Source organism: Astyanax mexicanus, chromosome 8 (assembly GCF_023375975.1).
Source record: "Astyanax mexicanus isolate ESR-SI-001 chromosome 8, AstMex3_surface, whole genome shotgun sequence".
Taxonomy (NCBI): domain Eukaryota; kingdom Metazoa; phylum Chordata; class Actinopteri; order Characiformes; family Acestrorhamphidae; genus Astyanax; species Astyanax mexicanus.
In genome coordinates, this window is record NC_064415.1 from 15,312,501 (window position 1) to 15,846,544 (window position 534,044).

A 534,044-nucleotide genomic window follows, 5' to 3' on the forward strand; every position below is an offset into this window, starting at 1 on the left:
GCAGTATGGTATCTTAGTTTTAAACCAGGCAAAAACAGCAGGAACTCGTCATTTTAAACCAGAATATGCTTCAAGACAAAGCATTATAGCCTAGTAGTTTTGAAAGGCACAGTGTTTCAAATCCAAAACAGTAGGAACTAGTCACTTTAAACAATGCCAATCCTATCCAGTACCAATCCAAAACCAGGCTGAGTTCCAATCCAGAGAAACAATGGCTTAGCAGTACACTTCATGCAAAAACACTTGACAGATGCTGTGAAGAGCAGAGTTCTTAGAGCTACTTAAGCGGCACAGACTGCTTCCCAGTAATGCTTTTTTAATAGCACTTAATGTGCCTTCAATTACACTTTAGCCAGTTTAAAAAAGAGCAATTGATAACATTGTCAGGAAACAGGGCTGTCAAAAAATAAAACTGAGCTCCCGTACGCACTCAAAAGAATGAGGGAGTGTGTGCTCTGTCTTTAGACTGGAACACAGTCCTAGACTTGTCAGCATTATTGTGAGCATTTCCAACTGTTTCCAACTCTCTTTAAAAGGGAAGTGTGTGTGTGTGTGTGTGTGTGTGTGTGTGTGTGTGTGTGTGTGTGTGGCAGGAAGTTTTCAGGGTCGTGATCCATTGACCATCCTTCATGCTCTGTAAGTGGGTCATGTCAGATTCCAGCCCCCCTAACTGACAATTACAAACTAGCTCTTACAGACATGCATACACACTCACACAGACACATCGCTGCTCCCACTTGATTCCTCAGTCAGGAGGGCTTGTTACAAAGACGAGATTAGGCTGTATGTGCTGGCAACACACACACACACACCCACACACAACTCCCCGTCAGAGTATTTTTAGTCTTACCATTAACAATCCTTCATACTGAGCTGCAGTCAAAAGCAGGCGACACTTATCACTGTAACAGCACAGACAGACGCCACAGAGTTTGGGACAGGAAGAAGAAGTGAGGGAGTTTTGAATAGACACCCCTGATACTCCGATTCGGTTGATAACCGTTTTCCTTTTGTCTAAGATTTGTATGTTTTATGGTCTTTTCCATATAAGTGTAACAGGCAGATGCAAATGATGTCTGGCTCCCTGTTCCACCAGCCTGAGGAGACGGAGTGCTGCCATACCGCCTACACACCACAAATCGGCTGCGCTCAGCACAGCTTTAGATGTGTGACCCCACCCAGCTGGAGGGCTGAGGAACCCCAGCTGTACCTGCCTCAGCAAACACAAATCACCACACCTGGGTCATTTCAAACGTCTGGGGTTGAGAGTGGGGGAGGTCTGCTGATATAAATCCAAACCCAAACATTACTCCTGTTCACGATACGGGTTTTACTCAATCACACACCGAAACACAGCCTCATTAACATGTAGCTTATTAGCATGTAGCCAGGCTGTGTTCCAAGTCTAAAGGCAGTGGCTTAGTGGCTCCAAGCTCAAACGAGTTCCAACTGACACAACATTGGCTTGGTAGTTCTTAACCAGGCTGCGTTCCAACTTTGAAAGACAATGGCTTAGTACTTTTAAACCAGGCTGTGTTCCAAGTTATAGGGTAACGGCTTAGTAATTCTAACCCATGATGTGTTCCAAACTTCAGGACAAAGTCTTAGTAGGTCTAAACCTGACCCATGTTCCAAATTTGAAGGGAATGGCTTAAAAGATCTAAACCAGGCTGTGTTCCAAGTTGGAAAACAATAGCCAAGTAGTTCTAAACCACACACACTCCATTTTAGAAGGCAATGGCTTAGTAGTTCTAAACTGGAGATTCAATTTAGAAGGAACTGAATTTGTGGTCTTAAGCCCAGCTGAGTTTCAAGTTAGAAGGAGACATCTTAGTTGTTCTAAACTAGGCTATGTTCCACTCTATACAACAATGCTTTAATACTCAAAAAAAAAAAAAAAAAAGATCTAATGTCAAGTACAGGGATTCTATTCTATACTTGCTATCAGTATCAAAATCCAAATTCTACTATGGCAGCAAGCACAGTTTTAAATCAGCAAGTCACCTAGGCTGGCGCTGATACGGATATTTATGATGAAGATATCTGCACTGATCTCAGCAGAGGACACAGCACCACTGTCTCACTATTGTCTGCCTGTACGCAGCCCTGCTAATGACTTTTATCAGCAGGTCGGGTCCTCCAAATGGAGCCCAATAGATCAGAGATACAGTGCTACAGTGGGGCAGATGCAATTAACACCAGTCTCTCCCGCTGCCATCCACCTCAACCTACACGTCTGGAACCAGCCATAACCACGAGAGCCCTGATAATGAGCCTTCAGAGGTAGCCATCCAAACTGATAAGAGAGCAGTGAATAAAGGCCTGGAGTCTGAATGAGTTTTTACGACCTTGGGGGTGGGGAGGCAGGGGGGGGCTGGTGCTACCACACCCATTTCTTTAGCATGAGAGTCCATGAAACCCATTTATGTCTCTTTATCTACAGGCCAGCAATTCCCACTACAGTCAATAGCCACAAACTGACCACAGCTGACAATAGGTGAGAGACAGATGGAGGGGAAGCACGGGGCGGTGCGAGTGACGGGTCAATAAAGGAAGGTCTGGGTGGACCATATTAATCCATAGTAATATGGCCTGTGTGCATGAGGGGAGACGTTAGCCTCCGGCTAATCGACTGACACCAGCTATCTTGTGGGCCGAGAAAGTGCAGAGTTTGTGAAGTGCTGGTGGAACTGATCAGCAGGGGGTGGGAGGGGTGAGGAGGAAGAAATGCGGATGACAAGAAGAAAGGGGAAAAGATGAAGAGAAAATGAGAAGAAGAAAAAAAAGTAAAAGAGTCGGGAGAGCTCATTCTAAGCAAAAGTTTAGTTTTATATCAATATTTATAAAGGGTTCCAAAGGGTTCCAACTCTTTTGGTAATGCATTATATATCAAATTTTATAAGTTACTGTAAATTATATTATTTGTCTTGCAAATGTAAACCATTTAACCAGGCAAAGAACCATTCAAGTCTTCAAAGAGTGGTCATGGTTCTACACAGAACCATAAAGCCCTGATTAAAGAACTTATAAGCAACTGTTTTTAAAGAGGACAGAGGCTTCCAGATTAGATGTTTGCCTGCACCATTCACCCTTCCTCTCCCTCATTCCACTCCTCCCCCTCTTTGCCCTCCTTTCCACAAGACCAGTTATGTAGTGCGTGTGTGTGTGTGTGTGTGTGTGTGTGTGTGTGTGTGTGACCTGAACTGGACCCAGTGGCGGCAACAGAGGATGATCCTGATTAGTGGAGGGGTCTGTGTGAACTAACCTAATGAAGGGAGGTGCAAGTACACAGAGAAAAAAAGAGTGAAAGAGAGAGAGAGAGAGAGGGAGAGAAGGAGAGAGATGTACAAGGCACTGCTGGGTCATGCCAAACAAACATGTGACCTTACACACCTGTGGATGAGATTAGAGAGAGAGAGAGAGAGGCAGAGAGAGAGAGAGGCAGAGAGCGAGAAAGGGAGAGAGAGACAGGGAGCGAAAAATAGAGATGAATAAGTAGAAAAAGATGCATGAAAAAATATATACAGAAAGAGAGATAAAGAGAGATAAACGAAAGAGTAAAGGGTAAGAATCAGAGGAGTAAGAGCTAAATATAAACGGGTGAAAGACAGGGTAGAGAGAGAGAGAGAGAGAGCGACAGAGAAAGAAAGAGAGAGAGAAAACTAGAAAAAATAAACTGGAAACAAAATAAGAGAAAGGAAAAAAATATTAATGCAAAAATAATGAGCAAGAAGAAATAGAGAAAGAGAAATACATAGACTGAGAAATGCAGAGAGAAAAAGAGAGAGAGAGAGAGAGAAAGAAAGAGAGAGAAAGCTATACTGCATTAGCGTGTGCAGCAGCAGGTGGTTGAGATGGTGTTTATGGTCAGTGTTATTGCTGTACTGTACAGCCACAGAGCAACAGAGGGAAAAGGCCGTCTGCAGAGTTCAGCTTCTCCTGATCTGCTGTGTTTTATACGACTCCCGTCCATCTGCTGTCCGACGCTCAGGTCGGAGAAGCCGGCTCTCTGGGGGCTGACGGCTGATGGCTGCTGCACACACGCTCAGCCTCGAACGACAAACAGCGAGCCGATGAGAGATATTTGGAGGGACCACACACACGCACTGCAGAGTGCCACACGGTGAAGGTACAAGAGGCCGTGCCTCAGGGGGTGTTCTTACATCTACAGCTTTACCCAGCACAACACTCGCGTCAGAACGGCTTTGAATCTGCGTCAGTGTGTCTGCTCCTTCTGCTTTGACTGCTTCAGAAAACTCAATCTCAAATCAATCTGCTTGTATATTATGGATTTATGTATCACAAAGCAAATATGATTTTTTGGGATAGATTTTAAGTAACAATTTAGCTTTATGGTTGGGGAGTCCCACAGGGTTCAATTTGAGGTCCTATGAAATTATATGAAGTTCACACCTGTTTAGAATGTCAAAGCTGTGTATAGCTGCCTATTTAGCCTATATACAGCTCTGGATATCAGTTTCTCTGATTCTTTGATTTATAGGTTTATGTTTGAGTAAAATAAACATGGTTGTTTTATTCTATAAACTACGGACAACATTTCTCCCAAATTCCAAATAAAAATTTATTTGCAGAAAATGGGAAATGGCTGAAACTACAAAAAAGAAGCAGAGCTGTCAGACCTTAAAAATAAGCAAGGAAAACAAATTCATATTTATAAAGTTTTAAGAGTAAATAAATCAAAAGTATGGTGGAAAAACCCTGATTTTTAATCATTTTTTAATTCATATATCTTGGCATGTTCTTCTCCACCAGTCTTAAACACTGCTTTTGGATAAATGTATTCCACCCCTCGTGCAATAATTCAAGCAGTTCAGCTTGTTCAGCTTGGTTTGGTCTTGATTTTACTCCAGAGGTTTTCAATTAGGTAAAATTCATCATTTTAAGTGGCCTCTTATTTTTTCCAAAGCTGTATATTGAAGTTAAAGTTAAAACTCCCCCTAGATACTGTCTTAAATAGCTTTTTTAAATAAATTAACAGTAACATAAAAGAAAGAGTAAAAGGAATAAGGGTTGGGCAATCAAACAAAAATGAATCGAACCAGACATTCACAACATCTAACCATTGAAATAAAACTATTTTAAGTAACTATATAGTGTTTAACTAGATTACAGTTAGAAAATTGTTCTTGTGACATGATTTTAGAATGTCAAAACTTCAACATGGAAACAACACTGGCCAACTGAGCAGCTTGTACAGAATTATATTATTATTATGGTACATTATAGTTCATTTTAGTGAATATACACAGTTTATAAACCCTCAAAAGAACCAAAATCAAATGCAGCATAAGGTGCTTTTAATAATTTGGGCTATCATAAGATTAGTGTTCTTTAAATAGTAATCATGCTGGTAGTAAATGGTGTACACAGCTACAGCGTCCTTTCACAGATCATAACAGCAAAGTTCCAGTTCATTCCATCACTAATGTGTGTGTGTGTGTTTGTGCTGTATTTTTTCCTGTTACACACACTTTACAAGCATATAAAAGAGCCTATGAATGCACTTCTAGTCTCTGCATGGTACTGTTTTCTACCCAGTTACTTCAGCTGTGCGTGTGTGTGTGTGTGTGTGTGTGTGTGTGTGTGTGTGTGTGTGTGTGTGTGAGTGAGTGACTGGGCTGCAGGCACAATGCAGTTATTCTGCCACATCAGCTGAGAGCCATTTTCACAGCTCCTGTTGCTTAGGCCTCGTAAAGCCTCCAGCATATCCTAAACACACACACACACACACACACACACACACACACACACACACACACACACACACACACACATCATTATTATTACTACTACTACTACTACTGCGGGGGCCACAGACAGACAGCAAACAATAGAAAAGCTGAGGCTTCACTATTTTACATACACATGCACACATGACCACAAGCACATCTACCCACACACTCATTTATCCACATACCACACACACACACACACACACACACACACACCTTTTTTCACCACTGCAGATTTAGATGATGCTACACACCGCTGAGCTCTTTGGCTTTTCCATAATAAAAACTAATTTGCCTTGACCAAAGTGCTTAGAAACAACCCAGCCTCAGTCAGGATCTATCTAGCCATGATAGATCTAATTTATTTACTGCAAAAAAACTCCCTAAAAATTGATCTAAACCCTGACATGAGCTTTGTTCTCATAATCAAAATCACAGACTTTTATTGGTCCTAAAAACACACAGTTTTATTGGTCCTATGGGACTCCAATAATTCAGCTGTGAACGAATTAAACTATAAATGAAACGGTACAAAGTAATCTCTGCATTGGGATTAATAACAGAATAAAAAATCTAGTATTTAAACGTTTAAAGAAGCTTTACAAACATATTCATGCCTTTCAAGGACACTCTTTTCACAGCTTTACAGATGCCTTCACAGACTCATACAAGCATTAGACTGAGAGTTTCTGTCTGACAGGAACTGATAGAAAATGACTGGCCTGAATTTCAGATCTGTCCCTTTAACTCTGTTCCTTCATTACACTCGCTCCCTTTCGCCCTCCCACAGTGAACTCCCAACATTTGTTCCTCTCTCTCTCTCTCTCTCTCTCTGTGTCTTATCCTCCCTATTCCGCCTCGTCTTGATACACTTATGCTAGTTAACCAGCCTTTTATCCAGCGCTAATTAGCTAGCTATTAATTAATTATTGAAAATCTGGAGGGGATTAAATTTTAATGTGTGTTTGAGAGGAAATAGTTGTAATACAAGTCACCGCCAGCATTAAGAGGATGAGGACACACATTCTCCCCAACAGCGTTTATCACAGTACACAAACGCTTACAGTAATACACAACTGCTTATCTAACTCTTTAATTAGACACACACACACACAATTACTTCATTTATTCATTTAACTCTGAGTGCAGAAAAGCAGCTTATCGAGGAGGAGAGGACAGCGATCGAATCTTCTGATTGGTTTCTCACTGTAACAGCAGCTCTGAAACCAGTTGCGACCACAGTCAATTTGACCACCAACTTGAACTGAACAAATACACAATGATTTCAAATCTAGGTGTGGCTTAAATCCATTTAAATAGCATACTGTATATGAGAGCAACACAAATGTTCCTTTGCTTACTTACTTTTGATAATACTTTTAAAAAGCATGTATGTATGTTTTTGACAACACTAATATGTATCTTCAAATTACAAGTCAACAGGTGAAAATTTCTGCTCTTTCAATAAAAAAAAAATAAAAATAAATTTTCAAACCATTTTGAAGCATTTCTTTTTACAAAACATAAAGAACAACGGAAAGGGTGGACATTTGTTAATAACAAACAAAAACTACCTTTAAAGATTGAGGGGAAAAAACTCTTCTAAAATCCTATCATTTGTCTGTTTGCACTGAGGGTGGAAGTATACACACAAAAATATAGTTAGAGGAATGTTAAATGCTTCAAACATAGAATGTCCCATCCATGTGGCACCCAATATCAGACCTCACTCACTCTGATTATTCACCTTGCTCTGCTATGAGTACAATGGCCAGTGTTCAACCTTACTCACAAGATAACACCTCACAACTTTTTCCAAAGCCGTCCCTCATGTTAACAATTATTGCTCAATGCATATACTGCTGCTATTCTTACCTACCTACAGCATACACAATACAAGTCAGCAGGCCAAGATAGCAAAGTGCAGATACACACTTTCATGCTTGAGTCACTAAAATCATATTAGAGCAAAAACAAAGGCCTACAGAACTGCCTGTTCAGAGTCCTACGCAAATGTCTTCTCCAGAACCGTGGCCATAGTGACCTAGTGGAATATCAATCCCGGCGTTTCATTAAATTACAGTGTCTAGAGAGTAGCTGCTAACACTGCATCAGGTCTGTATGGATTTTTTTTTGGTCGTCTTCAAGGTGATCTTGGTGCTGCACTTGCATTTTCTTAAGCCTAACTCATGCTGACATTCATGGCTTAGGATATCGATTTCTGTACATTTAAGGATGCACCCCGCTGCTTTCCTCCCCTGTCTTCTCTTCTCTCCTCTTTCTCTTTCTTCTCTCTCTCTCTCTATCGCTCTCTCTTGCTCACACTCTCTCACTCTGTCTAGTACTGCTTGCTAGCTGAGCGCCATCATTAGCTGCTACATGCTACATGTGGTTTCCATTCGGTGCGCAGAGTGGAGGCGCCATCATGAGAGAGAAGGAATGAAAGGAGAGAGATGGAGGGGTGGGGAGGGGGAGGAAATGAAGGAGTTAGTGAGTTAGTGAGGAAGAGAGAGAGAGAAGAAAGCAAGAGAGAGAGAAGGAGAGAGAGAAGGGCAGAGGGAGAGCGATGGAGAGAAGGAGAGAAAGAGCGAAAGAGAGAGAGCGAGATGCTGCAGCTGAGACTGTGAACATCAAAGCAGTGGAAGGTGAAGTGGGGTGAAGGTCACAGTAAATCCAACGTGATGTTTAATCAAAGAGCGAGTTTAATGCAAGGTCATATTAAATAGGCACCACAGCCCACAATAAGCTGCATATGGTTGTTTTTTCCTCGGAGTGCTGCAGATTGCTTTAGCCCAGAGCAACCACGGCGCAGGACAGTGCAGATGTCCTCTACACGGGTGAACACAAACTTCAGCACTGCCGCTGGTTAAGACGCAACAACAAGTGCCTGTTCGTTTTGCGTGCTGGGCTGTGTGCCTCCAGGCTATGCAGTGTGTGTGTGTGTGTGTGTGTGTGTGCGCACATATGCTGCGAGGTTTAGGTAGGGGTGGGTGGAAGGAGGGTGGGTATGAAAGTGAATAAAAACCTCTTTGTCCCAGGATAGTCATTATATCATATTATGGATACTGCAATCAACCTAATTAGGGCTATTATATAAACCATAGCAATATATACAGACAATACGTATGATAATAATAAGAAAAGGAGTGATGATTCGTTTTGCACCAGTATATAAAAATAAATGACATGTCACTGACGCAGGAATGGGGGGTTTACAACATCCACAACAGACTATGGATGTTGTAATAAAGCCAATTAAATCTCTTATACAAAGCATTAGTAAAATATTAGTAAAATTAATTGAGACAATTATGATAAATTATTATTATTATTATTATTATTATTATTATTATTATTATTATTATTATTATTATTATGAAGAAGAAGAAGAAGAAGAAGAAGAACCAGCATAAAAGTGAACATGGTTATTTCCTTGAGCCATGATAAAGATTTTATCATATTGTGGATACTGCAATAATCTCTTTCAGGTAATACTACATTGTGATAAATCCAACTAGACCTAAAACTGTTAATAAATAATGAAACATTTGTATTATTGATACCTGATTTTGACACAATAAACACAATACCATCCAGATAATAATAACAACAACAGTAAAAACATCCCGATATACATTTTAATCCATACTGCTCCATTCCTAGTGGGAGAAAAGTGAGAAAAACAGCTTTAGCTACACTCATGTTTCAATCCCATGGTGTGAAACCAAACCAACTCGAAACACTGGGAGTGTGAAAGAGAGTGTGAAACTCAGCGCTTTCCCTAATCTCGTCTAATGACCGCACGCTTTCAGCCGAGGTCATTTCACCTCCAAAAAGAAAGCTCAAAACACATCACCAAACAGGCTCACACAAGGATTCAGACCCCCCACCCCCAGCCAACCCAGCAAAAAAAACAGAAACCCTTTAGTGCTTAACACAACCAACTCTACCCCTACCACCACCAGCACCACCCCCCACTTCTCTCATTAGTAGCATCTGCCCACGGCCATGGCGCTGCCCCTCAGCATCTGCCACATGGAGGCATTAAAAGGCTCTTTGGTGTTCGAGGGGCTCGTGGCATCTCTAATAGCCCCTCATAACCTACATAGCACTGGGAGGACACCAGTTAAACAGGGGATTCAGGAATGAGGGTTGGTGGGGGGAGAAGCCCCCTGCTGCTTTCTCGCTGCACTAAGACACTAATATAGCTCATTCCTTGGTGGTCAGAGTCATAGAGGGGAGAAATATTAACATGAGAAATGCGCTGTGAAGATGTGAAGGACTTTGGGCACATTTGACAACAAGTAGGACACCCACACCATCACCAGCACCAGAACCAGAACCCCCACCTTCCTAAAAACAAAAACATGCTTTTAAGCAGCTAAGAATGTGTAAGGAGGTGCTAACATATGACAACATCACCTTATTCTGTGTTGCAGTACTGTATTAATGATGTTCAAAAACACTGTATTGATTTTAGATGATTAGTATACATGTAACGATTATAAAGCTTGAAAAGTAGCTCTTCCCTAAGACTATAGATGGAAGCATGTGTGTGAGTGTGTGTGTGGTGTGTACGAAGGTGCAGTATCGTTTCCTGTAAGCTGAGCAGCATGTGAGTGTGTGTGTGTGTATGTGTTTGTGTGTTAGGGAAGCAAGTGTTTAGGCAGCATTCTGTAATGAGAAAAGAAAGGAACCTCGTGCAGAATCACTCTCAGAGGAAATGCACTGTGGCATTTATTAGGCTTCACAGACGCCCATAGAACTTCTGCAGGTACCTTCATTACCCAATAAAGCGAGCACTCGTCTCCGTGCTCGAGCCTCTGCTGTAGCCGCAATTTACACCCTCACTGAAACGTCTGAAACGTTGTCAGTGAACGTTTCTCACGAGCCAGATCATTAGTAGCAACCTAACACGAGGTAAGAGGACAATCAAAGCCGTTTAGACAGTAGCAGCCCTTAACGAACTAACATAGAACGTCCACGTACTGCTGCGTTTATTGTTGGAGAAACATATTATTAATTAATGTTATGTCAACGTTTTATTCTCGTTAAAAAAAAGTAATGGATGTTCACGGAACGTTCTAGGAACTGTGCATCCGTTCCATTTTGATTGGGATACGTTGACGTTAGATTTCTCTTTGAATCCTTAATCCAACATCGCGTTTACGTTCTCTAAAAGGTTTTCTCCAGGTCATGTGAGATCCCGTGTGAGAGAAAAGCGGAGAGGTTCGGAGAAAAACCTTCTCGGGACGTTTATAGTCCTTAGAGTTATAGTCCCCAATAACTCTAAGAAAACGTTCCCGGGATGTTACTCCAAATGTTCACCACATCAGTTTCTAATGTAAAGGTTAAGGCAATATTACTGCATTAAGGTTCAGTAAACATTTCTATCCGTTGAAGCTTACTAAAATATTCCCCTACAGGTTTTTTAATAACCATATTACGGATAGGAAAATGTTAGGCGGACGTTCCTAAAATCCCAGGAACTGGGGTTGTCTTCAGATCTTCCTAAATATAATAAAACGTTCCTAAAGGGGTTCCCTAAATGTTTATAATGTAAAGAGAATGTTACGAGAATTTTACTGCAATGTTGACTAAACATTTACATCAGTTAAAGGTGTGAAAGTTTTAATAATTATGTTACGGATACCAAAACGTTAGTGGACGTTCTTAGAACTACAATGCACAATGTTCTATTGCCATAAAGTATATGAAAAGAAAACTTTCTTGAGAAACTAAACGTCCGTTAAAAAATGATCCCACGTTCCCAGAACGTTTCAGAAAAAAAAGATAGCTTACCTTTTGTTGAGAGAATTCCAGTAGATGGGCTCCATGTTGGTCGCTGCCACTCCAACTAAATCCAGCAGGAACATGAGGAGAACCCCCCAGCTCCATCTCGCCATGTCCATGCTTGAACCCATCATAGCCAGGCTGGTATCGCTGAGGCGCCGCAAGTCAGTGTGTAGTAGTAGTAACGTTAGATGGACGGCGAGCGTGGGGAGCCCGCATGGAGGAAGGAGATCACACCACAGTTTAACCAACACACACTGAACATACACAGCACTGCGCTGCGCTGGCCGCACAAGGCTTTCACTTTCTTCACTTGTGAGAAGAAGCAACAACCTCCAGAAACAGCCTGAACACAAAACACTAGTATAAAGCTAGTGTTTATGCAATGTTTAAGGGTTTATAGCTCAAGAGAAAAAAACTCCCAACAATAGAAAGAAATCCTGCTTGGATGTGCTTTTTTGTTTTTTTGTGTTAAAAGAGTATAATAAAGTCTCAATTCAATTCAGATCTTATTGTTTTGATGATGATCTTCTCATCTCCACTGTTTATCTTCACTCCAATCCTTCTCTGATTAAGGTTTTCCTCCTTTTTTTCCCTCCCTAGTTAAGTTTTTCTCCCCAGAGATGAGAGAATGTGAGAAAGCAGCAAGGCTCGAGCTGAGAGACCCTGAGGACAGATGGGCGACTGTTTAAGACGGAGCGTGTTTCTCGAGCTGGCCAAGTCCCATCCTCACAGTTCCACACTGCTGCTCTTTTTTCTTTTCTCCCCTTCTTATATTTGTTTTTTGTTGGTCTTTTTCTCTACACTCTCTCTTGATGCTCAATCTCCTCCGTGACTCAACTTGTAACTCCGCAGTGCTCCTTAATTCACGGGAGCTTTTTTCTTTCTCTCCTTTCTTTTTCTTTTCCTCCTTTTTTCTCCTCTCTTTGGAGCTTTGGAACAAAACTGAGCGTGCCACAATCCAGATCAATGAGACAAACAAAAGTGCGTGAAGAAGTGCGAGGATAGTTCAATCCAGCGTTCTAGAACGTCGGTGGATCTTCCGCGTGCTTGCTGATTGATCTTGTTCTTGAGGTGTAAACAGAAGGAAATACAGCTACTATCAAACGATGCATGAATGCATCCAAAAAAAAGAGAAAAAGACAAATCCCACTCCTGCGCTTGTTGTCCTGGAGATGGATGCTTGAAATGAAAAGATATGGATCAGATCATTTAAAAAATAATAATAATAATCCCATTAATGTCATTAATTCAAGCAGTAAGCAAGCGCAACTAGTACATCCTCCAGCTTGGCTGCTTCTGCTGCTTGTTCCTCTCCTTTTCTGAAGAACACAACCAAAAAAAAGAGAGAAAGAGAGAAACCCTTCTGCTGAGACCCGTCCAGCCGCTCGCGCTGTACTCTGCTCACACTGACACACTGACTCGTTTGAGAGCGAGCGAGCGCGCGCGCGAGGGAGAGAGAGGGAGGGGAAAGAGGAGAAAGGGAGGGAGGAGAGGAGGGAGGTGTGGGCTGGGTAAAAAAAAAAAACACATCTTCCGGCTGGTCTGGTGGGTGCAGCATCAACGGAGCGTTTTTTTTTTCCTCTTTAGGTTTTTTTTCTCTCTCTCTTCGTAAAAAAGGCGTGTCAGGCGTCCCCAATTCAATCAGGCCTTATTTATTATACCACTCTTTCTTTCTCCAGGGTGGGTGTTTGTTAGGTTTGTTAGGGAGGGGGAGAAATGGTGGTGGTGTTTTTTTTTTTTTTTAGGGGGAGGGGGTGTCTATAGCCTATGTTCCTTAGGACCCTTAATGGACAGACCCTTGATTTAGGTCCCTCATATCCATCCATAGCCACACTCACTCACACCCACCCTCTCTCTGAAAGCCTGCAGAGTTACAGCGCCCCCAGTGTATTCGCTGGTAACAGCCCGTGTAATAGCATTTCACGCTCGTGGAAACGACACTAATAACAAGTTTACTACTACTTCTTCTCGGATGGAACCTCCAACAGAGACATCACACATGCTTCCACCATTACTCAATAACTCTATTACTCCATATGGCTTCATTTCATTTAAAGTTTTTTTTAAGTAAAGAAAAAAAATATTATAAAGTAATACCAAAACCACTTGAATGTTTCTACCTCACCTAGTACCTACAAATAGGCATTAAAACAAGAACAACAGCTGACTGAGAAAACCTGGGCTATTGCAATACATCTGTAAGAGCAAAGCACTTGTGGTGATGATAATAGGCAGAACGTGTAACTGTAAAACTTTGCCTGCAGTGACACCTAGTGGCCTCCAGGAACAGTACAGCAGCACTCCATCAAATATCTAACGTACACATGACATATATACAGCTCTGGAAGGAAAAAAAATAAGAGACCACTTAAAATTATGAGTTTATTTGATTTTCTAAAATTGAAAAACTATATAATCAAGAGAAAGATGGATGATCACAAGCCATTGAACCAAGCTGAACTGCTTGAATTGTTGCACCAGGAGTGGCATAAAGTTATCCAAAAGCATTGTGTAAGACTGGTGGAGGAGAAAATGCCAAGATGCATTAAAAAACGACGATAATTAAAATCCAGGGTTATCCCACCAAATACTAAAAAAAAAAAAACTATATGAATATGAATTTGTTTTCTTTGCATTATTTGAGGTCTGAAGGCTCTGCATCTTTTATTTCAGACATTCCTCATTTTCTGCAAATAAATGCTCTAAATGACAATATTTTTTATTTGGAATTTGGGAGAAATGTTGTCTGTAGTTTATAGAATAAAACAACAATGTTCATTTTACTCAAACATAAACCTATAAATCGCAAAATCTGAGAAACTGATTCAGAAACTGAAGACACTTTCTTAATTTTATCCAGAGGTGTATATATATATATATATATATATATATATATATATATATATATATATATATATATATGTGTATATATCCACATCATGTGGGAGACCGCTGTTCAATTTCCACTCTGAGTGAATAAATGCTGTGCTACACCAGAGTCCTTGGGCAAGACTCCTAACACTACTTTGGTCCACCTTTGTAAGAGGTACAATAACCTCAGTCATGTTTTTGACAAAAAAAAAAAAATACCGGTAAATGTAAATGCTGCAGCATCTGCTGTCTGTTGCACTGTTTAAGGTGAAATGGGAAAGTTAGCTGTCTTACTACTGAGACAAACTACTACTACTTTTTTAATGATTTGTTATGAAGAAAATGACCATAAAACATTGAAACTATCCATTAAATGATTGTTATATAGTGGTTATCATAATTTTTAATAATAACTTTTTTTTTTTTTATGTGTATGTTACCTGGCTGGTGGGACAAGGGGGAGAAGAAGCCTGTCTGTTGCCGTGCGTGCTGTGCTGAAGACTCGCTGAACTGAAGTGCATCTATTGTGCCTTGCGCGTGACCGCGTGGGGTCACGTGACAGAGGAAGAGAGAGGTCGGGTGTGTGCGAGCTGATTTCAAGGCATTCTGTTTTCACTCTTTTTTAATCGCTCAGGTTTTCAAAAGATTTTTCAGGTTTTCATTTCCAACCGGCGTCAGTAAAATCTTAATAATAATAATAATAAAAAAAAAAAAAAAAAAAAAAAAACGAAGTTTCAAAAGGGCACTTTGGTTGATAAAGGGCAGAGTATGTCTGCACGCCTCTGAAGGGGTGAAATGGGATTGGGCCATAGTCATTCAAAAAGCTGTTGAAAATGTGTCATATGCATATAATGTAAAATAAATAAATTGATAAATAATACATTGCATTACATTGTGTTACAAAATATAACTATATACACACACTAAAATCGAATGTATTTCAGCATCTTTTATTCTGTATGAGACAGTACAGTTAACCGTCTGTAGCAAGGCATTTCAGCTTCTTCGTAGCACACAACATAATATACAGCATAATAAAGCTACTATATGAGTTCAAAGTGGCAATAAAAATATATAGAGAGGTGAAGTCAGGCCATGGAGGATTTGTCAGTGACCTCATCAGTCTGCGTGGCGGTCTCCATGAGGCCAGGCTCCCTGCCCAGCCGTCTGAGCTTCAACAAGTAATCAGAGTGGAGGGAGGAGTCCGTCAGATCAATAAACTGTCTGTAACTGGCCTGCACCTTCTGTGTGTGTACAAGAGAGAACGAGAGAAAGAAGAGAGAAACTACTGAACATGTATACATGCATACAACCTGTGCCCTAAAACTATTTGTATTGCAAACCAATAAAAAACATAATGCTACTATTTAGTTTGTAAATAAAATGATGTTAGTACATACAATAAAGGAAAAGAGAGCAATCTTTTCACTTATTGCCCATGATTACAATAACAGTTATTTTCAGTCACACAAGACCAGGCTCCAATCTCTTTGAATGGGGAGAGAGCACAATACCTAAGGGCAAATTACTGGTTCAAATATGTATTTTCAAAATCACAGACAAAATGCATTAAAGACCCCTTAAATGAATGAATAGTCTGTAGTATTTGGCTCAGTGATGCAAAAACAATGATGCAAAAGCAGAGCCTTAATATAACTTAATATAAATGGAGGACACCATCCAGCATGTCAACACAATCTCCAACTAGCTGGTTTCTTCAGTTATATCATGAGGACTAAAGTCACACAGATGGTTCTAGATGGTCCCTGTGGTATGCCAGGTGGTTGCTTTGGTTCTCCTAAGTTATTTACTGGTGTTTGCTAGGTTGTTACTAATTATGTTTATACTCTATCCTAGGTGGTTCCTATGGTATTGCTAAGTGGTTATTAGGTGGTTGCTATGATAAACAATGTCAGCTATCGTGACATAGGTTGTGATGAAGCAAAAAAAAGTGGTTTCTAGGGTATACCAGATGGTTTCTGTGCTGTTTCTGGTGGGTGCTCAGGTGTTGCTAAATTGATTGTTGGGTGTTTTGAGTGCTGTATAAGTTTTACCCTTGAAGGCTGTCAAAAGTTTTGAATCTTATTCAATGTTATGGGAAAAAAAAAAATACTGTGTCTAATCAAAAAAGCTGTATACAAACATACAATACACAACAGAGCAAACAATCTCGAATTGGTTTCAATATCAAAAACTGAGAGGAAGGATATTTGACGGAAATCTGGCAGAAAATAATACGGAAAAAAATGGAAGAATGATACTATAAATTGGCAACAATATGCATTAAATAACAATATAGTTGCATTTTGCTTTACTTTAACTACGTAAGAATGATCATTAGTCTTTTTACGCAGATTTGCAATCCAACCTATGGTACTTGACTACAGTGGGGAAAGCAGTCAGTGTAAAGACCTGAAGTGCCTTTAACAAGGACCACATGACTGGGCTGGAGAATCTCCAAAAGACTTGGGGGGATGGTCCTGGTCTGCAGTGATGAGTACATTCTGACAGTGGTCTGGGCAGGGCCCAAGAATAAGCAACAGGGTATTAGGAGCACAAAGCTCATTATATCGTTAGAATAACTAAGGTTATCCATAGATGGAGACCAGTCAGTCTGATCGGAGTGGCTCATGCTAACACTTGTGCACCATACCATTAAAACCACTAAAAGAACCTACAGTGGGCTTTAGAGCAATGGAACAAAGTTGCATGGTCCAGTGAGTCTATAGGCTTTTCTATAAGACTCTTGTACTGGAGGGATGGAAAAGATATTCCAATTCCAAGATATTGCGTCAAATGGGAATTTACGTTCATTATACTCAAAAATGTGTTCGAATGGTCTAGATGGAAAGGGAGATAAAGGCTGAAAGAAAAAAAAGAAAAGAGAAAGAGTAGCAGAGAGTGTGAAATAATGAAGACGCAGAGATGCAGATAGAGTTGGACAGGCGGAAAACTACAACAAGCACAAGCTGGAAACATTGGTGCAGTGGAGGAAGTGGCTGGAAGAGGGAAGCTGCGTTTTGTTGGCCTGATCAGGAGCGAGAAGAGGAGCAGGTCGAAAGGGTAAAGTCAACACAATGACATCAGCAAGTTTAACAGAAAGCAAAAGTCGAAGAGAGAGAAAGAGAGAGGTAGAGAGTGCTGTGTTTGCGCTGGTTATCTTAGTGAGGTGCAGATGCCGTCCTGGACTTGGGCCCGTTTTGGATCTGTTCATTTATTCATGATGACCTCATTACGAGCGCTGACCTTAAGCTCCGTCTCGTACTGCATCCGCTCCCCGCAGACCCGCACCAGACTGTCCTGCAGCTGCTGCAGCCTACAGCACACACACACATACACACACACACACGTACAAACCAGCTGAGTTAACACACCAGAGAAAGTTGGATGAGGAAGCAAGTTACAGAAATAGTAACGAGGAGGAAGAGTTTTGAGGAGCGGCGAGGAAAAAGAATGAGAGAATAAGAGAATGAAACACAGAAAATGAGAGCGAGAGAGGGAGTGCCAAGAGAAACAGACTAATGAAGAAATACTGCTGCAGTAAAGTGTTATATGGGGCAGAGCGAAAAGAATGTGTGCGAGTGTGTGCGCTCTTGCCTGTTGTGGAGCTGGGATATTTCCTCAGTATGTATGTCTTGCAGGGCCCGTCTCTCTCTCAGAGCCTCCTTCTTGCACTCCTCCCTCACACACTGCACTGCTGTCGACACACACTCCCTCACACGCTCCTGTGTGTGTTTTTGTGAGACAGAGATTGTATAAATGACAGATGCACAGAAATATAAGCAGTATTTATATAACGACTTTCTCAGACCCAAGGGTGCTGTACAGTACGTGGCATGGAGTGCGTAAACAGGCGTGTATGTGTGTGTGAGTGAGTGTGTAAAAGTGTAGATGCAGGGTGTTGGAGTTTAGGGCCTGTAGCAGTACTGTATATGATCTAGTACCTTCTGAAAAAAGATGTGTGAGAGCAGAGAAAAGAGCAGGTCTGTCAACTGAAAAGGTAGTAAAAGAAAGAAAGAAATGGAGAGGGTGTAAAAGAAAGAAAAAATAGAGAAAATGGGGTAAAGAGAAAAAAATAAATAAAGCAAAAAAAAAAGCAAGTAAGAGAGATTGAATGCATATGGAGTCAAAGAAAGAAAAGAGCAATAAAGTATATAAAGCAAAGGGTGGGAATAGAGAGTGAGAGAGAGTGAGAGAGAAAAACAGATGAGAAAAGAGACAGGAAAGAGTGAGTAAAAATATTTAAGACAGAATAGGAAGAAAGAATTAGTTCAGAACGTAAGAGATAGAAAAGAGAGAAGAAAAGATGAACTTGAAAAGAGAGAAGGAATAAAGTGTAAAAGACAGAGAGAGAGTAGAGAGATTCAAAAATAAAGAAAGTAAAAAAAGAACAAGGGAGTGAAGGAATAAGAACAAGGGAGTAAATGTGACATAGGATGACATGAAGGAAAAAAAAAAGCTTTACTCAAATTCTGATTATTCTTTTTGCCTTGCCATGAGCAAGTGGCCAGTGTTCAGCTACACCCACAGTGTGATTTAAAGTGTGGGTGTTCCCAAGCCATCTCCTAAGGAAACACTTTGTGTTTGATTTACATCATGGTATTCCATGACTTTTGGCATGTCTGTGTAAAACTGAAACGTTGTAAAGCAACATTATACCGTATGAACATGCAGTATTATAATACATCTAATACATTTGAATAAAGGCATTTTTAGGAGGAGAAAAAAGAACAGTAAACCTTCACTACAGACACAGAGCAGAGGCTACTAACAGACTGACAGCCTGATGTTAGACACTCCATCTGCTGATGCTCAACTTGTGTTAGTCACCCTTTAGCTCAAGGCTATTCACTCCCAGTCCGGGATGGCCACTGTCCAGCACAGTTAGCTAATTCCTTCTCCTCAGAAACACCTACTAAATCTGTTTATTAAGAAAAGTCTTAAACCAGGTGTGTGGCAGTTTGTATTATTTTGTTTCTAAACTGAAGGCAGAAGCATTTCTGAGTGGAAAAAGGATAAAAAAAATTGTGTTTAATGGTACCAGTGTGCTGGAACGATCATCCCTGCTAAGCCTAATATTTTCATTCTAAAAATTGGGGTGTCGGGTCGTTTTTCGTGGGAGTTCTTCTGGCCACGTCACATGTTTTTAGGTACTTACATCACATGTACAGCCTTTAAAAGAGAATCCGGCTCAGTTTTACTGAATGCGAGCGGCTGGTGAAGCAATGGAGACTTCAGAAGAGGAAACTCAGAGCTCAATAGCTCATTCACCCATAGTAAAACAAAGAAACGAAGAAGTGAAGCAAGCTCCGAAGCAAAAAAAAAAAAAAACGTGATAGAGTCTGTGATAAAACCAGGATTAATATTGGCATTGCGTTTGAATGATGGAGAGAACTCCATGAGTGATGCTGAGTCTGTCTTAGCACTCTCTCGCTCTCTGACTGAACATAACCTGGAATTGGATTCATCCGCTCTGAAAGGAGACCGCATCACACCAGCCCAGTTAAAAATGATTCTTTCGCATGCTTGGTGCAATTCTCCCATTCTCACCAGAGAGGGCACTAAATCCCCCAAATCCCAGAACTTAAAGACAAAAGCTTTAAGTAGAGAAAATCCCAACACTGTGTGAATACTCCTCCAGTATCTGACCACAGAGCCAGTCTCAACGGGATATTATTTTGGGTGGCGGACAATACTCTTCCCAACAGTTGACAGCAGTGCCACTGTTGTTTGTTAAAAATGAGCTAATATACGCTACTCCAAGCGATACACTCGTATTTCTAAGGACGATAAGGACACCACCATGTCAGTGTGACCGCTGTGTTAAAAATGACCCATCACCTGTTAGTATCTGCTGGACAGAGATTATTCTTTAGTCTTCCATCACTGTCAGGTTCTGACCACAGGACCACCTTTGGATAGATCATTTTTTTTGGATGCTGGCCCATTCTCATCAGTGTGAGACTGACAGGAGAGAAACTGATCAATGATGATAGAGCGTCAATGGCAAATTGAGAGGCAACACAGACAGGCTACAGTGTGTAACTGTAGATCTACACTGCAAAAAAATAAAAAATAAAAATAAATCATCATTATTGCTAACATTTCTAATTTTTACTTGCTGTGGGTCATTTTGATCAATTCATTGCTTGTTTATAAAACTTGCTCATCTTAACATTTTTAAATATTACAGAAAACTAGCTTATTTTATTTTACACAATAGATAAATACATTTGATACCATATATATAAACAATAGTATTTTTACTAAATTGCTGTGCATAAACAGATGTAATTTGATGTCAGTCAAATTACTTTAACTTTTTCTTATGATGTAAATATGGCGGTTGTTCTTTATATTGTGTCAAAATGTTGTGTTGATGAATGAACAAATGGAAATACAGATTCAGATTTCAGATTTTTTACAAAAAAAATCATATGTTGCACATACGCTGCCTGTAAATGACTGTATGTTAATAAATCTATACTTAAATATTAATGTTTTTTTTGGTCAATTATTTAGTTTATTTTTGTGTCATTGTTGGCTGACACACAATATTCTCATATCTAAAAAATGGAAAATTAGGCCATGTTTATATTACCAGGCTGATGTGACTCAAATATGATTTTTTGCCTTAGGCAACATTTACATAACCATCATTACTCAAATCTTAATTTCTGAAGAATACAGGAATAAATATATCAAATCTGATTTGACTATATACATTTACATCACATGCCCATAAAATCAGATTTGTATCCAATCTAGGAGTTCTAATAAAAGGGACTTAAATCTGATTTGAAAAGATTGTATTTGATTGGATGTGTCCACATAACCCTGAAAAAAAATCTGATCTGTGTCACATTTTGGGAAGAATCTGATTTGAGTCATTTAAGTCTGCTAATGCAATTTTTTTAGGGCTGTGTGGGCAAATCATGACATATCAGAAACGTGAATGTGAATGTCAAGACTAGATTGTTTGCTTTTTTTTTGCCTGTATGCATTTGCTTAGTGCTACAAAAACTGGCAACAAAAAAAGCAAGCTGGCTTTTTCCACATTCTGGCCATGCAATGCATTTTAACTTGTAATGAAACCATTTCGCCAGTTTTACTACAATGAGATGTCTCGCAAATAGAATCCACCTAAACAACCAAGAAGCAGAAGCTTCTTAATGAAAAAGGTGCAATATTTGAAGAGGTGAGGTCATTATAAGCTTTAAAACAAATGAAAGAATGAAATAAAACAAAACAGGAGTCCAGGATTCTTAGCGTGTAGCGAGAGTGCTCCTTGGTGTTTTAATAAGCTTGATGTTTATTCAGACGAAGAACAAAGACCATCCATTTTCTCTTCTATTGTAAAAGGTTGTCGGTCACCCAACTCTTAATATCCTCTAGACACTCATTAAGACACTGTGAGGGAGATGGAGTTGATAAGATAGCATCATTTTCTGCGGTGTATCTAGTGAAGCTTTAAGGTAAATAGACTCTAAAGTGATTTAGGCATTTCCAATAAGTTGACATCACCTCTGTTTGTTCCTGTATGACTCTCATTTCCTTCTCTTTCTCCATCTTAGCCTCTCTCCTCATCTCCTCCCTCAGTCTCCTGCAGGCCTCCTGCACCTCCACCCTCTTCTCCTCCTCCATCTGCTCTCTCAGGCCAGCGCAACGAGCCTTCAGCTGGACTTCCACGTTCATCTGCTCATCCTGAATGGCCTCAGCCTCCAGTCTCTCCCTGGCCTGCAGAGCTTCCAGGAACTGGGCTCGTAGACACTACACAGATATAGAGATGGAGAAAAGAAAAAAGAGAGAAAGGGGGAGCAGGAACAGGGCGAGATGAATGGATGAAGAAAAAGATAGAAGGTGAAAGGGAGGCGGAGACAAATGAGTTAGAGGGGATGATTGAGGACGACAGTAAGGCAAAAAGGAATTAACAGAAAGAGAAACAGAGACGGAGAGGTGGGGGAAAACGTGAAGAGACAGAGTGAGGGAGGGATAGAAAGGGAAGGCAAGAGAAGGATGGATGATCAGGGCTGGCAGGGTTGACTGTACTGAGCTTTTGAAGATGAGAGCAGTCTCGGGCTTTGGCTGACGTACACTCTCCCCAGTGAGCAATTACACAAGCAATTACAGCCCATTACACAAGGTCTCCTCACTGCTCTACACACACAATGGCAGCTGCCTAACTGCTGATGCCGCATTCACTCCATCTCCCTGTAGGAGGCAACAGAGACGAGGGTTCGTAAACTGCCCACAATTAGCTAACGCTGGAGCGAAATAATTGAGTATGTAAAAGCAATTCTAAAATTAGGGAAATGCATGCTTTGCATGCTGATGTGGTGTGACTTCTTAAAAAAGAAATCTGGTTCCAATGGTTTTATAAATGATGCCAACGAAGAAACAAGGTTGGTTTCATTGTAAACTATGTTTTTTGTTGTGTAATGTGTGTGTTTGCAATAGAAATGTATTACAAAGGATCAGTGTTATCTTTTATCCATTAAAAATAAAAATCCTCCTGAACATTATACATAGGTATTTATTAAAACAAAAGTAGTTATTCTAAGGAGGTACACTAAAATGGAGGGTTTTTTTCAGGAGTTGATAAAATGAACATTTTTTAAAAAATATATGTTTAAACCATAGTCCATCAATATGTGCCTGTAGATGAACTCATGACCATATAACCAGAAGCTTAGGGGGATGCCCATATTTGGAATAGTTATGTAAGGTTACATCTATACTAGTATCTAAACTACTTGATTCCCTTTCAGCATTCATGGATTTTCCTGTTGTGTAGATTGATGAATCTCCTTGGCCCATCAGTTCTCTGCTTTTGTTTCTAACTTGCCTGTTTGAAACCACAACCTACCTGATTCCATGTACCAGGTACTAAATTTGCCTAATGGAAATGCAGAAAAGCCGAGTACAGTCGAGTCGAGTAGCACAGATACCATGCACTGGACAGTGAAAAATAGAGATAAATTATGAAGCGCAGTGTGAAAAAAGTGAAATCTTAAAAATAATTGTATGCATGACTGCTACAAATGATTTCATGGGACATCTGTAAAACACCTTAAACCATATCTTTCAGCAAATTTATAAATTTGGCTACATTTACATAACCAACATTATTCAAATCTTATTTTCTAATGAGTACAGAAAAACAAAAATACATAAATCTGACCATTCACATTCACATTTACATCACATACCCACAAATCAGATATGTAGAACTTCTCTGTAAGGATTAGATAAGAGTGTATGTATTTGTACATCTGTGTCAGCAATAGGTGCAACATAGGCTACTTTCATATTCCAGGCCACATTGCTCAAATCCAATTTGGATATCTTGACGGTTCATATTCACAAATGTAAGTAATCTGTATCTGTGTGTAATGTGAACGAATCTGTCCCTTAAACGCATATGAACGTCTCCTTCTTCACCAACAACAAAAAAAACATCATATTTAAAAGACGACTCGTAGGAAAATGGATGTGTTAGCAGCTCATTTGTGGAGCATCTTTTGCTGGAGTGGAGAATAAACAGCTGGTCTGAGGTACATGCTCAGGTCGAGGACATAAAAATTAAAGGCCAGGTTGCTTGCTTTTGCTGTTTTTGCAGTCATAGTGGTGTCCAGTGGTGGTTGGAGCAATCCTATTCTGTGCATTTTGGATCAGGAATGTTAGAGCTGGGAAACCAACAAATGCTATGTAACAGAAATGCAATTGATTGATTCCATTCCATGGCTTTATTTTCTACTTCCCAGCACTGTTTTAACTTTTCTCTGCCTCAAAATATCTTACCCATCTTCTGAAAAATGTTAAAATGATCTGATAAGCTCAATCTAGGGTAAGAGGGCAAGAAATATTTAATACTGAGTAAGACTCAACAGTGGATCCTCAATAGCATGCTGCTCAGGATTAACAATTTAGATACCTCTTCTTGAAGCTTTAGGGCCTTCTCTTTCTCCTCTTCAGCCCACTGCTGGAACTCTTCCATCCACTGGTGGTCAGGTTGTGCCATTCCTCCCAAAGGCAGCTGCACTGTAGGAGAGTCTGGAGCTGATGAGAGGGGAACATCCATGGTGGAGGAGGAAGAGGAGGAGGAGGAGAACTGTGAGCAAAGCTTTTCACCTAGCTCTGAAAAAAACACCCATCTTTTCCTTTTACTTTACAAGAGCCACAATTATGTCAGGTCAGAAAAAAAGACAGGTCGAAAGGAGCGGGAGCTCTCAGGGAGTTAGCTGAGCTACAGGCCGCAGCTGAGATAAGGGTGTACATGCCGTGCTTGAAAATGCCACAGTCATTTGTCTAGCTTTGGAGAGGGAGACTAGCAATTAGGGGACTGTCATTGCAGGGCTGTGTTCAGGTTGTTATGAGCGAGAGAATGCTCCGCACTGCTCTCCAGTCAGAAACATGCTATTCTGGAACAGCTCAGACACACGGCTCTGAGTGCTGAGGAGCGAAGAAAGTTTCATAAAGAGAGTGGGAGAAACATTAACAATGAAAACGAGAGAGTGAGAGGATACAAGAGAAAGAATAGCAAAAGTAAAAATAAGATAGTAGAGAACAACAAATGAGAGAGAAGAGGAAATGTCGGGAGAAAGAGAGTAAACAGAAAAGAAGGTGGCAGAAAGACGTGGTGAAAAGATAGCGTTTCAAAAAGATATATATACAGAAAGACAGAAAAAAAAGAAAGAAAGTATGGAAGAAATAAATAGTGAGAAAGGTAGAAAAGGTTGGAGATAAAAACAGGAAAAAAATGAATCAAGGAGTTTCAGAAATAAAGACAGAATCAGAAGGAGAGGAGTGTGTGGAAGGAAGAAAAGAAAGCAAATGAGGATTTTCAAAGAAAAAAGAGGCAGTGAGAAGAGAAAAAAAGGTGGTAAGAAGGTGGCAGAAGGAAATAAACTAAGAAAGAATGACAAACAAGAGAGGGAGGCATGAAGAAAGAATGCAAAAGAAGAGAAGGTGATGTAAGGAAATAAGGAGAGGCACACTCAGATGAGAGGTGGAAGAAAAAGAGTCAGTGACAGTGAAAGAAAGAAGAGAGGGATCAAAGAAAAGTGGCAGGAGGACATAAGAGACAGTGAAAGAAAGAAGAGCAGGAGGTAAGAAGAGATCATTATAAACGAAGAGAGGGAGGCAGGAATAAATAAAGCAAAAAAAATGGGGTGGTGGAAGAAACGCTAAAGAGGTTGAAATAAAGAGAAGAGACAGAAAGAAAGAAAGCAAAAGAAGAAAGTGTGGCAGATGGAAAAAAAGAAGAGAAGGTAAAAGAAGGAAGAAGGTGGCAAAGAGGAGAGGAGAGGGTTGCAGAAGGGAAGAAAGGTGATGAAAAGAAAAGAGGGTGATGGGAAGAGAAGAAGAAAACGTAAAGGGGTGTTTCAGAATGAAAGAAAGAGTGAGGGGGGGTGGAAGGAGGAAAGGAGGAGTGAGGATTGAAGGTCAGAGCAGGTTTGAGACTCAGAGAGCTGCTCTCAGGAAGATCAAAGCCTGGTTTAATATGTATGCAATGAAGTCACAAATCTACCTTTACATTTAAAGCCACTCTTATCCAGAGCGTTTACACTTTAATCAGGTTACAGAGCAGCAGAATGGAGCCTCAGTACGGCCCTGTGCTTTCCCAGGTGGGGGATTAGACTCCGGTCCGGCGTGTGGAGGGCAGACCTATTAACCACTAAGCTTGTTACTGACTGCACTTACCCATGATGTGTGTATGGAGGACTCTCTGGGTGGTCAGAGTTGTCTTGTTGACCATTTTCTCCAGGGAGTTCAGGTCTGACCTTCTGGTTCTTGCTGGGGCAGACATTCTCCTGTGCTGCCCTGGGTCTTCAGGAGCACCAGAATTGGGTACTTAAAGACACACAGAACCTTCCTCTACTTTGCGCTCAGTGTCTTTCACTGCTTTCCCCTCTGCTGCTCTCTGAAGTTGGTCTCTAGGCAACTTGGACAACACAACAGAAGAGCGCTCCAGCTTGGCACTCAAGAATTGAGTACATTGAAGTAACGGATGTGAGACGAGACATTTGTGTGTTTCCTAAACTCTGTGTGCGTGTTCGAGAATGTTTAATGGCAGACTTCCCACAGTGCTGGTAGAAGTAGCTCAACTTGTTTTGCTTCAGTGTATCTACAAGTTCTCTGGACCATTCTTAATGAAATCCCAAAATCCCAAAGATAGAATTTCATTGTACGAGGAAACTTGTTTTTTACTGTCCACGCGACAATAAACTCTTTAAATCTTTGAATCTTGAAATAATAAAATCAACTTCATTTTTTCACTGTATTTGTTAATATACATCAGTTCCTTCATTTCTGGCCTGTAAAACATTCCCCAAAAAAGTTCAGTACATTATGCATTTATCGTGCTGTAGTAGGGGTGTGACGAGACGAGACGAGTCCACGAGAACAAGACGAGACGAGATTTAAAAATAACATTTTAAAGAAAACGTCAAAAATGAAAAATGGCTTATTTGACAAAATCATATAACGCAAACTTAACAGACTGGTTTCTTTCGCACATTGATTTTACAAGAAATAGAAATAAGAATAAGAATAAAAAATAAAAATAAAACTTTTCTAGGTCTTATATAGTGCAAACAATAAGTGCAAACCACAACCAGTCATATTAAGTCTATGGTTTGTGTTTTTTTCTCCTAAATCTCTTGTAATTTAACTGTGCATAACCATAACCAGTCATATTAAGACTATGCTTGAAGTGCAAACAGAGACAGAACATGTTTTTAAATACAGTACAGAGCTAAGGGATTAGTACACCTGCCTATAAAACAGTCACGTGTAGGATTTACTTACAGTATTTATATATGGTTTGTGTCTTGTTGATCACTCTGTTACTGTTTATTGTTTCCACTGGAGCCAAAATGCAGCCAGATATACAACCTAAAAGTAGCAGAAGCATCTTCTGTGCAAATGCCTGAATTTTCCTCTTCTGCTGAGAGCTGCTCTCACTGCTCAGCCACCACACTCCCTGCTAGCTAGTGTGTTGCCAGATCCCTCTTAAAAAGTCCACACTAAACTTTTTTTCTCATCAAACCCCTATGCTGTAGTGTTGCCATTAATTTGTACTGAACACTGAAAAAATATTTAGACACTTGAGACAGCAAGCAATGAAGTCTCTACTCTTATTTTGTCTCATTCTTCCCGCAAACAGGTATTTTTTCACTTCATAATTCTCAATGAATTTCTTTGTTAGGGACATATCAGTACATGTAGCCTCTTATTCTGCCATACATTCTAATGTGTGCAGCATGAGGTCCTAGATTGTGTTATTGAAGAGTGAAGGACAGATGCATATGTTGCTCTAAAATCTCTAGGTACATTTATTTGTTAATGCTGGCCTAATAGTGTAAATAGTGTCCTATTCCCATCACACAACGCCCTACCCTGAAAGACCATGGCTTTTGGACTTGTTGCTGCTAAAAGTCTGGAGGGATTTCTGGAATTTTTCAAACCATAATACGTGTATTTTTTTTTTTTTTTACTGCAACACAAATTGACAACCATTTTGTAGCGCTTGCTTATGGTTTACCAAAGTAATTCCTTGGATCTATGAGAAACCCTTGCACTGCAACCCCTGATTTTTGCTTACTCCACCCTCAACTAAATTGTAAAAGAGGTTAAAAAAAAAATAGTAGTTTGGAAGAGGCGCTGGGTGATGTATGGGTTTAGAAGCAGGGCATGAGGGAGAGCTGATTGGCTGAGCTGAGCAGCAGCAGCGTGCCTCTGATAACGGTGAGACGCAGTTGGTTGGACCTCAGCAGGGGGGCAGTATTATTATTTGACTGATCTGCATATTGTGATGTATCTGCATATTAAAGTACGCAGACACATCATCCTCGCCTATAGCACTGCAGAGACAAATATTACCACAATAAAAGTGTTTTTAAAGGTTAGGAAATGTTTAAAAATTATAAGCAAGGCTGGTATGTTTCATTACTTCAAAGACAAGATATTTCAGCTATTAATGGAAAAATATGGTTCAGGGTTTAGTGGCTCTTTAACTTTTTCAAGGATATTAGGCACTGTAGAGATAGACAAATTACTTGTAATTTGTCTTTGAGAAATATTGTTTTTTTAAGCATTTCAGTAATTTCCACAGGCATTTCATGGACACTGCTGTTGTACCAGACCGTGATTAGAGTTGCCTACCGACACTGTCAGTTTTTACATACAGCCATATGAAAAAGTTTGGGCACCCCTATTAATCTTAATCATTTTTAGTTCTAAATATTTGAACATGATGCCACTCTTCAGAGGAGATTCAAATAGGAGAACAACTTGCAATTGGCCACCTTAAATACCTTTTCTCATGATTGGATACACCTGGCTATGAAGTTCAAAGCTCAATGAGGTTACCAAACCAATTTTGTGCTTCAGTAAGTCAGTAAAAAGTAGCTAGCAGAATTCAAAATCAATAAAATGATAAGGGTGCCCATACTTTTGCACCGGTCAAATTTTGGTTTAATGCATATTGCAGATTTTCCGTTAGTACAATAAACCTCATTTCAATCCTGAAATATTACTGTGTCCATCAGTTATTAGATATATCAAACTGAAATGGCTGTTGCAAACACCCAAATATTTAGAACTAAAAATGATTAAGATTAATAGCGGTGCCCAAACTTTTTCCATATGACTGTATATATTTTTGTACTAGCCCTGAAATGTTTTTTTTTTTTTGCAACATACAGCAGGAATGAATGTATATTAAAAAAGAATAAATTAAAGCAGACACAAATTATGGATTTATACTGTCTGCAATGAAATCATTGTCAAAGTTAACATAGAAAACTTTGTCCTATACCATCTTTTTCCTGATTGGGTGATATAATCGCCCCCCAATATCTTCTCAAACATCAGTGCTATTTTTGAAACGCAACATATTCTTACTGTAAATTACCTCATAAACAAACACAACACTGCAGTGTGAGAAAATAAACTGTGAGAAGTTTATTGAATGTTTCCAACTGAAGTTTACTTGGTAGGGGTAAAGCCTCCCACCTAGTGGACAGAGTTTTGAACTGCACTCAGGTTGACGTGGGATCAACAATGCTTTCAACTTGAGATGTTGCCAAAATAAAACAGTTTTAAAATCAGTAAATGCTCTGCACAGAAATGCACAGCAACAGATCAATACAAAATGTTCACACAACAAATCTTTAATAATCGGAAATCTCACAACTAATCTCAAATCAACCAATTGGTCAACGTGCGTCAGAAAAGGAGAAGAGCTGCACACACACACAGGTGTCATTAAAGCACTTGAATAGATAGCGAGAGATGCCACATTACAAAATCAATGACAATCTACTAACCACAGTGAACATCCTGCAAAAAGCATTGTTTGGCAAGGGTGAGATATTCAGTTCCACTGCTTTTCTGCATATTAAAAAATACAGACAGACACTCACACGCACACATGACGCCATATTACAACAAGTACACAATCAGGTGTACACCCTCCTTTCCACCCACACATGCATGCATTCATACACCCCACTCAGTTCTAAAACTCCTGTAAACATGAGACTCAATAGACTTGATGGTTTTTTTTTTAGTAAACTGTAAGATTGTAAAGGTATTAGCAGAAGCTCATTGTTACATTCACGCACACAACACAGTTATCACTGAACTCCAAAAAAAAAAAGCATTTTACTGGCACACAAAGCAGCACTATGGCACACAATAGATGTGTAAGGAATCTTTCACTGCTTTCACTGGAGAAGCAGAAGGGTAGAGTAGAGCAGTGGAGGAGAACAGTAAACAGACAGAATGAACTCTGCTGCCTCTGTGTTTTTGTGTTTTATCATCTGTGGACCTGAGAGTGTAAATATAGATGGGCTCATTCCACTGCTTCCTTTCTTATCTCCAAAATAATCACTTAAGGACGGAGACTAGCTGTGTTTTATATTCGTGTTTCCATTTCTCAAAGAGAGGAAAAGCTATTGTGTTTCACAGTTTGGGCCAAATCATACATTACTGCTGCGTCAAAACTATTTTTAATTTTTTTTAAAACAGACAAAAACACTAAAGAAGTAATGGGCCCAGTCTCCAAAGCATTTCACATCAATTGTGTTCTTTTAAGGCTCATTTATACTATATTATAATATTATAATATTAAGCAAAACATCCACTAGAGTCAAGCTGTTCTGACAACCACGAGCAGAACAAGTATTTTGTGATAACTGCTGATCATAGAGTCCCACAGGTTAGGCTGCAGCCGTCATATAAAACTTTTCAAACGTTTCAAATTAAAGAAATCTTTGTATTCAGTAATATAAAGCAGCCACTGCAACATTCAGAGCGATTTTAAGGACATAACTGATGCATCCTATCCTATCCTAGGTTACAATCTCTGCCAATGAAATATAGAGGAAAAAAAAGTAAAACAATCATAAAAATTGACACTTCTTCCGCAGCCATGCTTTTCTAATGTGTGCAGCATGAGGTCTTGCTGAAACGTGCACAGGTGTCCCTGAAATACAGCTGCACATGTTGCTTTAAAACCTCTAGGTACTTTCTGCATTAATGCTGCCATCATAGAGGTGTCCCATCCCAACCCCAGGGAAGCAACTGATGTATCCCATCCTCTTTCATCATCAGTTACACACAATCTCTGCAGGTGAAGAGGGAGGGGTAAAACAGCATTATGAGAAAAAAATCATGAAAAAGCCCCAAAAAATTCAAGCCTCCAGAGCAGAGATTGTTTTAACATTATTTTAGAATACAGATTTGGAACACAGCTGCTTTACTTAATCAAAAAACAAAATGTCAGAGGCAGCGGCAGTATAAAGTCTTCACAATTTACGATAGACGTTTTGTCATTTCTGTATGGCAGTGGTCATGTTTTGCTTGAACTTTTGGCTGTACTGCCCCCATGATTTTCAGTGAAATTGCTTTAGAGAATGTGCAAAAATGCATAAATAAACAGCTTAGAACACAGAGTACAGACGAAAAGCTTTGCCTGCATCCATATCCAATTTGTAGCTGAGCATAAATGAGCCTTAAGACGATTTTTAAGAATCTAAAAGAAAAATTGATTTCTGGCTGGTTTGGATCATGATTTGGTGTTTGAAAATTCAATGTGTTGGACTGATCTTCTACATTCCAGGTTTAAATTAATTATACACAATCTTTCGCTATTGGAAGCTATAGCAGGTCTGAAAGCTTACCCATAATCAGTAAAAAATAAAATTATCTTATGTTGGTCCTAAATTGTGTCAATCAAAAAGATGACATTGGGCAGTACTATAAACCCTGGACTTTACCTTAACAACCAATTTATTCAATTATCTGAAACGGAGGCAGTTTGTAGAGAAGGTTTAGTAGTTGTAGCTCATTAGTTTTAGTTTTCAATCACAGCCGGCTCATCCTGCTGTCTCTCTTCACTGGTCGAGCCCAGTGGTCCAGCCCACCACAGCGTGAGTGCATTGTCCTCTCTGATGCCGTTTGAGGACATCACCCTGTCCTGGTCTGAGCCAGAGTCTGAACCGTCACTGTCGTCAGGCGAGGGGAACTGGCGCTGACCGCTGCAAGACGCGACTAACGGCATAAAGGGGTGGATGCTGGAGGAATGCACAAAAAAAAAACATCAGAATACAAACATTGAGATCCATGACAACTTAATGTTAACGTTAATGCTTACAATACTGTTCAGAGAAATCATCTAAACGGGCCACAAAAACACCATAAACATTCCAAATATGCAATATTCATTCAAAACAGACTGTTTTCGCAACTTAGTTTCCAACACAAATCTGGGACTCTTTTTCTTTTAAACATGACAGCTGTTTCTCATGGAAAGTCTTATTAAAATGACTTGCATCCTCCAACATTCTCAGCAATAAATAAGCAAAATAGGCTTACTCATCCTTAGAGACAGACCAGTGTAGGTCTATGGGTTAATTAAAAGGGTAATTAAAGTTTGAATTAAATCAACCTCTGATCTTTACTGCAAGCATTGTGAGTCAGTACAATACACTTACATCCCAATTGTCATGGGACAAAACTGGCCATCATGTCCCATGACTTTTGCTATTTCCTAAAGAACAGAAGCTGTGGGATAGGCATGTGGGGTCTCCTGCATTGAATGTGAATGTTAATTCTGCAATTTCTACACCGCTATTTACAATTATTATCTGTGGGCAGTGCAGTGGGTGGTAATGACCTTTATAATGTATTCTCTGTACACAAAACATCTTACAAAATGATCACAAAGCAAAGTGTAATCAGCTTTCAATTCATAAAAAATATTGCATCACTTAAAGTAGACAATAAATTTACAGCTCTGGAAAAAATAAGAGACCACTTAAAAATAATGAGTTTCTTTGATTTTACCAAATTGAAAACCTCTGGAATATAATCAAGAGGAAGATTGATGATCACCATCCATTAAACCAAGCTGAACTGCTTGAATTTTTGCACCAGGAGTAAAGGCATAAAGTTATCCAAAAGCAGTGTGTAAGACTGGTGGAGGAGAACAAACTGATTAAAAACCAATCAGGGTTATTCCACCAAATATTGATTTTTGAACTCTTTAGACTTTATGAATATTGTTTTCTTAGCATTATTTGAGGTCTGAAAGCTCTGCATCTTTTTTTGTTATTTCAGCCATTTTCTGTAAGTAAATGCTCTAAATGGCAATATTTTTATTTGGAATTTGGGAAAAATGTTGTCTGTAGTTTATAGAATAAAACAACAATGTTCATTTAACTCAAACATAAACCTATAAATAGCAAAATCAAAGAAACTGATTCAGAAACTGAAGTGGTCTTAATTTTTTTCCAGAGCTGTATGTTTACATGTCCTACATTAAAAAATAAAAAATAAAACCTCTGTTGATCACAAGCTTGTTTATCTTAACAGGCTCTAGTCTCTGAATAAACAAAATTATTAAAGTCATGTCCATACACTAAATGATGAATTGATATATATGTCATGACAGGCCTACATTTACTTAAAAAATAAAACTGTTTTTCTATAACAAGCCTTTTTTTTTTCAACCTAATTAGGAAAACAGAAAAGGTCATCACTGCTATGGTTGGTCATAGTTTGTACTGATGTTACCTGATGCCATTTGTACAGTCTCTGTGAGCTTGGAACTTCAGGAAAGGCTGCAGCACGTCTTCATTACCATCAGAAGGGGCGGTCAAAATGTCCCACACGGACATCACCCCTTCTGTGTCACCACTCATCAGGTATCGTCCAGACCTGTGCACAATACACACACACACACACAAACATCTGACAAATTTGAAAAGGCAAAAAAAAATGTGAGGGGTAGTTTGGGAAGGGTAGTGCAGGAGGGGCACTGGGTGATGTATGGGTTTAGAGACAGGGCTGCAGCAGCAGCAGTGTGCCTCTGAGAGCAGTGAGACGCAGATGGTTGGAGGTCAGCAGGGGGGCAGGGATATTATTGATAGAATGATCTACGTATTGTGAGTGTCTGCGTACCAATGTACACAAACACATCATATATAGCACAGCTATACATGAGAAGGCGCTGCCAAGGTTGAAATTACCACAATAACAGCATTTTTTTAAAGGTTGGAAATGTTTATAAAAATTTTAAACAGGATTGGTGTATTTCATTACTTCAAAAGAAACACATTTCAGCTATGAATGGACAAATATGGTTTAAGGTTTTATTGGCTATTTAAATGTTATAAAATAACATTATGAAACACTAATTAAAAATGCTGTGTGCCCAGAAATCACACAATGCTGTCACTTACGGGTCCAGGTCAAAGTAGATTCGCTGGTTGGTGCTTACAGTCCTGGGCAATGAGAACAGAACTCGGCCTGGATCTCTGAGGTCCCAGCAGAGAATCTCTGGGTCCTACAAGCACAAATAGAGCATCTCTGGTTGAGCAAAACTCAGCTAAAATTATTCTTAGAAAAAAAAAAAGATTATGTATTACTGTACCAGAAATGTCCACATTTTTGCATACCTTGCGGCCTCCTGTGTAAAGATGATAGCCGTCAGGGGAGAAGAGAAGATGGGTGACTCCTCCATTGTGGCGCTGAGGCAGCAAGGCCAGCAGAGAACCGTCCTCACACGAGTAAAGCCCCACAGTGCGGGAATATGAGCCACACGCATACACTGGCTGAGATGGACTGAACGCCAGACATGAGATTATCCCACTCTGACCCTGCTTCTTAACTAGTGATGAGAAGGACAGACAAAAAAAAAAAAAAAAAAAAAAAAATAGAGCGCAAGAAGAAAGAAAGCCCATAGGGAGCAACAGGAGGATGATGGGTACGGAGAAACAAGAAAAGAAAGAAATTTAATTGGTAAGAACATTTCAAGAGTACTTCGGATTTCTATCATGTCTCTTGTTCATAACGAGCACACCTGGACCATTTAATTAAAGAAAGAAAGAAAGAAAGAAAGAAATAACTTTATATTATCTGTTCAGACTGCACACTAGAATAATAATTTGGCTCTAGAGCAAAATAATTACAAGCGAATAATTAGTTCATTCCATCTCTGGCACAGCAGGGGAGTTTTATGCTTATTTGTGAGGAACTGGAAGCTTTACAGCACTGGGAGAAAAGCAAGAGGGCATAAAGACTCTTAAAATATACAGATTTGAATTTTGAAGAACTGCACAAAACTGAAGCTGCACAATATAAACAACATTCTAGGTCTAAAAAAATATTTCTACATAAATTGCAATAAAGCTTAACAAATTTATTTAAAAACATAATAAAAAAAAAAACAATTAACAATTGTTATTTAAAAGTAATAGTAGTAGCAGTCTGCCTTGAACTGCCCATGTAAACAGACAAGAAAAATCACATCCACATTCAATACATTAGGGTTCCACATGCATATCCTGCAGGTAAATGCAGCATTCTCTAGCTCAAATTGGACATAAAATAGAACACAATATTAGTTCCTGTTCCATGGCATTTGACATATCAGTATAGTGAAGCTTTATTAGGAATTCCTCACCAACTGTAGGTCTCTCCTCACAGTCCCTGCCCGGACGCTCTGTGTAGAACACCCTGACAGTCTTCTCAAAGCCGCAGTAGAGCTGTGAACCGTCCGGAGAGAAGCGCAGAGAGTGAGCCGCCGTCAGCTCGTCCAGATGGTTGTAGGGTCGAAAGGTCGCACGGAGGTCACCGTAGAACGCATCCCATATGTGGACTGGATTGTCACGGCTACTGCTGGCAATACTGGAAGAGGGAAGGAGATGGAGGGAGAGGAGAAAAGTGGATATGGAGAGAGAGAGAGAGAAAGTGAACTGACGAGGGCAGGTCATGCATAGAAAGAGAAAAGGCGTTCTCAGCTCAGTCTAGTCATACACGGAAAGATTAAAGCACGAGCCGTTATCATAAGCCTATTAGTTTAAGGCCAGTTGAATTCAGCATGGACAATTAAGTCTATTCTACCCCACTCCATTCCATTACATTCGATACCAGCTACTTAAGATGCAGAGCCATAACAGTTAGAAATGTGGAAACTTTAAATATGGACAGATTTTACTAGAGCATAATTACACTCTCGGCCATGTGAGAAATCAGTCCTATTCTTCTTTCATTCACCGCTCGTTCGAGCTTTGGGAAAAAGAAAACAATTACAGCACTACGATTTCACAGTTTAGGCTGGACCGTTTCCCAGAAAGGAAAACAAAAGGCTCTCCACAGCAGATCCGCTTGGCCATCGCTCCAGGAGAGTTACACTGTTTGCCTTCTGACTATGAGAAACTGAGATCGCACTCTTGAAGCCAAAATGAAAAAAAAAAAGAGAGAGAAAAAAATACCCATGGTGCTTTCCTGCGATGGAGCAGTCAATTGTAGCAGCCTATATTCAATACAAAGCCCACTGGGCCTACTACTTTTCGATTACAACCCTCAAAATATTAAAAAAATTAAGTGTTAAGAGTGGCTAGAGAGCATGCACACACTAGGTGACCACTTCATCATGGTCTGCAAAATGTTTCCAATTGTTTTGCTCCCTCTCGTTCCTGTTGGCAGGCAGTAGAAGCTTCAAAATCTTTTGTTTTCAAGAGTGCCTTTCAGCGCATCCAATTTCCACTGGGCTTGTCCTCTCACTCTTCATCATTATCTTCCTCCTCCTCCACCTCCTCCTCCTCTTTCTCCTTTCTGCCTGCGATTCCATCCTTGACCTCTTCTCCCCCCGTTTTCCTTCGCTGCAGGCTGATGGCAGATCTCCCAAGCAGTGTGTTTGATCAGCACGATGTGCGTGTATGTGTGTGTGCATGCATGTGGAGGGGGAACATGGTTAACAAGCCCTCCTCAGTGGCCTACAGCCACCGCCTGTGACAAAAGAAGTCTCCTTGGAGACGGCTGCACGGCACTGATGTCGGCATGCGTCTGGTTTCGAATAAACGATGAAGCCGCTGGGACGTATATTCGTCCACAATAACACAGCTCAACAAAGAGGAATATGCAGTCGGAGTCCATGGGTGATGAAAATGGCTGAAGAGGGAAGATTGGGGACCATTTAGACTGTCCCTAAACACCTCAAGCAGCATTGTTGCTCCATCCACACACACACGCACACATACACACTCACACAGCGAGGCAAACAGATGTTGTATTAGTGATGGATTTCTCATGGGGTGTTTCATTTCAAAGGAAGCAGTAAAATCATCCAAGGGACAGCTGATTTGGCAGACTGGCAGGCCGGCATCATGAATTCTGCACAAGTAACAAGACATCTGGAATAAAACTGTACACAAGGCTGATTTGTGGTTGCAATATGAAACACCCCTCAGAGACATATATCAGGGAAGTGCTGCAACAATAGTGTAATGTTCAAGAAGAATATAGCGATTTTCTTCGGTAAAATCTCAACTGAGAATAAACATTTTTTTCTGAGCACTAGCTGACTAGCACTAAACATTAAAATAGCGGATGCCCACAATGCAGGGTAAGGTTGTATGAAAACTGTGTGTTTTGGAAGGTGTAGTCACAGTTTTAACATCTTCTTAATTACATTATGAACTTTCAGTTTGATTAAAGCAAACACACCAATTTAGGCTATTGCATCAAATCTACATGGTACCTGCATACCCTCAGCTATAGCCTAGTGCACACCTCCCCTAAAATATAACTGTGCACAGCAGGGTCACAAACAACTGCTTTAACTCTTCCATATAACACCTTAGCGGGTGTGTCCCAAACCACATTCTACCACACTACATCTCACTGTGGGAGGGAACAATAGATTTAAATAAATGTCAGCAAATTCTGGAAGCAAACAAACATCACACCATCTGAATGTTGTGTTTACATGTGAATCTGCAGGAACAATGTACACCTGCAACATCTGGTAGTGCCTGCCAGACATCTTCACAGACTTTCACAAAAGAAGCAGACAATTTGTTTCCACACAAACCTTTTCGGGGGTGTCAGCTGGCTGGAAACTGGCTGGAAAATTAAAAACTACATCAAACTGATCCAATAAAAATATATATATTTTGGAAGATTTGTTTTCTTAAACACATTAAATGATGTCGAGGTCTGGACTATGGGCAGTCAGCCCACTGTCCTGAGAACACAAGCTTCAGTCCTGAGGGAGACACCTTTAAATGATCTATCAGGTACTGACCAGCGGTTTTCTTGTTTTTTTGACTGATTTAAGAGGCACTTTCAAAATATCCCATCTAAAGGTCTACTTAAAATTGATAGCTTGTCATTTTTCACCAATTCTTCACTGATTTTTAACTGGTTTCTGATGTTTAATAGGACAGTGCAGCATACTCTTATGCATTGTATAACAATAATATTTGTTAGATTTAACTGTTCACCCCTTTCCAAGCGTTGACGTAAAAATTGGCTACTTTCCATTATTACTGTCCAATACTACTTCATCATCAGCTACATTAGCAAGACTGAGGTCACTGTTCTACAGCCTCAGGTCCCACAGTAACATTTTTGTCGATTTCTAAAGCCTGACAAACAGAACTGTGTCATTTATACACAGAACAAAAACAAACAGTTATATATTAAGTCAGACCCTGTGTCTGTGAACTGACAGTATTTGTTGAACAAGAACCGAGTGAGATCAATTCTAGATTACTCAGTCCATTTTCTTTGGGTTCAGATAACACTACACATACAGTCCTTCAAAGTGTCTCACTGCAGAGCTGATACAGGAAAACACACTCACAAACAGGTATCCGGGTCCAAAGAACTCATCTTAGGAAACCAACAGTAGTCATAGATGGTGTCTCCTTCGGTCATCCTCAGCACTGGACTCTAGAAACAGACAAACAAAAAAAAACAAAAACAAATGATGACTTCTAAGAGATTTCATCAGTTCTTCAATCAGCCGGTGCAGCAGAGCAGACAGGCGGCCAAGACTAACTACACTTTTCTGCAGAGATTGTTTCCTTTAACAAGCTAGGCTGTGAAAGAAAATCCATATCCTCTTTAAACGGAGCATGTGCTACATGAAAAAGAAGCTGGGGCTCCTCAAATTACCTTTTTCCAAAAGCAAGGGAGTAAATCACATCTTTAGAAATATAAAGCGCTTCAGATAAAGTGCACTGAGGGAACACTTTCAGTTCATTCTTTTTTGTATCAGACAGTTATGCACAAATTCAGGAAATTACTGTCTTGAACCGAGTGGGGCTGAATCACAAAGAGAAAAAAAATACAGAACATTACCACCATTTTAATGGCTGACAAAAGAAACTATGTGGACGTCAGATATCCCCTCATGTTCATTAACTTGTCAAACTAATCAAAAACAGGAGCAAAGTTAGAGCTGTACCATAAATCATATTTCTAAGCATCGCAATTGATGAGTTGATGAGTTTATAATGAAATAAGGACTGGGAAAATGCAATGGCTTGAATTCTAACAGCAAACTCTAATTGCATTACCCATGTACAGCAATGAAGAGAACCCTTTACATAGCAGACTGTGAGGTAGTGAGTAGACTACTTTTTAGACTTACAGCCTGAAAGTGCTGAAAAACCTTCAAGCAGCTTAAATAAACGGACATTGAGACAGTTTATTTGGTACAACACATATTTTGTCACAACTGTGCAGCCTTAATTGTGGTTTCCTGCTCTTTTTTGCATTTAATGAGTTTATTAGTCAAATATTTCTTCATAAGATTCCAATCCCTTTAAAAAAACACTTTTGCTTTTCACTAGTTTTAGAACTGAACTACCCTTGTAGACTTGAAATAGACTAATATTAATCTTTAAAAACAGAATTAAAAATTGCTATACTATAAATACAAGCTGTATGAACTCTAGTTTACATACATTGAAGAAGCAAAAAGTATCGAGACACCTGTTTATTTACTGTTTCTTCCAAAAACAAGGGTATTAAATCAAGAATATCTGACACATTCAGCAACAAGAGAGTTAGTGAGGTCACCCAAAACATATTGGATAGAAAACCAATCATTCCTCACCTTCCACAACACAGTTCCACACCTTAATGCTGGAGAGCTTTATCTTTTCGTACCCACAACTTGAATTAGACATGGTGCCAACAAATCCATGTTTATATGCTTCAGAGAGTCCAGTTTTTTTGGTAATGTTTCTCTACAGGGACTGTATGTAGCTATGCACAGCTATGTCACAAATAGTGCAGCTTAAACTTGTAGTCCTAGTTATAATTAGATTTTAAGATAACAGCGTTTACAGCCCACTCCATTAACAATCACCACTGCATTTAGACAATAAGAAAGCACAATATAGCTCTATGTTCTGAATCATACGAACGAATGTTTCCTGCCAAATGCTTTGCTTCATTTAAACTCTTTCAATAGTCTCCCCTTCATTTTAAAAATGCTTTTTTTTAAACCTTAAAAACACAGCAGCAGGAGGTCATGCCACATTATTGGTGCATTTCACGACCTAGAATGCAGTAAAGGCAGGACAGGACCCCTGTTATGCTGTCCATCAAAGAATCCTTTTCTACTGTGGCCTGCTGGTCACAAAAAGGAAATGGTCCAAGGCTACGTTCACATTACAAGCCACATTGTTTAAATAAGTCCTTGAAATGTTGCCTTTTTTAACAACAAAAAAACATCATATTTGAGAGACGACTTGTAGCTTTATAAAGGGAAATTAATGTGTTATCAGCTCATATGTGGAGAATCTTTTGCTCGAGTGTAGAGCAAACAGCTCGTTGCAAGTAAAGTGAAAAAAAAAAAAACTGATTTGACACATTCACACAGCCATGAAAAAATCTGATCTGAGCCACATTGAGCAAAAGATCAGATTTGAGTCCATGTTTTACATTTTTTACATTATAAATAAACTGTGGAGGCTTCATTTTCAGTGACTTTTGATACATTTTTGTGGTGATGTTTTTCTTTTTTTCATTTGCATTGTACAGCAACAAAGCACTGTAAGTAATTAAGGGCTGTGACAAATACATGAGTTGCATCCTAGAATTCACATTTCGCCAAAAAGTAGGCTGCATTTCTTGGGTGTGTAGCGGGCTCAGTGGTTTAATACCTGGTGCTAATTGAGATGTTGAAATATTTTTTAATTGGGCGCCAGTTATTAAATTAATTTAATTAGATTAATTAATTAATTAATTAATCAAATTAATTAATAACACAAGACATCTCAGGGTGTGGTTTCTACAGGTGACAGAAATTTTCATAACCAAGTTATCCAGAAAAACACACTGAAATGACAGGTTTTGTAAAATAAAAGTATTTATTAAATCACACAGATATGAGTAAATAATTCATTAAAAAGTCATAAATGTAGCCATTAGCTATCAAATCATAGTGTAGAATGATAAATGAGAAATAAAAGAACAAACACGTTATAATGCTGATATGAAAGGAATAAAGATTAATATAACTATTAAGTGAGTATTTCTAAATAAGGGTCTAAGGCATTTTAAGTCTACGAAACCAATTCTTATTTCCAACCAAGCCACTCAAAATGAGTCATCTATACTAAAGACGCTCTATTAAAGACCCGACCAAACCATGACCAACAGACACCATCTGCCGAAAGATTAAACCCAGCTCTGCCTTACTCTGAGTTGTTGAAGTGGGCCTTGGTGACGTCCGCCTGGGTTGGTCGTCTGCTGCTTCACCCCGAAAAAGGATCACGTGAGCCTGTCTGCAGGGTGGTTTGACTTCCTGTGTCAGCACGGAGCCCCATGAGAACCCACAGGGAAATCCCTTCGCTCTCAGGTGGCTTGCTGGTGGCCTCCGGACCGCAGATTTCTGGGTTGGATCTGGCGGATCTCTTTTTCAGCTGTACTTTAGCTAAACTTAGATGGAATAATGCTTGGCTTCGTAGATTGTAAAATAACCTTAGATATTTTAACTAGGATAGCTAATATTAATATACTTGAAGATTAAATGCACTAGTCTAAGAAAACTAACTTAAGATGACTAAACTAACAGTCTATCCTTCCTCCATCTCTGGGCTCCCTAACCTCTCTCCTCTAACTGTTTTCCTCAACTCATCTTCTCCAACTCCTTCTCCCACTCCTCCTCCAACTGCTCTGACCTGAACTCCCAAAACTCAACTGGCAACTCTAAACTGGAAAACTGAACTGTGTCTGCCCAGTTTACTATTAGTCTCTGTGGCCTGTTTGGCCCCTGAGCTATGATTGGCCCTGTGGCCCAAATGTCTGTGTTTTGATTGGTCTAGGAGCAATTTCAAACTTTGGTGGGGATTCACAAAGGGCCATAAACCCCCCCCTCCTCACATGGTCAACATGCTTCAGCATTTTTCTAATAGATCAAACCAAAAGAAAACTCAATTAAACAGTGGATCAAAATACCTTTTTCAGCATATCAGTTTGTGAGGATAAATTCAGGAAACAAACAATCTTACAATTGAATCACAATAAATGTAATATATATATATTTTGCCCACAAACAGTTTTGTAATACTCAAGATAATCTTAGGAATACAATGATGGATGGTACTCTGTCAGAAAGAGATCAAGAGTCATGTTATTATTTAAACCCAATTAAATCACTTAAAAGATAATACATGGTTAAACCACTGATAACCAAATAAAGCTAAATTATCAAATGCTAATTAAACCTTGTTGATTCAGACTTGAATGTGTAGGAGAATTCAATCAGGACACATCCAAACACATATACCATATACCAGACACATATACCATTATTTAGTAAACATTCTATAAAACACCTTTTTTATATAGTCAATATATATGTATTTTAAGCAAAATCTTCTGAGTGAGGAATTCCTCCCCTTTGCTGAATGCTTAGATAAGCGGCTGGCATCGGAATTTACGACGGTGGGGGAGGTTGGTGAACAGAGAGCAGAGAGTCTCACTTACAAACGGTCAATGGAATTTCCAAGCTTAGAACATTTCTCTTAATTTCATTAATCTTATTTCTAAGTGATTGCAGAAGTAACTAGGCACAAACCCCTAAATTGGTACAACATTTGGTGAATTAACAATTTCCAAGGCATTAATTAAGTTTTGACACTCTCTTAAGTCCGCAGTCCCGTCCTAGTGATGCAAATGTTGCAAATGTGTTGCAAATGTTCCAAATGTTTACATTAACTCCGAGGTTTATGACTTGGAGGAATGTAAACAGAATTTTACCCTAAACTCGCATTTAGGGCTCTCGGGCGAGGCTGAGTGAAGAAATAGTCAGTAAATGTCATTTTGAAATTTAAGGTTGTTTGAAAAAAAAGATTACTCCAAGGTTTTTTTAGAGTGTTCTGGGTTCGAAGTTTCCTTATAGGCCGTAAAGTGGGGGTAGTGTGTGTTTGTGTCCAAGCAATGAAGAAATCCTCTGGTTAATCCACTACATTCCCCCCCCATCGATCGATGGGCCACTGGACGTTGGGTCATCGGTCGATGTCAACGTGGATTTCTGTAGACAGAGCATGTTAGGGTACATCTTTCATGCAATTGGTGTCTTGTTGGTCATGCTTTCTTAAGACAATCTACTACAAGGTCGCTGACAGAGTTTTTGGTCTAATGGATATACAATTTCTCTGATGATCAGTTTTTTTTTGTTGTAGCTATTGGCTTTTGGTTCTGAATAAAATAGTTAATTTAATGTGATAGTGTGGCAACAAGCATAGGAAAGGGTCACAAATAGTTTGCTAGCTATTTGTTCCTTTATAACTTTATCAAGACAACCTACCCATAAGGTATGCTTCAATAATTAGCCACTACTTAGTCAACAATTGAGAACAATATAGCGGAGCAAACGTAGTCAGAAGGGAAACAAAATATGTTTTGGGCACCTGAAGAGAGGAGAAAGAAAGAAAAAAAAAAATTGGCACCCCCCCTTCTCCACGTATTTATTATACTGTTATGCTAATGGTTTGAAATGGTGATTCAAACACTAGGTTTAACAAAATATCCAATTTGTTGTGAGTTATGCTACTTGGATAGGTGAGTTCCAGACAGTGAATGTGTGGTACTTTCTCAATTTAACAATTGCGTCAGGTCAGAATATGGTGGACAATGAACACTCAGTGTGTCTAAGTATTTGGCCCAGTATTATGATTTAACCTAGGGCATTATTGGTCCCGACTTGTCCCATGGGGCTTTTGCATAGTTTAATTGGGTTACAGTGAACTTGTTTGAGAATCGGTTTAATAAAACACTGACGATGCGGGATTTGGTTCCAGATGCGAGGCAGTTTGTCTGCCCCTGCATGAGGACCAAACCAATGAGACCTGAGCTCGCGAATTGTTTTGCCAGTGCTGTGCTGGGACCTCACCAGTAGCTTGTCAGCAGTGTAGCACAATGGTTGGTATCCAAGCGTGCTTTTTCCCAGTTTTGGGTGTTTCCGCAGTTCTCCGCTAGAACGGTGAGATATACCAACACCTGAGAAAGTGTGGTTCAGCGAAAAAGTTGTGGCCTGAGCCATTTCAATAGGGTCTGGGGGACGTCCCCTCCATCTGGCAAATGCACCTGCCACAGTGATGAGATGTTTGTTCCTTCGAACAAATTTCATGAGTCTTTCGACCCAATCCATTTGTGGAATTGGCCATACACCACACAGATCTTCTGAAGATTGGGGCTGAAAACACACTAGCCTTTTTCCAACAAGTGGCAGATATGTCAATTGTGGGAGTGCTCTGTGTGTTTTCCCCATCATTTTGTGGTCCACCCATGGGTGATCGAGGGCCTGGGCTAGGCTCTCCCCCCCATGGCACTGAGGCACCACGAATGAAGATGAAGCGTGTGTATCTGGGGCATAAACAAACAGGCCCTTGAGCATCCTGAAAGACGCACAGTAAGTGGCAAGTGGATCAAGTTGAAATGCCCGTGTTCTGAAAGAAGTGTTGTCACATGCACCAATTGTCATGTTAACTTTCCATTTGATTTGAGCATTCTGAAAAGCACATCCATCTGTGTAGATGGTGGGAATGTTTTTACATTCATAAGAATCCAAGGGACTGTGTTTGTCTGGAACCACTGGTGCAGGAACAAGAAGAGAACAATCCTTTTGGTGCACGAACAGAGGATCACAGTTAGTCCGTGGCAAGGAACCTGCAGGTGGTCTGTGAACAGCTGACTTGTCAGCCCATGGAACAAAGATTTCACCGTTGACCGTTGTGTTAAGAGTGAATGACTTTCCAGCTTTTGGGTTGTACTCATCTACAGCCGTAGAGGGAGTCAATGCCCATGAACAGGTGTTTTGTTTTAGAGTCATGCTAGGGGACTCTGAAGATGGTGGTTTCAGAATCCTGACTGTGAGCTTCTCATTGATTCCCGTGGAATTTGAAGGTTCAATGAGCTTGTGTGGCTCAATGTTGCTAGCAACATGATAGCATTGAACTCTATCCTGTGCCTTAGGACAGGGCAGGGGTTCGCAAACCTGTGCCCAGATTCTACGATGCTGAAAGTCAATCAATGGTTTGAACCGGTCAAGGAGGTCTTTGCCAAAGAGCAATGGGACGTTCTCCAATGGAGAAATGTGAATTGGATGGGTGAGGCTCATTGGACCGATGGCAACGTGCACCAGGGCTGCAGAATGCAGAGTGATACCAGTGTGCGAATATGGTTGAAGGTGAGGAGCACACTTTTTCAGAGGTATCTCTTTGTTGTTTCGGCGGGCTGTCGCCCTCACCTGGTCGACAAGTGAATTTGACATCAAAGAAATGTCTGACCCCGTGTCCAAAAGAGCTTCATACCCGAACACATCTTCCAGCCAGGTGGCTAGGTAGAATTTTGGTGTTGAACCTTTCTTGGTTAAGAAACCCAAGAATTGTTTAGGTGGTGGATCCTCCAGGCTGAGGGAAGAAGCTTCCTCAGTGTGGTTGTTTTCAGCGTCTGGCTGTACAATCAAGGCTGCATTGGAGTGGATGGATTTCGCACCCCCCCAAGCAGGTTGATCTGGAGCATGGACAATTGGCAAGAATTCAGATTCAGCATTGTCCTGCTTGCGTATTTCGTTACGAAATTGTCTGAGCAGACTGTCGTCTTTAGTGCTCAGGTTAGTTGGATATGTCTCATCCTTGTGCCCTTTAGGTGGACACCAACGTTTGTGGTGCTTTGGGCTCTTTCTCCTGAGCGGAGATTGAAGTTTGCTGGAGCTCTGTGCTCGAGCATGGTGCTGTGAGTGTTTGCCATTCCAACTGCGTTTTATCCTACCTTTCCTTCGATAGGAGGGCTTTTGGTCACTTTGCTTGGCCCAATGTAGGGACGAGCGACGCCAAGAGTGGAACACTCTCTGGTTTTTGTGGTTTAACTGGGTCTTAGGTGGCATTGGAGCCTTGTGTGCCCCTTTTTGCTTGACGTGGGAGGACTGCTCATTAATTATCAGGACGTCATTTGACTCTGATTTTTTATTAATGTTTTGTTGGAACTTAGCAAATCCTCTGAGAGCCAAATCACGCAGCTGCCGGCTTGTTAGCGTACGAGGGCAGGCTGCGACTCCAAAAGAGTGACTGGTGGAGGGATGGAGGTTTCTCACGAACAATGTTTTGAGAACTTCCTCTTCCTCCATTCCAGGCTCATTTCTATAGCCGAAATAAGCGTGCCTGAGGCGGTGATAGTACTGTAGGGGTGTTTCCTGGCGACTCTGCTTTATTGCAAGAGCTGCAGCAAGGCCGGTTTGAACAAGGTTGTTGGAGAACTCATTCTCCAAAGCCTCGCAAAGAGCAGGATAGTCTCTCTTAACCTGGGGTGGTTGGCGCTCAATGAAACGTCCAACTTCCCGACTAGAGGACACCTTAATGAGGTAGATTTTATCATCTACCGTGGCCTTGGGGAAACGGCGTAAGAAGAAGTCAATGTCGCGAAGATACTGGTGGACATCATTAGAACCGTCCGGTTCTGGTTCAAAGCGTGGGATGTTACGCGCAATTTTGTCCAAATCTCTATCAGAGGGTGCTTGAGGATGCACAGAGGTCCCATGTGGCTGGGAACGCTGAGTGAACCTTGGTTCTACTGGCGCTTCAGCACCTTTAAGGGAGACTAGAGGGATTGTATTTGTGGATGGTTGTTGCCTAGGATCCGGAACCCCAGGGGTTCCTGATTTACCAGCTGGATTGATGGGGGAGTCTCCCTCCATCATCAGCTCAAATGTTAACTCTGTTTGGTCTCGAGTTAATTTGACTGCATTGTTAGCATGTGCTAATTCAGTTTGTAGCTCAACCTGTCTTGCAATAGCATGTTTTAGTTTTTCCTGTGACTGAGCTGCAAGTTGGGTAGCTATGTTGGCTTCCTTTTGAAGCAGCTGCACTTCGGTTTTGAGGTCTCTTTGGTTCATTTCAGACTGTACAGTTTTGTTCTCTAGGTCTGCAACTCTATCATTTAAAGTCACAATCTCTGCTTGGAGATTTTGAATGGTTTTGGAGGAAGCAGCAAGTTGATCCTGTGACAACAGCAGTTGTTTCCACAGTATTAGAGAAATCGGATCCACTTGTTGCTTGCCCTCAAGGATTTTAGATACACACTCATTGAGGCTTTTGGCAATTAGTGCATGGAGACCCCCACTGTCCGTTTGTTGGACTGGGACAGTAAGTCCTGGGGGTAAACCAGCTGTAAGCTCTAAAAGAGCTTTTTCGGTGGCACACATTTTGATTTACGTAAAGCACGTGGAATCAAACAATTTTGATGACAAACAAGTTTATTTTATGTTCGAGTCAATTAGCATTGTGCCTTTTCTAAGAAGAAAATCTGTTAAAAGTGGGCGACCTAAGGTTACAATTAGTAGATTAATTTTAAAAGAATAGTTAGATTTGTTGTCAGTGATGCTAGTGAACAGTTTAATAACTGTAGGGCACTATACACAATGTCTAAATCTAAATATGGGTAGAGTTATTAACTATGTACAGGATGGGAGAATTTAACTATGTATTAAGCACAGGTGTGCTGGGTATATGGTTGAGTAACTGATAACTGGATAGGTTTTTTTTTTTTTTTTTTTTTTTTTTTTTTTTTTTTTAATGGTTAATTAATTAATTAATTTCAATCAGTTATTAATAATTGATCTTAATCGATCAATAATTAAGCTTAATTTATTTGAAGATGGTTGAATTAAATTGAAAATAATTAATTAACAAAAATTTAATTAACTTTACTTAATCAAATTGATTAAAATGACCAGTTAATTATTTTATGTTGTGATTAGTTACTCAATGGAGATAGCTATTTAGCTTGGTTCAATGTAACATAAAGAGTAATGTTTGAGAGAGCAGACCTGAAACTTAAATTTAACTATTTAATATTAACCGATTAAATGAATGCAGTTATTTGTTTACTTATTTACAAACCATTTAACCCCACCACAATGCAAATTCCCTTTATTAACTTAACAAAAAGTTTGTTTGAAATTGGCACCCTCTGGCGACAGAAACTCTAAATGCACTCTACAGGATGATAGCAATTACACAAGTACAACACCAGGTGGCGACACAGCTATATGGCTAAGTGGCTCCCTCTGGTGGTCAAACAAATGAAATGCACCTTTCTGCACTGTATGCAGTTAACCAAATCAAACACCAGATGGCGATGTGGCAGTGTACCCCCCCTAGTGGTGAGGGGTAGTAAAACACCCTTTGAGTTTGAGTGTAAATAGTCAGGCTGTCCACCAGATGGTGGCAGAGGCCGACTGGTGGGAGTGGTCACGCCCACTGATGATGCCACGTTAAGGACCGCCCCTTGGGTCTGGGACCTGGTCAGCAGATTTGACTGACTCAGTCGACTGTGAATAGCAGAGGAGAAGGACTCGGCTGTCCTAAAGTTTAACACAGCAGCAACACACTTCACAAGATGAGCAAAGAGGATTTACATCCTGGCGTGGTTAGTTTAATCACGCACACAATAGACTTCCTGCCACTCAGGGTGGTGTTACGTAAAAGTTAGCTACTCTTTTACGCACGTGGAAGTGTCCAGTACTGCAGGATTTTACGGATTTCGCGCAAAAACCGGCAGTTTTAACTGGAGCGCGGAGTCAGTGAGCCGGAAATCCGCGGCTCAGAGCTGCGCGAAGGCCTTATCAGATCAACACTGGCAAAATATGTCTATTTTACCGGAAACAGTTCGAACTTTATGTAAGTACACACGTATATACACGTATATACACCCGGGTTTAAGGTTACCCACACACGGCGGTGTGTCAACCAAGCTTATCTTACAAATAAGCGTAATATTTTCAAGAGCGCTCGCATACCACACACACACAACTGTACACGTTATTTAGACACATAGGGGAGCGTGCGCGTGACACGCACACACACAGGGGACTGGCCAGTCCTGAATTGTAAACAAAAACACGTGTAGAACATGTGCGTGTGTTTCTAACACGCTGGGTTTATGCAGTTAACTCCAACTAGGCCAGCTAGCCAGCAGCTAACGCATTTAATAATAACAACAAAATACACTTTATTCTGCAACTTACAGCGCTATTTTCTGGAACTGGTTATGAAATGTGTATATATTCTGGTCTCGCGGCGGAGAACCAATAAGAATATAATCCTGCCCCACGTTGGCGAGCCAATTATGTAGCGGGCTCAGTGGTTTAATACCTGGTGCTAATTGAGATGTTGAAATATTTTTTAATTGGGCGCCAGTTATTAAATTAATTTAATTAGATTAATTAATTAATTAATTAATCAAATTAATTAATAACACAAGACATCTCAGGGTGTGGTTTCTACAGGTGACAGAAATTTTCATAACCAAGTTATCCAGAAAAACACACTGAAATGACAGGTTTTGTAAAATAAAAGTATTTATTAAATCACACAGATATGAGTAAATAATTCATTAAAAAGTCATAAATGTAGCCATTAGCTATCAAATCATAGTGTAGAATGATAAATGAGAAATAAAAGAACAAACACGTTATAATGCTGATATGAAAGGAATAAAGATTAATATAACTATTAAGTGAGTATTTCTAAATAAGGGTCTAAGGCATTTTAAGTCTACGAAACCAATTCTTATTTCCAACCAAGCCACTCAAAATGAGTCATCTATACTAAAGACGCTCTATTAAAGACCCGACCAAACCATGACCAACAGACACCATCTGCCGAAAGATTAAACCCAGCTCTGCCTTACTCTGAGTTGTTGAAGTGGGCCTTGGTGACGTCCGCCTGGGTTGGTCGTCTGCTGCTTCACCCCGAAAAAGGATCACGTGAGCCTGTCTGCAGGGTGGTTTGACTTCCTGTGTCAGCACGGAGCCCCATGAGAACCCACAGGGAAATCCCTTCGCTCTCAGGTGGCTTGCTGGTGGCCTCCGGACCGCAGATTTCTGGGTTGGATCTGGCGGATCTCTTTTTCAGCTGTACTTTAGCTAAACTTAGATGGAATAATGCTTGGCTTCGTAGATTGTAAAATAACCTTAGATATTTTAACTAGGATAGCTAATATTAATATACTTGAAGATTAAATGCACTAGTCTAAGAAAACTAACTTAAGATGACTAAACTAACAGTCTATCCTTCCTCCATCTCTGGGCTCCCTAACCTCTCTCCTCTAACTGTTTTCCTCAACTCATCTTCTCCAACTCCTTCTCCCACTCCTCCTCCAACTGCTCTGACCTGAACTCCCAAAACTCAACTGGCAACTCTAAACTGGAAAACTGAACTGTGTCTGCCCAGTTTACTATTAGTCTCTGTGGCCTGTTTGGCCCCTGAGCTATGATTGGCCCTGTGGCCCAAATGTCTGTGTTTTGATTGGTCTAGGAGCAATTTCAAACTTTGGTGGGGATTCACAAAGGGCCATAAACCCCCCCCTCCTCACATGGTCAACATGCTTCAGCATTTTTCTAATAGATCAAACCAAAAGAAAACTCAATTAAACAGTGGATCAAAATACCTTTTTCAGCATATCAGTTTGTGAGGATAAATTCAGGAAACAAACAATCTTACAATTGAATCACAATAAATGTAATATATATATATTTTGCCCACAAACAGTTTTGTAATACTCAAGATAATCTTAGGAATACAATGATGGATGGTACTCTGTCAGAAAGAGATCAAGAGTCATGTTATTATTTAAACCCAATTAAATCACTTAAAAGATAATACATGGTTAAACCACTGATAACCAAATAAAGCTAAATTATCAAATGCTAATTAAACCTTGTTGATTCAGACTTGAATGTGTAGGAGAATTCAATCAGGACACATCCAAACACATATACCATATACCAGACACATATACCATTATTTAGTAAACATTCTATAAAACACCTTTTTTATATAGTCAATATATATGTATTTTAAGCAAAATCTTCTGAGTGAGGAATTCCTCCCCTTTGCTGAATGCTTAGATAAGCGGCTGGCATCGGAATTTACGACGGTGGGGGAGGTTGGTGAACAGAGAGCAGAGAGTCTCACTTACAAACGGTCAATGGAATTTCCAAGCTTAGAACATTTCTCTTAATTTCATTAATCTTATTTCTAAGTGATTGCAGAAGTAACTAGGCACAAACCCCTAAATTGGTACAACATTTGGTGAATTAACAATTTCCAAGGCATTAATTAAGTTTTGACACTCTCTTAAGTCCGCAGTCCCGTCCTAGTGATGCAAATGTTGCAAATGTGTTGCAAATGTTCCAAATGTTTACATTAACTCCGAGGTTTATGACTTGGAGGAATGTAAACAGAATTTTACCCTAAACTCGCATTTAGGGCTCTCGGGCGAGGCTGAGTGAAGAAATAGTCAGTAAATGTCATTTTGAAATTTAAGGTTGTTTGAAAAAAAAGATTACTCCAAGGTTTTTTTAGAGTGTTCTGGGTTCGAAGTTTCCTTATAGGCCGTAAAGTGGGGGTAGTGTGTGTTTGTGTCCAAGCAATGAAGAAATCCTCTGGTTAATCCACTACAGGTGTATACAAAAGGGTCTTTAACACTAGAACAGTCTTCTGTGATGTAGCACCCAAGAAAAGCAACCATGCAGCCTATGCTATGGGTGTGGCTTACAGGTGTGCGAGATGAACAGATACTTCATTTAGAGTGACGTTATCAGAGTATTGAAATATATGGTTTAATATACTGACATTGATGCACAATAATTATAGTATTTCTAAGTTAGCAACAAGAATAAAGCAGCTAACCATTTCTGACAACAAGTCCCAGCTGCCACTGTAGATCTCTGGCGGGAGATTATAAACACGTAGCACGTTATCTGCACTATTTGAGAGGATACAGGATCCGTCTGGAGCCCTGAAAGAGAGAAAAAAAAAAAGATAATGGTTTACTTAATATGCACCGTTTCCATTGACACGTATCACTTTTCAATGTTTGCTCACCACTTGCAGCCTTTGAGGTAGTTCTCAGGAGTGTGGGTGTATTCTGCCCAGGACCCGGTCAACATCTGGGGGTTCTGGCTGAAATCTAGCCCAAGACTGTAAAACAAATGACAAAGTCAGATTTCATTTAAAAAACATACCCAAAACATCTTAAACAAGGCTAACTGTACTTACTACTGACGCTGGCAGGATGTGTCCTGTGGACTGGTGTCATCCAACTGATCTCCTCTTTCAGCTTCTTCAACTGCATCCTTGTTTTCTGCTCCATTCTGGTGCCACTCTTTCTCTCCTCCTTGTGAGTCTCCTGCTGTTTTTCCATCCTCCTCTGACTTACTGAGGTCTGAGACACCAACGGAACATTGACTTTCAATTGGATATATTACTTTAGGACGTAATAGGGCTAGTCAACTACACTGCAAAAAATCCATTGGCAAAAACTAGACAAAATATATGCAAATTATGTAATGGGGTAAGCAAAATGTTCTTAGTAAGATTTCTTACAAAAAGCAATGGCAAAAATCTCAAAATGAGTGAAGTAACACCTAAATCAAGCAAAAGTCACTGTTTTGGACACAAGAATCAGAATAACTTGATTGTGCTTATTTTGAGTTCAAATTACTTAAAGTAAGGTATAAATTAAGAAATGATTAAGAAATGATAAGTAAGAATGATTAAGATAAGTATCCCTAAAATAAGCAAAATAATCTAACACTTACAATGCTTAGTAAGACAAAAAGTCTTATCAGAGAAGAAAATAAGATTTATTGCCTTAAATTTAGAAGATTTCACTTGCTAAGATTTAGATTTTTGCAGTGTAAACATGGTTTTATGGTTTCAAACCCACCACTGAATAAAAACACTAGCTCAGAGATTCTCTAAAATACAATGTTTCACTAGGATTAGTGCACAAAACTTTTTGGCAACCAAAATTACTCTGCAAAATATGTATAAAAAATAAATAATTAATAAATTAATAAATGTGTTCCATCAAAATTTAAGTGAAGAGACGAAATACTTTATACCAAACTTTTTTTTTATAAAATGAAAAATCTATTTAGGTCATTTAATATATTTAACAAGAAACAAAGTCAAAATTAATTAAAAAATCTGGCCTAGTGCTTCATTTTGTTTGGTTTCTGTCAAAAATAAATAAATAAATAAAAATAATCAGTGCATCCCTAATTATAAGACCACACAGCAGAAGAAGCTCACCTTTGTCTGTGATCAGAACAATGCCTTGATTCCCACCATCATCAAATGTGGTATCTACACCTGTATCAGTTGGACAAATGTCCAACCCTACTCCTTCAGCAAGACGTGGCTGCTTGGCAGCAGGCGGTACCGCCTCCTCCTCTGCCTCCTCCTGAGCTCCACTGATGGGCAGATTCTGTGAACCTTCTTGAGGAGGCTCTCCATCAGCTTCTGCTTCCTGCCCTGCTGCTCCCAAACCCCCACCTTCACTACTCTGCCCTGGTTCCGACATATCAAGAACTTTCTTTTATTTAAAAAATATGTGCTGCTTTTCTTCAATACGGCTCGTGTGCAAAAGATTTTCAAGACGAGTGGTTTAATTCTCCGTCCCGTCTGTCAAATTGAAATCAAGTAGGTGCTACTGGGGTAATGTTTCTTGCGACGGTGGTTTGATCGTACTCTTAATGGCACTGGGAACATCACAGCAAAAGCAAGACCCTGGCGACACAAGAAGGAAAGAAAATCACAGCATTATTAAAAAAGTAGAAATGGAAAAAAATACATCTAAAACTATAAACAATGATGTTCAAACTATTTGAAAATTTTAAACATAACTGTATCAAGACTAGATACCAGTAGATACCAGTTTTAAATTAAACAACAACTCTGGTAAGTACTGGTAAGATGTTGCCATTCTTTACTTTAGTTAGTTTCTTTTTCAATGCAAGTGGTAGAGCTAAGCTACTGTTTGATTGGCTAATAAATGTATATTCTGACGGACAGACAATAGATCTCAGTCTTGGTTAAGTGCAAGAATACACAAGAAAGAAGGAAAAACAATGTCCACTGCAAAGGACAGAGGGTCTGAAAGTGAGGGGACAACTTATAAAGCATTAATTTACAAAAAAAACAAGCTGTACTATTCTTTGGCTATGATTAATTATCTCGTTCCCACACCTTAATAAATCGTGGTCATGCCTTAATTATTTAGTTTTAACATGATGTCACCTTATGCTGACCTTTTTGGACAATTTTTAAGCGATGTCACTTTCACAGACGAATTTCCAGAGTCTGGACAAAATCATGAGTCTTGCTAGAGTGGAGTTGCGGTCACGTCATCTCAATGGTTCAGTGTAAGGTGGTTAGGGATGAAAGTGTTAGTCAGTCTTTTTCTCTTCCTGATGTTAAGATAAAATCAACCATGTTTAATATTATCGTAAGCCTTGAGACTCGGCTCACAAAAATAGTGATGTCAACAATCAATAGGAGAGCTACAGGAAGCCGCAGGGCAAGAATATTTTATGTGACTGTTTACAAACGATTTGAAAAAGAACACATTTTGCAGTTAATTTGCCTTACTTTAATATGTACATTATTTTAAACACAGGTGGCACTTTTTGCACAGTTATTTTATTTGTGCAGTGATATTTGTGATACAAACAAGTTCAATAAATACAATTTTTGCAAGGATGGTGTTCTTTAGGATGGTATTTGCATTAATTCTACCTAAAACAAAGACGTATAGCAGTGAAAGTGTGATTCTTTGCTAGACAAGGTTGAAGCATAAAAGGGGAAAAGAAGGGGCAGAGGCATGTTCTCCTCCACCAGTCTTACACACTGCTTGTGATTATCAATCTTCCTCTTGATTATATTCCAGAGATTTATATATATATATATATATATATATATATATATATATATATATATATTCCAGACAATTTGGTAAATTCAAGAAATCATTAAGTGTTCTCTTTTTTTTTCTCCCCAGAGCTGTGCATACAAAATTTTACACTCATTACTAGGCATTATAGTCGGCTATGCACTTAAATTAGTTAATAAAATAGTTGAATTAGTTGCAAATATCAATAATTTATCCCTGAGGTACAGGATGAAGCTCTTAAAAAAATGAATGATTAAGAAAATTATCCCTAAACTAAGCAAAATAATCTAACACTTAAGCATAAAATGGGAACAGAAGTTCATAGGCAGAGTTGAACACAAAATGCATTATATTAAAACAATTAAGAACCAACAGTGTGACAGAAAAATAAACTGTTGATGGGGACAAAAGTTGTGAGTCTATATTTAATATATATTATGTGTATATAAAACTCCACCAGAAGCATGATGGGAAATAATCTTAGAAAGAGAATCTGTGCAAAATCGTAGCCTGTAAGTAAAAAGTCTGTGTCTTGTCTTTAGATGTGAGAGAATTTCAGACTTTAGCCTAAAGTCTTTTCAGAGTCTTTTTTAAAGTCGTGTAGTGTATGGACAGCATAAGGGGCTTCATAACTTGCTGTATAGGATTTACGACAAAACTGTAAATAACCCAGATAATCAGATTAATGCACAAATACAGTATTATAGCTGTTAGCTTAAGTCAAATTGGTAGCTGAACAGTGAATATTAGCCTAGCTAATGTTTACAGGCCATTTAACATTAGCTTGCTAGCGTTAGGTTAACTAGTTAGCTAAGGTTAGCTAGTTAACTGTCACAGCAGTACTAGCAGCTCAGACTATCCTCTCAGCAGCTGTATTTATTTATCTATCTATCGGCGGGTGTGGGTATAAATGTATCAGCACGCTGTACAGAGTAAAATACTGCAGCAGTTTAATGTTTTTAATCAGAGTTTAGCTCCAGCCTGGCTGTTACCTGTAGTTCTGCTCCGCTGCTTCCTCCAGCCGTGACTTTCTGAGGATAGCTCTGCTGCCAGCAGTTAAACTCGCTCCCACAGCTGAACCTGTCCCTATAACAACACGAACAGCAGAGAGTCCCGGGTTTAAATCACACACTACGGCCTGAATCCAGCAGACACTCGTGCTGCGTGTTTACACACGAACAGACCCGCCATATCAGCAATATAAACACCGCCAGATATCGCGAGATCTGTGAGTATTTAACAGCGCTGTAATATCAGACTCAACCACCAGAGGTCACTCGCGGACCATCGCTCACAATCAGGCAAATCGTGGGTCCAAATCTGAATATTATTGAAAAGTTACGTTATTTTAGTAATTCTATTAAAAATGTGAAACTCATTTGTTATATAGATATATTACACACAACAGAGTGATCTATTCTAACCATTTATTTATTTTATTGTTGATGATTATTACAGAAAATAGAAGGTTTCAGTGTAACAATGTAACATATTTTTTCATTACCCCTAAACAACTTAAAAGTTCTTTACTTTTAATTATTTATATTGTATATATTGTAGTGTTTATTTTATCTATTTTTATCTATTTATTTTTGCATCTCATCTCATCATTTACAGCTAATGAAAATCCAAAAGTAAGTATCTCATATTATACAGTTCTGGAAAAAAAATTAAAAGAAAACAATGTTTATTTTCCCCAAACATATACCTAAAAATAGCAACATCAGAAAAACTGATTCAGAAACTGAAATGGTTCAGATTTTGCCATCTATAGGTATATAGTAAATAAACATTGTTGTTTTAATTTATAAACTATGGACAAAAATTTTTCATTCCAAATAAAAATACTGTTAAGAGCATTTATTTTCAGAAAATGAGAAATGGCTAAAATAACAAAAAGATGCAGAGCTTTCAGATCTCAAATAATTTTATATTATAAAGTTTTAAGAAAGTTTTTTTTAGAAATCAATATTTGGTGGAATAACCTGTTTTTTAATCACAGTTTTCATTCATCTTGGCATGTATTCCTCCACCAGTCTTACACACTACTTGTGATCATCAATCTTCCTCTTAATTATACTCCAGATTTATATATTTTATATATATTCCAGACAATTTGGTAAATTCAAGAAATCATTTTTAAGTGGTCTTATATTTTTTTTTTCCAGAGCTGTGCACACAAAATTGTACACTCATTACTAGGCAATATTTTTTAGTCGCACTTTAATTTGTTTAATTAGTTGCAAATATCAATAATTCATCCTTGAGGTACAGGATGAAGGTCTTAAAAAAAGGCTCTTTAGTGAAGGTGATTTTTTTAACATAATCAATCAATCAAGTCTTTTTTAAAAAGGTTTACAAAATGTAAATGATAAAACAACAAGGCAACACAAGTCTGTATCCTTAATAATAAGCATTTATTTAGTATTCGTCTTCTTTTTCAAACAAACAAAACCCCAAACTATTTACACGCTGATTAATCAGGACATTACTACTTTGTTGCTAACATTTTCAGTATTGACTTCAGAAAAGTTTTATCTGACTCGTTTAAAAGTTTAGCTACAGGGCTAAGCTGACAGGTAAGAACGAAAAGGCAAATGAACATTTTCTTATCTCCGTTACTGTTAATGTCTTGACATGAGCGGCATGAAAGGAGATTCAGATTCAATACTGATTTTGTCATCGCCCTTTGCATAAAACCAAAATATGGGAAAGAAAATCATCCATAACATGAAATGTTTTTGGGAAAATGTAAGATGTTTCTACAGTCACTACCATTATGTGTTTGGAGTAGCATTAGCTTAGATAACAGATTTTGTTCACATTCTAATAAAGCCCACAGTCAACAAATATACCATACAGTCCAGATTTTAGACCTGTGTCTAAGCCTTTTTCTTGCAAATACATGTAATGGTAATGATGACTCACCCCAGTTAACCTATTGTCATTATCAAGTCTTAAACTGCCTGGTTTGAAACTTTTGCCACAATAAAAATATGGGACTGCATTTCTACGAGCCCTGTAGTCACATCTACGACCTGCTGACTTGGAGAGAGTTGGAGAGAATCTAAAATGTAGAGATAGTCCAGGTAACGTTAGAAAGACAATGCACTTCTTATTAAGAGCACTGCCACACTGTAAAACCTGCATGCAGTGCAAAACCTCGTTACACAACCTGCACTTACCTACAGAGCAGCGCAAATGTACAAGCAGACTAGGGTCTCCAAATAAAGTCAGACTCCAGGGTTAATTACACTGCATTATCTAATTAATTCTAGTACAGAATAAAAAAAGGATATAGGGCTTTGCAACTGTGCAATGCAATGTCCCATACTATTCAGTCAGATTTTGTCTGAACAGGTTACAGTAAGTCACGTCTTTGCATGTGTTTAATTTAGGGCTCAAATGGTTCATTTTTTTTAATCTTCTCGATTAGAAGCAAAGCTTTGATTTTTCTCATTAGAAGATTTTTTAAAGAGCTGTTTAGGCAGCACTGAAGTAAAAGAATGTTGAGCTAAGCCTGGTCAACACATAATTTTTCAATCTTTAAGTAGAGGCTTGTCTGTACAGTTAAGGCATGTCTGAGGAAAGAAAAAAAGAATAATTATCACCACACCCAACAGAAAAAAGCAAAAGTCATGTATACACAGTTTACAGGGCAGCAACTTGCCATGAGTATGTAGTCTTTGTATACATCTGTATTTTTGTGTACGAGTTGGTGTTTGAATACAGTTCAAACCAATCAAGACAGCAGTTGATGCAAGTAGGGTTGTGTGAGATTTGAGTATCTGATGATCATGCAGCGTGTGTGCTGAACATGCCCGGCCATGTATGCAGCAGGGCCGGGGCATACAGCTGCATTACTAGTCTGTACAGGTTTTAACTGCCATAGTTCTGTAGTTCCAGTATCCAGAGGCTCCACTCTTCCACTTATCCACTCCCACTTTCAGTCACCTGGAGCTAAAGCTACCTTTAGAGAGACTCATCTGTCGGTTTTCATTTAATAGCTGTTCTTGAAACGTAGTTTCATGGATAAAAGAGACGAGGGGTCCCCGCTTCTTTCCTGTACTGTCGTTTCGCTCTGTTCTGGAAAGGAGATGATCTCTAGGGTCAGCCTCCTCCAGCTTCACGTGTGTTAAGTGAGAGAGGGGTAAACAGCTGGTCAACATCCTGCTCTGGATCTCTGGAATACTGGTGTAGAAAGAAGAAAAGAGAGCAAGTAATCAGTTAAAACGAAAGAGGATCATCACAAATCAATATCAGACTGGAATTCCAAAAATGTTTTAGCATCATTTCAGCATCATAAAAAGGTTAAGAAGGAGGATCACAGTGGTTTATGTGGTTTAAGAAACTCCTCTAAAATGCATTAAAAATTAAAAGTGCTAATATACGCGAACAGTGAACGGTGCTGTAAAGCAAAGCATACCTTAGGAAATCTTCACTTGCAGATATTATTTATAGTGTAGACAATACACCAATAGTAAAACTAAAAAGTGTAAAATTGAATTGTTGACATAATATGAATATGTTGTTCTGAATCTGGAACTTGGTCTGGTCTGCATACTGTGTGAAAAAAAATTATACACATACCAATAGAAGTTCTCCAAAATGGCTATCAAGCATTTTTTTTATTTCCCAAATGTCTACTTAACAGGAATTAAAAACCTTCTTTTAGTATTTCAATTAAAGTCAATGTAAATAATGTAATTCCAAGTCATTTCAGAGCATTTCCATTGGTTCAAGTCATCAAATTTCTGTATAAAAAAAAAACGACCAAATTATAGTGATATGCAAAAAATTAATGAACGTAAAATTTCTCTCTAATCTAATTAATCCGAATCTTGCAACTGTTTTGTATGTTGTGTGAAAAATATGAAAATAAATATGCCTTAAAATGCCATAAAAACCTAAACTATGAATAGAAGTCAATATAAACAGTATATAACTTAGGAAAATTTATAATGGCCCATTTATTTAAAAAAAAAAAAAAAAAAAAAAAAAAAAAAAAAAAAAAAAACAGACCCTGCATTTTTATTTCAAAAGAAATGTAAGACATTAGCTTTTACTACTTGTTTTGGAATTTAAATAAAATGGCTCTGTGTATTCTTACTATTTTCATAACTAAGCAATAATCAACAACACGATGAAGGTGCAGCAGACAGAGATTAGCTTACAGAAAGTTAGAATTTTCCTTTAAAAGTCTACATGACATGCAAAACAAGTGAGAAAAATGCATTTATTACCAGACAGGCAGTTCTGCTGCACAGGCGACTCCATGCTGACAGTAATCCGCAGCAGTGTAGCAGGCAGTCTATAGAACCAGTTTCACCAGCTCAACCATCCTTCCTCTGGTCCTCCTCCAAGGCCACTTCTCCATCCTTTAATGGAACCATGCGCAGAATTCCACTTTGAACTCCAGCCTCTGATGAAAGCTTTTTTTGTTTGTTTGTTTGTCATCTAGCACCCAGAATCGATCAGTTCATAAACCTTCAGACAGCGGTGTGTCTTTAAGCGTGAAATCTCTGAACGGCTGGAGTTCCATCGTGAAGTTCACAATTCCAAACGAGGAGCAGAGCTGAAGCTGGTGTTCCTCATTACGACATTCAGAGTATCGGATGTCTCATTAGCCTCCTTCATTGGTGTGGAATCAAGCTTAGGGTCAGTCCTAAGAATGGCTGAGAGTTAGTGGAAGGGGGTGTATGATCTATGTACATGTACACAGGGAGTGAAGAGGAGATATACTGCTGTTTGTTTCTGTCTTGCTAATTTATACGCTAACAGAAAGGGTCTGGCTTCAGCAGGATTTTAATTGTCCAAACGTGCCATGTCTCCAAAGTGCCCCTTTCATCTTATTGTCCCCACAGGGTCCTCACAGTTTTGAAAGTGTGTGAAAAGTGCATAGCGAGAGTATCCAGGCAGTGCTTGTTCTTTTTTTCTTTTATTTTCCTCTTTACGAACTGCAAAAAGTCAACTGCCGTGATACTCCCTTATCGCCCATGTGGAAACAGAAAGGCTACTAACGGTCCACAGACTGTGATGGCAGGTCTGAGGTCATACATATATACATCCCTCATGTTTTTCCGGTCATATCCACAATGTTCCAGCATGTTGTAGACACGTCCATCTTTCCATCAACAGAAAACAAAAATTCTAGAGGCAATTTCTAGATGGGGAAGAAAACTGTTAAAGCGTCAAGAGTTGCCTTCGTGCATTTCAAAGTACCCAAAAAAATGGTTTGTGCTGTTTGCTGTTTTTTTTTTTTTTGTTAGTTTTTATGATTTTTGCTTTCTTTTCCAGAAACACGAACCATTTCTTTGCTCTGGATCAACATAAAGTATCTTAAATCCACTGTGATGGAAAAATAGGCCAAAAAAGTACAACAAAAAACAAAACAAATTCAGTAAACAAAACTGGGTCAGCTTTGTAATAACTCCTCATCTCGATGCTAGTTTGATGCTCAAAGCACGGAGAAACCATCATTCTTTTTGCCACACCCATTTCACTACAAGAGGGAGGGGTATTATCATGTGATTACCACAACCCCACCTCCAAACGTTTTTGAATTGAGTCACATTTCCACACCATCACCCTACCCCCACCCACCCCACTAAAGAAGAAAAGAAAGAAATGCACCCACAAATGTCCAAGTGTTTTTTTTTTGTAAACAACCAAAACTCCAGTATGGAATAGATTTTTTTTTTCTTTTTCATTTTCATAGTCATATTGTCTATGAACAGGATTGTAGAGGCAGTGTGTTCTAGCGGTAGTCATCTCGACTTTGTCCATCTGCTTGCTGAACAGGTTTTCCGAAGGAAAAAATATATAAATCAATAGATTCTCCATCCAAACGTCCGACTACTCTTCCATTTTTGCGCTGAATAAAAAGAGGGAAAAAAATCCGGCTTCTGTTTTCTTTTTTTTTTCACCTTTTTTTGGAATACATTCAATGTTTTTTTTAAGAAAGAAATAACACACTTCACATGGTGGCAATGAAATTAAAAACTAAAGGAAAATCACTTAAAAAAGACAAAAAATTAGCAGCCCCAAGTGCTCTTTTGTAGTCCAAATACTTTTTTTTTTAACTTTGTGTGTATATGTGTATTATATTATAGATTCATATATGCAATAACAACAAAAAAAGTCATCATCAACAACAATAACATTAACAACAACAACGACAACAAACAAGTAACATTATATGAACATTTTGTGCGCGGTTATGCGCACTTGCACAGTTTGATGGGATCTTTTTTTTTTCAGTTTTTTTTTTTTTTTTTTTTAAGCCAGTCAGTCACTCGCTCAGGAGTAAGAGAGTGGACAACAAGGCAATGCGAGCCACATCCCCGAAAAGACTGGACAATCCTCTCAATGGACCATCCCCAGGCTACACTAGAATAACTAGAGAGAATGAAGTGCGCAATGCACAAAGCTCTTTGTTTATAAGCACAGGAGGCGTGTTCACATGTCTTCACCGAAACACACTCCTAAAAAAATAATGTCTCAATGGCAGCAATGAACTCCAACCATTCGCCCTTTTAAAAGGTCTTAGGCACATTGTGTGTGGACAGAAACGCACACGCGAAATCACATTCACACGCACTCAGACAAATGCAGATATACAAATAACCCTCAGTACGTGACCCATGCGTGCTAGAGGCACATGTATGGGGGTTGGTGGTGAGGAGAAATATAGAAATAAAAAACAGGGTGCGTGCAGAGTGCTGTGAAGTGTAAAAGAAGCTAAAGCTTTTCTGGTTGCATCTAGAGCTTTAATGTCTATCTGGGGATGAGGAAGTGAAGAAAGAAAGGATGAGTTGTGCCATTGCCCACTGTCCCCCTCAGTCAAATAAACAATTATGCTGCAGAGCTACAACACACACACACACACACACACATTCTCTCACTCTCACAAAGTCTTGCGCACCTCACATGTTCCGTTACTGAAATACAAACTTCTCGTTCACTTGAAAAATCACAAAATGGCCTCTTGTGTCGTTTCATACATCTTGGTATCTTGGTAAGCAAAGCCCACCCCCCCAAAAAAGAAGAAAGAAAAAAAAGAAAGGAAAAAAAATTGTGCAGACTGGTATGCTTTGTACAAACACTCACTTTCAGGTTTTAATACACGCGCTCACGCTCACGCACTCGCACAAAAATATTAATCTCTATAACATATATCTATCCCCTTTTTTTGTTGCTTTTCTCATATTTTTCTTATACAAGTGCAAATCTTCAAGTTTTATGATCTAAAAATCTTATTATTTTATATAGCTTTACTTTTTTTATAGAAATTTTGAATAGAAAACAAAAACAAAAAAAACTAAACAAAAACAGTGTTTGTCTTTGAAGAGAGATTTGTTTCTTTTTTTTTCTGATACGGTTTGAACAAACAGGACGGTCCCCCGTGATCTCTACCACCTCTGCCTACATGTCCAGTTCTAATTCAACACACACACACACACACGTATATATTTATGTGGAATATTTTTGTATCCATACCACACATCTATACATGTAAAACCTTCTTTAAAAAAAAAAAAAAAGAAAGAAAATAAACAAACTCTGTCCGCATCCTGCCTTCATAAAGTGCATTAGTTTGAGTAAGGTGCTTATTGTTATAAGTGCCAGAAGTTTAACCACCCCCGAAAAACACAAATGCCTCGTTTCCCATACCACATCACCTCATGCCTGGGGGCTTTGCTGGGGGAGTCTGAAGCTGTGTAATAGTGGAGACGGGAGCACCATTGCTCACTTCACCCCCATTATAACAAAATTACATTCTTCCTCCATTCTCCCCTCAACCCCCAGAACACACCCTCTCCAATAAACCTGGCTCTTCCTCTCCCCATCCTCCCAACCAACCACCCCCACCCCCCACCCAATCCCGCCCAATCCCCAGCAGTGCACATTGGACTTGCGGAGTCTGATTAGTTGGACCCGCGGATAAAAGGCCTCAGGTAGCTATTGCTGTGGACTCAGTAATCCTCCACCATCTCCATCTCGCTCAGGCTCATCCGATCCCCTGCACCATGGAATGAGTAACCTACACACACACACACACACACACACGAAAACAAAACCACATATTTACAATCCCAGTGTACTTTTACTTTCCTTTCCTAAGTTTAAGTTCCAGTGCACACTATTCAAAGCACAAACTTCAGTCTCTAAAAGCTATTATTATCTCTGTTAATATATCTGCAAATGCATTCAGAATCATCACAGAAAAATTAGAAAATACATTAGTATAACACTGGTTTTATGTGAAATGCAGCTTAATGCCAAGCTCAGACTACACAACATTTTTGTCCCTCACAATGTTCGCTATGTCAGATTAAGCCGCTATCTTCGTTTTGAATCGTTCTCGGGGGATTGGCAACACTACACGTTACTCACCAACCAATCATTGTCCGCGTACACGCGTGAGTTCGTGGGTCATCGCGGAGAACGCCACAGAACGCTCTGTCTGAAATTTAAATTTGGATCCAATGCACGCAATTTGTTGGTGCCGACAAAATCGTGTCAAAATTGGGCTAAAATCGTGTAGTCTGATCCAGGCATAAGGCAGAATTTAGAGAAAACCTGCAGCCCACCCCAGCCAGAGTCAGAAAGTGAAATTTGTGCCAACACTAAAGGACATGCTTTTCATGCACATTTTACAGAGAGATACTGAACCATCACTGAAAGTAAAAGAAGTATGTGGACAAACGCAGCAAAGAAATATCAACTGTATACACCATTTTACAAAGTTGCGCAGCATTCCATTTCTCACAAACATTTCCTACATGCTTTGCCTAGGTATAAGTGATTGTGTCAATATTCTCCTTATAAGATAAAAGAAAAAGCATCAACTTGACTTAGAAAATGTTATTTTACAGTAAACATTATCCACAATGTTGCTTTAAAATCAAATAAACAATAGAAATCTGCAGGTTTCAGTGCAGGCCTAATAACTTTGGTCCAGTCTTTATAATGCAAGATGCTTGCAGCACTTTTTTTAAAATTATTTTATTATTACATTTTACTAAACTAGTCCTCTCACAGGGGACTGATACTTTGGTTACAGTCACCAGGAAAAAGCCAAGTACAAAGTAATATAAATATGGGTTATTTAGTAGATGAGAAGTAACGGAACTGGAAATAATATACATACCTAACTGCATACTCACCAAGTTAATTAGTATAAAAACAACTGTTTGGAATATCTATTTATACACTGTGCCTTAATTAGAAGAAATAACAGGAAGAAACCAAACAGATGGAGAAAAACTGAATGCGTTCTCATGAGAAGGGTACAAGAGAGAGAAAGAGACAGAGAGTAAGATAGTAAGAGATGGTGAGAGAGAGACCGCTAAAAAAAAAAAGAAAGGTAGGGGAGCAGACGAATAAAGACAAGAAGTGTACCTAAGATGCTTGGGTCAGAGTGCAGCATCATGGGCTGTTTCTTCTTCAGTTTCGCTGCCTGGTCATAGCCCATCCCCCCCTTCCCAGAATGCACTGACTGGAACATAGACTGCAGAGCTGTGGGGTTCATTCCCCTCATAGAATCCTGAAAAGAGAGAGACAGTTATGATGTGATTATTTGTATATATGATTTTTCTCAAATTTGCTTCTAATTATGCTCACAACAAATCTGTAAATTTTGATACTGTAGTTATGGTCAAATACATGCTATTTCTTTTTTTTTTTACCTGCAGAGGGAAGCTGTTCATGGTCAGTCCAGCCACCTCCTTAGAAAGCTGCCAAAAGGAGTTAAAGAAAAAAAAAAAAAAAAAAAAAGAACAGTAAGCCCACAGATATGAAACTCTTCCAGTGAATACATAACGCAAGATGTTTTTTTTCCTCTCAGACATGCACACCTGCTGCTGCTGCCTCTGGTGGTTGGCTTTCTGTTTGGCACGGCGCTCCAGGAACTGCTTGGCAAACTCTTTGGCTTCCACTGTGTCGCCCAGATAGTGGCGGATAAAGTCCAGCACTTCATAGGGCGACTCCACCTCCTTCAGATACGTCACGATGGTGGCCACTGCGCAGAACCAAGGAAACAGGTTTAATAGATTTAATAGATTTAAACACAAAGGTACCAACAAAAGCAATAAAAGAGAGTGGGCATTCCTTACCGTCCTGGGAAGAGGAGTTGTTGGTTGAGGTGTTAAGAGCATGCAGCATCTGCTCACACCACGTAGTGAAGCCATCCTGAGCCTTCATCCCCTGGAAGAGCTTCAGCAAGCGGTCTTCTTCTTCAGTACGCTTACGTCGATTTAGCATCATGTACTGATCACTACAAAAACATGGAAAAAAAGAGAATAAAATAGTATATTATAGTAGTAGTAGTATGCCCATCAAACTAACATGCTGACATGTGGGTTGAGTCACAGAGTTTCTTAAACTTGTGTGAACACGCTTATATACCTGAGAGAGGGGCTGCTGCGGCTGTTCTTCAGACCCATGCTGTTCCGGAGGGCGCTCTGGTTTTTTAGGGCCTCGTCCCAAACGCCCATGCTCCCTCCAGAGGGACTGCTGCCTCCCGCTGCTTTGCCCTCCATGCCTCCAGAACCCCACAGTGCCCCCACACCTTCAGCTCCCCACTTTAGAGAGAACAGGTAGAGAAATCACAGTGTAAAAAATGTGCAATTTTACATGTTCTAAGACACATACAGCTCTGGGGAAAAATAAGAGACCACTTCAGTTTCTGAATCAGAGTAAAATGAACAATGTTGTTTTATTCTACAAACTATGGAAACATTGCTCCCAATTTCCAAACATAAATATTGTCATTTAGAGCATTTAATTGCAGAAAATGAGAAATGGCTGAAATAACAAAAAAAAAAAAAAAAAAAAAAAAAAAAAAGATACAGAGCTTTCGGATCTCAAATAATGCAAAGATCATACAAGATCATATTCATAAAGTTTTAAAAGTCCAGAAATCAATATTTGGTGGAATAACCCTGTTTTTAATCACAGTTTTCATTCATCTTGGCATGTTCTCCTCCACCTGTCTTACATACACACTGCTTTTGGATAACTTTATGCCACTCCTGGTAAAAAAAAAAATTCAAGCAGTACAGTTTGGTTTGATGGCTTGTGATCATCAATTTTTGTCTTGATTATATTCAATGATTTCAATTTCCATTTGGTAAAATCAAAGAAACTCATAATTTTTAACTGGTCTCTCATTTTTACAAAAACGTACACTCATAAGCCGAAATATTATGACCTTCCATTACATACATAACTGGTTTTCTTCTTACCCGTTGCTGTTGCGGGGCTCTGTGCTGCTGTTTATAAAGTCTTTCAGCCTCCTGCTGGAGATCCAGCAGGTTGTTCAGGGGCTTTCCCTGTTTCCCCAGCCCAGACATGGAGCCTCCGCTCCATCCTGACCCTGAGCCAGTGCTCCCCTGACGCGGAGCCTGCTGGAGCAGCTTCATTAGCAGCTCCTGCCATACGAGAGAGAGATGCAGGGAAACCATAGGTCAAATCTTCAGCAGTAGTGCTTAAAATCAAGTTCGTGGTATGGTTTATAAACAGTCATCCAATGGCTTGTACCGCTTACAAAAACCCACCTGTTTGCGTCTGAAGAGTTCCTCTTCTTCTCTCCTCTTTAGTTCCTCCTGCTGTCGTCGCTTTTCATCCCTTCTTTTTCTCTCTTCTTCTTCCCTCTTAGCCCTGAGTTCAGCCTCTCGTCTCTCCTGGAGCTGAGTCGCAAATCAACACACACGTACACAGAGCGTTCGACAAGTCAAAAATTTGAAGGTCAAGTGCAAGGTAACATCCTGGTCATTCACTTCACTGATGTGGTGCCTTTTTTTTAATCAAGCAACAGGGGGCGCTGCACTCACCTTCTGAAGCTGTTCGAGAGTTGGACCCTGAGTTAAGTCCCATATACTGGCCTCACCACCTAAAGATTAACAGCAAAAGCAAGAGAGAAAAAGCAAGCTTTTTGGTTTGTTTGTAAATATTAAAACCATGTGTGGCCATTCATAAAACTTTCTATGAGCTCTATGATCATTTTATAAATAATGAAAGATGAAGATAATACACCTAAAGACATAATTTTAATCATCTGTGAAGTGTAATTTACAGGTATACAAAGACATGAGGACACCGCAAATTTATAACTACAGTATTTATTAAAATAATATTATATTAATAAAATAAAGGTCAGCATATCAGCAGCGTGATCACTTGAACACGTTTAGAGAGGATTTATCAAAAGACCATTTTAACCTGAGACAAATTCTTAGTTTGATTCGATTGTTGAAGTTAATTAGTTAATTGACTTTTAAAATATCATGGCAAATAAACAATTGCAATAAACAATGTTGTCATTTTAAGATTTTATGATCTTTTTATGTCACTGAAATGATAAGACTCATTTTTAAATATTAAGAATGTTTATACATGAGGACACCCCAAATTTATAACTACAGTATTTAAAAAGCCTTATATTAATAAAATAAACATCAGAATATCAGCAGCAGATCACTTGAACACGTTTAGAGAGGATTTATCAACATCCCATTTTAACCTGAGACAAATACTTACTTTGATTTGATTGTTGAAGTTAATTAGTTAATTGACTTAATAAATTAAATTTAAAAAAAAATTGCGATAAACAATATTGTCATTTTAAGATTGTATGATCTTTTTATGTCAATGAAATTATAAGGCTCGCACATTTTGGAATATTAAGAATGTTTATACTCTGGAATTAAGATATAAAAGTCCTATGTAAAAAAAACAACATAAATAATGGCCTATGTACAATAAGTCAATAACATAATTATTGTGACAGGACAAGCCAGAGAGACACCTAGACAAGGAGACCAGTACTCCTACAAGGCACTCTGGAACAGTTAAATATATATATATTTATTTTGTGTCTACTATTTTTTACATGACTGCTAGTGTTTGTGTGAAAGTATGTTTGTTTACCTGTCGGCTGTGAGGCTGAGGTATGCATGTCCCACATGGACCCTGTATCTGGCACTGACATTGATCTGTTCATCGAAGGCATCATACCCTGCTCTCCACACCTACACTCACACACACACAAAGATAAGGAGCGCAGTAAGGCAAGTGTGCAATAAGACATTATACACTGAAAAAAATATGGAATAGCCTCACACACCCACGCACAACGATTCAGCAGAGAGTGCTGAGACCAATCTACTTATTTCACCAGTAAAAGACAAACATAGATAAAGGTCTAGAGAGATATGTGGAATACTGGAAAATGCTGATCAACACAGACACACCCACCACCCACACACACACACACACACACACACACACCTGTTAATGAGCTGGAATAGCTGCTGTTGCTGGAGTTGGTAGAGAGCTGCAGCAGCAGCCAACTCCTGCTGCTTCTTCAGCCTCTCCTGATCCATATTACACTGAGGAAAAAGGAGAAAAAAAAAACAAAACACACAAATCAATTAGGTTGAGCTGTCCAGATGAATGACAGACAGACAGAATGTCAGCAGGTCTTTGTAAAAATAAAAAAAACAACTTAATTACAACACATTTGAGCCACATAATTGGATAAATCGACTAAACTGTGGACTGTGACAAACTATGCCATACTAATTCGAACTATTAAGTTTGAAAAAGTGAATGATTCACCATTTTTCTTGGGATGCTTCAAAGTAAGATTTTTTTTGTGTTTAGTTTGCTGCTGATATAAGCTGTGTGTATTTGCGCAATTCTCACCAGTGGTGGTGGGGAGGGTCCGGGGGCGAAAGGCACACGCCCCCACATCTTAATGACATCCCCCAGAGGTTGGAACCCTTCATCACAGCCGCGCTTTACTAACAGAGACATGCTGAAGTAGCCTGCCTGAAACCATTCACACATCTCCACCGTGCTGAAGGGGCCTGCAGGGAGAGAGAGAGAGAGAGGGAGAGAGAGAGAGAGAGAAGATGAAGACACAGCACAAATGCCCCTCCTCCATGCCCATCTCTGTTTAATACTAAGAAATAATCACCTCTTTAAGTCAGATAGGTGTCAGCTGTATGAACTGTGAGATCATGCATAATTTGCTTTCATAAAACATGCTGGGAATGCTAATTGGTGACTTTAATGGTTCATACACTCTTATCATGACTTTTCCATGCCTTCAAAGCAAATTTTTTATGACCATACAATGGTAAACACCAGTGCAAACATGGAAAATAAAACCAAAAAACAACTAAAACTATAATCGAAATTGATTATAGTAGGCCTAAAATGACTGTTTAATAAGATTCTTATTCTGGGAGCTCCATTAAGTAGTGCTAAATTATTGAATTAATGTATTTGTTAACTCAAAATACATTTTCTCAATCGATAAACTGAAACACAAAGATTTGTAGAGAAAATTCCATGACTTTTCCAAAACTTTCTGGGTATTTGTATTTTTCCAAAATATATCCAGGCCTGAAAATTGCTATTTTCAAATAAATTCAATGACTTTTCCAGGTTTTTCATGACTATACGAACCCTGTTATAAGCTGCTGTGATTTATAGTTCCTGTGCAATTCTACAGAAGCAAATCTGGGACACCAAACATGTCTTGGGTGACTGACTGACAAGATTTTGAAATAACTGGAAAAACTGTGCAAATTCATCCTTTAAAGATGGATGAAATGATCTCAAATGCAAATCTCAATTTATGAATAAATATTTATGATTTTTTATCTCCTATGACAGAAAGCATGATTACTCTTGCTTCCTGCTGGATTTGTCTGTTCACGTTTACCCATAATCTCTCCCTGCATGTCTTTGTAGAGTCATGTCATGCTTCACAATGCATGTGTGTGTGTTTGCTGACCTTGGATTTCGCCCTGTGGGTCTTTGTAGAACCACTTCATGGCGGAGTCGTGGGAGAGAGGCAGGGCAGCCGCAGTGTTTCTGCTCTCTTGCAGCTGAGTGAAACACTCCTCCTCCAGAGACGTGTCCTGCAGAGCTGCCACCATCTTCTCTGCCTCCTGCAAACACATACATACAACACATTACACATACATAACAGTACAGCGTGTACACTTTATATTTTCATGACTTTTCCATGCATTTTTCAGGCAATTTTTCATGACCATACAATTTTTAAAATATTAGTGCAGACAGACGATAAAACCAAAAATCAACTTAAACTATAATTAAAATTGATTATAGTAGGCCTAAAATGAATCAGATAATGTAGACACACAATTGTTAATAATAAAATGTGTGTCAGATCCTGAGAGGTCCATTGTGTAGAGCTAAATTACTGAATTAACTTTTTGAATAAACTTATTTGTGAGCTCAAAATATATTTTCTTCATCGATAAACTGAAACACTAAGGATTGTAGACCAAATTTCCATGGCTTTTTCAAAACTTTTTAGGTATTTTTATTTTTCCAAAACTTATCCAGGCCTGGAAATTGCTATTTTCAAATTCCATTACTTTTCCAGGTTTTTCATGACCGTATGAACCTTAATAGGAGTGGTAAATGTGGCCCGAACATAATTCTATTCTTTTATTTTTGCAATATACATATTCCTCTTAATTTGACAAAATTGTGAATCATTTGATATGGCAAATCCCTGCAACTCATACAATTCACTCATTCTATTCAATCCAGTGACTTGTGTACAAGCAGCACAGAATACGGTACAAAGAATAGGACATTCTCACTGCACACAGAACTACTGCAGTTTATTGCAGGAAATTTAGGAATATTTCCACTACCTGTTGCAGGTGCTTCAGGCCCTCGTCATCCTCAGGGTCACCTCCCGATGGCGGGAGGTCAGTAGCAGCAGAGGAAGAGGAGGGAGGGGATGAAGGCAGACTGGAGGAGGCACTGGGGCTCAGCTCAGACAAGGGCTCTGGTAACACTGCGCAAATGCAAACACAGCAAAGTAAACATGTTATAAAGCTCAACAGACACATAGCAAGAAGTTACAAAAGGTAGGTCTGCTTACCTTCACTTGGCATCTTACTAATGGGGGCAGGCTGAGGATCCTCCAGAACAGAAGGGGCAGCAGCTGGCACAGGATCAGACTGAGGAGTGGGTAGAGTCAAGGAGGGAGGAGAAGAAGGAGGGAGAGACTTCACCTCTACCTCAGTAACAGCCAGACAGTCATTCTCACCTAACCAGAGGAAGAAAGAAAGAAAAAAAGAGGGAGAAGAAATTAAGTTAATGTCTTCTTATGACAAATACTGTAGCATTAAAACGTATTTTACATAAAACATTACGGGAAAAAATCAAATTGCGCTCATTTAATTATTTTGCAAGTAAATTCTGGCTGACTATAAACATCTGCCCAGTGGATTATTTTGGCACGTGCTCTGCAGGTGTTTCAGAATGTGACAATTACACAACAACACAACTGTACTACATCTGCAGAACAGTGTGGAAAATCTGTGCAAGATATCAGATCATGGGCCCTGTGGTATATACATTGACAAATTATTATTTTTTTTGTTTGTTTGGGTTTTGGTTACTACTGGTTGCTACTGGGTTGTTTTGTGCCAAATCAGCAACATGTTGGCCATTTTATGGCATCGACAATGTTCATGACTTGAGAATCACAGACTTAAATCAGTGTCTTCATATGAAGGACTTCCAGAAAATTAAGTATTGTAGCTGGTGGAATCTTTTCAAACAGTTCTTTCATATTTGTAAACCTATAAAAGTTATTTCTGATGGTTAAAAGTGCAGGACAGTCTACTAAGATGTGTTTAATAGTATCTCAGAACTGACAGGCTGGAGTCTGTTCACCAGCCAGGAGGTGGTGGTGGGTAAGAGCAGCATGTCCAATCAGGCACCTAGTCATGATTATCTGATTTTGTCTATTAAGGGAGTCCATATTGTATTTAATATTAATGATTGGGGATATTTTATACAGTTTATTTTGTGGATTGCTGGACCATTCATCGTGTCATTTGCTTCTACAGTGAACTTCGACGAGATAGTAGGCATCTGTAATCGGGACATAGTTCCGACAAATTAATGGAATAGCAGGCCTGCTTATCTCCAACATGCATGCCCTACAAGTCAGTGCAGTGTTCTTTAGCTTCCATTGGACAAGCCAAAAGTCATGGGACACTAGTTCCTGTTTCATGACATTTTAGAATGTTAGTGTGCAGGGTTTTAAAATATAATTTTAAAGGTTAAAAGTATCACAATCTGCCACTCCTGCAGCATTTAAGGTGGAACAGAAATTTCCAGTTGTGTTGTTTTTTTTTTGTGTGTGGCACAAATCAGAAATAAAATATTGAGGTTACAGGATAAGGATTGAATTACCACAAGCATGGAAGTGAAAAAGACATTTTACATGTGTTTTTTTTTTTTGTGGAAATAGTGAGGAAAGTGCCTAATGGAATACTATTTTTGCATGCCTTCTTAAAAAAGCACAGAGTTTAAAGAAACATTATACAAGAATCTGCATTTTTTACTTTATAGTGTAGAAGCTACATTTTTATTTCACCTCTAAATGACATGACAAGATGAGGGATAAAAAAAATCATCACTGAACATGAAAGAAGCATATGGACTGAGGCCGTAAAGTAAAATTACAGGATTTTACACAAATATGACTTCAAAATGGCTACACAGCATTGTGCGTAATCTTTGAGCATGGTTATCTTTCCCTATTCTGCCAATTCTGTTTAGTGGAGTAACAACATGGTTGTTATCTTAAAGCAACATGATGGATATCCTAAAGCTTACATCATGTTGCTGCTTTAAACAAGCAAAACGTACAGATTTACACGATTTTTAAAGATTTTTAAGTACTCTGTTTTCTCCCTGCTGTTCTAAAGCTGCTGGTTTACACACTACACTGAACATTCCATTCCCACAGGTGGGACTGTACTGATCAGTAATGCCACAGGTAGGACCACACCTGCAAGAGGGTTCAAATTGATTTCACTCCTTACCTCTCTCAGGTTTCTCTCCACCATTGCTGTTTTTCCTTTCTCCATCCATAATACACTCATCCTCATCTTCCAATCCCTGAAAGTCAAACTCCTCTTCTGGGATAAGATCTTTGGAGCCTTTCTGTTTTTTTTTACGTAACAGAAAAAAGGACAAGATTAAAATTCCATTCTTAGCATGTAACATTTGTACATAACACACATCATTCTTTCCTTAAATCACATTATCAAAAAACACAAAAGCAAACCTTGATTGACATGAACGCCCCAGAGGAGTCGAAGGTCCCCATCTCTCCATCCTCCTCATCTGTGCACCACTCTGGCAATCCATCCCTCTCTTCCTCAGCTCCCTCACTTCCTGCCCTCCTCCTTCCCCCCTCACTTCCTCCATCCCGGAAGTCAAAGTCAAACTTCCTGCGCCGACCATCACTATGCTCACGCCAACCTGCTGAGCGAGGACCACCATCTTGGAGATGAAAGAGACAAGACGGACAGAGGGAGCTTTAGTAAATGAGCAATATGTACTAATTAACGCATGCTACTTATGGCAACAAGGAAGGAAGACAGATGCTGCACTCTGTCGTTGTGAATAACTGTATCTGTGTGTACAAGTGGGTGCAGACTAGGCTATTTATACCAGCATCAATATGTTCTTAATAAATAATGTGGTTGTTTAAAATAAAAAAAAAATCTATATATTAATACATTTAAAAAGAATCAATCTTTTTTTATTCCAGGTGAACCCCTTTCTCACTGGAGCTATGAGAATGATTTTAATGTTAATTTTTTAATGTGAAAAAAGTAAACCGTACAAATTATGCATGCCTTATATTATATAAAATGTTTAGAATAATAAAAAAAAAACTTACAATTATATTTTACATAAAAAAAGAAAAAACATATAATATATATATATATATATATATATATATATACACACACACAAACAACAACAACAAAAAACAACATGGTAGCAGTGCAGGCTGATGCAGGACACACTGGGCACACTTTGGGTTTGTCAATGCCACATGCTATTTAAATATTGTGGCTGACTGTGTGCATTTCTTCGTTACCACAAATGACCCATCCTTTAATAGTTACACCCAGCATCACAGTCTTAAACTGGTTTCATAAACATGACATGAGTTCAGTGGTTTTCAATAAAAAGGTCATCAAAGGGGCTGTGCTATATATTGTACTGTACACAACCATGTTGGTATAATTTTGTAAATGATTAAAAATAAAGCATACTGTGATAGTTATTCTGTTTTGAAAGCATTCTTTTTTTTAATTGTCAAATAAAATTAATGTCCTGCACTTTAGTTCTTTAGGTTTTTTGTCACATTACATTATATATTTTTTTTAATGTTATCTATTTTGAGGTACGTTTATAATCACAAAATAGAAAAAAAGTTTACAGATTTTTTGTTGCAATAGTTTGTTCTTTAAAGCAATAAAATATGTTTCAGTGTTTTGTCACATCGCCGAAAACATTGTCATACATCGTAAAATACCCTGAAATACTGCATCATTTTAAGTCCACCCATAGTTCTTAGTATATTTTCTAAGATCTGTACTCAGTAGAGGGTTGTGGTAGAATGGGGGATTCAATGCATGCTAGTGCTTCTAAGAATCTGTAGAATTTGTGATGCAATCAAATCAACACGGACCAGAATCTTAAAAAGGTTTCCAACATTTAGTGGAATCTGTGCTTTGTAGACTCGAAGTTGCTTTGAGAGTAAACAGAGGCTCTATGCAGTGTTGGTATAGTCTTCCGTTTTTATGCCTGTGAGTCATACAGCATTAGAAACCATAAGCGGGTTTACTAGAGGGTTTTTTTTTACTTTTGAAGCAGCTCTTGTGATGATTCAGTTGTGCAGTTTGCAAAACTATTGCTAAACTTAAGCGGCCACCAAATGGATCTAGGCTAATTGAGTACAGTTGAAAATCTGCAGAGGGGAAAAGTTAATTAACAGCCAAACGATGCGTTCCACGGTTAGTCTTGTCGTGGCATGAAAAGTTGTAAAAACACACGACAGATATGTGCAGTTGTTTGCATGATTCTGAGTAGGTGTGTGTGTGTGTGTGTGTGTGTGTGCTGGTATATGCATACCATCTCGACGTGAGCCAGCGAGTCTCCAGCTCCCACCCAGGTCTCCCACCTCCTCCTGCTCGTGTTCCTCTCGCAGTGTGCGCCAGTTGTCGCTGTCTGAACGCATGTACTCCTTCCTCCCCCCGGAGCCCACTTCTTCAAAGCCAACCCGCAGGGCCTCCCTCCGCAGGGGCTTCTCAAAACGCCTCTCGCCCCTGAACGAACGGAAACAGATTTTAGTTGCATTATCTGCAACACATACAGTATATGTTATCATCACACATTTACACTACAGGTTTGCAGCCCTGGAAGTATTACCTAATGGTATCTTACTCATATTTTAGGGCTACAAACTGCTACAGAAGGTATTTGCAAACTGTAAAGTACTTAACCTTCGCACAGGAACATTAATGAGTGTTCTGTATGTGCTTTTGGACTGAAATTCTTGGCTGAACATATTGTAGTTTAGTTGTTTGATCAGATACAGAGACTGTGATTATTACTTCACAAGTAAAAAAAAAAAAAAAAAAACACTATGTTGGCTTTTATCATCTCAGGATCCAAGATGAAAGGGGCAACCACTGCCTTGTAATAAAATTGTAGAAATCATATCCATAGCATAATATTATTTATACTATTTTAACAGCTCTAGGAATATATGTGCATTTGCAAACAATATTTTGTTCCAAAAATTATTGCGATAAACGATATTGTTGGCATTTTTAGAAAACTAATTTGGCACTAATAAAATAATAACATAATATCGTAACAAAGGAATGAACTCTTTTAAATAAAATAAACGTTCCATTCCTGTTTATGCACCTAATTTTGTAACAATAGTAGGTTATAGTAGGGTCTTCAGTGTGTACTACATATATTTACACACACATTGTAAAGTACAGAGGCAGGGGAACCGTGTGTCCACCCCACTCCATGGCGTGCAGCCCCGGTCTTTCCCAGCTGGCCCGCATTGAACCGGCATTAAGACCCTACCTCAGCCTTCACTCTAGAGATACGCTGATGGTGAACGGAAGGCTGAGGCAATATGAACCTAAGACACTAAAGTTAAGCAACTACAACTGGGCCGTTACTGTTTCTTTAAGTTTGTTTTGGGTGTTAAAAGAGGGTATTTTTCCTTATAGAGGTGCAGCCACGCCCACAGTCACAATATAAGTGCATTTTGTAAGTGCAAACACAATGGACGATATCACGATAATTGAAATGATTGAGGTCATCTCAATTTATTGAACGGTAAGTCGATAATGTAGTTATTGTGAAAGACCTAATGTGCATGCATATATGCAAGTGTGTAGTTGGTCATCCTTGACCAAGTAAAACAATATGCATTTTTAATTACAAGTAGTAGGCACACACAGATTCTGATACTTACCAAAAAAACACAAATTATGTGTTCTAAACAGTTCACTTGTTATCTTAATCACTATATTATATTTTATTATTTAATTAAGGCTACAACACAACATTCTAGCATTTCTTGCAGTTTCTACTGTGCAGAATATCAATAATACATGGTAATTCAGAAGAATGATGGCAATTAAGGTGAGATTTGAAAGACCATGAAAACTCTTAGAGTGAACTGCTTGTATGCTGGTAAGAGAGGTAAATAACAAACCTGAATGAATGTGTTTTTGAATCAGAAAAGTGGTGGACTATTCCTTTGTGCAGTGTTGTTTCCAGAAACAATCTTTATAAAAGAGTCATAAGAATGACACCTTGTCTGTAAACTCATTTCAAAACTCATAGTTTGAAGTTGCTACAAAACATCTTCAGAAGCCAGAAGAGTTATTGTGGATAAAAAAAAGCCAACTGAATTTATTGAAAAGTGTGTGAAGCATGTTTTTGTGAAAGGGAAAACAGTTAACTCCTGATCTGAAAGATACCTAAACATTTGCACAGGATAACCATAAGGATCTTGGAGTGTAGAAAGAGTAAATGTGCGGAAAATAAGTTTTTTTTTTACCTACAGCATTATTTCTTCACAATTTTAACATAATCCACATTTGGCTTCTGAACTTAATAAAACATTTTAAACCTTCTAGACTTGTAATTAACCCTTTCTCCCAGTCAAGAAAGATAATATCTATACCTGTCATCCCAGCTCTGGCTGCGGTGGATCTCTCTAACAGTTCTGTTGAAGCCCACCTCACCAACCTCTTCAGTACTTCTTTGGTAGAACCCTCCCTCTCCTCGGCCTCTGCCTACAAACATACACAAACAAAACATGGCAATGTGTACATTCATTGTGATATTTCTTAAAAGCTTTTCTCACTTTAAACTTATTCATTGTTGTAATTTTAATCTTTTAGCTCCAAAAATACTTCTGTATTTCTTTAAGATTTTTAAACTGAAATATATAAACGTATATATGTATTAAATGTGCCACATTTCTCCATTCTATACAGTTTGAAGTGGATCCTTAAACTGCCAGACAGTAGAAGGCGATCATGTCACCCACTGGCTTGTTAATCAATAATGAGTGTTCTCTCTGGTCAGCTCACCTCGGCCACCTCTCACACTGCCTCTGCCACGGGCCATGCCGGCGGGGACAGTGCCACCCCCTTTACCCATAAGCCTCAGCACAGCCACACTGTTAACGGACATGGAGAAGTTCCGCTGACGAGAGAAACAGACAAGAAACTAAGGTTAAAAATCAGAGAAAATGTGTAATAACCTTGACAGGAATAACACACAACTTAATTACAATCCTTATTCAGCTTTTCAGCACTGTTTAAGCAGAGTGTAATCACAGTCCTTAAAAGGGTCTTAAAATGTCAAACTGCATTTTCCTTGGCATTGCATAATGAATGTTTGACACACAAAAGTGAAAAACTGAACCTAGGGGCAGGCAATTAATGAAAAACGAATTAAAATAGACATTCAGAACCTCTAATTGAATTAATCTTGCTCATATCATGCTTTTATTGATTTTTTTAATTTTTGTTTCATACTGACACATTTCGCGCTGTGTTCAGGTTCTGTCTTAGATTCCACTAACACGGGTGTAGTCATGTGACTCTGCCTCATCCAGGCTGTAACACAAAAGTAACTCTGAGGAGAAATCAAGCACTGATCCCCATTGATTGGAAAAAAAAAATGACAAAAGCAAATCAGAGGTAGAAAACAAGTCAATTTCGAAACCTCAAAAACATTTCAATACAGTGGTGACTCAGTGGTGGAATATATTCAATTCAATTATTTTTACCTAGAAAAAATATACATACACCTAAGCACATTAGTAAAGCTTTAGTCTGGGCTAGGCAAATGGTAAAACACAACAGCAACTACAGGACAACATGGTGTTGCTGATATCTGTGAGCAGAATATGAACTCAAGATTTTGGGGAACCAGGTTCTTATGTGAACCAGGCCTTATAACTTTCTATATGGCTTTTCCTGTGCCATTGTACACATATGGTAAATCCAAATTTGCAGAAAAACGCCACAAAATAAAAGCTGGGAAAAGCAATCCAGGACAGACACTTAGCTAACACTACCTTTTACCATCTTGTCTCCTGAATGTCTGCTTCCTCAAACGCAAACTGGACTAACTTGACTAAATCTGGAGTGAAACACATACAGGAAGAAAAGCCACCAGCTTTTATTTTATAATCACAGATAAGACTCAAAATAGCCAAACCTGGAGGAAAAGCTAAAAGCTACCTCTGCTACAATCAATTCAGCTTGCATAAACCAGCCAATAAATGCAAGTTACAGCGTTTTTTTTTTTGTAATGAGCAAAAGGTTTCATTCAAATAACAGCACTGTGAACAGACTCTTGAGCATTTTCTGCCCCAACCTACGTCACACACACACATAAATTAGAGTTATTTATGAGTAAAATAGACTGAAAGCTCACAGGAAGAAAGAGCATGTGTGTATACTATAACTATCGTGATTTCTGTGTTTGGTAAATAAGTGTGTTTTGGCTCATATGTGACCTAACCTGTATGTGTCTTGTTATTCCTTGGTGAGACACACCACCAGAGGCTTTGTGTGTGTGTTTTTCCCCCTCACCTGCTCTTCCTCGGTGAGAGGCACCAGTGCCAGAGGCTGCTGAGGCTCATCCTGCAGAATAGCAGCAAACTCCTTATCCTGCATGTCCTCTGGGACCTACACACACACACACAGTGAAAAACAAGCACAGAGCTGATGAATTCAAAACACCCACTCAACCACACAAAAACACTCCACAGATACAGAAGAGCTGCCTATATTTAAAATCTGGTTTGACCCTGGTACATTTTAAACAGCCCTCGGGTCAATTTTTGGCACATGCTTCAACACTGGACTAAGTAATTTGGCTGCAGGCTGCCGCCTCTAGAATTCCTAGAATGCTGAAACACCAGTGAAACACATTTGAAACAGAGCAAGCATTCTGGAAGAATCAGTAGAAAATCACAGTGAGGTGCACACTTGGATCTGCTGGAGCTTCACATGGGTTGGCACGGATGGAGCATCCGGGCTTGTGTATTTTACAATACATTTACATTAGGGTTGGGCGATATGGCCCTAAAATAATATCACAATATTTCATGGTATTTTCGTGATAACTATACTCTTGGCGATATGACAAAACACTGATGATTGAAAAATGATTTCAAAAATACACTATACACTACAAGAAAATATATATTTTTTATTATTACATACAATAAAATACTGCAGACCCCTAAGTGAGATATTAAAAAATACAAGAATTTTATCAGATTTGCAACAGAAATAATCCAGAATGTCATGATCTCCAAATATCCAGGATTAAAGTAAAATAAACGATCCTGGACAGATATAATCGGTCTCTATGAGATATATAATAGGAAATGGGATAGGTGATATGGCACGATATGTTAGGGTATAATATCGTTCACGATATTTAAAAATGTTGACGATATCATCATGTATGATACGATATGGCACACCCCTAAATTACATAATGCTTTGCGCTTTTTGACATGCTCCAAAACAAACTGTTTACATCAACTTTCATGGAAAATTCATATGCACTCTTCTGTCTCTTGTAAAAGTGGCATTTGGAGAAACAGTGTTTTAGTATGAACGACAACAAACATACAGACATTATATATATACAAATATGACACGGAATTAAAATATGGAAATGGTTTAAAAGAGTTGAGAGGAGAAAATCAATTAGAAATGAGCGTCACATCATACTGCAACCATCTAGAGAGGTTGACTATAGAGGCTTCATTTTTTAGAAATTTTGTTTTATACACAGTCATTGTGCCAGAGGCCAATCTCAAGGTCAGTCTACTGGGTTTTTTATTTTTGAACGTGGAATTAACAATACATATTCCAAGGAATATATTAATAAAAACAAACATTGCGTTAAATGAAATAATTATTAAATGTTATATTACTAAAGATAAGAAAAATATTCATTTTACATTGACCATCAGCCTGGAGTGGTAAACTGGACAGTTGAAGTAAGGGCAAAAGACACAGACTGAGACACAGACTGAGACACAGACTGAGACACAGACTGAGACACAGACTGAGACACAGACTGAGACAAAGACAGAGAAACAGACAGAGAAACAGACAGAGAAACAGACAGAGAAACAGACAGAGAAACAGACAGAGACACAGACAGAGACACAGACAGAGAAACAGACAGAGAAACAGACAGAGAAACAGACAGAGAAACAGACAGAGAAACAGACAGAGAAACAGACAGAGAAACAGACAGGACACAGACAGACTGGCAGAAGGTCTTCTTTATCATGTGGGTGATAAAACACCTTTATGGTGTTCAAAGGCTATTAAACAAACAAAGGAAATTGATATGGATATTTTTAGATTTTTTTTTTATATAGAACATTTATAAATGTGTAACAGCTCATTTAATAATCCTTACCTTGTTGTCTTTGATATAAAGTGCTAACATCTCCTCTCGGCCATAGCGATACTCGGCCAGCTTGTACTTTGGCATAGCAGGAGAGGGAGGAGGGGAAGTCACACTGCCTCCACTGGAAAGTGCTCGGAGCCTGTGGGGGAGCAAGACAAAAGAAAAAAAAAAGAAAAAACACACAAGAAGGAAAGGAAGGAAGCAAAAAAAGACAAAAAGAAAGAAAACAGAGAAAGTAAGTAACACACAAAAAAAAAAAAAAAAAACACAGAGACCCCACTTTAATTAGACTGACAATGTTTCAGACACCTGTCAATTTCAATTACTTATCCACTCCGCTTTATTTTAAATGAAGCTATCTATCAAGGCTGCTCTAAACTGTACAAACATCATATCCAGATGTCTTTGGGCAAAGAGAGCAGCTCTTAAAAAAACACCACTCCGCAGTGCACATGTCAAGCCCAGGAGTAATCTTGAGCTGGCTACTGACCAACTATGCACACACACACACAGCAGTCCTTGTCATTAGAGATGGACTTGCACCAGAAATATGGGCCACACCTCACCGCCTAATCTCTATATAAACATTTACTGAATGCAAAGGGTAGAGGGAGAGAGGGAGGGAGGGAGAAGGAGAGAGAGAGAAGAAAGAAGAGTAATGAAGTGATTCAGATGAAGGGAGAGTTTATAGCTGCAGATTAAAGTGAATTCTTCCTGGCGATCACTTGGCAAGTACATAACTGCACACGGTGGGGGAAAAAAAAAAGCAAGAGATTAATATCCTTTGAAAAGCGAAAGGACAGAACAGGACGCTAGTACAGAAGAATGAGGGAGGAGAAATAAGACAAAGAGGAAATGAGAAAGGAAACAGAAAATATGGTGTGTAAGAGGGAGAGAGCAAGAGAGTGCAGGATGAATATATTTTCAGAAAACCAAGCTTACCATTCTGGGCCGAAGTTAAGTGTCTCAGCTGTCATATTCCTCCCTTCGTCTCTGAGCTGAATCTATTTAAAAAAAAAAGAAAAAAGAAAAAAGGAAAGAAAAAGCCATCAGATGTCAGCTAGCGAAACTATGCTTATCTGCACAATCTGCACAGCTCTAAAAAAACAATTACATTTAGTGCTAAAAAGAAACAATATAACACAGTGTGGTCTACACTCTTAAATATAGTAGTGCCAAAACGATCCGTAACTGCTATCACACATAAATGAATGGTTGTTTAAGGTGAATTATTTATGTTATTGAAATATATGAACACAATGAACCATTTTAAAGTCTGAAGAACCCCAGCAGGATTTAAAGGCTATGTACTGTGGGTGCATTGATTGTGAATTTTTAATGGCCACTTACAACTACAATACAGCATAGCCTCTACATTCAGTAGTTCTGTGGGTTTATTTTATACATAGTTTATAATATAACTGCTTTAATGCAAGAACCTTGTCTCTTTATCTTTGATATGGTTTACTTTTTGGCATCATTAGAATCTGGCAGTTGAACTTTACATTGTATCATGATTGATATACCAATAGAAAAACTCCAACATGAAATAAAAAAAGAGTTTATCATTATTGACCTCCACTGAAAATTAATAATTTTATAGATGCAAGTTTAATTTTTTTTTAGCATGACAGCAATGTTATGACACAATAAAAGCTTATAAACCTGACAAATAATCCATTGTAATGAAATTATTTTCTTGGTACAGGAGATGTAAAGTTGCACCATCAAAAAAGGTTCACACTGGGGTGTGTATATATAGCTGTATTCAGCAACAAAGTAAACTCATCTTCATGAGGTCCTGAAGATAAATCTAAACCTGATGGCACCATGCCTAATGCAAGATATGGGCTACCTCTCTAATCCATGTCTTGCATTAGGAATGGGGCCAAGAGATTCATATTTATCTTCTAAGAATCCTAATTTATTGGCAATACTTCTCTACAGGGACTTGACAAGCTGTGTTTGCACATTTGGGTCAGCAATGGGTGCAAAATACAGTAGCTGAATTCATTCTTTAGAATGTGTGTCCACAAACATTTGGACATGTGTAAGTGTATGTGTGATAAATATAACAAGTCTTTTGATTTCTAATTCTAATGATAATGATTTTGCACCCTATTCTTGAGGTTTTACTTCAAAACCATACAATCAAGTCAAGAAACAATTTAGAAACATTTATTATTTAATCATAAATGTTGTATAACAGTCAACACACACTATCACAACTGATCTTCAGAAACAAAAACACACAAACACACACAAATACAGTTCCTTACCCTGTCCAGAGGAGCGGAGCAGGCGAGACTAGGCTGGACCAGGCTTAGGTGAGAAGGCTGAGTGGTGTGCGCGTGTTGTGTGTGAAGGTATGTTTGTGTTAAGATTTCCAAACTTGAGAAACAGTAGGGAAATAGCTGCCTTATACTGGGTGTGTACAGGAGGAAAAAAGGGTCAAAGATCAAACGTGATGTGAAAACTCCTGTTCACAGCCCAAAAAACAAGAACAAAATACCTCAAACAAATAAAAACATACAAAAAAAAGAAAATAAACCTTTGAGTTGGAAAATGGAAAAAATAAAATTCAAGACTAATACCAATCACTGCCTGATAACAGCAAAACTTTGATACTGACGTTAAAACCTAAGTGCAGTTGCGATAATCGAATGCTAGAAATGAAAAACAAAGTCAGATCAGCTGGCAATGCAGCCGTCCGAAGCAGGTGACCGCGAATCTCTTCCTCCGTCCTCCCTTCCTCCTCTGCTCTCCTGCTCCTCCCTTTTCTCTGGCTCTGGCTGTAACGCTGTATGACCAGGCCCCAACAGGCAACCCCTCTCACTCTCGGATGGTTCTCCTTCAACCCCTGTGTCCAACAGAAGAAAACAGGGAATCAGTGACAATGTATAATATATTCCTATGTGCTTCACAGAGCTCCTAACATGTAATTATAAAGTATGATTAAAACAATAACTGTTAAAGTCTGGTCTATAGTGTTACAAGAAAGAAAAGTGAAAATAAAAACCTAAAATCATCCACTTTCATGTTTATGTGCATGCAACACAATGTTGTCTTCTGGAAGTGCACAACATACAGATTGGTCAATTAGGATGAAGTACATTGAACAATACTGAACAGCATTGCAAATGTGTCTAAAAATATCATTCAAACACTATGGCAACCATCTCTCTCATTATATGATCTGCCAAGGAACAGGTATAAAGATGGAAATAAAAAAAGAAGAAGAAGATTGGGTGGAGCAATCCACAAAGCAGGATTTCCATATGGTCAGCTCAAGCTAAAGTCCCTCAGCTCTTCTAGCACTAGAGAAGGCTAGATTATGGGCTCGAGGTATCATAAACTGTAGGGGTGGGCAATATGTTACTTTTGCACGATATGTAACGTCATTTTCACAATACAAAATTTGCCATATTTTGCAAAAGCAGCGTCAGATTCTTAAATACAGCTTGTTAAATACAACAGTGATCTTTTAAAGTAATTTTAATTCAAAATGTGCTACACTTTATCCAATTAAACAGCACTGAGTAGATTCAGTATAAAGAACTGCGCAGTCAGTTACCATAGTCTTCATTAAGCACCAACAACATCCACAATATGCTCAGAGAATCATTTATCATGAATATACAATAAAAAAATTGTCTATTGTCCAGCTCTACTAAACTAAGGGATCAGACTAGTGCTGGGCGATATTGGAAAAATCACATATCACGATATGGAATTTTTTATATCACGATAACGATATATATCATGATATACCACATTTAAGTATGTTTTCATTTATTCTTAGAAAAATATGACAAAATAATATCAGTGCTTACTTTTTTCCAACTTTATTTCAACGTGACATTAAACCCAACTTTCACAAATGAGAATTACTACCTTTTAGTGCTGCAATATATGTGTATCAAATGACAACAGATGAGGTAGATGCAGTAGTATTTTTTTTAAAAAACCAATGCGTCTCATTTGTTCGGCCCTCGTGAGTTTAATAACGTAAAGCATGTCGCAAACCGGCGTGTCCGCGCGTGTCTGTCAAATAACGTAAAGCAGCGTCATGTCACAAAACCACATTATGAAGCTTTTTTTTGCGAAGATTACTTTATTATCATTATATAAACCAAGTTTATGCAAAGTGAACACTCCAATACATTTTATCGTAGCTTACTTTATATATTTGCATGATTAACTGTAGAAATTCCTGTAGAACCGATAGGGCGATAGGTAGTAGCACGATAGGGTTGGGCGATATGGCTCTAAAATAATATCACGATATGCCATGGTATTATTGCGATAACGATACTCTTGGTGATGTGACAAAAAAATAAAAAATACACTACTGCAACAAAACAAAACTTACGTTTTATTATTGTATACAATATGATTTCGCACACCTCTAACTAAGATATTAAAAAAAGGAGATTTTATCAGATTTGTAACAGTCAATGATTCAGAATGTGATACTACTAATAATAATGCACTCCATATATCTCCATATATCCAGGATTAAAGTAAAATAAATGATACTGAAGAGATATAATCTGTCTCTAGTAGATATGTATTAGGAAATAAGAACAGTGTGAATTTTTCTTTTGCTTAAAACAGCCAAAATAGTAGTACCCTGATGTGATAATTAGGGGTTGGTGATATGGCACGATATATCAGGATATTATATTGTTTACGATGTTCAAAAATGTTGACGATATTATCGCATACGATACGACATAGTACACCTCTGTAGCACGATATACTCTTTTCTATCGTCCCCCCGATATTTATCGTCATATCGCACAGCACTAGATCAGACTCTTTGAAATACCACCACTATCATGACTACTATGATCCATAATCCACCACAGCCACCAGCACTGCCTTCCAACCCACATCCACCACCCAATCATCACCAAGATTCCTGCACAGGATTACAGCAGCCTTGAGATTTATTTTCCACCAAAAAATAAATGTATGATCATAACAGACATATCTTTAAAACAAAATCAGTCTTATGCTGCCCAACTGACCTTCAATTGACAACCATCAGAATCCCACTTTCCTCAATCCAACAAAACCACCACACATCCCTTCTGATCCAGCACCAACACTATTTACCACCATTAGCACCACCCCTCCTCTCTAAGCCAATAGACCCACTAGCACCACCACTACTATTACCACCACCACCTCCCCTCCAAACCATGACCACACCCCCTCTAAGTTAGAACCACCTCCACCAATCCAACACCATAATCACCCCTTAAAGCCACAACCACCACCATACCCTCCAAAACAGTATCCTATCTACAACCACTACAACAACCACACCACTGACCCAACACCACCACCCCTCCAATCCACAACCACCATTCCTACCACCACAGCACTGATTCAGCAACACCCTATCTACCAATGACCCAAGGTAAGATATCCAATTTGCTAATTACAAACCAGCCATGGCCATTTATTTAAGGTTATGTACTGCACACATTTATTTATTGATTTAAACAAATCTGGATTGTAAAATTGTAAAAGCCCAAAAAACCTTGAAAACAGATTAAACAAACATATTTTTCATAGCTGATCACAAAACAGAGCAGCAAAAAGACATAAAAAATAAATTCTGTATTTTTTGCTTTCTGCAGCCTAATGCAAAAGAGGTTATATTTAACTAAAAATGTACATAATTCACATGGTCCCCTCAACATGCATGTTGTCCTCCAAACATAATAACTGTATACGGTTATTCAACGCACAACATCATCATGGTTTAATGTAAGAACTTCCAAGTGCATTTTATTTGCACTCACAACAATGAATACATGAAAGTATTTAACGGAGAATGTTTTAACTCTAACTTTCTTCAAGGTAACACATCTTGAGCTTTCTATTATTTTGTCCCCATATGAAAAAAGATTTAAACGTCACCTGCTGGCAGGTACATAAAAGAATGGCCATTAAAATAAAAGCTGCACTTAACTAATCAGAACCTTTCAGAAAACAGTAAATGCCATATTTTTCACCCTTTTCAGTTTTGAATTCTCACTCCTATAGAGAACAGTGGGCCAATCACAAAGATGTGGAACAAAAATACCCCAAGGGTTGAGATACTGCATCTGTAAACATCATGGCAACAGAGATATCCAAGCAACAAAGTGTGGCGATGTGTGCTTTGTCTACTACTGAGAGAGATTGCTTTATAAACAAAGAATGCTGTATGGATGTATACATTTCAAGAACTGAAAATGTCAAGTAGAACTTCATTCACATTCACAGCAAAAACTTTTTGCCAGCATGTCTTTGCAACAAAAAAGATTTCAAGAGTCAGACAACGATATGAAGGATATGACTGCTGTGATTTAAACAGGGAGTTAATGAGCGTTTACATGAGTGAGAAAAATAAAATACATTTGTAGATGCGACTCATTGTAAGTCTAGAACCTAATGAGGTTTAACATGCACCATAATTTACCAATAAGACATATTCTTAAAGATATATTTGGCCTTGTTTAGCAGCATTGTGTATCACTTGCATAGCAGATAACTTGTCATTCAGACAAAAACACCACTGCTATCATAATAAAACCTTCATGTGATTCCACTGTTTACATCTTAAACAATGCGGCTTATGTAATAATATTAATAACAATTTATTTATAGACACCTTTCCAGATACCCGAGCTCACTGTACAATAGAACAGAAAAATGCCTAATATTAGCATCATTAAAAATATCAAACACATTGATGACAAGAGTGCTATAAAAATAAAGAGTACATAAAAGATCATTGAAATTCATGCATGAAAAACAGCTTTCTATCAGCTTTTTACAACAGATTACTTCAAATTTAAGTTATAGCTTGTTTTTTTTGTCTCTTCTGACTGATCATAAATAAGCATTAATATCTTTATCGTAAAGATAATCGTTATAATTATCAATAGTAATAGCTATAGCTAGTATGGCGACAGTCACACAGGAAATGGAAGTCCAGCAAACCTAAGTTTATCTTGTCTGACCATTTATCTGTATCTCACATCTGCATCTCAAACCACACACTTTTTTCACATACCATGTTAACCTTTACTTCCAATGGCGACACATATTTAAAACTGCATCGTTTACTGTGGTTGTGTGCAATATGGAACACCTACAATAATGTTGTAAACTCTGACTTCTCTTGGTGATGTGATACGCATCACGATAAAGGGCTTACGACTCAATATATGGTGATTCTATAATCAAGGTGATGTACTGCAACAGATTTAATTTAAACTTTAGATAACAGTGTCACAGAATAAAAAATGTGATACTTATTAAATCTGAGTAAATAAAGTGTTTATGCTACAGTGTAGATTGGCATGCTCAAACAGATTAACATCAGCACACAAAAGCAAAATCAGAGTTTCCATTTATGGAACTTATTAGTTTTAGGTGTTGACAAATCAGGTGTTTTTATTGGAAAAAGAAGAAAATTAATGTTACAGGTAGGGTGAAATGTACTTTCACTGCACTGTAACTGCCAAGCTTTCATAATTCCATTTTGCTCATCACTTAACCGATGCCACTCTCACAGTACTAGTTGTGCAATCAAAAAAAAAACTTGAATTTTACTTTTACACACTCAAGCAGCGTGGCTAAGTGGCTGCACAGTAGAGGCCGACCGATCGATCGGCCAGCCGATTTAATCGGCCGATTTTTGTTATTTTTATATCAATCGGCATCGGCCGATTTTCTTATTTGGCCGCGCCGATTTTAATCCGGCACATCTGCGGGCAGCTACTTGGAACGCAGCGCAAGGTTTCAAGAGTGAGCAAGACTTTCAACGGGTAAGGCATCCATTTTTACAATCCAGTGTCCCAAAGTCTATATTTTCTCTCATGATTAGTAATCTGTGATGTTGCTTCATTTACTGAAAAAGAATAGAATTTCAACTGCATCGGTGTTGTAGCATTTCTCTCCAAACGAAACTATGCTTAGCGTTGATGGCAGGAGTGCATTTGGAATGCGCCCTGACTATGCAAGGCAAGCCCTATCTATAAGCTCTAGTATAAAATAACTGACGTCTCTTCTTCAGAAACGAAAATCTAAGTAAATAAAATCAAATTAACACTTGATATTTTCAGTATTTAAATTATTTTTAGACGAAATGAAAAAGGGCAGGACTAAAACTGTTTAAGGATATTCCCAGCATCAGCTGCGCTGAAATAATAATTACTGGTTAGTCAGGATTATTAGAGGACTGTACTTCTCCTTATATATAAATAAGCTTTATTGTAAACGAATTAATAAAACAAATAGTTTCTAAAATAATGGAGTTAAAATAAAACATCTCTTTTTCCTTCACTACAAACAGACATTAAATCATGCCGCCTCCTGCTGTTCTGCTGTAAAACTCACCCGTTTAAAGCGGTTTGCGCTGTTAGATATTAAATGAAACGATGAGCAGAATTTTCTGTTTTGTCGGGTTCTACTTTAGAACCCCCTCCAGACTTTTCTGATAAAAGCTCATTTTATCCTGAACCTATAAAGTCCGCGCTCTTCAGCTTTCTCAACTCATTTTCCGCTCACGCACCGAACCTCCAGTACAGCTGATGAGACGCGTTTCTCTGGCTAAGGAGCTCATTTGAAGAAGAAAAAAAAAAACAGATAAAGCTATATTTAAATTACAGCACCTGTCTGTTTTTGCATTATTTATAATTTTATTCTTAATTTAAACGTCACCCATTTTTGTAAAATAATAGCTGCAGCCCTAATGTGAACATTTTATAACATTGTCCTCCCATGTCCATTCGTTTTCAACTGCATGGAGTTGAAGAAGAAATGAGCTTTGCCGTTTTGGAGTAACTATCTAAAGTTGTCACATTATGGAAGTCTTCTTGCACTCTGTTAAACATATTAAAATGAATAATTAATAGACTAACAGACTGCAACAAGTCATACATTTGTTAATTAGTAGGCCCCTACAGTAAATTTTATATAATAGCCAACATAATATTTCTACTATAAACATGAATATATAGTGTATATAGAACATATGTTATATAATGAATAAAATAAAATGTTATGGATAATACAATCTAAATAAAATTAATATTTTTTTTATTAACATATAGTGATATAGTAACATTAAAGTCACTATAAAATGCTAACCTTATTTTCAATAAATTGTGTGAAGTTTACAACTGTTGTTCCTCCTCTTACTAGTATGATTTTAAGCATGCCAAATAAATATAATACGATAGCATATCGGCCCTAAAAATCGGCAGGTCACATCGGCCATTGGCTGACTCTGACCACTAATGATCGGTATCGGCATCGGCCTTAGAAAAACCCATATCGGTCGGTCTCTACTGCACAGCTACAACAATAATGCGGTAGATTGCGAAATTTTACTTAACTTTCCTTTTGTCCCTCTTTAGATCAGTTGTGAATAGTTATGTAGAGTGTATGTTTACTCACTAAAGCACATTCAAGACCAGGAGAGAGAGAAGCAACTACAGTATATTACAAAAGTGAGCACACACCTTACATTTTTGTAAATATTGTAATTAGGGTTGCAACGGTATGAGATTTTCACGGTATGATAACCGTCTCAGAAAATACCGCGGTATCACGGTTATCACGGTATCACAGTTTGTTACATATATTATTAAACTGACCCTTAAAGAAATTACAACAAAGGTTTTTTGTTCAATTAACTATTTATTGTAGAAACCTGGAACAACTATATAGATAATGTCTCCTTAAAAAAAATAAACTGTACACCATTAGGTGAAGGAAACCAGGTTTTTTCACTACTCTTACGGGCATTAAGGGTGTATATAAAATATATATATATATATATATGTGTTTACACTATTCAGTACAAGTTTAAACTATTTAATATCTGATAAACTGAGCCTGGGTCAGTGTCTGATCAACAACTGTTGTAAACGTCCGTTTTACTGCCAAGTTGGTATATAACCAGATACTGCAGAAAGAGGGGATTTATTTCTGACATGATCCTCACAATAGAGATTTCTATTTTAAGGCTTTCACAGCGAGTCTGGTTTTAACATATGAAAAACAGGCACGTCAGAATTTGAAAATTAACGCATGTAAATGAATGGCGTCTTTCACATCCAGTCCGGCCAGGACCTTCACACAGACACGTGAATCCATCGTAGCACGCACTTCACGCCTGTACCTGCGTGCCCAAATTTCGGATAACTCCGCGCTTTTGCGGGCGCTTACCGCATGGGTTGTGCACGACTACAAAGAGGTTTTATTTAGGTTTAGATTAAAATTATAATTATAAAATTATAATTATAAACCGGTTACCGCTGCAACCCTAACTGTAATATACCTTTTGTGAGAAAACAATTAAGATATGACTAGGGCTGGACCCGAATATTCGGGTATTCGGATATTCGTTCGTTGAGTAGGTATTCGGTTTTTAATTTTGGTATTCGGATATTCGTTTTTTTTCTCCTTTCCAGAGTTCCACCTCACTCTAACCACTTCTGTTTTCGCGGGTGCCGTCAGAATATCTTACGCGCGGGACAGAACTGAACTGTTATTGGCTGGAGCGGGAGTTTAATCCAGACGATGCGGGAGCAAATTAATAAATAGTTAAGAAAACTGTAATAATTGTAAAAAAAAAAAAAACCTAAAGAAAACTCTCAACGCGCAGGATGGACCGACACACACACGCACACACCGATGGTGTTTGGACTGGGGTAAGGAACGGGACCGCACTATGTGGCGGGCGGGCGCGGGATTAAAAGAAGCAATTTTTTTGCGGAGCGGTAACGAGACAGAAACGCGGGAGCGTGGAAGAGTGGGTTTAAAAATCAGTCTCGCGCAGACCTCTATTATACATGATAAAAAAAATGCAGGCTCTTCGAAACTGATTTATATAATAAAACGTAAGGGGTAATGTGGCAACAGTAGGGGCTAAATCGGTTACAAAAGCCTGGCCTACAAAAATGATGTCTGAACGAATTTCCTCTTATCTAATATAATTTAAAATGGTTTAAAAATATAAAATAATTTCTAAGCAAACGAAATATTTAATATTGAGCTTATAGCCCAAGTGCAAAAATACAAAATCAGTAATACGGCTATGCCCTGCACAATGCTTAAACCGAAATAGACCAAGTACAATAACGTCATTAACAATGACTTTCCTCTACTCTAATATAATTTAACATGGTTTAAAAATATAAAATAATTTCTAAACAAACGAAATATTTAATATTGAGCTCATAGCCCAAGTGCAAAAATACAAAATCAGTAATATGCCCTGCACAAAACCTTTAACCGAAATAGACCAAGTACAGTTTACAATGACTGTCCTCTAATATAATTAACAATGTTTAAGAATATAAAATACTTCCTGAACAAACGTTTTTTTTTTGTTTGTTTTTTTAAGCAAATAGCCTAAGTGTGAAAACACAAACAGCAATTTACTGGGCTGGCTTGCGCAGCGGAGAAACCGTGCAGCAGCAGCCTCCTAGCCTGCTTACGCAGCGGATAAGCCGCGGTGTAGGGCAGAAGAAATTCCGGGATGAAAACACAAAGAAATCTGAGCTAAAAACACAGAAAAAATATGGGGGATAAAAATACCAAAAATCAGGGGTGAATATGTCTCGTCGGTCAGAGCAAATTGAACATTTTTCAGTGGATTAAAGGGGCCGTGATTTGCTTTTTTTAATTTATTTTTTTACCTCTTTTTTTAAAAACGAATATTCGAATATTCGCTTCGAATCAGTGCCGAATATCCGGAGCTCAAAAAACGCTATTCGGGCCAGCCCTAGATATGACACTTTGATACAATGAAAAGTCGTCAGTATACAGCTTGTATAGCAGTTTAAATTTGTTGTGCTCTCAAAATAACCAGCCAGCCACGCAGTCATTAATGTCTAAATTGATGGAAACAAAGGTTAGTACACCCCTAATTGAAAATGGCTAATGGCAGTACAAAAATAGCCAAATAAATACAACAATAATGTAAAAAAAAATGATAAATAAAAAAATGAGCAGACAGAAAGCTTTGGAACAGTTCTGGAATAGCTGTGAAAAAAGTTTGTCCAGAGTCCTAATCCAGTGGTTGGGGTTTAACCACAACACTAAACGAACCACCAAACTTTACCTGTAAACTAGTGATTACAAATCAATAGTGTGTTTTTTTTTTTCTATTTATACAGTTCAGAACCGAGCTGGCCAGCTCATGACACAGTACGTCCTAAATTTAGTCTATTTATGCCCCACAAAAAAGTTCTTAAAAATACACATTATCTCCTTAATACATCTTAATAGGACAATCTGTCACCTAAACACACACACACACTTATTCCAAAATGAGTCATGAAATATATCTTGACAAAACAAAAAAAAACAGGACTGTTAAAGTTATTCTTATGAATCTACCGTCCAACACAAACGCTATACTTCAAACACGGACAGGAAATCTTGGACAAAAATAAATAAAAAATCAGTGTGTTTGAAAAGATATGCATGAAGGCTGCATTACTCAAATGACCCACAGCATTGCCCAAGAAGCCAGGCCAGTTTGAGTAATAAGAGGAAGAAGATAAATGTTAAATTGTGTGCAGTTCCCTAAAAGAACCTATTAATAAATAGTCTGATCTAAAATGCTTAATACACAATACTGAATAAGCTGAACTCTGATGTTTTAGTTACGCTTGATTGTGTGAAAACCAATACAGAGGACTCTGTTTCATGATGACTGGGTCAGACAGCAGCTAAACTGACAGAGGGCACAACCTATGTAACTATACTGCGCATACCGTAACTGACCACCCTGATTAAAATTACACCTAGCCTATAGCCGGTTCAACAGGGACGACTCACTGTGTCTCACTACCACACTTAGGTAAAAAATAATTTTTTTTTAGGGCATTTTAACACCGGAGTCTGCATTGTATACATGTGATTCAGTTGGTTTTGGTTTCACACTGCAGTTTAGTGCGTGAACTAAAGAACTTTACTACATCTTGTCATCATTATATATTTGGGTGGAATTTCTCTATCCTTTCTATTACTTGGTTTGTAGAATGTTGTGAGTTCAGCAAGTTGTCTTGCCAGGTGTTGTGATAAATCGTAGCTCTCTAGATTCATTTTATTTCTGTATATAAGTGTTACTCTACTGTTACAGTAAATAAATGAATTCCCAGTCTAAGCTATTGTATCTATACTGCTGCAAGACATGCCTAAACGTAAAGGGGAGTGTGATTAAGGCACAAAACAAATTATTTTTTTCTCTAGTATGTTTAAAGTTTAAACTTCCTATAATTAGTCTAAAGTACGAACCAACTATCAGTGCAGTAAATCTGGTCCGAGAACACCTATTTTGTCCAAACTCTGGACCTTCGATCTGGACTGTGGTTTGCAGCCCCTTTCACACCTGCTATCATGGTTTGGACCAAAGTCCAAGCCAAACAAGGTAAGTGTGAAAGCACCCTTAGACACTTACACACAAACTGAAATTAGAATATTTTGTACAATAAGGTGATGTTACATAATCTAGTTATTGCACAACAATAACAACACACTAAACGTTGTTGACACACTCTTGGTCTAAATGTATGTCCTGTTGTAACAGTACTGACACCTAGTGCTGGGCGATAAAACGATATCGATAGTTATCGAGGAAACTATATATCGCGATAAGTCGGGGCGAGAAATTCGATAAACTAAATTTTCTATTTCCCGTTTAAGTAGCGTTGTGAAAAGGCGCAGCACGAGATCAGGCAGCACGCTGAACTGCTGCACACCCCAGTACAACCCCTCCCCTCCCCTCTCCACCATCCCCCTCCGCCCCACCCCCCGAGCCCCTCCACTCTGAACTCCTCACATAGCGGCTCCTTCTCTCCCATTTACTGGATAAACTTCATTTATACTATTCAGCGGCGCTACACTGGAAAACTCACCTTTTAAATATGAGGCATGCGTCTCCAAGATATTTAGAGAGGTGAGCTTGTTCAGATTTCTGAAGGCAGGTAAACGCTGCTCTGTTTGCTGCTAGTTAGATTAGCTTGTCTCCAGTTTAAAGTTAGCGATGTTTAGGTGTAAAAGGGATCTGTGCAATCTGTCATCATTAGCTAAGATGCTTTCACTGCTTTTTACATTCTAATAAACTAATGGGTAACGCACGTTAGCCGTGTTAATCCACGTTTCGTGTAAATTAAGGTTAACTTCAGCACGAGTGAGGGGTTAGTATATAAACACACAGAAAGGAAGCACTTTCCATCTTTTTTCCTAACTCTCACTGTTTCTGTTAGAAAACCCTGAGGGCAGCATTCTCCTCTGTCTTTGTGTTTTATAGTTTTTAACAGATAGAGAGTCTGTTATGCTGGATATTTTACTAAATACAGAAGATTATATAATCTGTCTAGCTGTATTTGAACTGAGCTAAACATTGCTGTTACTGAACTGGAGTTTTAAATACACTTAAGTAATGTAAGTCTAGTCTACTGAAAGCCAGTAATGTTAGTATAAATCTGTACTGCAGTAGAAGTGGATCATTTCAGAAACTTGACTTTATTCCTCCCACCTCCATTATAGGCCACTTTTTTTTTTTAATATTTAAATGTTAGCTTAATTTAAATGAAAAAAAAAACTAAAGGCTCTTATTTAAAAAAAAACATAAGCAGTAAATTATCTAAAATTACAACAAATAGAAAATAGAAAAACAGTAAAACATATGTAATACATACTTTTTATATGACCAAAATTAAACTAGACTGAAATCTGACTAAAACTAATAATATCCGATAGACTAAAATGTAACTAAAACTATTATACATTTTAGTGAAAAGACTAAGACTGTATCAAAATCACCTGTCAAAATGAACACTGTGATATACTCTTGTATTTTGCTTTATGTAGTTGCCTGCATTCAGGGAGGGGAATGATCTTTTGATTAAATATAATTTTATAAAAATAAATAAAGTGTTATTGCAATTTAAATTAAACAGACATATAATGTAAAGGGTCTTACATATTTTTTAGTTTATATATTTGTCCCCTTTTTAAAATTAATTTAAAAGCTGTACCCACCTGGCAAGATGTTAACATCCTAGTGTCTGTCCACAAGGCTCTGAGCCTGCTAGTGATTTTGTCCATAACTCCCTTATTCTGTCACTTCTGAGTAAAAATAGAAACCTTTAAGTGTAACAGAAAGTGATTTGATTTATATCGTGATACATATCGATATCGGCTGATATGAAAAACTATATCGTAATAAGATTTTTTTCCATATCGCCCAGCCCTACTGACACCACTTCTGACTCTCAAAAGAGCATTAGCATAACTTGCTAATCAGCATTTCTGGGGTTCATAGCAATCACCAATCATCTTTTATTTTCATCAGCTGATTGCTATTACTGATCGAGGGCAAGCTGGATGCCACATTAACCTTTTCCAGGCAAACCTGGCAATGCCTTATCTTTCAAATGTGGCTTACTTTTAGATACTGAAGTCAACCATATTTAACTCTGAATTTTCATACAGAATTGCACAGTGGAGATCAAACCCTACCCAAAAAGCCTGCTTATCTAGTAAAGAGAGACCGATTGGTGTTTATGGGGCCAATCATTCATCGTCTTTAGGTAAGTTTGGTAATGCTTAGTCATGCAGGGCTTCTGTAATATGCCACACAGTGCCTGTTAAGTCAAAATATACTTCGTTTTTGGGAATTAACCACATTTAAGTACTATCTGTAAAAGTTGGGGAACCCTCACTCAGAACTATACTGTGGAACAGAGTGTAAATGATAAACAAATATATAACATCCAACTGAAGAAATGGAATGGAGCCCAGCGGGCCGTGCACACAGGTCATTGGTGTTTTTTAGCTCTAATGTGTTCTGATATTCACTGTACTGAGCTGAGTGATACACTCTTGAGAGGGGAATCCGGTTAGTGGTGTTAAAAGTACTCTTTCGTTTAAAAACATGTTTGTTTTACACATTCAACAAATATGTGAGTGAGTCAGAAACAGTAAAAACTGACAAATATACTCATACTAAACTCTATTGCTACGTATCAGACAATCCATTGACGAACAAGCTTTATGGAGTAAACCTTTTTTCACAAATATTATCAGCAGACCAGCTCTCAGGATCGGATAAAAATAGGCTGATATGAATTTTTGCATCTTATCTTTTAGTTAGGGAGAAAAAAATACTACTTTTCTCCATCATATCAATGAGATCTCATGAAGAAAACAGTATGTCATGGGGCTCGATGATAAATCACAAAATAACCAACACATGCTAATATAAACAGATGCAACTGCTGTTACAACTTCCCAACTCTCTCAGCACAGGCAACGCAGAAGGCAAGCACACAACCAGAATATGTTTGCAAGTAAAATGTTGAACTTACATAAAAGTTCACCACACCAGCGAGTGAGCACTGATCTGTGTACTACCCTGAGAGAGTAGCCTGTGAACTTTCTCCTGGAGTACTGTATGCTCTCTCTTATCCCTCACATTCCATCCCTCATGCAAAACTGTAAGCATTAAACTGGGGATTCATAGATATGGTAAACATGTCATACAGACAGACCATGTTTATGTGCCACTTACATGTCAAGGTGAAGATATAAGACGTAGAAAAAGTAGATGATTAGATTAAGTCCATCTAGATTATTATTACAGAGAGGTAAAAAATAAACCTGTAAAAACATGCACTAAAGCTCAGCATCACATTTTGCTGTTCCAGAAAACATTAAATCATCAAGCAATAAGTTGAAGCATCAGCCAAGTCTAAACATGCTGCCAACAAATGTTTAAGTGTCTATTCATGACGAAGATCATTACGAAAATTGCTTTTTTAGCAATATAAAGACTCAAAATGACAGGAAAATAGTTTCCCCAAACACAACTTAAGTTATGCTCAAAATTGAGATCTGTGATCACAAGACATGGTCACAAATGTAAACAAAAGAAATGGACCCTCTCTTTGTGCTCAACTATAAGAAACTGAATCACATAAATGTTCCCAGGACAAACTGAAGTGTTTTTAACCACGCTTTTGACAATCTAAAAAAAAAATCTAAACATAATTCTAGTTCTGTTCATTAAAAAAAGAAAAAAAAAAAAAAGCTTTTTAAAATTACAAGAAACCTTTACTGTCACTACAGGGTCAAACTGACCAAAACAGTATGCATGTAATATAGACATATATTAACACAATTATTTTCATTAATAATTTAATTTCCATGTTCATTATATTAATAAAGCACAACTAGAACTATGGTTTAAATAAAAAAAAATACAACAAAAATTTAAATAATTAAAGTTATAAACTACAATTCATATCAATTATTTTGAAGATTAAGACATAACTCAGTAAAACACTGCTTTTCACAAAAAACTGAAAAAGTAGAAAAATAACTAATCCAACTACAGGTAACTCACAGTAAATACACTACACAATGTAATACTATGAAGAAATATTGTCAAAGTTACTCAAGACTAGGTAGGGGTGGGCGATATGGCACTAAAATAATATCACAATATTTCATGGTATTTTTGTGATAACGATACTCTTGACGATATGACAAAACACTGATTTTTCCCAAGAATACACTATAGCACAATACTAATAATGCACTCCTTATACCTCCATATATCCAGTGCTGCAGTAAAATTAATGATACTGGACAGATATAATCTGTCTCTAGTAGATATTTAATGGGAAATGAGAAAAGCGTGAATTTTTATTTTGCTAAAAACAGCAAAAAAAAAAAAGTCGTACCCTGATCTGATAATTAGGGATGAGTGATAGGGCACGATATATACTTTAGGGTTTGATATCTTTCACAATATTCAAAAATGTTGGTGATATTATCGTGTACGATATGATATGGCACACCCCTACTCAAGACTAGGGTTGAATGAAAACATTGCTATACTAAAGTATTGCATGTTTTGCTTTGTAATGCTGTAGCAATTTCCAAAAACACAGTAGGGATTTTATTATTAGTTTACATATAAAAACTGTTGACTGCAGTTTATTTTGTGCTGTTTTTAAACACCCGACACCTAGACAGCAATCACTTCAATTTTTGCATAGTTAATGCACACCCCTACCAAAGGCCATTTATGGAAAATTAAACGAAATAACTACAATAGAACTAAAATAACTACTGCATCAGATTTACAATGTAAAGTATTATGTTCTTTAACTTTTACTATTTAGGCCTTTTTGTAGGGGGGATTCCAGGTTTGCAGCCATTCAATTAAAGGCCAGTCGCCCTCAGGTACCTTTAAAGGCTGGCACTAAGCATCCGGAGTGTGAAATGTGGCTGTGCAGCAGGCAGGAGGCCAACAGCAGCGTTTATTCAGTGAAAGCGTGTTGATGTGAATGTGCGATGGCGGCCTATCAGGGGCAGCTTATCTATCCATGCCGCTGCTACATTTGGCTTCGCGTAATCCACTACAATGGTACAATGCAGTTGGGAGACAGTGTTTCCCTTCATATTTAAGAATTAATATAAGGATTAATTCTGAAAAAAGAAATGGATGTGCATACTGACAGAGCTTCGGCTAAGACAGGCTAACAATCCCAATACAAACCTCTGTATACGGACAGGAAGAAAAGAATAGAGTTTAAATTGGATTTGATTTATAAATTAGTCTTTCCACCTTAAATGGTGCGGCAATTAGCTACATACATGGACAGACACTGTAACGTTGCCAGCTGCTGCAGAATTTAAGGTGGAACGGAAAGTTGGAAAAAAAAAATAGGAAGTAGAAGCACACGAAAGAGAGTTAGAGAAGGTGATAGAAAGAGACCACATTTTTTTTTTCAACATAAAACTTTTAATACATTTAAAACAAGTAAGTTAACTACATAGTTACTCAGCTAGGACAGCTGCCTTTCTCGTTATATTAAGGTTACACATTCATATAAGAAAAAAAGAAATGGCTGTGCATATCGACAGAGCTTTGGCTAAGATTAGGTAAAACAGCTCCAATACAAACTTTTGTATACGGAGAGTAAGATAAAGTAGATTGGATTAAAGTAAATTGGATTTGACTGATTAATTAGTATTTCCACCTTAAATGGATCGGCAGTTCAAAGCCTGGACAGACTGTAACGTATCTAGCTGCTGCAGAATTTAAGGTGGAAAAGAAAGTTGGAATAAGGAACTGAGCAAAAGAAGCACACGAGAGAGAGAGAGAGAGAGAGAGAGAGAGAGAGAGAGAGAGAGAGAGAGGTGTATTCGCATGTGAGCGTATTTCTGTATTTAGACCACATTTCTTTTTTTAAAACAAAAAAAGTAAATCATTCAGAGAGTGGACAGACCATAAAATATATACATTCAAAACAAGTTAACTCAGTTACCTAATTAGCTACTTAGGCTCGTCATATTTAGGTTAATAATTAATATAAAGAAACTAACAGCTTCCACACAAACATCTGTATACGGAGAAGAAGATGACGTTTAGTTTTAAATAGATTGGTCTTATAACTACTCGTTCCACCTTAAATTGTGCAGTTGTTAGTTATATTTTGTAATACACTAACAGCTAGGTAGGTTGGCTGCTGAAGAATTTAAGGTGGAACGAAAAACAAACTGAGCAAGCAGATGCAAACGAGAGAGAGAGAGACTGAGAGAAGGGGGCGGTGTATTCGCATGTGTATGGGAGTTCCTGTATTTAGAGCAGCAAGACCATGTATTCTCCACAAATGTAACTTTTCAACATCAAAAATGTACATTTTAAAACAAGTTAGCTAGCTAACCAAGGATGGTTACTCTGGGGCAATAAGCTATGCTTGTCTGTAGCGCTGCTTGGATACAGTATTTAGGTTAGGTAGTTAGCAAACCAAGCTAAGCTAACTAGTTAGCTAGCTAGTTAGGTTTGTTATTGGACAACACATTCAAACCTTAAATTAAATCTAACTACACAGTTAGTGTACACACCCTCCACAGTGGTACACACTCCTCATTTCCCCACCTTTCCCCTTGTTGTTTCACAGACCACCCGTCCTACTGAACTCCTCTGCTCACCGTGGCCTTCAACCATGGCCAAAGCTCAGTCAGCTACAAACACAACCCCCACCCCCTTTACCTAGCCAGCTTGAAAAGCACCAACGCCGTCTCCATTATCCACACCCCCTTAGCCTTAGACAGGGCTTTGCTATTTAGCTTACCGCCTTCTTCATGCCAATGTTAGCCCACTGCACGGATGACAGGAAGACCCCAGAGTGCTCCACCAAATCTGTAACAGATCTAGCTAGCTAACCTAGCTAATTTAGCTTAGCTAGCTAACCTAGCTCTCTCATACCAGCCAACCCAAAAACATTCAAGGAGAGGAGGGGCTCTCTCTCACCTTAATTTCTGGAGCTAGAGATGCGTATTATTTCCAGTCGTCTGGGCTCCTGCGCATGTGACCGTGTGGTCTCTGGCTGCCGACGTGCTTGTCCTCAATAATCGCGTTATAATCCGCATCAAACCGCGTGTAATATGTACATAAAATGTGTCCTGCTCTCTCTCTCTCCGACGCTGCGCTGCTGCTAGCTCGTCTGCTCGCTACTCTTGTTGTTTGTGTTTTAGGAAGATGGCCGTTCTGCTCGGCGGAGACCACGTGACTCCGTGGCGACTGACTGGAGTAACATATGAAACCTGTCTGAGGGGGGTTGCAGCGCCCCTGGCGGCGTGTGCAGGCAACTACACGTGGTCACATATTCATTATCAAGGAAAGTTAATTTTTATTGTCAATACTGCATATTAGAGGTGTGCCAAAAAATCGATTCACATAAGAATCTTGATTCTCATTTACTACGATTCAGAATCGATTTAAAATGTCCCAAAATCGATTCTGAGGGGCGGGTTTTAGACTGATTTTGGGCTGGGTATTTTTGTTGGACCTGGCAACCCTGGGGATAGCGCTTGTCCTTTCAAACGGAGATCTTCCAGACACACACAGAGCGTAGGTGTTTGAGAATCACCGGTAAGATGGCAGAACAAGCACTATATTACATTAGATTAACGTGTAGTTTCAATGTTTTATGGCAGAATGCTTCATAACAAGCATAAAAAAGATCGCTAGTAGTTAGTTTCAGTAACTGTTAGCTAGCTAACTAGCTAACTTTCCAGTTCCACCTTAAATAACGCTACAGGTGGCAGCGGGCTGCAGCATTTAAGGCGGAACGGAAAAATACAATAAGCTAATCAGAGCTAATTTCAGCTCCTCATCACAGAGGAATTAAGGAATGGACCATATGAATTAATTTCTCCACCTCCTGCCCCCTTTCTGAAGAAATACAACGACCTTAAATTAACTAGTTAATCAGCAGCTGCTCCTGAACTTTAGCGCTCCACTGCTATCATCACATCAGCCCAGCAGCGTCACCTACACACCACCGCTAGTAGCCTGGTAATAAAGCAGTGTTATTTATTATTTATTTATTGTTCATTAACGTCATTGTGATATCCCAGTGATTCCTCTGTCACTGAGGACCCACATTCCTGCACATTTTATTGTTTTTGTAACACATTACCTGCTCCAGGACCAGTGTATATTATGGAGGGTTTTTTTTCAATAAGATTCATAAGCCAGAAGCAGAAATTTTTATAATTCAAATCGTTTTGAATCAAAAATCGATTTTGAATCGAATCGTGGCCCCCAAAATCGGAATCGAATCGAATCGTGAGATAGTAAACGATTCCCACCCCTACTGCATATGGACAGGACATACAGAGGATTAAAATTACGTTACCATCCTTCCCAAAGTTACAACAGGTACAGCAGAATAAAATTATAAATATAAAAGAATGAGACACTAATACTAATACTAGTACAATACAACAAGGCCAGATATATAGACATACGTGAGACAAGAGTTCAAGTTTAAGTAAGAGTAGACAAAAGTACAGAAATATAATATTATAAATAATAAAAGAATGACACTAATTGTACAATACAGCAAGGTCACATATACAACTTAAAAATTATGGGTTTTTTTTGCCTTTACCAAATTGAAAAACTCTGGAATATAATCAAGAGGAAATGGACGATCACAAGCCATCAAACCAAGCTGAACAGCTTGAATTTTGCACCAGGAGTGGCATAAAGTTATTCAGAGGCAGTCTGGAGGGGAACATGCCAATGTGCATTAAAACTGTGATTAAAAAAACAGGGTTACTCCACCAAAGATTTCTGAATTCTTAAAACCTTATGAATATGAACTTGTTTTCTTTGCATTATTTGAGATCTGAAAGCTCTGCATCTTCTTCTCATTTTCTGCAGTATGATTTATTTTTTTTTTTTTGGAATTTGGAAGAAATGTTGTCTGTAGTTTACAGAATAAAACAAAAATGTTAATTTTACTCAAACATCTACCTATAAATAGCAAAATCAGATAAATTGATTTAGAAACTGAAGTGGTCTCTTAATTTTTCCAGAGTTGTATAGACACACGTTAGACAAGAGACACACAATAGTGCAATATAAAATGACAGTGTACCAGTTGGTTTGAAAGGGGTGGGGGGTCACAGTCGTAGGGGGAATTAAGTGGCTATGATTGATCAGTGCAAGTATAGGCAGTAGTGCAGGTTTGGGGTGTGTGAGTGCATATCAGTTCCTGAAAAAGACTTCCACTACTGTTTTGATTCAAGTACTATGTTCCAGTATTGTGTTGATAAGAGTGCGGTCAGAATTGACCAGATTTTAGCTGGTATAGTGAACAAGTGCATAATGCACATTCTTTCAATTGCACAGTTGTAGGGATAATTAAAGTGAGTATGACAGTGCAAGTATAAGCAGTAGTGTCAGTATGGGTATGTGAGAGCACTGTATTACATATATTACATGTATTAGAATATAATCAGGTGCTCTGCTCTAGGGGAGCGAGCGACCGCTGATCTATAAGACATGTGCGCCACGCGGTAATTAGGCGCATTGCCGCTGAATCCCCATCACACTGCTTATACATCTGTACAGAGCGCGTCGTAGGCGCAGGTACTCAAACAGAGACGGCTGTTTGAATGGCGATTTGCTCCACCGGGTAACATTTTACATTTACAGCTGTATGTCTGTGACTCACTGGTTGTTTTGCAGTCACTATTTTACTATTTTAAATACAGACGTCCCTAAACACACGAGAGACAGACATCACTTCCGGTAAAAAGCTGGTAACACATCCGGCATCTTCTACAGTGAGGCGGTGTGACGAGCCCCCAGAGCAGAGCAGGTACCTGTTTATTACATTGTTTTTGAATGTTTATTTGAATCAGAATCTGCAATTAGGTGTACGATGTTGCAGGTTGATTCAATGTAAAGAGCGAGAACTGGAGTGTAGTCTATATTCCACGTGTTTAGACTCCTCGCCATGCTTTCCAGTGTACGGGTGGGTGGTCAGTGAGTGACAGACTAGCTAGTCCTTCAGTCCTTCAGCAAACACTGAAATACACCCTATTTAATATCATACACGAGATAGCCTCACAACTAACAGCTAGCTAACACTGCTGCAAAGACTGCTGCTTAAGATGGTGATTCTGGTTAGATTAGGTTGTGGTGGAAAGGCTGATTGATCATGTTTCTGTGACAGAGGATGTTTTTTTTTATAGATTTTTGCTGTCTGTCTATCTGTCTATCTCTCTCTCTCTCTCTCTCTCTCTCTCTCTCTCTCTCTCTCTATGTATATATATATATATATATATAAGGAAAGGCTGATTGATCATGTTGTATGTCACAGGATGTTTTGCCATCCATCACTTATTTTTATCCCAACCTTCTCTAGTAGAATTGTCCCTGTGTTCACTGTGGCATTGTTTCGATAAGCTTCTGTAATGTCACAAGATTTATTTTAATCCAGTACCCAAAGCCTTCTTCAGCACATCCCAAAGATTCTCAATGGAGTTAAGGTCTGGACACTGTGGTGAACAATCCATGTGTGAATATGATGATCTCATGCTCCCTGAACCACCCTTTCACAATTCCTGCCCAATGAATCCTGGCATCATATTATTTTACTCCAACACTGGATATATTGAGAGCATTGTTAGTATCATTACATGTTGTATTGTTCACTTCAATTAGGGATTTTTTTGTTTTCATATCAACAAGAACATAATTGCAAAAGCTCCCAGAATATCCCACCCCACCCAGGCCCACTCCATCTAAATATTTATTGTTTATCTAATGGTAAATTTAATATACATCTTCTTTGATATTAAATGTTTAATTGTCAGTACATGTGTGGATTAGGAGTAAACAATACTTTTTAAAAAGACATTGTTAATCGTTAAATTGCTCTATGTTTCCATTGTCAGATTTAATCTCTGCTGATCCTCTTCAGAAGCCCCGAGATGGCAGATCCACGAAGTCAAGTCCCAGGTTCGGTGTCTCAGAACCCACTAGGTTTTTCAACACCTGAGGGCAACACTGTTGAGATGGACCCAGTGGAATACACCCTCCGCAAACGGCTGCCCAGAAAGCTGCCCAAGAGACGCAACGATGTATACATTAACATGAAGACCGACTTCAAGGCCCAGCTGGCCAGGTGTCAGAAACTGCTGGATGGCGGTGCTGGTCACAAGGAAATCTGCATCCACGGTCTGGGACTCGCCATTAACCGGGCCATTAACATCGCACTGCAGCTGCAGGCTTTCAGCCAGGGGGCACTGCAGCTGGCTGCGAACACCTCCACGGTAGAGCTAGTAGACGATCTGGAGCCAGAAGACCCAGATGAAGCTGGAGAGCCACTAACACGAACAAGGAACAACTCGGCTATCCACATTAAAGTGTTTTACCCCAATGCTTAGAAAGTTACAGTCAGCTACACAAAATCAAATATTATTAAAAAGGGAAAGAAGGAAATCCATCACCATAGAGGGATAATCTGACCTTTAATTTCATTAATAGCTACTGAATGTTAAGACTTTTCAATTGAATCATTTGGGATTAAATTCTTAAATAATACATGGCTTGGATGTGCAGTTTAAGGACAGTATTAAAAATATTTTTTGAGAGCCTTTACATAATGTGAAGATCAGTAAAAACAAATTCTGTCAGCACTTTATTTGGCCAAAAAAGTTTTGAGATATGTTTAAGGGTGCGAAAGATTAATATTTCTAAAATGCAAATCAGTTTGTGTCCCTATATATTTTTTGGGTTATTTTGCCAAGTGAAAGAACCTAGGAGTTGTTCACACATCTAAATTGGAATCAGTAAATCGATTAGCCCTGATATGAGAGAGCCTGGTATGGAAGTAGCTGACCCAATATTATATTCTACCCACTTGTCTTCTTATGGCACTGGAGGAGAACATTAGATCAGTGCTTTGATGTATGTCTGTGAAACTGCTCATGAGGTCATTCATATGTGTAGGTGTTTGATATTTTGATAAAACTTGAAGAAAATAGAACATTTTGTATTAATGTGCTGTCCACAAGTACAAAATATTATTTAAGGTGCCTATGCATGTTGTTGTATTGTCTGAAACAGTTTGTGTTCGTTTGTGAACATACTATATTTTTAAGTCTTATTTTCACTGTTTGAGAAGCATATTCAGATTTATTTTCTGATGTATATGTGTGTAAATAAAACACTAACACATGCTTGCATATCGTTTGTGATATTTTTTTAGCTTGTGCTGTCCACTTGAGGGCAGTATAGCGTCTATTATTTTTGCAAGAATACAGATGCTTGCATCTGTCCAGTGTCTTTACCCCTCGACTTATGGTGTGCATAGTCTTTAAGAGCACTAGAAGCTGGACTGGATTGATTTACACAGTCATGGCCGTTTTGGCCCCCCAACGTGTTTCCAGAAAAAAGATATTTTTTCCAAAAAAATCTTCTTTGTGTGTATTAAAAACAGAAAAAGCCAAAATGTATTATTTCACAAAGAATTACAAAATAGGGCCAGACACAATTATTTGCACCTTTTTAAAATAATGCTCGTTTACATTCACGTGTGGCCAGTAACAGGTTTGGGCACAATACAATCATACGAATAGAAAGTAGAAAACTGAATTTCAAGGTTTTAAATCCATCCCCACAGATCTTGATGTTCCTTTGTCCACAGTGCCCAACATAATTAAGAAGTTTACAATATGATTGCATACATAAAAAAAAAAAAAACTTTAGTTTTAAATATACTGTATGTTGTGCATCATTAAGACTTAAAAGGTTATATCACTTAAAGTTATTTAAAAATGGAATTTTGTTCAGCTATATTATTCAGGTAATAATCTTATATTTTATGGAAAAGCAACAATACACACAAAAGGCTACGAAAGAATTTGGATGCTAAGATAAAGGTGCTATGAATGGTTTTTTTGAGCCGTTCCAAAAAGAGTCATATTTGTACACTGACATGCTGAAACAACTAGTATTGTGATCACCATGAATGCTAAAGAACCCTGCACTGACCTGTGGGATATGCATGTGGAGCCTTCTGCACTGAATAATTCCTGCACAAGAAGGGAAATGGATTGTCCCATTCATCTTACACCCACGTCAGGCCTCAGGCATACCTTACTCACAATGTAACACCTCACTATTTATACATAAAGTCTGGTCAGTGTAACAAGGATGGAACACAGAAAACAAACTTTAAATGGTCAACATCACCCATCAGACAAACTTTTCAGGAATCAGCATTTTTCACTAAATGTATCAAGTTTGTAAAGAATAAACCAAATTGTCAAAATTACCTGGAATAAAATATTTTTACATTGACTTTCAGGGAATGTTTTTCCACAACAGCTACAATATTCTTTTATATAAAAAATGCCTAAAACCAGATAAAAAGGAGAGAAGTTGACAAAAGCTTTGCATTACAAGTAAAGAAAAGAAAGAGGAGAACTGAGGACTGAGGAAAAATATCAGCAATCCCAAGGTTATAAATCCATCTCCAAAGAGCTTGGTCTGGAATTTAAAAAATCTGGTTTCAGGTGTAAAAACATTCAGTGGAAGTCAATGTAAAAATCTTTTTACATTGACTTTCACTGAATGTGTTTCTACAACAGCAACAATATGCTTTAGTACAATGACACACTTTAAACAACCACTAACATCATGTTGAATTGCATAGAGAGCAAGTGTAAAAAAAAGTACATGAGCAACATTTAGAAACGGTAATTTTTTTAAATTCACTTTTTATAATTGCAATATTCATGATGCCAGTTTGTTTTCCATGGCCAAGCAGCACAGAGTTTAATTAGTTCAGAAGAGGACAAGATATTAACTTGACAATCAGTACAATTTGGTCGATTCATGAACAGCTTTTAAATTCATGTTTAAGAGCTGCTAGATGGTGTGAAATCCTTACAGTCTTTTCCAAACAGGACTCCACTAATTCAGTGCGTGGCAAGGACTGCACTTTGACGCATGACTGAAAAGTTTCAGACAAACAAGCAAACATCCCTCATCCTTATTTTCATTCATCTCTTTTCTCCTCACAATAATATTTAGAATTTTAATACCGAATGGCACCATGGCACAGACACCAAAGAACAACAAAAACAAAACAAAAACAGGAAAAAAACTATTACAAACTTCCTCCACATTAAAACGCTGACGAACATTACAAAAAGAACAAAAAATGATGACAGGAGAACAACAACTCTAGGATGACCAATCCGAGCCAGACACAAAAAGAGCAACGTCAACCGCCTGAGAGTTTCCCAGGCCGAAAAACCGGACTGTGACCAGTCCAGGAGTCAGGAGGCAGGATGTTCATCATGCAAACCAATCAATATTTTTCCTGGCAGTGATGCTATCAGCACGAGGCTTCACGCTACCATGTGAGTCCGACGCAGACGCCGATAATCAACACACAGCCTCATCAGTCATCACGTAGGCCCCCACTTCCCTCCCCAAAAAAACTCAACTATTTGGTCTCTCTTCCTCTCACCAGAAGTGACCCGTAAACAGCCTCTTCTCCCTGACATCTTCTATCTTTCATTCTCTCTCTCTCTCTCTCTCTCTCTCTCTCTCTCACGCAAACACACACACACTGACACACGGACACAGACATTCACACTTCATAATAAAATCTGTATAAAACCAGCAGTGCATTATTAATAATGATAAATATGACTTCATCAGCAGTTCGACTTTTGGAGGTGGTAAAGACGGAAAGCAGGTGGCTTCCTCATACTACCTTTATAATAAAATCTGCCACAGAGACAGTGATTCCAGCTATTAGAAATATACATCTATATAAATAATGAACATTACAAAAGCAATAAAAAATACACTTAAGATTCTAAAAAAAGATCTTAAAGGAGCAAGTGATGATTTTTGTAAGGAAAGCCTCCAATGCAGTTGTGAAAGGAGGGCAGCGCTGTCCGTCACATGGGCAAAGACTGGCTGCATGACATATATATATATATATATATATATATATATATATATATATATATATATATATATATATATATATATATATATATATATATATATAAAACATGTGCAACATTGGCATTCACGTCAGTGGTAAAGAGGACTACATCCTAAGGGAATCTATGAAGTTCATGGATGGAAGTCCATGGTGAGAACCTCCAAAGTGCTGTAACTCCTCCCAGTCTTTAACTTTCAAAGCCCAGTTGAGCTTGACCTGATCCTTGACCTTTCAGCCTTTAAGCAGGGTCCATGGTGCAATGTCCCACCTTTGCTTCATCGACCTCTCCAGTCAACTGGGTCCCTACACATTATGCTCCAATCAGCTGACTTCTTGCTTGCAGACGGGTGCATTGGCAAGCAGGAGACGCACTTTTCCACGCAGGAAATTAATGTGGACCTGGAAGAGCTCTGGAGCAGAAGATACTTGCCACGTCTCCTGGAGATCTATACCAGAAACTGTAGGCACATAGTCCTGCAAAAAAAGAGAGTAATAGATTAGTTCAATTCACCTACTTGTAGAACATAACTTCATGTTTGTTAATACATTTATTAACACAACCCCATTCCAGAAAAGTTGGATTTTTACCATTTTATTAAAAACATCAACTCAACTAAACCTGGAAAAATATAAAATTGTAATGACTTTGGACGTAGATCATCAAAAGTTTCTAAGAATTTTCTCCGTAAAGGCTATAAGGTCTGTGACCATAAATGCAACTGCTCATATTGCAGCTGTTTTAATAGTGATAGTTTTCCTTTTAATGCTCTGTTCCAATTTTTTTGAGAACTTTTTTTCTGTTCCTGCCACCAAAAAGAGACTCAATATGTGTTCTATGTTCTATTATGAATGAAATATGGGTCTGTGAGATTCTAAAATCATTGCATTCTGTTTTTATTTACCTTAAGTTCCATTTGACACATGTTTTTGAAATTGAGGTTCAGCAAATCAATGCACCAAAGCTTTACACGGCATAATGTATTAGCAGACAGTAAAGCTATGTTTATCTGATGCTTGCTTTAGTGGCTGAATGACTGCAGAGCTGGACTGTCCCCCAGCATTCTCTGAACACAGTGATACAATCCAGTCTTTCCAGGAATTCTGTGAATGTGTGTGTGTATCTTCCACAAACACACGTATCAGTATCTCTGTGTCTGTGATATGGCTGGATCCAGCTCTCTCTCCCTCACTCTTATACACGCACGTACGCACATAAACCCTGTGTCCGCTCTCTGTTACAACCGCTAGACATGAGCACTTTGCCCTTTCCTTAGTGTCACAATCAATGCACAGAAATGGAAGTGGTGCTGAATTCTATACTAAATATACAATGAACTGTGTGACCGGTTAAGTCAACTGAATCATACAGTCATGGCCGTAAATGTTGGCAACCCTGATGTTTTCCCAAAAAGTATTTCTCCCGGAAGATTTTTGGAACTACACATGTTTATTTCCTTTGTCTGAATAAGAACAACACAAAAATATATATAAAATTTTATGCAAAACTCCAAAAATGTGTCTAACAAAATTATTGGCACTGTCGACTTAATGATCATAACCATCAACAAGCTTCTTACGTCTCTCAACGGTAATCATGGACCACTCTTCTTTTGCGAACTGCTCCAGGTTTCTCTTATTTGAAGCTCACTTTCTCCTAACCGCAATTGTAAGATCTCTCCACAGGTGTTCATTGAGATTTAGATCTGCACATTGTTGGCCACTTTATAACTCTCCAGAAAAGTATGCTTTGGGTCATTGTCCTGCTGAAAGACCCATGACCTAGAAAGCAAACCCAGGTTTCTGACACTTGGCCATACACTGCGACCAAAAATTCCTCCACCATTTTTGACTGCAGGTATTGTGTTCTTTTCTTTGTAGGGCTCGATCTGTTTTCGGTATACAATGATGTGCTTTACAAAAAGTTCTATCTTTGTTTCATTAAGACGTTTTCCCAGAAGGATTTCGGCTTACGCACTTACACTTTGGCTAACTCCGCTCTAGATTTTTTTTATGTCTCTGCATCAGAAGTGGGGTCCTCCAGGGTCTTTTGCATTTCACTGATGCACCCTGAGCCTGCAGGACAGCTTAAATTTCTTCAGAACTTGATTGGGGCTTGATATTCTTCCAACAATTTTGCATCTCAAGTCCTTAGACAGACAAATGTAAAAGCTCCTCTGGCTAGTCACTGAAGACCAGGTTACTCACCTGTATGCTGAGGCTGCGCAGAACCTGTCCGATGCTGGCAATGTTTCTGACGCTGGCGTCTATGTGGGAGTGCAGTGCAGAGTTGCTGATGGATGTATGTAATGAGATGAAGGCCCTGTTTAACAGCCACAGGCCTGTCTGAACTTCTTGAGCCTGCTCCGCCATCTAGAAAAAAATAATTAAAAAATGAAAGTTAAGACATATAATTACTAGTATAATTAAACTTTTATCCAGTTTTTCCAATGGTCAGGGCTTCACAGGACCAACACAGAGCTGCTTTTATATGGGTGCTGAGTTGTTCTCAGCACTGCAGAGACATTGACACTGTAGTGATGTGTTTATGTGTTGTGCTGGTACAAGTGAATCAGACACAGCAGAGTTGCTGGAGTTTTTAAACACTTCACTGACACTACTGGACTGAGAAGAGTCTATTATCCAGAAAAATCCAGCCAACAGCATCCTGTGGACAGAATTGTGTAACCACAGATGAAGGAATAGAGGTGCTCTAGAGGAGCTTCTGTCTCTGACAGTAAGTGAAGCAGCTACATAGGAGTGTATAATAGAGTGGACAGTGAGTGGACACAGTGATTCTGACACTTCGCAGTTGGTCCATCAGTAAAGTAAGAATGCATTGACAGGGGAATTCTGGTCCACTGCCATTATCAGACACTTGTCATGTATATATTTACTAATGCTTATATAGGAATGTACTTTAAATATTGCTTTAAAACATCAGTTAAAAGTTAATATAAGATGCTGATCATTGCTCAGGTTATTCTTCCAATATCAATTCTGATATCACAAAAGAGAAAGAAAACTACTCACATTTTTCTTCTCCCACACACCAATATCCACTCTGGTCAAGGGAACCATGAGGGGCACGCCAATACTACAGTCCTCTTTACACACCCTCTAGGAAGACAAGAGAAAGAACAAGATTACATTGACGCTGAAGAGGCACAAGTCTTCTTGTACTTTCAGTCAGTACACAGGATGTGAGTTTACCATAGTAGCCTCAGCATCCCGTGCCTCCTTGATGAAGTGGTCGAGGACACGAAGATCACAGATTGGCCGCAGCGGAGAGGGCAAGCCAGGCCGGGTCCACTCAAGCACAATCAGCAGCAAGGCAAAGAGTCCTGCAGCACAAGAAGCACAACTGGTTAGTGTAACTCACAACACCACCTTATTTAATAGCAAAGGAAAAAAATCTAAGGGCTGAACTGTTTGCATGTATGTAAGTAAACATCTTAATTATAAGGTGCAAGATAAAAACACCAATGCTGTTAATCAAAACTGACTCAAATTAGCCACAAGGGGGAGTGGTGCTGCTGTACAGGGAGACGCTGATAAAAAATCATCAGCAACATTTTATGCTGTTCAAAGCAATGAAATTCCTATTACTGTATGAATATGCTATTACTATTTGTTGCAATTTCTTTACCTAATCTTTAAATAGCCCTTATTACATACAAGGACTGCTCCTGGTGGACAGTCACAAGATCTAAGACCTTCTGTACATTGACCTTTTTTTTGTCCAGCTAACTAATAATCTTGGGCTAGAGCTAACTAACAATCTTAGTCTATGCAGGAACAGTACATCCCCATGTGAGTTCTTTGTCCATCAGACACAGCACAGCTGTGGTTAAAAATGATAACTCTACCAACAACCTCCTCAATATTTAGTATATCCCCTTAAACACCATGTTTATTATTTAGCGATTTATTGTAATAAATTCTGGTGTTCCACAAGGTTCTATATTAGGGTCTATGAACGTGATGTTATTTATACACAAGGTTTACACATTCTGTTGATGTTAACACATCTCAGCTTGGCAAATCAGAATAAGTGTATGTCAGAATGTAACGTCAGACAACTCTTACACAGACACTGTTTGTTTGTCTTTCGTCTCAAACCGATGATTCAGTGCATCCTCTATAGGTCCATGCTATTGATTATTTGTCACTGACTACTACAGATGTACACACACACACCAAATTACTGATTAACTTACATACAAACATCATGGAACAGGAACTGGTATCATGTCCCATGACTTTTGCCATATCCCAAGGAAGCTAAATAATGCTGAACTGATCTGTGCGATATCTTTAAGTGAATGACACCGTCAGTCGCATTTATTACCACCCACTGCTCTGTCAACTGTGGGAGGTAATGCCTTTTTATGTGATATTCCCCGGTACACGTGACACTGTGGATTGAGGAGTGTTAAATTCAGGCTATCAGGTTTTGTTTAAACTGATGAGAATTCGCATCACCTTGTCGCTGACCAGTGATCAACCTACTCAGAAGATAACCCTTCACAGATGACACAGGTATGAGCATTCCCAAATCATTTCCAGAGTTAACTACTCATTATTTTGTGCTTAGGAGTGATCTGAGTAAGATAAATAAAACAATAGAAAATTGCATGTGGTTGCATGACAGTTTGCTGAGAATTTTCTGTACATTTGCATCCTCTCTCTGGCACGTAGAAAAGGATTAAGTAGGGAGAGTGTTTGTGTATGTCTGGTCTGACATCTCTTATCTCCTAGAGCTGCGGTCATGCGTATTAGACTGCATGAGAGCTACGCGTTTGTTTCATAGCAAAAAAGGAGCTGATCTATGAAAGAAAAAGAAAAAAACATGTTTGCAGTGGCAACAGGCGCTTATCTGGATTATCAGACACTGCTCACTGTGAGACATCTTCTCCTGCTACTTTCCTCTTAGTATCACGTACTCCTTTGGAAGGCCTACTGCTACTAAGTTGCCTGTGAATATTCAGGGCAGGGTTAGGGAATTAGAACTCCTTGCAGCTTGGTCATGGGTTCCCTGCTTTAGCGTCCTGAATGCGCTCTTTCAGCAGGAGTGTGCTAATGACGCATTTAAGATAACAATCACTAGATAGAGGTCGGAGATCAGAGGATACCCCATCTGCCTGAATTTCATGTGTTCTCCTGCTTCAGATGTACAAAAAGGGTCCATCCAACCAGCCAAACAGTACCACAAGCTATTTTCTACATCACATTCAAATTATCATCAGAGTTTAAGAGAAAAGGTAAGTGTGACGGAGGAACAGAGATCATGCTGTTTCTAGACACCAAAGTTAATGTAATTCAATACTGTCAGCCTCAATCACATTATTGCAAAGCAAGACACAGTGAACAAGCATTAAAGGTCAAAGAGGTTCTCCTGAACCCTAAAGCAACCAAAATGTTGGCCAACTTCCAGCATTCCATAGTGCTTGCCTCTAAAAGTGCATGTGAACCTCTTAGCTACACATTTAAGTGAAAGAATTTCCAAGATTTTTCCAAGTCATTAGACTGAATTATTTGTAAATGAAAGTGGCCTTCTGTATCGAGACAGATAGTTATTATGTTGGGAAATTAACTAAGTTAGTGTCCAAATTTTCCTCTGCCTCTTGTAATTTCCTGCGACCAATAAGATATTTCACGGCTGCTCCCTAACCTTTCCAATAAGCAGACCACAGCAGATCTAGCCCAAAATGTTAAAAGCCCCTCCAACCAAAAACTTAAAGCAGAACATACTTACATACAATATGAACATGAAAATGCAAGATCAGTCCAATAGCCTTAGAAAAATGACCTAATAGAGAAAGTGCTTATCCTTCATATCTCCACCCATATTCTTATAATGTAATGTCAAAGCGATGTAAAGAGGAAGAGGTGGCGCAGTAGTCCAATGAATCTTCATTGTGAGTTGGTGGGCTGACCCAAACACGTGGCAAGTGTCTGCAAAGTGGTTCAAACTTGGGACTTTTCCAATGTTAAAGGTAACAGGGAACGTGCCAACATTACACAGCATTCCGACATTGTGGCTATTTTCTGCCTTGGTACTCCGAGATCCGTGCTACTGACACTACTAACCCTTGGTGATGTGAAGGTCTTACAGCTGATAGATATACTAGGTGAACTTTTGTTCAATTTGGTTGTAGAAAGAAATTGACATGTCAGGCCCATGGTCAAATATTAAGCTATTTCTGAAAGCTGAGAGGTGCAATAATCTACAGAGCAGAAAAAATAAAGAGAAAAAATAAATAAAATAAAAAATAAAAAAAGAGAAAAAATAAATGTGCAGTAACATTACAGTCACACTTTCACTTTTTTAGGTGATGTGAATCTGTCAGCTGTTCATTACTTTGCTTTAATAGAAATACATCATGCCCTTTTTACAACCTACGACCTTATGACCTGTTAACTTTCATTGGGGGAATTACATAGTGTGTACTTCACATTTCCAGCAAAGCCGAAAAAGCATGTACAATGAAATCCTCAGCTGCCCACCTGACACATTTACTGCTGAATCACTTTGACTGACTGTGCAGATTTGAGCTTTTTTAATGATTCAGCATGTTCTATCCAATGAGCCAGCTATATCTGAATCATGCTTAAGACTGCCAAGTCATTATTACGTTATTGAGAAGTTCACAGAGAGAAAGACGTATTCTAATGAGCCTACAATCTGAAGCATCTAAAATCTTTCACTCTTCTGCTGTAGTCAGCATTTTCCAGTCAGCCTTGATACCTGTGTTTGTGTTGAAAAGAAAAGTGTCTGATGCGCCATAAATCCATCTGATATGAGTGAAAGAATAGAGGTGCGACTCTTAGCCCTAACATTAACAACGTTAGCCCAAACGACAACAGTTCAAGGAGCCTTATCTTGAGAAGAGTCATTTAGGTTTTGGGTGACTGCAAGCACTTCATTCATTCTGTTTAGAGCAGAAACTTAAGAAACTGACACTACTGCAGCCTGCAGTATTGATTAAGACAGAATGGATCGATACGGTGTGACCCAACCCCTCCCTCCCCCAACTTCTGAAGAAGGACAAAACGTGTAGAACCCCACGTAGGCACACCTTTATCTCTGCTCTCCCGGATAGGTAGGTATAGCTTAGCTACTATATCCAACAACACGCGGGTTAGACTACAGCTTAGCTGTCCAGGAGCTATGGTTGGCTATTAAAAATAGAATGAAAAAGGAAAGCCAGAAGTTAAAGATCAATAAAGGAACGAGACACGCTGAAACTAGTGAGCTCGCTGGACTCTTCACGTGGTCCAAAGCGCCACGAGTGACATTGCTGGATTTTACCAAGAGGACGAACTGAACTGGTCTTACCTGAAGAGCGAAACATTCGCAAAGCAAAGCGCAAAGCATTTTTTTCCTCAAACGCAGGATGAAGATGATTGGCTGAATTGACTGAACGACGCTTTTAGGAGCCAAACTGAACGCACGTATCGGCTACAAGCCAAAAGTCAAGCTCTGTTACTACTACCCCTCTCTGATCTCTCACACTGCAGCTGCTTCTGCAACCTGTCTGGCTGTCCATCCAAAATCCATCCAGCCTGCTGCCAAAATCCTCCGTACTACCAACGCATCGACCTTCACTCCTAAGAAAGATAAGCAAGTGGACGAACTCCCACCAGCGCGCGTGGGAGCGCATGAGCAGAGCCAACACCACCATCCTGATGGGAAATTCTGTAAGCCCAGGTAAATAATTAAAGAAAAGAGCCACACACCCCACAGCAGGGGCTCTCTACTCACTGGGTATCTCCATCTCAGAATCCGCATAGTCCCTTACAGGATCTTCGTCGCCTCGTCCATGGCCCCGTCTGTTGCCCATTAATTGCAGCTGAAGTGCCTTTCTGGAACTGTCATTGGGTTAGCACTTATCCGGTAGGTGCCTTATGATGCGCTTGATTGTTTCCCCCCTCCTCCCTCCTTTTATCTTTGACTATGCAAATAAAATTGCATTGTCTTGGAATGCCTATCTGAACGACTTCCTGTTTTCAGAAAGCTGACTTTCTTTCTTTCATTACATTCACTCACATAACATCTATTTCCACACAGCAGCAGTCCAGGAGGCACGGGCTCTCCTCAGTCATCCCCACAAGAAGTTTCCACGTGCTTTCCTCTCTGAACAGTTTCTTTCAATGATCCTCTAATTGTGTTTTTCCTCTTGGCCGGCGTCCAGATGAAGGGAGACAGGACAACAAATTGTGGACACGGGCGAACGCGGTGGGACCTCACAAGTCAGATGCGACGACCCTCTCTGGATGCAGGTGCTGCTCCTAACACACGCGCGCGAGTGTCTGGGCTGCAGGGGGAGTGCACTGAAGGGGCTCCCCGCAGCGCTGGGGAAAGCCTATTCGGAGCAGTCACAGGATCATGGGTTGAACTGAATGTGTAGATTTAAGGAGTAAACTAATTCCCAGACTTATGTGTTCCAGGAGTTAGACCAAAGACTTCCTTCACTTAGTCTGCTCCACAAGTGGGTCAACAGCCTGACTGTAGTTCTGAGGTTATCTGTGCACGTATTTAACATGAACTTCTTGATTTAATTTGTCATTCTATGAATTGTACCGCTTTCACTGCAAACATCCGTGTAAATTAAGTCTAATATGCTTATATTAAGAAAAAAATGTATGATTTCTTAAAACAATCAATCGCAAAAAGTCTCAAAATGAGTAAAGTAAGATTTTTTTGCAGATTTTTTGGGGCTTAAACATGAAAATGTGTGAGCTCAAATGACTTTAAATTAGACTGATTAGAATCGTTATTCCATAAAAAAAGGGGAAATAATCTTACATTTACAATGCTCAGCAAGACAAAAACATCTTAGAGAAAGAAATAAGGTTTATTGCCTTGAAATTTAGATAATTTCTCCCGCTAAGATATAATTAACTTTTTTTGTTTTCCTGATAACTACTGAGCCCATGTTATTTTAATGTTAAAAGCTACAAAAGTTGCAATCCTAGAAACTTAATCACTGTCTAAAAAACTGTCTGAAGATGATCAAGATCTCACCAGTTTTACAAACCCAGGTTAAGTCTAAGCCTAGAATGGAGAATGTCCATTGGCATCACTTTTCAGCCCTAGGCTGAAACACTAGGCTGACTGTACGTCACTGAAATTGGTTAGAGTTTCCAAATATCTTCTAAACGAGTGCTTGTCCAAGTATATACAGTATGTACCATTCTTCTGAAAAGAAATTCAAATAGATGCACAAACCATAACTGCTTGGATTTAGCACTCCTTAGCTATAATAACATTAGTGTGGCCATACATTCCAACCCATCTCACATATCACAGTTGCACTGCCCCATAGCCCAAGGCTTTACACCTCCTTAACTGAAACTGGGCACTGGGCATATTAACATGTGGGTCATGTGTGGTTACATCCCATTCCACTGGCAATGCTCAAGTTAACACCTGTTAGCAACTGTTATGCCTTTAAATATCAAAGCTGAATTCACCAATTAGCTGGAGTACCAAAAATACCTCTGGATATAAAACAGAAGTGCTGAGCAAACAGACTCAGGGACAGATAATCAGTGCACACAATGTAAGACTAGTCTTAATATTTGCTTGAAAAATCAATACATCTTTTATAATCAAGTAGATCATGGTTGTAAAGTGGAGTACTTGGATAGATGAGGTGACTGATGCCTGCTTTCTATGGTCTGCAGTCAGTACAACCCAGGGTGATCCAAGGAGCAACACTTTAAGGAAACAATACAAGGTCAAAGAGAGGACAGATCACAATGTGGAAAGTTCAAGGGTTGAGCGCATTCTTGAGATTGTTTCCCCTTTTACAAGTTTCCATCCGTTTCCATGTGACATGTACAAAAATGATACCATGTTGATAAAATAGAAGGATCTAAAGGTATAATGACTTGCCATTTGAATAACTAATGGACAACTATTCATGTATCCCCCAAAAACATGTGACTCTCCAACAACCATCCACGTACCCAGCTTATGCAAACATTACATAGCACACTACATTTACTCACTGAACTTAGAGACCGCAGAGACTAAAGAACTGCAGCATCACTCCCATGCGCCCTATATGGAATTAGACGCAGCGAGCCAAATCATTGTTCTTAAGCTGCCCTAAAGCTGCAGTGGAACTTCTATGTACGTAACTTACCATATAACATCCTGGAAATGCTTTTACAACAGTGGTGCCAAACCCTAGTCCTGGCGTCCCCCAGCCCATGGGAAACCACTGCTTAAGAAGACGAGAGGGAAGCATCCCTGCTGTGAATATATGTGCAACATTGCCTTTATAATCATTTATATTAGTCACAGTAACTTGCCAATACAGATGCTAATAGCCTTAATAGCCTAAATAAAATACTAATATATTCATTTAGAAAACAATATAAAAAGCTTAAATTAGATAATCACTTAGGATTCAATTTAATTGAGGATTCAGTACTTGTATAATAGTATGGACTTAGTATGATAAAAGCATGACAGCAATAAGATAAGTAATTATTTGATTCTTAAGTTAGGTTCACTATGTATTGTATTGCAGCTTGTCCTTTTGATCAAACTCCAGTTTGCTTATGCCTTAGCCAAACTGAGAGCAGAGAGCGCCACAAGGTACGTGCTGTAAAACATGTGTTGTTGGCTGGGGAGGGGGCAGGGGACGGGGGTGGGGGCTCCCGGCATGGTGACTCCACTCAAAAGCTGTCACTGCAATTGTGACGATTAAAAAAAAGGTATGTGTGGGAATGGGACCCAAGGACACCCCTCCCCTTTTTGATAATAAACAAAGCCAGCCAGGAGTCTTTGATGCAAAGACAAAGTGCAAAGGAGAGAATGAAAGGGACTTTTTCATAGTAAACAGCGTACAGATATTTTCCCCTCGTCTCTTGAATGGGAAGACAGCCAGATAGAGCTCCTTGTTGCAGGACCACTGGCGCGCCACAAGACAGGAAATCCATATGAAAGAATGGGGGACGGAGGGGTAGGAGCCACTAAAGTGACATGACGGAAGTTATTGTTTCTGAGCCAGAGGTGGAGAAAAGGGCAATAGCCGCATTTATCTGGGACAGTTTTTTTCTATTGGAAGCCTGGTCACCTGTTTTCTTTATTAGGTGCAGCAGAATAACTAAATACTGTTTTTCCTGGAAGTACAGAAACAGTTAACAATAACTGACATCAAATAAAAAATGTGTTTATTCATTTATTTTCTAGAATACTCCTGAGACTGTAACAAAAGAAACAGTTAAAGACTACATCATGGATGACTGTGCGGGAGTGTATGTCTATTATTGTTAACTGCTTCTGTATTTTCCTTCCAGGAAGCACAGTAATTACTTATTCTCCTGCACCTAATAAATCCTTTCTTAATTGACATCAGGAAAGCTGGTGGTGGAATGTAATTGATTTGTATAGTAGTTTAATGTACATAATGAACAACCAATCAATTTCATGAGTGTCTAAAATGTTACTGTACATGTATACTCATCATATATAAAAATGACTTGGTATCCCAAAAAGACAACGCAAGATGGCATAAAGTGTTCCAAATGCTGTGTGGAGAACGCAAACACCACCCCTATAGGAGGTCTCTGGAGAACACTAGATCTGGAACTTAATACTGATGGGCATGCTTTGTTGAGCATTGATGGGAACTGTACTGCATTCCCCATCCAGATACTTGTTTAGGCTGAGCCTGGTGAGGTACATGGGATGCTGGCAACCACTTTCTGAGCAGGGAACTTGATTTTATTGAATTTTGTTTAATGGGGATGTTTTTGGATTGTATCCGTTTGATCTTCACCTCTGGTCTGTTTGACTTGAGACACCCTACCAGGACCTAGCCCGGGAGCCATTAGATCACATTTGTCAAACACAAGGCCCGCGGGCCAAATGTGGCCCGCCACGTCCTTTTATGTGGCCCGCGAGAGCTTGTAAAATCTTAGTGTCTATAATAAATAGGTCAGAAGCGTTCTTTGACCAAAAACTACATTTCCCACAATGCTTGTCGATTGTATTACCCGAAGTTACAGCTTACTGCCACTACATGGCAGTGTAGTCATTGATGTGGAAACCCTGCCGGAGGGAAGGCGTAACTTCGCAGGTGGAATTGAAACATACAAATGTTTATCCCATAATGTCCAGAAAAAGAGAAGCTGATGCAGACGGACGGCTGTGCTTCAAGGCGAAAGACCGGTATGCCTTTTGTGTTACGAAGAGTGTTACTGACCAAAATAAACCCATTTTAGGAGAGATATAAGGTTTGTGTAAATATTTATAAGACAATAGCTGACAAAGTTTTAATGACGTTAATAAACATCACTGCGACAGCGCTAGTCGCAGTTTCACCACATCAAAGGACGAGGACTTAAATCACTTATCTAACCAGCCTTTACTGATTTCTTCCCCCAATAACCCATTCAATAACCTCCAATAGCCGTTAATAGTCTTCAGTAGCCTTCAACAGTCTAACCTTGCTGCCGTGGTGTGTCCACTAAACTCCGTAGTTCATACATCATAAGGTTAGCAGCGCGCTAACTGACCTGTTTATAATGTAATCCGAGCAGTGACTCCGTGACGGCTGCTCTAAACTGCTGCTGTTAGCTGCTTGGGCTGAAAGATGAACTGTAGAGAGCTGTATTATCCGGTTGGTGCGGTTAAAACCTTTATTTCATACACGGAAGAACTTAAAAATTTTTAAAACACTCCAGACTGGCTCAGCTGAGCCCTGTAGCCCGTGGCTGGGCTGTAGCTCTGACTTAGTAAAGACTGCGGGCTTGTGCTGTTGCTGCTGCAGCTCCGACTAGTGGTTGTATGAGGAACTGCTAAATCTGTCACGTTCTTAACAGCTCACAATTTTTGATTTTATATTTATTAAGCCTTGTTTCAGTATCAAACGTTTTGATCAAAGTTAATATAACTTGTATTTTATGTCATTTCTATTCACTTGAATAGTTTGGTTCTTGATTGATGGAGTTTTTGGATTTCATAACATGACAAATTAAAAGGATTTATGTTAATAGAGCAACAAGCAAACATTTTTTTCCATGCAACTGTAATATTTGATTGAATAAATAATATATTGAGAGTTATTTAACATTAAGGAGTAATTACATTCATTTTATATTACATTTTATGGTTACATTTTCTTACATTTATAAGTCACATCTGACCCTTAGAGGACAGCCAATATGCCAATGTGGCCCTCGGCCAAAATGAGTTTGACACCCCTGCATTAGATTACACAGGCCTATTTGCCACAACCAATCCAGGGAAGGACAAGACAAGAAAAAAAGGGGGGGAAAATGACTGTAAAAATTATTCTGGGTGTCAGCATGGGCTGTATATAATTCCTATAGAATTTATGAACTGCAGTAGCAACATCCATCTTTTTTCACCATGTTTACATACAGTATGTGCACCAGCAAGCACCATGTCAGCATTAAGAAACATGTCAAAGGACATACCAAACTAGTCCGAAAAATACCAAAAAAAGAAAAAAAAGCTAGACGTGCTAGGTTTTTGCTGGGGAAATGTGTTGGCTCCAACAGAACTGTGTAAAAACTGGTGTGAAACAGTGATTACTGCTGCCTAGTACTGTATACGTGAATATCACAATCAAACCAGCCATGACCAAGCTCTTGTTTAGTCACGAGTGTCTTCTCAAAGTCATGATCCTATAGCTATTTATGTCTTTATCTTAGCCAAGAATATTTCCAGCCCAGTGCTTGCCCTTGTCTCACAATGAGAAATGTTAATGTATTCATTGTGTCATGGAGGATGGATTATGAGGTAAAGTTCACGCTCCATAAGAAGATAAGGGGCTAACAACCAAAAGAGGAAACCTCTTAACCCGACCAGATATTTGGCAGGTCTCTTACACAAATAGCTTTATCACAGTTCTGCTATCCTACTCCAAACTGCAGTTGCACTGATTGTTTTAGGAAGACCCTGTCTCCTTTGTCTATAAATTTAGCAGATATGGTGGGTTTTAATAAATCTAATGGGGACCTCATTTGCTAATATAAACTATCCTTTACAAGCCAGAAGGACAGTTCTTTTCAGGAAGCACATTTTTAGCTCTGCCTTTTGCTCTTTTCAGCAGCAGGGAAATAAATAGACACTGTAACTAACATCCCTGAGTATCTGAGACAAAAGCGTAACAGCTTATTTATTGCAGGTTAAAGTCACTATTCTGGCACTCCAGCAGTTCAGAAATGCAGAACATTCTACGCAAAGCCATCAAATACACAACATCCCTTACAAAAGTACAAATTATATATATACGTATATTAAGCTAAATTCTTACATCTCCAATGGACAACTTTACATGAGAGGGAAGTTAAAGTAAAAATATTTTATTTTATTTGTATTCATTAAATTTTGACACAATGTCAAAATTCAGACCACCCAAAAAATTAACAGCAATTATATATGATGATATATAGCAGAAATTATATAAAAGTGATATATGCACATATGGACCAAATTATCATTGTAACCAATGATCCACACAACGCCCTATTGGTTTATTTAATCAGTGAAAATGCAAAGTTAACACTTGCAAAGATTAGGGGATAATATTGGGCTTAGCAAGGTATCAGGGTCTAGCATTAGCCTGCTAGTGGTGACTTGTGTACAAGTTCCCAATATTTGAATGCTTCTGTTCTCATGTTTTAACACCAACAGAATGTTCCCAAACCTGTTAGAACAAAATGAAAAAAGTTCATTAGGTTAATCAGGTTAAATTAGGTGCATGTATGCCTCAACCTCTGACAGACCACAAGCAAAGTAATAGCAAGTGTTATCTCAGGGTACAACTTGGGAATGGCTACATGTGTTTAAGTTGTTAGGTGTTATCTTATGAGGGAGGTCAAACACTGATCAACATGCCCATGGCTCATGGGATAAATTATTGGAGTTTAAGAGAGGCCTGATAGGTGAGTGTCAGATTGATGGGGCATTCCATTTCTGAAATCCACAATATCCTGTATGTATTGGATTTTTTAGTTTATAGTTGGGTGACAACAGACTGCCTGAATGTCCTATGATTGGTGTGAAAGTCTTAACTATACCACAAAGTATTTCCACTTTGCTACTTCTTATTTAACAGTGTCATATGTGTACTGGAAATACATCATAGAAGGCATTATCACAAACAGTGGGCAGGGCATCTGGGTAGAATTGTTATAGTAAACAAACAAGCTACTCTGACAAAAATCACATTCACATTTATTTGCAGCAGATCCTACAAGCATATGCTGCAGGTCGGTGCACAGTTCTTAGGCTTCTATGGGACATCCTGTCCTGACATTTGGCACATTTGTAGCTATTAAGCCATTAGTTATTGATGATGATATATCCACATACAGGCTAAACAGGTTATGAATTGAAATATCCCATTAACAATCATTATAATCAAAATGTACAAAATTTACTGTTTTCCACCAAACAACTCTTTCCTGATGGTTTCTTAGAAACTCTTCCCAGCTGTTTAAGGTATATTATGGTTGGTTGCTGCAACCGCTTGATACTGTAAAATGCAGATGCAAAAGTATGTGTTCCCAATTATTTAACATACGAGAACCACAAGTTCTGCTTCACAGAGCATCATCACTGCCTGTTAAGGATGTCATCCTGGGTTATTCTAGTGTCTATCTATAAATGTGCTGAATTTTTGGCCCAGGGTTCTTTTTTATTTTTAGCTTGTAAGCCTGCTGCACTTCTTTCCTTTCATGCTGCTGTTTATGTTTATCTTTCTTATTGTCGCCTTCCCAATCTATGCTACTATTTCCTTTCCAATTCCTGTAATAGTGCCAGTCTCTAGTCGTGTTCCTGTGCAATCCCCTGCCCCTCCTCTGTCCACCCTCCCACTGAATTACATTACATTATTACATTACATTTCATTTGGCAGACGCTTTTGTCCAAAGCGACTTACAATAATGAAGTACAAATTACTTGAATGAATTACTTTATTGCACCTCAGGTGTATGTCCCATTTCTTGTGGTTTCATCAAGGTTTCCGTGGTGAGCTCATCAGCATGATTATAGAACGTAACTCTGCAGAATTTTCACAGAACTTCAGGCTCTTGTTTACATACAGAGCATGTTTACACGTGGCATTAATTAAAAAATAGACTCTAATAAGATTTTGTTCACATTTGTTAATGAAAAGTATTCGCAGCTCGAACAGATGAGATTTGTTTTTTCTTTCCCCCTAAAAATAACTAATCAACATGTACTTAATTTACTTCCTGTAAACAAGTTTCACATTCAGGTGGTGCAGCTTTGGAAATAGTTAAGAGAGGCAGTTGAATACACAAAAGATTGAGGGAGATCTTTATCTAGACAAAGAAAAACGCATTTTGTTTACACTTGTTTACACTCTCTGACCATTTCCGAACGTGTTTTGAATGGTCCAATCATAACCTGGTCATGGGGAATCTTGTGGTTGTTCACATCTAGCTTTTCATGAGGTCAAGTAAAATCTGAACATAATCCAAATACCAAAAGTGCATGAAAAAACAGGTTCAAAGAAAATATTCTGACCACAATCTGATGTACAATACTTCCAACAACTTAATGAATTTTGAATGAATAAGATTTCCATATGTAACTTTTGCAACTTAGTAACGTTTTATAAACGTCTTGTATACTTGAATAGATCTTTGCCTTGAAAAAACATTCATGGATTAGTAGAATCCAATAACCACTTAAATTGATTCTTTATAGCACCATACAAAACCCATTTTTTGTTAATATATGGAACTATTTTAACTTACAATCTACGCTTCCACAATTTCAAGTACCCTTTTATATAAAAATACAATAAATAATAGCTTTAAAAAATAAAAAGCAGATATTCAAATGAGGGAAGCGATCTGCTGTTTCTGCTTGTCCTCTGCTCATTTGAATTCTTGACATTACTGCATCCCACAAAATCAGCACTGTATGTTCTGACTCAGCAACTATTACATTACAATTCTGGCTGGTGAAGTCTAATGACTCTGTCTAGTGCCACAAATGTAACATTTTCACACAACTCAGTTCAAATGCCTACAGTCAAGCAAGAGAAAAAAAACAGAAATATGTTCTAAAAGCCAATCAAATAATTAGAGCTATAAAAGGTGACACTGAAGGAAATACCAACACAGAAATTCGATTTCATGAATACCTTTAAAAATCAGCAAAAACAATAGCAGATTATGTAAATGTACAAATATTAAACACGCAAAGTTAATCTGAACTATGCATAAAAGCCAAAAGTGTATCTAAACTTAAAAAAATAAATAAAAAACTTTCACCACTTACCAACAGATCTCTTCACAGTCTTGGACCTCTCCTCGTGTCCAGTCTGACTCATAACTGACTCATATCTAGATGCCTATGGACAGTTTAAACCTTTTTAACCTGAACTCAAATCCATTGCGCCCAATGGTCTGCAACATGCGGGACTCCCAGATGCGCATTTTAAATGCTCTCGCTCTCTCTCTCACACACTCAGTTTCTCTCACTCTCTCACGCACTCCCTCTCTTTTTCTCTCTCTCAATTGACATAGCTCTTATCATGCTTTGTTTACTGTGGTCTATTGTTGTGACTGCAGTCTATATTTTTACTGCTTACCAATGTTGCCATGTTCCTGTTATCTACCTGTTTTGTCTGTGACCTTGGAAGAAGAAAGCTTTAAGCTTTTTTTTCCACCACGGATCCATAACTTCTTCTGATGCGAGGTACTTTCTGATGCAGAGCGTGTGCACACTAATGAATTTGTTCTGATAAGTCCGCTTACTCACTGCTGGTCAGAGCAAAAATATGTTTGCAGTTAGTTCATTACAGTTACAAATTGGCAAATCTGTTTTATTTAACTGATCTGCTTTTTGGGAGACAAAATATGATATTTTTTTTGTGTCTCCAATCAGCCTGAACAAATGATTAAAACAACTTTCTCCTTATTGTAAGCAGTCTTATGGGTGAGTTTGGGCATCCCTACCAAATTAAACTTTTTATACATGTTTTTTTTATAATGGTGAATTTGCACACAAGCATGTCAAAATACTTATTATTAAATGCGTATTAGTTAATTCATCCTTATCCAGAGTTGCGCTGTCCTATAAAGTATTTAAAAATCGAAAATTAAATTTATAAATGTGGAAATTTGTGTGCTATACGAAGTCATGAGGAACAGCTTTTAGAGCTAGGCCCACTCCAAAAGCTTCACTGTGTGCAGTTTAGATTATCTGTAATGTTTTGGGGTATGTTTTTGGTCATTCTATGTTGTATTTTCTAGTATGTTCTGTGGCGCTGGTAGCAACATAGTTCCAACCCTATGCTTTATAGTTCTTAAAGTGCCTCTTTTCATATTTTGCAAAAGAAAAAAAATAAAAATAAAAAGTCAAGTGTTATGTGGACAAGGTTGACTCAATGATTACATAAGACAATACACACACAATAAGCATAGAACACCACTATATTCTTCATGCTCATACTGGATGTTTAGTTTTCTGTGACAATGGGCAGGATTATTTGGGACTATGCTCCCACAGTGGCCTCTTTTGTGGTGATATAACTGCAGGACACACATTTTGTTTATTGTCAAAAGCTAATATGGGGTTTGTGAACTGGAATGTATATCATGCAGAACTGGCATGGGTCAATAAGTAAGCATCTAAAATATATGCAGTGCTCTAAGAAAGCGAGAGAAGTAACTTTTGAATACAAACAATAAAACGTTACTTTATTCATTAATTTTTAGTTATGCAACCACTACCTGTCCAGTCTGCTACAATGAACCATAGATATCAGTTAACACTTAATGGTGGGTGCTAAATGTTTTTTCATCTTCTGCATACTTGAAGATGTATATAAATTAAGTATTATGTGTAGCTTATAGTGGAATGCATCACAAAAATACATTATATAGTCAAAAAGATATTGAGACACCAAGAGGAGCTTTTATTTAATTTAATTAGGAGGGTTTTGTTTGCAGCTACAATATTTTTCTCTTTTAGTAAGGGTTTTTGTGAGGTCAGACACATGTCGGACAAGAAGGCCTCTGACTCAAAATATCTGCTCTAATTAATCACAAAGGTGTTTGATTTGACACTTTTCACTTTTGACACAGTTATTAAATCAGTATGGCATTGGCAACTTAAATGCACTGTGTGTCTTAGCACTTGGTGCACTATTGTGTTACATGGTCTGCCACACAATAGACATCATGTAACAATACCACGTGGAATACAGTGAGCTCTTTAGAACTATCACTCCCTTCACGTCAAAAGACACACTGCATGGCTTGGAGCTGGTTAATACACCTGTAACTATGAGACTGAATGAAACATCTGAATTCAATGGTTAAGAGGATTGTCTCAATACTTCTGTCCATACAACGTAACTTACATTTTTAAGCGTGGCATGCAGTGTGACTACTGTTTGTGATCTAATGTTACTTAGCTGCCACTTAATAACAACAAAAATAAAGGATCACAACTGACCCAGTCTGACTCTTTGGGACCTTACCTCAGATGAAGGGCAAGGTATTCCAGACAGTTGATGAGTCAAGTGACAAGTTTCCCAGTCCACAGTGGTTTTAAAGGTAATGCATCCACTGTTGTCAGCTCTTTAAAAAAACAGGATACAAACACGTTTTGCAGTTTGAAAGGTAAATGACAACTTTAAGACATGAAGACAAAAATCTGTATTTCTTTTCTTAACACAAACTCAAAGACAAACTCACACATATCAGTACCTTGCAGATATTTGCTGGGCATGTCAGTCTTTCCTGCAGTGCAGTCTCCAGTTTCACAGCAAGAGCACACTGTGTTGTTCCCCTCTGCAGAATGCCAGCTGCACAAATCAGACATAACTTCTCAGATTGCATACCTGTTGCATGGCTCAACTTTGGGTCAACATCAATCAAACTTTTACAATCGTTTTCAAAGATGTACACTAACAAGTCAAAATTTGTGTTAGTATTACATTACATTAAACTACATTGTATTTGGTGGATGCTTATATCCAAAGTGACTTACAAATAATGATGATTAGCATAGAAGTCCAAGCAAAAACATATTGACAGGGCCTAAAGGAGGCCAAGGGGTAAAAGTGGGATAGAGGAGTAAAGGGTGAGGGGGGTGGGGTTTGGTGGGAATGAGGTCAGAAGTAGTTAGTATGTTAGAGATGTTAGTATGTTGGAGAGTAAGTGCTCTTTGAGGAGCTCTGTCTTTAGGAGTTTCTTAAAAGTAGGAAGGGATGCTCCTGATCTGGTATTGGAAGGTAGTTTGTTTCACCATTGGGGAACACTGCATGAGAACAGTCTGGATTGCTTTATGTGAAAGTATTTGAATGATTAAGATGCTCTTACCTCAAAAAAACGAATGACCTATGCCTATGGCATGTTTAAAATGATTATACAAAAAAGCCAGAGTATGCAAATTTCTTAGCTTGATTAATACTTTTATTCTTTAAACCCTTGTCCAAAACATTAGCAAACATGGTTCTTCCAAGAAACACTTTGGAATTTATATAATCAAATAATTCATGCCCACAAAGCAAAAAAATGATATAAGTAAACAGAATATAGCAAAGCTAGGTTTAGTAGCTTTTTTTCCTCAGTAAGTTTCCTCATAATGTAATGAAGAAATAACAGAAAACAAGAATTGTGCTGGTCAAGTTGAGGTTTTAAGACAAAAAGCCATTTCACTGCAAAACACTTTTATAAAGGTTGGTGCAACATAATGGAAACTTTTATGGAAAAATATTTAGTTTCATCAGTCCTGCAGACTAATAAATCTAAATTAAACATTTTTACTACAGTGGTAAAATTAGATTAGATTAGATTAGATTAGATTAGATTAGATTCAACTTGTCATTGTGCAGTGTACAGAGCCAATGAAATGCAGTTAGCATCCAACCAGAAGTGCAATATACAGTGTTATTTACATAAATATATAGATATAAAAATATAGATATAAGTATATATACATAAGTATAAATATATAAATATACAAATATATAATTCACAAAGCTCTACCGTGTGAAGTGCAAGATACAGGTTTGCCATGGCCCAGTCCCCTTCCCTAAACGTAATATGCAATGCCATGCCAAATGTCATGACCTCTGCTATGTAGCATGGAAGCTAAAACCAATGCACTGACCTGCTGGATATTCGTAGGGCCTTCTGCATTCAATGTGGATGCTTTTTCTGCCAGATGTCATTGGTCACAATTAATACCACATACTGTGGATGGTATGACCTTTATGACCTATTGCCAGTACACACTTTACACTGTGGACTGAGGAATGTTTAATGCCTGCACAACCTTATACACTGAATATCTTATTCCTTTAGCAACCACTATCAGGCCACACTCAATTTTATTTTTCACCACCCCTTGTCATGAGCACACTGGCCAGTGATCAACCTTTTTAACTCACTCACATGTTAACACCTCTTAACTTATACAGGTGTGGACAGGTCAGCTTTTACTCTTTGCCTATTCACAGAAACAAAATATTTGACATAGATAGGTTGGCCAAACATTTGCACGTGACTGTATAGAATTTAAACATTAATACTAAGGCAGTTGAATCACCATAGGGCTTGCAAATAAAACACCAATGAACTGACCTAATTGAAGGCCAATGAAAATAGCAAGCCTTGTTCTGAGAGTCAGGTGGACTGTGGTGAGGAGTAGCTCTCAAATGGCAGCTGATGAAAATCTAAGGGGTGTAAAGATAGAACGAAGTCTGCAAGGTAATGCATTCACTGCAAACAATAAACAGCTATTTATAACCACCTGCAGATGCAACTCTGTGCTCCCTGCTCTTTTGCAAGGCCACCAATGGGAACAGAGATGTGTTAGTGGCATAAATCATCTGCAGAATGACCTAGAGACAAGTGCTTTACTTACCTTATTAAAACAGAAATAATGTACCTGTTGTCTCTGTTTTGGGGGGAAGATGAATGCCTGAATGCTTCATCTAAGAACATTTTTATTTGTCCATTCCTATTTGTATAGAGGGTGAGTTTGGCAGCCAACTATTAACCAGACACCTAGTAACACCTACTAACCCATGATTAGATACATACTCATAGCTGGGCTTTGAGAATGGGTCAGAATCAGCCGTGACCCCACAGTGGATTTATTTGTAAAGGGGGATGCATATGGGCATGTACTGCTGCTTCCAGAACCAATATTAAAATATAATATAAATTAACACAGTTGCATGATTTAAACGTTTTCTAAAGATATTTCTAAACATGTTCTTCACATTTACACTGGATTGGATATATTTAGGCCCCAAAACACGAAACTTAACGTGGATACATAGCAATTAAGGTGGAGTCCTGAAGTACAGAGGCTGCACAAAGAGGTCCATCTTTTGTCCTGCAGAAATGACCCTGAGAGTCGGTGAGAAAATCTGTCTGAGGGATGCACTGTTTATCAGGAAGGCCTTCATGTTCACCCAGCTGAACTAACCGAGGGGGAAAGGAAAGACCTTGTTTAAAGAACTCTCTATTTAACACTATCCTGCAGCTCTTCTCCCCACAATTCACAATTTCACCCCTGGTCTCTGAAGCATTTTCAGCTTTTGGGAATGAGGAATAACTGGAGAATATTTTGTCAGGTTATTTGTCAACTGTTGAATGTGGAACTCAACCAAACCCCGTGACTGAACTGGCTTCCTACTGCCTTTACATTAACAACAAAAAACTGAGAATATTGTGGCGGCTCTGGGTTGTGTGTGTGGCTGCCTGCAGGCATGTTTCTGTTCTCCTGTGTTGCGAGAATGACAGGGGTGGGGTGGGGTTAGGGTTAGTTGGGTGGGGTTATGCAGAGAGGGTGGGCACCACTCTGGATCTGCCATCTGGGAGACACACAGTTGGGTTGGTGGCCTTTGGGCTATTTAGCTCTGTGGGTATGTTTTTTTTTTTTTTTTTTTTTTAGCTCTCCTAGTCTTGTTAAAGACTGTAAGTGAGTGGCAAGCCGGTTAAATAAAGGAGCTGTTGAGCATTCAGCATGAATCCCACGGGTTTTCCTTCCTCTTCCAAGCCACAATATTGATGACTTTTTAAGATAAGGTAGATATGTCACAGATATGTTCAATTCAGTTCAGAAATCTGAATAAACTAAACAGAAAATAAGAGAAATATCACTGTTTATACATCCAGGTTCATATCTAAATGAGTTAGAGTGATTGTTTTACTCGCCTTTTTAAAATAATACAGTAAAAGGGTCTCAAAAGTCGCTAAATCCAGCATTAAAATCGCTAAATTAGCATCACTGATCCACTAGCAGCGGTGTTTAGTAAACGGTTGTTTTTGTTGATAAGTTGTTGTCACGGTTACAGTGGAACTTCACTGCCGTAAAACCTCAGTAACTGCAGTAAAGCCCTTAGTTAAGTGAATCGTCTGAGGAATTTTAACGCAACACACTAAAGTGATTCCCTTAAGTGAGGGAAACCTTCCCTCAAGGTATATATGTAAGAGAACAAACTTAGGGTGTTTTAAGCAACAGGGCACTGGACTTTTACATTTTTACATTTACTTTAAACATTGTTGGGAAAATTTGACCCTGTTGTAGATACTGTAGTTAGCTGTAGTTATCTAACTAGTGTTTGTATTAGTTATGTGTGAGTAGTTTTTTCTTTCATTGTTTGCTAAACACATATAATCCACCCATGCAGAAAAAAATCGTCCTCTTTTGTTATTATTGATATTTAAGATAAAGCATTTTATTTTAGTCCTTTATGTTGTATGGAGGACGAAAAAAAATATTTTTCTACATTTATTTATTTATATATTTATGCATTTATTTATTTATTCATTTGAAATGCAGAAATAAATACATAAATAATAAATAAATGTAATAAATATATAAATACATGCAGAAGCAGCCACAAATAAAGGTTCATGCATGGAAATATGGAAATAGATTCATGATATAATTTTAAGTGTGTACTTTGTCATGACAAAATGTATTAGTTAATTTATTTATCTATACATTTTTTTAATTTATTTATGTATATATGTATTCATTTACTCATTTATATGTGCATTTATTTATTTATATTTATTTCATTATTTCGGTCCTTTATAATGTTGGAATAGATACTGTACTATTGTTGACATGCTCAACGGTTTATTCAGTGACTTGTTTTTTTACCTGGACGCCAATGTAACAATCTGGCAACCCGGGTGGCTCGCTGTCCGCTCCATTCGTTCCGCTGTCTGTATGCAGCGATATTTACTACTATAAATTATGAAGCATTGTGTGCGTTTATAGTCCCTTCAAAACCACCAAAGTCTCTGTAGAAATTAAACAATTGCCCTTAAAATACCCTAAAATGTAAATGGGGAACGATTTCGCTCAGGTGGGCGCGCACAACGGACGGGTTTTGTGGACGGACACTACCTCTACTAGCTAGCGAGCTAGCTGGTGGGCACAGATGTAGTAAATAAATAGACTTTTTCGTTACCTGATTTATTTATCTAACGCTAAATGCACTTTTTAAAGTATAGATATAATAAACTTAACCTTAGAGTACGTGTAACTCGCTCAGACAACTCATGGAGAAGAAAATCCAGGCGAAAGGTGAGGATATAGACTGGGGAGAGCGAGTTTGTGGACAGAACCAGGTGACTGTTGCCAGTAAAAATGTGACAGATAACACTGCTTTAGTTAAAAATGCACAGGAAGGGCTGCCTGAGCCGCTATCAGACTGTGACAGCAGATTCTCTGTGGTGTCTGGAGACTGTCTGTACTACCATTATGGCTGTGATGGAAAGGATGACAGAGGTTGGGGTTGTGGATACAGGACTGTACAGACCATATGCTCATGGTTGTTCATGCATTCTGGACCTCAGAGTGGAAAAGCCAAGCCTCCCCCGAGTCTTCCTGTCATACAGCAAGCTTTAGTCACAATAGGAGATAAACAGCCTTCTTTCCTGGGATCCAGAGAGTGGATAGGAACCTATGAGGCTGCATTAGTGATTGACCAGCTCTATGATGTCCCTTGCCGTATAATCCATGTGCGGAGTGGTGGGCCAGAGCTTCAGCAAGCAGCAGAAGACCTTCACCATCATTTCACCACCTGTGGCTCTCCAGTGATGATGGGTGGAGACAGAGACAACTCCTCTAAGTGCATTCTGGGGGTGTGCTCTGGGAAAGAGGGGACCCACCTGTTGATAATGGACCCTCACTATTATGGCCCTACCCTGGATAAAGAGTCTCTGCAGAGACGAGGCTGGGTGGCATGGAAGCGAGTGAGCTGCCTGGATCAGTGCTCCTTCTATAATCTTTGCCTTCCACAAACTAAAATGTGATTCTGATGCACAGACACTTATAGAAGACACTTATATTCTACTATAAAAAATTTGAATCCAATAAGCTAAAATATTTAATAGCTTTTTTAGCTGTTTTAGCTGTTTTCATTGCATAGCTGTTTTCATTGCATTGGATTCCTGTGTGTAATATTTAATTTTATATCGACCTTTTTATTTTATAAACCGTCCTTAAACAGTAAAAAAATAAAACGTAATTAAAAAGTGTTATAAATCACATTAAATTAGTAAAAAGTAGTTCCTTTTCCTCAGTGGCTCTAGTACTACTGTTTTTCCAGTGCAGTGAGCCAAGTTACTGTTTTATTGGTTTATAAACTTGTTAATTGGCTGTTTCATGGTATATTGGACAACAACACTTAATTAGTTTTATGTGCAACAAAACAATTATACTACATTAAAAAAATACATGACGTCTATTGTAATAGATGCAGGGTCTGAAAGAGGTAAAAGAGAGGTTAAAGTTAAACTGCAGTGCAATTTCAAGGATTTCTGATCTGATTTCTGTTTTTCTAGGTTCTTATGCCCTCTTCTGGTGACTACAGTACATGTTATATTTATATTATGCAAAAGAATCATCTTTCTCTGAGAAAAAATTATTGATGTAATGCTGTGATAAGTAACCATCGTAAAATCATGAACACAATGGTTTTGGACAAAATGCACTAAAAATGCTTTAAAGCTTTTATGGTTTTGTAACAGATAGTACAGTGGCAATACATATCAATACAATATATTTAACCACAGCATACAATTTTTATTAGTAGTATTCTGAAAGATTATACAGTCAGTCGTATCTTACAACCCACACGCAAGAACCAGAGAAGGTTATCAGAACACATAAAAGAGATATCGTTTATTCATGTCACGTTACATTTCCCTTAGGCAAACATGCAAATGGAGCTAGTGATCAAAGGCTACGATTAAGTGGAACTTGACTGTAATAATGAGCTCAAGCGTTTGCAACATGCATAATTTTAAACGAAGTGGCAAAAGCTAAGCTTTCCATTCCAGGAAAGGATATGTAGGGAGACAGAATACTAGGAAGACAGAAAACAGATACTAATTAAAAGTATTCTAGAAAGGTACGAAGAAATGCTTAAGCCTATTTTGTGATTTAAAGCCATTGTAAAGCTTAAACAGATCATATATGCTGCCAAAATCGTAAAAGCATATCTATGATTATATTATATTTTCAATCAATCAACCTATATTTTTCACTTGGAAGTACAGTGAGGGTGACCCTTATTATCAATGCAACTGAGCATTTACAGTAAACAATACAAATAATATTTTATCACCTTCAAAATTTTACCCCAGAAGCAACAGATGAAAACAAGGTAACACTTTAAAACATTAAAAAGAAAACAACATTTAGAATAAAGGTGGTCAAATTAGGATTAAATATAAATGTTACAATTTATAAATGCATCTAAGAAAGGTTTTAAAATAAGAACCCAAAAATTATACATTTAAAACAAAAAGTAAGACAAGATGTGAAAAAAATAAATAAGCTAAAAAATATTAATTAAGAATAGAGTTGATTAATAAAATTTTAAAAGTATATATTTTTAGAACTTAAAAGTATTGAAAATCAATTAAAACAGTTAAAGGCATAGAGGAGGTGGTTAAAATGTAGTGTTTAAAATGATTGAGTTGAGTTTTTGTGTTATCTGTAATGAATTGCACTGTGACTAAAAGCAGATTTTTCCAATTCAGCTGATCCAACAATTATAGTTTGTCTGTTACTCTTATTTATAGTCATCAAATAAGTGCTATAAGCTATGTATGACTGGAGAGTGATATATAAATACAAATATTATAATGCAGTCACATAATTTTTTAACACCTTATTAGTCTGAGACACAGTCCTTATAAAAGATCTGAAAGTTCTTGTCAACATTCATTCTGAGTCTCAGAAACTTTTCTAGACTCTTAACAGGGACCTCCACTATGTTATTATTGATGCGATCATTAAGTCCATAGGCCCCAAACACAGGGAACTTGTAGCGCTCTGAATATGGTGCATTGTGATCGTAGTCTGTGCAGCAGTAAGCAGTCCACATGTACTCAGGTATAGCCACACGGTCTAAGTTATCACGGCGGATTGTGTTGCCGGAGGTCGTGACCCCTGTGATGATGTAGGACTTTCCTCTGCAGTAGTTGTTGAGTCGCTTGCGGATCAGCTGCTCGTGTGCAGCCCAAGGCCCGACACTGAACTCTTTAATCTGAGGCACCACATTGGTCAGAGTGTAGGTGGCAGCTTTGTCCATTGGGTCAGCCTGGTGCTGGTCTGGGCTCAGTTGGCCACGTTCATACTGGACCACGTCAGCGTAGTCGTCCAGAACGGCCTGTGTGTCCTCAAAGTTCTTATGCATGAGAGACGACTGGGGGAAGGGCTCCATGTTACCGCTGGCCTTGTCAGAAGCCAGCTGCATGCATATGACATATGCAAAAATAAGGAATTAGGTTGAAAATTGGCAAAGCAAGAATTTAAGGAGAACTGGGTAATATAAAATAAAATGAAAATATGGAAAAATATCTGTATGTATATGGTATAGTATATGAAAAGGTTTCTTGTGTAATAAAAATGAGCAGCAAACTGGTATCAGAAAGATCAAAATTAATTAAAGAGGGACAATTTATTCTAAAATAAATTAGATACATTTATAGATCGATCAATAGATAGATCCCAAAGGAAATAACAGCATTACAGTAGCAATATAAATAGTAACACATACATAAAAATAAGTTAGATAAAAAAAATAACAGTACATTTAAATTACAGGAAGTTATGAGGAGTGAATTTATATCTACTAACATATTTACCCTGAATGTGTTGTTTAAAAATGAGCAGATGTTAGGTTAAAAGGTATGAGGTAGTTGAACAGTAGTAGCAATAGTAGCAGAATTACAGTTAAATTATGAACATGAATACATTAAAATGTATGGGATATATATAAAATATACAATTATCATTAACTTTATGAAAAGATTAAACAAATTAAAAACAAAGTGAACAAGCGGATATGTCTTAAAGTCTAATTTACATTTTAATTTTAAACTCAAGGCCTTAACTACGCAGAAGGGTTTCACTTAAGAAATCAGATTTTTATGTCATATTTTGAACAGTGAAGCCCAAACTTTAGTTAAACCAGAGTGAAATGCTCAACTAACCTGTGGTTCAAACATCCAAGGAAAGTCCACTCTCTTCTCCCCGTCCGACTTCTTAAACGTATAAGCAGAGTAGATAGGGATGTGTTTCTGAGGGTCGTAGAGGGTGATGAAGCGTGGTTGGTCTTCGTAACGTTGACATATCTTCTTTAGAGAGTTGCTAAGGTACCCTCGAGGTGGAGTACCCATGTAGAGAGAGTCCTTACAGCGTTCAATATGGTTGAAGTCATCCACGACGGCGGCCTGCACGTACAAGATTAAAACTGCCCACAAGACAAAGTGTGAGAGAGGTGAAAAAGTGTGCCTCATGATAAGCTGCTCAGTTCAGTTCTTTACCTACTATTTAACCTCTCAAACCTCTGCGGATATGTTTTAACCTAGACTGGGACTGTATCTCTGTGTCCCTGTTACCAGAGCTACTGGTAAAATGACAGGAGCATATGTAAAATCTACTGTCACTCATAATCCCACTATCTCTGTACTCAGTCTATAATCGTATAGTGTTACTCGCTCTCTCCTCATAGGTGGAGGGAGCACACAACCATTGGCTTGTTCTGAATATTATCAGAGGTGTACTTTGAAGGCATGAGTTCTTATGTAAATTATAAGCAAACTGAAATTGAACCACTTGAATTGGCCGGTGAGGAGAACGTCATCATGGATCATTTGCTGATAGATTAGATACTGGTACTTTAGAGACACTGACCTGGATATTGTGCATTTGGTGTTAATTTTCATGTGTTTTCCTACCAATATATATCCTGACATTTGTCCATATAATTTCTATCACTATTCTACTTCCATAGAGTACTATATACAAATGTCACTTAAAATTTACTATACAAAACAGAAGCCGTATGTCTACATGACTAGAAGTGGAAAAAAGGTTAGAATACTGGATTCAGTATTACAGATGGTATTTGTAAGAAATGGGTACTGGAATAAGTCCCTACAGTCCTCACAGTTCCCCAATAGAGAATGTGGGGAGAATAATTAAGCGAAAAATGCATACTTAAGCCATGTTTGCAGGTAAAATGGGACAAAATAACAGCTTTTTTCTGATTTGAAGGTGTGGGAGCAGTAATGCTACATCATTAATACAAATATATGTATTTGAACTTGAAAAAAAAGGTCATAATCAAAGAGGAGAAAGTGTTGAAATTTATTTGATGATAGAAACCATACAGCACAGATATACTGCATCAGATAAATGAAATATAAAATACTTTGTATTATATATTTTGTTTTAATTCAGCTAATTAAACTAATGTGTTAGTTAACTACTGTTTTAAAGCAGCTTTTACCATCAATGACTTTAATTAATTGACATTTAGAACCAATGATATATTATCTGACATTTACAACCAATGACTCAATAATTGACATTTACAATCAATGATTTATTAGGTGACATTTAGAACCAATTATCTAGATTTATATGGTGAGGAAGCATGACTGTACACTAGACAGGTCTAGGATGATCCAGGGGGCACACAGTCTTCAACAAATATTTGAAAGTTCTTGTCTACAAAAGTGGACTTCTTCAGGAACTCTTCGAGCTTGGGAACAGACAGCTCCAGAACCTGATTGTTCTCTTTGTCGTTGAGTCCATAGTGAGCGAAGGCAGGGAATTTGTATCGTTCATCGTACGGTGCGTTGTGGTCGTAGTTAATGCAGCAGTAGGCTGACCACAGGTATGTGGGGATGGCAACCCGGCCGATGTTGTGTCTGCGGATCATGTTACCGGAGGTGGTGATGCCGGTGACCACGTAGGCCGTGCCTCTGCAGTAGTTGTTGAGTCTGCGGCGGATGATGTGCTCCTGGGCCTTCCAGGGGCCTCTGTGGAACTCGCGGACCTGTGGAACCACGTTGGTCAGCGTGTAGGTGGCTGCTTTGTCGTCAGGGTTGGCCTGGTGTTCGTCGGGGTTCAGGGCTCCACGTTCGTACAGCACCGCATTGGCATAGTCCTCCAGCACGGCCTGGGCATCCTCGAAGTTCTGGTGCATGTAACCACGTGGGAACTGCTGCATCTCCCCAGTGTCTGAGGAAGTGGACAGCTGCTCAGTGAGAAAAAAACAAAAAATACAAAAACAGAAAAAAAAAAAATAGATTAATTAACAAGGTTCTACTCTTTAAGTTTTTTTTGTCTTAAACAAACATGTGAACATACAGCTATGGGAAAAAAAGAGACCTCGTTAGTTTCTGAATCAGTTTCTCTGATTTTGCTATTTATAGGTAGATGTTAAGTAAAAGTAGAAGTAAAATGAACATTGTTGTTTTATTCTATAAACTACATACAACATTTCTCCCAAATTTCAAATAAATAAAAAAATAGTAATTTAGAGCATTTATTTAAAGAAAATGAGAAATGGCTAAAATAACAAAAAAAGATGCAGAGCTTTCAGACCCCAAATAATGCAAAGAAAAAAAGTTCATATTCATTATGTTTTAAGAGAGTTTTTGGTGTAATAACCCTGGTTCTTAATCACAGTTTTCATGCATCTTGGCATGTTTTCCTCCACCAGTCTCACACACTGCTTTTGGATATCTTTATGCCTTTACTTCTGGTGCAAAATTTCAAGCAGTTCATCTTGGTTTGATGGCTTGTGATTATCCATCTTCCTCTTAAATATATTCCCGAGGTTTTCAATTTGGTAAAATCAAAGAAACTCATAATTTTTAAATGGTCTCTTATTTTTCTCCAGAGCTATATAGCATACAAAGGACCCAAGAAAATGTATTTTATCTGAAACAACTGCGTACCCTTTTTGGTATTAAAAAAGGCTTTTTAAAGACCCCTATATTACTTGAAATGTTTTTAAAAATGTTTTTTCAAGAAGCATTGAAATGTTCTGCTCGAGAAATAAATGTGATTTTTCTTTGGTATCACTCACATTTATTATATTATTATTGTAAAACAATTTACAAATTAAAAGTCAGTTTCCCAGAGATTTATCATTAATATGGGAATTTAGTTCAATATTTGGCTTAATTTATATCCCTACATTCCAAAAAGCACTGTGGTGTTGAGGTGTCACTATAAAACTACAGTTATCTACAGAACATTACTGAGATGCTGAGTTGCTGCCTCTTCAAACATTGAAAGAAGGCTGCTACTATTGAAAACATGAAAAGAAATGTACCGTAAAAATATGTTATATTAATATCTCACCTGGGGCTCATACATCCAGGGCACGTCTACTTTCTTCTCCCCATCAGAGCGCTTAAAAGTGTAGGCAGAGTAGACTGGCACATGGTCCTTGATGTTGTACAGGGTGACGTAGCGAGGTCTGTTGTTGTACCGCTGGCAGATTTTAACCAGTGAGTGGTCCTCCAGGCCCACTGGTGCTGTGCCCAAGTACAGGAACTCGCGGCATTCTGGAGAGAGTGCCGGCTCCACTGTAGCTCTCACCGGTAGTAGAATTAGAAGTAGTGTGACAGCAGGTATGGAGGAAACATGCAGCCAGATCTTCACCATGATGTAAAAGCCACACGACCAAGGAATGGAACAAAAAGAATGGAATGAATAGTTTAAAAAAATGATCAAGATAGCAGCCCTGATCTAAACTTTTTCTACGTCTCTTTACACACTCTCACTACAAAAGCACAACTAAAGCACTATGAAGGAATAAAGCCACATTCAGTGACACCTTCACACTGCTGTAATCTACTTTAGTATGCAAACGAGTAGGGAACATTTGATACCAGATGATCCACTCACCGCTAGCTTCTCAAGAAGTGAAATAGACAGGCTATGGGTGTTCATTACATTATAGTGGCTTGACATGACCGTATGCAGTTATTTCAAGTACTGAATGTATTTATAACAAGTCAGCTTCTCATTCTCTCATTCTCTTAGATCTGCTCCAATGGAACTACTATCTTTCCATACACGCACTGAGCTGTTCTTTTTCAAATCAAGCTCCAAACATAAGCTCGTTCCACATCCTAGGCCACAGTCAATGCAGGGTGGGTTCTAGAGATGAAGACTATGAAGACTCCTTCTCAGTAGCCTATTTATCACACATATGGAACAATCTAACAGTCTAGTTAGACCTTCTGGTGACGTTATGTGAGCACATCACATAGTGACACTGCAGCGAGCTGATCTAATTTTATTTCTCCATAAAATTTATTTTGAGTGACATTCCACATTTCCATAACTAGGAGATATGATGGTGATGAACTGCTCTCTAGTATCAACAACATGATTCCCTTTCCCTGCAGCTTTAAAAGGGTTTTAACTTAAAAAAATCTAATTAATCACATTTTTTCTTTTCTAAGACTAAGCTTTTGATAATGGGTATTTAAATGTCAGTGTTAGAAACACTTATATTTATATTTGTGGCCCCAATCCTAAATAAAAGAAAGGTATTAATCAAAACAATATTCTTTGACTAAATCATGGATAAAATATTTTTCAGATTTTGTTTTAATTCTGATATTTAACTGTACTTTTGGGAAGGGGACAAAAAATAGTGTAATGTGGATTACACCTGGCAGACTAAATCCATTTTTTTTACTATATTATAGTATATCAAGGTAGTTTTACTGTATCCTAATTTCTCAGGTCAGTTTTGATGCTTTTTAAACTAGAATATTGTAATTGTGCTGAGTTACTGAGTTTAACTGAGAGTTTTAATGGAGAAAATAAATGCTAGTGCAGCTCCATATTCCACCTTCAACAGCTTAAAACTCAACAGTAAGTGTTGCTGTATTATATCGCAAATAATAAAACTGCTAATGCATCACCAGGCTCTGTCAATTTTGTCACGTAATTAATTTGCTTTAGAATAAATACACAATTACGTTTTCAGATTAACTGAACGTGTTTACACATTAATATTGACAGCCTTAGTTTTAATCAATTTTGGGAATAAATACAATTTTTGGGGGGCTTTGGGATTGGCCTGTTTAACAGCCCTGTTTGAATTATATGTATTTTAACTAGACCAATAATAAAGTTTGACATTCTAAGGCATCTTTAACATTTCCCTTCTTTAAGTAAATGAATGATCTCACAAGTCTTTTGACTACATCAACTCTGCAAAACGGTGATAAGAGTGAAAACACCACCACTGATCAACCAGCATAACACGGTTTGATTCTCCACCTGCATAAGAATATCATGATCAAGCTGTAAATCACTTTAGAAAAGAGCACCTGCTAAATCCCACTACAATCATATCCACTACATGTTCAAATGATTGCGAGTACCTGTTTTAATGAGTACACCCAGGCACTTTAAGGTGCACCTGTTGCTGACACAAATGTGATACAAAATCACAAACACATTTTGTGTTTTTTGTTGTATTGCCAACAGAACAGGACTCTTTTGAACAGATAAATATAAATCTAATAATACAATGCAAAAACACACACAGGTTAGGAATGGGAAATCACCTGTCTCATCATATAATCTATTGTTCTGTAGCATTAATTAGCTCATACACATACAGACAGTTACCAGTAAGTCTTTATTTCCACATTCATTTAAACATTTAAATGCTGATAAAAGTGCACCCAACCTCTATAATATACTTGTTTTTAGAAACTGTAAATCAACAGTATAAGGCATTAAAGGACCGATATATTTTATTACTATTACTAACATATAGATGGATCAGAATGTGTCATCAGATATTACAGGAATATGCATAAGTATAAATTTTAAGCACTGGCATCTCCTATAGCAGTGCTTCAGCCATTGTGTTCTTCTTTACATTCTGGAGCAGATAAATGTTCTATTGTACTGTTGTCTACTAAATGTACAATTATACTATTATTATTCCCACTGTCCATTCCCCAGGCCTATTCCCACCTCACCACAGGTTTATACTTGGAAAGCACAGGTTTCCAAGTATAAACAAATCTTAGAAGGGATTAAAACTATATAGCACATATTTTTCCTCTCTTTCTTTCTTTCTTTATTTCTTTATTGACTTATTTATTTATTGACTTATTTATTTATTTATTTATTTCCAGGTGTGAAACACAATAACAAGCAAAGAGAACATGCTTTAGCCACGACATACTTCTGAAAAGCTCCATTACCAGAGACAGATTGAAACGTGAGTTAATATTGGAAATGCTTTGTTACATAAAGAAAAAAACAGACGCTTCAGCTAGGTTAAGCTAACCTGATCTAGATAATTTAGTACACCCACAAGTAGAGGGTAATGAGTATTTTAAATAACTTCAACATTTGAGTGATTATATATGTTTATATTTATTTGAGATATTTGAGGTAAAGTGATCGAGTCTAGTGCTGGCTTACACCGACAGGCTACAACAAGCTAATGTAAAATGCTATCAGTTATAGTGTATGAGCAAATAGTCCACAACTGGTTACTGCCTTGGCAGCATTGTGTCTGACAGAATTATATGTCAATTTAAATGACAATTTGACTATATATTGACTCAACTTGGCAACCCTGTGAGTTTTGTATCTTATGAACAAGGGGGTGGAACAAACAACTCTCTCCATTCTTTTGAAAGTAAAATTTGATAGCCATTCCTTTGACACACTTAATGTCATATAGTATTTTTTGTATTTTTTTTAGTATTATTAAGTATTTTTCAATTACTGAAATGATTGCGTATTTAAAAAAAATGGACAAAACCCTAGTAATTCTTTATTCTGCATTATTATACCTCTTGAATACAGTTACCATAAAATAGCTGAAAGTTTTGATCCACTGGCATTTCTCTCTTCACCAGCATCTCCAGGCTTTTTGATGAAACTTCATTAATATCGTTATCTAAAACATCATTGAGGCCATATGCAGCAAAAGAAGGAAACTTATAGCGGATATCGTACGGCACACCAGGGTCAAAGTCAGGGCAACAGTAAGCAGACCAGATGTGTTTGGGAACAGTCACTCGGTTGATGTTAGCTCTGCGCATAGTGAGTCCAGCAGTGGTGATTCCGGTCACCACATAGGCCTTGCCGCGGCAGTAGTTGTTGAGGCGCTGCCGGACAGTTTCCAGGTACGGCTCCCAGCGCTTCCGGAGGAACTCTTTGGTCATGGGCACCACGTTGGTCAGTGTGTAGGTGGCAGCTTTGTCCCCGACCATGGACTGGTGCTGGTCTGGGTTCAGCTGGCCTCGCTCATAGTTAAAAGCATCAGTGTAGTCAGCTAATACAGCCTGACCCTCCTCCAAACGCTGACCAACTCCTGATTGAGGAAAGGGCTGCATGTTTCCAGTTTCAGATGCACTGGAAAGCTGAGAGGAGAGAGAGAAAGAAGAAAAAGAGACAGAGAGATATTAGCCATAAAAAAGAGATAAGAACCATGGCTAAGCTCTCACTGCTGCAGATAAGCTGTAGTAAAATTAATACTGTTAGTTCACCATAAAACAAAAGGACATTTCACATTTTATCTTACTTTGTTTAACCTGCTAAATGTGATGCTAGCCTGTAACCTGTACTTATGGTATTTACTACACAATTTAAGGCAAGTTTATTTGTTTACTTTTTAATTATAGATCACATACCATACTATATACTATACTATACACATACTATATAGAGCACAACAAATGTACAAGAATATTAATTGACTTTAGACTGTTAATTGCAAAGTACTACTTTACAATAATTTGTTTTTTTCCTAGCATTTGTAAAAAAAAATCTTAGCAGGGATTAAAACTATATTGCACCCTAATTTTTAAAGTATATATAAGAGTGATTAGTTTCTTTTTTAGTTCTTTCTTCCTTCCTTTTTTTATTTATTTACATTTAAACTTGACCTCAGTGGTTACAATTTTCAATACATAGCTAAAATATCTATTATCAATTTTTTATGATCAATAAGTGTTTGTGGGACACCCTTTCCAAAGAATGCATGCAGCTACTTTAATGTGCACATTGCTGGCACAGATGTGCAAAGACATACACATAAAGTTTTTCTTGATTGATAAAAAAAAAAATAAATGAATGAAAATGTGTTCCAGTACTTTTGTCCATATACAAGTTATCAAGTTAAACTTCATAAAATCTTAAACTTACCAAAAAACCAGTTTGCATCCATCTTACAACTAGATTTTGCAGTTTATAATTGCTGAAAATCCACATACACCCCCTACATGAAATGCTCAGATAGACCTACTGAAAGATCAAATATATTTGAAAACCTTTTTTTAAATTTTTTTTACCTGTGGTTCATACATCCAGGGGTAGTTGCCCATCTTCTCTCCGTTGGACCCTTTAAAGGTATATGCTGAGTAGAGGGGTATACGGCGGGCAGGGTCATACAGGGTTGCGTAGCGTGGCACACCTTCAAAGCGCTGACAGATCATGTGTAGCCCGGGTTGCCGTACGCCCTGAGGGGGCTTCTGGTGGTACAGGAAATGAGAGCACTCCCTGAAAGATTCATCCACACTGGCCTCCAGGAGAGAGGAATAGGAGGAGAGGAGGATCAGAACATAGAGGAGTAATAGAGACAACATCTCCCCTACCTGTGCTCACGCGCACTGCTCAGAAATGAGGATGAGAAACTGCTGAACATGAAAGAGCGAGAGAGAGAGAGAAAGAGAGAGAGGAGATATGAAAAGGAGGAGCCTAGTCAATGTCTTCTTTTTAATGGGTTGTTAACTTGTCATACGTGTAGTTTGTCATATGCAACATTGATTTAATTTCATTATGTTTTATGTAACACATCAAATTAGGACTATTTAGGACGATTATGGTAAAAAAAAAAAGGTTGGACAAATGTCCTGAAATTCAAGACTGTGCTACACCTACTGTATGACATGAGGCTTTATCAATGCACACTATGTATACTTTGTAAAAAAAAAAAAAAAAAAAACTTTTTGTATTTTTTTTTAAAATAAGATTATATTTTTAAGCTAAACTCTATCTGTACATTCAAAAAAGGGCATGTTATTATTTTACAGCGTTCAGAAATTAATACATTCAACATAATACAGTAGTAAATACAGGGGTTGGACAATGAAACTGAAACACCTGTCATTTTAGTGTGGGAGGTTTCATGGCTAAATTGGAGCAGCCTGGTGGCCAAAATTCATTAATTGCACATTGCACCAGTAAGAGCGTAAAGGTGTAAAGGTAAAGCGTGTAAAGGTTCAATTAGCAGCATTGTGTGTGACATGCCAGAGTTCAAAAGAGGACAAATTGTTGGTGCACGTCTTGCTGGAGCATCTGTGACCAAGAGAGCAAGTCTTTGTGATGTATCAAGAGCCACGGTATCCAGGGTAATGTCAGCATACCACCAAGAAGGACAAACCACATCCAACAGGATTAACTGTGGATGCAAAAGGAAGCTGTCTGACCCGGATTGTATCCAAAAAACATAAAACCACGGCTGATCAAATCACGGCAGAATTTAATGTGCACCTCAACTCTCCTGGTTCCACCAGAGCTGTCCGTCCAAACAATAAATTACTGTGGGTTTCATTTTCATTGTTCAACCCCTGTAATGGTCAAACCAGTTGTGGTCTATAGTTAACTGTGTGCATTAAACTGATAAAGGCTCATAACAGTATTGTGGCGTGGAAGAGGAAGGAAGACCCGTGAGACTCATGCTGAATGCTCAACAGCTCCTTTATTGAACAGGCTTGCCACTCACTTACAGTCTTTAACAAGACTAGGAGAGCTAAAAACCATCCTACCCAAATAGGCTACCAACAGAACCAAGTGACTAAACTCACTACTCACTTACTTTATGGTGAGTGCCCTAAACAGCACCCATCTGCATGGCCCCTCCCCATACCCTAGGTTACGGGGGAGGTACCAACTACGTAGGCTAGAGCAACACAGCACACATAGCACAACAGAACACATAAGGCCACACACACACAGAAGAACAGAAACATGCCTACAGGCAGCCACACACACAACCCAGAGCCGCCACAGTATTATTATCATGACCAACATTCAACCTGAAATAAACATCTATTGACATTGGTGACCAGCTGGATACATTCATTTTGGAACTGCAACACTGCGCTCAGGCTGTAGTAATAGTGTGTAAAATATGATTATATGTTCTGCTCTGATGATAAGAAATGTAAATGACCTACAAAGAGAGTCAGAGTGAAACACAGTTGACTTTATTCCCAGTTCATTTACATCAGCTTTATAACATATCAACTTTCAGAGTCTTCTGTTGGCAGCTAAAGATTGTATCTCATGTTACAGCACAGAGCACAGAACTTTGCCCTATTACAATGAGGCATACATTAAACATATACAGTGCCGTCCAACAGTATTGACACCCCTGCAATTCTGTCAGATAATGCTCCATTTCTCCCAGAAAATGATTGCAATTACAAATGCTTTATATTAAAATGTTCATTTCATTTGGCTTCAATGGAAAACCACAAAAAGAATAGTCAAAAAGCCAAATTGGATATAATTCCACACAAAACATAAAAAAGGGGGTGGACAAAAGTAAAATCAAGTGATGCTTCTCTAATTTGTGTAATTAACAGCACCTGTTACTTACCTGTGGCACATAACAGGTGCTGGCAATAACTAAATCACACTTGCAGCCAGTTAAAATGGATTAAAGTTGACTCAACCTCTGTCCTGTGTTCTTTGTGTGTTCCACATTGAGCATGGAGAAAATAAAGTAGACCAAAGAACTGTCTGAGGACTTGAGAAGCAAAATTGTGAGGAAGCATGTGCAATCTCAAGGCTACAAGTCCATCTCCAAAGACCTGAATGTTCCTGTGTCTACCGTGCGCGGTGTCATCAAGAAGTTTAAAGCCCATAGCACTGTGGCAAACCTCCCTAGATGTGGATGGAAAAGAAAAATTGACGAGAGATTTCACGTCGGCGTCTGAATGAAAAGGGACGCTATGGTAGGATACCCAGGAAGACCCCACTTCTGACCCAGAGACATAAAAAAGCCAGGCTGGAGTTTGCCAAAACATATGTGAAAAAGCCAAAAATGTTTTGGAAGAATGTTCTGTGGTCAGATGAGGCAAAAGTAGAGCTTTTTGGGGAAAGGCATCAACTTAGAGTTAAACAGGAAAAAAAGGAAAAAAAACGAGGCCTTCAAAAAAAAGAACACGGTCCCTAAAGTCAAACATTGTGGAGGTTCCCTGATGTTTTGGGGTTGCTTTGCTGCCTCTGGCACTGGACTGCTTGATCGTGTGCGTGGCATTATGAAGTCTGAAGACTACCAACACATTTTGCAGCATAATGTAGGGCCCAGTGTGAGAAAGCTGGGTCTCAAAGAGATCTCAAAATGGCAGTTTGGAGAAGGCACCCTTCAAATCTCAGGGACTTGGAGCAGTTTGTCAAAGAAGAACGGTCTAAAATTCTAGCAGAGCATTGTAAGAAACTCATTGATGGTTACCAGAAGCGGTTGTTTGCAGTTATTTTGTCTAAAGGTTGTGCTACCAGGTATTAGGCTGAGGGTGCCAATACTTTTTTGGAGTTTTGTGTAAAATGATAATTGATTTGACTTTTTTTTTCATTCTCTTTTGTGTTTTTTCATCACAAGCAAAATAAATAAAGATATTAATGCCAAAGCATTTGTGATTGCAATCATTTTCTGGAAGAAATTGAGTATTATCTGACATAATTGCAGGGGTGCCAATACTTTTGGCCAGCACTGTAGTACATAATTCACTAAAATACTTTTTTCACTGTTTTTATATGTAGCCCAAACCTTAGCTACTGCAAGCTAAAATGGTAGGCTACAACTCAAAATAGATGTATGTATATGTATATATCTGCTAAACTAAGCAGTATATTACTGGGATCTGTGAAGTATACTCCAACTCTAGGGTGTGTATTTCCAGAGCAGTGGGGTTTTTCCGGTATAACGAATTGGCTTAAGCTAACACAGCTAGCAGTGCATAAAGCTAACTAGCTATCTGCAGAAAAAGTTACATAAAATCCACATGAGCTGATTATAATGTTGCTTCCCATGATAGAAGTTACTGAACTCACCTTGCTCTCGTTTGTGCAGCTTTCCCTCAGTGTCTTCAGCTTGGCAACCCGAGTGAGCTTGGCATCTGTAGAGGGGTGGGTGGTGTTGTAATGATGCTTTGTAAGGCAGGGGTGTGTAAATGAGGCGTGGAAATATAATATGCATTTTAAACACCCTAGTAATTCCTTGTGAAGTGAACTACAAAGGGAACTATAGCATTTTAAGCCAGATTTTAAACATTGCGAGCAAAATGAAATCATTTCAAAGTTCGATGGACTTAAAGATTTAAGCTGTGTAGGGAGTAGTGAGTTTATCAGTACAGAGGAAGTTGACAGTTGAGGTGGTGCATAAGTCATTGCATGTCTTAGGTGTTAAAACATCACAAACAATACAGTATAATGTAAACATGACACAAACATGTTGTATGTCAATAAAAATCAATTATTCCCACATTACAGACACAATATGATACATGGCTGCATTTCTTTAGTTTGCATGTTTTAAAATGTAAAGCAACAGGCAAAAATTTATTTTAAAGATTGCTGCTTTTAGTATGCTGATGGTGCAGGGCATTCTGAATTGAAACTACTGTTTTACAATATCACAAAATTAACATATAGCAAATACAAGGGTACTGCTTAAGGACTCTTTATCAAATTTAGTTTTTACATCATATATACACATATATACATTTAAAATACTGTCAGTAATATTCCTATCTTTTCTTCTTTTTGAATTTGTTCTCCGAGACACAGCCTCTTAAGAATATGCTCAAATTTTTGTCCATTCCTGTTTGGTTCTTCAGAAAGTTCTCAAGTGTCTTTAGAGGCACCTCCACAACACTGTGGCCCATCACTTCATTCAGTCCATAGGCTGCATAGGAAGGGAACATATACCTCACCTCATAGGGTGAGTTACGATCATACCGTGGGCAGCAGTACGCTGACCACAGATGCTTAGGGACCGCCATGCGGTCCTGCCCACCCCGACGAATGGTCACCCCAGAAATGGTGACCCCGGTAACAATGTACGAAACGCCTTGGCAGAAGTTATTGAGCCGTCGTCTTATTCTATCTGCATGTGCTGCCCATGAACCCTCCATGAAGTCAGTGATCTGAGGCACTACATTGGTAAGCGTGTAGACGGCAGCTTTGTCCTGATTGTCGGCCTGGTGTTGATCTGGGTTTAGTGGGCCACGTTCATACTCCACAGCGTCAGTGTAGTCCTCCAACACTGCTTGGCTCTCCTCAATCAATGGGTCAGTCTTGTCACCAGGGGGCAGAGTCTGCATGTTCCCGCTCTCATCCTCAGAGGCTAGCTGGAGGGAGAAATGTTTATAATTAAAAAAGGAAGAAAATGCTTATGGCCAAAATTACATATATAATCCATTAGTCAAGACATGTTTGGTGTCCAAGATTAATTTATTTAGTCTTGGACTAGAGCTATGAGTTTCATGGAGCTAACAAACAACGTTTATGAGGCTTTATGTCTGTTTTTTCTCTCACAGGAGTCCTGTGGCTATAAGCAGAACATTTTCTATTGATGAGAACTGACACTAAATACTGGATCTTCTGAGTTTGTAATTCAACCCTCAACACTATTACATATAAAGGGGATATATATTTTAGTAATGACATAAAATATTTTTGTTCCATGAACAACCATTTCTGTTGAAGGGTTTTGTGTGTGGAGAACTGTGTGTAAAAAATTTAAGAATTCTGTAAGAGACCAAAAACTGTTTTTTTTCTATGGCGTACTTCTAAAACATTTGTAACACTTTTACTTTAAAGAGTAATATATATTTTAATATATTTTTGCTAAATCCTAATTTTAAACTGTTATCATCTTTATACTGAAAAAAAAAACATTTTTATTAAAATATCTCAAAAAATATTATACAATTATTTTTGAATGCTTTTCAATTCCAGTTTATGACTTTTTAAGTTTTAAGACCAGCACTTTGTGGCATCATTTATCTGATCATTGTTTTACTGATATTTATACTTATATTTTACTAAATATAAAAAGTTATTATGTCTGCATTTCTCTTCCTGTTTTTGTTAGAATTTCTTTTCTAGTTTGAGTCATTACCCCTTATTAAACCCCACTTTTCTATGCACCCTCCACTGTTTTGACATAATAAAAATAAGTGGCCTCTTCACTCATGCACTGGTTCAACTGGCATTAAATTCTTTTAGTTGCACACATTGCTGACGTAGATGTTCAAATGCACACAAACAACTTATCTTGCCCCTGCCATCCAAACGTCGCGCAAAATCCTGATCTTATTAAATCAAATCCTCAGAGTAATGCTTTAAACTTAAATAGAAGCCATTGAACAGTAGAGACAATTACTTCAACAAAAACACATACTTTTAATACCCTTTATTTTAAATAAAACAGTGTCCCAATACAAGTACAATACAAAAGTAAAATAATAAAATTGTAGACAAAAAGCAGCTTCCTGTCCAAACATCTTGTACAGAGGTTCAGGTTTTTTATATATATATATATATATATATATATATATATATATATATATATATACATATTCTCATAGTCTCACATATAAACATACTTAGGTTGATTTCACAGATTTTTACCACGCAAAAAAAGGGACAGTATTAAGAGAATCAAATTAAATCTGCAATAAACAATTGGTGCAATTAGAACATGCACTTTGGGGACTTCTTTGTTTGTGTATATGTGGAATTAGTATATATATTCTGAATGTGTAGAATATGGCTTCAGAGCTTTGAAAGCTTGTAAAAGGGAACATGCAGATTTTACTATTATGAAAAATCCTTGTCCATGTTCCATATATTTAATTTAAAGTCTGGTAAGTTCACAGTCATTTTCACTAAAGATCAATTAAGGCAATAAAGGACATAAAACAATGCAGACTGTTTCTTTTACCTGTGGTTCGTACATCCAGGGGGTGTCCATCCTTCTCTGCCCGTCCGATTTCTTGAACGTGTAGGCTGAATAAAGAGGCAGACGCCGGCTGCTGTCGTACAGGGTGGCATAGCGGGGTTTGTCCCCATAGCGTTGGCAAATCCTCTTTAGGTTGCCCCCTCGGATGCCAGTGGGTGGTGTGTGCATGTAGAGGAACTGGCTGCATTCCTTAAAGCTGTCCGAGACTACGGCTCCCGACACACGTAGTCCTGCCAAGAGGAGTAGAGTAGAGACAGTGATCCTCAAAGGAGCCATCAGAGAGAGATGATGATGATGATGATGAAGTTGATGTATACAGAATGTATACAGAATATAAGAATATAGTTGATCCAGCTGTTTTACTTAGAGCTGAACGCCAGAGTAAACAGGACGAGAGACAGAGAGAAGGACAGTATGCAAATGATACTGGTAGGTGTTATCACACCTGCCAGCTCATAAAATGGCATGGTCCACACACAGAACTGACTGTGGCCAAGAGCTAAGATTATTTTTCTTGGCACTGTGAGAAAAATCATTTTTAAATCAATCTGTGTATTTTATCCATAACTTATGCTCCATTTAAACAACCAATACTTATATAAATATATATAGTTATGAATGATCAATTTATAATTACAGAACATATTGCATATATACAGTGGTATAAATATGCTGACATGTCAACAGTCATAGGATAGCAGTGTTTAACTTTATCAAGAACAGTAACATCAGTGGACAGCTTTGGAACACCCACAGTATATATGTTGTAAGGTGTTTTCTTGTGAGTTAGTTTAAACACAGGCCAGTGGGTCCATTGTGGATGATTTAACCCTGCTAGTAAAAAAGAAAAAATAGCTTCAGTTTTAGCTTCATCCTTCTTTCCACATAACAGGGCCATTAGATTAATTTAGCAAAGATTGGAAAAAATTACAAACCAGCAACCCGAGGAAATCAGATCGTGCCTTAACAAATGTAGATTCTTTTATTTTTTTATCAGATCTTGAATATAGTTGTGAATTCAGGGGTTGGAACAAGATAAGTGAGCTTAATTTATAGCACATACACTATTTGACTACTTAATTTTACAATAATATTTAATAGTCAACTTTTTGTAGCAAAGTTACCTTTCCTCGTAGATTAGTATGCATGCATATCCGTTAGTCATCCTATGTCAGAATTTTCTAGGTCTGGTAAAAACACTACAACCTACTTTAAAAGTGCATGTTAATAGTAATAACTAAGTAAATGACCAAAGCCACAAAATCTTATTATGTTTAGCAGAATGCCAATCAATAACTGAACTGGCTTAGTAATAGTAATAAAAAACATACACATTCAAAACGGTAGAGTTTATCACTTTTACAATAAATCTATTATTTCTTTTAGTTAATGACTTTTAAAATATGCCATAAAATGTTTCTTTCTTCACAGTCTAAAGACAGATGGCTACACAATCATTAACCATTTTATTTTGTTTGATTAAGTTTTATTTTTTTAATTTAGCAGGGAAGCATTCTAAAAGCATCCTTCTTAAAATGTAAACAGCAACTGCATTATAAATACCACCTTTCTAAAATGTAACATGGGCTGAATGCAGAAACTTCATTTTGTATTTTGTTACTGTAAAAAGGTTTTGTATAGAATGATAAGTGTGTATAAAGGTTTAAAGTATCAGCCTTACATATTATCATGACTGCATAGCTGTCTCTCACTGTCACTGGCTCAACACAAAACTCAATCTCCCAGAATTCCTCAGACTCCCACATGACCACCAGTCTTAATACTCAGTCTTCCATTTAGGAACTTTTTTTCTTGATTCAGGTCACTGAGTTTAATCTGTCATATGTATATTTTTCTCAGGTGGCCGCCTTTTTTAATTGAGGCTGTAATGGAAGGAATAGAAGTAGTCAACAATGGCATAGACCACAAATCCTCAGCTATTACCATGTTTTGCAGTGAACGATGTAGAAAAATGGGCTAAAGAGGGATGTGGATTACCAAGAGCAGTTTTGTTAAAAAGATACAGCAACTGCATAGAGAGGTACATTACTAATATCGAAGGTAAGTTGAGGTTTTAGCCACCATTAGCTAACCTAGCTTATGCTAGCTAGCTAGTATTTCCAAACATTAAAATACTATTAGCAGCATGAATGGCTTCTAAACATTACGTTTGTGGTAAATTGTTGTTATATGGGCTAAATGGTAGGATAATTTATTTACAAGCTGTATGTAATGGTTATTGATTTCAGTTTAAATTAACTTTATAGCTGTTAGGTGTAGTATTGACTGTGCTAAAAGCTAGTGTGTCGCTAATGCTGCTAGCTTGACTCTGACTAGCGTGGCGCTAATGCCGCTAGCCTGACTCTCCAAGCCTGTTCAACAGCACTGCTAATTCGCTAGCCCGGAGCTAGCTAGTGTGATGCCATTAGCTAGCCTTGCTAATACTAGCTAGCTAGTATATCCAAACATTAAAATACTATTAGCAGCATGAATGGCTTATAAACATTACATTTATGGTAAATTGTTGTTATACAGCCTAAATGTTAGGATAGTATAACTTAGCTACAAGCTGTATTTAATGGTAATAATTCCTTTCAGTTTAAATTAACTTAATTAGCTGCTAGGTGTAGTATTGACAACATTTTAGCTAGGGTGACCAGACGTCCTCTTTTTCCCGGACATGTCCTACTTTTGAGACCTAAAAAAAATGCCCGGGGGGAATTTCAAAATCGTCCGGGATTTTGTTTGACTGCCCACAGTACAGTGCATTGTTATTAGAATTGCCACGCCGTTCCATTTCACTCCATTCCAGGTTTCTCTGTATCGCAAATTAGTCACGCCCTTCTCCTCAAATTTATCTACTTTGCGTTGTGTGTGTGAAGAAGAAAGCGTGGGCTTGCCAGTGTATACCCAAATGTTTATAAGCGATAGCACGTATGCGTCCGCCGGTTCTACACCTCTTCTCTACGGGGTACGTTCAGTGTTGAGCGCAGTTAACAGCAGCAGCAGAGAGAGAGCACAGGCTTTTGACAGAGGAAACGAGGGACAGACTGAGCGGGAATGTGTAGCAAGTAAACAGGTAGTAACTTTAGTAAAGTTAGGATAACACAGGGACTTTGAGGTGATGGAGGTAACGTTAGTAAAGTTAGGATAACACAGGGACTTTGAGGTGATGGAGGTAACGTTAGTAAAGTTAGGATAACACAGGGACTTTGAGGTGATGGAGGTAACGTTAGCTCTATTACATTTATGTAATGGCTGATAAAACATGGCTGATAAAACAGCAAACGGTGAAGACTGAGAAGTGTTGGATGAGCAGCAAGTGTATATTTTAGGCTACATCATTTTATTTTAGATATTTAGGTTAAAGCTGTGTTGAAAGGCTGCATAGCTTAAGTTTTGTAGCCTCTATGCTGTGGATCAACATGTTTTAAAAAGCACTAAAACAAGTGAGATAACAGATTTTAAAACTGATAAATGATCAGTTAACTTAAAAAGTAAGTGTTAAAAATATAAAAGTAATATTATCAAAGGTATGCCCACACTGAATAAAAGTAAAACAGTGTCAAATGCTTTTAAGACATAGTTGCGTTGCATGAATTCATAAAGCAGCCCTGTCTGTAGCCTGATACAAATACATGTTATAGCTGTTTAAAGGAGGAAGCACCTTTAACCTGAAGAACTTGAGCTGTTATATCAGATATTTTCAGAAAATATTTTAATACATGATAGAACATGTTTCTAAATAATGCACAATAATGATCAACTCATTGTATTATTCATGCAAAAAAAAACAAAAAAAAAACAGAAAAAAACAACAAGAAAATTGCAATAAAAGTAGGATATGATATGGAAATATTAAAAGTAGATTCCAGTAGTTTTTCCCAAAATAAAAAAAAACACATGAAGTGATAAAAAAAATCACAACTATATAATGTACTCTTGTTTACTTCATTTGCAATAAGAAAAACAAAAATCAGAGGGTGAACATATTAAATTGTATTTTTTGAATGAGTTTTGATTAGCATAATAACATACAGAGTAATATTTGTTCAGAGACCATTTTGTTGCAATATTTCCACATAAGCTGGTCACGTGCCAACAAAAAATGTAATCACCATCATTATTCTACTTCTTCTGGATTATATATTATAAGATACTGTATTACACAAAACCACTACATTTATTACACAAATCAGATACAGCACATGTGGTATACATCATTCTTTAACTGTGTTGATAGCAATAATGTAATAGATTTTACATTTTAAGATTTCTGTATTTCATACATGTCTATTTTTTTTCTCATTTTGGTCCTCATGGACAGTGTGATTTTTGCTTTTTCTAAAAATGTTTAAAGCCAGGTGTTTAAATGAGCTGTGAAACAGGCATAAATATAGTAGCATGGGTTTACAATGTGACAGAATTTGGGTTTGTTGTGAATCCTGATGATTTCTCTCAGCAGAGAATCATATTTTAGAGTTGTTTCATTTTAAAACCAGTATCAGCATGGTTGCTGTAGGATCTGCCATGAACTACGCGTATGTGTTTGCAGGCAGTATGTTCCTCAAAAACATTCCTTCAGACTACTTTCTGCCTGTTCCTTTGTGATTTGTTTCCAGGCAGGAGGAATATCAGCAGGTTTTGCCTCATAGAAACCAGCAAATTCTTCATTAAATTGGGCCATCACATATTTCCAGTAGTTGGATGCCTCGATGGTATCTGGAGGGATTTGCCAGTTAGGATAAATCTCACGATAGTTTCTGTAGAGATGGAATTTGTTGTTTGTGTCCTTACATTTAAACCTCTTTTCACTAAACACAGCAGAAGTGCATATGTCAGTCACAAGTTCCTCAGAAGAAACTGAGTGAAATGCATTTAATCCTCGGGGTCTGTGAATGGTAGCAAAGTGTTCTGTGTGTTCTGTACCAGTTGCTTCACACGGAACACCACAGAATGGACACTGTTCTCCACAGCCGGTCAATAGTTGCTTTAGCTCATGTACAGGATCGAATTGAAGATTTTCTATTTTCGTAAATAAATCTTGTTTTTGACTTTTCTGTTGCAATTTCATTTTCATTTCTTCCACTGATTTTGTAAGCCATTCAGCAAACTGTTCAACATCTGCATTGTTCAGACTCATAAGCTCTTCCACTGAATCCGTAGGAATGACCAAGGTGTCTTCCAGGTCTTTGCAGACAGCAAAAACAAATTCCTTAATATTGCTGGATTTCTGTCTGTCCAGTTGTTTGACACATTTGGAGATAGACGTGGTTATGTAATTGGTAATCCTCACAAACAACTGCCCTTCTATTTCAGCAAGTTTGTTTTCAACATGCATGCATTTTAAAATCTCACAGAAAATCTTGTCCTCCATTAAGGATTTATATGATTTCATATACTTGCAATAATTGTCAAACTTAAATTTATCCAGCAGTTCTTTTAAAATAAACTGGTGAAAAAGCGTGTGTGTGCGGAAATTAGATGTATTTTTCCCATTGACCATATTTTCAACAATTTCAAGACCGATGGCTTTGGAAAGGTACACTTTAACTGCAGGCATGAGACAACGATCTGTAAATTCTTTTGCCTTTTTCTGACACTGATCTCGTTCATGGAATAAATCCTTGAAGTCTCTGCAGTACATATCTCTGGATTGTTCCAGACATTTGCGGGGGTCATTCTCCTGAATGAAACTATCATGCATGGCCTGAAATTTCCTGCCTGCAAAGCCACAGATGTGTTTCTTCAATGGGACTTCAATTTTATCACAGTGTTGAGTTTTTTTGAAGGAGTTTAATTCATCATCCACTATCTGCAATATCTCCCTCATGTATGTGTCATCATAATCAGTTTTAGTTGCAATTTTTTCTTCAATAAACTGCTCTGATTTTGTAATGATGTTTTCAGACAATGTTTGAAATTCAAGCACTGTTTGCTTCATAAACCATTTTTGCAGAAATCCTACTTCAAAAGTAAATGGATCTTTTCCATAGTCCTCCAGATTAGGTTTAGCAAGTTCCTTTGTGACTGAGCTTCCCTTGTGTTGCAGGTTGATCATAAGTTGTTTAAAAACACAGTCCATGATATTTTGTTTAGGATGTGGCTGAAATGACAGTTCCTCAATAGTTTCATTCCACATCTTATCAAAGTCTTGATTAAGGTCTTCATCTGTTTTTTGGGATTTGCTCTTTCTGCATTCTTCAAGCAATGCCAGCACTTTCTGTTCCATTGAAACCCTCTGCTTCTTTTTGATGTCTTGTAGTTTCGACATTGCTCGATAAATGGTTGAAGCCGCTTCTAACTTGTTGCTAACTGCATTCTCCAACTCTCGTCTCAAAGATTTTCCACTGTTGATGAAGTCTTCTTTGTATATTTCCACAAGATCTATGTAGCCATCTGTTTGTTTGTAATACCTGGTGATATTGTCCAGAATGGTACTTTCCCCTTTGGAAAGCTCTGAAGCTGCATTACCTTTCAGTTGGTTAACAAGCTGGTTCAACTCTGACACAGCAGTCTTTTCAGAGAATTTCCCAAAATTGGAAATATTCGCCTCAGCTTTTAATGTCCAGGTGTGCATGTGCTTTCTGAAAGACCAGGCCCACTTGTTGAATTCCACACATATTTTCCTGTATGCATCTGCCACCAAACTGTTCCTGAAGCTGAAGATGAAATTTTCAAACTTCACAGAACTCCATAAACTTCTTGTCCACTCAATAAACTCCAAAATGGTATTTTGAGATCCCTTGCATTTCCCAAGTCCATTTACTATTGTCTTTTTGAGCTCAGAAACAGCTTCACTGTAGCCTGCATTGACTGATGCCATTGGTGGGTTTCCATGCCAGAGTCCAGGAATGTACCAGTTAGAAGTCTCTACATTATATTCCATAACATCAGTGAATTTTGTAATCTGGTCATTGTCCTCCATTTTAGCTGCTAATTCAGTCATTTCATTTAGCTGATCTAACAGAAGTGTTCGGTCTCTGATATTCTTGGCATGTGCTGATACATCACTTATATTCTGGTGCACAAAAAAACACTTGTGTTTCTTACCCACTTCCTTCATCCTGATAAAGGCATGCACTACAATCTGCAAAATGTCCTTCATGTCAGTAGAGTTCTCCATGGCAATGTTGATTATTGTTACATCACTTAAACCAACAACAAAGGTAGCTAACTCATTGTCATGCTCATAGCTATTGTCCAGCTGTGCTAATTCAGCAGATTTTAGCCCCTCAGTGTCAATAATTACTAAGTAATCACAGTTGACTTCTTCTTTGATTTCATCTGAGACCTTCAGCAGTAGCATAAATGCTCCTCTTGTACATCTTTCACTGCTGACTGCAAACTGAACTCCAAACATGGTATTCAGTAGTGTGGACTTTCCTGTGCTCTGGACTCCTAAAACTGTAACTGTCCTGATTCTGTTGTTGGGTTGCAACAAAACATTTAACTCTGTCAGCACAGCATTAATCCACCTAATGGGTATATTTGATGCATCTCCATCCAACAGTTCCAAAGGGAATCCTTCAAGCAGAAGTTCTGCACAAAGCTTTGGAAGATGTGATAACTGGTTTTCAGCTTTATCATTGTCTGATAAAGAAACCTGAGATTCATACAGCTGACCAAGTTCTCTAAAAAAATGCTCAATTCCTAGAGAACAACATGAAATCTTTTTGTCCAGTTTTGAAATCTCCTCCTTATTTCCTGAAGACTCTTGGCATTTCTTATATTGCTCTTTAAGCATTGAAACATTGTTAGTGCTCAGACTGTCCAGGTTCATCCTCATCCATTTGAAAAAATAGGCTCTTTCCAGACAAGGTCTTGATAGTGCCTGTATGAAAAGTGTTACTGCTGTTGAAGTTTTGAAACTGCATTGCTGCTTCCTGAGCTCCATCTTCTTAGCAGCAAGCTCACATTTATATTTTTCAATGCCCTGGTCTCCTGCATACTGAAGACGGCACTCTTCTTTCTCCAGCTTTGCTAGTTCTTTCCAGAATTTCCCTTGAAGAGGAAGTTGTGTTTCCTTGAACTGTGGTATGTCTTGTATTTCTGAAGTGATTTTTTCTGCAAGGTCCTTTGCACGCTTACAATCTGCAGTGTCTTCGTCAACTAAGATGCCCAGTTCAGGTGCCACTTTAGTCATCTTCTCCAGTGACTTAGTATTCTCACAGTTCCTAATCACTGTATTCATATTTGCTCGCAGTGTTTTGATAAAGCTGTCTTCATTCTGTTTTGCCCTGAACATGAAATTGTTTCTTTTCAGGTTTAGTTGTTGAGCTTTTGTTTTTATTTCCTTGGTTTCAGAATCTCCAACCAAAAACAGCTGCAACTTTTCTGGATTATTTGTCAGAAGATCACATTTGTCAAGCTTTTCAAAGAACACAAAAACAGCATTTGATGTCTCACACAGGAAGGAGTACTGAGATTTAAACTTGTTGATATCACCTCTCAAGTTAGCAATGGCCACAGGTTCTGGGAAAATGTCGATATTTTTGTTACCGGATGGAAGATACCAGCTGATCTCCACCAAGCCATTTGATATTTTTCTTGGAATGTCACCACAATCCATGTCTTTGTGTAGAAATATATCTTGGTACTGCTGGGGGTTGCTAAGCAACTTGTTCAGAGTTTGAGATTTAGAGGTGCTACAGTCACCAAGTCGTACAAATGACACCAGTGGTAAGTCAGAGAGAATAATCCTCTCTTCAACAAATCCATTTGGATCTATAAGTGAGTGTGGTTTGTATTTCTTTACTATATCTCTCATTGCCCAGAGCATGAAGGTGATCTGATTAGTTTCACAGTTTGGTAGGAGTAAAGGTACAGAGAACTGGCAAACAGACATTTTAGAAACCATCTCTTGCTGAAGAAAACTATCTGCACACAGGAAAAGAGCGGTCACAAGGTCTAAAGGGTTCACCAAAGAAATCTGCTCATCTGTATTTGCCTGATCATCATCCAGATCGTCTTCCCAATCTGAGCTATCTGAAGCTGGCTTTTCTAAAACAGAACAGGTTATGTTTCTGGCAGTCACATTTACCATCATCAGTTTCTTCAGGAAGCTCCATGATAATGCTGACAGGGACTGGACTGGATCATCTGTAACCGTCCTTTTGTCAATCTGTAACGCTGTGCTTAATGGAAGCTTTTCATGGTAATGTTGCTCCAGTCCTAAGGTTTGAAGAACACTGCGAAGGATGGTTTCTGAAAATAATATTCAAAGAGTTAATTAGACAATTGAAGCTTCACTCACTGACTTGTCACATTAACTATAAAATCCAGCATGTGATCAGTGTTTAATGACTTTGGCTAGCCATGATTAAAAATCCATTACCTGTTCAATGCTAATATAACTGCATTTATTATGCACAAAATGAAAAAAGGTATGTGTATTCGCGATAACATGTCAACCAATTCAGAATTTTATTCAAAATAGACAATGTAGGGGAGTGGTCAAGTGGTCTAAAGCGCTGCCACTATGAGTGTGAGGTCGCAGGTTCGAACCTCAGCTCATGCAGCTTTGCCATCAGAGGGAGTACAGTTGGCCCTGTGCCCTCTGGGTGGGTAGACGGCGCTCTCTCCCCACATCACTCCTAGGGTGATGTCTTCAGGGCGTCTGTGAGCTGATGTAACGGAACTGAGTCACTGCAGCTAAAACCTGATTGCACTGAGCAATGCTGCAGCAGCAGCTCAAAAAGAGGTGCTGGCTGACTTCACATGTATTGGAGGAAGCATGTGTGAGTCTTCACCCTCCTGGTGTGTTGGGACATTACCAGTAATAGAGGGAGTGGGTTGAGTAATTGGCTGTGCTAAATTGGGGAGGAAAATGGAAAAAAAAGTAGACAATGTAGTGGTGTAAGTAATAATAATAATAACTATAATAATAGGGGTATGCAGTATGTCATGTTGCTGCACTGTAGAATGAGAATGTGAAAAATATCAGCAAAAAATCACTTAAAAAAAAAAAAAGACAGTAAACAGTTTACTTTTCTATACCATGAAACACCAGACATAAAGTAAAGTAGCAATGAGAAGGATTTCCCCTAACATGGCTGGCAGAAATCGATCCTGAGGCAGGAGATTAAAATTAAATTAGGGCAAAATCTGGAGTATCCCAAATACCTACAAGTTTGTCTTTTGGATAACTAGGGAGAAGCAGAAGTGCTAAAACATCTCTAACATAGATATGCCAACTTTTGTGTTGGAAGACACTATCTAAAGATTGCAAAGTCGCAAAGCCCCTGGTCTGCATGGCATCCAGTACCTGTGCTGAAGTTATGTCAAGAGTATCCATGTTGTGCTTGCTTTTTTCCAGATATAAGTGATCCTATATGAAGCTATATGACTAGGAACATGCATCTGCCATGGGATGTTCCAGGGAGAACCAGTTTGCTAAACATTCTATGGTTCTGCCCATGTTCAGAGCACCAGCCCTTTAGAAACCCCAAGACATCCATGTACATTCTAATTCTGCATGGCAGACCTCAAGGTTTTTGCCAAAGACAAGAACAGATGTCCAGTATGTCAGAGCTTATGAAATCCTGTTATAGTGACTCCATCAATATAGAATTTAGTCTTGAATGGTGTACTCCTCTCACATCCAAAGAGGGTAAACTGAGCCAGGTGGTGCAGATGTGTGGCACATCAATACAAGATCTTGGACTGGGTGACATGTTTAAATAAGTTGGCAAGCACCAGCTCCTCAGAAAAAACACAGAACAGTTCTGAGACAAGATTATATCTACCATGGAAGAGAGAAAGAGGAATGTTAAACTTGCATAATGTGTGCAAGATCAGTGCAAAAGAGGAGAAGAATGCTGAGTGGAAACAAAAGACCTCTTTGGTCATTAGCCTGCTGTCTCAGCATCAATGACGTCAGTTAATCTATCTATAGGTTAGGGCAACATAATTGTTTCATCAAAAGTTCTACTTGCCACTAGACAAGGGGCACTGAGAGCTAGCAAAGCAAGGTAAGCAACAGCACTGACAATGCACAAAGTTTGCAGTGACAAGGCCCCACCTGACTTCACTTTTAACTGTAGTTAAAAGACATGCATAAAAAAGGAGTTAACCTTCTGGACGAAAAAGAAGAAGTCCTAACTGTGTAATATGACAAGCATCACAAACTTTTTTTAAAAATAAAAAACAAAACAGTGGAGCGTGCAATATTATTCACCCCCCCTTGCATTTATACTTTGTAGCGCCACCTTTTTTCTCTGATTACAGCTGCAAGTCGCTTTGGGTATGTCTCATTTTACCCATCGAGAGATCTATCCGTCTCTTTGCCCATCGACTGTCTCTATCAGTTTTGCTCATTCTTCCTTGCAAAACAGCTGGAGCTCAGTGAGGTTGGATGGAGAGTGTTTGTGAACAGCAGTTTTCAGCTCTTTCCACAGATTCTCGATTGGATTCAGGTCTGGACTTTGACTTGGCCATTCTAACACCTGGATATGTTTATTTGTAAACCATTTCATTGGAGATTTTGCTTTATGTTTTGGATCATTGTCTTGTAGGAAGATACATTTCTGTCCTAGTCTCAGGTCTTTTGCAGACTCCAAAAGGTTTTGACAGTGCCTGGCCCAAACAAATGTATTCTTTATTTGTATTTTTTATTACATTGTAGATTAATATTAAAGACTATAAAGGAACACATATGAAATGAGCAGAAAACAAAAACAGTTTTTGGTCATAAAGCCGACTGACAAGGTCGGGGCATCACCATGTTTTCCTTCTAATTCAGCAGGTGTCGCCACCTAGCTAGCTAAGCTAAGTAAAGTAAACAAAGCTGAAATTCTTAGTTAAACGAGTGCTGTATGTTAATCTCACAGATTTTTCACTCTATGGTAAATGTGCAAGCTACAGGCCGGTAATACTCACCTCTGAAAGGTGAATATTACTGGCAAAAGAGCTAGTGCTTAGCACTGTTAGCCGCTAATGCTAATACTGCTCCAGTCTCATTCAGCAAACTGAAATTCCTGTATAATGCTGTACTTCAGCAGAGTGGTTTTACTGCTTCTTACAACGTGACTGGTAAAATTCATACATAAGGTGCACCAGATAATAAGGCACACTAGGGATTTTTGGGAAAATTAATTTTGATGTCTTCAATATAATATATAAATATGAAGAAAAAAAACATTACATAAGAAAGGGTGTGTCCAAACTTAAGTAAGAGCTATGCTATGATCTGGGTTTGCTGCAGTTGGTCAGGTCTAGGTTCAGCAACAGTATGTGCTGAAAGAATGAGATCAGCTGACTACCTGAATATACTGAATATAGACCAGATTATTTCATCAATGGATTTTTTCTTCCCTGATGACACGACCATATTCCAAGATGACAATGTCAGGATTCATGGTGCTGGAATTGTGAAAGAGTGATTTAGGGAGCATGAGATCATCATTTTCACACATGGATTGTGAGAGTTAACCACAGAGTCCAGATCTTAACCTCATTGAGAATCTTTGGGGTGTGCTGGAGAAGACTTCGTGCAGTGGTCAGACTCTACCATCATCAATGCTGCTGCAAGATCTTGGAGAAAAATTACTGCTACACTGGATTGAAATAAATCTTGTGATATTACAGAAACTTTTTGAAAAAATGCCACAGCGAATGCGTGCTGTAATCAGTTTATTTAGCCATGCAGTGTATATGTGTCTTTTTGGTATTACGTATGTTTTATTTTAAAGTATCAGCAGACCTGATATAATGTCTTCATAGAAACACTTGAATAAAGTAAATATATACTACCTATTGGTGTGACAGGGTCTTCATTCTTCCTTGTCTGATTGAAGCAAGTTCTTGAAGAACTGGACTGTACCGTCTCTTCAAGATCACTCCTGGCATCTTCAAATTCATCTTCCTGGGAAAGCAATTGAATCATATTTGTCATCTTGTCAGTACAAAGACATAAGCAAAAGTGAGGGAAAAAATAATGTATATATGTAAACAGTAGCTAATCTAACAGGAAAGCAAGATAACAAGGAACTAAAACAAGACAGAATAGACCAAACAGAACACGGGAAATAAACAAGAAATAAACAAAGAAATAAACAAGGGAATAAACAAGAGCTATGATTGTGAAACAGGAACAAAAACGCAGGACCGACAAGACAACAGGGGTTAGTGCAAAGACAGATGAACACAGACTGAAACACCAGGGCTATATATACACAGGAAACACACAGGAAACAATGAACACCTTGGGAAACAGGTAACGAGTGGGTGGAGCTACAAGGCTACGCCTGGATGGAAAAGTACTGGGGAAAACATGGGGAAATGAGAAACACAGGGAAAACAGGGCAAGGGTGTGACACTGATACAAATGTATTTTTAGATTTAATTTGATTAATTTATTAAAAAATAGAAAGAAAAAGGAAAGAACATGTGAATTAATATATCAGGAAAGCCAGTGGTCCAAAAATTTGCTACATTCCTTTCTCTACCTAGGATTAATTGTAATTAAATATCACATCTTATCGACACTGTGCAGTTTTCATTCCAACTAGCCTAAACTCTCAGGTCTCAGAGACAGATTCTGAGTCTTACAATAAATAATTTGTAGATCATAAAACTTGTAACTAAATTTCATAATTTGAGTGAGATATTTTACTTACATCTGTATCAGCTGCTGAATCCATGGTGAAAGTATTGAGGTATTTATCTGAGAGTCAGATTGACATTTTTCATGAAGAGTCTAATAATACAAAGAGTGTAACATAGTGTTTGTTAGAAGAATATGCATTTTCTTTTTTATTATACACATACTAGGAATGATACTTTCCACATATCATAGTTGCATACCTGCAGTGAGAGTAGATTACAGTGCAATAGTACATACTACATAAAATCATTTTAAAATGATTTATCATGATCATTTGGTTTTGTAATGAACAAAATTAAGCAGAATAAAAACAGCATTAACATAGATTTAATGCATTCATCAGTGCTCATCGTAATGGAACTTTATCATCATAGTATAATGATTTTTGTTCTAAAATGTGTGCCAATCAAACCAAAAGGGAAAATAATGGCACAATTCTGCTCAAAATGCCAGACATTGAAAATGTACGGTTAAATCCCATGGCTGGGGGCATCTAGCCACCAGGGGGTGATGCATGCACCACCAATGTATAATCAAAACCAACGCCCAAGAACACGGAGAGCATTATAATAGTTGCAATGAACAGTTGCTGGGCTCATGGTTTTTTTTTTTTTTATCACACAGACATTGCTAAGCTCAGTAACACAGGTAACAATATTCAAAGTTCATTCCCAGTTACACTAATGCTACCACTTTTACATTGTTGTTGATGTTATAACACAAAACCTTGGGTATAAAAATATCATGGAAAATCAAACAATAGGTTAGAACAGTTTTGATTTACTTAAAACAAAATAAACATTTTTAATATCTGCACACAGCGTCAAAAGCATAACAGTGAATTAAAAAGGGTTTAACGTCAGTCCTAAACCTCAATAAACAGAATTTGGTGCATCTCAAATATGTAAAATAATACACATTTGCTTAAATAGATACTTTTAGAATTGTCCCACATTAAATAACAGCAGGACTGTTTAATTTTAATAAAAGCATTTACCCTTTACATTAGTTTAGAATGAACAATAAAATTAAGCTGCTGAAATATTTTAAATTGAGGGGTTACTTACAACTCCTGTTCCAGCTGATCTTCAGGAAGCATCTCTGTATCGTTTTTAGATCTTGCTGCTTAAATAGGCTGAAGGTGGACTGAACCATTCAGTGTAATATACATTTCATAGCTGTTATTTTATCTTTAGATTTTTTTATGTGAATTATTATAGCCTGTTACTGCAGAAGATTGGTCTATTCCAGACGTTTACTGATCTATTTGGTGATTTATTTCTTTATTGAAATTTATGAAAGTTACATTGCAGTTATAGCAGATACATTAGTCCATCAGTATAACCGAAACTAAAAAGAAAGTGCTGCACAACCCACCCTTGCAGGACCGGCTGGAGCCGATCTGGTTACCGGGCAGTTTTCAGCTCATAGGAGTATGTTATATGACCCCTCCTAAGCAACTTGGAATCACAAAGTTACATAAACAGTCCATATATGGCTTTAGTTTATCTTCAGCAGAGCCGCCCCTTGCTCTTGCATTTTTTGCACCAAGTAATCAATACATTGTAATGGAAATGTATTGATTACTTGGTGCAAATAATGCTAAGGGGTTATTTTATTGTGATTTGTTTTTGTGATTCTCTCTATCAATGAGGGCATCAGTTAACAGATAGCTCTGACTCCACACCTGCTATGTCCATGTCTGGCATTTTGACATAATTGTGCCATAATTTTCTCTTTTGGTTTGATTGGCACACATCTGGAGGAATTTAGAACAAAAATCATTATACTATGATAATAAAGTTACTTTACGATGGGCACTGGTGAATGCAATAACTTTATGTTAATGCTGTTTTTATACTGCTTATGTTTTTATTTCAAAACTAAATGATCATGATAAATAATTTGAAATCATTTTGTATGTTTGATTATCATATGTAGTATGTTTTACTGCACTGTAATCTGTTCTCACTGCAGCTATGCAACTGTAATATGTGAAAAGTATCATTCCTAGTTTGTGTATAATGTAAATGTATATTCTGCTAACAGAATTGTTGGGAGATAATGTATATGTTATTTGTAAGTGCTACATATTTACCATTAACTTCTGAGTAAGAATTGCTGTACATACCTGTTAGGTTTAGTTACTTATGCCTCATTATGTATGTACTATTAAATTACTATTACATACTATTTCTTATTAAATACCAAGTACTGTATCATAAAATAAAGCACCAATATGTTTTTAAAAACATTTAAACAGTTATTAACTTTCATTATGACAGTGTGAAGGTGAACTGCAGAAAGGGATGCTTGCCTTAAGCTTGCACTGTGGTGAAGAGCCATTTGGCCAGGGTGGAGTACTGGGTCCAGACAGAGGCACAGAACTTCTTTTATAGAGACTGAACTGCAGCGATTTCATCGTGGTACAATGATAAGTAACAGGTTTTGTTATGTGTTTTTGTGCAGTTGGGAAAGTATGGCAAATGCAAATAAAAAGAGCAGTGTTTCTGACATTTACTTAGATTTTTATTTAATGGCTGAAAAAATAAATACATGAGTTTGTTTTATGTAAACCCAAAATATTTAATGTTTTGTCTGGTATTTTTTTTTTTAATAATTTAATATTTATATAAAATTCATTTAACAGATAAAGATTGGTCTTTTAAATATATTGCAAACATACATTTGCTAATATAGATATATTTCTATATGGGCAAGATTACTATAATTGAACTCCACCTTAGGCAGGTCCTCAGGAAACATCTCTGCTTGCTTTTGTGATCCCCCCAGCAAACAGACTCATGGAAATCTTCAGAGTTTAAGTAAGAGACTATATCCTGCTAGTGTGGAAATTGGGACATTCCAGACACTCACTGATAGACATTTACTAAGTGTTTCTTACTGGAAATCTGTAGTAATGTAGTTATTGCCAATTGTTTTTTTTTTCCAACAGGAAGCCATAACCGAAAGCAAAACAGAAGCACTCAGTCACTTTCTTATTGATTTCTGTGTGGTAAACAAGGCGTGGCTGGAAACTTACTGGAAATATCAAACACAACCCATTCCATAACTCCTCACTTTTACTCTTCACACCCTCGTATGTATACATTCACTGCCTATATTATCAGCTTTACTTTGCATATAGGAACACTTTGTAGTTCTATAACTGTAGTTCTGCATTTGTTTCTCTGCATCCTTTATTATCATCCTTTCACCCTGTTCTTCAATGGACAGGAGCCCACAGGAAACACCACCAAGCTGATATTACTGTATTTGGGTGGAGCATTATTCTTAGCAATGCAGTGACACTGGGGTATAGTGGTGTTCTGTTGGTGTGTACTGTGCAGGTATGAGTGGATCAGATGCGGCAGTGCCATCAAATGCATCTGAACTCTGAAACATCGACGTTGCTGTGAAAAAAACAACATGTTTATGAAAGACAAGAGGTGTTTATCATATTATTCATACATAAGCTTGCATTCCTATTTGCCTTGCATGGGTGTTATGCATTTATTTGGGAGGTGTGATCTTAAATAATTAGCTCTGAATAGTGTGTGTTATAAAGTAAGGAAACACAGTGCAGAGTCACACATTCAGTCTAATATCTAATCTGTACTTACTCTGATATATTCTGCTAGTCTAAAGTCTTATTTACCATACTGTTCGCACTATAAGGCGCATTTAAGATCCTTTTATTATTTTCCCCACAAATGAGAGTGTTTTATAATATGGTGCGCCTTACTGTCCATAAAATACAGCAAAGTGTAAAGATAAACTGTACATAATATTTCAATAAAGAAACAGCGACAAAAGTTGGCTATGAATGTATTTAATGTTCCCCAGATCAGAGTCACAGCATACAGTGTGTAATAATTTCTAAATTAAACAGAAATATCATCTCCTTATTTATATATTTTTTACTTTTCTTTTTTTTTTTTTAATAATCATCTATTTTTAAATCCATTATTAACATGTTCTCTTCATCTCAAGCCTTGGGTTTCTGATTTTCAACAAAGAAAGTAAAAACAAGACAACAGGTGCACGTTATCCACGCAGCGCAGCTCATCATCTGATGGACTTTTCTCCTCGGGAGGTTCATAATGTGCTTCTTTTGTTCTACATTATTCAGACCTTCATACTCACATAGTCTTTAGAAATATGGAGAACAATTTAAACATGTTGAAATGACATTAAAAAGGATGTTGAGTTTGTGAACAACATGAATGTCTGAATATGAAACAAGCAAAAACTGACTGACAACCCCTGACTAAACCAGACTCAACTAATACTGCAGTCTTAATGTTGATATTTAGCGTACAATAAATCCTGTAGGATTCATGAGCAGCTTTAGGCCGAGCTGCACAAACATTCAGTGGCTTCTTCATTTATAAATGAGATGACTCTAACACTCTTTATTGAACTGGCAGAATGAGATTAATGTAAGGGCTTGATTAGGCATGCTGATTAATGATTAGCTGATGTAGTGCAAGTGTACGTCTTGGATTCTTAATGCATTATCTCTGAAAAGAACAGCATCCAGCTGTACCATAGACCCATTTACTGCATCGTTACTCCTTAATGCCCTAAAATGAACAAAACAAGAGAGAACGAGGCTTTTTTTTACGCAGCAGTTCGCTGGTGGCCGGTTTCCAAACTTGCACCTGTTGTCCTGCTCACAAAGTAAGCAATTCATTCACTCAGAAAACAAACAAACAAACAAACAAACAAGAAACTGCATATTTACAAATATTTTGTTGGTTTGATCTTACACTTAAAAATGTACAGATAAGTCCTCTGTTCTGTGACTGGCGCTCACCATGTGCCACCGTATGTCAAGAGGAAAAAGTCTCTACTGTAATTTTATCACAATGTCGCCCTCTAGTGGTGGAGCATACAAAAACAGACGGAAAATAAAAGAAAGCAAGAATTTCAAAGTTCATGATGTTTTTGTATGCAGCTCTCTCTCTCTCGTCCACTCCAGGTTTGCTTAGATAAGTCCAAAGCTCAGAAACGTTTTCTACCACGGATAGTTATGGATGGGGAACACTGGTCCAACCAGTGATACTTCAAAGCATTATTCACAGTAGCGTTCACGCTACAAAAGTCCTGTTTTATGTTTTTTTTTTTTTGTTTTTTTTTAAATGTGTGCCTCCAGGCTCTGATCCAGTACCAAAGATTGTTGTTGTCTCGATTGTCCAGCATCTGGATCAGGATCTCCAGTATGCTAACTCAGCAATGCTAATATTTTCATATGTTACAGTGTTACTGTGCAGCAATTGACTTTTGAGTTCCTGCTGAGCCTATGTGAGCAGGCCACACCAGCAGCAAGCAGTCCAGCAGTTGTTCCACGTACGAACGAGCCTGTAGAAAAGGAATGACGCACCTCCACCACAACAGCCCGTCACTCTCACGAATATAAGTCAGGATAAGACAGAAATAATACTAACCTGTGCTGAAAGAAACTGATGTGACGAAGGCAAATGAAGAGCTATGGTGGATGTTTATGCTGTGGTCCCTATGTTCTCTAATGAAAAGACCAGATTTAGACCAGTCCTAAACCTCAGGCCTCAGGTCTTACTGGAGCTACACTAGCCTAACAGGCTATATGTATTGTTGACAAGGTCAAATAATAAGCATGGCAGGCACCAGAACAATACTACATGCATCCTGAAAGACCTTTTGTTTGTCTTGACCAATTTCGTTGGACTAACAGGCCTTCTGATGTCTGCCTCCATTGCACAGGCATTGCACAGTCCTTTGAGGCCTGTCCACTGAGGCACAACATGGGTTAGCTACCAAAAAGCACTCAAAAGATCCAGAAGACTGTAAATGAATGCTTAATGTAAATCTCATCAGCTATTCTATTAGCTAAGCCTAGCTCACTGGGCCTTCTCTGTTCTCTGTGCTTGTTGTAACCACATAGAAGGAGCGTGTGGGGTTACGCCATATATGGATCTGATGTTGGAGGAGCTACATCAATAAAATTGGTTCTCACGCGTTTAAAAGATTCACTATGTTCTTCCGACTGTGCTGAACGCTAAGAGAGCCCGAGCAGAAGAGAGGAGAGGAGTAAGGAGAAGGAAAAGCTAACGAGGGAGGCTTTTCCAGCAGAACCCATTATTCTACCATCTTTCTGACTCTTCTTCTCATCTGATTCTCTCTCTCTCTTTCTTTCACTCTAATTTCTTTCCAATTAGCAGTATTCTTGTGAGGCACTGCTGACATGCCGCTCACAGCTCACTCTCACACTCAAACGCTCAAACACACACACACACGCGAGCCCGCACACACATATGCTGGCGTTCTGACGTAAAACATGACTAGCGCTCCCCAAGCAGAATTAGCATGCTGTGGAAATATAAAGGTGCAAACAGTAGGAGAGAGTGAAAATGAAGGAATGACAGACGGTGTGAAGGTTGAAAGAAAACCAAAAAAACTGAACAAACCCTGTAAACAAATTTACCAAGCCCTATTTCAGAAGCTTGGGAGGAGCTACATATGCTTACCACGTGTGCGACGGCAGCGGGCCAGGCTAGACGATCATGGGCACGTTGCTCTGGTAGTTAGTTCACTAGTATAGTCAAAGGTATAGTATAGTGCCGCCATGATCAGTGGCCAACTGCGAAACAATAGCACCAATACTCGTACACTGATATGAAAGAATGAGGAATTTAATGAGGACATTAGCAGGGCATGGTTAAAAAGCGAGATGCGACATACGCAAGAGGAAATGATGAATGAAGGAGCGTGAGCTACTGTTTTTTTTTATGTTTGACTAATTTGTGAAGACTGCTACTGAGGACTAGTCGCTCTTGCAGATGGACACTGATTTTTGTAAATGAAAAACGGAACTTTCAACAAGGAAATGAAGCAAATATGAACAATTAAGCCTCAAATACCTTAGAAGTGTGCTGTGAGTTTACCTTCCTCGTCGTCTTAAAAATATTTCATGCATAGTTCCCACTGAGCAAACCTTTTAAATATATATCATTCTCTGTATGTATATTTTTTTATATTTATATATAGATATATATATCTATCTCTATACATGTACAAATTCTCATTCTAAGATTAAAAACACACAGCCACAATCTAACAGATGTTGGGGAGCAAATGACCAAACAAAGCATTGCGATAAAGCAAGTGAAAAAGCTAGAGTGTGATCAGGTTGGCACTTGTAACCTTCTCCTCAGTTCAATGTAGTCGTTTTTTTCTTGGTCTATCTTGTTGCAGGTGTTTACAACAGTACTTGGCACCAAGATTGCTGGTAGAAAGAACATATCCATGTGTTGTTGTGTGTCATTTGCTTACTGCACATATGTTTCCTATAAAAAAGGGCTCCACTGTGCATTACACAAGGTCACAGAGCATTTTCGGCCAGTGCTCGAAGAAGAGGAGAATGAGCTGATAATGAGGGCGCAGTAATGGAACAATGGAGAGAGTAAAGAAGAGAATAAGACATCAGAGGGATCTGATGAGAGACAAGATGAAGGGCTGATAAGGGAAGTCTTTCATCTATGATGGGGAAAGTGAAGAAACTAGGAGAAAAAAAAAATCCTTCTATCATTCTCTCTCTCTCTTCTCTGCATCAGATCTGCCATGATAACGTCACTTGCTCGCCCACTAACTACTTGGTTCCACTTTGAGAAATGTGGAAAATAATTTTAACCCTTGACCATTAATGGACAAAACGTCACTGTCAGCCACAGCCTTGCCTCACAGCAGAGTCTGAAAAAAGAAGCTGCCTCACTGGCTTCAAAGATTACAGCCATTCATGCTGCCTGTCTGCATTTGTGAGAGCACCACCGGGGGGTGCTGTTGCGCTTCTTCAACAGAGAGAATTTTTAAGACTGTAAGAGAGAGGGCTTTTATCATGGGCACAGAGAGAGAGAGAGAGTAAAAGGAGGGGTCGTGTGAAAGGGTGTGTTGTCCTCCCTCTCTCCACTAGAGGGCAGTAACTATACACGAGTGGTGGAGTGCTGGTGGGGCAGAGTGTTGTTGTGGCCTGTAGCGGTGGTGGGGAAGGTGTTGAAGGCGTGGAGAGGCTGCATTCCGGTTATGGTGCTGGGGATCATGGTGATGGTGTTGGGAGTCATGAGTGGCACGTCGTCGGGTGCCCGACGCAGCGCCAGCGTGTAATCGGGCGGGCAGGCTGGCCGCAGGATATCGTGCGGCCGCAGTGGTTCCATGTCGTGATGGGCGTCGTGCTCAGAGTGTTTCATCTGTAAGGACATTATCTCTTCTTCCTGGCTGTGCGCTAAGTCGTTAGCCGGGACGCCGCGCTGCGGGGACAAGCGATGCCGGCGCATCTCGTGCCTCTTGTCTCGCTTGTAGTAGAGAGCAGCGAAGGCCAGGATGTTGAGGAAGAGGAGTGAAGCACCCACAGCTACCGTCACGCTTAGCTCCGTGGAATAGTCTCGCGTGTCGCCGGGAAAAGGTGAGAAGCGAGGCCGCTCCGAGCTGTCTGGATCAGGGTCCGGAGGGAAGGTGGGGTATGGCATGCGGGTGGTGCGTGGGCCCTGACCCTTCCAGGACGGAGGTCGGGTAGTCCCTGGTGGTAAGCGAGTGGTTGTGGAGCTCAGGAGCTCCTCGTGTAGGTTGTGGAGATGAGGCACCAGCTCCAGCCAGAAGGCCACCTTGTTGGCTCGGTAGTTGTCACGGATGCGTGGCTTTAGGCCGATGTGGAGGTACTGCTTGTCCTTGGAGTTGAACTTGGTCCAGATGACCTCCTCAAAGCGGTTGGGCTTTGTGTGGATGAACTTGGTGTCCTGGGGAACCGGTAAGTTAGGATCCCTAGGAAGGAAAATGAAGCTTTTGTCAGTAAGGCTTATATACATTCATTTGTTTATGGTAAACTACTTTTGGCCCTATATTTGAATCTGTAAGTTCCTTTTTAAACCTTTGTAAATCTAATACCTCTATGCATTCTGTGACCGCAGCTGAGAAACGTACCCAGTCTTGGCGAAATTGGTCCAGTAGGTCATGACTACAGCACTCAGCATGACATCATTCTTAGAGAAGTTGCAGGGGAACAGGTCAGTTGCTCCAATCATCGGGACACCAAACACATACGGAATCTCATCCCCGTGTGCAGCGTCTGCCCACTCCGGCCGTGTCTCTGTTTGGCAGTGGTGGTAGAAAGTGTAGAAGTAGACCGGCGACTGATAATCCGCGTGGAGCTTGGCTGTAGCCACTGCTGGTGCCACCCATTGGTGGTCCGTGAATAATGCTAGAAGAGTCTTGCGGCGCATTTCGCCATTATCGCGGTCTGCCCAGTCTGTATACATAAACTTAATGGTTTCCCTTAAGATGTCTTTACCTTAAAGAAGACAGAAAAGAAAGAAAAAGACAGTCAAATATTTAGTATGGCAAGGTTTTAACTAATGAGACAATGAAGCAGAACAAAACAAAAAAAAATGTTTTTAGATTTAGGTTTCAACTGCTAATACAGATTAAGCAAGCCATGCCCCATTAAGCAAGCCACATTTCCTCTTTAATATATAACTTATGTATAACCATCTGCTGCAATAGCCAAACCTGAAAACTGCCACTCTCTCCTTAATGCAATTTAACACATTGTTGATGGAGAGACACAAAAGTTGCAGTCTCTTGAGTCCCTCTGGTGGCAGGCTTTTGCAACTGCAGCTACATCATAATGCAGGCAGTGTTGTGTAATATGCTAATGTGTGTATGTGTGTATTTTAGTGCATTTTAGTGCTTGACTTTAAAAATAGCACTAAAAGAAGCAGATATCATCCATATCCTTCAGGGCCTCACAACACTTACCTTCAGGGTATCCGTAGAGGTTGTCCACAAAGTTGGAAATAGTGTAATCAAATGCCGCTGCAGAAATTCCCTCCTCACTCTCTGAGCCTCCATCATCCACAAACTTCAGCCCCTCCCCTTGGTTCACTCCAATCAATAGGTCATAATTCAGAAACTCCCCCTATTGAACACAGTGTGAAAGTTACAGTACAGTGTAGTACATTAAACGGCGTATCATACCATGCAACTCTTTCCACACTAACAGACATTTCACTACGTATCTCTGAAGGGTATAAACATGCAAGCTTTTACTTTTTATATATATATATATATATATATATTTTTTTTTTTTTTTGATTATTTAACCTCCTAAGACCCGAACTCTTGCATGGTCTGATTATTTTATTTCTCTTTGCTATTTTGAGGTCTTGTGGATTTTTTGAGCATTTTTTCAGAATTTTTGGGCATAAACTGTAGGACTATTTCACAAAAGTAGGTTTCACATATTTGGCAATTATGCAAAAAATCTAAGTAGGCGGAGCTTAATAGTCACAATGGCAAAGTGGCAAAATCCTTGGGTCAAAGTGTCTTGACCCAAGGATTACAGAAAAAAATATATTTTTTTTCTGGCAAAAATCACAAATAATTATCTTTTTTTACATGACGTAGTTTCTGAGAAAAAATATGTTAACATATCAGGACTTTAGTTTTATATTTCGATAAAACACAATAAATTCGCAATTAGTAATGATGTGCAAAACATGTATTTTGTGCCTGAACACAGACGCCATTTTTGCCTGAGTGCAAACAAAAGTAGTAACAAAAATTGTGCCTCTTTGAGCAATATGGCTCATTTGAAGTGCTGTAAGTAAGTAAAAAACAAACATTAACTATATTTACTTTTCATTTAAATTTCTGAACAAAATCAAAACTGTAACGTGTTAAACTCTTCTGCCACCACTAGGTGACAGCATAAAGGTCTCAGAAGAGGACACCATTTAGTGTTGTGGTCTAGACAACCCAAAATGTGATGTCCGGTCCTAGGAGGTTAAGGATAATGCATGAGTAACTTCAATATAGCGTTTTTTTTTTTTTTTATATATAGCTTTTTTACGTGTATGCATGATACTTCCATCTGTATATATGTAGGGTAGTAACATCCATTTCTTGGATGTTCTAACACGAGTAATAAAAGTTAAAAGACTGTGAAACAGACTCCAGTCCTGGAGGACCACAAGACTGCTCAGTTTAGTGTTTTCCCTGCCTTTTAACTGATTCAGCACAACTGGGAAAATGCTAAACTATGTAGTTCTGCGGCCCTCCAAGCATGCAGCATGCTAGTTCTGAAAGTACACTTCATCAGTATGTGAGGAAGGCTACTTTCAGTTGGAAGGGAATTCTGAAGCCATTTAGACCTGCTGCATGAGGATCTCAGGGTCATCCGGCACCACGTCTCCGTCCACCACAGGCCCGAAGGCGATGTGGTAGCGTGCGGGCTGGATGTCCTGATCCACCAGCTCCCTGAAGTTTTTCCTCCGGAGGCAGTCCACCAGGTCGGCCGTCTCGCCGTACGTGCAGCCCACCTTGCGCGCCAGAATCTTGGTGTACTTCAGAGGCTGGTAGTTGATGGACCAGCTGGAGATGGCCGAGCCGCTCTGGGCAATAGCTCTCTGGAAGAGACCTGCAGGAGACCACACACAGAGCGCGTGTCTTATCAGCATACTACCTTTTGCTTTTGCAAATACACTCACTCTACATATCATATGCTTGGGTTAACAAAACACTTTTGAAGTGGAAACATTGAAAAAAAGTTTTTTTTTTCAACTTTAAAGGTCATATTAGTTGTATTGGTTCTTTTTTGACAAAAACATAAGGAACATTTTTAAATGGTGTCAAAAAAATAAGAATAAATTTGTTGAAAGGTACATTATACAGAATAACAATCTATACTAGGAGTGTCCAAACTACAGCCCACGGGCCGTTTGCGTCCCGTTTCCTTTTTTGGAGCGGCCCGCGAGGTATTTTAGAAATAGAATGAAAGTTGGCCCGCTGTTAAGCAGGTTTTTATAATGTGAGATTCAAAGTTTGAACGCTAGGTGTCAGAAATGGGCCAAAGAGTCTAAAAGCGGAGAGAGTGCGCATTTCTAGCAGAGAAAAGCGGGTCAAAAAGTCTAAAAGCGGAGAGAGTGCGCATTTCTAGCGCGGAAAAACGGGGCAAAGAGTTTAAAAGCGGAGAGAGTGTGCATTTCTAGCGCAGAAAAGTGTTTAAAAAGAGTCTAAAAGTTGCTGTAATTAAGTGGTTTAATATTAAGAGACATCATGAAATTAAACATAAATTTGAAAAATCTTAGTTTACACAACACTGTCAAAGATAAAGATAGTCAAGTAAAATGGTGTGTAAATGAAAAAAGGAAAAGAGTATTATTTAAAGTGGTATATTTCATTATTTGTTTTATTACAGAGTCTGTGGCCCGTGACTTGTATATTTCTCCTTCTGGCCCCCAACAAAAAAAGTTTGGACACCCCTGATCTATACCATTACTATATGTACTATATGTATGTTAATGTCACCACAATGCTGAGAATGGCCCACCACCCAAATAATAGCTGATCTGTGGTGGTCTATGCTATGGGGTCCTGACAATTGAAGAACAGGTTGAAAGGAGGATAATAATAAAGTATACAGGGAAACAAATACAGGACTACAGTCTGTTATTATAGCTCTACAGTACAGTACAGGACAGTATAGTTATATACGCTCAGTTGAGCTAATAAAATGAAAATAAAACTGAAAGTAAAAATGTGGTGTTAATATTATTATTAGTAGTAATATCAGTATTTATGTATTATTATGTCATTTTAGACATAATATGTTTACAGCTTGTGACAAAAACCCTAAACTAAACCATGTTAAACCAAGTTAAGTGGATGGACTGAATTCTGCATGTTCACATTTCAGTGAGGTGCTATAAAACAGCCATGACACGATTTGAGATGAACGACTCTTTACTTTTAATAATTACTTATACAGTAATTACTGAAGACATGCTGAATCTATAATCTCCATTATTACTGACCCATTTTCCTCTGACTGATGCTCTAGGCAGTGAGGAATGTGTGAATGGGGTGTGGAAAGGTGCAAGGAGTGGAAAGGACACCGCCATTTTAAATTATAACCAAAAAATTCCCATTTATCACAAAGCCCCACCAATAAGACATCGTGTTTTACTGCCAGTGAGTGCCAAGTACACAGAGCTGTGAGTCTACACACTCCACTGGAATCTTAAGCCAAATATTTCTCACTGCCCTTCTGTAAACATGACCGCAATAAATAATACAACATACTTGCAGTTTTATCAGGTGTGGTTTTGGGCTCTAAACAAACCATTTTTTATTTATTTTTTTTCAAAGGAATGAACTTTGTTGCTTAGTTTCTCAAATCTTCTCACATCGGTCAGCCTTGTGTAAGAGAGAAGAACTAAACATGCTTCACATCTGTAAAGAAATCTTATTATTATTATTATTATTATTATTATTATTATTATTATATAATAAATATATCTCAGCTTATACCACCATTTAATTGCTTAATGTAATATTCAGATCTTTATTTTTTGCCAAGGTTTAAAAATCTTAAAACAGTTTTGACAAATATACACTGACATATTGCTTTGTGGACTTTTTGTATGTACCAGGATTGATACAGAGGTCAAGATTTGCTGATAAATACTTCATAAGGATGTCATACGATGTCCAGAACTGACCTGTTCTGAGAACAGGTCTTCCTCTAGGCTGTCAGGCTGCTGATCATACACATCTCACCTAAATCAGCACCTCTGTGGATCTCTATGGACAAACCCTGCTACATTCTGCACCTTATATGTCTTATTTAATGTTTTTTCATTAATTTTAGGGTGGTCTCTAGTATGAATGAATGCTCTGTGAGCTATTTTTGTGAGAAAGTGCTGCGCGCTCCTGTTTTAGCCTGTTTTAGTTCAAAGAAGTGGTGGGTGGGGAAGAAGAAAGACAGGATTTTGGCTCCTATTAATAAATATTCATGACATGCAAATGTATTGCTTCTCATAGGCTAACAGCACTGTGACGCTCCCTTCACAGCTCTGCAGTGGGCGGTCACAAGCCAATGTGGGCGAGGTCAGGGGGCTTTTCCTGAATCACTCGTTTTTCTGTTTATTTTTTTTTATTGGTTAATGCAAACAATGATGGTAGAAGAACAGTTTTATGTGCAGCTTGCATATAGAGCTAGCTCGGAGTGACCTACTGTATTTCAAAAAGAGCAAGTACTAAACTGTTTCTTGTGAAATTACACCTTTAATTATATAATTTATGTATGATAAAAATGTTACATTTTATTATTATTTTTTTATTATTTATATGGAATACAACTGTATATACACCGACTTCCATTGTTAGTAAAGAAGTTTTTTTTTTTTTTTTTTTTTTTTTTGCTATTTTTGCTATTACCTGTGCAGTAAGTCCAGTTGTTCAATTTTGCCACTACTAAATATAAGTGGATGCTTAATCAAATTTCAAACACTACAGATCTCCAGATTCAAAAGTGATTTTGAATAAAAAAAAGTGCATGAATATTATTAAAATCGATTTGCTCATTCTTTATGAGAGAGTGAATCAGTAGTATGAAATATAAAATATAGCCTCAGTCAGGTGATTATAGATATTAATCAGGTGGTTTATTCTGACCTTCTTTTACACGCGATCAAAAAGACCAGCACCTGCAGCAACTCTCTGCTTCACCTCTCGTTCCATCTCACTGCCTCCCCCTGCCTTCACCCACAACCACTCATTAAAAAAAGACTAGCAGACCTCTGTACAGCAGCACTGCCACTTCCCCTCTGCTCCTCTACACTTTCATCCTCTTCTCTCTCTCTCTCGTGAACACAAGCACACATTCTAAAAATGATTTTTTTCTCTCTCTAGTGCAAGTATAGTGTAGATGCTTGTTAGTGAAGAGCTCTCTCTCTCTCCTCATTCTTCCTCTTCTTTTCCTCTTCTTTCTTTCTTTTTTTATTTCTTTCCTTCTACTCCCTCTGTCTCTCTCTCTCTGCCTCTTTTTTTGACTCCCTGTTTAATTATTGAAGAGTATGTTGAAGCTTCTTTCCCAGAAAGATCAATAAGTAGCTACTGTAGCTTAGTCACTACAATACCACACACACACACACACACACACACACACTTTGTAATTACTGTAGCTAAATGCATCTACCCCTAACCATCCCTAATGTTCACTTCTGCAACTAAAAACCTTTTAGTCCCTGTAATTCAACATGTTTTTTTTGTAGAAATCTAATATATGAGTGTCAGACATCTTCATGCTTTTTTTCTATTCATGTAGGGACACACAAGGAGACTAAAACAGCATAGACATCTCCATTAATCAATATTTTGATCTTATTTGAATTTATTTTTGCTCTTTTTAATCCATATATTATCATAAATTTCATCCACCACTGCACGTCTCTGTTTATTTCAGTCATTTTCTGTTGCAGTCTGCAGCCCAGGCCACACCAACCCAATATTTTCGACAAACTACACGATTCTAATGCCTTATTCTGGCTACAGGGAACAGAAAAACAACTTACAAGCCAATAAACCGGCATGAACAGGGGAGAACATGCAAAAAAACTACTTGTATTTATTTCTGTGCTTGCAACGATCAGAGCAGGTACAGCTCTTGGAGTTTGTTACAAAATGCTGGGTTAGTGCAGCTTTCTACATAACTGGGAACAAACAATAAAAAAACACATTCTGCCCTTAAAAATATTTGCAAATAATTCAGCATTAAAACCACAGTGTAAAATCAGTGTTAGCTTTAGAAAAATAAATAAAAAAACAATAGTCCTACACTAGAAAAAAGGAAACAAAAATGGTGGGTACAACCGACTGCAAATCTGAAACCCCCAACAAGACTGATTATGGTTACGGTTGACTAGTGTGAATGTATAATAAGCCATAATGAAGAACACGTACCTTTAGATAAGCAACTGATGGCAAATTCCCAATATGCTAACATGCTAATGGATCATCTACCACTGAGAAATCAAACATTTGTCATTCGTTATTAATCAAACCTCTTGGTTTCTATCAAATGCACTATAAAATCAAAGTCTGTACAACTAGTCTGTCTTTGGACACCAAACAAAAACCTCTGAATGACTGAATGCCTGTTAACCATTGAGCCCTTCAAAAAAAGAATCATATATCAACAATTTCTCCCTTTTCTAAAATGTGGACAACATTTACATTACATGAAAAATGTGTGTTTTTTTTAGATGTTTCTTCATTTATGAAGTGAATTTAGCAGAAATTATGGGGAAAATTATTTTTTTAATAAAACAAAATTGTACTTGTTTTAGACTTTTATTTACTTCTGTTTAAATCTGTAGTAACTATTTAGAATTTTTAAAAGGTTTGTTTTGCATATTTAATCCAATTTTGTGTACAAATCATCCTCAAAAATATGCCTTCCTATCCAGGGTTAGTGTGTTTTAGTCACCAGTCTCTATGATCCCTGCCCTCTTCTCCACATCCCAAACCCCCCCATCATATTACAGCTGTGTTTTGTCTGCTGGGATTTGACACAGGCCATCGAAGGAAGCCTAGCTGACATGACTGGCATCTCCAGGGAGGAGGGTTGTCATGGCTTACCTGCAGTGATTGATGGGTCAGGGCTGGACGACTGGTGTTAGGTGCGGATGACAGTGAGGATGAGGACGGTGGGGACGAAGATGGAGGTATTTTTTGACAATGGAGAAGAATGGAGTGAGACAGCAGTGACAAACAGATGATGTGAGTCTGGAAGTGCAGGTGAAATTATACACATAACACACACACACAAATACACACACACAAACACACGTACATAGAGCTCTGACATTAAACATTAATAACTAAAAGCTAACAAACACTAGTTAAGTGTTAAAAAATTAAAGCATTCAGACAAAAACAAGCACAAACACACTAATGTACACATCTATATCAGTTTAACATGAAGAAGACTGAAAGCAAGAAGACAGCCAATACCCAAAGCACCTTAGGTGTTAATAAATGAAGTAAAATAAACTCATATGTAATATTAATCCTAACATTTAATAATACTATCCTGCACTACTGTCAGCAAGTCGAAATATACACTGAATGAACACTGAACAGTGTGTTTATGGCAAGGTGACGTATGTTTAAGCAAGGCCTGATAATGGATAACAAATGGACGGGCTATTCAATTTGCAAAGCTGTGAAAGCATTTAACATTTCACAATTCACAGTGTCATGTGTTAACCGGGAGTATATCATAGAAGGCATTACCACACACAGTGGACAGCACAGTGAGTGGTAATGATTGTGTCCAGCAGTGTCTGGCTAGAAAGGTCCCAAGACCCAAACATACAAATGTAGCATTCTTTAACTTCTATGGAACATAACAAATCATGGGAGAAACACAATATTAGGTCCCATTTCTTTAAAAAGAAAATTGTCATAGTATAAACACACCATCATATGGAAATAAGTAAAAAAAAAAACTTTGATCTAATCAGAACTGTGTTATCTGAAGATTCAGAGTACAACACTATACACTGATATCTAATGTTCAGAGTTTAAAACAGCAAATAAAACACTTTCTTACACCTACCTTTGCATTTAAACTAAATATAGCTATTATAAAATAATAATAATAATAATAATAATAAACAACTTAGTTGGTGTCAGTACCATTCTGCTGTTTCTGGCAAAGTTTCTCCAAAAAAGTCTCCTAAATTGTAACAAACAGTGATCTTACCTTCCGAATGATGGGACAGGATGAGCAAGTTAATGCAGGTGGCTCCAGCTCCTGAGCCGAAAATCGTGATGCGCTCTGGATCGCCCCCAAAATGACCAATATTCTCGTTCAGCCAGCGCAAAGCCTGGATCTGATCCAAAAGCCCATAATTTCCTTTAGCAGACTGATCCCCTGTGCTGAGAAAACCTACAGAGAGAGAGAGAGAGAGAGACAGATAAAAAGAGAGATGCTGAATAAACAAGGCCACCACTTTGGCAAGTGTGCTACAGTCTTTAACAACAAATGAAATGGAAATGGAAGTGAACTAAAGCACAGAGAAAGCACAGAGTGCATTGCGAGAGAAGGGAGAATAAGGACAGTATAGCTGTGAGGGAAAAGACTTCCTTTAACTTGTTAAACCGTGTTTTGAAAAGTGTCCAAAACACTGATTTATTTCAGCCAACTTTACACCGTTTTTACAGAAATAAAACAACAGCAGTACCAGTGTTCCCTATTCAGAGTTACCTCACAGCACAAAACCAAGGTGTACTAATAAATGATAAATACACGAGACTGGAGCAGAGTGTGTATCTGTGAGAGACAGAAAGAGAGAGAGAGGAAGAGAGAGAGTGAGAGGGAGAGACAAAGAGAGAGAGAGAGAGAGAGAGAGAGAGACAGAGAGAGAGAGATGGTGGGTGTTTGGTGTTTTGAGCTGAGCTGAAGAGACTGTTTCATCTGCCTCCAAGACACCAGCAACTCTACATGATCAAAGCTTGACTCTGCACATGCACACACACACACACACACACACACACAGATGCTGAGTATCTCAAAAATGCGTGAAACGTCTTCTGAATGCTAAAAGAAAAGCAGAACAGCTATAAAAAAAATGACTTTTTGCTGCACTTCCACTGATTCCCACTGAGTCCCAAAAATGATAACATGTTGCACCCTTTTATCTCCTTTAGCACCGTGCAATCACACAATTACCCTCACAGCATGTGTATCACTGCACGGCATGAGTCTGTGGATAGATTATACGTAATCTGCAGTTTACAGCTAGACTGAATGTGTTAGAAGGTCTATTTGACATATCTGACATTTTTGATAGGTGGGGCCAGAATGTATTTTTTTTTTCTCGTTTCACAGCCGTCACTCATGGCAGCTTACACTACAACAAGATGACACACACACACACACTCTGTGTGTTTAATCTTGCAGATTCCTATGACATTTTGTCTGTGCTTGCAGAAGGGAGTGAGACTGGTTGCATTCAAAAGCCTGCAGAACTAAACTAAACTAAAGAGATTATTTAAAGGTAAGCTATTTTTTATTGTGCTGACTCTGATCCAGGTAGTCAGTAGGCCTATATATTAAGCTTTATGTCTGTACTGCTATGTTCTAGATTCGAAACAACTTCATATCATCATATTATCAATCACATGTGGTCCCAGCGTTAGATACAGGGTTCATACACTTTTCAAACAATACATTTTAATTACTTTTCCATACCTTCAAGGCACATTTTCATGACTACACGATTTTAAAAACATCAGTGCTTAGTTTAGTTGGTAATTTTCCTATTTCATATCTATTTTTCTGTTTTTATTAAATGTTGTTATTAGCTTTTTAGCTTCTAGCTTGTTGCTGCCTTCTTTGTTATTTAGCATACAGAACGCCTCACTGGTCTTTTAAATGAATGTTGATTTATTAATTTAGCTGTATCTAGCTATTTTAAGCCAGACAGGCACTGTGTGATTTTTTAATCAGGTGCGGAGAGCTCATCCGCATGTTTGAATGGTTTGTCCTGTAGGAAAACGCAGGCGATTTATATGCTGACAACAGTATGATTTGTTACATTGAACATAGTTCTACATCACATCACAGACCATTTTCTTTAGCCTAACCCGACAGCGCACCAGGAAAGCAGTGAGAATTCTCGCCGGCCCAAATTCGGGCATCGGGTCAAACTCGGGTTCAGGCTGGGGTCCGGGCTCGGATTAGGGCAGACAATCTAAACTCTAGTATGCAGAACTATATTATTATTGTTATTAATTTTCCCATTTTTAAATAGCAGAACACTTTGACTTTTATTTCTCTGTCCGGACCTGACCCGAGATTTCCCATCACTTTCCACGGGCCGGGTCGGGCTCCAGGAAATAGTCTGTGATGTAGTCATCTGTTTTTTAATACTATTTTTATTTTATATAAAGCTATGGTATGATAATCAACATATAGCTAAGTAACCAAGTATTATTGTTAACGAAAATGAAAAAAATAACGAAAACTAAAAGTGAAAGTTCTCCTTAACTGAAGCTAATAAAAACGGTAATTAAAAGAAAAAACTAAAACGAACTGAAATTACAGATTGAATACCCTCATTTTCGTGTTTGTTCATTTATTTATAAGCGCACAGAGTTTTGTTGAGTGTTGTTGTGTTGTGTTGGATTCTGAGGGGGTCAGATTATGGCAACACACTGCAGCGTGCAGCGCCTCGTCGTTCGTGAAATAACTTATATTTACAGCGCTCGAGCTAGCCGCGAAATAACGACAGAAAACCCTGAGGAAACTGCAGAATTCTGTATAGGATTAGAATATCAGCGCGAAGGAGATAAAAGCACGTGTTTTGTAGAGAAACAGGAGATGAAGAATAAACTCCACTCAGCTATAAGTCTGCTTGAGAAGCAGCTGTAACTTTACCTGTGAGTAACTCATACACCAGAACACCCCACGCAGCAGGATAAACTGATAAATCTGATCATTTCTGTGAAAATTAGTGAAACCTGTAGAGTTTATTGAGTTTTTGCTGTATGATTTCCTCAGTGAGAAGCCCCACCCCATAACCAATCAGTGAGCACCAACTGCTTACCCCTCCTACTGCTCTTTCATTGTTGATGCATAGAATGTCTTAAATGTCCCGTTTTTCAAAGTACAGATTTGGTACGTCACATCACGTGGTTAATATACCGTCACTATTTTACTATACCGTCACCATATTTAAATACCGTGGTATACCGAAATACCGTCATACCGCCCAACCCAAGTCACATACTTAAAATTTATACAATAATATTCAAACAACCAAAAGTTTACTTTATATGTCCAGTTAAAGTTTCTGTACCATACTTCTTATAAATGCATTCACAATTGGACTTACTTAACTAAAATGGCTCAGCTGTGAGTAATATAAAAACAGCTTCTCAAATTACAAAAAAATTACAGCTTCTCAAAAAAACTCACACATACACACACACACACACACACACACACGCTGGTCTGTTCACACACATGTTCCCCACATACTGGTGCACAGCAAGGCATCACAAACAAATTCCCCTGTTTGAGAAATGCACACTAAAGAGAGAGTAGCTCTCAGTGAACAGACACACACACACACACACCCACAAACCAGAGCCAAGTCTGCAATTATAATTACACATCTACTGTATAGTCGTGTGGCTCTGCAGCTGTCACAGCAAGAGCTGGTACTGAGTGCAACTGCCTAACCATCTGCACACAAACACACATCCCACTGTAAACACACACACACACAACTTACACAATGTGCACAGCTTGCCATGCAAGATGCATGAGTGGCTTCAGTGCCCTGAAGAATTTATTCCTAAAATATTGTTAAATACAATAAAAGGAACAGTGCTTGGGGTAAGCGTTTATTAACTGATTCTAAAAGTTGCACTTTTACTACACTATACATTCTCTTTTAAATTCTACTTTAACCCATCTGTAACGAGGGACCAGACGGGAGGCGGACGTAAAAGCAGGTAAGACCAACTAATTTATTAAATAACAGATAAACAAACAGACAAATAAGAAGTAAACGAGGAAAATATAAATACATAAACAAACAGGGAAAATACCAAAAGGCTAAACTAGACAGATAATAACTAACAAGACTGGAGATATATATAAGGATAAATACGAGGAAAAACTAGGAACAGAAATAAACAAGAAATAAACAGAACGTAAAGAAAACCGTGGATATCACAAGGGCTAACGTGGCTAGACAGACAACGGGAGTGGGTGCAAAGACCGACGGATAAACATGGACTAACAGGTACTATATATAGTAACATGAAACACTGAACACCTGGGGAAGGGGCAGAGCTACAAATTAGACACACGTGACGGAAAATTACAGGAGAAACACAGGGGAACAGAGCGAGGCCGTGACACCATCAGACTGCATTTTTTTTTGCAACAATATGTTTACTTTATCTATCACTGATTTCTGAGGAGACATAAGGCAGTCAAGCAGAGGACTGTGGGATAGAGGTGGACCAAACAAAGTAAAGAGAGTAATACTTTTCTAAACTTTCTGATCAATTACAAATAAACCTTGTATAAGAGTATAAGTATCATGTCTTTCTGATGTCCATGTGTAAACCACAACCATAACATTACAAGATGTAGTTAGAAAATGTAAACTTTTATTTTCATCTAATCATATTATACCCAAATTTAAACTCCAGATGTTAAAACGAAGCTGTATATGCTCTTTTATCTACAGTTTCATGTTAATAATTTAATGTCTTATTGATATAGTCCTAATTATTTTCATATGGAACAGACATGTTTAAATAAAACAGAAATTCAATTTCCCTACAAAGTTCCACATTTTTAGTAGTTTTTGACTTTATATACTACGAAACTACGATATACCCAGGCTAAGACAAACCTTGAAGTGCTGGCAACCTGCCTCGGGTGTGTAAGGCCCTGGATCAAAACAGGAAAATTATTATTTGTTTATTTGTTTGTAATGCTTATTCAAAAGACTTGGATACACGCCTTCCATTTGTAAAGATATTTCTGTCCACAAAGAGATGAAAACACTTGCATGAGTATACACTAGCCCTGCATGGGGTGATAATATCTCATAAAAAGGGACATCAACACAGCACACAGAGGTTTAGTCCCAAATTACACACTACTCTCTATGTAGTGTACTATACAAATCACAAATTTATGGATTTTAAATTTAAACAGAGCGTTATATAATATTTGTAAAAATATATATATTTACATTGACTGATGTATGAAAATCTGAAATGATAATCTGATGATTAATTGTTTGATAATTTATGTAGTTCAGTATCTAGAGAGTATATAAGTACAAGTATTTGAGATTCAGGCAGAAACATGTACATATTGTGAAGTCAGTGTTTTTTATTTTATTAAGCATGTTTCCCCCCTATTTACATTACAACACTGAAAACATGGACCTTTGAGGGTTTTTTTTAAATCTCCACCTTTAAGGCATGCTTGTCAGTCCTGTCACTGATTGTCTGCCTGCCACGGACTTTAAAAACTTCACTTCCGATGATGCACCCGCACTGAATCTTACGAACGTGCTGGAACATGTGACTCATCAGCGCTCCATTTCACCCTCATTCTAATCACACACACCTGGACTCTGGACTATAAGTAGCAATAGCTTTTACTCACCCGTCGTCCAGTATTGAACCTATCTCGTATAGCTCTTCTACCTTGCATTTTGTTTCTTTTGTCGCAGACCCTTTTTGCTCTTGAGACCACTCTTCAGCCTAGCCTTTTAGGTTTTGACCTGATTTTGTTTTTGGATTTCCTGTGTATGACCCTCTGCCTGAAACACTCTGGTATGTTCTTTGTTTACGCTGCCATTTTGGTACTTGCTCTGCCTGCCATTGCTTACTCTTATCTGCCCAAGTCTTTATTTAATAAACCATTTTTATTGTATTCGCACCGGTCTGTCCTGCGTTTGGCTCCCGTGACAGTGCTTTAAAAAAGCTGGATTTTCAGTGTTCAAAATTTCTGTTTTCACGTAGCCAGTGAGGAAAAACAGAGATAAAACTACAGAATATGTGTGGACTGGCCTCAAAGTACAGTTCAGTACAGCTCAGTCTTCAGATTTCTAAAGCAAAACACAGTGCGAGCTGCAGTGTTGTGTGCTGATACTTTAAGCCTTCTCTAATTAGTGTGGTTTTACTCTCACCATAATCATCATCATCATCATCATTATTATTATTTGCTGGCAGTGCTATCCTAATTACGCTATAAATAAATGTTTGTGAGTGTGTGAAAAAGTTCACATTGCTAAGAAATGATCTGGCCTTGGCATTTCATTCCTTTCACTGATCCACTGCAAGAACTGTTTAAATGAGTCACTTAGTAAGAAGCTACACATCTGAAACCACGACTTTCAAAGGTTTCAGCCAAACAAAAGCAAGTAAGAGCACGACAAATTGACTATTTATAAGACAAAACTACAGCCTTCCACTGCATTCCTCATTTAGACTCCTTTCTCTTTTTTCACGTTGCTTTTTTTTTCTTCCTCTCCTCTCATGACGGTCTCTTGCTTTTTGGCTTTTGTTCTAATCTCTCTCTCTGTAAAAGCTTCTTGGCAGAACTGCTCAAAGCAAGTACAAAGCAATTAAAATCAGAGTCAACATGTTACATATGTTAAGCTGTATTAATTGAGAAATGGGGAGTGGGGGGCAGGAGGGAGGGGTAAATAATGAAATGTAGCACAATGAACTAAATACTGAAGGATTTAAGTGGGATTTGTGGTCCAACACATCTTTTTTTTTTTTTTTTGCTTTTTTTTCTTTCCTCATAGCTTCCAGGAGCAAAAGCCTCAGATCTGAGCTGTTTTTCCTTCCTTTTCATCTCCTTCTTTCTTTCTCTCTTTCTCTTTGACCTTCCCTCAGTCACTCTCTTTCCATCTCTCCTCTAATTTACCTCCATAAATAAAATATTTCCTGCTTCTCTCTCTCTCTCTAACACACTGTCCTCCCATCTTTCTCTTTGCAGCTTTTTCTTTGCCTGCTCTTTCTCTCTCTCTCTCTGTCTCTGGAGAGGGGTGGATGTTCAGTGAAAGCTGGAAGTTCAGGCCTGCTCTCAGTGGACACTTAGTGTTTTATGCCTCACTCTACTGCATTCTGATTAACTTCAGAACTGAAGGGTATATGCTAGTAGTGTGGGTATGCACACTATATGAAAAGAATGCTGGAGTACTAGAGAGTTAGTAAGGTCAGGATGCTGGATGATCACCACCCCACCTCATCCCAATCTCATCCCAGTCTTATCCCAAATGTATTGAATGGAGGACCATCATTTTAGAGAACATTCTGGGGTTTTCTTACCACTCTAGCCCATGCCTGGCATTAGGAATGATACCATGATAGGGATGTACACTTTTATCTGTTTCAGTCATATTTTCATATTCTATTAATAATACTACTCTCCAGAGACATATCTGTAGCTGAGTAACCGACTCCACTGATAACATCCATGATTTCTATAAATAACAGTCATTATCAGAACCACTCTAATGACTGGATTGCCTGTCAGGTTCCTAGAGTTTTTACTGAATTGGAAAAAAAATGCTGTTTTTAGCTCACTGGTGTCATTAAATAATTTAAAAAGTTTTATTTTTAACCATCTTTTACCTTTTATTTCTTTTATTCTTTTAATTACATCTAAATTTACCTTTTAGCCTTTTTTATGTATTTTATTTATATACTTTTGGTCTTTTACTATTTTAATATATTTAATCCTTTTATTTATGTTTTATTTTACGATTCAAATTATTTATCACTTAATTTTACTGCTTTACATTTTAGCCTGTCCACTTAATTATTTTATTCTGACTTATTTAATTTCTTATTAATTAAATCTTATGTTGTTAGCTTGTTTTTCTAATGCTTTTACCATTTAATTTAGATTTTTTTGGTATGAAGTTCCTTATTTTAGCTCACCTGATTAAAGGCTTGATTTTAATTTAAATTTAAATGTATTTTTCAGTTCCTTTAAGTTGTAAATGCTCGGCTGTTTTGAAAGTGAGGGTTACCCTCAATGGATGGATGGATGGATGGATGGATGGATGGATGGATGGATGGATGGATGGATGCTTTATTGATCCCAGAGGGGAAATTCTAGTATGTATTATCAAATCAAATCAAATCAAATTTATTTGTATAGCGATTTTTACAACTGTAAAAAGCGCTATACAAATGTTGGCACAAAGCAGCTTTACAGAAACGTGATCACAGGACAAAGAGTCAGGCAAAAGATTAAACATAAAAAATACATAATACAAAACCCCCAGTGAGCGCGGAGGCAAGGAAAAGTTATCAGTTTGCATATTACAATGTTTTACTGAGTAAAAATAAAGGTTGATTGATTGCGCTGTACGTACTGTACATACGTGTGTGTGTGTGTGTATTTTGCTGCTAAGCTTGCGTGCTTATATAAATGTATACACATATCCGTATATAAACGTATTGTCTGTGCTGCTATGCAGAAACGATGTGCACTAAGACTGTATTTAAATAAGCACTAGCAGCAAGCGTTCCATTTAACACAGTGAAGTGCTTGATAATGGCTTGCCCTCTGACTACAGTGCTACCTAATGTGAGAGTTTTATAGCAGTGTGTGTGTTCGGTGAAGCAGCACATCATAAAGTTGCAGTTTGTAAATGATGAACTAAAAGCCATTCAGTTGTTTGTGGAATTGGATGTTTAGAACTCAGTTATAAAAGTAAGTAGGTCCATGTACAGACCCTAACAGTTTAGGGGGTTAAAGGTGTAATAGGATGAGAGTAGGTCTGTGTGTGGGTGTGTGTACTGTAGAGTCAGAACCAAAAAGTCCAGGTTTTCTCTAGTTGAATTCTCACTGAGCTTGCAGGGACAAGTCCATTGTGGCAACACACAAACACACACACTTAGAAAAAATGTGAAGAAAACAGGGAAGGCTTAGACTGAGTAAATAAGCAAGGGAAAGAAAGACAGCCAGACAGAGTACGAGAAAGAAAGAGAGAGAGGGAAAGAGAGAGAGAGACTATGTATGAACACTGCTGATTTGTTGCATTATAAACAGGGCTCTGAATCAGCTTGAGGAACAAATACCTTGGTTATACCTGTTCAAGGCCAAGCACATGAAAATACAAGTGTTAATGAACCCAAGACACATTTAAAACTAATGCACATCCAGTTACTCAAACAACTTCAGGAGATCTAAAGCCCTATGGGATTAGTTTCTCAGGGGGACGTCTGTGAAAAATATTTCACACTTTTACTCTTGACTGCAATTGAAAAAAAAAAACAGGAGGACCAGTGAGTTTTTGGGCTTTCTCTGTCACATGACATCGCGTTCAGTAGCTCCTCCATTTCCAATCACTATTGTGTTTATGTGGATCTCCATGGAAACACGCACCCAAAGTATAATTATGATGTGTAGCAGTGGACAAATTATTATAAAACTATTTTATAAAACATGAGGTGACAAAACTCAGAGATCTGCGTCTGGAAGGGAATAAAATTACCGCAGGACCACAGAGTTCAGCGAAAAACAGTAGATAATTCAGCCGTAATTTTCTCAGAGGACGTCTTAAAAAAAAAAAAAAAAAAAAAAAAAACACACACATGGTCGTTCCGGAAGGACCCCCTAAGAAACTAATCCCACTCAAATAGGGCTTAATACACATCTAAACACATGTTATAGCAGTGTACAAGTATCCATCTTCCCAAGATGCAACTGACAACCAAACCCCCCCCCAAGTACAACAGTCCCTCCTCCTCCTCATGCAATCTGACTATTTAGTCACTTTCTCGTCAGCATGGACAGCCGAACCTGCTGCCTTTCCATAAGTTTAAATAAATGCACAATTTGGATAAATTTCAATCTGATTAACTGATCAAGTGTAAATGCATGTAATTAGATTATATTTGGATTCAATGACCAGGTATAAACAGGGTGTTGGATTTCTGGCCATTAGATTGGTTGACATGTGGTTCAGCATGCTGAGCGCTGTCAATATGATCGCAAAATCGCTGGTTTGAATCCTGATCATGCAGCTTGCAATTAGCTGCTGGAGCCTTGAAAGGCACAATTGGGTGGGTAGATGGCGCTCCTTCCCCTCATCACTTCTAAGGTGATGTCACTGAGCATAAGGCATCTGTGAGCTGATGTATCTGAACTGAGTCGCTGCACTTTTCATTAGAGTGCGCTGTGATGCTACTCTGCAGTGCTACATTAGCAGCGGTTTGAAAAGAGACAGTGGCTGACTTGATATGTGTTGGAGGAGGCATGTGCTAGTCTTCATCCATCGGCCTAGCTAAACTGGGGAGAAAATGGTTTAAAATTAGAAATAAACATTAGCTACTAGCTACTCAGCTGTAGCATCCCTCGAATCTGAGCTCATGATTTTTGTTGTGAATGTAAATACACATCGTGACTAGTCTACTTTCCTCTATAAATATTGTGATGCCCCATTGATGTTGAGGCTGCATTTAGTAAATATGTAATTAATGGAATCTAACAAAGCTGAACATTATAGACATTATATTGGCAAAAACAGTCAAATAGAAATCATTCTGAACAAGAAAACACATGAATAAGGATATAAGGCCTTTTACCATTACCATTTACATTATTGTAATCTTGTATCTGAATGAGCTTGTGTATTCACTAAGGAAAATAAGATTAATTGGCTATGTACTGGATACACAGTATATAAGCATCAGACTGATTTTACACAGAGGTATTAAACATATCAGCACAATAAAAGCCTTTATTCTACATGTGAAAAAAATCCCTGGCCATGTGGAAAGAGGAAATGAAAGAAATGTATATTATACAGACACAAAAACATATTATTTAAAAAACATAATAAAGACATTATTTTTTATGCACAACAAGCAAGCAACAAAACCCGCCTGCCTCTGTCTGCTTATTGCGTTTCACCTACACAGCATTCAGCTCTGTGTTCATGTGGAGTGAGGACAAGTCCCTCAGGCTTTCACACCTCGAGGCGAACAGATCAAAAACCTATGAAGGGATGTTTTTCTCAGCTGATTGAAAGGCCAATTATGTCTGGAAGAGAGAAAGAAAAGAGAGAGAAAAGGAATGGAAAAATGAGAGAGAGAGAGAGAGAGAGAGAGAGAGAGAGAGAGAGAATGAGAGAAAGTGAGAAATGAGGGGAAAAAAACGGCAAAATGCAAATGATGTGAGAAGCATGAGAGACAGTCAGCTGGAAAGTGTGAAGTAATTCTGAGCACTGAGAGGTGAGAGGTGATGTGTGAGGCAGACCTGTTATGTTATTTTTAAAGCTGAGGGAGAGAAGTGTGTGTTTCATTCATTCACTGTTTTGTAACTGGATATATGGTATAAAGTATATTCCATTATATATTAACACCTTCAACAAGCTTGGACACTGCACATGGTGCTACCAGGGAGTCAATCACCAGAATATTGAATTCAGCTGTTCCCCTCAGTATATCTACACCTTTCCTCCACAAACACCTTGCCAAGTATTATCTGGTTTATCCAAATTTACAAAGCGTTTCCAATTCCCGTGTATGCTATATCCTGTGTACGAACCTTGTTTTGTTTATCCTACAACCCTGATTTTTGCCTACCCTGCGATATCGCTTTGCCATGTATAATCCTGGGACTGTCTCTGTACTTTGGTATGTTTAACCCTTAGTGCTGCTGTTTACTGGTATTGACCTTGCTAGTTTTGACCACTCTTTGTAACAACTCTTTATTTAATAAAGTCTGTTTATTGCATCTGTGTGTGTTTGAGTTCTGTCCAGCCTTGACAACAACTTTCAACTTACACCACATATGAAAATGATTAACAGTTACATAAAAAAGTCTTCTTTGTTTTGTCTTTACATTTATTTTTATTTTTAATAATATCAGAACTGACTCAAAGCTGTACAGGTTGTTTGTTTGTTTGGGGTTTGTGCCATATCAGCAACATGTTGGCTATTTTATGGCATCAACAGTGTTCAAAACTTGAGCATCACAGACTTAAATCAGTGTCTTCATATGAAGGACTTCTAGAAAGCTAAGTACTTTAGCTGGTGGAATCTTTTCAAACAGTTCTTTCATATTTATAACCCTATAAAAGTTATTTCTGGTGGTTAAAAGTGCAGGACAGGGGGGCGCCGGTGGTCCAGTGATCTAAAGCGCTGCCACTATGAGCGGGAGGCCGCAGGTTCGCACCCCCGCTCATGCAGCTTTGCCATCAAGCTGCCTGTGTTTAGAGGGAGCACAATTGGCTCTGCTCCCTCTGGGGTGGGTAGATGGCGCTCTCTCCCCATCACGCTTGAAGGTGGCGCCGGGCGGCACGAGGCGTCTGTGAGCGGATGTATCGGAACCTAGCCGCTGTGCTTTTCTCCGAGTGCGCTAGCCGCTCAGGCAATAATTCAGCAGCAGCAGCTCAAAAAAAGGGGTGACTGACTTTACATGTGTCAGAGGAAGCGTGTGCTCGTCCGCATCCTCCGAGGGTCGCAGGTGCCACCGGTGATGGGGACGCACAAAGGGGTGGAACGATTGGATAACCAAATTGGAAGAAAATAGGGAAAAATATGAGAAAAAAAATATATATATATAAGTGTATAAGTATAATATAAATATAAGTGCAGGACAGTCTACTAAGATGTGTTTAATAGTTTGAGGAGTATCACAGAACTGGCAGGTTGGAGTCTGTTCACCAACCAGGAGGTGGTGGTGGGTAAGAGCAGTATTTCCAATCCGGCACCTAGTCATGATTATCTGAACTTGTTTATTAAGGAATTCCATATTACATAAAATAATAATGATTGGGGATATTTCATACAGTTTATTTTGTGGATTGCTGGACCATTCATCTTGCCATTTTCTTCTAGAGTGAACTTCGACTGGATAGTTGGCATCCGTAATTAGGACGTAGTTCCAAGTGAGTTCCTGGTTTCAAAGCTGTACAATGTAAATGCAATTTGTTACTTACATTATATGGACAGAAATATATGGATAACTGCTTAAAAAGTACATCATGAAGAATGACTGATATACCTTTACAAAAACCCTTTAGAAAGCCAACATTAAATTCCTACTTAAAAACAAAACTTATTTTCTTTATAATACAGGTTAATGTTTATAAACAGGCCTAAAATCCATTTTTTTACAATACAGTCCAAAGTTTGTAAAACAGCCCAAAATATATATTTTTTACAATACAGGTCTAACTCTATAATACTGTTTTTCATAATTATAACACATGTGCAGGCCTTGCTACATCTACAGTACGTTTGAGGAGCTTTAATGGAAAGTACTCAGTTCTCTCTCTCCTTCTGCCTGCTGATGTTTCAAACTTCTAATTAATAGTGATTCTACACAAAAACCGCCCTGAATCCTATGAGAACAATTTATAATTTCCCACAAACACCCAACAAACAATCTCTCTCTCTCTCTCTTTATCTTTTTTCTGTGTGTGTTTGTATGTGTGTGTGTATGTTCCCTCCATTACTCTCATTCTCTGCTCCCTCGCTCCCTGTCCTGCCCTCCTGGCAGGGGTAATGGGGGGTGAAATGGGGGTGACAGCGGGCATTTGTAGCCAAGCACTGCATGATGGAACACACATACACATACTTACACACACACACACACACACACACACACACACACATACACACACAGACATACACACACAACCACACACACACACACATGGTACTACTGCAGTACACAAGTATCAAAGCCTGACACAGAATGGGAGGAATTCATTTAAACACACACAAAGCACAGCAGATAAAAACAGAACTTAATTAAGTGCAGTTTGCCAGCCTTCCACTACACATACACACAGGTGTGGGGGATTGTGTGTGTGTGTGTGTGTGTGTGTGTGTGTGTGTGTAAAAAAAGTCTCTGTATGTGCCCACACATTTACAGCCTTTGATGCGTGCACACCCTGCTGGAGCACTACATCTACTTAAGGCTTGTCTCAGGGGGGCTCCTCACCCACTCCACTTCCTCCTTTATGAATAACCTGATTAGATTCCCACACAATGAAGAGCACACAAACGAATCTCCAGTTGAACGACCCCTGCCTTGTCTTCGTTTTTTCCCACTTCACAATCACTTTGATGGCTAGACACAGAGGTTCTGTTTGCAAAACGTGCAACAAGTGAACTAAGATAACTTTTTGCTCTTAGACATACATACATGGACGGCTGTGAAGCTCCTTCCTAATTAATTTCACATTATTAGGAACACATTTACTACTTTAAAACAGCATAGTTTCTTAAAGTTTCTTTCTTTACTGTTTATCCAAAGGTTTATATGACTAAAAGTGTTGAACACCAATGAGTGCTGACAATGCAATTAGGCAAAATGAGGGGAATTTAGTAACATCCCACTAATACTTTTTCTCCTGTGAAAAAGAGTCACGTCACATCTTGTAAACAGGTGCACTGGTCTTTGCTGTTTAAGTGCAAGAGGCGCCTGGAACGTGACTGGCTCAACCTTCACTGTTACCTTTGAAAAGAACTTTGCTTTAACTATTAATTATATTATATAACTTTAACTATTAGTCGCTTCTTAATAAAACATCGGTTCCCAACTGGCATTTCAAGGTTGAATAAACATTAAATCAATGTTGATCAACGTAGATGTTATTGTTGAATCAACTATTGATTTTAAAAAGTGAATCAACTATGATATAGCAACGTTGTTTCAACATCATATGTTCAACCTTTAATAGACCATAGCTCACTAAAATTAGTAAATCCTATGGTTAACAAAGTGTTAACATTAATCTTACATCACTGTAGTAAAGCTGAGTATAACTAAAGTTACATGAACATGGTGTTAAATTAAAAAGCAGTTACTGCAAATAGAAGTAAACACTGTTTCATTCCTCCATCCAACCGTTTTTATAAATTATATGGTGATGAAATGTAAAATGCTGATTCAAAAGGCTGAGGACATTATGTTGATTCAACGTTAAATTTTCAATGTTAGCACAACCATGGAACATTAAATGTTAATTCAACGTTGTTTCAATTTTGAAACAACAACAGACATTACTTTAGTCATATTTCAACCACATTTCAACGTTGAAGGTCGGTCGTGTGCCAGCTGGGTTCATTTGATGCTTATGCTGACCTTACACCAAGCGATTTTCGAGCAATTTCACTATTGCAGACAAATTTACAGAGGAAGAGAGTCTTGCTAGAGTTGAGTTGTGGTCAGATCATCCAGATCGTGCAGTGTAAAATTATTAGGATTGAAGGTTTAAGTCAGTTTTTTTCGAGATTGTCCTGGTGTTCAAATAAAATCAACTGGGTTTAATATTATATATTTTCGTAAGTCTTGAGACTTGGATCACGCAAATCGTGACCTGAACAATGTCAAAAACCAATAGGGGAGCTACGGAAAGCCGAAAGGCAAGCGGATGAACGTTTCTGTTCACGCAACCGGGGCTGTGTCCACATTCTGCAGTGTCTTGTCTTTTTTTTTTTTCTGAACAAATCACTGCACGCACAAAGGCAGCTGTGGCCAAAAGATGCTTTTGATTCTGCTCCACTGTTAAACAGCTTCTCTTCTAGTTAAACTCTATCAGAAGGATGGAAAATAATTTCAAAAAAGAATACAGTTGCAGTTTTGCAAATGGTGACCCTGCATGATCCCTAGTTTTTGCAAAATCTTAGCCTGTGACTAGAAATATGTGAGTAAAATGTCTTTTTGAAGTAGTCTACTGTATGTTTAGCATTTTTCAACTCATGCACAGCATGTCAAAGTATCCAAAATACTTTTCTATCCTGATGTTTTTGCCTACTTTACGGAGAATCTCTTATGGGAGTGGCTTCTCCCAGATCTAGTTACTCCCTGGCCCCCAACTCCACACAATCCCACACACCTGCAGTTATACACCAGACTTATTAGCTACCACATATATACTCTGTTGTTTGGCCTTGCTGTGTGTGAAGTCTCTGTTTGTCAACCACGCTCTTCTCAGCTGTGTCACTTATTTCTATTTAGTGTGTTTTTGTGTTTCTGACCTTGGCTGTGTTTACTGGTCTGGGATTATAGATTTGTGTGTGTTTCACTCCTGCCTGCCTTGTTGATTGGGAGTGTTGGATTTGCCATATTGAAGCTATTTGTCACAAGTAGCCTGTGTCAACCCCTCTGTAACATTTACTGGGGAAAGATAAAAGAAGCCTTTACACTACTGGAAACAGACAATGAAGACAAACGTCTTTGTGTTGAAGAAAGAAGTAAAAGAAATAAAAAGTGCAGTGTACATCAGATAAACTTTAGCAAACTAAGGGTAAGTGTCTGACTCAAGGGCACAGCACCAGTTACTATCAACTGGGATCAAAACCAAGAGCCATTCAGCTTCAGCCCAAAGCCCTAAATCCTCAGACCCCTATGTGGTCTCTGTTCCATCTGGTACACTTCACGAATGATCTTCCTCTATTTAATCAGCTGTATGTAATCTTGTTAGAGTTGTTAGAAACAGCTATTTCTGACACCTGGAAGCACTTAAGAAGGTGCATACTACAAAAAAATATATACTACGAAACCCAGAACGTGGGAATTATTAGTCTGGCTTCCAATTACAGGGTGTTGTGAATTACTCTCATGTATAGGCCTTAATGAAGTTACTATCTCCGTTCCTTTTGCTACAGAGCGTCTCAGCTCACTTCACAGCGTGCTATTTCTGGTAGCTTGTAATCACGCCGCACTGCTGAAAATGTCTCTGCACTGAAATGAACATAGAACAAAGTGCTTATGGTAATGCTGCCGTGTGAAGAACACCTGTCAGACAAGCATGAGAATCTGTTAGAAGAGAGAGACACACATAATCTCGCATTTAAAAAAAACTCTGATTGGAAATTCAGAGGAACTCCAACTCTAGGTGTATGATTTAATTAACACAGCCCTTGTATTCTTAGCATAAAATCTCACCAAGGGACATCTTGCCTCCTAATAACAGCTGCTGGAACATCAGCTGCCCCTAAACTGTTCGTGATGAACTGAATTTCGTGATGAAGGAGCTGAAAGACAAGGTCCAAAATAACTTGAAATAATAATTATCTTGAGAAACAAAATGCATCCTATTAACGTACACTAAAGTTAAACATGCTTATGTTAACATGATTAAAACAATTGTTCCACCCACTCAGTTACTCATCAGAAACAGTGAAAATGTCTTGTGAAGATCTATGATAAACATAACGCAGATAAAAAGAAGAGTCAATTTAACCATTCATTTAGCAATAAGCTGGGTCCTATTTTAGTGATCTATAGATTTAGACTGTGCCTGTGTATCTTTGGTATCGTGAGAGCGTGAAAATAAATAAATAAATAAATAAATACACCTGCCATGGCTCAAAACGTAACATAAAAGGCATGCAGAAATTTTCTTAGTTAATCATGGGTGTGTTTTGGTTGTAGCTAGAAATAAACCAATCAGTGTGTCACCTGCCATTCCCCCTTTAAGAGGCATGTGCTCTCTGACTTTGGCACATTCGTATCTTAACAGTGCTGCGCTTTGTGCGTCTCAGCAGTGGATCACTCTATGAAGGTACGCTAGCAGCTTATTTGAGGAAATGTAAATGTTATTTTATTCTGTATTCAGTTTATTATTGAGTTAAAAGTCAGGTTTGCACTCTGCATGTGTGTGTGTTTAATAAGCAAACACACTCAGCTTGTCTAATGTCGTAAAGAAGTATTGCTCACAGAACAGAACTCCCTGGAGGACAAAAACACGAACTTTAAACACGGATATTGGCAAAATTGAGGACCTAATGTCAGGTGTGTCCAGACTATATATTGATATAAAGCCCTTAGCATTGAACTGTAGAGCAGTGGAACTGTGTTCTCTGGAATGATGGTGCTCCATGCAATACTTTTGAAATTAGTTGGTGACTTGAGATATGGATAAGGATAAGGTGGGATGATGATCATAAAACATACTGACTAAACCTCAATATCATCACCTCTTGTTGCTGAATGTAATCATTCAGACTTTCCGCAACAGCAATGCTCAAAAACCCTGGTAGAAGTCGTCTCTGCACAATAAAGACAGTAACTCTTTTTCTAACACCTTCGATTTTGGAATAAACAATGATTAAGCAGGTGTCTCAGTATTTTGTAGATACACTAAACGAAATACAAAACTAACATATTTATAGAAAAACCTTCACCAAGTTCAGAAAGTTTATTTCATGTGCAGTTTCATGTTTTGAAGACAATTAGCTTCAACTGCGAGGGCATGTTCACTGAGTGTACAAAGCTGTATTGCTGTTTTGGATTTTCTACTTTCATTGAATATAGGGCCAATTAAAATGATTTATGAAGCAAATTGTCTGCAACCACCCCTCTCCCCCCCCCCCCCACACACGCATCTCCCATTCTCTCTAAACAGTCCTTTGAGATTTGTTTATCTGTGTCGTATTTCAGATTTAGTCTGATGTCTAAAAGGTTTTTATATATATTTAATGAAGGTCTTCAGAAACGTTCAGGTTTTATAGAAGTATTTTTCTGATTGTGTTTCTTACTGTTAAAAGATTTATTTTTGTCAAAGCAGTGATCATGTGATAATGTGAGTATATTTTCACCAGACTGGATAATGAAAAACATGCTGGAAGGCTTCTGCTGTCACAGCTTAGCCCATGTCTGCCTTGTGTTTCTCCCTCATTTGGTCCCTTGTGCTCCTGTCCTCTGTTTACCTGTCATGTGTTTCCCAGCCATGTGCTACTGTTGTGTTTTGGTCCTGTCTCCGCCCTAGCCCCACCCTGTCATCAGTTATTTGTAACCCCGTCCCCTCTTGATAGATCCTCAGGTGTTTCCAATTTCCTGTTCCCTCCTCATGTATACAACCCCCATTGTTTCAAGTCTTCCTTGTCTAGTCTTTTGTTTGTCTGCCTGCCATCCGTAGTCTTGTCAGGTTTGTTTCTTGTCTCTTGTTTGCTGTCTGTTAGGTTCCTGATTTCAAGTTTAGTCTTCTTTAGTTTTGTATTCAGTGTAACTTTGGTTTTACATGTTTGTTTGTTTGTTTTAATTTGTTTATTTAATAAAAATGTATATATTCTGAATTTACATCCAGCCTCTCATTCGTAACATATGCATACTACTTGAGGAGACAACGTGCAACGGTTCTGCTTACCATGATGTGCACATGGCAGCTGGGCAAGCTTCACAAGCAGAGACACTATGCAACAAACCCCTGAGGAGCTTTCTTTAAAAGCAGAGAAGCAATAAACTGTTTTTCCAGCGATCATTTTCTAGAAGTCATGGAACTTCTAGAAAATTCGAAATTTAAAAAATCACAGTGTCACCTGCAGCTGAGGAGCATATAAGACAGGAAAAACTAAGTTACTACAACAGAAATATGCAATTTTGCAAGCTAATAAAGACACTTAATGCTTCAGAGCTTCGTTTCACAGGAAGTATGCTGAGGCTATAAGATAGTCACAGTGTTTCTATGCTCATATTCTGGTTTATAAGCAAAGAGTTTTCTTCATGTAGCTGTTTCTCCAGTTTGTAACCTAATTAAGAAATGGCAGTTAACAGTAATGGTGTAGGTCAAGCTGAGGTCGAAAACACCAAGGAAACTTTCAGAGAGAACTGCTCGTCACGCCGCTAAAACGGCACAAGGTTAGCAAAAGAGTCTATGGACTATAGAGAAGTGTTGCACAAATATATTCCAAGAAAATGATTCCTGTGTCTCCCCACCACAAATAAAAAAGTTAGCATCAGAAGTTTTCGAAAACAGAACGTTTTTTTTAAATCTCAAGCTGAAGAATTTGCCATGATCCCATGTGTGTGTATACACTGAATATTTGAGTCTGAGATGAATTGCAGATAAATGTGCCACAGGCTTGTTTTAAACCCAAAAATATCCTTTACAATTCTGACTCAGATCTCATGAAGAGAAAGAACACATGTCCACATGTTCAAAAGCAGGTCTGCATTGAGAAAATTACAATTTATTGTGTCTATTTTGCTCCAGAGTTCATTTAGAAGCAGACCAACGCTGACTTATTCAGGGTTCTTGATATGGACCTGGGTTCGCATGGCAGCGTTCTCGCTTGCTCTAATGAACCACACTGACAGGGCAATTGCACCAGGGTACTTTTAAATCAAACTAAAGCTGCCAAGTCTGAATACACCCTAATAAACGCATCTATATTTTTCAACTGACGCTTCTATCCAGTATTGCAAGAGTTTTCGGGTATATGTGGTCATCCAGCACTTGCTATTAGGTTCAAGAGGTTGGGTAACATCTGCACAACTCTGAGAATTTTCACTGTTTTTACTGATTCACTGTTTCTTTTGCTATTCAGATTCCCGTTGAAGAGTTGAAAACCCACATTTCTTACAAATCTCACTCTCTTACCTTTTGGCGTAATTAAAATATGCAAATAATATGATAAATCACATTGTATTACAACGGCAGCGGCAGTTTGTGCTGAATGTGGGGAATATTTGAATATATCTGTCAGATAACGAGCCAAGCGCAATCGTAAGCTCCGAATGAAGAGGGCTGAAAATACGACACTAATGACAAAGAGGATTATCAGTTTATCTGTGTACGCCTCATAGAGGCGGAAGATGTGGGAGTGAGGCCTAAAAGCACTGAAGGAAACTTTACTAGAGTAGAGTAGTAAAACTGTTGCGGACACTTGAACTTTTTTTTGCAACTGAAATCCTTCAGTCTTGTGAGACAAACCAGCCGATGTGCCGATACCAACAATACACTTTTTAAATGCTTCACCTGTATTAAATGCTTCACCTGTAAATCATTTACTTCCACCTTTTAGTTCATTTGCATTTAATAGAGATGTAGTTGAATGTCAATTGAACATCAAAGAGGCCTTCAGTTATCAAAACTGTGTTATCAAAAAAAGTTGGATACCTTTATTTCCGTGCACAAAAAGGCAAATGTATAATCAGTGTTTTTTGGTCTGCCCTCTAGTGTAAACCTCCAGCAATGCATATAGAGCATAGGCAAGTGTGTGCACAGCAGATTATCTATGTGAACACATGACTAAACAGCAAGTACATCTCTAGCTTTAATGACATTTTACTGATATGCTTGTTTGCATATGTCCTAAATCTTACCACATGACTCACAACATAATGTAGACCTGAACAGTGATTTCAGTATCTGAACACTGGTATCTTGTACGCTTAACCTTGAAAGAGCTGCTTCAAGGGCTTAAGATGTGTAGAAAAGTCTAGGAGTGGAACGGAGAGAAAGTGAGTGAGAGTGGGAGAAAAAAAGTGGAGAGGAAGAGACCTAGTGAGACAGAAATGTTTTGTGACCCCAGTGTCTTCAGCACTTTTCTTCTGAAAGAGCTGAATAAAAAATAAAAAAGCCAGATAAAACTAAAGGTCCCAGCGAAGAGCGGTGTGTTCCTGGGGAGAGAGTGATGGGTGAGAGAGTGAGAGAGAGAGAGAAAAGGAGAGAAAGAAAGAGAGAGAAGAGTATAAGTGCTAAGAGACGACAGAGAGAGAGAGAGAGAGAAAGAGAGAGAGAGCTCTTACTTTTAAAATGGTGCCTGGAGCAAGACAATTCCGTATGGACAAAGAGCTAAAAACACACTTCTACCTCACTGCACAACACACCTAAACCACCTACACACATACACACACCACAAAGCGGCTTTGTGACATACACACACACACACAAGAACTCCATGACGCAGGGCAAATACTAGTTTTGAAATTATACTGCATGCAGTGGCATGCAAAATTGTGGGTTTACAAACCTTTGGGCACCCCTGGGCCCTGTTACTATGAATAAAAGATGCATGACCTCCAAAAAACATGAAGTTAAGACATTATTTTCAACATTTTAGGAAAAAAAAAAACAAAGGAATGAAAAGGAGCACCATGCAAGTTAGTCATCTTAATAGAGTTAAGCTCTCAGAAAACATTTATTGTTCAGCCAGCCATTCACAGTTCAAGGCCACAACAGCTACAGTTCTGGAAAACATATAAAAGTTAGTGACGAGTCGGTCACAAACAATCCAGCTCTGAGAATCAGCTCTTTAAAACAAACAACAGGAGCTGGCTCCTCATTGTGAGAAGATTTTGTTTGTCTGTTAAATCCACACATGATTGGTTGAGATGTGTGGTGACGTCTGTGAGTCTTTACCGAGTGGATGGAGAAGAGTTTCAAACACACACATCACAGTGAACACACAAACAGGGGGTGGATGTTTTTTTTATTTTATTTTATCAAATTGAAAATCTCTGGAATATAAACAAATAAGACTGGTGGAGGAGAACATGCCAAGATGCATGAAAACTGTGATTAAAACCAGGGTTATTATACCAAATATTGATTTCTGTTTTTTTCTTAACTTGTTTTCTTTGCATTATTTGAGGTCTGAAAGCTCTGCATCTTTTTTGTTGTTTCAGTCATTTCTCATTTTCTGCAAATAAATGCTCTAAATGACAATATTTTTTATTGAATCTCAAACATATACCTTTAAATAGCAAAATCAGAGAAACTGATTCAGAAACTGTGGCTCTTAATTTTTTTTTCCAGAGCTGTATTTACAAAATTATATACATAATCAGAGATCGGACCTTTTGTCTAATTTAGATGGGTCTTTGATTTTCTATTTTATAAGACATTTAGTAGCAGTATGTTAATAAAGCTATATAAATAATAAACATCTGATATAATGTATGTTTTTACATAAGTATTTTTTTGTAATAATTTTGGAATTCCCATCACTTATACAATATAATAACCTGCCCATTTCACAGAACAATGTTAAAACTTTCTCCACTGTGGGACTAATAAAGGAGTACCTTATCTTATCTTATAACTTGACCTTTTTTAAGTTTAAAAAATATGATCCAGGTATCAGGCATTGGATGGAGATACAACAGCAGAATAACATGGCTAAAAGCAACACTGCAAAGAGAATTGAAAAAAAAAAAAAATAAGAAGAAGAAAAAGAAAAGTAGCTGAAATGAATGGGTGTGTATGCAAGCCCCTGTCTTTTTGAGCAGCTGATGGAAAGAGGTGGGGTTTGCAGGCTCATCCTCCGAAGCTACAGCTTGGCCCCTTGAGCCCTTGAGCCACAGTCTGCTGTTGCTTGGCAACCATCAGTTGCTATTGGAAAGAGATGTGCCATCTCCAAGCAAAGGGACAATCCCTCTATGTCCATCCTTCCATCTCTGACTCAGAGTGTGTGTGTGTGTGTGTGTGTGTGTGTATTTGTGACGTATTTAGGTATTTCCTGGAGCGATTTATAAAAATGATTTCCTTTTATTTCCTAAAGTTAGAGATAGCACTGGGTTAGGTTCAGCATAGAAGTATTTTGTGAGGATGTAATAATTTTCATATAGTTTAAAAAATAGACAAATAGTATCAAAATGTATTATCGATATGACCACATCACCACATCAGCACTTTTGATTCATTTCTTATTTTCATGACGATATTTCTCGTCAGGCTTAAACCTGTCTCGCGGGGGGAAAAAACAGTGTGGACTTTTTAAGAGGGATCTGGCAACCCGATAGCGATAGAATGTGCTGGCTGAGCAGTGAGAGCAGCTCTCAGCAAATTTATATAGAAGATGCTTCTGCTACTTTTAGGTTGTATGTCTGGCTGCATTTTGGCTCCAGTGGAAAAAATAAACGGTAACAGAGTGACCAACAAGACACAAACCATATATAAATACTGTAAGTAAATCCTACACGTGACTGTTTCATAGGCAGGTGTACTAATCCCTTAGCTCTGTACTGTATTAAAAAAATGTTCTGTCTCTGTTTGCACTTCAAGCATAGTCTTAATATGACTGGTTATTGTTATGAATAGTTAAATTACAAGAGATTTAGGAGAAAAAAAAACACAAACCATAGTCTTAATATGACTGGTTGTGGTTTGCACTTATTGTTTGCACTATATAAGACCTAGAAAAGTTTTATTTTTATTTTTTATTCTTATTTCTTTTTCTTATAGAATCAATGTGTGAGAGAAACCAGTCTGTTAAGTTTGCGTTATATGATTTTGTCAAATAAAACTAGTTAAAAAATATAAAAATAATTTTTCATTTTTGACGTTTTCTTTAAAATTGTATTTTTAAATCTCGTCTCGTCTCGTTCTCGTGAACTCAATATCGTGTCTTGTCTCGTCTCGTGATATTAGTGTCTCGTCACACCCCTACTTCAGGAGATACAATCAAATGAGCCAGCCTTTGCTTCTGAAGCTGTAGTGGTGAACTCTAGGGCAAAGCCAGACCATTCTAAGCAGTACTGATCTGCGTGTATATATACAATAATTACTGCTCTGCATGACCTCACAAATTAAACATTATTAATACTGGAAATAGGTGTACACTTACACTACTGGAATTTAACTGCAGAAATACAAAAGTCAGTAAAAATAGCCAACTAAGACAGGAGTTCAAACTCATGTGTGTGTGTGTGTGTGTGTGAGAATGTAGAAGTGCGTGCGTGTTTGAGAGTGAGTGAGTGAGCACACTAGCAGCTCTGGGCTAGATTTGAGCTTAGAGCTGCAGTTTGTCAGGCTGCTTATGAATATGTAGTAGGTGCTTCAGGTAACTCAGCAGAGAGAGAGAGAGAGAGAATTATATCTTTAGGATATCTATCAATTGAGAAGGGTGGTTGGGGTGAGCGAGTAAAGTGATTAACACTGCAAGCATGTGTGTGTGTGTGTGTGTGTGTGTGTACAAAAGATTGAGGTTATTGACCTCTGCAGTGGTTCAGCTTCAGGCCTGCATCGTTCTGCACCTTTTTTTAGTTTAGTATCATTCCTGTCCGGAACAACTATGTAAGTTTATTTTCAACTTACGTTTAATAAAATAGCTATTTGTCCACTGCCACTCACCGTAATTACACTTTGGGTGTTTGTTTCCACGGAAATACCTGTATAAACAACAACGAGTGGAAATGGAGGAGCTACTGAACGCGATGTCAGACATGTGACTGAGAAAGACTCCTGTTTTTTTTTTTTTTTTTCAATTGCAGTCTGGATGCAAGAGTTTTATCACTGAGTAGAAGTGTGAAATAGTTTTCAAAGATGTCCCCCTGAGAAACTAATTCCATTCAGATAGGGCTATGGACACACATCTTCACGGGTTATTAGTGCTCCATGTGGTTTTACTGAAGCCAAATACACTGACCTACCGTAATTAACATTAATTAACAAGCATTAACTCATCGTGTGGCTTGGAAATGCTGACACCTGTATTATAAGTTATGAGGTGTTATCTCACACCTGTGTAACGGAAATACATCATATAAGGGCATTACCACCCACAGAAGTCAGTGTAATGGGTGGGTAATTGTAATTGCAACTCTAGCAGAAATCACACCCACATTCAATACAAAAAAAAGTCCCACACACACATCCTACAGGTCAGTGCAGGGTTCTGTAGTTTCCATGGGACATTGCAAAAGACATGGAAAAGATACGTAGTTCTTGTTCATGACATGTGTCTATCTTAGCTTTGCCTTGTGATAAAATGATGTTTACCACCAGTACACCTGAGAAATGACCTCAGAATAGTTTGTTCTTCAGTTGAAAATAAACCAATAAACCAACAATACAAAACAATTATGTACATTAAACCTTTACAAACTAACAGAAATCTTTCCTACTATCATGCTTACTGTATTTAAACCATTCAATCAATTAGCATGAATTTAGTTTACATATATTTCCATATTAAAACATCACACCCTCGATTATTGTTAACCTCATTCTTACCATCAAGTACAAGTACATGCTCACAGACACACACCCACACATACTCGGAATAATATTGAGATTTAATCTGATGGATCTCACTCCGTACATTATAAAGCTATTTTTTTTTCTACATGGATATAAGAAATTCATCGTTTTTTCATCAATCTCATATTTCAGTTTGACAGAGCATGGTTATTACTCTACTAATGAGCTCTGAGAATATCTCATTTCCAGCAAAAAATAAAAAATAAAATAAATCAGACCCTGATTATAATGAGAAAATTGTGATAGGATCATTAAATATGATGAAGGCACTGATTAGTTAGAGACTAAGAAGCTTTATTTTCAATACCCAATCAATGAAAGAGAGGCAGTGAAAGAGCGAGAGCAAAAGACACCGATACAATCATCACCGCTGCCTTTTTAAAAAGACATCAGGCCCCTTTAACGCATGTAAACATCGTCAGCGACACTCAAAGAGACAACCTTATCCGCTTCATTATCAGCGGCTATAAGCTAGTCGAGCTGAATTGCGGTGCCGGGCTGAGATGGGCTCGCTTTTGAGCATGAATATCAAGAGAAGAGATGAAGAGTGCCGACTGTGATCTTATCTAACCCTTCTAATTACACTCTTTTATTTGGACAGGCTCATTACGGCCAATGGCAAGGCAGCTCGTTTCTTTGTGTAGGATGATTAGAATATGGCTTAATGTGCACACTCTAACTCTAATCCTAGTCCTAATCCCTGCATGTACAGACCAGCACAGGAAATCGATGGACGAGCAGACAGTTACTTGGATGACGTGATCTCGGAATAAAGCAGGATGTGACAATGTCATCCATTCATACATACAAGCCCCTATTATTTAATTGCTTGCTGAAGGAATGCTATTATTACCTGGGCCTAATGTGAGAAAGAACTGAGTTAAATACAGTGTAGCGTGTGTGTGTAAATGTGTGTGTGTGTGTGTAAATGTGTGTGTGTGTGTAAATGTGTGTGTGGAAGAGCAATCTCTCTTTAAATCTCTCCTACTTGCCTGCCAGGCTGCTGATGTCATCACATTAACTAAACCTGATAATGGAAGTGAAAAGGCTTCCTCTTTCTCTCTTTCTCTCTCTCTCTCTCTCTCTCTTCCCCCTGTCTCTATAATCTTGTTCAGCCCTCTCGTCGGCACCCATCTTGTGATACGCAAATCTCCAGCATATCTAAACGTCCTGAAACAGGGAAGCCAGCAGCAGACGAGCCTCCAAGCGGCAAGGCTATCTCTCCAGCACTTACACAATATTAAGGCGTTGTCAGTGCAGAATTCGCCAGGGAACCACCGCAGGTCAAACAAAAGACTTAGCACAGCCATTGTTCTCGGCAACACAGACACGATAGTGCCGGTGTTTACGTGCATGCGTTTGCGGGAGTGCATTGAGCGTCGATAAGAGTAGAACACACACCATTAAATAGTACCCTACAAACACAATATCAGCAGGAGGAGGAGGAGGAGGAGGAGGAAGAAAGGAAAGGTCTAATGCTGCTCTCTCCCAGCATGTGTGCCACTTAATGTGTTTCATGCCTGCATTTCTCAGCACAACAATTGCTCTGCCTTGACAAGGCCGGTGTCCTTCCAGTGCGGAATGGGAGCGACGATAAGAGAAAGAGGATTACGATGATGAACGTTAATGCTGGAGCTGAATTAGCTAATGTTACTCCCCAGAGAAAACAGCAGGGAAACCTACTAATGTACTGTGGCTTACATAGATTTAGATGACCCAAGATTGACCCTGATTCACTCCTTTTTGTGTTTTAACCTTTCCACCAGGTCCTCGCAGTGCAAAACTGAGATTATGATTACTACATATTTGTTCTGGCAGAAACAATCTAGCAAATACACTTTTTGTATTTCAGAAAATGTGTCTTTAATTTTATATACTTGTTTATATGTTTATATTTTATCCCATGTTCTCCTCGAATTACACAGCTAATTACCCAATCCACTCATTAGGACGCCCCCATCACTAGTGATGCCCCACCACCAGGGGGTGAAGACTAGCACACGCCTCCTCTGATACATGTGAAGTCAGCCACCGTTTCTTTTCAAAATGCTGCTGATACAGAATTGCAGAAAAGCATCACAGCGCACTCAGAGGAAAGCGCAGCAACTCGGTTTTGATACATCAGCTCACAGATACCTTGTGATGAGCGACATCAGCCTTTGGAGTGGTGTGGGGAAAAAGCGTCCTCTACCCACCCAGAGAGAGAGCAAGGCCAATTGTGCTCTTTCAGGGCTCTGGCAGCTAATTTTATTTCAATTTTTTCCCATTTTCTCCCCAATTTAAACGGCCAATAACCCAACTCATTCACTAGGACTCCCCTACACACCAGGAGGGTAAAGACTAACACATGCTTCCTCCAATACGTGTGAAGTCAGCCGCCGCTTCTTTTCGAGCTGCTGCTGATGCAGCATTGCCGAGCAGCCAGCGTGCAGCAGCTTAGTTCTGATACATCAGCTCACAGACGCCCCGTGTTGCAGACATCACCCGAGGAGTGATGTGGGAAGAGAGCGCCATCTACCCACCCGAAGGGAGCAGAGCCAATTTTTTATTATATATTTTTCCCATTTTCTTAATATATATTCTCAAACAGGCCTTGTCCCATTATTCACACTTACACCCTCACATCTCTAGTTTATGTGTGTCTACTAGATATGCAAGGAGGTAGGGTGTCCAATTTCTTAATTTTAAAAAATATATTATTAAAAAGTATATAAGCACTAGGCACACCCCTAACATCACACATTTCTGTAGCCAATTACTATTGTTCTACTGTAATCCTGTGACTTTTACTGCTTTAAATAACTGTAATAAAATAGAGAAAAAAAACTATAAATGAAGCCTTTAACTCAGGATTGAAATGATTTTATCAGTATCATATATATGAATTTTCACATAATGCGAAAAAGCACTGTTTAACTTGTTTTAGTGATACTAATGTAAAAAAAACAGCATCATGATGATTGCAATATTTATTATTTAAGCAGAAACTACGTTGTATATTGGTGAAGGAATGTGATGTTTATTGTCCCAATTCTGTTCTAAACTCCTTGTTTTGAGAATGATGATGAATGATGCAGGAACCACGCAGAAATGGTGCAATACTGGAATAAACTTATCTTAAATTATATCAACCTGTTTGCGATTAAGTTCATATTTTTTCATACGTTTAAAATGCTAAAAGACTTTTCCCTCTAAAGGTGTGCAGAAATATATTTATGAGGATTAAGAGGAAACAATTGTGATGCACATCGCTCATCACTTGCTGACTCAAATGTATGAGCAGCAGTGAAAAGTCTATATCTGTCTGTTTCTATACTAGATAAGGCTTTAAAGCTAGCCATGCTGTACAGAAATGTAGGTAAAGTCATTAAACAAAACCAATACAGCATCTGATGCTAAAAAGGCTATCAGCTTGATGCAGTGTCATTAGATAAATCCAGTATATTAATAAAACAAGCAAACTGTGAACTGTTGCCTAGAGGGGCTTACAGGCAAGTCTGTGCAGGAATTAATAGTGAGGTGGAAATGTGATATTTGGCAACTTTCTCTCCAACATATTAGACATAAAAAGATAAAAAGATGTGTTTTAATATATTTCGTAAATCAGAATGATGTACACGTCTTTAGATCATTATATAATCATTTAAAAAGGTTTCATTAGGTTGAAATTTAAGTTAAAATTGAACAATCATAGTTACATGTATTTGAAAAATGGTGAGCAAATACTGAGGTAAATACCTTTATGAATACATTTTAATAAACAACAATAATACATGCAGAATTGTTTTTTGTCATTTTCTGTTTTAAATATCACTAGTACAACAAGACATTTCAAACTTTTGAAAAGTACATTACCTGTCTGTGTATAAATATTTTGCTGTCATGTTAAAACATTGTCTCATTGTCTCAGTTTTAACATTAATCAGTCAATTAAATATATATATTTTTTTCTATGTTCGGGAAGTTGTTTTCTTCCTTTAAATCTTTTATAGATTTGTACATTTGTAAAAAAGTATATTACCATATTTCTTAGTTTTTTTCACAGTCATTTTGAGCTGCACGTTCTGTTCTTCCCTGTAAGCAGCCCTAAAACAGATCATGTGTAAGTTTAATCAGGCAGACACTGAAACAAGAGAAAAGGCAGTTTTAATAAGTGTAGGAAGTTCTGAGTATTTCCACACTCGTATTCCAGGCGTACGATTGGTGCTCTGGTAGTGGCACATAAGATATATGGGAATGTATAATAATATGCTTTGATACTGAGCCATGCTTGTGCTGTCAGCCTGAAGAACGTCTCATCTTCAAAGCGTGCTGTGATATCAAACACTGAAAAAAAAAATCCTTTCTAATCTAATAGGTGCCGCTGGTGGTTAATCCGCACTCCCCAGCCCTGCTGCGTGTATTAGTAAACCAACCAGCGTATGAATCCCACCAACACACCAACGGCTAAGCCCTGTCAGCCCCAATGAAGCCCTACTTCCTGTCGAGGGTCGTGCCCTTCACATGGGTCGTTCTTTGCGGTACTGATCGACCCTCTTTGCCTCAGAGGACGTGGATCCACCTGCCTCGGTGAACACACTCCGGGCATTGACCCCGTTCTCATCACTCCTCGACTGTCGATTCCCTGCATTAGACTTTCTAATGCGCATCATTGTTTATATTCTGTGCCAGCATCCTGACACAGCTCACAACTCTTTTCCCTTAGCATGCAGCGGAAAACAAAATCACAACAGCTCTGAGCTTTTAGTCTTACGGCATGAGCGCGGGCGTCCTTAGATACCTCAGTCTGCAGTTTGCATGTTTGCCCTTGACCTGGCTCATGGATCAAGGGTTATTAAAGAGACAAACGCGAGACAGAAAGGCTATAAAGTCCTCCCACCTCTGATATGCCCTTGAAACAAAGCCCTGCACTGTGCTTGCTGCTGTTCCTGCGAATCAGTTGGCTGCTCTCCACGTCAGATGCGATGCCGGTAACACCACCTCATGGGACCACTCGCGAAAACTCAAAGTGACAAACTCTGAAAGAGCCCGTTAATAATAGATGTACTAATTGTGTTTGCCGAGCCTTTTCTTCAACTCCGCTTTGTACAGGCTCTTCAGCTATCACAATCTAAGTGTTACCAAGAGAGGCGGAGCTGTAGTCATTAACAAATGACAATGCTCGAGTGTGGGATTTGCCTTACAAACTATAAGGGAAGTGGATGACAGCAACTTAATGAGATACGCCTTTGGGATTTAAGGGAGAAACCACTATAGAAGAGCGACTTTCTTAAGTAGGGTCTGACTGCTGTATCCTACCCAAAGTAGCTCTCTCCACAGGGAAAGAACGGCACGTCGCTTGGGATGCAGTGAGCTGGAGGATGGATAAGGCTCATGGAGAAGTAGGAACAGCAAGAAAAAAAAAAAAGAAAAAAAAAAAACGATCCTGGAGGCACAGTGCCCCCAAGGGGCTACAGCTATAGATCATTGCAGGCTTCACTCTAGCAGACTTCCACAGTTAATGTGAGACAGTAAATCAACTATATAAGACCACCCACGTAATCCTCTTCCGCTGGAATGATCCCGCGTTCAACACTGGCAAACATTCAGAAGAGTCACAGGGGCAAGGTTTGATGACAAAGCACAACTTAATGGCCTAATTCTGCAGCTGTAATGGAGGCAGTTAGAGCTCAGAAGAAGCTCAGCAAATAAAATAAGTCTCCAAACAGCAATGAGCAATGAACAGGTCATGGAATAAAAAAAATTAAATAAAAAACACTTGACAAGGGCTCCTGGAAAGGCACATTTTTTTGCTTAGCCGCAGAAACATTGTTACACTCTTTTTAAAAGCCTGTGTGTGGAATTTATGGCAAGTGGTGAGCAGAGTAGTTTAGCTTCTATCTCAGTGGTGGACTTTACAATCCAAATGTTTTATTTTCCTGCATAAAGACACCCAGAATACTGACAGCAACACAGCATGGCCATGAAGGACAATACTGTCCTGAGCAGATAGTGCAGTAGTGAACCAACTGACCCACTCAACACTCTGCAACTTGTCTGATTTACAATGTTTATTTCACCTTCATGTACACTTCTGTAAAATGTGCAACAAATACATTAATACAGAATGGTTCAACCTTATTCAACACTTGGACTACATCACACTACAATGCAGACAGAGTAAGAATTTTGACTGGCCACAAAATATCACATTTTTACACCTGATCATGTGTTTAGTACCTGAATTGTATCCCCATAAAATTACACATCACATCCATTTACATTTGGTGTTCAAACCCAGCTCCAGCTTGCATTTGATCAGCAGGTGAGCTTAAAGTTATTTTAGGAAGCTATAAATATGAATAAAATGAACAGAACCAAAACTTGTCATACAGTTTCCTGTCAAGCCCAGTAGTTATTTCATGGGTACATCAATACTCCCCTTCTGAAAAGTAAAACATGCAATTAGAACCTGCACACATCTGTCAAGGATAGGTTCATATTTTTGTATTTGGCACTGCCATCCAAAATGTACTCCAGTACAGCATGTCTTAAGGTTTTTTGTCCCACTTCCCAGCTTCTAGAAGCAGTAGAGCGGCTGTAGTGCTGAGTTTTTCTGCTACTGTGAAGAAAAAAAATGTACATAGGTATATAATGTAATATTTTACTAAGCAAATTACTAAAATGTTCTGTTTTTACAGCCCAAATATCTAAAAAAGTACTATAGTGCTCCGGTTCGAATCCTGTTCATGTAGCTTGCCATCAGCTACCAGAGCCCTGAGAGAGCAAAATTGGCCTTGCTCTCTTTGGGTGGGTAGATGGCGCTCTTCCCCCACATCACTCCAAAGGGTGATGTCTGCAGCACAAGGCTGCGTCTGTGAGCTGATGTATCGGAAACCGAGTCGCTGCGCTTTCCTCCGAGTGCGCTGTGATGCTACTCGGCTGTGATGCATCAGCAGCAGTTTCAAAAGAGGTGGTGGCTGATTTTACATGTATCAGAGGAGGCATGTGCTAGTCTTCACCCTCCTGTTGTTGGGGCGTCACTAGTGATAGGGGGGCCCTAATGAGTGGGTTGGGTAACTGGGTGTGTAAATCGAGGAGAAAATGGGAAAAGAAATGATAAATAAAATTAGAAAAAAAGTACTATAGTGCAAAATCCTGTTGATTTAAAGCAGCTATAACATATTACCACACAAATGAGCACTAATAAGACATCACCCTCACCACCTCTTTGTTTCTACACTTACTGTCCATTTTATAAAAAAATATTGACAATTTGTAGTTCTATAATTACTGGCTGTAGTTCCTCTGCAGACTTTATAACCATATTTTCACCCTTTGGTGGTGTGTTTAATGTATGTTGTGCGTTTACACGTAGATCAGTAGATGAATAGATGAGCTTTAAAACAGTTCAAAATTACTGCTGGACTAAAAATATAATCCATTAACCAGAAACATCCAGAAACATCCTGTGGGCAGTGTTCTGTGAGCACAGATGAAGAAATAGAGGATGATTAACGCAAGCTGTGCAGCAACAGATTCAGAGCTTTTGTCTCCGACTTTACTCCTACAATGAGGCCCAATTAGGTATGAGTGTCTTATAGAGCGGACAGAGGCTTGAACCTGGATCTCTTTAAAGCTGCTTTATGACAATAATAAAAACATTAAGGGTCCTATCGTACACCCTATCCAAGGCGAGTGGCGATGCTCATTGCTACTCTATACCCCGTCAACAGTCTATTTACACGCTGTCACACATTAGCCTGTGTCTGTCCAGTGTTTTTTCCCTCTTTTGGTTTTCTGTGCTCCTGCCCTCTGTTTTCCTGTCTTGTGTTTTTTGAACATTGGCATTGTTTGAGCAATGGCATTGTTTTGTTATTGTCCAGTCTCCACCTTGTCCCCGCCCTAGCCCTGCCCTAGTCATTAGTGTCATCACCTTGTGTCTCATTTGTAACTCCGCCCCCTCATTACCTCCACAGGTGTCCCTAGTGTGTGCCAGTGTATAAATACCCCATGTGCTCCTTTGTTCTCTGTCGTGCCTTTTGTTTGATGCTGTCCTGTTCAACCGTGTCTGAAAGTTAATCTGTGTTTTGTCCATAGAGTTCTGGTTTGTTTTCTGTATATTGTTTGATTCTTTTGTTAGTTTATTTCACTTCTTTGTTTAGACCTGGTTTAGTGATTTGTTTTGAAGTATTTGTTTTATAGTCTTTATTTTATAGTCTTAGTGTTTTTTTGAGACGCACAAAAGAGTCGCTGCTAAGATCCCAACGCGCCAAAGCCAGAGCGCAACTGCGCAATCCAAAATTGACCTGTGCACTATAGATCGCTCAAATAGGGCCCTAAACATTTACTAATTTTTGTATAGCCTCCTCTGAGCTCAAACCAGACCAGTAAGTTTTCCGAGGCGGCCGCGACCAGAGCTCGCGAGAACTGCGACCTGCTTTCCAACCTTTAGTTCTAACAGTTCTACAAGGACTACTGGTTCATTCTTTACAAACTTACATACAGACACTCTGGCAGAAGCTGGAAAGAGACACTCTACAACTGTAGGGGGAGCCCACGAGCACAAAATCTCAATCCTACCTAGTGGAGCTTTAAGTCTCACATTCAGAATGGCCCACCCAAGTCACTGATGACTGCTTTATCCATGGCTCTGGCTTTAAGTGCTTTGTCTACGGGAACATAAACGGCAGATGACAGAGCATATGTAGGATTCTCTTGCTTGCATCCATTTGGTTCCCAGCCCAGGCACCAAACAGGATTTAGGCAGTAAGTCTACGAGATTCTCTTCTTCTAGCTGTAGACTTCCATCCCCTGCCAGCCACTCCAAAATACTACACTCCCTCACTTTTCTGCTGATTATGCCACTTTTCCATTCCTTCACGTCTGTGAGACAGTGTGTTCCCCTTCTTCACGCTGTTCTGGTGGTGAATAACAATTCCACCTGGGGAATTCACCAGCCTTTACAGACAGCAGAGGCCTTTACTGCTATGTGTCATCCAGCGCCTGCTAAATACATTATAATCCATATTCAAAACCTCAAGCTCCGTGCTGGGGTTGAAGGGCCAAGTAAATTCCTCTTATCAGCATTATTACTATTAGGACTAATAATGGCAAAATAATTACAGAAGCTGTGCCCCCAATCCCCTGCCGCTCCACTGAGCAACAACCTGCATTAATAAAGAGAAAATTAAATCCTGCGCTTCTGCAGGCGAACAGACAGTGTCAACAACCCAAACGCCTGTTCACTATGGCAACCACGTTCAACTGTACTCTCTTTCTCTCAGTCCTTCTTTCTCCTTATGTCTCTCTCCCCTCACTCTCTTTCTCCCCTGTTTTATGCAGCTTACATCACTCTCCACCTTTCTCTCTCTTGTCTCTCTTTGCTAGAGCAGACAGAAAGACATTGAGAAAGTTGAGAGAATGAGAAAGAGGGAGAAATTTATGAAAAATACAGAGATAGCAGAAAGAGAAAGAGATGAGTGTGTGGAGAGTGGGTGGGTATCTGAGAGTGATAGAGAAAGAGAAACCATGTGTCTTTCCTTTCTGTCTCTCTGTTTTCTCACTCTCTACCTTTTTCTCTTCTTCCTCTTCTTTCCTTCTCTCTTATTTGTCTCGTTCTTTCAGTTTTCTGACCATATCTCGGCTGCTTCCCAGTCTTTCTCATCTTTTATTTTTCTGTCTCTCTCTTTTTCTTTTCCATTCTCTCTGCTTTTTGCTTTCTCACTACTCCCTCTGCTCTACCTATCAAATTCTTTCTCCACTTCCCTCTCTGTCTCTTTTCTAGAGCAGACAGAAAGACATTGAGAAAATTGAGAGAATGAGAAAGAAGGAGAAATGGATTAAATATACAGAGACAGCAGAAAGAGAAAGAGATGAGTGTGTGGAGAGGGGATGAGTATCTGATAGTGATAGAGAAAGAGAAACCATGTGTCTTCCCTTTCTGTCTCTTTGTTTTCTCACTCTCTACCTTTTTCTCTTCTTCCTCTTCTTTCCATCTCTCTAATTTGCCTCATTCTTTCAGTTTTCTGACTGTATCTCTTCTTTCCTCGGCTACTTCCCAGTCTTTCTAATCTTTTATTTTTCTGTCTCTCTTTTTCTTTTCCACTCTCTCTGCTTTCTCATTATCTCTCTCTGCTCTACCTATCAAATTCTTTCTCCACTTCCCTCTCTGTCTCTTTTCTAGAGCAGACAGAAAGACATTGAGAAAATTGAGAGAATGAGAAAGAAGGAGAAATGGATTAAATATACAGAGACAGCAGAAAGAGAAAGAGGTGAGTGTGTGGAGAGTGGGTGGGTATCTGAGAGTGATAGAGAAAGAGAAACCATGTGTCTTCCCTTTCTGTCTCTCTGTTTTCTCACTCTCTACCCTTTTCTCTTCTTCCTTTTCTTTCCATCTCTCTTATTTGCCTTGTTCTTTCAGTTTTCTGACCATATCTCTTCTTTTCTCGGCTGCTTCCCAGTCTTTCTCATCTTTTATTTTTCTGTCTCTCTCTTTTTCTTTTCCATTCTCTCTGCTTTCTGCTTTCTCACTATCTCTCTCTGCTCTACCTATCAAATTCTTTCTCAAATTCTCTCTCTGTCTCTCTTTCTCTCTCTCTGCACAATCACTCTCATCCATCTCCCAATTTCTATTTCTCTGCTTTAGAGCTTCAATTCTCTCTGTGCTCTCTCTCCAATTTACCCTCTCACACCTACTGTCTCTCTCTCTCTGCTCTATTTCTCCAATTCTCCAATTATCTTCTTCTTTGCTCTGTCCATTCAGTTCTCCAAGAGAAAAGAGAGAAAGAATTAAAGATTGTATAACGAGAATTAACACTCCTTTTTCCCAATCCTCCCTCTCTCTTCAATTCTCTTGTTCTCTATCGCCCAATCTCCCTGCTTCTCTCTCCTTTTCTCTGATTTATCTCTCCATCAATATCTTTCTGTCTCACTTTGCCCTGTCTTCCCATCTCCCTCTTTCGACATTCTCCTCCGCGCTGCTCATCCGGCGAAGGATTCATAATTAATGGCTGTTATAATTGTGGAAGGAGAGCATGAGTGTGGAGAGACGAGTGCAATAATGAGGGAAGAATGGAGGGAGAGGGAGAAAGAGAGAGAGAGACAGCAGACTCGCTCGTTCATTTCACCTTAATGCACACATTCATGCTGACATGAATGCCGAAACTGCACGTGTACCTATAACAACACGCATACATTCACCTCAGCACACAGGCTCATGCAGCAAGGTCAGGGAAATAATGGGAATTAAAGTGCACAATATCATCGCCATTATACGCAGGGCTGCCTTGTCAGTCTATAAGTCAGCGCTAACTGTTCAATCCTACGGAACAGGCACACACACACACACACCTCCTGCACTCCCTCAAAGCCTCCTTCATGCACATTTGCATTCAGGTACACCTCCCCAGTCCCATTCAATAGCTGCCGAAGACCTCGCATTCAGCTCCAGGGGCTACCTGCCAAATCTCACAAGGTCACTCCGCCCTTCTCTCCCTCTCTTCCCTGAATAAAAAAAAAGACTTAAAATAACTTTAAATCAACATTTATACAAACACAATAAAACGTGTATTGCTATATTAAGCCTGCTCACATAAATCACAAATACATATCACATTAATCATGTGTATAACAAGCATACACCAAGGAGTGACATCATAAGGTCAAAACTATAAAAAGAAAATGCGCTCACATAAAAGTAAAAAGGTACTTCCTGCCACAAACCCTAAATGTAGCAAACAATAAATCTGATCCAGTTCTATGTATTAACTAATCAACAGAAAACATTTGATTGGAAACATAATATAACGTGTTACTGTCTATGGGTATAGTCTTGATTAGGACTCTCCTACCACAAGGTCTTGGTGATTACTCACTCCTGGAATGGTCTTACGTTGGACATGGTTCCTACAACATCTATGTGTTGACTCTATCTCACCCCTGGTACTGTCTTACATTGGACATGGCTCCTACAACATCTTCGGGTTGACTCACCCTAACTCTTTGGCATTGACTTGAGCATTGCTCACTCCTAGTATGGTGTTGATTTAGATCCAATTACTACAATGTCTTGGTGTTAACTCAGTGTTGTTCCCTCATGGTGTGGTATTGATATAAACTTAGCTACTACAATGTCTTATTTTTGGATCAGTTTCTCCAATTCCTGGTCTTGGTCTCAACATCTTACCCCTGGCAGGTGTTGGTTTGGGCTACTAGAATATCTCACTGTTGACCTTGTGTTGCTCACTCTTGATATGGTGTTTACTGGGACCCAGCAACTACAATGTCTTTCTTGACATTTACCCATTTTTGCTGATTTCTGGTAAGGTCTTGATTTGGACTCAGTCAGTGTTGGGCAGCTGGGTTCTAGCTGGTGTCTATCATCATTCATTAAAATGTGGGGTGTTTACGTTATTGTTGAGAGAATCACTAAAAATGACTGGGTTTCCCAGTATCAAAAGTATCAAAAGTACAACAAAGACAATTGTTAAAGATAGACTAAAGTCCTCGACATACTTCATGCGGAGACAACATTCGTATGGCTTTAGCGAACAATGTGACCCAATTGCGGAGAACAGCCGCGGATGTCGCACAGGGGCTTCGTTCGCTGTGTTGTGCACATGGAAGCTGGGCGAACTCCATGGCCGAAGACACAACGCAGCAACGCCTGTGATTGGTCATTAAAAAAGAGGCGTGCCTAGAAACAACAAACATGGATGATTTCGAAGAGAGGTTTGCTGAGCAGGTACAGCGGTACCATCACCTTTATGATTCCTAATTGAAAGTTACATACATGAGCTTGTCTAGCCAGAGCGCGAGGGGTGATCGTTTTCCGGTAGTCATGAAACTAAACTTTACTAATGTCACAGCACCACCTGCGGTTGTGGAGCATACGAGACAGGCAAAGCGAAGCCGCAGAAAATATGCCAGATCAAAAGTTGCTTGCGAAATTCGTTTTGCTGGAAGTTTCCCGTGGCCTTAAGCATGACGAACAGTCTATTTTTAGTTTGGATAATCTTAATGCTTTAAAGATTTTTTAAAACTGAACCCATAATGGGGGAATTCTGATATGGTCACTCGCTATTCATAAATGGCGTAACTTTCCCGCAAACCTAAACTTTTATTGCCGAAGAAAAGATGCAAATTGGATTCAATGACCAGCTCCCAGTGGTTTCTCCTTGTAATGGGGCGGATCTTGAAAGGATGGAAGAAGATTGTAATATTGAAAGAGTGATTAATAATGCAGAGCTAACCTTGAAGACCCATGCTCCACAGAGGAGAAACACTCGGGAAAAAAAAGATGGGAATTTGCTCTCCTTCTTACAAGCACCATCACATGACCCATCTTCAGCCTCAGAATAGCTGCCTCCTCATTTAGAAGCTCTCATCTGAATGAGTGTGAATTACAGTTTGATGAGGGCAGAGTAAAGCGCGTGAGAGCGTATGCGAGTGGGTTTCTTAAAGAGAATAATTTAGAAAGCCGTGCTGTTGCTACTGTATTTCTCAGGTCTGTGCACACAGGAGCTGACATACAGTAAAGAGAACAAAGAGGATGGCTTCAAAGCTTCAGAGCTCAGATTATTTAAAACCTACAGTCCGGTGAACCTCATCGAGCCCTAATGCTGGACACAACTGACTGGCCTTTGGGAACATCACCACCAAATACACTCCTTATCATTAGAGCCACATTTTAAAAGCTGCTCATCCTTCAGGGGGAGGGGGTGAGGGCATCTGTTCATACAGAAACACACAAACACACCACTGTGCACTTTCCATTGATCTGCTTCTACCAGGCCAATCCACACTCATTATTCTATTCCTCTTTTTCTACTTCCTTCAAATAATAATCCACTGCTTGGCCTGTAGTTTATTGATAGTAAAGCACAATGTATATCGTAAACCACCTAATATGATACTCTATTTTATAAGAACTGGGATTTTAACTGGAATGTCTCCACAAGTAATTGCACAGTACATTAACAGGAGCAAAAGTAAAAGCAATATACAGTTTACTATAAGTTCTGTCTATGTGTCTCATTAAATAATTAGTGGTAAATATGATCAATTATCTCAACTCGGGTTTGACGTCACATGGAACACATGATCAGTAAGGAGAACTAAAATTCAGCCTATACTCTGAGACGTTTTTTTTTGGCTGGTGATTTTATTAAAGAATATTAAGGATGGAGGTGTACATTTCCTTTTTTTAATAAATGGTATATTTGATGGTGTATTTAAATAAAGTAGATAGCTTCTAGAAACCTAGGACAGGACTACAGTATAAGGAGAATAAGGAGGATAAGATGGCAAATGTGAACACAGTGTGGTAATTTTTTCCCCCACTCGATTCTCCTACTCTAGATCAGTAAGTGAACTAATTTTGATATGCACAAAGCTGCATTTATCAGCTTACCGTGAATCATTATAAGAACAGCAACTCCTAGAATTCTGGGAACACATCAAAGTACATTCTTATTAATTCAGCAGGGTCAAGCTCTAAAAGCAGTGTGGCATAAGCTTGGAGGAAAATGCGCTGGATGCCCTGCATTATATGCATTATATTTAACCCTCTGGGGTCAGTGAACATGCTGGCGCATCATATTCAATGTTTCTTGATGTTTCTATTAATATCTTTGCGCTAATACACTGTAGATCAGAAATGGGAAATGGGAAGCATCAGCCTTACAATGAAGTAAGTCTATAGTTATTTTCAGGACCCATTCTTTGGCTTTAATACACATTTAATTACAAAAAAGTCATCACCTGCATTTAACTAAGTAAATGATGTGGGGTTGATGCTGCAGTTGGTCTGCAGGTCTAGGTTCAGCGACAGTATGTACTGAAAGAACGAGGTCAGCTGACTACCTGAATATACTGAATATAGACCAGGTTATTCCATCAATGGATTTTTTCTTCCCTGATGGCACGGCCATATTCCAAGATAACAATGTCAGGATTCATGGTGCTGGAATTGTGAAAGTGTGATTCAGGGAGCATGAGATCATCATTTTCACACATGGATTGTTCACCACAGAGTCCAGACCTTAACCTCATTGAGAATCTTTGGGATGTGCTGGAGAAGGCTTTGTGACAGACTTTACCATCATATCTTGAGACATTGCAGAAGCTTATCGAAACAACGCCACAGCAGATGCATGTTGTAATCAAAGCTAAAGGCGGTCCAATTCAAGTAATCTCAAACACATTAACGATGCTGAGGTCTGGACTCTAGGAAAGACATCCGGATGTTCTGAGAGCTCTAGCGGCATTATCCTAATGTTCTTTTGTTTTGTTTATTTCCGTTTCTCAGTAACAGTTTCTTAATTATCTCCACATGCTTTCAGACCTTTCAGATTGTTGAGTGGTCTTCACTCAGTTGAAGGAGGGACTGAAACCTGTGGATATTTTCAGATCTAAAGTGGAGTGGAGCTTGATTTCATTCTCTCTTAAAGATTAAAGCATTGTTTTCTGATGGGGACGGCTCGGTTGGTAGAAAATCCATTTCTTCCCCTCTTTTGTTTTTTCTTTGACATTACTTTTCCTAATGAAGTGATTATCTTATATCTAATGTCCTCAGAACTTGTATTTGTTCCTCGTTTTGAGTGTACTTTAGAAGTAAAATACACTACACATAGACAGTACAAACAACAATAAATTGTTTCTACTTCTAAAACTTTTACTAGAACTATAACTTGCAGGAGGTTTAAGAGATCTTTACAGTACAGTATTTAGCAGTGCCGTGTTACAGAAAGGGTCCATGTTGACCATGAGCAGTTCAGACTGTAGTGAAAGGACTAAAGCTCCGGTAATTGTTTGGCGCATTAGTGTGTTAATATCCATTAGAGAGAAAGCAATGCTTATAGGCCTTGAAATGATTTGCTGCTGTATTTTAAACTGTCATTAGCAATAATTCCCCTAGCGAATGATAGCCATACTTTATAAAAAAAAAAAAAAAAACCTACAACTGGCACAGCAGTGTATAATATGCATGATTTTCAAATCTCCTACCCGAATCTGAAAACACTTACAGCCTCATTTTAGCAAAATGCCCCGTGGACTTTGCCCTGACACTTTATTAACTCAAATGGCGAAAGTTGAGAGAAGGAATCTCTCACGTAATGTTAAGCAGACTGTTAACAGTTCCTGTTCACACCAATTAATCTTTCAGCTTTCACTCCACTTTAGAAACATTTGACACACTCTCTGGCTGCTTTCATTTACAAAAATCGCTTTGCTCCAGCCAAGGACTGAGCTGTTAGCACCATTAAACTCCTCCAGGCCCAGAGCGCTGTAGAATGGACTGGTTCCTGCTCATTCAGGTCATAGAGTTTCCTACTCATTTATACCAATATGGTCTTGAAGTTTAGATGAGGCGTGTGAGAACTGGAAAACCTAGATCTTTAATTTCAACCTTTTAGTAACAACTTTTACACAATCAGAGTTCATAATTACTTCACAAGATCTTCTAAAGGCTCATTTATACTACCTGTACACACAGAAATGATTATGCTAGTTCTAACATAGTCATCAGTGTCCACATTTTGTACATCTTTGTGTCTTTTATGTTGGAATGGATGTTAAGCAAAACATCAACTAGAGCGGAGTTCAGAATTCGTACAAAACCATGGCAACTAGGGGTGTCACGATTCTCTAAATCCTCGTTTCTATTTTATTTCCGATTTTAGGGTCACGATTCGATCCGATTTTCTTTTTTCTTTTTTAATAGCAGAGAGGCCTATGCCAGTTTTAGATTAGTCTATGGTCAGTCATTGGTTTGATTCATCAAATTTACAATATCTTATTTTAAAAGGTGGGCTTGATATAAGTGATGCAAAGTGATACAAGTGATCTGTAATACACCACATTAGGCACTAATGGTCAAATTTAAATAATTTAATTAAGATATATATGTAATGCCATCTAGTGCCTTTTTTGGTAGCAGCAGTGTGCACTATTAAAACAGCAATGTGCAACATAAAATAAATAATAAAAAAAATACAGGAACAGTCATGTACAAAATAATAGAACAATTAGAGCCTTAACAAACTGAACTCTATCCTACTATAACAGTTAAACATGAAAAATAAGAATTTAAGACCTTTTCGGTCCCTTTTCGTTTTTTTTCTTCAACAAAGATATTTTCAAGTTTTTCTTTAAGAAGATGAGAATGTCCACATTCTCCGGAGAAAGGGCTGCTCTTTCAGCAGTCACAATGTCCGCAGCATCGGCTACAGTGTGCTGCACCATTTGCGTAGCTTAGAGGGACTTCAAGGCTCGAGACCATGACATAATTTCGATCGATTTCCATGAAATATCGAAATCGTGACACCCCTAATGGCAACGGTGGAAGACGTGATAAAGTCAAAAAGATTTAAAAAAGGCAGCGGTGTAAACAGCTGTAAATAGTGTAAAATTTTCCACCACAAGTTTATTTTCTGCCCGAGTTTCTTCTTTGCCGTGTCTGAATGTTATTTGTAATGTTTCACTACTGAATTATTAGCTAAACTGCCCCCGCGATTATCAGTGGTATTTCTCCAGTCCAACCATATCCACAAGCTTTGTGTACAAAATAAAGAGAAAATGGACACAGAGTACGAACAGAAGGCTCTGTATTTAAAGTAGAGCTTAAATGAGTCTTAATAGTGTCCTCACAGCTTTCTTTAGGACATTTCGTTCTCTCATCAAAGATCATCATTTTGGAACAGCTCAGCACCTCATATAATAGACTGTTATGTTCTTTTTAGTTTCAATAGGCAACTATTATCTATTACCTATCCATTTATTAGCACTCATACATAAAACATTTTAGGTATACAACAGAAAAATGGCATTTTGTTATTTCTCTATTTTTTAGAATTAAATTTTATACAATATAAGCCCTTGTGCACTGTGCCTTTTATTAATATATCCATAGGTAAATGCATGAAAAGCATTGTAAATTGGCAATTTGCAGTTTGATTTTTTTAACCATGATTTATAAACCATGCAAATAAATAAATAAATGAATAAGTAAATAAATGCCTATATATTTTTTTTTCTTCCTTCCCCTCTCTGTCTCTCTTCCCTCCCCCCTCCCTTTGGTTCATCCTTTTCTTCCCTGCATCCAGGTTGTTGCTATGGAAGGTAAAAAGTAATGTAAATGTTTTTTTCACATCATGTAGAGCTGTTGTGTGTGAGAATGAACAGTACCACTTTAAAATAAGACTACCGTTATAAAGGGTTTATCAATGGTTTACAATTCGTTTATTAATGGTTACTAATTAGTTATGTAACACATACCTAGAAAGGGCAACAATACAGATGGCTGTGGGTTCACAATTTGGCAAACAACAGGTCATTGTTGCCCTTTCTATGTATGTGTTATAACTGATTATTAAGGCATTTACAACCTAATTAGTAACCATTAATAAACTAGTTGTAAACCATTTATAAACCCTTTATAAAGGTAGTCTTATTTTAAAGTGGTAACGAATGAACTAATTGTGTGTGTACACTTTTTCAAGCACTTCCTGCTTGTAAATCTACCAGCCATAATGAAGATATGATATAATAATACAATAAAGACATCCTAGCACGCACATATATACACACATACACTGTCCATTAAATCCACTCACTGAAACTCTCATTTATGTGTGCCTCGTTTAATTTATGCCATTTGGCAAAGGCTCTTATCCTGTGTGACTTACAATATAATCATGTCTACAGGAATGAAATCTGAAATAAATCACAGCATCACAATAGTGTCTTTCAGATTACATACATTTGGCATACCAGAGCTGTTGTGTTTCATATGCATGGAAATAATAATGTACATGATTGAAACAAATCCAGAACATTATGTTCTTCAGTGTGTGTATTGTTTACTGCTTAACTACAAGCTCAGGAAACACTCTTTCTTTTTCCTCTTGTGCTAGCTGTCAGAAATCATATCAATATTAAATGCAGGAGGCTGTGTTTAGTCCTGTGTTCTGTAGCTTCTGTAGGACACAATACTACTTCCTGTCTCATGATATGTGGCATGTCAGTGTATTAAAAACTTTTCTTCTAGATGTCCAACAGCAAAAATTATTATCTGTCCAAAAAAAATCACAGAATCTGAGCTGTAGCTGACTGTCTGTGAGGTCAGACAGCTGTATGTAGATGTACATTACATGCGCAGGCCGTGGGGATGCTGAGAGTGAGAGCATTATTAGATAAAGCTCAGGCAACACTGAGAACATTTTACTACACTGATAGAGCCCTGCAAGCCACATGGACGGAGTGGTTAAAACTCTGCATCTCTCTCTCTCTTTCTCTCTCTCTGTCTCTCTCATCTCATCATCCCTTCTTTTCCTTGCACTTTGCCCCGGCTGATGGGTGCTGGATTCTAGCTGTTATGACAGCCTGTCAGGGTGCGTTCACCACACAGGCTCTCTCTCTCTCTCTCTCTCTCTTTATTTCTCCCTCTCTCTTTTCATCTTTTATTGTCTCTTTTTTATTCTTTTTCTCTCTTTTTCTCTCTAATGCTTCATCTTGCTTGTCTGTCTACCTTTCTTTCTTTTTCAGTCACTGCTTTTCTCTCTCCTTTTTTAGTCCCCATCTCTTCTTTTTCTTATTTTATCTCTTACTGTCATTCTCTTCAGTCATTCATTCCTCAGTCTGTCTGTTTTTTACTCTAACCATCCCTGTTTACACTTTTCTCTTTCTATACATTTTTCTTTTTACATAAACTTAATTCCATCACCAATCTGTTGTTTTCTTTCTTTCTTTCTTTCTTTCTTTCTTTCTTTCTTTCTTTCTTTCTTTTTTTACAATACTCCTAGCTTTTCTCACACCTTTCTTTCTTTCTTTCTTTCTTTCTTTCTTTCTTTCTTTCTTTTCTTTCTTTACAATACTCCTAGCTTTTCTCACACCTTTCTTTCTTTCTTTTCTTTCTTTACAATACTCCTAGCTTTTCACACACCTTTCTTTCTTTCCTTTTTTCTTTTACTTCTGCTAAGCATACTCCTAGCCTTCCTTTCTTTCTTTATTTATTTCTTTCTTTCTTTCTTTAACTATAATTTTAGCTTTTCTCACACTTTTTGTTCTTTCTTTCTTTATTTATTTCTTTATTTATTTTCTTTCTTTACAATACTCCTAACTTTTCTCACACCTTTCTTTCTTTCTTTCTTTCTTTCTTTCTTTCTTTCTTTCTTTCTTTCTTTCTTTCTTTCTTTCTTTCTTTCACTTCTGCTAACCATACTCCTAGCTTTCCTTTCTTTCTTTCTTTAATTATAATTTTAGCTTTTCTTTCTTTCTTTCTTTCTTTCTTTCTTTCTTTCTTTCTTTCTCTCTAGTGTCCTCCCTCACTCCCTGTTTTTTTGCACTTTCTTGTCCTCCCACACCTCCACTTCTCTCAGTCCTCATCTATCATTCTCTCATTGTCTCTCATTGTCCTCCACTTCCACTCCCTCCATCTCACACATTAATAGCCGCCACATCTGTCTCGCCCCACTCCTCCTCTCTCCCTCACCTGCCTGTCCTTTCTCTCTGCCTCTTTATTCTTTTTCACTTTCTCTCTCTCTTTCTTTATCCCTCCTTCTCTCTCCACCATTTTATAAGGCTCATGTCCCCAGACCCCAGTCTCATCTGTCTCTGTCTGCCCCTCTCCGCGTGCTGCGTCTGCATGTTCCTCCACTGTTCTGCTGTTGTACAGCGGCTGTAGGTGTGGGTTGGGTGTAGGAGCAGAACAAGTAACGACTTGTTGCAGGTTTACAGCTGCACTGAGTGGAACTGTTGCAGGAAGCCTATGTGCAATGACTGGCAAGGAGTTTGGAGTGTGTGTGTGTGTGTGTGTGTGTGTGTGTGTGTGTGTGTGTGTGTGTGTTTAACTGGCTGGTCTGGACAGCAGTAAGCTTTCGCTCGTCAGCTCCTGTTAGCTGCTCTTTAGCTCCAGCCTTCACGTTTGCTCAGAGTGAGTGACGACGGGAAAGGCACACACACACGGAAAACGTCTAGTCCACTATTTGGAGTCCGACTGCAATAGTACAACCACACACACTCATCCATTCAGTCACCCATTCCTCCATTACCTGCTGTGTTCGTACCTGCATTGGGCAGGAAGCTGTGCTTTGTGCCGTGGATGTGTGTGTACTTGGTTTTATTCTCCAGGGATTAAAAAAGCATGAAAATTATGACATTTTGGGGACATTTTCTGGATTCCCATAAGGAAAGTACTTGTTTCAACACTGAAAAGAAAGAAAGAAAGAAAGAAAGGTGTGAAAAAACTAGGAGTATTGTAAAGAAAGAAGAGAAAGAAAGAAAGAACAAAAAGTGTGAGAAAAGCTAGGAGTATTGTAAAGAAAGAAAAGAAAGAAAGAAAGAACAAAAAGTGTGAGAACAGCTAAAATTATAGACAAAGAAAGAAAGAAAGAAAGGAAAGCTAGGAGTATGCTTAGCAGAAGTGAAAGAAAGAAAGAAAGAAAGGCATATGCTTAGCAGAAGTGAAAGAAAGAAAGAAAGAAAGAAAGGAAAGCTAGGAGTATGCTTAGCAGAAGTGAAAGAAAGAAAGAAAGAAAGAAAGAAAGAAAAAAAGAAAGGAGTATGCTTGGCAGAAGTGAAAGAAAGAAAGGAAAGCTAGGAGTATGCTTAGCAGAAGTGAAAGAAAGAAAGAAAGAAAGAAAGGAAAGCTAGGCATATGCTTAGCAGAAGTGAAAGAAAGAAAGAAAGAAAGAAAGAAAGAAAGAAGAAAGAAATGTGTGAGAAAAGCTAGGAGTATTGTAAAGAAAGAAAAGAAAGAAAGAAAGAAAGAAAGAAAGAACAAAAAGTGTGAGAAAAGCTAAAATTATAGACAAAGAAAGAAACAAAGGAAAGCTAGGAGTATGCTTAGCAGAAGTGAAAGAAAGAAAGAAAGAAAGAAAAGCTAGGAGTATGCTTAGCAGAAGTGAAAGAAAGAAAGAAAGGAAAGCTAGGAGTATGCTTAGCAGAAGTGAAAGAAAGAAAGAAAAAAAGAAAGGCATATGCTTAGCAGAAGTGAAAGAAAGAAAGAAAGAAAGAAAGAAAGAAAAAAGAAAGGAGTATGCTTGGCAGAAGTGAAAGAAAGAAAGAAAGAAAGAAAGAAAGGAAAGCTAGGCGTATGCTTAGCAGAAGTGAAAGAAAGAAAGAAAGAAAGAAGAAAGAAATGTGTGAGAAAAGCTAGGAGTATTGTAAAGAAAGAAAAGAAAGAAAGAAAGAAAAAAAGAAAGAAAGTGTGAGAAAAGCTAAAATTATAGACAAAGAAAGAGAAAGAAAGAAAGAAAGAAAGAAAGGAAAGCTAAGAGTATGCTTAGCAGAAGTGAAAGAAAGAAAGAAAGAAAGAAAGAAAGAAAGGAAAGCTAGGCGTATGCTTAGCAGAAGTGAAAGAAAGAAAGAAAGAAAGAAAGAAAAAAGAAAGAAATGTGTGAGAAAAGCTAGGAGTATTGTAAAGAAAGAAAGAAATAAAGAAAAGAAAAGACAGAAAGAAAGAAAGAAGCTCTGTTAGGCTCCTCTACGTTCAGTTACGTCTCCTTGCCATGAGCACAAGTTTCAGTCCGATGTTCAGCCTCAGTTAAAAACTCAATTAAAGTTTGAAAGCAGTTGTTTATGAAGCTTATATTTCTTAAAACTCTATGAAACATCATTTTCGAGGAATACATTTCATTCTTTGTAAGAAAGTGCTTTCTAGGATTATTCAAGGACATTTCAAGGACTTCTCAGAATCTAACCAGGACACTTTAAGTTGCTTTCCAGGATACATCTTTCCAGGAATGATGTATTTTTCACATGTTTTCATGACTGCAGCTTAGTTTATGTTAGTTTTCTTAGGGTAGTCTGGACTTCTTCCACCATGGCAGGTGGACTGGCTATGCTTAATTACCCCTAGGTGTGAAAGTACGAGTGAATAGGTCTGTGAGGTAGGATCTGGACCCTCTCTGGCTCTGACCAGGAAGACATATAGATAAGATAAGAATATGGAAGAAAGGATGAATACAGAAATTAATGAATCTGCATCCTGTGCAGATGATAGCCTATTATTAGATGCTTAATATAAGTGAAGTATATCTATACTGTATAAAGAAACTGCTAATTTTAAAGCATGGTAGTTTTTAAAGAAGAACTATTAGATTGGTATCTGTCTCAGCCCATACTCAACAGTTCAGTATACAGTTTCCTACCATCTCAATGTGCCTCACAATGTATTCAATAGTCAGTACCTTTCCAGGATAGTGCTGCTTAGTAAACAGGCTCATATGTGCTCAGCACTGCTTTCTGCTTTCCAGTCTTTTTTCTGTAATTTTTTTTTTTACTTATCATCTGCCATGATGAGAGCTGTCATAATAAATACTCAGCTGTTTCAAAATCAGCAAAAGTGCCATCACACGCTGAAGGATGTGTGACAGAATCGGGTGCTCAAACTTCTTTGTGTACAACGTGAGATGTACAGCTATAAGTAATACACACACACACAGACAAACTGTTCAGTTCAAACACTGTGACTGCCATATCCAGTTTCAGGCAAACAAATGCAGTAAAATGACAATATTAGTCTAATGACTCTTCCTCACACACACACACACACACACACAGACAGAGCAGTGTTCTACATATAAAGAACGTCAGGCATACAGTGAAACAGGCAGTACCAACTATAAGCCCTGTGCTGAATTATAGATCATACAAAGCCATACATTATTGAAGGGCATGTTCGGAGCGCAGTGCGCAGAAGAGAAATGTATTGGAGGCAGAGAGCCAGTGCTGTGGGGATAGGAGTGAGAAACCACACTAAAGGGTGGTAAAGACACTGAGGAGTAGAGTAAGAAAAATACTGAAAGACAGTAAATGTTAGAAAAGGGCAAAAAGAAATCCACCGCCTTTCAAATATCTGCAGCTGTTATAATACTGTACTAAATTATTTAATACTGTAATGCCCTGAAATATCAAACAAACCATTTACTCTCTAGCAAAATGTTTTCTGTCATCTGCACATGATACATTATGCATTCATATTCAAGTCATTTGATTCAGCTTTATCGTATTGTGATTGGAGCTTTATTAAGTAAATTGTATATTTAATTCACAACAGAGGATGACTAAACTAAAGCAGATGCCAAACTATAGCGAAAGTGAAGCCATGAAAAACGCTAACAAACTGAAACAACCTGTCAGCCTACAAGAGAGATTTAATTGGGTTTTCTGATGCATAATCATCATACACTCATATACAAGTATATCATTAATGCTGTATGGGAAAAAAGCAAAAAAAAACAAAAAAAACACATAAGATATAACGCATATTAAGCTACATCTACCACACAAAACAAAGGGCAAGGTTTTCTTTGCTGTAAAAAATCATCCACAGCACCACAACATTTTGAAATATTTTTTATATGTATGTTTTATGTACCATGTCATGTGACCTGGTAATGGACTCAAGCCCATTAAAACCTTAGGGTGCATAATATATATTTCAAGGTGTCCTTCCACTAAAATCCACTTTTTTTTTGTTCTTTGTGAAATACAATAGGTCTATCTGCGTTGTATATGCATGCTGTAAATTGAGACAGGTAGCTGTATGTTTAAAACAGCTCTGTTTACACTAGTTAAAACTAAAAATACATGAGCGGCTCTGCTGCGAATTTTTACTTTCTGGACCTCAACTACACTCCTCTGTATGTTTACATAGGTTTACATAGGATCTCCAGTTGATTTTGCATTTTACTAAGAATAGTTCAGTGGCTGAACTGCACTTAGCAGGGCATTACACATAATGTAAAATAGCACTTGCCATTGCAAAGACTGTTATTAGTGCAAAAATGTCTTTATTTCAAAACACTTCCATGTAGGAATAATTATTAACAAGAGCCAAAATCCTATCGTTTCTCCCTCCCCACTCCTCCATGGGAATAAAGCAGCGCTATACTGGATCATCGGAGCAGTTCACATGACATTCATTCATACTAGAGACCACAATTAGACAGTTATTGAGTTGATGTAAAAATGAAAATCAGAAGGGCTCCACAGTAGTTTTAATTTCTTGTTTTTGAGAACACAAAACTGTCAACATCACACATAGGGCTTATATAGCCATGACTGTATATCTTGACCCTTCTTCACAAGGACCGACAAACTCGTGCAAGGACATGAATGATGATTAATAAGTAATAAATATATAGTGCTGCCAGTTTCAACCAAGACACAGCATGAACTTACACTGAAAGCTGTACAATCTGACCTTCTGACCTTTACTAAAGACAAAACCCCATGAGGTTGGATCCTGGCATAAAAGCAGATACACTGTCCCAAAATAATGAACATATTTCAGCACAGCATGGTGTTACACATGAACTTGTAATACAGAAACACTGCAGTTGCAATGCTGGAAAAAGCTGGTAGCTGATCTGTTAATACAGTAGCGGGATGATCACCGATATGATAACTGTTACAGAGTAGTAACATGGGATGTTATTACTAAAATAGCAATGTTGGAAAAGGCCAGTAACCAATATGCTAATGCTGCAATGTAGCAATGTGACATCATTAGGCAAGTAAACGATGTGCTATCCTTGCAGTAACGATGCTGAGTCTGTCATACACATGTAACACACATTAATGCCATGCTATGTCTTTTCTACACTTTATTTTACAATAATATTTCAAGCAAGGAGACAGAAATTGGTCTAACCTAAGATTCCTTCTTCACTCTGCAGCACATATACTTGTTAGTTTTGTGGCAATATGTAGTCCTCAGGCCATCAGTAAAAGAAAATGTCTCCTCTGGGCAAATAAGAGCCAGCTCTTGCACTCGTTTCAGTCTGTCAGTCAGTCAGTGAATTAATTCTAGGCTGGAAATCTGGAAAAACTATGAATTATGATGTTTTTTTTTTCAGGTTTAAGTGGTCATATGCTAGTCACACACCAAATCACTACTGCCAGAATATTCCACTATTTAAAGAAATCAGAGCTTTGATAAATTCAGCAGGAACTCTGGCAGATCAGCTATCAGCAGTGGGATATCCGGCTGAGAACTTTAGTGCTGATCCAAAATCAGCTTTCATAGCTGAGCCTGATAATGTTAATGTTAATGTTCAGTGGCTTCACATACAGGCCCTCACAGCTAGTTCATCTATCAATATCCCTAATTGAGGTAAACACAGACAGTAGACTACTGTGGCACATCCCAAAAAGTGTCATCTTGTCTTCTCTACTAGAAAGCTTGTCTCAGTCTACCCTCCCCACCCAAAAATGTCAAGTGCCTCTCCAACACCAATAGAAATGAGTGGAAAAAGCTATCATTTAGCCATATGGATCCTTGGTACGGACACGCCAATAGATCCCCAAGTATATCCTGTGCAGAAGAGAATTACACCTTTGGATGACAACCTTGCATGTGACACAAACTCAGAGTCCATATAAAAGATGTGCTCCTTTCAGTTCCATTTTGTTCCGTTTATTTTTGTGCACAGGGCTTTTCACAACCTGTTCCAAACTAGCTTCACTGAAATGAGGGTCTAAGCCACAAATGTGTGTTGCCGGGGGCAACCGAAGCAGGGACATTATCTCCTGAAGAGTAGAGGGAATAAACACTAGGAGCAACAAAACGTGTCTGATACCAGAAAAAAAAACACATCGGAGTACTGTATTTTTCAGGACTATGAGGCAACTTAAAATCCTTTAATTTCCCTCAACATTGATAGATAGACAGACAGACATACAGAGACAGACAGACAGACAGACAGACAGACAGACAGACAGACAGACAGACAGACAGACAGACAGACAGACAGACAGACAGACAGACAGATAGATAGATAGATAGATAGATAGATAGATAGATAGATAGATAGATAGATACTTTATTTATCCCAAAGGAAATGTAGGACTTTATTTATCCCAAAGGAAATGTAGGAATGATGGTGTGCCCTATAATCAGGTGCCTTATGTATGGATTCTACCAGTCAGGTATTAAGGAGCAGTAAAGCCACAGGGTTCCTCAGTCTAATGCTATCGGGTGGCATTTGTGTCCAACTAGTACTGCGGTTAGCAGTTGATGCTTATGCTGCTGCACCTAGCCTTAGTGCTAAAAAAAAAATCAAAGAAAAATCATCCTTACACAAAACATTGGAAATCTAAGCTTACTGTACCAGCGCTCGTTTGACTTTGAAAGATTGTTTTTTTTAAGAATTACAGTTTTATTTACCCCAGCTTCCCCATTAAAAGATAAACATGGCAACTAGGGCTGGGCAATATGACCAAAATAATATCACGATATTTCATGGTATTATCGCGATAACGATACTCTTGGCGATATGACAAAAAAAATAAAGATATTAAAAAATTACAAGAATTTCAGCAGATTTGTAACAGAACTCCAAATATCTCCATATATCCAGGATTAAAGTAAAATAAATGATACTGTACAGATATAATCTGTCTCTATTAGATATATAATGGGAAATGAGAGCAGTGTGAATTTTTATTTTGCTTAAAACAGCAAAAAAGTAGAACCCTGACGTGATAATTAGGGCTGAGTGTTATGGCACGATATTTCAGGATATAATATCGTTCACGATATTCAAAAATGTTGGCGATATTATCACGTACGATAATATATGGCACATCCCTAATGGCAACCCCCTTGCTCGCATCGATGCAGGCATCTTTACTAGTCTCGCTTAATGCACCTTGTAATCTGATATGCTCTACGTATATAAATAAACCAATTAAATTTTGCAATTAAGTAATAAAGAGAAGAGACAAATAAGGACTGATAAATCAGATTCAAAAGAATGAGATCAAAGAGATATATGAAAGATATGAAGTGACTTATTTCAGATACCTACCAGAAAATGAAACAAATTTGAATCCCTAAACCTGAGTATCAATAAAAATGTATGGACAGACCTTGGACAAGTTGTGAAATAAAAAAAATGACCTTTAAGAACTAGAGGACTTCTGCGCTGAATAGTTGTACAAAAACCAACATCAAGAGATGAATATCGTTGATCTAGTTTTACACTGCAGATCAGCGAGCCCAATAAGAATTTTTACCACATACTGAAGTCATCACTTACATGACATGTTTGACATTGATTGGTTTGTACAAGGCTGTTTGTTGTCAGCATGTTGCCAAATCATTGAGAATCTATTCAGGTGTTGTTTTTTGTCCTCCTTGCCAGTGCAGGTGCAGAAGAGAGACTCCAGAAAGAGAATAAAAGACCCCTTAAAACTCTTTCATTTTTGTTTATAAATACTGCTGTGATTGGCCTGTACGTAAAGCGAAGTTGAATTTCGGAACAACACCAACTCTTTTATATTCTATTGTTTAATGGCTAATGATAGCCTGCCTTAACCTTCTGTAATTGGTTGAAAATCAGAGTCATCCAAAAAAGTGCGTTTACAAAACAAATAACGGTCCTTTGGTACAAACTATGTTTTGTGGGACCTTTTACACCTTTTCGTTTCGACCGAACTTAAAATCTGAAGGTTCAGGCCACATAAGCTGTAGGTGTGAAAACGCCCTATGTTGCTACAGAACACTTTTGTGCAGAGTTTTTTTCTGAAGGCCACTGTATGTGAAATGTTCATAAAAAATCCATAAAGTTAATTTCTGCATTAAGGTCAGGTTTTATATACCGGGTTAATTAATCTTTGCTCACTATACAGATTCTGAGTACAAGTTCAATTTAGACTGAACAAAAGTGAAAAGAATGTCCCTGTGCGGATAGTTGCAGTGGTGTACCTCTTTTCTTTCCTGTCTTCCTCTTCCTTTAAGTCATGTTTGAACTAGATGATGGGTGAAGGGCAGGAGCGGAGCACGAGAAGAAAAGTGAAAATCCTTTAGGGATATTGCATTGTTTACCTGCCTCTGCAGCTAAATAAAAGCACACTGGACTGGCAACCTTCCAAATAGAAAAATGATTACACAGAAATAGAATCTTTTGCATATTTCTAAAACATTTATTATATTAATAAATACATATTGAAAATGCTTTGCAATACATTCTATCCACAGGCTGATGACTGGAGGTCTTCTTTAAATGACTTATCCTCTTGCCTCACCTGCCCTCCAATAAGGCTATTTCCACATCACAAGCCTCAGTAATAAATTCGTTTTTTTTTTTTTTTTTGCTTAGATTGTATTTGGCTATACTGACAGACCAACAGAACAAATGCTCACATTTCTATGTTCAAGCCATAGACTGTATATAGCTGGACAAAGCATCTTCTTTCAAAAGTGAAGCCACCACAGGTCGGGCGCCCCCTGCTGTCCGGTTGCAGAAAGCTGTGTAACCCCACCCATGCCCATAGGTTTTAATGACAAAACAGACAACTTTCAATCACGTTTTTTTCCAATATACTGTAATTCTACCTCCATTATTTAAATGCAGCAGCTAGTGTAACCTCTGCTTATATTGTCAAATTTTTATATCCTCACAGAATTCGTTTTTTAAAAAGGGAGTCAAAATTCAGGCAGGGAAACAAAATTCAGCACAACCCTTTTACTGGAATACAGGCATGAAATATGATCTGACCATTCATTTTCCTGCTGCATGCCAAAACATAAAACATGTAGCTTAACAAGAACCACAAAGTTGAAAAAATCTGATTTGATATGTCCACACAGCTCTGAAAAAAAAAATAATAATAATAAAATCTGTGCCATATTTAGCCAAGCCTGGTAATTTCCACATATTCAGACACCAATAAAGCCACTGAATAAATGTAATTCTATAGTACCAACCTTTGCCTGATTGGCCAAGTAAACAGGTCACTGGCAGACATTCCACTCAGTGTAATAAGAAACTGTAAATCAAAAATCTTGAAACAGAAACTGTAACAGTTTGCTGCTGTGAAAAAAAAAAGATAAAAGTTAAGCTTTTCAGTGACAGCAGCAGGCAGAGTGGGAGATACTGTACATAGAAGTGGAAAGATTTAGATCCCCATAAATAAATAATAAGCCCCAATGCATGACCTATCCTGAAGGTGTGACATTTTACCTCCATACAAAATAAATATCACCTGAAATTAATAACACTTTATATTTGGGCCGTTAACAGTTAAGCACTACGGTTCCTTCTTAGGCCGAATGGGATTTTTGCCAGCATTCTGTAACGCTTGCCTGACCTCGTAGCAACAGCTACCACAGCCTGCACTCGTGGGCAGAGCATGCTGGTCAGTTATTATCACAAAACCATGAAAGAGGTCTCAGCAGCAGGCGCCATATGAGCACCATCTGACCTTTGATTTTTGGACCCGCCCCACCACTAAAGCCAGTAGGCCATGGAGATGCTCGGCTGCCATCAAACTAATTAGTGAAAATGCTCATTAAGCTTTTAACAGAGAGCCAGAGGGGTGTTGCAAATGTTTAACAGGGACGGGTGGGGGTGTGACTGGTGGACAAATCTTTATAAGAAAAGCAAATGTGATCAAATCTGACACTTTTAGAGTATCTTATCTCACAGGCAAAGCTTTTCTTCTCTCTGACTCGGTCCAATTATTTTCTTTTTTTTCTGAAGCTGGATACAGAATCCCATAGAGATTCTACATCACTTTATTTCTAACTGCTTCCAGAATTCACCTGATTGGCTGCGACCCTGAAGTGTCTAGTGTTTGTTGCATCTGACTGACTAAGCTACAGAGTAAGGGCTGTATTTTACTTCTTTTTTAAACCACTGTGTAAACAGTATACTGTATACTGGAATAACGCAAGCAGCACTGATCCCATTCTTTAATTCCACTGGGGGCGGTCAGGACTAAAAAAATTCCCTTCCAGTAGAAGAACAGCTTATTTATTACCTTGTATATTGATTTAGCACAAAAAAAACATATTCAGTGGTAACAGCTAAGGAGACTTTAGCTTTGTTTAAAGTAGCATTAAAGTATAGTTCACTTTTACACTGCAGTAAATGCAAATCATGCTTTCATCTGCATCTCTTGGGACACCGTCTACACATGCATTTGTTGACAAGCTGAGAGATACCAGCAGCAAAAGACTTAAGCCATTAGTATAAAATTACAAGATATTACGCAAATAAGACTAGCATTATAGAGTATCATTCAGTTCTCATGAACAGCTCCATCAAAGTTCCATACTGGACTGGACTGGCAATGTCCCAATGTCCAAAAATCCATATTACTCTTGTCTTACTTGACACAGCCAATAAGTCTATGTTCATATTTTGTTCACATTTTTCATGAATCAATTGCATTTGTTTATTTTTGGCTCAGATTAGGTTTGGCTTCTTGAGAGTAGGGCTGGCCCGAATAGCGTTTTTTGAGCTCCGGATATTCGGCACTGATTCGAAGCGAATATTCGAATATTCGTTTTTAAAAAAAGAGGTAAAAAAAAATAATAAAAAAAAGTAAATCACAGCCCCTTTAATCCACTGAAAAATGTTCAATTTGCTCTGACCGACGAGACATATTCACCCCGGATTTTTGGTGTTTTTATCCCCCATATTTTTGTGTTTTCACCCCATATTTTTTCTGTGTTTTTAGCCCAGATTTCTTTGTGTTTTCATCCCGGAATTTCTGCTGCCCCACACCGCGGCTTATCCGCTGCGTAAGCAGGCTAGGAGGCTGCTGCACGGTTTCTCCGCTGCGCAAGCCAGCCCAGTAAATTGCTGTTTGTGTTTTCACACTTAGGCTATTTGCTTAAAAAAACAAACAAAAAAAACGTTTGTTCAGGAAGTATTTTATATTCTTAAACATTGTTAATTATATTAGAGGACAGTCATTGTAAACTGTACTTGGTCTATTTCGGTTAAAGGATTGTGCAGGGCATATTACTGATTTTGTATTTTTGCACTTGGGCTATAAGCTCAATATTAAATATTTCGTTTGTTTAGAAATTATTTTATATTTTTAAACCATGTTAAATTATATTAGAGTAGAGGAAAGTCATTGTTAATGACGTTATTGTACTTGGTCTATTTCGGTTTAAGGATTGTGCAGGGCATAGCCGTATTACTGATTTTGTATTTTTGCACTTGGGCTATAAGCTCAATATTAAATATTTCGTTTGCTTAGAAATTATTTTATATTTTTAAACCATTTTAAATTATATTAGATAAGAGGAAATTCGTTCAGACATCATTTTTGTAGGCCAGGCTTTTGTAACCGATTTAGCCCCTACTGTTGCCACATTACCCCTTACGTTTTATTATATAAATCAGTTTCGAAGAGCCTGCATTTTTTTTTATCATGTATAATAGAGGTCTGCGCGAGACTGATTTTTAAACCCACTCTTCCACGCTCCCGCGTTTCTGTCTCGTTACCGCTCCGCAAAAAAATTGCTTCTTTTAATCCCGCGCCCGCCCGCCACATACACATTTCTGCCGCTCCCGCCCCACGTTCCTAATATAAATTAAATAAACTACATTTAATGCTTCAAATTTACTTATATATTTATTAAAACAGCAGCGCTGAATAGTGTGGTCCCGTTCCTTACCCCAGTCCAAACACCATCGGTGTGTGCGTGTGTGTCGGTCCATCCTGCGCGTTGAGAGTTTTCTTTAGGTTTTTTTTTTTTTACAATTATTACAGTTTTCTTAACTATTTATTAATTTGCTCCCGCATCGTCTGGATTAAACTCCCGCTCCAGCCAATAACAGTTCAGTTCTGTCCCGCGCGCAAGATATTCTGATGGGACCCGCGAAAACAGAAGTGGTTAGAGTGAGGTGGAACTCTGGAAAGGAGAAAAAAAACGAATATCCGAATACCAAAATTAAAAACCGAATACCTACTCAACGAACGAATATCCGAATACCCGAATATTCGGGTCCAGCCCTACTTGAGAGTTTATATGAATAAAGGTGTAAATAAAATAAAAAGTGATCTGTAGGGCGTCGAGTGGTCAAGTGGTCTAAAGCGCTGCCACTATGAGCGGGAGGTCGCAGGTTCAAACCCCAGCTCACGAAGCTTTGCCATCAACCTGCCGGCGCTCAGAGGGAGCAAAATTGGCCCTGCTCCCTCCGGGTGGGTAGATGGCGCTCTCTCCCCACATCACTCCTAGGGTGATGTCTGCAGCACAGGGCGTCTGTGAGCTGATGTATCAGAACCAAGCCGCTGCGCTTTCCTCCGAGCGCGCTGGGATGCTGCTCATCAATGCTGAGCTTTCTAGCAGCAGCTCGAAAAGAAGCGGTGGCTGACTTCACATGTATCAGAAGAAGCATGTGTTAGTCTTCACCCTCCTGGTGTGTTGGGGCATTACTAGTGATAGGGGGAGTCCTAATGAGTGGGTTGCGTAATTGGCTGTGTATATTGGGGAGAAAATGGGAATAATTTTAAGGAAAAAAAAAAAAAACATATCCATTGATATGTTTATTCGCACTGTCTCTGTTGTCTTGCCGTGATGCTAGTGTTTTGCCGAATTCTGTCTCCCTGCCAGAATATGACTCCCCTTCACACGTATGCATCAACATGATTTTAAAACTGTTACTGTACGACAAAACCGCTCTGTAACACTGCTTTTACCTCCCGTCACACTGTGTTATACTGCCACCTCAGTTCATGTTGGCACTACATCTGACAGATTCCTGACACATGGACAACCCTTGCTTTAAACAAATGCGGGCTGTGCTGGGCAGAACTGCTACGCACCTGTAGAACGAACAGAACACAAAGCGAGTATATTTTGGCTGTAGAAGTTTGACAGACGGTACTGCAGCACAGTGGTTAAAGCAGAAGTTTTAAATGGCTAGATCTCTCACTGCAGAGTCTGATGCGTTGCTGCTGTGTGACTGGCCCTCCACACTGAGCTCTGGATAAATGCAATACAAACATGTTTGTTTTTTGCTCAATCGCTCCAAAGCGAAAAGCATCTGCGGAGCAAATTAGCTCTCATAATGGAAGTGGATGTCTTTGTGTCTGTGCAGCCGAGCGGAACTGCTTTATCCACACTGCAGTGTGTGCGAAGCGTAGGAGCCTTCTTTAAAATGTACAGGACCAGAGTGAAAGCAGGCTTCTCTCCCAGAATGCACCTGTTAATGAGTTAATGAGTGAATTAGCGAGAGCAGTCTGCTCCTCTGTATAAAATATGGAGAAACACACACACACACTCAAATCCCAAAGCCCAAGCTCAAATGAACCTTTAACCACCTTCACTATTACCATATGCTAACTTCCTCCAGTCTTGCTGCATATTTGTGTGTATATGTGTGTGTATATGTGTGTGTGAGTGTGTGTGTGCTATATGCATGCACAATTTAAGTTTAAATAATTACATTTTCCTCATTTTAGCCTAATTTGCGTAGCAAAAAAAATTAAAATAGCTGTCCTATATGGTCACCAACCAGAAATAGCAAGTGCAGGTGGAGAGAAGGAGGAATGTAGTTTAATAAAGGAAAAAAAATGAAAGAGAGAGAGAGAGAGAGAGAGAGAGAGAAGGAGAGAGAATGTGAGGGAATCACTGATACAATTCCATATAGAATATCTACACACACCATTCAAATTATTCAACTGCCCACTTAACTACTCAACATGCTTAAAATACCACAAGCTTTAAGTTTTGGGGTTTATTCACCAAAATCTTCATTCATTTTGTTTCATTGTTGTTTTGGCAGTACTTACAGTTATTAAAAAATGGGCATGCCTGTAAAGCTCAGAGAAATTAATGAACTGTGAAGCAGCGCAACAGAAGAGAGAGAGAGAGAGAGAGAGAGAGAGAGAGAGAGAGAGAGCAGATGTGATCATGTTCTTTCAGCAGCTGTTGCAGTGCGTTAGGGCTAAAGAGGGCAGCCTGTGTTCAGCATGTCCGAGTGAACGGATGAGTACCCTGCTCCCTCACTCTCCTCTTCTCCTATATTACCAATCCAACCTTCCACCCTCCCTTCAACCCTCCATGTTTCTAGTCTTGCCTCATATTTTATGCTTCTATGTTTTCTTTTAGGACTGTAATTATTATTATTTTATAATTGATTAATCTGTTGAATATTATTGACTGTTGACGTTAACTACTATGACCTCAACAATATACAAAGCGTGGGACTGGAGGAGTGCTGGTTCAATCCTTTAGACCAGCATCCATGACTGAGGTTCCCTTGACCCAAAGCATCTATACCCAGTAGCTCCACAGGTGGTGATTCAACACAAATGTTAAATTCTGCTTTACTATTGTGCAGTGGTGATCACAAGGACAATTCTAGACAGATGCTGCCAGTCATGATCATTACCACACACTGTGCTGTCCACTCTGGGTGGTAATGCCCTCTGCGAAAAGCCCAGACAACTTCAGAAACAAAATGTCTCATCCAGCTGGCTTCTACTATCTGAAGTAAGGACTTATTAATAGATCTTATTTACTGTATTAATGTCAGAATGATGACATGCACGAAACATATAGATATTTTTTCTCCATAATAATGTTAAATACTTAAGACTGATAATCAAATTCATCATATAATTGTTCCAGCCATTGCTTATTTTGTCCACTCTTCCATAACCCTGTTTCTATCCTTAATATATTTTTTCTGTATTACATTTCAAATGTATCTTTCCTTTAATCTTTCTCTTAAAATCTTTATCATCTCTTCTTCTCTCCACCTCTTTTTTAAAATCTACTTCCTACATTTCATGCTCTTCATTCACCCTCCCTTTATCTTCAATTCCCTACACCATTGATGGCATGTTTTGGGCAGTAGGCATGCCTTTTGTGTCAGTCATCAGAAATCTGGCCAATCACGTGCTGGACAGTGGTCACATCCTCAACCCGTCCTTCAGCGAGCATCATGCAAATAAGCCTGAGTGCCACTATCAGTGTCAGTGGACCTGCCCTTACTGAGTGTGTGTGTGTGCTCATTTCTTTACTTGACAGCACCATTTGCATTCCCAACACATGCCAACCCACAGGAATGAAAAGAAGAGAAGAATGATAAATGATAAGAGAATAGAAGAATGAAGAAGAGAAGAAAAGCAAAGAGAACAGAAGAGATGAGAGAAGATGAAAGGAGATTTGAGAAGGAAAGTGAAGATGAGTAAAGAGAAGAAAAGAAAGAGGAGAGAAGAGAAGGAAGGAGAAGAAAGCTGGAAATCTATTCAGCTCAGTTCTCGGTTGTGAGAGGCTTCAGCTGCTGTTAGGTGGAGCTGTATCAGTGAGGAGATGACCCACGCTCATACCAGCTGTAGCACAGGCAGAGCTGCTGTTCTGGTGGGAGCAAAGCAGCAGGAATCTAGCATATGAAAAAGCAATTGCCCCTTAGTTACTCAAGCAACACATTAACCAAATTTAACCAGATTTAATGAGATTCAACTGATTGAACACAGCCAGGCTGGAACACAGTCAACCACCCTGCTGAATGTACAACCATCAAGCTTTTGTCAGAAGCCAAATCATTTTTCATCATCTTTTGGGGGGCATTTACTAAACAAAAGTTAAGGGTTCTCAGAAACAAATAATAATATTTTTATTTATATTTATATTTTAGTGTTCACGCACTAGGCCCTGACAAAATACAATATTGTATTATTATCTAAAAACTGGGAACCATAAGGTACATTAATAATGGTAATTCTTTAAAAATGACTGTCAAAAATATCCCATGTGTACAAGACCAGATCCTCCTGTCATCAACGGTCCAGAAAACATCTAAAGAAAAACTCCAGGTGGTCTGTCTAGTCTCAGAAAAAGTGCTGTAAGTGGTTATGACTCAAAAACAGATATTATATGACAACAAGAAAAAAATTACACTACTGAAGAAATGCACAATGGTGTTATATGGACTGGACTGATCAATCAGATGTGTAAAGTTATTGACAACAGACGAATGTTAAACCTGTTACACCCTAGAAACAAACCAGATGCTCACAGATGTAAAATGAAAGATTGTGTTTTATCACAAAGGGAGAATACCATTAAAGTCATCGAAAACACAGGTCAGTGTTACAAGGGAGTCGGAGGGGTGTGAAGGAGGAGGAGGACGTAAGTGCAAAGATATTTATTATAATTAAACAGACAAGATAAATCAAAATAAACAAAACGCGGGTAACGCAAAAACAAGGCTTGGATGATATAAACAAGAAACACAGACTAAGAAACTAAGACAAGGAAACATACGGGTAGCAAGGATACATACTGGATACTGGATACAAAGGATACTGGATACAAGATACAAAAGACAAAATACAAAAGACTCGACACTGAACATTCTAACAGAGGGGCTTAAATACAAGAGGAGAGTGAGAAACACCTGGGCTAGGAAGACGAGGGGGCGGGGTTACAAACAGGACACAGGTGAGAACACTGATGCTACAGGGCAGGGCTGGGGCGGAGCTAGGGTGGAGACAAATACTAACAACAACAATAGCACATGGCTGTGAACACTGACAGGAAAACAGAGGGGCAGGAGCACAAGAGACCAAACGAGGGAGAAACAGAAGACAGACAAAGGCTAAACTGTGACATTACCCCCCCTCAACGGCGCCACTACCAGAGGCGCCGAGAGAGAGGGAACAGGGACTGGACAGGGGACACGAACGGAGACTGGACAGAGGACTGGACATTAGACTGGGACAGAGACTGGACTGTGGAGGAGAACATAGACTGGGCTAGGGGCTTAGACTGGACAGAGGGTAGGGACTGGACTGTGGACGGAAACAGAGACTGGACAGGGGACCGAACAGGAGACGGAGACTGGACAGGGAACGGAGACTGAGACTGGACAGGGGACAGGACACAGGGCTGGACAGGAGGCTGGACACGGGGCTGAGACTGGACAGGGGGCTGGACAAAACTGGACCGGGGAACTGGAACAAATACCTGGACAGGGACGGACACAAACACAGTGACAGGGACGGGAACAGGAAAACCACCGGGGACAGGAATGGGAACAAACACAGACACCGGGACCAGGACAGGGAGAGACACGGGAACAAACATTGGTGGGTGCCCAGGACTGGCGAAAGTCTGTACGGAAGTCCAAGGAGCCAGCCTGGGCACAGTTCTGGGGGCAAAGACAGGGGGCCTTGGGGCAGGCCTGGGGGTATACAAAGTTCTGGGAGTGGGCACAGGGTCAGAGGCGGCCGGAGCCGCGGGCACAGGGTCAGAGACGGCCGGAGCCGCGGGCACAGGGTCAGAGGCGGCCGGAGCCGCGGGCACAGGGTCAGAGGCGGCCGGAGCCGCGGGCACAGGGTCAGAGGCGGCCGGAGCCGCGGGCACAGGGTCAGAGGCGGCCGGAGCCGCGGGCACAGGGTCAGAGGCGGCCGGAGCCGCGGGCACAGGGTCTGGAGCAGTGGGTACCACGTGGGCGGCAGGCACTGCTGGTGCTGGAGCTGAGGCTGGAGCAGCGGGAGCTGCAGGAGCTGAGGCTGAGGCCGGAGGTGCTGGAGCTGGAGCTGTGGCAGCAGGTGCTGGAGCTGGAGCTGTGGCAGCAGGTGCTGGAGCTGGAGCTGTGGCAGCAGGTGCTGGAGCTGGAGCTGTGGCAGCAGGTGCTGGAGCTGGAGCTGTGGCAGCAGGTGCTGGAGCTGGAGCTGTGGCAGCAGGTGCTGGAGCTGGAGCTGTGGCAGCAGGTGCTGGAGCTGGAGCTGTGGCAGCAGGTGCTGGAGCTGGAGCTGTGGCAGCAGGTGCTGGAGCTGGAGCTGTGGCAGCAGGTGCTGGAGCTGGAGCTGTGGCAGCAGGTGCTGGAGCTGGAGCTGTGGCAGCAGGTGCTGGAGCTGGAGCTGTGGCAGCAGGTGCTGGAGCTGGAGCTGTGGCAGCAGGTGCTGGAACTGGAGCTGAGGCTGGAGCAGCGGAAGCTGCTGGTGCTTGAGCTGGAGCTGAGGCTGGAGCAGCGGATGCTGCTGGTGCTTGAGCTGGAGCTGAGGCTGGAGCAGCGGGTGCTGCAGGTGCTTGAGCTGGAGCTGAGGCTGGAGCAGCGGGTGCTGCTGGTGCTTGAGCTGGAGCTGAGGCTGGAGCAGCGGGTGCTGCTGGTGCTTGGGCTGGAGCTGAGGCTGGAGCGGCGGGTGCTGCTGGTGCTTGAGCAGGCGCGGCGGGTGCAGCTTGAGCAGGCGCGGCGGGTGCAGCTTGAGCAGGCGCGGCGGGTGCAGCTTGAGCAGGCGCGGCGGGTGCAGCTTGAGCAGGCGCGGCGGGTGCAGCTTGAGCAGGCGCGGCGGGTGCAGCTTGAGCAGGCGCGGCGGGTGCAGCTTGAGCAGGCGCGGCGGGTGCAGCTTGAGCAGGCGCGGCGGGTGCAGCTTGAGCAGGCGCGGCGGGTGCAGCTTGAGCAGGCGCGGCGGGTCTAGGAGCTCGTGACCTGGGAGTAGGCACAGGAGCAGAGGCTGGACCCCTAGGCACAAGAACTGGGGTAACAGCAGGCACAGAGTCAGAGGCGGCCGGGGCCGCGGGAACTGGGTCAGAGGCGGCCGGGGCCGCGGGAACTGGGTCAGAGGCGGCCGGGGTCGCGGGAACTGGGTCAGAGGCGGCCGGGGCCGCGGGAACTGGGTCAGAGGCGGCCGGGGCCGCGGGCACAGAGTCAAAGGCGGCCGGAGCCGCAGGTAGCGCTGATTCAGAGGCGGCGGGAGCCGCGGGCAGCGCTGATCCAGAGGCGGTGGGTCCTGCTGGCGAAGAAGCCGCTTCAGCGGGAGCTGAGAGTGCGGCTGCCGCCAAGATCCGGACAGGAGCCGCAGACTCAGCAGTGGGCGTGGCTGAAAACACCGGACCGGAGCTTGCTTCCGGAGCAGGAGTCGAAAACCCGGAATCCAGCCGGGCTGTACAGCTGGGATCCGGCCGAGCTTGAGAGCTGGGAGTCGGCCGGGCTTGAGAGCTGGAAGGCGGCCGGGCTTGAGAGCTGGAAGGCGGCCGGGCTTGAGAGCGCGGTGGAGTTAGCAGGCTAGCTAGCTTAGCTGGAGCTGGGCTGACACTCTCCACCCCACGGAGAGGCGCCGGGAGCGGTTCATCCCCCCGAATTAGCTCCGCGAGGAACCGGAGATACGCCAGGTCCGCCTTCCTCGTGGCATTCCTCTTCGCTACGTCCATATTTAGGTCGAGTCTTATGTTACAAGGGAGTCGGAGGGGTGTGAAGGAGGAGGAGGACGTAAGTGCAAAGATATTTATTATAATTAAACAGACAAGATAAATCAAAATAAACAAAACGCGGGTAACGCAAAAACAAGGCTTGGATGATATAAACAAGAAACACAGACTAAGAAACTAAGACAAGGAAACATACGGGTAGCAAGGATACATACTGGATACTGGATACAAAGGATACTGGATACAAGATACAAAAGACAAAATACAAAAGACTCGACACTGAACATTCTAACAGAGGGGCTTAAATACAAGAGGAGAGTGAGAAACACCTGGGCTAGGAAGACGAGGGGGCGGGGTTACAAACAGGACACAGGTGAGAACACTGATGCTACAGGGCAGGGCTGGGGCGGAGCTAGGGTGGAGACAAATACTAACAACAACAATAGCACATGGCTGTGAACACTGACAGGAAAACAGAGGGGCAGGAGCACAAGAGACCAAACGAGGGAGAAACAGAAGACAGACAAAGGCTAAACTGTGACAGTCAGGTCAAAACTGTTTTAAGAAATAACCAAAGCATGAGTGAGAAAAACAAGAGCATGGGTGAAAAAGGTAAAAGTAGAAACCAAACAATCAATCCAACATAGCAAACAGGGCAGAGGAGCGAAATTCGGGTAGAAAGTAGGGTTGTGCCATATCATATCGTACGCAATAATATCCCCAACATTTTTGAATATCGTGAGCGATATTAAACCCTGAAATATCGTACCATATCACCCACCCCTAAATATCACATCAGGGTATGACTTTTTTGCTGTTTTTAGCAAAAGAAAAAATCACACTGTTCTCAGTTCCCAGTATATATCTACTAGAGACAGATTATATCTGTCCAGTATCATTAATTTTACTGCAGCACTGGATATATGGAGATGTATGGAGTACTTTATTAGTATTGTGCAATAGTTGTCATATCGCCAAGAGTATCGTTATCACAAAAATACCTTGAAATATCGTGATATTATTTTAGGGCCATATCGCCCAACCCTAGTAGAAAGGTAAAAAGACTCAATACATAAAGACACAAAACAAAGACAAAAGCATGGTATGATAGACTAGGTCCTCAATAATAATCAGGAGACCATCTACTAGCAGAAATATGAATAGTTTTCGCAATGCCCAACTCAGCGTCTGAGACTATCAACTTGCTTGTTGTGCTAAGAGTGGAGGAGGGTCAGCATGCTAGTGGGGAAGCCCTCCTCAACGTAGAGATCTGTGCAAACTCAGAATATTAAATAAACAGTGTAATGATTTTTAACACAGCTTACAACCAAATTAAATCAAATCAAATCAAATCAAATCAAATCAAATTTATTTGTAAAGCGCTTTTTACAACAGGTGTTGGCACAAAGCAGCTTTACAGAAACATGATTACAGGACAAAGAATCAGGCAAAACATTAAACATAGAAAATACAGAATACAGAACCCCCAGTGAGCGCGGAGGCAAGGAAAAACTCCCTCAGAGCTGCAGGAGGAGGAAGAAACCTTGGGAGGACCAAGACTCACATTTAAGTGGGGACCTTAAAACCAACCCACCTACCTAAACATCAGTACAAATGTTTAGATATATCCCCAAAGAATTTAATCATTCTTAGAATCTCAGAGAATTAAAAGTTCCAAACAAAAACTTAAAGACTCTTAACTTAAACTTAAAAGTCTTTACCATAACACGTAGTAGAAGCAGAGTATTTACAAGCTGTGATACTACCAAATGGGGATGTTATAGTTATAGTTATTGAATCTTTGCTTAGGCCTTTTTACATTTTTGTTAAACTGAACCTGTAAAAGCTATAAACTAAAATATTGTTTTTTTGGGGGTTCACTATGCTATTCCCAGAAACAGATATTTGACCTAAAAGTTCTAAATTTGAATATCAATAAAGTCGCTGTCATTCAAAAACTGAGTAAAAAAAATGAGTCATCAGTCATTGGGAGGTTTGTTTAATAAAATTGGATTTATACTTAATAGGTTGTCATGATTGTCATTTGCATTGAGCATTTAGGAAAATCTGAGAAAAATATCACTTTTACATAATAATTTGGAACACGGTGTAGACCAAAACACAATGGAGCACCTCGTACTCATGGAGCATCCTCACATGGGAGATGAAGCACCACATGGTCTCTAGCACCCAAGAGTTCTGTGATGTCATCGTGCAGAAGTGGAAAAAGTCTCCAGCCTGGCAACCTGTGAAGCTTTAGTGAACTTAATGCCAAGAGTGTGAAGGCAGTATTGGGAAACAATGGTGGTCACACAAAATATTGACACTTTGGACACAATTTGGCCATTTTCTCTTATGGGTGTACTTACTGTTGTTGCCAGCTTTTGTTCACACTGTATCAAAGTGTCATATCTTCATTGTTCTCTTATAAAAACTAGGGGGTGTTCTCACTTTTAAGGAATACTGTATATCATATTTTTAGGAATGGATGGAAGAACAATGAAGTTCCTCCTCACTTCCAGACTTCTCGACTCTTCTTCTCTAAGATCGATGCATACTACAATACCCCCAGGCGTGACTGTGGTGTCAAACACAAATGTCTGACACGCTCAACATTTGAGCACACCATGGCACACTGGAAGAGGGAAACTCAATGTATCGGCTGTTTGAAGAAAAGTTGCTCAAAGGCCCATGAGTTCTCCTCCGTCTGTCAGACCAGCGGGATTTATCTGCAGCTATAATGGAGGCAAAGTTTACAGAAACTTCTGGAAATAAGCATCTGAGGTGTTGTACATCCATCAGAGCCAGAGGCACCATTAATCTTTTCATCCAGCTCAGGACGCGGAGGGGAGAGGGGGAATAGATAATGAAAGAAGGGGAAGATTGAGAGATACACAGAAAGAGAGAGAGAGAAAGAGATTGAGGATGAGAGACATCTATAAGCTACAAAGGAAAAAGGAACAATGGACAAATGGAGAAGAGGAAAAATGCTGGAATATAAAAGAAATTTAAAAAATTGACAATATTTCACTGATTTAGTCAACTGCACTGAATGATTAAAAAAAAACCCATGCACATTTATTTATGATAAATAAAACACATTACATAGCAGGTATTATAACAATACGGTTAATTTTGATATATTATATATTATATATTTGTATAAAATACTTTTCATATATCGTAATATACAATAGATATATTGCTCAGCCCTAGAGGAGAGTTCATTTCACCATACCTTACTTATTAATATCATGCTTCTATCTTTCCCTCACTTTCCTTCTTCTTTCCCACTCCTCCTCTCGTCTCTCTCTCTCTCTCTCTCTCTCTCTCTCTCTCTCTCCCTATCTCTCTCTCTTTCTCTATCAGAGTTAAGAGGCTTCTGCTTATCAATTCTGCTGTAGGTTGCTATGGAAACTGTCCGGATGGTCTGGATTTGGAGAAGCTTTTCGTTCATGTCTTAATATCTCCCACAACCTTGTCAGGGCAAACTACATAACACACACACACACGCACACGCACACGCACACGCACACACACACACACCTACCTACAAATTGAGCATGTTATTTGTCTAGCATGCTCTGGTCCGGAATGTCAATCACTTCATAAATGCACAAGTCTATCCTTCCAATAATTTGTATACGTGTGTGTGTGTGTGTGTTTTGTAAGAACACTGGCTAAGTGTTTTGTACGTCTCTTGTTTTAGTGACTGTATGCCTCACTGCGGATTTAAAAGGCAGCTGCAAATTTTATTTTTAGCAACCAATGCCACGCAACCTCTCTCTCTCTCTCTTCTTTCTAACTCTCTCTCCCTCTCATTCTGCTCCCTCTCCCTTTTTTGCGCCTCTACATAATTCTGTTTTCCTCTCTCCGTATCTTTCTTTCATCTCTCTGCTGTGCTCTCCTCCTCTCCTCCCTTGCTCAGAGACAGAGGGGGAATCCTTACTTCATGTTCTGCTATTCTGTTTGTCTGAAACGTACATGGCTATTCCACTCTGTAGTCTGTATTCTGTGCTTTTCTTCACACACACACACACACACACACATATACATATTCATACATACACACACATAGGCATTGGTATGTGTATATACTAGTGCAGCCAAGGCAGCTAAGCCAAGGTCAAGCTGAACAGCATGTACTATGTTCATATTTAACAGAGAGAGAGAGAGAGAGAGAGAGAGAGAGAGAGATAGAGAGAGAGACAGAGAGAGAGAGAGAGAGAGAGAGCTAGGCTCTCTATAGACTGCACTGAATCCTCCTAACTGTAATTAAAGCAGAGTTCTACTGTAAGATGTATGAGACTAAGACACTGCTATAGACTGGCAGAGAGAGATAGAGAAGGGAGAAACAAGTAAGAAAAAGAGGAGAGGACAGACAGAGAAAGAGAAACATACAGAGAAAAGGAAAGAGGGAGACACAGAGAGAAAAAAATAAAGAGAAAAAAGGAGACAGAGAGACAGATGAAACAAGAGAGAGAATGAAAGAGGGAGAAAGTGAGATATATTGAGAGAAAATGAGACAAAGAGTCAAAAAAGACAAAAGGGAGACAAATGAAGAGAAATAAAAAGAGGAAAGGAGAGAGAGAAGGAAAAAGTGAGACAGAAAGAGAAAAGAAAAGAGAAAGAAAGAGAATGAGAGAGAAGGAAAAACAAGTCAGAGGAAGAGAGGGAGGAAAGAGAGAGGGAGGGAGAACAATAGGGACAGAGAAAAGGAAAGGAAGGCAGAAAGATTGGTCAAAAGAGAGAGAGGGGGAATGAGAGAGACAAAGCAGAGAGAGTGAGACAGGTGACTGAAAACAAAAATGTTAAAGGAAGACTAAAGGAAGGATTTAGTCAAGGTAGAGAAAGAGAAAGAGAAGAAAGAGAGAAAGAGAAAGAAAGAAGACTGCATGAGTGACACAATTAAAGATTAACATTAGACTATGTTAAGATTAAAGTAGACAGTGAAAGAAGGGAAGAGAGAAGAGAGAGAACGAAAAAATTGACAGAGAGTTAGAAAAGGAGACAGAGTCTGAGAGAGAGGGAGAATGATGGAACAGGGAACAGAGGAGAGGAAGAAAGACAGAACTACAAATAAATAAGAAAGGGTGATTTAAAGAAAGACGAGAAGAGAGTGCCAAAAACAGATGACAGAAGGATAAAAAAGTATATGAGAAAGAGATAGAAACTAAAAGCGTGAGAAAGAGAAAGAAAAAGAAGGAACGAAGATGATGAGCATGAGTGAGACAATTAAAGATTAACAATTGAAGAGAAGAGAGAAAAGAAAGGAGGAAAGAGAGAGAGAGGGAAGAGCAGAGTGAGGAGAGGAGGGGTAGAAACGTCTCCTTGCTTTATTAGCGATGGATCCGCTGTGATATCCGGTGTGTGGCTGATGACTGGGGTCGACACAGTGTTTTAATCAACAGCCAGACAGATACAGGGCGAGGGGTGAGTCTAAATCACCGCCGCCACGGCAACCGCCACTACGGCAACCGCCGCCACGGCAACAAGGGATGCTGAGCAGAGAGTGAGGGGGAAAAAGGGTAGCAACAGAAAGTGAGAGAGGGATTTGCTGACCCTAAGCTGGGCTGAGTGCGCGAGCGAATGGTGGAGACGGGACTAATGTAGGTGCATTACAGGGCCAAGGGCAAATGCAGTGCGTTTAGACTTAACTCAGCAGAAAACATCATATACGTGTTGGCTGATAAGGGAGGCAGGGGCACCTCTGGGACTAGGACTGCTGTTAGATGCTATTGCACGTGTGTGTGAGAGGGACCTGGCTGCTGTGTGTGTGCGTGTGTGTGTGCACATGCATGCATAATAGGCTCTGTATGAGCCTGTTTAGGGCTAAAAAAGGTGTACAGTACGGCTGTGTTGTTAGGGGTATGGAGACGTGTGTATGCCGTGCGCGTGTGTGTGTGTGTATGAGCGTGTGTGTTTGTGAAGGCAGGTGACGTGATGGAGGCTGAAAGCATGGAGTTGGGAACAGGCAGAGCCAAGGGCACACCTGTCTAAACCTGACAACACGCACCCATAGTGAGCAGACCTGACACCTGAACAGTCTGCATAACACGTTCATGCACACACTTACATTTGTTTTTAACCCTCATTAGGACTCGGGTCATGTGAAGTAGTCTCTTGTGTATATCGTGCTTATGTAACTGATGCATTTTTCGCACTATAAGGCGCCCTTAAAACTGCGCTTGCCTTTTTACCCATTCAGAGGGGAGTATTATCGGCCTGTAGCCTGCTCCTAACCCAGTCCAGCACTGCTGGAGCGGTTAGCCGCTAATGCTAATGCTCCAGCCTTAGTGCTGGAGAAATTTGGGAATCTAAGCTTGCTGTAAATAAACAGAAGCGCTTTACTCAAACAAATAAACCGTTTTCAGAAGAGTAATCTGTGTAGACTACATCCAACGATCACGTGAAAGTCTTTTTTATTACAGTTTTGTTTACTTAGCTTAGCTTTACTTAACTTAGTTAGCTATCCCCCTCCACTACACCCAGCGGCGAGACCTGCTGAATTAGAAGTTCCTTACAGTGTCTCTTAAAATGCGCCTTATAATCCATAATCCAGTGCGCCTTATGTATGAAAATACACCAAAAAATAGACATTTATTGATAATGCGCCTTATAATCCGGTGCGCCTTATAGTGCGAAAAATACCATATCTACATCTACCGAATTTATGTAATAAAAACTCTAAAACAGAATACCTGTGGACGAAGGGTGCTTACCAATAACTAGCAAAACTATAATATACAGTATATATAAAGTATAAAATTACACATAAATATCAATATTGCATCTATATAACAGTGCCTCAATACACTACCAGGCCCGTTTCAACAAGGCAAGCAAACGAATCAATTGCCTAGGGCCACAAGCTGGCCTGGGGCCCCAGACAATGACTGGTTCTTAAATAAATGCAACGACAAACTGTGTAAGCACCCCTTTAATTACGTGACATCAATTTAGGAAAGTCCAACGACATCGGAACTGTTATCGGAATCCCCATGAAGAGGAACCCTCCCACTAGTTGCTGACAGCAGCCAGCCAGTCAGGTTTTTAATTCCTTCAGCTGGCAAAATACGGAAATCAGCAATCATTAAGCCAGAAAAGAAAGGAGAGAGAGGAAGATTAAGAACAGAAAAACTGATAGCAGTAAGTGATCATGTACATTGTAAAAATTAGGTGCAACAAACAGTGTAATTTGGCAACAGGTAGGCTGGCAACAAAATATATGGGTATTTTAATGGTACCTATGTAAGGTTATGTTAGTTGGCTGGCAGTCAATGCTATTAACGAACTAGACCAGTTAGTCTAGCTTTTTTTAAACAGGCTGATAATATACTACAGGCTACACACTCTAATATATTAAACTAACAGGATACAGAAAAAAACACAGATCTGTTCCAGACTCACTGTTTATCTAATTGAATGATATTGCAATAGCCTAGCTAACATTCTTAACTTCGGTGGCATGGCTTTTTTTTGCTAAGCTAGCTATACTACCATTATAATGTCTCTTCCAAATGAGGGGTAGGAATAACCTACAATAATTCTGTGCATCATATAACCAGATTGGCATGGTCACTAGGGTTTGGGGGTCTACTTTGCTTGGGGACCCCAAATACCTTGAAACAGCCCTGTAAACTACACCTATCTAATAGGCATTTTTAAAAAGCATTAAGAACTATTTATGTTTATATGTTTCACAATGTATCTGTGTGATAAGAACAATACAAGCATTACACTACACATGTGTAAAAAATAACTCTTTAAATATAACACTGTGCCTATGTAACAAGAACTCTAGGTATTGCACTACACATGTGTAATAAGAACTCTGCACCAAGAAGAAATCTAGAAAAAAAATGCTAGAAGTATTATTCTTCTTATTATCCTTTGTAAAAAGAACTACACATATGTATGCCTGTGTATGGGATAGTGATGCGAAACACGCCACAAACAGAGCACGCCACAAACAGAGTCGCCTGAGGTGTGCTTTTGCATACCTTAGGCGACTCTGTTTGTGGCGTGCTTGCAGAAATGGCTTCTTTCGCATCACTCTCCCATACAGGTTCTCCTTGTGCAAAGTGTATTGTTGATCGATGCACAGTGACACCATCTGCAGCAAGATGATGCTGCAGCTCTTTGGAGGTGGTCTGTGGATTGTCCTTGACTGATCTCACCATTCTTCTTCTCTGCTTTTCTGATATTTTTCTTGGCCTGCCACTTCTGGGCTTAACAAGAACTGTCCCTGTGGTCTTCCATTTCCTTACTATGTTTCTCACAGTGGAAACTGACAGGTTAAATCTCTGAGATAACTTTCTGTATCCTTCCCCTGAACAACTATGTTGAACAATCTTAGTTTTTAGATCATTTGAGAGTTGTTTTGATGAGCCCATGATGCCACTCTTCAGAGGAGATTCAAATAGGAGAGCAACTTGCAATTGGCCACCTTAAATAACTTTTCTCATGATTGGATACACCTGGCTATGAAGTTCAAAGCTCAATGAGGTTACCAAACCAATTTTGTGCTTCAGTAAGTCAGTAAAAAGTAGTTAGGAGTATTCAAATCAATAAAATGATAAGGGTGCCCATACTTTTGCACCGGACAAATTTTGGTTTAATGCATATTGCACATTTTCTATTAGTACAATAAACCTCATTTCAATGCTGAAATATTACTGTGTCCATCAGTTATTAGATATATCAAACTGAAATGGCTGTTGCAAACACCCAAATATTTAGAACTAAAAATGATTAAGATTAATAGGGGTGCCCAAACTTTTTCATATGACTGTAAATACCTTATAAGTAAAGTAAAATAAATAAAACAGTACTACATCTACAACTAGACCATCAGTTGGACAGTAACCTTGAAACATGCCCCCTCACTTCCTCACTTCCCCAAAACGAACATTACACTACGCCTGAGTGATTTTGGATGCAACCAAATTTCGCCTCACCTAACAGAACTTTGTGCCACATTTATCATGCACCAAAGTCCAATTTCAATTTCACATGGGTCACGAGAGGACTCGTACCCCACCGAGTTTTATCACACACGCATGGAAATGGCGCAGCTGAGTCGCGAGGCCAGTGGGGTTTAGCTAAGGACAGTTATTTTCCCTGCATGCCGGCCTTCTCTCTTTCTTTCGCTCCCTTTCTCTATTTTTCTCTCTTACATTACATTACATTGTGCCATTCTTCGTAGTCACTCACGACAAGCAAGTCCAGTCACATATGTGTGTGCACATGCTCGAACACACACACATACACACATATACACACATATATCTCAGTTTCAACTTCAGAATTTAAAATTCACTTTTTTGTGCTTTTGTGCTGCAGGCTCGGACAGCAAGCTCTGGTCAGCGGGGGAAACGCACACACATTTGTACACTCCTCACACAAACGCACATTTGTTTTTGTACAATGTCAGGACCTAAGGTATTTGTGTAATAAGACAAAAAACAAATAGGACAGTTCTTGTGCTGAGGCAGTTTAGAACTCTGTAGTGAGCGATGGAACAAAGGATAAGTGATGGTCCGGTTCTGAGAGTCATTGTGGTTTACAGCATTATGGCTGAGCTGTTGATGCTCCTAGATGCTTCCTTTAATAATAATAGCACTTACGGTTGACCGGGGCAGACCTAGCAGAGCAGACACATAGAAATGATGTTGTGGAAAAGGTGAGATCCTATAACAGAACTACATTAAAAGTGACTGAGCCCTTCAGTATGACCTATTCTACTGCCAGTGTTTGTTTATAGAGAGTACCTGGCTATGTGTTAAGCTTTAATTCACATATTACCAACGGTAATATGGCTAACTGTCCTGAGCTCCCTAATAAAAAGAGGTGTATCAACATACATCTGATGATAGAGCTTAGGGATTAAGGATGTACAATACATCACATTTATTATATATTTGTACTCGGATTATGAAGCACATCCAAAGAGCTGTGTGACAACATTGAGAATAATTAATAAGTATTACTTGTCTACATCATCAGAGAGAGTTTTTATAACTCTTATACACTCTTGAGGCAGAGTGAGGTAGAGTGAGGTGGAGGTCCACAGTGATCACAGCACACCAAACTACTTCTTTACCTAGGTAAGGAAAGTTCAGCCAAGCCGTGTGACAAAATGACATTAATTTTTTGACAATATCACAATAAACAACAGCATTATCGCTTATCATATTTTTGTTCACATCATGCACTCCTATTCTGGATATTGCATTTTAGTCCTGTTTGCTCTGGATCTCCAGAAAGTTAGAACAAATTATGTATTGCAAATACACTTTCAAAAGAGACATCAGGTTTCGAAATGTCTTCAGTCTGTTCTTATGAAGTTTTTATAACTTTTTTTTTTGTTGTTGAAAAGGTTGACTGAAAGGCATCCTGAAGCTCAAGGCCTCCCCAGCGTAACTCTGTTACAGGCAACTGCATTACGCAATAGCCCCTTATACTATTCACTCAATCACTGGGAACTGCACAACCAAACCGAAAGGCTCATATCCACAACTGAGTCAGCATCCATACCTCCAGCAATGTAGGTTCGCTGGTGTGTGTGTGTGTGTGTGTGTGTGTGTGTGTGTAAGAGAGAGGGTGTGTGAGATATTACGGGTCTTCAAGAAACTGCATTGCCGCAGTCTATCACACCCCGAGGTTGAGAGGAGCTGCTCGGGAGCTTTAAATGACTTTTTTTTTTTAACAGGCCTTTCCCTTTTTTGTAATAAAGCACAAATCTCTGGGCTGACCGGCTATCGCTCCGGGCAGTGCTGTAGTTAAAGTGAGAAATGGAGAAATATATTTCTAACTGTGCTCGCCCAATAAACCTATCACAGCCATCGCTGATTTGCATGAATGTACCCAGCTTCAATATTTCAGCCATGTAAAGCAACAGGAAAAAAAAAAAAACATTCAGAGTTTATGGAACCAAAATGCTCCAATACGATTTCAGCGCACATCTTTACAGCACATGCCTTCTCTTTTTTAATGGTAGAAGCTATTAAAGTGTCTTCTTATAAGACTACCCTGTGTAAAGGGTACAGAAAGGGTTAAACTGCTTTAAATTAGACATAACCATAGTTACAACAAATTATAATAATGCATGTGAATATCTGTTTGGTGGTTATATTTTCATTTTCAATATTTTATATGTTGTGCCAATGTAGAACTGAATCTGATTTGAATGTTTGTATTATGTACCATAATTACATTACATTGTTAAGAACAGGCATCAGCTCCTAAAATTCACTAACACAATAATTTAACAGCTACACTGTATGGATATACCAATATCTTCAGCCCACAATTCAGTTCTCAATGCTGGCTGCACAATTAATACGAAAAAAATACAAGTACATTTACTAGTTTCGTGCATTCAGTTGCAATAAACATCATTAACACCCCATGGCACACTGTTTTTATTAGTAACAAACCTATTTTAATCTGATAAATCTGACTATTTAAACAGTTCAGCATTTGAATCATGGTTTCATTCAGTACTAACACTGAATGCCATTTTAATGACCAGTATAGTCTCAGAATATTCAACCCCCTCAACAGAATCAATCATAATAGCACACACTTGCAAATACACTTTTCATATATTATTTGATTAGTGTGCACTTTAAGTACCTGGATTTTTTTCGGGGGTTGTTAAATGTGACATGAACCTGATCAGTGCTGCTCTTGTTGTAATCAACACTTTACCTGTTTGTTTTTTTTAATGTCTAGGTTGGGTAGCACAATTGACATGCTGTGCTATAAAAAGTTATGTGAGTTTAATAACATGAAACATTTTTGTTTGTTTAAAGTACTTGAAGGCTACTTGGCGCTGTTTTTAATTATTTAATACATAATTATTATTTTTTCCACTTGTTTTTGTGAACTTGTGAACTTGTGAATATGTCACTTTCAAGAGCAGATGTAATTGCAAGTATTTACCAAACAAACAAAGAACCAAAAACTGAAACAATAAAGAAACACAGAGACTGCAAAAACACGAGAACACGTAACCTGACTGACGAAAAGACGCACAAGGACCGACGAGGGAGACTAAAAGAAAGGGGCTATTTATACACACAGAAGGGGACACGAAACACGAAACACCTGGGAACAGCTGACAGGGGGGCGGAGCTACAAATAAACATAGATGAGGACACACCTTGAAGACAGGGGAGGAGACACAGGTAGAACAAAGGGCATGTGCAGGGGAAGTTTTAGGTTTTCCGGGGGCAGAATATATATATATTTTTTTGATTAAATAACATAAAAGGTTCTATTCCACATTTTGTGCTACAAAATTTGTCATTTTCCTTTAAATAAAAAAGTGTTTTTAATTCAAAACTGAAAATCATTTTTTACTGTGGCATCTTCATTGATATTTAGAATCTGTTGGATACTGGTACTGACTACCAAAAGTCTAACACTGTGATATCCTTAGTTGGAAGTATAGTTTTCAAGTTAAAGAGACACTGTCTACTCTTCCTGGGTGGTACAGAAAGAGGAAGCTATCACCAGCTGTCACTCCATTCCTAAAGAAACATTTGGTCAAAAACCCTCAAATACCTGCAAAAGTTCTGCAGCAAGATTTGGTGGCAGCAGGCACTGAGGTTTCCATTTGCACAGTCTCCATGCCTGAACTCCAAGATGCACACCTCTACTGACTCAAACGTCCAAGACATGTCAGTTCCAATCTACTCAAAACCACATAAATATTCCACAGAAGTTTGGAAATCTGCTCTGCGGAGCACTGAAACAAAAACAGAACTTTTCTTAAGCCTATGGATCAGCGCTGTGTCTGGAGGAGGAAGAATACAGCAGACACTGAAAGGGACACCATGCCTACAGCGAAGTATGGGGGTGGCTCAGAAAGTCTCCTGGGCTGCTTTGCTTTCATTGGCATTGGAAACCAGCACTGTGTTCAGAACAAGATGGGCAAGTATCAAATATCAGGAAATTGTAGGGGAAACAGTCAAACTTTCTGTGCAGAAGCTGAAACTTGGGAGACTCTGGACCATCCAACAGGACAATGATCTCCAGCAGACATTCCCTGACTCCAATGTTCATGTGGCGCTACAATGTTCCCACTCTCCGGGCTTCTAATTGTTTCCACCTGTCCTTAAATGTGTGTATACCCCTCTGTTTGCTCTCCTGGTTGCTGGGTGTTGAATCTAGCTATCTAGCTCTTCTGCAACGCGTTTTCTTTGTATTTTTGCCTTCTTGTTTTCGACCTGTTTATGTATTTCTGACTATCGTTGATCGCCTTGCCCGGTTAATTGTTTATATTGTTAGCAACCTTATTTTTGTATTTCTTGACTACTCTCTTGTCTACCCCATTTGTTGTTTTGGATATCTTGTGTATTACCATTTGCTGCCATTTGGTTTCTGACCATGCCTGTCCCTCACAATTCCTGTAAGTTTAGCCCCTTTGTTAATAAACTTTGTAATTTGTATCTGCGAGTGTCTGTCCTGTGTCTGGTCTGTGTGACACATTGGCTGCAGCATGCATTCCTACGAATATTGATAAACTGGACAAAGAGTACTTAGAAATGATCCCAGAGACATCCCGCTAATTATAAAGGGGTTGTATAAATCTGGGAAGGCAGTAAACAAGCGTTATTTTGTGTTTGTTGAAATTGAAAAAAAAACCCCACAACACTTGTTATATTATTTGTTTTGAGCTTTTGAGCTTTTTTAATTGTTCTTGTTTGATTGGTTTATTTCGAGCAGCTGTAAGTCTGTAAAGTTTGCTATTAAACTTAATTTTCAATGGAGGTTGAACAAACTTGTTCAGACAATACAGACAAAGCTTTTATTATTAAATATGATTATGTTTAGAACAATGACTGTAAAAAAACATGGACAGCACAAGGTCTCTTAAAAGTGAAGCCACCACAGGTCTAGTGCTTTTGCCGTTTGTGAAGATTAGCTGCACCCATCTTCATATGTCTTAATGAAGAGCAGACCATTTTCAATCTCTTTGAATGGTATACAAAAGTCACGGTTTGGTTCACACCTTGGTATAAACGCTTACAGTATGGTGGGTGGGGAAAAAAAGAAAGAGGCTGGGTTTCCTTTAGCTAATTTATTCTGAACAGAGTTGTGTTAATTACAGAACGCTCCATGTACTGTTATGTATTCCCCCTGAGGTAGATAATACAGCCTGTATTGCATTAAGCAGTGAAATGTAAACTGTGAACTTACACTCTTACATACATCATATAGTTTTATAATACAGAATTATATAAAAAACAAAGTTGTGCAGTTAAAGGAGTGTTATAATTTAATATAATTTAATATAGGCTATATTTAAGCTATTAAAGCTTAAGCCAAATTCTACCCAACTCCTGGTTGTAGGTAGGGATAGCTGGCATTCTGTACAGTCTCAACTTTAGTAACTTTAGTATTATAACCATATTTGTACTACACTCTCCTGTGTTCATCAAAGCATTTCAAATATTTCTGACAAAAGCAAATACAAAAGAAAATACAGGACTTAATAATTAACTAACAACATGGAATACGAAAAAACGAGTTCAGTAAACAGTTTCTGGATAGTGGAACTTACTACTTCTTTTTAAAGCTCCACTAGGTAGGATTAAGATTTTATGCTCGTGGGCTCCCCCTACAGTTGTAGAGTGTAATAAATGTTTCAAATGGATTAGTTTCTCTTTCTCGTTTTCTTTCACAGACGTATTTGGTCTCTTTCCAGCTTCTGCCAGAGTGTCTGTGTGTTAGTTTGTAAAGAATGAACCAGTAGTCCTTGTAGAACTGTTAGAACTAAAGGTCGGAAAGCAGGTCGCAGTTCTCGCCAGCGTTGGTCGTGGCCGCCTGGGAAAACTTACAGAGTCTGGTTTGAGCTCAGAGGAACTCCGGCACAGACACGAGAGGACTGCTATTCCTCCTATTACACCTCAATGCAGCGCTGCAGTGAGTTTCAAGCTGTAATTTTACTTCTTTAAAAAGATCAAAAATCAAGGAAATCCTACCTAGTGGGGCTTTAGGTAGCAATATAAAAATACAATACAAGCCACAATGCAACCTTGATTTGTTTGCTTGTTTTCCTTGTTCAAATTCAAAAGATTCTGGCAGCTTATATGTTTGTGCTTAATTAGCACAGCTCATTGAAACCTATTTGCTGTCACAGTTTTATACTTTTGCTGCTTCAACACTTAAGTAAAGTCACAATAATTAGCTAGCTGATGAGCTGATTCAGGTGTTTCAGTGCGTAGAAAAGCATAAAACACTGCAGAACAAGAGGGTCCACTGGGCCGGATTTGAAAACCTGGTCAACAGTAAGTGGATTTGGCGTACAAATCCAGTCCAAATCCTGGTGACAGCACAGATTAGTGTTTCCCATGCTCAGATACACCCTCATTAGGAAATGTATAAACAGAAACACAGCTAAACTGTGCAGTAAATCCTCCCACAACGGATTTGGCTCAAATAAAACGGAACTGACTTTATGCCTGCGTTCAGAAACCTGCAACTGCCAACAGCTTTCATCCCTGTCAAGATGTTTCAGTTTTAGAAGCAGCAAAGTGACTCCTAAGTGCTCCTATTACAAACATCCAGGATGAAATGATCTTTGACCAGTAACTGGCAGTCATTGACCAACCAGTCCACTCTCTGTGGTAGAACATCATTCTGTTCTCAGGACTAATAACTATAATCCGTGAAAACTGATCTCCCAGCTGACGCATATCAACCAGCAGAAGTTGGAATACTGTATAACAATCTAGATGGATGGATGGATGGATAGATGGATAGATGGATAGATAGATAGATAGATAGATAGATAGATACTTTATTTAGCCCAAAGGAAATTTAGGAATATATAGGGCCAAACAGACACATAGCCTCTTGACATGACTTTTAAAAAGTCAAGGGCTCAAATGCTAATTCTGAAGAGTTGACTCACCTAGCACTCCCAGTCTGTAGTTCATGGTGACCACAATAACATTGCCGTAGGCCGCCAGCACACTTGCGTCAAACATGTTTCCGGTTCCTTCCATGTACGAGCCGCCGTGAATGAACAGCATGACAGGCTTCTTCCTGCGGTCGCGAATATCTGAAAACAAACAATTAAAAACACATCAAGCTACATGTAAGTGGAGGCTGGTGAAGGGATAAGAGCTCTGAGTCATTCACAATAACTTTGGAGCAAGTACCTGCCCTTATCAAGCTCAAGAAGACCCGATTTAATTTGATGGCAATCAAAAAGCTTTCAATGAGTTCTTTGATCTGTTATTTGCAGATCTAGAGTGACTGTACAACACACAACATTAAAAGAAAAAAGCAAAAAAAATTGTTTGCATACTCTAATTTAGGTGGCTTCCTAAAATTAACAAAAACTTAACCTAGTCTAACCAGACTAGTAATCAATAAGCTTCGGTCAGAATTCTGGATGAAAATTTTACCACTTGGATCTTCCAGAATCTGAAACTCTTATAGGATTGGTTGAAATTTCAAATTTCTGGATTTATTTTCCTTTTTTCCCCCTCTCTCTCTCTCCTTTTTGTGTGGTAAAGTTGGAGGAGCTGGGTGGTGGGATGTAGGAGGGGCTTAATAAGTAATAAATAATAAAGTATTATTAGTCCTCTAAAGAGTTGGGGTAGTAGTGGGCCAAAAATAAATAAAATAAATAAATCTGGATTTCTTGAACAGATCAGACTAGAGCCATTCCACATGCTTAATTTAATTAATTTAACACATTTCACTGCTTCCCCATTCTGTTCTGTCTGATGTCTATTTTTTTTCTCAATGTATGTTTCTCAATCCTGGTCCTGCAGGCAATCTGCCCAGCAAATGTTAAAGCTTTTCTTGCTTTAAAACCTCTAATACTCTTAAAAGACTGGTAAATTACCTGACTACTTAAATTAGGTGTGTTGGGTGAAAGGCGTGTTGAGTTCCATTTATTTTGAATATCTGATGTGATAGCTGGGAATTAGGGCTGCACGATATTAGAAAAATTGTACGTTGCAAATGTTATTTTTTCTACAAGATATATTGCAATATTAAAAAAATACAGGGCCCATGACGTCACCAGCCCTGCCCAAGAGTCAGCACTGAGGACTTAAAACCCGAGGAAAACAGCACAACAACAGTAATCGGCCGTTTTAAAAGGTAAAAAAAGAAAAACATATCCCAGAAAAATAAGTTTTTCTGGGATTCAAAGTGTGATTTTAGCTGTAACTGGAAAAATCTGCACAAAACTGTGCTGGACTAACACACTAACTACTTCTGACCTCATTTCCTTCTTCCCCTCCTTCACTTCTCTATCCCATTATTTCCCTTCGACCTCTTTTAAGCCCTATCTAAAGATGTTTTTACCTTTAACTTCTATTACTTTTGTACTTCACTATTGTAAGTCGCTTTGGACAAAAGCGTCTGCCAAATGTAACGTATTGTAATGTAATGGACTGAGGTGCACAGCTTTCGACACGGGCATGTACAAGCACGTGCCCAACCATGTAGTAACCTCGTGTTTACTCCTGCCACAACACCCCCCCCCCACCCTCGTGCTGCCCCACCCCTTTGAACTTCTCAGGCAGCAGCAGCATGTCACTCACACAGACACAGAGACAAAGCTGTGTATCTACTTCTTGTGTCAAGAATCACAACATTGCAACATGACGGTTTAATTTAATTGCTTAAAGTGACATCTCATGTCCTGCGATGAGACTTTTGTGCATACATGTGCGCATCACGAGGATGATGCTTAAACCATATATTTCGTGCAGCACTACTGGGAATGACATCACACCTGAGTACACACCATTCCAGTTAAACATTGTGATAATTTGATACTTCTTTAAAACAATAAACCAGTTACCTGAAGACTTACCACAACTGGTCTAATCATTTACTAGTGTTTTATGGCAAATCCATCCAAAATACATCCCAGTTTATATGTCCCAGGTTATCACTGTTAGTCACAATAATTACTATTCACTGGGCTGTCCACTGCGGGTGGTAATGGCTTCTATGACGTATTCCCAGTACACGTGACATGGTGGAGTCACAGAGGAAGCTTGCCACAATTTCAGAAATGAATTGTCCCAATCATTCGGCTTTAAGATATGTTTATATGCTGCTATTTCATGGCTTTTACCATGTTGGTGTATGCTTTCTTGGACCTCTTTTGTCTTTGTTTTTTTTGTTGTTTTTTTTTTTGCTTTTGCCCTGCAATACTAAAAATCATACCAAACTGGGTCTGATGCAACAAAAATAACGAAAAGACCAGTATTTATCAATAGTTTATAACTCATGATCAACTTTTTCGAACAGCCTATCATTGTGGTAACATATTGTGGTAACACTTATCACATGCTGTGATAGTCTGGAACTACAGTAACTGCTTAGCTGTGATGCTATGTTACTACAGTAACAGTGTCTCACACTGATTCCCCCATCTCTCCCCTGCAAAAGCAGCTACTCTATCAACTGGCTTAGCCTCACTGACGGTTGCCGTGGATACCTCTCATACACGAGCACACACGCTTGCACATGTGTATTTGTGTGCGCACACACACACACACACACACACACACACACACACACACACACACAGCATAAGCAGAGTGACAGCGAATTGTTGACATGTCACTCACAGCCTGTGGTAATGTGGCCAGGCCATGTTTCAGGCCTGATCAACCTGCCTCCCACAGTGACTGATAGCCTTTACCCCAGAGACTCTCTCTCCCTCTCTCCCTCTCTCTCCCTCTCTCTCTTTTCCCTCTGCCCTCCTTCCTTCTCTCACTCTTTCTCTCCTTCACTCTCTACCACTCTCCTTCACTCTCTCTCTCTGTCACTCTCCCTATTTCACTCTCTCTACTTCCTCTACTCTGTCAGTCTTTCATTCCTCTCTCCTCTTTTACATTCTCCTTATCTATATGTTGCCTTTTTCTCCTGCTCTCCACTCTCACTTATTGCTCTCTCACTCCCTTGTTCACTCTCTCTGTCTTTTCTTTCTCTTAATGTGGCCCCCCTGTCTCAATCTTTCTCTTACTGTCAGTTTCTCCTTCTCTCAATATTTTGCTTTTTTGCTCCTTTATTTTCTCCTTCTGTCCATCTTGTACTTTCTCTCTGTCCTGCTCACTCTGTTCCCACCTCTATCGCACCTGAAGTTTTTTTACATAAAGCATGATATATCAAGCTAAATTATTTATCGTCGCTGCCCAATAAAAAACAAGTATCTTCAAAACAGCAACTTTACAGAAGAGAAAAAACAGTCTAAACTTTCAAAGGAAGTCAATAAAAAAAAAAGTTTATTTCAGGTCATTTTGAAGTATTTCTATGGACTCCTTCATCAGGAAATTTTGGCACAGTGTATGGGACAGGTTGTCTGGTAAAATTATGCAGTAAACTAAAAAACAACATTGAAAATCGATGATATATTTCCTATACTTAAAGCAGCACTATGAAGGATTTTCTTGATTTTTGATCTTTTTAAAGAAGTAAAATTACAACTTGAAACTCCCTGCAGCGCTGCATTGAGGTGTAATAGGAGGAATAGCGGTGCTCTCGTGTCTGTGCCGGAGCTCCTCTGAGCTCAAACCAGACTCTCTTAGTTTTCCGAGGCGGCCGCGACCAATGCTAGCGAGAACTGCGACCTGCTTTCCGACCTTTAGTTCTAACAGTTCTACAAGGACTACTGGTTCATTCTTTCCAAACTAACATACAGACACTCTGTCAGAAGCTGGAAAGAGACCGAATATGTCTGTGAAAGCCAGAAAACGAGAAAGAGAAACTAATCCCCCTGAAACATTTATTACAATCTACAACTGTAGGGGGAGCCCACGAGCACAAAATCTAAATCCTACCTAGTGGAGCTTTAAAGCAAGTGACCAACATTTATAAAGCAAGAGCCATCCATCAGTTGACTGGTAACTGGAAACTGTTGACTGGAAACAACTGGCTCTGCAAATGGTCTGATTAGGACACATAGCTTGTCAAAGTTTGCAGTAGATATTCTGAAATGCTGAACTCAAAACTCATCTAAAAAATATCACTCCTCTCCCAGAACTGTCTGGTGTGTTTGGGCTCTCAGATGTATGGTGACTGTTTTTAGGACAGCACAGAGATTTTAACCCTTCTCTGGTCCATCCTGCCTGGTGTTTCTGAACTATAAATAACATAGTCTGGCATGATAGCTCTCCTAATCATAGCAGCCTATATCATGCAAAACTTGTTCACATAACTCTACTGGTTATAAACACCATTTATTTCACAGTTCTGTTTGTATTGTTAACATAATGTTTAAAGCATGTTTGAATGGCGACCCATTTTATGTCACTTCTTTCTTGCTCTATTTCCATCATCTTTGTTTTTAGTTTATTTTCCTACTTCCCAATCTCTAATCTTCTCTCTCTCTCTTTATTATTCTCTTTTAATTTTGACTATTTTGCTTCATCTATCTTTTTTCTTTTCTTTTATATATTTTTTCTCTCTCCCGCAGTTTTTATACTCTTTATATTTTGTTATATACTTTTATATATACTTTATTTCTTTATATCTCTAATCTTCTCTCTCTCTTTATTATTCTCTTTTAATTTTGCTTCACCTATCTTTTTTCTTTTCTATTATATATATTTTTTCCTCTCCTGCAGTTTTTATACTTCCATCTCTCTACCCTCTATATCTTTCACTTTCACCCTCACTCTATTCTTTTCTTTCACCCTCACTCTGTGAATTTTTTCTTTTTTTTTCTGTTTGCTTCATTCTCTTTTTCTCTCTTGCACAATCTTTTAACTTCAATTTTTTTTTTCAAATTATGTTTAAATTAAATATTTTCTCTCTAAAAATATTTTTCATAGTATCTCTCTCTCTCTGTGTGTCTCTCTCTCTCTTTCTCTCCTCGCCCATTCCTTTGGCGTCTTTCTTTTTCCTTTATCCCCTTCATCCACTATCTCACCCACTCTCTTCTTGTAAATTGGTTTAAATCTTCTCTCTTCCACCCCCCTTTCCTCCATCTCCTTCTCTCTCTCTGCTTCATTTCATTTAAAATCCTTTCTGTCCCTCTCTCATCATCTCTTTTTTCTCGTCCTTTTCCTCCTCCTGTCGCCGGCGGATCTGGGTGTAAAGTCTCAGTGTTCTCTCTGAAGGGTTTCACAATCAAAAGCCTTGCCCATTATTTTTTACCTCCTCTTCAGCCTTTACAGACAGTACACACTGTACACAGTGTGGAATAAAACATAGACTTGCACGCGAGGGATGGACTCTGCGTGAGAGAGGAGAGTTAAAGAGAGAGACTAAAGGCAGTAAATGAAGGAGAAGCACTAGATGCTGTAAATGCGGTTGGAGAGCAGAATAGCTTGGAGAGGGGAAGGAAATGAGGGGATGCGGTGGAAAAGAGAGAAACTAAATGACGTAAGAAAGAGTCTTACTGATGAGAGAAGAGACTAAATGAAGGCGAATGGGAAACAGAAAAACACAAAGAAACACACACACACACACACACACACACACACACACACACACACAAAAAGACACACAGAGATAGAGAGACCCACAGGGGCTTGCTGCTTACTGCTGATCCTTTCATGCAGAACACAGACAATGGAGTGATTAGAGACAAACTTCTGTTTACTGCTCTCAGAGTGTGTGTGTGTGTGTGTGTGTGTGTGTTTGGTGATGGGACTGAGTCCACAGTGTAGTCTCTATCTCCTGTGTGAACTTAATTAGTTCTAAATCCATTGGACACAGCCATGCTAGCCATTCTCTTTCTCCATTCTCCTCCCACTCTTCATCCCATTAAAACGCTACTAGAACACAATAGGCTACTTGCCATGTGAGACCATGGTCTGGACCATTCCTCATCTGAACGCCGTTGCGCTCTGTGGTCACTGTTATTGGGTGTTTCTTTCTGTTATGGAATGATACAGTATCTATGTCCCGGAATGTCTGGGTTTGATTTATTTATTTTTTTTTACACAGCTTTATCGAACATGGTAGTGCGGTGGTTCCCTAGCTGTGGTACTCTGGGGACTGTGGTGGTATGTCAAAAACATCTAACATTAAGTTACCATTTATCACAAGTCATTCCAACATCTGGCCATGTAATTATAAATGTGCTGCTTGTGCTGCTTCCGTGATTGAAAGTACAGAAAAGACTTCCTTCAGATTTCCTGTGCTCCAAACAGCTCTACTGAATGAACCCCACATGTAGTACAGCTATACATGGCTATCTCTAACAATATACTATATTTGCACTGATCCTCCACACAATATTAGCACCTATTTCATACCTATTATTGTACACATATTTGAATATTCAAAGTATGGACTCCATAGGTCCATAGGTCCATAGACGGCATCCTGTGTAGTAGGGCCTTTAAATCAGAAGTCTAAAACTATTTGGCACATGAGGAAGCTTTAAGGTAGTTTGGGAGGGGCACTGGATGATGTATGGGTTTAGAGGCGGGGCAGGGCAGGAGGGAGAGCTGATCTACCTGAGCTGCCGACGCCGCGGACATCGTGACTGCTCAAAGAGCAGAACTTTCCTCAGAGAATGTGGACATTCTCATCTCCTTAAAGAAAAACTTGAAAATGTAAAAAGAACAGTTGTTTTGTCTAGCCTCAAATATGTTAATAGTTTTGGTACCTTAAGGAGCCTCTTTCTCTCAGATAAAGTTAATAATATATCTTTGTCAAAGAAAAAAACTTGTCATTCTCAGGGACCGAAAAAGTCTTATTTTTCATGTTCATTACAGATCACTTGTATCACTTTGCATCACTTATATCAAGCCCACCTTTTGAAATAAGATATTGTAAATTTGATGAATCAAACCAATGACTGACCATAGACTAATCTAAAACTGGCAAAGGCCTCTCTGCTGAAAAAAAAAAGGATTTAGAGAATCGTGACACCCCTTGTAATAACGGCAGGGTGGGTCCTCAGAGAGACTGCTCTCTAAATTTCTTTTTAGTGGCCTTTTGGAAATAGATATGGAACAGTCAAGGCAGTCAACAGAACTAACATTTTAGGACAAGCTTAACTGAAAGTTTAATATTCTATCATTTTTGTTGGCAGTTTTGTTGTGTGCAAAGAACTCTAGATAGAACCAGGAAAGATCTTTAAATCACTCTGAACATCATGAGCTTCATTTCTCAGCTTTAAACCAAATGCGTTTTACCTTGGCTACAGCCTAGACTTTTCCTGGCTCACAAGTAGCAAATGCATCATTGCAGCTTTCCAACCATTCCACACCTCTAAAAGAAGTGACTAAATATTTTTGTAAGCTTTTTCGAATGGCCAAAAAGATGTCAGTGCAAATGTAGGATTTTGTTCCATACCTTCCAGCCTGGACTACTTTGTGAACTCATAATACAAGCTGACCAATGCTTATACTAGTTCTTAATAGCAGAAAATACAGCCTGCTTATTTCTAAAGGGTAAAAAAAGAGAGGTTGGAAATGGTCATGTGGAAATGAATCACTGTTTTTGGTACATAAACCCACACAAATGGCCTGAGTGAGCCTTGTGGAACACAGGGTCCTTCTAAGCCATTATGAAGTAGAAATGAACTGATATTCAAGATGCTGCAAGGAGCTTCTGTGAGTCCACCACAGCATATTCAAGTTATTACCCAAAATCATTCCTTAATCCATGTCCTGTGAAAGCGTGGCACGTGGGTACTTTAACTCGGCCTCCAAACTGACTTCACCACTTAAATTCCCTTCTTTGCTAACGAGCTCGTTAGTGGTTTCGTGCGGGGTCAGAGAGGATGCTTTCAGTTTCTGCTCTCCTCTCCACGGGCTGTGCTTTTGATGTCACCCAGGGTAGCATTTCTAAAATTTTCGGCATGGAATCAGCAGTGCGGTACTTTTTACAGTAAAGAGGACAGTAATGTTGAACCAATGCACTTCACTCTGGGAGTGAAGACCGTTATAGCTCATATAAGTGTTCATTTTTACTTTGATCCACTCCAGGAGTACCACAGAGACCGGGCAGAATGCATCACTGGGCTGCCTGAAAGAAAATGGAGGACTGTTCAACTAAATCATAGCAGCTCTATATATGAGAGTAAGAGAGGGGGATGTGCGTGTAAGAGGGAGGATGGGGCAGGAGTGAAACAGAAAGAAGAGAAAAAATAAAAACAGGCAAAAGACTGGACACAGAGCAAAATACGGAAACAAAGTATAGAAGAATAAATGGAAAGAGAGAGTGCACAAATGAGAATGTATATAGGAGAAACATTTAGAATATACAATTAGAAGATACAATTAGAAGAAGGGAGAGATCAAAAGATGAAAAGTGAAAGAGAGAGAGAAAAGGGAAATAGAATGATAAAAGAAAAGTAAAAGAATGATACAAAGCGTATTCTCACACGTATCAACTCAAGAGAAATGGATTAAAGCCTCTCACCATGGAGATTTATAATTAAAAGAATATTAAGGTGAATTGACTCTTGGGCTGCAGGTTGTGTGTGTGTGTGTGTGTGTGTGTATGTGTGTGTGTGTTTAAGCATTTTTGACTTTTTTATTTTAAAAATTATGTTCTTCAAAGATTCCTTAGAAAAGGCAGTGTTTCTACACTAACATGCCAAAAGTCACAAGATAGGACTATGTAAATTGACCATAAAATGTTACCTCAGGGGATGGCTTGGGAACACCTATACCTGTATATGTTATGAGATGAGGAGTTATCTTATGAGGAGTGATGCTAAACACTGGCCAGCCTGCTGATGTTGAAGTTGGAATTTTTAGAGTTTGAGTGAGTCCTGACTGGGGTGCCAAACGAATGGGACATTCCATTCCTGAAGGCCGACAGTGTCACGTCTGTACCAGGAATACATCATAGACAGTATTACCAATCACAGTGCATCATAATGATTGTGACCAGCGGTGTCTGGCTAAAACTGTCTGTGTGAACAGACAAGTGACGGGAAGACGGGAAGACACATTCATTCTCTGTAGAACCATGACAACCCAAAAGAACCATTTGAATTTACACTGTCCTTTACATGAAAAAAGGCTTCTGTAGCATCAAGGAGGTTCTCCCCCGTTTCAGTACAATTTAGGAACTTTTTTGCAGTCTAAAAAAGTGAAGTGAAATAATCAGTGAACAAGCTTTCACTCTCTCTTCCTTTGCCACAGTGTAGGCGGGAGGAAAACACCTTGATTATAATTCAGCCCTGTTACCAGCTTTCTGGAGTAAGAACTGGTGCCAGCACACCTGTGATTGAGGGTCACTGACTGTGTTTCTCACTAAGCAAGAATAGCTAAAGAGCAAAGTTCTTAAAGAAAGCTATAGAGCAGTTCTGTCATCTTACTATGATCAAGTTAGAACTTGGAGATACATTAAAACTAGTTTGCTTGGCACAAACGACTACATTTTAGTATCTCGTGAACTCAATAATTTACGTTTCCTGTTCTGGTTGTGCATGGATCAGATGTAAAGAATCTAGCAAATTCTAATTTTTTTGGACTGGGGACTGAAATGTGTATCTCCAAAACATTCACCTTTGTTGTCTTTAAAGCATTTCTGTGGACCTTTTGCTGTAGGTCATTGTCTTGCTGTCCAAGTTCTCTTGCAGATTGTCCATCAAAATGTATTTACTGTCCACATTCATGTTTTCCAGGGCCTGCTGCCAGGAAGCGCCCAAACATTATGATACTACCACCACCATGCTTCAAGGAGGGGACTAGTCTTGTGACCAACAAGCTCTATTGTGATTTGGTCAGACCAAAGAATCTGGGCTTGAGCTTGAAATTTCCCACTGTAGAACTATAGCTGAGATTTAACACTCCTTGCCTGAACATCAGACTTGGTTTTTGGTTTCTTCAAATGGGGTGAATATTTATTTTAATCACTTCTTTTACATGATATATTTGTATTTAATTAACATAAGTAATCTGATGTTTTAAAAAACGTGACATTTATAACAGCAATACATGGGGAAATCAGCCTCTGATTGTGGATACCCCTCATATTGGGGTACCATAAAGCTAGAAACAGAGTGGACTGTTCATTGGTTTAATGCCAAAATATCAGCACTCTGCACCCAAATCACAAAGCTGCCACTCCTGCTCTGTGTTTACTGTTAAACTGAGGATTAAAAAGTTTAACTTTCTCCAGTTTTTCTATCAACTACTTCTGAATGTTTTGAAGAGAAACTGTGTTTTTCAGTTCCTGTTCCAGCATTAAGGTGGTAATAAGCTAGAACGAAATAAAATAACGCCGACATTAGATGCAAAAAGCAGTTAGCTTTGTAGCTAAAATGAGCCAAAGGCCAATAGCCTCGGGACACTTCTACAACATTAAAACTCTGTTTTAGCACTGTGTAGCACTCCATTACATTTAGTAAACACAGTCTGTCACTAAACGCATGTGTGTACTGGGATTTCAAAAGCAGTTTAGCTAAATGAAAATGATGGATGTTTTGCACTTGGTGCTTAAGAAGTCGAACTCCCTCGCAGAGGCTCACAGAGCAGAGACAGAGCTCCTATTTCATGGGTACTGTTTTGTGACACAGGTACTCAATCAGGGTTTGCATACAGCTGGATTCACATTAGTACTCGCACTGCATCGCATCGCACTGCCCTGGTGGAAAAGCATCATTAGCTGCGGGTGTTCAACTCTCTTGTTTCTCTAAAGAATAAACATCAGATTTATTCCACCACTGAAGTCAAGGCAAAAGTTGTGAAAGTTAAACTTATGATGAATCATTTTATTGACCACTGCAGCGCGTTGCAACTATGGTCTTTAGCAGCCGCTCTTATTCAGAGCAACTTACAAAAGTGCTTCACTGTCTACTGTTTAAATTATCCCCAGCAAGTAGAGGATACAATCAAAAGCGTAAATACTGTTAAATACAAAAATCATTATAGACACCTGGAAGATACCTAGAGGATAAGCGCTAATTTAAGAACTCTTTGAAGAAATGGCTCTTCAGTGAGCGTTTAGAGACGCTGGTGATTTGGTCATTTAGACACCCAGTTACTTTGTTGACAGAACAGAGAAAAGTCTGAACCTTGCTGAAAGATCAAACACTCTTGGTACAGAACTGGTTTAAAGTATGAAGAATCTAGTATGGATTTTTGTATTTGTAGGCCAGCATTAGAGTTTTGAATCTAATGCAGCTACAATAATTATTGTCTCCGTTACAAAGAAAGCCCAGCAGCGCCTCTACTTCCTGCGAAGACTGAGAAAAGCACACCTCCCACCTCCCATCCTCACCATGTTCTACAGAGGGACTGTAGAAAACATCGTGAGCACCTGCATTACCGTCTGGTTTGGGAACTGCAACACCTCAGATCGCAAGACCCTACACCGGATAGCTGAGAAAATCATCAGAGTCTCTCTGCCCTCCATCACTGACGTCTACACCACACGCTGCATCCGCAAAGCCACCAGCATTGTGGACAACCCTACCCATCCCTCACACGGACTCTTCGCTCTGATGCCGTCCGGCAGAAGATACAGGAGCATCCGAGCCTCCACTACTAGACTCTGCAACAGCTTCATCCACCAGGCAGTCAGACTTCTCAACGCACAGAGACAGAACTGAACCCCCACCCCACCCACCCAACACACTCACACAAAACTGAACTGAACCCCCCCCTTACACACACAAACACTGAACTTCACCCATTCAGCACACAGAGGCTGACATGTCTTCATTCCTATCCGCAATATTTGCTGCCACTCTCAATAACTACCTCAGTAACTGCTGAGATTATATATCTTCTATATGTAACAGTATGTTACTCATCTCTGCACCTTATCCTCACTATACACTTTATTATACTGTATCAGTACTGCACTGTCCTGTCTTTTAAATGTCTCGTCTTTTGTATTTATCATATTTATTGTTATTTAGTGTTATAGTCTTGTGTTGCACTGTCGTCACTCCTGCACTTGTTGTCTATTGCTTGTTGTTCCATGTTGCACCATGGTTCTGGAGGAACGTAATTTCACTTCACTGTGTACCTGTACTCAGTTGTACTGACAATGTAAGCCTCTTGACTTGACTTGACTTGAATAAGCCAAAAAAGGGAATGCAGAGAACACGATTATATTTAACAGTATAACATGATTATACTGTTATACTCTTATACTATATTCCTGAAATGAACAAATTATTTTTCTGTTTTCCTATATCGCCAAGTATATCGTCATCGCAAAATACCCTGAAATATCGTGATATTATTTTAGAGCCATATCGCCCACACCTGATACAGACTATACACTTTCATGTTGTGTTTATTTCATGTTACTCTGTGTGCAGCACATTTGAGTTTTGAGTTGTTTGCGTTTTTGAGCCGTTTTAGTTTCTAGTTTTCACTTGGTTTTTTTTCTGTATTTTTTTTTTTTGCCCATAAGGTTCCAAGATATGCCACAATTCCAGTCTGTCCAGACTCTCTTAAATAGTTACAATTCTCTGATTTGTCATGATTTCATGTTGAACTAATGCCTAATGCTTGTCCTAACTCCCCCCAACCCCTCTTTCTTAGAGTAGTAATTTATTTTTCAATTCTGAAGGAAATTGAAGGAAAGCTGCAGCAGCAACCCAAGAAGAATTGAGCAAATCACACACATCTACTAGAAGAATAATAAGTCTTAAGATTTATACGATTCATAAATGAATATTAAGCTGCAGTAGGCCCACAAAATCTGACTTTCATTTGAGCTCAGCTGGAGAACATCCTTTCTCTTGTGTAGCTGTTTAATTCTGGACTAATGTTCCAGAGCGTATTACAGGAATGTACATCGAATACGTGTTTATAAATCCAGATTAGAAGCATATTTGTTTAAACCATCCTGTGTCTTGTGTATTGCAGGTAATAACCCTGCTGTTCCTTCAGTTAAACTCAAATTTTTGTTTTATGTTTTTTTATATTCTAACAGAAAGCGCTTTGAGATTTTGCACCTATGATAAAACAGGCTTCGCAGATAATAAAGCTTATTATTTCAGGGGGGTGAACCTGCAGCCCTGCTGGATCTGAAGCTCCCCTTCACTGACTGCATCTGAGAGGAGCTGCCTTCTGAGAGGAGAACAGAGGAACTTTTGGGAAAGAGAAGGCAAACAGAGACAGAGCAGAATGAAGAAGAAACAAAATGAGAAAAGGGTCGAGGGTCGAAGGAAAGAATGTGAGGCAGAGAGAGAGAGGGAGAAGAAGTGCAGAATATGAAAAATGAACAGAAGCAGTGAGGAATTCTTTTATAGCAAACAAAGGCCTGCCTGTGCTCTCCGTCTCCACTGCCGCATAACAGCATCCACACACAAGTGCGCTTTTCTAGCCTTCCCCCATTCCTCCTTCTTCTCTACTCTCACCCTCTGATCTCTGTCCTCCCTCAGTCTCGCCGTTTCTCCTTTTCCCCCTCTCTTTCTCAGTGTCTTTGTCTCTCAATTTATCTCTTTCTTTCTCTTGCTCACCTCAGTGTCTCTTTCTGTCTCACCCACTGCCTCTCCCTCAGCTGTACTTTTTATTCCTCTTTCTCTTTCAGCTTTTCTCTCCTTTCTCTCCCTGTAACTCACCCAGTTTCTCTCTCTCTTTCTCTTCACTCTCACATACACACTGCTTGTCTCTGTTTGTCCAGTTTCGTGCCTTTCTTTCTTTCTCTTTTAGTTACTTAGCTACTTTCTTTCATACTTTTACTCAGTGTCTTTCTGTCTCTTCTATTCTCTCTCTGGCATTTTTTTTATATACCTCTTTTCTTTCTTTCCCTCAGTCTCTCTCTCTCTCTGTCTCATGTATTGTAGCGCTTAATTTCTATCTCTTTCTCTCTCAGTTTTCTTTCTGTATTTTTTGTCTCAGTTTCTCTCTTTTTAACTGTCTTTTTTATACCTTCCTCTTTTCTCTCTTCACTCAGTCTCTCTCTCTGTCTCATGCATTGTATCGCTATCTCAATCTTAATTTCTCTTTTTCTCTCCCTGACTCAGTGTATTTTTCTTTCTCATGGATTGTCTCTCTCTCTCTGTCTTATTTTCTACCTCTTTCTTCTGTCTCAGTCTCTCTCTTTTTAACTGTCTCTCCCTCATTTAGTGTATCTTTGTGTCTTGTTTAGTTTCTTTCTGTCTTTTTTTTCTCCCTCAACCACTCAGTGACTCTCTTCCTTCTTCTTGATCTATCTTTTGTTTTTCTCTCTATTCCTCTCTCACTCCTTTTCGTTCTTTCTCTCTCCTCACTCTACTCCATCTGTAGTAGCATACATTCATAACAGCAACGTGTTCTTTCCATTTTCTAGTCCCTTTTTAAACAATCTCTTTTTCTCTCATCATCTGAATTCCCCCTATCTACCACTTCTTTAAGTGTTCATAGTACCGCCCCCTTTTCAATGCTCTGCTCCTTTGCTTGATCTGATCTGCAGCACTTAAGCTCTTTTTCTTTTTATTGCTTTCTTGTTTTCTTCTCTCCAGTCCATGTTCTGCAGAAGCGTTCCAAAATAGTGTAGAAAAGTCTAGTTGATTTGATCTGTCTCTATTTAAAGAGGATCAATTGCACCGATCAAGAGACTGTAGAGTTCAAGCGAAAACAGCAGCCACACAACCACAAACCAATGCGCACACACACACACACACACACACACACACACACACACAGGCTTTTACACAGTAAGCAATGGGGAGACTCTTATCTCATTTGACAATTCCCTCTACTAAGAATGTATTTTTCCATTGCTGCCCTACTTCTTAGTGTGTATCCAGCTCTGTCCTGCCCTTTTCAACACACTTTCACTTTGTGTCTTGTTTACTTTGGGTTGGTGACAGACAATACCATTCTTGACATGCCTGAGCGCTGGTGTGTGTGTGTGTGTGTGTGTGTGTTGATAATCGAATGCTAGAACTCCACTGACTTGACCTTTCCTTCTTTTAAACTTCTCAACTCTCTATCCTATTATAATTCCTGTGTGAACTGGAAGCCATGAGCAGTTTCACCCAGTCATGAACAGAGGCAGCGCTGTTAAAGTGATGCAAAGCTGGGTCTGCAGGACTTTTTAATGCCATTATTTTGCATTTCTGATATACATGTAGTGTGTGGTACATAAATACATATTTTAGATTATGTATAGTATGTTCTTTTTTAAAATCATTTAGAACTAAGCTGCCCAAAAGTTTCTTACTTTTGTTTTTGCAGGGTAGAAGGTTTTAAACGAATGTATGTGAAAATGGATATAAAAATGCTGCATGTTATTTTCTTAGACAAATACAGTGCTTTCTGTGATATTCATATTCAGACAAAAAATAAATAAATGATCCAATGCTAGTGGATTCAAGCTTGGAGTAAAATAAATAAAATGTTGTTTATATTATCAGTCTTTGGTAGATGTCACAGGAAATTAGAACAGTGTATAAAAAAATTGTATAATTGTATTACATACATTACATACATGTCCTGCGATGTTAAAATGATATATTGTGCAGCTATAAATTTGTAAGCAATACATTTGAAAAATAAGATTTTAAAAAGAGAGCTGAGTCCCACTTTAGACCAACATGTTTTAAATAATGTTTTAAGCCACAACTAAACTTTATCCCTGTCCAGGACACTGGCTCTGAGAGTCTATAATTTAAAAAAAAATATATAAATATACTTAAACCCCACAGTAAGCGGTGCTTTTGTACATATGATGTCTTGGTATGAAAAAGCAATTTGAAATTTAAAGAGCTACTATATAAAAAAACATATTTTTGTTCTTTCCTGTAACAACCAAATGAGTCATTTTCTACTTACTATAGCATTCTTAACTGCAATAGAACAAACAGTGAAAGCATTAAAGGCACATCTGTAAAAGTATTAATCACATTGTCCTGAGTAGGCAAATAGATGTAGTTGAGTTGCCCTTATTATCAAAATAGATTTCATGATTTCTTATTGTGTCATACAATTAAATGAATGTACTCATTGTGTAAATTATTGTATAACTATATTAAGTAAACCGCAGTGATCCATTCACACCTGGTTAATATTTAGCAATGAAACTGACAGAATGGACAGAGATATACTTGTACTCAAACAATGTACTAGTATAGGACACTGTTATCATATACTGTAGAAACCCAAGCAAGCAATGAGTCCTCTTCACACTGCTGGCCATTAATCAGTCCGGTTTAAAGACGTAAGTGATTGTGGACATTATCATTAGACTCATGACCACACAAATGCTGGATTTGACTGATGTTGCAATTAAACACACAGGAGATACATGTAGAGAATTACAATGTACATCAGTGTGAGACAGGTGTGACTGAATCTGCAGTGAGAAGATTCTATTGTAACTCCCAACTTTACTCAATTTTGTCAATCGTATTGTATGTGTTGCATAGGGGTGTAATAAAATTATTATCATCATTAGGTCCCATTGTTCTCATTTAGGATTTACAAAATGGGTATTTTTATTCTGACATTTTTCCTAACTTTGAAAAAGTTTTCAGACCTTAAATAATGCAAAGAAACACGTTCATTTTCATAAATTTAATATTTGGTGAAATAACTCTTTTTTAAATTTTTTTAATCACAGCTTTCATGCATCTTGGCATGTTCTCCTCCACCAGTCTTACACACTGCTTTTGGACTGCTTTATGCCACTCCTGGTGAAAAATGCAAGCAGTTTAGCTTGGTTTGATGGCTTGTAATAATTCATCTTCCTCTTCCTCTTTTATTCCAGATGTTTTTTCATTTGGTTACTCTACAGTATATGTGCAGACTTTAAATGCAAGACTGTGAATAAATGTTTTTGCTTGCTGAAATTGGTATGCTTTAAAATACGTATATTTTATGAATTTGTCGAAAAGGCTGCATTTTAAAAATCAAAGAACATTAGTTACACTGCTGCGATTTGGGCTGACAGTCTTGACAATTCCAAGCAGCATATTTTACACTATATTTGTCTGGCATCTGATTATACAGTGCTAGTACTATAATCAGACGGATACAGCACATCTAACTTTATTGTATAGTGAGAGATGAGGTAAACATTTTCAGGTTACCCTGTTATTATGACACTGTTCTGTAGCATACTGACAGTCCTGGTATAAGCCAGTGTTTCTCAATCCTGGTCCTGACGGCACAGTGTGCTGTACATTTTACAGCTTTTAGTGCTTTAACACACATACTGCCACTCTGAAAGGGCACTAACTGAACTCGGAGGTGGATTTAAGACTTAGTGAGTTATGACTTTGTGTTAATTTGTGGATTTTTTTTTGGAAGTATTGAACATTGAACACATTCCCAGTGTGGAGTAATTGTATATTAGGGGTGTGCCATATCGTATCGTACGCAATAATATGGCCAAAAATGTTGAATATCATGAACGATATTATACCCTGAAATAACGTGACATTTTGCCCACCCCTAATTATCACATTAGGGTACTACTTTTTTAAAAAGTTTTTAGCAAAATAAAAATTCACACTGTTCTCATTTCTCATTATATATCTACTAGTGACAGATTATATTTGTCCAGTATCATTTATTTCACTTTAATCCTTGATATATGGAGATATTTGGAGTGCATTATTACTAGTATCATGACATTCTGGATTATTGAACATTTTAAATATTTTTTTCTAATTTAGTGTTTTGTCATATAGCCAAAAGTATTGTATCGTGAAAATACCATAAAATATTGTGATATTATTTTAGAGCCATATCGCCCACCCCTATTGTATATCATGATTTATTCACTTTATATTCACTTTTTTAAAACTATATATTTACTGTTGTTTCTGGATGACAAGTCTTAACAATGCACTAATAATAAATAAGCACTGAATGCAACTGATACAGGCTGCAAGAAAATGTGTTACATTCCATATTAGGGTTTGATATTTTGTTATTTCAGTATATTCAGAAAAAGTCTCACACTAGAGCTCGGACTTGTCTAGACTAGTGTTGTCCATCCTGTCATCACTGTGTGAATAGTAAATAAGATGTAGAGTGAAAGCACAGAGGAGATGGCAGGGGAATAAAGGGATATACACAAAGAAGTAGGACAAGAATGAAAAATATAAAAGAGATCAAAGCATTGCCATATAAGATGATATTCTCCTCATGCTCTGTGGTGAGAAAGTGCAATCGGACTCTGATCACAGGACTCAGCGTATATTATTATTAATACTAGTATTATTGTATGTATTATTATTATTATTATTATTGTATTTATTTTTTTATTATTATCCTCTGCATATGAATAAATTATCTGTATTTGTTTTGTTTTTTGTTTTTAAAGGGCTCAAGTATCATACTTTTTTCTATTTTTCTCAAAGGTCCACTTATAAGTGTGGTATATTTTCATACATAACGCACACCAGATTATAAGGGCACACTTTAAGCGCCTAAGTAAACAAAACTTTAATTCTTAAAAAAGAAACCCTGGATGTTAATCTACAGAGATTTCTCTCCTAAAAACTGTTTATTTAAATGGGTAAACCACTTCCGTTTATTTAAAGTAAGCTTAATTTCAGCAGCACTAGCCACGTTTAGCAGCAGAGCTAGCCACGGTTAACAGCGTTTAGCGAAAGTAAACGCTTCCTGATAGCGCCACACTGAGGAACCCTGCTAGCGGGGGTCATCCCACGTTAAAATGTTTGTTTTAACGCAGTAAACACGCAGGCTAGAGTCCAATATACTCACCTCTGAACGGCAAAAGAGCTAGCGCTGCAGTTAGCTGCTAATGCTAATACTGCTCCAGCCTCGGTGCTAGAGAAACTTTACCGGATTATAAGGTGCACTGTAGATTTCTGGGAAAATTAAAGGACTTATTTTAGGCAAGCTGACTTTCCAGGTATTGTACCAAATTCTGCTTTTCTCTAGTAATTCAACTACTTTTAAATACACACTTGGCAAGTGCAATTATGAGCATAACATACATACTAACATAAGATTCCTTTTATTCCTTTCGCTCTTTTCATCTTATGTTATTTATTATGTTTGACAAAATCTACCTCAGCTTAACGCAACTGGTCAGAAAGTCCAAACCATACTATGTACACATAACATGATCTAACAGCAAATCAATTGTGGATAAGTTTTGTTTGTGTGATAAAACAAATCAATAATAAGTTCTAATCAAACTCAAGTCTATTTTGATTGTGAATGCATGCTGACATAAAATAGTCCAATGCATCCAAATATAAAGGCAGCATAATGCTTTTTCTTTTTACACAGTGAGAGAGAATAAGATTTGACTGATTTAAAGAGTCAATGGCTCTGTTTGAATATTTCACCAATACTACATTCAGGTTAATGTTAAGGAATGAACGTGGGCTTAGGGGTTATACCTGTGCCTGACTGTGCTGTCCAGATGATGACTTTGGGAATGTGGAAACTGACAGCAGCTTTTTCTATTTCGCCTTTCAGCAGATGATTCAAATTCACATGAGGAAATGAGATAGCAAACTGGATGACAGCGCTTAAAGCTTTCATTTGGCCCAAATGATTCACATTTCTAGCAGGAACTGGTATATCAGAGCGTATACTTCACATTTTCTTAATGTCTCATTTCTTATTCCCTTTGAAATAAGGAGAAAGAGCTCTGTAGCGTTTCTGTAGCTTTGGGTAGTGGAGAAGAGAAGCTTAACAATGTTCTCGCAGCAGATAAATTGCAGTAGAGTCACCGATGGGATTTAAAAAAAAAAAAAAAAAAAACAGAAGCAGAAAAAAGAAAAACAGAAACAAAGTGAGCTTGACATGTTTATGGATCCATGGCTCTGAAAACTGATTACGAACACATTTTGATAGCTCTGTATCTATGGTTTTCATTATATTGGTTTTAGATGAACAATCTGGGCTATTTTGATATCATTTCAAGGTTCATTGATAAAATCCAAGCACGGTCTCTGGTAAGATTAAAAGCCTCTCTAATAAGATTTAAAGCAGTGAATTAAATTGTAGTCTCATTGTGGTTTGATTAATGCTAGCTCAGCAATTATCTCTCGCTGCACGCCGGTGGTTCGGTAGGCACCAAGATCTGTCTCCAGCTCTGAGTATTTTTTCTTTTCTCTATCTCTCTTTCTCCCTCTCTCTTTCTCTCTCCCTCCCTCCCTCCCTTCCCTGTGAGTCTGTCAGCTTTTAACTGGTGTCTGTGTGTGTGTAATGTGGGCAGCACAGAAGATGTTGACAGGCCTGTAGATGGTGCAGATGCAGCCAGGAGCTGACAGGCTTGCTGATTAACCCTCCCTTACACACACACTCACACACACACCATCAGCACCTAAACACACACACACAGACACAACCTCTAGACTAACTGATGGTCCCTCTAACACTTTAACCTGTTCTGTGCTGCCTGCACTATTCCTTTTCTCACTCGGCCTAATAGTCCTGTCACACACTTCCCAGGCTCCTTCAGTGTTGCTACAGAAACCCATGTTCTCTTATCACACATTATTCCCCTGCACTGACTCTGTCCACTGAACAGTCTCCAACAGAGGGCGCTGCACAACCCATAAATTTACCCAGCACAGAGAGCAATGCCAATGCACATTCAGGCTTGCACTGGATCACCACACGTCTATACATATTATTATTATTTTTTTTAATGTATAAAAATACTATACATACACAAATATCTGCTACATTGTATTATATTATTGCTAATAATAGCTCACATCAAATTAACATCCAAATAAGAAATTTATATTTTTACGTTACATTTTATTATTTTTTTATGTCTTAAAAGTGTATTGATTCTACTGATTTTTTATCGCATTCTAAGACAAAAACTACAATCTACAAATGCAAAATGTGTTACAGAATAATCTGCCCAAAAGGAAACCCCATAGAATTTATAGACAAACTTAGAAAAGGCTTATTCAGAATGGTAAAATAAGTGACCGACTTTGAAGTTGCACACAAATACTCCCAAGTAGGGCGTGATCTTAATTTAATATTAATATATTTTACATAAAACATAAAATGTTTTAATGGTGATATATATATATATATATATTTTTTTTTTTTTTAAACAAATTTCAATAAACATTATTCACATCATCTGTCACTGACTGATGTTCATTGCAGGGGATATTATGTGAATCAGAAAATTCACTTATATATACTTATAATAACTATATTGTATCATTTGAAAACAAGAAAGTTATTGTGATATAAATGATATCTGTATCATCCAGCTCTACCCTCAAGTATAATTCTGATACCCTAGTTCACCTTAGTTAACATGGTAGAAAAAGGAAAACAGGATGATAATTGGATGGTACATATATATATATATATATATATATATTTTTTTTTTGCCTTTATTGTTAAATGTTCATGCACATTATTTTGATTTGTAATCCATGTGTAATCTATGTGCAATTTATCCTTTCATCCATAGCTCTAAAAAACAGTGGTACAATATGAGTAATTTTTGTACTCAAAGGTACACTCTCATAATTGTACCCTCAAAGGTACAATATTGGTCTTTACAGGGTCAGATTTGTGCCCTCTGAAGTACAAAGTCATCCCTAACAGCAATAAGTATGCATTTAAACATTTGTATGTAACAAATCTAGGGTTTTTTTGGATCTTTTCTGTCATTGGTTGATCTGTGATTCAGAGTATGGTAATACAGATCACTGAACATAAAACAACACATGACTAAAAAATTCAACATTTTTTAAACCTGTACAACATTAGAGACAAGCTTCAGATGTTTTGTTAAAATTTAAAATATTTTAGTCTTGGTCAAGCTCACTCCACTGTACATAAAAAATGTCTCTCCAAATAAATTAAATTTTAATGCTAAATTAAAAATGATTTACTAAACATAAACCATTCACATTTTTTTTATTTGTCACCAGAACGACTGCTCTAGGCAGTGTATTACGGTATATTTTACTACACTAAAGGGGTTTTACTCTGTTTTTTATGTCATTTCAAACATTCCTTAACTTGCATAAAATCACTGTAACAGATATGCACCATTTGGGTGATTTAAAATGTGTGCAGACCTTTTAAAAAAGGCAACCTCTGCCAGTGTCTGGTGGTAACACTGGTACAAAGTAGTGAGTGAGTGTGTGTGTGTGTGGGGAATGTATGTCTCTGAGATATTGTGTGTGGTAGCTGGATAATGGAGGTATAGAGCACTATTGCTAATGGAAGGGTACAGGCGAATAGTCAGCTGTCAGCACACATCATAGCCCACAAGCTAACTACTGCAGTGAAAGAAAGAGGAGCAGAGGTATACAGAGAAATAAAAGGGATGAAGGGGCAGCGGGGAATCACATTAGAAAGGTTAGGGAGATTCGTGAAAGGCTGGAGAGGGGCAAACAGGGATTGAAAGAGAAAGGTTTATCAGAGAGAGAGAATGGGGTTACACACACACACACACACACACACACTGCAGTCTGCATCAGCCAATCATGCCTGATGGGAGAGGTGCAAGTGTATCAGCAGAGGAGAACAAACATCTCCTGCTCACTGGAGTGCCTTTAGCAGCACTTCACCACAGGAACGAAACAAGCACTATAGTACATTAGACATGCACCATGGTACAGTAGATAACATGGACTACATTAAAGTAAAACCACAGACTACAGAACAGCAGGGAACAAATGGACTAGACTACAGTAAAACTTACACTACTTACAGTCATCTTACACATCTAACATTTGGCTGTTGGTAATGCTACATTGTAAAGATATAGCATTATATAAGAATAGTGGTACATACTATATAAAACAGGATATGGATATACACTGCCTGGCCAAAGAAATCAGTAATCACCTGAATTTAATTTAGCATGATATACAGTTCTTAAAAAATAAATAAATAAATAAGAGATAACTTCAGTTTCTGAATCAGTTTCTCTGATTTTGCTATCTATACGTTTATGTTTGAGTAAAATAAACATTGTTGTTTTATTCTATAAACTACAGACAACATTTCTCCCAAATTCCAAATAAAAATATTGTACATTAGAGCATTTATTTGCAAAAAATAAGAAATGGCTGGAATAACAAAAAAGATACAGAACTTTCAGACCTCAAATAATGCAAAGAAAACAAGAGGTTTATACTCATAAAGTTTTAAGAGTTCAGAAATCAATATTTGGTTGAATAACCCTGTTTTTTATTCATAGTTTTCATGCATCTTGGCATGTTCTCCTCCACCAGTCTTACACACTGCTTTTGGATAACTTTATGCCTTTACTCCAGGTGCAAAAATCCAAGTAGTTCAGCTTGGTTTGATGGCTTGTGATCATCCATCTTCCTCTTGATTATATTCCAGAGGTTTTCAATTTGGTAAAATCAAAGAAACGTATAATTTTTAAGTTGTCTAGTTTTTTTCAGTGCTGTAACGAGTTATTTACCCTCAACTGATGTAAACGAGTTGCTTCTCATTTTTTAAACAACCATGTCGAAAGACACATCCCGTGGTCGTGGAAAAGATGTCATTTTGTTTGAGAAGGGTCAAGTCATTGGCATGCATCAAGAATTGTAAAACAGTGATTCAGGGAGCATGAGATCATCATTTTCACACATGGATTGTTCACCACAGAGTCCAGACCTTAACCTCATTGAGAATCTTTGGGATGTGCTGGATGGAGAAGAGCTGCTTTGTGCAGCGGTTGGTCAGACTCTACCATCATCAATGCTGCTGCAAGATCTTGGAGAAAAATGAATGCAACACTGGATTGAAATAAATCTTGTAACATTGCAGAAGCTTATCGAAACAATGCCACAGAGAATGTGTGCTGCAATCAAAGCTAAAGGCAAAACAAAATATTTTAAACTGTTTTAAACCTTTTTTTATGTAGTGACTTTTTTTTGGCCAGGCACTGTAGAACCATTGCTATACCACTACTACAGTATAATCAATAGGCCACCTTACTATAGAAAGTGTGGATTATACTTTAGTAGAATATACAGTTTAACTACAGTGAAAATGATGGATTGTACTTCAGTAGAACTCATACATCTACACAAAATAATATAGGTTATACTATAGTAGATATGGACATATTACAGTAGAACATATGAATTATTCGAATGTATAAAACAGAGTACTACAGAAAGAAATATACAACTTTGGAAAAAAAAATAAGACCACTGAAAAATGATGAGTTTCTCTGGAATATAATCAAGAACTGCTTGGATTTTTGCTCCAGGAGTGGCATAAAGTTATTCAAAAGCAGTGTGTAAGACTGGTGGAGGAAAACATGCCAAGATGCATGACTGTGATTAAAATCCAGGGTCATTCCACCAAATATTAATTTCTAAACTCTAAACTTTATGAATATGAACTTGTTTTCTTCGCATTATTTGAGGTCTGAAAGCTCTGCAACTTTTTTGTTGATTCAGTGATTTCTCATTTTCTGCAAATAAATGCTCTAAATGACAATATTTTATTTGGAATTTGGGAGAAATGTTTTTTTTAATGTAGTTTATAGAATAAAACAACAATGTTCATTTTACTCAAACATATAACTATACATATAAAAATCAGAGAAACTTATTCAGAAACTGAAGTGGTCTCTTATATATTATACTTTAGCAGATACCAGACTTCACTACACTACAGAAAACATACTATACTACAGTGGAAAATATAGACTATACTATAGTTAAAAACATACTATACTACAGTGGAAAATATAGACTACATTATGGTTAAAAACAGACTATACTACAGTGGAAAATATAGTCTATATTATGGTTAAAAACACTTTACTTTACTACAGTGGAAAACTTCCATAAAAATCAGTTTACTAAACTACAAAATTTGGGTTATACAACAGGGTAAAATATGGACTAGGCTTCAGTTTAATGTCTGGTCCAAACAGTCTATTCTATGTAATGCTGTAATAATATAACTGTATAATAAGTAAATAAATAAGTTGATTCTTGTATTTTGTAAACATTAACTGTTATTTGTTTGTGCTATACACAGCACAATCATAAATAATATTCTGGCCTTGTCAAGCTCAACAGAATAGTAAAAGGTCAAAAGCTCTCATTGAGTCTTATTACTGGATCAGTTTGAACTGTAGTTGGAGGTCACTGAAAACTTTTGTGGATTGTTTCATGGTTATTAGTATCAGGTTTTTAATGAGTTTTTGTATGTATGTGTGGGTGTAGGACTAACAGTGTCAGCTAAAATTCAATAAGTTTCTTCTATACAAGCGCTAAATAAAAATAAAATAGTGCATTATGTGGAACAAAGAATTATCCAGCCACATTCAGCTCCTCTCTACAATATCTGGTTGTGTTCACCTGAATAGAACAGGGCAGTTGTTGTGCTGCATTGTGCTACAGTCTGAGCTGCTGTGTGTCCTTTTCTATTGTGTGGTAGAATCACATTCATCAACATTCGGCTCCAGTATTCGCATGTTAATTCTTTCTGGAAAACATACAAGGACACTTCTGAATAGAAGCCTGGGATCGTTCTGGATGCTCACTTTAAAAACGGCCTGCACGTTCAAACTGTCTGAGCCGATTCATAAAAGGCAGGACTTGCATGTGAAAGCAACATAGCAAATTTCATAAATGCATCCATTTATAGCAGACCTCAGCGTTAGCGGTCAATACTGTAAACACCCTTAATGACATTCTAATAATGTTTGGAGTTGTGTGTAATATTCTCACCAGCATATGATAAGCTATTGAATTCATCTGTATCTTTAATATAGTGAAAGTTCTTTTTTTTAACCCTGTGGTGTTCGGGTCTGTGGGACCCGTTTTAATTTTTCATCAAATGATACTAAAAAAAATATTTTTTTCTAACTCAAACTCATTGGCATTGGCTCATTTTTTGTGAAAAACATATATCAAAACACATTTTTGATAAACACCCCCCCCCCTAACCCCCCACACATTTATATCACATACAGTATGTATGGCCAAGGGCTAATAAACAATGCTTCATTTGTAAATTTGAAACTAAACACATTTTCTACTCATATCTTGAGTTTAATTCATTTTCTTTTACATTTCATTAAAAAACTAATAAAAAAAAGAGTAGCACTTTTTGAAAGAAATGTAACATAAGAAAGGTAAAGGGCAAATATTAAACATGTAAGCTGTTTATATTGCTTGCAATTTAGGTGAAGCAAGCATGTGTAAAGCATTTTAATGTAAAATTGCTTAATTTTGCTGAATTAATTACAAGTAACAAAGTAAACGAGTAACAAAAATATAAACACCACACAAAGGTTAAGATGGAAGGAGGATAAGTACTGCTGATTAAAAGACTATTCAAATACTATAATATTGTACCTGAATAACATATGCATTTAAAAAAAATATATATGTCCATGACCATGTCCACTTACAGAGTAATTCTCTTAAATACCCAAATGAGTATTATTACCATTGCTGTATTTTTCACACTATAAGGCACACTTAAAATCCTTTCATTTTTTCAAATATCATCAGTGTGTCTTATAATCCGGTGCACCTTATGTATGAATTGTACTAGTCAGGTATTAAGGAGCAGTAAAGCCACTCCACTGAAGTACAGCGTTATACAGGAGCTTCAGTTCAGTTTAGTTACTAGGGCTCTATTAGCTGTATTAGCATTAGCCACTAAGTGCGCTAATCTCTAGCTCTTTCGGCGTTCAATGGTGAGTATATCAGACTGTAGCCTGCACGTTTACCATGCTAAAACAAGCTACTTAGGACAAACCGCTAGCTAATATCACCCTGGCTAACCGGAACACTCAGGGGTCCTCAGAGTAAAGCTGTTGGGCAGCATTTAGTCACTAACCGTGGCTAGCGCTAGCGGTTTGCCACTAATTCTAATGCTACTGCTGCTGCACCCAGCTATAGTGGAAATCTGGAAATTTGAGCTTACAGTAAATAAATGGAAGCATTTTACTCACTCAAATAAACGGTAGAGAATTAACATCCAGCATTAGATTGACTTTAAAATATTTTTTTAAGTTTTTCTCAACTTAGTTACCCCCCCACCACAGTGGAAAGACCTGCTGAATTAGAAGGAAAACATGGCGACACCCCTGTTCCTTACTAGTACCACATAATGCGCCTTATAATCCAGTGCGCCTTGTGTATGAAAATAGAGCAGAAAATAGATGTTCATTGATAGCATGCCTTAAAAACCCTGTGCGCCTTACAGTGTGAAAAATATGGGACTTTATTATCTGTATCATAGTATGTTACTGCAACAAACTACTGAACTAAATACTAAACAAAAAAAAGAATAATACTGCTTGTGACTAGAGGTGTGCCAAAAAATCGATTCACATAAGAATCTTGATTCTCATTTACTACGATTCAGAATCGATTTAAAATGTCCCAAAATCGATTCTGAGGGGCGGGTTTTAGACTGATTTTGGGCTGGGTATTTTTGTTGGACCTGGCAACCCTGGGGATAGCGCTTGTCCCTTCAAACGGAGATCTTCCAGACACACACAGAGCGTAGGTGTTTGAGAATCACCGGTAAGATGGCAGAACAAGCATTATATTACCTTAGATTAACGTGTAGTTTCAATGTTTTATGGCAGAATGCTTCATAACAAGCATAAAAAAGATCGCTAGTAGTTAGTTTCAGTAACTGTTAGCTAGCTAACTAGCTAACTTTCCAGTTCCACCTTAAATAACGCTACAGGTGGCAGCGGGCTGCAGCATTTAAGGCGGAACGGAAAAATAACAATAAGCTAATCAGAGCTAATTTCAGCTCCTCATCACAGAGGAATTAAGGAATGGACAATATGAATTAATTTCTCCACCTCCTGCTCCCTTTCTGAAGAAATACAACGACCTTAAATTAACTAGTTAATCAGCAGCTGCTCCTGAACTTTAGCGCTCCAGTGCTATCATCACATCAGCCCAGCAGCGTCACCTACACACCACCGCTAGTAGCCTGGTAATAAATCAGTGTTATTTATTATTTATTTATTGTTCATTAACGTCATTGTGATATCCCAGTGATTCCTCTGTCACTGAGGACCCACATTCCTGCACATTTTATTGTTTTTGTAACACATTACCTGCTTCAGGACCAGTGTATATTTTGGAGGCTTTTTTCAATAAGATTCATAAGCCAGAAGCAGAAATTTTTATAAATCAAATCGTTTTGAATCAAAAATCGATTTTGAATCGAATCGTGGCCCCCAAAATCGGAATCGAATCGAATCGTGAGATAGTAAACGATTCCCACCCCTACTTGTGACCCATCACAACAAACCTTGTTCTATAACTATACACATTTTGCTTCAGAAAATGTTAATATCTTCTGTGCTCTTTAAATACAGGAATAAAAACCTATGGCTACAATGGAAGTCTGGACACCCCTGGTGCTGGTCAATTACTAAATATACAGAAAAATGTCGCATAGTGTTAGAAATACCGTATTATAAAAGCACATCATTTTGTTACTATTATTTACCAGATATTTTACTGGGCTTTTCTCTTTCTTTTTGTAAGGATGTGCTGTAAGAGGAGCTTCCCAGCATTCCTTATGGATCTGTTAGTTTTTGTTCATTATTTTGTATTAAAACATGTAATTCTCTCCCGAAACAAATTTTAAATGCATTATTTTAATGCTTTCAAAATAAATAGGTAATAATAGTGTGAAAATAAATCATTCACCGGGTTACTGTCAGCTCTGCAGTCTTACAGATCAACATCTGCACATGGAGCTTAACTGCTAAAAGGTTTTGAGTACAAGGTGTGCTTGGTGCACAGATTAACTCTGCTGATGTGATCATTCTGTTGGTTTTAAAGTGCTATATTTAGCTGAAATTCAACAACCATTTCTCTCCTCTTCACTAGTAGGGATGTATTTATTGCAGAGTATTATAATGCATTTGGACATTACTAAAAAAAAACAGAAACTACAGTAGGGTGTAACAATATTTCACTGTGTTCACAGTGCCTACAGTACAGTTACAGCATTATAAAAGATAATTTACGTGAAAGCAGATTTGTATTGTATTTGCGGTAATAGAACTACATTGTAAAGAACTACAAAGAAAGCAACAATATATTGTAGAAGCTGCTGACAGTTTAACTGACAATTTAACAGCTTTAGTAAAACAGATGAGGAACGTTGCTGTAATTTCTGTAACACAATCCAAACACAATCTTTTACTGTTTGTTCCTGCTGCACTATAGTTTTAACATTTAAACTATTTAAATCTTACTTTATACACACTGTATTAAAACAAATACTGAGCTGTAATTAAAAAATAATTAATTAATTTTATATGTAGCATTATAATTATTATACATTATAATTATAATTATAATGTAGCAAAATACATAAAGTAAGATAAAAAAATAAAGGAGCAAAAAATAAGTTTTGTTGCGATTAGATACATTTTCTTAATGTAAATCATTCTAAATTTAAATCTCTGCATCTTGTTTAAAACTGTTTTACTATCTGACCTGCTGTCACACAATATATGTTCTGCCACCCTCCATCTTTCACCCATTAAAAGATGGAGGGATGATCTGCAGGACAGAGAGACGGTTTGTCATCAGTTTTCCATCTCTCATACACACACACACACACACACACAATATGCAAATCATGAAAGAAAAAGTGAAAGAGTGAGCGAGAGGTTAAATGTGAGACTCTGATATGAGGTTGAAAAAGGCATGTATAAATAGGTAAGTATGACTGTGTTTGTGTGTGTGTGTGCTTGTGTGTACACAGATAATGTAAGGTGATGAGTTTTTTCTCTGGATAATCAGTCGGGCTCAGGTGGACATTCATCCCCTCTGATTCGCTCTCCCATGGGCTGATGCAAACACACACACACGCACGCACACACACACACGCACACACACACCTCATACGTCACACTCCTCTTCTTCAGCGAGAAATCAATCCTTTTCTCGGCACACCGGCTTAACACTGCCCTGCTTACAAATATCATCCCCTTCAACACCTGGCCCTGACAGAGACTCTCTCTCTCTCTCTCTCTCTCTCTCTCTCACACACACACACACACTCAGACACACCTTTTCTGAAAATCATGTATATAGTTCTGAATTTTGTCCCTCCTTTAATACAGGCTGGTGATCAGAATCAATGTGTTAGATGATTATTAGCTGAAGCTACTAAGAGAATGCTTTATTTAAAGGCACTAACGATGCCTCAGTGAGTGCACTTCAATATTAAGTCACACAGATCCTCCGACAAGCCCCCTGAGGACCTACCCAACCATTCATATAAATTAAAACACTGTATTAGCCACACATTGTGTTGATGTTTTCACAGGAAGAGAAAAGTTCAGATATTCCTCTTTTTAAACAACCCTCAAACTTTTCTTTTCAAAAAAAGGAAGAAAAAAAAGAAGAGAAAACAACAAGACTGAAGATAGCAAAGAGAGAAAAAGAGTCTCTTTGTCGGCACAAGAAACAGCGGCAGGGCAAAGGAAGAAGCACACAGCTCAACAGAAAAGCCGTCCCAAGAAACAGTAGCAGGGCAAAAAGCACACAGTTCATCAGAAACCCCCTCTCAAGAAATCCTAAAAAAAAGGAGCCTGAGCAAAGAAGGGCGAGCGCTATCACCATTTTTGAGACTTTCCACACTCCTGAATCGGAGCTGACGTGCGTGGTGCACTAAACGCGCTTGAGTCAAACGTGTACATCATTTTCACATGAATAAAACATTACACCATTACGCCAACACAAGTAAATAAAGACTAAAACACAGTATAGTGTCTTTGATATAACCCATTTTATTATTCATCTTAAAATGATGTACACATTTGTACCAAGCGAAATAAATGCACCACTTTCTCCACTGCAGTGTTTATATATGTCTGTGTCTTTGTGTGTGTTTGTGTGTGTGTGTTTCTGTGTGCATATTCTGGAGGGCCCAAACCATGGCTTTTATTTATGCCTTTATTTATCCATTAAATCAGTTCTTTTCTCATATTTGCAGAGCGGTATTTACTGCCAGTGCAGATAAAGAAGCCACTCCAGAGGTTTCTCCACCAGCACTGGAGTGCAGATAGAACAGAGCCCGGCTGATTTGTCCTCATTAGAGCCGGGGTGATATTTCAGCCATAATAAGCTCGACGAGGCCTCGTGCGACACCTCTCCACAGCATCAGCAGCAGCAGCAACAGTTGGTGAAAGCTGCAAAAGCTGTGAAATTGTGGCTTAAACAACTTTGTTTGAGCATTAGGTTTCAAAGCCTCTGTCATCTACTGCGTTAATGGTGATACGGTGGGATTTTCTCGCTGGCCTCGGCACTCGTTTCAGGAGATATTAGAAAGCTACGGTTTCTCCGCACAGGAGAGAGGAACTGTTAGAGGCCCTGCTCTGCTGAGGCTGTTTTACCACTCTTCTTCTTTAAAGAAAGACATCTGATTAAGCTTTCAAGTTTTTTTTTTTATATATATCCTCTCTACCCCCCACACAGATACACACACACACACACACACACGCTCACACATACACACATAAATATATATGTATATATATTTGCACACGAGGATAACAAAACACTACTACTGTGCACATGACTAATAAGGAAAGGCTCTGTTTTTTCTTAAATCCCCTCAAAAAAGACTTTAAAAAATACAAGAAAAAAGGAAAAACATGCAACAAAAATACCTTCGTCTCGCGGCCGGTTCATTGAAGATTCATCGTGTTTTTTTGTGAGCGGACCTAGGGTTAAGACAAAAAGGAGGGGGGAAAAAGAGAGAAAAGAGAAAATTCAAAAAAGATTACTGTGGTAAGAAAAAAACGTCAAAACTAAGAGAAAAAAATCAAAAACAAAAACAAAAAAAGAAAAGAAGAAAGAGCAAAAAAGACAAATCAGCAAGAGGTCATTGATCTTATTTGTTCAAAAGAGGAAAAAACAAAAGGAAACAAAAAAGGCATCATACACACAGTATCAGTGCAAGAAAGACACAAACCCTGGGCAAGATCAAAGAAGAAATGTGCTATTAGACCTGTGAATATCTCTCTTTGTGGCTTGTGGGAATTAGCTCTGCCATTGTTTGTGCTGTTCGTTATTGCCCTGTTTTTACACTATCTTTAGTGTCTTTGGTTCCAACGGCTTGTTTGGCTTCCGGGGATGAAGGAAAAATCAATGAGGAGGAATAAGGAATTAACCTCAGTGGCTTGAAAAACAAGACTGCCCCCCACCACCACCACCACCTCCCTACAGTCCTCCTCCTCCTCCTCCTCCTTTCCCCTGTCCGGCCCTCACCCCCACGCTCCGGAAAAAACAAAACACCACGTGGGGAGTGAAGGAGCCAAGGAGCCAGGGAAGGAACAGAGGGGTGGAGGGATCCCATCAGATAAAGCACAACAACATATATGCTCACGCATACACACACTCACTCACACACAGACACAAACCTCATGGATACACGGGTAAGGGACGCTGTGAGTGGTCTTGTTTTTTTTTTAACACAAGCAGATGTTTGAAGAAATTGTCGAGATGTTGGTTGTAATAAAGCGACATGGTTTGTGTATTTGTCTCTCATTAAGTACACAGTCATGGAGATAAAGCTTTATTCGGTGCAGGAAAACGAGGATGTGAGGAACACAAAGCAGACAAAACCCTGCAGGAACAAACATTAGGTGATGTGATGAGCATTAGTCAAAACCAATATAAAAGTGCATGCAGCCCAACATCATGCTCGACATTTGTTTTGTAGAGTTTTAAAACACATTCGCTTCACTTTGCTGGTAAAGCAATTTGAAAAAAAAAATGGAGACTACCTGCACTGTGTTTTTATTGTTTAGAAAAAGAGAAAACAAGGCTTTTAGTAGAACGTTATATAGCATTTTACCTCAAAATAACAGCTTTAAAATCATCATGTTTGTGCAAAATCCTGTTATTTTTCTTTACCGCCTCAGTCCACATGCTTATTACACACAATAACAGTTCTGTATCATCAGATATGTTTGTGAACAGTATGTCCTTTAAGCATAGGAGGGACTTAAAGCATTTATCTTCTCATACGTATCCATGCCTTACTTAAACAGTGGTGGATCAAAAGCAGTTAAAAACACCAGGTTCTGATAGGGTTGTAGGTTCCATACCCAGCTTCAGTCTCACTGTATTTTTCTGCGTGAGTGCTCTCTAGTGTGTATAGGTGTGTTTATGGCAGATGGGTTAAAGGTAAAGACCACATTCCAGCTGTTCTTTCAGCATGGTACCCATGGTGCCTGCTTTAATCTGGAAACCTTAGAGGAGTAGGAAATACACTTCTTAGGAAATAAGTGTACAGCGATTTCATTCTAAGTAATTCAAGTAAATTTGGTGCATTTTCATTTGCTCATTTCATTCATCATTTCAAGAACATATATGATATCACTGTCAGAATTTATTAGAATATGTTGAGATTCCACATATCTCCTAAATAATGTGCTTTTAGTGCAATATGTCTATTTTAAAAACATGAATATTCAAAAACACAGTCCGTTTCCGTTTTGCTGAAGTAACAGTCTCTACTCTTACGACAAGGCTTTCCACTAGATGTTGAGGTAAGCGATGAGATCATTTTTTAGTAGTAGTGTACCAATGAGGCCACAGTATAAATCTGATTTTCATCTGGGGTACCCATACAGACCCACACATCCACATGGGCATGTTTTCTGGGCTTCTGAGATCATTTATTTTTTTTGGAGCTTAAGCATTCATTAGAATGGGTGTCAAAAAATATGGATGCATGTCTGCACTGGGTGTAATTGTGTTAAAACTGTAGTAAAATCATCAATTTTACTACACCCATATATAAATATCAGATATTATACACATTACGATTATGAGAGAACATAAAGAAGAGTGTGTGGGCTCAGAGAGAGGAAAAAAATCCAACCCCTCTCTTCCAATAGGATATTTGTGAGAAACAGAACTTCATGAGGATGGTTTTAAACAGCACGTGAAGCAGATGATCGCATTTAGACAGAGGAGAAAAGAAAAAAAAAAAAAAACTAAAAATAATAAACTCAATTATAACCAAAGTTTACTTTTGTAAAGTGAACCAATCAACTCTCATTTTTTAAACCTTCTCCATTTCTCTCCATTTTTCTCCATTTCTCGCCCGTTTTTAATGCACCGGCTCTGAATGCCTTTCGCTCCTCAGGCAAGTCCAGTTAACTTAGACAATCAATTCACAGCCAGCCTTGTGCGCATATTTTTCTGCATGTTTCAGTGTGTTTAATGAGTGGTGCACCAGTGCTGAGTCTCAGCCAAATCCCTCTCGTTCCTCTCCTCCTCTTCTGCCTCCCTGCCTCCTCTCAGCCAGTTCTCTCATTAGCTCTCCGCTGCTTCTTCTACAATCCCTTTCTCCCCCTATTTCCCTCTCTCTTGCAAGCCTCGCTCTCTCTGCGGTGTACTGCAGGGCTGAATCCTGGGCCCACTCGAGTTTTGCCAAGAAGCTTCCAGGACGCCGTGGAGAATGAGAGGCATCCAGCACGCACAGTTAATAGAGCCACGTGAGCTGGACGGCAGAACCTGTCACTGCACACATTAAGCCACATTACTTTAATTTGTGAGCCATGGGTAAAATTCTGCCCAGTGCCGAGTTAATTTGCCGCATTTGTTCAGTTGTCACATTTTCCCGAGGCAAGGCATGTTGCTGGACAAACGTAGATAGTTCACAAACATGCAGACAGCACACACACACACATACACACACAAACTTGCACCCTCCTGTTATTTATCTGAAGAGATAAACCTCTCGTTTGCAATGTTTCGGGCCTCTACCGACTCCTCGACACATATGAGCCATGCTGAACCGGCCCAGGCTTGATAAGCGACTACCTTAACACTGCTGGATTTGCACTACGGTGTTATCAAAAGCAATGGTTAGCTTATCATAAACTGACATTACAGAAATAGAGAAAAAACTTCGCCAGTGCCATGAGCTAGAGCCTGTGTAGTCCCGAATATGGTGCACGGTCACATTCAGCTTATAAATACTGCACTAAAAAAGGTAAGCCAAACATTTCTCATCAGACAAACATTCTACCTCCATTCCTGTGATTTGTATTATTAGGTTCTGATGCACAGTATATTATATTATGGTATGATTGGATTAGCAGGCTTTTTCATACAGATCTTTTTTTTAAATCTTCCCTGCTACCTATTTATACTACCATTAGTGTGGCACAGCTCTGCATTGTAGGGCAATTAGGCAAAATCTCATTACATCCCTGTGTTTTACAGCATTGCTTCGCATCAGTGAAGGCTAAAGAGTCGTGTAGAGGAAAAAAATGAGACAGTATACAGGATGCAGCATCAGCCATACCAATGTTCCTTTTTATTTTTTCTCTCTCCATTGTTTTTTTTTTTTTTACGTTCTTGAAGAAAATCTAAACAACAGTATTAGAACACTGATTAGGTGGTAAAAAAAAATCTTCTTTTATTGGAGTAACTGTTCTGTCTATACTGTACAAGGTAGCTTTTACCTGCTGTGAAGTTTCACATAAATATATACACTATTTGTGTTAGACACAAATGGAGTATGGCCTCTGCCTTCAACCCCTCTGTGCAGTGAATACATATATACACACTAGTAAGCCCACATACAGTGATTTAGTGGGAACACATGCCTGGAGCAGTGGGCAGGAGTGGTTAAGGAGTGAAAGGGCCTTGGGAAAAGGTCATAAAAGTGCCAGTTGGGTATCAAACCCCACAACCATGTCATTAAAAACTCTCTTAACACCTCTAATACACTAACTACTTCTAACCCCATTTCCTTCTTCCCCTCCTTCACTTCTCTATCCCATTATTTCCCTTTGACCTCCTTTAAGCCCTATCTAAAGATGTTTTACCTTTAACTTCTATTACTTTTGTTCTTCACTATTGTAAGTCGCTTTGGACAAAAGCGTCTGCCAAATGTAATGTAAAAAATGTAATGTAAAAAACCTAGTGCTCTAACTATGTCACCAATGATCAAATATATTCCTCTATCTAGCCCATGTCTGGCATTAAGCACGGTTCTGAAAGTAAGCATGGTGCTTAACGTACATCTGCTCCAGATAGTCCTATTCCATTGGTAACAGTTCTCACTAGACTAGACTAGACTAGACTAGACAAGATGTGTACGTACATTTGCATTTAATTAGAGTATATTTTATTTTAAAAATGATATAATGGAGTTGCTACTTACAAATGTTCTTAATGATTAACAGTATATTACTTTTTTAAATGCTGCATTTGCTTTATTATTATTGTATTACATTATATGTAAATCACTGGCATAAAATTAAATAATATAAAATAAAAATAATATAATTCATAGCAATCATTTCTGGAACAATACATAGTCCAAACGGAAACAGTTATTGTGACAGGCCTATAAATATATATATATATATATTTAACCCAGAAATTCATAGTAGCTACTGGAAAATATGTTTTATGAAAAAAAATAAACATAATATAATACACTTTATCTTGTCTGTGCAGGCTATTTGCTCATTCGTCCCTTTCTGAATCTCTCTTTCTCTTTTTATCTTTATCTACCTATCTCTCTCTTTCAGTGCTTATGCAATACATTACTTCAGCTCCACTTCCTGCACTGACCTCACTCTGCACCAATCAGCACGAGCCGCCCTGCAGCCTTAAGAGGGCTGCGAATACCAGCCAGCACCCTGTGTGTGTGTGTATGTGTGTGTGTGTGTGTGTATGTATGAGGGCATGCTTTTGCACTTTATTTTTCAATAAAAAGCTGTGAATGCCAGCCATAACTGGAGGTTTAGAAGTGTGAGCTTCATTGCGTGTGTGTTAGCAGATGATTGTGCGTGTGTGTTTATGTTAATGTGTAGTGTACAGTATGTATGCATCAGTGAGCATCAGTGTTTGTCTGTTTGCTGTGAGTGCGTGAGTAAGGTTCCCAAGCCTGTGTGCACGCACATGTACATCTTTGTGTGTCTGCTTAAGGTTGTGTGTGTGTGTTTGTAATTGTGTGTTTGTGTGTGTGTGTGTGTGTCCGCCAATGTTCATGGAGTCTACGGGAGTGAGATCAGGTCACTGTTTTACTTGGATGAATCAGAGACTGACAGAAACAAATATGCACACACTCATATTTGTTTAAAGCGAGAAATGTAGCTACTGTAAAAAACACCATAACAAGGGTCTTCTCTAGTTTTCCTACAAAGTCAGCACTAGGATTGAGCAATATGACTAAAAAAAAATCTCAACATGCTTAAGAGATATGGTATGTATAATATATATGAAAATATGATAAGATATGATTGTTTTTTTTTGTAATAAACATAATGTCAGTGATTCTGCACACTTCCAAGTTTTATGCTACTTGAGATGGTGATGCTGCTTCTTCAATTACAACATTTCCATGATAAAATTGACATAAAACAGTAGAGTGTTGAATGCCATCCCTCCAGAAAATAGGGCTGGATAATATGGCAAAGATTTATCATGACATTTTTTTTTTATTTGATTGATACAATATAATTTTGATATAGATATGAACAGTATAAAGGTTTGTATGTGACATAGGCAGGCTATGGAAGTCTATGCTGTTCTGCAATTTCTTCTGGGCTTGATTGCAGTGAATTCATGGCAGAGCTCTGTAATGAACATCAGACTAAGGCAGATGCTGTAAATACTGACGAGCTCTTAGAACTTAAACTCTTAAAAGTCCAAATAAAAATAAAGTAGTTTATGTACTATATTCTTCGCGCTATAAGGCGCACTTTAATTTTCCAGAAAGCTTCTATAGTTCGCCTTATAATCTGGTGTATAAATTCTACCAATCAGGTTGTAAGGGAGTGGTAAAGCCACTCTGAAGAAATACAGCGTTATTAAGGAGTTTCAGTGAGGTTTCTCCAACACCAAGGCTGGTGAAGTATTAGCATTAACCGCTAACCATGCTAAGCGCTAGCTCTTTCGCCGTTCAGAGGTCTTATTGGCCTGTAGCCTGCTGCTAATCTGTTCTTTCCTCACTCAGAGGTGAGAATGTCGGACTGTAGCCTGCGCATTGACCATGTTAAAACAAGCTACGTGGGCCAAACCGCTAGCTAATACTACCCTGGCTTACCTGAACACTCAGGGTTCCTCAGTGTTGCACTGTAAGGCAGCATTCAGCGCTAGTGTTTAGCATTTAATGCTAATGCTCCAGCCTTAGTTTTAAGCTCACTGTAAATAAACAAAAGCAATTTACTCCCCCAAATAAACATTTTTCAAAAGAGAGAAATCTGTCTTATGTATGAAAATAGACCAGAGTACCAGCATATGTTACTGTTGGTTCTGCCGTTTTTTTATACTTAGATATCAAAAACATGTTTAGAAATTACACCACTAATTATACCATTAGTTTTTAATATTATTAGATATTTAAAATAGATATTTAGATATTTACCAAGCACTGCAGACGTATGTAAAACAAACACGCTCTTACCTTATACTCAAATATACTTTCAGTGTAGCACATCTCATCATCAGACGTCAATCAGGAATTATACTTTCTCTAATTTGGACACCCGGCTTTGCAATCAGAAGGACACACAGGTCTAAACAGGTAAATGATGGTAATCTCCTCCTTCCTCTAAAAGCTTGTGGAGGGAGGAAATGGGCACAGTTGGGTGTTTCATCCAGCTGTGCTGAGTTATGTGGGGATATCTGGAATAATTGAACACAGCTGGTAATAATTTTGATGTAAAAAATCACACAGACTTCAAGTAAGTGGCCTTGTGCTCCATATGTAAAAATGTTTATGGAATACAGCTCTTTCTAACAGCTGTACTCAGCTACTTTATGTTTCACTCATTGCTGACACAAATGTGCACAAAACATACACAAAGGCAACTTGTCAGCTCCAGCATTGAGCTGTGGAGCAGTGGAACTGTGTTCTCTGGAATGTTGGTGCTCCATAATTATTATTTTTTTGATCAATTGGAATGTATTATCCTTGATTTTAAAATAATTAATAAATGAGTACATGCTCCAGTACATTTGTTAATATACTGTTTCTTCTGTTTGGCCCATAAGGTGCATTTGTTTGTGCTGGTTTGGTTGTGCAATCTGTCAAGCCAGTGTAATCAGCTGGAACTCAAACACACAAACAGACCCGCAAATTGAGAACGCGTACTTGGTCAGGAATTTGCTGGGCAGATTCAGTAATGCAGGTCAGAATTACAGTTTTTCTACAATTGCCAAGATGCAAAGAGTGGTGCTTACTAATAGGGGTGTGCCATATCTTATTGTACGTGATAATATCGCCAAAAAATTAGAATATCGTGATCGATATTATACACTGAAATATCGTGCCATATCACCCACCCCTTATTATCAGGGTACTACTTTTTTTGCCGTTTTTAGCAAAAGAAAAATTCACATTGTTCTCATTTGCCATTATATATCTACTAGAGACAGATTATATCTGTCCAGTATCATTCATTTTTTTATTTATTTTAATCCTGGATATATGGGGATATTTGGAGTGCATTATTAGTATCATGACATTCTGGCTCATATAATAAAATAATAAAATAAAATATAAATTTTAAATATTTTTTTTAATTCAGTGTTTTGTCATATCGCCAAAAGTATCGTTATTGTGAAAATACCATGAAATATCGTGATATTATTTTAGAGCCATATCGCCCACCCCTACTTACTAACCCAAATAGCTTATAAATAATCTATTGACATGGTGCACTGAGCTATAAACTCATTCTCTGTCTTACACTCTGCTAGCAATTCTAAAAAACACTTTTTGCCAAACACTGGAAACCGTTTCTTACATTACTCATTTCAAATATAAGCACATACTTAAGAACAATGTTCAAATGCACTTTAGTATTTTGTATTTTGAATGAATCTGAATTAGCAAGGATTTGACAAGGCTCATTTAATACAGAGGTCAAAAAGAGAGCAAGAATATGCTGGCCTAATTTACTAGAGCGCAACAAATGCAGCAATGCCACGTGCAGTGGAATTAGATGTGTTTATACTATTTTACTGTTATCAGCACCAGCAGCTCAAATGCTAACCTGGCACAGAGCAGTGCAGTTAAAATGCATAAATAATCAACAGGAGCAATATCCAATTCAATAAGCTCTTCTCATTACTGTTAGCGGCCAGCACAGATGTTTTATTAACTTAGTGCTTTGTACATGCAAACATGTATAGGTAGCAAGTATTTAACGATGAAACTGTCAATCAACTTTAATACACCATCTGTTATGCACTGCATTATATTTAGCATACTCCTTATGCTTATTTTCTTTCCACAGAACTCCTGCAAATCGTTGGACATTTTTTATTGATTTAAATTTACTAGTAGAGGAGTCAAGGTGTGTACATGTTCATCCTGCACCCAGTAAAATAGGTCAGAATGTTTAATCAGCACTTTCTTTGTTTCGCCAAGTCTTTACTGATGTATAAAAGATGTTTGAGGAAATGTGTGATTACTATTAGGGATGCATCGATGAGGGAATTCTGGGCAGATGCCAATAACCGATATTACATATTTATAAATGTGCTGATGGCGATACTGATAAACACATTTAGAATTTACAGAGATGCTGGTATACCTATAGAACAAGCATAAACCTATATTTGGCTTTTAACTGTATGCAAACAATGAAAGGAAAGATGTCTCCTGAGAAACGTTTTTACATTCATTTGGTTTTGAATATTTTTGGCTAACTGGTCCTTGCATCAGCAGGTTAAATAAAACAATAGATCTGTTGAAAAGAACTAAAAAAATGCTTAAATCAATATTTTTTTCCCCGCTGTGAGAATAATAAAGGCTTATCTTAAGCCAAAATAATTCTAATATCATTGTGCATCCCTAATTACTAGGGGTGTCACGATTCTCTAAATCCTCGATTCGATTTTATTTCCGATTTTAGGGTCACGATTCGATTCGATTTTTGATTTTCTTTTTTCTTTCTTTTACAGCAGAGAGGCTTATTTCAAAAGGTGGGCTTAATATAAGTGATGCAAAGTGATACAAGTGATATGTAATACACCACAGTAGGCACTAATGGTCAAATTTAAATAATTTAATTAAAACAAATATGTAATGCCATCTAGTGGCTTTTTTTTGGTAGCAGCAGTGTGCACTATTAAAACAGCAATGTGCAACATAAAAATATAAATAATAAAAAAATACAGGAACAGTCATGTACAAAATAATAGAACAATTAGAGCCTTAACAAACTGAACTCTATCCTACTATAAGAGTTAAGCATAAAAATTAAGACTTGAGAATGAAATTTTTTTCTTTAACAAAGATATAAATTATTAACTTTATCTGAGAGAGAGATGCTCCTTAAGGTACCAAAACTATTAAAATGTTTGAGGCTAGACAAAACAACTGTTATTTTAATATATTTTTTAGTTTTTTTTTAAGATGATGAGAATGTCCACATTCTCTGGAGAAAGGGCTGCTCTTTGAGCAGTCATAATGCAGCTACAGTGTGCTGCGCCATTTGCGTAGCGCGTTGCGCCATTTGCGTAGCACGCGTCGATCCTCTTTTTGACTTCGAGGCTCGAGACCATGACATAATTTCGTTCGATTTCGATGAAATATTTTTAAAACAGTTTTATTCACCGAATTCGGCACAACACGCTATTATAGTCAGAAGCCTCGCGGAGTAATGCGGTACTTGCTGTGCTTCAACATAATATTATGGTCTGTCGGAGCGTTGCGGCTACCGTTGTCAGGAGCCTCGCGGAGTAATACGTACTTGCTGTGCTTCAACATAATATTATGGTCTGTCGGAGCGTTGCGGCTACCGTTGTCAGGAGCGTCGCGGAGTAATACGTACTTGCTGTGCTTCAACATAATATTATGGTCTGTCGGAGCGTTGCGGCTACTGTTGTCAGGAGCGTCGCGGAGTAATACGTACTTGCTGTGCTTGTTGATTTATTGCTCAGAGATGTTGTTATTTTTCACAGATATTGTGAAGGATTTATTGCTCAGAGTTATTGTTACTGATATAAATAAAGTTTCATTTAGTGCGCCTTATAATCCAGTGCGCCTTGTGTATGGACTAACACTAAAAATAGACCGTTCACTCATCGTGCGCCTTATAATACGGTGCGCCTTATAGTCCGAAAAATACGGTACTTAAATATACCTGTATCTGTCTTTAATGTGAACAAATTAATTCCAGAAATGGCACACATGCACACATTAATGCATTTATGCACACTGTCTCCAACGAGATGTTATGAATGAGAAGACAGTTCACTGGTTTAATTAGAAATTAGAGATTTTATAACACTTAACATGGCATCTGTTTACGGATACAGTCTCGCCCTTCAACAAAAATAGCCAATCATTTTAGAGAGGAGAATTAGTGTTCTAGATAAGATGTGAAGATTTGCACAAGGGAAGTAGCCAGAATTAGCCTTACATTAGTTTAAAACATCTGAATTTATTTATTGCACTTACTTGGTAATGTGAATGTAGCCTACGTGCTACAATACCAGTGAGGCATAATATTATTATTAGAGAATATTAAATCTCAAACTCACAGGCCCATGGAAAAAGGGTTATTTTTTTCCTTGCATTAGCTTTAAGTGCAGGTCTAGAGAGGCATTTAGGAGGAAGCACAAGCACAATTTTGGATCAAATCTGGTTTAAAAATACAACTAAGCAGCAAACACTGAGGGCTAGGGATGTGCCATATCGTATCGTACAGAATAATATCGTCAATTTTTTAAAATATCGCCAACGATATTATACCCTAAAATATCATGCCATATCACCCACCCTATTTCTCATTATATATCTAATAGAGACAGATTATATTTGTAGTATAATTTATTTTACTTTAATCTTGGATTTATGGAGATATATGGAGTGCATATATGGAGTCAGGGGTGTGCAATATCATATTGTATGTAATAATAACATTTTATTTTTATTTTGTTGCAGTAGTGTGTTCTTAAAATCATTCATCGCCAAAAGTATCATTATCGCGGAAAATACCATGAAATATCGTGATATTATTTTAGGGCCATATCGCCCACCCCTACTGAGGGCCCTGGTGCGCTTTCATTTCTTGCCATCAAACTATTCCCAGGGTACAAATCAAATGTACAGTATCTGCCTTACCCCACATTTACAGGACTAGTCAGACACATGACTGGACCTACATGTCTCACACCTTGTGGGATCAGTCTCCTACTGCTCAAATAAGCGAATTTATATGGAGATGAAAGGATACAAATCCTACTGATCCTAAATCAGCAGTCTGAGTCTGACATGATATACAATGACAAAGCAAGTCTAGGTGAGAGTGAAGGCTACTGAGAAGGATAGAGAGGGCTGATTTGAATGGGAGATGTGAGGGAGAAGGCGAATGTTTGGTGGAGATAGAGGGAAAGAGAGGTTTAGAGAGCGAGAGAGAGAGAGAGAGAGGTTTAGAGAGAGAGAGAGGAAAAGAGAGAGAGGGGGGGGGAGAAAGGGCATACAGCCACAAGGTGATTGGAATAGAATTTGCACCGGTTTGTGTGTGTGTGCGTGTGTGTGCAGGCGCTTGCGACAGGGGGAATGTTTGGGAGAGATAGAGTGAGTGTGTGAAAAGAGGAGTGTTTAAACAGAGAGCAGAGGGAGAGCAGCCAGATAGGTTGACATTTACGGAGTGGTGGCGATGGAGAAGGCATGAAGGTTAAAGCAATTTCCAGCAACACCAGCCACAGTGACAATTACTCGCAGGTTTCATGAGCGCTATGACCAGCAGCTCTGCCTCTGTCTGCCTCAGCACGTCTTTCATAAAGCCTCAGCGAGGTCATACACGCGGTATAGCAGCTTTATAAACCCTGACTACCTGGTATTAGCTTTATTGAGGCTTGTGTCTTAAGGTTGTGCAGTAAAGCAATAAGCAGCTACAGGCTGTGCGTTTAAGTGATTTCTCTTCATGTCATGTCTTCTACTGTACTGTACAATTACTGTGTCAGACGGCATAGAGTGTAGATAATATATAGATAGTAAATAAATTATTTCCTTTTTTTTCTAAATAATTTAGAGGTTAATAACACTAGAGAAACAGATTAAAGCATATCTTTCTGTGTGTTCCACTGAAGTTTATCCAGATCATCCTTTTTTTTTACTGTCTGCAAAGTTATGCTATTTAAAAAGAAATATTAAGTTATGCGAAGGTACAAATATGTATGTTTCCCATATTTTGTGAGGTGAATAGAGCAAGCCTTTAACTTTAGACCCCGTAGTCTCTGAACTGCATTAAACTGGGTAGTTAAATGCATTAGACTGATATCATATTGCAATGCAAGACAGAATATGTAAATTCAGCAATTATGCAGAATTTTTACTACACTGTAAACCCATACGTTGTTTGAACTCAAATGATTAAAGTCTGTTTTACATAAAATTGGATATTTCTAAACAATACTTTGGTATATTGAGTTAGTTGAACATTTGTGGGCACATATTATACATTCAAACTGAGATCTTTGAGTTGAACCAACTTATAATAACTGAGTTTAATCTGTTGTCATTAACAGCTTCCTTTCCATTGGCTTCTGTCACAATCTATTTGCATACTGGGTGTGTCCAACAGTTTCTGACTAACACTCACCATCAGTGTGTAGGGATTCCCCCTGGGCTACCTTACAAATAAATCAAGTTCTTCTTTAGTTGTAAAAACTTGATGTTTTAATTTATGCTAACTCAAATTTGAGCAAACCGGCTGCCTTAAAAAAGTTAAGTAAACTCAACTTATCCGGTCTTACAATATAACAAAAATAAAAAAAGTTAAATCAACTTTCCCTTATTTGTAATAACTAGATGTTCTAAGTTATGCTAACTTAAGTTTTCATTACCCATTACTTAATTTTTTTAAGGCAACCGGTTTCCTCAGATTTGTAAAGTAAATTCAACGTTTTTACGTTGTACGGGGAGGAGTTTCTATATTAAATGTATTTTGAAGAGAATAAATGTGTTCACAATGCTAATTTGTACCTGTTTTAACTTGGCAACCATCTGGGCTACCATAGTAACCGCTAGGACTGCACAGTCATATTTCATGTCATCATATTCTCATCATTTCTGAAATATGTGTATGCACAATAGCCACACTGCAGGACATGCAATGTCAGATGAAATGTCAAATGATATCAAACATTCTTCATGAAATATCTACCAGAGGTAGAGTATTCATGCCCAAAGTAATTTATTTAACTCAAACCTTTTATATGCAGATTGCAATATTGTGCATTATTTCTGCAGAAACAGCAATCTCTAAATAATAATAATTATTTGGAAAACTGATACTTTTTAGAGGATACAACTGGTTTGTGCAGCTTGCTTTTTTTTTCAAAGACTGCTCATAATAATCACAATAAATAAAGCTTTCTATTACAGAAAGTAGTTCATTATGAGTATACTATAGCTGCCAAACATTATATATGCCAAGCATTATGATCAAAGATGATTCCAAAAACAATGTGTGAACAAATGGTGAATGTATGCATACTAAGTACTTTAAAAAGGGCCCGAAATGGTTAGCCAATATGATTGGTTCTACAGTAATTGTTTTACAAAGTCAGCGTGATGGTTCCAAACGCTGTGAAGTCTTTGGCTGGTTTGCCTTATTTCCTTCACTCTTCTGTGTTTATGCATGTGTGTGTGTGTGTGTGTGTGTGTGTGTGTGTGTGTGTGTGTGTGTGTGTGACAGATGCAGGCTAATCACGTTGGTTTAGTGTAATCTAGCTCATTTTGCGGGACAATCTCTCTCCTCCGTGTCTCATTGACATTGACTTAATCTTATTAAAACATACAAAACGTGGCCACTAATCACTTAGATTAAAATAAAGCATGCCACTTTCCACACAGCTCCCAGTTCGAAGATGGCTGGACCACTTCGGCACTTTTTACACTTTTTACTTGTGATGCTGCCAGATTTAGACCTGGCAGGAGTCTGGATGGGGATTAGGCCATGCTTTTCTACTCCACTAGCCTGCATGATGCTCCACCACCACCAATTACAAAATACAAGTACACTGATTAAGTATAACAGAAGTGATCTGCCTTCATACTGCCATTTCTTTTAATTGTGTGTCTTAACTGATGTGTGCTAGTTCCTGACATACCTACAACTACAAGGACAGAAAGTATGGGGACACTATTTATCAATGAATTCAGCTTTTAATCATTGAATTCAGGTTTTTAATTTAGTCTCACTGCCATTGGTGTATAGAATACAGCACCTAAGCATGCAATCTGACTTTATAAATCATTTGTGAAAGAACGGGCAGTTCTAAAGAGCTCCCTGAACTCCAGCGTGACACAGTAAAAAGGATGCCACCATTGCATCAGGTGAGTTTGTGAAATTTTAACCCCCCTCAACTGTTCTTAGCAATTTTTTGTTGCTTTAACTTTATATTATTAACCAAATTTAATAAACCAAATATATTTGATATGTGTTAAATACATTGTGGGTGGTGTGATGCCATTTGTAACACCACCGCCTATTTACGAGCTACCACATTTCCGTTCTGGGTGACTATGCTGTGCTACACCTTGGGCCTGAGTCCTTGGGCAAGACAGTAAGTCATCTAAATGCCGTAAATGTAAATGCATATAGTCCAGTCCTACTCTAAGATATTGTGGCTCAATTGAGAGAGGTACTATCGAAAAGTAAAAAGCCTTAATGGACCAAAGTATCTCAGTTAATACCTACAATTACAGAGCAGGACCTACAAGTGATGAGGAGCATAGTGCGGAAAAGTCTCAAAAGCACTCTACTGACTCAAAAGTTGCAATCAAGAGTCCCAATCCACACCTGCTTTTATAGCTGTAAAAGAGACCAACTTCACACACTAAAGGCTATGGATTTAGAGTAGGATATCATAAAAGCTCCTGTAGATATAACGTGTATGTGTTCAAATTATGTCCACACTGTTGTTTTTGAATAAATGGGAAAAAAATAGTGTTCAATGCTGCATTTACACATCAAAAAAAAACAAAAAAATTCATACGGAGCGAACTGTAAAAGCTAGTTTTTGCTTTGGACTTGCTGTAGTATGCAAGCCAATCAGCTCATGATTTGTAGTCTTACTACATAAAAGCATTAAACGAAAATAAAACCATGCTATTTTAGGCATGGCGCTAAAACATGGCGCTATTAATCTCGTATTAATCTTTTGTTTTAAGTTGATTTCAATTTCTTTCATTTGCCTTTTTTTTCGTGCCATCTTGTCTGCCTCCCTCTCTTAGTTCATGCTTCCTCACTGAGCCCTTTCCCCCTTTTTTTCAGATAGAAGTACAAGGCCTGTGTATGTGAGTATGTGATTGTGAATGTGTGTGTGTGTGTGTGTGTGTGTGTGAGGGGTGGTGTGGGGGCTGTGGTGGAGGGAGTAAGGGGTGAGTCTTATTTGCATTCAGAGCCACTTGCCACCTCAGCTACAGCAGGCACTGAAGAGACAACCCTATGAGCTGCAGAGAAAGAGAGAGAGAGAGAAAGAGACAGAGAGAAGAAGAGGATGCTGCATGAGGCAAAGGAACAAGTGAATACAGACAGAGCACAAGAACAAAATGTGTGTGTGCGTGTGTGTGTGGGAGGAAAGAGAAGGAGAGACATTTTGGAATTCTATAACAAAAACGGAATAGTATTAACTTAAACCCCTTAAAGCGTCAACAAATTTTCATTGTCCTGTTTCTTCTTTCACAAATAGGCCAGTCGATTCATCCTGTAGCTTTTTTTTTTTCCTATTCAATTTCAGCTCACAAACACCTGCCATTCCAGAATCGCCCGCCACACACCACCTCATGCTTTGAAGGGCTAATATCTCCATTACTGAGGCCCATTCATTCTTAGCTCTCGGTGCTTTTCCTGCCGCCAAGGGTCGAGTTGTGTGAAACCTTCAAACAGGTGAAGCAGCAGAGTCTCAGCTTCCATCGCAGTGGCTCCTACGCAAACAATCCACTGACAATTTATCTCTTTCTGAGGCTTCTGAGGAGGCAGGGAGGTGTTCACAAACTGAGGAAGGGGTGAGTGTGAAGTAGAGAGAGAGAGAGAGAGAGAGAGAGAGAGAGAGAGAGACTAAGTAAAAGAGAGTAAATATGGCCCATCTCACCAACCCTGCAGAATGCCACATCTGCAGAGAGTGACGGCATAAATCAGGAGCACACACACACACACACACACAAGCAAATGCTTCACACACACACACACACACCCACACTTACACAAACTTTTTCTTCCTACTCTTTCTCGCCTCTGAGTCTATAAATAGAACGTAGAGCACAGCTCTCACTAATTCCCTCATTGAGAGTCAAGCAGAGAGTCAAATGGATGAACACACATGCATAAACACACACTTCGGCATACACACACACGTACACACAAAGACACAAGCACACGCGCAAGCACACACACACACACACGCAGTTCTGATGTGATGCCTGACAGCTACAAGCTGGAAGAGCTGCAGGGTTGCCAAGGCGACCCTTCCTTTCTCTGTATCCCCCACTTGTGTCTTCAATCTCAGCCTCATCTACCTTTAGAGAGAGCGAGCGAGAGAGAGAGAGAGAGAGAGAGAGAGAGAGAGAGAGGGAGAGAGGGGGGGTGAAAGTAAATAAAGATATCTCCCTCCTTCTGTCTCTGTCTCTTTTTCTCTTGCCCCTCTACACGTCTCCATTATCCACTTGGTCTCCTTGTCCTTCATTCATCCCTCCCTTCATCAGCCGTCATTACATGCTTCTCTCTCTCTCTCTCTCTCTTTATTCCTTGTGCTCTGGAACTAGCTCCAACACCACCCATCCTATTAGCAAACACACGATGAAGCTCAGGCTTTTACATCCAAAAATACCCTCTCTAGGTATTACCTCCTTCTCTCGCACACACACACACACACACACACACACACACACACACACATACACACAAACTGGGAAGTTACCAATTCCTGCTCATTACTTTGTGCTAAAAACTCTAAGCAGAGTAATTGACCTCAGCTGATTCCATTGGTTCCACCCTGCAGCAAAGCTGAACTCCTCCGTCAGCTGCTGTCTGTTCAGTGTCCAAAAATGAGGTGGATATTAAAGGACGAGAAAGAGAGGAGGGCAAGAGGGAAGCAGTTTTGGATGCAATTTTCACAACATTACCATATCTAATCCCCACTCTCCAGTGCAGAGCACACAATACACACGGTACCTCAGTAGTAGTCGTAGTAGTTTCTACAACATTTCCCAATACCCAATTCTGCAACACTGTTTTTCCTTTCCTGTCCAACGTCCACTTTTCTATACACATACTGTATCAAACATTGTTTCTTTTAGAACATATCCAATATCTAGAAACTTCTGTTCAAAACTGTGGCTTTTCTATAACATATCCAAAACCCAATTCTCCAAAAAGGTTTTATTTTCGTTTTACAACATATCTAAACACCTCTTTTTTAACATATCTATATTCTTTCAGGAGCATAGCCAATACCCAATCTAACAATTAAAACACTGGTGTTTCTGGAATATGTTCAATACCCAATTCTCTGAAATTGTGTTCCTTCTAGAATATATCCAATGCCTAATTCTCCAGTACTGTTTTTTCCTAGAATGTATACAACAGACAATAGTTCAATACTGTGTTCCTTCTAGAATATACCTAATACCCAATTCTCTAAAACTGAGTTCCCTCTAGAACACTTCAAATACCCAATTCTCGAAAAACTGTGTTCTTTCTAGAACATTTCGAATACCTAACTCTCCAAAACTGTGTTCTTTCTAGAACATTTCAAATACTCAATTCTCCAAAACTGTGTTCTTTCTAGAACATTTTGAATACCCAATTCTCCAAAACTGTGTTCTTTCTAGAACATTTTGAATACCCAATTCTCCAAAACTGTGTTCTTTCTAGAACATTTCAAATACCCAATTCTCCAAAACTGCGTTCTTTCTAGAACATTTCAAATACCCAATTCTCCATAACTGCGTTATTTCTAGAACATTTCAAATACCCAATTCTCCATAACTGTGTTCTTTCTAGAACATTTCAAATACCCAATTCTCCATAACTGTGTTCTTTCTAGAACATTTTAAATACCCATTATCCAAAACTGTGATCCTTGCAGAACATACCCAATGCCCAATTATCCACAACTGTGATCCTTGCAGAACATACCCAATGCCCAATTATCCACAACTGTGCTCTTTCTAGAACATTTTAAATACCCAATTCTCCAAAACTGTGCTCCTTGCAGTACATACCCAATACATAATACTCCAAAACTTTGTTCTTTCTAGAACATTTCAAATACTCAATTCTCCAAAACTGTGTTCTTTCTAGAACATTTCAAATACCAAATTCTCCAAAACTGCGTTCTTTCTAGAACATTTCAAATACCAAATTCTCCAAAACTGTGTTCTTTCTAGAACATTTCAAATACCCAATTCTCCATAACTGCATTCTTTCTAGAACATTTCAAATACCCAATTCTCCATAACTGCGTTCTTTCTAGAACATTTCAAATACCCAATTCTCCATAACTGCATTCTTTCTAGAACATTTCAAATACCCAATTCTCCATAACTGTGTTCTTTCTAGAACATTTTAAATACCTATTATCCAAAACTGTGCTCTTTCTAGAACATTTTAAATACCCATTATCCAAAACTGTGATCCTTGCAGAACATACCCAATGCCCAATTATCCACAACTGTGTTCTTTCTAGAACATTTTAAATACCCAATTCTCCAAAACTGTGCTCCTTGCAGTACATACCCAATACCTAATACTCCAAAACTTTGTTCTTTCTAGAACATTTCAAATACTCAATTCTCCAAAACTGTGTTCTTTCTAGAACATTTCAAATACCAAATTCTCCAAAACTGCGTTCTTTCTAGAACATTTCAAATACCCAATTCTCCAAAACTGTGTTCTTTCTAGAACATTTCAAATACCCAATTCTCCATAACTGCGTTCTTTCTGGAACATTTCAAATACCCAATTCTCCATAACTGCATTCTTTCTAGAACATTTCAAATACCCAATTCTCCATAACTGTGTTCTTTCTAGAACATTTTAAATACCTATTATCCAAAACTGTGTTCTTTCTAGAACATTTTAAATACCCAATTCTCCAAAACTGTGCTCCTTGCAGTACATACCCAATACCTAATACTCCAAAACTTTGTTCTTTCTAGAACATTTCAAATACTCAATTCTCCAAAACTGCGTTCTTTCTAGAACATTTCAAATACCAAATTCTCCAAAACTGTGTTCTTTCTAGAACATTTCAAATACCCAATTCTCCATAACTGCATTCTTTCTAGAACATTTCAAATACCCAATTCTCCATAACTGCGTTCTTTCTAGAACATTTCAAATACCCAATTCTCCATAACTGCATTCTTTCTAGAACATTTCAAATACCCAATTCTCCATAACTGTGTTCTTTCTAGAACATTTTAAATACCTATTATCCAAAACTGTGCTCTTTCTAGAACATTTTAAATACCCATTATCCAAAACTGTGATCCTTGCAGAACATACCCAATGCCCAATTATCCACAACTGTGTTCTTTCTAGAACATTTTAAATACCCAATTCTCCAAAACTGTGCTCCTTGCAGTACATACCCAATACCTAATACTCCAAAACTTTGTTCTTTCTAGAACATTTCAAATACTCAATTCTCCAAAACTGTGTTCTTTCTAGAACATTTCAAATACCAAATTCTCCAAAACTGCGTTCTTTCTAGAACATTTCAAATACCCAATTCTCCATAACTGCGTTCTTTCTGGAACATTTCAAATACCCAATTCTCCATAACTGCATTCTTTCTAGAACATTTCAAATACCCAATTCTCCATAACTGTGTTCTTTCTAGAACATTTTAAATACCTATTATCCAAAACTGTGTTCTTTCTAGAACATTTTAAATACCCAATTCTCCAAAACTGTGCTCCTTGCAGTACATACCCAATACCTAATACTCCAAAACTTTGTTCTTTCTAGAACATTTCAAATACCTATTATTCAAAACTGTGATCCTTGTAGAACATACCCAATACCTAATTCTTGCTGTAAGGGGGTTGTTCCTGTCACTGTCACTCTACAGTTGCACACTTGAGCTCTGAACCCAGAGTTCTGTAAAGCTGTTATATGACAATATTTGCTGTAAAAACCTACAATGCAAACAAAAAAAGAAATGTAAATATTCCGTTTCCAATTCTCCTTCTATTTGTATTCATTTCCAACATGTTCTATTTCAGCTCTTCAATACTACATTCCTGCTGGTGCACAATCAATTCCCAGTTCTCCACTGCTCCATTCTTTCTTGAATATATCTAATTAAAAACACTTCTGTGCTTGCATCTAACCCAGCCTCTTCAATTCAGACACTATTTGTTTGTGGTCTGCTGTTTCAAAGCCTCTTTGTTCTTGCCCTCTGCTGGCGCTTAACACTGCGGCTGGAACACAGACGTCTCAGAGCGGCACCCATACCTTTAGCTCTGACGATAATTAAAAAAGCTCCATCCACACACACTCAGGTGCTGCTTCGAAGCACTCCTTCATTTCCCTGCCAGATGAAATGGCATCCAATTTCTCCACCCCCCTCCCCCGTCCACCATTCCTTCATACACAAAAAAAACACCCTTCATCACTGGCCTGTGGGATATGAAAAGATCGAATCACAAATAAAGTTCCTGACTGTTCTTGCATCAAGGCCACACATAATATCATATTTGTGCAGTGGTGCATTTCGCATCATTACTTATGCATTTATTTACTTATTTATTCCTTCGCCCATTTATCCATGCATTTGTTTATCTATTTATACCTCCAGGGGAAAAGGCCGGGAGAACAGATACAGCAAGCAAGGCTATTCAAATTAGAGTGGGCAGGTTTCAGCCTCTCGTTCACACACATAGAAGATAAAACGTGCTTCTAAAGTGCTCATCATTCTGTCTATATATATCTGAAGTATGATGGACTGAGTATGGAGGCTGCTGTCAATCTTGGCTTATGCTGTCTCTATTATCTCCTTTTTGTTGAGATGGAGGATTATCAGACTAGCTTTAATACATTTAGTTTATTAACTATTATTTTTTCACTATTTTAAGAATCTAGATAGATTATAAATAGTATATCATATAAAGTTTATCGACCCCTGTAATGCTAATAATGTCAAATAATACTACCTCAGACCTAGGGTTGCAGTAGTGCTGGGCCGTATGGCCAAAAATGTATATCACGCTATTTTTCAAGATACTGACGGTTTCACAGTATTTTTATAATTTTATTTTATTTTTTGCATGACTGGGCTTTAATATGGGTTTGTGACTTGTGACTGTGCTGTTTGCAGCAATTCTAAAATAAACACTAAGGCCTTAAATTAAGGCTTTGATTACTATTGGGTTTACTTTGTCCCCAAAAATTGCACAATATATGAAGAAATTAGACATCATTAGAGCGATACGCAAACAACTTTATTACAGCTTCCTTTTTTAAAACTAAATATTTTAAATAGTTTCATAAGCACTATAAACAGACTTAAAATACTCAATAGATATTCAAAAGAGACATTTCTCAAAAGCTCTATTGCACAAGTTAGACATAAGTTTAATATCAATTATTATATGTTATTATTGAAGCCAGTAATAAAATCAACCACAATTTCCTACTTTCTCCAGTTAACAAATACATTCAATTTCTGTGCATTAATATTATCCTTCAAGCTACAGTATTAATATATTTAAAAGGGCTTTAGTGCTTTACTGCTCTTAAAGTTTTTTTCTGCACCTTGTATCCAGAGTTTTAGGTAGTTTTATCACTTGTGCTGAATACATGATTTCTGGGCTCATCTGGGGGACGAGAGGAACTGTTTTCCGAGCTGTGGATTGATTGCGTAATTTCATTCGTCTCTTTCTGTGGGAATAATTGCTTTTTCATGTTGTTTTTCTTGGATTTACTTGGATAAAAACACTCACATTGCAAGAAACAGCAACAGTAGCTCCTCAGATAAAGTACTGTTCATATTTTTCTCTAAGTAGGAGAGAGCGTTTGACTCTACAGAGCTGACCTACCATCACTCCGGTGTGTTAGTTTGTTATGCTAACTGGCTACTGTTGGCTAGCTATCTGCTTTTTTGGTGGTGGTGTTCTACACAGCACTCTGGATTGCCTCTAGTGGTATGGCAGTATGTAAAAAAAAAAGCATATATCTAAAATTCCCTCCCCTCTGTAATACCACCCAGCACTAGGTTGCAGCAGTAACCAGTTTTACATAACACCATGCTATAAAAATGCACAGCTATCATACTGTAGGCGTTAATTTATTAACACTATCGGTGGAAAAGAAGGCAACTGAGAAGAGACTCACATGCTCATGCTCACACTGCACATGCTCAGCTCCTCTCCACCTCGGCTGCCCCTCACTGGGTTTGACTACACAGCAGTGATCATGGCTATTGTCATGACCATAGGCTGTGTATAGCTGGACAGAGCATCGTCTCTCAAAAGTGAAGCCACCACAGGTCGGGCGCCCCCTGCTGTTCGGTTTCAGAAAGCTGTGTAACTCCACCCATCCCCATAGGTTTTAATGGCAAAACAGACAACTTTCAATCACGTTTTTTCCCAATATTATTTAAATGCAGCTAGTGTAACCTCTGCTTATATTGTCAATTTTTTATATCCCCACAGAACTCGTTCTTTAAAACGTTATTCTGCTTTATTCAAAAAAGGTGTGGTTATTGTAAAAGGGCTGGTTATGGGCAGGACCAATAACAGACCATCAGCCCTGCTCCGCTCCGCTCTGCAGCCTGTGACCTCGAGGCAGCCCTCAGGAGCGGGATTATTTAAATGAGTAGGCTGTCTCTCCACAGTCCTTCTCCCTCCTCTGTTCTCTACTGCGCAGACTCGGGTATCAGGATCACCAACATGGCGGAAGATTTTGGATTCATTGTTACTGAATGAATGGGAACAGCGACACTGCGTCCATCTTTTTTTACAGTCTCTGGTCATGACCAATATCCCACTTTTTAGGTACATGTTGCAGACATAGGGCTTATCTCCCAGCCAATAAACCAAACTTCTGCATATGTTTACTACACTAATCCTCTTATGTTGTCTACTGCTTCATTACTGCTGTTTTCATCCAATTATAATCTTTCAGATTTTGTGTATCCTTTTAAAACACCTGAGGTCCATTTCTCAGCATCCCCTTAGCCTGATTGAAAATTATAGTAGAAAATAGTAGAGACAGCTACTCCAACAAAAGCATCAGAATCAACTTATTTTTATACCTTAAATTTGATAAAATAACAAGGTATATGTGGGTGTGCCAATACTTGTGTCCATTAAAATGTAGGTTGCAGGTCTATACCTCAAGTGTAGATATTTGAGGTGAACTTAAATTAGTACTTCCATTAAAATATTCTTGGAGCAGCAGACTTTGATACTATTTAGAGTACTTGAAAGACATAAATAGCTTTGATATGTTACGTTTTTGTTATGCAAGTGGATAAAAGTCTTATGGCTGACACAGTGAAGGTTATCAGAAGACATTTACACCTAAATAGATCATAATCAGATGAAGATGATTGAAGATCATCCCCTTTAATTATGACCACATCAGAGTGGACTTAACAGATCCTATGTTCTTGATTCTCAGACGCCAACATGCCTAGTGTTACAGTGATGAAGATGGCAGCAATCTAGTCATTGGGGAGCTGCCAGAGCAGTCACACTGAAACCGTCCCATTACATTCCAGCTTAAACACTTGGGACGGACCGCTCACCTCCCGCCTCCCAACCAGTTCCCTCAGGGTCCTAAAGCCTGCATTAGCATCCCCAAGAGGCAATGTCAGAGCTGAGATGACTGCGGGGAGAACGAGTGAAAGACAGTGGATACAGACTCGGAGGCATAATGAAAAAAGAAAAGGCTTTGTTGCGAGAAAGAGGCCGCTCTCCGCACAAATAAGCGAGACATGAAAAAGAGCCTGTTTCCAAAACCGGCACCACATTGCCTAATAAAAGAGAAAACATGCTCACATTTATGTGTCCTAGTTTTCGTGTGCCCTTACGGTTCTCACACAGACTTCAGAAGACTACAGTAGAACAGTTCACTCACCAGAAGGGCTCTTAATGCATCATTATGAGATGCTTTGCTCTGGGTATGGGTCACAGGCAGGGGGGTGGGGAGGCATCATACAAAGAGCTCTGTGTGCAGATGGGCTACTAGCACATTTGAATAGGGAATAAGGGAGTAAGGTATCTATTTAAAGGACAACACAGAACAAAGCTAAGGGCTGACACAATGCTAATACATGCAAGGCAGGAATAGCCAATTCTACTCCTGGAAAGCTGCACAGGGTCCATTTTCCCTAAAGGAACTTGGTATTAAATATATTTTGTTCTGTGTAATCCTTGTGCTACCATTTAAAAAAACATTATTTGTACTTAAGATGCTTTTGAGAAACCTGGCCCAGGTTTTCAACACTTTAGGACACACTTTAGAGCACTGTGAAAAAGATACACTGTTTATCTGAGTGGTAAGTAAGTGTGCAACATTCTCTTTGATGTTTCTCAGTCATTGCATGAATCTGTGAAGATACGCCACCAGCACCCTCCGATTCCACTTGATTTAACCTAATGAAGTATAACTTAATTAAGTATTGACTGGCTCAAGCAGGTATTGGATAATTACTACAAATACAGCACTGCCTTGAGGAGGGGTATGGAAATAGTTAAGCTCACACACGGAAAGATCTAAAATGCAAATTGACCGCATTAGAGCAGCCTATAAGATTAAGTAAACACATTTTCCTTAGTTTAATGATTTAAACCATCATTAAGCGAGAACTGTGGCCCTATTTTAGTGATCTATAGGCAAGCCGTCAACCGCGCACAGTGCAACTTGATTTAGGGCAGTGTGTTCGGTATCATGAGGACGGATAAAGTATGCCTTGCACGGCAAATTTGGTGGATTGCTATTTTATCAGCGCAGTGCTTCTGTCTATACTGAAAGTCACTGTAGAATCAACATCATTTTTAAATTGTTACTGTAACATAATAAGCTGCTTTAAGTAAAAAATATATAATCAAAGCATGCTCTAAAATCAAATGTATTACTACAGCCAAGTATATATATATATATATATATTATATATATATAATGTATGACCATTGAGACAGCAATCTCTTGCCAGGTCAGGAAGGCTGATGTATTGCCTTCCTTCAAGGACAATCCATTTACTGAAGAGTGTACTTTATATTATGTTTGTTCACTTTCATTTGCAGATGTCATGGCATAATAAATGATCTAATTCAGTTGGAATTTTCCTGAAATATCGGTCTGAGATGGTTTGCACAGTTTGTAAGTAGATCTTGCTCTAATAAAGCAGTTCTTGTTTAAAAAAAAAAGTCGTCTAACAAAAGTAGACTGTTATCATTTTTAATTTAATATGGTCTTTTGCAGAGTCAAGTAGTCAGGGTTTAAGCACCGATAAAAATGTATTATATTTGCAGCAGATATTACCAGAATTTAGAAAATTGGAATATAATCAAGTTTCAAACATTTGCATTTTTTTTTTTTTTTTTGGTAGATATTCTAGAGCAGGGGTCACTTATAGGCGGACCGCGGTCCGGGTCTGAACCCAAACGTTGTCCAATGCGGACCCAAACTGATAAACTACTGAGAAGGATTTAATTGTATATGTGCTTTTCGGTGCAGTTAACTCACAGACCAATCACCGATTAGATCTGTTCAGACGCGGCAAGGAAAAATAAATAAATAAATAAACACACCGCTCCTCACGCGGGATCCAACCCGTGTTGTCAGGGTCGCGCCACTGCTCCGGCTGTAAAATTGGGACGCGGGCATGAAAAAACGCCTTTATAAGCAGATAGGGAGCCCAAGAACGGATGGAAAAACGAGAACGGGGCGGAAACTTAAGTCACCAAATCTGGCCGGAGAGGCATTTTTTATTGTTATTATGATATATTTTTTTTTTCATCATAGTTCAAACAACCTTACAGGATATAGCACTTAATCATAACACAAGTTAACAATCGGTCCGGACCTTGGCCTGTCAAAATATTCTCTTACTGGACCATCCTGAATTCGAATTCTAGTTCTAATCCTGTTCTAGAGTGTTTGTGAGCTGAAAATATACGGTTCTTACTTGGTATTAGAGCTCCAGTTCAGTTCTCTGATTCAGCTATGCTCTCTCTGCTACTCCAAAACACCACAAGTAGCAAAACATGAGAATTAATATTAACAATAATATAATAGGATACATATATTTGATGTTTAAGTTGATGTCTTAAATGATGGCAGGTCCACTGCTGATTAAAACATTAAGTCTGTCTGTACCTTGTTCTGATCCTTGAGTTATGAAACCTACAATACCAGCATGTAGTGTTAACACTGAACCTGCAGTGTGCAAAGTGTGGCTTTAAAGGTGTAGAGTAAAACTAAAAAAATGATACTAGGTTTTTGAGAATCTATACCTATAGCATAACATAATAGGTCAATACTTAATAATGTATTAATATTTTCTTAGATACCTTAGCCCTGCCAAATTCCAACATGCTTGCATAGTCTATTTGCTTAAAGAAGAAAGTTAAAGGTATTTATAATGCAAAATGTAACAGGAATATAGAGTATTGACTCTTTAATGTTTACTAGAATTAGTTGTAATGTTTGTTAAGTATTTTTCCAAGCAAATTAACACTAGCTAATATCTTTAAATACAATATTCTCACATAGCCCAAGACCTGCACAGTCCTGTAACGGCCTTACTCATCATGTGATGAAAGCAGCAGAGAAGAAGCTGAAGAGCAGTGAAGAATCTGACAGAGAGCTTTGAATGACGGATCATGGCTGAGCAGGGGAACACTGCAGCGCTGAGCACTCAGAGAATTGACTGGAGGGAGATGTATGGGAGGGCATGCTGTCTGGAGCGGGGCGGTGGAGGGGTTGGAGAGGGGGGTCAGCCGATCGCCCTCACGGACAGTGACTGATGAGAGGCCTGTGCTCAGCCTCCCCCTGGGCCTTCACACAACAGAGCTGCTGCAGCACCAGGCCCAAACCCTGTAGGGCTGCACACTTCTACTCCCTACTGCACAGTGTGTGCTCACAAATACACACACACACACACACACACACAAGGGCTGTGTGTAATATATTGTGTGGTAATCATTACTGCAGTATCAGCCTTTATAATATTGATACTGCAGAGGTATACAAAAAAAGCACAGGCCTCTGACACTCTAACAAGGGCTGTCAGTGTGTGATCCAACTAATCACAGATAGTCCAGCAAACATCACTACATTTGACCAGACAACAATGCAGGCCCTGCATTTATAATCCTTCTTTTTCATTGATTTTTTTTACACTAGTTCTTGTTTAGTGAGCTGGGGACATTTGGTCAGGTGTTAAAGCTGCTTTAGAGCCCAGAGTGGTCCAAAAAAATCATTGTTCTAGCGTTCGCTTCATGTGGACTCCCATTTGGTGCAGACCATGCCAGGTGTGAAAGCTATTTGCTCCCGGTATCATGTATGGGGTTGTGACTTATCACATTACCTCTTTTTTTATCAGTACATAAAAAAATAAAAAATAAAAAATAAAAAAAGGATTGGACTGGAGCAAGCTTACTCTAACACGCTCAACTTTGTGGAGTAAGTGCAGTTAGTAACTGTATAAACACTTTCTCTCTGTAAATAAAGCCTGAAAAAAAAATCATATATCAATCATATAAGAACAGATCCTTGTGCCTCCTGCACCATGAAATGCCATGTTTCCATAAAGCACTGATCCTTACCGTTTGATGCTTTTTTTACAAGTAAAAAAACAAAAAGCAGCAAACAACTTAAAAAAAAAATGTAGAATATAAGACTAGCACGATAAATATATATTATATTTTTGAAAAAGTTCTTGTGTGTGAAAATAAACCAGCAGTTTAAAGCTTCTACCCCAAACGAGCCAAGAATCAGTCCTGGGTGCTACCAGCTTGAAAATTTAACAAAAGCATAATCATGACGTCTAGATCAGTTGATCAAAGCATCTCCAAAACAAAAGACAGATTTTGTAGGGGGTTTCTGGTACACAGTAGTCAGTATCTACCAAAAATGTTTGAAAGAGAGTTAACCACTAAACTAGTGGTAGGGTTATAGGTAGTGCTGTGTAATATTACGACAAATATCGGGGGGATATCGTTTCTACAGTAATTACATTAATTATTCATGCAAATATATAAAGTAGGTTACGATAAAACGTATTGGCGTGATCACTTTGCATAAACTCGGTTTATCTAAGTGATAATAAAGTAATCTTTGCAAAAAAAAAGCTTCATAATGTGGTTTTGCGACATGGCGCTGCTTTACGTTATTTGACGGACACGCGCGTAAACGCCGGTTTGCGACATGCTTTACGTTATTAAACTCATGAGAGCTGAACAATGGAGACGCATTGTTCTTTTAAAAAATAATTTGCCACTGCATCTACCTCATCTTTTTTCATTTGATACACATATATTGCTAAACTAAAAGGTAGTAATTCTCATTCGTGAAAGTTTGGTTTAATGTCACTTTGAAATAAAGTTGGAAAAAAGTAAGCAATGATATTATTTTGTCATATTTTTAGAAGAATAACTGAAAACATACTTAAATGCAGTATATCATGATATATATCGTTATTGTGATATAAAAAGTTCCATATCGTGATATCTGATTTTTCCAATATCGCCCAGCACTATTCATAGGCTTCCAGGGCTCAATGGCATGCTTCTACACAGACCTCATATTACAACTTAGAAGACTGTAGCCTCTTGGGTCAGCGAACACACCAGCGTGCCAAATTATATGGTCCCAATGTTTCTATTAATATATTTGCAATAATACAGCGCAGTTAAGGAATGTGTCTGCTACCTCTTGCCATGTATGTCCTTAGAAATTCTTTCGTGATTTTATAAATACCCACAGGTCAGTTTCACAAAAACCATAAAAAACAGACGGGCACACAGCAAAAACAGGAGAGTTGAAATTTCAGAGTTAAACAGCTGAGAGTTGATTTTCACTCTTAAAGTGTAATTTTAACTCATTCAGGTTTAAATGGTGTTCAGTGTTGGAGTTATTTGACAGAGTTGAGTATTTCAGTGTTAATCCCACTAAACCCAATAAATACTGGCCAACTCCACAGAGATTTAATTAAACTCCGCCCAGTTAAACATGTTATTTGCATATTGGGTGTGTACAGGTGGGTACAGATCCTAACTTACCGTCAGTGTGAAATCTTGCCCATCAGGGCTACTTTCCATTGGGTATTGTGTTATATTTTGTTTAATGGTTGTTTGTCCAGCCAATATATTGTAGGCTATAAGAGCAAGTTACCGTCCTTTGTACAGTAAATTGTGATAAAGTGTTGGTAAAGCACTAAGAAAGACAACGGAAAATTATGCTGAATAATAATTAAATAATAAAAAGTCATATCAATATACAAATCTTTTCATTTATATATGTTTTATCTCTTTTCAGTGTTAGTGAAACAATTTAGAAAGTTAAAACGCTGGCAAGGTGTTAAATGTTTAACTATTTTGAAAGTGTTGATTTAACTCCAAAAAGTGTGGAGCTATATAACCCCTGACAAAGAGTTAAAATCAACTCTGTGGGAGTTAATTTAACACTTGCCTTTTTGCTGTGCACAAAAATCCACTTTTAACAAGACAGGCAGATGACGGACACACAGATACACCAGTTAGACTCAGCAAGAGGCAAGGGTTGAGTTTCTCAACTGTGCTGTATTATCACAAAGATATTAATAGAAACACGGAGAAACATCAAATCTGGTGCGCTGGTGCGTTTGTTGACCCCAGAGGGTTAAAGCATCTGCTGCTAATGTTTTGGTGCCAGATACAACAGGAGGCCTACTGAGGTCTTGTACAGCTCATGCCTCAATGGTTCAAATCTGTTTTGGCATCACGAGAGAGATATTTATACACAGATATTTATACAATGCACATGCAATAAAAGGCAGGAGGTTTTAATGTTAAGGGTGATCAGTGAATATTGTAATTGTATAATACGCAGCATTAGAACCGTGATATGGTATTTTTTGTCCATACTGCACAGCCCTAACTCACACTAGAATTATTATTAGTTATTATATTCTTTAGAATGTCAATCATGATAAGTAGGGACTGTAAGCTGTTACGTGCACTATTTGGTGTTGACAAAAAGGTCTTCGATTATGCGTCTGGAACAAAATGGCTTGTTACTTAATACGTGGGCCCGGGCGCTGGCCGCTGGCAGGGATTGGCTGGATTAAACGGAATTTAGGGATTTGGGAAAAAATGGAAATTGGCAGATTTGGGACTGCAGGAACTGGTAATTTTAGTAGAGGTCAAAAGATGGGAACAGAGAGAAAGAGAGAGAAAAAGAATGAGAGACAGAGAGATTGAGTGGGAGAGACAAAGAGAGAGGGTGGGGGGGATAAAGAGAGTGAGAGTGATAGAGAGATAAGGAAAATTAAAGAAATAGAGAAAATTAAGACTTAGAAAAATAAGGATTACAAATACAAATAGAAGAAATACAAGACAGACAGATTCTGAACAGATAGAAAAATGGAGGGAGGAAAAGAGACTGGGGAGGAGGCAATAAGAGACACACAAAAAAGCGAGAGGTAGGAAGAAAACAGAGATGGAAAAATGCACAGATACCAGGAGAAAGAGGGAGGTGTTGAGCTGTGAATGCTTAAAAAAAGCTACTAGCTGTTGGTGGTGTTCAGTGTTGACAGGCAAGAGAAAAAAACAACCCTATTCACACCAGGGGTTGCTCTCATAAACACACACACACAAACACAAACACACACACATGCTCGGATTGTTCCCAGCAGAGCCCCAGTGGAGTTGCACTTGCATGTTCAAGTGTTATGTTCTATTCTTTCTCTATTAAATCCACTGTGGATATGTGTGTGTGTGTGTGTGTGTGTGTGTGTGTGTGTGTATGTGCGGGGGAGCAGGAGAAAATGAGAGCGAGAAATTGAGAGTGTGTGTGTTTCAAAAGTAGCCAGCAAAGTGTTGAAAAAAAAACAACAACTCTCTTTTCATTCTTATTTAGATGGTGCTGCCTTTGAATAGAATTGAGTTTGATAGTACAGGTCCTTTATGATAAAAGAGTTCAGTAGGACCTTTAAACAAAACCATCTCACAAACAATAAAAAACAGGTAAAAAACAGCAGATCAGATGGAGAGAAATGGAGAGAAATTGCTAAAAGATTGCAAATTGTTGCCAATATTGATCATTTGTTCCTTTGGAGACCAGGGCGCATGACAGGGGACTATTAAGTGCAAAAGAAAAACCAAAATGTAGCTGCAGAAAATCGACACTTTGGTCCCGTAGAGAGTGTCTGTCCACCTCACTCTCTTTGAAACTACAAAACAAAATGGAAGTGGATAAGAAGAAAGAAAGAAAAAAAGAGTCCCCCTTTACTCAAGCCCGTAAAAGTCGTTCAGTCATTTGGGCTGTTCACTCAAGAGTTGATTGGCTCGTTTCAGTTGGAGTGTGCACTCAGTGGCTTCCCTAATGCACCAAAAATCACCTTACAAAATAAAAAAAACACATTGACAGTAATTGAAGCTGCATTTTGTGCACAGGCAATACACACTCTCTTAAATGAGCAGAGTGGAAGTTGTGTGGCATAATTAAATTAAGTTAATACAGTCAATACAGCAACTTGTTTTGTTTGTAGTTTTAGTATGTAGTTTTTTTTTTTTTTGACTGTGACTCTGTGCTTTCCGGGCTGCACCAGTCAGCCCTGACCTCACATCCTGATCCACACGCAGTATGCTGAAGAGGATGTAATGAGAAAGCAGAGCAGGATCATGTTCATGCACTCAAAAGTTTACCAGAATTGCAAAACAGCAGTCGGGAACAGTCTCCACCGACACTCAACAGCGTGTGTCGTGGATGGAGACAGAAGAAAAAAGATGTTAAAAAAAAAAAAAATGTGTGTTGTGTGACGTGTTTAGATAGACTGCTCTGCCTCCAGAAAAACAGCAAAAAAAAAAAACTTTGCAGAGCATTGAGGCATTTTTTATGCTATATAATAATATTATATGCTGTGCAGATACAAGCCTGGGTGCTGTTGCTTAACCCTTAGAAGTCTACTATAGCTACTGTTCCGATAGGTTCAATTAGTCACCCATCACTTCCTATGTCATGCCTGACGAAACAAAACCTCATACCCCCCCCCCCCCAAAAAAAAGAAGAGAGAAAAAAAATGCAGTCAAAAGTTTTTGAACATTTATATGTAACATGTATTGCATTATTATTTTATTTAAAATGTGATTTTCAGCAACATTATAAGGAATCTGATATCTAAATCATTGTAATGTTCTGTAATGTTTCTGGCTCTTCATTTCTTTTCCCCAATTTATATACGGAATTAGTGATTCCAAACACAAAGAAAGAAAAACAAAAATAATATTAAAGTGCTGAAATATATATAAAACTCCTCAGCCAATTAAAATGACATTTTCTTAAAATGAATGATAATTTTATTTCACCTGTGTAATTTGGCATTGAATCTGCCTGTATATTCTGAGAAGGTTTCTTCTTTCACTTTGTGAAACATCCTTTAACAGTGTGTAGTGATGTTGAATGTTATTGTAACTTTTGATGCCCTGTTGACAAATATATTTAAATATTTTTATATGATATTCTATGATATATTAGGGAGTCTGCAATTAGGATTTTTAATTTTAAAATTATGTTACTGAAGGCAACAGTAAAAAATCAGTTTCAAAGCATAATAATATATATTTTACTGTATTTAAAAATAAAATAAAACACTTTGAAAAAAGAGCTTCTGTATGTTCTAATAAGATACAAGGTAAATACAAGTAGGAAAAACAAAAATTAAGTTGTAAAAAATGTCAAAAATGACAAAGATTTAGAGACTTCTAAGGGTTAACAGTCACACTATGCTTGTCTACAGCACTGCACTGCACAGAAAAAAATCTCATTATCCTGCACTACATTGTGCTGGATGTGCACTCACCGTCCTCCGTGGGCACGTAGACGTTGAGGTAGAGGCAGTCTTCGCTCTGGTTCTGGATGTAGGTGGCCGCCACATCCAGGCTGTCCGTAAACCACACAGGCAGCATGATTTCAGGCAGCACCCCATGAAGGTTCTGGGGGCACACAGGGGCGAACTGCGTGGCGTTTCGCACTTCCTGCCATGATCCTGGAGCCTCTGGTGGCTGGAAGCGGCGGTCTCCGATGGGAGCGGTGGCGTACGGAACTCCGAGATACTGCTCCACAGGGCCCAGGATTTCATTGTTGAGATCCTTTTTGATGCCCCGCAGCTTGCCGTAGTTGGTGGTGACCGTGGGGTACTTGGCGCTGGGGTCAAAGCGCTGGCATGAGACGAGCACCAACCACAAGGACAGACACAAGAAGTGGATCCAGCCTAGAGAGTCTGACTTGCGGGCGGTGCCCAGGTTACGCTTACACGAGGGTAAAGGGTGCATGACTGTTTAGTCTTTCTTCCTGCTCCTTTACTCTCTATCTGGTGCTCTCTTGAAACGTCAAGAGAAAGGTCAAAGGGGGATGAAGATGTAATTATCCAGACAGGTAGGTGCCAGGATGGAAGGCTGTGGGAGAAAAAAAAAGGAGAGGAGAGGGAGGAGAGGAACAACGGGATCAGGTGGAGAACGGAAGGGTCGGGGAGGAGGATGCAGAGGTGCAGACTTCACTCCGAGTCCCGAGGAGTCGCCGTGACGATGCAGCAAAGGTCAAAGGGGGAAAGTCTGTTACGTTCCATCTCCCTGAGTGGTCCTCATGGGGTCACAGAGGGTCACACAGACACCCAGCAATCCTGTTAGGAGTAAAGAGAAGGACAGCAGAGGTTAGTGTAGCTCTATTAAAGGTGTATCCCAGGTCACTAGCAACCTGTGCCATCATTTCCAAATAAATAAGTCCATTTATTTTTACCCAGAAATCTCATGATTAGCTGTTTGTTACTGCCAGTGAAAAGTTTGCACAGTTTGGACACTGTTATCAGCACAATTTGTAGATTAATTTGTGGTAGCAGTGGTAAGTGCCGGGTTGCTAATGACCACCCTCAGTATGCATGAACAATCAATCGGTCATATACCCATACATCCAAAGATTAGCACCGCAGAAAAATTCTCAGAGCAGAGAAATGAATAATTATGTAACACACTAATCAACGCTGACCCATTTTCTTAAAGGTTACACATTTCCATACAGTGGCTGCATATATAATGATGACCTTTGACTATGTATGCCAACTGACATTTTCTGGGTTGTGTAGGCCGCGGAACACAACAAAACTCCCCGTATTCCAGCAGCAAGACAGCAGCAGTCATTCAGATAACAGTTTAACACTCAGTTTAGCACCCTGACAGCTTTTTATCCGCTGTCTGATTTAATGAGTTACGCAGCTAGTGCAATAGTTTATTAGCTCTATTTTGAAAACGAACAGAAAATGCATTTACTAAAGCATTTTGTTGTGAAACAATATCCAAAAACTGATAAAAGTATAAGTGTTTGGGGAGCAGGGTTGTTATGAGTTAACTAAGGGGGTTGACTAAGGGTTAAAGTCTTTTCCTAAGGCGCTGGGATTTGATTTTAAACCAATTTCTTGTCAAGCTTAAATAGAAGTTATTTTCTATATGCTGTATATTTTTTATATATGCTACGCACTGTTCCAAGGGAACAAATGGAATCAAAGGTTTAATCATTTAAAGCCAATAAATACATAAATATATAAAAAGTTGTGTTTGAAAAAAGTATATATTTGTATTCTGAGCATTTCAAACAGCTCCAAAATTGTGGGAAACTTTCTTACTGACTGATAAATCAGTTTAACATCATAAATTAGTACCCAGAGTGTATCTAATGTCTTCTATTATTCTATATGTAATGCACATTCATTATGTGCATTTTATTTATTTATTTATTTATTTATTTATTCCAAATAACCAAAAAAACATTAAATAAAATAAAACTTTAAATATAAGCTTAGACTTTCTTTGAATTTAAATAAATTATTATTAATAATGCTTAATGCATAGTTATATATAGTAAATAACACTCACCCCACATGTTATTGACTGTCTGTACATTTGAATAAACATGATCATTTTTAACCACAGTTATTCTCTTTCTTTAAATTTTTTACCTTATTTTCTGTATCAAAATATATCATAAAATATACAGTTTTTGCACAATATGTCAGGGTTTTTTAACTTTCATTTTTTTTTTTTTTCATTTTCATTTTTTTATGTTGAGAATATCTAAAAGCATACAAATAATTTGGCAAATATGTTACTGTACCAAGATATTAATCTATTTTTTTAAGAATCTGAAAATCCATGAAATAGTGTTTTTAAAAATGCCATGTGGTCTAGTTCAAGGTTAAGCCTAGGGCACAAAATGTAGTAAAATGCCAACAGATGAGTGAAATCTTTTCATACTTCAAATGTACCTGCTATTACAGAATGGGCCACATGCTTAGAGTGTACCATTAAGCTGTGTACTATTGTATAATATTTGATCTCAAAGACACAATCACAGTTCTGAAGCTAAAAAAATAAATAAATAAATGGTAAAGACATTTAGTCAATCACTTATAATTAACAATCTAAATGTATACAAAGTCTGTAATGTAAAATAATGTGTGGGTATAACGCCTAATTAAGCACATGAACAAACATCTCATACTGCGCACGCCTTTTGTTCTTTAAAATCCTCTAATTGTGGGGGAGATGACTGATGCTTGCATGTTTTGATATTAATTTCTTCTGGAGTTCGCTACCAGTGATGAGAAAGCAGCTGCTGCCAGCTTGCAGTCCAGAAGCAGAATTTGGATAAATACACCCACGCACACACACACAAAACACAGTAGGAACAGCAGGGAGCTGGAGAACACAAAGAGATTCAAACCCACTGGAAATAAATAATGAAAGATACGACTGAATGAGGACAGCTAGTTCCATAACATGCGAACAATATTCACAGTTTATTGTCATTATCATCATCATCATCATCCCTACCATTACCATCATCATCATCATCATCACAGTCGTCATCATTAACTCCATCACCCTCACCATTATCATTATCTTTACCACAGAAATAATCAGCAGTCTGCACACATTCTGCTCTCTAGTTTGTCCTGCTTTATTGCTTTATCATCATCCCATCATAGTCTAATGTCTCTGTTAGTGCTGCTTCTGCGCTGCCAGTCTGCCAGAGTGTTCTGTTAGGCCAATAAAGCTGTGTGAATGGTAAAGTGAGGTACAGGACTGAGAGAGGTTTGACATGCTCAGTAAATAGCCTGCAGGCCTACGCAGCCACTGCAAGCTTAAATTAAACGTGTATAAAAAAAAGTGTACTACACTTCTGGACATATAAAAAAATATCTCTGGGTAAAAAGGCAACTGCTGTTTCTTCTACCCTGAGCGGAGAGGGATGGAAAAATGGAGTGCAATGTGAAAGCAATGCTTTCCTCATTTATACTTTCCCCCTCATCGTGCAATCACAACCATGGCTTCCTTTTATCAAGAGAATGGTGTATGTGTGTGTGCATGTATGCATGTGTGTGTGTGTGTGTGTGTGTGTGTGTGTTTCATGCCACTACTGACATGATTCACTGGTTGGTCACTAATTAAACCTTAGAGACCATGCATTCTGGCCAACACACTCACACACACACAGACAGCACAATCTAGCATTCATGCTACAAAACTGTCCGAAAGGAGAAAAAAAGGTAAAGAGAGAGAAAAAAAAAATGCTAACAAAGAAATGAAGAACAGAAGCTAACAAAAAATGAGACCAGGCACACATCCAAAATAAACGTGCACTGTAAATCCTCTGAGAGCCACGCAAAAAAAAAAAAAAACAGCGTGGCATGAAATAAGCAGGGAAAAGGCTGTGCCCACCCGAGAGCAAAGACTGGCATAAGCCTAGCCTAGCCGAGCCCAGCCAGTCAAAGCTGTGCAAGAGAATTACCTGACTGTGCTGGAGTGTAGAAAATGTCAGAATTAGAAATACAACTATATATATAACTAACACAATGTCTGCTTGATTAAATACTCCATGATGCATGGTCACAGCTCCATGCTGCACACTGTCCTGCTTTTGCATTATGATATAAATATTTCAATGTATTCTCACACCCCTGTCACACATATTACTTACAGCATACTCTAATTACATATGAGGGCTGTGAATTGGCAAGAACCTGATGCTGTGGCTCAGTCCCTTCTGTTCTATAGAAACGAAGCCAACATTTACTTCACATTGTTCAATTTGACACAAGAGTCATAACAGCAACTGATTCGAATTCCATTCATGTAGCTTGCCATCAGCTGCCAAAGCCCTGAGAGAGCACAGTTGGCCTTGCTCCCTCTGGGTGGGTAGATGGCACTCCAGAGGGTGATGTCGCTCAACACTTGGCATCTGTGAGCTGATGTATCGGAACTGAGTTGCTGCACTTTCCTCCGAACGCGCTGTGATGCTATTTGGCAATGCTGCATCAGCAGCAGTTCAAAAAGAGACTGTAGCTGACTTCACATGTATCACTAGTGATAAGGGGAGTCCTAATGAGTGGATTGGGTAATTGGCTTGTAAATTAGGGAGAAAATGGAATAAAAATAAGAAAAAAAAAAAAAGACTCAGCTACTCCATATAGTGGACAGAAAGGACTCCATGCAGGTTGAGCTGTCAATCACTTTTCCAAAGTATAACGCCACCTTCTTACAGTATAGCAGAATAAGGTTTTCTAAACTAATTTCTTGAGAAAAATAAAAAAGTGGGCACATTGTTAGGAGACGATGCACTGTCCATGTTTTCTACAGTCAATGCTTATGCAGAATAAAAAAAATACTCAATAAAATTCTTACTGTGTATTTGTATATTAGTATTTTATTAGTATTTTATCAGTATTTTAAAATAGCTACTAGTTGCTACTAGTTAATTTTGTGTGTGTGTTCAAATATTAAGTAAATTAAATATTACGTAACCTACAAATGTGTAATTAATTGTGTGGTTAATATTTTAACATATCAATGTTTTAACTGTCTTGAGCATTACCCTTTTTAATCTTCATTCTTGACACATTTTGCCCATCTTTCTGTAGATCTTTTAAAATGTGAAGCCTTGTTATACCAGCATCATTCGATTAGAAGTATTAGTATTAGAATCAAACTGTAAGGGGCTTAGAGATTCCCACCCCTAATGGGTTGTATTTAAATTTTGAATGCATGCTCACTTTTAATTGGTACAATTCTCCAAAACAAAAAATCAATGTGAGGAGGAAAATATTCTTTGCTAATTAATGGGACAATATTATACTTGAGTAATAAGTAAGTATTTTTGGACCATGTGCAATGATCCATGTGAAACGCTAATACAACTTTAATCAACAAAATCCATAAACAAGTGTTCAAAACTCTTGCTATAACATCAACAGTCTGCACATGCAAAACAGGTCAAACATTATTTAGAGAATACATCAACTGTTTCCAGCTAATCCAACACAGGCTGTTCTGGAATCAGTGGTCTTGCTACGGCAGATCTGAATCAGTCCAATGACTTTGCTTTCCATCTGATTTGGATCCAGTGAGACACAGTCGTTAATCACACTGCTGGACTGGTCTCAGAGCAGCTGACGTCTGTGCCCTCTGGGCAGTCAGGAGTGGGCACAGGCCGGGCACAGAGCGGGCATGAGGCTGGCAGGGCCAGCACTGCCTCAGGACACTCAGGTTATTTGGGTCTTAATTGCTTAATTGGCATCGTTACAAGGCCTAATTGGGCTGTTGTGGCCGTGCTGCGTTCGGCGAGGTGGCAGCGGAGAATGATGAATGGCTGAAATAAACACAGGGAGAGAGTGTCCATAAATTTACAAACATACACACACACACACACACACGCTTTGTTCTCTGTGGGAAGTGTGAATTGGAGAGCTGGCGCCAGGCCTGCCTCTAGATCAAGAGAGCAGATAACTGCAAGTGTGTGTGTGGGCAGGTGGACCGACGTGTGTGTGTATGTGTGTGTGTAAGACTGTGTGCCCCAGCTCAACCTCTAGCTGTGGAGCCCCAGCACCCTGGGAGATGACAGAAGTGTGTGTGTGTGTGTGTGTGAGACACTAGCCAGACAGCTCACTGATAGCAAGGCCTCTGACAGACAGGTCAAACTATGTTCACGCTTTTATTCCCACTTTTCGTTCACTCTTTCTCTCTCTCTATCTCTCTCCATCTCTCTCTCTTCCATCTCTCTCTCTCCATCCTCTCCAAGTTTCTCTTCACCTCTATCTCCCATCTTCTCTCTCTTTATTCTTGCTGAGTTTCTCTCCACATGTCTTTCTCCTATCTTCTCTCTCTCTCTCTCTCTCTCTCTTTCTCTCTCCAAGTTTATCTACACCTGCCTCTCCCATATTCTTTTTCTCTCTGTATTTCTCACCTCCTGTCTCTCCCATTTTCTCTCTTTATGTTCCCTCTCAATTCTGCTCCACCTGTCTCTCACATCTTCTTAGCCCCACATTATCTCGCTCTGTTTCTTTCCTTTCTTTTCTCACTGTTCTCTTTAAGTTTCTTTTACCATTTCTCCCATCTTATTTCTCTCTGTTCTCTCTATCTGTCTCTCTATTTTGTCTCTCCATCTTCACTCTGAATTTCCCTCCACCTGTCTCACCCATCTTCTCTCTTTTTGCTCTCTTTCAGCTTCTCTCTCTCTCTCTCTCTCTCTCTCTGTAGATTAGGCTAAGAGTCTATCAAAGCCATGCTGCGCCGAGAGCAATGGGGGAGAAGAATGGATAGAGAGACAGCGGTCACTGTGGGGTAAACAAAAAAGAAGGATGGAGAGAGTATTGTTGACAAACTCGCATCCTGAGTGCTCTTCTTGTCAGGCCACACTTCTGCAGAATCATCACTGTGGGAGATTGACAGACAATCTCAGCACTGCTCATTTCAACCACCCAAGGAGAGAGAGAGAGAGAGAGAGAGAGAGAGAGAGAGAGAGAGAGAGAGAGAGAGAGAGAGAGAGAGAGAAAGAGAAAATGCAGGGAGATGAGTTGTTCAGGTGTACTGCAGGTAAAAAGACTGAAGAGGCTTTGGGCTTTGGGACCGAAACCTGTTTCATGCTCTATTCCCAAAACCAGCACCAAGCACTTTCCAAACACTTCAGCATTCAACACAGCCAGCCTAATGAGAACACTGCATAGTGAATACAACTGATGGCCTGCCAGTATGTAACAATAGCAGAGAGACAGAAAGAGAGAGAGAGAGAGAGAGAGAGAGTGAGGGACAACAGCATGAGGAAGGATGGCAACAAGACAGAGAGACCAGGATCTTTATCTTCTGTTTAAGTGCCAACACTGAAGCTGATCTGATTTTTGTTTGTTTCTTTAAAGGTACAAAGCATTAAAATGCTTCATGCTTTAAGAAATGCACATTTCATACATTTCATTTTGGTTGTTACTGAAACAGTCAACTAGACATTTTTGACTGGCAGTTTATTATTGTTTGTGTTTGTTTCTTGACTCCACCCTTGCCCTGCCTAAGCTTTAGTTATTTAGTTATAAAGGCGGTGTCTTGTTTGTAGCCCTGCCCTCTTGTTGTCTTCACTAGGTGTTTTTTTTTCCAGTGTCTGTGTATAGGCTAGTTATTACCTTCTCAGTATTTTATTGCTTCTTCGTCTGCTGATGTGGGTTCCATTTCTTTATATTTGGATTCCCGTTTGCTTTGTGCTTTCTCTTAGGTTTATTCTGTTCAGTCAGTGTGGTGTCTGTATGTTGTAGGGGTGGGCGATATTGCTCTAAAATAATATCACGATATTTTAGGGTATTTTTGCGATAACGATATACTTGGCGATGTAGTAAAACAGAAAAATTATTTCATTATTTCAGGACTATAGTATAATAGTATAACAGTATAATCAATGTGGCAAAATAAATAATATAACATACAATAATATAATAACAAATATTACAGAATATTTAGTGCATGCATTTAAACTGCAAACGAAAACACTTAAACAAAAAATACACTTAAAGCTTCACAGTAAATAATAGACTACTTTCAAGACAGAACATCCCTATTATATCACGATATGGATTTTTAATATTATGCTCTTTCTGTGTCATGATATATTGTATACAATACAATATTGCCCACCCCTAGTATGTTGTATGTTTGCTCCCTGTATTTGTTTGTACTTCTGTAATTTTTGTTTTGTGTTTTTAGTTGTTTTTACTTTAGGCAAGAGGTGAATGATATGTTATGATCATAACATTACAATATTTTAATATTTTAATGTCAAAATATGTCTTCTTTTCTAATATCAGATCCGAAAAAATATTGTTATAAAGAATTTCACACACTGCTCTGCACTGCTAATCCAATTACTCTGGACTAATTATAAAAGACTGAGGCTAATTCAGGCAACGAAATATGTGACAGGTACCTGCAATCTTAAGCTCTATATTTGTTTTTATTGCTGTGTTCTGTAACACAGGCTTAAGTCACAATTATTGTATGTTATATAAGAAATCAGTGTGCAAAGTTTTCAAAACATTATCAAACAGTTTCTGCAGTTTTTGCAGTGTGGAACAAAAGCAGGTGGGATCATGGCTGTACTCTCTTTTCTCTGAAATGATGGTGCTCTATTCAATATTTTTGGGATGAATCAGAGAGTTAGTGATTTGAGATAAGGTGGTGGTGATCATCCAATGACCATCTAATGCTCTCTTCAGTGAATGCAAATCAATACGGACAGCAATATTCCACAATCTAGTAGAAAAGCTATTTTTGTCACCTTTTGTAATTTATTGTGTGGCATATTTTTTTTTTTACAATATACTTAAAATAGACTTAAAATCCTGTATGAATTGTATGTATCAACAGGTATGAATGTTACCAGTCAGGTTATAAGGAGCAGTAAAGCCTCTCCGCTGAAGTACAGCGTTATAAAGGAGTTTTAGTGAGGGTTCTCCAGCACAGAGACTGGAGCAGTATTAGCATTAGCCGCTAACCACAGCGCTAGCTCTTTCCTTGTTCAGAGGTGAGTATATTGGACTGTAGTCTGCGTGTTCACTGTGTTTAAACAAGCTATGTGGGACGAACTGCTGGCTGATAGCATTCTGGTTTAACAGTGGTTAGAAGCAGCTAAAATATTGGAAATCTATGCTTACTGTAAATAAACGGAAATGCTTTACTCACCCAAATAAACCGTTTTTTAGGAGATTAATCTGTGTAGATTAACATCATAAGACTGCTGAATTAGGAGGGAAATATGGCGACACCCTTGCTCCTTACTACTGCTGCTTAAAATGTGCTTTATAATCCACATAAGCCTTATGTGTAAAACTAGATCTGAAAATAAACATTCATTGATCAGTGCGCCTTATACAGTCCATAACATACGGAAATTAATTCAATTGGAGGCTACAGTTCCATTCCCCAGCTGGTTCCCAAGCATATCAAACTACTCACAACATAAATCAACAGGAGTCACACTGGATAAGAGCATCAGACAAATGCCTTAAATGCAAATGTAATTATTTGGTCCCCTAACTAATTAAACACACCTACAATCACATATACACTCATACACACACACATTAGGGGGAGTCAAGATTGCAGACCACTGGAGCACAAAATTAGGAACAATAAGTTCAGAAGAGTTTAAAAGCAAATGTTTACAGAGCTTTAATGTGACTGCATGCCTTCTCTTCCAGCGAGGTCACATCAGCTCCACAGAGCAGAGGGCAGCACAGTGACCCTTATACTCAATCACTGTAATTAATTCCACATATAGTACACTGACATGCCAAAAGAGACTATGTAGTATGTAAATGTATGGAATCATAAGGTTGAATATTCTATGTAACATTCAATTTCTGAAGTTGACCATGTATCCTCAGTACACACGTGTGTACAAAGCTTAAGACATAGGAAGCATTACCGCCCACAGTGGACAGCGCAGTAGGTGGTAATGATTATGACTAGCGGCGGGCGGCTAGAACTGTCCATCTAAACCAGGGGTGTCCAAACTGCGGCCCGCGGGCCATTTGCAGCCTGTTTCCTTTTTTGGAGCGAGGTATTTTAAAATTGAATGAAAGTTGGCCCACTGTTAAGCAGGTTTTTATAATGTGAGATTCAAAGTTTGAACGCTAGGTGTCAGAAACGGGCCAAAGTGTCTAAAAGCGGAGAGAGTGTGCATTTCTAGCACAGAAAAACGGGGCAAAGAGTCTAAAAGCGGAGAGAGTGCGCATTTCTAGCACAGAAAAACGGGGCCAAAGAGTCTAAAAGCGGATAGAGTGCGCATTTCTAGCGCAGAAAAACGGGGCCAAAGAGTCTAAAAGCGGATAGAGTGCGCATTTCTAGCGGAGAAAAGAGGGGTAAAAGAGTCTAAAAGCGGAGAGAGTGCGCATTTCTAGCGCAGACAAAACGGGCAAAAGAGTCTAAAAGTGGAGAGAGTGCGCATTTCTAGTTCCAAAAAACGGGGCAAAAGAGTCTAAAAGCTCTTCTGGCCCAAACAAAAAAAGTTTGGACACCCCTGATCTAAACAGATAATATTAGTTTCTGTCCCAAAACATTTGACAAATTAGTGTACTGTATTTAACCTATAAATAATCAATGACTTAATCAGAGTAGAACTGATATCATCTTCATTAATATCAGAAAGCTAATACCACAATGACATTTAACAAGCAATATATTGTGCAGCCCTACACAACGTTAGTGTTTTATTAATACTACTGTGAGTGTGAGCAGAGAGAGACGGAGAACAGAGACAGAGAGAGTGAGACAGAGACAGAGAGAGACCGAGTGTGTCACAGCCCTGTTAAAATTCAATAACATTTGCGTCTTCTCCGTTCTGTCACTTCTCCAGTGTAAGCAGGGGAGGCACCAGCAGAGCTGTCACTGCGCCTGCCTCTCGCTCCATTTAATATTCAACAGCAGGCAGGGTGCGGAACCATGCATATTCATCACATCTGCTGACCACACAACCAAGAGCCACTGCCCCCATCACCATACACTCAACACTGAGGCGGACACATCGGCAGGAGCAGACCGGGGCAGATACTAGAGAAGAGAAAAGAAGAGAATACCCTCATTTTGAAAAATAAAAACACATCCCAGATTACTGCAAAACCCAGAATGCAGTTACAGCAGATATGTAAATGATTACAGATGTTGTCTGGATAGACACTGCGTCTTTCCACAAGAGATATGACTCTTTTATTTGCACTTCCAAGACATTTTGCCCAGTTGAAACTCTGAGAGGGGGCACAATACTGGACTAAAAAAATCAGGAGCAGGGTGGTTGTTTCGGCAACTTAACAACCATTTATGCCCTCTGTCAATCAGCCTCCATTATTTTCATTGGTGGAAGGTGCTAGTAATGTCGTGAACAAGAAACCTGAACTGCTAACAGCTAAAACTGTAGCATCTTTAGAGATGAACCCAGGTTCTGTTTAATATCTGATGAAGGTCAGGTTTGAGTATAGAGGCCTCATAATGAACATTTTACTTCTAGCTGGAACGATAATCTGGAGTAGGGGTGGGCGATATGGCCCTAAAATAATATCACGATATTTCATAGTATTATTGCGATAACGATACTCTTGGCGATGCGACAAAAAATTAAACATACACTACTGCAACAAAACAAAACTTACATTGTATTATTGTATACGATATTATACAGCACAACCCTAACTGAGATATAAAAAAATACAAGAATTTTAGCAGATTTCTAACAGAAGTCAATGATCCAGAATGTCATGATACTAATAATGCACTCCAAATATATCCATATATCCAGGATTAAAGTAAAATAAATGATACTGGACAGTAGGGGTGTGCCATATCGTATCGTACGTGATAATATCGCCAAAAAATGTAAATATCGTGAACGATATTAGACCCTGAAATATCGTGCCATATTACCCACCCCTAATTACCTAATTTAGCAAAAGAAAAAATCACACTGTTCTAATTACTCATGATATATCTACTAGAGACAGATTATATCTGTCCGGTATCATTTATTTTACTTTAATCCTGGATTTTTGTAGATATTTGGAGTGAATTATTAGTATCATGACATTCTGGATCATTGACTTCTGTTACAAATCTGATATATTTTTTTTAAATATCTCAGTTAGCCATATTATATCGCATGCAATAATAAAATTCTAAATAATTTAAATAAAAATTGTCGTATCGCCAAAAATATCGTTATCGTGATATTACCATGAAATATCGTGATATTATTTTAGAGCCATATCGCCCACCCCTACCGGACATATATAATCTGTCTCTAGTAGACATTTAATAGGAAATGAGAAATGTGAATTTTTCTTTTGCTTAAACAGCAAAAAATAGGACCCTGCTGTGATAATTAGGGGTGGGTGATATGGCACGAAATTTCAGGGTATAATATCGTTCACAAAATTAAAAAGTTTGAGCGATATTATCGGGTACGATATAATATGGCACACCCCTAATCTGGAGTTCCACAGCATACAACAATCAGTCTCCCTTTGCAGTATTACAAATTGCCTCATCTGGCATCTTTCAAAAGGATCTACAGGCCCAGCTGCAATATCTGCGGGCAAATGTGCCGCAGGATGCCATCCAGAACTTGTAAGCCTCCATGCTCAACCATATCTCATCTAGTTTTAGGTTACAGTCAGCCGGTCAACAGGTTACTACAGCCTCCTTTTAGTGGCACATATCCTTTCACTCTAATATTGTAATCAATTACATATTTCACCATTTCATTCACATTTTTCTAAGAATAATATTCTAAAGTATAAAGTATGTGTGTGAACAGGTCAGACTGATTAGAGCAGATCACTTGTTAAGGAATCCAGGCATGTGCAGCAGTTTCTCTGTGTAATGGCAGGTTAAGCTGCTGTCAGAAACATCCCTAATCAGCTGCATTCCAATGTTCAGATGATCAGAGAAGCCACTCACTGCACTCTCTTCACCTTGTCAGGAAAGAGACAAAGAAGAGACGGATGAAGGAGATAGGAGGAAAGGAAGAGCTGCACTGAGTCATATATAGCTCATCTGGAATTTCAGCTCTTCAAGGAGAATTTCAGACATATCTCGATGATAAGGTCACAAGATAAATCATCTCAGTGTGTGTGTGTGTGTGTGCACTTGTGTGTGTGTGTGTGTGTGTGTGTGTGTGTGTGTGTTTGCACACTTGTGTGTGAGCTGTTGCTTCAGCATTCACTCTTAGCATGCTAACATTTTGCCTCCGGGGAAGATCTTAGCTTGAGTCCTTTATCAATGATGAATGGCTGTGTGTGTGTGTGTGTGTGTGTGCGTGTGCGTGTGTGTTGAAGGGTCAACTCATATGCAATGCAGAATGGCAAAATGTAGGTTGCACCATCTCTCTCTTCCTCTCTCTCTCTCACTTCCCATCTCTCTCTCTCACTCTGTTGCATACTGTTATATTCTCTACTCAAATTTCTATCCAGTTTTTCCCCCTCACTTTTTTTTCTCTCTTCCTCCATTTCTCTCTCTTTTGCTTTACTTTCTCTCTCCTATCCTGTCTTTTATTTCTCTTTCACTTACTCTCATCAATTTCTCTTTCTCTCTCTCTCTCTCTCTTACTTCCCATCTCTCTCTCTCACTCTGTTGCATACTGTTATATTCTCTACTCAAATTTCTATCCAGTTTTTCCCCCTTACTTTTTTCTCTCTCTTCCTCCATTTCTCTCTCTTTTGCTTTACTTTCTCTCTCCTATAATGTCTTTTATTTCTCTTTCACTTACTCCCATCAATTTCTCTCTCATCAATTTCTCTCTTACTTCCCATCTCTCTCTCTCACTCTGTTGCATACTGTTATATTCTCTACTCAAATTTCTATCCAGTTTTTCCCCCTCACTTTTTTTTCTCTCTTCCTCCATTTCTCTCTCTTTTGCTTTACTTTCTCTCTCCTATCCTGTCTTTTATTTCTCTTTCACTTAGTCCCATCTATCTCTCTCTCTCTCTCTCTGTCCACTCATTACTAAATGAATAGGACTCTGGCTTTGCAGGGAATCACTAAAGCCTGTAAATTCCTACGCAGGGCTGTATGCCGGTGCACAGGGCTGCTGCGGTGTTCCACAGGATCAAACGAAGCAGCCTCATGCTAAGCAGGCGTTTAGCTGACGCAGAAGGCCACGCCTGCAGCCAGTAACGGCAAGAGAGCAGAGAGGTTTCCTCTTCTCTCACCCTCGCTTTCACAGTGCCTTCATCTCCCTCCCTCGCTCTCCCCCGGGAGAGGAATCAAAGAGATGTACAGTAAAGCACAGCATGCATATCCTCCCCCACTCAAAGCCTCTGTGTGTGTGTGTGCTGTTGATGCCCCAGTAGACTCTCAGTTACAGCCATCATGAGCTCTACAGAATCATCCACAGGGTTCGATTCAAACAAATTCAATTACAATTCTCCAGTAAACGATTCAGGGAATCATGAATCTCAAATTTTAACATCATTCCACTCCATCTAAACAGAAAATTATGCTGGCACAGCTAAAATGGTGTCAGGATGCCAGAAGCAACTTCTTCTATTCCAACATCCCATAAATTTGCCATGCCACAGATTTTACACCCCACCTCCTCATCGTAACTCCTGTCTTGAACCTAAATCTCCTTCTACCAAAAAAGTTTGGTTTTTCCCAAGTTCTTTAAGTTCTCCTTCTCCATCAGCTGCCAGCGCTCAGGGGAGCACAATTGGCCTTGCTCCCTCCAGGTGGGTAGATGGCGCTCTCTCCCCCTTCACACTTAAAGGTGGCACCAGGCGGCACCAGGCGTCTGTGAGCTGATGTATCGAAATCTAGCCGCTGTGCTTTCCTCAGAGCGCGATAGCAGCTCAGGCAATGATTCATAAGCAGCAGCTCAAAAAGAGAGGTGACTTCACACGTGTCGGAGGAGGCGTGTGCTCACCCGCGTCCTCCAAGGGTCGCAGGTGCCACTGGTGATGGGGATGCACAAATCCCCATCACAATGAGACAACTGGATAGCCAAAATTGGGAGAAAATGGGGAAAAATCTCAAATAAATTGTATGAAAGTGAATTGTTTCTCACTTGGGGCCCTATCACAGTCAACAGTCTATTTTCACACTGTGTGCCCACACCGTTAAAATAGCGTCCTCTTTTAGGAACATATCTACACTGATGGGCACAACTGAACACCAATTATAACTGTCTAGCGACAAGAAAATGTGCATATATTGTGCAAAAACAGCATTCAGAATTCAGTCAAGTATGTATTCTGATTTTAAACACATGCATTTATAAAGTATATTACCAAGTATAAATGCATGTGTTCAAAATCAGGATACAATCCAGATAACAGTCACAGGAAGTGACCAGGTGTAAATGTGGTCTCTTTTTTACATTTAAAAGTGTCATATTTGAAAACAAACCAAATGCTTTCATTTTACCATTTAAAAAAATGTGCACATTAAAGTGGTACTAAATGACAGATTGATGCACTCATAGTTTTTTACACCCTTAAGGCCAATTTATACTTCAGTGTCAAACCTACAAAGTAGCCTGTAACTACGCATCACACACCAGCCATAGATGTGATTGGTCCACTGGGCCCCGCATTGCAGCTCACACATTCCCACCTTCCTGGTTTAAACTGCAGAGCGACGCAGAGCCGCTGATATGCGCACACAGATGTATAAACGCACTCCGCTGCGTAGTGCACTCTCGCTGGGTGCGCATGTTAAACGCATAAGAATAAATTGGCCTTTAGGTACAGGCATGTCTGCTGCAGTCCCTCTTTAGAGCCGACTGTGACCAGCACTGCAATGACAGCGCTGCAAGTGTGTGCTTGTGTATGTGGCTCATTAAAAGCACATGACAGCCTTGAATCTGAGACAACCTCTCTCTATCTGGTGCTAACAAGACTGGCTGTAGCCACTTTAACGCTCCACTGAATGCTGGCCGTTCTCTAAAGAATCACAAATCAAGGCCAGTACCAAAACTGCCCTTTCTCTGTCCATTCCCACAGGATCTGTCCAGTCATTTCCAATCTTCTAGAAAACCGGAGCTGTCACTTCTTCTTCCAGGAGCTCTTCCTGTTCTCTTTTCCCCTTCATCACTCCGTTGGGTCAATTTTGTTCAACTGCCTTCCTCAAAGCTCTCACACATGCAGTTTATATTACCTCTACAGTGTAATGGCTGCTGCAGACTAATCACCTAAGCCAATAGTGATTAGAGAGAGGGGCTGGCGCTTAGGCTGGAGACAGGCTGTATGTGTGTGTCTTTGTGGCTGAGACCGTAGCACCTCTATTCCACTAAACCAGGCATTAAACTCAAGTAAGAGGTGATACAGACCAATTCAAGCATGAGCGCATGTGTGTATGAGTGTGTAGGTTTTACAGAAAGGACAGTTACCAGTTTTATAGATATGTCCAATGATAATTATGCCATTTCAAATGATGACCATATTCTTTTGCCACTATGAGTGCCTAAATGTATGTTTTTTTTCTTTGGAAAAAAGAGACAGTCTCTGTAGATAATAAAACATAAAAATGCATTTGTTGTAAACTCTAATACACAGACATTTTAAGTTTTTAGTACTTAGTTACCACTATTTTGGTAGAATTTAAAGCTCCACTAGGTAGGATGAGATTTTGTGCTCGTGGGCTCCCCCTACAGTTGTAGAGTGTAATAAATGTTTCAGGCCGATTAGTTTCTCTTTCTCATTTTCTGGCTTTCACAGACATATTCGGTCTCTTTCCAGCTTCTGCCAGAGTGTCTGTATGTTAGTTTGTAAAGAATGAACCAGTAGTCCTTGTAGAACTGTTAGAACAAAATGTCGGAAAGCAGGTCGCAGTTCTTGTGAGCGTTGGTCGCGGCTGCCTCGGAAAACTTACAGAATCTGGTTTGAGCTCAGAGGAGCTCCGGCACAGACACGAGAGCACCGCTCTTCCTCCTATTACACCTCAATGCAGCACTGCAGTGAGTTTCAAGCTGTAATTTTACTTCTTTAAAGATTAAAAATAAAAAAAAAATCCTACCTTGTGCTGCTTTAAATAATGTATTTCATGGTTTTATGGTCAATGAACATCTATTTTCTGGTCTATTTTCATACATAAGACGCACTGGATTACAAGGTCTGGTAAAAAAAAAAGGATGGATTTTTTTACTGTCCCGCACAATTTGTCTGTTTATTTACAATAAGCTTAGATTTCCAATATTTTCTACAGTGTGGTTAGCAGCTCTTAGCGCTAGTAAATGTCTCCAACAGTACTACACTGAGGAACCCTGAGTGTTCCGCTAAGCCAGGGCGTTATCAGCTAGCAGTTCATTCCACGTAGCTTGTTTTAACACAGTAAACACTGACTACAGACAAAAGTCTGACAGACTCACCTCTGAATGGCAAGAGCTAGCAATGCGATTAGCAGCTAATGCTAATGCTGCTCCAGCCTCAGTGCTGGAGAAACTTTACTGAAACTCCTTAATAAGGCTGTACTTCAGCGTAGTGGCTTTACTGCTTCTTACAACCTCACTAGTAAAATTCATACATAAGGCACACTGGATTATAAGGCGCACTGACAGTTTATGGGAAAATTAAAGGATTTTAAGTGCGCAGTTTGCAGTTTGCGTTGTTTTCAATACTTTAATTTTAGGTTATTCTGAGATCGTCTTCCATACAAATTCCCTAAATTTGCTCTAAAATATGGATGCAGCTCCAGAAGTTTCTCTCTAATTTGTCATGAAATAACATGAGAAAATAAAATAAAAATGTTAATAAAATAAAAGTTTATATGTTAAAACTGATAGTAATTCCTTAATGTTTACAGCAATATAGAGTTAAAGCTGAAAGCCTACACTTTCATCATATCTTGTTTTTTTCCCCAAATTCACTGAGATGGAATAAAAGTACTTACGAAGCCTCTGCAGTTACAGATATCAAAACAGAAAATATTTAACATCACACAACCTGTTGTCTTGTTCTAGGGAATCTCACAGAATCATCACAAACTGCCCTGGGCTCCCTCTGGAAGGCACAGATGTCGTCTAGTCTAGTGCAGCCACACGCATCTCATTTCAAGTTGTTCACAAAAAAAAAGGAGAAAAGACCTGCTACTTTCCATCACTTTTATGCTTAATGTGAAAGCCCAGACAGAACAGTGTCAGAGACTGAAGATTTGTACCCCTCAAACCTGTGCCTGGCATTAGGCACAGTGCTAAAAGCTGCATGTCTATTTGCTCCAGAGAGTCACACTGCATTGGTTACTTTTCTCTACAGGGCCTAGATTATTTACTGTTAACGCACAATTTGTTTGCCCTTTTGCCAAATGGATGTGCCAAATTGTTTTAACTCTACAGAACTCTTATTATACTGTGTGAATTTGAGGACAAACACTTCAACAGTGATATAAAAAAAAACAGTTGGAAAATATAGTTTAATATTATATAATGTACACACAAAGTTACAAGTTACAAGAAGAGACTTAAATGGTCATATAGAAAAAAATCATAACGTATGACAGAAGAGATATTAAATAAGATTAAGAAGTATAAAAAAAAACACTAAATGAAAACTCCAAATAGAAAATTCAATTTTCAAATATAATAATTTAACAAAACACTGTTTTAAAATACTGAAAAGTGTAATAAAACTGTGCCAATTTACTCGTCGTTGCAGGTTTGACATGATGTTAGTAAATAGTGCTGTGCGATATGACGATGACAAAAAATATCGTAGGGGGATCCCTATTGTTTCTACAGTAATTTCATAAATTATTCATGCAAATATATAAAGTAGGCTACTATTAAATGTATTTGCATGGTCACTTTGCATAAACTCGGAATTATATAAGTGATAATAAAGTAATCTTTACAAAAAAAAAAGCTTCATAATGTGGTTTTGCAACATGATGCTGCTTTATGTTATTTGACAGACACGCCGGTTTGCGACATGCTTTGCGTTATTAAACTCATGAGAGCTGAACAATGGACACTCATTGTTCTTTTGAAAAAATTAGCTTCTGCAGCTACCTCATCTGTTTTCCTCTGATACATATATATTGCTGCACTAAAAGGTAGTAATTCTCATTTGTGAAAGTTGGGTTTAATGTCACTTTGAAATAAAGTTGGGAAAAAGTAAGCACTGATATTATTTTGGCATCATTTTTAAAGAATAACTGAAAACATACTTAAATGTGGTATATCATGATATATATCGTTATCGTGGTATAAAAAATTCCATATCGTAATACAGGGGTGTCCAAACTTTTTTTTGTTGGGGCCAGAAGAAGAAATATATTTGAAATCACGGGCCACACTCTGTAATAAAACAAATAATGAAATATACCACTTTAAATAATACTTTTACTGCGTTAGAAATGAGCACCCTCTCCGCTTTTAGACTCTTTTGCCCCGATTTTCTGCGCTAGAAATGCACACCCTCTCTGCTTTTAGACTCTTTGGCCTGTTTTCTGCGCTAGAAATGCGCACCCTTTCTGCTTTTAGACTCTTTGGCCTGTTTTCTGCGCTAGAAATGCGCACCCTTTCCGCTTATAGACTCTTCGGCTCGTTTCTGACACCTAGCGTTAAAACTTTGAATCTCACATTATAAAAACCTGCTTAACAGCGGGCCAACTTTCATTCTATTTCTAAAATACCTCGCGGGCCGCTTCAAAAAAGGAAACGGGACGCAAATGGCCCGTGGGCTGTAGTTTGGACACCCCTGTCGTAATCAGTTAGACAGATTTCATGGTACACTATCTATCACTCCAGAGAAAGAAGATATATTGTGCATGGTGACCTTAGACCCACTCTACTGGCCTTTTATTAATTTATGTAGATTATGTAAGCCGTGTGTGTAAACTGAATGCCTGCAGTGTCAGCACTGAGTACAAATGAATTCACAAATTAGAAGAAGCATCTGGCTCCTTACACACAGCATATAATGATATTTTTATACTATAAAAACTTTACTTCACACGGGTACATCTCTCAGCATTATGCATCAAACAAATGAACGCACTGCAATATCATCTCTGACACTGTTTATTACTCAGATTGAAGCTGGCATGTCCACACCAAGCATCTGCACCGGGCAGATTGAGCTGTCTGTTTTAGCTGATGATGAAAACATTCGCTTAGAAAAGTAAATCATGCTAAACAAAAAGGATTATGTCTGGTGGGAAGAGGGAAAAAAAAACAAGCAACAATGTGTGTGGAGAAGTGTTTACAACTTCACAAAGCTTGTGACATCCTCTCAATCCCCACACACAACACCCACCCTCATCACAAACTGCCCTGGGCTCCCTCTGTAAGGCACAGATGTCGTCTAGTGCACCCACACGCACATCTCATTTCAATTCATTCACAAAAATACAGAACATACATAAATTTGGTAGTTCCATCATTTTTACAGTTTATGTGAACGTTCAGACAAAATGTTTATCCTGCTTTTGTAGGAGTAACAATCACTACTGTTTAGGGAGGGCTTTCTACTAGATTATGGAGCATTTCTGTAAGGATTTGATTGCACTCAGCGTCAGAAGCTTGGCAGTAAAGTCAGAATGTTGCATAATCACCAAACCACCTCTTCCCCAACTCTTCAACTCTCCATCACACCACAAAAAAACAGTTCCACTTTATGACCGTATAGCACTGCCAATAGGTTAATGCCCCATCTATTCCAGAGAGTCCTTTTCTAATGGCAATACTTCTTTACAGAAACCAGACAAGCTGTGTGTGTGCTTCTGCACATCTGTCAGATGCAATGAGTGTTACTTAAAGTAACTTAATATGTTCTTTAGCAAGACTATTTTAGATATATTTTCCATTTTTTTCCAACTCTGGAAAAAAAAAAAAATTCTAAATAGTTTTTTCTGATTTTGCTATTTATATGTTTATGTTTGAGTAAAATGAACATTGTTGTTTTATTCTATAAACTATAAGGAACATTTCTCCCAAATTCCAAATTGTGACGATGGGAGCAGACGGAAGGCGGACGTATAAGCGGGTAAGACCAAATTTATTAAATAAATAACAAAAACAAATAAACAAGTAAACATGGAACAGAGAAACAAACCAAAACAAGCGAGGGGTAATGGTAACAAACGAGAGATAAACTAACATAAACAAACAGGGAGAACAACAAAAGCAAAGCTAGAGAGATATTAACTAAACAGGACTGGGGAAATAAACAAGGAAACAAACTAGAAATAAACAAGGAATAAACTGAGATAAATACTAAACGAAGAACTAAGGAACGTGGAAATAACAATAGCGAACATGGCAAGACAGACAACGGGAGTAGGTGCAAAGACCGACAGCAAACATAGACTACAAGGTACAATATATACTAACAGGTAACAATGCACACCTGGAGAGACGAGGTAACGAGGGGCGGAGCTACAAATTACAGACACGTGACGGAAAATTACAGGGGAAACACACTGGGAAACGTAGAAACACATGGAAACAGAGCGAGGGCGTGACACAAATAGAAATATTGTCATTTACTGCATTTATTTGCAGAAAATGAGAAATGGCTGAATTAACAAACAAGATGCAGAGCCTTCAGACCTCAAATAATGTAAAGAAAACAAGTTCATATTCATAAAGTTTTTAGAGGTCAATATTTCAATCAATATTTGGTGGAATAACCATGGGTTTTAATCACAGTTTTCATGCATCTTGGCATGTTCTCCTCCACCAGTCTTACACACTGCTTTTGGATCATTTTATGTCACTCCTGTTGCAAAATTCAAGCAGTTCAGCTTGGTTTGAGGGCTTATGATCATCCACTTGATTATATTCCAGAGGTTTTTAATTTGGTAAAAACAAAGAAATTCATCATTGTTAAGTGGTCTCTTATTTTTTACCTGAGCTGTACATTTCACAAATGTAAATTTTACACAAGGATTGATATACTGTGCACAAAATGGGCTCAAAATGCAAATTTGATATTGAACTAAACAATTGCAAGGAATAATGTACTAATAATGTACCAACCCCATACAACTGAAATACTATATGCATAAGAATATCTATAAACAACCTACTGTTTCACATTAATGTAATAAAGTCTTGTTGTTTGTATTATTACTTTTTTGACAATAAATCTCAACAGTAAAAGGGCTGAAAATTGCAGGAACAAGAAGTGCTATCATTATTATCATTATTAATTAAGTAAATTAAATATCTGCTGGTGTCTTCAGGAGCTGATATAACCAGATAACATATGAAACATATAAACATTGTAAAATACATCAATAAACGTTTTAGAAATAAGCATAAATGTAGAGCACTTTATGTATGCGTGCACACACACAAACAAGTACACACCACTGGGCATATGGATTTTTAATGAAGCTAAAATCATGGCTTCATACAGAGGAAAGCATAAAATTTTCAAATCTGTCACATCCGAATGCACACACATTCATCCACACACACACACACACACACTATTAAACTTGCCTTGCAGGAGAGTGTATAATGTGTATGAAAGACAATGCTTCAAGCAACAAAGTACTCAACATGAAAAAGCTGGAGATCTCTCATTTTTTTTGCTATTATTTCTTCCTCATCCATCATCCATCACTCCACCATAGCATCTCTTCTACCAGCATTATCTCCCCTCCAGTACCAAGCGTTTTTTTTCACATACCTTCATATGCCTGCTGTATGTTTACAAAAATATTTACCCATTCTTTTTCTCTCTTACTCACTCTCCCTCTGTCAGTCTCCCTTGTGCCTCTTTCTCTCTCTCTCTCTCTCTCTCTCTCCATGTCCTATTGCGGTTCTATTTTCATCGACTGCACGGCGGGCAGGAGCTTTTGCTTCAAATCCTGCTGTGCTGTGCACAGTAAGGGAAATGCATTCTTTGAGCGCTACAACGAGGCCAATGAAGAAAGAAAGAAATAGAGACCGAAACAGACATAGAGGGAAAATGCTAGAAAATGTGAAGTAAAGCAATGGAGTGAGAGAGAGAGAGTGAGAGAGAGATGGAGAGAGATAGAGTTATGAGTTGTTGTGTCCTGTGGACACCACTGGTCCAGGCATGCTTAGGCAGGGGCAGCCCAGCAGGCCAAGTCCAGCCATAAGTAATTAAGCCAGGCCGAGGGCAGAGAGAAACTGCCTCAGCGCTGCGGCAACCACTTCTACTCGCCATGGCAACCGTCCACGCGGCTTCGGCCTTCGCCCTGATCCTGCCTGCCTGCCAGGAGCCTGAAGGTAAACAATCTGATGAGTGAAATCATATTTGTAAGTGTGTTTGTGCTGTTCAGTGTTAAATCGAAAAAACAGTGAGGCTTCAGATATAGCCATCGTACACACTCCCAGCAACACCCGCTCTTTATCTCAATATTACACCAGAAAATAGTCAAAACAACTCAGCGAGAGGAGAAAATGAGAGACAGGGGAAAGGGAAAGAAAGAGAGAGAGAGAGAGAGAGAGAGAGAGAGAGAAATAGAAAGAGTGCTCTAAGGCTTTGGCAACATTCATTACAGTCATGCCAACAAATCCACCTGAGAATCTTAATCTGAGAGATATCAGAGGAGAGAGAGAGAGATGAGAGAGAAAGGCCCTCGCTATGGAATAAAATGTTTTTCTCCTAATATATAAAAATAGTGCTGTTAATTGGTAACGCCCGCAATCAATCTTGTAAGCTTTCGCATGTTCGATTTTTTTAATGCAAATACATTTATTTCTGTGTTTTTTTTTTTTTGTATTGGCATATTGTGTTGGTGCTGTAGATGTAGATTTTTTTTAATTCAACTGGCACGTGAACATTTTAAAGTTTAAAAACGACAGTCTTTGTTTAAAGTTGAAAATAAATGTACACTTATAGTTATGTAAATGTAAATTATGTAAATGTATATAATTAAATAGATATGTCATTATAAATAACATTAATCAGCTAATCAGTAGCCCTAATAGAAATATTAGTAAGACAGGACAGAAAGAGAAAAGACACAAAAAAAAACAAGACGACTGAGAGATTAACCCTTGTGTGGTGTTCGGGTCTGTGGGACCCGTTTTCATTTTTCATCAAATGATACTAAAAAAATAAACTCATTGGCATTGGCTCATTTTTTGTGAAAAACATATATCAAAATACATTTTCGATAAACATACACTGTACACCCCCCCCCCCCCCCCCCCAACATTTATATCACATAAAGTATGTTTGGCCAAGAGCTAATAAACATTGCTTCATTTGTAAATTTGAAACTAAACAAATTTTCTACTCATATCTTGAGTTTCATTCATTTTCTTTTACATTTTATTAAAAAACTAATAAAAAAAGAGTAGCACTTTTTGAAAGAAATGTAACATAAGAAAGGTAAAGGGCAAATATTAACCATGTAAGCTGTTTATATTGCTTGCAATTTAGGTGAAGCAAGCATGTGTAAAGCATTTTAATGTAAAATTGCTTAATTTTGCTGAATTAATTACAAGTAACAAAGAAAACGAGTAACAAAAATATGAACACCACACAAGGGTTAATGTAAAGATAAAATGTGAGATCTACTGTAGTAATATTAGTCAGTCTATTCACGCCAATAAATCTACTTTTCCATCCAAATCTGAGAGATAAAATTACATAGGTAAAGAGAAAGAGACAAAGAGAGATAAAAGAGAGAGAGAGATGGAGATTGACAAAAAGCAAGCGAGAGCAAAAGAGAGGAAAAGAAAAGGAAAAGAGAGAGAGAGTGAGAGGGAGACAGAGAGAGAAAATGGCCAATTCTTGGCAGTGCTGTGTCACTTCTGTATTTGACAAGTCCGTAAATATTTAGCCAGCCACCCGATGTTGCCAAGTCTCGCTTTGTAGTATTGACTAACGCTGGCAAAACTGAGAAGCTGAACAGTCCCTCTGCAATACACACAAAGACAAAAACACTTTCTCTCTCTCTCTCTCTTTCTCTCTCTCTCTCTACCTTTCTCTCTCACACTGAAAACCTACTCTAAGGTTCACCATATTAGTCACATAATAGCTTTTAATAGGGGTCACCTTTCTGTATCTCATAATAGATTAAATGGAATCTCAGCCTAATAATCATAACTACATATAGTTACATTATAATTAATGCTAGACAAGAGTTTAATTACTTGATTTGGGCAGTACATTAGTTCTCTCATTAACTACTGTCATCCTTGGTTAACATTAGCCACAGCTGTTTCAGAGAAATGTGGTGGGGGAGGGGGGCGGGCTATGGACGGATTCTTGTCTTCAATAGGAAAAATATGCTCTGTTAATTTTGATTTCTAAAAGGTCCATTGCATTATCTGGCAGTGTCATTTTTAGATAGTGGAGAAGAATGAAGGTCAGAGCTGAAATTCCCTCAGCCCTGCACACTCCATTTTCCCCCAATCTAATCTTTATCTGATGAATCTGTAGCCCTACAGTAACAATTTCCCTGCACTGAGAAGAGGACAATAAATCTGCTCATTCAAAATACACATATAACAGAAAACACCAGGCAATTGCATCAGCTCTTCACGCCTCTCCCACCTCAACTGAATCCCATGGGCACCACATTCCCCACTTTCAGTCATTTATCTACTGCTCCCACAGTCGCCAGAGTACTAATCATGCTCACCTGTTACTCATTCACAGTACTATACAGTATAAACACCTGTCTCTTCACCTAAAATCTCATCTAAAAAACAAATGGACAGTTTGATATTCATTTCAACAATAGTAAGGAATGTAGGTAATATAACTAAACACGTGAAATTGTATGTTAAAACTTTATTATTAAAAATCGACTGTAAAAATGTATAAACACGTATTAGTAAACAGCTGCATATAATCAGAAGAACATGTTTAGAGAGGACTTGTTTAAACCTAAGAAATAAAGTCTTCAGAAACAAGATCGTACATGTAGATGAGTCTGGAAAGGGATTTTAAAGTTTCTTAGAACAATTAAAAAATACAACAATGTAGATACTATTATCGCTTTTTTTCCTTTTTTTTTTTTTTTTTTTTACAATATCACAAGAATATTGACTTGTTGACCCAGTATTGTGAATCAAATCAAATCCTGCACTGACTGGATTATAAGACTTTAATAAAAGTGTTTTATTAACTCGTCCCTTTCTCAGCACAGGAAAAGGCTTCTGAAGGATGGTCCACAGTAACGAAGTGTGTAGAGGTTAGATCAGGCCCAAAAAATCCGACCCGACCCAACCCGAACAATAAACTGTTGTTATGAGCCCGAGCCCGACCTGACCCGCTCCATAAACTGTCTGTTTTCAGTCTGTTTGAATGAGCGAAATATGATCAGAATTATGTTAAATAACACTGTATCATAGAAGCATAGAACTATTATTTAATTTAAATGATTTTTAAGAACAGCTAAACACAGTGCTGCAAGTCAAACGCGGAGGAGTTTACATGCGAGAGAGAGAGAGAGAGAGAGAGAGAGAGGGAGATTTGCGTGTTCTGGTGTATGAGCTACTCACAGGTAAAGGTTCTCAAATACTGTATTTCCTGTTTCTCTTTTATCTCCTCGTGCCCATATTCTAATCCCATACATAATTCTGCAGCTCCCTCAGTGTTTTCTGTCGTATTTTGCGGCTAGCGCAAGTGCTTACAACTAACACCGCGGACCGCGAGGTGCCGCCGCGCTGCCGCTGTTGTGCCGAATCTGACTCCCTGCTAAATCCGACTCCCGCTTTGCGGACAGAATCGGCACAAATAAACAGCGCTTATAAATAAATTAGTTTTTTCACTTTCAGTTTTCGTTATTTGGTTCGTTTTCGTTAACAATAATAATTGGTTACTTGGTAATATTGTGATTATCACACCAGAGCTTTATTTAAAAATAAAAATATAATAAAAAAACAGATGCCTACATCTCAGACTAATTTCTGAAGCCCGACCCGACCCGGCCCGAGGAATGTGGTGGCAAATCTCGGCCCGAACCGACCCGATTTCAGGTCGGGCCTCGGGTCAGGTCGGGTTCGGGCAGACAATCTAAGCTCTAGAAGTGCGTCACACACAGATGAGGCTGAACAGCGAATACAGGCTTTTACATGGTGGGGAGTACAGTGTGAGTGTGTGTCTGACAAAGATGGAATGTGTGTGTGTGTGTGTGTGTGTGTGTGTGTGTGTGTGTGCGCGTGTCGCTGTGTGAATGCGTCTGATAATTAACTGCAGTCATCCAGACTCCGCAGTGATCCTCCTCTCTCCACTGTGATGTGAAACGCTCAGTAAATGGGCTATAAAACACCACGCCACAGGTACACACACACACAAACACACCCACACACACACACCCTCACACACACACACGCTGACCTTTTCAACCCCTCTGACACACAAAGACAGCATGTGTGGAGAGTACACACACACACCTACCTAAATAGCTTCTTTGTCACACCACACACACACACACACACACACAGAGCAAACAGGACCCAAATTAACATAAGGCCCACTATATTAAACCAAATTCTCTTTGATTATGGAAATATATGCAGAGAGAGGCATTCCAGTGTCATCTCACCAGCAGTGAGCCAAGAAGTGTGTGTTCATAAGCAACATGTAAACAGACCTCTCACATACACACACACACACTCATATCACACACACCATACACACACACCAAAATGGCAGGGAGTTGGCATCGCTGACAAATTGACTCCTTTATGTGACTGGAAGGTTGGCTGGATGTGTGTGTGTGTCTGCGTGTGTGTGTGTGTGTAGAGATGGAGCATCACATTTAACAAGCTCTGAGGGAGCAAGACACAAAGCACTAACAACACCCTGCAAAAAGCAACACCACAGGTGGAGCACTCACCTGGACAAATGCGCACACACACACACACACACACACACACACATACAAAGAGTGTAAACTGGCATGGGTCTTACATGATAACTACTTCAATTATGAGTAGGCACCAATTAGATGCGTAACATGCTTATAAAAGAATTAAATGTACTTATAATGAAGCAATACTACACTAAAGTATCATGCATTAACATGAAATACACACCCTGAAGTACTGTGCTGTTGCTAGCAGGCCAACTACCAAAAATCAGTACACCAGTACCAACATTTTACCAAACATTCACACAAAGCAATCCAGACTGTTCTCATACAGAGTTCCCCAATGGTGGAACAAACTACCTTCCACTACCAGATCAGGAGAATCTCTCACTATCTTTAAGAGACTCCTGAAGACAGAGCTCTTCAAAGAGCACCTACTCTCCTAACACCTCTAACACACTAACTACTTCCAACCTCATTTCCTTCTTCCCCTCCTTCACTTCTCTATCCCTTTATTTCCCTTCGACCTCCTTTAAGCCCTATCTAAAAATGGTTTATCTTAATTTCTATTACTTTTGTACTTTACTATTGTAAGTCGCTTTGGACAAAAGCGTCTGCCAAATGTAATGTAATGTAATGTAATGTAATGATGAGGATCTTGGACCAATTTTATGTGGTACACGGCACTTTGTTCTTAATTATTTCTCTAAATCCGTCACGGTGCGTTCTATAGGTGTTGCGTCTTATAGCGCTGGTAAAGCTCCCGCATTTCGGTAGTGGCTCCCTGATGCCCGCGAGTCACATATAATCTCCCGGAATTCAGAACGAGTGCCCCAAAATCGCACACAGCAACAGACTTTTTTTCTCTAATCGCGTGTGGGAAGGAGAGAGAGAAAACAGAGAGGGTTCTGATTGGCCTGTTCTCTGCAAAGAGTCTGTGAGACAGCCAATCAGTTTTTAGTGTGGGCGGGCAGTGTTTTCCCCCCTCCCGGACGGGATTTGTTCAGTGAGTGAGAGAAAGCAGATCATGGTGGAGGCAATATTAATAATTATTGTAATATGATATGAAATGTTTTTGATGTTGTGCAATTTTTAGTGATATTGTAACTGTCAATTTTTGTCAAACGAAGGCTTTTTTTAAAAATATCTGAATACTCTAAAAAAAAAAGAAATTATTAATATAAAAGTAAAGTTTAGTTATCCTTTGGTGTGTGTGCAAGTTTTTTTTGTTTTGTTTTTTTTTTGGTGGGGGGGATGGGGGGGGGGGGGTGTTTAGGGGTGGTAGGGTAATGTCCCTGAAATCAACTTTTGCAACTTGGGATGTCTGAGTTACATATACCCATATATTTTTAGTTAAAAATTGAGAATGTTTTTAAAATAGATTCAAGTTTCATGCTTTCCTAGAATTATCCAACAATATTTCATAACTGTAAAATCTGAGATTTAACCATAACCACTCACCATAACGGCTCCATCAGTCATTTTGACCATTAGACGTTTGTATATTTATAGAACACATAAACACATATTTCTAACAATATGCCAAAAAACAGATTTTGCATTTTTGCATATGTTTATTTATTTGTGCATTTATTACCCAATCAAATGATGCAGGCTAACTGAGCATCATGCAGCTGGCAGGCGACAAGACTCTTCACAGTCAGCATGTGTAATTTTGACCTTCAGTGTAGCGCACTCACACACTGCTGTGTGGTATATGTCACACATAACTTGAGATTTATATTTCTTGGAGTGTCTGTTCACTTGGTGTAGCTTTTTCTAAACTTTACTTTTGAATGAAGCTTATTAACAAAACGTCACCCATGTCAATTCCATGACTCCTGTCCTCCCTACACCTGAACTCCCTGAAATTGTCTATGTACTCCATTACCCAGAACCCCTCAGACACTCACATGACTACAAACCGATCACAGGACATCCCACCGGTCTGCCTCACCTTATTATTGATTGAACTCACCTGTTCACTACCCTATATATACCCACACTTCACAGAGTATTGCTTGCTGTTCCTTCAGCATACAAAACATTTATTATTTACTTTGTAAAATAATCTCACTATAATGTCAGACAAAATATGCACACATATAATAAAAGTCAGATTTAGGTAGACCAAGGTTGATTCTACAAAATTCTTTTTCATGCTCTAAAAAATTTAAATGGCCAAAATGTTTATTTCCGCATTTCTAATGTCAAACAAAGCAACAGAAACTGTGAAAAACAGAAATAGAAATAAACATAAACATACATTAAACAAAGAGGCACTAGCTTGTTTTCCTATAATGAAAACTGTGAGGTCACCTAAAGCAAAATTATTAAAGCAACAGTCTGCCAATACCAGTATGATTCCAGTGTCACTGTTCACCCCAAACTAAACCATTTGCTAAATAGTCATAATGAAATCAAATCTTCATTAGGCATCAGACACACACCCCTAATGCCTAAACACATGGACTCACATTCTCTCAGGCACTCACATGGACAACAAAAGCATGCTGCTACTAAGTGCCACAGCAGCTGTTTCCAAACAGCCGGCACGCTGCTCCATTTTTCCCATTTCTTATTCCTTTATTTCCTCTTTTCCCGTGGATCAAAAAGCCGTCACGCCACATTGCGCTCCATAATGGCTTCTGACGTGCTCCTGGATATTAAAATAAACAAAAACAAACATCCAGCAGCTGTGTGCATGTGTACACACAAGCATGCCTATCACCAGTTTCACCAACAAGGACAGGGTCTAATTATCCCCAGGATGTGCAGCCTGTATGCCTGTGTGAGAGTGTGTGCTTTCTACCACAGGGCACACAGTGGGAATAATCATTAAAGAGGTTAAATATCATGGCAGAGTTACTGTAAGTTATAGAGTTATAGACCACAGATTACAGTTTACACACTCTCCCACCACAACTTCAAAGCAGCTGGATGAGATTACACTTTTCAGCACGTCGTGAAATCTCAGATCTCACCACCAAATACACTTCATGCATGGTTGGATTCGTATCGCGGTTCTTGAGCCACGGTATCCGTTCGGTTTTGATATATATCAATATTAAAGATAGATTCTCTGCCCAAACCTAAAAAATAGTCTGTGACATAGGCATCTGTTTTTAATGCTATTTTTATTTTATATAAAGCTCTGGCGTGGTAATCACAATATAGCCAAGTAACCAAGTATTATAATTAAAGAAAATGAACGAAATAACGAAAAAACTGAAAGTAAAAAAACATTTTCGTTAACTGAAACTAATAAAAACTATAATTAAAAGAAAAAAGATAACCAACTGGAACTGTATTGAGAGTTTATAAAACTAACTAAAACTAAATAAAATTACTGATAGAATACCCTTAGTTTTTGTGTTTATTAATTTATTAGCACTGTTTCCACTCCAACAGTTTTACAGCGTTTTTTCTGCTCGCAAAGTGGAGCCGAATTCTGTAGAAAGTCGGATTCGGCACAACAGCGGCAGCGCGGGTCACCTCATGGTCCGTGGCATTAGTTCCAGAATAAATCTCTTTTTCTCTATCTATGTATCTATCTCTCTCTCTCTCTCGCACTCACTCATAGTTGATCATTTTGATGAAAATTTGTGAATTATTGACCCATCTGATATGATGTGTAAAAACTAATAAAAACTAACAACGTGCAACATTATCTAGCTCCAACATGCAGCACGTTTTTAGCCCTTTCTATTTCAAATCAACAAGGTGCTCCTACTCACACTCACACATTACAGAGCCAATATTACATAGAAAAAAAGGCACAGATGAATTAAAATCACAATATCTATTATAAAAAAGGAACATTTATTCTTACCATTCGTCAAAAACAGGCAACTGATATCACACTGTGCTTTTTTGCCTTGTTTAACAAACTCAACGCTGAAGCCAAAATGGTCCCAAATGGATTTATAAAATGAAGGCGCTAAAAGGGGGGGGGAGTAGGGGTGGGCAATATGGCCCTAAAATAATATCACGATATTTCATGGTATTTTTGCGATAACGATACTCTTGGCAAGATTTTTTTTTAATTTTTTTAATTTAAAGATTTTTTAAGTATACACTACTGCACAATACTAATAATGCACTCCATATATCTCCATATATCCAGTACTGGAGTAAAATTTATGAAATTGGACAGATATAATCTGTCTCTAGTAAAACAGTGTAAATTTTCTTTTGGTAAAAACAGCAAAAATGTTGTACCCTGAAGTGTTAATTAGGGGTGGGTGATATGGCACGATATTTCAGGGTTTAATATCGTTCATGATATTCAAAAATGTTGGCAATATTATCGTGTACGATATGATATGGCACACCCCTAGGGGGGAGGTATGTGGAGAAGGAGGAGCACTCACTGCAACCACCAACCGCCCGTCGCCACCCCCACAGCACGTGCTCAGCAGCCCCTCCCCCTGGCCATACCGCGGCCCATGCGGGTGTATCGAACCAAAGGGGTTCCATAAAATACAGAGAACCGTTTCATCCCTACTTCATGCTGTATTAAAACTGTACTGGTACATAAACAGTCTTTAACTATAAACCGAGCTTTTTGGATTGTTAGGATTCTTATCTTTAAAAAGGCCTGACATTTATATTGTGGCCAGAAGCTGAACGCACACACTGTAGTGAGCATTGTAATATTACAACTGTAATCAATAATGAAGCAATTGCCTTACTATTTATAAGCCAGAAGCCCCACTGAGCCAAACTCATGTACCGCCTGTCTTGGATGGGGTACAGGCATTAGAGGCCCTTTCATTCAGGCACTTTTACACAGAAATTGATATTTGGTAATTATAAGGCAAGAGGTAATGATGCTGAAGAGTTGAAATTCTGGTAAAACAGACAATGCAATGAATCCTATTACAGTATTTACATTGTAAAAAAAAATTAAACAATGTGATACTATGAATAAAATTAACAGATTTATTTATCCTTTTTTACAGTGTGGTTAAGTTTACAAAAACTGTTCTTCTGAGTGTCCTTTTCCCAAAGCAATGCAGCATCATTGACACGACAGTTTCTGTCATATGTTTAAGAATTATATATATAAGTGTATAACTGTAATTATACCACAGTTCTATGTTTGCTCTGTTTATTGATGATTTTTAATTTAAAATTAAGAGGAAAAATTATATTTATTTAATAAAATTCCACAATGTAAAGCAGTCCTGGTGCTACAAACCTGCCGAAAACTCTTAAATATTAAGAACTTCTGATAACTAGAAGGTTCTGTGCTGCTGTTGTTAATTGACTAACTTACTAAGCCATCGACACAAGTGTTGATAAAACCAACCTTGTGTCTGAGAGAACGTTTACAAAGTTACGTGGTGTTTTCAGCCGCAGTGACACAGAATGCTGTTTCAAACAGAAACGTCTTTCACATGCAGATGGGAAATGCGCAGAATCTCAAAGTAATTTGAAGGACGCAACTGATGTATCCTTCGCTGTCCCTGGTTGCCTGCGCACATTCAACACAAGAGGAAAAAAAGAAAAACAGCACCACAAACATTTGACAAAAAAATAGGTTATTTATAAATTATTTATGTTAAAAAAATGAAAAGCACAAGATTTTGTGCTTAAGTGTCATAATGCAACGTTCACATGTGATTGCTCCACAAAGCGTCATTAAAATGTTAAACCCCCACTAGATAGGATATTCTTGATTTTTGATCTTTTTAAAGAAGTAAAATTACAGCTTGAAACTCACTGCAGCGCTGCATTGAGGTGTAATAGGAGGAATAGCGGTGCCCTCGTGTCTGTGCCTGAGCTCCTCTGAGCTCAAACCAGACTCTGTAACTGCGACCTGCTTTCCGACCTTTAGTTCTAACAGTTCTACAAGGACTACTGGTTCATTCTTTACAAACTAACATACGGACACTTTGGCAGAAGCTGGAAAGGGACCGAATATGTCTGTGAAAGCCAGAAAACGAGAAAGAGAAACGAATCGGCCTGAAACATTTATTACACTCTGCAACTGTAGGGGGAGCCCACGAGCACAAAATCTCAATCCTACCAAGTGGAGCTTTAACTGTATGACCAACAAGTTTCTGAGAACGGCTCTTCATAGAAGAATCTTACTGAGGACCCATAATACCTCGACTGCAGCCTAGGTTTGGAACTAGGAGCTTCTGTTCCAGTTAATAAAACATATTTAAAACGCAATGCCTCATATCTGAGAGCCCAAGGTCAAGTAAAAGGTCTTTGATTTGATTGTTTTTAGAGGCACATTTGGTAGATTTATCTGGTTTATCCACAGTTTGCTTGCTTCTCCTTTTACATTAGATTAATACTATGTAATACTTACCGCTGTAGTATGGTTTTAAATAATGAACAGATCAGTCCTGATCCTGGATCAGTAATATGTTCACTTCATCTCTAATTGGACTTAAAGTGATGACTAAAATAGTGGTCTAGTACAATTAATAGGTCTACAGGGGGTTTAGAAGGGTATACAGTAATGACCTGTGTCCTGATACATGGTCCAATATAAGCTCTGTTTACTCTTTACTGATGTGTGTGTGTATGTGTGTGTGTGTGTGTTTAAACTGACCCCGGTGATAAACTGCGACTACTCCCCCCTGCTATTGATCGGTTGTGGATGCCAGAATGCTAGGCCTCCCCTATTTCACATACACATGCTCACACACAGACAGCAGACACAGCACACCACCACAGTAACCACCCTCAGGCAACATCCCACGATGCGTGAGGACGGCTGTTTCCTGCCAAAAGAAGTCCATGTCAGAGACACACGCACGCCTGGTGGATCTGTTTGCACACTTTGTGCCTGGTCCATTATCCTCTGTTATTCACACAGAAGTGTGTGTGTGTGTGTGTGTTGTGTGTGAGAGTGGTAAAAGAGTTTGACTTGTGTCTGAATCAGAGTGGGAGATCACGTTGTAACTGTACATGTAAATGCCTTCTTTCATACAAGAAAACAGGATGCTCTGCTCGAAAGCAAAAATATGAGATATGTCATACATCTGGAATGTCCTTTCAGATTCATTTATAAAGAATTTTTTATTTAACAGAGTGTATTGGAACTGGCTTACATTTAGCAAATTGTCATTGGTGAACGTTTCAAAATTTGATGCCATCTTAAGTGTGTGGGAGTAGTTATGTTTCTGATATCATGTTTATTAATGGTGTAAGAAAAGATTATTTTAGTACAGTATCGCAATATTTTTTTGATTGTAAAGATTGGTCAAACAGTGGTTTGTTTATTGTTGCTTTTACTTTAGATCTCACTGTCCTAGTTGTCTTTTTATTAAATAATATCACAACATTTCATGGTATTTTTGCAATAACGATACTCATTACGATATGAAAAAAACATTAAATAAAAAATAGATTTATTTATATATATATATATATATATATTTTTTTTTTTTAACCAGTAGTCCTTCCGTGCATTTATTTATTTAGTGTAAGTACTGAAGTTTTCAAACTCTCTACAACAGATCTTAACCTGTATTTTCATACGAATGAAGTTCAGTACTATCACTGAAAAAAAAAAAACATAATATACTAAAAACTTGTAAATCAATATATCAATATTACCTACCTACATTCTTCCAATTTGTAGGAGATAGCATAGTCATCTCAGTTAAATATGATAACCTCACACCGCTGAAACACCGTCCCAACCCTGCTACATCCCCAACACTTTATTACACTCCTCATTCCCCGATATTAAAGCCTAACCCGAGCTCCCAAGCCAACCATCCACACCTCCGTCCAATAAAGGAAAGCAGCACTGCACTGTATATATATGTAAGTACAGCAGAGGTGCAGCCGTGAAGGGTTGTCCTAACAGTGTTACCCTGCTGAGCGCACTGTGGGGAAAGGAACATGGCTGTTCGGATCAATAAAGACATCTGTTCATTAGATTGAGAAACGATGGGACACAGCTGAGCAGGGGAACACACAAACACATACACACACACACACACACACACACACACGCAGTGATGATGTGTAATATCACAGTCTGCTCCTATGGGGAACACACAATCCACACAGCAGTGTGCTGTTATAAGAGTCAAGCAACTTCATTCAGTTAGGGACCAACAGGGGAGAACGAGAGAGAGAGAAACAGAGAGAGAGAGGGAGAAAGAAAGAGAGAAAAAGAGGGGTAAAATCATAAAGGAAAAAAAAGGGCACAAAGTGACTTCAGTACAAAACTCACTTCACACACAAACTTCAACGTCAACATATTTATCCAAGCAATACTTTCTGTTTTCAACAATAAAACACTTCATAACATAAGAACACATTTAAAAACACAGTAATCAATAGTCACAGCGAGCTGTCAGTCAGTAAAGTACAAGCTGCTGCACACCAGACGTTTCGCATAATGTCGCATCAAAGCTGTACAAAGTGCAGCCAAGCTACAAATGATATGGGAAAATTTTATACATTTAATAAAAAGATAAATTTAGGTTGCGTCATTATCCCATCTTCTTATGTTTTCTTGAGTTTTTTCCTTCTTTTCACCGTGTTTTTTTATTTCCCTTCTCCTTCACATAAGTCTCCACATGTCCCATTAAGTTTAGAACGAATAAGTAACAAGTATGAGTAATAATTGTTTATTAACGGTTCAGTTCCAGCTTTATTCCTGCTGAACTCTGCGTCATACTCCACTGCCGAACTCCACACCTCATTGATAGCACTCATACTACACTCACCAGACTATTAACTATCAATTATCAGTGAATACATTTTATACACTGATGTATAGACATGTATAGACATGTGGTAGCTGCTAACTGCACTTCGCTGTCGTGTATCTGTACTGAGCAATGAGAGTAGTTGAATCGATCTAAATATATTAAATCATAATTAGGAGTGTCACGATTTCGATATTTCATCGAAATTGATCGAAATTATGTCATTTTCTCGAGCCTCGAAGTCAAAAAGATGATCGACGATCCCTCCCTCTAAGCTACGCAAGCACGCGTGAGCGCCACGCAAATGGTGCAGCACACTGTAGCCGACACCACGGACATTGTGACTGCTCAAAGAGCAGCTCTTTCTCCAGAGAATGTGGACATTCTCATCTTCTTAAAGAAAAACTTAAAAATATAAAAATAACAGTTGTTTTGTCTAGCCTCAAATATGTTCATAGTTTTGATACCTTAAGGAGCATCTTTCTCTCAGATAAAGTTAATAATATGTCATTGTTAAAGAAAAAAAAAGTCTTAAAGTCTTATTTTTCATGTTTAACTGTTCTAGTAGGATAGAGCTCAGTTTGTTAAGGCTCTAATTGTTCTATTATTTTGTACATGACTGTTCCTGTATTTTTTTATTATTTATTTTGTTATGTTGCACATTGCTGTTTTAATAGTGCACACTGCTGCTACCAAAAAAAGCCACTAGATGTCATTACATATATATCTTAATTAAATTATTTAAATTTGACCATTAGTGCCTAATGTGGTGTAATACAGATCACTTGTATCACTTTGCATCACTTATATCAAGCCCACCTTTTGAAATAAGATATTGTAAATTTGATGAATTAAACCAATGACTGACCACAGACTAATCTTAAACTGGCACAGGCCTCTCTGCTGTAAAAAAAAATAAAAAAGAAAATCGAGAATCGAACCGTGACCCTAAAATCGGAAATAAAATCGAATCGAGAATTTAGAGAATCGTGACACCCCTAATCATTATTGAGGTAGCATGTTCAATTAACCATCATATTGATTTGAGGTCATACTGCTCAGTGCTAACTTATTATACTTCTTATTAGCTGACTATCCCACTCGCAGTTATACCACTAAAAGCTATGAGACGAGGAGATGAGGTAACCTATTTTATTTGCCTGTTCATCTTAAAGACTTCAGATCGAATCGAATGTCCTTCCATAAACACTGGGACTGACCAGGCTTTAGATGCTAACAGCAAAATGTTATGGAAATCTGTACTCTAAAATACTCACATGAAAATGATTGAAATACACCATATTAAATAAATAGAATTGTTAATTTGTTATCTATCAATTCATATCTGTGTGTTGCCCTCCAAATGCTTTAAATACTAAATACATCCTTCTTGTGTCTAGTTTATAGTAGTTTAATCAACATCACAATATGTTACAGCATTACAACATGCTTTATATAAAAAAAATTGTTCTGATTAGCAGGGCTCCGTCTTGTGCAAAAAATATTAGCACACGATATTTTATTTATTTAATGTGGCACTACTAGGTATTTTTTTCAACTCTTCAATTAATCAGATAGCAGAAAACAACCATTAACGCACTGTAATAAATTATTACTGAGTACAATACCACTTAAAAAAACACTTCTCTATACTTTTGAATAGTATTTTACATATCATCACAGCATCGCCCGTCAGTTACAAGCCTTTCTCAGGTGGAAAGTGCTAAAGCCAAAATGAACTCTACTACCTGGCAGCAGGCACACAGGTGATGTTATGACAGGCAGCGTCAAATGAAGTTGCTACGCATGTTTATCACGAGCCAACTTTGTTTCCTTGCAACGTCGAGTGTGATTATAGTGGCTATGTTTCTGACAACTACCACGAAATTCTGTGCCAACGTCTATTAAATTCCACTTTCTTGGCAGAGCCTGACATTTGTGTTGTTGCTGCAGGCAACAATAGATTAGAATAGGTCCTTCAACAGACAACAGACTGAATGAGAAAGAGAGAGTACAGGTCAGGAAAAAGCACTGAATAACCAATGTGATTCATATTAGGAGTCTCACAGTATGACAATACTGTTATAAATCATTAATTTGACCAAAAATCAACAGTGCACCTTATGATCCTGTGCACTTTATGTATGAATTCTACCAGTCAAGTTGTAAAGAGTGGTAAAGCCACTCTACTTAAGTACAACGTTATAAAGGAGTTTCAGTGAGCTTTCTCCAGCACCAAGACTATTAGCATTAGCCACTAGCTGCAACGCTAGCTCTTTTGCTGTTCAGAAGTGAGTATATTGAACTGTGGTCTGTGTGTTTACCATGTTAAAACAAGCTGTGTAGGAAAACCAGTAGCTGATAGGTCTCTGGGTTACCGGAACACTCAGGGTTCCTTAGTGTAGTGCTATCGGGCGGCATTTATAGCACCGCTGCTGCTAACCGTGCTGCTGCTAACCGTGCGGCATGCTGTTGAAGACATTGGAAATCTAAGCTTATTATATTATTATTATAAATAACCAGAAGTGCTTTACTCGCCCAAATAAAGAGTTTTCAAATTAGAAATCTGTGTAGATTACGGTGCGACACCACTGTTCCTTACTATTGTTGCATAAAATGTGCCTTATAATCCGGTGCGACTTGTATGTAAAATAGACCAGAAAATAGACCTGAGAAAGAACCGGACCGAGACCTTCTAGAGGAGGTGGTCTCGGTTCGGTCCCAAACGAACTCCGGTGAGGTTCACTTGTGGTGAGAACGTAATCCGGTCTCGATCCTAGCCAGCTATTAAATATAGTCCATTTATTTGAGCTGATAACGCGCAGTTTAAACTCATATACTACCCAGATAACACTAATTACCACAGCTATGAACAAACGCTGTGTTCATGCATGCACAGTCTGTGCTGCGTTCACTCCTCACAGCTGTATGACTCGGTTTACTATGTTTACATCTGTGCTGAACATCCAAACACTGTGTTTAAAAACGCAGCATTTCAGTGTTCAGTGATAAAGCACAGATATACGCACTGGAACACAGAATCTTCACACTATATTTGCTTTTTTCGTATATTTATATTTACTCCTGTACCAGACAGCTCTAACCAATCAGAGGACACAGCCTGCTTGTGTGATTTATTGGTGCACATTTTGGTGCGTTTAAGTTTATGCCGGTGTGAAGCCAGACCGAACAGAGCGAGAAAACGCTCCAAGTAAACAAACTCATCAACTGATTTGGACCAGAGAAACAAACTACAGGTGTTAAAACGCCCTTAAACACAAAATACAATATAATAGAACAGAATAGACTAATCTAGGCTAACGAGACAGATTGCTATCTAGATCGTCAATAGTCTCCCAAATTCCATGATGAGAAAAAACAGTTCATGGTAATATTCTTGCTTCATAATGAATAGAAAATTTGAAGCAATGATTTGGCGTTCCTGTAATATTTCCGGACACTGGTGCTTTTCTATTCTATTTTATTCTATTCTGTATGTTTGGAGTGGTGCCCACTGAAGACAGTCTGCGGTCCAGACTAGGAATCCCTGAGACTAATGCATGCTGTTGTTTAAAAGTGGGTTACCATATATCACTGCACTTAGCAGTCGAGCCAGGTGATTATGTGCTTTGCTTGGACTGTATAAGCTATTCTCCAAACAGAGAGAAACCATTTTACACAATCTGTTTTTTTATTGTTACTTTTAATTTTAATGAGACTTGGCAGTTGAATTATGGATTTCATTAACACACGTATGTTATGTGAAACATCCACCATAATCACCTTCTTTCTCTGTCTCTATTTCTCTCTCGCCCTCCCTCTTGCTCTCTCTCTCTCTCTCTCTCTTTCTCTCTCGCCATCTATCCTGCAGGCTACATGTGCCTGAAGGAACCATCCAATAAATCACCTCCTGAAATAATTAGAAACCAAACATGTAAGGCACGTCAGGTCTGGTGTGTGTGCGTGTGTGTTTGTTTTTGTACTTTGCAGGGCAACAATGGCTTGATTTTACAGGAAAATCAACCTACAATTTCCTACATAACCAACAAATTGATCCTGGTTTAGTATTTATTTATTTATTTTTAGTTACTGCGGTTAAGTATACAACTTGGGGTTAAACTTATATACACTGAGCACCACTGAAAGGCGAAGTCAAAACACTGATTAACCTCGTCTACAGTGGAATCTGTCAAGGAGTAGGATACATTATGCAGCAAGTGAACGGTCACTTCTTGAAGGTGATGTTTTACTCACTGGAAAATGGGCAAGCATGAGAATCTGAACCACTTTGACAAGACACAAATTGTGATGGAAAGACGACTGGGGCGGAACAGTAGGCAGATCTTGTGGGGCTTCTCCAGTAGTCATTGGTCTTGACCTACCAATATGGATAACACTATTGGATATTCTAACATCAAAAAGGAACCGCAACAAATTAAGATCTAAAATGTAGTTTGCATTAGGGGTGGGCGATATGGCTCTAAAATAATATCACAATATTTCAGGGTATTTTTGCGATAATATACTTGCCGATATAGGAAAACAGAAAAATAATTAATTAATTTCAGGAATATAGTATAAGAGTATAACAGCATAATCATAATGTGGCAAGATAAATAATTGAGCATAACATAATATAATGCAGCAAATAATACTGCAGAATATTTAGTGCATGCATATAAACTGCAAACTAAAACAATTATACAATAAATACACTTTAAGCTTCACAGTAAATAATAGACTACTTTTAAGACAGAACAGCCCTATTATCACGATATGGATTTTTAATATCATGATATTTCTGTGTCACAATATATTGTATACGATACAATATTGCCCACCCCTAGTTTGCATTTACTGTGGATTTCTACCTTACTCTAGACCCAACCTGGTTATGCCAAGTGATCACAGTCTTCTATAAAATGGACCAAAACGTCATAGCTTTTCACAGAAAAAGTAACATCCAAGCTTTTATTTCAGGTCATTTTAGTTTTTTTTCACACATCAGTTTGTATGTAGAGTGTTTGAAGATTTTAAATATTCTCAACATGGTAACAAACTAAGAAGATGAAACTACAAGCATCATCGAATAATATTAATAGTTCTAAAACATATAAATACATAACTCTACATCCCAACACTGTATAAAATAAATGTGTGTGTGGGTGTGAGCACAGCCTGCTTTATACAATATGAATTATTATAGCTTTAATGTGTACTAATTAAGTAAAGTAATGACTGAGGTGTTTATCACAGACTGCTACTGACCATGGGATTACACATCAACTCTATGACTCATATTACAATCTTAGGGGCTGCTATAATCAAAGATATTTGGCCACAATGTTCCAAATATTGTCTGTGTCGCTGTGTGTGTGTGTCTTTGTGTGTGTGTGTGTGTCTCTCTGTGTCTGTGTGAGTGTGAGTGCACGTGTGTGTGCACACGTTATCCTCTGAGGGCTTACTTCACAGTAGTGACACAAAAGGCTTAGAGCTCAGAGCATGCGCACAGATCAGGGGTGACCATGGCAACGGAGCCATTACAGACCAATTGAAGAGAACGCTAATAAGACACCGACACAGACGTACACACAAAATCACACACACACTTTAACACACGGGCATTATTTTTTACACATCCATACCCATACACACACACACACACACAAACACACACCCTCTCGTACATGATAAACAAAGGGATAAAACATAATATTAATAAAATATTAATGTAGAAAATGTATTAACATACAGAAGCTAACATTCCAGTGTTTGTGTGTGTGTGTGTGTATTATTGAAGTTCTCATCACAGTCTCTCTCTCTCTATCTTGCCCTCAGTCTCTATCTCTCAAATAATCTCACAATCCTATTGCGTGTAATTGCATGTATTGAATGAACTGCTTTGCATTAAGCACAGCTGAGTATGCATGATCATGCTTGTAGTGTAGTCTCTGTGTGTGTGTGTGTGTGTGTGTGTGTGTGTGTGTGTGTGTGTGTGTGTGTGTGTGTGTGTGTGTGTGTAAAATGTGACATCTGGCCAGCTGTACTCAGCTCATGTCAACACAGAGTGGAGATTACCCACTGCATGTCTACTTCTCTCTCCCATAATACTGTACATATGCAAGTCTCCAGGCATGCTATATTTGTGTATATGTATATATTCGTGTATATGTGTGTGTGTGCATGTGCATCCATGCAGAATGGGTCAGGAGATGTGTTTTTCTATAACTGTAAAGCTCAAAATACACACATACTAACTGACTGCATTAATGGACCATTTCTCTTTCTTTCTTGTGGTTGTGTTTGAGTTCTTTTGTATACATGAGTCTTTATATATATATATATATATATATATATATATATATATATATATATATATGAACTGCTTTGCATTATATATATACATATATATATATATAGAGAGAGAGAGAGAGAGAGAGAGAGAGAGTCTGTAACCAAACTCCCTTCTCTACTAATATACTCCTTCAAACACCCACACACACACGTATCACTGCTAAACACACGCTCTCTTTCATCTCCATGCATAAAAAGCAATGCTGCAAGCCATATGCTCCAGCAAGGTGACAGAGCATAGCAAAACAACAAGAATTAATAATAACAATGATGCAATGCTGCGTTTTTGTACTTTGCTCATTTGTTTATATGGCACAGGTTCACTTTTTAATCTCTCATTTTTTAAAGCACTGATATCAATATTCTAATATTCTGTTTGTTCTTTTTTTTTTTTTTTTTTTTAGGTATTTTCTCTTCATGTTTGAATCTACAAATACTTTACTGGCATACCTTGCAGCATAGTGTTTTCGTCCATCTTTATATTGTTAAATCACAATTTTGCTGTTGCAAACCTGCTTTGTTCGCCTCTCTACCAAACGATTAAACATTCAGTTCTGCTATGTCTGTAGCTCCATTTCTACCGATGATGAAAAAGAGAGTATTTTCCCCTCAGTGGGTGGCAACCCTTCAAACAGTAAAGCTCCCACTGGTTGCCGCTGTGACATGTGAAGCAGAAAAGCCTCTGACTGGTTGCCTTCTTCCATGTCTGCGAATCGCCAAGCCCCGCCTCAGTACACTCGTTATTGATCCCCTAATGTGTATTTTTGAAATGTGCTGAGAGGGCGAGAGACCAGTTGATACTGAAGGTGGATGTGCTCTCTAATGTTCATTTGGATTTCACCTGGGTGTGGGATTTGATTAGGGGTGGAAGTGGGGTACCACTGCTGTAAAGATTGCATTCAGGCACAAGAACATTACAGAGGTCATGTACTGATGTTGGACGATTAGTTCTGGATCACAAACACTACTCTAATTTATCCCAAAGGGATTGGATGAAGCTCCATCACTCCTGAAGTTGCAGTTTTACCTCTCCACACCCAGTTGTGGGGGGACTTTATACCGCTCTAGATCATTCCTAATATTGGGCGTAATGATCTTAGATTTCAGGTCATCCTCTGCTATTAGCAGTAGGGCAGTTCCACCCCTAATTGGAAGTACATTTCTATAGATAGATATCTGTGCGCAACTAAATACCTGTGTCAGTAATGAGTGCAAAATAAGATAGATAAAGAAGTTAGTAGTTCACTAGTCAGAATAAATGCCTGGATAGTAGGGGTGTCACGATTCTATAAATCCTTGATTCAATTTGATTCTCGATTTTATTATTATTTTTTTTTTACAGCAGGGAGGCCTATGCCAGTTTTAGATTAGTCTATGGTCAGTCATAGGTTTGATTCATCAAATTTACAATATCTTATTTTAAAAGGTGGGCTTGATATAAGTGATGCAAAGTGATACAAGTGATCTGTAATACACCACATTAGGCACTAATGGTCAAATTTAAATAATTTAATTAAGATATATATGTAATGCCATCTAGTGGCTTTTTTGGTAGCAGCAGTGTGCACTATTAAAACAGCAATGTGCAACATAACAAAATAAATAATAAAAAAATACAGGAACAGTCATGTGCAAAATAATAGAACAATTAGAGCCTTAACAAACTGAACTCTATCCTACTATAACAGTTAACATGAAAAATAAGACTCGGCCCCTGAGAATGACAAGTTTTTTTATCTGAGAGAAAGATGCTCCTTAAGGTACCAAAACTATTAACATATTTGAGGTTCGACAAAACAACTGTTATTTTTATATTTTCAAGTTTTTCTTTTTTTCTTTTCTTTAAGGAGAAAGGGCTGTTCTTTGAGCTGTCACAATGTCCGTGGCGTTGGCTACAGTGTGCTGCGCCATTTGCGTAGCGTACTGCGCCATTTGCGTAGCGTGTGATCGTGCTTGCGTAGCTTACAGGGAGGGATCGTCGATCATCTTTTTGACTTCGAGGCTCGAGACGATCGATCGATTTCGATAAAATATAGAAATCGTGACACCCCTACTGGATAGATTGGTAAATGTTACTATAGAGTACAATATGGTATAATAGAAATGATAGTGGTCATGTATCCCTTCCAATACTGCACTAGTGATACACTGCATATAATATGAATATATAACATTTTACAAAATCACATGGGTCACATTGACCCAAAGATTATAAAAGCAATGAGAAAGAGAGTTAGAGAGGGAAGGACAGCAGCAGCAAGATAGATATTTTAGGAGCACCTGAAAGAACTCTTCCACCAGCATTACCTCCAGCTCCTACAGAGTTCCACTCCATTAGATTCCAATCTGTCACGTTAATTCTGTATTTGACTCTACAGGTTATAAAGCACTGCTTCACTTAAGGTGCTGAATAGTGCATTCTTTACCTGCAGTCTGGTATCTGTGTATTACCACACTGCCGCACCACTTAAAACTAGGATTGAATTAGGATTATTTTGATTATTGTATGATGCACATAGATAATATATTTGTAATATTCTAGAGAGTGAGAAAACAATCGAACCACATAAAAAGATACGTCACAAAAATCCAAATATATCTAAAGCTTTGTACTTGCCTTGTACATGTTTTGCTACATTACCTTTCTAGCTCCAGTGAGGTTACTTTAATTTGATCCCATCATGCCATCAGATGTCTGCTACTGCAAGAAAAAGGCTGGGAGATCAGGGTTGGTTGTTTCTGCTACAGGAGGTTTAAAGCAGCCTGGGGCTAATAAAAAAGAAGACTAAAATATCCTGAGTCAATCAACCAGACTGGACTTTTGAGGCTTTGTTATCAACAGTGATATAATATTACTATGAATATATCTACAGCAGATGTGGCTTAATGAGCGTTAATGAGTATAGAGTGCAGTAGAGAGATCCAGGGCCTGTAATTCATGTAACTGTATTAGTAATACGTGGCGAGGAGCACAGCAAAGACAGAATGAACATATGGGGGATGGGAACAGTACTGTAACATATATAAATGTGCTCATGAAATGACAGTAAAGTGGCCTTTAGCCATTTTGTCAGTGTGTGTGTCTGTGTGTGTGTGTTGTTGTTGTTGTTGTTGTATATGTACACCACACTGCCTACATACTTCAGACTGCTACAAATTACATTAGTAACAGCAAAGCATTGTTGGCTTGTTTCTAACTGCTGTCAGTAGAGCTGCAGTTCAGGGTAGCCCTGTAAAGATCCACTGCCGTCCACCTCAGCTAAACAGCAATTTAACAATATACACATTTAAAAATTAAATTACATAGAATATATTAAACTAATTCTAGAATGCTGTAATTCTACATTATATTGTACAGATTGCTCTGGCTTAAAAAATAAAGGTATTGTTAGGGTGCTAATACATTTAAATGTCATAAAATTCATTTACATCTCAGAACATCAGATAGGGATGTCTCCTTCCAATCCAGTAACTCAGGACTGGGGCTGGGGGTATTCCATGTTTGTATTGTACACAAAAATATTGCAAAACATTTTAGAAACGATAAAACCAATAAAAACAACTCCATATTGTGATCTGGTCTATTTTTGTATTTGTTTTGCTAAATTAAATGTTACTATTAATTCTTTAATTCTAAATATTCTGCAGTTAAGTTTTGTGGTACACTTTTGTTGTTGCATTGCTTTATTTTTGTTACATTTTTTATTTTGTCACACTATTATTATTTTATACAAAATCAGTGTTTTGTCAAGTTACTGTTTACATAATGGTCATAGTTTTTTTTTTACTGAATGTATTAAACATTTATTAAAAAAAACTTAATTTTTTGTATATTGTATATTATTTAAATGATAAACAAAACTTTTTTTTGTATATTGTATATTATTTAAATGATAAATAAAACTTTTTTTTTTATATTGTATATTATTTTAATGAACAAAATAAATTCTATATTTTGCCATTTTGACAAAAAAATATTGTTATTGCAAATACGCTTATGAATATATAAATAGTGTGATATAATTTTCGGCCAATATCACCCACCCCTAATTTAAAAAAAAAATCATCAAGGCACCATGAATGGACATTATTGCCCAGCCAGCAACATTGGAGAGTTTTTAGAAGGAAAATAAAAAAGATTTGTTAGAGGCCTGAAATGGGGAATTGTTTTACAGTAGTGCATTTAAAAAAAAATCACAGCTCTGTTTTATCAGTGGGAGAACGGTATGACTTTCTTAGTTTTAAACCAGTACACACATGCTATAGAAACCTAAATCATTTCATACTCACCCACTATAAAAAAGTTATTACACATACACTAATCTGACTACAAACAACAGATATTAGTGCAGAGTGTGTTCCAATACACAAACACACAAAAAGGGATTTTACTGCAGCATTTAAAGGAACTGGTTAGATTGGATTGTAAGATATTAAACACAGTAATAAAAAAGTCAATATTAAACTAAAAAAAAAGGAAGTGACTTTACTTCAGTATAACCAAACCATCCAATAACCATTACCAATATATATTTTTCATGTTTTTCGTCTCTCAGTGTAAACTGGAAAGTCCTAATCTTGGGTTCTGCTCGTGCACACTGGTACCCTTACCAATTACATGGATTATTTCGGTCGTTGTGCATACACTGCTTTTACAAAATTACATGTTTCCACAGTTACACTCGCTTCAATCAGAGAAACTTAGTGAGCTTTTGTGAGCTAAAGGTGACCCAACAAAAGCTATGGTGGTGGTTTTGTGGTTAGAGTTAATTTGGGCCGGTATGAATACAGTAACCTTACTCAAATGCAGACAAAAACAAATGCATAGAGACCACTGAGAGGAGGTGGTCTTGTTCTGGTCCCGAATAAACTGTGGTGAGAAAGTAGAGCTGGGCGATATGGCCCCAAAAAAATTCTTCGATTTTTTTTTTTTTTTTAAATCCGATTTTCGATCTAAATCAATTTTTTTACCCTACTAAAATTAGGGCACTAAAAGTCGCAAGAAGTCGCTAAATGACGTCATCGCCTAATTTGCATAATACATGTTTTTGAAGCTGTAAAGGATTAACATTGTGAGAGAGAAAAAAGTGAGTAAAAACACTCTAAATATGTTAGAAATTATACAAATGAACAACTTCTGTTGCTTTTTAAAAAGGCAGTCACGTCTCAAAATGACTTTATTTTTACGTAAATTACATAAATCAGTTTTTTGCCGTGTTGTTAATTGTAATTATAAGAGCAGTTTTTTATTTTATTAAAATTTTTTTTTTAGCTTTCTTAGATTTTCTTTATTTTTAAACCTATTATAGACAAATTGTTGAATAGCTTTTTACAAAGAGGGAGACACTGTGGATGAGGTTTCGTGTCACACTGAAGACACCGGGCTGCGCGCGGGAGAGAGGGGCGGGGCTGCGTGCTGCAGAGAGGGGCGGGGCTAATCTCTGGGGAGCGTCAGCGGTGAAAATAAAACTCGGTGAAAAAGTAAATTTGAAACAAAACTTAGTACACTAGGCAGATAAGCTTCGAGAGGGGCTGTAGCATCACTGACCCTGGCTGACCTAGGTTATGTGAAGAGATTAATGTTGCTACTGTATGCGTGTAAAAGAAAAAATAAAAAGCATCATACACATGGCTATAGCACATCTTTTACTGTGCACTGTGTGCCATATCTACTGTGCCCACAGTCTCCTGAAATATCACTTTAAATCTGCATATCTCCCATTCAGGTTCTTCTCCTGCTCTATCTTTCCTCTATCTATCTGAGTCACAAGCCTTCCTGCTCTTTAGCATGGTGAGACAGAGAGGAGAAGACAGATTTGTATGTGTGTGCATGTGTATGAATATGTGTGTGTGTGTGTGTGTGTTAGAGTACAATACATTCTGTTTTTTTTCCTCATCTTCTGTCACCACGTCTCTGGAGACCAAGATGGCAGGTGTTATCTGTATACACTGACTAGGCATACCTATCTCTCTGTCCCTCTCTATTTCTCCCTCTCTCTCTCTCTCTCCCTCACACACACACACACTCATACAAATTCATGAAAATTTTGCCCCACCATCTCCCTACACATAATCGCACTGTGAAAGGCAACTGCTGTCTGAAGAGTTTTTTTTTTTCTCCCTTTATTCTACAGTCATTTCTCTCTCTTCCCCTCTCTCTCTCTCTCTCTCTGCTGAGTGGCTGGCCTTCTGCTCTATTTTTAGGCCCTGGCTGCTCCCTCTCTCCTCTCCTCCCGCCGTTAACCTCTCTCCCTTTATTATTCCACCAGCCGCTTCAGCTGAGCCGCCACTGAGGTCGCTGAAACACCCCTGTGCACACGGGTATTAGAACACACACGCGCACGGTCACCTCATAGAGCCTAGAGCACTGGGAGAAAGCTCCCTCTCCAAAACTCATCATGCCTTTTAGGAGACTGTGAGAGGGAGGGGGGGATTACAGGGAAAGTATGCAGGAGAGAGAGAGAGAGTGGAAGAAACAGGTAATAGTAATAATAAAGAAAAAATAGTGAATTGAAATTGAAAACGCAATAATAGCTGGAAATGTTAAGACCGATTTCACTGGGTCTTTGGCCATTTTCACACCGCCATTAATGATCACATCCCACATTTCAAGCATCGTGTGCTTCTACTCGGGAAATTAAAGAAGACCTGCCTGAATGACTATGACCAGCAGCCCTAAGGATTATGGTAAAAAAAGAATTAAAAAATGGTTAAGGTTAAGAGATGGGCCAAATGAGAAATATTATTTCCCTTTTAATAATAACTTTAATAAAAAGACTTTTTGAGTTCATTTTGGATGTTATTAACATTAAAGACCACTTTACAACTGCTTTTTTCATTACAAGTATCACAAAAACCTGTTTAACCAACTGTCATGCAGCATTTCTTGAGCAACTGAAAACATTTTTAAAGAAAGCTATTTAAAAACTATTTTTTTGTGTCAAAAATTCATAAAAAGTACAAAGAGAAGCCAAATGTCCTGTGACAGGAAATAGTGTGGTGACTCATGACATTTGCTATGTTCAATGGTAGGGGTGTGACGAGATCTCGTGGCACGAGATCTTGGGAGATTAAAACGTGACGATATTTCTCGTCAAGCTTAAACCTGTCTCGCGGGAGAAAAAAAACAGTTTAGTGTGGACTTTTTAAGTGGGATCTGGCAACACAGTGGCAGCGAGTGTGGTGGTTGAGCAGTGAGCAGAAGAGAAAAATTTGGGCATTTGCATAGAGCAGAGGTCACTAATGGGCAGACCGAGGTCCGGATCCAGACCCAAAAGTTGTCCAATGCGGACCCAAACCTGCTGAGAAGGATTTAATTGCATACACGCTTTGCGGCGCAGTAAACTCACAGAACAATCACGTGTGGGGTAAGATCACCAAACGCTCTCTTCAGTCAATCAGATCTGTTTGCAGACGTGGTAAGAAAAAAAATAAATAAATAAACACACCGCTCCTCACGCGGGATCGTACCCTTGTTGTCAGGGTCGCGGCCCCACTGCTCCGGCTGTTGAATTGGGACGCAGCCGTGAAAAACGGGCGGAAACTAAAGTCACGCCGAGCGCGACAGAGAGAGAGACAGGTGAGAAATTTTATAACTGGACCATACTGAATTCTAATTAAATACCCCTGACATAGAAGATGCTTCTGCTACTTTTTAGTTGTATGTCTGGCTGCATTTTGGCTCCAGTGGAAAAAATAAACATTAACAGAGTGACCAACAAGACACAAACCATATATAAATACTGTAAGTAAATCCTACACGTGACTGTTTCATAGGAAGCTATACTAATCCCTTAGCTCTATATTTACATATTTAAAAATATGTTCTGTCTCTGTTTGCACTTCAAGCATAGTTTTAATATGACTGGTTATGGTTCTGCATAGTTAAATTACAAGAGATTTAGGAGAAAAAACACAAACCATAGGCTTAATATGACTGGTTGTGGTTTGCACTTATTGTTTGTACTATATAAGACCTAGAAAAGTTTTATTTTTATTTTTTATTCTTATTCTTATTTCTATTTCTTATAGAATCAATGTGAGAGAAACCAGTCTGTTAAGTTTGCGTTATATGATTGTCAAATAAAGCTCTAGTTTTCAAGCCATTTTTCATTTTGAAAATGTATTTTTAAATCTCGTCTCGTCTCGTTCTCGTGAACCCAATATCGTGTCTCGTCTCGTGATATTAGTGTCTCGTCACACCCCTATTCAATGGAATCTAAAGAATGGTGCAGCATTTAAAATGGCTTGCAGGATGTGTGTGTGAATGTGGATATGATCACTTATCTGTTCACATAGACAGTCACAGACATCTCCAGTCACAGCCACTACCACCCACTGCACTGCCCCCTGTGGGGGTAATGCCTTCTATGATGTATACAGAGGTGACACTGTGGATCATAGTGCCATAAAATTCACATCATTGGGAGTGTGCACCGAGACTCCACCCACTACTGATTCCTGGACTGACCACATGCAGGAAGGATCAGCAAAACAACTTACAAAATCAATCTGTCAAAAACTGGAAAGCTTAAAGGCTGCTGGCTGAGCCTGAGGCTCTTCTCCCTTTCCATACATAACCACACAGCTAAAATTCCAGCAACTACTTATAATGGAAAATAAAATCCAAATTTTCTGCACTAATAGAGACTTCTTGAGGTGGTATTAGATTAATAATTCAGCTTTCATGAACTTCCATTTAATAAACAAAAAGGAAAATAAAAAAACACTTAGGAAAAATCCCACTGGCACTAAGTGTCACAGTGACATGGCAGAGGTGAAACCGGTCAGCAGCTTCAAGATCTCACCCTTAAGCACTTGACTTCATTAACTGAAGCTGAAGTTAAGCGCGGTCTTAGTAGTAAAATGCCTGACTGTCAGCAGTCTGCTGCAGCACTCATAAAAATAACAAAAGCAACTTTGGTTTCCTAGAAACATAAACATAAAAAAACAAATATTAACCTTTTTCCACTCAGACTCAAGCATTTTACTCTGGAAGTGGTGCTGAGAGGCACTTGCAGTTCTCTCCAACATTATTCAGTCTAACCTTTTAAACCAGTGTTGGACAAGAACACTAAACAGAGTCAGTTTTTTTTGCCAACCACTATATGTAGTCTACACTTAGACAGGGCTGGCAAAATAATATTCTACTGATATCTGATTATGTGTAAAAGTGAAATATACTCTGCAACTATACTGTACCTATAAACTACACTAACTAAGCAAAAATACCAAATCATATAAATATATATATATATATATATATATATATATATATATATATATATATATATATATATATATATATTTATATGTGTGTGTGTTGTGACGGCTGTGCAGTGCACCTTACACACATGCTTCTGACACGCTCATGCGTTTAGCTACATTTTCAGTAATGCACTGCCGGCAACACAACACATGAAAGAAATAATGACATGCCTGTCCTTCTAATTTCAAATCAAAATGATAATATACCATTTTATTTGTCCTGTCAAAACACGCAGTTTTCAGCCTCCAGCCGGTTCTCAGCATATATTTGAGAACGTCTTCAGGTCTGTTACAAAGGCGTCCCAGGGGGCTCCTTATAATACTGCTTGAGAGAATGCCAAGGACGTGCAAAGCATCACCAAGACAAAGGAGGGCTATCTTTAAGGAACTAATATATGAGACAGTTTTGATTGTTAGGAGGGTGGTCTTAAAGTGGATTCTTTTTATGCCTGTCCTTAAAGACACCTCTGAGTACTGTAATGACAACGTATTTGAGTAAATTACTGATGATGTCTTGGAGCAGCCAGGCTGAGCAGAACATAGTGTGCACCATTAAGAGCACCTCAGAAATGTGAATGCTGACTAATGTTGAATCACAAGTCAAACTATTTTTGAAGTCCTGCACAAACCATTAACTAAGAAAATGATTTTTCCATCAAACACTTCTGAAATGACTGAAATGTCTCTGATATCTACACACTGCTGGTGATTTGTTGATAGTGATCTTCAGTCTAAGATAATCATTTTGGAGATATAAAAGGAAAGGGTATGTAGAATATATATTACTGTGAAAAGTTAGCAAACAGTACATGAATTCAAAATGGTATAAATTAAAGAGAACACATTTCTTAAATACTTTAAGCGGGACTATCTTTTTATTCCCATCTCTTAGAGCTTTAAAATGCAAAAAAAAAGAATGAACTAGAAAGAGCCTAGAGCTGTGGGCCTCCTGCATGGTCAGAATCCCTTTGGCAAGGATCACAGCATGCAAACACTTTTGAGCAGCAGTTAAGAATTTTTCCATTTTTGTGTGTTGGATTAGGGGGGGTTCCATTCTACCTTTAAAAAAGATTCTTGTCATGTGGGATTCATGGGCTGTCTCGCACAGCATGCACTGCTGTTCTGATATTTATCCACAGAGTTTCAGTGTTGTTTAGGTTGAGTGCCAAGGCAAAACTTTCAGCACTTATCTCTCGAGTTAGTCCACTGTGGAGTTAAGGTGTGTTTAGGATCGTTATCCTGCCGTTCTGTTTCTAGGAGGGCTATAATTTTTGGACAGGTGTTGCTGCAGAGTAGAACAGGGCACCACCACTTCAGACTGAAAACCTGAAAGTTAGTTTGTTTAAAAACCAAATACCTTACATTTCTTAAAAATGTATTATTTGTGGGGCGCCGAGTGGTCCAGCGGTCTATAGCGCTGCCACTATGAGCATGAGATCGCAGGTTCGAACCCCCACTCATGCAGCTTTGCCTTTAAGCTGCCGGCACTCAGAGGGAGCACAATTGGGTAGATGGCGCTCTCTCCCCACATCACTCCTAGGGTGAAGTCCACAGCACAGGGCGTCTGTGAGCTGATGTACTGAAACCAAGTCGCTGCGCTTTCCTCCGAGCTCACTGGCTGCTCGGAAATGCTGCATCAGCAGCAGCTTGAAAATAAGCAGTGGCTGACTTCACATGTATCAGAGGAGGCATGTGTCAGTCTTCACCCTCCTGGTGTGTTGGGGCATCACTAGTAATAGTCCAACGAGTGAAAAATTGGCTGTGTAAATTGGGGAAGAAATGGAAAAAATTTGAAATTAAATTGTTACAAAAAAAAAAATATATATATATATATATATATATACGCATATTCTAATGTTAGAATAATAAATAGAGATGCAACAAAATTATTTTTTTGGCCAAACCAGAACACAATGAAACATTTTGGCAATATTTTTACAGGTTTTAGAAAAAAAACCCTGAATACTAAATATTTAATATTCCAGAAGAAAGACTAACATCGAGTCTGCTGCTGAACAAATCCAAATGCTGCAATAAGACTTAAAATAAATGAGTCACTGCTCAGCATTAGGTCTCATTATATTAGGTTTTTTAATTGCACAGCCAAATACCAAAAAATATATTAAATATTTTCTGTTGCCAAATATTTGATGTATCCCTAATCATAAATTAACAAATAGACAGTATATGATTACAAGTGTTAGCTGAGCTATTCCCAAAGCTCTTCTGTTGGTCCTAGATGCCTTCCATGATCTTTTGATGAGTACCATGAACGAGAATATTACTTTAGCCTGGACTCTTAATAGTAATATGTCAATATGTCTCATGAGGTGGCAATTTAGAGCCTAAGAAGAGGATTCACAGCAGCATATAGATATTACGAAACTGAGGTGAAAAAGAGGAGGGCAGCTGAACTAGCAAAGTGTGAGCTCTAGACATCTCTAGTGGAGTGAAGTGCTGGTACTTTTGGAGGACGGTATCTCCACACGTCTACTAGCTCTCACATTTTACAGTCTGTCTCTTGTCTGTCTCGCTGTCTGCCCCTCTGAGTCTCACTCACTCTATTAAACATCTATCACGGTTCTATGCTTTCCATGATTCTTCCTTCCTTTTCCGCCCTTCTCTACCTCACTCGCTCATGCTATTAGTCTCTCTCTCTTTCTCTCGCTGTCTCCTTGCTCTCTTTTTCTTTAATCCCTCTCCTTGCAGCTGTCTTGGCATCGACCCTTTGCAGGGTGGAGGGAAAAAAGGATAACGGGCTGAGAGGGGGGGGGGCAAGAAGAAAAGAGGCAAAAATTGCATGACAGGAAAAGGATGGGTTGCCAGAATGAGGGGAAGAGGTGTAAATGGAGGGATTACACAGTGAGAGGGAGAAAAGGAGAAAAGAGATTAAGAGCCGGGAAGGAGAGAGAGGGAGAGAGGTAGGAAACTGGCGAGAGCGTTAAAAAGCTGACGAAATCTGATGTGACATGGCCTTTTGGAACGAGAGACGGAGAGAGGAGATGGGGAAGAGGGGATTGGGGGGTAAAGGCAAACAAAATGGAGGAAGCAGAGGAAGAGAGCGACAGTGAGTGTGAGAGTGTGAGAGAAAGAGCACTCAGTATGCGAGAGGGTTTGAAGCGGTGAAATGGGGACTCCATTAAAAAAGGTAGAGCTGTGAGGCTGGGCGGGCGGTGCCGCCATGGTAACGGGGCCGTTTTGATTTAAATCGGAGCTCAGAGTGACTGCTGCTGCTGACTCAATACGTCTAGTAGAATAATTACCAGCCGACGCTTTCAATCACACAGAAGTGGGTGCTGCTGGAGGGAATTCACCAGCTATATAAATCATCTGCAATCACAGAGCGAGAGAGAGAGAGAGAGAGAGAGAATAAAAGAGGGAAAAAGAGAGTGGGTGAACAGACGGTAACCAAGAGCGATATACGTCGAGATGGTAAAAGCGATGGTGAGTCAGGAATATACACTGAGAAAGAGAGCGAGCAAGCATGAGACAAGAGCAGGTGAAAATAGCTACTCTGCAAGAAAATGAGTTTAGGTCCCCGGCGAGTCCTCAGAGGCGCCTCAGAGCACAAACTCATGGCTAGCACCGACGCTGCTCTGTGTTGTCTAAACGTACAGCTGCAAACCGTCTCTGACACTGACAGTAATGCAGGATGAAAAGCACGTGCTTAAATAGCACTCAAATAGCAGCCCAAAGACTAAAAAAAACAGCAAAGCACAGCAATAAAGAGCTCAGCTCAGCTCAGAAATAATATTTGTGCAATGTAGGCTCAAGAGTGGACCACAAACTCTGTTTTTAATGTGTGGTACAAGACATCAGTGTGTGACATCACATAAACAAGTAGAGTAAAGTAAACAGAGCTAACACAGGTCCATCTCAACAGATTTGCACCTTTGCACCTGGTCACTTAATTTGAATTGAGGATCAGGATTATAAACATATTCACATTCAATCTCTCAAACCACTTGTTACAGCAGTGTAAATGCATCCATCTCTCCAAGATGTAGTCAACAACCAAAACTCCTCCCAGCACAACTAAAACCTTTAACCTCACTGCTCCTGGGCACCACAGTGATGACTTTCCAACATTCTGGGCTCATGTTCTCACAATATGACTGTCTGTTTTTAAAATGTACTTCCTGGTGTGTATGTAAATGTTAACTACACATTATGAAGTTAGGAATATGTATATTGGAATTGGCATCGACAGATATATACATGTAATGTCATATACTGGCATCAGCCCAGAATCCCCACATTGTTGTATCCCTGGTGTATATGGTTTTACTGTCTTTACTTGTCTACAACTCCTCCGTTTGCATTACAAAAACAGCCCTTTTCTGGTCAGCATAAACAGCCCAAGCTTTTACATCTTCATAAATGTGATAAACTGCACAATAGCATGTGAAATTTAGTATTTAAACTATCTTTAGCACATCAAAGAATTAGACTAAACAACTAACTGCCTTCTAAAGAGTGGATTTCCATATTTCATACCACAGATCAATCAGATTTTAAGCTGACGATCCAGAGACTTCTTTGACCACAAGTGTACTATGAATGCATGGGGTTAAAATCCTATCAGTATACAACCCAGATATCAATCACATGAAGTGACCAGGTGTTTATGGGGTGTTTTGGTTGACTATTGGTGGACTAATCTCAGTCCAACAGTAACAATGAGGTGTTTAAAAACTCCAGCAGCACTGCTGTGCATTTATTGTGTTAAAACAAGCTATGTGGAACAAACCACTAGCTAATATTGCCATGGCTTACCGCAACACTCAGGGTTCCTCAGTTTACCATGGCTAGCCTTAGTGTAAATCTGTAAATCTTAGCTTACTGTAAATTAACAGAAGCGCTTTACACACCCAAATAAAACATTTTCAGGAGAGAAATCTGTACCAAAAATACAGTAGTCTCAATTTGCTTACCAGTTATATTGAACAACTTTATGTTATTGCAAGAGAACAAGAATAAATAAGTAGAACAGAGCTGTATTTTGTAAAGAATTCAATTTGAAACACAAAAAAACAGGTCAGGCACACTTGGGAGCACAAGCCTGAGCAACCACAAGGCTCTCTGCATGCTTTAGAGAGGACTGTCTCCATGAGGATGGATGGGTTGAGAGGTGGTGATTATTATTGGAGCTAAAGAGGATAAACACCCACTCCTCCATATTTAACACCACCTGTCATTTTAACCTGACCCCACTCTGGCAAGTTGCTCTCGGGGAAGCTGAGTGACTCTGAAGGACCTACGAGAGGTGCTCCAGAATGGAGGAGAGGAGCTCCAAACAAGCCAGTTGTGAATGAGACTCCTGCTAAAAAGGCGTTAAGGGCTCCACTGATGATGCCAGAAATGTGCTTTATGGTCAATAAGTCACAATGGACCACACGTTAGATAACATTGCCACCTCCTTTTCATCAACAAGGCTGTTCAGCCGTGGAACAAGAGAGGCCCTGCTTGGGAAACAGTTATGAAGAACATCAGCCATATGGACGTGAAGGCTGTGGATTTGGATGACGGCCAGGCGAGAATCGCATGCACTGCACATGTTCCGACAGGAGTTTAAGTGGTACACTGACTATTGGGGTTGGTGCAGTGACTTTGAGTATGTGTAATTCTTCTGGCTGCGCCGACTTGATTCCAATTGCGACCGGCCTTACCTGTGGATTATTGAGAGCTATGACCTCACCGCTTCAATCTGCCACTATCCCACTGCTAAATCCGCCACACGCAGGATGAGAGGATGGAAAGAAGGAGGCTTGATGAGGAGGGAGGGGTGGGAAACAGGGACGGATGGAGAGAAAAAATGGATGGAGAGGGAGGGAGATAGAGACAAATGGAGAGAGGAATCAAATTGTGTCGCACCGCTACCTCATCCAAACACTCATAAACAATTACAAGCAACAGCTAATTATTTTAATGGCCTTTTTCACCTCGCTGGAAATAACCACAAAGCAGAAAAAGCCTGTAAAAATTAATACGTCTAATAAAATAACAGTAGTTGCCTCAATGCACAAGACAATACACCACAATGATGAAATGCTAAAAGCAGAAACAAACGCTGCGTGGCTGACACACGTGCATTATTGCAGCGTCAACTTCTCAGCTTATGAATATAAGTGGAACGCAAAGACAATTTGCAGTGACAAAGACATTATTTGGCATGCGGTGTAAATGAGGCTATTCATTCGTAACTTAAATCTATCGGTCAAAATGGCATCGCAGTTTCAGCCGAGCCCATTGTTTCCGAAGCAAAGATAAAGTCGTCACTTGGCCCAGCTAATCAAATGACGGCGTCGTAGCGCACAGATTTAGTAAGGTGCTCGATTGCTCCCGCTCTGCCTCCCTAATTGATTAATTGAAAGGGAGGAGTGATGTGCCTAATTGGCGAGCCCCTGTTGGTGGATCAATCCTTAACGATTGTCAACAATCAATCAGCTGCAGGCTCGTGACCAAAGCAGTTTTACTCAGCTCTTTAATCTGTCATTTGATGATCGCCAAGTGCACACAGATAATGCGTGAAAGGCTTGTTGAAATGTATTATTATGAATTAGAGCCCTATTTGTGAAGCTACACTAATATGCAGACGATATAACCATAATATAGCCTTGGGTATGCTAATGACAGTATAAACATGCTGATAAGTGTATAAATATTCCAGAATTTGCAGAATAATATAAAACAATCCCTATCAAAGTCCTAATAGCTTAACATAACCAGCTGTTTTTTTTTTTCTTCCTTTTTTATGAAAAAAAAAACCCATGTAAACCATGAGCAATCCGTCACGCAACCATGTCACATGTACGTCTTAAAATTTAGCTTGGTGCCACTTACGATTATTAACATGACCATTCCTACGCCAGATTTGTTTACTTGTATAGTCTACTAAATAAAGAAACAACACTTAGAAAAGAGTGAAAGAATGAAAATCCAGATGAACAAGCGATTTAAACATGTAAAGAGAATTCTTGCTGAACATCACTTTGACATCACATATCACATGCTTAACTTGCATTGATGAAAATGGCCAAGTCAGTAGTTTCCAAACCTAGTCCTGGTAGCCTACTACTCCGCACATTTCTGTGCTTTTCTGCTTTGCTGACCCAGCTTAACTTATCAAAGGCTTGTAAATGAGGTAATTAGTTGGGTCAGGTAAGCTGGGACAGGGTAAGCACTAAAATGTGCTGGACATTGGGCCTCCAGAACTAGGGTTGGGCTCCACTGGGTTAATTTACTGCAGTTAATGAGTTCTATTTTGGCCTAGAGAGCTGGAGTGCAACACAGTTCTGTTTTTTTTTTTTTTCAGTTCAAACACACATGCTTAAGTCTGCCATGATTACTCAATTTTAAAAGAGTTAAAAATGTATGTGATTATTTGCCAGCTTGTACTTGACAATAATAATAAAAGAAACTGTGCTGGACTCAGGCCCTCTAGGATTGGGATTTGATGACCCTTGCTGTAGGACAAAGCCTGTAGGACTATTTACTGCCTAAATTGCCCACTGGTAGACCAACAAAGCATTCACCTTCCAAGCAGCAACTCCTGAGTGTATACAAGTTCTGACCCTGTTACACCACTGTGCTATTGGGCATGTTATACCAGAGTGAAATCTTGCTTTAACTAAAGTCTAACCTCAGTTACTGAAGCCTGCAGTACAGCTGGGAGCCCACTTATTTTCTGAGCCATGATATCAAGTGTCAAAAGACACAATTACTTCAAATTGGATTGGAAGTTTAAGAGCAAGTCTCGTTCCTTATAATGACATTTTCCCTCTGTTGCTTCATAAAAAACATACCTTACACAAAATGATCCCCTTAGTCCACTACTCTCTCTCGCCCTCCATTTTGCTGTTCTTCACCTCTCTCTTTAGCTTCAGGAACCCTTTAGCATACAGGCAAGACATCCATATAGGCTCTGTCTCTCATTCTCTTTCTTTCTGTCTCTCTCTCTCTCTGTGAAAGGCTCTGTATGGGTCAAAGTAAGAGTATATAATCCGCTCTCATCCCGCCACTGCATTTACCATCTTTCTTTAACAGCTAGAACCAATTCTCCACAGCCCAGAATCCTGCCTCATGCTGGCTCTATCTAAATTACTCTCATACAATTTTCTCCATCACCCAGGGAAATTTGCTACTTTAAATTGCATGCAACCAATGTAGAAACTGCAATTTTTTAAAAATTAGTCTTAAATATCCTCGTATCAGGGTTGAGCTCTGTGCAGTGGCTCCCTTGTTGAACTTCGATTTATATAATGGTAAGCAGCAGAAATGTTGCTGTAATTTAGTGTGATTGCTTAATTTATGCTATTAGAATACTACAATGCACTAAGCACGAGCTGTTGAAACAGTGCCACGGCTTTCCCAATGGTGCCTCAAGTTTTCAAGTCCCAATTCCAGCCGTCATGTGCTTCACAATGACATCTCTTTCCAAAGCAATTTCACTTTGAATAGAGAAGAGTGGAAACTGATTGGTCCCAGGAAAAAGAAATACAATTGTGACAGAGCCTTGCTTCAGTATTTATACTTAATTTGAATTTGCACCTTGGGGGGTTATGTATTTTCTCAGAAGGAAACAGGAGATTTGTACTGGAAATTGCTTTAAGTGTTTTTACACCAGCACCATTTGGTCTGCTTAAATGAGACTCTAGTTCGTTTGCACTGTTGGTGCAGTTGGTCTGGACAGGTGTGAAAATAGCAATCACACTGTACAAAACCCAAACAACTTCATCCAGACCCGCAAGAGGAGGTGGTCTAGGTCCAGTTCCAAACCACCTCCAGTGCGGTTTGTCTGTGGTGAGAATGTGATCCAACCTCATGTTTGGGTTAAACGAGTGTTCAGGTGAAGTTTAACCTGATGCATTATGCATTAAATTTCATGAGATACATTCAAATTCCATCTCGGCTGCTAGGGGAGGGCGATATGGCCAGAAAATAATATCAAGTTTTTTTATGGTATTTTTGCGATAACGATACTTTTGCCGAGATGACAAAACACTGAATAATGTCAAAAAAAATAAATAAATAAAACTGCTAGAAAATTATAATTAAATTTTATTATTGCATATATTATTAAAAGATATATAAAAAAATACAAAAATTGTCAGATTTGTAATAGAAGTCAATGATCCAGAGTGTCATGATACTAATGTTACTAATAATGCACTCCATATAATTTGGATTAAAGTAAAATAAATGATATAATGTAATATAATGGGAAATGAGAACAGTGTGCGTTTTTTTCTTTCTTTTGCTAAAAACAGTAAAAATAAGTAGTAGTTGGGTGATATGGCACGATATTTCAGGGTCTGATATCGTTCACGATATTCAAAAACGTTGGCGATATTATTGTGTATGAAACGATATGGCGCACTACTATCGGCTGCTGCTCCATGCTAAACTGTTTTCACACTGATCGTACTGAATGTACTGCACAACTCGGTTTAGCAACCCAACTGTGTTGAGCTTCAAACATTGAAAACAGTGTTTAAAGGCCCAGTGCCAAATTTTCCACGTTCAGTGATAACATGGATTGTTGGAGGGAATGCTTGTGCATTTAGGTGCCTGAATAAATCCAAATAAAACTGAGGGAAAAACACTCCAAGAAAACAAACTCATTAACTGATCTGAAACAGGGAACAAACTAAATGTGTGAAAATACCCCAAAACTATTTTTTGATTGGCACTTCAGAAACACAAACATGAACTATTTATGTGGACAAAAAACAGAACTAATGTAGTGGTGAAAAATCATCCAACGTGACTCCATCCTTAAACATTTCTAACTTGTACATGTGGTTTCTGTGGACCCGTGTGCATCTTAGTGAATCTAACAGATACTGACTGTTGTTGCTGACCATGAGTTTTTTTTTTCTTGAGCATTCAGCCATTTATTGCAATGCAACAAACTATAGAGAGGCTTACATAGATTTGCATGCACACACGACATCAATATTTCATGACTTACTGACCTATAGCACTGTCTGTGGAGTTTAACAGGATTTGGAGTACATTCTATCAATAAAACATGTCTGTGGGGAGAGCATCACACACAGATTTGGTCGTATATGAGAATTTATAAGTTTGCCTTTTCAAAATGCCAACCATCACTGCACTTCCACAAACAACAACAGCAGGAACAGCAGTAGAAATGTTTTCCTCGTGTGTCTGTAGAAGAGATTTTTTTTTATGATCTCAGTAAACAAAACTGTATACAGATACTGATCCAATAATTTATATAGACTTTAAAATAAATTTGGCACCACTTTTGGTCTTTTTAATGCACAAACTGCTTTAACAAACCCTCTATCCTAGCAGAATTCTACATATTCAACAACTTTAACATTTTACTCAGTTAAACAAAAGAGCATAATGTGAGAAAAAAAGTGTAATGCCTTGTCATTATGTTCATGTTTGGCTACTTGTAACAGTACTTGTGGTACTGTTGTCATGACACACTTTCTTTCACTATGCTGAACTGCAACCAATTGTGATATTTTAGACTAGATTTGTTAAAGCATCTTCTATGTTTGCAATGAGGCAATTCTGAGACATCTCTACTGTATTTTGAATCAGTGCCATGCCATCTGTAGTGCATAATTAAACGTTTAAAAATATACTCAACAGGCATGTTCTTAGGAACACCTACTCAATCATTGAATGATTTAATCTACTAATTATGTGGCAGCAGTCTAACACATAAAACTATACAGATAAAGCATTTCTAAAACTGCTCATGTGTTTTTTTTTTCTTCACCACAACAGTCCCAAGTGTTTACTGACAATGCTGTAACAAGGGGAAAAACATTCATTGAATGGCAGTATTACAGACAGAAACACATCCTGATGAGAGGCGAACACAGAATGGACTGTTTGGATCTGACAGAGAATGTATGATACCTTAGATAACCACTCTGTACAACTGTGGTAAGTAGCAAAATGTACAATATCTCACGTACAATATTTTGAACTTTGTGGAGGGTGGGCTACAACAGCAGAAGACCACACCTAGTGTCAGCTATGAACAGAAAGTTGAGGCTACAGTGGGTACAGGCTAACCAAAACTAAATTTAGAAAGGATTCACTTGAAAGGAGACGGTGGGGTGATGTAATTAATACCAGAGTGCCATGGCACTCAATTTTATGAAGTGCTCACTCCCTGCATCAGTTAAGATTCTGTCATCTTTTTTCATCTCCTTTCTAAAGTATGGAAGCACTAGAGTTTTCTTATCCTATGCAAATCAATAATATATTTTACAGATGTCCTGGGGTAAAATTCTATTACTGCACCTCCCCCATGTAAATTTAATCCCACCCAAATAGGGCTAAAGACTGGAAACAATGTAGCCCAATTCCTGCTGAGGAACACGGATGGTAAGGCCAGATTTTGGCACCAACAACATAAATCCATGGATCTAACCTCTCATGTGTCAACAGTCCAGGTTGGTGGAGGTTGTGAAATGGTAGGGGGAATATTTTCTTGGCATACTTTGGGCTTGTTAAAAACAATTAATTATCACTTGAATGCAACAGCCCATTTACGCATTGTCACTGACGATGTGATGTGCATCCCTTTATTGACCACAACTAAGCCATTTTTCTATATTTTTTTTCCAGCCACATTTATCTTATTCATAAAATGAATTCAGTGGATTTTCCAGTCACATGATCTGAATCCAGCAGAACATCCTTGAAATGTAAAGAAACAAGGATACAAATCACGAAAGTGCATCAGAAATAACCACCCAATCACGCAAATAATAGAAATAGAAATGTTTCCAACATATAGAGGAATCCATGTCATGACGACCTGAAGCTATTTTGAGAACCTAAAGAAGAGCTAGCCCGTATTAATAAAGCATTCCTAATAAAAAGCTCACAGAGTGTACGTTTGTGCATGTGTATTCAGGGCACATCTGGGCTCTGAATGCCAGCGTTAGCTGGAACGCGATGTGTTGCTTTGCCTCCACGTGTCCACCTGTGGGCAAAAATAACTCCAAAACACTCTCTCACGCTCGCATGTCCTCTCTATCTCTCTCTCTCTATCTCTGCACCTGTCTGCCTTATGTAAGTGCTGGGGCTGAATAAGGGCCATTCACAGCCACAGAAACAGCACTGAATCTAATCATTCAGGTGAGGTCCTCCTACATCCTCTGTAAGCATGTATACATGCCACTGAAGCCATAACAGACTTATGCAAATGAAGATCTACTTGACCTGCATGCCTAAATGTGAAAAAAAAAATCTTTAATTTTGTCATCTTTCCTGATTGGCAGGTGAATTTAGCCCAAGTGTCAGGGGAAAAAAACTGAAGACGTGGATAATTGCTGCCATTCATCTCCAGGTGTATAATCATGCACTTGTCACTGTGCTCATTTTCTATGAGATGCTCTGCTTTGCATGGCAGCAAAATGATACCTGTATCACATCACAATTACGCCACAGCCGAGTGCTTTAAAAGCTCTCAAGTGTATGCCTCGTGTACAGTATAGCTTCATGACATGTGTGTTAATGGGGACTAGTAGTAGTGTGACAAGTGTTTTAAAGGATGTTTGCATACGCAGGTATGTTCAAGCCTTTGTTATATTCTGCAAACAAATATGTGCTAATGTCCCTTGTGTACAGCAAGCCTGAGTGATTTGTGCGTGTAACTCTCTCTGAGTGCGTGTGTGTGTGTGTGTGTGTGTGTGTGTGTGTACACTAATGCATCCATGTAGATTAAAAGCTCCCTGCACTGTGGCAGTCCCCCTCCCTCAACCTCTCCATTCTTCTTCTGCACCTGTCTCTCTGGTGTGACTTCTCATTTTTCTCAATCAAAGCACAGGGCTGTTTACTCTTAGAGGGGTGTGCTGATGTTGGGTATAATGGGACACGCACCCCACGCGATAATGCCACCACGCACGTTCACTCCATCACTGACACCCACCAGATGAGCAATGAACCACCCGCCAGGCAGCCTTATCCACAGTCGTCTGCTCCCTCATGCTGACAGCTGATTGGTCGAGAGCTGCCAAACTAAATGCTGACTGGTAGAAGGTGTCATCTCGCAAACAGGGTAAAAACCTTCCTGTTTCGTTGTGTTCATGTGTGTGTGTATGTGTGTGTGCATAAGAGAGAGAGAGAAAGAGACTGGTGTTGACAGGTATTTAGTGCTGCAACAATTATTTGACATAATTTGCTTCTTAAAATAACATCTGGAATAATACATTGGAACTTTTAGGCGAATATATGGGTACATCAAATATTACATATTACATTTCAAAATAAGCATAATTATTTTGAGTATACTGTATTCAGAGGTGTTACTACTGGTTAGTGCATTTCATCTGATCATAAGTAGAAGATGTCTGTGAAGTATATTTTTGTGGAGTGTATTGCAGCCAAAGTTAGAACTGAGAGAGAGGGATTAAAACTTCTCTTTCTGAGCTATTTATGGTGTCTTTAAAGAGTGGACTCAATGTAGGCTGAAGCGTGAAGGGCTTAAGACTGTGGCATACAGACACAGTAGAATATTAAATACTGACACGTGTGTAAATGCATTCTGAGTACTAAATAGTCTGACAAACTAAACTGGCACTTATACAACTTATTCATTTTTATAACAATTTATAAAGGCGTTCTTGCATTGATTTAATATCATACTGGCTAATATATAATGCTATATATACAGAAACAGAGAGAATAATGCATGTGGTTCTTTTTCTTTCTTTAATCCTGCTCCAGGTGAAGTCTAATTTGACAAGCATGTTACATAAAAGTCTTAAAGGAACAGCCTTGAGAAAGTTCATATACAATTCAATGATCTTTAATAGACATGTCGACATACAATTGAAATATCATCTCTCTGCACAGAAGTTCAAAAACTGTGCAACTAGAGGAGTGTTTTGTTTAGGACATCCAGATTTATCTGTAAATAGTTGAAGACTTCAACATAAATACATTCACTCTAGAGCAAATAAACACAAGCCTACTGGCAAGTCCAATGCCTGACCTGGAATAGCGGGGTATTAAGTCTACAACATTGGGCTGTGTTCCATGAAATTAAGTTGGGAAGTTGGAGACTAGGTGGTGTGGAGATCACCCAACATCCTGAATTCCTGACCAGTGAAGCTTGTTACTGAAATCGATCAAATAGTCAAAGAAAAGATTCAAATTCAAGTAGTATGTCTTCCCTTCTAAGTAAGTCTTCTTACAACATTACAATGTTTAACAATATTGCATTAGATGCGATGTTGTCATTAAGTATCTTAACTCAAACTGAATTAAAGTGAATTGACAGTATCCTCTGGTTCATAGTGTAGTGTACAGTAGTGTTGTGAAAAAGCAAGTGAAACCAACATGAGTACACAATGTATTGTATTTACTGCAGAAGGCCAGCGGTTACAGGAATCTGCCTGCAGCGTTTAGACCGGTCCTCCTTGTGCAGTTCTATACTGCCCCAGTCAGCAGTCTAGTAATGGAAGGAAAGAGGACTGGCCTTGCCAAGTAAAGAGGGAGAAATTTGCTCTCGAGAGACACAGGCAACTCTCCAGACATTTAGAAAGAGAGAGAAAGACAGAAAATAAGAGCAACAGGATGAAATGAAAGCTGCTCTCCTATTCAAACTGGTTGGTGTCTGAATGGTCTGGCGACATAGTGGCTGAGGCTAAGGGCAGTGAGGACTCAGGGACTGACTCTTTAAACGCCTGAAAGTTCCCGAGAGTATTAATGAGATCAGATATCACAAGAGTTGACATGTGAATAATAGCATACCTCCAAAGGTAACACTGTAAAAATATATTTGTTTGAGCATTAAAAACATCTGGGATTCACAAACTTTTTTTTTTAACTGTGTTTTTATTGTTTTTTCATTTAGTAAACATATTACAGTAATAATGACATACAACCAACCTGTCACAAACAAGCATAACAAACAAGAGGGAATGCCTAATCAGTAATAGGTATTTTAACTAAATTGTTCTCCTTTAATAAAAAGGGAAAAAAAAGAAAGAAAAAAGTAGGTACATGCACAAACATTAAAATACCATAGGTGATACAAGATCTGGCATTGCTTGTATTAATGGTGCCTATCTTTTAAAGAATAAATTCAATTACAACTGTAATTTTGCTGTAATTTTTCCATAATAAAGACATTTTTTACCCTTTCTCTCCATTGTGTTATTTTAGGTGGTTATGGCTTAAGCCAGGAGGTTGTTATAGTTTTTTTTTTTTGCTATTCTCAATAAATAGGTCAAATTTCCTTCAATCATATCATCTGGGAGTATGCCTAAGGGATTCACAAACTTTTAAAAGATCACTTTAAACTAAGCTTCAACACCAGACTGCAATGCTGCGTAAATATGTTTAATTACAGTGTGTTCGAATTTTTGCATTGTCAGGTGCGTTAAAATCAGGCTGACCAATCTGAGCTGAGCTACATTTAGCAGCAGATCTCGGTCATTAGCAGCAGATCTCTAAAGGCAGCAGCAGAAGAGAAAAGCTTATACTCTGATCAACAAGCTGACTAAAAATGTGGAGTGCAAATAAAATGCATGGCCGAATAGAGCTGAAAAACTAGGGAATTAAAAATTTTAAATTCTCCTTTACCTAGTCATTTTTTAAACATTTGTCCAAGTATGTTCTTGTGTACAAAGAACTATGAACTATAGCTTTACTCTTTAATGGACACCCTCATAGAGGATGAAATAAAGGAGAGCAGAAAGCATAATGGGAGAAAAAAAAACAAAAGGCAAAAAAAACAAACTGCAAAAATTGCCTTGTTTTTTTTTCATCTAAAAAAATCATAGTGTGTGTAAAATACAGTTTGATGTATATACATTGTTATGTTTCATAGTTACTGACCGCCAGGGCGGTGCTTAATGTGAATGTATTCCCTGCCGTGCCCACGGCGAACCGAGAGTTGTATACCAACGAAGTCACTACACGTGACACAGCGTGTGACGCAAGCGGGGTATAAATGCCCCCTGGCACTCGCTGCTCCTCCTCTTTTTCTTCTCGCCCAGAACCGATTGAGTGCAGCTCGCTTCAGAGCTCGGATTCCGACCTCTAGAGCTGTTTTTTCATCATCTTTTTCTCTCCTTTTTTCTTCTCCTATTTGGATTACTCGTCGCCAGTACCCACACGAAGCTTGGGGCTCCCACCGTAGTTCTAACCTAGCTTCAGTACTCGTCCGCTGCCTCAGTTTATCGTGCGCTCGGTACACCGAGTTCACTTTGACCGCAGCGAAGCGCTCGGCGCCGGGATTAGCCTCAGCTAACGCCCCCACGAGCGGCTATCTACACTGTGGTGTCTTCGCCGGAGCCGACACGGTGAGTACTCTCTCCTTAGCTCTACTAGCGTTACGCCTCGCGAGCTATCTGACCTAGCTAGCTAGTGCTCGGTACACCGAGTTCATTTAGCCGGCTACGAATCGCTCGACGCCGGGGTTAACCAGAGGCTAGCGGCCCCACGAGTAGCTATCAGCCGAGCGGCTGTCAGCACTGCTGTGCCTTTTCGCCGGAGCCTGACACGGTGAGTACTCTCAACCGTAGCTCTAACTAGCGCAAACTCCTCGTGAGCTATCTGCTTCAGCTAGCTGGTGCTCGGTACACCGAGTGACTTAGCGGGCAGCGAGGCGCTCGACGCCCGAAGCGAGCCAGCGGCCACCGCGAGCGGCTGTCAGACCCCCTCCCGGAGCCGCGGCCTACCTAGCGCTGCTATGCTAGCCTCGATTAGCTGCATGCACTGCCAGGCCGTCCTGGAGCCCGACGACGGACACCGACTGTGCCCGTCGTGCCTGGGCTTGGACCATCTGCGCGAAGCGCTCACAGACCCATGCATCGACTGCGCGATGATTCCCATGGCTATCCGCCACGAGCGGCTAGCGGGCCTGGAAGCACGAAGCGAGGCATCCCTCCCCGCGACAACGCCCAAGGCTCGGGGAAAACGGAGCGCGGATAGCTCGTTAGAGCCACCGCGAAAAAAGAAAGGCTATGGAGCTCTCTCTAACCGTGTGGACTCGGTTGTATCGGAGTTACACCAGCTAAAGAACCTGATCTTAGCTATGAACAGCCAGACACAGGACCGAGCAGGTGAGAGCCCCTCGGTCGAGTTTAAGGAGTCTGTTTCGCCAAGGCGGGAGGCTGAGTTTGACGTTCTCTCAACGGCTGCCTCCAACGCGAACTTTACACAAGGGTCGGCTCTCGAGCACGAGATGGGGTTCGGATCTTTTCCGACCGATAGCTCTCCTGCACCCCCACACTCCCTGTCTTCGGATGGAGCCAAGGGAAGTGAGGACACACACCCCGCAGCCTCTCGCAGGGCTTCAGTGGAAGAGACGCTTAAGTTAGCCTTAGCTAGGCTAGGCCTGGATACACCAGCAGCAGGGAGCGTACGCTCTAACGCGCTGTTTAAACGCCTGGAAGCGGGTGCTTTCGCGGTGCCGCCTTGTCAGGACTTCGTGTCTGAATTCTCGGCTGCCTTTCAGAGCGAAAAAGCAGGTCGGCCGACGGAGACGGCGCGCTTGCTAGCATCCATGGCCGGAGCGGCTGACTATGGACTGGCCTCCATGCCTGCGATCGACCCCTGTGTGGCTTCCACGGTGGTTTCGCCAGACGAAGCGCTACGGCCGGAACCTCGCTGCCCGAGCGCGGAGTGTAGGCGCACGGACGAGCTGGTTGTTAAAATGCACAACTCAGCGACGCGGATGGGGAGACTGCTGAATTCCCTCTGCATCCTGCTTATTGCGCTGCAGAATTCCCCCGCATCCACGGAGGACTCAAATAGCTCGGAGGAGCTTCTGAATCTAGCCCTCTTGACCGCGGGTTACATGACCCACGATACTGGTCGGCTCGTCGCTACGAGCCTGCATGCTCGGCGCCAGGTGTGGCTGGCCCAATCCTCTCTGCCCGAACCTTGCCGAGCTACGCTGCGGTCCGTGCCTCTCAAACCCGGGTCTCTCTTCGGACCAGCAGCCAAGGAAGCCCTGGAACGACGATCCTCCCTGACGGAGGCTCGAAAGCTGCATAATACCGGGCAGCCACAGAGTTTTCGTCGCCCACTACAGCGGACTCGAGGACACGATAGAGAGAGGCGCTTTGGAGCCGCAGCTCCGCCGCCGCGCCCCGCAGGCCCCACGGTCCCGCCGAGAGCGCCTAGGCGACCCCCCCACCCTTCCAAGCCGCGTGCAGCTGCCGCTGCTGACCGCCGCTGACATGCTACGGCCGGTGACGCTGTTGCTCTCACCATCACATTTGGCCTACTGGACAAAGATGATCTCAGACCCGTGGGCTCTGAGCACCATGACAGTGGGTTACAGACTGCAGTTTCGCCGTCGGCCACCAGTATGTTCTCGCCCTACGGTGACCAAAGTTCGGGATCCCGTTCGGGCTGCAAGTCTCTCCCAGGAGATAGGCTCCCTGCTGGCCAGAGGAGCCATAGAGTTAGTAGACCCTCAAGTTCACCCCGAGGGGTTCTACTCAATTTATTTTGTTGTTCCGAAGAAAGACGGCGGTTTGAGACCGATCTTAGATCTCCGTCGCCTGAACAAATTTTTGAAAGTTCTTCCGTTCCGGATGTTACACACCGCGGCTGTTCTCCACGCGGTTTCCGAGGCGGAGTGGTTCACCCTAGTGGATCTCAAAGACGCCTACTTTCACGTTCCAATCGTTCCAGAACACAGACGGTTTCTCAGGTTCGCCTTCCGAGACAGGGTATACCAGTTCAGAGTGCTACCGTTCGGCCTTTCACTGGCACCAAGGGTGTTCACGAGATGTATGCGGGCGGCCCTGTCCCCCCTTATGGCTCAGGGGCTGAAAATCTTGCCCTATCTAGACGACTGGCTGCTGTGTGCCCCCTCGGAGCAGAGAGCTCACACAGACACACTCAGATTACTGCAGCACACGCAAGCGCTGGGGCTCGCGGTGAACTGGAACAAGAGTATTTTAATTCCTGCTCAGTCCATAACCTTTTTAGGCATGGTCTTGGATTCACGTCGCATGTTGGCCACCCTGCCTTCAGCTCGCGCTGCGGCTATACTATCGGCCATTCACAGCCTCAGGTGGGGCGCCAAGGTGCAGTATGTGAGGCTTTTGCGACTACAAGGTCTTCTCACCGCCGCTGCGCAGGTGGTGGCACTGGGGAAGCTCCACATCCGACCATTTCAGATGTGGCTCATCAGTCTGAAACTGGATGCGGCACGGCACAGGCACACACGCGTTCGCATTGCCAGCGAGTGCTTGGCTGCCCTCGATGTCTGGAACTCTGCACCCTTCCTGCTGTCAGGGGTAACGATGGGCCAGATTCCTTCTCGCAGAGAAGTGATCACTACAGACGCGTCAGCCACAGGCTGGGGGGCTGTCTGGAACCACAGCGCAGTGCAGGGTGTTTGGTCCATGCGGCAGGCGCGAGACCACATCAACATCCTGGAGTTACGTGCCATAGTGCTCGCTCTGAGACATTTTCTCCCGGTGCTCCGCGGCAGACATGTCTTGGTGAGATCGGACAATGTGTCAGCAGTCTATCATGTAAACCACTTCGGCGGAACACGGTCCCGCAGGCTATTAATGCTGGCACAAGAACTCTGGACGTGGGCTCACCCCAGAGTGTTATCTCTGAGAGCATCTCATGTGACAGGCGCCACCAATGTCACGGCGGATGCGCTATCTCGCCGTTCTCTTCACCCAGGACGATGGAAGCTACACCCGCGTGTGGTACAGCTGGTGTGGGAACGGTTCGGGGAGGCTCGAGTAGACCTCTTTGCCTCTCCAGACACGACACACTGCCCTCTCTGGTTTTCGGAGATGGCACTATACAGCCCATTGGGCCAGGATGCCCTGGCTCACAGCTGGCCGAGAACTCTGCTCTATGCCTTTCCCCCTTTGCCTCTGATTCCGGCTGTATTGGACAGAGTACGCCTGGAACAGCATCGGGTCCTCTTGGTGGCCCCGAAGTGGCCGTATCAAACATGGTTTCCAACGCTGCTGTCATTACTCCATGGGGTTCCATGGGAACTTCCGTGTCGAGCAGACCTGCTTTCACAGCTGAACGGACAGGTGTGGCACCCACGTCCGGAGCAACTCCGGCTATGGCTGTGGCCCTTAGGCCCACCAGCACATTAGACTCGTGCACGGCCCAGGTCAGACGCACGATCGATAATGCTAGAGCTCCTTCTACGCGGGCTCTATACGAGGGCAGGTGGAAGGCTTTTGAAGCTTGGTGTATTAACCAAGGTGTGGTACCACACCTCTGCACACTACAGACTGTCTTGTCCTTTCTCCAGACGCTACTGGAGGAAGGCAGGGCCGCTTCGACGCTCAGGGTATACGTGGCGGCCTTAGCCTGTCACGTGATGCCGGCGGACGGTACTTCCTTGGGCTCTCATAAGCTTGTGACTGCTTTTTTGAAGGGAGCTAGGAGACTGGCTCCCCCTCGTAAGCCGCGGTATCCCCCCTGGGATCTTCCGCTAGTCTTGAACGCTCTCTGCAAGGCTCCTTTTGAACCGCTAGAGCAGGCAGAGCTGAAATGGATCTCTCTAAAGGCTGCTTTCCTGTTGGCTGTTTGCACAGCAAAGCGGAGCTGTGAGCTGCATGCGCTGTCTATCAGCCCCCTGTGTTTACAGTGGGGCTTGGATGATTGCAGTGTGAAACTGAGGCCGAACGCTGCGTTTCTGCCTAAGGTGTTGAATCCTGCTTTTGTGAACCAAACCATTGATCTTCCAGCCTATGGGGACGATTCTGATACCAGGAGGCTAAAGTTATGCCCTGTAAGAGCTCTACGGGCATATGTTTCTGCTACGACGGCTGTTCGTCAAACGGACCAGCTGTTTGTATGTTTTTCTGCTGCGAAGTTGGGGAAACCACTTTCGAAGCAACGGCTATCCCACTGGCTGGTGGAGGTTATTCAGGGGGCCTACAGGGCTGCAGATCGCCCTTTGCCTGCCCCGACTACAGGACATTCTGTCAGAGGCATCGCCACATCTTGGGCTGCGCTTCAAGGAGTGTCTCTACTAGAGATTTGTGCAGCGGCCACATGGTCGTCACCATGCACCTTCTCTCGTTACTACAGTGTGAACGTGGCAGCCGCCGAGGGCTTATCTACGGCGGTTCTGTCTGGAATCTCCTCGTGACATCGCTGGTATGCATCATCCACATTAAGCACCGCCCTGGCGGTCAGTAACTATGAAACATAACGCTAGTTACGTATGTAACTGTGGTTATGTGAATAGTGGATGACCGCCAGGGTTCTTGGTCACTCGGATTGCGAGAAGAACCAAGTTTTGAGGAGGAGCAGCGAGTGCCAGGGGGCATTTATACCCCGCTTGCGTCACACGCTGTGTCACGTGTAGTGACTTCGTTGGTATACAACTCTCGGTTCGCCGTGGGCACGGCAGGGAATACATTCACATTAAGCACCGCCCTGGCGGTCATCCACTATTCACATAACCACAGTTACATACGTAACTAGCGTTTTGTTTTTTTTGTTTTTTTATTAGTTAGTTGGCAGCCTAGCAATTGTAGTGTAATTCAGATGCACTTATGCCAAGTTGTGAATGAGAGCGAATCCCAAACCAGTGAGAATCACTTGCAGCCCTACAATCAGTCATGCTACGAGAAAAGCTCAGTGTCTGGCTGAAAATTAACAATAAACAGAATTATTAAGGAAAAAAAACTCAATAGCCTCTAAGGGAAAATGAGCTTGAGTATCTGTGAGGTCCACAGCTCCTGAAAACATAAGGTGTGCCAAATTGCAGCTTGAAGGAGCTGTGGAATAATAGAGGTGTGAGATACAGTTTGCCTGCCCATAATGTGGTTATTGAGCCACACTCATTTATTTTATGCATAATGCCTTTGTGTGGGGAGAAGAAGAGGAGCTGGAGTGCAATGTTTGACTCATGGCGAGCTCTTAATATTTGCACCTCTGGTCATAAAGCATTGAAAAATAGCTCTCACTGTAATCACAAAACTCCACAGATTCATCACAGGTATAAACACAGCTCTACAGCAAATCTCTCTTCATTTTACAGGACTGATAAAAAATGCTGGCTTTAAGTTAGTGTTGCACTGGATGGGGCAGGTGTAGGGTGACTGTGACAAAACGCTATAATGAGCTTCTATTGCTACATACAGTATTTTACACAAATGTGGCAACAAAAAAAGAGAAAATGGCCAAAATGTGCCCAGTGTCAATATTTAATTTAAATAATATGTGTGTATTCATAAATTGTCATTGTTTAAAGCCCAATTTAAACCCAACATTTTTTGAGTAAGTAAAGCGTTAAAAATGATTTTTTCAAAAACATTTTTGAGCTGTGAGCTAAATCGGTGAATAAGCTAAATCTGTTCAGAATTATGTTAATTAACATTGCAACACTAAAGAAGCACAGACCTGTTATATTACATCTACACACAGCACTGCAAGTCACGTGTGTAATGCAGACACAAGAAGGAGCTCACGTGTGCACCCTAGATCTGCATGATTATAACATTCTAACTTGTGCAACTTTTATTTTAAAAACAGTTTGATTTGTTTGTTTGTTTGCTATATTGTGATTATCATGGCATAGCTTTAAATAAAATAAAAATAGCATTAAAAAACAGACACCTCACAGACTTGAGTGGGTCAGGCACAGGCTCGGGCAGATGAGAAATTTAAAGCTGTTTTAATCTCATGGCACAAGATCTCTTAACATCCCTAACATTTACACCTGGTCAAATCGTGATCACAGTAGTATTTGAATTGTATTTTGATATGATGTTAGCCACATGAATTTACATTAGGTAATAAAATAAGTCTTCAGCGACTAAAATTTGATTACTATGTGAGACGAATTATACAAATTTACTTACTGTACAGCAATCATTAGTGTTTTTTTGGTTGTCCTGTAAGGAGTAAGTGTTTACACTGTTAAAACATGTGGCTTAAATGTGTGTCAGATCTCCTAAAGTGCTCTGAGTGATCAGTTTGTAAAGGCAATATACTTGTTTTTTTGTGGAGAGAGGATATAATGGAATCTCATTTGGTATTAGCTAATAATCACGCTGTAGCGCTAATTTAGGCATATTTGGACAACAGGCATATTTGGACAGTGCATTCCTAAACTAGACACAAGGTTCAGCAGATCTGGATTGTTCACCCTCCTACATCTCCTTCACCATGAGATCCTCCGCACACACATGGGAATAGTTCTGATCCATTTAGCAACACTGCCCACACCATTAGGCACAGACGTGTCCAGACCAACAAGGCAGGGGTAAATGTGTGTATGGGTGTGTATGAGTGGACTGTGCTCAAAGGGAAGAGGCCTGGTTAATGTCGGGGAAAGACGAATGCATTTGGTTGCAGCTCAGAGGGTTCTCTCTGCTTCCTTTTCCGATCAAGATGGTCCATCTTAATTGGAGCAGTGATCCGAGCTGCCACTGAGAAAAACGATATTAGAGGCAAAAAGAGACAGAAAGAGGGAGGGAAAGAGAACAAGAGGAAAAAGTGGAAGAGGGAGCAAAGCCGAAGGGATCCATGTAAAAGGTTGAGCAGCAGAGCTTGTGGCTAATGAATCTTGTGATTTAACAGGAACATGGCTGACCCTCTGTGGACCTTATATATCACAGCACAGGTGAACAATGCCTCTGGCCCTTAATGATGACACATCTGTGGTTAAAAGGAGATAGAGGGGGATTCCTCCAATTCAGGCCTTCAGTATCGAACCAAAGGAGAAAGCACTGAGAAGGACGACTGTGTTGGGGGGTAGGTGTAAGGCTTAGCCAGGGTTTCTCAAGGGGCCTAATTTACAAGCCCACTGATCAATGGGTTAATTAAGTAAAGAGAAGAGTGGCCACAATGGGGGTGGAGAGATGAGAGATAGAAAAAGAGCAGGCCAAAAAGAAGAGGTGGGTGATGGGAAACGTAGTTCATGTGTTACAAGTATACTTTCATTTACAGTGAAAGCATTAAGCACCTTTGGCTTGGCATGTGCGCTTGACTTGCAGCAGTACTAGAGCCGTGGAACTAACAAATGATTAATTAGTGTGTCAGAGATTTCTGACACTGCTGCTAATGTATTTTCCTGTGGCGTGTTACTGCAGCGTGTGGATTTAATTGACAAGCACTTTATAATCCAAGGTTAAATAAGACTTGCAAAGGCCTGCGTGGGTTTTAACTACAGAGGGTGTAGCTCGGAGAGGCCCTGCAGCTCAGGAGGAAAACCAAAATAAATAAATAATAAAAATAAATAATAAATTAATGCTGGGCGAGGCATCCATGGGGTGGCCCTGCACATCTTCAGGCTGGACAAGAAGCGTGTTTTCCACTTAAGCAGTCAGCCTCATCCTCTCAAATGTGTTTATTGCCTTCCCCAGGAAAAAAAAGGAGGAAAAAAGAAAAAATACTGCTGACTGGCTTCTCCATGTTTTTCTACCCCATTTTTCTTGCTCCCTCCCACTTTTTTCTCTCACTTTCTCTCTCATTTCAAAACAATCCCCTGAGATTAAGAAACTTTAAGATCGTTTCATCTGGGTACCAAGGGACCATAAAATGTTACCCCCCCCTCCCTCTAAGTTCCCTTTCTCTGTCTCTCTCTCTCTCTCTCTCTCAGTTTTTGTCATGTACTTTAAATGTAAGCAGTGTCTAACATGTCATCCTTTCCTCATTCATGCTTGCAACTAACTACATTTCTCAACTGTAGCATGATATAATAGCATCACTGTTTATGTTACCATATTTGTTACTTTTTGTCACATACTCTAAGGTTTGTTGGCTTGTTAGCAAATAACCTCTTTTTCCATCAGTAAAAATTACATTATACATCAGAACTTATCAGCATATATCACTTTCTATATATTTTAGGGTGTAACAGTATTTAATACAGATTAAGAGAACTGTTCTATTTAGATTCTTCTTGTTTAAAAACTGTGTAGTGTATCATAGTGTAGCGTAGCGAGTCCTAATTACAGCTGATCAGTGAATTGGTATTTGATTTGGGGTATTTTTATGTAAGATCTACTGTTCCTTGTACAATATATTGCATATTTGAACATAAAGGCCAATATGATGATATTTTATCGTATTGTGATACGTGTAAAAAATGTTTAAAATATCACAATTAAATATTTTTACCATACCATCCAGGCCTATTCATACAGATATCATGCATGAGTATTACAAATAGATTTGAAATTCTTTGCTCCATTCACATTGTAAGTCTTATTAATTAACCCTATGTTTTGCTCAGATCTTGAGAGTTAATGCTGATTAATGTAAGAGATCTTTATCTGATTGTAACATGAATGAATCTGAAAGAGAATGAAGCGTAAATTAACATGTTCATGCACATTTCCACTAATCAAAAAATGCATATTTGTAAGATAACCAAATTGAAAACTTCATCTATGAACTGACAGTGTGTTCCTTTTCTCCACTGGTTTTTGCCAAGCTGCCAGTGCAGGTAAGTGCACACATACAGGCCAAAACACATGTTAAAAAAATCTATCTAAATGTTTACATTCACACTGCATGCTCAAGAATTGTAAACAGATCTGATCTAAGACCACAAATAAAAGTGACTCTAATCTGATTTGAAATGATTAGATCTGACTTGTCTACACAAGCCAGAAAAAACACAGGTCACATAAAGGCAAAGCAAATCTGTTTGAGTCATTTCAGCCTGACAATGTAAACAAAACCAAAGACTTATTTTCTTTGCAACAGTAGGGTAGTAAAACACTTATTCCTCTAAAAGTCACACAGTAGAAGAGTTCCAAAGCCTAAGCTGCAGCCTAGCCCATAAAACACAGCTTATGTCTCTCTTGATGACATGTTCACAGCTATTGCATTAGTCACCTCCTGCAGTCCCCCAGATGAACTGGACTCACCGCAGCACTCTCAGATCCTCTGTATTGAGGCTCTGTTGCCTAAGCGCCAACAGTCTCTACTGTGCTGCTTCACCTTCTACATTCTCTTCTCTTTCTTTCTTAGTCTTTGTTAAATTTTATTTTACAGTATCACCAGCACAGTTCATGTTGCATTCATGTCAGCTACAACTGTTTTTCAAATGAATATTAACATTTATTATAAAGCATATGTGCAGATTATAATTTGGAGTTTAATACTCAAATAACATAACCAAACCAATAATCATATTAAACACATTAATAGTACAACAAAAAACAACCACAATCAGAATTTTGAATTTAAGCCATCTGTGCAGTGAACACAAAAATATGCACTACTGAGCACACACACATGAACCCAGAACAGTGGGCAGACTTCATTGTAGAGCCGACTTGTTAAAGGCATTGCCCAAGGTGCCAGTTTGGTGACCCCGGGAATTGAACCCCCACCACTATCATTAATAACCCTCTGAATCACCTTCACCCTCCGATAACTAGTTTTAATCCCAAAACTGTAGTAAGGACAGATTTGCTAACCAGCACTAAGTTTGCTCTGTATTTAACAAACTAACTGCACAAACATACACAGACTTCATTGACAATTGCATGCCCAGGTTTGCATGGAAAAGATGCATAACAGCTTCTTAGTTGACATATTATTTTAGATTTCAGTATAATTTCTAATCACAACTGCACCAAACAAGACTTCATCTCCATTTTGTACTGAACTTTTAACTTACCTGAATGTTTCTTTCTCTTTACGTTCTGTTTTGAAGTTTTTGTATTTTTGACAAATAGAAAAATGAGAAAATGGGATAGATGATGAGCCAATTAAATGTGCAAATTTATCTTATTTACCTATGCAATCAAACTTTCAATTTCGCATTTCTGTAAATCAAAACAAAGGCAATACCTTTTACACCGTACACACCTATCAGCAAGCAGCAAAGTAAGTGTCCAATAAGGTGTATTCATCATCATGACCCTCCAGTTGTCCCACCCTCATCCTTCTCTCTCTGAGTGATAGACTGAGCCTACAGGCAGCAGCAGATTAATGAAACAGCAACGAGCGCAGTTTTTTTTGTACGAAGAATAGCAAAGTACAAAAATACGATGCCTAAGAAAGGAACCCTGTCAAGCTAAATTGGCCGAGAAAACCATGTCAAGTGTTTTTGTGTGTTTCTTTTTCCTTTTTTTTCATTTTTAGACAGCTCCCGGGAATTCTCTCCTCTTTCTATTTCCTCTCCCTCTCTAAGCCTTTGGGCCTTAGGGTTGATGTTTTGTGTGCTGATTGTGACATAGTAGCAATGATCATGAGCAAAGGAAGAGAACAATTTGATACACTCCAGTTTTGGCCTTCTTCATCACGTAATGCTTTTGTTAACAAGGGCTGTCAGTGTTAACTGTAGCTTTCACTGCTCACTAATTAAAAACATTCTATAGTCAATTTTGTAATCATTTTGAGTTGGCTAAAACCCCTTGAACATACATCATAAAGTGTTATCTCATGAAACTTGCTTGAAACAGCTTGAAAAAGGCCACACATATGTAAGTTGTGAGGTGTTATCTTGTGTGTGAGCCTGAACACTGGCTAGTGTGCTCATGGCAAGGCAACATGAATTATTGTCGTGCCTGACAGTGGTATCCAGATGGATGGGACATAACATAAACCAAATTAAAATATAACATTCACAGTGTTACGTGTGTATGAGAATACATCCCAGAGGGAATTACCACCCAGCGTGTGGTATTAATTGTGATCAGCAGTATCTTGTTAAAATTGTCTATGCGAACAGACAAGTGACTATGGCAAAAATCACATCCACACTCAATGCAGGAGACCCCATATGCATGTCCTGCAAGTCAGTGCAGCCTTCTATAGCTTCCATGGTACATGGCAAAAGTTAAGCAACACAATACTAGTTCCTGCCCTATAACGTTTGGCGTGAGTGTATTTATGCAAAAAGGTATAACCATGGGATTTGTCCAAAGAGAAAATAACTTTAAATAAGCATCAAACACTGAATAGTTTTTCTCTGCTCCTTTCCCATTTTCTCTCCCTCACTCTCTTTCTCTGGCAGGCCCTGACGAGGCAGACACTGAGCAGAGTGAAGTGCTGGTAAGTTGTGATGAGAAAGAGAGAGAATGATGTATTAAACCTGATTGTTTATAGGAAAGGGTGGGCTCACTGTGCTGGAGAAAGTGGGAGGTAAATTCTCCATCAGTCGCTCAGCGCTCTTCCGGTAGTGGCTGTATGGACACACCTGCAGCACTGATCTGAGAGCAGTTTAGGGCTTCTTGCTCCGTCTATGAGCTTTGTGCTCTGTGCCGATGCAGGCTAAGGTCAAGTGCACCCCCTGCGGACGGCCCACCATCGCGCCCAATCTGGAGCAGAGAGAGCCTACAGTGTGAGAGTGTGAGAGAGGCTCAGCAATCAGCTCAGCCGCCCCAGGAGAGCACCACTGCACAGCCCAGCCTGCTGCCTCCATTAGCCTCCATAACCTACATAACCAACCAACCAGCCAACCAGGATCAGAGCAACCCCACTTCTCCACACACAACGAGGCATAAAGAGACAGTAACATCCTACCTCTTAACAGAATTAATTAAACTATTAAAATAGTCAGAATTAGGGGTGTAATAATACATAAATATGAAATGAGTAATTGAAAATAATTATAATAATACAGATTATATTTTATTATTGATTTAGCTATTTCTATGTCAAAATGTAGATAATGTTTTTGTACAGTGAGGGTATGCACTGATCTGAGAGTAAAGCTAATTTTAAACATTAATGTATAATTCTCTTCATATATATATATATGGATAATATGGTAAGTTATTTCTTGAATGGCAGTTGTGTGCATGGCTAAGTGTATGCGTGGGCACCTGTTTATACAGGCAAATGCAAGGCACTAAAACAGACAGAATACCCCACACTTCATTAGTCTCCATACCGGCCTGTGCGTGACAGGCGCCTGTCACCATCGCTGCTCGTTCTGCTGCAGCTAGCAGCGGCTCTGTCTTCACTGAGAACTGCTATTAAACATTAACATTCAGACAAGGACACAGACAGAAGCAGCCAACCACATCCTCCACCTACAGCACCCCAGCGCAGTCTAGGCTACCAGATTATCTACGCAAGAGCTGCATGTGCTAATGTGTGTGTTACTGTGAGGAAATGAGGTAGGAGAGCAAAATCACTTAGGTAAGTAATAAATAAGGTACTACAATGAGTAAAAAAAGACAAAGTTGGAGTAATCAGGGAATGTTAAGAGCACAAAAACATAAATAAGTAGCAACTTTTTTGACATTTACTTTTAATATATTTACTTTAATCGGGGGAGCTTTAAGAGATATAAAAATGAAACTGTCAATCGGCTATTTCTTCTGAAATAACTCATAATAAAGACATTTTCTCCCACTTTGCTTTTATTCATGTGCTAGACATGTGCTTATGTTAGATGATTAACCTAGTTCTCTAGCCCCTGCTTAGCATTGAGCACGGCAACTTTAGACCATCCTATTGTATTGGCAGGGCTTTGGAGATGGAGATGATACAAGCTATGCGGTGCAAATTAAGGGTTTTAGGGATATTTTAAAACATAAAAGTGTATATTTCAAAGTTAGTACTTAAATGCTGACTATTAGTTATTAGTTGTATATTATCCAGTTCTATATTATACCTACTCATGAGTAAGCTATGAACATAAAATTGTGAAAGTAGTGACAGATAGGGTTCCCAAAAAACCTTAGGGGATGGGATTGCCCCAGTACAATTGTCTGCTCGTGGTTACATCACCACTTGCCTTGCTAGCAGCTAGAGACAGTATGCAGTATGCAGTATGTTAGTGCTTGAGTATTCAGAGCTTTTCTTTTTATTTTCCCCTGAAACTCACAATGTGTTAAAATGGGTCTGACCACTCATGGGTAGCCATTTGGCTTAAAAGCATCCCTCTGTTTCTGGGTTTCTATAAATAAAGCAGTGGAACAGGTGGGTGAGGGTTTAGCAGGCTAGTGCACACTCTGTGTCTTATCTCCCCAGTGCACTGGTGATATTATAGAGCAACTCACGTCACCTGAACACAAGTGGCTGTAAACAGCTGTAAACAGTACAACAGTAGAGGCAGCAATTTTATCATGGTATTGTTATTATGAGCCTATAAAATCTGCATCTGTCTTTATGTGCATATGCCTGAGTGTGTATTTGTCAGTGTGTATGTGTGCATTTGTGCATGTTACATAAAAATGCACTAATCTATCTAGGCATCATCGTGCCATCCGGATTTACTTAAATCCCTTCAACAGCAGGAAGAGGAAAGCGGGCTGCTGAATGGAAGTGACCTCGTTCCTGTGAGCATATCACAGACGAGGACACAGAGAACCAATACTGATCATTCACAGATAATCAATAGCACAAAATTCTATTGATTATGCTGTGACTCTTAATGAAGTAGCTCCTCCAGAGACGGGTGGTGTTTCCTCACTGGGCTAATAGAGACCTGACTGACCTACAGATGACTTCTTCTGAGCTAAATTGGTTGAATAGCGAAGTGAATGGATGAAGATATCAATCGGTGTCAATACGTGGTTGCTATTCCCATAACAAAAGCATATAATAATTTTACAGAGTATTTTGCAGCTTATTAAAAAACAGGGAGAAATACCATATTGGTGCTAATAAGGAAATCTAACATTTTTATTTGGAAAAAAAAATAAAAATGTATACTTGACAATAAATATACACAAATACACTGTAAATAAATATGTAATTACACATTGTTACACGTTTTTACAAGCAGTATAATAAAATCATAGCAGGTCTACATTGTACTGAAGGTAGTAATCTTGTAACAGAAATCTTGCTATGATGTAAGCCAAGAAAAAAAACAATATGTGGGTTGAACAGGTTCATGGCTCTTAATATAGTCAGAGTTTTTTTAAATATGACAGAAGAGATATTTTTAGTTGTCTGTTTATGATCTTTCAGGCTAAATTTCATCTTTCTCTGTTTGTCAGACCTCCCTAAGTTTTGGCCCTAACTTTGATGCCATTTTTGCATTTGATGGCTAAAAATAACCTCTAAACCACTGAACAACAATTAGGCCAAACCTCCTTTCCTAAGAAGTTGTTTTGTCAACAAGTAAAGTAATACAAATTAACAGAAACAGGAAAATGTGCATAATTTGTAATAAAAAAAAGCCTTTTAAAAGCATAAGAGAAGTTTTTTTTGTAAAATGAATGTTCACTAATGCTGACTGACAAACTTCTTGAACAGTGACAAATAAACACAAATTTTCTTTTTTTTTTTGTTTTATTTACCTTAATAGTCTCAATGAAACCAATTTCCAGCATAAAGGACTCAATTGGATGTCTATGTTTCTGTCCCCATACTCAAACCAGCTTCAGATTAAACTCTGATCAGACTGCAGTTATTCCTCTGGCAGTGAGGAATCAAAGGCCTGTTACTGATGTAGGCTTATCTTCTCTGTCACACAAACTCTGGCTGCAGCCATCCAAGTCACATTAAGTCTGAGATAGATCTTACTGCTCTGTAGGAGGTCCACACACCAAAAAGGGTCTATGTGTGTGTGTGTGTACAGTTTTTTTTTTATTTCATGTCTTCGAGCAATTTGTGATGTCGATTCGCCTCAGTACTTTGGTCTGGTTTGCTCTTCTGCCGTGTGACAGTGTTTCACACACCAAGGGAGACTGTGTATTGTGTGTGTGAGACATGCAAAGTTTCTAGCTTCTTTTAAGCAAGCGACCTTCCTCTGACCTTAAAATGCAAGTCTGGGAGATAAAAAAGGATAAAAAAGACACCAAGAACCAAAAGATATAGACAAAAAGGGAAAATCAGAAGAAGAGGACACACTAACCTGCCCTGGCAAATTAACACTATCAACCCATCACAAACCGTGGGAACATGCACACACTTTCTTAGCTTACATTAGTGCCTGTGCTGGAGTTTTCCCACTGATCCATGCATTACTGCAGTCGAATACTCAATTCATCCAAACTAGGGCTGCACGATATTGGAAAAATTTTACATTGCAAATGTTCCTTTTTCATCGATATATATCAGCAACACAGCAAACAGCAAAACAACAGTAATCTGTAATCAGCTGTAACTGGAAATATCTGTGCAAAACTGTGCTGGACTGAGGTGCACAACTTTCGACATGTGTTTTTACAAGCACGAGATAACCGCATGGTAAATGAGGAGCGTGAGGGGGAGCACAAGGTTGGGGCAAGAGAACACAAGGTAACTGCATGGCCTCCATTCACATGGCTGGGCATGTGCCGAGACCATGCAGTTACCTCGTGTTTACTCCTTACTGCAATGCCGATTATTTAAATTTGTCGACTACAAATTTCACTGTGGACTAATCATTCATTTGTAACAGTACCGCATTACACAAAGTGCTGTGCACAGAAGAAACTTGGTCTGTGTCTCCAGAAGTGCCCAAACACAACAGATTTCATATGTATTCACTAAATATTAATACTCTCCACATTTAAACAACATGTGCACATTTAAATGCCTTTTAGATCTAATGTTTAGCTGTTTTTCTGTTGTTTTTAGAAATGGAGGACATGGCAGAAATAAACATTGACTAATCGACTAATCGAAAATATTATCATCAGATTAGTCGACTACCAAAATAATCATTAGTTGCAGCTCTAGGCCACACTAAGTAACTAAGTAGAGAATAGAAAGAAGAAAAAAAAATCAGATTTGGGTAACTTCAACCTACACTGTGAACATAGCCTATAAAACAGTAGCTATCTTGAAGCCGGATTTTTGTTCATACCTTTTTCTATTTTTAGCTAACTGTGTAGGCTGTACTGCATGTTACGTGTTAGTGTCACAGTTCTGAGAAGATTCTCCTACTACTGGGAAACTTTACTTCAGCAAGAAGAAAAAGCAAAGTATGCACACACATGCACACACAGGGGCTGTCACTCCACCACACATACACAAGCACATGCAGTAGAGGCATCACACACCCTGGAGGATACAAATCTCATTAAAAGGCCTGCAGTGCATTTGCATGATGGCCAGCAGTAACTTCCAGCTCCCAGCTCAGAGCAGATCTAAGAGGCATGACCAGACACAATCCTGTGTGTGTGTTGTAAACAGAAATCAGCATCCCAGTATCCAGCAACACAGAGTGTGCCAAGTTCACCGAACACCTGTCTAGGTTACACAAACAAGCATGGAAAAATGAACAAACAGTCACACAAGTAAGAGTGGGCGAGTTGTCAAAAACATAACTTCATAAAACAATTTCATGAATCACAAGGATTTTTGTAAACACCTAAAACTAAACAAACATTCTAAAAGGCTGTAAAAGAACAAAACAATATTTACTTTCTAAAACACTTCTATGTAAATATTATTTTTGTATTTTATTATATTAGTTATTTTATTTCTTTATTTTATTTATTTATACAATACTACTATTTAAATATGAACTGTAAAATTAACAGCTAAAAATAAGCCAATATGATTCAGTTCAGGCTGTTACTTTATATTATACTTTATCAGTTTTCTGGAAGAAATGTTGATGCATGTGATTAAGAACAACAACAAACTATTATGATAATAATAGGATCATAAGACCATTCTTTAGACTTGACAGACATTTCAAGACAATAAACTGACATTTACAGAATATTTAATAATACTGATTAGCCTAAGTCAGAAAACTACATTCTGAAGAAATGTATTTCAAGAAAAACAATGTCTTTTTATTGCCCATACTCCATATGGCCATTTCTCCATAGACATAATCATCACTCTAATATATTGGACAGTTTACACTTCACTACTACTACACGTGATCAAAGATTACCTTATGAATTACCTATGAAATTAATTATGGAATACCTCTGTTGTTTTTATGATGCGCTACTCCAGTGCATGTGTTTTAATGCATTAATGTGATTTTGTTTTCAACCATTGCTCCAGTATCTGACAAATATGAAATTAAAGGCATTGTATCTCTCGCCATCTAGCATTAATTGGTATGTAACTCTTGTGTTTAATATTACTGTTGCTAGTTTAGATATCTAACACCTGTAAGATTTACATGTAATTTACTCTAGGAATATTTCATTTATGCATTTATTAAAAGGGGTGAACACAAACATTTGAATATATAGTTTATTTGAATATATAGTATATGGTACTGATATTTGCATACCTACAAAATCATCCCAAAATTCGGTGTATCCCTATTTGAAACTGACTCTGAAAAAAGGACAGGATTTAGCAATGAGCAATCCTATCACTTGATTGATGTGTGCCCTCAGAGTACCACACAGAATCCCCACATGCACGCACACACACACACAAACACAAACACCATCCTCTCAATGACAGGGCCACCTGTCTCCCTCTGTTAAATCAGCCCATTGCAAATCAATTAGAGCTCATCGATCTGCTGTTTCCATATGAATGAACAACACTGGCCTCCGGGCTCCGCTACTGACACACAAACACCAAACACATACACACATATATATATATATATATATATATATATATATATATATATATATATATATATATATATATATATATATATATACCCACACTTATACACAATGGCAACAGAGCCACACCAAAATACCTACATGCATACACGAACACACACACACAAACAATCTATGTAGTTGGATAAACAACAAATCAGCTAGCTGCAAGGACAGTCACAGTCTTACTTCCATCCATTACCAACGTCCCAAATTACATGGTGAGCTATCCATATCTGCTATTTAAGCCAGAGAGAGAGACACAGAATGAGACAGAGGAAAATATATAAAGAAAAAAGAAAAGAGAAAGAGAGAAGGAGAAAAAGAGAAAGCGCGAAGAACTGAAGAACAGAGATCTTCTTGTCTCTGCTGAATTCCACCATCCTCTAGGCTTGGAATGGTCACACCAGAACAGCATATAAATGTGGCCCATTCTTCCTGTGCGTGTGTGTGTGTGTGTGTGTGAGTGAGTGTTCATGTATGTATGTGTGTGCTGTGCTATACCTCTTCACATCAGTCGATCAGCACATCAGGGACGATTACTCATTGTTGATATATGGTTATAGATTTTGCGTGTGTGTATGTGTGTGTGTGTGATATTAAAAAGAGACAGATGGGCACAGCTTCACTAATGAATCTGCAGTCCATTTTCTAAAACAGAACACAATGCAAAATACCCAGAAAATGAAACAACTGATGATTAAGATGATACTCAGAAAAGTGCAGGGTGATGTAATTTGTCAGGATAATGGGAACATATTGTCACACAGCCCACACACACACACAATCAGAGGGAAAAAGATACAATTAAGTAATTGATCACTGGGATTCACCAACGTTTAGCTTGACAGAGATGAGCTGGCACTGTTTGGGCAGGCAGCACCAGAAGAAAAACAAGGGAAACGTTGGCATTTAACGTTTAAAGCACATTTGGCGAGTGCCACGTTTAAAATGGGTCATTGTACGTTTAATTTGCAGCATCCCCATTCTAACCCAATTATAACGAGCAGGGCTTAAACGCCTGGCGCTCCACTTTCGGGCTTAACGCCTTGGCATAGCTTGACTTTAACAGCCATAGCTAGCTAGATAAGGCTGACGGTTGGCTGGAAAACAGTGTCAGTGTATAAAGAGGTTATTTCCACTATAAAGCCAATAGGTGGTCAAAATAAATAGTTAGTTAAAACGTTAAACAAACCTTTAACGATTTTAAACGGTGTTAAGTTTGTCTTGCAGATTATAATGATACCTAAGGACATAACCTAGGTTAATATCCTTACCTGAGGAGGACCAGACGAGCAGAAATCCTCTCTTTTATCGTTGTATTTTATTTATCGACTGATATTCCCCCGTTTCTTCTTTCCGTCGTCGTTTCTCGGTGACCGTTAACGCTGGACTCCACACATTTTCACATCAACGCGTCTCCAAATCTCTTCCAAACTGGGGTTTGGCGTATCAGGGCCAGCTAAAATACATTTTAGAACTGTTCCAAAAATAAACTGGGCTAAATCCTGACAGATACACGCAAAAAATGAGTCGATAAATCAGCGAAACTGGCGAAATTCAGCGAGTTCTCTGCGTGGCCACGGTAACGCCGGGCTGTGTCTCGCGCTCGAGCCGTTAACCTAGCTGAGAATTCAAATAGCAACAGCAGCCTGCTGCCGTTTGTAGTTAGCTAGCTGTTAGCTAACGTTATAGCTTAAAAACGTGCCGTTTCTCAGACGAAAACTCACACTCGACGACATTAAATCCACCGGTGGGTTTCTCCACGAGCGTGCGCGCGAGTTAGTGGGGGTTAATTCGACTTGCTGAAGCCACCCGGCTCCTTCATTCCTCGGCAGCTTCGCTTTACATGGGAAGATGCTATAGCCTCTCCTGCTCAACCGTGATTGGCTGACTCGCGTCTAGGCATCTCAGCCTCTCGCGCTCTCGCGCTCTCTCTCTGGTGCGCGCGCCACTGTGTGTCTCTGTCTCTCGCTCTCTCTCTCAGTGATGCTCCATGTCGTAGCCCGTGTGCATCCTCCTCCTCATCCTTCTCTTTCTCGGGTGACACGACTGTCCAGCGCTGGGGTGCAGCTTCAGCTTTATTTTTCAAGCATTTTATATCTGTTATGCTTAATGGCAGCGGCAGATTCTGCTCGGTAGTCACACTAAACACCAGTGGATCCAAGCTCTCTCTCTCTCTCTCTCTCTCTCTCTCTCTCTCTCTCTCTCTCTCTCTCTCTCTCTCTCTCTCCTCGTCGTCGTCAGCTGCACGATCTGCATCAGTGTGACGTAAAAGCCATTAAAGCAACACAAACCCATTTTCTACTTTTAGCCATCAAATAAAAGCATGTACTGTATTCCACAGGACATTCTTCCAACATCTACATCCCTGGCAAACATTATGGAATCACATATATTGAATAAAGTTTAACTCAAATCTTTCAATTGTTAATTCTTATTGAAAAAAATAAAATAAATACACATAAGAGACATGCCACAAAACATTCCTACCTTCTGGCATTAAGAATAAAAAAATAAAAAAGAAAGAAACATAATTATTGCAGTCTGTCACATTGTGTTTTAAGATCAAGTAGAGAAAAAACAATACAAAATCTCTCAACACAAATTGCAAGACCCTACAGCTGGATAGTGAGGACAATATTATTAAGGCCACGTCCATTTATTGTATGATAAGTCAATAAGATAATGTAATTATTGTGACAAAACTACCATTAGTACTTTGTATTACCACTTCTGGCTTTTACAACAGCTTGGATTCTCTGAGACATGGACTTAACTAATGACAAAGAGTATTCTTTCCACAATCAGACTCCAAATGTCTGTTATTGCTCTAATTGAAGTACTCTTGTTTCCAGATTGGAGTCTCATCACTGACAATTTTTTCAATCTCCACCATTTTTTTATTTTTCTAAACCAGATTGAAATCCAGATTATTTGCAGGCCATGCCATTGACATTATATGTCTATCATGAAGGAAATTTTCACCTCCTTTGCCCTATGGCAAGATGCATTATCATCTTATTTTAGAACTGCAAATTACAGAGATATTCTATAGTATTTTCCTCAGAATTAAGTGATTCCATATTTTTTCTCTACTTAATCTAAAAACATTTTCTTCCTTTATATTTTTATTTGTCAGAAGCTTGGAATTTGGCTTGTTTTCTAAGGAATTTTAGCTTCCTCAAAGAATGCTGAGTTCCTCATTTTAGCAGGGGTTGTAGATGAGGTCTATGTTCAGGAAAGGACATGTTAATTTTAAATGCATCATATTTCTTTCACCTTTTGTCACCTCAAACCAAGCAGAGGTATTAAGCACCTGTACTTGGCTTACAGACACATTTATCAATATTAATAATATGGGACCAATTTTAAAGAACAATGTGGCTACTAATCACATTCACAAAGGCTTTCCGGGTTTAAAGTAAAACTGTAGTAACTAGTGCTTCTGGATTTGACCTGAGAGATTTGGATCTGGCCTTTTGCTCTATAACCTATATATTTGTAATATTTTGTACAATATATTTATAGAAATAAACAATGAATGAAGGTTTCAACTATTAAGACAGGTCTAAAATACACAATACACTAATGAAGACATTACCACCCACAGTGGACATCACAGTGGAGGATAATGATGGTGCCCAGCAGCATCTGGCAATAAATGAAAGTAAATAGGCAAGTGACTATACAGCAATCCAATGTTTTCTTTGAAGAGCAAAATACTTCCTAAATTATCTTATTATTCGCCATGCAGTGGATTTGTGTTTGTTTTAACACATCCAGTAAATCGTATTTAACATGAAAGGTGTCAGTTAACTCAAAGCTGTAAAACATAAAATAAACATTCTAAATATATAAGATATGCCATGGTCTGACAACCTCACGTAAAATGTGTTAAAACGGTGATAATTAAAAAAATGGTTATCATTAACACATCATTTTTGTGAGTGTGACAGCATTCATGAGCTGACAGCAGCTCTGCATTTCTGCTGAGTGTGCTGAAGCTGTTTATGGAGATGCGATATTCAGTGAAGTCCATGAGACATTTTAAATAGTCTATGAAATGACTCACTGCAGCAGATGCCTAAATCACACACAATAATCCTGAGTAGCTCATACATATGCAAACAAAACAACCCCAGACTATAAACCCTCATCATCCATCGTCTCCAGGTTACTGCCATGTAGTGCAAGAGTACCTGCACTTTAAGGAGAATCTGCTCAAGCTCATGCTGGCTGCTTTTACCTTTGCTTGAACTGAGTCAGATGGCAGCAGGTGCATTTAAATCTGTTAAAACAATCTAAACATCTGCCTCAGGCTGAGCTGGGACCGGTGCTATGGGCTCAGGGGTTGGGACTGTGTGAGTCTCTCTGTGTCTGGAAACAAAACACGCTCAGGCTGGGACAGAATGAAATGAGAGTCAACACAGTCATGTAATTCGCTAGATTCCAGTAGCATGCCAGTCTATTTTACAATACTGCTTTGAAGGACTCATATCCTCCAACTGTATTCTATTATTTTCTGCTAACGAATACGGTACTTATAATGTTCCAGTAGATAAATGTACCAAAAACAGTCACAAATCGAATTTGCATGTAGAAGTGTGAATAGGTTTAGGCTATCTCATAATAAGCCTGTTCATGTCTAGGTTTATATATACCCTAATGTTTAGGGTAGTCATCAATTAACCAGTAAATTGGTTACAGCAACAAAAAAAAGAAGAAAATTGTTGAATGGAACCCATATTCAAACCATATTTAAAGCATTACAGTAGTATCCCTATTCCAAAAAGTATTAAGATTTTGGTATCCAAGTATACACATTGGCTAGGACTCCTAAGAGATCTACTGCAACAAATTAACCAGTAACAAAATTAGGAGTGCACAAAGGATTTAGCCAATCATGTTTTAAAATACGAAGGCGGGGGGTGTCACTTTAGGTCATCTGGAAGATGTCAACTCTCACACATTGGCTGTGAACCTCACACAGATAGTTCTAATCTCATGCTCTGGTGTCATACTTTTTTCACGCCTTTTCTTACACATTTTAACGACCCCTCATTTCCCCCGAGATTGAATCTGAAGACTGATAAAATTTCTTTCAACACCTGCAGCCCTAGCTTTCACTGATTAAATGCACAAACTGGAGACTGGAGTGCATTCACCTGTGGTGTGATAGTACTGATAGAAAGTACAGGAAAATCTTTGGCAAATTTTCTTAAAAATCAAGCTTATTTAAAAATAGTTTACCCAATCTCTACTTTCTAGAAAGGGCTGTCTACTAGTTCTTGGAGCATTGGAGGATTTGATTGCATTCGAGCCTTGGTGAGGTCAGAATATTGGATGAGTACAACCCCACCTTATCCAAAAATAATTAGATGATGAAACAAAATTCCAGAGAAGACAGTTCCACTGCCCCTCAGCTCGGAGCTACAGGCCGTATACTCCTCTAGCCCACACTTGGCTTATTATCTAAATCAAACTAGCTTTTACTACCAACTAGCATTAAATAACTGCTAAAAGGACTGAATGTCTTTGGTTATGGTGTCTGTGTGCGTATGGTGAGGTCTATAACACAGACAAATCAATGGCTGACATCTTGACAAATAGCAGTTGGAGCAAGCTTCTCAAAATGGTACAATAACAAATCTCTGATGCGATAAAGTCGATAAGCTCATCTAACCTCCAAGTACCTCTGTGGAAGCAGCATACCCACCGCTGCTCCCCAGCATAGTGTGCATCCTGGGTGTGTTTGAACAGGGCTTGTGCTATATAGTGTTATCATTAAATCTAACTTTTGCGAAAAAACATTTTGAAAGCAGATATCAGATTGAGTCCAGTTGTTTTCTGTTGGAAAGATATCAAGTACAAAGTCCCCTGATGAACTCTTTTTCTAACTTTTTGACAAAGAGCTATCAATGAAATGATTCTTTCTGAAAGCAAAAGGGGTTCTCTTTTGGTACAATTTCGAGCAACTCTTGAACATTCCTTAAGAGGGCAGTTATTGAATAATTTATCTACTGAATAATAATAAGTCTTAATATTAATAACGTGATTAAAGGTTTAAGATAGGCATGAGAAATTAATGAACAATATTTTATCTTTAAAAATATGAACCCAAAATGTTAAAAAACCCAAGTAGACGTTATTCGGAGATGTACACTTTGCCAAGGTCTGGAAGAGCTGAGAGAGAATTAGTTCAGAAGGGTCAGCAACAACTCAAGGACCGCTAAGGTGCAGACCTGTACTGAACTGAAAGCTGCTGGAACACTACAGTCAAAGTCTACAGTCAAGTACTTTTATATCGCCATTTACTAAGATTCTGCTGTCCATTAAAAAGGTCCGCTTCATATTGTCTCTGACCACATGGACAAAGAAAAAACTTCCGGAAACAAAGTGTTATGGTCAGATGAGACAGAGATTGAGTTGTTTAGCCCGCAAAGAAAAAAGGTCCTTTTGATATTGATTTTGATTTGAGACATTCAACCCCAAGAACGTTATTACCAGCTGTGAAACACAGTGGTCCTAGCGCTAGTGGTGTCTATCATGTTTTTTTTAGCTGAATGGAGTGGTTGAAATAATAAAGAAGGAGGTCAATTTTAGAATTATCAGCATAACTTCAAAACATCAGTTAGACATGAAAAGGATAAAGCAGGGTAATATTAAGCTTCCGTCATAGTCCCCTCAAAGTCTTTATCCTCGTCAAACATTTTAAAAATATGGATTAATCACTTCTACCAGTTCTGCCAAGAAGAGTGCTCACATTTGCCAGAATTTTGAAAGAAGCTGGTTGATGGCTTCCAAAAGCATCTGGAATAGGTGTCAGTTGAGAGGTTATAAGAGGTACTTATCTCTCTGGATAAGGACATGGCAATCAAAAATAATGGTCAATACGCTACTGGGAAGTGACATCTGTGCCAAGTCAACCTTACACACATCTGCTTTGATACCTGATGCTCTCTCTCTCTCTCTCTCTCTCTCTCTCTCTCTCTCTCTCTTTCATCCACACACACACTCTACCTTGACCAGACTTAATCTTGACCAGACTGTCACATTCATCCTGCACGGACACACACACACACACAGACACACAATCCCAACCACGTAACCTAAGTGTTGGATGTCAGCTCCAACAGGAATGGCCCCCCAGAGGTCTATATGCTGTAGAGAATTCCTCTATGGCTTCTAGTCTTTTTACATTTATTTTGCTCTCCTCAGCCTCTCTCTTCATCCCTCTTCATCTCTCTTTGTGAAGCGATGTTTGATCGGCCTCATTCTTGTTAAGTGACCGGTGAAAAGGCTCTTTGAAGTTTCTTAAAGGATTCTGCACTGCTGTCAACCCCCTGGCGCTGGAGGGGTTTTGCTTTTAAAAAGATGACTTACACACATACAGAGCTTCCTACACACACACACACACACACACACACACACACACACACACACACACACACAGAAACACCACACTTTCCATTATTTCCCACATATTAATGGAGTAAAAATGCAGATGTGTTTTGTGATACACTGAAAGTAATGTATTGTAAAGTAGTAAAGTATTTGCTTAGTTTCCAACTAACTGTCACATCCTGGTCCTGTTTCTTTTCTGTTCTTATGTCTCTGTATGTTTTCCCCCCACGTGACCCGTGCTCCTCTGTGTTTCTTCCCCAGTATATTTCCATTCACGTGTGTCCCATTTGTAGCTCCGCCCTCGTGTTTAGTGTGTGTTTCCTGTTTGTATAATTAGCCCTCCTATGTCACTTTGTCCTCGTCGGTCTTTGCACTATTTCTTGTTTCTTCTAGTTCCTTGTTTATTTCCTTGTTCAGTTTTTTTTTTATATAGTCGTAGTTATTAGTTTGTTTCCCTCCATTAGCCTCCCTGTTTGTTAGTTTAGGTTTATGTTTTCTTGTTTCACTCGTTTGTTTTGGTTTGTTTCTTTGTTCTTGTTTATTTGTTTGTTATTTATTTAATATATTATTGCTTTCCTGTTTTATGTCCGCCTCCTCATCTCTCTGCCTGGCCTTTACGACACTTACACATTACAACAAAAGAAAACTATACACAATCTAAAATGAATTAATAAAATCAAACTGGAATATTATTGATATAACCTACACTGACATGCCAAATGTCATGGGTCAGGAACTAGTCCCAAACTAAAGAACACTACACTGTCCACTGTGGTTGGTAATGCTGTCTATGCCATACACAAAGGGACAAAAGTGTTGGTACCCCTCAGTTAATGAAAGAAAAACCCACAATGGTCACAAAAATAACTAAGTAAGTGCTATGAACATGCCATTAAAATTAGAAAAGGAAAGTCAGATATTTCAATCATGCTTTAACAGAATTATGGTACCCTTAACTTAATATTTTTCAGCACAACGTTTGAAGCAATCACTGCAATCAAATGATTCCTGTAACTGTCAACAAGACTTCTGCACCTCTCAGCAGGTATTTTAGCCCCCTCCCCTGAGCAAACTGCTCCAGTTGTCCCAGGTTTAAAGAGTCCCTTTTCCAGTAGTTTCAGCTCCTTCCAAAGATGCTCAATAGATTTTAGGTCAGGGCTCATGGAAGGCCACTTCAGAATAGTCCATAGCCATTTTTTGGTGTTTTTTTGGTGTCATCATCTTGTTGCAAGACCCATGACCTGCAAAGTACAATCAGACTAAAGGTATAGTTCCATTAGAATTATACTGATTAGATTATTTCGCTGTGAGTCTAGACATCTATACACTTATATGCATTATATATTCATGAATTAATACAAGACAGGTAATATACAAACTGTGTGGGTGGGTTTCTATTAGGTGAAAATTACAGTTAAACAATGTTCATATCATGTTTGTTCAATCTTGTGACTAATGTAGTGGGAATCTGCAAAGGCGCTCAATCCTCCCGAGACACAAAGAGACTCTTGTTCTCTACCATTTCTTTCTCACACACACCCCCATCACCATATTCACTGTAATCACACCTTAACCCTCCTACAGAGCATCTATTCACGCTCTTAAACACACACACACACACACACTTGTTTTTATATCTTGTCTAGATAAGGGATCAAACATACAGTATATCTATTTGTCTACAGCAGTGTTTTAAGAATTCTTCAGTACAGACAGTGGCTCTATATCAATCTAGGAACTACTGAATAACTTAGAAAATCAATTACATTCATAAACATGATGGCAAACTTTCTGTAGAAGGTTCTATACACTAACATGCCAAAAAACATGGGATAGCAGTATGTAAATTGACCATAAAATGTTACCTTATGGAATAGTTTGAGAACTCCCACACCTGTATAACTTGTGAGGTGTTATCTTGTGAGTGGAGTTGAACTTTGGCCAGCGTGCTCATGACAAGGCGACATGCACTGTTCATTATGAGTTCATCATGTGCGAGGACTGACAGTGGGTGAAAGATGAAAGGGAAATTCCAATTCCATTCCAAGTTGTAAAAGCATTTAACACACCTAGATCCACAGTGTCACATGTGTACTACGAATACATCATAAAAGGCATTACCACCCACAGTGTACAGAGCAGTAGTGTCCAGTGGTGTCTGGCTAGATGTGCGCTTGTAAACCAACAAATAATTCTGGCAAAAATCGCATCAGTATTCAATGCAAAAAGTTCTGGGCTGGAGGATATGGCCAACATTTGCATTATAATATATTTCTCAACTTATGTTGATAAGATATAATTCCAACATTGATAGGAACGAAAAATGTCCACAACAAATATCTGTAAAAAGAAAAGTCTGACAAATGGAATTTGATCATTTACATCAGACAATGCTGTAAATAATCTATACTGAAATATTGGGGAAAAATGGAAAAAAACATTGCAGTAATGTAATACAATTATTTCTCAATATATATATATATATTGATGTAGAAGTATTGTCCAGTTCTACAGAAAGCCAAACATATCCCATAAGTCAAAAGCTTCCACATGACATGGCAAAAATCATGGAACACAATTCTAGTTCATGTCCCATGACTTGATTAATCTGTATATCTGTATATATTCTGTATATGAGTGTAGTCCCTGAGTAAGTAGTACTATTCTAAAAAGAAGAAAATGTCTAGGACTAAAATTAATCCCAACCTTTTTGTATGAAAAAAGTCAAATCAATAATTTTATACTAATTTTAACCTAATTTCCTACAGAGAAATCAGCTCTAATCAGTGAAGCATTGAGCTGTTCTTATAGAAAAATGCATTACCTTTATTGTAGAGTTCCAATTCCGTCTTTGAAATGTATGAAAACAAACACACACGCACACACACCCCAGCACATTGACACACAGTAACACATGTGACATGTGTAGGCATCCCTTCAATTCTGCAATACAGTAGGTTTACACCTTGCTCTTCATCTGTGGGATGTGATCTTTTCTCACACTGCAGGAGGTCGTGTTTGGCTGCTTTACACAATCCTGAGAGTGTGGAACGGTCTCCATCCTGCAGCATCACTGAGGGAATCTTTTATTACCACGCTGATAGCACTTTTGTTTTTTTTTCGAAAAAAGACAATCTGTCAGCCTCGTCCTCAGTGGCTCCAAAGCTGCATTTGAACTCTGCCATGACACCTGTCACAACAATGAACGTCACGGTGAGACAGGAGCCCGTGTCAAAACACTTTCAGAAGTTTAGATAGAGGGTTGCAGATGGCATCGCACGTTACATGAGTTTGTTTGCTAAGCCATAGCATAACCTGCGGTGACAGATAAAATGGGATTGCTGGCATGGTGCCAAGCGGCACAGCACGTCAACGCTCGGTCACAGAGAGTATTAAGACGACTTGGAGACTTAAATCAACTCAGCATTTAAGCACAAAAACTAATACTTAGATTATATTACCTTAGCTAATGTGTTCCATAGTCACACCTTTTAAGCACCTTTTAGGAGTATTTTTAAGAGGTGCAGCCATATTGCACATAGCATGCTGATGTAACTGTGAGAAAGAGTGGAAAGAAAAGTGTGCATTATTGTTAAATGCTGTATTATTCCCGAATATTAATCTAAATGAGATTCTGGCTGAGGTAACACAGCTTTTTATTTATTTATTTATTTATTTATTTATTTATGTATGTATGTATGTATTTATTCTGCACCCTAAAGTCTGCTCATAATCAGATTACAGAAGTTAATTGAAGGCAGCAGTGCGTCTGATCTTCAACCAGCCAAAATGGGCACATGTCACTCAACTGCTCATTGAGCACCACTGGCTACCAGTTGCCTACAAGGTAATGACAGAGCAAACATCGCCTCGATTTGCCAAACATTCACACAAAGCAATCCAGACTGTTCTCATACAGAGTTCCCCAATGGTGGAACAAACTACCTTCCACTACCAGATCAGGAGAATCTATCACTATCTTTAATAAACTCCTGAAGACAGAGCTCTTCAAAGAGCACTTACTCTCCTAACACCTCTAACTAACTACCTTCTACTACCAGATCAGAAGAATCTCTCACTATCTTTAATAAACTCCTGAAGACAGAGCTCTTCAAAGAGCCCCTACTCTCCTAACACCTCTAACAATCTAAGAACTTCCTCTTTACCCTATTTCACTCCTCTATCCCACTATTTCTCTTTGGCCTCCTTTAAGCCCTGCCTTAAAATGTTTGGATTTTTTTTGCGTTGAATGTCTGTCCTTTATTGCTAAATGTACACAATTATTTGTAATTCGCTTTGAATAAAAGCATCTGCCAAATGTAATGTTCAATGGATTGTTCAAGTAGTCTATAAACAGCAAACTTAGATTTCTTAGATAGGACTTCTAAAGAGTTTTCTGTGACTTCTTTTGGCAGACAGCTAACCAAAATCTGATTATTACCCGACTTGTGCACATTCAGAATTTTCCTATTATATTACAATCCTAATTCATGCAAGTATGTTGATCAGATTATGAACAAACTCCGATATTTATTTAATTATTATCTAATTAGATTATGTATGTAAGTGCATATAAACACACTCAGTGTTTCGATGGTTTTTGCTTGAAGCAGCAACATAATCTGTGAGATTTATTAAGTTCTGTAGACACCACCACACTTAAACTTTTACACTGTACAGTAAAATAACTTTCTAAAAAATTAAATAGCATTGAATTTCCAGGCCTAAATAGCCAAAAGAGAACACAAGGTGCTCCAGGAGTGTGATGTTCATTCCACACAGCAGCACTGCTTTCAAGGAGCTGGTTAGGTTGTCCTGCTCTAGAGCTTTCATAAGCACTGAGATTTTGCTCCAAACCCAAATACAGTGCGAGTTTAATATGCAATCTACAGTCCAGCCCAACAAAATGTGAACCTGACTGCAGCTCCCATTCAGGCCGAAGAGAAACCAATTAGTGTTCATGTCATTTGCTCTATAAGAATGGCTTTATTTAAGCACAATGTACAGAGATGTGTCTTTGTTCAACATCAAAAAAGCATTAATCACAGATTCCTTAGTCAAGGTAAAGGTTTTATATAGAAGCAGGTATATGCTTTATTATATTGTCATTGTATATTAACAAAGAACCTGCTTTCAGTAATGTACGCCATTGCTAGCTTCATTACACATATTGTCAATTCTCTTGCTTCCTGATGTTTCTGCTGCGTAATTGGCACTAGGCTATACTCCACAGAGCAGTGGTGGGCAACGGGGGCCGGGGTCCTACACAGTTTGCTGATTTTCCTGCTCTAAACCTGACAATTAACAGGTGAGATGATTATCAGGTGTATTTGAGCCGGAAAAGCACAAAACTGTGCAGGAATCTAGCCCTCCTGAAATTCCCCGGAGAACCAAATCAAATGTCTCATGCACATTTATTTTGCGGACAATTTTTTTTTTAATATCTTGTACATATTAATTTATCATATTATGAATATGATCTCCAGCTGTTCATATTTAACAAAATAATTTCTCAGAATTAAACGCTACTTTCCTAATGATGCCACATGGTAACTTAGCTTTTAACATCAAAGATAGAAGTAATCCGATTATTATAAAATAACAAAAGGAAAAAATGAACAGCATGAGGGACTCCAAGTGGTCCAGTTGGACTAAGGCACTGCTATGACGATCAGGAGATTGCTGATTTCTGGTCATGCAACTCGCCATCAGTTGCTGGAGCCCTGAGAGAGCACATTTGGCCTCGCTCTATCTGCATGGGTAGATGGTGCTCTTACCTCACATTACTCCAAAGGGTGATGTCGTTCAGCACAAGCATCTGTGAGCTGAAGTATAGGAACCGAGTCGCTGCGCTTTTCTCAGGCAATGCTGCATCAGCAACAGCTCAGAAAGGTTCGAACTGACTTCACATGAATCAAAGGAGGCATGTGCTAGACTTCACCCTCCTGGTGGCATAGCTAAATTGGGGAGAAAGGTGGGATAAAAATTGTAAGTGTACAGTGATTTTGAGATAGCAAAAAAAGAGAATTTTAAAAGTAGTGGTACGTCATATCCTTTAGAAGAACAATATGCTAGCAGTAGTAAGCAGGTATTAGTAATGCCTAAGGGCACTTTCACAACTATCTTTTCAGTTTGGTCTGTAACCAAAATAGCAGATGTACAAAGTGCCATGTACCTCGATCCAGAACAAAGGATCAAAATTAGGACAGACAAAAGGAGGTGGCCTTGGTCCATATCAACTGAACCAGTATGTTCTGCAGTATGAAAGCATATTTCTAAATGGTTTGGACTTTTTGACCAAATATAGCACGTTAAAGCATGCTACGATCACCCATTAAACAACAGAAAAGGAACAGGAATCCAATAGTAATCCAATGGTGCTCACAAATAGAGTATTCTGTAAATTGAAAGGAAATTCGCCAAACAAGCAACAGTTTACAAACCAAATGGTGTCAAGCACAGGGAGACACACCCCACGTAGGTGTCAGATAAGGCAAAGTGCTTCAGTCCACTTGATAAAGTGCAGTGTAAAACCAAGACAAGCTAGACCAAATGTATTCCAAACATACTAAACACAAAACACTGGTTTTCTTTTTTGGGGGGTTGAGATTTTTAGGTGCTAAATAAAGGAAAGATTGGGGAATGGTGAGGCTGAGGCCATTGTTTTTGCCCAAACGGTTCAAGCTCAGTTCTTCAAGTGTCTATAAGCATGCAGGGTAAAGATACACAGTATGAAATAAGTAAGACACACAGCACGAGTGCCGGAGAGCATCTCCAGCATTCCGGCATTTCTGGGATTTCTGACAGAGCGAGCAAATGTTTTCACTCTCTCCTAAATCGTAATTAAGCAGCAGTGACCTGTGTGTCAGTCCGTGGCCAGTTGAGTGAACGAGCATCTGTGAGCGGCCGCCACCTGGCACTGGCAATGGAACGGCAGTCGCCGGGGGCAACGGAGACTGGCATCCTTCTGCTTCTTTCTCCCACACTCTCTCTGTCTCATTTGTGCGATCAGAGACCTACGACTATGTTTGGTACAAGTGGGATGTAACACTTGTGCCTCTGCGTGTGCCTCTGCACGTGTGTGTGTGTGTGTGTGTGTGTATGCAATCTCACACCCCTTCTTGGCACCTGCTGTTAACTAAGGCATACTGACTCAGAAAAGGGGGAAACATAAAGTAAGTGGTGAAAAGAAAACAGAAAAAAAAGAAAAGAATAGCAACAGTTTGACATATTTTGCAGTATTTATATAGCACAACAAACTGAAACAGACAGTATATGTGTGTCGTAGATGTGTTCCATTAGATAAAGGAATGAGAAAACAGAGGACGAGGTGAAGAGAGAGGGAAAGATAGAATTGAAGAAAATGGACACCAAATCTCTATGTGGTCATTTTTCATCCCATTTCAACCCATTTCGTTGTATGAGCATATGTGCAATGTATATGTAACATTTGTGAAGATGGCTGAGCGTATATAGAGAGTGTGTGTTTGTGTGTGTGTGTGTGTGTGTGTGTGCGCGAGCGTGAGCACACTCTCTCCTGCTGGGAATGAAACCCCACAGTTGATGTTTTATTCATGATGAAAGGCTCGTAAAAAATCGCGGCAGGAGAAAAATGTAGCTGCTTGATATTTCCTTGAAGGGAGTTTTTTTCTCTGTAATGATGCATTGAGGACATGTAGTAGCTGGAATTAAAGCTGGTATAATGCACCTCCATTTTAGGGCTGGTTAATATGCTCAGCTATAAAATAATATACACTGCTAGTATACATTATTATACACCCAATATTTTTAGACATACCCTGTAAAGAATGTGATGAGTTACATTATGTTGCACCCATTGCTGACATGCAGATGTGTTATTGTTCACATACAGCTTTTCAGTATTGTGTCTGTAGAGAGAAAAGCATCACCAACAGAATTGGACAGAGTTGAAACAGATGCCAAATCCCAGGGCTGGTGTATAAACCCCCCCTCCAGCAGTGATCTGTGGAGCAGTGGAACTGTGTGGAAGTTAGGAGTCAGGGATGAGGCAGGACAATAATCATCCAATATCCAGACCCAGCTGACGCTCTTGTTGCTGAATGCAATCAAATCTTTACAGCAATGTTCTAAAATACAGTTAAATGCTTTTACTGGGCATTAGAGACAGTTGCTTCAACAAAAGCAGGATAAGCTCTTTTTAATACCATTGATTTTGGTAGAAACTATAAATAATGAGGTCATTGATTTATTGTATTTTAATATTGGACTTTGATGAGCCATATATAGGTATATATTATAAGGCACACTATCAATATACGTTTATTTTCTAGCCTGTTTTCATACATAAGGCACACTGGATTATAAGGCGCATTTTAAAAGTAATTATCGTAGGAAACAATAGTGTCGCCATGGGGGGGGCGCCTAAGTAAACAAAACTGTTCTTCAAGTTAACTTTTCTTTCAAAGTCAAATGAGTGCTGGATGTTAATCTACACAGATTTCTCTCCTAAAAACTGTTTATTTGGGAGAGTAAAGTGCTTCTGTTTATTTACAGTAAGCTTAGATTTCCGATATTTTCAACAGCGTGGTTAGCAGCAGGGCTAGCCGAGGTTAACAGCACTTAGCGCTAGTAAATGCCACACATCAGCATTAGACTGAGGAACCCTGAGTGATCCGGTAACCCAGGGAGCTATCAGCTAGCTGGTTCGTCCCACATAGCTTGTTTTAACACGTTAAACACGCAGACTACGGTACAATATACTCACTTCTGAACGGTGAAAGAGCTAGCGCCGAAGTTAGCGGCTAATGCTTATACTGCTCCAGCCTTGGTGCTGGAGAAAATTCACTAAAACTCCTGTATAATGCTGGACTTCAGCGGAGTGGCTGTACTGCTCCTTACAACCTGACTGGTAGAATTCATAAATAAAGCGCACCGTATTATAAGAACTGTCGATTTTGGGGAAATTTAAAGGATTCTCTCTCTCTCTCTCTCTCTCTCTCTCTCTCTCTCTCTCTCTCTCTCTAGCTCTCTCTGTCTCTCTCTCTCTCTCTCTCTCTCTCTCTCTCTCTCTCTCTGTCTCTCTCTCTCTCTCTCTCTCTCTCTCTCTCTCTCTATCTCGAGGAAACCAACACCAAAACATCTTTACCCAGAGAAATAGGTCAGTGAAGCAGACACGTTGGGTAATTTTGAGGCTCTTAGGTTAACTTATAGATTAACTCTTAACATAACATCTTACCTCATAGCCTCGCAGCATGTTTGCTTAACCGGAGACTTATATCAGAGTTTTCACACCTTAAAAAGGTGAGAGCAGACATATAGACATTTGGGTGGATGTTCTCTTCTATGGTTTTCCTCTACACCCCAGTCTTTTTAGGTCGTGTTTTAAAGCTAACAACCAACGCTCTAATTAACACTGACATTAAATAACATTAAATAGGCTTTCTAAATATTATCATAGCTAGACACATTATGTACGTGCATTGAACATGATATGACCATAAACCATCTGATCTATTAAAAGTGGGCATGGATGAACAAAGTGGATCTGCATTCTACAGCAGATCGTTTACACAGATCAAATTTAACTCCACATAATTAAAATGACAAAATAGTCAAATAAGAATAAAGTATTATCATGGTTTAAGGTAAATAAACCCACACAAATGTCAACTGTCTTGAGAGTTTGTTTGAGAAAGCACACCAGAGACAGTGTACACACACACACACACACACACTAATATTGTAAATAGAATGCAATTTCACAGGTTATTAAATCGACTCATCCTAGTCCCAACGTAGAGCTGACTCTAGTAATTATCTCCATTTGTTTATTTATTTGCTTGTTTGCTTTTTTGAAAAGTACTTTGTAATTCTGAATTTGATGTACTGCAGCACATTACAGATTGTAAGAGTTGTAAATAGACACATTATGGAGAAATGAAAAGCAGCCAAATCCTAAAATCAGCTTAGGACAATGAGACTCAACAAAACGACAGCAGAATAATCAAACAGACTGTACAAAATAAACTAAACTGTTGGACAAATACATAGACAGATAAATATATAGATAGAAAAGTAAACTGAATGATTGATTGTGACACTCATTTAAGAATCAGGAAATTGTGGGCCGTATAATTTCCTGCGAGGCAGTGCCATTTGCCTCCAATAGAATAATGACCTGAGGTGGGCAGCTCCTGCTTGGCCAGATTTCACATCAAGCTCTATTTGTACATTCCATTGTCTGAGCTGAGCCCCATTCTAATATGTCAATATATCATAAGGAAGTGTCTTGCACTTTCTAAGCGGCGTCTTCTAATTTTGTTCAGCCATTAATCAAGCTTGAGCTATTCTTATTGCCCAACTCTGCAAGCTTTAATATTGCAATGAAGCGGGAGATGTTGCTGGGTTTATCCCAGGATACTTGCATGATTGGTTATATGCTGCAGCACAAAACTTCAAATATGTATTAAAAACCTTTTATAAAAAGTATATGTTACGTTATATGTGCACAGTAGACCTCCTACATATCATTTCACACATCATAAATAAGTGCAGTAATAAGAAACAACAAAACAGTACATACTGTAATTTGTCATGCTTACAGGAACAGCCTAATCACATTACCGTCGTATCTGTACAGTAACAGAAGCGTGAGTAGGATTATATTGAAATGATTAAGTGCAGAACACTCTCCACTTCCAAACAACATGGTCAATCAATGGAAATGGAAGTCTGAACAAAACAAAACATCCGAGGTTTAATTTCTGGAAAGCATTTAAGTATCAAAGAATTTAAAATTAAAATAAATAATCTGATTATATTAAAGAGGATGTGTGTTTGTATAGACTGCAAAACTAAATACAAGGAAGCCAGTAATATGTAGAGTGTGCTTTAAAGTTAAGAGTGTGTTCTACTCTGCTTCTTTATACAGAAAGTTGCTGGGCAACTGCCGAATGCCATTATTAAACATTTTCTCAAATTTAAACCTACAGGAAGGTAAGATACCATAGCGAGACAAAAAATTGTATCATGTCCAATGACATTTGACAGTGTATGAAACAAAATGGAATTAATTAAGGTACTACAAAAAAAGCTCATTACAGGAAGACATTGACTTGAAAATATGTGAAATATTTAGGTCTCACAAGCCAAAAAAGCAGATCATGTAAAAGCTGCGGACCCTGAGAGTTTTCTCCAATCCCATTATAATTAGACACACCTACGCAATGTCAGAGAACGACCTGCAAGGCCCTCTTTTAGCAATCTATAGCACACCGGACAATTGCGGATCGTGCAGCTATAGGCCATGTCGGTGTGTCAAGGCGCAAAAAATATGCCTTGTGCGGCTTGAAACACGCAAAAGGCATGTACTAATTCTCATAATTAATCATGGGCAATAAGTGTGTCACTTGTCATTCCCGCCGTTCACGCTGTGAAGCTACACCAGCAGCTCATTTAAGGGGAACAGCAATGTTATTTTATTCTTTATTGTGTTTATTGTTGAGTTAAAAGTTGGTAAAAGCTGGATGCACCTATAGGAATGGACTTTTTGAACGATTGACTGTTGTCTAGGTTAATTTCAGTCAGTGAAGCACCTGTGTTTTCCACTGCTAAAATAAATACACGCCAGAAATGTTCTTGAACACAGACCAGCACACCCAGAATGTAGATTTATTCCTAAAATCTGACGCGTGAAAATAGACTGTTGAGGGGGGTGTAAGATAGCAATGAGCATTGCAACATGCCTTGCCAGGGTTAAGATATGGCCCCATGTGTAACTTAACAAGGTCTCTTTTGTAGTCGTCCAATGGGCACAACAAGGTCTTATACCCTCAGAAGGGATCTCGCCAGATATGTTGGCTTCTGACAAAAGGTGAAACACAGCAGAAATCTCAACCTATCTAGTTCTCGTTCTGGCACAATGAGACATCTGATGCCCCAGTCCCATTTTGAGCAGGTCTAGCAGCTCTGTAGGCAGGAACATTTCCACAAGTAAAACCGTAAAAGAACCCAGAATCAAAAAAACACATCCCCTTATATTTTGAATTATACATATAAATTGTGTGCTGTGAAACTTAGGGTGGTTTATTAAATGTATTAATTTCACATAAAATATGAATCTGCAAAGGTATTTACAACAAGAAACTGAAGCATGGCACAGTTAATGCTTCTACATCGAATTTGCATCGTAGTCCGTACTGTAGCTTAATGCACACCTCCTCAAAAATGACAATAGAGAAAATCTATAGAGACAGAGGCTGCAGCAACTGTAGTTAGTCCACATTCACATTTTCACTTTTTGCAGTGTAAATACAGAGTGAGGCAGACATACCAACACAACCTAAATTAACAATCACAAAGGCATAGGTCACTTGCACAGGCTTCACCATAGACTCTGCAGTAACTCAGGCCAAAGTAAAAAAAAAAAAGTTTAAGAGTCTAAGAAAGAACAAATTTTATTTTTTGGTAGGCAGATTTGATGACTTGATTCATTTTCTGGTACGGTTTATTTAATATCTGTGCATGTAGGCATTGCTCAGAGCCAATGGGCCTTGGCAGCTAGCAAGAAAGTGTCATGAAGCACAACTTAATCCCCAACGTCAGAGGTTCACAAAATTTTATAGAACTCACCACCACACTATGGGAGCAACTACTACAACTACAAGAACATGAAGAGCCCATTGCTCTTACAGCTACATGCAACTACAAGTGATGGGAGCATCATTAAAAAGATCAAATGTAGTTCAGAGCTGTGTGGACATATAGCTCTGAAAAAAATGAGGCCACTTAAAAATAATGAGTTTCTTTAAATTTTACCTATTTGAAAAACTCTGGAATATAATCAAGAGGACGATGGATGATCACAAGCCATCAAACCAAGCTGAAGTTATCCAAAAGCAGTGTGTAAGACTGGTGGAGAAGAATATGCCAAGTTGGATTAAAATTTGTTTTCTTCACATTATTTAATGTCTAAAAGCTCTGTTCTAAATGACATTATTTTTTTTTGGAATTTAGGAGAAAGGTTGTCCGTAGTTTATTTTATTATTTATTATTCATTTTACTCAAACATAAATTTAAATAGCAAAATCAGAGAAACTGTTTCAGAAACTTAAGTGTTCTCTGTTAGTTTCTGTTTTCCAAATGCTTTCACTAATAAGTTTCTCCATATTTTTGCAGATATGCAAAAAAACCTTGCACACCACTTTTTGTCAATTTTCTTACTTTATTCAAATCTGGTATTTGTTCTTTATATTGGGTCAAACAAAGCAGTAGACATGTTTTACATTTATCTCATGACTTCAGTTCAGTTTTATACTATTTTTTCATGTTACAGCAACACAAATCTATATCACAAATGAAATACCGAAACATTTTCACTGTCAGTCAGTGTATACATTTACTGTACTGTAATTTCTGGCGCAGTGCTTGCTGTTCTGATTTTTCTCAGCATTCTGGCCTTTCGCTCTAACAAGGCGAGGATGAAAAACTGCTGTAAACCCCGCCTGAAGGAGGCTCATCCTAAAACGAGATTTGTCTTTGTTTTTCTATCTCTCCCCCCTCGCTTCAATCTGCTGTAAACAAGTTGGTGATTGCTGCCTTGGAGTGTTGCTGAAATCTGCCTCAAAATTACTAAGTGCCACTTCAGGGTGTATCCATGCATGCATTTGCATAGTAGGGAGGTGTGAGGGTGCACTGTACAGAAGTTAGCATATGTGTGTGTGTGTATCTTCTAAGCATGTACATAGCGCAGAGCATACACATACCTGTCTACGCTACGATATGTGTATTTTAAAGGGCAGAAGGAGTTAACTGCCCCAGAGATAGTAACCCCATTTTCCTTAACAAAGAGTTGTGTGCAGCCCTCAAGGCTGGTGCAGTCCTGATCCTCTTTCAATTAACCTTGTTAATAGGAGTCACTCTTTGGCTAAGAGCAACTTAGAACTTTCTTTTCAATATTAGTTTGCAAATTAATGGTAACACTTTGCTCGAGAGGATGCCAATGGAGTTCAGGGGCACCTCTTATGATCCTCCCACTGCATTTGAGCACCTCTGCAAAAATCCATGCAGATTGATCAGGACGTTGTGATGGAGAAAGGAAAGCCTCCATTGGGAAGTCATTAGTCATGGGTGTAGTATTGGAAAAGCACTGAATCTTGGCTTGTTAGACGATGCAGATGACCTCCAAGAGACAGAGCCTCAGAGAAAGAGAGAAAGAGCATAGAAAAAAAGAGTGTGGAAATGTTGGGGTGAAAAAAAGAGGCAAGACGTGACTGTCTGAGAGCAAATCTCAGAGACAGCCAGCTCACGACGAACACGGAATATCACCTAGCAACCACCCAAATATTCTCAGAACCCCAGAAAGAGCTGCTTAGTGATACAGCGTCATCACCACAGAGACCCTGTGCAACAGATTGCGAACATGCACAGCCGTAGCAACAGACCTGGAACCTTCCCCTCAGCGCCCTGTTCGATGAAACACAATTACAGCGCTGGCATTTCGTTTCATCACCTAAATCCCTCGCACCTTATCAAAGCTAAACAAAGGGTCAGCCCACAATCAGGACCTAGGCAATAGCCTTGCCTGACCTGAAGGGCAGAGGAAAAGAATGCAGAAAAGAATTCCCAGACCGGTTCCCTAACGAGCAAGAGCCAAGACCCCGGCCTCCTCTTTGCTCAATAGACTCTGGTTGGAGTGGGAGGAGAACGCTGAATGAAATGTATCTATTTTTCCCAAACATTTCGAGCGAGTGAATGGAGCAGACTCGGCTGCTCGGCGCTGAGCGTTTCAAACAGGAGCCGGTGGCTAAACCCCGTCAATTTGCATTGATCGCCTTTGAAGAGGGATGCAGATGGGCTTAATGAGCTCTGCTAATTACAACCGCGCTGGTGTGCTCACTCTCTATAGGTCTCTCGCTCTATTTTTCTCTCTCTTTCTCTCTCTCTCTCTCTCTCTCTCGTGCTGGAGCAAACAAGGACTGTTGCAAACCATGGCGTGTTAGCTGGGTGACCAGCATGGGACTCGACATTTAAAGTCTCGGGTCAGTAGAAGACATGAGGTCATGGCTGGAATCTATAATCCTGCCCTGTGGTGTCATGGCTGGGTTTGTGTCTGTGTGTCTCCAGCTCAAACATAATGGCTTTTATAAAGCACGCAGCCTACAAATAACCACATTACCCACATTTTTAACCCTGAGTGGCCTTCTGTGGTGACCTACAGATGCCATAGAGGAACCACTTTTGGTTTCATAAAGCCCCATGTTTGTAACAAAGTTTGTAATTTAAGATCTTAAGAACTTTCCTTCATGACATCGCTTAAAGAACCAATAGTAATCCAATAGCGATTCCTACAATGCACAGTTTAATTCTTGCTAAATTTAATCTAATCCAATCAAAGCTGATTTAATCTAAACCTCATAGGTCTCAAAGTATTTACTCTGCCGCTAGGTAATAGTTTTTCAAAACCTACCAAAGAACATTCAGTACCCTCTTATAATCCCAAATGCACCACAACAGGTAATAAGAATACTCCTAATGCATTGAGCTTCACTGCTCAGTGAGTGTTGTGTACTGTATTGTAAGTGTAATAAAAACCTATAATCCAGAAGCTGTTAATGGCTCTAAAAGCTTGAAAACAATCAAAAAACTTTTTAAGAAACGGGCAAAAATATTTAACCTGATGGACTAAAGGCCCTTACACCCTGCAGAAGGTGTGTTGCGATGCTCATTGCTATCTTTCTCCCTGCCAACAGTCTATTTTTATCCCTTGCACTTGTTTTAAATATTAAATGGGTGTGGCTGTCTGGAAATGAAGTGCGTTCAGGTTTATTTCTGGCGTATTGCTATCTTAACAACGGAAAAAACAGGTGTGCCACTGACTGAAAACAAACCCACAAACCCATAGCAAAAAACAGAATGAACGAGCGTGAACAAGCATTTCATATTATTTTTGTGAGTGAAGTTGAACACTGACCAGCATACTCATGGCAAGGTGACCTATATTATGATAGACATGAACATTGGCTTGTTTATCAATTATGTAAAAAATGTTTACATTCTTTGTACCTTATTAATAATCAATTTATGTTGGATACCATTACTTTAACTTTAGCATTATTTTGTTATTACTAATATATTATTATTGTTCTTATATATTGTTATTATTAATAATAGTAATATTTAATTGTTTCGTTCCTGGCAGGTGATTAGTGCTGCTTTCATAGAATCTGTGGAATTTCATTTGAATAAAAATAGCAATGCAATAATAGGCAATCTCACATATACTGAACCCGAATCTAAACTCAAATCCTCACTAAGCACTAATATTTCCTCTCATAGTTCACACCCAGTGCTACCTTTTATGTTTAATTTTAGAGCTAGGTTTGCCTCATGCACCCTGCAAAGCTTCCCCATAATGTGTTAACAGGTCCTGTTAGCCGGATATGATACCCCAGCACAGAGTAAATGGATGCTGCTGTGTCTAATGTTTTATTAAAGCTCTGTGTTTCAGCATGCAGTTAAGGTCAAATCTAAACTGGAACCAAAACAGCACAGAAGCAGGGTATCCTTCAAAACATCCAAAAAGGGCATACTACTGCAGAACACATTGTTTATGTATGTATGAGGGATAATCTGCTATCAGTTGTTATGAATAGTGTAGAATATAATACTTTACTAAGGATTTGATGAAACTCTTCATGAAACAGATGTAGCCTTAAGGCCCATATGAACAATGTTGAGCAAATCTGTGACTGTAAATGAAAGATAAGATATCTAAAAATGTAAAAGATTTAATCATGAATGGATGCTATAGATGGAATGTAGCCCAAGGATACAATAACAACACAACATATCTCTTATCATATGTGTCACATGTACTAAAATAATGTATAAATTAGTGTTGTAGTACTTGAGTCTGGTCTCAGTCTTAAAACCATTAATTAAAAGCCGTGGAATTGTCTTGGACTCTATCTTATTTGGAATGAGCCTCATCTTGGTCTGGATTAAAGCAGAATTGGAAACCAGTTGAATCCAATGCTCCTTTCTAAGGTGATTAGTGTTAAATAAAAACTAAACTTCTGTTCTATATATTATTTAATGTTATATTTCAGACAAAAAAATGATTAAATAGACTAGTTAATATACATCAGACATAATAATTAAATACTCTCTTGATTACTTGATATCTGAAATCCTTTTCCATATTTCAAGCATGGATAGGTTGATTCCTCTTAAACCTTTAAAACATGATATTGTTTCTTAACACTTAAAATGTAGGTCAACAGGCTAAAGTTAAACACATAGAAAGATGTAGCGTCTGACATAATTTTCACGTCACAAATCCTCTCCATGCTCAAAAGAACATTACTTCACCGCCACAATATTCAATCCATCAGACACAAGGACTACAAGGCCACATAGAATGAACTAGATTTCTGTACCGCCACACTACGGTTACTAGGAGAAACTGTTGTACCTCAAGGTCCTGATGGATTTTTAAAGTCACGTCACTGTGCCCATTTTCAGAACAGTTACTGGGTGTTTGAACAATTTATACTATAGTTACAGGTGCCAAAGAATGTGTTTATTTAAGTGAGTTGCTTATCATGTATAAATAATCATGTATAACAATATAATCATGTATAACAATATAAGTAAGTATGTGGTGACAGTTTTTGTTTTACAAGCCTAATTACAAGCATGTTATTTCTATCTAAATAAAAGTGTTGTGTAAAACAAAGATAATCTCAGATTTTATTGGCTGGTTTACAACACTTTGACGGTTCTAAAAGCTCACAAATTCTAACAGGTTTTATACTGTAACAAAAAAACAGATTATTATAGAATACTGTGTTGGAATATTGCCTGTGAGTATTGTGGTCTTTCATTGGTTGTGTTCAGACAGTAGGCAAAAATAGCCTTTAAAATTAATTTATTTACAAAGCATCTGTATCCAACTAAAACATATGGTTGATTTAATTTAAAATTTTAATTTAATGATTTTTTTCTGTCCTGGCTTTCAAATGCAATCATGAATACAATCTAAATATGCCAAAAATCTGATTTGGACTGGTCACTCTCCCTTTCAGCATGATCTGCAACCTGAGGAGATTTAGCCAGCCAAGTTAGCTTTGGCTTCCTTGAGTTTAACCAGTAAAAACAAACTGCTACTTTTTCTCCTGATGCATGTATTTAGCTCCAGTTTGGTAATCAGCTTGTGTAGTTCAGTGAGTGTTTAGAGAACAGCATTGGAGAAAAGATATAGTAATCTGGTGTTTATGTGCTGCTCTTCAGTATCAACAACATCTTCCTAAGTAGTTGGCAGTGTGTTTTAGCATTTCACCAGTTTTGACTAAGGGTTTCCCTAGTTGACTGGATTCATGTAAATTTCAGTGTTATGGAACTGGCCTGTTTACTAACGCAGTTTTGATTATGCTGGATTTTCTTTTTCTATGAGGAGAAAAGAGTGTAATGAACTCTCATTATTTAACTATGCCATTTAAGTATGGGCTTCTAGGGCCCCTTTAAGACCATCCAATAAGTACACCGTTAATACAAAGAGTCCAATTAAAATATTTCTAAACTCAGTGGAAGTTTCTAATAAGGGCAATGCTCCGAATACAGAACAATGCACAAATTTAGAATCTATAATGAGCAGGTTTTATTGTGAGAGTCTGGATTATCCTCTGTTTTTAAGCATTGTCAAGTGACTTTTTAAAATTTCTTAAACAATAACATGACATGACTGACTGCGAGGTTTTAAGAGAGGAACATCTGTCCCAAGCTTCAGAAAAACAGATGCACTTTGGTGAGACGGATGCTTGGAAACCCTTGTGAAAGACTGGCAGGGTGACTTTGGATTTTGTGCTTTGACTAAGGGAATGTTTCATAGCTGCTCTATTGTCTTTTTTGGCACAGCGTGTCATTGTTTGATACTGCTGCCTGCACACAGATAAAAGAAAAAAGGAGGATTTCGAAAGTACAAGAGCATTTTGTTGCAGCACACTGCCACGTAATATAGTTCTCAGACATTAGAAGACCCACTCGCTGACAAACCAGTGCTCCGTAAATGGCTGCTCAGAAAAAAAACACAGGGAGTAATATAATGGAGCAACACAGCACACCCAATATGTTGAGGTACTTTAGCTTCTCTGGCAATACAATCGCGCTCTATAGAAGTGTAGGCAGGGGGGCTATTTTGTCTCTGTTGTAGTCACCTGCAGGAGAGAGATGATGGTGGATTGTGTATACATACACAATACATGTCCACATCTTCTGTAATCAAACGTCAAAAGTCTTCCCTCAGACTATTCTCCTCATGTTAAACTTGGAAAACCTGGTAATAGAATGTCAATTCCCACTATCATGCCTTGATCAAACTCTATTTATTCAAGATACCTTGCCATGAGCACATTGGCCAGTGTTCAACCTGACTCACAAGATAACACCTCACAGCTTACACAGGTTTGGGCATTCCCAATGTTGGAACATTCTAATGGGAATTTTACTGCATTCAGCCACAACAGCATTAGAAGGCTAAAGTTTTGATGTTGGATGGTTAATTCGGGATCACAGACACCACTCCATCTCCTCCCAGAGGTACTGGATGGAGCTCAGTCACTCTAGAGAAAGCGGTTTACTCCACAGCCCAGTGCTGGGGGGCTCTATACCCCTCTAGCCAAGCCCTGGCATTAGGCATGGTGATCTTAGACTCATGTCTGGCTGCTCCTGAGCATTCCCTTGTATGTGCACAGTAGAATATCTGTATTAGCAATCAGTGAGGCAAAGTCAAAATACTTTTTGACACAAAAAGTGTGTGTGTGTGTTTATATCAATTCACAGCGAGGCAGAAGCTGAATGATAACATGTCTGCATCTGTTTTCACCCCAGGCCAGATTTGCCCAGATGCAAGTATGTGGCTAACAGACATGTTTTTAATTAGGTCGTAATTAAAATGTGCTAATTACAGAAAAAGTGACAGAAATGTGTCTTTTTAACCCAAGGACAGGATTGTTGAGAAGTGTGAGATTTTACAGCATCACAAATTTACCGTATAATTTTTTCAGGCTTATAAACAGGGGCTTTTCTTTACAGTTTTAGTAAAACAGCACCCCCCACTGGAATCTCTGAAATCTAATATTTCAGCTCCTTTCTGAATTCCACTGCCGAGAGACAGAATTAAATAAACATGAAGCTCCCATCCCCCCCAAACAAGTGCAGAGGGAAATAAAACCGCTGCGTATTTTCTCTGCATTTTATTATGCGAGTATAATTGGTTTTATGGAGTCTAACACGACAGTCAGGGCTGCACACTATCCACTGCTATTTTGGGCTAAGACTGCAAAGGCCTGTGCAGGCCTCCATAAACCGGGGGACTTAGATAATAACTTTTTTTGGAGTGAAATGGCAGAATATTAATAATTCATAAAAATCACATTCATATAATTTAGCTCTCTGAATGAATTATGTATTTTTAGGGCTTGGTCTTTAAGCAGGCATGGTAAAAAGGGCTATTTGATTTTTAAACAGTGGACTGGGGTCATGTTGGTCGATATAAAGCTTGGAGGAATAGGGAATATGTTACCTGTTGAGTAATCTTTTAATTTATCATTCACTTTCCTGGAACTAGCACTTACCAGCATTATTTTTGTGAAAATGTCCTTTTGAGTGCTTTCTGGATTATTTTGGTTATCACTGAGGGAGAGCAGAAATAACATCGGCATTAACTTTTACAGTGTTCCTTACATTAACATGAACATGTTACAGTCATAAACTTTCAGTGAGCAATAACATTTCACTCATTTTTTTATTCCCTGATGATAACAGTAACATGATTCAAACCTGGGTCACCTCTGGCATTTGGCTGTTTGGCATGATGGCTGTCATTCAGAGAAATTTCATTGTAAAAATAGTGGTTTAGCGGTGAGTCAGTTCTGACAGTGCTGGTTTAAAGGTGAATGAAATGCTGCCCTCACACATCTGTAACAAAGAGCTTTAGAATATTATACTGTACAGTTATCATAACACATTTTTTATAATTAATAAGCTAGTTATGTTTATTTTCAAAATTATGCTAAATTATACCCTTTTTTAAAAGTTTGTTTTTTCTGTGATATAAGTCGTATGTGGACCACTATTAAGTGGAAGACAGGCCATATTAAACTTGCTACTGGGGTTCTTATTTGCATATCTATTATAGCTGAATATAATTATATTATAGTATATATTATGTTGTATTTATAAATATTTTGACAAGCCTATTGCACCCAAACTTTAAAGTTAAACTTGCTAGTGAGTGTGTGTGTGTGTGTGTGTGTGTGTACTTGTGTGTGTACTTTTTGTACGTTTGTGTATGCATCATATATTTATACTGGAACACAGAACACAGAAGCAAGGCATAGATTTATGCTAAAAGCTAACACTAATCTAGAGGGCTAACAAATAGTAATCACCACTGCACACTGTATAGAAAATAAAGTTAGAATTAGTTTCTATTATTTACAGTTGACATCCTGCTCATTGTTTTGCACTATACTTGTGAAATTTATTAAAATATGTGCAAAAGGGCTGCAGTTAGTTTAATTTATCATGATCAGCAGATTATGTAAACTTGGTATAGGATAACCTTAACGTCTATTTCTGAATTCTATATTTCAAGGTACAGTAGTCATTTTCTATCAAGGTTTAATGTTAGAATAATTTCTAGTCTTCTCCAAACCAAGCTGTTTTTAAAACAGTGAATTGGGGTCATGCAGGTTGAGCTTGAAAGGACAGAGAATTTGTTATTGGTTGAGTGGGAATGGTAAACACCGCACAACCCAATGTTTCTTTATTACCGTTATTTATTTAGTTATCTCCCTATTTTACCATTCAGGTGACAGGAACAATTCATGCAGCCATATACCCCCAACATTAGCATATCCTCTTTTTGTGAATGCTTTCTTTAAGCCCATTCTCTTTACAGAGATTTTTGGGATAGAGCTGAGACACTGCCATAAACCAGTGTGCTTCCAATCTTAATGTGTCCTGTTCAATTCCGGTTTTATAGTCCTATTCTGCTTAGATTTAAGGCAAGAGAATCATTTCTATTCATACTGTGAACTTTCTCTGTACACTAAGTGTCAGATATTTCATGTTAAGAGCCTGACAGACACAATAAAATGTAATATAATATTCCAGTTTTTTTTTCATGCTGTCAATTTCTAAGCCTCTCCAACAGCAAAATAAAAAACCTTACTGATTCACTCTACAACTAACCACCAGATAAGATAAAACATAATTATAGTAAAGGTATGCATTATGACTTAGTTCACATCAAGATATTTACATTTTCTGAGATTTGTTAAACATGTTGAGCACACACATAATGCATCAGCAAATATTTTGTTATTTATTTAATCCATTTCTCTCTGTAATATGTGTAAAACAGCAAAGTAAATAATGTAGGTTGTATTGGAAAGGAGTGAGGATGGCAGGAGGCGGAGGGACAGTGAAACAAAACAGAGGCAAAAATCAAAATCAGAAAATCAGAGGGAGAAGGATGTTAAAATTTGATGCAAGATTTCAAAAACATAAATTCTTTCCTCTATAACAGTTTAAATGAAAATCCTAGTTCCAAGTAGGGAATTGTAGCTAAAATTTCCGCAAAAGTTGGAATTCCCACTCTAGTTTATACAGTTTATTATCACGCCTGTCCATTTGTGTCTTAAAAACTTAGTTATACTCACCGTACTGTCCAGCTTCTTTCTGTAGACATGTTTAATGGTATTTGGATGTGAGAAATTCTGTACTGAATGCTATTGCTAACAATGCTAACCTGGGACATAAAAAGTTTTTATTTGCTATAAAACCCTGGTAAATAAACATTTTGGGGTGAACTCTGCTTTGACTAATAAATACTCTTTAACTTACTGTTTCTAGAGACATTTTAAAATATTATATACTTACCTGAATATTTATCTGGAATGCTGTTAGCTTGGGTGTATCATCGTTTCTAGCTCTGATATCCGACACCTGAAGTTAAAGTAATGCAGCAACACTTTAGATTGTACTAAGTAAATCAATTTTAAGATGAACAGTGTGTTATATCCTAATAGAATATTGTACAGTTAAGTTTATTATAATTGTGACACACATATTGGTCTAAATATGACACATGCATTGAAACAATGTTGATTTCCGATGTCAGAGTTGATTTATTTGTGCACATAGAGTTTACATTGATTGATGCAACGTTATGGGTTCATGTACTGGCTGTATTTAACTTAAATATATGCCTTGTTTTATTATATTCATACAGTGTAGAAAGGGATGGCTAAATAATGATACTACTACTACTTTTAACATTAAACGATGCCTATTAGGTTGTTTTTCCATCATCAACATCAAAAGAATGTAAGACAAACAAACCATATAGCAAAAGGACACTAATTCAGCTGTATGGTTTTATATATATGGTTTGTATTAAACATAATTGTATTTTAAATATTTATATCTTGTTTGTAGTTTTATTATTATAGCCTGTACTGTGGAATTGTAGAATAGAAAGGGACATTTTAACAAATCATGATTAATTCAGATCTCCAGTAAAAGAAAAAAAAAATAGGAATGCTGTTTTCTGTCTGTAATGCACAGAAAAGAAGACTTTATATTCAACTAATCTATAATGAAAATAAATCCAATTGACTAAAATATTTAATAGTTAGCTTTTTATTTTATAAACAACCCCTAAACAGTAAAAAAAAAAGATTAATGCGATCTAAATCACAGTAAATGACTAAAAAGTAGCTGTTAATTTGTTTCAATTGCTCCAGTACTACTGTTTTTCCAGTGCTGTTGGTGGAGCCAAGTTACTGTTTGATTAGTTTATAAACTCGTTCATCGGCCGGTTCATGGTCTATTCTGATGGAGAACAGCTCTTAAACAGTGTTATGTGCAAGAAAACATTTAAAATAAAGAAAATACATGATGTCCATTGTAATGGATGCAGGGCCTGAATATTATTGTTTGTGGGAAGCACCTCTCATCTAAAAGTATTAATTATGAGTGTAGAAGCACTCAACCCAACCATTCAAAAGCTTTAAAGGTGTCTTTCTGAGTTGTATATGCATGCTACACATGAAACTCTTCTTTAAACTCCATTGTCTGCACTAGCTACCTTGGCTCGCGACCGCACACAGGTAGAGCTGAAGCAGAAACGTCTTGCTGGCCAAGCGACATCATCTCGTCAGACAGAAGATAACAGTGTTAGGAACAGCATGGCAAGTTGTGCAAATATCACATTAGTGTTATATGCTTTGCCCAGTAATTCAGAGCCAAATAAAAATGGTTAGAATTTGTCTATGGAACCACGAAGCGAAGTGCAATTGGTAGATAGGTAGGTGCAGGGCATTACATATATTGTAAAGTAACATATAATATTGCAAAGACTGTTATTAGTTTAAAAATGCTTTTATTTTAAAATGTTTCTATTTTAATGTTGCGTTTAGCCAATCAGAGTCGATATGTTTGCATGTACAAATATTTATGAGCCGAAATCCGTTTCTCACTGGAGCACTTTTGTTCATAAAAAAAATGCTCACATGGCATTAATTCATAGAGACTACAACTAGATTTATTCTAGAGACTTCAACTAGACATTTAAAAATAATAATAATAAAAAAACGATGGAATGAGACCTTTAAATGAACACTGATTCAATGTCAAAATTGCAACATTAACCAATAATGCCTATTAGGAAAGGTATAATTAAGATTGCTTTAAGGTTGGTTTCCCATGTAATGCAACGAAAATGAACATTTATTAAATGTTATTTTCTATCAGGGAAATATTTTAAATTCATTCAACTGTGTTTTTTTATCAGGGTGGCGTTTTTACCTGAGAGGAGGAAAGAGTCCTTTATGTTGAAACTGAGCTGTGAGGCGCCGCCATGTTGGCTCAGCGGTGGGGGAGGCGGATGCAGGAAGCGGTGGCGGTGACGGCTGGGTCTGGGTGCTGCTGCTGGGTCTGTTACTGACAGGAGCTCCGCTATGTCTTTAGCTGTGCAGAGGTTAGCGGCGTTAAGCGGCGCTCTGGCGGTCGGTGCTGGTGCTTACGGAGCTCATGGTAAGATAGACTTATGTGTTGTTTTAGTTACGGACTGGGTCAGGTAAATAAACAGCATTAAATAACAGCAGAAAGAGAAAAGTTCCGTTTGTTCAGTAGAGAAGGAGGAGGAGGAGGTGAGATAAGGGTCATTCCTCTGTGAAAGTTCCCACTTCTGATTACTGAATAATCCGGGACCTGACTGTAATAAAGTTTAACGTTCCACTGATATTATAACCTAGCTGTCTGTAGGCCTCCTAGCTAGGTTTTAGCTTTAGCTAACTACGGTTTTCCAGCTCCAAACACACAGATTAAGATCAGTGATTAGGAGCATGACGTTTACGACGTACAGCCAATCACGTGAAGTTTGGAGGGATTTAAATATCAGTAAACATAATTTCAGCAAACTGTATATGTCAGTTCTACAGATCTACCTACAGTCTCTAGTCAACATATTTCCCCCCATGAAATTCTGACTAGTCAATTAGATATATACTATATTCCCTAAAGTACAGGTGCACCTCAAAATATATATATAGAATATCATTGAAAAGTTACTTTATGTCAGTAATTCAGTTCAAAATGAAACTCATATTGTATATAGATTGTATATAGATACACAGTGATCTATTTTAAGTTCATTCTTGGCAGTGTGGCCAGTCTGCCAAGTCCTGCTGGAAAATGAAATCTGCATCTCCATAAAAGTTGTCAGCAGAGGGAAACATGAAAAGTGCTGTAAAATCTCCTGGTAAAAGCTGTGCTGACTTTGGACTTGATATAACACAGTGGACCAACACCATCAGTAAATTTTACATTTAATTTTGAAATAAAGGGACCAGATTCTGGAGTTTCCACTATCTGCGATGCATTGGAGAGCCATGTCATCTCTGGTGTTGGTCCTATATCAAGTCCAAAGTCAGTTCAGTGGCGATCAGGTGATTTTACAGCACTTCATGCTTCCCTCTGCTGACGACTTTTATGGAGATGCAGATTTCATTTTCCAGCAGGACTTGACACTTTATTTTTCTAGACAGAATTAGAGAATTCACCCAAATGGTAACATGACTAGTCACAATTACAATAAGGTTGTGTATTGGTAATGTGATTAGTTAGAATGTCTAATAAACTGTAGATCTAATATTAATTCTAGTAAACATGAAATAGCTGATCTTTAAAAAGAGAGTTTCTATTTGTCACACTAGCTTATGGATATTTGTAATTTGAGTTGCCTACCAGTAAAACTGAGTTAGGCCTTGTTGTTGCTAGGCTAAAACTGCTTGCAATATTTTCCAGTTTTCAACATGCAGACCAAGACTGATATATTTATGACAAATAGCAAATCACATAGAGGAAATAAATTATAAATAATATTAATCCCAGCAATCTGCACAATAGAAATCTAAATTAAGTGGCTGGAGCCATTTCTCCTCTTCCAGAATATCGGAAGGGAACTGGTCCAAGAGCTGTTTGTAGTCTATTACCCAAGTGCCATTTTCAGGAATATCCTAACTGTGAAATCTGGCCTGTTTAGTGACCATGACAGCTTTAGTTAGGGCCATGGTTGGACTGACCATGGAGAGAAAGCAGGACTATTCCCATTGGGCCGCTGTGTGTGTGCATGTGTGAGAGAGAGGAGGATGAGTGGGCTGGTCTGCATAAAAGTTCTCAGCCCTTGTTAGAACTGAATTTAGGACTGAAGCCATTATAGAATAACATCTCATCTACTAAAAAGATAAAAAGGAAATCCAAACATCAGTTTTTGCTGTTAGCTAATTTTAGATATTGATCTGGGTTGTGCAAGTCAGAAACATTAAAATCATGCAGCTGGTATACCAGCTTAATCACACTGAGTATTCTGATTGGCTCAGGTATGTAGGTCAACCAGCCAAACCACCAGACTCAAATCAAAATGTGCCATGTTCTATTCAGCAGCTTGAGCTGTCCATGCTGTTTTTTAAGCAACAAGATTCCCTAGTTTTGACTACCATAAACCATCTGATTATTCACAACTGCAATAATAATGCTTAGGTTGTATGAGAATAAAGTTTTATTGCTTGCTTTTTGCAATATCAAACAAATTTCATCTCTAACGGAGACAAAGACATGATGTGCAGTGAATACACACATAGTGAGCAAACACACAAAGTGATCTTCATCAGGTGTCAAACCCACAACCCTGTCATTGATAACCGTTTTTATTTTTTAGTTGTTTATTTATCATAATGTTAACTTTTTATTAACTCTCATTATTGGTGTGCATAGTTACAGACATTACAGCTGTGGCTATGTCCTTTTTTTTTTTACTAAATATTTTTACATTTTTTACATTGCGAACAGGTGATATGTAGGATAAATTGAATTAAGAAAATGTAAATAAAAAGGAAGAAATAAGAAAAGTCTTATTGTATGTTAGTCAGATCTTTTTAGAATAGGATGTACTGTACTAAGACCAGTTAGGTTTGCAGCTCTTATATAAAGACAGTTTCGGCTTTGAGATCGCCCCATGCACATTTGTTACCAACTGAAAGTAAAAAAAAAAAGTGTGCGGACTGAGAAAGGAGGGTAGAATTGTAAGGTTTTACACAATTAGGACTAATTATGCATTGTGCAGAAGCAGTGTTCTGGCCTGGAGTCGGCCAGAGACGGCATTCTCCCTTTTTTGCAGTCAGTGGGGCACCAAATGGCTGTTACATTAAAATTGTTATTTTAAGGTATATTACTAATTAATATTGTGACTTTTATAGGGTTGCAAATAAGAAAGAACTGTTTGAAAAAAATCCACCAGCTAAAACACTTAATTTTCTGGAAGTCTTTTGTGAAGACACTGATTTAAGTCTGTGATGCTCAAGTTATGAACACTGTTGATGCCATACAATAGCCAACATGTTGCTGATATGGCACAAAACCCAAACAAACAAACAAACAAAATAATATTGCTTTAAATGTTACAGAAGTTATGTAGTGAGAATCTAGTCTTCTCATCTCTTTTAACATGAGTTTTTTTTTTTTTTACGTTTTGTGTAATCTTTTATCTCGTGGTTTTAAGATCCTTAGAACAATAAGATGCAAAGAGTAATTATGTCTACAGTGTGCATTTTTACACTGATAATAGCATAAATATTTTATTTTCTGAGTTTTCTGTATTTCTGTCTCAGGCTTTAGACGGAGTGACCGGGATGACTACCTAAAAGAGGTGTGTATGACTGTTAAACAGTTAATTAGATTAAGGTTAACAAAGGTATTACAATCTGTTATTTGAAATATCACAAATGCAGATGTCTTTAAACATATCTAACGTTTCATTTTGCCTTTAGCTGTACAGCACAGCCAATACCTATCATTTCTACCACAGTCTGGCCCTGTTAGGAGCCTCTCGGTGCAGGAAACCCGCTCTGGTAAGTACAGTCAATACCACAGCGTTATGATGCACTACAATTACCATATAATAGATCTTTATTGTATGTTGTTATTATTTATTAAGTCCATCTGATATCTTTGTGATATTAATCAGACTATTTTCTAACCTGCATTTGTTCCTGATCTTTACATTACTTTTAAATAGTGAATTTAAACAGACATGTAATATATATGCAGCTACGCTGTAAGTCTACTTTAAAATGTATAACTACACAGATGTGCTTTATGAAATCCTGAAGGAACAATTACAGTTTAGCAGCAGCAGTAGAAGAATATAAGCACATATGAACAGAATCAATACACCAATTACACTCACACTACACAGTGTGAAGACATTCAGAGCACGAGCAAGGCCAAATGGAATGAAACATTAACATTCAGTGATGTGTGGGATGTGGGGCATTGTGGTTTAATGTGAAAACATTAATCAGTAACTAAAACATAAATGTCAAAAGAATTTCAGTGAGGTGTGCAGTATGGGTTGTTAATGAGAAGGAAACATTCCAGCCTAATCTTCATCTTCTATTCTGAGAGAATGATGTGTTCAACACAGTGTTCATATTTGGCAGCTCATACTATCCGAAGGCACAAAACAATAAAACTTTTTTGAGAAGGTCATAATAATCATACTTGTGTGTGTGCTGTAGTGAATCTTCCCCTGTTCCCATGTTCCCAAAACAGTTTACAATAATTTATATACTTATGTTTTTCAGTAAGTGATTTTGGTGGTTGAATTGTTTGTGTTTGTATATAGATCGCAAAATATAATATAATAAAGCTATATTTTCACCTTCAAGGTGCCTGTAACAAATGATCACTTTAAAGCATGTAAATGACTCACAGTAAGAGGTAGCAAAACTAAAGTACGACTTTCACACAGTGGTTAGTTGTAATACAGTGTTGCTTTGCCTCTAATGAAAACAATGAGAGAATTCTCAAATGGTACCAAATAAAACATGGGAATTGGCTTTATGTTACAATCACTAGTAGCAGAGATGTGTAGGCTGTTTATGTTAAATATTACACTGACATGCCAAATGTCATTTGACAGAGATTAGTATTTTGTCTAGTGACTTTTGCTGTGTCCAGTGGAAGCTGAAGAACACTGCACTGACCTGTGACATATACATGTGGGGACTCTGAATTCTGAGTCACTTGTCTGTTCAGTTTGACAAATCTAGTCAAAGACTGCTGGTCACAGTCATTACTAGAGCTTAGATCAGGCCCAACAAATCCGACCTGACCCGACCCAGCCCTAACCTGTGCACGTTCTGCCCGAGCCCGACCCGATCCGAACCATAAACTGGCTGTTTTCGGACTGTTTGAATGAGCAAAATATGTTTAGAATTATGTTACTTAAGTTTTTAGAGTGGACTTCCTAGTTTTTATCAGTTTTTACACATCTTATCAGAGAGATCAATCTAAGAAACAAACAAGAGAGAGAGAGAGAGAGAGAAAGAAAGAGAGAGAGAAAGAGAGAGAAAGAAAGAGATAGAGAGAGAGAGATTTGCGTTTTCTGGTGTATGAGCTACTCACAGATAAAGGTTCTCACATACTGTATCTCCTGTTTTTTTCTTTTTATTTTCATTTTTATTAGATTCAGTTAACACAAATGTTTTTTCACTTTCAGTTTTCATTATTTCGTTCGTTTTCGTTAACAATAATAATTGGTTACTTAGCAACATTGTGATTATCACAGCAGAACTTTATATAAAATAAAAATAATATTAAAAACAGATACCTACATCTTGCCTGTTTGCCAGTGTTCAGCCTCACTCACAAGATAACACCTCACAACTTATACAGGCATGTGGATTCCCAAGCTGTCCCCTAGGGAAACCCTTCATGATCATTTTACAAACTGCTATGATGCTATCCCATGACTTGTGGCATGTCAGTCTAAGTGTCTCACAATAAGAGCTAGCAATACTAAAGAATGACCTTAATACAATGGGGATAGTTGTAAGAAAGTGTTGCTAAAACTCTTATGAAAACAATGTGAGAATTAACTAATGGTAACACTTAGCATTAGTAGCTGAGACAACATGATAGACCGTACCCTACTCTCCTTTTTGTCACAGTATGAAACACATCTTAATAATTCGAATGATCAAATAACCCTAATATTTCATTTCTTTCTGCAGGCTGGTGGTATTCTCCTGGCAGGCATGGGCTGCTTCTGTGGTCCTCTCTACCACCAGGCCCTAACGAGTGACCCGTCCTTCAGCAAGCTGGCGCCAGTTGGGGGTGTCCTCTTCATTGTCGGCTGGCTCGCCATGGCTCTCTGAACTTCGACCTTTAATCTCTCTGGTGCACAGACCCCTGACTACTGGACTGTGGCCACTCTGGCAGGGTTTGATTGCTGCAGCAGAAGAAACCGAGATACAGAGTAGAGGGTGGAGCTGCTCAGTTATGTCTGGCAGGTGATGATAAGGCTTTGAGGATCACACTTGTCTTTTTACAGAAATCCTCATTATATATGCATAGAAACACTTGGCAGGGCTGTGACTAAATGTGAGTGAATGATAAAGTGTGCTGTCTGGAAATCATGTAATTTTTGCACTTTCTGTGTCTCGGGATGAAAAAAATAAAGCTGTCTGAGAAACTGATTGCCAGGCTGACCTTCTGATATTGTGGAGGAAAAGGCTTTGTGAAGAAGACTCGCAGGTCAGCGCTGAAACATCTCAATAACCCTTCCAGCTTTGATCCTTGGAGTGTGATGGCAAGAAAGCGGTTCATTACTAGCAGGCTTGCTGTAGAGCTGCCAGTGTTTCAACCTATCTATATTCAAATGAAAAATTGAATCTATTGAGGCACTAATTCCCGAGACTCTGGCTGTAGGCAGAGCGCTGGGTTTGGGGACCTTTTGGAAATTGGTTAATAAATCTCTGGCTCAATTTGTGAGGCCGGCCTCATAAGCTGACTTCATGGAGAAGAGAGAGTCCTGTAGACCCTGTAAGACCCAGTAAACTGATCGGCTCTCGTAAAACCCTCATTAACCGAGACTATTAGTGCTGCTGTGCAAATCAGGGTCAAGCAATCAAAACCTCTTTAGTCTTCACTGCATGGGACCTAGGGGAGCGCACACAAATAGGACATCTATCCTCAAAATAAGGGGATAAACATCATATAACTATGCTTTACCATGCCTTTAAATGTCACTGCCACATTTAATTGGGTCTAATTAGGAGTCTGGGCCTTCCTAACTGAGCACTGTCTCTATTGGCTGAGAGAAGACTCTAGAATTCGTGAGAAAAGTATTATTATTTTTTTTGACAAGTTTATAGTTTGTTTTCTTTCTTATTTTTTTTCTTCCCTCAGTGCTGACATTTCAGCAGGGCTGGGAATTTTGCCAGCCGCTCATTATCAGAGTCAGATCGGCGTCTCCTTGTTAAAATCCATAAGGGCATAGCGTGCCGCTCTGCTCCAGGAGACCATGTTAAGTGTCTCTTCCCTCTCTCTTCCACCTCCCCTCGGTCACTGTTTGGCAAGGATCGCACTGCTGAAATCAATGTCTTTAAGTACCCAACACATCACCAAGGCCTCGCGGTCACTCTGCTGTTAAGTTCCCGTCGCGCTTGTGTTATCTGTGGGTGCTGAAGCTAAGATGTGGGCTACAGCATTGTGGGCAATTACCCTGGTGTCCAAGCAGCTTGTAGCAACACCACTGTACAGTCTGCTGGGTTGTTTGAAGAAATAGGGTTTGGAAGATATACCTAATGGTTTCCACAGAGTTAGAAAGGACCACGCAGCAGAGGAAAGAGGCTCAGATCTGATGTGCTGCCTCAAAACGACTGTTTTGTTTAGTTGTTTACATTGTGTACAGCGTCCTTGGATTTGTGATTACACAGTGCTATCCTCTGTCTTTACTTACGGCCTCTGTAGACTTTTTTTTTTTCATGTGACATAAAAAAATAATAGAGTGAATTGTGAAATGTTTTAATTGATTTAAAACTTTAAAACCATTTCTTTTGTTTACCTGCCATAAAGAAAAATGCTAGGTAGTAGGGGTGTAGCATTATGCATATTCGTACTTAACCATCACAAAACTGTGGTCAATGTTAAATACGCACATTCACACAGAGAATAGTACACATTACATTATTTGTATAGTCGTGTTGGAAGTGTTGGTTGCCGCCCCCGTCTTTACACTTGTATACTGATTAATTAAAACATTACAGGCTGTATTACCCACCACAGGGCTGCTATATAGCACTAGCTGTTTAAATTATATGATAAACCTGGCTTTGTCTTGTCCACCTCCCCACACACCCCTTCTAGCTTGCAAAGCCACACAAACTCAATACTGAATCTGCATTAAAAAAAAGTACATTTTCATCCTTATCTTTTTTTAAAGCTTTGAAGTAACAGTGATCTTTGTTTGTTCCTGATAAACAACATTTAATATATTTCTTTACTCCTTTACGCTGAATGCATGTTTGCACTTCACTGCTCATGCACCATACTAAATGAAGTGTGTGACTGCAGTAATGCACATTTCAATGACATGGCCATAAGAGATCAATTACCATAAGCAAACTTATGATAAAGACCCAGCTGGATTCATGTAAATGTCACACAAATTCCTATTTGGCTGTTCAGACCAAGGTCACACTGTAATTACTGTATCAAATTCATTGTTTTAAATCAGAATTTCTCTTAATGTTTATATTACTGCTTTGGAAGTGAGCTGAAAGCAGCGATTAGTTTTTTTTTTTTTTTTTTACCAGTTTGGTTCAACATCTCCTCAAAACTAAGGTGGGAGTTTAAAGCCTTACAGCCTCCCACTGTTTGACCCATGGGTACGTCAGACTACGCTCTGTCAAAGGTTCAGCTCTGGTGAACTTTAATGGACAGCAGGGTGCAGTTTTGACATGCAGCTGGCTGCTGTCCATCAATGCATCATTCTCACAAAAAATGCCAATGCAGTGCTATTTTATTCTAACCATAAAAAAACAGTTCTGTGTAAATGTATCCTAACAAAGTATATGTACATTAAGAAGGGCTTCGCTTTTCATTACTAGATTACTTTTTTAAAGCGTCAGGCTGTAATGTTTTGGTGAGAATGTGCAATTGCATGAAGCATGCTATTAAAAGTCCTTTTAAAACGTGCTTTGTGGTGCAGGCTCTTTTCAGAGCAGATGACTCTGGTGAATTAACAAGAAAATCCATTGTGCTAAATTTCATCCCACCAGTTTCTAGTTCTAATTCTGTGTTTCTTTAGTTTAATGCTTGTTAGTGTGAACAAGCAGAATAAGACTTAGTTTACTATTCTCATGTATCCATGTTCCCAGTAGCTCTTGTATCAGCACCATTAGCAGCACCACATTTACTCATGAAACCAACAAAAGCTGCCAGAAAAAAAGGCTGTTCTGGGATCTACCAGACACTCTGTTTTTAGAATAAATGTATTAGTATTTGCAAGAAGACTAGCAGAACATGCTGAATACCATGCATTTCCTCTCAGTAAGGCTACTGTTTTACTACTCTTTCTCCTAAATTACAACCCATCTTCACTGTTCTCATAAGCTTTCCTTTTACCTTAAAGCTCAAATTCCCAAACCTGATGTTCCCAAATTCACAAACCTGTCACACACAACACTTTTGAAAGTCACCTTTGAGTGTCTTGCTAGATAAAACAATTAAGAACATAATTGAAAAAATAATTATTGCATAATTATGAAAAACTCATAGATGTAAAACTCCCTTGATATAATAGAAGAATTATGTGTTTTTTTTAATGAAAAGCCCCATTGCTGAAAGTAATTGTGACATACTTTTTTCCCAGATATGGCCAGTTTTTTGGATCTGTAAAAATGACTTTGACCAGTATTTCAGAATTGTCAAGAATGTCTGGGGTTTCCTAGCAGTCACAGCTTTGTATGTATGAGGTAGAAAAAACAAATCGTAAATGTGAATGAACCCAGAACAAGCCAAGACAACCATATTAACCATACTTTTGCTAGCAGCACAGATATAATTTGGACTCAACCTGGAACCCATTGATGCTGCAGAAATACACAAATAACATATCGTGTGCACACATGCCTGGAGAGGTGGGCAGCCATTGCTGTGGCACCCAGGGAGCTGTGGCCTAAACCCAGGTCAGTTCTTTTTTTATGTATTTATACCAATTTTGAGCATTTCCTGTTTTTTTTTTCTGGAATTTCTCTCATTTTGTATTTATATTGGCATTAAAATAGAAGAAAAGCTTTTGTATAACTATATATAGTTACAGATTACTTGAGTTGACACATGAGTTGAAATGAACAGAGATAATTATTAGTTTGAACAAATGCGTTAATGTTTATTAACTTAATTGCACTTCCTCCTACCATGCCTAGATTTCCTTCGGGATAAATAAAGCATCCATCCATCCATCTATCCATACACATTGACATGGTTCCATATCTAAGGCCTGCTTGAGGTCTCTAGCCATAACATGTAACACACAGCAGATGCATGTGTATGCACAGTGTCTTCTTTTTGGAAAAGCAAAATATGTCCACCCCAGCTATATTAATATATGTGACTTGACTAAATGACTTGAGATATTGACAAAACAGGTGAAATTAACCGGGGTTCAGAAGGTGGTGGGGGCGGATGTGGACTGAGTAAATAAAATGCCAGTCTGTGCCCTTTAAGGCCTTATATATTTTCACTCCTGCCTCTCTTTGGTCTGGTCTTTCCTTCCCCCTCTCAATTACATAAACAAAACACATCTCCTTAGGCCTCCTCTGTGCACCCAGCCAGCCCGTAATTACCTCAGCTCCCTGCTTCTTCTTGGCACTAGCTGTGTTTGGAGTCCAATTGATTTTCCAGTTCCGGTCAAAGTCTGCATGACACTAGCCCTCAATAACTACATGCGTGCATACACACACATACCCCATCACCAGGGAGGGCTTACAGAGATTCTATCTGAGTTTGTGGGAGGATATACTCATCCCCCTTTGAAATGAAATGAAAATGTTTTGCCCACACACTGATGCGATTACCCAAAGCCCCTACATGTATACACAGACAGAGTATAAAGTGTTAAAATGCAGTGAAAATGCTCGTTCTCTTTCTGCGATGCATGAATCCTAACACCTAGTCCACAATAGTGAGTCAGTGGGATCCCTGAGCAGTACGTTTCAACAATGCATCTCACTTACAACCTCTCTATGCCTTCCGAAGGTGACCATTATGCCTAGAGGACTTTTATGGTTTGCTGTAAACCCCCCTTAAAGTAAATGGCATTTGAAACTGTCATTTAAGCTGCTCTGGATCATCAATCCCACTATTGACCTTCCATTGAGCTCAATGTCTGCTCCAATGGAGGCTGTAACATGCTAGACACATTACTGCAGCTATTCAAAAAGGTTAAAAGGGGGGAAAAAGAACCATTGAAATGATTGGTTTCCCAGACGGGGATTAAACCTACACTTAGACTACATGTCAGAGTCAATTAGCAATCTCTATTCACAGGAAGGAATAGTTCAGGACTAGGCCTAATCCCTGTCTGGGAAAGCCATCCCTGATTGTTTTTTAATACCTCAGGGAATCTTTCTTATAAGACAATTGTTCAAAAGTATCCAGACACCTATACCAATTTGGTTATTTGACCTTTTGACATTGTCATAAAAACATTGTAATTCATTTTGGAGATGACACTGTGATAAAATTAGAACACAACCCTCACATACAAAATAATAATGTGTATGTTGTATAAATTATAAATACATAATTATAGAATAATAGAGATCTAAAACTACTACTGACGGAAACAGTACCCTCTAGTGTACGTCTGCTTATTGGTAGAGATAGCACAATCAAGTTGGGCTAGGTCGATACTATTGATTTGATTAAAATGACTAAGATACATGCATGATGTGCTTATTTACCTTTTTTTTTTGGTTACTCAAGCCAAAATATTTCCCTCTTTTTCCCAGGTTTTTACTACTAGCATTGTCCCAGATTAGCTTTGCTAATTCATAACAACCCATGACATGGTATTTTGCACTAATTAAAGCAGAAGGAGGGTGCCTCCAGGATCAAGAAACACAGCGGTAGAGAGATCTAGAGGACAAGGCTGTAGATCAGTGTACCTTTATTATTACAGCTAACTGTCCAATGTCAAAACTTGAAGACACAATTGCTTTTGTGTCTGAGAGCAATAATATTCCCACAATAGCATTCCAATATCTGTTATAAAATCTTACCAGAAGAGTAAAGGCTGTCACTGCAGTAACGTAAGGGGGCAAACTCTCTATTAGTAACCTTGATTTTTATAAGAAACACTTTTGAACAGAAAGTGAATACCCTTTGCAAGGAGAAAATTCCATGTGTATATGATGTATATTCAATGCTGAATAAAAAGTGATTTTAATTCTGCTCTGTTACTTTGTGACACGACTGCTGAGAGGTAAGTACCAAGCTGGAGCATTTCTCATTTTTTTCCTGGCCTTCCCACTGCAGCCCCAATTATCTGCACTGCCAGCCTCTCAGATGCCTCTTCAAAAGGGAGGTGCTTCAAGGTGACACCTCAGTTGAGGGGGTGGAGATGGGATGAGGGTGGGTGAACCTGGCAGTAGTTTTGAACATCTTTTGATCACATTTCACCTAATGAAGAGTAAGGGAGAGGAGAGGGACTGTTTAAAAGCTGTCATGGGGCTCGCTTGAGAGATGCCAGTGGTGACATTTTGTATCCGGAAAGCCTGCAATGGTATACTCTTGCTCACTTAATCTCTTACGATGGAATATGGATTCACACATGCATAGAAAGCTTGTAGTATTAGTAAGTAATAGTTCTCTACAATACAGATATCAATGCTGTCAACTAGTTGCACTGCAACTGCAAAAATCCATAGATATTTTATTTATTTGACTATTCATTATATATATACAAGATTCAGACTACATAGAAGTCATACTTTTACATACTTTGAAGCATTTTCATGACAAAGTGCACGACAGGGAGGACAATTTTAGAGAAAATTGGCATTTGATGAAAACATGGCTGACCTAGAGTTTTAATTGTTTGTGGTAACCTTGTTCTGTAAAAATACATTTAGATTAACAAAATAAATTTAAAAATTACCTTAGTCTATATCTCCTCCTGGATATTTTTAAGAGCTGTGGTAGATGGTAGATTATAGGAGTTTAAGAGTTTTTTTTTTTGCAAAAACAGACAGGGGCTATTTTTTTTTAAATAGCACCTGTTTTTGCATATTGTCACTGTCTTATGAAAAAACAATTGTTTGTACTTTTTTTTTAGTTTACTGCATAATTGACATAATTAATTCTCAAACTGTCATTTATACTCTGTCAACATTTCCTGATGAATGGATCAATAGAAATTCTGCAAAATTACTTAAAATGAACTGTTTACATTGACTCCCATTATAAGATAAGAATGTTTTTCTTTCATCTGTAAAGTTGCTGTTTTGGAGATACATGTTTTTCATTATATATAATTTTTTTATTATTTTTTATTTTTTATTTATTATAAAAATACCAAAATGGCAAAAATTAAAAACTAAAATCTGACGAGAAAGAAAATATAGAAATAATACTGTTTCTTTATAAATACAGGTGTTTTTTATTTTTATAATTATTGTTATTTGTTTATTTTACACAGTACACTTTCAGTTCACCCAGACTTTTATTAGTTGTTAGCAGCAATAGCTCTATATCTCCAGAGCAAAAAACAAAAAGAAGCAAACTCCAGGCACGGGTTAAAATAATATTTTTTTATGTTTTAAAATGCTATGCCTAAATCCTGCGCGGGGTAAGAGCATGGACAGGAGCGGAGCAGGGCGGGCTGCGCTGATCTCGTTAAAATACTACTAATCCCAGGATTCTCGGAGGTGGCCCGTGATTTCCGCGGTCGGTGTTGCCGGGGGGAAGCGTGCGCCGGGACTGGAGTTGGGAATGACGGGAGCCGAAGCTGCTGGACTCCACACCACATTCCTCCACCACCACCACCATAACAACACCACCAGCGGCGGGGCGTAACACACAAGGCTTCGGGCAGACGGAGCGAGTTGGTGGACAGGGCGCAGAAACGGGCAGTTTAATAATAATCCACTGTTTGGATCAGTCTGTGTGTGTGTTCGCTGGCTCCATGCTCTTGCCCCACACCTGCTAGCGAGGCGGCTAATCCGAGCTGCTCGAGCAGAGCTGAGGAATGTGACTCTCCCGCTACAGAAACAGAAGCAGCTAACGGTACTTTAACCTGTGTGTTAACCTGTCTGTCCGTTCCCTTCCTGGCCGACTAACACAGAACAGACCTCAGCAGCGCAGACCTGCTCGATATGGACCGGGTTCAGCGCCGATAAACGCCGATAGAAGCTGCCAACATTACCCGGCTAGTTAGCTGGACATTAGCCGGCTAATTAACTAGCCTGCTCTGTAATCTGCCCACTGACCCAGTTCTGACCGGACTGAGTGTGCGGGGCTCAGGAAGCCCTGCCAGATAAACAGCCACACAACTAACTAACCTAGCCAACTAACCGGCTACTAAACTTCAGCACAGCCTCTCTAATTCTTAACGTGTCCAATTCTGACGTTAAGAGATAGCTTGCTGGCTAACTAGCTAACTTACATTGAGAGACACATGCTAAAGTAGAGTATTAGCTTATCAGAGACCCTAACTATGGGTATTAGCTATCTTAGCTTAGCTTGCTAACTAGCCAAGTTACCTGTTTCAATGTAACGTACACAGTAAACCAGCTCAACGGGTCTTAATAACTTAAAATAATAATTATTTAGTTTTCTAATTTTAATAAAAATCAATACAAGTCACAACATGTCCATAACATTCTATTATCTTAATCCTATTCAGTGTTTAACATCTGTGAAAAACAATATTAGCATTATTTTTGTGCTGTAGTGCTCTGGAAAAAAATAAAAAAATAAAATACCACTTCAGTTTCTGAATCAGTTTATCTGATTTTGCTATTTATAGGTTGTTTTATTCTATAAACTACGGACAACGTTTCTTCCTAATTCCAAATAAAGTCATTTAGAGCATTTATTTGCAGAAAATGAGAAAAAAAAGATGCATAGGTTTCAGATCTTAAATAATGCAAAGAAAACAAGTTTATATCCATAACATATTTAACATGCATCGTGGCATGTTCTCCTCCACCAGTCTTACACACTGCTTTTGGATGACTTTATGCCATTGCTGGTGCAAAAAATCAAACAAAACATTTCAAGCTTTGTTTGATGGCTTGTCATCCATCTTCCACTTTATTATATTAATTTGGTAAAATAAAAAAAACATATCATTTTTAAGTGGTCTCTTGTTTTTTTCTAGAGCTGTATGACCTTTTCTAATTTTACAATAGGGGGTGTGTGATATGGCCCTTAAGATATCACAATTTTTCAGGGTGATTTTTGTTTTGTAAATAAAATGTAAAAAAATGAGTGGCATAATTTATTTTTGCTTCACACTGTTTCTAATTTCTAATTTAACGAAAACAGCCAAGTACGGGGTGTGTAATATGGGCCTTGAAAATAATACTTCCTTTAGACCTCCGCTTGAGTAAAAGTATAAAAGCATTTCCCCTAAAACGTACTAAGTGTACTAATAGAATACCATCATTTATGTTCTGTTATCATTTTTGTAATTAGACTTGATGTTAATCACAAAGCACTAAAGGCAAATTTTATTAGATATAGGCTAACCAAGTAGCTAAGAAATAGTAATACATTAATTATAGAGATTTATTGGCAACTTAAATACACATTTACATATAATAAAATATTGCTTTTTAAGTATTAGTTTTCCCTTAATATATTGCATTTTTATATTTCATATATTTCCTCATTCGTTTAGGCAGAGGCACGTCGAAAATTACACTGACACTCAAATTTTGGCTTTAAATAATTATATAAAATATAAAATTTGATTTTGAAATGCAGAAAATGGACTTAAGTTAATTTAACTTAACTTTAACTTAAGTTTTTTTTAAGTAAAACGTAACTATAAATAAATAGTATGGTGGGACAAGTGTAATGTATGTCATAAATGGGCCTCAGTTGCCATCATGTGTCTGTTGTCCATGATAAATTTACAGAAAGCATATCATCACAGTTTTTATTGTGGTACCACTATCTTGATTCATTGTTTTACCTGTAATTAATAATACCAACAGTAAAGAATATATATATTCAAAATAAGTCGTCTATTGTTATGCTGATTTCTAGCAAATTATGTATTTGTTGGCATATCTAATTATTATTAAATGCTTTTCTCTCAGGTTGTGCTGATGGAGACACTGATGAGCGCTGTGGCTCCTCGGCCAGCTGCCCCGGTGAAGCGTGTTGCGGAGGTGGACTTCCGCTCGGGCACCACGCTGGAGCAGCTGGCAGCGCAGGTGCAGGAGCTTGTTCTGCTGGAGCAGGGAGAGTTCGGGGACCAAACTGCACTTGAGGTGCACACTGCCAAAGACTTCATTTTCAACATGCTCGGTATGACTTGTATATTTTATACAAAAGTTAAAAAGTTCTCCCATACTACCTAAAATAAACTCTTTCTACGTTGACTTTCATTGTAAGTTAGGGAGCTTTATCTTTCTCCTGTAAAGTTCCCATAGTTAGAGTCTCAGATGCCTTGCTACTGTGTTATTGCACACTACACTGGCTACAACCGTTGGACTTTATAAGTTCCATCCTTTTTTTCATATCCAGGAAAGATATTTTGGGACACATTGGTGTACAAACATTTAATTTCCGAGCTCTGTAAGTAAGATGTAGTAGCTTAAAGTTTTCAGAATCATAGGTTTTCAGTGCTCTATTGAGAAGCCAATAATCAATATATGTTTGGATTAGAATAGTGGCTTGCTTGTCCACCTAATTTCTATATATCCTTATTATGCTTTATGCCTTAAAAACAATATAATATTGTATTCTAACATACCAGTCTTTTTACCTAACCTGTAAATTATTAATTGTTTTTTACTGTTTTGCAACTACTTGATAATTACATAATACCAGGTTCATTTGAGACAAATTAAAGCAGACGTGTAATTAAATTTGTACAAAAAGTTGCCTGTTGAAGAATATATAGTTGCTCAACAATTATTTTATCTTACCTAAACATTTAGCAGATCCTTTTTAATTTTAAGAGAACAGTAACCTGTAATTATCAAGCATTCCTGAGATTTTTTAACCTTCCACAACTGAAGCCTCCACTGTTCACTGCAAGTGTACATGTCTGACCAATAGGTGGCACTGTTTCCGTGCCCTGCCTCTGTCCTGTTCAACAGCACTGCTAGCCAGATCCATTCTGGTTTAAACCCCTCAATTTCCTCTTTTCTTTTTCTGTCCTTTTTCTCTCAGTATTCCTTCCTCATCACTCGTAGCTACGTCTCCTTCTCCACCTAGACACCAGCCCACACACCACACACGCACAAAGTAACTGTCATTCTGTCTCCTTCTGCTAGTCTGTGTGACAATAGCTCTGAGAGGGAGAGAGAGATTTGCCTGAGCTTTTCATTCTTCTCCTGAAAATATCATAACAGCCGCTTCACATAATCTTGTCAAAAACTGGATTAGTTAACAGACAGCTTCCATGTCTCAGTCTGTCTCTCTCTCTGTAATGTGCCTCTCCTCGTCTCCTTCTGTACTGTTTTCCACAGTCACCCTTTTTTCTCTCTTCCCTTCTTACACTTTTAGCCTTTAGGTTCTTTTTTGTCCTGTTTTTTTGTCAGTGCCTTTGATATACCTCCCAATGTTTCATCTGTCTAGTATCTAGTATTTTCTGTCCTATATTCTCTGCCAGCTAGAGAGATTTATATTTTCTCTAGTACTTTTCAGTGTTTTTTTTCTGTCTACCCCAGTTCCTCAGGGTGTGAACTGATTCTTAATCTGTTTGGATCACTCTGCTTATCTCTGTCTTTCTCTTTTTTACTCTTTTTCTTTATAGTTAATATACATGTCATGTACACTTTTGATTACCACATACTGATAAAGGATGCACACACCATGTCTTACTTTTTTGGTGAGACACAGACCCATTTTATACCTGGTAATTTCATGTGTTCTGAGTATCCTGGTTATATGTGGGTAAGGCCAAGTCACATGAAGATGCAATTTAAACATTGTAATGAATACAGATTGGATTAGGCTACACAACCAATTAAGGAGGTAGTCTGAGACACATTTGAGCAATGTTATCGCAGTAAATCCATCTTCCCAAAATGAATGGCAACCAAAACTCCTCCCAGTACAACCAAAATGCAAATTTGCATATTATGTCCCACAGAGCAATTGTAATTTAGTCTGACTAACCCAAGACACATGATTATAATTGTATGAAAATACAATCCAGACACATATAAACTAGGTATAATCGAGGTCAGAGTAAATAATGAGCTTTTTTGTGGTAATGTGACTAATTACATGTGTTACAGTTAAGCATGTATAGTCTGATAAAAAAAAGTCATATCCAGAATCATTGCTCAGGGTATAAACGCTTTTCAAATCGAAGCTGTTTAGGTCAGCTACAACTTGAAGCGTTTCTTTACTTTTCAGTTTCTTTATATATTTTTAAATTCTTTTTGAATACAGATATACCCTCAAAGAATGCTTTGATGTTTTCCCATCAGCTCAAATGCGCAGTTTAGGTTGCAGGTTCTGAATTAATTCTGCTCCAGTTCTAAAAACAGATAATGAAAGGAAGCTATAAAAAATCACTCGGATCAAAACGCTGCACCAGGAGCAGTGTTCACTATCACTGCATCACTTGCATTTATTCTTCCTATCTTACAGTTCTGTGCACGACATGCATTAGCATGCCTTCAGTATTCTTGTCTGTGAACTCGAGCCTAACCCGCGACCCTTTTCCTCCAGAAATGCTCATTATATTGCAGCATTATTGCAGCATTATAGTGGTCTCATTGCTGTGGAGGAAAGCTAGAGTGTGTATTTACTAAAAGCGAACTTGGTCTCCTGTATGATAAAGGTCATAGGTGTTTTGGTAAATAAAGCAAATGTCAATACACAGTTTCTCCTTTCCTGAAAAATTGCTGTTTTCTTTTTTTGTTGACTGGGTGACTGTGTTCGTTCAGTTTTCACACTGATTGGTCCTGTATCAGATTGGAAGAATCGATACTGGGTTTTGAGTAGAATAAATGAGTATCCAAGTTAGATTTGAGAGCATGGCTTTAGATGTAAGCTAGTAAGTGTCAGTTTGGCATGATGGGTTGTTCATAATACTGAATATTAATTCTTTTAAAATTCTTCATTCATTTGTTTGCTGTTGGTTGTGCTAGCAATTCTGATCTGACTTTTTGGCTTACTCATGTACGTTTTGGCAAACCCCACTTCACTGATGCAAACTGATGCACCCTGAGCCTGCAGGACAGCTGGAATTTATTAGGAACTTCATTGGAGGCCACTTATCCACCATCAGGACTATCCTCTGCAACCTTTCAAAAACCTTTTCTCTTCTCTTCACGTCCAGGGAGATTAGCTACAGTGCCATGTGTTATAAACTTCTTGATTCATAGTCTTGTATGCTCTCTGGACAAAACAACATTAAGATCTCTGGAGGTGGACTTGTAACCTTGAGTTATTTTTCCACAATTTCTCTCCTGCTTTCTCTTTTTCCATGCTTTAGTGTGGCATACGCAGTGTGGCATGCACAGATTGCTCCATTTTCTCTGGTTTCAGGTGTGGTTTGTATTGTCCACACCTGTTGCTTGTCACACATGAGCATGACATGCATGAAACAGTTATTTACCCACAATTTTTGTGTGGCAAAAAGGTGCCAATAATTGACAATAAAAAAATTGCCAATAAAAAAAATTTAGGGGTGCCAACAGTTTCAGCCATGACTGTATGATCTGAGAAGCTCTCAGGTTTTGCTACATTATCAATTAATCGCTGATTATATATTTTTGCTAAAAATGCCTTGATAACTATACAAAACCAGTGGATCCTTTTATCTCTAGTTTCTGTGGTATTTTTATACCTGAGATAAAACCTCATTTAAATTTCACCCACTTGTGAGCTAATCATGTTTATATCTGTGTTGACCTGCATCTTACACTGGTAAATATGTGCTGTGGCAATTATAGCATATATTATGTTGATTTCCTAACGATAAAAGAAATATAAATCCTATAGAGCGGGCTGAGTGGATTATAGGGCTGCCGAGTTCAGACTGCTGTAGCTGTGTTATTCGTCCAAATAAGGGTTTAGGATGCAGTCTAATTCTCAGCATGGTGCTGAATTAATACATTGTTAAAAGGTATTACTGGTACGGTGCCTTGTGGTGATTAGTATTTTACATAACAGCTGCATTTATGAATAGATTCCTATTGCAACACGGAAGAAGCCATCGAAGTAATTACCTAGCATTTAATGAGATGATCAGTGCGTGTTTTATACCGACATGTGAAATGCCTGTGGCGAAGCAATCTTGTACTCAAGACGGCCAACTGCTGAGAGACTGGCTGGCTCATTCTGGCCCGGCTATTTCCATGTTGTTACCTGCAGATTTAATAGGCATGTCCCAAACTGGCCAGCTACTATGTCAGTCAGCAGTCTAATTATATGACCTCCAAATCCATCAGCACATGTCAGTAGTGCATGCCAGTCAGGGGTAATGGTTTGAAGAAATGGATTTGAATAACACCTAACTGCCAATCATCTTCACTGAAGAATATCTCTCTGTAGGTCAGAGTAGGGAACTGAGGGCCTGACATTTTCTGCTCTAACACACAAACTAAGCCTGGCAATTAACTGATGAATGTCATATAGAGTGGGTTTAAGCAGGAAAATTACAAAACCGTGCAGGAATCCAGCCTACATTACCAGAGGACCACGGCCATTCTGTAGCCATCCTTCTAAAGTCAAGGTGCCCCACCCTAGTTCTGGAAATCCATCCTGCAAACACTAGATTAGGTTAATGAAGATCTACTTTATCCTGGTGAAGCACCTGTATTTGTTTCCCTGTGTTTGCTGCATCACCCTAACAGAAAAGTGGTTGAATTAATTTCTAACATACTGACTGCTAAAAACTAAAACTAAACTTTAACTGTTGCAGTGTCACATTTACAACAAGGCTCTAAAAGAAACTATGCTTAAGCTGAATTCTTGAACTTTATATTCAATCTTAAACAATGCAGCAGTTATGCTTTGCTGTTAAAATATACATAGTGTATCTACATTGCGCTATTGAAGCTGGAGTGAAGCACCTGCTAAACTGGCTGCTTACTGGTAATGTCACTGCACTTTACAGTTAAATATAAAACTCATTTCTGTTTTGTTTACTGAAATAAGGGGACAAACATGCATATTAAACAGATGGTTAGCACAGTGCAGTATGTCAGACTGCTGTGAACTGATAGCACAAAGCTAGGAATTGTCATAGCACAAGAACTACAGATATTGAATTTGGTTATTTCATTTTCCTCTGAAGAATAGCTCCACACTGCAGACTCTAGAATTTGTTTTAGAAATTCCTTTCACTGTGGCTGCTGTGGTCTGAGAGGCACCCTGCCCTGCACATTTTAATGTATTTCCTGCTTTAACACACCCCATCACACTTTGAAAAGGCTTGTAAATAAGCTCTTTACTTGAGTTAGTTGTGTTGCAACAGGGGGAGCACTAAAAAGTGCAAGGCCGTGTGCACCAAGGACCAGTGTTGGCCTAGAGGATGCAACGGGGAAATCTTACGGTGCATTTACACTGCTCCGTCACGTCAACGCACATGGTCGTACTGCCCTCCTCCAACTGGTCGCATGTGGGCGTGACAAAGGCGTTCCCTGCGTCGTCCAATTAAATCGTTCTAATAAATTTAAATGCTTTTATACAAGCTATTATTATTTTCTATAAATTAAAAAATATATAAATGTGTATTAATAAATATGAATGTTCCATTGAGCTTTATTACACTGTCTTGTGAGCAGAATATAGGCTAACAAAAGCAAACTTTTCCAATTAAATTATATATTAATATTTTAAAAACCTGCTAGAGACCCCAACAATCTCTGCAGCCTTTCTCCTCGCTGTATTACTGTGATCAGAGTCCCTGTAAATCAGCAGGGTTTTAATATATGAGGCAGGAAAGCCTGAAACTTCTCTTCCAGGCTTCTCTGGACGCTTGAAAGCGGAACTAAATGTTTTCAGACACTGCGCTGCAGACACGTATCAGGCGAACACCTGCTCTCTGATTGGATAGACGCATTGCGTTGGACGGATTCATTTGCATAAAGTTCAGCTCGGCTCAACTTTTCATCGCATCGCATCCCCCGCTTTCGACGCATTGGAGCCATGATGCACTGCGCGACTGCGTCCGACTGAGGCGGCGCTTCCCATTGAAAATAAATGGGATACGTCGCTGTGCGTTGTCGCGACGGAGCAGTGTAAATGCACCGTTAGGATCAAACTAAACTTCTGATCTGATCTGAAAGCTATTTTGACAGTTTTCCCCCATATCCAAGCTGCTCCCCTCTTCTAGTCTGCATATTATCACCTTCTTATCAGCTCTCAGCATTTTAATTATTACCTCAGTGAAATTAGAAGGTGTTATCTATCCACTTGGAAAAAAGTCGCCCCCAGGCTTGCTTTGTGTACTGTTCAGGGTTTTTTTTTTTTTTTTTTTTTTGAGAGAGAGCAGTGTTGAATTTCTGTAAGTTAATTTGCACTTGTCGCAGTAGTGCAGTGTAGGCAGGGGAGATCTGTGATGGTGTGTGTGTGTGTAATGACGCACAACTCTCACCATCTTCCCAGAAAACTGAGTGCTGACAGGAGCTGAATTAAAATAAAGTATTTTTTTTTGCGGTGCTTTCCCCCTCTCCTCCTTGGAGTTGTGGAGGGCTGAGAATAGTCTAAAAGACTGACTGTGGTGTGTGTGTTTGTGTGTGTGAGAGAGAGAGAAGCTATCACACTGAATTTTTTTTTTCTTTCCTCTGCTCCCCATTTGACCCAATTTATTCCTCACAGATAAAACAAAACCAAACCAAAATCTAGGCCTTCTCGCTGCTCTGCCCTCTGCTCTCATGCGCACATCCCTCAGCACAGTATCACACTCTTTCTGGCAGGCGTGCATGTGTGCGTGCGTGCATTTGTAAACTTCACACTTAGATCTTTCCTTGCACATGTTTTTGATGGTGTTTAGGTCTTTGCTTAGACTAAGTATGTATAAGACATTTTACATGACATTACAATTTTCTTGACTTCTAAGAATGTCACGGCCATCCTTCGATATTTCTTATCCCATCTGAATCAGTCACAAAATTGTATCACCTCGCTTCTATTTACAAAAATAAAATACTGTCCTTAATCTTTTGATCAGTGTTCTGTGTCTGATTTTTTCAGTATAGTAGGCCCTATGACATTAGTTTTATTTCACCCTCAAAATTACATTTAGATGTTCTCAGTTTCATGTTTTTCTTTTATATACAAACAATATGAAAAGGCCACAGAATGTATTAAAATAATCAATATTGATAACTAGAAAACTAATTTAGCAGTTTCAACACAGGTCTTCTCAGGTTTCTCTTCAGTTTTTTTTTTTCTTTTTCAAATTAACACTTAGGGCTAACTCTGGCTCATTTACATAATTTATTCTCTGTTGATTAATGAGCCCTGTTGCTGCCAAATAAATAGAAATGAAAGGAAGAGACCAATAGCACTCATAGCTTTTGTGCACACCATTTAAAAATGAGTAAAATACACCTGTTACAAACAAGTGCATAAACAAAAATAAATGTTTTTTAAAAACATCTCGTGCAACTATAGCTCACATATGTATGTAATATTAATTTGTAGTTTAATATTAGACAGGATTCTTTTTCTAAAAACTCTGTCCCTGTATTAAAAAACAAACACAGAGAATGAGAGCTTGATTAGGACTGCTCTGTTTTTGTAGTAGTGGTATATCACACATACACGCAGCAATAAAATCCTCCACAAATTCACACCTTGCATTAGACAATTGTGTGCTTTGGAGGGAAAGACTCTACCAGCTTAATTTTACCCAGCTCTTAAAATGGGTTTTAAATGTAACACGCTTGTTTTAAGTGACTTTCTTTGTCTTGTCTGTAGAATGTTGGGATAACTAACTATGAAGCTCAGGAAATTCAGTTTTTGATAATGAGCATCGTTTTTCATTGCATGCTTCTGTTTTTATATCTGAGTTCCATTTTTATGATTGAATTCTGTGATTCCATTCTTATTCTTTACAATAAGGAAAACAGAGCCCTGGAAAAGTAGATTTTTTTTTGTATGCCCACCTTTAGCTGCATGGCAGAATTAACATTGTTCTGACAATGTTTGCAGCTGCAATAAGCCAGTGTGTGAAAAAAGCATCAAAAAGCATCTACAATGGTTTCAACCTGCTTGAGTATCATGGTCCAGTGGACAAGAACATGAAGTGCTTGTGTTTTCTCTTTGGTTATCCTTTCCACTGTTATGTTTTCCCAGCATGTCCTCTCTCTCTTTTTCACAGTCTCTTTCTCTCTCGCTGTCTGTCTCTTTCGCTCTCAGGCTGTCTCTTTCACACTCATTCACACATGCGGTAAGAGGTATACACCCACGTCTGCAGCACTAGCAGGGGGTTCACACGCTGGCTTAGTTTGCAGATAATTGGATGAGTGAAATCATGTTATAAGATTTTAACTGCAGGATGTAGCTCAGAGTCTGCAGACAATGCACAGGAACACCACAGTCTCCTAAACATATCCACTGAATTCCATTTGTGTGTATTGTGTCTACATCCTAGCCAAGGTCTATAAATTGCTTTAATGTTTCTAAAGGACAGAAAAGTAAAAAAAAACCAAAAGGAAACATATAGCTCATTGAAATGATGCCTTTGGCTTTGAAAATCTGACATTTAAAACAAAGACTTTGAGTCGATTGGATTCATATCTAGTGATAATGTTATTGAACACTGTTTGCTATGCTGTAGTTAAAGTCAGGGTGATATTATTCTGGATGCATAATATTTCAGTAATATTCTGACCTGATGAATGTTTCTTGCTCTAGGCCTGGTACAGAAGGTGGACAAGAGGCTTCCAGTGGCAAACGAATATCTGCTGTTGTCTGGAGGTGCCAGGGAAGGTGTTTTAGACCTGAACCCTGAGGACCTGGGTGACTACGCTCGAGGCGTGGACTTTGACCTGGACTTCACCCTGCTCGTGCCAGCTCTCAAATTGCATGACCGCAACCAGCCTGTAACTTTGGACATGCGCCAGTCGCCGCCATGCCACTCTTGGCTCAGCCTACGTCTTTGTGACCCCACCATGCTGGCACGATGGGGCATCTGCTGCGAGGACGAGGCTAACGGACAGCGCGAGGAAGACGATGATGTGGAGGAAGAAGGTGGCTCTATACTGGGGTCGATTCCATCCCTGCAGTCTCCCCAGTCTTTGGATGGATGCTACTTCTCACCCTTGCTGGTCACTGATTGGTTCTGGAATGTGGTTGGGACAGCAGTGGAAGAACTTAGACGGAATCCTCAGAGAGGTATTCCGGTGCCAGATCGCATTGAAAGAAACGGACCTTTGACCACTCTAATCCTCAAAGCAGGTACCAGCCGTGTGCTCTACGACCTTCTGCCCGTTGTGTCATTTCGTGGCTGGCCAGCAGTTGCACAAAGCTGGCTCACCACCAACCACTTCTGGGATGGAAAGATCACAGAGGAGGAAGCCATTAGTGGGTTTTATCTGCTGCCTTGCTGCTCCCCGGCTGCAGGGTCTGCCTCTAGACCTGACCGAGAGTGGAGGTTGGCCTTTTCCCGGAGTGAGGTCCAGCTGAAGAAATGTGTGCCCTACCCTATGGCTGCAGCGTTCCAGGCTGCCAAGGCTGTGCTGTCCAGATTGCTTGCGCGTCCACGTACAGGCCTTAGCCTTTACCACCTCCGCACACTGCTTTTCTGGGCTTGCGACCGCTTACCTGCAGCCTACCTGAGCTGCCCTGATCAAGAGACGCCTGCTCGCCTGCTCCTGGGGCTCCTAGATGACCTATCCCACTGTGTGTTGGGTAAAAACTGCCCAAACTATTTCCTCCCTCAATACAACATGCTAGAGCACCTTACTGATGGTGCTGCCCTGCTGGTAGCTCGGAAGCTAGCGCACTTGCGCTCTGATCCAGCCGAACACTTGCGTGCAGCCTTGGAGCAAGCCAGACAGGCCTGCCAGCTGAAGCGAGAAGCTGCCGGCACAAGTAACGGGCATGGTGTTTCATCACCCAGCCGCGGGTCCTCAGCCGCAGGCTCACCCCAAGATGACCGGCTAGCACAGAGGCTTCAGCAGCTAGTCACAGAAAACCCTGGCAAGTCCATTTCGGTCTTCCTCAACCCTGATGATGTCACGAGACCACACTTCCGCATTGACGATAAGTTTTACTAAGACGACGCTGTGGCGGCTTGTGCTGAGAGCCAGCCACATAGCCAGTGATAAAGCTAATGGTTAAAGCTGAGAGCACACGCACACTCATCCACTGTGCATTGAACTGTACTGTATCTAAATGAATAGAACCCCAAAAAGCAGGCTGGGCATAATCAGTGATGTTTTTTTTTTTTTTTCTGCCAGCGATACAATCTGTAAGCCAGCTCTGCAAAATATGATTAAGCTGCTGCTACAGAGACCATCTGACCCAAATCACGTCCTCTGTCAGCTACGGGGCTCTGCTACCAAAAAAAAATGAAAAGAAAATAACCAAACGGAGGAAGAGACAAGAGCAGCTGTCAGAGGACTGGAACAATATTTAAGTCTTGTATGCTGTTTGATGGGTGGCCTTGGCGCTCACTTGCTCAGTGAAAAGAGTCTATTGCTCAGTGAAACCTTATTTACTCCTGCAAACAAACTGCTATGAGTCATAACATCTCGCACAAGCTGACTTATTCTGTAAAACAGTACTGCAGTTGAGAGGTTCTGAAACGTGCTACTTACTACTGAGATGTGTGTTTTTGTTTGTTTGTTTTGTACTCTTTGATTATTCTATTTGATTATTCCTGGAAAGCAAGAGCATGAGTGAAAAGATATGAAATGATCTAAAAGCTGGTACATTTGATGTAAATGAATGTAATTTTTGCTGTTTGTTTTTGAAAGGTTCTGAAAGTTTAGCACTGGATATAATTCATTTGATTTCTATACTTAATCTCTCTCTTATTCGTCTTATTCTCTTTCTCAGGTACTTTTTTTGTTGCTCAAGTTGTTTTTTACTGCTACATGATGATGGCATTTCCAGTGTTTATGGTATTGCCTGTGTGCCTCCCACTATTTCAAACAATTTGTCAGTTGACCCAAAACATTTTGGTCAAGGGGCTGCTTTTGGTTTAGAAAGCTATGTGACTTAATGTCTAGTTAATGAAGGCTAGGCTGGGAATTGCACTTGTGTTCATTCATAAAGCATTTCATAATGCAACACAAGCACAAACTGCATTCTAAGAATTGCTGCAAGGGGTGCTAAAGCGAAAGCCAAGTTGTCTTGTATCACTGGCATGCTTTTTCCAGTCAACTATCATGATTGTAACCCTGTCCATTACCCCTGTCTATGATTTGTCCTTGTCGCTCTCCTAAGTGCTGAGTGTTGTACCCACCACAGTAATGTCGGAATGGACGTTGAGTTTTGATATTTGATAGTCTACAGAGCCAAAAACCACATGAAATCTGGTGGTTTAAAATGTGACAAGATGCGTCTCGGTGTGAATGGTGAAATCAAAATTTTTCAGCACTCACAACTTAAACAGCAGTCTCATCAAATCCAGAGGGACAGAAGGGTGAAGGTCCAAAAAAAGCACCAAAGGTTGGTTACTGATGCCAATTACTTGACTGTATAGCAGCCCATGCAGATCTCTTTTGTTATATCCACACACATATCCAACCTGGTCACTCAACAGACCTAGTCGTCTCAACAGACCTAATTTGAGAAACAGATATGATTTGCCTGCAGTCTGATCACGGCCTTTGTGCAGCAGGGCCGTGCATTTGTCGAGTGTTGGCCTGGCATTGCCATTTGCAATTTTGTGCATGCTTTGAGTCTGTTTTGGGCCTTAAAATGATGGAGTCTCTTCAGTGCACTGCTCCAACAAGCCATGCCCTCTGGCTGAACTGTACATCTGATTAAGATCAGCCATGGGCCTGAATATGAAGCACCCAAACCTCAGGTCAGTTTTTTACAGCAGGATCAGGACCTGCTGCATTACTGCTGAGAATCATGTACATATTTAAGTACCTGACACCATATAGACGCACTATAATGACAAAAATGCTACAAAGTACGCCCTGTCATTTCCATCAAAAAAACAAAGATGAAGAAATGGTACAAAGTCGCAAAGTTTCTAAGGATTCTTCCTGCAGTGCTAACATATATCTCATATATCTGAGTTGCTAATGTGTAATATGATTGTTTACGATATTGAATATGTTTCAGACTGATTTTAGCTGCTTTCAGTTTGGTGCTTGGTTATATAAAAGTTATATAAAAGAAATGCAGCATTTCTCAGACGCTACATAATAAAAGCTCGTCCCAAAGTGAAGGGACCTTCATGTACAGCCAAGAAAGGCTCGATTTCAAGGCTGCGACTGATGCATCTTTTGCAGCCATCAGTTTCCCATAGTTTTCTGTGCACATACAAGAAAAAAAAACACCAACACCGAAATGGCGTGAGGTAAATGTGTTTTTTTTTATATAGAATCACATGATTGTTTGTCAAGAAATCAAAAACAAACAGGTGCAACATAATTAATTTTCCTTGCACTGCAGTTGCAGGACTAAGGATCTTTCTTGTGACATCACCACACAACCCAATGTCATTAGACTGTTCTGTATGTGTGACCAATAGTCTGCTGAGAAGAAGTCTTAATAGGACAGACCTACAGAGAACCTGCCCTACTTTGGCTGCACCCTAGGCTATGAAATGCGGCTTATATGTGCAAATATTGATTTCATTCGCTTCCATGGTTTGGTGTGTGCGGGAGAGAGAGAGTGCAATACAGCAATTCCTGTTAATATACTTCTGTATCAAACTGTGCTTCATAAAGCTTGTTAAAGGCTGGCTTGTTTTGTTGAACTCTGGGAAGGTTTTTGGCCAACTGTTTGTGGTCACTGGAGAGATTCAAGGATGGCTGAAGAAAAAAGAGAGAAAGAAAGACAGAAAAACGTGTGTAGAAAGAAAAAGAAACGCAGAACCAAAATAGTGTCATAAGAAGCATCTTCAGAGAAACTGTCTGTGTTGCTTGTGTGTTGGTTCCTATCTTTCTCCCACAGATGTGCAATGGTGAGATGGAGGGATGAATGGATAGAGGGAGAGAGAGCCAGCAGCGGTCTCCATTGGCAGATTAGTCAGAACGGATGGAGCTCCTGGGAGTGCAGGCAGCTGGTTCTCTCTCTCTCTTTCTCTCTCTCTTATTCTCCTCCTCTCTCTGGATCTGTCTGTGTCTACCTCTCTCTGTGTCTAATTTATCCTTTTTCTCTCTCTTTCATCCATCTCTCCCTCCCTCTCTCCATCCAAGAATGAACTCATTTCCCTGGGTGTGAATGAGTTCCACGCACTCTATCTAACCCACAAACATTCTTTTCCTCTGCAAATGTATGCAGTAAGCAGAGCAGTCAGGCTCAGATAAGGCCTTTATTTGTGTAAAAGATGTCGTACTGTAAAATGGGCTGAGACAGTTCTATTTTTATTTTATTTGTAATCATTTTTTTTTCTGAAATTGCTGTAAGTTAGGCTTGAAATGTTAAAGGGGTACTACTGAATATAATGAACGTACTGAACATAAAGAAGGTACAGATAGTTTGGTCATGAGCACATGGTACCATCATACACTAGAAACAGACATCATATCTAATGTCTTGCGGAAATTAAGCCAAAGTGTGAGTTTATATTCAAAGTAGAGGTGGACAATATGATAAAACCAAATATTGTATCACGATATTTAAAGACATTTTTAAGATGCATAATATTGAATGTGTTTTTCTTGCTTAGTTAGTACAAAAAGATATATATTCAAAATGTGTGTCGCTTCCTCCAGTTCTTTAAGCGCTGAAAGTATCTTAAAATATATATCATTATAACAACTTGCGACACAATACAATACGATGCAATAAAATATCGTCATATTGCCCATCTCTAATGCAGCAGCTAGTGTAAGTAGCTCTCGGTTAGTAGATGCAGAATGGAATGGAATAGAATGGATGAATGCTTTGTTAACGTACGCATACGCTTGCCACTGGGTACCTTAAGTAGCCTGTTTTAATGGGCCTGAATCGTGTAAAATGTTTTAACCGATATTTATATAATCTTTGGAACAGTAATATATATCTATATCTATATGTGTGTTCTCTTCATTGATTAAGATCGTTGTACCGCACAATGCCTAATATTAGATGAACAATCGTCCTATGCAATTTTACCATTATCTATCAAGAGCCTATCTGTTTCAGTGAGATATTAGCCCTCTGCCCTGTTTGAGATAATTACCGAGAGCATTTCATATGGAGGAAAATGATTTCAGTGGCGAAAATCAATGCGTTTCTGCCTCAGGGGATAACAGGACATTCTAATGGCCGCATTTTTCGATGTGATAACTTTATAAAAACCAAAGCATAGTCATTACTCTCCTGACAGTCTGTTGCAGTGTTTTTAAAGCTAAATTATCCCCACATTGCACGGTAGTAATGCTATCGCAGGCAGTCAGGCAGGCCCCAGGCCCTTATTAAAGTGACGGTACAGAGCTGTTTTGTAGTTGTTGTGTAATTGAATGAGTAATGATAATGAATGTAAACATGTTGTACCTCTGAAGCGAAGCATATCTGAATGAACCCAGATCTAAAACTACATGGAATTGTGCAGTGACCTAAAAAGGACTTTATATCCCATCATTTTCTCATGCCAGATATTTTTTTCTGGTTGATTTTGTTTTATTATTTATATCTCCAATCATGTGCGATGATGTCGGTCGTGGCATGAAATAAAACACTGTCATTAAAAAAATGTCTCCCTGTTCTCCTGGTTAATGTGGATTTATCTACTGCTGTTCTGTCTTTGTTAGGGTGTTTCACACCACATTAACAGAATAAGAGCTTATGACAAAGCGCATTGTGTATGGCTGCAGCTGCCCAACAGAGGGTGCTGTGGTACAGGACATTGCTGCTGCTCTACTGCAGCCTGTTTCTCAAAGATAGTCACGGTGGTGATAAAAGCATAAGCTGAGGTTACTCAGAAACCAGAGCAAAGGGAAAGGGTGCTTTCACTACATGTGTGTAGTACATACACCTCTCTCTCTCTCTCTCTCTCTCTCTGTATGTCTACCTCTTTTAAAGAATGCATTCCTTTACTTTAAGGTGCACTTGCTGACTCAGATGTGCAAATGCACAAACACAGATTGTCTAATGCCCCCCAGAATTTCAGTTTTTTAAATGCTCGTCCTAATACTAATGCTCTTGTGACTGAAGGCAATCCAATCTTCACAGCGGTGCTCCAAAATCTACAGTAGTAGAAAGCGTTCCGTGTCCAGCAGACTAAAGTGCTGCCACTATGATCGGGAGATTGCTGGTTCAAATCCCATTTATGCAGCTTGCCATCAGCTGCCAGAGCTTTGCTCTCTCTGGGTGGCTAGAAGGTGCTCTCTCCCCTCATCACTCCAAAGGGTGATGTCGCTCAACACAAAGCGTCTGTGAGCTGATGTATCGGAATCGGTTCACTGCACTTTTCTCCAAGTGTACTGGTTACTCAGCAATGCTGTATCTCGGCAAAGTTGAAATTTCGAAGAAACAATACATGTAAAGGAGTCCAATACTTTTGTCCACATAGTGTGTATTCATTTATCTTGTAAATAAAAGACAATTCTTTTTCATTACATCCCACAAAAACATGCTTGTATTCAGAAGGCCATTCGTTTGAATTCTCTAAACGATTTGCCTCTTTAGGGTCAGTTTCCACAAAGAAAAAAACAGTGAATGCAAAACAGTTTGGACAACACAGATACATTCCAAATGAAATGGACAGAGGGGAGCTGACCGCTGAGGCTGCCAAAGTGAGAAATGATATTTCTCTCACACACAATCACACCTACCAGACATGCACACACACACACACACACCACTGCAATCTGTTCTGTCTCATTAAGAGAATAACACATCCGGCTCATGGGATCACCCCCAAAGTGATGCCCACACCCGGTGTGTCTCTGGCTTGTCACTCATTGGCATGGCAACTCCACCACTGCTGGACATTACGTAACGTTATCCTGACTCATCCCCCTGGAGGCTAAACAAAGGTCATCTGCTTTTTGAACTTCTGAGGACACGGCCAACACACTGTTCTTTTCCTCACCCAAGCTGTAGTCTTTAAAGGGATACTCCAGCATTTTTTAGATTAATTTCGCTCTGATGCAATGAAAGCAGATGACTGGTTAACGCGGACAGTGAACTCTGTGTAGTAACCGAAAAATCTCTTAATTAAGGCTAAATTCACGTTACCAGACTGAGATGACTTATATAAGATACAGTGAGTCCAAGAAGTATTTGATCCCTTGCTGATTTTCTTTGTTTGCCCACTAATAAAGACACTATCCTTCTGCACTTTTAATGGTAGATATATTCTAACATGGAGAGACAGAATATCAAGACAAAAATCCAGAATATAATTTTAAAGAATATATTTTAATTAATTTGTATTTCAATGAGGAAAATAAGTATTTGATCCCTCTTGCCAAACACACTCAATACTTAGTGGCAAAGCTTTTGTTTGCAAGCACAGCGGTGAGACGTTTGTTGTAGTTAACCACAAGTTTAGCACACACACCAGGGGGAATTTTGGCCCACTCTTCTTTGCAGATCCTCTCTAAATCATGAAGGTTGGTGGGCTGTCGCTTGGCAACTCTGACCTTCAGCTCCCTCCATAGATTTTCGATCGGATTGAGGTCTGGCGACTGGCTGGGCCACTCCATGACCTTAATGTGATTTTTCTTGAGCCAATCCTTTGTTGCCTTTGCTGTATGTTTAGGGTTGTTATCATGTTGGAAGACCCAACCACGGCCCATTTTCAGATCCCTGGCAGAGGGGAGGAGGTTGTCCCTCAGGATTGTGCGGTACATGGCTCCATCCATCTTCCCAGTGATGCGGTGAAGTAGCCCTGTACCCTTGGCAGAGAAACACCCCCAAAACATTATGCTTCCACCTCCATGCTTGACGGTGGGCACAGTGTTCTTGGGGTCATAGGCAGCATTTTTCTTCCTCCACACATGGTGGGTGGAGTTGAGGCCAAAAAGTTCAATTTTGGTCTCGTCTGACCACAAAACCTTCTCCCAATAACTTGGTTCATCTTTCAAATGATCATTGGCATACTTGAGGCGCGCCTCCACATGTGCTCTCTTCAGCAGGGGTACCTTTCGGGCACTGCAGGATGTGAATCCATTGTTGCGCAAAGTGTTGCCAATTGTTTCCTTGCAAACTGTGGTCCCAGCTGCCTTCAGGTCATTTGCTAACTCCTGCCGAGTGGTCTAATCTTTTTGTAGCCCATTCCAGCTTTGTGAAGGTCAACAATTCTGACTCTGAGGTCCTGTGACAGCTCTTTGGTTTTACCCATGTTGGAGACTTGAAATCTGTGTGATCTGTCTGATTCTGTGGACAGGTGTTTTTCACACAAGTGATTAGTGAGAACAGGTGGCTTCAGGTCAGGTAACAAGTTGATTGGGAGTGTCTAACTGGTCTGTAAAAGCCAGAACTGCTAATGAATACTAAGGGGTCAAATACTTATTTCACTCCATGAAATACAAATCAATTAATATATATTCCTTAGATTTATTTTCTGGATTTTCTTTTTAATATTCTGTCTCTCCATGTAAGAATACATCTACCATTAAAAGTATAGAATGATCATGTCTTTATTAGTGGGCCAACGAAGAAAATCAGCAAGGGATCAAATACTTCTTGGACTCACTGTATGTTGCCTTAGAGCTGTGTGGACCAATCAGGTTTGAGTCATGTTGATCAACTTTTAAGACTGCATGCCCAAATACAATTTTATTGGCATATCTGGATTGTATCCAGATAATTTTTTGGCTACGTTCACATTACCAGGCTAAAGTGACTCAAATTTTTTCATGGCTGTGTGGTGTGAATGTGCCAAACACGATTTTTTCAAACCCGATCTTTCATATGTGGTCCTAAATCAAATATGTATCTCAAACCTGGACATGCAACATGAATGTAAATGGTCAAATCGGAATTCAAGCGTCTTTTTGCTTTTAGGCATGCGCTACGTGCTTCTTTCTTGTATCCACACATCTCTTGGTGCAGTTGTGCAGCTATAGCTCTAAAATAGCAAAAGCAAACCGCCTGACCTTTTTTCTCCTCCTCGACCTGAGCGTGAACTTCAGACCAGCTGTTTACTATTTCTCCACTCCAGCCAAAGATACTACACATATGAGCTGCTGACTCATCCATTTCACTTTTATAAAGCTACGGGTCATCTCATAAATATGACGTTTTCTGTTGTTGGAGAAGAAGGTGACCATTATACACATATCATTGAGCACATGTGAGACCTTTCAGGGACAGATTTCTAACCATCAAGATCTGATCTGATCTGAACAAAAAATCGGGGTACCACTTTAAAATAAGACTACCTTTATAAAAGGTTTATAAATGTTTACAATTAGTTTATTAGTGGTTACTAATTAGGTTGTAAATGACTTAAAAATGATTAATAATCAGTTATAACACATACGCAGAAAGAGCAACAATATAGATGGCTAGTGGTTCACTATTTGGCAAACAACAGGTCTACGTACATTTCTATAACACGTGTTATAACTGATTATTAACGATTTTTAAGGCATTTACAACCTAATTAATAACCGTTAATAAACATTCTGCTCTTCTCAAATGCTTCTGTTAGTCTGGGTAATTAGCATTCTGCTTGGGGGGGGGGGGTGTACAGTGTGTGTTTATTGAAAATGTGTTTTGATATATGTTTCTCACAAAAAATGAGCCAATGCCAAAAAATATTTTTTTAGTATCATTTGATGAAAAATGAACACCACACAAGAGTTAAGCTGCATTTTAAAGGTGCTTTATAAAGAACGTTATTATTATTATTATTATTATTATTATTATTATTAATAAAAGAAGTTGGAATACTAGTCAAAGGCCACTTTTTTAGATGTGCTGTTACTATTAAGTTCTAAATTAGTCAATTGTTTTAATGAAGTGGTATAATGTCTTACATTTAACAGCTAACATGTTTTCTATGTTTTTTATTTTTTGTAAATTCTACACATTTTACACAGCATCCCAACTTTTTTAATCACTAATATGTTTAAATTATGTAAAGACACTTTTGCCTTATTTTGTCTTGCTTGTATGTTATGCCTTTACAAAGAAAACTGAATAGCCTGAATGTGAATAGCCTCTGATTGGTTCTGATTATGAAATTGGTTCTGTTTACAGTTATGAAATCTTTGTATAGTGTGCTGGGCTGCTGGGCTGTTAGTCACAGGGTTATGGGTTGAATAACTGCATCCACTAAGCTGTCACAGTTAGGATCTTGAGCAAGGCCTGTTTTTCTACAGTATGGGTCCTTTAATTTGTGCCTCTGTGATTCCCTGTGTCTGCTGTGACTGCTACTGCCTGTCCTGGGAAGAGTAAAAGTGGGCCAAGGCTGGGCTGAACCTCAGGCAGAGCTGGGAAACAGGCCGCTCTGTAACCTTACCTCATTATTCTGAGGTCACACACTCTTCCTCAAGGACATGAGTACCATACACACATTCTTACCCCACTGTCTACCTGCAGAGATGAGGTTTATCGCAAAGACTGCATTTATTCACTTATTTTCAATGCTAAATGTTATGTGTCTGGCATCTTACTATGTCTAGATCAGTTCCACACATCGTGTTCTGGAGCGTACTTTGAGTTTCTGTTCTTTAAAACAAAGATCTAGAAACATCCTTCCCCCCCTAAAATGCATTATGATCAAAGACCAGCTTAAACCTTATAAAACCCATATAAAATGCTGTGTTTTAGGAGCAGTGCAACACACTAGACTGACATCTCACATACAGCTCTGAAAAAAAAGAAAAACACTTAAAAATGACGAGTTTCTTTGATTTTACCAAAATGAAAATTTCTGGAATATAATCAAGAGGTCCAGCTTGGTTTGAAGCCATCAAACCAAGCAGAACTGCTTGCATTTTTTGCACAAGGAGTGGTATAAAGTTATCCAAAAGCAGTGTGTAAGACTGGTGGAGGAGAACATGCCAAGATGCATGAAAACTGATTAAAAACCAGGATTAATCCACAAAATATTGATTTCTGAACTTTAGGAAAATGACTTGTTTTATTTGCATTATTTGAAGTCTGAAAGCTCTGCATCTTTTTTTGTTATTTCAGCTATTTCTCATTTTCTGCAAATAAATGCTTTAAATGACAATATTTTTATTTGCAATTTGGGAGATTTGTTTGTAGTTTATAGAATAAAACAACAATCTTCATTTTGCTTAAATATATACCTATAAATAGCAAAATCAGAGGAACTCATTCAGAAACTGAAGTGGTCTCTTAAGTTTTCCCAGAGCTGTATGTGCAAAAGTAATTTGACATGATATTTGTTTCTGTCCTATGACTTTTTCAGGATATGAACTTCTTCCAGAGTTGCTTGTCTGTTCACATGGACAATTCTAGCCAGATACCACCAGTCACAATCATTACCACCCACTGTGCTGTCCACTATGAGTGGTAATGCCTTTTATGATGAATCCCCAACACAAACATGACACTGTAGATTGAATGATTAGGGGAATGTTAATTGTCTGCACAGCTTCAGAAATACAGCTGCTACATGCTGCTATCCCATGACTTTTGGGATGTCCATGTAAATATCATTACACATCCATCAGAACATTTCTGCAACAAATGCAATAGCTGATGTCCTTTTTTACCACTGTAATACAATGCAAATACATGTACTATGTGCTCTGCAGTCTGAAATTGTGTCTGTACACACCGATGCCGCCTGCTGTGCAGTTTGTTATCATCTACTGCAGCTGCAGCTTTGTTCACTGGTGCCTTGTTGTCCAGCTAATAAGAGCCCTCAGCATGTCTGCTACTGTATGTTGTTTAGTCTCAGCTTCTCAAACTCCTGCGTCTAATAATTAAGAGCTCTAGAGACAAGAGTCATGTTGAACACTGATCAAATAAAAAAGACTCTGTAACCTGGGGTACGTTTATCAGGTTATAGCTTTATTAAAACAGCAACACTGTGCCTGTTCATTCTAGAACAGGTGTCAGTCGTGATGTTGTCTGTCTGCCTTCCACGGACTCTTTGGAGTTTACACACCAAAGACTCCACTTCCCAGAATTCACCTGTGCCCAACCTACTGGACATGTTGGATCACGTAAGGCTTTAGTTCCACCTGTGTATGACTTCTTTGCCTGCCCACTCTGGTGTGTTACTTATCTTGGCTGCCCTTTTGTTGCTGACCTTGCCTGTCCCTGACCATTCCTATAGGTTTAGCCTTTTATGTACTAAACTGTGTGTTTGGTATTCGTTTGTGTCTGTCGTGAGTTTGGCCACCGTGACACTAGGTTAACAAAACAAAATATTAGTCCTGATTTTTCATCTTAAAACACAGGATTACAGGTAAACACTGTTTCTCAGCACTCGCTCATCTGAGGGCTTGCCGGCATCTGACATATATAACCAAAAAGATAGCAAATATAGCGTGGGCCTACAGCCATATTATACTCTGAAACCGGGGTGTGGCAACAGTGGTGTGGGCCTAGTGCTGTATTATACTCTGAACCCAGGGTGTTGGGACATGCAGTGTGGGCCTACTGTTGTATTCCTGTAGTATTTTGGTCACCAAAGTGTTGGAACATATGGCACTCACCATGAATATGAGTTTGGTATTTGGGACTTAATTTAAACAGAAGCCAGGGTGATGCAACTCAGGCTTAGTGGGGAATATTCAGGCCAGAAACAGCCAGACTGACTTTGTTATCTAAGTGAATATCTTATTGGCTACAGGTGAGGAAGAGGTCAAGAGTGAAGTAATACAAGTGTCTTTATCTATTTTCTCATGCATATTCTTTTCTTTTTCAGTTCACAAACAACTTGTATCAGTTATAAAGCAAACACTTGTGTCTATCTTGTAAGTTATTTTGTACAAACCCAGTCTTTAAGGTGGATCTTGTTAAGGTTCATGTATGTCTGATGAATCATGAGTGAAAATGTGCAGAGGGCATTGCTGTGAGTGACTGAATGCATGATTAATTTGAGCTTTTCTAATGACATAGAATATCCTTGTTATATACAGTATGCTTGTTGCTGTAGTACACTATCAGGCCATCATACATTTTCTATATATATGTGTGTGTGTGTGTGTGTGTGTGTGTGTGTGTGAATGAGTTTGACATATGAGTCTGTAGATCCATTATGGCTGTGTTTCTATCATTTAGTTATGCTAGTGTTTCTCCTCCTCCAGGTCAATGCTCCTTTCTCTCACTCCTCCAGCCGTTCTATCTAATTTCATCCATCCATCTTTCATTCTTGTCTATAGCTTCTTTTACAGTTGTGCCTCCTACCCCCCCCTCTTTCTCCCTCTCTCTCTCTCTCTCTCTCTCTCTCTCTCTCCTGCTTCATTGCCTGTTCACATTTATCTCCATTAGAGATGCATGGGTATTAATAGTTTCTGGGGCAGAATAAAGGAGAATGTTTTTCACTGCTTGTGCGTTCCTTATGTTGTTTACCATCAAACAGACAAAGGCTTTCCCACCCTCATGGCCTGCTATAACTGCTGTATTGTTCCTCACATACTGTAGGTTTATTATACTCCCCTTCTCTCTCTTTCTCTCTCTCTCTCTCTCTCTCTCTCTTTCTCTCTCTCTCTCCCACTCTCTCTCTCCCCCTCTCTCTCCCTCTCTCTCTCTCTCTCTCTCTCTCTCTCTCTCTCTCTCTCTCTCTCTCTCTCTCTCTCTCTCTCTCTCTCTCTCTCTCTCTCAGTCTTATGCCCACAGTTTCTTGCTATAGTTCACTATCATTATTTCAGAGTTGTCATCATGTTTTGTGGGACTGGTGCTTCAGCCCTTTCCAAATCTTTTCGCTTTTTATAAGAAGAGCGTTGTTGGAGATATTAATCATTGTCCCATAGGCCGACTCCCCTGTGGAACATTCTGCCACTATTACTTTTTGGAGTCTATGTGTGCAGGTGTATGAGGTGTGTGTGTGTGTGTGTTTATGTGAGATATAAAAAAAAAAAAAACTTACCTTTCTTATATTGTCCAATTAAACCTCCATCCCAGAATGCCTCAGCAGCAAGGCCCTGATAGCGAGGTCAGAGGTCATGTGATGTCAGATAAGATAAGAATGAAGTGTGAGACAAGAATGATGATTGTGATGATGTGCAGCATCATTTTAAGCAGCGAATGCAATTAAAGCTTATTGATCGATCGCAGCCATTGCCCCTGACTGGCCTGTGACTTGCTGCAGTGCTGCCGTTTTCTCTCTCACTTTTTTACAGTTTCTCTCTTAGATTGACTCTCATCAGTTTGGCAACATACAGTATTTGTTAGCCTTTCGTTGTGAGCTTACCTGTTTTTCAAATTTCTGATAAATATGGGAAATAAATTCTTAAAGAGTAAAACCCATAAATGTGGATTTCTGTTCTTTAATTCCTTCAAAGTAATTGTACTTGTTTCTAATCTTGATATACTTATTCATTATGCATTATTCAGTCTTTGGTTTGTATATACAATTTGTGATTTCTGGTAAACAAAACAAGCAAAAACACTGCTTTCCCCAGGCTAGCCCACAATTCACATGACCTTGGTAACTAAGGAGAAGGACAAGTTGTATCTGTAGTGATCTAGTTTAGACTAGGGCCTCAATCTTTAGTTTGATCATCGCTCTGGTCTGTGTCTCACAGAAGTTTTTTGGTTGTTCTCCCTGTTGGTTTGATAAACTGTAATGGGCAAGCACCTTCTTTAGGGACAATCCTTCTTTTGATTCCAGGAATGTCGAGGAATATTAAATGCCTGCACAGCTTCAGAAATGAAATGTCGCATCCATCTGCACCCACTAGCTGTGTTTTAATTCAGGGGCTGCATCCTTCGAAGGACTCATTTGAAGGCCGATTACGTCACTGCGGTGCGACTAGACTGTCCCTTTTCGAAGACTCCTTCGAATGTGGCCGACGAATGCAGCCTTCTTTTCCTTGGAAACGAAGGATGTACCGGGTGTATCCTTCACAGCCTACAGTATCCCAAGATTCGCGCCGGCTTATTTCAGCATGAAAAGGGTGGAGTCAGCAGAGGAGTCGGCTGTATTATGTAGTATATGTAGTATTATGTAGTTTATAGATATGTAAATACTTATTGATATTATAAATATTATTTATTATATTATCTATATTATTTAGTTTATATATATATATATATATATATATATATATATATATATATATATATATATATATATCAAACAGGAAACAAATACTCCACAGGGTAGACTGTCCCATTTCAGTACCGCCATCGCAGCCTACCCATCCTTCGAAGGACACACCTTCCTTGACCGCATCCTTCGAAGGATGCAGCCCCTGAATTGAGACACAGCTATTATCAGTCCCCACTCAACAATTCACGCCATCTTGCTATGAGCATGCTGGCCAGTGTTTAGTCTCACTTACAAGATTACACCTCACAACTTATACAGGTGCGGGCATGCCAAAGCTGTCCAATTTACAAACTGCTTTTGTGATATTATCTATAAATACAGTAAACTGGCTTCATACTATTGAAAACAATCATTATTTCTATCTTTCTCCAATTTTTCTCTCCAGCTAGGTCAGTTGTCCCAGCCATTTAACTGCTGGTGATACACCAGCTCACAGACACAGCCTTGTGCTGATTGAAATCACCTTAGGAGAGATGAGGGGAGAGAGTGCCATCTATCTACCCAGAGAGAGCAAGGCCAATTGTGCTCTCTCAGGGCTTCAGCAGGTGAGGGCAAGCAGCATGACTGGGATTCGAACCAGTGATCTCCCGATCATAGTGGCAATGCTTTAGACCTCTGGACCACTCAGTATTTAAATACAATCATTCTTAATGTTTGTCTAGTGATAGTAATACTAATTTCAATTTGAATTGTTGTAATATGTATTTTCAAAATGTACTAGGTTAAGGTGTGTATTTATGTAATATATATTACCATGTACTGTAAGTTCTACTTGAGGAAGTGAGGAAGTTATACCCACTTAATAAGACAAGGCAAAAGCTGCCTATCAGCTTAAACCTCATTTACAAAGCTTAAAGTCACAGACACAAAAAAATAGCCTGTTAAATATATGGGGATATGGAGGCTTAAAAAAGGAAAAAATAAACCATGTTTCTGGTACCTAAACTCACATGATCATCATACGCAAGACCCAAAAACACAAATATACCCATCATAGGAAAACAATAACATTCATGACCAATCTGAAGACACAGTCCATCCTCACTGACTTTCAGACAGATGTGGATCCAGTTTTGATTCACAGGCTTCTGTCTGATCTTAATGAGAGCTGCATGTGGTTCCAGCTCCAGAGATTTTAAACTTTATTTTTCTCTAGAGGGAGCAGGCAGTGCTGACACAGCACTGAGGAGTCATCCTCCACCTTCTGTTACTTGTGCAGCCCTGCTGCTGAGAAACGACAAGCTTACACACTCACACGCTCACACACACTCTCCACCATGCCATCGGGGGAGGGCCCAGGAATCCTCACCCGCACCCACAACATTAAAACACACACACACACACACCCTACCACAGTCCTTACCGATGCATGGTTCCGACCCAACAAATTCTGTCTGATCAACAGTTCAAAGACATCCGTCTGTCTCTTCCTCCCTCCTTACTTTGGTTGGTATTAATTAAATTAAATTTTTAATTACGCCGTGTGTCAGGAGGGAATTTGAAGCTTTGCCGGAAATTGGTTGCTCTGCTGAATCTTTGATGTGGAATAGCTTCAGTGGAGTTAAGAACAAAGAAGGGAAATACAGGAAAATGAGGAAAACAACAGAAAATAGCTGAATATAGACTCTATGTCCTAAGTACACTCCAGTGGCTTTCTGACTCATCTCTCTGTGCTGCATCAGTATCATTAGGAGATAGCAGATTTAAACTTAGGCACACACACACACACACACACACACACTGAAAAAGCGAAATGACCATGCCTTGGATTTAAAGTGCATTCAGTTAAATGCTGATCAAATGAAAAACTATGATTTTTAAAACCTGTTTTCAAAGTTAGCCATGAAGCAAATTCCTTCCCCTTTAAAACAACTTAAAATAAATAATTCGACACAAACTATATTTTTACTTCAATCCTGGAGTTTTCTCTCAGCCATTCATACACTGTTCCTATTGGTTTCTGGCACCCATATTTGCATATAGGGCATGACCTCCCCTCCCTGCGGTCACCATTAATGTGGAGTTGTTTCTACTGAGGTAAATTTTATATAATGTTTGTCTGCCTAGACTCAGTGTTGTAGGCTGTAAGAGCAAGTTACTGTTTTCTGTGTTGCTGAGAGTGGTGTTGCGCTCTTATATCTGTCACTCATTAGCCTGTGTCTGTCCTATGTTTTTCCCTCTTTTGGTTTTCTGTGCTCCTGCCCTGTTTTCCTATCTTGTGTTCCCAGCCATGTGCTTTTTTCAGCACATGCCATTGTTTTGTTATTGTCCTGTCTCCACTCTAGCCCTGCCCTAGCCCTGCCCTAGTCATTAGTGTTATCACCTTGTGTCTCATTTGTAACTCCACCCCCTCATTACCTCCACAGGTGTCCCTAATGTGTGCCTGTGTATAAATACCCCATGTGCTCCTTTGTTCTCTGTCGTGCTTTTTTGTTTGACCTTGTCTGGTTACTCTGTCCGGATCTTGTTTATCTGTTTTGTTTAGCCTCAGACCTGCTGGGTTTTTTGTCCTCAGTGTCTCAGGTTTGCTTTGTTTAGTTTGTTTCTTTTGTTTATTTTTGCTTGTTTGTTTCAGTCTTTTAGTTTATCCTCTGTTTCATAGTGTTTTGTTTTAGTTACCTTTTCTCAGTGTTTTGTGTTTTTTTCTTTGTTTATTTTTGCTAATATGGAAAATAAAACCGACTTGCACTTGCATCCTGCCTCCTATAATAAGCACCATGCTCTCAACAACTCATCAGCACTAGCTTACACCCTGTTTGACCACACTGGTTAAACTGGGGGCAGAGCAGCCCCTCAGTAGCAGGCCCCATGCATGTTCCGGTCAATACCATGGCTAATGCTAACACTTCCCGTTCCCCTGGGGACAACACACAATCTAACTGCATTTACACATAGTGGCTTCACGCTGCATTAGCCTGTAAACTGCACTGAGCTTCTTTTCCCAGACAGTCAATTTCCTCACTTAAACCACGTTAAACCACAACAGAGTCCAGCTGTGGCTCGAATACGAATCGAGTGTTGGCGGGCGCTGACCCGAAGCCTGGAAGAGAAGTCGCGACGGCACAGGCTACAAAGATTACAATAAACCTGCAGGAGCAACACGTCCAACACATCTCTGACATTTGAACTCCCACATTTTGTGGGAAATATGCTTTAAAAATTGTACTCTAATCAATACTAATCAAGATAATTTTAGTATTACTAAAATCCCAATACTAATCAAGATAATGAAGTATAATAATTAAATGCATTATTAATAAAGGTATGATACTATGGTAGGCAACATGCCTTGACATAAAGCTTGGGTTCTCTAAAATACTTCTCGGTTTAAACTGTCCGTTACCTGTAAGATCTGGCGGTTAGCACCTAGGAGGAAGACGACTATATGTACGACTATATGTGTAAGACAAAAACAAATTGACACAGACGACTTCTGATCAAGACCAGCCAGAACCAGTTTTTGGGGAACTGTCTAGGGTGCGTGACCTTGAGGAGGGGTTTGTCTATAAATGTATGTTTGTGTGGGAAAACTCTTTAGAATATTAATTTTTATAACTCCTCGTGAGTGGAAGTGGTCCCTAGAGGTCTCTGTACAAATATATTTTGCGGTGCACCTCCAGGTATCCAGTCTCAGTCAATTGCAATAGGCATTATCCAAAGGGCGTACTTAACAATTTCCCATTTATTAGTCCTCTGTTAGTCAGTGCATCAGAATAGGGAGGAGCATTTGGACAGTGGATTACACTGGATTTAGACAATGACTCTTGATATGTGATTGATCTCAGCTATGTTCATCTTTTATTAAGATTCCATAGTTCAACGTACACTTACATTGCTTTCCTTTAAGCAACACTCTCATATAAACTGTGCACAGTTTACTCTCAACCCGAAACCACATCCACCTGGAAGACTGCATAAAGCACTGAGAGAGAGCATTAAACCAAAACAGTGTGTCAATTCATACTGGGCACATGGAGACATTTCTGCACATACTCACACCACGGCAATGGCTTTGGCTGTCTTTTTCACACAGACACAATTAAGAACAGAACCCTTACAAACTGAGCTTAAGGACTTAGGGGTCTTCTTATTGGCTAACCAGGCTGGTCTGCTGCCATAGTGATGCTAGATTAGCTTGTCATCACCGAAATTGTTAATGAGGTGTTAGTGATATTGGATGAGCCCAGTCATGGCATACCTATTGCAGTGTTAGTGCTATTAGATGAGCCCAGTCACCAACATTGTTAATGCGACGTTGGCGTCATTGGACGAGCCCAGTCATCCATCTATCTATCTATCTATCTATCTATCTATCTATCTATCTATCTATCTATCTATCTATCTATCTATCTATCTATCTATCTATCTCTCTCTCTCTCTCTCTCTCTCTCTCTCTCTCTCTCTCTCTCTCTCTCTCTCTCTCTATCTATCTATCTATCTATCTATCTAGCTATCTAGCTATCCAGGGAAGACTTTTTACTACACTTTAAACATTACTGTACGCGTTTGATTCCATTTACTGACAAGGGCATTAGTGAGGAGTGTGGAGCACCATGATTTACTGTGGAGCACCATCATTCCAGATATTTGCACTAGCATAGTAGCCATAACAAACAGAACAATCAAGTTTTTATTAGATTTTTTAAGCTTTAGTTTTTGGTGTCTCCCCATTCAAGCTGAACTTATACGAATGGAGATAGCACTGCAATAATGACCACAGAGTGAACCAACTTGGCTATAAGGACTTTGGTTTCACTTAGGGAACACAATAAAAATCCAGCCGTATGCTTGCATACCACAACCGCCTTTTTGAATTGATCCTTCTTACTTTATTCTAACTGAATGTGAGGTGGTTAGATTTCCTCACTGACTGTGTTTTCAAAAGCTCCATAATGTAATGATTCATTTATAATCCATTAGACACACTTCTTAGGCCTTTTAGTCTCCTATTGTTATTCTCTTATATAGTTCCCACTTTGTTATTTTTTTCCTACTAGGGTTAATCACACATCACACACATTCCATTAAATCATATTATAACTGGGGCCCCATCTATTTAAATTAAGATGCTATTTCACATCTCTAGGGCTTAATGTTAGATCATTCTTATTACTGAAGAGCCCCGTTAACCTCCAGCTGTTCCTATAATTAACCCTGGCTCTGCTATTGACCGCACTTTAGCCTTGTTTATTTTAAACTGTACTGTAGAATAGTCATTAGGTCTGGGACTGGTATTGATTACTTTGTCATAGACTCAGCGTTGCTGTAGGCCATATCAAAGGGCAGCGTAACAGAATGGTTTGAACTAAATTACCCTTCATTTTATCCCTCAGTGGACACTCTTCCCCTCAGCATATCACAGTTATGAGTGTGTAAACTGCAGATCATATAGCAGTGTAGGAATGCTGCATTAGGAAAAGTTCCAGAACCAACTCAGGTTTATATTGCTTTAATGGAAATAGGACAAAAGGACATGAACCATTTGGATGAAGTCCTTTTTAAAAATAGGCTAATTAGTAGGGGTGTCACGATTTAGATATTTTATCATAATCGATCGAAATTATGGCATGGTCTCGAGCCTCGAAGTAAAAAAGAGGATCGAAGATCCCTCCTGCTAAGCTACGCAAGCGGTCACGCGCTACGCAAATGGCACAGCACACTGTAGCCCAGGGTTTTTCAACAGAGAGAGAGCGGCTGCATGAGCGCAGCCCGGCCCTCTGACAAAAAGTTCCGTTGTGTGTGAGAGAGACACACACGCGAGCCTCTCACACACAGAACAGCTGCCTTTCAACCGCGGACGAGAAGCTGAAAACGGGTTTATATATCCATAGATCACAGTGAGGCTGATGAAAAAATATTAAACTTATGATTGACTACACTTGTTGCTTCATTTGATTTAAAAAGCATCACGGATACGCCCACACAGCGAGCCAGTCATCAGGTGTTCTGTCGAGTTGTGCTACCCTGTCAAACTGTGCTACTCTTATGTGTATATTTAAAGGTAAATATACCAAAGAAGCACAATATTAGAGCATGTTTTCAGCAAGAAGTTCATGTACTATATTTGTAAAGCCTAAATCACCGTTTCAGGGTAAAGTTATGGTAGCAAGAGTTTATTATACTCTGTTTTTTAGTATACTAGTATACTTTTATATACTCTGATATTTTATCATTGTTATAACAATAATAAAATAAATAAAGAAAATCGTAAAAAGTAAAAGTAAAAAAAGAAAATCGAGAATCGAATCGAATCGTGACCCTAAAATCGGAAATAAAATCGAATCGAGGATTTAGAGAATCATGACACTCCTACTAATTATAGACAGTTTAGGGTCAGGGATGACCTGTTGTCTCAAAAAGACTGTATACATGGCAAACAACTGTTATAAGAATATAAAAGTGATGTTTTGGTTAATTGAAAAAGTTGTAGTTTACTACAAATATCATATGAAGCTGTTTTTAAACAAATCGTCAGCTAACGATGTCAGGGCCAGACAGGAATGAGACTGGTGCAGATACAATAAAATAACTTTTATTAAAGTTATAGAGTAGACAGGGGTAGTCAACAGAAACAGGGTCAGTACCAAAAATGCACAGTGTAGAGAAACCATACCATAACCGGAGGACAGTCCAGAGTTCATACACAGGTAGGCAGTATCACAGGGTAGGCAAAAAATCCAGAGTACAATAAACAGTCCAGGTCATACACGGTAATCCAACACAAGGGAGCAGGCAAAAATCAAAGTCGGTAGAAAACAAAAACAAGATCATACACGGAGAATAGCAAGGGCAAGAGAAACGCTTTGTATTGTAGGATTTACCAAACAGATACTCGGCGAGGTGTGAGCGTGAGCATGGTCCTTAAATACTCTGAGTAATCAGTACTCGGGGCTTCCTGGTGGCGTCATGTGACGTGTCATGTGATCGGGAGTGTGTGTTGTGTCATGGAGTGGTGCGTTCTGGGTATTGTAGTTGTTACTGTGAGAATCGCAGATAGAGCTGGATGTGGGAGACACAGATGTGCTTTCAGCACCAGACATGACAGTACCCTCCCCCTGAGGGCCCGGAGCGGAGGCAGAACGGGGCCGACCCCGGCGACGACCACCCGGCGGACAGGGAGTACCGGCGGGAGGTGCAGGTGTCGGAGCGGAGGTGCCAGACAGACGGGGCTCACCAGAGCGAGAAACCCGACGAGTTGGAGCAGAGGAGGTCGGAGGACGCTTGGGACGTCCACGGGGCCTAGGAGCAGGCTTACCAGGAAAACGAGCATGAAACTCCACGAGCAAGGCAGGGTCCAGCACGTCTTTGGCAGCCACCCAACAACGCTCCTCCGGACCATACCCCTCCCAATCGATAAGGTATTGGAGTACACCCCCACGTCTGCGTGAATCCAGCACCTCCCGGACAGCATACGTGGACGACCCCTCCCCCTCCACAGCCGCGGGTGGAACATCAGCCGGTGCAGCGTCAGCGAGCGGACCCGGGACCATAGGCTTGAGGAGAGATACATGGAAAGAATTATTAACACGATACTGAGGGGGTAACTCCACCTTGTAAGTAACTTCATTAATACGTGACAAAATCTTAAGAGGACCAATAAACTTAGGCAGGAGCTTTCTACAACTACCCTCAAACCTAAAGTCCCGGGTAGAGAGCCACACCCGATCTCCTGGTTGGTAGTCTGGGTTGTCACCACGATGCTTGTCAGCACGCTCCTTGTACACGCGCAGTACCTCAGAGACTTTACGATGCGTGTCTTCCCACACCTGCTCACTGCGCTTCATCCATTCATCCACAGCCGGCACATCAGTGGACACCGCTGTCCAAGGAGCTAGAGGAGGCTGAAAACCCAGAACACACTGAAAGGGGGTGAGGCCAGAGGTAGTGTTAACTAGGGAGTTTTGTGCTATTTCAGCCCAGACGAGGTATTGTGACCAATCAGTGGGATGTTTGAAGCAGTATGTGCGGAGGAATTTCCCGAGTTCCTGATTAACCCTCTCACATTGACCATTACATGTGGGGTGGAACCCAGAAGTGAGACTGACATGTACACCGAGATGTTCAAAAAATGCCTTCCACACACGAGAAGTAAATTGAGGACCACGGTCAGACAAAATATCTTCGGGGATACCAAAGTGTCTAAATACATGCATATAAATAGCTTGAGCAGTTTGGAAGGCAGTAGGCAGAGCTGGGAATGGAATAAATTTAACCCCTCTAGAGAAACGATCAACAATAGTGAGAACTGTAGTATAACCCTCAGATACAGGCAGATCAGTAACAAAATCAACCGCTATATGCGACCAAGGTCTCTCAGGTACAGGGAGAGGTAGTAGCTTACCGGCTGGAAGGGTTTTAGGCGTTTTACATTGCGCACAGACAGAGCAGGAGGTAACGAAAGAGTGAACATCAGCACGCATAGAATCCCACCAGTAACGGGCAGAGAGTAATTGTAAAGTGCGTGTGACACCAGGATGACCAGAGGTTAAAGCGGAATGAGCCCAGGTGATGAGCCTGTCTCGAAACTGAACGGGTACGAACGTTTTACCCTGAGGACAGTCCTCAGAATTGGGCTGATTAGCGTTACTTTGGCGAATCTGATCGTCTAACTCCCATTGAATGGTTGCGATCTGAACAGAGGGAGGAAGAATGCGTTCAGCCTCCTGGGGCTGGGATACGCTGTCCACAGTGCTGTAAACCCTGGACAGCGCATCAGCTTTAGTATTACGGTTTCCCGGACGGAACGAGATCGAGAAGTTAAATCTAGAGAAAAAAAAGAGACCAACGTGCTTGTCTCGGATTAAGTCGTTTAGCCGTGCGGAGGTATTCCAAATTCTTGTGATCAGTATACACAGTAAACGGATGAACGGACCCCTCCAGCCAGTAACGCCATTCTTCTAGAGCTAATTTCACAGCAAGAAGTTCCCTATCCCCTATCCCATAGTTACGCTCCGCAGGGGAAAGCTTGCGTGAGAAGAAGGCTACAGGAAACAATTTGGGTGGCGACCCACTACGCTGAGAGAGAACCGCGCCAACACCCGATTCGGAAGCGTCCACTTCCACTACGAAGGGAAACTCGGGATTAGGGTGCCTAAGTACAGGGGCTGAAGTGAACGCAGCTTTCAGCTCACTGAAAGCGCGATCTGCTTCGGTTGACCACTTCAGGATTTTAGCAGCCCCCTTAGTGAGAGCAGTCAGGGGCGCAGCAATGGAGCTAAAGTTACGGATGAACCGCCTATAAAAATTAGCGAAGCCAAGGAATCGCTGGAGTTCTTTAATGGTCTGGGGCACTGGCCAATTAGTAACGGCAGTTACTTTCTCATCGTCCATAAGGACACCGGAGGAACTGATAACGTAGCCGAGAAATGTGACCCTTTGAGTGTGGAACTCACATTTCTCGGCTTTGGCAAACAGACTATGTTCTCTCAGGCGTTGGAGAACTTGGCGGACATGCTGAATGTGTGTGGGGAGATCTGGTGAATAGATAAGGATATCGTCTATAAAAAGGACAACAGAGTGATTAATGAGATCGCGAAATATGTCATTCATAAACGACTGGAATATAGCTGGGGCGTTAGCGAGAACGTAGGTCATGACCAGGTATTCATAGTGGCCGTTGGTGGTGGAAAACGCCGTTTTCCATTCGTCACCTTCCCTGATGCGAATGAGATTATAAGCGCTACGGAGATCGAGTTTGGTGAAGTACACGGCATTACGTAACTGTTCGAGAGCTGCTGGGATTAACGGGAGCGGGTAAGCGAACTTTTTAGTAATGTCGTTTAAGCCTCTGTAATCTATGCAGGGTCTCAAACCCCCATCCTTCTTCTTCACGAAGAAGAAACCTGAACCAACTGGGGATTTGGATGGGCGAATGAAACCCTGCGCAAGAGCTTCACTAACATACTCTTCCATAGCCTTCTCCTCATCACGAGACAATGGGTACACACGAGCTTTGGGCAGTACAGAACCCTCTATTAAATCAATAGAGCAATCATAGGGGCGATGCGGAGGTAACTCAGTAGCTTTAGCTTTACTAAACACATCAGAAAAATCATAGTACTCGGAGGGAATATCAGGGGTATCTACAGAATTAGGGCTTTCGACAGAGGTAGATTGCAAAGAGAGTGAAATTAAAGATAAACAGTTCTCACGACAGAAAGGAGACCAGGCAGTGATGTCTCCCAGGCTCCATGAAATGACGGGGTCGTGTGTCTTTAGCCATGGCGCTCCCAAAACCAGTGGATGTTCTGTGCGTGGGAGCACATAGAGAGAGAGCTGTTCCACATGTAGAGCGCTGGCTTGAAGGGTGAGAGGAAGAGTCTGCAGGGTCACAGGTTCGGAGCGTACAGTCTCTCCATCGATGGCATGGATGGAGATCGACTTGGAGAGAACTTTCGTGGGTATGGCGTGCTCCTCCACCAAATCCAGGCTGATAAAGTTCCCCTCCGACCCAGAATCTACAAGCGCTGAGACACAAAAAACATCCGTTGGAGTGGTAATAATAACAGGCAACTCGAAACATTTTTCTTTAAGTTTAGAAACAGGGGTACATACCACGTTAGCGCGTGGAGTACTCTCCACGCGCTGTCCCAGAGCAGACGCTTGAGCAGAATTGGGCCGGAGTTCACAGTTAGCCTTTAGATGACCTGGACCACCACAATAGAGGCACAGGTGAAGGCGTATGCGACGCTGCCTCTCAGCGACGGATAGTCTGGATCGTGTGATGTCCATGGGCTCAGGGCTGGGTGCAGGCACAGATTCCGGAACTGGATTCCCGGACTGGAGTTGCACAGGGCGAACCACAGGAGTGTGGCTAACAGCTTTGGGCTTACGGGAAAGTAGCTGATCCAGACGGATAGACAGAGCGATCAGCTGATCCAGGGTGAGTGAGTCGTCCTTGCATGCAAGTTCTCTTTGAATCTCGGGGTTAAGTCCGTGTCGAAACATGGAGATGAGAGCAGGGTCGTTCCAACCGCTGCTAGCAGCTAACGTACGGAACTCCAGAGCAAAGGCTGCCACAGATAGTTTACCTTGCTTCAAGGAAATCAGAAGCTCTCCACTAGATTGCCCATAGCGTGTATGATCAAAAACACTGCGAAAAATAGACAAAAAAGTGTCGTAGCTGGATTCAGAAATGCTTTCCCAAATAGCTGTAGCCCAGTCCAAAGCCTTGCCAGACAACCGAGAGATTATAAACCCGATTTTAGCTTTATCAGAAGCAGGAGGTGAGTTGCTAAAAAACACGGAGCACTGGAGCAGAAATCCATTACACTTCTCAGTGTTACCGTCATAGACCTCTGGTTTACACACAGCGAAAAAGGGAGTAGTGGGTTTGTTAGGACTGGCTACAGGGCTAACCACTGGGCTAGGGTTCTGGGTGGACAAACCCCGGAGGTGACTCATAATATCGGCTAGCTGCTGCTGTTGGTTAACCTGGTGGCGTGCTAGCTCATCAACAGCTTGGGTCACACCAGCGAGCGTTTGCTGGTGCTGACCTAGAAGCCGACCCTGGTTAGCCAAACCAGACTTAATAGACTCTGTATCCGCAGTCTCTGTCATTACGGCCGAGTATCTTGTCAGGGCCAGACAGGAATGAGACTGGTGCAGATACAATAAAATAACTTTTATTAAAGTTATAGAGTAGACAGGGGTAGTCAACAGAAACAGGGTCAGTACCAAAAATGCACAGTGTAGAGAAACCATACCATAACCGGAGGACAGTCCAGAGTTCATACACAGGTAGGCAAAAAATCCAGAGTACAATAAACAGTCCAGGTCATACACGGTAATCCAACACAAGGGAGCAGGCAAAAATCAAAGTCGGTAGAAAACAAAAACAAGATCATACACGGAGAATAGCAAGGGCAAGAGAAACGCTTTGTATTGTAGGATTTACCAAACAGATACTCGGCGAGGTGTGAGCGTGAGCATGGTCCTTAAATACTCTGAGTAATCAGTACTCGGGGCTTCCTGGTGGCGTCATGTGACGTGTCATGTGATCGGGAGTGTGTGTTGTGTCATGGAGTGGTGCGTTCTGGGTATTGTAGTTGTTACTGTGAGAATCGCAGATAGAGCTGGATGTGGGAGACACAGATGTGCTTTCAGCACCAGACATGACAAACGAAAACAACTTTGGACAAAAGAAGCAAAATTAAAGAATCTTTACTAAATCTGATCCGGCCAAATTTGTATTCTTTTTTCACTTTGTATTTAAAGTGACAGTCCATGTCATTTGCGATCTCTCGCTAACCTCCCAAAATATTTTTAAGACGTGCATTGCGGAGCACTCTGTTTTTTAGAGCGAATAAAGCTTGTAATTTTAGTGAGGACTCCTGTTACACTTAATTTTATCTCCCTAGCTCTCTTCAGGCCTATTTTTGTATTTCTTTGGTTTGATGATGTGCTAATAAGCTAATAATGATGTTCTGATATCTTCATATTCACAGTAGCTCTCAAATCAGCATCATTAGCAGTGCCATGGTTGCTCAGGTAACCAGGAAGAGATGTCATGATCAGAAAAACTCATGGGGAAACCTACCAGACCATGAATATATTTAGCTGTGCAGGAATAGTAGCAAAAGAAAAAATATTAATGCATTTTTTGTTATTTTAAACATTATTCCCTCCACATTTAGAGACACTACTGCTTTCAATTTAAGATCTACTTCTTTAAATCTGCTTTGTAGAATGTTTGTTAAATATTGTGTTTTATGTATGTTTTTTACTGTTTGTAATAAAGTTTTTTAACTATATATATTGATTAATAATCCTCAATAAAGCTTATTTTAAAACACAATCACTAGCGATTGCTCTCAGTGATAGGGTTGACGGTTAGACCTCTGCACCACCCTGGAGCAAACTGAAATGTAATTTGATTTTAAGCACATGGGTGCAGTTCATCGATAGCTTGCCACCCTCACAGCAGTATCTCATTTATATAGCAGCTTTCTCATCCCCAACAACACTGTACTACTGGGCAGCTGTATCAACAACACCACAATCTAAACACATTACAAAATACAATATACACATATAATAACTTCTACATAAAATAAAACATACATAGTGTGTGTTTTAATGGTTTGGTAATGTGTTAAGCTAGTATGCAGAGAAGATAAAAGCCATTTATCACCCATGTCAAAGGAAGAACATTGGCCGGCATATTCGTTTTCCTTATTTGGGTGCAGTTTTCAGGTTTAATCATGAAATCGAGTGATTGGTTACATTGAAGGGTTTTGGATGTGTATGTGTGTGAAAGAATGTATGTTTGTATGACCACATAGGAATTGGCTCAAATGGTTTAAGAAAAAATCCATTCAAGTTTTATTAATTTAATAATTGGAATTGATCACTGCAGTTGTTTTAATACAATTGGAAAAAAATAATCTTCAAAAATCTCAAAATATGCCAAAAATTTTATCTCACCCATTAATGAACTGAGTGTGCATATCCACTGTCCTAATCAGCTTAATCAATCCTGCATATGTATAGTATTTAGGTTATGTTAATGTAATTAATTCAATAAGTAGGGCAGGTATATTTTACAGTGTAGTGCTAAGTGCAGTCCTCCAGGTGGACCTCCACTCATGGCATAATGCACACATGAACACTGTGGGGGAATGGAGGCTCAGAGTGGCATAAAAGCATTAGATACAATTCTGAATAAAGTAAACACTTTTGCACAGCTGCTGATATCCTCAGTTTCAGATGGGTTTCTTTCTGATAGCAGTTCTTCTTTTCATTTTCAGTCATTTTTAGGTGTTTAGTTCATTCCTCTATACAGCATGATTCCAGCACAGAGAAATTCATCTGAGCCAGAGCCCTCGTCTGGCCTTATTTTTACTGCCATGCCAATGTGTAGCCTTCCTCACATTATGTCTCTATAACTCTTTCTCTCACTCTACCCTTTTCTTTCGGTCTGTTTCCTTCTCCATCCTTTTTCTTTGTTTTCTGCACCTCTTTTCCACTCAACCTGTTTGTAGTCAGTCTCTTTCCATCTTCTCTCTCATTCTTGCTCTCTTGGATTCTCCCTCTCCTTTTCTTTCTTTTGTTTCTTTCATTTGTTCTCTTCATCTCTCTTTCTGTCTTTTTCTGTCATTTTTTACTACATTCTTCACTCTTTATTCTCTTTATCTGTCTCTCATTCTTTGTTTCTCCCTTTTTCTCTCACATTTTTACTTTTTATTCTTTTCTTTCTTCATCTCTCTTTACTCTCCATTTATCTATTTATTATTTTCCATCTCTCTTTATTCTTTCTTTTTTATATCTCATATTCCTCACTTTATCCTATCTTTTATTCTTTTTTACGTATCTGGCCAGACTGATGGAAGATTTTGGAAGTCAGGCTTCCCCGTCATCCACCAAAGATCAGCAGCCCACTGTCCAGTGTATTGCCTCAAGTTTCTCACTCTCCATTAAAGCCTATACTGAAGTTTACATGGACTCAAACTAGCATATATTAGACCCATGCAGATGTATAATGACTTTATTACTCATTTATAAGTAATCTGACCTGAGGAGGATGAGTCCCCTCTATATATTAGGTCTTGTTCTGTGCAGAGATGTGTAGTAACGAAGTAGAACTACTTCACTACAGTAATTAAGTACTAAAATACTGTATCTGTCTCTACTGTAGTGTTATTTTTACCCTTCTATTTCCACTATTTATTTTACTTCACTACATACAATCATATGAAAAAGTTTGGGCACCCCTATTAATCTTAATCATTTTTAGTTCTAAATATTTGGGTGTTTGCAACAGCCATCGGTCAACAATACAGCCCACTTTGCACAAGTAGAAGCTGTATGGGAGTGACAGAAGCCATTTCTGCAAGCACGCCACAAACAGAGTCGCCTGAGGTGTGCTTTTGCTTTTGCATACCTCAGACGACTCTGTTTGTGGCGTGCTTGCAGAAATGGCTTCTTTCGCATCACTCTGCCATACAGCTTCCCCTTGTGCAAAGTGCGCTGTATTGTTGACCGATGCACAGTGACACCATCTGCAGCAAGATGATGCTGCAGCTCTTTGGAGGTGGTCTGTGGATTGTCCTTGACTGTTCTCACCATTCTTCTTCTCTGCCTTTCTGATATTTTTCTTGGCCTGCCACTTCTGGGCTTAACAAAAGTTAAATGGCTGTTGCAAACACCCAAATATTTAGAACTAAAATGATTAAGATTAATAGGGGTGCCCAAACTTTTTCATATGACTGTACAGTATTTTCCATGTGTTTAATACTTTTACGCCAATATTTTTTTTTTATGTGCTGCATTGTTACTCGTTACAATTTCAAAAATGTTAGAAATCATTCCAAACCCATGTTATCACACATTATCAATAAAGCCATAACGAAAGATGCTCTGTTTTGTCACTAGGTTTGATGAAGCTGCTAAACACTGAGTGAATCAAGTGGTCTTAAACTTTGAGAACTTTCCACTACTTTCTGTCCAGTAAACTATTTGCATGTTCTATTCCCAGATTCTTGTAAAGCTGCTTTGTGACTTCAGTTGAAAAAAAAAGCTATATAAATATTTGATTTAATTTGCCTTGATTTAATATGCCTTCTCAGTGTTGTTTCTCTGGTTCCTTCTCTCTTTTTATCTTTATATCTTCTTTTCTTTGCTCTCCATATCCTTTTCTTCCTTTACTTCATTCTCTCTCTCTCTCTCTCTCTCTGATTCTGTAGTGGATGAATAAGTCTCGGGAGCTGCTGCTGTATTTATTATTGCACTTAGTTTAATGGGAATGTGTTTAAGAGCCAGTGTGTGACTCCGTATGCCAGACGTGTACAGCAGGGAGATGATGGGATATCACTTATCCCTCCTCCCCACATCTCTCCCTCTCTCTTTTCTTTGTCCCGCCTCTTTCCTTTCTTTCACCCATTCCCCCCCCACCCCGCCCTGTTTCGTCCCATTCTGGAGAAGAATGGATTGTAAAAATGGAAAGTCATTCAGAAGGAATGAGAATGCGCCCGCTGTGAGCATGCGCACGCACATACACACACGCTGCTACTATATAGAGCTTTGGGAACACATGCCCGCTCTGTAGTGCAGGAATTAAAATGAGCTGCACATCGATACACAATGGATTCAGTAATGGAGCGGCCGGGGCGTGCACTGCCTGATACACCTGCAGCCACTCACATTCAACTACTGACTGAGAGAGAGAGAGAGAAAGAGAGAAAGAAAGAAAAAAAGAACTAATGAATTAATGAATGAATCAATAGAAAAGACATGTTAGGGCTGGTAAACAGCAGAAATGAGTGAGGAACAATGAGTAAGGAAACATGAGGAAAAAAGAGAGGGAAAGAAAGATATATGTTAAGGCTAGAGATTAAAAGACAGGGGGAAAATATAAACTACTGCAAGGTAGTTGAAGACAGAGAAAAAAGAAGAGAGGAAAAGAAAGAGAAAGAAAGAGAGGAAGAAATAAGGAAGGCCAAGAAAGAGAGAGAGAAAAGAGAGGAAAAAAGAAGTGAAGGTAATAAAGAGAATGATACTAAGAGAATAAGGATGGATGGCAGGGTGAAAGAGGCAGACGAAAAGAAAAAAGGATTGTGAGAAAAAACTAAGAGAGATACTAAGAAAGGATGTGAGAAAGAGAAGAGAAAGAATAAGAAAGGATATGAGAAAGAGAAGGGAAAAGGCAGTGATGGGTGGGTGAGAGAGAAAAAAGGCAAGAAAAATAGAAAAAATAAAGAAAGAAAGATGGAGACAGAAAAAGGAATGGGTAGTGAGGAAGAGAAGAGAAAAAAAGAGAAAAGAAGATAAGAAAAAGAGGAAGGAAGAGATGAAAAAAGAAGGGATGTGTGAGAGAGAGTAAGAGAGAGAGAGACAGAAAAGGATAAAGGAAGAGAGGAAGAAGGAATAGCATAGAGAGAGAAATTTATAATGAGAGAGAGTTCATGTTATTAATTTAGCGTAATTAAAGCCTGTGTCAGAGAGCTGTTTTGGCCTCATTAAAAACATGTTTTAATAGTGATTTATATAAAAACTGTTGAGAGAGAGCAAAAGAGTGCAGTTTTCCATACTTACTACTCTTAATCAATTACATCACACACACACACACACAGCTCACAGCATGCAGCACCCATACAGAGAGAACGAGAGAGAGAGAGAGAGAGGAAGAAAGGAAGGGAGGGAGGGGGAGGAGAAAGTGCTGTTTCTGGTCTTTTACTCTATAGGATGACTCATCTCACTCACTGCTGCACCCTGAATGGAGGGAAAGAGGAGCGTGAGAAAAGATCAGCCTTCACTAATCAGGGACTGGGAGTAGCAGAGGGTCTAGTTTATGGCCAAATGTTTGCGGAGACCCCCTCTAATATATGGGTACAGTCACTCAGCTACTTAAAGATATACTTATTGCTGACACAGATGTGCAAATGCATACACACAGTCTAAAATAATGGTAAAATAATATTAAAGAATTGAAAAAATATGTTACATTCTTGTTTTTGAGTGTTATTCTGCCCACATTACCAGAATTACATAGTCCACTGAACAGTGCTATTACAGCCAGTGGAGCATCAACATGATTTTGAAGCTGTTCAACCAAAACAAAATAGCCCTACCTGAAGTAGACTTGATGTTAAAATTCTTCGTTTAAAGCTCCACTAGGTAGGATTGAGATTTTGTGCTCGTGGGCTCCCCCTACAGTTGTAAAGTGTAATAAATGTTTCAGGCAGATTAGTTTCTCTTTCTCATTTTCTGGCTTTCACAGACATATTCGGTCTCTTTCTAGCTTCTGCCAGAGTGTCTGTATGTTAGTTTGGAAAGAATGAACCAGTAGTCCTTGTAGAACTGTTAGAACTAAAGGTCGGAAAGCAGGTCGCAGTTCTCGCGAGCGTTTGGTCGCGGCCGCCTCGGAAAACTTACAGAGTCTGGTTTGAGCTCAGAGGAGCTCCGGCACAGACATGAGAGCACCGCTATTCCTCCTATTACACCTCAATGCAGCGCTGCAGTGAGTTTCAAGCTGTAATTTTACTTCTTTAAATAGATTAAAAATCAAGAAAATCTTACCTAGTGCTGCTTTAAGGTTCAGTACATTACTTTGTATGTGTGCAAATGCATGCACATGTGTGTGTATAGCACAGCAGCAGGAGGAAAGCTGTGTGAGTTCTGTCTGTCACTCCTCATTCTGCTGTACATTCATCTCCCACTGCACTCAAGGCCATATCAGCCTCAGCGTGTGTATATCTCTCCCTTACACACACACACTTACACACACTTACACAATTACAAATCCACTTATTCCAGCCCAGCAAAACTCATTCCAGAGAGGCGCTCCAGGAGCACAGTTGTTTCCCAAGGTCATAATCTGGTATGCACCCTTGTTTTTTTGGCCACTTGCACAACACTGGGGAATACACATTGTTCCCCCAATGGTGTGGATGAACCCACTCGTATTGGCAATCAATCAAGCAAAGCAGTCCAGCGATCAAACAATCAATAGGACCTTCAAAACACAAGTGGCCGCAATTGACTCCTGAAATGGCTGAGCACACACTAAAGGTTACTATTGGCTTTTCAACCATGACGGAGCAATCAACACAAGCTGATCAGCCCACATGAGTGGGCGGGATACAGTCGAAGATGCTACAGAAATCTGCATAATCTGTTGTAGCCTACAGTAGACATGAATGAGAGATGGGTTTTCTGTTACGTTCTTGTGATCTCCAGACAAAAAAGTGGGTCGTTTTTACATCTACGATGCAACAAACAAAGAGAGTGAGTGAAAAAAAGAGAAGGGAGGCTGCTTTGTACTCTGACAGTGACTGTCAGATAAGCAGTAATAACCTCTGTCTGACAATACCTGTATTGTTCAGGGATGCACCTTTAGAGCTTTAGACACCTTCAAATTCACCAAAGAAAAGTATAGAAAGCCTTTTGTTTGCACTGGCTTGTGGTAGGCCAAAGCTTGAAGCCATAGGGCTCTATTTCAGTGATCTATAACACACCAGTCAATTGCAGATCGCACAGCTGAATTTAGGGGGGTGTCCGTGTGTCTTCGATATTGTAAGGGAGCAAAAAATACACCTTGTACGGCGTAAAGTAATTCTCTTAATTAATCATGGGTGTGTTTTGGGTGTAACGTGAAATAAACCAGTCAGTGCCTCACTTGCCATTCTCTTTAAGAGGTAAGTGCTCTCTGACTTTGGCGCGTCCATATCTTAAGAGCCCGCTGCTTTGTGCATCTCAGCAGAGAATACTGGCCTGCACACTCATGCTGTTTAGATACACCAGCAGCTCATTTAAAGGAACAATGATGTTAATGTATTCCTTGTTTTGTTGATTGTTGAATTAAAGTCGTGTTTGTGCTCTGTAGCGTGCCTGTGTGCGATGGAATGGTCTCTGATTATTGACTGTTGTCTTGGTTCATTACAGTCAGTGGCGCACCTGTGTTTTTCACTGCAAAATAACAACACGCCAGAAATGTACCTTTAGACCACAATCAGTGTCCATCAGTGTAGATTTATTCCTAAACTCTGATGCTATGTCATGGCATGGGTGCAAAGCATGAAAGTACACTGTTGACGGCGTGTAAAGCAGCAAACAGCATTGTGACGCACCTTTTGCATGGTGTACGACAGGGCCCATAGTCTGGTAGAAAACATATTTACACAGTTCCCCCCTTAACCCAAAATGAAGATAATGAGCTGGGACTCGTTTGATGTCTGCAGCTTGCTTCTGTATTTTTGGACTGAAGCTACGAGGCTAATGTCACTAGTTACGCAAATTTATACCCCAGCAATTAGCAGTGTACAAACTGCATGCCTAATCATCACACACTGGCCTCAAACCACACAGAGATTTTCAGTAACCTTAAATCAACTTTAGACTGTATTGTTTCTAATGCCGTGCCCTTGTTTACTGTAGATGTTACATGAATGTGTGCTGCATTTCTGGACTGTGTCTGGATATACCCATTATGGATATATATTTGAGGATTAAGACACCTGCTCATACTTTGCTTCTTCTGAAATTAAAACGAAGACATTATTTAGCTTTTGTTGGAGTAACTGTCTTTGCTATAGAGAAGGATTTGATTGCTTTGAGGATTTGATTGCCTTTAGCACCACCCCACCACTTCCTCAACTCCCTAAACCCAACTATTGTTGGGATAATGAAGGTACAATGTACTAATTTAACAAAGCTCTGTTACTTGTGTCACTCACATTTTTCTTTTGAACCCAATACATAAAACATTTCCTAAGTTGTATTCTGCTTAATTTGTGCATGCACTAATACCTTCACACAGTTGCCTGATTAGCGACTGTCATGTGACTTCAAATGCACCCACCACAAATACAGAATGAGACAGATATTTGTATAGATATTTCCAGGTCAAGAGCACCTTTCAGCTTCTGTTCAACTCGATAAAAAAGTTTTTTCAATGCTTTTAATCAGGGTGCATTGAACAACAAAATTCATGGCTAAAGACCTCTGCTAAATAAGCTCAACTGGATTTTCATTCAATGCCAGGAATGAAGGTAATTAACTCAGAAAAAAATGAACCGACTTGTAGTAAGATTTTATTGGACTACAATTTTCAAAGAAAATAGTATACAATATATACACCACTGGCCAAAAAAAAGTCTCCACCTGGATTTAAGTAAGTAAATGATGTGTGGTTGATGCTGCAGTTGGTCAGGTCTAGGTTCAGCAACAGTATGTGCTGAAAGAATGAGGTCAGCTGACTACCTGAATATACTGAATATAGACCAGGTTATTCCATCAATGGATTTATTCTTCCCTGATGGCACGACCATACTCCAAGATGACAATGGCAGGATTCATGGAGCTGGAATTGTGAAAGAAAAATAAAGATTCAGGGAGCATGAGATCATCATTTTCACACATGGATTGTTGACCACAGAGTCCAGACCTTAACCTCATTGAGAATCTTTGGGATGTGCTGGAGAAGGAGAAGGCTTTGTGCAGTGGTCAGACTCTCCCATCATCAATGCTGCTGCAAGACCTTGGTAAAAATTACTGCCACACTGGATTTAAATAAATAAATCTTGTGACGTTGCAGAAGCTTATTGAAACAATACCACAGTGAATATGTGACGCAATCAAACCTGAAGGCGGACCAACAAAATATTATAGTGTGTGACCTTTTTTCATGTTTTTTTTTTGTTCAGGTAGTGTTGTATAGTATAGTTAAGCCTAGTTAAATTAATATAAAAAATGGCCACACTCATTTAAACATATAGGCCACGTACAGATTTGGCCAAAAAACAAAAAATGAGTCTAATCAGCGTTGCACTTTTTTCCTGGCCAACATACAAACACCGTTTCATCTGCAGTAGAAGTGTCGTTTTAGAGAAACAAGGTTTTCTTATAACAACTAAGAACATCTGTGTGTGTGTGTGTGTTACCAAATGTGACTGATGGGGAGCCAGAAAGGTACACTCTCATCTTTGTTGTCCCTAGAGGCGTCTCGCTTTCTCTCTCTCTCTCTCTCTCTTTCATTCACTCTCTCTCTTTCTTTCTCTCTCTCTCTCTCTCTCTCTCTCTCTCTCTCTCTCTCTCTCTCTCTCTCTCTCTCAGTGAGGAAGCCCCCTCTCCTCCATCACTTTCTTCAATTTCTCATTAGTTATTTGTTTAAAAGTCTGGTAGTAACGGATTACATGTTCCGCCGTTGTATAATGAAGATGCTAAAAAACAGTATGTGTTCTCCATTACGTTTACAGAGGAAATGGTAAGCTTTTATAATAAGATTACAATTACATTACATTAATAAATATTGAATGATTACTAGAAAGCATTACATAACAGATTGAAAAGTATCACTACTCTTACTATGTCTGTTTCTAATCGAGTGACCGTGAATGTGTTGCTGCTGTTGTTGAGTGTTCTGTCCTGATTTTAAAATGTGGTAGTGGAGTGTGGAGATTAATACTCTCCAGAGTGAATTAGCCATTACTGCAGTAAATATTATCTTTAACAGTTTCTACTCATATTAAAATTATATAAAATATATATCTCTGTTGTTGTAAAATGTATTACCGTATTATGGTTTTATTATGGTGTTAATCACCATAGCATGCAAGCTCAATCTTATAATACAACCATCTCAAATATTCAATTTTGATGATTTTTGTAGTTTCTTACATAATTTCTTACAAAAAAAAAAACGCAGTTGCCCATTACAATGCCTTGCTAGGGAAAAAACAGTATACACCAGCAGACTACGCCGGCACAATAGCAGCATAAACCAGTTTAGACCACTTGAGCGAGATATTTGAACATTTAATGATGAATGGACCAATATACACCATACACAATATACAGCTCTGGAAAAAAATAAGAGACGACATAAAAATGATGAGTTTCTTTGATTTTACCAAATTGAAAACCTCTGGAATATAATCAAGAGGAAGATGGATGATTACAAGCCATCAAACCAAACTGAACTGCTTGAATTTTTGCACCAGGAGTGGCATAAGGTTATCTAAAAGCAGTGTGTAAGACTGGTGGAGGACAACATGCCAAGATGCATTAAAACTGTGATTAAAAACCAGGGTTATTCCACCAAATATTGATTTCTGAACTCTTAAAACTTTATGACTATGAACTTGTTTTCTTTGCATTATTTGAGGTCTGAAAATTCTCCATCTTTTTTGCTTTTTCAGCCATTTCTCATTTTCTGCAAATAAATGCTCTAAATGACAATACTTTTATTTGGAATTTGGGAGAAATGTTGTCTGTAGTTTATAGAATAAAACAACAATGTTCATTTTACTCAAATATAAACCTATAAATAGCAAAATCAGAGAAACTGGTTCAAAAACTGAAGTGGTTCATTTTTTCCAGAGCTGTATGGATATATATGAATATACTTATTAATAAAAAAAATATTTTCTCCCTTATCTTGTCTGTCTTCACAAAACTATGATGTTTGGCAGAAATGTTATATGGTGTTTGCTTGATGTAAGCATACAGTGGTTTGGTATGTATGTATTGTAGAAACAGGATGGACTCAGGATACAAACTTATATGTAATTTATTTTCATCTTTATTTAAAAATATGTAATTCAAAAGTAACAGGAAGTAATCATGTTTTGTTGCTTTAATATTCTAATCATTTTGATTATGGTATCAAAAATGATTTAAAAACAGGAAATCAGTCGTTTGCAGCGCAATAAAACCCTGTTTGTTTGTGATTTATGAACACTTTGCTTTTGCACATTCTGTCTCCCTAAATCTGATTTAGATTTTGAATCTTGTTTAATCCTGTTACATTTAGTGTTGGCTCTTAATACACAGACGTTTACACACACACACACACACACACGGCTTACATAACACACATCAACTTCCGTGTGATGAGAGCCATGTCAAGAGTTCTCAGAATGCGAGTGATGACAGCCATTGGGACACAAGTGTGTGTGTATGTGTGTGTGTGTGTGTGAGAGAGCATGTGTGTTGTGGGGGCTGGTGTCAGTGAGGCGGCTGTGTCATCCTCATTTCTTTTGAAGCAGAGAGCCATATGCCAAACTGTCACTCTCTCTCTCTCTCATTCCTGCACACACACACACACACACACACACACACTAATACAAGAACTCAGCTCATACAGTATCTACTGCCAGAGTGTGTCAACTTTACTCAACACGGCCGTAGCCGGAGAGAAAACAGCAGGGTGTGTGTGTCACTCTCTCGTTCTTCTAATACATTTCCATGAAGTTTGGATGTTCTCTGGCAGATGAAGTAAAAGTGGACGTGTGTTTATCTGTGCTCATCCCTCAGAACTGTCTGCAGTGTAGCAGCAGTGTGAGGATTTAGCACAGGCAGTGGAGGCTGTTTACCTAATAATGGCTGAACATTATGTTTTGTACACCCAATAAAATGTTTCACAAACCTCCATCTACACTGACTTAATTATTTATTAGAAAAAACAATTTAAATGACACACAGGAGTGGAAACACATGTTGAAGGCACAAAATACTATTATTGTGCTTATTTTTTAATTTTTTTTTTTTTTACAGATTTTAAGATATCTATGCTGTTCTTGCTCCACCTGGGATACCCCACCAACTGCCAATACCAGCCACCTAGCAACACCACGGCAACAATTATTTAACACCTTGGCAACATCCTGCGATACTATATTAAATGCTTAGGAACACTACAGTAACCGTAGGAATCACTAATCAACCACCTTGCACTAATATAAAGAACCACTTAGCAACACCACAGCAACCACCTGGGATACCCCCTAAACAACCACGACAGCAACCACCTATCAATGCATCAGCAAGAGGGATGCTGGACGACTGGACAGGCTGGTGAGGAAAGCGGCAGACTGCTGTCCCAGTCCTGCTCCACAGACAGACTCCAAAAGTCTTTTGTCCCTCAGGCCATAAGACTGTTCAACTCCTCTCAGCACAGCAAACTAAAGACTCTGTGACACTTTTTCATTCCGGCAATTCTGGCAAAACATGGACACACTCTCATCTATCTATCTATCTATCTATCTATCTATCTATCTATCTATCTATCTATCTATCTATCTATCTATCTATCTATCTATCTATCTATCTATCTATCTATCTATCTATCTATCTATCTATCTATCTATCTATCTATCTATCTATCTATCTATAGGAACCACTCAGTAATATTATAGCAACTACCTGGGTTTTTTTTAGTAATCTCCTCACAACACCATAACAACCACTTAGCAACGCAAACACAACCCCATGGAAATCATAGCAACACAACAGGAAATACCTAAAATACCACATACAAATTACAGCTGCCTGGAACCAGAAACCACAAATATTCTGTGTTCTAATAGGTACCATTTTCTCAAAGCTAAAAGTTATTTTATTTAGGTTGCACTAACGTTCATGGGTAAACAGAACATAATGCTGTGAAGAACTGTGAAGCATGGGGGTGGATGCATTACAGCTGTGTTGTTGCCAGTAGCTGCCAAACTGTATACTATTTCTGATAAAATGTTAAATGTATATAAATAACTTTTTTTTTAAAGAACTGGCATCTTGTTATGTAACATGTTTTGTGCTTAAATCAGAACACACTGTCTTTGTGAAATAAAATAAGCCCTTACATTTAACAAACACTTCTTAACTCATTAAGTCATTTTACATGATTTCATGGAGGCAATTAAGCATGTTCTATTTTTAATGCACATTTGTTTTTAAAATAAATGCAACAAAATAATATACCACATCTGTTTTAATGGACTGAACAGGTTCTTTATACATGTTGGTATTATTCAGCATAAGGGTGAATAAGGAAATGGAAGGACCAATAGAAGAGAGTGGAGATAGCAACATCGGATTAAACAGATCCTAAACACTCTTGACAGTCATCTGGTTATGCAAAGACATGACAGGTCACACAAACACTCACAAATACTCCAGCGATGTCTGAGCGGAGGATGATTTAAGACGAAGGTCTGACCCTTTCACTCCTTTCGTCGCTCTTTCAATCACGTCTGATACTAGCAGCAGACAGATAGCACCTGCCGGAGAGCCGGCTGGGGTTATGGTGGCATCTTCACCACCTTGATGACTTAAATTGCAGAAGTACAGAGTTTACAGACCTCTGTTTTCATGGCCTCATCTGTCTGTAATGTGATTTACTGGAGTGGATGGACTAAGCACCCTGAGATGGACAGGAAGTCTGTCCAGAGAGTATTGATGACTTGTGCCCAATGATTCTGGATACTCTCTAGAAGAAGATGGATGGAGGAAGTATGGTGACTTAAAATGACAAAATAATGTTTGGATATCTGACCTTTTGCTCTATTAAACTCTTATGGCATTGTGACAAAACCTACAATTGAATTAGTTTACTGGAGTAGGCATTCTGTAATAAAATAATAAAATATAATACTCACAAAAATACATGATACAATCAAAGCCAGACAGATAAAAATAAGATCTAATTAAAAGCTAGAAAAATGAATTAAGATAATAATAAGGTAATAATAAAATCAGAACCAAATAATAAAACAGGTAGAAAAATAAATAAATAATAAGGATCTAATTGAAAGCTAGAAAAATAAGAATAAGGTCTTATTAAAAACTAATGTAAAAAGATGTGTTTTTTTCTTGAAGATTTGTCGTTAGTGTGTTCCAGATTTTTGGCGCTTCCTCATTCTTTTTAAGTTTCATACAGGGGATCTATCAGTTGATGATCCTAAGACATGATTTGGAACATATTCAATCAACATTTCAGAAATGTATAAAGGTGCTAAACCATTAATTGATTTATAGACTAGTAATAAAATCTTAAAATTGATTCTAAAAGAAACTGGTAGCCAGTGGAGGAAAGCTAAAATTTAATTGATATGGTCATATGTTTTAGTTTATGGTGATGACCTCTGTTTTTTTAAAGACTCACATGAAGCAGACGGAATGCTGATGGTGCCCCTGTGGTTAAACTATTACATCAGTTATACACCATAGAGTGCCATAAAACTGAACCTTTACTAAAACTTTACCTATTTAAATGTTATTTACACTTAAACAACCTTTTGAAGAAGATTTTTTTTAGGACTGTGATATATTTATGGGTGCAGCAATGTGTTAACTGAGTGGAACTGATATATCATCCCTAGAGTACATTATGAACAAACTCTAACTACCTATCCAGTACATTCTGAAAAGATCAAACCTATAATCAGGTATTCAGGAATAATACTGTTTGCCAAACCATTCTTATTGGTATAGTATGATGTTTTTGTCTGGCCAGAGAAAAGAATCCCTGTATGCTGCCTGGAATGCCATGATTTTACCCACTGCTTTATTCCAACCTCTGAATATACTTAAATTATATCCTAAGGATTAGTACCAAGTATTGACTTTGCAATCTAGTGCAAAAACTGTTCTTCAATTATAGGACTGATCAAAAAATCAAGTCAGCTACCGTTCCTTAAAAAAGGTTAACACAGTTCCTTTCAGGAGTTTAAATAGGTTAGTGTTGTGTAATGATCTAAAATGGTATGGTAGCCAGTTACTTTCTTAAGATAAAATAACAAATCCTTTTTTGCAAACACTTACCTCATCTTCTGGGCGTCTGGTCATCTTTTATTACTGAACCCTAGGGTAGTGAAACAGCCTGCGTACAGGAAATGAAGCTTAAATAAGACTACCTATATCTGTCTGATAAATTCTGCTCTCTGAGCTCTAGGTTTTACACAAGCTGACAGAAGGTCTTCACCACTTATACCTAGATAATAGATGATCTCCCATAATGAAAATGCCAAATGTGAAGAAAATCAGCATGATTTTTGTTTGATTGACATTTTTAGCTATTCAGTGTGACTCACTAGATCCACAAGATTTGATTTGTATCCTGATATTTAGCACATAAAATATCCGTATCTACATTTTCATCCTTTGATATGCCCCTCTGCTCCACATTCTAAAATGAGACAAATCAAATGGGATTAAATGTCACATTCTAGAGATAAATTATAGGTTGATTGCCCACACTTCACTTTGACCATGTTAAAATATAGTTAAAATAAAAGTCCCCTTATTTTATGGCACCTTAACATTTAGGATATTGTAAAAAAAAAAAAAAAGCTATATTAAAGAAGTCATGTTTAGTGCTTTGTAGACAGTCAAAGAATGTAATTTACAGAAATCACCAGGTGCAGTTCACTAATGCAGCCAATTTTAGCTTATGCACATATCTTGCTGTAGGATAAAATACTGCTGAAAAGTTTAAACATGTTTTTTTATGCACAAATATCTTAATTTTTTGCTTAAAAAAAATCTATTATCACCAGCAATGCCATTCATCAAAAAAAATCAAACAGCAGCTTAGCTACAATCACGGCATTGGAATAAATAAAAATCTGCACACTGAAATAAAGCTTGAAAAAAATATTTTTACTGCTTGGTAATTTATAAAAAAAGATTAAAAATGTGAATATAATAAAAACAACAATGTTACATTTAAGATGGCCCTGTACTGAAAATAACATTTCAAAGAGTATATATACATAGGATTTTAATTTTAAAAGACTTTGAATGACCATTATGTCTGCCTTGCCTTTTTGTTATTTGGTCACTTGAAATTTTCACAAAACACAGAAAATCCATAATTAATTGTGAATAAATGTATCATAAGAATATATAATTGTATTGTTATGTAACAAAAGAGTTTCTGCTGTTAAATGTAGCTTTGCCAGTGTTTCATCTGCCCACAAATAAAAAAAAAACAAGAGAAAAGGCTTCTTTAATCAAGTGTCTGTTGAGGTGCAACCAAAAATCCAAGGTGTTTCTTCATTAAGAATAGCAAAAATCAACTTCATTATTTTATGATTGTAGCCAGGTGGTGAATTGAGTATACACCTTTAAATTGTGTGTCTGTAACTTTAAGAAACACAATCAGAAGTGTTGTCACCCTGAGAGAGGAAAGGGAGGAGCTAAGAGCATGGTAGAGAAGGAGGCTCAAGCTGCAGTGAATGGTGGTGCTCCATTTTAGGATCCATCCAGAGCCATCCTGATGAAATAAGAGGTAAAAATCAGGAAATACTGAACAATATAAGGTTTAGTTGGCCAATAACAGTAGTAGATGCCTATATTGCCTTTCTAAACATGTATTTTGAATGAATCACAACCAGATGCGAGCAGATGGCATTGTTTCAGTGGGGTAGTGTGCTCCTCGTGGTCAAGCCTTGTATTTTTCTGGGTTACAGAAGCTGTTTATCCAAGTTCTCTTAAAGAAATGCTCAAATCTTGTTGAGTAAAGCTGAGTAAATCGAGGTGAGCTTAAAAACAAATATTAAAAGAGCTCTGTTAATGGTATTAATGTGGTATTAATGTTATTTATCTATTTTCTGTAATTAGTGCCACTACCAAATACTGTACTGTGTTTTAAGTTAGGGTTTTACAGTGTATTAATTTTATTTTTATTGTTTTAAATACAATTTAATCAGAATAAAATACCCGAAAAAAAACCCCACATATTTTGTCATTTGGTGTGCGTCCTTTCCCCGGTGACATGATATTTGAGGCCATGATTCAAAGCCTTTGTCAGATTCCCCAGTGATTAACATAAAAAATGACAAAGCATATATACTAGTATATACTTATATAATTTTTGTTATTTATTTATAATTTAATGTATTTCTTTACGGAAAACTGTGTTATTTTATTTTATTTCATCACTGGAACATAATTCAGGTCTGAAATGGTTTTAATAATTTACAGTGCAAGCAGAGTTTACAGAGAATCTGGTGGTATCTTCAATATTCTGAATCTGAAATGTTCGATGCAAGTTGTTCTTTGGAATCACAACTTTTATAGGAACATTCCCAGTAGAACAGAACAGAACAGAACATTGTATTCATATCTCTTTAGAACACATTATTTTTTCATTCACAATAATGCATTCATATTCAGAAATAGCACTGAGGCAGACTAGCCAGATAAGGCCCTGGAGCAGTCTTAAATACAGTCTGCTCGCATTTATTTATGTCTTTTTACTGACCTTAGCTCAGAGCTCCAGCCAACATGACATGAAAACTGACATCACTTGACTATGTATTGATTTATTTAAGCACTGATGGCAGTAGAGGGCATGGCTGCATCCCAAAATGCCTCCTTTGTGCCCTCATCTCCTGTGAGAGTTCAGCACCCAAACTGCAATGCTCTTCTATGTGGTAAACACTGCGATATCCAATGAGCGTAGCTGCACTGAAAGAGACGTCTGAAAGAAATGAACTTCCTCCTCGGCTGTTTGGAACTGGAGCTGATCACAGCAGATTAGAAAAGAGTTGAGGACAAGGAGAAGTGGCCTAACTGGACTTTTTATCTGAGGCAGGGCAATGACAGCTAAAATTATGCCTAAAGCTAAAGGCTTTCAGTTTATCCCTACAGCTGTAAATACACTGGTTTTAAAAATTGATGATGATTTTTTCTCACTAATCAATATTCCACAGTGAACTCTGAACAGTGCTATTATAACAAAGTGGATTAGCTCAATGGTGCTCCATCCAATATTTATATGGAAATATTTAATATGGAAATTGAGGATGATTAAGTGATCCAATATTCTGATTTTAACAATGCTATTGACGCTGAATGCAATCAAATCCTCACAGGAATGCTTCAAAATGTACACAGCAAAAATGAAAGAGTTGAAAAAACTTCCACAAAGTTAAAAAAAAATGTTTAACTTTTTCCCATAGTTTATAAAATAGTTACACATTTAACACCTTGCCAGAGATCCTTTTTAACTCACTGTTGTTTTTGTTTAACTCCCTAAATTGTGATGCTAACACTAAAAAGAGTTTTAAAAAAGTAATAAAAAGAAGTCTATTGATATGACTATTTATTATTGAAATATTACCCCCGGGAGGTTAGCTTGTGTTTTTGGTTTCTAATACAGTATAAAACATCCCTGCTTACCTCCTGACAGTGTATTTTTCCATCTTTAATCCTAGATTGCAGTTCTCAGTTCATTGCCAACACCTTGTCACAATTTACAGTACAGAAGATGGTAACTTGCTCATATAGCCTACAACACATTGGCTAAGCAAAGCAGTCGTCATCTCACGCCTCGACTACTGCAATGACCTGCTAACTGGCCTTCCGGCCTGTGTAGTCGCCTCGCTTTACCAAACAAACATTCACACAAAGCAATCCAGACTGTTCTCATACAGAGTTCCACAATGGTGAAACAAACTACCTTCCACTACCAGATCAGGAGAATCTCTCACTATCTTTAATAAACTCCTGAAGACAGAGCTCTTCAAAGAGCACTTACTCTCCTAACACCTCTAACACACTAACTACTTCTAACCTCATTTCCTTCTTACCCTCCTTCACTCCTCTATCCCATTATTTACCTTCGACCTCCTTTAAGCCCTATCTAAAAATGTTTTACCTCTTTTTAACTTTGTATAACTTTGTACTTCACTATTGTAAGTCGCTTTGGACAAAAGCCTCTGCCAAATGTAATGTAATGTAATAAAATATAATGAAATACCCAATAAAAGGTAGTACACACTACACACTGATGGTAAGGTAGGATTGGGGGCACACCCTTTATACAAATAGTGAGTTTAATTGGGCAGAGTTGAATTAAATCTCTGTCGATTTAGGCAACATTTATTGGGTTTGTTTTTTGGGTTAACACTCAAATATTCAACCCACTAAAATAACTCCAACACTAAACACTAAACAATTAAATCTGAATTAGATAAAATTACATGTTGAAAGTAAAAATCAAATCTCATCTGTTTAACTCTTAAGTTTCAACTCTCCAGTTTTTGCTGTATAGTAAAAATCCTTCCTAGGCAAAAGAGATCAACATTAGCATACCATCTATTAGTGATTATACGAACTGTGTGTTTGCAACTGAACCCACGTGTCAGAAATATCTGCACCTGAGCTAAAAACAAAGACTATTTAAATACTTTTAGACTTATAGTGTGAATTCATGCACTCTGAATATAAAACACTACAGAACAATGCAGAAAACCGGCATGAAGAAACTCAGCAATGTTCTAAAGTGTTGTTTTTTTTCCCCTCCTGCGACACTCCAGACTCTTCAAACACAGAAGACACAGCTCACTGACATTTGTTCTCTGTACACTTTGTTAAACACTGCCTGTTGGTTTTAAATATTTGCCATGCCTGTCTCGCATATTTTCGGAAGTAAAGCCGGCAGCCATGTCGTTTTCAGAGCGCTTGAGATAAAAGTGTCACCTCAGTTAGTTGCAAGAAAGTTGCATCTCAAATTGGCTGTAACGGCTAGACCTTGCATCACTTCCAACATTTCACAGCTCTCACAGTTTATCACTGCGTCCCTAGCTAAAGCTGTGTCTTAGCCTTGGGTACGGCTGGCCTGCGTTCTGCAGCACTTTAAATGACGTCTCTACAAAACAGATACGCTTCATTTACTCCTGACCTTACTCAAAAATGACTATATTTTGTTTTCTCACTACAGAGTTTGCATGCATCACTTTGACATGTTCCTGTCACCCAGAGTGTGCTGAGGGTCTGTATGGAGATGGATATAAAGAGAGAAAAGGAGAGAGAGAGCGAGAGAGAGGCTTTGGCTATATTGTATGCAGTGTTGTGCCAGTTCACGGCTTTTCTGAACTAGTTCAAGTTCAGTTCATACATGCTGAAAGTGAACAGTTCACGTTCAAAGTTCACAATTTTAATTCTGAACTAGTTCAAAGTTCAGTTCATTTTATTGCAGCACTTTCTCTCACTCTCCTCATTGGTCTCTCTCTCTCTCTCTCTGTATCTCTCTCTCTCTCTGTATCTCTCTCTCGCTCTGTATCTCTCTCTCTGTATCTCTCTCTCTCTCTTTATCTCTCTCTCTCTCTTTGCATCTCTCTCTCTCTCTTAATCTCTCTCTCTCTCGCCCTCCGCGCTCTTCGCGCCGTTGCTCCGCGCTCTCGGCGTCGTTGCTTCTCTCTCTCTCTCTCTCTCTCTCTCTCTCTCTCTCTCTCTCTCTCTCTCTCACCCATGCTCTCCTCATCGTTGCCAGTATGTTATTAACTAGCCAACGTTCATTTACAGGGATGTCTGCCGTTCATGACACATAATGTGAACTAATTCACGTTCAAATTCTTTTTTAAAAAATGTGTTGGGTTCAGTTCAGTTCAAAATGAGCATGTTCAATGAACGCGTTATTTTGAACTCGTTCACGCACAACACTGATTGTATCATACAGTCCACTCCAAAAGTATTTGAACAGTGAGGTCAATCACTTTATATCTGCTGTAGACTGAGAACATTTGGGTTTGACATTAAAAGACAAATATGAGACAAAAGATCAACATTTTGGCTTTTATTTCCGAGTCTTTACATCTGAATCTGATACACAGTTCAGAAGATAGCACATTCTGCCTGAACCCACACGTTTTTTTTTTGACTATGTGTGATGCTATTGGATGCACTATCGATCATTCTTTGTCAGATTACCCAGAATGCATAATAAAACCCAATTAAATGATTTTAGGCCATATGTTTAATGGCATGTTTTTCTATCTGCAGTTGGGAAATGACCTCCTTTTTCAAGTTTTGACTTGCCCGGCTTCCATGGTGTAGCCCTTTCTGTAAGTGCCTACACTTCATTTTGTTTCTGTAGAGCAGCCATTGCACTAATTTGCTCTCTGGCAATCTCTGCTTCTCTGCAAATGTCAGTGGCTTTAGTCATAATTGGCTTGGGTATTCTAAGCAGCTTTTTTCTGATGTGCTTATCTGTAATATGTCTTGAATCATCTCACTTCCATCAATCCTGAACTCACAGTATTTCTCTGTGTGTTTTCCCCACATAACTTATGCTCCTCTGTGTCTCCTGTCTCAGTAGTTTTCCACCACGTGTCTCATTTGTAGCTCCGCCCCTTCCCCAGGTGTTTCCACTTCTAGTGTGTTTCCTGTTCATATATAGATCCCCTGTGCCACTTTGTCTTCGTCGGTCTTTGCACTAACTCCTGTTGTCTGTCTTTCCTCGTTCCCTCGTTATTCATAGTGCTAGTTCCTTGGTTATCTTTGTTCTGTGTTTATTCCTAGTTTATTTTCCCTTGTTCTTATCTCGTTTATTTCCATTGTTTTCTCCCATGGCCTGTTTAGTTTATGTATTCTAGTCTAGTTTAGTTCTTTCTTGTCTAGTTTAGCTTCTTGTTGTTAATATAAGAATAGATAAGTTGTATATATATATATATATCCCTGCCCTGTTTAGTTTTGTATTGATTTAGTCCCTCGTTTGCTTCTTTGTTTATTTACTCCCTCTTTGTTTATATCATTAGTACTTCTCGTTTGTTTTGGTTTACTTTATTATTCCGTGTTCTTTGTTATTTGTTTATCTTTGTTATTTATTTATATATATATATTTATTAAATTTCCCCTTTACCTGCACTTGCGTCCGTCTCCTCGTCTCCCTGCCTGGGTCATCATGACACTGTAGTTTTGATTGTTTTACAAATATAGGCCTATCTATATGCATGGGCTCCTGCATCACACAGGACCAAATCTTACAAAGGTCCAAGGGCCATACATTCTTTGTGGACAGCAGTAATACCTGAAAGTTGTCAGTATTTCCTCTACAGTTGGTTTACAGTGTATTCTCAGTTCCAGGCATGTTCTTCATCCAACGCATGCAATAAAACTGTAACTGTAAGTTCTCAATGTTTCTAATTGAGGTCGCCTGTGGTCATGTACAAGCAGTACCTCTGCTCCCATCTGCGGCAATTTTCACAAATCTCTCCTGTCAGTACTGTACCGGAGGAGGTCTAAACTGTTCCTTTAAAGCAGTCTTCAAAGAAAACCATGTTCAAATCCTCTAGCTCTGTCTAATCGACTGCAGCAGAGACACCGCACTGAACCCGTGCTGATAAGCACTGGGAGTACTGAGAGGAGCTCACGTGCTACCAGCACTTTTTTTTGAAGAACACAATAATTATTTGATTTCTATAAGATTGTATGGCTTAAAGTAACAGGAAATGATGTTACTTTAATATAAAAATCCTCTAGACTTTGTCATAAAAAGCAGAATTACATTAAAACATTCTCAACATTTAGAGAAAGTCGTCGTAAAAAGAAAATGTGAGAGAAAAACTGCTTTCAAATTGAACAGCATTTATATTATGTTCAAGTTTTTTACAAATACTATAAAACCATTGAGCTAATCGATCATAGTAATATTTGGCACACTGGAATAAACAGCTATAACATCCTAGTGGGCCCAATCTTCTAGAGTAGCATTTAGAAGAGTATCGGTGACACTTTCTAAGAATGTCATCTCTATTAGACTCTATAACCACATTCATAACATATTATAATGCAATCATAAGGCATTATAAACATGGCTATAAATATTCATAAAAAAAGCATAACCCATTATAGCCATGTTTATAAAGCATTATGCCTTGTGATCATAATACATTATAAGCTGTGCTTATAATACACATGTTAAAATAGTGTATATATATATCGTTAATAATGTAGTCCCACATTGAAAGTCTGGCACTTTACTTAGTGCGCACAAAGACCTGTTATAATACATTATAATTGACTATAATTAATATTATGTTCAAGGCAAGAATCATTTATCAGTGGTTGAAAATATATTTATAGGATTATTATAGGGTGTGTTTATAAGTTGGAAGCTTTTTTAGTCGTAATAGTTTTGGTATTGATGTATAAAATGTTATAAGCACAGCTATTAATGCATTATAATCACAGTTCATGATGCATAATAAACATGGCTATGATGAATTTTACATCATTTTATAAATATGTATAGCCATGTTTATAATGACTTATGAATGCATTACAATGTGTTATGAGTATGTTTATAGAGTCTTATAGAGATGAGATTCATAGAAAGTGTTACCCACTACTGTATATAATCAAGGCTTTTCAGAGAGAAGTCATTGTATGACAAGTGAGACTGAGAAAATAGAAATTCAAATTTGAGATTTATTCTTGGAGGGGACAAAACAGCTTCTCTCACTGTGAATTATGTATTATTATGGCACTCCCACCAGTGCCTGATCTATGTGAACAATAGCTAACAATACATTTTTTGTTTAAGACATAAACATCTCTAGTAATGTAGTTATTACTCAATTTATTACTAGTTATAACTTATGACTCATTTGTTCATTGTTATCAATGTCAGTGTTGGCGTTGTTGTTATTATGCCTTGGCAGCATTGTAATGGATACTGTCATGCTAATTAAGCTATCTTGAACTGAACTGAGAGACAGAGCTGGCAACTAGCATGAGCAGTATATATGGAGCCATCCTCTTCATTTTCACTGAAGGGTGAACCAATTAAAAATCCCACCGTCCTAAAAGCCTGCCTCTCTCTCTCTCTCTCTCTCTCTCTCTGTTTGGATCATATGCAGTTAATCTCAATCTGTTTCAGAGCGATAGGACAACAGTGCTATTGTTACTGCTCTGTCAGCTGATTGGTTGAGGAGCTCTGCAGCAGAAAGCTCAGCTCCGACTCTTGAGCCTCTTAATTGCGGTTGGAGGTTTCCACTTAAACATCCAGTTATCCGTTTCCCTCTCTTTCATGTGTGTTTTACTCTCCATCCCTTAAAACATATCTGTTCACTCAAAAATAACTTGCTGTATATTACACACCAATGCACACTGTATATCTGAAAAGGTGCCATATGCAATACTATGTGCAATACTTGTACATACTGTATTTGTTACTGTTTATTACTTCATAATTTGTAGAGCTACCGCCGGAGACAAGTGTGATTTTTTTTTTAATCTCAACAGGCTCAACAAGTTCTTTAGACACATGCAAATTAACATCTAGCTTCTTGGCAACTGATGGTTGAGGAAACAGTAAAAAGCTATGGTGAGAATAGGATAAGTTTTATTAGGTCAATGTTTAGACAAGCTTTAGCCACAACATTAAAACTAGAGAGAGAGAGGAGAGAGCTCCATTTACCATCCACCCACAGAGCCCAGGTTCAGCTGAGCTCTCTCTGACTCTGGCTGCTGATGGCAAGCAGCAAGACCTGGATTCATAGTGACAGTGCCTTAGTCTGCTGGACCACTTGGAGCCAGGAGCTGTTTTTTTATATTGTGGCTGAAAGTTACAATTAAAATAATTAATTTAATGTATTAATTTAAGTACTTCTGGGAATGAATTCCAAGAGTGGTCTACCTTATATATAAATGCAAATAAATTTCAGTAATTTCTCTTTTTATAATAATGATAATGACAACACAAGAAAAACATTTACGGTAATATGTATAATTAGGTTGGGTTTTAATTAAAGGATGTTTACAACGTTTACAGAGAAGAGCAAAACCTAAATATAAAGTAGCAAATATGTATCTTTTAAAGAGATCTTTAAATGAATGTGACTTAAACACAGCTCAAACAAAGTGACACAGTGCAGTTGTCAGTATTCCCCATTACTGTTAACATAACACACACATGATTATGAAGCTCTCATTTTAGGGTACAATTACTACATTGCGTTGTCTTAATTAAAATATTTAATCATATGTTTATTTCTCAAATAAATAATTAAAGCACAGTATTTAATTTGCACATTTTATGTTTATAGTTTTGATCTGAAGCATATCTTCTTTGTTTTGTTTCTTGTGCTGCTTCACGGGTCAATACACACTTTTATATCAGCCTCTAAACTATTCATCACCTTGCCCCAAGTTTACCTCAGTGTTCGCCTCAGTGTTTACAAGCCCTGAACGTATCCCTGTTTTCTCTCTCTCTCTCTCTCTCTCTCTCTCTCTGTCTCTCTCCCTCTCTCTGTCTATGTTTTCTTCTCTCTCTTGTTCATCTAATATATTTAGACCTAGTGAACACTGTGTACACATGACCTAACCCAAACCGGATTTGGTGGTGGACATTAGAGCCGCTACACTGTAGGCTACGGCACGCAGCTTTGAACTGCTCCTGAGACCAGATTCATCTGCTGGACCTGAACCCACAGTCAAATGAATGAGCAGTGTGAGTGTTTTGTTCACTAGCTGCTGTATAATAATGGACGTATAGAGGTCACCATGTTCTCATTGCTGGCACCCACGCGTCCACTCTCTCTCTCTCAGCGTGTCGTCTGTTTATTTCCACAGTCATCCGTCGTCATCCCTTCATCTGCATGTGCTGCTGGGGTTACTGTGACTGCCTCTCTTTTTAATCGCCGCCTGAAAAGCCCATTGCTGCTAAGCCTGCGCCAAAATTAAGCTTTTATGTAACGCCTTTGGATGGCTTTAATTAAAAATAAAGAAATAAATCAAATTTTTAAATACTTCCTACTCAACAGCTCATGGCAGGGGCTTTTTGGAAACAGAGTGTAGCATGAGAAGGCGGGTTCAAAGTGAGAGAGGAAACTCATCTTTTTTTTTTTTTTTTACTACTTATAGCCTCTCTTTCTCTCTGTGTTTGTCTCTCCTTCCTGTTTGTGAAGTAAATATTCAAAGGTTTTTTCTTGTATTCCTGTTCTCTGGGTATATTCATGCTGAACTGTTATCCCAGAGGCTGTATCCAGTCAAAGCACTTCTCAGCATCAGAGTTGGATAGAAAGTTTAAGTTACCTCTGTTAAATACGGAGTCATGGAAAAGTAGTTTCCAGAGTTCACACTTTCAGAAGTGGTTGTTTCTTAGAATTGCTCTAAGAATTGATTGTACCATTTTTGTGTTTTGAAACATACACCGATGTTTGGATATTTGGAGCAAAGATTTTCTTTTTCTATTTTTTTCCCATTTTCTCCCCAATTTAGCACAGCCAATTACCCAACCCTAGTCCATTAGGACTCCCCCTATCACTAGTAAGGCCCCAACAACAGGAGGGTGAAGACTAGCACATGCTTCCTCCGATACATGTGAAGTCAGCCACCGCTTCTTTTTGAGCTGCTGCTGATGCAGCATTACCGAGCAGCCAGCGCACTCGGAGGAAAGCGCTGTTTGGTTCCGGTACATCAGCTCACAGACGCCCTGTGCTGCGGACATCATCCAAGGAGTGATGTGGGGAGAGAGCGCCATCTACCCACCCGGAGGGAGCAGGGACAATTTTGCTCCCTCTGGTTGCCGGCAGCTTGATGGCAACTCAGCGCCCCTGGAGCAAAGATCTTTAATTAAATAAATCTTAGTTGTGAATTATAGAAAATATAGATTATAGAATGAATAGAATTTGGACATAGAGTAAACTGTAATTCTCATTTAAAGAATAATTTTGTTATAGAAAATCCATATACAGTAACTTTAAGGTGTGTGGTTTATTTAAATCTACTTTTTACACAAATTGTTATTTAATAAAAAATAACAAAAATAAATGTTTGAACTGTAGTGTTCAGCCTGCATCTATGTTTGATACATGTTTATCTGTGACCAATAACAGAGCAGGACAGATGATTCTACCAAAACAAGAACGCATGACTGTAAGTTCATCCCCACAGATGCAAAACTAACAATAATGACTCAGGTAAAAAGTAAACACAGTATTAGTAAGACCTCAGTAAAAGTCTTCTAAAATCTGGAAAGTGCACATTCATTAAAACTTTCCACCTGAGCTGATGTACCTGAGAAATAAAACTAATTACTCCCCTCCACTGTTCAGCATGGCAGAGACGCTCCCTACAGCTGGGATTCAGGTGCAGGTCCAAGTGCCGCTGCTGGCTAGAGGTCAGTGAGGACGCGCTACAGCACTACAGTGCTGCGTTCTCCCTGGAAAAGAGACATAATGTAGGCTTGAGCATTACCTCTCTCACCAGTCATTATCTGCCCTACTCTCCCCAGTCATTAGCAGAGTCAGTCATCAGCCCTGGAGGCTAAAACTCTAATGACTCCCTTTAACCCATAGAAGTCACAGTTATCATCATCATTTTAAAATAAAATGTATATGAAGTTGTTTTTAATGGGATAAGAAGATTAAATTAGGAGTGTAAGTACATAGTATACAAGATTTAATATCAGACACAGTGAAAAACATGAAATTCTGCAAAATTACTATTGATCAGGAATTTATTTCATGTGAAATAACAAAATTTAGAAGAACTACACCAAAAAATGTATTATATAATATTAGTTATAATCACTTAAAATGTACAGGTCCTTCTCCAAAAAAATTGCATATTGTGATAAAGTTCATTCTTTTCCATAATGGAATGATAAAAACTAAACTTTCACATATTTTAGATTCATTGCCCACCACTTGTCACGTCCTGGCCTTGTTTCATGTCTCTGTGTGTGTCCCACGTGACCTGTGCCCCTGTGTTCTGTTTCAGTACTTTTCCACCTGTGTCAATTTGTAGCTCCGCCCCCTAGCCCCAGGTGTTTCCACTTCCCTTGTGTGCTATAAAGCCTTCCTTTGTCTCTTGTCCTTCTTCGGTCTTTGCACCTTCCTCTGTTGTTTTGTCGTTCCTCGTTACTCTAGTTAATTCTCCTCGTTCCCTAGTTCCTAGCTCTGTGTTTTTCTCTGTTTTTGTCTTGTATATATATATTTAGTCTATTTCCTTGTTTATTTCTTAGTTTGTTCTTGTATATATTTCCCTGCCCTGTTTAGTCTTGTTTTTGGTTATTTGTTTATCTATTTTCAGTCATTTAGTTTATTCCCTAGTTCCTTGTATGTATCTCCCTGTTTTATGGTTACGTGTTTGCTTGTTCCTTGTTTCCTTGTTTCTTTGTTATTTATTTATTAAATATTTATTCCTTACCTGCACTTACGTCCGCCTCCTCATCTCCCTGCCTGGGTCATCCATGACACCACTTGAAATATTTCAGGTCTTTTATTGTTTTAATACTGATGATTTTGGCATACAGCTCATGAAAACCCAAAATTCATATCTCACAAAATTAGCATATTATGAAAAGGTTCTCTAAACGAGCTGTTAACCGAATCATCTGAATCAACGAATTAACTCTAAACACCTGGAAAAGGTTCCTGAGGCTTTAAAAAACTCCCAGCCTGGTTCTCAAAACCGCAATCATGGCTAAGACACTGTTTCTTCATCTGGTTAAATTGTTTGGATTTTTGGAAAAAAACTTGTATAGATGGTTCCAAAGATGGTGTAGTCACTGTGAGAACGAGGACTATTGGGTCAGTGAGTGTGAGCTGCAGAGAGAGCAAGAAAGAGAGGACTATAACTATTCGCCAGTCGTGCAAATGCCTCTGACTGGGGTTGCATTCTAAAAGGCCTTCAGTATTCAACACTCCAAACCACAAAGCCACTGTGGGAAAAGCTGCTTTAAAACCTGTGTTTTTACAGTACTGCGGTTGCCACTCTCATATACTTGACACTTCTTGCTGTGTGGAGAGAGATTGTTTAAGGGTCTTTGTATTTGTGTTTTGAAGAGAAGAGCTCGTCCTCTGCCTTTGGAGATTTCTGTACATGTACACACACTCTCTCTCTCAGACAGCTAAAGGGCCCTCAGCTGTCTGCCCTTTCTCTCTGTCTGTCTGAGTCTCTGCGCTTCTGTTTGAGTGTGTCTGTCTCTTTCTCTTTCCAGCCAGCTGACGTCCTGTCCTGCTCTTCCTCTCTTGTCCTTGCCATGTTCTCTTCTTACAGCGGACAAAAGGATAAAATATAACATCAAAACATCTATAAAAATGTTTTTATTAGAGCTGTCAATGGTAACTCATTAATGCACATGATTAGTCTGGAAACTTTAAGTGCAAATTACGGAAATAATGTGACTAAGTTTGACCCTAACTTCCAACCATAATTTACCATAATTAACTTTTTTTGCATAACGTACTGACGTATTAGCGTTTTTTTTTTGCGATTTAAACACACTGTTGCTACTATTGAGTACAAATATGGATTGAATCTCATAACTAACTCAACAAGTTATGACAAGAAAGTTTTTGTTTCACTGATAGGCCAATAAAACACATCCACAGGGTTCAGCAGTGAACTACAGCATCCTAAGAGCACCCTATTCTACAGACTTTGGAGCAGAGGTGGAGTTCATGCCCTCTATTTAGAGTCACTGACTGTTTTGGTTTTTTTGTTTAGCTCCTGGAATGATTTTTCTTCGGTTGCCAGCCAATAGGCCCTTTAGGCACTTTCACCTTCCACCATCCCCTGAGTAGACTTGATATGGTCAGAGTAATAAAGGCTCTACAGACTCCTATCATGGCATAGACCTTGTTATATGGCATCAGCTGGAAGTTTGGCTTGCCTAAAGCTTCCTGTGCTTAGAGGTCTCTTCTACTGCATTATAGGTTTAACTGTAGATAATACTGTATGTGGTGAGGTGGACCATAGATCAAGGTCTTGCATTGCAAAAAAAACATCGGCAAAAACTAGACAAAATATACGCAAATTAAGACAAATATATGTATATTAAGCAAAAAAATCTGCCAATGGGGTAAGCAAAATGTTCTTAGTAAGATTTCTTACAAAAAGCAATGGCAAAGTCTCAAAATGAGTGAAGTAACACCTAAATCAAGCAAAAAAGTCACTGTTTTCGGACACAAGAATCAGATTAAATTGATTGCTGCTTGATTGTGCTTAATTTGAGTTCAAATTACTTAAAATAAGGTTAGAATTCTAAGTAAGAATGATTAAGATAATTATTCCTAAAATAAGCAAAATAATCTAACATTTACATTTAAGACAAAAAGTTTTATCAGAGAAGAAAATAAGATTTGTTGCCTTAAATTTAGAAAAATTCACTTGCTAAGATTGAGTTTTTTGCAGTGTGGTTGATCGAGATGATCTCTGCTGGAATAAAGAGCCTCTGGTGTAAATCTACATTAAGTCCACCACATTTTTCACCTGGCATTTTTTTGGCATCAACCTCACCTTAACCCAGATGTTATTATTTTTCGTAAAGTGGAGAAATCCATTGACGCTCGATCTCTGGTTTTGTGCACCTGTTACCCTTTTGTTTTGTAATCGTATCTCCGCCACAACAAGCAATCATTACTGAGATACAGTCAGTAGCCTTGTTTCAGACTGCCATACTGGTGCTGAGGCCAAGGTAGCTCCTGGCTTGCTGTGCTTGGCCCACAGTGTCTGAGCCTAAGTGCTCCTGCTGCTTGCAGGGCTAATCCTGATGAGGTACACTTCATTCCAGTAACAAATTAGCAACAAATGAATCTTCTGACTGTCATTTCCAGTCTTACTTTGGCACAGTTTAATTACTCTGAAGAATGGAAAGGATAGCTCTTTGGCATAAAGTCCTTTAGTGCTAAAACACCTTTAAAGATCAAGCCCTTTCTTTATGTCAGTAAATACTAACAGTGCAATTAGTGTTTATTTTTTTTCTATTTGAACAGGTTGAAAGATAAAATGCACCGGTGAAACACAAATGCTACATTTAAAACTGTAATAAATGAAGGTGGGAGTTGAAAAGGGGATGGAGGGTTTTACATGAGGAACGATTTGCATCCTCAATCCTTAAATGATACAGAGTGGTTGCCTTGCTAGCTGTGGGTTGTGACTCTTCCTTGAGAAAGAGGCTGTGGGAGGGGCTAAGAGTTTCAGAGAGAATCAGGAGAGGGAGGGGGAGAGGGTCAGTTGGTGAACAAGAAGGAGAGATGGAGCCTTAAAGCCAAACAGTTTTTTTTACCACTCTCTTTCTTTCTATGTTAATTTCCCCTTTTTGGTTAACTTTGGAAGGACTTTGGAAGAATGTAAACCTAATTTGGAAGAAGTAAACTGTTCAACTTTAAACCCAATGGTTCTGTGGATTTCTTGTGGTATTTCCTTTTTTTTGGTGGACTTAACCAAGGGGAGTGTGGTAGAGCGTCAAGCTGAGGCTTATTCCTAAATGGAACCTAAAATTATCATTATTATGTTATTTGTTATTGTTTCCAATTGTTTTTTTTTTTATTAATGTGCAGATGTTCCAATACTTTTATCCATATAGTGTAATAAATATCAAACAGAATGTAAACTATATCATTGGAAAGCACTGTTGTTTCCATTGTCTCCATGATCCATGCACTTATTTATAACCCTTTAAATCCTGGCCAATATTGGTGTGTTTCTTCGCAGTTTTTGCCAATTCCCCTTTTCATTTCCCTTATCGTTATAACACAGTTTTTTTTAGAAGACAGCCACATGCTTTTATTTTTCTTTATATCAGAAGACATTGAGCTGCTCACAAATGTCATAATTTTAGATGTTATTGCTTTCAGAATTTGTAAATCTTCATGGTGGAATTGATCATGTATTGATCAAAATGTTACCCATTGCCTGTATTTTTTTTTTTTTTACGAATTTTGGAATGTACAGACTTTAGATCAATTCACACAAGAGTTTTCTTTTCAGTAATACTTAGATTAGAGTGTATATTAGTTAAAAGTATAAGGATTTGGATGATATTTCATTACATGGTTTATTACTGTGACAGAACACATGAGCAGCACCAGGCGGATTTATTTTTCTTTTTTTTCCCACCTATAGGGTGCAGATTGCTAAAACCTTGAGAGTCAGAGCAGGCTAAGAGTTTGAGTAATATTCCTACCTAATGAACGTGATTTAGTGCACTGGATATTTACTATCAGCTGCTTATAATGAAAGAATAAAGCATGGAAATATGAAGGTAAGCCTATTATTTACGTGTATTTAACAATAGATTTCTTAAAAACACTTCAGTTCAGCACGAGGTCAGTTCTAGTTTTAGAAACAATAGGGTTCCCTGTTTTTCACAATGTATGAATCATGTTGGTGCGATGATGCATTCCTGACTAATTAAGCTGTATAAACAATGCACATTTTTTTACACAATTTTCATTAATGGGGTTTTTAGGGTTAATGTTTCCAATTCTAGATTCCAAAACTATTAACCACCCCTTCTGCTCTCTTCCA

At 38.8% G+C, this 534,044-nt stretch overlaps 15 protein-coding genes across 18 annotated transcripts in view; 4 read left to right on the top strand and 11 right to left on the bottom strand.

Moving 5' to 3' along the window:
* The window catches only part of efnb3b (ephrin-B3b), a 121,887-nt gene extending 108,896 nt beyond the window's left edge, over window positions 1–12,991 (bottom strand). The window contains exon 1 of the mRNA XM_015606052.3: window positions 11,556–12,991. Within this exon, the coding sequence (XP_015461538.1) occupies window positions 11,556–11,680 (125 nt within the window). The 5' untranslated portion in view covers window positions 11,681–12,991. The remainder of the gene's footprint in view (window positions 1–11,555) is intronic.
* A 2,358-nt stretch (window positions 12,992–15,349) lies between these two features.
* si:dkey-111f13.5 (trichohyalin) lies at window positions 15,350–27,505 on the bottom strand. The gene is made up of 6 exons (XM_007250150.4): window positions 26,124–27,505; window positions 24,355–24,479; window positions 21,945–22,190; window positions 18,018–18,145; window positions 17,667–17,736; window positions 15,350–15,664 (listed from the first exon to the last, which is right to left on the bottom strand). Exons 1-6 carry the CDS (start codon window positions 26,227–26,229, stop codon window positions 15,509–15,511), a joined length of 831 nt encoding a protein of 276 aa, XP_007250212.3. The 5' UTR covers window positions 26,230–27,505; the 3' UTR covers window positions 15,350–15,508.
* Window positions 27,506–29,364: 1,859 nt separating this feature from the next.
* Window positions 29,365–56,186, bottom strand: wrap53 (WD repeat containing, antisense to TP53). The gene is made up of 11 exons (XM_007250152.4): window positions 55,970–56,186; window positions 53,339–53,815; window positions 52,301–52,466; window positions 52,127–52,222; window positions 51,932–52,040; window positions 38,581–38,669; window positions 35,395–35,618; window positions 34,388–34,599; window positions 34,172–34,275; window positions 33,504–33,647; window positions 29,365–32,002 (listed from the first exon to the last, which is right to left on the bottom strand). Exons 2-11 carry the CDS (start codon window positions 53,607–53,609, stop codon window positions 31,783–31,785), a joined length of 1,635 nt encoding a protein of 544 aa, XP_007250214.3. The 5' UTR covers window positions 53,610–53,815; window positions 55,970–56,186; the 3' UTR covers window positions 29,365–31,782.
* A 7,662-nt stretch (window positions 56,187–63,848) lies between these two features.
* On the bottom strand, window positions 63,849–102,450 carry gigyf1a (GRB10 interacting GYF protein 1a). Its single transcript, XM_022678554.2, has 25 exons — window positions 102,205–102,450; window positions 84,128–84,708; window positions 82,791–82,852; window positions 81,858–81,987; window positions 80,000–80,095; window positions 78,485–78,599; window positions 78,073–78,184; window positions 75,987–76,180; window positions 74,122–74,339; window positions 73,877–73,997; window positions 71,917–72,084; window positions 71,684–71,829; window positions 70,786–70,942; window positions 69,687–69,850; window positions 69,270–69,370; window positions 68,910–69,010; window positions 67,814–67,872; window positions 67,538–67,669; window positions 67,226–67,411; window positions 66,387–66,562; window positions 66,095–66,255; window positions 65,837–66,000; window positions 65,669–65,716; window positions 65,382–65,526; window positions 63,849–64,020 (listed from the first exon to the last, which is right to left on the bottom strand). The coding sequence occupies exons 3-25, from the start codon at window positions 82,823–82,825 to the stop codon at window positions 63,953–63,955; spliced, it is 2,997 nt and encodes a 998-aa protein (XP_022534275.2). The 5' UTR covers window positions 82,826–82,852; window positions 84,128–84,708; window positions 102,205–102,450; the 3' UTR covers window positions 63,849–63,952.
* Window positions 102,451–104,836: 2,386 nt separating this feature from the next.
* On the top strand, window positions 104,837–107,441 carry pop7 (POP7 homolog, ribonuclease P/MRP subunit). The gene is made up of 2 exons (XM_007250154.4): window positions 104,837–105,067; window positions 106,149–107,441. Exon 2 carries the CDS (start codon window positions 106,185–106,187, stop codon window positions 106,638–106,640), a length of 456 nt encoding a protein of 151 aa, XP_007250216.1. The 5' UTR covers window positions 104,837–105,067; window positions 106,149–106,184; the 3' UTR covers window positions 106,641–107,441.
* A 2,823-nt stretch (window positions 107,442–110,264) lies between these two features.
* Window positions 110,265–118,297, bottom strand: epoa (erythropoietin a). 2 transcript variants are annotated; one of them, XM_007250156.4, is made up of 5 exons: window positions 117,990–118,297; window positions 113,435–113,565; window positions 113,255–113,341; window positions 112,430–112,594; window positions 110,265–110,698 (listed from the first exon to the last, which is right to left on the bottom strand). In XM_007250156.4, the coding sequence occupies exons 1-5, from the start codon at window positions 118,066–118,068 to the stop codon at window positions 110,546–110,548; spliced, it is 615 nt and encodes a 204-aa protein (XP_007250218.2). In that variant the 5' UTR covers window positions 118,069–118,297; the 3' UTR covers window positions 110,265–110,545. The 2 variants fall into 2 exon arrangements, with proteins under 2 accessions (XP_007250218.2, XP_007250217.2); XM_007250155.4 differs by lacking the exon at window positions 117,990–118,297 and adding an exon at window positions 117,564–117,881.
* Window positions 118,298–134,510: 16,213 nt separating this feature from the next.
* Window positions 134,511–136,012, top strand: ufsp1 (UFM1-specific peptidase 1 (non-functional)). The gene has a single exon (XM_007250157.4). The coding sequence runs from the start codon at window positions 134,792–134,794 to the stop codon at window positions 135,545–135,547; it is 756 nt and encodes a 251-aa protein (XP_007250219.3). The 5' UTR covers window positions 134,511–134,791; the 3' UTR covers window positions 135,548–136,012.
* A 1,028-nt stretch (window positions 136,013–137,040) lies between these two features.
* si:dkey-85k7.10 (endonuclease domain-containing 1 protein) lies at window positions 137,041–139,068 on the bottom strand. The gene is made up of 2 exons (XM_007250158.4): window positions 138,740–139,068; window positions 137,041–137,994 (listed from the first exon to the last, which is right to left on the bottom strand). Exons 1-2 carry the CDS (start codon window positions 139,043–139,045, stop codon window positions 137,416–137,418), a joined length of 885 nt encoding a protein of 294 aa, XP_007250220.1. The 5' UTR covers window positions 139,046–139,068; the 3' UTR covers window positions 137,041–137,415.
* A 1,107-nt stretch (window positions 139,069–140,175) lies between these two features.
* On the bottom strand, window positions 140,176–142,214 carry LOC103027097 (endonuclease domain-containing 1 protein-like). The gene is made up of 2 exons (XM_049482796.1): window positions 141,909–142,214; window positions 140,176–140,847 (listed from the first exon to the last, which is right to left on the bottom strand). Exons 1-2 carry the CDS (start codon window positions 142,212–142,214, stop codon window positions 140,209–140,211), a joined length of 945 nt encoding a protein of 314 aa, XP_049338753.1. The 3' UTR covers window positions 140,176–140,208.
* Window positions 142,215–145,384: 3,170 nt separating this feature from the next.
* LOC103027388 (endonuclease domain-containing 1 protein-like) lies at window positions 145,385–147,187 on the bottom strand. Its single transcript, XM_007250226.3, has 2 exons — window positions 146,894–147,187; window positions 145,385–145,963 (listed from the first exon to the last, which is right to left on the bottom strand). Exons 1-2 carry the CDS (start codon window positions 147,185–147,187, stop codon window positions 145,385–145,387), a joined length of 873 nt encoding a protein of 290 aa, XP_007250288.2.
* A 4,170-nt stretch (window positions 147,188–151,357) lies between these two features.
* Window positions 151,358–154,043, bottom strand: LOC107197636 (endonuclease domain-containing 1 protein-like). Its single transcript, XM_015606033.3, has 3 exons — window positions 154,022–154,043; window positions 153,559–153,806; window positions 151,358–151,960 (listed from the first exon to the last, which is right to left on the bottom strand). The coding sequence occupies exons 1-3, from the start codon at window positions 154,041–154,043 to the stop codon at window positions 151,358–151,360; spliced, it is 873 nt and encodes a 290-aa protein (XP_015461519.1).
* A 3,141-nt stretch (window positions 154,044–157,184) lies between these two features.
* Window positions 157,185–167,269, bottom strand: si:dkey-85k7.12 (up-regulator of cell proliferation). Its single transcript, XM_049481912.1, has 3 exons — window positions 167,196–167,269; window positions 166,330–166,441; window positions 157,185–162,783 (listed from the first exon to the last, which is right to left on the bottom strand). The coding sequence occupies exons 1-3, from the start codon at window positions 167,217–167,219 to the stop codon at window positions 158,144–158,146; spliced, it is 4,776 nt and encodes a 1,591-aa protein (XP_049337869.1). The 5' UTR covers window positions 167,220–167,269; the 3' UTR covers window positions 157,185–158,143.
* A 3,729-nt stretch (window positions 167,270–170,998) lies between these two features.
* nlgn2a (neuroligin 2a) lies at window positions 170,999–419,711 on the bottom strand. Of its 3 annotated transcripts, none has more exons than XM_015606053.3 (9): window positions 418,777–419,710; window positions 331,041–331,859; window positions 297,686–297,739; window positions 266,124–266,273; window positions 184,764–184,949; window positions 178,366–178,631; window positions 176,972–177,131; window positions 176,138–176,504; window positions 170,999–175,978 (listed from the first exon to the last, which is right to left on the bottom strand). In XM_015606053.3, exons 2-9 carry the CDS (start codon window positions 331,510–331,512, stop codon window positions 175,144–175,146), a joined length of 2,490 nt encoding a protein of 829 aa, XP_015461539.1. In that variant the 5' UTR covers window positions 331,513–331,859; window positions 418,777–419,710; the 3' UTR covers window positions 170,999–175,143. The 3 variants fall into 3 exon arrangements, with proteins under 3 accessions (XP_015461539.1, XP_049337870.1, XP_007250222.1); XM_049481913.1 differs by lacking the exon at window positions 418,777–419,710 and adding an exon at window positions 376,465–377,315; XM_007250160.4 differs by lacking the exon at window positions 297,686–297,739 and having other exon boundaries at window positions 418,777–419,711.
* A 30,117-nt stretch (window positions 419,712–449,828) lies between these two features.
* Window positions 449,829–455,994, top strand: tmem256 (transmembrane protein 256). Its single transcript, XM_007250161.4, has 4 exons — window positions 449,829–449,989; window positions 453,124–453,161; window positions 453,283–453,363; window positions 455,530–455,994. The coding sequence occupies exons 1-4, from the start codon at window positions 449,914–449,916 to the stop codon at window positions 455,671–455,673; spliced, it is 339 nt and encodes a 112-aa protein (XP_007250223.2). The 5' UTR covers window positions 449,829–449,913; the 3' UTR covers window positions 455,674–455,994.
* Window positions 455,995–463,093: 7,099 nt separating this feature from the next.
* Window positions 463,094–480,335, top strand: tmem102 (transmembrane protein 102). Its single transcript, XM_022678551.2, has 3 exons — window positions 463,094–463,591; window positions 465,634–465,844; window positions 474,371–480,335. The coding sequence occupies exons 2-3, from the start codon at window positions 465,643–465,645 to the stop codon at window positions 475,732–475,734; spliced, it is 1,566 nt and encodes a 521-aa protein (XP_022534272.1). The 5' UTR covers window positions 463,094–463,591; window positions 465,634–465,642; the 3' UTR covers window positions 475,735–480,335.
* The last annotated feature ends 53,709 nt before the right edge of the window (window positions 480,336–534,044 follow it).

Excerpts from the sequence above, each read along its gene's own strand:
- si:dkey-111f13.5 (XM_007250150.4), bottom strand. The coding sequence starts at position 26,229 with ATGTCTGCCCCAGCAAGAACCAGAAGGTCAGACCTGAACTCCCTGGAG. Across the intron at positions 24,480-26,123 it reads CCTCCATACACACATCATGG|CTCCAGACTCTCCTACAGTG; the intron begins GTAAGTGCAGTC and ends CCCTCTCATCAG. Across the intron at positions 18,146-21,944 it reads TCATACAGGAACAAACAGAG|GAGCGTGTGAGGGAGTGTGT; the intron begins GTGATGTCAACT and ends AAACACACACAG.
- wrap53 (XM_007250152.4), bottom strand. The coding sequence starts at position 53,609 with ATGTCGGAACCAGGGCAGAGTAGTGAAGGTGGGGGTTTGGGAGCAGCA. Across the intron at positions 35,619-38,580 it reads TTGGACCCGGATACCTGTTT|TATTGCCAGCAGTAGCCGTG; the intron begins GTGAGTGTGTTT and ends TCCCTCTTCCAG. Across the intron at positions 34,600-35,394 it reads TGAGGAGAGACCTACAGTTG|TTAAGAAGCAGGGTCAGAGT; the intron begins GTGAGGAATTCC and ends TCTCATCACTAG.
- gigyf1a (XM_022678554.2), bottom strand. The coding sequence starts at position 82,825 with ATGACAGCTGAGACACTTAACTTCGGCCCAGAATG. Across the intron at positions 81,988-82,790 it reads CTTAACTTCGGCCCAGAATG|GCTCCGAGCACTTTCCAGTG; the intron begins GTAAGCTTGGTT and ends GCTCCCCCACAG. Across the intron at positions 65,717-65,836 it reads ACCAGAGGCAGCAGCAGCAG|CTTTCTAAGGAGGTGGCTGG; the intron begins GTGTGCATGTCT and ends TCCTTTTGGCAG.
- pop7 (XM_007250154.4), top strand. The coding sequence starts at position 106,185 with ATGGCAGATCCACGAAGTCAAGTCCCAGGTTCGGTGTCTCAGAACCCA.
- epoa (XM_007250156.4), bottom strand. The coding sequence starts at position 118,068 with ATGGGCAACAGACGGGGCCATGGACGAGGCGACGAAGATCCTGTAAGG. Across the intron at positions 113,342-113,434 it reads GGGATGCTGAGGCTACTATG|AGGGTGTGTAAAGAGGACTG; the intron begins GTAAACTCACAT and ends TTGTCTTCCTAG. Across the intron at positions 112,595-113,254 it reads GTGTGTGGGAGAAGAAAAAT|ATGGCGGAGCAGGCTCAAGA; the intron begins GTGAGTAGTTTT and ends ATTTTTTTCTAG.
- ufsp1 (XM_007250157.4), top strand. The coding sequence starts at position 134,792 with ATGGAGAAGAAAATCCAGGCGAAAGGTGAGGATATAGACTGGGGAGAG.
- si:dkey-85k7.10 (XM_007250158.4), bottom strand. The coding sequence starts at position 139,045 with ATGAGGCACACTTTTTCACCTCTCTCACACTTTGTCTTGTGGGCAGTT. Across the intron at positions 137,995-138,739 it reads CTTGGATGTTTGAACCACAG|CTGGCTTCTGACAAGGCCAG; the intron begins GTTAGTTGAGCA and ends ATATGCATGCAG.
- LOC103027097 (XM_049482796.1), bottom strand. The coding sequence starts at position 142,214 with ATGGTGAAGATCTGGCTGCATGTTTCCTCCATACCTGCTGTCACACTA. Across the intron at positions 140,848-141,908 it reads CCTGGATGTATGAGCCCCAG|ATCTATTTTTTTTTTTTCTG; the intron begins GTGAGATATTAA and ends CCTTGTTAATTA.
- LOC103027388 (XM_007250226.3), bottom strand. The coding sequence starts at position 147,187 with ATGTTGTCTCTATTACTCCTCTATGTTCTGATCCTCCTCTCCTCCTAT. Across the intron at positions 145,964-146,893 it reads CCTGGATGTATGAACCACAG|CTTTCCAGTGCATCTGAAAC; the intron begins GTAAAAAAAATT and ends CTCTCCTCTCAG.
- LOC107197636 (XM_015606033.3), bottom strand. The coding sequence starts at position 154,043 with ATGCCATTTTATGAGCTGGCAG. Across the intron at positions 153,807-154,021 it reads GCCATTTTATGAGCTGGCAG|GACTACGTGTGTCGGGAGCC; the intron begins GTGTGATAACAC and ends TCCTCTTGGCAG. Across the intron at positions 151,961-153,558 it reads CCTGGATGTACGAACCACAG|CTAGCCTCTGAGGATGAGAG; the intron begins GTAAAAGAAACA and ends TTCTCCCTCCAG.
- si:dkey-85k7.12 (XM_049481912.1), bottom strand. The coding sequence starts at position 167,219 with ATGGATTCAGCAGCTGATACAGAT. Across the intron at positions 166,442-167,195 it reads ATTCAGCAGCTGATACAGAT|GAAGATGAATTTGAAGATGC; the intron begins GTAAGTAAAATA and ends TTGCTTTCCCAG. Across the intron at positions 162,784-166,329 it reads AGACCCTGTCACACCAATAG|AAACCATCCTTCGCAGTGTT; the intron begins GTAGTATATATT and ends TATTATTTTCAG.
- nlgn2a (XM_015606053.3), bottom strand. The coding sequence starts at position 331,512 with ATGCACCCTTTACCCTCGTGTAAGCGTAACCTGGGCACCGCCCGCAAG. Across the intron at positions 266,274-297,685 it reads GAACCGGCCGCGAGACGAAG|ATATTCGCGACCGCAGGAAG; the intron begins GTATTTTTGTTG and ends GTTTGTTTTCAG. Across the intron at positions 176,505-176,971 it reads CCTCTACGGATACCCTGAAG|GTAAAGACATCTTAAGGGAA; the intron begins GTAAGTGTTGTG and ends GTCTTCTTTAAG.
- tmem256 (XM_007250161.4), top strand. The coding sequence starts at position 449,914 with ATGTCTTTAGCTGTGCAGAGGTTAGCGGCGTTAAGCGGCGCTCTGGCG. Across the intron at positions 449,990-453,123 it reads TGGTGCTTACGGAGCTCATG|GCTTTAGACGGAGTGACCGG; the intron begins GTAAGATAGACT and ends TTTCTGTCTCAG. Across the intron at positions 453,162-453,282 it reads GGGATGACTACCTAAAAGAG|CTGTACAGCACAGCCAATAC; the intron begins GTGTGTATGACT and ends TTTTGCCTTTAG.
- tmem102 (XM_022678551.2), top strand. The coding sequence starts at position 465,643 with ATGGAGACACTGATGAGCGCTGTGGCTCCTCGGCCAGCTGCCCCGGTG. Across the intron at positions 465,845-474,370 it reads CTTCATTTTCAACATGCTCG|GCCTGGTACAGAAGGTGGAC; the intron begins GTATGACTTGTA and ends TTCTTGCTCTAG.